Raw genomic sequence first — 478,183 nt, 5'->3', positions numbered from 1 at the left:
GTTTCAGAGTTTACTAGACTAAATTTTGTTAACATTCTGACAGAAAGCAGGAAGAAGGAAAACAAATTCTTCCTCCAAGAGACCTTCAAGTGATGGACTACCTAATGTAGAACAACTGACATTTGGTTTATAACTCTGTGAATATGTTTGTGAATGACAGTAAGAAATCGTAATTATATTAATGAAACAACAGGTCAGAGAATGTTTGCTAATGTTCAGTTCAGAAAACTTCATCTCTACATCTCCTGTTCAAATACATAAAATTAAAACATAAAAGACCCTAATTTTACCTGTTGTTTTGTTTGGGTATGGTAAACAGTATGTGACCCTAAGAGAAGAACATGCACTCCTGGGCAAGGCCTGGGCTGTGATGGGCATGACTGCAGATATGAGCTGGCCTGCTTGTTCATGGGCTGGGATCTGCATGAACTGTTATGGGCATGGCTAAGCTAGGGTGAGGCATTTGTGGAGATAAAAAAATGTTCACAAAGGGCACAAAACTAATTTTCTTGAAAAATTCGACTTTCAACTTTTTTTAAAAAAAATTCAGGTATTTTCGTTCTTTATGAGATTTATGAAGATTTTCGAAATTTTTAAAAAATATAGTTTTGAAAATTTTTAGAAATTTGGAAGTCGTTCAAGGAGACACGAGCACCTGCAGAGTCCAAGTCTCGGCGAGGCCGGGTCTAGGCTAGGACGGGTCTCGATGGGGAAAATTTCGAGATTTTTTAAATTTTTTTAACTTTTGTACGATTTTTGGACAGTTTCCAGGACTTTTTGATTTTTCGAAAATTTTGAGAAAATTTGAAATTTTTAAAATTTTGAAAAATTTTGAAAAAATTAAAAATGTTTCTAAATAACGTGAAAGGCGAAAGGAACTAAACAATTTTGAAAAATTCAAAAAAAAAATTAAGTCGGAATTTTTCATAAATTTTGTGCGCCATTTGGCCATTTTCCTATATTTTATAGTTTTTCGAAATTTTTTTACAAATGTCTTTCCACCCATTCTATACGCCGGACTCGCTCTCTGCGTGACCCGGTCTTTGCCGTTCTGTCTTTGCCTTACCGCCTATGACGGACACGATCTCTTCCGGACTCGGTCTCTGCATGACGCGTCCTCTGACGGCTTGTCATTGCAAGTGCGTGGTCTTCGGGGCCTGCCTGAGCCAGATACTGTGTGAGCCAGAGATGAAGACTAGCAGACTGGGTGTTGCACAGATAGCCCGGCAAAGACCGAGTCTAGCAGAGAACGTGCGAAGCAGAGATTAGGACTGGCAGAGACCGGATGTCATTCATCGTTTGTGGTAGGTATAGGAAGGGGAAAATTTCCAGATTGTTGAAATTTTTAAAAAAATTTGAAATATCAGAAATGCTGGAAATTGTCTTTAGCCGACTACATTCGGCTCTGATGTTGTGACGGCGAAACGTCGAAAGGGGTGCGCATGCTTGTGGGGAGGTTAGGCCGGTCTAGGAGGGGTACTGATTTGGGCTGACCTCTTCTCGCCAGAACACACGGACTCACTCAGGCTGTAGCTACGGATCCGGTCGGCAACGTCTATCCGGCTAGGCACCCCGTTCGAGGTGACCTTTGTTTGTATTTGTGTGTTTTTGGGTTATTCTTGGTCCCTCGGGGTGGTCAAGGCCGGGGAGACGAATTGGAGTGTTACCGAGAGCGAGCCGAGTCGTGGGGTTTTGTTTTGTTATGTTTGTTTGTCAGTTTATTTGTTCGTAGTAGGGAAATATATGACCCCGTGTAATGTGCATGTATTACAATTTGTTTTAAGACAGCAAATGGTTTTATTTCCAATTGTACTTTGCTGTGTTTTGAGTACACTCTTTTCAGGGGCGTGGGCCAAGTGAACCTACAACATTAGAACTGAACACCTCCTCCCCCTTTCGACTGTTGTTGAAAAGGGGAGAGTGGATCAATTGGTAGCAGAGCGTGGTTTTATTTTTTGATCTTGTAACGATCCCAGTTCTGAGCGTGGGTTCGCTTGGCGCCCGCCTTTTGATTATAACTTTGTTGTATGTTTCATGTTCGTCACCGCATCGGATATTTACCACTGGTCGCGGCCTGTTCTAGAGCAAAAGTGTAGCGAGTGGGGGCATTGAAGCTAGTGGCTCTGTTCGGGTGTTACGAGTGTGCGTGTCAGCCTTTGTTAAACAGGGCACTCAAAGGACTTCGTGCAACATGGATGCTGCGGAGGCAAGCATTTCGGTTGGGTACCTAGACAGGTCAACGAGCAAAGAAAGAAACATTCTGCAGGCGATTACACGAAGGAAAGCTAACTGGCTGGGACATATTATGAGAAGGAATGGGTTACTGAGTGATATCATCGAAGGCCAGGTTGAAGGAAAGCGAGGACTGGGAAGGAGACTGATACAGCTAACCGACGACCTTAAACAAGGAAAGAAGATGACGTTCCAGGAATTAAAACAAGAAGCCGAGAATAGGGACAACTGGAGAGCTCTTTTTGGGCAGAGCAATGGACCTGTCGTAAGGCAGAACACTTAATAATGATAACCTAGACAGGGTTCTCTTAGTCGTGGTGAGGAGTTGCCACGCCTGAAAATGATTCTCCTGTACTGTAGGAATTATTAAAGAATGTTGAGTCCTTAGATTCTAACGACCCTAAAGCAATTTTGATTTTTTTTTCGGAGGTGAAATCTGTGTATGATCTCCACTTGGTTTCGGATCGAACATTTATGGTCCGCTTGTTACCCCGAGTCAAAGGGAGTATGTTGACATTTTTAGGGGATTGTATTGGGCGAAGTGATTAATGGGGGCAGTGTAAGGCTGAGGCGCTGGACGATTATTTCACATTTGTGGTTCGGTAGAAATTAGTTCGGGAACTAATTGTCTTCAACTTTCAAGGGCCCAAATATCCCTTACGGACATTTATTGACGATGTCATCAATGCTGAGGAATTTTTGCGGTATCCCGCTACCGAGCAACAGATAGTTGATCGTGTCTTGATGAATATGCATCCTAATATCTTGACACAGTCTGCATTTCTAGAACGACCGAGATCCTACCGTGAACTTAGAAAGTTGATCGGCCACGAGGAAGAAAAGATAGCCGTGTTGGACGAACGGTAACGGTCTGAACAATTGTCTAGACTTCTACCGGTGGGTGTGGCTGGGTCGCCGGTAGTTACTTCTGCCTCCACTAAACCGTCCTCGCGGGCTTCGTGGCCAAAACCTCCTCTTGAGTGCTGGAGGTGCAGTAGAATAGGACATGTCCAAAGGGACTGTAGGGTTAACCGACAACTTTCGGTAAACGGGCCTCGGCCTGGCGGCGACGTCGTCACCGGGCACCCATAATCAGTAGCTCTTTGAAAGTTAGATCGCCTTCTAAATTTGTTGTTACGTTGTGGGTTATGTTGGATTTCAAGATTGGAGCGATCCCAGCGTTAGTTGACACGGGTGCCCAATTTTCCTGTATTCGTTCTGATGTGGTGGAATTTTTGTTTCATTCCGGTGCTGGCGGTGAGTTACTCCCGTGTTGGTTATCTTCCTTTTTGGCAAATAGCCAGAGGTGTGAGGTGAATGAAGCGGTTAAATTACATATCGTGGAATCAGGAAATTAAAATCTTAAATTGTGGGCCTGTCCCGGTTATACTTGGGCTAGATTTTTTAGGTAACACCCGTATGTCCATCGATCTCGGGGCTCTGGAATACTGTTTTGAGTTCCCCCCGAAGCGTCGGGCGGGGTTCGAGTTGGGTGAAGTCCCGGGGATAGATGACCAGGGAAGGATGAAGGACTATTTACGGCGGCTTTCGAGCGAAGCTGGGCAGGTTCAAACCTTGTCCTCGGTGTTCCCCAATGAGAACGCGTTAGAAATTATGCTGAAGGATTATCCGGTTTTGTTCTCGGGCAGATTAGGTACCGCTAGGTGCGCGCCTTATGAGATTGAACTCTTGGATCAGGTCCCTGTTCGCGCGCCTCCTTACCGTTATGCTCCGCCGAAATTAAAAATTCTAAAGGATTTGGTTCAAGACCTGCTAAGACAGCGTAGGAGAAAGGGTGCGTCTAAGACGATGTCAGGCGGAGACCGTTTGCGAAAGGGATCGGTTGCGGAGAATATTGAAAAAATTTAATTTTTTTCAAAATTTCCAAGAAATCAAAAAATGCTGGAAATTGTCCAAAATGCGCACAAAAGTGAAAGTTTTTAAAAATTTTAACTTGAAAATTGTTTGCAAAAATTTCCAAAAGTTTTTCATTTTGTGCGCCTATCATACAGCATAATTGATTTTTCGTTAATTTTCAAAATTATCCCATCTGATCCATACCAGAATCGGTCTCTGTCTAACGCGGTCTCAACGAGACACGCTCTCTGGCTCTCACGGTCCATATCTCGAGCGGTCTGTGCTGAACACGGTCTCTACCAGACACCGTCTCTCTCTCTCTCTCTCTCTCTCTCACACACACACACATTCTCTGCGTCTACCGTTCTCTGCTGGACTCGCTGTCTGCAACACGGTCTCTGCAGTAACCGGTCGGGGCGAGGCGACTCGTTAGAGATAGGTGCATACAGAGGCCTGATCTTCCCAAGACAGAGCATAGGAGAAAGTGTACGTCTAAGGCAATGTCCTACGTAAGCGATAAGAAGCGAGCTGTGCGAGCTGCATAAGCAGCATGGGGTGTCATATGACATAAGGGAATCGCTTGTTGTGTCCTAGGTGAGAGAAACACACGGCCTTCCTGCGCATGCACCTTCCCTGTACTGCACAGTCAGAGCTTATCTGCGCATGCGCCTTCCCGGCCAGCGCTGCGATTCGCGCGAAAATATCAAAATATTTGATCTCGGAATCCGGCCGCTTTACTCTCTTGACTGATTCGCTGTAACCTAGGACAGCGCCACACAAACAGCCAGTTTGATATTTCCGCTTCACCCACGCAAATCGCACCGCTCGCATTTAATCGCTCACGTAGGACACCGGGTAAGACGACGTCAGGCGGAGACCGTTTCTGAAAGGGAACACGGTCTCTGTCACATCGAGACTGCCAGACTATCTCTGCTTGACTCGGTCTATTACTCACCCGGTCTCTATCGAACTAGGTGTTTGCAGAGACGGATTGGCAGAGATCGGGGTCATAGAAAGATTGATTCGTGCTGGGACCGAGTCCATCAGAGAACGTGACCGTCAAACACAGGATGCGGCAGAGACCGTGTCATGCAGACAGTTCCTGGCAGCGTCCGGAAAGGGTGAATTTTGAAATAATTTAAAAATTTTCGAAAAATCAAAAAATGTAAGAAAATAGCCAAGAAGATTTTCTGAAACTCTCCCCAAGTGGTGACTGCCAGACTCGGTGAATGCCTTACCCTGTCTCTGCTGGTCGCGGCCTCTACCTTAGCCGATTGTTGCCTGACTCTGACTGCCTCGACCGGCCTCGGCAGGACTCCGTCTCTGATGGACCGTTACTCAGCCTGTCTTGATCTCTGACTCACGCTGTCTCATTCGGTGTCGGACTGCGCTTTACGTGTTGTCTACCGCATCCGGAAAATGCAGAGACGGCTCGGCAGACACCGTCACACAGAGACCGGTTTGCGAAGAGACCCAAGGCACGCACAGACCGCGTTCGTCAGAGAGAATGCCAGAGACGGCCCGACAGAGTCCGGTTGCCCAAGGCATCCGGTGGTTATAATTTTCGGAAATATTTTGAAATTTTTTAAAATTTCCAAAAAATCAAAAAATGCTGGAAATTATCCAAAAAGCGCACAGACCAAAATTTTTTTGAAAAATTTCACATTGAATTCTTTTGGTTTTGTACGCATTTTAGGCAATTTCCAGCATTTTTTTGACTTTTTGAAAATTTTGAAGATTTTCTAAAACTATCCCCAAGTGGTGACTGCCAGACTCGGTGAATGCCTCACCCTGACTCTGCCGGTCGCGACCTCTATCTCACCTGATTGTTGCCTGACTCTGCCTTGACCGGCCTCGGCAGGACTCCGTCTCTGATGGACGGTGACAGCCTGTCTTGATCACTGACTCACGCTGTCTCTGTCGGTGTCGGACTCCGCCTCACGTGTTGTCTGCCGCATCCAGGAAATGCAGTGACGGCTAAACAGAGACAGTCATACATAGACCGGTTGGTGCAGACACCGAGGCACGCACAGACCGCGTTCGTCAGAGAGAATGTCAGAGACGGTCCGACAGATACCGGTTGTCCAAGGCATCCGGTGGGTATAAAATTGGGATTTCTTTTTAAATTTTTAAAATTTTTAAAATATCAAAAATGCTGTAAATAGTCCAAAAAGCGCACAAACCAAAAAATGTTTGAAAAATTGTAAATTGATTTTTTTAAAAAAAATCGAAATTTTCGAAAAACCAAGAAATCCTGGAAAATGTCCAAAAAGCGCACAAAACCAAAAAAATTGAAAAATTTCACCTACAATTTTTTTAAAATTTTCAAAAAAATTTGGTTTTGTGCGCTTTTCAGACAATTTCCAGCATTTTTTTATTTTTCGAAAATTTTGAAAAATTTGAATGTTCTTTCCAATCTTTCCCCAAGATATGCCTGATAAACTCGGTGAATGCCTCATGCTGTCTCTAAATGACTCGGCCTCTATCTCACCTGGTTGTTGCCTGCCTCGGTGTCCGCAACTACCGTCCTCTGCAGGACTCGGTCGATGCTGGTGAGGGTCTTTGCCTTATGTGTTGCCTGCCTCACCTGGGCTTCTCAGAGACGGCACGTCAGAGCCATGTCATACAGAGATATGTGCGTGCAGAGCTCGAGTCAGGCACAGACCTCATTCGTCACTGTGGTACATTAGAAACAGTCCGAGAGAGACTGGTTCTGCTAGGCATCAGGTGGTGGAATTTTGAAAAATTTTAAAATTTTCAAAACATCGAAAAATGCTGGAAATTGTCCAAAAAGCGCATAAAACAAAAGAAATGGAAAAATTTCACCTTCAATTTTTTTTAATTTTCAAAAAGTTTTGGTTTTGTGCGCTTTTCAGACAATTTCCAGCATTTTTTGATTTTTCGAAAATTTTAAAAAAAATTAATATTCTGTCTAATCTTTCCTCAAGAGATGCCTGCGAAGCTCGGTGAATGCCTCATCTTGTCTCTGATGGGCTCGGCCTCTAGCTCACACGGTTATTGCCCGCCTCGTTGTTCGCAGGACTCGGTCGATGCTGGTGAGGCTCTCTGCATTACGTGTTGCCTGCCGCACCTGGGCTTCTCAGAAACGGCTCGTCAGAGCCATGTCATACAGAGACCGGTCCGTGCAGAGCTCGAGTCAGGCACAGACCGCATTCGTCAGAGACACCGTACATCAGAAACAGTCCGAGAGAGACCGGTTCTGCAAGGCATCAGGTCTTCGAATTTTGAAAATTTCAAAATTTTCAAGAAATCAAAAAATCCTGGAAATTGTCCAGACAGCGCTCAATACCAGAAAAATTTGAAAAATTTCACCTTCAAAATTTTTTAAAACTTTAAAAAAAATTGGTTTTGTGCGCTTTTCAGAAAATTTCCAGCATTTTTTTATTTTTCGAAAATTTTAAAAAAAATTAATATTCTGTCTAATCTTTCCTCAAGAGATGCCTGCGAAACTCGGTGAATGCCTCATCTTGTCTCTGACGGGCTCGGCCTCTAACTCACACGGTTGTTGCCTGCCTCGTTGTTCGCAACTACCGGCCTCAGCAGGACTCGGTCGATGCTGGTGAGGCTCTCTGCATTACGTGTTGCCTGCCGCAACTGGGCTTCTCAGAATCGGCTCGTCGGAGTCATGTCAGAGACCGGTCCGTGCAGAGCCCGAGTCAGGCACAGTATACCAGTGAACTGCCCCTCACTCCACAGCCCTCCCGAGCTCATCATTTGACCGGTTAGCCGCGCTGAAATCCTTGCAGCCGAATGATAGCCCCGTTCTGCTTCGAACTACTCGCCCGCGGATTTCCGATTAGTGGATAATGACAACGTAAGGGGCAATATTAAAATAATGATATAGAGGAAATAAAGTGTTACAAATTATATAAATAAAAACATAATTTTTCAATTTTTGAAAAATTGTAGGGGATGCTGCAGGTCTTATGGATGGGCCACGACTGATTTATTGGCTTTTGTGTTTTGAAGATTGGTTCTTCCAGGGTTAAATTAGCTGAAAAATTGATAACAGTTTTAAGCGTGCAAAGGAATGACTTTTTTATTATACAGAATGTCACACAAAGGAAAAAAAAAGAGTTCGCATTCTGTGATGTGTCGCCCCTTTTCCTCCGTCCCCGTCACTCTGTAACTTCTTTTATTGCTCGTGTCCTTTGTCCACACTTATCATGAATAATCCAGGGTTGACAATCTAGGTCGTAAATACCATCCCACTTCTGACACCAATGTAACGTGGGACAGTATTTACGACCTAGTTTGTCAACCCTGGATTATTCACGTCTGCTGCCTCGAATCTGATTGTCCGACTGAATACTTGGTTGGATTGTGAGAGACCAATGTCCTCTAGCAATAATCAATTTAATCAAACTAAAACGTCTTTTACAGCACAAAATGATCTATTCTACAACACACTTCACCTACGAGCGATTCACAGCTCAGCTCTCTTCACACTCCCTTTCCACACTATCACCTCCTACACTACTCTCAAAGCAACCATCCAACCAACCAACCAAAAAGCTAACTAAGGGCGGAGGCCTGCTCTAGCGTAAGCATCGTCCCTTCCTAGGTGAAACCATTCCTGTGCACAAGGCGCGTTGCTGGAAATGGTAAACGGTCTTAATATAAAAAAACGGAAATTTTGCTGTCGCTAACAGGGTTACGTCGTGGCGGGAGCCTCGACCATTCAAACTGGGATCTGTTGCTGCTGATGGGTGGTTATCCCGTCAGGCAAGTTGTCCAAAAGAATTTGGTTTTTAAACGAATACAACAATGTCTATGCAACAATGTCAATCAACAGACGCAACAATGTAAACACAACAATGCTAAACGAAACAATGTCTATGCAACAATGCCAATAAAGAGACACAACAATATCTCTATAAACGAGTACAACAATACCAAACGCAACAATGTCTATACACAAACTCAACAATTATAAAATAATACAACAATGCTAAACGCAACAATGTCTATAAACAAACTCAACAATTATAAACGAATACAACAATGCTAAACGCAACAATGCCTATAAACAAACTCAACAATTATAAACGATTCCAACAATGCCAAACCCAACAATGTCAATAAACAGACAACTAAACTGTTTATTGACATTGTTATGCTGCTCTCACACGTCACAATATTTTGTTATGATTGAAATACGCCAAGAGACTATTTTAGACTGGAAAATCAATCACTTTTACAAAGAGAATCTTTTTAGAAAATCATGGATTAAGACCTCTGAAACGTTGGTGGAGATCTACCACACTACACGGCGCAATAGCCCATCTTGAGACTCACCGCTGTGAAAACCTCAAATCCTACATGATTAATACAGTTTCTTTTACTTAAGTGTATCTCAGTACTGATTTCTTTGTTTAGTCCACTATGATAGAAATTTCTGTATGTTAACTAGAATTTAAGCAGAGAGCAAATAAACACAAAACATGTTTACAAAGATTTACATTGCGTTTCCATGTGTCAATTTGAATGCATTCCAGCAACAGGCTTTTCGCGAGGAAAGACAAATAAAAGACTGCATTTGGCGCACCCTTTGGGCATTACGAATATAATCGCTAAAGATTTGGTTTATGTGATTCACCTCCGACGTTTCAGTCCCTGATGGACAAAGTATTCGCAGATTTAATAAGCAACGAGGTGAACTGTTACACAGATGACTTGATAATTTTCAGTTCTACTCCTGAAAAGCACGCGAAAAGGCTAGAACATGTGTTAGAGAGGCTGGAGGGAGATTTTCTAAAGCTACAGCCACATACAAGTTTTATAGCACAGCCATAAGTCGAATATTTGGGTTACATTATAAGTAGATAGGGAATAATAACCAACCCAGATAAAGTGAAAGCGGTGCTGAGCTATCCAGTTCCAAAAACACTACGTGAAGTCAGATCTTTTCTTGGATTGACAGGATTTTATCACAAAATAATACCAAATTATGCACAACGAGCAAAATCATTGACCCAGCTGATTAGAAAGAATGGAAATTTTGTCTGGACCCAAGACCAACAAGATGCTTTTAAGCATTTACAAATGGCGTTAAGACCCCTGATTTTGGCATATCCTGACTTTTCGCGGACATTTTATGTCACAATCGACGCCATCAAGGTAGCGGTAGCATGTATTCTGTCTCAGTATCAAGACGGCAAAAAAAGACCAACAGCCCATGCCTCAGAATGGTTAAACAAACACGAACAGAGACACAGTTCTAGTGAATTAGAACTTTTAGTGAGATGTCCATGCCAAAGAAGAGAGAAGAAAGCAAACGGAAGACCCAATACATCCTCTATATGGGCAATTTCCCCCAAATCAAAGACTCAGATCTAGAAGGAATTTCCTTGCTAGAACCTCACCACTCCAGGGGAACCAGAAAGATGAAAGAACCAAGCTATGGAAAATAAGAAGTGATGAAATAGACACCCAGGACCTTCTGGGCCTAGAACCCAAGGAAGTCCTTCCTCCAGGTTCTGACTTAGACCGGCCTACCTGGAAAACTTTAAACAGACACTGTACCTATACTGGCAGGTGTGCGGCAAACTTAATGAGATGGGGATATCCTTGTGTGTCTGACCAGTGTTCCTTTGGACAAACACAGACAATGGATCACCTCCTGGCTTGCCCCATCTTAGATTCTCCCTGCACAAGCGAAGATTTGGCTACATATTCAGACACTGCCATTCTCCACGCCCGATATTGGATTAAATGTATGTTGTAAATTTACTTTTATATTTATTCTATATTAAATTTTATCCCACCTCCTTTTTATCTCTATGTTATTAATATTATTCTATTTAATGATTTTTACTTTGAATGGTGTGATGTCATTTGTTAATGAGTTGTATACCGCAGGTCACATCAAGCGGCAGTGAACCAGTATTGCCAACCACTGCTGATCTCTCTGAAATTTTCTCTTACGTATTGTCTAACTCTACATTAATTTTGTCCAGTCTAGCTTTACATGATTCGAATTGTTTCACCTCTTTATTGTCCTGCTCTCTTGTTTCGCTCTGCTTAAATTCTAGTTACATACATTCATTAGTAACACCTGTTCTGAAGCCACACGAATCACGGATTGTAAATTTAGACTTATCTGCTGAGTCTGATATTCCTTTTATATGGTCGTTATATCTTTTGATTAATGTTCGTTTTTGTTTACAGAACAGTCCAAATGACCTTCAAATGATGTCGGATGCCCCAGTACATCATTTATTTTGTTTGCATGGGCCAGTTGATCCAAATCAGAAATATTTACCAGAAGTTCTTATAGTTATTCATGTAAGATACTGAATTATTAAATACAGAAAACAAATATTAAATGGAATGCACAATCTTCTGTTGTAATAAGGACCATTAATGCTGGCTCGAATTGACGTCGAGGAAGGCTTCCTTGAGCGTGTTCTCTTTAGTGACGAGGCAACGTTCCATGTGTAGGGGTTACTAAACAGGCACAACGTAAGGATATGGGGATCCGAAAACCCCCATGTGGCCAGAGAACTTGTGCGCGATAGCCCGAAAGTTAACGTGTGATGCGGACTCATGTGCGACCGAATGATTGGGCCATTCTTCTTCGCCGAAAAAACAATCACAGCCAATGTGTATCTGGATATGCTGACGGAATCTGCTGTCCCACAATTGGAGGACATTCAACAACATGTCATCTTCCAACAGGATGGAGCACCACCCCACTGGGAGTCAGCGGTTCGTTCCTGATAGGTGGATTGGGAGAGATGGTCCAATACCGTGACCACCTCGTTCGCCCGACATATCCGTGCTGGATTTTTTCTTTGGGGTTATGTTAAGGATCTTGTGTACCGAACACAGGTTTCTAACATCGACGAAAAGAATCGAAGAATTGTGGAAGCTATTGCAACCATTAATGCAGAGATTCTTCAGCGAACATGGAGGGAAATCGAGTATCGGCTTGATGTGCTACGTGCAACTAAGGGTGCACATGTAGAGGTGTACTGACTTATGTGCATAAAACTTTGAGAGACGCTGTTTAATAAGCAACAAACCCAATTCAGTTATCTTGACTCATTAATTTTTTTATCAAGTCTTGAAGTTGTAAAGGTTTTTTATTGACACTCTGTATAGTTGATAAAGCTAATGGTGGATGTACAGACTAGCACTCTCTTCGAAGTGTCGTGAAAACTAAGTCGTCAACCCTCAATTTCAACTTCCGTAGTATTTTTATTAAGGGGGAAATGTGGCAGTTTCTAACAAATTCATCTTCTGGGCCTCAGGACAATTTTCGGACTTGTGACCTTAGTTAATCAGATCCTTTCACAGGAACAAACAGAATTTATCTTAGCTCCATCCTTCCCTAGTGCTTGCTGTCCGAACAACAGAAAATATCTTTGTCGGGATTCGAAGGAAGGAAACATTTTTCTCTGGCCCAGGGGCGATAGGCTTATCAGCGCCCGAAACCCCCCAAAAACCATCTTTAAAATTAATCAATTATACTGAAACCGGGCGGTTTTTTTTAAATAAATGCAATTGGAATTGAGGTACTTAGTATGAATTATTAACTTCTTATATTTATGATTGAATGTAACCTAATTATAAGTTAGAATAATTCTCTTTATATTTTTTTCAATGTGTAAATATGGAACAACAATGGCCAGCTTTTATGTGAACACCTGCATGTACAACAATGTAAGAAAAGGTATTGGAATTTCTAAAGCACACCTGCAACAATCTTGGCTGAGCATGCCATAAGGTTCATTTTTAATTTCTTATAGATGCAGTATAATTGCCTGAATAAATCGTATTGCACTCCTTTACTGATTATTGCGTCACAGTTTTCGTTTGCATTGTTGTATTAGTATATATTGCCGTCAACAATCGACTTTCGTCAATGTGAAGAGAACTGAGCTTGTAGAAGTGTGTCGTAGAAGAGAAACTTTTGTGCTGTTAAAAGTCTTTTACAATAACCAAATCATTAATAAATCTGTGATACTATCCACCACGTTCTCTGTTTTATATCTGAATCAAGGTCTCTTCCTCGTGAACAAATTTTGAGGTAAGACATTCCTATTAATTATTATAGCTCATCGTATTTACAGGTTTTCATCTGCATTTGTGAACTCGTGTAAGAGAATTAGGCTTGTTCTATTTTTAACACAATTTCAAGTAATATTACATCGACTTTTGTTTGTTTATGACATCATTGATAGTAAAATAATATTCCAGTAGGCAATTAACATTTTAACATTTTTAAGAAATAAAACGTGTTTAGTAGCCGAGAATCTTAATAAAAATATATCGATGCTAGGAAGTTAGTTATGTATTCTGAATAATAATTCTAACTTCTTACATCTCTTGATACATCGCCATTATTAAATCGTTTTAGGGAACCGTAGAGAATTTTTATTTCGCTTTTACAAGCCTAATTATCGGCGAATCTCCCTCTTATTATCTTCCAACATCAGCAGATTAAATCCGGGGAATGCTATTCAAAGTCTTTTGTCCTCCCGTCTCATATCAAAAGAAAATTAAGATTAAAATGAACCAAAGCGTAATTTTGCCCGTTTTGGTGTGTGGGTGCAAAACGTGGTCGTTCACTTTGAGGGAGGAGCATAGACTGAGGGTCTTTGAGAACAGAGTGTTGAGGAAGACATTTGGACCCAAAACGAAAGTGGGACAGATAATAGAGCATGACGAGTTCCTCACCCGATGTTTTTAGGGTGAAGTAGACAGGGGAGGGGTGTTTTCAAGTTTTTGGTTGGGAGGGCTGAAGGGAGGAGACCTCTGGAAAGACCTCGGCGTAGGTGGGAGGATAACATTAAGATGGACCTTAGGGAGATGAGACTCGATGGAGCGAACTGGGTGCTATTGCCTCAGGATAGACCACGGTGGCGGGATTTTGTGAACATGGTGATGAGCCTTCTTGTTCAGTAAAGAAGGTGTTTTATTCTTTGACAAGGCGAGTACCAATCGAATTTTCACAGAATATCTTGCACATTGCATTGTGTGAGTGACGTGATGTAGGTCTAATCTCCGTATGCGGTAGAACAACTTAGAGATTTTGTGACTGTTCCCAACTGTAATTCTCGCGTTCGGTTGATAAATTTAAATTACATTTTGTGCTTATAATGTATATAAATGTGTAACTTAGGCACGAAAGTCCTTAATCAAGTAAGCTCTTACGCACTTTTAGTTCTACAGAGAGAGAAGAACTCGCAAATTTTATGCTTAAGAAAAGGCGTAGCCTTCTTTTTCAAAATTTATTTAACTGTCTGGTTCTGCATCAAGGTCACGCAATTTCTATGGCATATTTTTGTCGTATTTTTTTTAAATCGATTCACCAGAGTAGAAGCATCAAAGGCTTTATAGATTGCATTGATATTTTATACTTAGAAGATTTAACTTTATGCGAGTAATGACAAACACGCGGCATGACTTAATATTGCCTATATCAGTCACATCTTCAGGGTGATTAAGCCAAGAAGAGTGAGATGGGCTGGGCATGCGGAGCGCATGGATGGGGGCGAGAGGTGTGCACCGGGAATTTTTTGAAAGGTTGAGGAGAAGAGACCGCTGGGAAAACATAGACGTAGATGGGAGGATAATGTCAGGCGGGATCTATGGGAGATAGGAGTTGAAGGAGACTGAATTTTGTTATTCCAGGGTAGTTCCGGTGGAGGGCTTTGGTTAATTCGGTGATGAAACTTCGGGTACCGTAAGCCGTCTAGGTAGTTAGTTAGTTAGTTATATGCCACATGTAGAGCTTTGTCACTTTGCATTAAATGTCAAGAGGCATTTCTGTAACAAAGAAACAAACTGACTCCATGGAGACGAAGTCCTGCTTGAGAATCTAACAGTAGCACAGATGATCAAATGTCTCTCCCTTTATGAAACATGAAGTTCCGTGTCCGCGTTTACAAGACCCCACCTCTAAGCCATATCCACATGCAGATGAAGCCAGTGCACACCTTCAACCGCACCTCTCGAAGATCCATTTTAATATTATCGCAGCAACGCATAGGACTCTCAAGTGAACTTTTCCTTTCAGGTCTTTCGACAAAGATGCACATATCTTGTCTCTGCCGTGTTTACTACATGTCCCGCCAATCTAGTCACCCTTCATCTGAGAGCCTACAATTTATTAGTTAGTGAAGAATCTGATAAAGCTCCATATTATGCAGTTTTCGCCATTCCCTTGTCAGTAACTCTCTCGCAGGACCAGGTATTCTTCTCAGTACCATGTTCTATCTCAGTCACTCTCAGTTGATGTGCAAACACGTCATCATGAAGAAAATCCTGTAACAGCGATGGACTGTCTTTTCAGGAGATGGAGGTTAGGCGAGAAAGCGGCTGTCCTGAGCAAGATGGCGTCAGGTGCACGTGCACCGAAGAATCGGTCCGTCTGAATGAGCTGAGGGAGGAGAACCTCTTGTGTGACGCGGTGTTGAGGTTGGAGGACGGCGGCGTCTTTCGAGTCCACAGAGTGATTCTGTCGATGTTCAGCGATTATTTCAGGTTTGCTTATTTACTGACGTGGTTGACTAACACGCGAAATAAGGACATAATAGACATCAATTAGTATGTGAAATGTTATTTCCCCTTTGTTGCCGAAGCCTGCATTGTTATACGGCTGATTGTCTTTTGTTATTTGCTCAATGTCATGAAATCTCACGGAGGTGAGGAAGAAGAAGAAGAATAATGTCTTCTGGACGTTGCGCCTTAGAAAATGAGTGGCATTTCAGACGTACTTGCTGCCTTCTTTGATTGATGATGGAGGCAGTAAGCACCGCTGAAACGTCCGATAATTTCTACGAGACAACACGACCCAACATCCCAGAAGACGTACGTGGTTTTTTGTGCTAATTTTTAAGTGCGGTTGTACCAAGGTGACAGTCAGTCGATATGGAGGGAGAAACAGAATCCATTTCCGAAACGTCTTGGTTTTAACACATAAAGACGGCCAACAAAGTTCAGAAGGAAGTTGGTAATACACCTTTGTCACGCCATTGTCCGGAACATTGAAAGCTGCTGTAGTGCTGCTCTGACTGAAATATAATAAACTGTGAGAAGGTACTTCGCGAGAAATGTTTCATTGGTAGGAGAGAATGTTTCGAGAAATTGTGCATACTTTAATTTGCTTGTGTCTTTTCCAAAAGACGTTTCTCACAGTCATTTTACAAACTATGCCCCACTTTCAGATTTTCGACAATTATATATTTCTGTCTGTCTGTCTTGCACTGCAAAGCCCTTAATTTGTGATAGGAAATTGTTTGCTGGTTGTGATCACTTTTTAAACGCCTCGTAGAAACACCGGCTTTTCTTATAAGTTGTTTATTGTCGGGAATTTTTTTAGACAACAAATAGATTTCATATTACGAGCTTATCAATCAGTGCAACGTACAGCCTGCGATGTATGTTGAAATATTTGTATTCATTTGCTGGTTGGCTTCAAAATTTCTGTAATAGTTGTTATAACCTCAGATATCTCCTGAGGGAGTCAAATGCATGTAAGGAACGAGATAACAATTCTATAGTACAAATGTTCACTGCTTGCTATTTTACCCTGCATTCTTGACTTTCTGGTACTGACATAAACGGTTTTCTGTGAGCTTCCGATTTGTACGTTATATTCTGTTAAGGCTACGCACGCTCCTGACCCCCTCGCAGGTAATCTGGTCACATTAGACCACATTCTGGGAGTTTTTGAAGTATTCAGAGCACTTCTTTTGTTCTACGTGAGTTACAGAAACTTAAATTTTATGCGCATGGCTTGTAATCTTCTGCTCGCCGTTTCTCCAAATCTACGACTGTTTCGGGACGTTTCAGGACCCTATTCACCACAACACTGCACGCCAGTGAGGAGACTGATATTCTCCTCCATGGAGTCAGATCAGACGCGTTGAAGCAGATACTGAATTATGTTTATTTGCGGGAGATAAACATCCACTCCGACAACGCGTGTCAGCTGTTCGTGACGGCTAAGTACTTGTGTGTACCAGGCGTTGTTAAGCTATGCGGAGACTTCCTCAAGGTGGCGATGGACGCCGACAACTGCACCGGCATCATGCAGTTCGCAAGGTAATTGATGTTCATTTGTCATTTTCTGTGACGCCAGCTTTACTCAAGAGAGCAGCCGAGTGCCGGGTCGGAGATTAAGGCCTCAGACTTAGGACTGGGCGAATAATAATGCGTTGTAGGTCAGGGCTGCTGGCAGTTTGTTATTAATGTGCCTGTAATTTAAATGTTCTGATTTAACTGCATTTGTTTTCATCGTCATTATGACCAGCAGATGACTAATTTCACCATGTAGAACGTGAATCAGCTTATTTCAGGGCCACAATATTCTCTCTCTTCCTCCCGAATTCCTTCCCTTCTTTCTTTCTTCCTTTCTCTGCGCATTCCTTGCTTCTTACATAATCCTCTCAATATCAAAATCAGCATTCAGCCCCACATCTTTCTGCATATGGCAAAACCTCTGTTAACCGACCCTCGATTATCCGATTCCCGCATTAACCGATCGAATTTCAACCAGATCGGTTGCGATCGATTTCTGCCGGCGAGAGTTGTGTAAAGCGATGTTCACGCTGTACAGTTCATTGATCTAACCCCACACCAAGATATTGGTGATTATTTTGAACACTTCAGGATATTTAGAGAATTGGTTATTATCGGGTGAACCCCTACTCCTTCTTGTTCAGGACAAAATAGTAAGCAAATCAACTGACATCGGCGGAATCACACCAGAATCACCACTTCATACCATGGACAGAATGACTGATAAATTCACTATTTTAATACAGGAACTCCCTCGAACAGCGCTCACGGGTGACTCTTGTGCCGTCGACTTGTGCGTGTGAAACGCCCGCATCATCCGCCGCCGAGGAATATCTGTATTGAGTCTCTACTTACTTAAACATATCCAGGACCACGTTCCCCTTTCCCTCGCTCGTCCGACTTATCGCCTTATCCGACCCGTGGTTTCCCCCATATAGTCCGGTTAAACGAGGTTTCACTGGATTAACACACACAGTTAATACAATGTCGTTTCGCCAAGGTTAACGCTAGAATTTAAAATTCTACACTTCTAATCTCACTGCCTTCTTCACTTGCGTACACCGTGCCCTTGTTTCAACCTATAACCTTATCACGAGGACGAGCGGGCATTGCCTGGGAACCATCATAGCCGAAAACTTACTATTTTGCCCCGGTTAAACGGAGCGTGTCTTCTCAGTCTCACTCATTCGTGCTTCAAAATGCCAAGGTAAAAAGTGAAGGCGAAATACTGTGGTGTGCAAATGCTTGAGAATCCAGTTCTTGCTGCAGTGTTTCATTGTGTCAGAGTTCGAAGGAGATCGATTCTGAGTCGGCTCTTACCTTCGCTGTCGTAGGTTTCACTTCTGCCCCGAACTTGACACTCACGCTCTTCGCTTCCTTCTGTACCACTTCGTGGAAGTGTCTCATCAGAACGAAGACCTGCTGGAACTGCCTGCAGAGGAGCTGCAAGCAATAATCGGGTCAGAGGAACTGAACGTGAAGTACGAGAAAGATGTGTGGGAATGCGTTCTCCGGTGGATTAACCACGACCCGGACAGCAGGAAAGATCACATCGTGGGCCTTTTAAAGGGCGTCAGACTAGGACTCCTTGACGCAAAGTATTTCCTTCAGAAGGTCAGTATGCCCCTGAAATCGTGGATGTTTATGGAAAGTGAAGCCCAAATTTTCAATTCCATTTTTACAATTTCTAATTAATGCAAATCTTGAGCATTTGCTTCGTCATGTGTAAGCCAATTCGTCTGTCCGAAGTTTCTGCTCGAGAACGTCTAAACGGATTTTCATTAAATTTAATACTGATGAGCTTTAAAAGAGTCTGTTGACATGTTCCAATTCTGTTTAAAATGTTACAACAGCAACGTGAAAATTGCACAATTTTTTAATGCCTTATTCCGCGCAAAATTTGCTGAGTAAGAAATCTCCAGATTACCTTGGTTACCATGGTTTCAATAACTACCTGTGCAATTCCGCTGGTAACACGCTCGCATGTGTGTGTGTGTGTGTGCAAAACAAATATTTGATTTGTCCTTTCGTGCAGATATGTGTTTGGAGTTAATGATCATCATTTATTGACCGACTGTAAGCGTCCTTTAGTTTGAGAGTCCGTCTGCGCTACAATCTTTGATTACAGTCTCGGTGTTTATTAAGACCATTACATGTTTCAGTTCAACTACAGCATTCTACCTTTAACTACATTCAAAAATCCATTCTGATTGAATAGGAAAATCCTCCAACAGATAAATCACGTTTTCTGACGCAGTGTTCTACTTAACCAAAGATGCTACTGTCAAAATAAGTGTATCTTAGGTGCTATAACAATTTCACGCATCTTCGACGATATATACAGAGTTATTCTAAGCAAAAAAGTTTATGAACTTTTTTGCTTAGAATGACTGATGCTTCGACCTAACAGAATATTGACCTTTCTTCCTGGGACACTCTGTATAGTCAACCCGAGATCACTTCAGCATGATAATTCTCAGCTGATTGACCACATAGGGACAACAGATATCAGAGAAGTGCTGCAAGAAACCTTCGTTCTACAACCAAGAGTAAATTATCCAAGGGGCTTCTAAATCATAGACAGCTTGAACATTCTAATATTTTAACCTGCCATCTTCCATTTCAGAATGCGTTTTAACCAGAGAGAAAAATGTTTCTACTCTAGTTCAAATGCTCTGTGATTGCAGCCACTCACCTCTTACGAATACGTGTGAAACAATCGCACGGATCCATGAAAATGTTATCTGCTTCAAATATCTTTACAATTTAGCGTTCGTACCTACTAGTTTCGAACACTTAAAGAGAACCACCTGATGATGACCTATTAATGTCGAAACATGCAATGGATCTTAGTAGACATCGAGCCCATAATCACACGCTGTTGTGTTGACGGGCCTTCAACCCAACCTTCAACATGCAGCAGGTGCCTCTCTTGACACTCGAAGCAACTAATTGTCATAATTATCTTTCGTTGTTACGTAATTTTGACGATTAATTAAAGTTATCGAAACAAAATAATGTGGTGATCGCGGCGTGCATCTCGCACGAGAGACGAGAAATAAGTTACATTTTTGAATGTAACTCAAAATCAAACAATACTGAAGTATTTAAATTTCGTTTGAAACACATTTCAATAATTTTCTCTAAGATCGTTTTAAATTTGATTTCTCTACTCTCCACAATCTGTGCATTTCTTACGACCGTCGTTACATAAACGAAAAAACATGTTATCCTGTATATACCACAGTCTATTTCGGTGAGTTCCCAACCAAATTATGTGTGGATTTCTTGTCTCCTCTGTTATGACTGATGCCATTTCTTCATAAGAGTTCATAACGTCCACATTGAACTGTTCAACAGATATCAAATCACGCGTACGTGACGGAGAATGAGGGGTGCGGACCCTTGATCTTGGAGACGCACGCGTTCCTACGCGACGTGCAAATGTTGACGAAGGAAGAAAACGCTGACAAGGAATTCGTGACACCAAGGATTGCCTACCCGCGAATCCCACAGGATATTCTTTTTGCTATTGGTGGGCGTTGTGACGGAAGGCCAACAGATGTGATCGAAGCTTACGACGCACGAGCAGATCGGTGGAGTGTGGTGAGTTACACACATCTCTAATTTTACCGTGCCTTGTTAAATTACGCCTCCGAAAAAAACTAACTTTTTTGTTGCTTATTTATACCAAGTAATTGTTTATTTAAGCTTACTCATAAGCATCTCGTTGCCTCTTTATTTCGTGTTCGTTTATTTCCATTGCAGTGATCCCTTTTTTAAGAGAAGCTTCAAAGACATGAATTAAAAATAATAAATACATAATTTACACAGGTGCTGAGTCTCATGTAAAATACAGGTCCAAATAGGAATCGACGGAATATATGAGCCGGCTGCAGTGGCCACGCCAGAAGAAGAAGAAAAAGAAGAAAGATATGAAATTTGTGTAAGATTTGAGGTTCTCACAGCGGTGAATATGAAGATTTCTGTCTTCTGGGTTATTGCGCTGTGTAGTCTGGTCGATGTTAACCAACGTTTCAGAGGTCATACTGCCTCCGTCATCAGGGCGATGAATAATCATCGCCCTGATGACGGAGGCAGTATGACCTCTGAAACGTTGGTTAACATCGACCAGACTACACGACGCAACAACCCAGAAGACAGAAATCTTCATACTAATTCATCGCCCTGATGACGGAGGCAGTATGACCTCTGAAACGTTGGTTAACATCGACCAGACTACACGACGCAACAACCCAGAAGACAGAAATCTTCATACTAATTCATCGCCCTGATGACGGAGGCAGTATGACCTCTGAAACGTTGGTTAACATCGACCAGACTACACGACGCAACAACCCAGAAGACAGAAATCTTCATACTAATTCATCGCCCTGATGACGGAGGCAGTATGACCTCTGAAACGTTGGTTAACATCGACCAGACTACACGACGCAACAACCCAGAAGACAGAAATCTTCATACTAATTCATCGCCCTGATGATGGAGGCAGTATGACCTCTGAAACGTTGGTTAACATCGACCAGACTACACGACGCAACAACCCAGAAGACAGAAATCTTCATACTAATTCATCGCCCTGATGACGGAGGCAGTATGACCTCTGAAACGTTGGTTAACATCGACCAGACTACACGACGCAACAACCCAGAAGACAGAAATCTTCATACTAATTCATCGCCCTGATGACGGAGGCAGTATGACCTCTGAAACGTTGGTTAACATCGACCAGACTACACGACGCAACAACCCAGAAGACAGAAATCTTCATACTAATTCATCGCCCTGATGATGGAGGCAGTATGACCTCTGAAACGTTGGTTAACATCGACCAGACTACACGACGCAACAACCCAGAAGACAGAAATCTTCATACTAATTCATCGCCCTGATGATGGAGGCAGTATGACCTCTGAAACGTTGGTTAACATCGACCAGACTACACGACGCAACAACCCAGAAGACAGAAATCTTCATACTAATTCATCGCCCTGATGACGGAGGCAGTATGACCTCTGAAACGTTGGTTAACATCGACCAGACTACACGACGCAACAACCCAGAAGACAGAAATCTTCATACTAATTCATCGCCCTGATGATGGAGGCAGTATGACCTCTGAAACGTTGGTTAACATCGACCAGACTACACGACGCAACAACCCAGAAGACAGAAATCTTCATACTAATTCATCGCCCTGATGATGGAGGCAGTATGACCTCTGAAACGTTGGTTAACATCGACCAGACTACACGACGCAACAACCCAGAAGACAGAAATCTTCATACTAATTCATCGCCCTGATGACGGAGGCAGTATGACCTCTGAAACGTTGGTTAACATCGACCAGACTACACGACGCAACAACCCAGAAGACAGAAATCTTCATACTAATTCATCGCCCTGATGACGGAGGCAGTATGACCTCTGAAACGTTGGTTAACATCGACCAGACTACACGACGCAACAACCCAGAAGACAGAAATCTTCATACTAATTCATCGCCCTGATGATGGAGGCAGTATGACCTCTGAAACGTTGGTTAACATCGACCAGACTACACGACGCAACAACCCAGAAGACAGAAATCTTCATACTAATTCATCGCCCTGATGATGGAGGCAGTATGACCTCTGAAACGTTGGTTAACATCGACCAGACTACACGACGCAACAACCCAGAAGACAGAAATCTTCATACTAATTCATCGCCCTGATGACGGAGGCAGTATGACCTCTGAAACGTTGGTTAACATCGACCAGACTACACGACGCAACAACCCAGAAGACAGAAATCTTCATACTAATTCATCGCCCTGATGATGGAGGCAGTATGACCTCTGAAACGTTGGTTAACATCGACCAGACTACACGACGCAACAACCCAGAAGACAGAAATCTTCATACTAATTCATCGCCCTGATGATGGAGGCAGTATGACCTCTGAAACGTTGGTTAACATCGACCAGACTACACGACGCAACAACCCAGAAGACAGAAATCTTCATACTAATTCATCGCCCTGATGATGGAGGCAGTATGACCTCTGAAACGTTGGTTAACATCGACCAGACTACACGACGCAACAACCCAGAAGACAGAAATCTTCATACTAATTCATCGCCCTGATGATGGAGGCAGTATGACCTCTGAAACGTTGGTTAACATCGACCAAACTACACGACGCAACAACCCAGAAGACAGAAATCTTCATACTCATCGCCCTGATGACGGAGGCAGTATGACCTCTGAAACGTTGGTTAACATCGACCAGACTACACAGCGCAATAACCCAGAAGACAGAAATCTTCATATGAAATTTGCCTTAAATACCATTTAGGATAATCGTCCTACATCAATTGATTTTAGACATGAAACGAAGTCATCGTTGATAGTGGATTTCAAAGTAACAAATGAAGCACTGATCAGTGTCGATGTTGGCCATCTGGACGGTTACGCCGCGTGAATTAGAAGGCTGACACATTGTTTGGGGTGGGGGTGGGGGACATACTGCCTCAATCTTTGCGTCGATAAAACCCAAAACACCAACATCTGTCTTTGCCACCATACGAAGCTGAAAAGTCAGCTGTTGATCAGAAATTCTACATTTGTCTGTCGTACTTGACGAGAGCTTCTCTTCGGGTCTTCCTGTTTCCTCCGTCTCTCTTATAATTCCACCATTGCTCCAAGTTAATTTCTCACGGTCTTTGTCGAGTGCGGTAAGCCCGGCCACACAGCCGGTGTAGCAATTTCGGTTCACTGTTGGGGGTTGCACCTCTGATCCGGTGGTATTTCGCTTGGGCTTCGCATTAGTAGACCAAATGACTCAAAGAAACATAAAGCCATAACCTGTCGTTCCTGCAGGTGGAGGGGGTCGACTCGATCGGACCGCGAGCCCGCCATGGCACTGCAGTAGTCGGTTTCGACATTTACATCATCGGTGGTTACGACGGCGAGGAAGAACTACGCTCATGTCACTGCTTCAACGCTGTTATGAAGACATGGCGCGAGGTGGCGCCTATGAATGTCTGCAGGTAAGATGCAGATCGGTAACTAAGGAACTCCTTGGAGCAGAGTCGTCCTTCAAAAGCTGATAGTCGTCCTGTTAGTCTGGATATAAATATTGGCAGGAGCTGTAAAATTGTACCACTCACATACAGGAGGACACTTGCGACAATGCTGGTCGTAAGTCAAACCCGAATAGAAGCCAATCACAAACTTCGTTCGTAGTTTTTCCAGGTTTTAAGAATACGGCTTGCTTGTTAATTCATTTCAATTATGATATAACAATGACGAACGTACAATTGCGTTCTGCGAGAGGAAATGCATCTGCATCAGAAATAAATGAGCATAGCAGAGCGCGTAATTCTTTTCATTTCAGATGCAGTTTAATGGTGGCAGTTCTGCGAGGTGCGGTGTACGCCATGGGCGGTGGCATTGAAATTGAGGAACTCAGAACGGCGGAAAAATATGACCGCAAGGCGAATCAGTGGTCTTTGATCGCTCCTATGAACTTAAACCGACGGGATGCAAGTGCGGCTGTCCTGAATGGTACGTAAATTCTGTGAAACAGAAATTTGTGAATTAGTGCAGAAGGCGAGGCGTCTGTCTGTCTGTCTGTTTGTCTGTCTGTATGTCCGCGTGTAACAACGCAGGAACGGTTGAAGGAATCGCAGGATTTAAAGTTCTCACGGTGGCCAGTACGAAGATGGCCGTCGTTTGGCTTCTGCCGAAGTTTCAGAGGTACTTTATGCCTTCATCATCAAGGCATTCCTCTTCGCTCTTGAACTTACTTTCCCTCACTCCATCGTCCCATATTCTTTTATCCGTGCTACGTACTACGTTTTTTCACGGACTGCAACAACTTGAAGTTCTGAGTGAGTGATGGTTTCTTCTGCTCTTATAAGCTGTCCGTTTGCATCGTCTTCTGCCTTTTTAATGTACACTAGGAGTGAATGCAAACAACCATCAAACTATCAAACTGTCTCTCATATGATACAGATGTATAGTGTTTTTGAGACAGTATATAATCTCATGTATGATATCTCAGTCAGTATAGTGACTAGCTACGGGCTGGACGACCGGGGTTCGATCCCCGACGGGGGCAGAGGATTTTTCCTCTAGCCTCTGCGTCCAGGCCGGCTCTGGGGCCCACCCAGCCTCTTATCCAGTGGGTACCGAGATCCTTTCCCGGGGGTAAAGCACGGCCGGGGCGTGATGTTGACCACTCACCCCCATCTAGTGCCGAGGTCAAGGAAGAGAGGAGCTATACCTCCACTCACCCCAAACGCCTACATGGCGTACAGTGGGACGTTAAAAACTGTTCATAATCTCATGTAAATAGCACATAATATTAAAAATGTAGAGCACCGCTTGGCAGCTTGTACCGTACATCTCTCGTAACAAATTTAATCAATTTCGTTCCACAGAAATTGCAACGTACCATAATTTCCATTATGCATTAATTTAAACATTTGATGCCGCTTATATTAAATTTTATCAGTTTATTTTCATCCATTAAGATCGTTTCCTTTGGCACGCTGATTGTCTGCATTCGAAACAAAGAAACAGATGAACAGAGATGGCCGTATCTGTGCTGTTTCTGTGACACGAAGTAGGGCATTAAATACAATATCATTAACAGATTTACAAATTTAAGTACGGATTACCCTATGTTTGTGCTCTTCGTGGACCAGTATAATGCCTCTGCCTTCATTAAATTTGTGTACAGATTGTGTCATAAAGATAATTTGTTTTTACAGACAAAATATACGTCGCTGGTGGAAATTATATATGTGGATATTTCAACTTGGTGGAAGTTTATGACCCGGACACCAACCAGTGGACTTTCGTTGCATCAATGATTTCTGAACGTACCGGTCTGTCTTGCGTCGCGTTCCACGGCTGTCTGTACGCCCTAGGTGAGAACTCTGGACATTCTGAGTGATGCTCCTGTATCATTCTTACAGAACTTGCTATTGTGAAATGTTTTCCTGGTTTTCTTTGAGTGCTTGAGATTTTATGAACAGCAATTTTCTCCTGTCATTACAGAGTTAATTTGTCAGTAATTTTAACCCCGATTCGTGGTTTCGATTACATTCTCCAAAAAGAACACTAACTGACTAACAACGCATAATCTCTTGTGGTATCTCAAATAACGTATACCCTATTTTTCCCACAGACCCACTTTCACAGGTAAATATTTTGTACTTGTAGCAAGGGAATTTCAGTTTGCCGTGCTGTTATCCCCAAAAAGCCGGTGGTTTAAAGCGGTCTCCTCGCATTCTTTGCCTTTCGTCAATTGTTTATGAAATTCCGTTTTCAAAAGCGCAGCTTGTGTTTATTCATTAACGGTATTTTCAGTTTCATAAAGAAAAAAACAGATGTCAGGCGCAATTGCCTGATGCAGCAAGTACGAAAATAATGTTGTAGCTATTTGATCCTTAATTTCGTTCCTGGTACTAATACTAACACTGCAATAGGGAATGAATTTTCGTCGTTCTATTTCATTCATACGTTCCGTTTACGTAATATCAATTTCGTCAAGTCCGTTGGGTAAGACGGACGGAGTGTGAAGCACGGAAGATACAAAAAATACATACATACATCTAGAAAGTTATAATTGGTGATCTTGAAGGCTAGATACCACTTGTGATACATAGTCTTAAAAGGAAGGACAATATTAAAATATTTTTAAGTAACTAGATTATGTGGAAAGGGTTCAGCTACCGTCTTTTGTGAATAAGGTAATGAATCTTGTGACTCCATAAATGCCGAACATTTCGTGGCCAGGTTTCAGAGTAATAAATATCAAGAAGGTCCCCGCTGAATTGGGTTAGAATAAGTTTCGTTTGGCAGCTTTTTTTATATTCTGTGACCTGTTATGGATTGTGTGTGTGTGCAGGAGGATACAACGGTGAAGGAGACCTGCCCATAGCCGAAAAGTATGACCCTGCAAATGACACGTGGACCGAGATCCCTGACATGTTCGTCTATTCATCTTTCTGCAACACAGAAGTGATCGACGATGTGATCTTCGTCATCGGTGGATTTTTTGACAAAGATACCATCTTCGGTGTCGAAAGTTTTAATGGCAATGGAGATGAAAGGTTTGTTTCTTTGTTCAGGACTCCATAATCACAAACTGTTACTTCCGCAAAGCACTGGGAAGTGAATCATTTCCGGTCAAGTTATCCGCGATCTTGCAAATGCTACGCCGTGTAGTATCGTAGAAACTCACCGACGTTTCGGAGGTTCTTACTGCTTACTCAGGACCTTGAAAACCACGCGCGAAAAATGGGTGAGAAGAAGTGGGTAGAATGACATTGGGCAGGGCGATGTTGCGGTCAAGTTGAATCGTTAAAGCAGAGGGCGAATGACTAGGTAATGCTAATCAGACGTAAGCTGTAACTGCATTAATAAGAAGCTCTTGGAATAAGTTGCTTTGATCAGTGGTACTCTCTTGGGCAGGAAGTTTCTGGCGTTCAGCACATCAGCGCCGCCATAATCTTCGGCTTTCATGAAAGTGTTAGGCCGGTTTCAGATTTAACGACGCCTATCCGTCTCATGTTCCCATTTTTGATAAAAGTTTATTTAAAAATGGCTGTCTCTTGGCGTGTTTTACCATGCAGTCTCGTTCCATCTGATGATGGAGAGAGTAAGCAGCTCCATAAACATCCCAGAAGACAGCTTTCTTACTGCCTGATGACGGAGGCAGTATGACCTCTGAAACGTTGGTTAACATCTACCAAACTACACAGCGCAACAACCCAGAGGACAGAAATCTTCAAAAAAAATATATTTTTTAAGAAAATGGATAATTTCTTTACATAAATGCACTTAATTACATTTCTATTAAATTTATATTAAGAATTATTTATGGTAGAAGACGCATTCCTTCATGAGTTACATCATCTCATGTAGAACTACATACTTCCTGTAAGTGTGTACGCGAAATGTGATAAAAATTATCTTGAGTGTAGATAATTCTGATGGATGATTAAAAAGGGTTTGTTTTCACTTTTAATATTTCAATTTGCAGGTACCAGGCGGAAGATATGAATATTTCCAGATACGAAATGTCGACTTGTGTTATCAAGAACTTATCGAATGCAAGAGATTACGCCTACAAACACAGAAATAAATTGATGGAAGAGACACGTAAAAAAATGCTGGATTTGGAAAATTAGTGGTTTACATTTGATTACAGCCACATCGAATAATCGATTTACATTTGAAACATTTTTACAACATGTTTCGGTTTCATCGAACCATCTTCAGGTGTAAAATTATATTAACAAACTTAAAACTCAATTACAATTTCTGTTGTGTAGCTTTTTGGAGATGTTCATATCCAGATTATTTTCACATATTGGAGCAAATGTATTGTTTTGAAGTGAATGCTTTTACAAAGCAAATGATTCAAAGAAACACTAATGAATATGAAAGAATATAGAAAACAAAATGAAATAATAATTATATAATTGGAAAGTAAAATTAAACATACCAAAGATGAGAGTGTAGACACGTTGATGTGTCTGGAGTTGTCTAGAAGTACTAACGTATCCGAACAGTCATGGTTCAATACTGATTGCGGTTGCTTGTAGGGAGAGTAAGTGAAAGGTGGTTGTCGGGGTTGGGGTCAAGGATCTGAAGGGCATTAAAGATGGGGTTATTAATGTAAATATTATTATCGTTTAGGCAAATGTTTTGTTTAAATGTTTGCTGTATATGATATTTTTCTATTGTATCTCTATGTCTCTTATTTTGTACTATTTTTAGAATGTCCATTGTTTCTGTTATTGTATTGTATGCGTGTCCGGTATTCAGAATATGTTTGGCGTATGCAGAATTATCTTTGTTGTGTTTTATAGCTGCAATATGTTCTTTATATCTGTGTGTGAATGTGCGGCCAGTTTGACCTATATATGTTAACGGGCAATCTTTACATGTTAATCTGTATATACCTGGTAAGTTGTATTGATTATTTATGTCTATTGGTGGTTTTTGTTTGAGGGTGTTTTTATTGTGTTTTTTGTTTTGAAAGCTATTTTTATTTTGTTTTCTTTGAATAGATTTGTTATGAATTTGGTTTCTTTTCCTATATATGTAAAAGTGGCCCATTTATTTTGTATATTTTCATTTTCGTTAGGTTTTTTTTTAGGTTTTTTATTTAAAAAATTGTAGTTATTATATCCGTTTTCTCTGAGGATTTGTTGTATTATATTTAATTCTATTTGTTTGTTTGTTGTGGATATTGGATATAGGTTTTTTCTGTTTATTAAGTAGTTGATGGACATTCTTTTATGTTCAAAGGGGTGGCAAGATGAAGCATACATTATGTTGCTTGTGTTAGTGGGTTTTCTGTAAATTTTGAATTCAAAGTTTTTGGTTTTTCTTATTATAGTTAAATCTAAGTAGTTTAGTGTATTATTTTGTTCAAGTTCTATTGTAAATTGGATGTTTTGATTTATGTTGTTGAATTCCTTAAGTACTTGTTGAATATTTGTCTTTTTCGTATTGTAAATTATTAGTATATCATCTACGTATCTGCTATAATATTGGATATGGTTTTTATTTAATATGTTCATTATGTTATTGTGTTCTAAATATTGGAGGAATATTTCAGATAATATACTTGAAGTGGGAGCACCCATAGGTAGTCCTGTATTTTGTTGCCAATATTTGTTATTAAATTGAAAATAATTTTGATTAATAATGTTTGTTATTATTTTAATTTCGTTTATTATTTGTATATTGATGTAAGACTTGAGGTTCTCACAGCGGTGAGTATGAAGATATCCGTCTTCTGGGTTATTGCGCTGTGTAGTCTGGTCGATGTTAACCAACGTTTCAGAGGTCATACTGTCTCCGTCATCAGGGCGATGAATCTGCCAATAGGGTGTGAGGTGCTGGGTTTATAGGCCGGGAAGTGAAAGGTGTAGCCATTAACCAAGACGTGGTTAACATAAGACATTATTTATTCCCGCCCGAGCCCATTGTGTTACAAGACTGCAGATTCAGAAAAACAGACTTTGAAATTAAGGAATAAGAACACAAAGCTACACTTTCGGTGCAATCTATTAACTTTAAAACGTAGAAGAGAGAGATGAGATTTTTCTTTATACCTCAAAGAAACGATGACAACCCCAACCGCCATAACAGCTCGAGACTGTTTCTACGATGTCACCAGAGATGTCAGTGCGAGCAGAGCGAGCTCATTTCAAATCGTTTGAAAGATAATTTGAGTGGAGGCATTCCCTTAAATGCCGTGATATACCTTCCCCTCACTTCCCTTGTTGGACACTGAGATTCTGATCGTTCGCAACGGATATTAGAAGCAATTTTAAGCATTTGTTTCACCGCTTCACTTTGGCTGAATGTAAAAGTACACACAGAATTCATATTAATTAAAAAAACAATGGGAAGTGGCGTAACATATACTTAAAATGACTTAATATCGATTGTAGACAATCGGAATATCAGTGTTCTTGGGCAATGACTTCAGAAGAAATAAAAAAAATCTGTGGTCTCATAAATGGAGGAGAAAGCTGGAAAATAAAACTAATGAGACAGAGGATGTATTACAATGGGCAGACATTGTAAAATTTATAAAATCTCTGACAGATGGCGTGGAAATTAGGACAACTAAAATGGATGGAAGAAGGAACAGCGGTAGACCACGTAAGAGATGTAGAGACATTCAGAAATGAAAAACAAGCCCGAAGAATACTTCCGTAGGAAACTCGATGAAATTCGCATCCAGCAAAAGAGTTTTGTTAATATTACTATTGTGCCATCCAAAGCCCTGTTAGCATCTTGTCAAGGATCATACAGAACAGCACAGAACAAGAAGCCGTACACGATCGCTGGAACTCTGATACTCCCTGCTGCGATAGAAATGGTACAAACAATGTTCTGTGAAGATGTGCTCAGCAGCTTCGGAATATACCGCTATCAAATAACACGGTCTCTCGACGGATTGCTGATATATCAGAAGACTTAGAAGAACAGCTGATTGAGAAGTTGAGAAACAAACTTTTTTGAATACAGATTGACGAAGCGACTGATTGTAGTGGTATTGGTCACGTGATAGCTTACGTGCGTTATGTTGAACATATAACAATTAATGAAGACATGTTTTTCTGCAAACCTGTAAAAAGAAGGGCAACAGCACAAGAATTCTTCAAAATTGTTGATGATTTCATGAAAGAAAAGAGCATAAAATGGTCAGACAGTGTTGGAAAATGCACGGATGCAGCTCGCGTAATGGCGGGAAATAAAGAAGGACTGCAGGCCTTAATTAAACGATCAGCACCAGAAGCTATGTGGGGACACTGTATGATACATCGTGAATCACTGGCTACGAAGGAATTATGCCCAGAACTGAGTGAAGTGGTGGATACAGTGATCAAAATTACATAAAGACTCGTCCATTGAAAAGCAGAGTTTTTGCCCAATTATGCGAGGAAATGGGGCACAGTATCAGTCACTCCTTTTACTGTCATTCGCGTCGGATGTCAAGAGGAAATATTGTGGCTCGTGTTTACAACTTGCGAGAAGCAGCAGCACTGTTTTTAGAAGAGGAAAATGTAGCACATGCTTAACATTTTCGCAATGAAAATTTTGTTTCTAAGTTAGCGTACGATATTTTTGAGACAATGAACACGAATATGCAATGGAACGATATTAACATCATTGTAGTGACTGATAAAGTGAAGGCATTTATTGGGAAGTTGGGCTTGTGGGTCAGAAAAGTAGAAGGGAACATATTTTCTCGTTTGAAGGATTTTGTTGAGGAAAACAGTGTGGAAACAAATGACACTAGAATTGATCAGTGTATCAAAGATCACTTGGTTAATCTGCAGTCCAGGTTTTCTAAGTATTTTCAGAAGCAGTAGGTGATAAATACAAATGGATCAAGGATCCATTCCATACTGATTCGCCTCAAAATTACTATATTGACGTTATATATGATACTTCTTTAAAAGTTAAGTTTCCTAGGAAGTCGTACATAGAATTTTGGGTGGGCACTGGATGGGAGTTTCCTTACCTTAGCAGGAAAGCTCTGAACATCCTCCTTCCTTTCGCAACATTCTATCTGTGCGAGACTGGATTTTCAGCAGTGGCTGCCATCAAAACAAAGTATCGTTCTACGATGAACCTGGAAAACGACCTTAGAGCGGCCATTTCAAAACTCCAACCTCGGTATGATAAGTTATGTTCACAGAAGCAACCACATCCATCCCACTATTCCAGGAATGAAGCGTATATTTTATTATTATCTTCGTGTTCTGTCTGACGACAGGTCCATATATTATGAACAGGATCCTTCCATCCTCTTCAGGTTGTCAGGGCCCTGCTCGTACATATATACGTTCTTGGCAGATGATCAGAAGTGGTTTGCCATTGCCTTCTTGTGTGTGTGAATGGAGTAATTTTTGGGATGCCACGGAGAAACCGGGGAAGCCCCCGGAGGAAAACTCCATGATGCCTAGACCATGGTCTTGCTCAACACAAGTTATAAATCTGAGCACCACCGGGAATTGAACCCGGGACCCCAGGATTACAAGGCTAGCGTTCTGATCGCATTATTAGTTTTTTAAATTAAATGCAATGAATAATATATACTAACTTATAAAAAAATGTATACTCATAGCTAAATTTTATGTCAAATCTGGTTGCTTGCACTTGTTCTAGATGGGGGGCATGAAATTTATGAAATGTTTTAAGGTGGCGCGCATGGATGGGACAAGAGGTGTGCACCGGGTATTGGTCGGGAAGCCTGAGAGGAAGAGACCGCTGGGGAGACCTAGACGTAGATGGGAGGATGTCAGGCGGGATCCGTGGTGTTGAAGGCGATTGGATTTTGTTGGCACAGGACAGGGTCCGGTGGAGGGCTTTGGTTAATTCGGTGATGAACCTTTGGGTTCGGTAAGCCATGATTATTTTAAATGCAACCCCACGGTGGGGTGTCAGTAAATCTCTGTCAACCCTTGAAGTGTAATAATATTGTAAGTGTGGAGACAGTAGATCCTTGAGGCAGCAAAAAGAAACCGGGAACTTTAGTCATTACATTATGGGAAGATCCATTCGAAGGCCTTTATATATCCTTCGAAAATTAGTATTGCGGGACAAAACTTTCATACTGTATCGGAGGCAGTCACACTGTCGCCCGTTTTCAAGATTTGGACTTGGCATAAAGGATTCAGAAGTCTCAACATGTCAAGAATATCTGAATAACTTTCTTCATTTCAATCTCATTCGTAATAAAGGAATCGACATATATTCAATTGAAGAATGCTCTTGGGCTGCCTTACTCAGAAGCTCAGAGGACATCTGAACAAGTTAGCAACCGCTCGGGAGTCCAGGGCCCATCGATTCCTTGCCAGGGATACGACGCAACACCTTGCTGAGCTTGGTTGATCCAACGTCCAGACCAGCCTGTGCTCGACATGTTCAAGTTGGAAAGTATGGGACAGAGTGTGAAGGTGATGTTTGGCTTCAGCATGTCAAAGTAGGAAAAAACAAAACTTTACAATATTATAATTTTTATTGCCTGTATGGCTTTGCAATGGCAAAATTTGATAGTAACATTTTGCAAAATAACCAGCCAAACAAAACTTTGTGTTCAGCAAAACAGTACTTCTGTTATCATCAACTTTATTAATAACTAATAAAAAAACTCCCATGACAGGAAAAATTAAACATTTTCCTGGGCCTCTCTATAATTCTGTCTTGTGATACAAACTTATCACACGAGTACTGACTGAAAGAGTTCATGTACAAAAACACAATAATACAAGATCAGGTGTTAAATGCCAGGTAACAGTGTATTATCCAAATGAGTCTGTGCACCTTTCTTTTTAAAAATGAGATATTTAAAAAAACCAATTATTCAGGTGGGCGGGCGAGTGGTGTGCTCCAACATCTACAGAATAGCATTTTTATAAAACTGTACACATGATTGGCCTACAGGAACTTAAACTTGTTAGTTAGTCACACACGCACACGTCCCAAAGTGTTGGATGAATGTAAAACTGACCAGACTGGGAACGATACCTCGCGAGCGGGCTGCGAACACAATGACAGCTGTTCCACTGAAATGGAGGCAGAGGTTAACAAAATGATTATAAAAAAAGGGATCAAAGAGGCGACAGAACAGTAAGTGTCGAAAGCAGAGAAGTCCGACCATCCTGAGGCAATGGCTTAGTCAAGGTGAAATTTCACATATGACCGGCAAGCCCCTCTCTTCCGACAACAATTAAGATACCAAACTTTCTCTTTAACAAGAATGCATCTCTTCTAAAAGTGAAGGTGGGCAGCCATATGTACCTTGCTAACAAATCCACATGCCACTCCCAAACGCGACATAAAATGAACAATCATGTATACAATAACCAAGATGCAAACAGGAAGAGTAGAGTAATAATAATTATAATTACTTACACATAAAGATACAAACAGCTCTCTTTTCTTTACAGTTGCACACTTGACCCATTTCGGCCAGGCAGGCTAGAAAAAATAACACGCGCCGCTCCAACCTCGGTCGGTATTGGACTGGTTAAGAATATGTATACAAAAATATTAACCGAATTTACATTTCTGAAGTGTGTGCTGCTCTACATTAAAAACAGCCATCGACAATCTACGAGCGCAGTCCAATTGATCCACTGACTAACCCCCATTTTGCGTTCTCTTATCCGACAACCCTTCGTAGTACATTAAAAAAATTATTTTCCCGAACGCTAACCGACTACCCTACGTATAGTCCTCTGTACATCATTTACAAACATGCTTTGGTTTATTTATTAAAACAACTGCTGCAATCCATCCCCCCTCCACACTCGCTCTGACCACAGTTCACAACCACTAGTACAAAAAATAATTGCACATTTTGCACGCAGAAAGAAAACTTGTCACTCTGAGAACTTCCAGACTCAGCCTTCCAGGTATGTGCATTTTCTTTACATTTTCGTTTCATTTTTACAAAATATTGTTGTATCTGCCTGCCTGCTGTTCCGTCAAGTCCAAGGAGCAAGTGCGTCTCTTGAGTACAACACATAGAACAGTAGTAAATAGTACAGTTGTAATCATCATAACAAACAGGGACTTTTGTACTTAATCATCACATAACAACAGACTTTGAGACGACAATGGTGGTCCGAGGTTGCCACGCAATATTAAATTAGACTGTGGTTGCAGCACCATTCGCTTCTCCACTGGCATCAACATTCCTGGGAATGCAAAGCAAAAAAAAAAGAAAAAAGAGAAACAAAATTTCTCATTCTGGGATTGCTGTAGCCTGGTGACGTGTCCTTCAATTGGAAGACTGCAGCTTGAACTCGTTAACTAAAGGATCTTAGTTTTCAAGACTGAAGGAATGTCCACTTCCTTTCCACAAAGAGTTCAACATTTACACACAGGCTACAGTGCCCACGAGATCATGTGACGTACTCGGAGCTATCTGCATAGTGGGAAGCTATGGCGCCTTCTAACCGCATAAATACCAAACATAACCTATGCCAACCAAACAAATAACGATAGGTTGGAATGTAACAAAGTCTCACCAGTTCTGCATTTAATACGTTAAAACCAAGAACTGGCTTAATTACTAGAAACACAAAACTACGAAATGTAAGAACTGTAACATTCTCGCATTAGTATGACAAAAACTGGTTAGAGAGAGAGAACCATAGGATATGAATGGTATTTCAACACTTCAGTTAACTTTAAAATACAAAGCTGTGGAAGGGAGGGCAGTCACCTAAAATGTTCACACGATATAATATAAAATAAATTATTTATGCACTACAACCAATGCAACAAGCCTCCACGTAACAGTACATATACAGCAGTAGTAAAATATCTAAATACAACAGTGGTAGCATACATGAGCTTCAAGAACTCTATACAGACAAGGCCCTCGTTTAATTCAAGATTCCAACTGCAGTTATAAAACATGGAAGCAAAGTTATAAAAATTCCTATGAGGCTGGATTTCTTTCCTGAGTAAAATTTCTATATTTTGTACATAACTACACACTCAAAGATATCTCCAATTACAGCAGTGGGTTTAGAGATTTTCAACTGCGATTATTATTTACACATTTTCACTTAACTCTCTGGCAACATTAAACTGTACATCCTACCTATCTTGTTCTAACTAGAAACTTCGAGTTCGGACACACCATCACATAACCCTGCAAACTTACTATAAGTGTATCACTATCTTAAAAAACAAATAATTCTGAGCAATGGTTACAATTTTACACACAACGTAAGTGAAGGTAATATGGCCATGCTAAATTTCTATTTTTTTAAATTAAGTTACAAGGATTTTAAAATGAATCGACAGACACCTACTAGAAGAGTCATTTAGGTACATTACAAAATACATGACCTTGGGCTCCATCAGGAATACCAGGGTTTTCCCCCCCTAAAATGTATGATGTTAAAACACTTTACCTGCACTATGCAGATAATATGGCTAAACAAAGTAATTTATTGCGTGAAAAGTCTAACACAGAATTTTATATAAATATAAACGTGTTGCCACGAAGTCGTTCTTGGAAACGCACGGCGTATATCAATAACATGACATTCTAAGTGGCAGATAGCTTCAATGATATTTTCTTTTGAACATTCTTGGTGCCACGGCCTTTGCGACAGAAATATAAACAATTTTGTCAAAACCAAAACAAAATTAGTTCTCTGAACCAGATACTAAGGTCAACTATGGGTTTGACAGTGACTTGGCCATATTCCTTTCAAGTACCTTGAAATATGTTCAAACTGAAACCCTTGTAGTTGGTACAGGGTAATAAAATGTTTAAATGAGGATCAGTCTTCTTGCTTTATTTGCTAAGATATTCTGGTAGTCTGACTTGGTATGTGTCCATATGAGTGCATTATCTGTTGCAAGAAGACCTCGTATCTGTACATCTTTCGACAGTTTCTAGCTATAAAATGAGTAACGAGACATCATTTCTACTGCATTCTATTATTTTTAATAATTGAAGTAAGAATGCCCTGACCAAGGCAGTAACACTGATAACAAATGACAGGTGCTGAAACACCTAATGTCAAAAACATACAAAAACGAAGACAGCGGTTTTCTGGGATATTTCACCGTGCACAAGGTAAATATTGGCGTTTCAGAGGAGCTTAATGCCTCTGCCACCTTGGTGGAGGCAGTAAAATTTTCCGAAATGTCCGTCAATATCTACCAGACAACATGACGCAAGATACCAGGGGACAGCCACTTCATACTTTGCCATGAAAACCTGAAATCTCACCTGCTAAAATAACCGAATGCCAAACACCTGTAATAGGCACAATCTGGCAAAGATATTTCAGACAAAGTACGTAAATGTAAAATTTCAATGACACAACTGGAGGTTAGTAATACTATAACATGAATAGAAACTTGTGAATGTGCAACTTAATCTAGATCTAAGTTTTAATAAAAATATGACATATATATTCTTGCAACAGATTCTCATTATCATATGAATGACATTCTCCATATAGCTTCCATATGACAGACCACATCAAGTATATGAGAAATTAAGCAACACACGACTATAATTATAAAATTACTCTGGTACAACTATTTTGACAATAGTAATTCAATCTTATAATTTCAAGTTAGTAAAAAAGGTTAAATCGATTCTCTGCCTTGTCTTTTCAATTCACCAGCGCTAAATATATCTAATATCCGGAAACACATGGCAGTTTCAATTTTGAGGCACATTTCATCAAGGCCTGAATCACTCATGGCAAGGGCAAACTAGAATTTATGGTTTCTACACCTGTGTCAAGTACTTACTTCATATTCTACTGTGCAGCAAATAGTCTACATTTTCTGACCAACAAGGCACATAACAACACTTCAAACAGTACCAATTACTTTCAAGTGTCAATTTTTGACGACACACGTAAAATGTTTCAGAAAACATCACTACATAACACTACACGTATGCAGATAAGACTGAATTTAATTAAGGTAAATAAATAAATAATTGTGTATCATGCCTGCCAATAAAGAACTTGAAATCATTAATTATTACCAAAAATCAATTCATCAACTGATCAAGTAGGATAGGAGGTTCTCTCAGTGGTGAGCAGAAAGATGGTTCTCTTGGGTTGTAGCACCATTTAGCAGGGCACAAGTCTGCCAGTGTTTCAGAGGTTCTTACTACTGCTATGATCAGGGTGATGGATGGAGGCAGTAAAGACCTTATAAACACCGGTAAACTTCTACCAGACTACATGGTGCTATACGCAAGATCAATTGACCACTCTGTAAATTATTGCACACTCAACAGAAAGCCTTCCGGAGACTGATAATAGAGGGAGTTACTGATTCTCAAAGTAAAAAATTAATTGCAACTGATAACAGAACTCAAAAACCATAATAAAATGATAACAAAAATTTTGTATTAAGAAGTTAAGAAATTAATAAAAAAATAAGGTGACATTTCAAAACAGATTTAACAATGAAATAAATAATTAACAATTATCAAAACCATCAAAGACAAATCCTTACATAGGTCGTGTGATAATCTTGGTTAAAACACCGTATAATTAAATTGATAACCCTCTTTTTATATATTTTTTCCAGTACTTGTCTACGACAGCAAACCCCCAGAAATTCTATGTGGGATTGTTACAACACAATGATAGTAACTGATCTCTCTTATTTATATGGACTTGATTAAAATCATACCAACGGAACAATGCCAATTACAGTTCACGTGATATTCAGTCCACAGTTTCTAAAATCATTCTGAAATACTATATCATTAAAAGATACCTCTAAGAAGATCAGACATGCAAATAATTTTTGATCTGTAGAATTTCTTAACTTCTACAGTATCATCACACTACATACAGATAAACAGAAAATGTGCGTCTTTTAGTTCCAGTCTCCCAGTCAAAACGCATTCCAAATTAAGTGTACAGCATATACACAAATACCATACACATCAGGGCTTGCTTTTGCCATGAACAATACCACCACTGACCAGTAGTTACATATGAAATTCAAATTACATCTACACATATTAAAAAAACTGCATTCACACTGCTGTCTTCTAATAATGAATAATTACAGCCTCATCAGCATTCAGTCCTTGTGAAAGGATATTAAGATTCAGTCTAATTCCTTTAAACCTAAAAGAATAATGCATCCTCACGTCATGATAAACCAACACAGTTATCAAAATTACGCTTTTAACAATGTCCAATTATCAACCACTACAAAGGCACCTCAAATGAAAACAAAACTACAGAAAACCAAATAAAGCATGTCCTTGCCTTGTACATAAGTAGAGCTTTGGGTAACTCATGCATGCACACTTCTCATAACAGGCTTCATAAATCATTGAAAACAATCATTTTACGTCACTAGTTAACAATATTTTACAAGATAAATTTAAAAACCAAACAGTGGTAAGAATAAAAAAAATACTATCTGAATTCTAAAACTCCAATGAGTGGCTGCCCTCCTTGTGCAATGCAACCCACCCAGACGGCACGAAAGCGCTCCGTCTTATTTCGCGCAGCAACCTCGATTCATACGAAGCGACAACAGAAATGAATAAATCACTGCTGACATTTCTTAAAAACACATGTGAAAAGCTCACAGAGAATGTGAATGACAGAAAGTGAAGACAATGAGAGAGAGAAAGAGAGAGGATAGGGAAGAAGAGTGGAGTGCATCATCACGCACGTTGTCACGCTGGCAGTAGTGAGTTGATCAACGAGCGAGTATCTTCTGCTGCTGCATGCTACACACATTTAAAAATGTTCTACTAGGGGGGAAAATATGAAAAATAAAAACTAATTCCATATTAATGCACTTTGTAGAAGTTTTTAAACAAATATTCCATTGAACACTGTTTACTTAATAACTTGTGATTATTAATATATATATATATGTATATATGTATAGTGTTGTCTTTTGAGCTACAGCAAATGCCTTCTTCGTTACTCTCCAGTCGCCTTAAAACAATGTGAGCTCCCCCCCCTCATCCTATATGGCTTCCACAGCCTATTACACATTTCAGTCTCTGATTTAACCTGCAACGTCGGTGCGCACTTCATCACTACATTAACGACCTTCTCTCCCCCAAGCTGCTCTCACGCTGAACGGCACAACTGTTGATCTGGGACGGGTTCATTCTGACAGCAGCTTCTGGAGCAGAGAAGCCTTCTCACCTGGGCGTGGGGATTCTTCCATAGTATTCTGCAGGGAGAGAAGAAACGGTTTAATAACAGATCCCTATGTTTAGTTCATTTACAGAACTAACAAAAAGCAATCTTCGCATGTCTGGCGCAGATAATTCCCATGAAGAGCAATTTAAATGTAACTTGTGTCGTTAACTAATTTATGTATAATATTAAGGGACGTCAGAGTTAAACAGAACATTGTAATGCATTTGTGTACATTACATTACCATAATACAGACATGTATAAAGCACAACAATGGGGAAACAGTGCATGATAAAGTGAGATACCAACATAAAATTATTAGCAGTAATACTCATGCCTAATATAACCAAACAAACAAAATACGTAACTGTTTAGAACACAGAATGCAAAATTAAAACAAACAGAACAAACGCAATGCTTTTACAAACTGAAACAAATATGCAAGGCCACAAGGATACGATTTAACTAAAATATTTGGTAAACACTGAAGGTTACTATAATGTACCCATAATGCATCTGAATTGCGCAAAGGTATAGTAGTATGTCCCCACTTAATGGCACCTGCACCTTGTCGTGGTGGTGGGGCTTGAGTACCTCAGTGACCCCAAGAGCTATGCTGGCGGTAGCACAGCTACTGGTAGGGCCTCCCTAGCCAGGTTGGTCGCAAGGCAAACAACCTTGCACCATAAAAAGGAAGATGTTTCGAAACCTCAATCAAAATCTCGGACAGACGGACCTAACAGAGGAACAAATGGAAGAGGAGAATTGAGGAGGCCATGGACCGAATATGGACCAGAGAGCCATAGAAGAAGATAGTATGTTGAGTTTATTGTCCTTTGTAAAAATTTGGAACTGTAGGTATGTATGATCACGAAAACTTTAAAATGGAACACCGATTTGCCCCCAACTTGACCCTGAAGCTAGAAAGAGATTTTTCAGTGGTCCAAGCTTCAAATAAGTGTCCTGGGTTCAAGTTCTGGTGGGATGGTTTCTGTAGCTTGGAAACTAAACATGATAGAAGTACAGTGCCAGGGCGAAGTTGTTTGCTTCAAAGAGGAGAGTGCAGGAACTTAAAAAACAAATCTGAAAATGGTCCTGGGCTGAAGTCTCGGTAAGAATGTCTAACCTTGGAAACCAACAACAGCAGAATAATATAGGTAAGACCAACATTATTGTTTTGACAAGGAAATTACAGGAATAAAAGTCACAAACCTGAAAAATATGCCACTAGTTCGAGCCCTGGTGAAGACGTTTTCTGTAGCTAATGACGGTAAAAGTAGACAGATAAGACCAGCATCCATTGTTTTTGAAAGGAGATTACAAGAAGAAATACCACTACCATGAAAAACGTACTATGCTCTCAAGTTCTGATGAAGATAGTCTTTCTGCATATTGATAAATAACTGCAGTAGATAATTTTTTGAAGACAAATCAACTGAAGACGATAAAACAACAGTACTAATACCAAAATTCTTTCTTGGGGGAGGAGGTTATCCCCTAAAATTATGTAATGGGACTAAAGATAAGATTAAACATTTAAAAAAAACATAATAGAAACCACAATTTAACAGAATATGAACAATTAAAAACTGTGTTCCCAGAATACCACTAATATGCCATCCAACTACCCATCTGAACACTTGCATTCACAAGAATAATTCATTTTAATATGTTTATGTTAAACATATCCTTAAAAAATAAATATAAATTACTATTCAAACATATTCTTGTGTCTCCACAGATTCTATAATTAATTTCGTACAATGAACTACTGCGTGAATATTTAATTACGTTTCTTGGTCTGTCACTGTACAATACACTTCAAATGGCTGTTTATATTAATACATAAGGTACGCATAATATCCTGATTGTCTCTGAAAATAATATATCAAATAATCAGACTTTCTCAGCAAAAAGAGATTTAAGAAATGTAAGCATTGTTGAATTTCCCCACAAAAACACTGTGGGCACTGTTAGTATGTAATACAAGGAAACTGTAAAACAAATTAAAACTAATGCTTACATCCACCAATCAATTATTTCAATTACAACTTAGTCACAACTTGATTGAAGTATTAACGGAAAGAAATTACAATTTATTTTAATTACTTGTCAGTGATTTATTTGGATGTTTCTTTACTAACATATTTCATGTTTAATCTAACTTATATTTTTATTACTAATCAGTTGTGTGTGTTCATGTGACATCCATTTAAAATTCCATCTTATCACTAGAAGACATGTTCCGCTGTGATTACGAAATTTTGAAGTTATGTTTCCATGACAACTAATGAACAGTTTAAGGCATGCAGAACTTAATATCATAGGTAATCATAAACACATTTATAAACTACCAACCCCCACCCCACCCACATATTAAATACAGTCCTACATTGCCACATTGTATTATTCATTCTGAATGCAACCATTAGGTATATATTATTTCCTCAGGCTCATGTGCCTTATAATTTGTGATAATAAATTTTAATGTCATTTATATTTGGGTAAATGTAATGTTCTGAAAAAAGTGTTTCAAAGTTTTCAATTAGGTTGAATGGATTTGCAAGGAGGCCATTACAACAAACATACATAAATAACAACAGGTTGTTCTATCATCTGGACAGAAAGCACCCACTGCAATCCAGAAGTTTTAATGCAAAAGTAGTAGTTTTCAGGAAAATCTGCCTGGTACTGTTAAACTGGCTTGAACCGTTATATTTTGGTACCCTAATTCACATACATATTTACTACTGCAATTTATTATCCTTACAACTGCATATGAGGCTCTCTCTTCAGATGATGTTTAATTCATGGAAGCACAATTAAAGTTCAGGATAGTGTCCATATTAATTACCATTGATGTAATTTTTATGTGCTGTATTTTTATATTCCATAAACTATGATCTATCAGCATGAATAATCTATAATTCTTTAACAAAGTATTGAAGTACAGAATTTTTCTTGCAAGGTCCTCTCACATGGTCATTTCAAAACCAATTAAAGTTTTCAAAGCACATATATATCTCCAGAATAGTTTGATTAGCAAATAAAAAAAAACATGGTGAAATGCCTTTAAACAGCTTATTTCATAATTTTAAAAAAATGTATTTAAATGGCAGACACTGGTACAAAAGACATTCCAGAGAAAGCAAGCAATTTTAACAATGGATTTGCCAACTGTGATTTAAGGTTTTCAGAATGAAGATTATGACATATTCTGCACATTTTCCTGAAGTGTTGGTAACCACCTACAAGACTACACAGTGTCACAACCCAAAAGACCACAATTGACAACACATCTGCCAACATAACAACCACTTTAAAATCACTTCTTACAAAGTGTTTCCAAGAAAGCATATTCTTGTAACTAGTATTTTCTTGATGTTACCCGTAAGGGTGGAGGACCAGCGCAAACCTGGCATACCTTGTACAGAATGGTCAAGAAGTCATGCAACCCATTCTCGACCCATGTTCTACTTGCCAAAAAATAAATAACATTCAATTCACAAAACAAAAAACAAAGTGTTAGAAATGTTCACCATATCCAGCAATGCATGCATTCACTCTTTCTCATGTTTCATGCAACCTGGTGGGCAAGTTCCTGCGTCACAGAAACAGGTCACCAGATGAGATATTGTCGATTTGATTGGCACAAAAGAATAGGGAAATTTACCCTAACTCATTCTGACAAGACACCAAGTAGTGTTTGACAATGAAAACTCACTGTACTTGTGAAAAAAACCTCTTTGCACTACAAATGTTTACATGGCCTGATCATAGCATGCTCTTGTATAGTCATGGGTTTTATCAATTAATGCAACTGAACTGTACTGAGTTGCAGCCATCAACAATTTTAATATTGATTATGTGAATTATGAGAATTTTCCTAACTTTTTAAACAGTTTCAAAAACATTCAACATTTTGTATCTGATTAATAAAAACATGTATTTTGATTATGTAATGGACACAAAAAATTCCTTCACTTCAGAACTGACCATGTAGAAAACCACTTACATGGTTCTCCCTAAAAATTCCTGCAAGTAACAAGTGTATGCCTTTCTAGAGCTTACCATGCCAAGATATATGATCCCACATAAGTTTTGTACAAAACCCAGTCAAATGAATGTGTTTAATGCCTTAAAAAACCCTCGCACAAATGATTTTCACAGACTGATACAAAAGAAATTAGATAACAGAAACATGTTATAAACTGGGCTACCCCATAACGTGAAATTCAGCAATCAAGACCGTGCATAATGATAACAAAGATGGCCCAAACTATAAGTGCTGAACACTTAAGATAAAAATAAGTAATATGTTATCATTGTGCCTTTTTATAGTTTGTACCAGATGTGTTCCAGAGACCGACTGAAAAATTAACATAATAAAATCTTCTGTGACATCAGCATTTCTTACGCAGATCAGCTAACCCTTTCCCTGTCAGTGAAGTGCCTGAGCCAGTGGTCAGACTTACTATGATCCATTTCAATAAACGTCTAGAAGCTGGTTTTCTATAGCACACGAATTCATTCGTGTGTATGTTAGGTGACAGACCTACCATGCAAAATATTTCTTTCTTTCAACATACAACCAGGTAGTTCTTGGACAGCCCTGGTAGTAAGCTGGTTAACAAGTACACGTAGCATTAAAGATGCTTCGATGCTGCCAAACATTATAAATACCATAATTAACTTTCCACATGACCACCACATAACACATTAAACATGAAAATGAAGTAATGCCAGTTAAAGGGAAAGAAGAAAATTGTAATGAACTGTGCATGCACACACACACACCACAGCATGCACCCAGGAGGTTTGTAGCAACAAAGGAAAAGGGCTGCACGTGTTCATGTGATGATGAATAAAAACCTTACCCTTGAGGAGGAGAGCCCGGGTTGTGGTGACCCTGACCCGATGTTACCCCAAAGTTGCTTGCTATCACTGGCACCTGTACAGACAGGCCAACAACACAAGAGATGATCGATCATCCATCATCAGTGCCCCACCATTGTACAACACAAAGGGAAATACAGTACTGTTCCAGAGAAACACTTCAATTCACGCCACATGCACATTTTTGCCCTAAGTTACCTCTCATCTGATGAAAGGCCTCTGGTTCTACACTTAACCCTCTGAAGCTACACAAACAAGTTTCTCTCTTATGCTTTATCTACACTTAATACCAGAATATTCCACACATAAGAACATTTGAAATATGATCAAGAGTCTGTAGTAGCTCAGAGATGCAGTAGCTTAGCATCACTAGAATACATTTAATTTTGTGAATCAGAACAACCACATCTGAAGTCTCTAACAATATTTGTTGGAAAAATTAAAACAATTTTGGGAATAAGTAGATAAGGGCAATACATTTAAATACCACTTGGTTGTAATTAGATAACCACAATATTTCGTTGAGCACTGCGATGACAAACACCTTTAACTTACATTCTTCCTTCAAAGTAGGAGACTGTGTTCCCAACCCATACAAAACGATTAGAAAAATTGTTTTCTATATCTTAATTTTCAACACTTTTTAAAGTAGACACGGTGGTGTTTTTAAAGTTTGAAATATAAAGTAGTGAATCAAAATAAAAACTTCTTTAAATGTTTAGATGAACAGGGCATAACTTAACTGTCTGATGGCTGTACTTCTTACTGTTATGACACAGTTTAGATATAAATCAGAATTTTGGGATATGTATTACATCGGACACATCATCTATTTAATGTTGGTCAGAATCCCAATGCAATAAAGATATCAAAATAATATCAGTTTCCACTTCTATTTAGTAATGGAACATAACAGTGCACGGTAATCATAAAACACATGGGATTTGGGCTTCTTATGACTACAAATATCAAGATGGCTGTCTTTTGGATTGTAGCTCTGTGTAACCTAACAGAAGTTTACCAGTGTTTCAGAGGTCCTTGTTGCCTCCATCATCACCCTGATGCTGAAGGCAGCAAGGACCTCTGAAACTTCCACAAACTTCCAAGAGAGGTGCTACAAATCAGAAGACAGCCATCTTGTCATGAAATATGGGTTGTAAATCAAAGTCATGAAACTGAACAGAGCAGCTCAGATTTTTACGTAAAAGACCAGCCTTGCGCCAAAAACAAAGGCACACATTCATTCAGAAACACTACTGCACAGTGCACAGTGCTACTCTGGTTAGTGTACATGTTGTACCTTGTCCCCAACACCAAACACAACAATCTGTACAGGTGTCAAATGTCATGTACAGCTGTCCTACACCAATATATTTATACCTATCACACAGCCGACATAAAAATGCACAAGTCGTACATGTTGGCATGTGTTTTGCACTGGACACATATGCTATCCTTTCACAAGACCAAATTAAAAATTTAACTCTTCAGACATGTTTCTTCTGGGGTAAGAACAGAATTTGAAACTATTTAAATGGTTTTCTGGCATAACTGACATCATGAACCATACATCCATATTTCATGTCATTAGTGTATTTCACACACCACATCTTTAGCTTACTTTCCTTGGGGGGGTGTTTGTTAGGGTGTTAATGTGTTGTGATCATAATATTGTCTGTGTCCAATCCAGGCAACAATTTTTCACAAAACTTGATATGAGCAACACTGGATGGTATACTTTTTTAATTTTCAACAAGCTCATGTAACAACGAGACAGATGAGCAAACTTGTAAAGTAGAAGTGATGGAAGTGCCACTTGACCTCAAATCCTGCAACTTAGGTTAAGGTTTTTTTAAAAAAAAAAAGCTTGACACTGAAGCTACGTATGTAAAATTTTGTTTAGAGATTGATTATATACATACCTACAAACTACGCATGAAAAAAGTTTGTAATTCAACAATTATGAACACTGCAATAATGCAAAACTTTTGATGTTATATCTGAAAATTTAAAGTGACAAAATCTATACCTAAGTAAGAAAGTCTTCCCAAATATAAAACAGAACTACTTCTGCAATCAACACACACATCAGAATGTACAGAAGACCATTTACACCGACTTCTGGATTAATAAAATAATCGAAGTCCTTATGGTTTTACTATTAAAACTGGTATTTAACACAAAACACACGCAGTTCCTACAAAACATGAACATGTTCCACTCTTGATTAAATTTGCAAATGACAACAGACAGTTCTTGACTGATACAGGGCTCAATTCTACAGGTAGTATAAATAACATCAATATGTACCTAATACATGAGCCGGGATAGCTCAGTCAATATAGTAACTAGCTATGGGCTGGACGATTGGGGTTCGATCCCCAACGGGGGCAGAGGATTTTTCCTCTAGCCTCTGAATCCAGAATGACTCTGGGGCCCACCCAGCCTCCTATCCAATGGGTACTGGGAGTAAGGTGCAGCCAGAACCTGATACTGACCACTCACCCTCATCTAGTGCCAAGGTCAAGAATGAGTAGAAGCTATAACTCCCCCCCCCCCCCCCAGGTGACCTACATGGTGTGTAAAGGGACTGCTTTATTTACTTTATGCACGCAACATACCTTAATTCACAATAGTAGTAGCTGCATACAATAAATAGTTTCACTTAAAGAAGTCAAAGACAACATAAAAATCTTTTTACAGAGGCCTTTGCATGAAGTCAGATTTATAGTTGAGTCTTGCATAGTCCAAGGAGGGTCTGCACAAAATTCTGTACCTACAAGCATATTTTTGGTCCCAACATTCTGATGGGGGAAGTGTGAGTACCAAAAGCTTTTGTGTTTCATGATACCACTATATGAATTCAGTAATGAATTACTTATCATTCCTCCTTCACAGTCAGAGGTTCTGGGTTCAAATCTCATTCTGGACACTGGCAGTCCTAACTGGGGTTACTGTTAGTCCTTTCAGTCAAATGCTTAACCTTAAACTAAGCAATTATCCCCACCTTCCACATCTTTTTCCAATTCATTATTCACTAATCATTCTATTATTTGACGCTACATATTTTGAGTTTCTTAAATACACAATGAATGAATAAATAACCAACATTACTGTATACATGCCCCAATAAAAGGTTCTCACCAATCACTCGCTACAACAGCCTCGAATTGTACTAGCATTGACAACGATGTAACAAATCAAGAAGAGGCATGTTACTGGTTGAGCATTAAATTTTTTGCTCTGTCTGATCTTTTTTACGACCAGGGAATTTAAGGTGATGTTTCTTACTTGTCATGTCTGCAAGCTACTGCATCATTTATCAAGCCCAAATTACAAACTTCATCTCTAACAATTGCATATCAAAGCTAAAACTCTGGACACATCATGAGGTAGGGGGTCAAATGCTGCAAAAAATCTCCTTGAAGTTTATATACAAGATCAATGTATCATCGGCTATTTACAGTCAACACAGCTTTTACATTAAATAGCAACTAGTGTCATGTTTCTGATGACAGGTACACACACAGTGTAGGCTCAGTATCAAACGCTTTTACACAGAAACAAATGACACATTCAGATAAGAGACTCCCCTTTTCCGAGCCAATGGTAGCAAGTTAACAAACACAAGATGGCCTCACATACATAGAGAAATATTAAGTAAGACATCCCTTAGCACAAATCAAGCATGCCATGTAGTGAGTTCAACATTTATTCAGCAGTGCACTGGTTTCCTAATTGTGATGAAGATAGACACCTTACTTCAATAATTTCCCAACAAAACATAAATGTTCAGTATACTGGCCAGTGTTTAAATTAACATGATAAAACTGCCACAATTACAAAAAACAAATTTAAGAAATGTAATTAAACAAACCTGCATAACACAGATGAACCCAATGTAAAAGTATAACCACTTCAAAATAAAAGTAAGTTAAAGCATTACCAGTATTGAATAAACCTAAACATCCTCTGGGCTCTGATCTACTGATCTCATATTTGTGTGTGCCTGAGGCTCTTTGCTAAGTGTGAAGTTTTTCACATTGTCTTGCATTCCTATTACGATGAAAATAAAGGAATGAATAGATGCTATGATTTACACAGATTTACTGTGGCACCTACAAACACCATTCTGCTTCTACAACCGCAATGATAAATTCACAAGTGCCAAGATAGAGGGGTAGTAAGTCCAATAATTACAACTGATAAATTATTGCTTTATATCTCATATTGCTTGTACTTTAGCAAAAACTAGTTCTTCAACCTAAAGTTCAGGACTGAACTGTCTTATTTTTATAAATTTCTTTAAAAAATCAAGTAACCTAATTTGTGAGTACTTTTCCAAAAGCATTTCTTTCTGTTCTAAAACAATTTTTTGGCCTCATATGCCTTTAGTTTGGCAATGGCAAATTACCTACCCTCAAAATTTACAACGAAAAGTAGAAAATAATCTACACTGAAGAGCCAATAAACAGATATATTACAAAGGTTCCAGATCACTGACACACGTGAGCCTTCACAAATTAGACATATAAATGACTACATACAACACCTAAACACATGTTGTACATGACAAATCTAACCTTTGCATGAACAGGATGCTAATCAACACTATATACATTACAAGGTAAAATCTAAAATACCACAACCTGAAATATATGACAATTAGTGGGCTAACAAATTATACAAAATTTACTGGTTTCAAACAATGACACTCTTACTTCAGAGTCAAACATCTAACTGAACTCAGCTATCAGCTGGATGCTAACAGAATGCACCACCTCACCTTCCCTACCTGTCCCTGAAAAGCCACACGCTGTCACTTACCAGAGGTAGGAATCTCAAATGCCAGGCTGCCAAGGGAGTCCAGATCAGTTGGAGACACTTGTTGCCCCAGCTGCAATTGCTGCTGCTGCTGTTGCCGCGCTCCCTGACCCTGACTTCCTCCGCCACCACCTGACTGCTGCTGCGTCCGGGCACCGACGACAGCTCGCAACTCCTGCCGCACATACTCCGATGATATACCATTGTTACCACCTGAAAGACAGCACATCTATTCTAAGGAACCACAACGATACACAAAGCACCAGCACTAAATCATAATGTGGACATATGCGATAGGTTCAAAAACTTCTGGGACAGACGTGAAAAACAATGTAACAAGTAATCCGATACTGTATAATGCCCTCTACACACAGCAGAAATGTTTAGTTTCTGTTACAGATAGTGTGTGTGAAAGGTACAGATGGGAGCACAGTGTGCAGAAAGTTTCAAAGTGGGGGAATCGACCATCTTGAGCAGCAAGCTGATATAAAATGTTGCGAAGTGACTGGATACATCAAAAATGGAAATGCTGCAAATACTTCAGATAGTGCATGGTGAACAAATAATGACCCAGTTCACAGGATTTGAATAGCACTGCAGGTTCAAGGACAGTTGTGCATCACTGAAAAGACAACCAGGGGTATCTTGAAGCATTTGGAGGCCATGCCCCATAACTATGTTGAGGCTAATCATTTGTATAATGTTTGCACTGATTTTAAAATGTTATGATGGTTACTGCCTACCTAATTTCTTAGAGAATCACAGAACACAGCATCAAGTTACTTAGAGGGTAAGAGGCTGATGATATAAAGAAATAGTGGAAAAAGTAAATTACTAAATAACAAAGCATCATTAGCAATATCAAGATAATGAGGACAATGTGAATCAAGTGCAGGAGTCTGTGAGTTTGATCATCAGAGGCAAGAAAGAATTTCAGCTGGCAGTGGAGAGAATCTGAAGATCACATCTGCCAAAACATCCAACAAAAATGCTGATGCAGAAACATGCTGAACCAGGATCAACAGTTAGCCTACCAACACAGCAGAATGAACCCCCTCTGAAACATCATAAGTAGCAAAGCCGATTTCACCAAACAGAAACAGAGTTCTGAAAGTTTCCAGCATGTGAGTGGCCAAAGAAAGTGCCCCTGCATAACAATGGCTTGGAACATTCCACCAGTGTTTGAGCATGAAAAAACTGTCAAGCAAGAACATTATTTTGAAATCAAGAGCATCTAAGGGCTTCTTATTGTAACCAGATGGAAATATGGCTCCTGTTCCAGCAGGCTTTGAAGCTACCGCATATTTCTAGAATCTATCAATTATCATCACACATAAAATTTCACCTATCTTGTTTGTAGGAAGAGTTCATTTCTTTATTTTTGCAACTCACTCTTTAGCTATGACAACACTAATGATTATTATAATCATTTAACACCTCAAACTGTCTTCAATGCTGACAGTTAAAGAAATTCACAAGTTGGCAACACTTTAAGCATTTCAAATTAATACAATACACAAGTTTTCACTGAAATGTTGTACTATTTAATGAACAGTAATTTTAATCTCCAAAAATTTAGCATTACCTCAACTAAAATACGAACATTTCCAAAGAACTGTATTAAGTGCATATTATGGGCAATATAAAGAAATGACCTTCCTGCTGTTCATTAACAGACTTTAGCTTAAATGTATGGTCACATTCATACAGTAATTTTCAAAATTTAGAATAAAAATTTCACTTATATTAAATTTGAAAATTAAAACAATCATTACGATTAAGATAACCTTACACCCAGCACTGTTCACACAGGACACATATCACATCTCCGATCCCAAAGCTTCACATATTTTTCCGTAACACAGTCAACTTAAATACTGAATAAACTTCACTGAAGCACCAAGCATGATATGGCACAAATGACAATATCTTACTCACACAATTTGCACATTTCTCTACTGGACTGCCACAGGCAGTCTACTTACAGCTGAATTATATTTGAACCACTTTCTAACAGAAACACTAGTACAGCAAAAAACCCATTTAATGTTTAACTGGTAAACAAACATTTCGTACATTGAATCAAAATTTTTTCATGAGTGTTATATCAAAATAAAACAGAACATAATAGTTATAAAAACACATGAAAAATGTAAAATTTGCATTATGCAACTTTATGTTAGAACAAATAAAGCAAAGTACAAATGTAACAGGAAAAAGCATGCATGCATAGTAAGTATACTATTTCTTGAAAAAATATAACCTTTAAACTCCAAGGTAAACTCACAAAAAGAACACCTCATCAGGCTGTGGTAGGGGAGGAAGTGTCTTTAGTGATAAACAAGGGGGTGAATTCCTTAAATTAGAGTAACAACTTCAAATGATAGACACTAAACTGAGGTAAACAATATATTATAATACATGGAGCTACAGTTGGGATCAAAAAATGCAGCAAACCAAGAACCCAAAAGATTTCACTGTATAAATATTATGACTCCATAATTGTAGATGAAATGTACAGGGCATATATATATATATATATATATATATATATATATATATATACACACACACAGAACCTCAATATACCACGGAGTAGAAGATACCGCGGCTGTGATTATGTCCCCCAATACTATTACATATGTTTTTTTATTTTGTCCCCCCCCCCCATATTTCACATATAACGCCCAGTGGTAACTATATATATCACCTGCATTTTGGCTGTATTAGCGGGGTTTTGTACAATTCGCAGAATAAACAACCATCATTTATTTAAACAGAATTTAACCAACTGGTCTTTGTAATGAGAGACATCGAGTTTTCCTTGCAGTAAGGATTGAACTTTTAAATATTATTTACACGAGCTTCAGCTCCAGTGCATTAAAATGGATCTGAAAAAAGAAAGTATGAAGATACAAACTTGATTCATCCAGTCAAAGATACAAATCAATGCTGGGCTACTGAGAATGTGGTAATGTGTTCCTTAAATGAGGGGACCATCTTTACAGAGTAACTAACAAATTTTCTACAAAGAATCTGCACCACGGAGTTAGAAACTTTTGAAAATACATTAATAAATCATTAGAACCATCGCATAAAAATATTTAATATGTACATAAAGATACTTTAAAAACAATTATGAAAATTACCCATATATTTTATGTACCTCTTACACAACATACTGTGTGTCTTATATGAGCAAATGGACCGCAGATATTTATACATAAAAATGTACAATTTCCACGGTTTCACAATGAGTAGTCATTCACGGTTTTGCCATCATACTCAGTACTTCCACTGTAACTTAAAAAAGTTTAATTCTGTGTGCATATCTGAACCACTGATGGAAAGAAAGAAAACTGGACAGCTTTGGGATCAAGCTTACTCAATATGTTCTCAACAGCCTATTGCAGGGTCTAACTATACATCTAACAAAGGTAGACACAATGTTAGACAATGCTTAGACTTGAACAAAGTTGGAATGTTTCCTCTTTTCAAAACAACAACATACAAAGAAACAAACCAAATAAAAAAAACAAACATACAAACCCTTGAAAGGAATATGTATTCCTTTAAAGCATTACAAAACATCAACAATGTTAAATTATAAGTACAAAGTATGAATAATCACGTTTACAGTTTTTAAAATGTTTCCAACATTGTCCATTATATCACCAAAACTTTTTGAGTAAGCTTCTATAACACATACACACACAAAACAGAGACTGCCTTCATGAACATACCTACTAGAATATGAAACAGATACATCAACATTTACCCACAGAAAACATTTATTTCCCACATGGTTAAGACTATTGGTTTTATGTCCACAGTCTAAACTATTATCATACTGATTATATACACAACATACTGCTGAACTGACAATCCATCCCACGTACCAACCATTTTGCGATCCATTCACAAAGCACAAATATCAGTGTTACCAATAAGCACATTCAGCCTGATTCATGATGTACGTCTGTGTTGCTGCTGTGAAAGCCAAAGAAAGCCAAGTCAGTGCAACTGTGTGTATGTGTATTATGTGCATCTTACTGGCTTATGTTCTCTTTCATGTGCACATGCTGACAGAAGAGGAAGAAAAACATGAACTAAAGTGTTAATAAATCTTACCTAATATGTCACTGACCTTTATATTCAATCTACATGAAAAGGACAAACTCCTGACAAGATGATTATGTAATCACTTCCCACGGCAACAGTTAGGACTTTATTTCTTAAGTTGTAGTGGCATTACATACTTTATACAAAGTCTGCAGCCACATTTACATACTATCACTGTCTTAAATACCATGCACTGGGCCCCAAAGTTTTGAACTGTTCTATTTCAAAATCAAGGCGGGGACAATAAAGTGCATGTTTCCCAAAATATCTGCTAAATAAATGAACCTACCTCCTTTGAAAATATATCATTGTACACAATACTGATCCCAATACTGAATGGTGATGTTATGTTCTAATGATGCTGAAAACAGGGGTCTAAAAATGTGGCATCAGGTTTGCTGGTTTAGCATTTCTAGATCAGTATACCAGGATAATATTCGATGACTGCCATAAGGGTTTTAGTATGAGAGTTGAGGTTTTTAGCCATGAAAATGTAGCCTGTGGCCTTCTGATTTACGATACTATTACGAGATTACATTACATAATGCCAAAACCAAGATGAATAGAGTGCAGACTTTAAATACACAACAGTTTTTTGTAAGAAGTGTGCCACCACTGGATACATCACATAACATGTGTTAAGAACTATCCAATGGTTCAAAGTTCAAGAGAAAATCACTTACTGTAAATATTTAAACAGCTTCAGCCAATAGTTCTCACTGCAAGATGGTATACACATAATTCAGTCTTTACAAGAAAGGTTAAAAATGAAGAAAAAGAATGCAAGTGCCATGGATCTATAATAAATGAGAGCACAGATTCTGCCAATGAAATCAACTCACAGATTAATATCAACCTGTCAATTTTGGTTCATACATTTACTCCATAACCTGACAGTAAAGTCAATTAGAATTTAGCAACAAAATATTCACAAAATATTAAATATCTAAAAGGCTTTTCATGTTGGTTTATTAATACAGCACATAATTAATATGCTACACAAAGCACAGTATGCCAATGCTCCATTTTTCAAGTAGCCTGTATCATCCACTGTGATCAAAAATCCTCATTCACTTTAACATATAAGCAGTCTAGGCATTTGCACAACAAATGCCACTGAAAAGTATCCACATCCCTTTCCACAACGATTTGATTATTAAACCCAGAAAAATAATAAGGACAAGTAAACACACATTCATTTCCAGAAACCCAGTAATACTAAGAGCAAAACCAGTTCATTCCAAATAAAACTGTCTTATCAGTTTTCCAGGTGACAACAGAAAACTGCTTCCCAAGATCAGGGCAGTGGGACAATAAAGATCACACAGCAGTGACCTAAGTATCACAGTTCGCAATAAAATATCAAATTCAAACCTGACAGATATATAAGTAAAAATACTGTACATAATTTAACATCACAAAATATCTTGTTAGAAATGTCAACAATCTATAGTACTTCTGCTGGAATTACTATATTAATACAATGTCTCACGTAAGTTACTGGACAATGGGAGATGGAAATATATTTTGACTCGACAGACATTATCTTTCACTAACTACTATCTGAAATGCATTGAGTGAGTCAGTGTGCATGTGCATCTGTAAAAAACTATGTTGGATTTTCATATTATTCATGAGCTCCTGCCAGTTTTAACTGTGGCAGACAACATTCATCTAGCCCTGTGTTCTGCTATGCCACCAGTGTGGTGCAAAAAAGCCTATATAACAGAAGGATGAAGAATTTTGAGGCAAGGAAGCATTTGTCCAACAGACAAAACACAAAAAGCACAAACAGAACATAAAAATACATAATGATAAACACACAACAAACACAGGATGGTTCAAAGGGTGTGTTTTCACACAAACACAACAGACAGGCGCACGTAGCTTGTTAATCACGTATGGTGACAAGGTGCCCAGGAAGGGAAGTGGGCAGTGCTAGCTGATGAGCGAACGCATGAGTGAGCGACATGCGAGATGCAACCAAGATGAGGCCAGACAAAGAGGGAAAGCCAGAGCTGGCGGAGCGAAAGGTCACATGAGGAGGAGGTCACCTGACTTACCACCTGGCTGGTGATTGGTTGGTGTGTGGGCTTGGGGACGGCCACGGTCGTTCGCCCCGTATATATGTATATCGGCCTGATTGAAACAAAACTGGGAGTCGGGTGGAGGTGCATGGTACATCATAGTATGGTGCTGAGTATGATGATGAGATTGGAGGGGGTGTGGTTCAGGGGGGTGGAAGGGGTGCGGTGACATGGGGTGACCAGGAGACAGGAGGTGTTGGGGGTCCTGTTTCAGTCCATAAGGCCGCGGGGAGTTTACTCCACCTGTAACAGGGATGGGGTGACACGTGTCAGTCAGCTCCGACACGATTGTTGATGTTTCCTTTCCGTTGTCAAGTCTTGGGGAAACGAATCTTGATAAAAAGAACATGGGGAACCAACATACTGCATGCACAGATCTAAAGGGGGTGGGGCAGATATGAAACTGAAATAAAAATTGCTGTATGTCTTGTGGGGCAGGCAAATAGGGTGGGTAGCACTGCTATTGGTAGATTTTATAGTATACAGGGGAATGGAGTAAAACACTCAAAACCAGTGCCAGGGGTCGTGCAGCAGAACTCAATGTAACCTTCACTTACTTGGATCAATCAATTAAAATAAAACTTAAAGTAACCAGATCACTCTCAACAGCACCAAACTACAAGAGTATATTCTAATGGAAACTACTTTACTGCAAACCTCAAAACACTTTAGTTTCAAATAGCACAGCAACAAACGTACAGAGATAGAGAAGGTGCGTCATGCTTTACTTCCTTCTCAATTGTCTTCAAAGTCAAAAGCTTCAGAAGTGGTGGTTATGTATTTAATGTTTCTGTGTGAAAATGTTATTGAATAAAATGTACAATATGAGCCTGCCTTAACCCTGCCAATGTTTTATACTTAAAATTTGTTTCTGGTCTAAACCAAAACAATCTGAACCTTTCATAACATTGCTCATAGTTTACAATCAAAATCAGCATCACTCAAAATGGTAGAGATACATCTGAATAAACCACCCATTATCAGCATGGTTAGATTTCTGCATACAGAAATGTCATACCTTCTCTATAAAATCTTATAACAGAGCACAACCACTGTGTATTAATAAATAGCACTGGTTTCTGCCTACAGAACAATTACATACACTCTGAAGTACCAACATCATATGCAATGATTACAGAGGGAGAGAAATCTCCCTTTTCAGATACTTACTTCTACAACTTCTCCTCATATGATGTTATTCCAGTATTGCTTCTACTTGCCTTTTCCTGTGCTTAAAGGCAGTAACTTGTACGTCGTCCAAGTTCATTTATTAACTAAGAGACAGCTTTTCAGAACAATGGGTATATATGCCACACTTTTGGTGGAGAATTTTGAAATAAGATTGGTTTGCATGAAACAGTTCAGCACAAACTTTTCTTTACAATGCCAATTTATTTACCATATTTTAATACTGTTGGAGTTTTACACACCGCCAGAATACTGCATATTAAAAACCAGTGACAGGCATTTCACTTTATCATCAATAAATAGAAATATTCATAATTTTATGTAATTATGTTACACTCTTCACCCCTGACGACAGAGACAGTACATTCCTATGAAACATTAGCAACACTGCCCACTTCCATATGATGCTAACAGCCAAAAGTAGGATCAATGTTAACAATGAATCACAGCAAAAATTTAGAGAACTTAAATACATTTTATATTGTGACGTTTACCATATTTATTAAATACCGCACGTTCCCAAATAAAACACGTTCCCCAATTTATTTATGGTTTTTTAAAAAAATTACTTTTATTAAACTTGTTCTAAAAGACCACAAAGTGATAAATTATATTAATATGGCCAGTCCCACTATGGAATCTATAAATGCAAATACTATGACTCAGAAAAATTACTTAAATTTTTCAATGTAACTATTACTTCCACCTCACGCATTTAATTTAGCTGGGGTAAATTGGGTACTCTCATGGGCAGAAGTATTAAATGCTAAACTCAAAGAGGGAAGACTTCTGGGAACTATGATAAAAAAATTTCAATGCAGCCTTAAGGTTATGGTTGACTCTCTCAGCCAGCGATGTTTATTCGCTTAATCCCCCACTTAAAACACAAGTCACAAAAAACTCTAGATCAGAAAACTTTAGCATTGTCTGATACCACTGAGGCGGGTATACCATAAGCCGGAAAGTATCGGCGTTCCAAAACATCGCTAACCATTTTCGCGTTACTGTTCCGGACCGGGTAGAAAGCAGCAAATTTATAAAATCCATATAACAGGACCAAAATGGCTTGATTTCCTAAGTTTGATTTAAAAAAGTTTTGCACCCAATTAGTTTGTTTTGAAGTTCTGAATTATAATCTTTTTTTTGAGATTTCTGATGCCTCCAAGTGGCACATTTCACGTCACACAGCATGACCAAATTGCTGCCTCTCATTCAGATACGAAGAAAACCATTTTTCTAACACAGGAATTTTTCTAAAGATAAACCTGCACGTGACTCATTATTTTGTCCTGGATGCACCTTTCATTTACTTCAAACTTCTTTAATTCCCACTTTGTTCTGCTAATCTTAAAATCTTCAGCTTCTCATAGAAGGCTGGTTGATTGGTCATGCTCATTCATTCCAGCAGCTCTATCTGTAAAGGTCATTAATCTTGGTGTCTTACTTATGGGGGGAAGCGGGCCACTGAGTTAGTATGAAATGCTCTGTCATTGTTCTGCTCTCCACCCTTATGAAGAATAAAAATTTCTCCACTGTATGTACAGCACAAATGCTGTATGCACATAACAAAAACACTGTCACATAGAATGTTTTTTGTACCACTGAATAACTTCTTTGGCACCCTGTTGCATAAACATTCAGGCATCTAATAAACTTATGTAGAAAAAATAATTGCATTGATCCAAACAGCCATGAAAACCTGTTGTGAATGAAGAAATAGTGCAGTGATCTGACAGCTGACAATATACCCACGCTCCTTACTTCCTGCTACAGGAAGACAGAAAGTTTAAAGGGTAAGCTTCTTACTTCACCCAGTGGTCGACACAGCTTGCAGCAGTGTCTGCTGTTGTATTCTGTACATTTGCAAGTGTAGTATTTTGTACTGCCCAAATCAAATCCGTGAATATGAAGAGCGTCTGGTATTTTTATGCAACAATTTCAGAAAAAAGTGTCATAGTATTGGGTTAAATATGGGAATACCACTCCATTTAAAAATGGGTAACTACACAGTGTCAGCCTCAATACACGAATATTACAACTTAATTTATGCTGAATGAAAGCATTGAAATCTACGAGTTAAGATTTTTTAACATACACTGTAAGTCAACTAACGTTCCCAAAATAGAATTTTTCAACCGGATTACTTCTAACATTTGTGAAATGTTATTAAAATACCTGTTATTTGTAATCGAATAAAGCAACCATGTTACTCTTTCATCTTATCAGCATTTCTGTAAAAGTTTGTTCTGGAAAGTGCCACTTCCTACATTTCTTCATTCCTAAACACAAATTGCAAGCCACAGTTTTATGGTCAACAGGAATCAGTGCCGAGTGTGCTTCATAATTGGGGAAAGCAAACACGACAACTAGATTCCAGTTAACTGCATACATCAATTAAGTGCCAAGTGTTCTGAGATTAGTGCCCATTGGTGCTGGTGGATCAGAAAGCACAAAAGCAAAACAAACTGCACTGATGAACTGAGACAACGCTGAACACCAAATAAGCAATGCAGCTGTTTCTAAACATAACAATGGTTTGCTCTGCTACAACCAGCAATGCGCCTAGTGACCATAAACAGATTCACTTCTCATATTTAAAAAAAACAAGGAAGCTAAACATTTTGTCAGTATATTTAACATATTTTGCAGACCACAAACTTTCAGGACCCTCTAACCACTAAACTGAATATGTACAATTTTGTTCAAGAAGAAAATGATGAAAACCTTCGGTGATTGGTAATGACTTACAAATTACATATGTCCTTCTAACCAAGCACCAAAGAAATATTTTGGTTAAAACATTTACAATGCAATTTGAACTATACTAAAGAAACAGGGGGGAGAGAAAAAATGGGAGGAAAAGACTACTACCCAAGACAGCAAATTCTTTAAACTTTTTGTCCCATTTTTCCTGTTGCTTGTTCAGTGTGAAATGAAATATACACATCTGCTTGAATGTTTACACTGCAACTACAGTAGAGTTCCAATTATTCAGCCTTCAGTTATCCAACATGCCACGTTGGAACACTCCATTTTATCAAATCAAACTCAGCCTATAACAGAATAAATCAGATTTCCCCACCACGCACTTTCTACATTTTATGTACGTAGTTGCTTTAGGGTGCTTTTGTTACTGGCTTCGATTATACAAGTACAGGTGTGCTTTACGTTGTCGACATAAGTTACTATTGCTCATAAAGTTGTGATTTCTTTTTTCATTAATGTCAAGTGAAAAAAAGATGGTTGTTTCCATAGAACAAAAACCTGAAGCCTAAATACTAGCAAAACCATGCAAAAAAAAAATGGCAAAAGAATGTGCCATCCACCCTGCCACTGTTGGTGACTTGAGAAAGAAAGAAAGAAAGAAAGAAACAAACAAACAAGAGGGGGGTAAAAGAAAAAAACTGAAAAGTGGTGTTCTGCTGGCTTTTAATGAAGGCCTTAAGGATAGAAGAAAATGTGAGTGATGTTTATTGGACAGACCAAGCTTGGGAGGAAATCAAGCAAAATATGTTGGTGAGATCATGGAGAGTTTTCTGGAGAAGAAACTGAAGTTAAACTGACAGAAGAAACAGCAGAAGAAATTTGTAAAATTCTTGTTCCTTTATTAAAGCTTATACCAGGCTGTGAAAACGTGAATAATGAAACACAAGAATGGATCGATCTAGACGAGGAACAGCCGACTGATAACTTCACGCATCAGACACATTTTGAACGGATGTAATTAAAGAAATCGAATTTCCCATAAGTAGTCATGTGTAAAATGTTCATAGCTCAAAAACAGGCAATGCACATGAAAGATCCATTACGCTGCATAGTATTAATTTCTAAGATAATTACATATTACATAATTATCACATATAACAAACAGTATGTATCAGTCATACTCAGTGGACTACTAAAAATGTAATTAATATTGGGGCAGCTACTTTATCTGAAGGTAAATCAAAAGCTAGTTATGAGAATCACGTAAGCATTTGCCTCGCGTAAGTCACAATTATGACACAATTACAGTATTTAGTTTCAAGGCAACTTATTACAGCCATGAACTTCCAAAATTTTCATTCTGAAACAGAATAGTGTTTTTCACAATTCAAGCTGCTCTATAATAGTGATAGAGAAAGAAATAACCTTCTTTCTTTCTTTCTATGAAACAATCAACCACACAGTCAATGTTTACAGAAATTTCTAGGGAAAGAATTACAAATATTTAAGAAAAGCACACCACAAGTTTATATCACATTTCAAAATTTAGATAATGCAGAGAACGCCTGGTACTATTTAACGCTACATGGGACTGTAAGAATGGTAATACACTTTCATCAAGAGAGTTAATGACAAAGTTAGAAATCATGGCACAATAATGAGGTGAAGAAAAACAGTGTTACTTGCAATTTATGTTCAGAAAAAAAACTCTGGAGCAATTTTAATACCTATTAACATACAACCCCTTAGTAATATAATGATATGTTATCACCACCATCTCATCAATCAAATGAGGCAGCATAAAGGCTCACAGGTACAAAATATGTAAGATGAATATATTATGAGACTTGAGGTAGTAATATGATGAAGATGCTGGTCTTCTGGGCTATAATGATGTGTAGACTGGTGGGTAGATACCACCTTTTTAGAGAAACATACCGTCTCAATCTTCAGACAAAATATTGTCCTCAAAATCACTGGTATCTACCTACAAGTTCACATGTCATTCCAACCCAGATGACTAACATTTTCACATTATGTTTCCTAAGCCTGCAACCAACCACCTCAAGTAGGGTGTATAATATGATGGGCACAGTATAATCTTATCTAGTATAAACACTTTTTGAAGTTGGCTCTATTCCCATCTTCTGTCGATAAAGTCATTTTCAGCACGAAATTAAAGACAGGAACTTGGAACCATGTGAATCAAACAAAAGACAGAAAATATCCAGCTCCTACCAAGTACTAAATACCTTTCAGATAATGGGCAATGTTGAACAAAACTGTGCAGGAACAAATTAACTGTTGTCACAAATATCCAAAGAATCACATCCTCAGGAGTTACTCTCAGGAATGCTACATTTTTTTATTTTCCTTTAGCTTCTGTTTCTAGGGTACTTATAAAAGCCTGTACCATCATGTTAACACCTCACATTTCCTGCCATCATAAACACAGCAGGCAATACCTAAAAGAACCTCAAAAAAAATATAAACTCCCTCATTCCATTCATTTAGAATTACAACACGCAGTGAGGTTGCGTGTTACAGCTGTGAAAGACAAGTGATGGGTTACCTGGCAGCTGTGTAGTGGCAGAGGGTGCACTAATAGTACGCTGAAGGCGGAGTTGTTGAGGAAACTGGCCTGCAGCCTGGTAGTTACCCGCTGTGGGCGAGGCAGGTGGGGGGAATGACTCCGGTGGATAGGAGGACTGACGAGGACCACCAGGAGTTCCGGGACTGGGTAGCGATCGCACAGGCGGCAACTGCTGCTGTGGTGGAGCTTGCTGCCCACGCTGTGTCGCAAACTGCCGCCCGCCACCCCCACCATAGTTGCCCTAGAAACAAAACAAAATCACAGACATCAATATAAAAAAATTCAAATGAACTAGAACATTCACATAGTGAAAAATTTAGAAAGAACAGGGGGGGAAAGGATGCAAACTACACTTGTTCACACCATAATGTAACGAACAATAATGCACAAGTAGGATTTTAGGTTTTCACGGTGGTGAGTCTGAAGATGGCTGTCTACTGGTTTGTTGAGCTGTGAAGTCTGGAATGAGTTTACCAACATTTCAGAGGTCCTTGCCGCCTCTATCACAACCCTGATGACAGAAGCCGCAAAGACCTCTGAAATGTCAGTAAACTCATTCCAGACTACACAGCACACCAACCCAGAAGACAGCAATCTTTAATAATGAACAAGATAGTCAAGAGCACAGAATAAGGACAAGACTGGCAAGTACAGCAACTTAATGCAGAGGACTGTCTAACAGCACCCAAATAACCAGCCAATCAACATCCAGAAACTGGTATATCAATTCATATTTGTAATTTCTTTACCTTATTCTTTTCTCTACTGCTTCATTCTACCCATAACAACCATATGTTTGATGGTAAGACACTGGGAAAAACATTTTTAAAAAAACTTAATGGAAAAAACATTAAAATGTTTCAGTAATCTGTCAGTGGATAAAATGACTGAAAGCCAGAAACAAAAATATTTTTTATCTTGCTTACAGTGAGCTGAGCATTCAGCATTGAATTCTGCTGCTGCTGCTGTTGCTGTTGCTGTTGCTGTTGCTGCTGCTGCTGCTGCTGCTGCTGCAGACTAAGCCTTGCCTGAGACCAGTTGCTCGCTGCCTGAGAGGACTGGGTCAGGCTGTTTGACAAGGCAGGATACCCCTGCTGACCCTGCAACATGTAATCCCACTGAGAACAGACAAAGAACTCTCCAGACGGCTGTTGGTACTAATTCCGCCACTGACCAATCCTCAGTTACATTACTCCAGTCAACACCCTACAACTTTACTTCTGTATGGTCCATTTTAATATTCTGCAAAACTGGAATTTTGGACTTTGTCAAAAAAATTAAAGTTGTTGAAAGAGGGCAGGTTTGCAGACAAAAAAGAAGTATGTTAGCCTTTCATATTGATTAACTCATTCACCAGAAGAACCAAACCTTTGGGACCCCATCAAAACACCCCTCTCCACCCAACCATGTACCCCAGTCATGATAGCAAGTCTACACTTCAGCAGAGGTAAAGTGAATGCCCTGAATTATACTCTCTGAAACTGCCCGCTGCACCAGGGATCAAACTCAACACACAACTATGAGTCTGGTGTCTCAACATCGGCATCAGTTGCAAACCAACAATGAGAGAAAAGTAATTAACTTTCTCATCAGAAACATACAAACATAATTTTTCAAGTTACTGTCAGGCTTACAGCATATTACTAAACGAACAAGCATAAAGGTAAAAGAAATCTTAATGTATAAGAAAATGTAGCGTGTAACACGAGTATCAACTTGAGGCCCATACCTGTGACATGCGAGGAGAGAGCTGAGATTGTTGGAAAGGAGGGAGTCCTCCAGGGGGGTGGGGGGAAAGCCGGGACTGAGCCCCCTGTTGATTATTTGTAAAGCTGTTGAGGCCCGATCTGCAAAAAGAAAACATACGGTCATAACGGAGGACAAGGAACATTGAAAACATGGTGCTGAGGTGAACAACTGGTCTTTGGATAAAATGCCTTGAAATTAATATTCAACATTCTAGGTTTATCTTCAAATTAAAGATTTCTCAAAATGTTATCAGTGCATTATAACGATTTTAAAACATACACTAAGGAGCGAGACATAACTGAAACAGAAATATTCCCTAATAATACACAAAATAAATATGATTACATATAACTAAGTGTTTAAGGAAAATGCTTCTTAGGAAGAAAACAACAGCAAAGACCATTTAGGCACGACATGAAAATGCAACTGCCTTATAGGCATATCTGATCTTTCCAAATAACATTCTGAAGTTCGGAGGACATAAGCGCACGCTGAGATCTCACACAACATGAAAATCCTGTATGACACGTAACACTAGTCTTCAAAGCCAGAGATATAATGAAGTTTAGCAAAACGTTCTATTCATATTCACTGACCCAACAGAAGAAAATCCCTGTTGCTGCTGCTGCTGCTGCTGCGCCACTTGCTGTTGTGTCTGGGACTGTGACTGGCTGAGGGGAGAGGGGAGCTGAGAGTGGGGTGAGTAGGGCTGTCGCTGGCCTGGTGAGATCTGTGCACCACCACTGTTATGCATCTGACCCCCGTAGTTGGGCGACAATTGTGAGTCAGGAACACTGGATGAACGCTGCAAAACATTTTGCACAATTCTAAGTATAAATTTTCTTTAATTTAATGTAACTTATTAATCATTCACGGCAGGGTCATTTTTACTGTGCATATGTAAATGGAGTGAGGTGAGACCCACTGCACTTTTATTTTGTAAGAAATTTTATTAAGCTAGTGTTGAATCGATAGTTAAATTCACGGCTTGAAGTTCCATCTGCTCTCTGGTATAAATCTTGTTTAAGCCACAAGCATAATCATCGGCTGAAATACATCTATGATGCAGAGATTAGCTACTATTCCTAAATTTATAACCATAACAACCTATCGACTAGAGACAGAAAGAAGTTTTCATGTATTGCCACAAAGTTAACGAGAAGTAGGAAGAATTTCACCGTCATAACTGCATACCACAGTAAAGGTGTTAAAAATTGTGTAATAGATATTAGAAGCGCGTATAATCATTATCTCCTATACATGTCTTACACAAATAACTAACAAAATACAATTTCTATGGTAGCAGAAATGTGGAGAATTACAATTAATAATGTGTAACGCACATAAAGACTGTTGAACAACCATTTAATATTCCAAAATCTAAATCGAGATTCACTGCACTCAACTGCTTCAAAAAATTATTGCAGCTGTGGAAAATGAGAATATTTCAGATAACAGAATTACACTTCAGAATCTCAAATATTACATGTGCAATTTTATTCCAAGATGCCAGTAACTATATATCATTATTGTAATCAGAAAAAAAAACTGCAGGAAATTTATAATGATCCTACCACTAACTGAAAACATATTTGACTACGGACTCAAATGCATGATTTGAACTGCTATACAGAACTGACACCTGAAATAAATGTTTTTGGCATGGTGTGACCAAGATTTCTACCACAACCATATGACCTGCCCCCAGTGATTGCTCAGGTGCCAAATAGTTTGCCATGGTTATACCAGAATAGTGTCAGAAATACCAACCATTTTAAAAACAAAACCATATTAAGAAATTTTAAAACGTTGAGGCACAACTGAAAATGAAGATGAGCACAACCAAAACTTTCTTACTGAAGGCAGTACCTGTAATGAGACGTTCGGTGCTACGGTATTATTGAGCAGACTGTCTATATTCTGAAGGCCAGGTGTCAGCTGTTCGACCACAGTTGTTGCACTGGAGGGAATGACCAGCTGCTGCTGCTGCTGTGCCTGCAGGAGACGCTTCTGATGTTGCTGGAGCATATAGCGCTGCTTATATTGCTGCAAGTCGGCCGATATCTGTAGTGTCATTACACACTGTAATTCAATGGCTTGAACTTTTGGTAAGACAAATTGTGAAGAATAGCAGCGCATGTCTTAAGATATTTGTACCAACTGCTGACATCCAAATAAGGCACTGAGAAAAATTTAACCTATGCAGTACAACATATACACTACGAATGAGAGAAATTTAATATAAATTTTTAGTCACTTTTTTAAGAAATAGCTAGTTTAAATTTGTATAAATGAGTAGGGAATAATTTAATCAAAAGCACTCAAAGAATACAACCTCAGTAAATCACAAAAGCTGTCCATCTGAAATGGGATCAAATCTTCTCAAATGTGCAGTATATTATAATAATCTATGGGTTAGATCAAGACAATAGAAATCAGTCACAGTAAAAATCTGCTCTGATTTCATTTTACTTTCAATTATAAATGTGAAAATAGGATTCTGAACACCACAGCCTGACACACATCAGTATAATGAAATATCATGGATCAATGAAACACACACTGCAATCTCCACTTCCTATTAAAGTATTCTCATATTAGCTTCCAATCATGTTAATAGACGAATAACAGTAAATCCTTACATTCTGGTAATTCCAAGCCTACCTGGTTATTGACCTGAGAATTGCTGTAAGACATGGTGCCAGCAGGCCTAACACCCAGCTGCCCTGCAGCTTGTTGTATATTTAACCGAGGCCTCTGTGGATACATTGGAGGTGGAGGGTAGCCCCCTGGCTGTGACATGGTTGTTGACGTATAAGCTGGAGGTGTTCCCGGAAGAGAAATTGTTGGGGACGATGGACTCTTCACTACTGTTTCACACTGCATCAAAGATTTCTGGATTGCACTGATGGCCATTCTCTCATTTATGTCATGTTGGTAACCACTGGTATCAGGTGAGGGCTCCATAACATCTAAAATGTTCAAAAGTGTTGCATTGTCTGAAATATAGAAATATCCATAATAAATATTCACAACTTAATAAAATGCATATGGTTTCATCGTTTGGTTTTACTCAATTGGTTTTAATACAGTGACATCTTAGCACAGTCCACAGACCAGGAGAAAATCCCTGCTACGAATTCGATATACGCGCATGCGCAAGATTTCACGGTGAGTGACGACCCGTCCTAAAAGCATTCGTTCCACGACCACTGAAAGAACAACAGACGACATGCTTTCATGTGTTCAAATGGGTACAGCTTTAAGTTTACGTCACAGTGGCACAGTGATTTAATCTAGAATATTATCGCAACACCCACAGAACACATTACAAGTGCGCTCACTACACGCTACTCTCAACTGCTTGATGTTTTCAGGTTGCGTGTAGTAGCGTAAAACTCTGACGTATCACACTTTCCACCAATAGCAGCCCTCTAGTCCACTTGATAGTAAACATTTCCCCTGCACTGCCCCAGAAACGAATCCCCCCCCCCAGGGCTTTTCTCCTGGTCCGTGGACAGTGCTACATACTTCTGAGAACCAAGGCCTTCTCTACTTGGTACTGAAATGGCAACTTAAAAAATAAATAAACAGAAAAAAACTTTGAATTAGATAAAACATTGTTTTAATATTTGAAGTGGTATCTTCTGCAAGCAGCAATGCCCTATGCTGAATACTTTTTGGTACTTCAGCATAAGCAAAGAAAACCTTACAGGCTCATCCATGTCTGTCTGACTGCATTCATTTGCAACGGTTCTTGTCACACTGTTGGAACCAACTTCTACACATTAGTGCAAGAATTATTTAATAAAGCACCACCATGAAAAGCGACAATGCTAGACTGAAATAAACATGTGTTCACCCTTGCAAGTGTCAAGGATCAACTGCAAAACATGCAAAGGGAAATGTGTTTGTGTGCAGCTGTTGCTGCCTCTGTTGACCCCCCCCCCCTCCCACAAAAAAAAAACAATGTGAAAACAATCAGCAGAGCCTGGTGTACCACAATGCAAGATCACATAAAGAATTACTTGAATTTGAAGCCACATCATTCAACATTAACAAAAGAACTATCAAATGTTCACAAGAATTGATGCCGTGACGCACGTCACGCCTGACTGGACACTTCCTTCTCTGTTCCTAGTTCTTCAAGTTGATATCTTAACTTCAATAACTTCAACTAAAATGTCTGTATGTGTTTCTGTTCTCCCTCATGCATGCTCTATCCCTGCCCCTTCAATCCTTGATTTAATCAATTACACCAATAATATCATGTGAACAGCATTCTCCAAATTTAATCTGATACACATTTCTTCATAAACGTAATTTTGGTTTGTTTGTTATTCCCAACTGACATTTTTTTAAGAACTGATCACCTATTTGAAATGGAGATTTTGTATCCTGCATTCTATCACATCAGTTAATTCTCCAAAAATAAATTAGATACAACATTGAGACCTACCTGCTGTAATGATGGAATCGGGCACAATGTCGATGACTTGGTCTAAAAGCTCGGACAACACGGGGTCAGACGACTGGTTCTCCCAGCTGCAGCCGTCAACTGCACCCACATGACCTACATTTCTGAAGTCCCCAGATGTACACGTGACAGGAGTAACAAACAAAGATTCCTGCTGATGAGTATGCCCACGCTGCTGCTGCTGTTGTTGCTGCTGTTGTTGTTGTTGTTGTTGTTGTTGTTGTTGATGATGATGATGATGATGTTGTTTCTGTTGCAGCAAAACCTGTTGTTGCAGCTGTTGTTGGTGCTGCTGCTGTTGCTCTGCATGGTTCAAGGTGAAGTTGGGGCCAGGTTGACGCCGTCCCGGTACCTGCTGCTGGACGCTTGGCCTCATGTTACTTTGCGTTGTGGACGGAGGTTGTAGCCCTCCAGCTGACCACCCTAACGAGAAAGGGCTTTATATAATTGCAGTCACCATTCAATAAAATCAGAATACTGCAATATGATCTCTGTCGAAAGTCATAAATTGAATGATTGACAAACTTTTTAATGGAACCCATGTCACCAGATTGGTCATTACTTCTTATCTTTACAGACAAAATACTGCAGATGAAATTCACTTCAAGCTCAAAAAAATAAACTCAGATAAGCAAAAGAATTATACCACTATAACAAAGAGGAAATAAAACTTTGCGCATGGCAGTCCAACTTCTGAAAAACCATAAATATGCGACTGTCCATATCAAACATATTAAAAATATGAGTACTGACATTAAACAACTCACCTCCAGGCCTAACTTTTGCAGGATCCACCACTCGTGGAAGCTTCTCCTGGGGTACGGCTGAGATGATGGAGGCTGGAATGGGAGGAATTGTGGTAGGTTTCGAAGGCTGCTTGGCTAAGAGCGAGGCAAGCATTTGGTTCTTCTCCCACAACTTGCTCTTGCCTCCACTACTGGTGGTGCTGGGGCCTGGGGAGTTCACCTGTGGACCTGAGTGAAGTAATCCATCCAAAGTTCTCTTTGTGGTAGGCATCCCACCACCATCATCACCCTCATCACTAGGACGCTTACGTGTACCAATAATAGATGAGGCAGTCAAACCAGTCATGGGGTCTGTGTTGGACGGAGGCGAAGGCGTGGGATTTGTGTAACCAAGTGACTTCAGAAGAGGATCTTCTGTTTGCTGCTGCTGACCTGTGTCCATAGACATTGGCAGGGGCTTCCGTTCCTCGTCTTGCTTCTTCAGCAGTTGCTGCAACAGTTCGTTTTGCTTCTGATGTTCCAAGTCATCATCATCACTCTTCTCATTCAGCAGCTGTAACACATACACAATTAAACATAGGAAGAAGTTCCCTACTCAGTTTTGGCTGTTACTTAATTTCTTTACCGCAGGCTGCTCTTCTATTCCACCAAGCAGCACCATTAAATCCAACTAGTGCCTGCTGCCTGTCTGAAGGAAGCCTGGCAAGTCTTCCAGCAATGCCCAATCAATACACATTCACACTGAAGATGGCAACTCCAGTAATTGCTGAACAGGAAATTCTCAATATTTGGTGTGGCTCAATTCCAAAACCCAAAGTTACGTGTAAAATTAGATAAACTGTTTACTTCATACAAAATAAAACAAGACAAACTTTCTTCTATTAAATAAGATAACACTTTTACTGTATGTCTGACTAAATTTCAAGTGCATATATATTTTAAGCCAGTGTAAAGCTTAGAATATAATGAAGGAATCAAGACTTTTCCTCTACACAAGTGTAACAGATGTGAGAGAAAAATTCTGCAAGCAGAAACATCTGGAGACGGCCGTCTTCTGTGTCGCTGCAACATGTAGTCTAGTAAAATTGTACCAATGTTTTGGAAGTACTTGTCACCTCCATCATCAGGGCAATGACTACATGGCACAATCACCCAGAAGACAGCCATCTACATACTCACTGGCATCAGAACCTCAAAACTCAATCAGGATCAACGGTTTGTTGGTGCATTGTGAGTACGAGCTGGAGCCTGGACATTCCACTCCGTTGCTTTTACACAGCAGAAACATTATAGGCCAAAAATCTCTCAAAATGTCTTAATACAAAATCATTACTTATGAGAATACTGTCTACTCAAAATAATCATCAAATTATTTTACTTGCATACCAAATTACTAAACATGTTATTAATGCAACCTAATTTAAGAGTTGGGGAAAAGGGACAGGAACACATTTCTGTCACAATTTCCTGGTACCGCTGAAGCAACTGGCAGTTACTGTCCAAAATTCAAACTGGAACACCTGTGCAAATTGCAGTATTAACTTTAAAATATCACTTTTGTCCACATGCACGACATTTAGTATGTAAAATACTTACTATAATCTGCACTTGTGAAAATTTTATGTTCAACCTGTATTTTCAGGAGCATCTTTTACAGGGTCTCCAAACTGGCTAACCTGCTCCAACTACTAAAATCAATTATGAATTATCTCTTTATCAATACTGGGAACCTGTGACCGATCATAACAGATAACTTTGTACAGCATACTTGCGGAGCACATCAATTACTATAGTCAGCAAAGAAGTCAACAATTCCTATACACGTATCAAAGTCATGCAACTCACAAATCAGTTTAAATACCTTGAGCAGCATGTTGTTGCTGTTACTAGAGACTTTGGGAGTGTCAGAGGAAGATGTGTTGCGTGCTCCCACATGCCTGGAGCCTGGGCTAGACCTCATGACTGTTGAGTCATCTCCACGTGCATCATCCTTATCATCTTGGTTCAGCAGTCCCTTCAGAATACGATTTTCATTCTGAGCATCCGATCCATCACCCAGTCCTGTGTGGTCCATGGGCTCACTGCCTTCTTCTCCGCCAGTGCTGGGACGTTTGTTGGTCAGGAGATTACGCAGACGCGTGTTAGACGAACCCTCCCCAACATTCACACCATTCCCCACATCCACAATCCCGTCCTTGGAGTCCTTGCTCTCATCTAGGCTGAAGCCCGAACTAGGGCCCTGTTCCTGCAGGGGACTGAATGGAAACGAGTTACCAAACGGATTAGCAGGTGTGGTGGCCCGGTTAGTTCCGGCAGGGCTTGGCTGCGTGGCAGTTGCATAGGGATTGAGGGGACTGGAGCACATGGCACCTACGGGGCTATAGCTTGGCACACTTGGGGGCCGTGGAGTGGGCACAGGAGTGACACTCTGGCGAGAGTCGGGCCGCTCGCCCCATCCTGAAGGAGTCTGCGGAGCCCCTGTACGGTCCAAACTATTTTCACTGGTCCCCAGGTCCCAAGTTGAGGTTGGGAAGAAGTCAAAATCATTGAGGGTAAGATCACTGTTCAGTGTATAGGTTGTGTACGATGAGCTGGTGTTGAGGGTTATTGTATTACTTGTGTCACTGATTGAGTTGCTGCCAAGATGACCGAACCCACTTGAACTCACACGACTGCCAGCACTGGAGCTGGTACCACCACTGGACTGACCATTCACAGGTCCACCCATCAGCGGGCCACCCAAAGAATTGCTATTGCTACTTGAGGGCCCAGATGCAACTGAGCCTGCGGAACTCTGGCCCAATGACAACATGGAGCCGCCTCGTGGAGAGTTGGTCTGGGAGTTGGATAGATGGCCACACTCGGCAGGAGCAATCTCATTATCGCTGCGGATGGTCGGACAGGCAGGCAGACAGTCAGACGGTCCAGGCAGGGGCACAGCGAAGGACACGACACACATGGGGAAGGAAAGAGAGAGAAAATATATCAATAGAACTGCCCATAATATAAACAACTTACACTACCAATCTGCATTTGTCAGATGGGATAGAGAAATTTAAACTTGCAAGATAACTCCTAAATGGAAATAATGGCGCTAACAATGAATTAAGAGAAATATATGAGAATAAATTACAGGATAAGTATGACCAAGGTAGAAAAAGAAATGCAACATGCAACATATACAAGAGGAAACAGTGTGACAGAAATCGTAAGAAAGTGAATGTGACCATCTCTCCAACACCCAGATGATTCTCTCAGCATGCAACAGAACCCCCTCCCCTAACAATACTACTGTGCAGTGCCAGCCGGAATAACCAAGACAAAACCAACACCGTATGTGAATGCAGGCAAGCTAGTGCAACTTCAATGCATTTGCAACAGCATGTTAATGCCTAAAGGTTTGTGTGAGTGAGGCAGCGCACGTAAACAACGTGCAATACAACAGAATTCTAGTTCAAATAAAAGTTATGTACACACAGTCTCTACAGGTTGCAGCATGTGACCATGTTAGTACTTCGGAATGGACTAGCATATTTACTGACTTCTTCAGCAGCCAATGCTGAAAAGTTCCAAAACACAAAATTTAATCATGCACAATACATCACAATATTATGACCTCCTTTAAGATGCCAACATGTATGGCCTTTCCAGTTGAAAAAATGAATATCAGTCGTCTGAATGAAGCAACACGTGAAAATATTACAAATAAATAGTTTAGTACATACGTGTAATGCCTGAATTTGAAGTACATTTCAACAACCCATTTCTGAAAAGTGTGTTACACAGTGTATGTACAGAGCTAAAACATGACATGAAACATGTATGGATCAAAATGTCAATCACCACTGAGACTGTTCCTACATATATGCCCCATAGCATAACTGTGGATAAAAATAAAAAATAAATCCGTGGCATAACAGCCCTCTGAGAGCCAAAGCCGACTAGCTGGCTGCTGGCCTCACGTTCACATGCCTAAGCAGAGGTGAACGATCATCCGACCAGATATAGGGTGACATGTGGTCAGCACGACGAACCCCCAGCCATTGCTAGTTTTCATGACCGGATTACGCTACTCATTGTAGCTCCCCAATTTCCTCACGATGCTGGGTTGGCACCGGTCCCATACACTGGTCGAAAATCTCATGAGAAAATTTCTTCTCCCCCGAGACTCGAACCAGCGCGCATTCCATATCGCCCGTCCAAAGCATGATGCCTCAGACCACGTGGCTACGGCGCGGGACGCATAACTGTGATAACCTTTCAAATATTCATTTCTGTATTAATGTAATTGCCTGCCTGGCTTTCTGTTTTAACACTAAGTTATAAAAACCATAAAATCTTACAAACTGTAGGAAAGGAACTAAGCTGTACACATGTGTGCTGGGAAATTTGTTAAAAGAGAGATGGGGTGTGTTGTTAAAATGGTTGAGGAGGATGGTCCAGACAGAATTTACACTGATAACCACTAAGGCATAAATACTGTTATACTGATATCAACAACATCAAAATATGAAGATGAAAAAATTAAACAGGTCATGGCTTCAAATTTCTGTGCATGTACTGATATATACTTCATGAATAGAATGTGAGAGAACTCGAGAGGATTTATGTTTTTGAACAAATAATGAACGTATATACGACTACAGAAACATGAAGCCTATAGTACTACTGAATAACACTTCTTACAACACATTTTCAAATGTTTAGGGGTGTCGTGCATCAAAAACAATGACGGAAGATACAGCCCTTGCCTCAGTATGCAAACTCATAGAGCAAACAGAAGGTGTGAGTTCCAATCCGCATGTGAAAGAACTCATCATGAACATATCATGCATGAGAGTCAAATTTCCTCATATGAAACCTTTTCTCTATGTTTTCCTCAAGATGCTCATGGCATAAGAAAGAGTGAGAACACACTTATCATTGCTAAGATTTAAATTAAATTTACAAATTTTGAAGATCATTACCACCTCAATTTTAACATAAAAACTGAGAAGCAGGTGATCTCATACATTTTAGTTCATGACTGGCACAAATACACAAAGCAAAAATAATTATTCTTTGAAATGAATTACAAATTATCTGTGCTGAAAATGAAATAAGGTAAATTTACAATTTACAAAACAGTTATGAATATGTGAAATCAATATGTAACAAAATGCGTGCAAATTTAATAAAAGTATCCCACGGCTCGCCTCCAAGTTTGTCAAATACTTCATCAGGTAAGTATAAATATTCTAATCCCTTTGTAACATGCAAAAGAGCTTGCAAAGTGATAAAAAAGTGGGGGGGGGGGCTGCCTACTTCTTTTCAGAAGAGCCCCAATCCATTCCAGTACTTCCATCAGATTCAAAGCCACACTGAATACAACAGAACGTGGCACATGAGCTCTTGTAACTCACAGCAATATTGTATGTTGTATGCTCTTCTCCATACTAACGACCACACTGCAATCTTTATGCTATCATGTGCAACGCAGTTCATATTCATATTTACAGTAGCCTTACCAAAATTTTCACATTTTTTTAATTAATTGCAAACAATTGATTTCTCACCATCTCTGATGGAACGGGATATGCGCCACAAACATACTTGGATATAGCAACTTCATGACCAAATATGCACCAATATATGAGAGATAATCTTAAACGTGCAACAAAACACACTATATGTGGATACCATTCTATAATGGTTTCATATCTCCTGTAAGAGATACAGCGATCAATGATAAGCTCCAGACTTTATCTCTTTTTGAGTTAAACTTTAAACTGTCTTAACATCCAAGAATAAGTGAGAGCCGATTCATGTAACTGCTATTGACATGACTGTAATGAAACATGGCTAGAATAAAACTATATTCTCAATGGAAATAAATTTATAATTACCTATTTTTTTCCATACATACATTTAGTATTAAGTAAGAGTTTGTGTTAAAATCCGACAGCAACATACTACACGTTTTAAAAATTATCAATTTGTCCGGGTTTTGAATACATCAAGACAGCTGGCGTTAATATAATATTCCAGAGATAAAATAAAAGTAGTTAAAAAATAATTATTGTGAAGGAGAAGTGACAGATGTCTTTGCTACAGTATCCTTTTACACTTTAACCAATTAATTTAAAAAAATTACTAATAGCAGCTTACCTTTACCAAAAAGAAATAAATAATAATTCAAGACTGTCAGCAAATACAAGTCATTTTCTGCTTCAAGTTTAGAATTGTTATGTACATTTTTAAAAGCTGCATTATGCACTTTTTATGAAAAAAGAAACAACTTGTAATTTGAAAAGTACTTTTCAATGATGGCTCCAAATTGCATACACTTTATAAGTAACGATATACATGCCCCAATATACAATTAATCTATCATTAACAACATTACTTATCCTTGGTGATGCATGCTATAAAAGGTTAAAAAGAATCCAAAATAAAGCAGACAAAATCAACCTTTTGATGCAGCGCACTAAACCATCACACCCTACTAATAACGAGAACTGAAGTAACATATGGAATGAATTAAATGCACCTGTTCTTGTGAAGTGATTCACTTGAACAATGATATCACCAAACAGGTGTCATCAATTATACATGCAACAAGAAGCTTCATGACAGCCAACCTTAACAACAAAAATATCAAGAAACAAGAATAATTCACTTTAGGATTTATTCATGGGGTAAGTACTGATGGAAGTGCCACACAATATGGCAATGAATATTTACGTACATGTATGGAACCTTAGAACTGCTACAAAAAAACTTCTACTTCTTTCAAGGAGTCTTGTTCTCAAGCACATATACTTTTGGATTTTTATTTACAATTTTATTTGGTTTTACTACAGAGAAGACAAAAACATTAACCTGAAGAGATATATGGTCAGGGCCATTACTTTCAGCAACTGTCTACACCAGTGGTCCCCAACCTTTTTTGTGCACATTTGAGAGTTTACGAGATCGTGGCGGGCACCAACCAATTAACAAAGCCAAATTTTCTTTTTTCTGGACACCAATTAATACGCAAAACAACACGACGTTTAATGATACAAGAAACCATGCAATCAAAAGTACAATTATTATTACTCAAGTGGGAAGTTAGTGTGATGTTTGGTGCTGCATTTCATCGGCCTGTTTTTCAAATTTGGGAGTGTAGGATGATGACGCTGCTCACAAACAATCGTCAAGATGGGCGTCAGTAAGTCAAGATCTGCGCTTTGATTTTATAATGTTCGCAATTGAACGGCCTTCATTATTCGGCCTTTATTATTCTTTCCGTAACAATGCGGGCAGCCAAAAAAAAAAGCCATGGCACCCGCAGGCACCGCTGCTCTACACAGAAGGTTCATGGTTCTATTCCATTTTGTCTTAGACAGATCATTATCAGCATATTCTCAAATCTGTCTAATACACGCAGGTCAATTTATGAACTAAAACTAATTCCAAAAAAGGATCAAGCCATAAAAGAGCTGGAGGATATGCAACCTTCCAAAAGAAACCAAGCAAGGCGAAGCATCACACCAACGACAAAATATGTTCAGTATTTAGTCCAAATTACCTGCAACAGAAAGCATTCAGCACTTACCCGATGATGGAGTGTGTCGCCATGATAAAGTCAGGTTCCTGGGGAATAGTGCCATTTGATTTGAACAGCTTCGACTTTGTCTGCACATGAATGTACTTGTCGGGGGCAGTGACTCGCAACCTGTATGGCAGACTGGTGCTATGCCCTGTATTCACAGCCTCTTTCAGATGGTTCGTTAGCTTTTGCAGGTCATGCTGATGACACAGCTCCTGTATGATGCAGCCCATAAGATCCTGTCCAATATAAAGGAAAAATTAATAAACAGCGACAATATTTGCATGTGTAAACAGAGAAAGCAGAGAGAGAAAACATGTTCTCTAAACTGGTATTTCTCGATGCAGTCAGATCCTTAAACTCAAATTATTTCCCACACGCAACCAAAAGACATGGACTTGCGCAATTCTGTAACAGATGATAACATATAATTATCTGACAGTGATACTTTTAAAATTCTTATTTGATGGAGACGTAACATCCAAATGTTCCTATTACACAGAAAAAGTACTAAATTTATTTTCACATATGCTACAATCATCTTTCATAAATCATCTTTTTATCCTGATAAAAAAACTGAATCGCAGCTTTAAATCGTGCACAGATGAAAATCCACAATTCAAAAAACAATTTCGGGTGTTTCAATATCATCAAAATGTTCAGGCACTACTTCACTAAGCATGAAATGCTACTGGTAGGGCGTCCCTAGCTGCATTGGTTGAGGGGTAGAGGTCAGACTAAGACAGGTACTTTGGTCCTCCAGGTTGGGGGTTGGTCGCAAGGCTAACAACCTTGCACCATAAAAAGGAAGATGTTTCGAAACCTCAATCAAAGCCTCGAACAGACGGACCTAACAGAGGACCGAATACCGGCTAGAGAGCCATAGAAGAAGAATATGATACTATCCTCTATTTTCTAGAAGACATATCTTCCAAAAGAGTCAGATACATTTAACAAAACATGCTCCTACAAACATTAAAATTGCAAATACATAATTTAACGCTCAAAAAAACTAATAACGTAAATATGATAATACAACTTTCAGTCCAAACTTTACAGAGCACAAAAAGTTTGTAGTTAAATTTGTCCAATTTCAGCCAGAACAAAACTTTGTTAACAAAGAAGTATTACCAAGATCATCCCTGTTAAATGTTCTTACACACTCAAACTGAGCATAAAACTGGTGGAAATTCCAACAAAATCCTGATATACATGGCTGGGGGGCTGCTTCTGTGGGTGTCAAACCACAATCTAAAACAGAATATCATTCCCCACTGGTCAGGCCATGGCTCTGCCCCGACCAGCACTTTCCTATATCTCAAACCTATTTATTCCATGCGGCTTATTCGTGACCCTGATGATGGAGGCAGCAAGGACCCCTGGGTGTGAAGATAGTTATCATCTAAATGTAAGCAGATTTTACGACGACGACGACTCACCTTGTTGAGGTATTGGGAATACGTCGATGAGACACCGCTGGTGTCTACACCGATGATCTTTCCACTAGTGTCCAGTTTAGTGGTAAATTGTTCAAACGGCACCCCGGACTGCTTCTCGTTTTGAGGGATACGCCGCGCGACACACATGAGGCACGGACCCACTTCTGCAGATTCCGAAGTGACATCCCCACCTTCTGCCTTTTCACTTGGGTATGGTAATAAAGTAGATGAGATCTGGACAAAAAAAATCACTCTCAAGCATTAGCTCATAACACAAAGAGAATCGACAAAAAGTGCGGAACACAGAAATATACGCCATAAATGAATTTCATTTGGTACGTCTCACATTCAGAAGAAACAAAATATCTTGCAGGCCTTTATTTCCAATAACATCTTCCACAGAAAGTACAATTACCTAATTTTGTTCAATTCCAAATTACTTATAAATTAATCGTGCAATTCGACCATCGCCACAGGTCACTCGGAACACGGCACAATCTGTACAGAGTATAACAGAATCTCTGTTAACAGTGAATGAGCATATGTGATGAAATGTTGTGCCGTAGACAGATACGTTACCTATCTACCTATCAAGGAAAGATAAGGCAACACACCTGCATATTTTCATATTTGGATACCCTCTGCTGCTTTTCCTCCATAGTCTCGTCCTGATTGTCCGGAGGCTTGATCAGAAATCGACAGCTGAAGCTCCGGTTTCTATTGGGGGATGGCTCTGGGTTCCAGCCTGTGAATACAGAGCCCTTCGTGAGTCTTTACAAGTGATCACCGAGTCATGCCGCCTTATCTCACACAATGATTATAAAATCTGAAGCTCTAGACTATCTTGGTTGGTTCCATTGCTGAATCACAAAGTTAAAGTATGAGCTATTCTTCTTATTTATTACGCCATCTCCTTTACAGGAGGTTGGCGACATATCCTCTTCTCCGACTGGGACCTGTTCACATGTTTTTTAGGCCTTCTTCTGTGTGTATGGAGTATGGAGTGCCACGGAGAAACCTGGGAAGCCCCAGAGGAAAACTCCGTGTTGCCTAGACCACAGCCTTGCCCAACACAAGTTATAAATTCGGGCACCGCCGGGAATCGAACCCGGGACCCCAGGATCACAAGGCCAGCGTTCTAACCGCTAGATCAAACTTTGATGTGTCTGAAGTATACATCAATAAGTGAACAAAAGTGTACAGAATGAAATTCTAAATGAACTATCAAACCATCGCAAAAACTCAGAATGACATCACTGTAACAACCCTCAAATATTTTACAATTAAATGGAGTCTCTTGAAAGCAAATCGTATTTACAGTATAATGGATATTTGGGCCTAGGAGAGAAGACGATGATGAGCTTAAAAATCTGTACTCCGCCCCCAGTATTGTCAGGGTGAGTAAGTCGAGAAGAAGGAGATGGTCGGGGCATGTAGCGCGCATGGATGGGGCAAGAGGTGTGCACCGGGTACTGGTTGGGAAGTCTGAGGGGAAGAGACCGCTGGGGAGACCTAGACGTAGATGGGATGATAATGTCAGGCGGGATCTGTGGGAGATAGGAGTTGAAGGAGACTGGATTTTGTTGGCCCAGGACAGGGTCCGGTGGAGGGCTTTGGTTAATTCGGTGATGAACCTTCGGGTTCGGTAAGTCATCTAGTTAGTTAGTTTAAACAGTATAATGATGAAATAGCAAACCATTTGGGATTGTCAATACACAACAGCTACAGTTCTGCCACATGGTCACTATTACGTCATGGCTCGTAAAAGGAGATTGGCTTTTTACTAACCTATTGACATAGGCAGCAGGCTGGCACTGAAACGTGCATGGTCTCCAAGGTGGATGATATTATAAATACTTTGGCCAAGGACATCATCCTTGGTATACTTGATGAATTGGCACACATTCTCAGTGACATACTCCACCTTCCCCTCCGTGTTCACCACAAACAAGAAGCCCTCGAGGGCCTGCAACAACAACAAAATTCAGACACAGAATAACATTATGCCATGCGACTACCAGCTGATACTACAATGCAGGTAAATACCATTATTAATACTACTCTTGAAAATTGAAAAACGTGCTGATTTTCTCAAGTACGAGAAAAACAGGAATTAACAACAATAACATTCATGTAAAAATTAAAAGAAAAACATATTTAGATTATACTCTTATTATAAAGTAAAGTATATTTTAGCTTATTCTTATTAAGGTTAATCATTAAAAGTCACTTAATCTCTGCCAGTTTCTTACAATCATTCATCCTCTCACCTCTCTACTGCCTATTTCTAACAATCATTTTCTTAAAAATCAACAGATGTAACAATCAGATTTTTTTTCGTGTCCAGTACACACAATTCAGCTTGGTGTGATTTGGTTAGCAGGATTCACGACCCATCAGTACATGGGTTCGATCGGGACCGCTGTGACCCCCTTTTCGCGAGATGATGATGAAAGTGGAGTAATTGTTGGGATGCCACGGAGAAACCGGGGAAACCCCGGAGGAAAACTCAAACACAAGTTGTAAATCTGAGCACCGCCGGGAATCGAACCCGGGACCTCAGCGTTCTAACCGTTAGACCACCGTGGCGGTTCAACAATCAGATAATGTAATATTTGTTTCAATGAGGACTGTAGATAAATATGGTGGTATAAACTACGTGAGCAAGATCAGGATTGCATCCAAAATTATATTTTTGGTGTAAGATCCCGCCTGAGAATATCCTCCCATCTACGTCTAGGTCTCCCCAGCGGTCTCTTCCGCTCAGGTTTCCCGACTAATACCCGGTGCACACCTCTTGCCCCATCCATGCATGTCACATGCCCTGTCCATCTCAATCTTCTTGATTTGATTAATATTACTGCTTCCGTAGTGTAATGATTGGCCATTATTCTACTAATGGAGGGCACTAAAAGTCTACTTAAGGACCCATGCAACATTACCAGGCTTTCTTCAGACAAAATAAACACTTATTTCTTGGCTTACTTAATATCACTGCATTACGTAAGAGGGATTATAGCAGCTTAAGTTTGTAAGCACAGAATTAGTTAACTGGTTTTAATTTATTAGCTGACATTTATTCTTTTTCTTTTTCCGGTTTAACAATATTTGTACATTATCCGGTACCCTCTACGGGTCCCCAACTTTTTTCAGTTGGCTTGATCTATGGACATTCGGTAGGACTCCCTGGACGAGGGATCGGCCCGTCGTAAGGCCTCTACCTGCACACAGGACAGCACAACATAGAAAAACGGGGACAAACATCCGTGGCTTGAGTGGGATTCGAACCCACGGTCCCGCTCACATTTACTTAATTTCTTATAAAAAGATAATACGCTGAATTTTTTACTTTCACTTTTTAACCTTCCGACTGTTTTGGGGACAATTAACTTAACTCCATACCTCCTGTGTGTTTTACAAGCAACGAAGACGTACCTCTAGCAATAAAGGTCCAAACACCTCGTTGGCTAGGATCGTGGGCTTGGAGGAGGAGACTTCTCCTTGTTGAACGGCATCACTGCTGGTTCCCTCTTGTTGCTTGATGTGTTGAATCTGAAAACCCCCAGCATGAACACTGTATTTGATACTTAGGTCCGGTTTCGTACATCCACTGGGAAAACTTCTTGAGAGAGTAATTTTGACAGACAGATAACTTTTATTTAATAAAATTACCTTAAATAACACACCATTATTCCAACTACCTGAGTAACTAGTAGCTTGTCAATGACACTCCGGCCCATGAAATTAAATTATTTAGCTTGTACGAACAAAAATACACATTTAATGTAACACTATTCTTCAGCGTTACATAACATTAACTTTAAAAAGGGTTAATTCCTTATGGATATGGAAGAAAGGCCACGACTGTGGTGTGTTTTCCAGATTTCACATACATCCTTCTTCTCTAAAACCGATTAGAGCTTCAACTGAGCCAACAACAATCCCCTACCTGATGCACTGTTTCTTTGAGGATGGCGCACTTGTCCGGCTTGACTGAGAGAGAGCTCATGTCAGCAAAGCTGGCGGAAATCAGCTCGGCCAGCTCTTCAATGTAGATATTTTCCTGTTCTCGACGCCGCTTCTCATTACGGCACTTATTACTGTAAAACAGAAAAACTCAAGTCAATTCACGAATTACGCACACGTTAGTTCCACGTCCAACATGTGCACTCCTTTGAGTTTAATTAGTTTTGACATCATTCAGCTTCCTAGATACGTACGAGTTGTTATTTAGTTCTGTCGCAAATATTTAAGACATTCGGTATCGTCTGCTAATCAAAAATAGTTTCACAATGGACGGAAAACATAAAGAATAAAATAGCGGGCATGAAATATAAACCATCGAATGGGAGCATAGAATTCAGTATAAAACAGAACATAATAATTACTGTAAAAAATAAACAGTGTGTCATTAAAACACGAGTGAGCATTAACTTCTGACATCTTTGTTTAATCTCTTTTGGAAATGAGTTACATTTAACTAAATACAATAAAAAGAAGTAATCCATCGCCATGAATCAAAGTTCTTTGGTTTGTAACGAAAGACTTATACGCAATAGATAAATATTTAAAACCAGTGACATCTGCTCGATGTATTCACTTTATTCAACTGTAGATGAATATATTATTAAAACTTCAGTAACGACTAAGACTGTGATTAAAAACCACACATCAGGACAACCAGCTACAATGCAATGGCATTTACATGTAACTCCCTCCACCGTACAAATAAGTTTACGAGTGGGGAGGTGACTGTAAACAAGGTCTGCCCCCTGCAACAGCTAACTCACTCTGACATTACTTATCTGTCTTCAGAACCAGAGTGCCCCGATATCGAACAATAAATAGAATCATATATGAATTCCTGGTACTTGTGGGTTATCGGGACACATCGCTTTAAAAATAGGTTAGGTTAGGTTAGGTTTGGTTTGGTTTGGTTAGGTTAGGTTAGGTTAGGTTAATGTGTGTGGATAAATGACATATACTTGAAAGTTATTATATTTTATTTCAATAAATGACAACTAACCTAACCTAACCTATTTGTAAAGCGATGTGTCCCGATAACCCACAAGTACCGAATTCCTTCAGTAAAATTTGAGCTGGATGATGGACCATTCCTATCGATCAGCATTAATTTACCTTCATTACATAACTGAAGTAGCTAGTTATCAACCAACCAGCTGAACTACCAACCCAAGTACCCCACTGACAAGACAATTACCTAACAAAAACCTGACAATTAACCAGACCACCAAGCCACCTGCTTTCACAGTCAACCGTCCAATTCAACTATAATCTACCCACCTAGCTAACCAAGTAACTTACATGCAAAACTAATAATAAAGCAACCACAATTTCATAAAGATTGCATAAAACTCCAAAGTTTTTTCATAAAATTAATTTTAATATTATCTCCCCTTCTCTCTGTTTTACAGGATATGTCCACCCTGTGTCATGTCATAGTAAAACTACATCAAAAATGTGTCAACAAATAAAGATAAATTTTCAAGACTTATACGTCTCTTTCCTCTTAACATCGCATCAAAATAAATGTTCAAAAGATAATAGTAACTAAAATCAAATAAATAAGAGAAACAGCTCTACAACAAGCCTCTTTTCTGCAAATTCACATCCTCACATCAATCATCAACCTTGTCTTAGAATTTATTTTATTTAAGCTTACCAGAACCAACACAGACATAACACAACGTAACCTGTCACAGAGCTTGAGATGCTGTGAGAATATAAAAGTGCACAAAATAAAGACTCGAACAGAGTTCCCAACTTCACTTGCATGACTATACACGCCTGCTTGCAAGTAATGTAACTCTTCATATCAAAATGAGGCATACATACAGTAAAATAAGTTCCAAATAAAATAAGGTACTTGTTGGTTATCGGGACACAAAACCGGAGAGTCGAATATCTGGACTTGGATTGGACGGAAAACGGCGCATGCGTATCAGAATACCCATATACTCGGTTGTAGTTATCTGTTAATTGCTGTTCGGTACCATGTTAAAAAAATCTAAAAGGGAATTTTTGCCTCCGAAGACAGGTTGTAACAACAATTAATATCTCATGCATATTAAAATAAAATATAATAACTTGTCATTTATTGAAATAAAATATAATAACTTTCAAGTATACACACATTAACCTAACCTAACCTAACCTATTTTTAAAGCGATGTGTCCCGATACCCACAAGCACCTAAAATACACTCACACATTTCTCCTAAATTTTCTCTTTATTAATAGAAATGCTCATGAGATTGTGTTTTTTTCTGAGTGTAAGTCCGACCATCCTCAGCACTCTGAACTAATTAAACAATTTCCATTAACAGTGTCCCACAAGAACTCACATGAACATTGTAATTTCTAATTTCCTATAACCAGTAAAAACAACATGGTGGATGGACACAAACAATGTCCAAGGTGGAATGGCAATTCATTTTGCCCTTGAAAACATTAATTAGAAATACGTGTCGAGATATCATTAAATGGAATAAAGTGTTGTAAAATTTAAAAAATCAGAATTAAATCATACGTACATAAAATATCAAACTGAAAGAAATTATAACACAGCCTGACAAATTCTCTTTGTTTCTTTTCTATGTTGCAGAGTATGTCTATATAAGATTATTCTATATGACAAAGGCATACACTAGCACAATTACACATTCTACATGACTAGACCACCTAAAGAGAAGGGTGGCGCACGAGATGTTGAACCATTTGTTTTTCATTTTGTGGTCATACTATTATAACGAGATATTTCAAACTCCGCGCATAGATGCAGTGGTTTATGGAAAGTCCTCTAGGGTTCAGCACAGATCAGTTGGTTAAGATGGCTGACAAGGGACGGCTTGCTGTTGAACAAAGAGCGAAGTTGGTGCTTTTGTACGCAGAAACAAAGAGTGTGACTGTTACAAAGAGACGTTTTCGTCAACATTTCGGCACAAGGTGGGCTCCCGCTAAAAACACAATCTATAGATTGTTTCGGCAGTTTGAAAATAACGGAACAGTGTTAGAACCAAAGCGCCGACGTGTTTCTCAAGTCCGTTCACCAGAGAACGTGGAAGCTGTGAGAGTGACAATGGAACGCAGCCCCACCAAGTCAACAAGAAGAGCTGAAGCCGAACTTGGAATCTCTGGTCGCTCTATTCAACGGATTCTCCATTCGGACCTTCATTTATTCCCGTATAAAATGACAGTGCTGCATTCTCTAGCTAAGCGGGAGAAGGGAGAAAGGCGAAAGGATAAAGATGGAGATCTGTGTCGACGAGTAGTGTAGAATATGAACGTTCGTCTCGAAGAGCTAGTACGACAAAACCAAATCCCCATGCTTTTGTGTTTCAAAGTTTATGTAGTTTGTAAATTTATGTGGTGTAATAATAAATTAAACCTAAATATAAATAATTCGACATCTCGTGCGCCACCCTGTATATTCAAATATAATGAACATTAATAGAGGCCAATATGGAAGTTCATGTCCCATTGTTTACATAGAAGTTATTGAACTTACTTCACTTTACATTAAGCTTAAATTTTCTTCAACAAGGGCCATCACCCAAATAAACTGGCAAATGACAAAAATCTTTGTGGCCTATAAACTTTCATAAATACAAGTAGAGAAAGATATGCAGTGTGACACTCTATATTTAACTTTGTAATTAACATGGATTAATATCTGCAACAAAATATCAAGGCAAACTGGATATTCATAACAACAAAAAGCATTTGGAAAATAAATGGAATCATGAACACCGCAGATCTATCGTTATTCCTTTTGCATCTGATGTATTAAATATCAGTATTTGTATTCTCTCAATCTTCTGAAGCCGTATTAATCTAAATAGAATGTTAAAGCATGTAGTACACATAGGTAGAAGCGTTCTTAAAGGGGCACAATGATTATAATGTAATCAAAACTTTGAGAACCATTTGAGAAAAATCTCCGTTTTAGAAATTCGTCCTTGATTTAAAAAGACATTGAAATTTCAAAATATTTGGGTCGTAAGGACATTTACCGTGTATTGATGATAACGTAAACACTTTCGACTTACCCTTGAGACTTTATGTACCCATTTTCCATTTTCAACAGCGACTTAATTTTTATCTCAACTTGCGTATCTGAGATTTGAGGTTATGACGTTTCAGAGAAAAGTTGGTAACCATGCAAAACACTGCACAACGTCACAACCCACGTATTTCACGTATCCCTGATGAGGCTTCACACATCCAGTGGATGCACACGCTCATAATCGCTGCTCTTAATGAATGCACTGGCAACTGAAGCAAAACTTTTCGGACCAATTCAAAAATGAGGCAGAATATTTTCTATACAACAGGCTAATGCCATTTCAGCCCTGAAGACGCATATTTCTTCGAAACGTTGGTATCTACTTACGAGTCTACACGACGTCACAACATCGTCAAAACAGTACTTTTAACTTCGGTTAGTTTTTACACAGCTCAGCTGTCAGGCAGCCGTAAAGAAGGGGTTGAATCTGAGTCTTCATGTGTGAACGCACTGCCAGCGTCTGCAATACTGTGCAGACAAGCGACAAACAAGCAACATGCGAACTCAGCAAGTGCATAAAAATATTGACACTACATTGTCGGTACCAAGGATATATAACAAAGTGACACGGTTCTTGTAATAAAACCCCAACATTGCTTCACTACTAAAAATAAACAATATGACAGGAAGCAAAATGGTGGTAAATAGCCTTCCTATTCGGGACTTACGACATTCTAACGTCTACGTGTCAACTAAGGCTCACTTCTGCATCTGAATTCCGGGCTGAAACAAACTCCGATTAGCCAATCGCGATTTAGGCGAGGTGTAATATCTACACACTTAAAAATGATTATTATAAAATACGTAGATTAAAACAACACTTGTTGAAACTATATACGCACGTTGCATTTTCTACTAAATTTGTTCCTTGCGATCCTAGGGATAGCTGTTTTGGTCATGGACAGCTCTCACAAGCGATCGCCAAGCAAAGAATACATTAGGCATTCCCAAAACATTAACCACTGCTTCGCACCAACGTTATGCTCAAAGACGACTATAATTTCGTCTTTACTTCCACACGTTTCCCCTTCCTTCGACCCTCCAACGCATTTTCATAGATTCACTTCCTACGGGCAGCCTCCTTGCTTACGTCCCTTCAACACTTCCTATAACCAACATGTTTTGTCCTTCCCCTTACACTCACTGAAGTGAACAACCACTTAATCTGCTAATGACCAATGTTCACCCATTATTTATATATGTCCATTACTATTTCAATAGACAAAATTAAGGAATAATCAACAAAATCATCGGCGGAGGTCCAAGTCCACATGACCCACGCTAATCTGATACTGAAATTCCTAGTGCTCAGTCAAAAATCATCTGGTAATGACGTCACCACAGATAAAGGTACAAACTGTGTAACGGTTTCTAAGACAAATGTGACGAAATGCGTAGAAATCATTGTAGTTGTGGGGCAACAGGCTCTTACTTCGTCAGTTACTTTATAATAAGGAATCAATTTCAGTAATGCAGAACTAAAACCAGATATGTGGTAGGTTGCATGAAGATGGTGAATCTGAAAGCAATAATAACTAGTCACTGCAGACTGTAAGGATATGTGAAAGACTATGGGACCCACAGCGACGGGGACACGAGTTGGAGGCTTCATAAAGACACAGCAAAGGCAGGATTTACGAAAGGTAAATCAGCCAAATGAAAAACAAAGAGCCCCAAATAAATTTCTGTTCGAGTACTGATTACTTTGTACACACAATGTTGTGTACTTCGGGCTAAGCTGTGTCAAGAAACAGTGACTGGGTGGATGGGTACCGATTTCAAAACAGGACGTCGGAATACCTCACCAGTCACTGGTTCAAAACGACTTTGGGGGTCCACCTGGCTATTGCGAATTGTCATTACAAACCTAAATCTGAGAATATGGATGTGTGGAACTATATCCATCCCCACTCCAGACGCCATGATGGCTTCAACTAGATCATTCTGAGCGACGTATGTCACAGCGACCCCTTGATAAACTGCAAACATCATCAATATTATAGATACCAATTAACACATTTTCAACAAGACCGTGTCACTGGGTACGTCTCCATCTTCGCGCCACTGAAACATGGGCATGAACTTTCGATTTCAACAACCCTCGACCTGCATGCGGCCCACCGTACATCTTTGTAATATTGTATTTCACATAAAAGAAACCACCGGAATTAAAGATTTTATCCCAAGTAAATTATTAATGAAATTAAATAAACAAATCTGTCGAGGAAAAATGAGGCAATATGTGACCCTACGCAAAATTCAGGTTTTCACAGCGCTGAGTCTGAAGATGCCTGTCTTCTGGGTTGTTGCGCCGTGTTGTCTGGTAGAAGTTTACCAAAGTTTCATAGGGTTGCTGCCTCCATCATCAGAGCTATCGTGACTCGTCGTCTTGACAATGAAGGCAGCAAGCACCTCTGAAACGTCGGTGAACTAATACCAGGCTACACGGGGCAACAACCCAGAAGACTGCCATCTTCAAAACGCGAACCTGTTTCCATTTTTAGTAAACTGCAACGGAGTTCCCATTAATTTCCCTCATGTATAACCCACCCGTTCGCGAGTCGATAAGAAATGGAGAATACGGCCCACGTCTTGAAAGGTTAACAACATGTGGTCTAGAGCCGTGGATAGTATGCAATACGGACCAGTGGCTGGCGCTTCCTGACACGGTACTGAACATTACAACTGCATAAAAGATGGGAAATTTTTCAAGCAGCTTCACAATCAGCTTTTCAGGAATAACTGAACACAATAAGCCAGCAGCTGTGACACTGTTTTGTAACAACATTTGTAAACTGGAATGTTACAAAGAAACCTCTCTGCAATGCGAGTGATTTAATGACATATTCAGCATCTAAAACTCTCAGTAATGCTTCTCTGAACACAGGTCTTTAAAATGACCTCAGTCCTAAGTATCTATAATCTATATGATCACGCGTATCAACGTTACAGCCTAAGGTAGGATCTTAGGCATAAGAAAATTGTTTATGACAATAGATAAATATTTTAAACACAAAATTGCTTAACCCAATGGAACACTCACTCACCCATCAGACGCTTATTTTGAACAAACTTAAACATACCGCACGTCTGAATTTCCACGTCACTAGCAAGTGGGTCGCCATGTCAATCCCACGAAATGCCCTACTAAATCACCCACAAACAATAACATTGTTCACTGTAATGGTTCCATCGTAGTCTGTCGATAAAGTTCTTACAACTGTAGAACTACGTGCAAGTTCGAACTATGATTTACAACAAAGACTGATTTGCCCCTCAAAAAAGACCACGAGGGCTTCGTCCCAACCCCAATCCTTTAAAGTAACATGGTAACTACAAGTAACGACAATTTTAACGTTCAACAGTGTCCACGGTGTGTGTTTATCTTCGTAAGGAGACAAGCAGTGGTTTCTCTGAGGCAAAAGTTGAAAGTGTTAAAATCATTCTGCTCCTACCGGTCATAATTATTAATTTTCATATATTGGCATTACGTGTTCGACCGTAACACAACTTCAGTGTCTCAGAAAGAAAATTACATCTGCGGTTTGTATATCGAACGTGCATTTTAAAGACTCACTCTCATCAGTAAACTGTTATTTCTCGACTTTTCTACTTCCGGCCTGCAGTGTTTATGCCACACACTTATAAGCCAAATGCTCAAGGATGGCCAGCTGTAAAGAACGAGATCCGAAGGTCATATATCAGTGAGGCATAGATAAGTACATAAATTTGCGCACATTTTCCGAGTGAACGGTACTATAATTATGAAGAATTAAAATTTTGTGGAAAGAAGTGGCACTTCCGCATTTTATGGTGCAACTGCCACCCCAGGATTTGACTGGAGACCTAAAATATTAGGCTAGATGACCGAGATTCGAACCTGCAACCACAAAATAAAACAAATTCTAACCGCGAAATTAGTCACGAATTATCTAAATTATTGCTTAAACAGCCAATGGACAAGTCCATACAAATTTTTGGTTCACGTAATACAAAAAACACAGTAATACATGGCGAGATGCCAGTGAACATTCGGTGTTCGGGACAAATTCTTTATGAAGTTAAAGACTACGAATGTCCACTACATGTGCTGTAGTAAAAGAAATGCTTGCACACTATAAAATTCCTCTTCTACTGTAAAGCACTTTTAAGCTCGAGCGAAATCTGACATAATAAAGTAAATTTCTCTCCCCACCACCAGCTAAGGGGGATAAAAAAACACAAAGCCAACATTCACACTTCACTGGCCAGCAACAACGAAATGTTTTCTTTGCAGAAAATGTGCATTATCCAGAACAATTTCGAGGCAATACGAAATATCATGTATATAGAAGAAAAAGGCAAACCTACAAACCTGAATGCTTCAAATAGGTTTCAATCGATTTAACTACTACTACTAATGCTGAATTTTATTAAATGCAATTCTTCATGCTTAAGTATTTTTCTTGTTGGAGAAACTTGGCAAGCCACAGTGTACGGTTTAATCCCACACTGAACACCATTGTGGATTAGGGGACTTACAGTGGTGGCATTCAATACTATCACTGTTTCTCCTCGTAGTGCAGAAGTACTGATGTTTCCTTTTATATTAATACACGCCACTCAAACAGAAAACTTACGTGTCGGGGCATTCGTACAAATACTCTCCCCCCCCACCCCCCCAATCTTCTGGTATGAAAAGATGTGCTAGGAAGAAACCGTAACATCCACTTTTTCATCAGATGTTACAATCTATATCAAGAACTATTAACTAATAAGTAAAATATTAAGGATCTGTTTCTTTGCAAACTTCCATAAAGATATTTTCACAACATTTAATTTGTCAGACGTGACACCAAAGGTCAACTCTCGCCACGTTCGCAGGATTTGTAAGGTCATCCTTCATCCAATCCTTTTACAAATTTCACATACTTACACACAAGCGACGTTCTTTCAAATTTTATAAGCAAAAATGCCCACGAAAAGTTGCATACTTTTCGAAGACCAAAGAGACTTGTAATGCTAGTGTCGCTCCAAACCAAGATGTTCAAACGCGCAAACTCGCCATGTTTGTACTAATGATGGTAGGGAATTACAGTATAAAGGCGCTGTCGCCTCCAGTAGCACTATGTTGCAGGGATGGATGAGAGTATACGATCATCCTGATTCCACAACACGGGCAAATTTTTCGTACTGTCTAAAACTTCCAAGTCAGATTTTAAACGCCATTATTAGTGTTCTTTCTGAAGTCGGGCTGCAGGTTTCAGAACACTTTTATGTCCTCCCACTAGTAACAATATTTGCGCAAAACACATGACCACGTCTCTCATACGCCCATAAATGAATATACATGAAGGTAATGACTACAGCTGCATTACCGGCTCCACAAGTATGACGTAAGATCGTTGTATAACGGTGGAACCAGGGGTCCGCACGCTCTCACTCACGTACCAAACCACTTATCCCTTGAGTTAAGTCTTCAGTGATGTGTATTCTCAATGTAACTGTACTCCCTGGATGACATTGTCAATGCATCAGAGGCAGTTAAAACGTGGACCACGACTCGCTTTCCTCAGTGTTCAATAATGACTTGGGCCCTGACAAAACTGCATCGAGTACAATGTAAATCGTATTACCAACATCCGAAGTGTCACCTCCTGACGTTCATTTTTTCGATATTGTTATAACTAAGGTTCGGAAGTTCATGACCTAAATAACCGAGAAATATGCATGCAAATATGCCCCAAAAACAGCTAAATATGATCCAAAAAAGGCAAAATATGACCTACTTCGTTATGAAAAAATATTCGCTAAAATTAAAAAAGACGTTTTATATTTCAATCATGTTATTTATTTACATACATATGCATGTACAACTATTCCATTACTTAATTTCCTACAAATTTTAATCAAAAACCTCAGTCGCTCTAAATTGTAAATACGTCGTTTTGGATCAGAATCGGATGTTGAGAAAACGTGCTCCTATAAAACGAAAATAAATTTAAAAGATGAGCCTTTCATGCATATCAAACTCATTAATTACATATACATAAATAAACTAAATTCGAAATATTACGTACATTTCTTTATTTTTCTTTCTTGGCAGTATTAAAATATATAACGATGTGCATTTTCAAGGTATCGAATAAAAATCTTCTTCGATTGTCGCTCAATATGGTCTAGTAACTTGACAAGCTCCTTTCGACATCGCACGACGTCACCGGATGATATTTGAAGAGGGTTAAATCATTGCTGTTTAACGCTGGTTCATCTTCTCCCAGTGTAGCTTCATATCCGCTTAGGATGTCGCTTATTTTGCACATTGTCGTATAACTATCATTTGGACACAAAACTGTATTAAGTTTTGATTTCACAGCATCACCTGTTTTGACTCTTGCTTGCCCTATCTCGCACTCCAGACCCTTGATCAGCTCCAAACTTTCATGCAGATCTGCGCCAACTACCTCTAGGCGAGAAATTGTAGTTCCTATGCCTCCATAGTTCGATTTTATATAAGCCAGACTTCCTGTCAAACTACTGGGAAATAGTTCTTAAACAATTTTGATAGAAAATGCCTCGCTGCTGTCAAAACTGTTAACAATTTCTTCAATACCTGCGTAGTTTTCGCAGTTGTACTCAGGAGCGTCGAGCCAGGTACCCCATCGAGTTAGTCCCGGCTGAGGAGAAAGAGCCAATGAGGGTGCGAGTTGTTTGAATTTCTGCACCTTCAATGGAGCTTTAACGAACATTTTCTTAACGTTCGAGATCAACTTGTCGACTTCAGTATAACTACGACTAATTTCTTCGGCAACTCTGTGTAGGGCATGAGCGAGACATGTTAAATGGACCATTTTTGGATAAAGCAGCTTTTACCATATACGGTGCAGCGTCCGTTACAAAGAGGAGGATATTGTCTCGCTTAACGTCGCCTTTCCACAAGAGTTTCATGGCGTTATCGAAAAATACAGCGATAGAGGAGTGGTTTACTGTATCAAGAAGGAATATGACACCAGGACGGTCAGCAAAGAGCGTGCCAATAACGACATTCGCTTCATATCTGCCGCAGACAATCGAAGCCCAAATCTTATTGTCGCCCATAGTACAGGTAATTCTTTTTAGAACATCTTCATAATAGGCAGGCACATAGTTTTTTCAAGTGTTGATTCGTCTGGAATTAACTGAGTCGTGTATTTCTTCAAGAAAGTTTTGAACTGCTCATTGATCACTTTGTTCAGTGTTATGTTGGCAGACACCGTCATTTCACACAGGTCCTTTGAAAATTCCGATGTTTTGTTTGATGGTGAAGTTGTTGCAGTGTTATCGAACAGAAGTCATTGCTTGCTTTGATGACTGGTTTGTCGGCTCAAATTATTTTTATGTTTTGCAGTATCACAATGTTGATGCATATTAAATCGCTTGCCAGCTGTAACTTTAACTTCACAAAGTTTACAGAGCAGAATTGTCCCATCAGAACTAAAATAGGATTCATTGTAAATGCCTGAGAAATGTAGTTACAAGTAAGAATTTTATACCCAAAATATAACCAAAATAAGCATTTAACTACAAATATGACCAAAAACAAAAACAAAAACTAAATATGCATTTATATGCAAAATAAATACAGTCTAATTGTGATTAGAATCACTCAGTTAGTGTTTAATTTCAGTTTAGAATGAAAATAGAAGCCCCAATGAAAATATGACATGTCACGAACATCCGAACCCTAGTTTTAACATATGCTTTCTTCAGCATACAAGTTTTAGAAAGATTCTATATTCTTCCATCTTGTTTATATCCCCACACCAAATTCACTAAATGCTACTGTAAAAAATTGTCTCGAACGATAAAATGTCCGCTCATCCATCCATTTGTTTGTATTCGATAAAAACTGCGATCACATGTAATTCTGTACACAACGTTTCTGGTACGTTTTACGAACGTATTTGAATGCAGTATGGTCTTAACAGCCTACCTCGAAAACAATCCGAAACGACTGCTAACATTAAGACTTTCTGAAGCTACTTACCTACACGAACTCACACCACGATACAAAGTATTCTAACAGCATCCAGTCAAGAGATTCCCTGCTTACCACAACCCGATGGCCGATTGATTAGTCGTTACAAAGCTACCTGTGACGCTACAACCTAGTAACACCATCACTCTAGTTAATACACTTTACTTGAAATTCGACCTCTTAACGCAACGAACGACCACACATGGAAAACAAGGATGCAACAATCAACAACTCCCCTTATATTAAAAGTGGCATATAAGATAATTTTCACTTACATTTGGGCTTGGGCGTGAGGTTTGGTATCGGTTTTTTTGCGTTTCTTATTGACCCCTCCAGAGACTGCTGCACTCATCTTGACCCACAGAGGGTCCTGGAGGTCACATGGGCCAAGCCTGAAACAAACAAGCCACAACAATAAGTAACTGTGAACACCATGCGTCAACACTGTCTGCAAATACAGAGCCCGGTTACACTTTGATGGTTCTGCATCAAGCCGACAAGAGATCACGCATTGCACCTGCATCATTAAAAACATGCACACCTTCAATGCAGGAAGACGGAAAAAGTTACGCACAAGTAAGAATCTCAACATGAAATATTTGCGGAGAAAGAGCTCTCAGCACCCACTGGAAAGGCGGGTGGAGAGAAACCGCTTTGGATGTAGCGGGGAAATATAAGTCTTGTCCTTGCTTAGAAGATAACCCGGGACGTCCAGCGATTATAGTTTATTCAGCTATCATTTTCGTATTGTAATCACGTCGTACAAAGAAATAAGTGAAATTATTCGCAGATATTAATTAACACGAAGACAGCACACTTTAAAACTTGTGGTTCGTTTAATCATTTATAATTACTACATGTCCAATGGCGTTAAATTACATACGCCAGTCGCAGACAGTACAACTATTTAAGGGGTAAATAGCATGTATTCGGTGATCATAATCGGCAGTTAGTGATCTCGCGAGGTTCTCACAGGGAACTAGACCAGATCTGGACACACAGTGAATGCAGGTTTCCTGGTATCTCTGTAATGGAACAGGTTCCTGGTTTTGGTTTGTTTTGTGGAGGCATCTACCCAACTCCTAATACAATTAAAGACTAGATCAACCTGTTCTTGCAAGAATGCCAACCTCCAATTCCATCTTCGCAGCAACAGCAGGCCAAGTTTGCACTGCTTCAAAGTTTACGTCATTGTATCAACAAGAAACTGTTTATAGTATCAACACTTTATAGATTTGTACGTTTCAAGGAAACTCGCAGAACAGCATCTGAAGGCCCATATAGCAAACTCGGACGCCGACAAAAAAAGTTACAGAAACAGTGCTTGTAGACAGTAAATCATACAAAATATGAACTGTAATTCTGAACCATGACACTGCGTGGTCTTGTATGTGGTTTTCGAACTGGCAACCATCTACAGGACATCACGGCGTCTCAACCAAGTAAACCACAATCCAAATTCTCGCCGGTGTCAAGGCCTCAGACCTCAAACACAGAATGTATTAGTGTATTATAATGTCGGTCATAAACCTACTGTTTCAAATTGCACGTTAGATTAATCGGTTATTGTTATCACACCAAGAATTTCGCTTGTTCATTATGTCGTCACTCTCGTCAGTACCCTGCTTCACTTTATTACCACTTATGTGAAATCAGAGATAAAACTTCACACATTCTTGACCTTCGCACTAGATAAATGTGAGCGCGGCCAGTTCCACGTTCTGACAGCTTTCAGGCAGCAGCACAGCCGCCGATACGTTTAAAAACCAGCGTTTTTAAAAGATTCGGGACACATACACGAAATGGCGCAAGCTCTGTTTCGAGATACTCATAATGTTGGCGGTCCGGAGATAAATACAGGCATACTTCGTTTAATTGCGCTTCGAAGATATTGCGTTTTTTTTACAAATTGAAGGTTTGTGGCAACCCTGCGTCGAGCAAGTCTATCGGCGCCATTTTTCAAACAGCATGTGCTCACTTCGTGTCTCTGTGTCACATTTTGGTAATTCTCGCAATGTTTTTAAACATAATGCTATTGCACACTCAATAGACTACAGTGTAGTGTAAACATAACTTTTATATGCACTGGAAAACAAAAAAACTCGTGACTCGCTTTATTGCGGTGGTCTGGAACCGAACCCGCAATATCTCCGAGGTATGTCTGTACACAAAGACTGCTTTCACACGTGAGCCCCTGAGCCGGTATGCAGCTCAAGCGGAGCCGATAAGCATATCAGAGTTCGACTCTCATGACCCTCCGCTAGAGTTACCAACTTCACTCAGTCCCTCCAATGACACATTTTCAGTGTATTATCAGCGTTCATCAAATCATGTCGGAACTTGATGAAGAGGTTGCTTCGGTTGTATTGGCTTTACAAAAGCGAAGAAAGCGTAGAAATAGGAGAATGTGGGTGTATCCTATTGTTAGTGCTAGACTTATACACGGTAGTTTTTATTCATTGTACAGTGAACTGAGGGAAGATGATAATAAGTTTTTTAATTACTTCCGAATGCCAATTGCATCATTTGATAAGTTGTACAATAACTTAAAGGGCTCCTTTTGTGAGAAGCTATGAGAATTTGTATTCCGGCTGAGGAGAGAATCGTTGTTACATTAAAGTAAGCAAAGTATTCCATTTTATCATAGCACTATTTTTTTTCAAAACAAATAATTGTAAAAGAATAAAATTAACAAATTATTATTCCGGATAAAAAACTCTACAGTTTAGTTCTCACATCTCTCCCCCATATCCAAACAGCTAGAGGTGGCGCTGAACGTAGGAGACGGTGCTGAAAAGCATGCTACTGATGAGCTGATCCAAGCACAATTACTTATTCAATTCAATTCAACACATATTAAGAAATAGTAATATTTTATAGTAGAAATATTATAAATGATTAATAAACATTACCTAATACAAACAACTTACTGAAGTTTTTTTCTTTCCCACAATGTTCCTCTCCCGTATAAATGCGTTGGCTAGACTGGCTTCATCTGCAGCCCACTGAGCCTCGCGTGAAAAGAGTTCCATGTTAAAGCAGGCAAAACTCTCCCCGCCAGTAGCCGCTACTAGCGGGGAGAGCTGCATAGCGGCTCATCAGCCGCTCACACGGGTTCACCGGCTCTCGTCTAAAAGAGTCCAATGCATTTTGCTGTGATTTCTATCCCCAGTAGTCGCTTCAGCTCGCGTGAGCCACGTGTGAAAGCAGTCTAAAGCGTGAAGATCACGAATGGCATTATCTTCATACCGAATAAAATGGAACACTTAATTCGTGGAGTAACGCTGCTGGCTAGAGGCTAAGATAGAGACAATACGGCGAGAATGCACTCAGGCGGAAAAGTAGGGCCGACTCTAAGTTCGCGTTTCGGCTGCCGTGTACCAAAAAAAAAAACTGACTCTGCATGGCCGTAATTGAATCATGAGTGAATGATTGAAGGCCAGAGACTGTTGTTCTGAAGAGGGAAATATTCTAAAAGTGCTCAAGTATTTTTCAACAAAATATGATATCGGCAGACTTACTTCTCAGCAGCCACATCTGGGTTCAAAACCATTACATTCTAGTAAATAGTGAGCTAATATGACAACACTACACACATGACGCTTTAGTCAAAATTACAATCCCCCACTTTCATATAAAACTTCGAATTGACAGATTCTCTGGTTACTTTTAAAGCCGTATATAATACTGGTACATTACTTGACGCCGTTAACTGCTTCGACTACACAACGTGGAATAACATTAGTGAATGACTTGGAAAGGATCTAGAAGGAAACGGCCGTAGCCTAACCGAATGGCTGAACGGACTGATGAAACCCACAGAAACCACGATTACAACTGAGAGTCTCCCGAGTCTCGAGTGCTAATAACACGAAAGTGTCACAATAACGTGTTAAAACAATAAGTTTCGTAATTCACATTCTTTATGTAACATAATTTCATTGGTTAAGACAGGCGTATGAAATAAACAGGGCGTGTAACGTACGTGCGGGAACGTACAAATACACAAATTCTTGGTAAATTACATGGGAAGAGGCATTACCTGTGACACGTGAGCGTAGGCGAGATGATAACACTGGTCAACACGTAAAATGTTATAAAAACGAAACTAACCAATCTTGATTAATTTTAGGCTGATGAACACGAAAATCATATTAAAATTTGTCGATTGGCTCCTGTTTTCGAATTATAGTTGGGGTCTCATATTAGCGAGTTACTCTTCATTACCATCAGTTATAGTACCACCAGGCTCTTGAAACGTGATCAGTAACAGTCACCTCGCTCAGCATTACGTGATAAGTTGTTGCCGCCTCAAATGCATCTTCAACTCTTGCAGTATTCCTCGAATCCTGGGTGATTTGATCTCAGTTAACAGTTCTCTGCGAGATTCCTACTTCTTGCGCAGTAATTGTGTCGTGTCAGATTAATATGCCCCGTAATTGTGTGAAAAGTCCGGATAACTTGTTACATATGTGGAGATGTCACGTTTGCTTCAAGAAAGTGTACGTTAACTCAATCCATAAAAAAGGCTTACGAATTGTACTTTGGGTGTAAAGTAGGCGGTCAGGACAAGAACTGGGTTCCACACGTATGCTGCACTACCTGCTCATCAAAACTCAACGCGTGGGTGAATCATAAGGGACGTTCTGTGCCTTTCGCAGTGCCCATGGAATGGAGGGAGCCAAACAAATCACCTCACAGACTGTTACTTCTGTATGGTGCCTCCTATTAGAAAAGGGGTGACAATGAATAAAAAGTTGACAGTGACGTACCAAAATATACCATCTGCAATTCGCCCCGTTCCTCACGGTGAACTACTACCTACTCCTGAACCACCCGAAAGTTTTTCTGTATACTCTGATGAAGATGAAGACACTGATGATATTCATGTTGAGCTTGATATATACGAAGAAGTACAGCAGCCGTCTACGTCAAGGGATCCACCATTTTGTACAAGTCTCTATCCTTCTGAACCACATAAGATCACAGAAAGTGAGCTTAATGACCTCATCAGGGATTCGAACTGCCGAAGAATAAGGCAGAGCTTTTGGCCTCGAGGCTACAACAGTGCAATCTTCTAGATCACTCTGTGAACGCGACAACATTTCTTACTCGAAATGAAGACTGTGATAAATTCTATCAAACAGAAGGTGAACTCACTGACTTCTTTTGGAAAACTGGGGTGCAAGATGTAATTTAAGATGCAATTCTTGCACTCACACCTGGATTTCTTCCCGTCAAACTGTGGTGCCGTCAGCGACGATCATGGTGAGCGCTTCCATCAAGACATCTCAGCGATTGAGCAAAGATACAACAGGATTTGGAGTGCCGCCATGTTAGCCGATTTTAGTTGAATGGTGAAAGGGATGCTCCAGAAGCTAAATACAAGCGAAAGGCGCCGTGTTTGACAAAAGTATGTTCGTAACTATATTTTATTGCCATATAACTAAAAAAAATACCTTGTATAAATATAACAAACTAGTTTTTTTTAAAAAAAAACAAGAGCCAATCTGTCAATTTAAGCACTATTTCTGTGTTTAGCACCCCAAAATCTATGAAGTAAACTTACTTTCATGCCCATAACAAGAAATGACTCAAAATTTGTTGCAGTGTAATATTAAAACTCTTCACTGACTAACAGAACCGCGAAGAACCCCGAAAGGGTGGACTGGGTTTATATTCCCTTGGCCATTTTCTGTAGCGCGAATACCCTTGGTATGCACAGAGTGTTAAGATGTGGACTGGACTCGTCTGGCTCAGGACTGGGAACACAGCAGATCCCCTCTGAAGTCTACAAAATGTGACCAATTTATCCGATTCGGCTACTGTTAACTTCTTAAAAAGACAGGGAAATTTTAATGTGCTGTAGTGCATGTCAGTAGGGATTCTGGAATCCTGAGATACTTCATCCACACAATGAAATGTGTTTTGAGAATTCGCCTTCCATTTACAACCAGATCTTCAATTCAGCTCCTGAGATCAAGACGTATATTTTCCTCATCTCTCCGAAGGACGCACGTAACTAAAAATTTACGTAATATCTGGACTAATACCTACAACCCACAAACTATGTTCATCACTGTCATATTTTCCCCATCGTTGTCACCTCCTCCCTCGAGTACCGTCATCCAAAGCCTGTCCTCAAACGTCGTCGACACATCTTCCACCCATTAGTCCTTATAATGTCTCGGAAGATCATAAAATACTGGTCCTGCATCAAATGAAGACAGAGAGGGCGGTCGGTCACTCCGCCGACGCGTGAGAACAATCGCGTCCCGTTGCATGGCGACGCTACGGCGATAACGACGCGACGCTCTCAAAATCAACAAAACCAGACAGACGTCATGATAATCCCGCATTTCAACTCATTCATGCGAGAGCACAATACGAGCCACTAATGACTGGATTAGTCTATTTGGTTTTCAATACCGTGTAAATCACCAGGGTCATGGGGGGCGAGGTACGTAGCAGGCCAACGCAAAGATAAATGATAAATGCTAGCAAAATTTGATCGGTAAACCATTTAGTAGACACTGGCGTACGTGAGGCAACGGTGTTAAGATGAATCTTCAACAAAGACATGAAGTAATAACTAGTTCAGGCGGGAAATTTCTTGTCCACGAGTGAAAATCAGTTTATCTAGGATTATTTCCGTCGATTTGTTGTGGAACACCGCTGTAAACTGAAACGTACCACGTTACAGATAACACGTCCATTATTCGTAAAGAAAACGTTCAGGACATTTAGTTGGGCCAACAATTTTGTTTACACTTTTTTGTACACACTTGAGTTTGGATTGATGGCTGAATAGAATTTAGTCCAGATCTTAAATAATTTTCACAGATACTGAAATTCTGCTCCATAAAATAAAATCATAAAACTGTGGACTTCATTATCACAACACCAAACAACACAAGATATGTTCAGCCACATCCCAACAGGCCCAGTACACTGTAAAATAAACTTCAAACATTCCACGACAACACAAATCTCAATCGACCCAAAATTCATTATCACTGGAATAAGCACGGTCTCAAGATAGTCTTCAAGCAAGGGTGTGAGTAGGCCAATATGAATAAACAATAATCTGGTGGTTGAACATTTTACTATAAGCTCAAATTCCACAAAGCAATAAACCAAAGCCACGTATTCCACAAACAGGATGAAGACAATTAACTGGCCTGCCTAACTCCTTTCAAATAATTACAGTCCTATTTGACTTTCTTCGTTATATTGATATGATCCCAGAACGGGAAGTACTTCGGTGACAGACCGTCCTGACCCATCCACTATCAAAACAGATAATCAACTAATGGAACAGTACAGAAGGGATTTTACACGTACAAACGCAATTAACATTAATTTTCTTCATAGACCAACTGTGTCAACATCTATTATCACTTCCTTTCGATTACGACTTGAGATTCTGTCGCGTAGTCTTCAGGTCACACAATTCGGTGGACATTCCACCTACATAATCCGTGTTGAGATTACTTTAAAACAAAATTAATTTTCTCTCAAAAATCAAGATTAAAAAAACAACAAAAAGCAATTGCACAGAAGTGTAGCAGTTGAAGCTGGATTCAATTCAGACCAGTTCTGAAAATAATATACAAATATCCTACGAGGCATTTTACATTTAGGAGCCTGAAGTGGACGCAATGTGGGACGAAACGGAATGCCCGCGGTTCAACCTGATGCACCACGCTTTTACAGTAAAACCTGGCCACAACGGAATTCAGATGTGCCAAAACGTGTTTCCGCTTAACAAAGGCTACTTCTAGATAAAACAAAACAACACGATGCACAGTTCACGCCCCGTGGTATTTACGATACAAACTGCAAGTCAATATTCACACTCAATATGTACGCTGCAGTCCCACAGCCAAAGACAGAACATTTACTGTTTTTACTTTCACGTACACTTGTGAATATATTCTTCACACATTTCATCGACAATCGGGTGAAATTTCCTATTAGTGACGGGGATAAAATGCAAGAACAAAATTAAATGAACGGAAAACAAATTATTAAACGTTAATAACCCGTTTCGGCTTCAAACACTTCTCGCTTATTAAAATTAATCCTACACTGACATATATCTTCTTCGAAGGTCCGCTTTAAACAGATTCTACTACAGGCGTTTTCATTAAATCAGTGTCTGAGTGAAAGTTCATTTTCAATATCTGCATTACAGGACTGCAGAATGTTTATTTCTAATATACGGTATTTTGTGCTGGTTAATTCCTGCCTTGTACTGAACTTCCTGTGGTTTAAGTAGGTGCTTAAACGCCCCTATTCAATGCACTGTACACATGGAGCAGTCTGCACACACAAGCACACAATATATAAATTAAAGATAAATTACCTGTATATTTCCTGTCAACATATAAACTCATAAAAATCTGTCCTGTCATCTCCGTATGAAAACTATCTACGCGTAAAAACAAATCACTCGGGGAACAGAAATTCTCACTAACCGGCAAAACGAAATGCATACATGTCTATCAGAATAAGTTCTAGCAATGATATAATGTATCTAAACGTCGCTACGAACTGAGCATGCGTTGTAAACGTATCTGTAGGTCCCTTCTCGTTATCCGCGCCGAACGTTTCACAATCAGAGATCCTGGAACACTCCGGTGATTACTGTCGCCGTCGCTACTACGATGACGGAATTCCACCCGCCAGACCCATGCACCAACACGCCCGCCCTCCCCAATCAATACCAGTTGCGGGGGTACGTGCCGACATCGATTAGCGAGAGAGTGGCGACCAGCCTGCAGCAACAGGCGGCCGAAAGGATGGTTATCAGCAATTGGGGTAGGTCAACATCGTACATCCTGTAGCTCTCGCACCTTACGCAACATTCATCTGCCCACCCCGCTGCTGCTAGCATCATCAGCCAATGGAGGACGATCTACATAAAATTGCCTTATACTTCCTCTGGGGCAGAAGACAACCAAAGCAGCCCGTCCACTCGGGAGAAATGCCCGCAAAAGCTCCAAACCTCACGTGTAATGTCAAAGGATCGAGCACAAGACACCACAGTTAGAAGCCTGAGCTATCGCGCAAGCTTCCGAGTTCAGGGAAAGTCGCTACAGATGGGCCGGCGCCACGGTTGGACCGGCTTCGTACGTGACAATGTTTAATAGGTAGCACCTCCTAGCGGTAAAAGTGCAAATTACATATGGAGAAACCGCCATGTTGTTTTCATTGCGACAGGCATGAATAACAACAGCTGGTTGTCCATCTGCAGCGAGTTTCTCCTTGATGCCAAAGAGCATTCCAGACGGGAAAAAGCCTTTACAGATTTGGACAAAAACTGTAAGAAGTGAACAGGCTAAATATAAAGCATGGGAATACCACAATATTCACACCATGTATCTCTTTATTCAATAAAACGTTTTGATGCTGGGTGAGATTATAACAAAAAACGCGACCCGGCAGGTAGCTCTGCCAACAAGAGTGGTAGGAGGGCAACATAGCTCTGCTGGTAGATGGATATGCCAACAACTGAATAGAAATGTAAGCTACATAACTGCTGTTATAAAAAGAAACATAAGACAGAGTTGTACAGTAATGTGCCGAGTTTTCTAAACACGTTTAACTAAGAACAAAAGAGACAAGATTCTAGGAGGTGTATCCGTTTATTTTGGACAAATCTTAAAAAAAACCTTTTTTTAACTCTTTACTTGGAACTTCGCATAATTGGGGCAGCCGCTAACTGGACCAAAGTGTTCTAGTCCCGATGTTTCCCAATTAACCGGAATCCACTGTATTTTATCATCAGATGCAAATAAACTACGGTACAAACATCAATATTTATTATAGCAAAACAGCTGGGTTTATTTTTTCGTCCGTCAGAACTGTACGCAGCCTGTGTTGACAACTGCAGCACAGTTAAAATGAAAACTTCCCCGAGCACAAATAAAAAATTATAGAAAGTTTAACGAGCAACATATTCTGAAGAAGCACGGCTTAAATTTGTTCGGGCAGATTCTAATAACCAACACCGACACTCACACTGCATTAGTCTTCAAATTTATTGTAATAGTAGACCGAAATTATTTCGCATCGAATCGTCTATTGCAGTTCGTGAAGCATTTAGCAAAGAGTACCCTGACAATGAAATACCAGACAAGACACTACACAGACGGTAGCAACATTTTGAGCCACAGGAAGTGCTTGCATGTCGTGGACATCTGGTGTGAAGCCTTTTTGTAAATTCTAACGAACAAGACTTCAAACAACCAGTTTCTCTTCTTATATTAATATCACCAATGAGTACAAACACTGATATAATTAGGTTTCCGTTTTAAATTGTGCGCCTGTAGAATATGAAAAATGAAAGAAACTTCTACCAAATACGAACACGAAACATGCGTGCGCATGCCGCTCAAGGTCCCTGAACGCTGAGGCATTGTCATCAACAACGGCATAAATGGACTACAGTAGAATATATTCGCCTATTTTGGCCAGTGGCAGGCCAACGTATGTTGTATAAAAATGGGAATAAGACAGGTGCTAAATACAAGTGACTAAAAATAATAACAGGACACTAACACGTCTAGAACGTCTACAGATTTTGTGGGCCTAGCCAAGAAGTTGCTGGACTACTAGCCACCCGGAACAAACTGAAGACGTACCCTAAAATTTTAAGGATAAAATGGCAGAATTCAGGTCTAAACCGGATAATACAGCCAAACTTAGCTGCTACTGATGATGATAACACTGAAGCCGGAGACAGTGTTAACAAAGTAGCAAATGGAGGGAACTATAAATGATAAACTGCTACTGTAACCGGGAAGATGTTATGCACTGATGCAGCTCGGACTGAGACCAACAAAGCGCGGTCCTACATATTCTAGTTGGCAAACCTGTTTGAAAGCAAAGGCACGGGACAGAGATGGTTAAACAATGCAAACGAAGAATGTCCAATGCCTTCGAAATGTCTATACACACTTGGTTGAAAACATAACTATAATTCGTTCGTCTTTCGTTTTCCTTAATCCCGTGCCTTGTTCCATGTATTCATTTCTGAAGTTAACTTCCGTTGCGTCCAGTGTTTTTTAAAGGCTGTACGCAAACCAGCAACTGGCTCGTAATCGGTTAATGCACATAATACATTGCTACTGCGCTCTATTTCCATACCAAGCGCTTGGAAGAAGACCAGCACAAGGGACTTTAATACGTTGTGTGGGAAAGCGCAACACAATTCGAAGGCACTGAACATGGATTTCACCCAAAGGACGAGAGCGAGCGTTTGTGAACCTTCGTGTACTGTCATAAAGTTGAGACCTCATCCCCGACAATAAAGAATAAACAATTTAGGAAAGTAGGAACACTGAGAAAGCCTGTCCAGTCAAAAGAAGTGGTAATTTAATTCCATATGGTAGGATTTGCCTTTTAGCTGAACTATAACAGAATCTCTTTGACAGGAACACTTTCTGTCCAAGAGATTCCTTGTAGAAGTTAATTTCTCCTACCCAGAAGACTGACTCGACATCAAAAAATTCGACTGCGTTTTTAACGTCAAGCAACCAACTTCAGTATCTTGCTGTTCGCTAGCTCGGGTAGTTGGTGTACAAAGTATCCAGTTATTTCAAGCGTGAAGAAACTTTTTTTCGGTTCTGAAGAAAACAAACATTTTTGTGAGGTGCAATTTCTTCTGCGATGGGCCATTATGCATTATTGTGAGCTCCCCTGCGCCTTCATTACCGAAATATTTTTTTGTAGCTGATTTACCATTTTTCCGTGGCACGGCATTTCGAAGAAACATGGCAGAAGAGGGCGGGCGGCTCGCCATAGACACCCAGAGGCATCCGTTGTTAAAAAAAGTAAAGCACTATGATCCTGAATTTTTGGGTGAAGAATGTTATTCACTAACATGCTACAGAAGAAGTGCCATTAAACCTGACCAATTTCAACGTACTTATATCCTGATCGCTGAAATAAACAGATTGTAAATCCTAAGATTTCCACTTTCCCTCTCACACTTTTGGCTACGACACGAAACAAAGATTCGTACATTTTTGTTTTCCTTCAAAACGACATTTTCGGTTATTTCTGCAACTTTATACACTTCCAGTGATTTGGCCAAGTTTCACGCACTCGCTGCTGCTTCTTCGCGTTGTCCTTTTCATTGCTGAAAGAAATACAGCAAAAGTATCTCTCGTATATAACGTGAAAATTGTTCCGCCGAATAACGGATTAACACAACAAATGATAACGAGAACAAAATAATCAGACACTGGAGTGCACCAACAAGCGAACGAAATTAAAAGTGCAGCCGAGTGTCTCTTGGGTGCCCTCATTCCTAGTCCGATCGATAGTGTTCAACTAGGTGGCATAGCAGCGGCCGTCAAATGCCACAGTTTGCCCTATATTTGGTGAACATGCAAACGCAATCTGAGAGGCACGAATTCAGGTCACTCTCTAAGTTTACTCCAGACAGAGAGAGAGGGGGAGAGTGTGTGGGTAAGCAGCCACGTCACACTTCCTCCAATGACACGGGAATCGATACAGAGACATCTACCGAGCAAGATTTGAAGTTCCCACGGCGGTGAGTATAATGGTGGCTGTCAGAGGACGCGAGGTTCAATACAATAACCATAAAAAGATACATACTCCTAATTCAAATTTTGTATATCATATTTAATATGTGTATTGAAACCTCCTCCTTTTTTCATGTTATTTTATTCTATGTGGGGGGAGTATACATTTTACAGATGGATGAGGAGGAAAAGGACTTCTGTAAAGCAAAGATGGTCTCAGGGAATATCCAGGAGGGAACGTACGGAACATTGCGAAGACAACGCGACATTCCTTGAGCCTGGTGGCACTTTCGCTTTGTTTGCACGTCCCAGAGTCGTAAGCAAGCACCCCGACTATTAAACACAAACCGGCAAGTCGACACTCAATTTTCACTCTCGCGGACTCTCGATTAATTCAAATTTCTATATAAAAATACAGTCAAGTGGTATTATCGAACGGTTTAGTTGCGAAGTAAAACAAAACTTCCCGCGACATTCAATGCACTATTAATGCAATGAGAACTATAGAACCATTCACCGTTCCCCTCTTCCAACTTCGAATTCCAACACAGCCAGCCCATTGGTCCTTCGGTTGGGGCGTTAGTGAAGTTGGTGCCATCGTGCCTTGCAGACTAGACCTGCCGGGATCTCTATACCTGGATTCACAGTAATCTGCAAGTAACAGGTGTTTCGTATTATGAAGAAATTCTTAATTTTGGCATTCTCCTGTTACCAGCTTCTCAACTAGCTTGAACAAGAGTGAGTGAGACCCACAGAAAGAAGCCAGCCTCATTGTAATTTTCAATTTGTGCTAAAATAAATAATACATCCACGTTGACAAAAAAAACACCCCCTTCCCATTTTGTAAACCAGACTTTGATATCGAATTATCCAGTTTACTTCCACATCTCAAGGCAATTTGTCTAGATTTAAATTCAAACCTGACTGGCACTATAAACATTTGTTTTAATCTTTGTCCAAAACTGCAATAATTTATATTTTACACCTACTTTAAATCAATGACTTTAATATTTCAGATCATCTAAATCAGTGGTATTCAACTTTTTTTGTTCGCGTACCCCCAGATATAATTTCTCTTTAACTTTGCACCCCCAAAGTTGTTGGTGTATAATTCAAGTTATACATAATATATAATCTACATTTAAAATAAATTAAATAAATTACATTACTGATTATTAAGTGTTATCATAATTTTTTTTTAAATTTCACGTACCCCCTAAGATGTCTTCGCGTACCCCAGGTTGAATACCACTGATCTAAAGCATAACGTAATTTTTGCTTCTTACCAAATACCAATGCCTGAAAATGGCCGCATGAGTTCAAAACCCAGTTGTTCTAGTAAATTTGTTAAAATGAATTGCGACGTTTCTTGCAGTCGCTGAAAAGCGAGTACATGGTCGTCTAAACTGCACGTGTAGGAATCTGAGATTCCAGAAACAAAACGAACAACGTAACCTTGAGCGTGAAAGATAAAATCAGTGCCAAGAAATTCATTTCCTTACACTAGTAAACGGCTTTATAAGGTATTACAAGAAGAATCACGAGTATTTACAACAATGTTTCAGCCATGATGATATGAAAAGAATGTAGCATAAACCATTGTTTCGCTCTCCTTGCGTTGGACAAACCAGTGACGTAAGACCACAAAAATATTTGCATGGTGGGCAAAACATGTTTCTCTAATAGAATAACTAGTGCTGACTGGACGAAGTGTTAAGGTCATAGAACTCGGTACACAATCATCAGATAACCATACGCACTTAAAACAAGAATTTGTTCCCGCAAAAATCATTTAATACACAACTAATTACGTGCCGGGGAAAAATTGTAAACGTATAAGAGAAAAAAGGGCCAGATACAATTACATAATGACGAACTTCTCACCTAATAGTTACTTTCTTTCTTTCTAGTTATCCTCTTTTACCCGTAGGTGTCGATGTTTATTTATTCATTTTCTTAATCTATTTTGGACAATTGTAGGACTCCTTGGATGAGTGATCAGCCCGACGCAAGGCCTCTACCTACACAAACACAGAAAGACGCGGACAAACATCCATGCCTTGAGAGGGACTCGAACCCACGGTCCCAGCGTCCAGGCGCACGAGGTCCCTGCCTCAGACCGCGTGGCCACTGCGGCCGGCACCTAATAGTTACGTGTGATTAAATTTGGACATATCACCTTGAAGGGAATGATCGGAATAGAGCTTTACCACGGATGGTACAAAGATATGCAGTGAAGCAGACCTGTGTATCTAACTGCGAGATTTTGTGAGAACTATGTTCGATGTTCTGGTAATTCTGTGATCAGCTGTGTAACTACAGACGTTTCAGGGAAGGCCATATGTCGCGTGTCAGTTAGATCTGAACACACAACTCGTAACGTATTCGCATATAGGTCGCCCCATGCCTCGCAGGAACATAAACAAGTCCTCAGTTCACCAGGCACAAAAACAGGTTAGCTGAACTGGAAACAAACATTACAGCAATGATACTTAACGGATGACCAATAAGTATTCATGTAGTCAACGATACACGAGATTTCTATCCACGTTCACAATAACTTAAGTTACGTACCTACGTTATATTTGCTGCATGCATTATCAATTATGAATGCTAATTTCCAAAGGATGTATGTAGGAAAACGCCTTGGCCTGTTTTTCGTTCGTATTTCTAGCTAACGCTGGCGAACTCCGCGCAAACCATCGACTCCTCGATTCCCAAATATGAAACAGTAGCCATAACAACGACATTCGGTTGAAAAACTCAGATGCGCATACTTAAATATGAGTTCCGTCTTCGTATTCCGTCCACTGTGTGAAGATTCGTCAATCGAAAAACATCGAACCTCGACTTCTGGCAAAGCCACACAATACGATCGTTCAGCCATCAGAAAGTCACCAAATGTAGGTAAATTACTGTACATTCGGGCATGGCCTTCCTTCAATTTCAATTATTACCAAAGTCACAGACTTTCCGACAAACTGTTTTATTACCACGACATTTACTGATGTGGTCCAATAACTTAGAACGCATCATACAGTGCATTACCATTGCTGTCTAGTCCCCTTCTTGTCGGCTGTGGCCTTCTGGGACGCGAAGGTGTATTGATGGTTGCAAGCTTTCCATCTTCAGGGCTGAGTACTGACAAGACTGCAATGTGTCGCTCTCCCAGGCGACCAAAACAGAAATATGCACCGCCGCTAGAACATCAGCCTTCAATATACGTCTTGTTCACCATAACACATCATGTTTGATTGTGCAACCTACGCCTTATAGTTTGTGGTAAATTAAAAACCTAATTCTTTTATTCGCCAGCACGATCATCTGAACCTATTCATACTCGACCTCTATCGACCATGTTTCCTGCGCAGACGATATCCACAAAAAAATTGGACTGTACACACAAAGAAGACGTAAACTGGCCGAGCTGATAAGCTGCAAGAACTGAAAAATTCCCAAGGCATCTGCGTCTAATCAGACTGATTATTAACAGACAAAACCCATTATCTGTGACACATCACTACTACAAGGGAAAACGTCAACTGAATTGTATCACGACCACAAATTTTCACTGCGAAGAATAATATTTAAGTGGCCACAATTTTCGATGTGCCGTTAACTCTGTTCCTTCAACAAATTCCATGAGCAGCACTGTACCTACTTTTTAACTGCCTCCACATAAACGCGGAATAAATGTGTACCGCGGCTGAGAGGTGGTTGCGAGGTCAACAGTTATAAATCCCAGAACTGCACAAATTGCAAATGACCTTCAGTAACTGAATGTTAATATCAAATTGTTTATACGACTTTAAACAGTAACACACCACGTCACAAAATGCCGTCAAAAAGTTATATCAACGCTACTCTCACAGAGAGGTTAGAAATGCATACTAAACTTCTGTAAGTAAAACTGAAAGGAAGAGACTACTTTAAAGACCTAGTCGTAAATGGAAGAATAATATTAAAATTAATTCTAAATAAACAGAATCAGATAGTGTGATGTGCCTCAGGATAGGGTCCAGTGGCGGCCATAAAAGAACATGTGTTCCGCACACAGTAGGAATTTCTTTACCGGATAGGCCTATTAGCATCTCACAATGCATGCCCAACCATCTGTCCTTCTTCCACAAACCTAAGGAAAGTACGCCTCTCAATAAAAGTGGCAAAATCTGCCAACAGTGTACACGTGCTGGAGGACCACGGCCTTTCCATAATAGCATGCAGTCAATTCCCTAATTTTAAAATTCAAATTTTTTCCGTTGGACTAACGCAACGGCAACTAATTCTATGCTCATATGAAATATCGTCCATGACAAGAGGAAAACAAGCCACTACTCCTGATTCAAAGTGGATAAAATCCAGTCCTGCATTTGCAGCCAAAGAATATTATCGTTCCAGATAAACGAAAATGCAACATCGCAATCAGTGGCGTGGAAGAATATTTCACTGAGACATGTCACGTTTAAGTTGGAAGGAACTGCCCACAAACTGGAGGGCAGGGGTTAGACTCCAAGCAGATACAGAGATTCTACTCTTTTCCATGATACCCAGGAAGTCAGTGTGAATACTCGTTTCGTACTCGTAGACGGCTATCTTCTGGGCTGGAGCACCATCAATCGCCCTGATGATGGAGGCAGCAAGCACACATGAAACGACGGTAGACTTCTACCAGACCACGTCGCTGCAACCCAGAAGACAGCCATCTTCATACTCGCGGCCGTGAAAAATTAAAATCCTACTTAGTATCATATTCCATTAAACGTTTGTGACATTTGTATCTGAGTTATTTCACCAATATGTGAACTATTAAAAAGATAAATATGATCATCGTTATAATAAGCAATAGCTTTATCACACTTACCTCCCTGAGTAAAACACTCCTCCCACCTGAAGACTGTAACAAATATACGCGTATTCACTAAAAGGCCCTTCTAAACTGCGAGTCTGTTATTCTGTTATATTGTTTAACAGGCAACACAGATTGACAAATTGCTAACGATACGGACGGGTGGTCCTGGCTTTCTGTAGGAAACAGCTACCACAGATTGTTCTGACAGACAGTAAACGGATATAAATGGTAACTGAATATATCCAGCCCATGGGTCTCCCGACAAGAAGCCCTTTGTTCCTACCAACCACTATACCACGAAGCATCTTGAACGTCCGTGACAAAAGAAAATATTCCCATTACACCCCCCCCCCCCCATTATACACATACAACAAAGCTCATGTAAGCTTGCAACGCGCGATGCTCACCAGGGACAACTTACATCTTATACTTCCTGCTTTGCACTGTTACGTTCACTATGAAAAAACATCCCGATATTCAACCACAAATAACAGCACAGCCCATCATCAGAAACTAATTATGGCGTACTTGGTCAAAAATTTCGTAACGTTCATGGTTAATTATCGTGTTCACAAAAGCCGGCAATTAACACAATTCTGAGCGTTATGAATCCAGTGCAAGCCCTCAATTTTAATATTATCCCATCCAACTTTTCCGACTAAACTCTGCATATATTTATCGTGATACAATCCCAGACAATGCCATCTCCCATTTCATCGTCCTAGTAAACGTAATATCAATAGCGAGAACAATCTCCAACTTCAGAACAGGAAAAATTACATCACAGAACACTGCAATTCAACCTGTGTATAAAACAGCTTTAATTCAAACCCGTCCTACACGTGGAACAAGACGTTAGTTAGCTTACTCAGCCTTGCTTTGATATCTAGTGTACCTGCAGGCCATTACGGTTTATCTGTTAAACTGCAGTTGTCTCCATATTCTCTCTCTCTCTTTCAGAATGTGCTGTACACAACGCTTTTTCAGAACAGACACTTCAGTCTTGATCAGCGTTAAAGTGAAGTTGTTCTGGTGCCCAAGACAGTAAACACATTAATCCCCGAATTTAGCTTGGGCACTGGATGAAGGATGGTTGTCAGATAACACCCTCCTCCAATATTTCCCAACGGGAAACAGCCCAGTATCATTGGATACGAGTCTAGGCGGGTCCAAAATCACTTCGCGTGTTGAATCGTAATCAAATTTGTTTCTCCTTTTGGCCATTACTCGTTAATACCATATTAACCTATTCGTATTTTCTACGAAATGAAAACACATTTACATGCAAATTAGTAGCGGTATCTAGTGTAAAAACGGACGAACACACGGGACCAAGCAAATAGGCGCATTATGTAACCTCTAGCTGCGATAGACTTATGATTTTTTAAATAAAACAGGCCGACACGGCCCTTTATAACACGCAACCCTCTTCACCATGAGATAGTAAACTATCGCCACGTCATATGATTCTGAGTAGCACAACGAAACGCGTTACGACTAGTCACTGATCACTTGTCCAGCATACTACATCGTAACGAAAGGATCACTAGCAAAGTCCATGGAGAAGTGTAGTCTACCTCTTCAATAATTACCGTTTTAACAGAAACCCGTCCCGGGCTCTACTCGAAATACAAAGGAATACAATCACATCCCAAAACCCATTTTGAAAGATCAATTTTAATATTATCTCCAAACTACACCGGACTGAGTGGTCTCTAGCCTTCAGTCGATTCTAAATCAGTAATCCACCCTTCAAGCTTTCCCACCAAAATTCTATACGCAACTCATCTTTCCCATTTGTGCTACATGTCCATCATATTATCCTTGATTTGATAGCCTTGATATTTTGTTAAATACACAGCAATAAGCTCTTCATTATGCAGTTTTATCCAGTCTCTCCCCTAACACTTAAATTACATTTTGTACACTTTTGTGTTTATAAATAGCAACAGATTATGGACTACCCGGTAGAAAGCATTCCACGAATTTAGTCTGCTCTTTATTTCCTCGTGAATGGAGTTTTGATTTCAACTTTGCCACATTTTGAAAGGATATAACAAGTGAAGAGCAGAGCTGATGTGGACATTTGATAATACCTCAAATCGATAGGAAACAAACATGTGAACATGTGAAGCTTCATTCTAACTACTGACGGGCGGGTACAAATGCCAAATTAATTATAACGGGAAATACACTGTCGTGCGGTAAACGCGTTTACTAGATTCCTATGAAAGGATTACTCAGAACTTTAAACCAGACTGCCCCTGCGCATGAAAACGTCACGACAACACATGACATTCGTGTGCTAAAATTATAACCAATTCAAACAAATTATCTCCGGACGACATTAATGTCAACATTTAAACAAATACATATTAATACGTATCATACAAACAATATTAATCAATGCACCTGAAAAATAATTAATATTTATCTAATTTAAAAATGAAAAAAGTGGCATGAATACCGGTTAAAATGAAATGTGGGCGTTGAAATTCACACTGTGAACGCAGATAACATCTTAAACGACTAGATAATCGGTAAATAAATAGGACAGGGACACTTTTAATCGAGAGTCCAAAAGATCCATAAAAGGTAAATAATAAAATATATAATGTTACCTGTTTGTATTTTTGTAAGGCTCCAAGACGACATATCACACTAAAGCAAGAGCTAATAACAAGAGTAATTGGGATAAAAGACGGAGGAACGAAAGAGGATGGAAAATAGATAAGATAGCACGCGAGAAATGATCAAAAAAAATTTGAACCGTAAACGTAAAGCGAATAGACCATTTCGGATCCGTTGACATAGATGGAAGGATAATATTACACCAAATCCAAAAGGACTAGTATAAAACTCGTGTTGATTCTGGTAGGGTAGGATAAGTGGCAGACTGTTGCCAACACGTTAAGAAACATTCCGGTTCCACAAGAGCCTGGCTTGACCAGCTGAGCGACTACTGACACAGCAGGAAGGCTTCTACATCATGGAGCTTTAATTAGTCGGGTACCTGGTTCAAATACCAGCCGAGCTGACCACAGCTTTCGAAATTTACATTCGTATTCCAAGATGAATGCTTGGAAAATCCCTTGAAGTATTGATGACAGTCTCCATCCAGAACCTTGCTTCCTAGCTATAAATAATCTCTCTAAATCAAAGGGTTTTTATCCCATAAAGTTAAAACAGGGACGTTAAACAGCCTAAAATTATCTTCGACAACTCTGCTACAAGATGACCAACTTCGAAGTGTAATAAATCTTTCTGAAAGGATAAAACACGTACGATAAACGAAAATCTGTTTTATACAGAACAAGTAATAAGAGTGAGAAACTTCGTAGGATCAAAAACTAGCAACTCAGCATCGAATTATGAACACAGCCTGCTAGCACTGTTTTAATTCCCATAGGAACACTGGATGTTTTGAGGTTTTCTTCAGTCCGTGGGGTATTACCTTCAAATGTCTGGGTCTTGGCTGCTAGGATAGTGAATTCGGGTCCCACTAGAGGCGTGGATGTTTGTTCTCGTTTTTCACTCGTCCAAGCAGTCCAACTATCTGCCAGGAAATGATGTGCGAGCGTGTGCTGTTACAACTGATTCCAAATACTCCTCGTGTCTTCCGTTAGTTCACATACTTTCCAACTGATAGCTATCACCCACCACCCTTCGCCAGACACACGGCCTTCATGCCATATTCCAAGGACACACAAGTCCAGCGCAGTAGTACATCGCATTAGGCCTACATAATCTTCATATCAATTCATTAGACGCTATGCAACTTCTGCAGTTACTGCGGCGATAGCTTTTTTTCAGCTGCTCAAGAAACGTCATTACTTAAGGAACCAGAATGTCCAGTGATTGGATCCAGTTAGAATCATTCACGGCAATTCTGGCAAATTGGTTTTAAATAGAAAATGAACTTTCCTTAGTTCCAATCAGAGGCCGCGCGAAGGCGTAGGTCTTGACCGCTCGAACACTGAGGTCGTGGGTTCGAATCCCACTCGAGGCATGGATGTGTCCGCGCCCTCTTGCGTTGTACTGGCCAATGTCGGTCTTAATTCCGACGGACGCCTAATACATTCTTATTCAATTTTCGTGAATTCAAGAGTCGAGTCTAAAGAACGGTCGCCTCCACAAACGTCAAGCGTACAGAAATGTAAAATAAGCTTATGACGTCAATACTGCAACAGACACGCACCTCGACCGACTCACCACCACTGGACATGAAACAGTTTCTACCGGGTGTCTAAATTTTAAGTTCTCAGTAAGAGCACGCATGTTAAGAACTCGCTTGACAAGCCGAATACTCCAGAACAAAGTTATAAAAAGCAGCAAATGTCCAATCCGACCAATACAAGATTCAGGCTGATAGTGTGTCCTATTCAGTAAAATTCAGTGAGTGTGAATTTCAACGTCCTCCATATCTTTAACGTTACTGGTAATCCTTTGCCAGGAGTTAATACAACATTGTCTTAAAAGTCGTGTAAAATGAAGTCATTTCAAGGCTCAGAACGTTTCGGGCACATGAAATCCATATTCCTGCGTATGTTCTTCGTGGAAAAACGTATTATCATGATGCAAATTCGACTCGCCCAGTGCTCTAGCAAAACAAAAGCGAACAAGAACCACACAGCTAAGCCTCCCAGTATTATGCATCCTATACACAAATGTACTGCTTTCCGAATACATTCTACGGTACATACTTTACCCACATATGCAGTGACAACAAAGATATATACTGTGTGGATTTTTATTGACAGAAGAAGTAAAATGTCATGAACCTGGTACAAAACTGTTCCCGGGTCCCGTGAACGCATATCATAACACGGAACGATGTCACCACAGAAGAACGTCTACCTCAGCTTTCAGTCGCAGTCCAAAACACCTCCCGCCCGACATCTACAGCGCGATTACACAGAAAATTACATCAAAATAATATCTACCTATGCGCTGCGTGAACTTAGCTGGGACATGACTCAATAAAATACTGGTTTATCAAAGAGTACATAAGATCGATACGCGATATACTTCTAACGTCTTGTGCCGGTGAACAGCATTTTTTCAACATGACGTAGCAAGTGCAGAAAACTCGGTCAAGGTTCATCAAACACACAGCTGTCCTCTTTCACAAGAATGAAGTCTATAAAAATAATTCTCAGTCGATCATACAGTCCATGTTTAAATCATTGAAAGTACGTAGAAACGAGTTCTAACTTAGTATAAGTTTCAAATTAAGAACGACAAGAATATTGCAAGCAGTGAACGATTATACTGTTCGCTGCCCGCGACAAAATGTGCGTTTCAACCACGTCACTGCCTTCTGGCGGAAGTAAAAAGACGCGTATACTGTATCCAAAAAACATTACTAACAAACGTACTGGCCCAGCGACGTACAAGCACTGTCATTGGGAAACAATTGTCAATTTCCAACGGATGTCGAAAACAACAATTTGCCCCGACTACTGCAGCGTGGTTACCTTGTGGGATCAACAAACGAATGAGGTTATGATAACTGAATATAATAGTTTAATACATCATCAACCAGCCAACACAGCTACTTCAATATATCTCGTGCGATATGCATATCATTCAATGGCCAGTCTGGAAAATGCCTTGCTTTTATGGAGACTACGTTCCATCGCCGTCCTCACAAAACGTTGCCACTGGACCCAGAATCGGTTGGAGACATCAACAAATCACAGCCTGTTTCTCTATAACTCTTTCTAAAGGAAGACCCCTCCAATTTACGCCAAATATTTTCCTTCGAAAATTTCATATCTTGGTTGCGTACAAAGTTCTCCTTTCAACACGCGTTCTACATCATCGACTCAACTTTCTTCCGGATTTAACAATATGAAAGGATGTGCATTATAGTGTGTCACATTACGTTCCAGTCTCATATTACGTCATCTCACCGCCTAAACATTCTCATCGGCAATCAAATCACAACCACCTTCTACCTACATTCGTTTATCTTGGGGCACACTAAGCACCACATCCACAGAAAACAATTAAAACTATAGTTTGTTAATTTCCGGAAACGAGCAACAATTTCGAGAATGTGATCTCCGCGTTAACTGAATAACAAATGCAACAACTCTAACAAGATAAACAAAGTTAAGAGAATATTACCTCAGAAATGTCAGCAACACTGCCGACAAATATCAATCCTTCCGTACTTTTTATCAAACTGGGGCGCGTTACCACATCGAACTATTCAATGTGGGACAAGGCACACCAATCATGCGTCACTGCTACATTTTCGTTCCACTGTAACACTGCAACAGTGAACTGCATATCGGGTAAATCGGGTAACAGTATTCGTTCATCAAATTAAAAAATAACGTAAGACGGAGGCCAGCCTCAGACAGCTGGCCCCTCAAGAACCCTAATTTCGAACCCGATCCGAGGCTTATGCGGAAAATAAACTGAAGTGTTCACTATAAACACTTATCATCTGATAACACAATGTTGCATTACAGGAAACACGAGTTCGGACTTGGAAGCAAGCCATCTGTGTTACTGCGCAAAGCCAGAACCTCCTGTAACACATTTGCCCCATTGTCTACACGCTTTGTTCCAGGTAAAATGCAGATAAAATCTACTCGGATGAGTCACAATCCGACATCAAACAAATCCGAACTTGCTTAGGCACATCTGCATGTTTCTAACATATCTGTCTGTAAAATGCAAAAATAAAACCATAATTTTCCCATCACCCAACGTTTTTGTCTATAAATGAAGTTTATTGCCACAATGTTTACTTCAGATAATAGAGTATTACACACTTAAAGAAAATCTACTTAAATTTGTAAAACTTGCATCAAATGTGTTACTAATACAATAATAACTAAGGCTATACCTCAAGTAAACAGTGCGTTTGCATTACACATCAAAACATTTCCATAATATGGCACTGACCCAAAAAGGAAGGCTTCATTCAGCTCAGGGTTAAGAAAACTGTCGATGGCAATCCTGTTGCCCAACCTCCTGAAATATACTTACCGCCTTTCCTTAACTTTTGTAAATGAAAACATGTTAAGGCCGTGTATAAACACGAAGGCTTCCAGTACTTCAAGCGAAACACATCTGTATCAACGAAGCGAAAATAATAGAATTGGAAACATTTTAACAAGACAGCCAAACTACGCCCTGTCGGAATTAATTCACTGTTAAGAAGATGGCCACCTTATCTTCCGCGAAACTGAAAATTATATATTACCCCAAACAAGAGATGAAAAGTACAAACTGAACATCTCATTATATCTTTTCTTTGCGCGCCTATGGGACAGGAGGCTGGTTGAATGACAGTCATTCCAGATAAATAGCGAGCAAAAAAGCTGCCACATTCGCCCTTATAGCCCAAACCGTATAAAAACACATAATCAAGCACCAGCACACGTCAGGCTGGTAATCAAGAATTATATCTCAGATACGCAGGTCAAACGCAGTATCTCCCAGCGTGCCTACAACTCACTAACGGAGGTGTACCAAGTGATAGAATTATCTGTGCCGACGGTTCTGGAGTTCACAGGTACAGACGACGCAACTACAGCTCGCCGAGACCAGCAACGGCCACCGTGCAACGAGATCAACAGCTAAGTGCGAGTTTTACTCCTGTGAATAACAGCATCTAGTGCAGTCATCTTGTCAATTACCTTTCATTTTAATTATGAAATTTGCTCGAACCATTTGACTATATGTATTAATTTCCCTGGTGCCACTGATGATGACCTCTTGAGGTCGAAACGCGTATGGCAATAGTGTCCATTATAGTGTTAATAGTTGTTGGTTTTGTTCACTCTATATTCTAATACACTACACGGCATGTAAAGTTTTAAGTTTCTGAAAACAAATTCCATGCAACGAACGTGTACGGAGACGAAGGATCCTAGGAGATATTTTACGTATTGCGGGAATATTAAAGAATGAAACCATGACCTCTCCAGAGGAAATTAGAAAATCATGTAAATAAGAAGCCAACCGCCCTCGAGATACGATCCAATGTAAACAACATGAAGTACTGATACCAATTTACTAAAGTGAAGCCGTCCAGGTACACGCATTCAAGACGCTTGGGGTGAGTGGTCAGTGTCACGCCCTGTCCGGACGTATAAGATGGATCAAAGTCCTTTGCCCCTGCCGGCGATCAAATTCCGGAAGTCCAATCCGTAGTCTATACTGACAGATCAAATCAAGGTTAGACTAGATGGAGGTACAAGGAAGAAGTCGGCAAGGAATACAAAATCTGATCTCAAAACCCGAAGGGAAAAACCGTTTGGCATATATAGGAGGATAATATTAAAATGGTTCTTAAAATAAATATAGAACGACGGATATGGACTGGATTCGTCTGGATCATAACTGGGTTTATTGGCCGGGTGGATAACATGTTTTAGTTCCATTAGAGGAAATACCGCATTTCTCTGAGGTCCATTTTAATATTATTCTCCCATCTACGCCTAAAACTTCGAATTGTCACTTCGCTTCGGGCTTCCAACCAAGATTCTGTACGCCACGTTCATCTCATCCTAACGCCATTTAGTGAAATGACCCATGCAATAACAAACTACATGCAATTAGTAGCTGCATATAAAAAAAGACGTACCTGTAGCACTGTAATGTTATTCATCACAAACTAATCACTACAGTAGCCGTCATCAAACCGCATGCTTCAGGGCCACGGAAGGGATTTCCCCTCCTCTTAACTTGATGCTCTAAGCTAGCAGCACAACGCTGTTGTTAGCTTCGCTACTCGCCCGCCTTATTCCAGCAGTTGCAACGTTGCACAATTCTGCTGTGCGACCTTCCAGCATGCAATTTGCAATGCAAACTGCTAACTTTCCATCGATTCAGTTACAAAGACTCCATTCAAACATCATCAATCAGAACAACTACGAGAGAGACAGTGCAGAAGCAACACAGAAGCCAAATGCCGTTTTCTCCCACTCACCTACACGGGATCACACGCGGTTCTCATCCGAAGTTACGGTGTAAAGACGCCTGCCATTACCTGATGGTGCGCCGTGTACGTCGGTTGAAACTGACCGGTGTTTCAGGGGATCATCCGAGCAATGTCTCATCCCTTATTGGCTGCCACAACAGCAAATGACAGTTTCGCGTTTTCAGTACAAAACTAATTAAACGAGGCTATTATTTACAGACTACGATGAAAAACAGAACACAAAATATCGATTACATACGGATTATACTTGACTGACGCATTCTGACTAGTGAAAGCTACAAATTCAAAACACTGCTCGTTCCAAATAGCTCGCACTGACACAGTGTGAATGCATGGCACACCACATGTCGCCATGAGAACCTGAATCTCACCATTTTTATGCTGGGGGTATGCCAAACCGACAACAGCGACCTATGATGGGTGTTGGGGGGCTGTGGTACTTCAAGACTGCGCTGTTGCCACGTCTGGTCAAGCAGGTGGCTGTACCCTAAATGACATATCACAGAACCGCAGACTCCCACCTCAAAGCCTCACTACTGGCTACCTGACTTCAATGCCGTCTTATGCTACCTCCGTACAGCAAGTCGCGGCAAAGACGATTGGAAACAAAGATACCGTTATGCGCATTGCAGTTGTATGGGACTGTAACGAGCTGCCCAGCACGGACACAAGAGACGCTGATCCTGCACTTCCGAGCATACTGCCCGCCCAAGAACACGCAATACGTAACGTTAACTAGACAAATGTCTAAATGCATGAAAGGCTTTGACAACGGTAGATGGCGGTGGTCTTGCAGGCTGTTGCGCCTTGCAGTATATCCCCCCCTCCAAAAAGCCACCAGCTACAGAGTAATATTCACAGGAAACGGGTCATAACTAATATGCGACTTCAATTTCGTGATTCGAGTTTCTGAACAGATGGTAAACGTCACCCACCTTAAGCAGGAACGAGAAGTTGGTCAAACTAGAAGTTGTGGCCTGTGAGCCATGTTCTCAAATTGAAACTACAGACCATTTACACACACACTCACTGTAAAATCAACTCCATGCATCGGAGTCCTTGAGAAATCAAAAATGAGAAATAAGTTGTGGTATTCCACACCGTTTATAGTATCATGCGGTTCACTACCGCGCACACAGAAATTATGGAGAGTGCAGTACAAAGGGTTTTACAGATAGCCATTAAGGGACATTACACTCAAATTTTATATGAGCACATCTAGTAACATTACATTTACAACATTTCATACCATACGGACTGTTCGTTCTTCACATTCCCCACTGAGATGACAACCTGTGATTCTTCTTTAACAAGTCTGCACGTTGGGCCTAAAAAGAAGTGGCGCAATTTCGAGACAAAATAGGTTTATTAGAGCAATGAATTACACAAAAGACAGCTCAACCTCAAAGAAACTTCACAAAAGTCTATTTCTCCACGTGGAAGAAGATTCGAACCGATTCCAAGAAGTGCGAGCTGTTCCAACCACGAACGCCGCTTTGAAGATGCAAGCACAATTCTTACCACAATATCTTTTCACTGTTTCTTGATGGACTGGAATTATTTCTGGAAGTAGGCGAGCTATAGAAAGCAATTACTAACGACATGTCACATCGGCGGCATTGCCAAATTAACTTTCATAAAGTAATATAGCCACTTCTGCATGCAGAATATTCGCCTGCTTGTCCCAAGTTACTGCCTTTCAACCACGGACTTAGAATCACCGCTGCGTACTTTACACAAGTAGGTTACAAGAAATGCTGAAAATCAACCCCACTGGCTCGGATACATTCCTCCTGTATACGAGACTCGTCAAGATCTTTCCCTCGGCCTTCCATCTGCGTGCTTGGCCAAAGTTGCAGCCAAGTTCATAAAATTTCCATTCTGTCAAAACTCGATGTTACTTTGTTTTCCATTCTAGTAAGAAGCCAGTGCATGTCTAACACAAAGGATATCCTGCACACTGACTCAGATGCGAATATTCACCGCTGCTGACTCATTAGGCTGAAGTTAACTCACTGTCGCAGCAGATCTCACAGGAAAAGTGGCAACCAATACGGCGATTGACGCAGAGCGGCGAGACCGAGCACCGGCACAGGTGGCAAATATTCACTCTCAGAACAGAAAAACCAATAGTGTACTTGGACGTGAACAGGGGGGAAACGATAAAGAGCTTGGCAAACATTTTTTTTAAATGCAGATAAATTCATAGAAAAATTGGTTGGGCGGGCGTATACCTACGAAATGCGTGCAAAATATTATCCGATAAAAAGAAAATGTTTGGAACACGACAGGAGTGGCATGTCTAGAGTACGTGATGCGTCATTACAGAGGGCAAGGCATTCTTCATATTTCTGAACGTAATATCGTCAGTTTATAAGCCTACCACAAATGTTCTGCGTGACACTTGCATATATATCATACTAGTCCGCCCGGTCCCGACTATGAGCCATATTAATCCAGTCCACTCCTTTCAACGCCATTGTTTGGTCAATTTAAACACTGTCCTCCCAGATATGCCTAGGTCATCCCTTCGGACTTCCACGCCAAAATTCTGTGCATATTTCTCCTCTCTCATGCAGGACATATGCCTCAGCCTATAAAGCATACAAATCCATACTCATCAACATGCAAATTTCTCACCTTCCTATCATTTTTCCTGTGGTCCAAATATTCTATTAAAATTCAAAACTGCTTCCAAAATTACTTCTACATTTAGGCATTTGGTAGGAATCCTTAAACCGGAGACGGGCCTACGCTAAGCATCTACAAACACCGGACAGACAACAGAAAGACGCGAGCACATATCGATGCCTCAATCAATATTCGAACCCACGGACTTAGTATTCCAGCTATCAAGACCTACATCTTACTTCGTGCAGACAAAAAACGGCAAGGTATTAAAGTTGTTTTTCCAGTAGCTTGGTAGCGGGACAGAGTAGAAGCTGGTGTGTCCCTTGAACTTGTTTTTTGGTGAAGAGAAGACAAGGTGAAACGCCATAGCAACATACAATGCAGCCGTATTACTACCGTTGGCTAGAATTAGTGTTATGCGCATGCGCAATCTCCTAACCCCCCGAGTGGAGAACATTAGTCTTAATTACAAAGATATTTCTCACGTGTGTTTGACACTCTCCTCTGCTCCACTGTCCGTAGCATCGTTATTCATTTATCTGTCTTACTATTGGTGAATTTTATAACTTCCTGTGTTACAAAGTCTTACCACTAAAGTTTACATCCAATCAAAACAGGCACGACTCTATTCGGTCTGCTAGTAGCGCAGCACGTGACTTCCCATGTTGCATACGTCACAGCGACTTGCTTGACTCTCGCGTAAAGGACTGGACATACCACAAACTGAGAACAGAGAACTCAAGTAAGACAGTCCTCTTTAAACATTAGAGAAGACCCCAAAAAAGAGTCGTATATCTTTCAACACTCTATCTCAATACTGATCATGAGCACGGTAAAAATAAGCCACAAATCTTCACAGAATCAACATGGCCGAAGAAGCTGCTTGCTGCAGACGACGAATTTACGAGGCGCCTGCTACTGCCAAAGTCGAGCCATAAAACACTAACGTTGTGTTTTCATTTGCAGTGTCCGCAGCCAAGCACGGCAGAGGATTTGCTACGCGAATCGAAAGGGACTCAAGCCAGAATACCAGAGCACTCAGCATTATTATGAGATCTTTACATACACAAAATAAAATAAAGAAGTTATGACACGTCTGCTCTCGTGTTTCAACTCCAACACCACTTTCTTTAACGTCGGCTGGAAAGTCTATGAAGAACGTCTACTGAATCCCAGGGTCGTTCGTATCACTTCAACATAAAGAAATTTATAAAGAAGTCCAATTCGCAATTGTTATATGTCTCAAAAATGGAGTATCGCCAAAAGAACATCACAATAATTATAGATGTCACGTTTCGTTGGAAGAATGTTTTCTACAAACGGAATATGTAGCCGCTACACTCTTAACAAGACGGCAATGAACCTTCGGTTTCTATAAAGGCGGGGCAGATTTCTTACCTAACTCCAAGCTTCTGAATAAGGGTCCATCACTAGGAAGTTAGTAACATACAAACAGAATTTCGTCTTCATACAGTGCGGATAACTAAAGGGTTCACTGTCTGCAGAATAGATTTTTATCCGCACTAATATTCTTTATACCCAATAAATAACATCAAGACCAATGATGCATGCAAAAGTAAGAAGTAATTCGATAACACATTTCCTCGTCAAAGTGCAGAGCTGAAGCTAGGAACGATCTGGAAATACAAGAACGGACAATACCTTCAGCCTTCCACATACACAGAAAAAGGCGTTGCATGATTAAATTACTACATCAACGTCTGTTCTGTATGGTAAGACATCGCGAATAACTACAACCGAGTCTGGTAGATGGACGCCAGTTTGACATGATTGCTCAAACGCATGCAATTTTTTAGCCTTCAGGCCGAATTTCGTCTCAATATCTGATTCAATCCGTGCCGCAAAGAAAACGCCACACTTCACCCTTACAAAGATACATTTCTTTCGCTGCTTAGGGAAACCATATGAAACGTAAAGTAAAGTTTGTCCCGCTATACGCCATGTAGGCGTTTGGGGTGAGAGGAGGTATAGCTCCTCTCTTTCTTGACGTCGGCACTAGATGGGGGTGAGTGGTCAGCATCACGCCCCGGCCGGCTTTACCCCCGGTACCCATTGTAGAGGAGGCTGGGTGGGCCCCAGAGCCGGTCTGGACGCAGAGGCTAGAGAAAAAATCCTCTGCCCCCGTTTGAGATCGAACCCCGGTCGTCCAGCCCGTAGCTAGTCACTATACTGACTGAGCTATCCCGGCTCATACACAAATACAAATAGAAAATGCAGACTTGATTTCTAAACCAGGTGGAACAGTGACCATTAGGCTTTAAAGAGCTGCTCTAATACGAACGCCGTCTTGGGGCAGTACAAAATCTAGTATCCAATCTTTTCAATGCAGTTCACTAAACACCCACACAAATTGTCTGTTAAATGTGACATTTGAGAGAAAGGAACGCCACATGCAAAAACTGTACCACAAGCAAACAGAAAAATATCTGCATAGTGGAATACAAAAACTGTTTACTACAAAAAGGAGTTGTATAATAAAAGTAAATCAAATTATATTGAAGGAACTGCATTCAAGTGAATGTCGCGGTCTCTATGAGATCTCCCGTGAGTGTACCTGTGTAGACAGTTTCGCTTATCGTTACAACTGCCCGCCGAGAAGTACGCTGGTGGGAGTTGCCATGCTGGAGCAGACTTCTGGCCAAAACCCACGGTGGATTCGCGTAAACGTCTGGCGTCAGACTCTCCCTGCAGGAAATCTGTCACTCTGGCACTTAACTCACGGTGCTACTCTAAATTTGTGGGCTTTGAAGATGAACGACGACAACATTAACTGGTTTGGTTCGAAGCTGGAGGCGGCGAACACATAATTCCTCTCCTGACACAATCTGGCATATCAACTCATGTTGCACACTAAACGAATCCTAATTCCTTGCGGACCACAACACGGACTAAATCAACACGAAGGTTATTCGAAGTTTCTCTGCGATTTCCCACAACCAGGAGTTCTCTCCCTCGACAGCTACTTATGGGCACGACCTTCATGCAATCACATGTCAAAACACAAGCCCTTCACTCCGGGAAAAACATTCGATGGCTTCCCTGCTCAGCTGCTAAAAATCTTGTTACACCACGGCACTTAACCGTACAGACCGAGACAGAAGACATGCAGCTAAGGGGGTGGGGTTGAGCCGCCTTTATCAGAGAGGGTCTGGCAACGAAAGAGATGCAAGTGCTAGGCTATTTACGTGTCAGGTATGTCGCTTCATACGAAGGAACTGTGACGTCATACGTGCCAGAACTTTCGCATGCCCACGATCAAAGGAGGGGTAGTAGTAGTAGTAGTTTCAAAACTGATCCTGAATTAGTATAGGCTAGCGGGCCTGATTCGTGAATACTGAACTTGTACAAGGAAATTAAAATCAATCAACTAACGAAAATGGATTATTCAATGGACGTACACAAACTCGTTCGAGTAGTTATCAGAGAACGTTAAACTGTATCAACTCAGTAATTGATTCAACGCCTCAAAAATTTAAACACGTTAAGGAGGTACACAGAAACGGTTGCCCTGTTGGATTTGGCTGTCTTACGAGCGAACTGTTGCTTGTCACATGGTGGTGAGTTAAAAACGTTGCTGAAACCAGGCCACACCCTATGACGACGGACTGACACCGAGAGGGCCAGCCTTTTGTGAAAAGGCGTCGAGGGTGTAAAATAAGAGAGGGATCCTTTCGAAGGATAAAGCATTTTTCCAGTAGTTCCAAGGGATTACTTTTATGATGGAAGATGGGGTTGGTGTGCGTGGTTTAGGTAAGATTTCAGGTTCAGACGGTGATGAGTATAAAGGTAATATAACTTCTGGGAAGTTGCGCCTTGTAGTCCCGTAGAAAATAATACGGTTGAAGAGTTTACTGCCTACATTATCGCTAAATCAAGAGATTACTGCCTACAACATCTCTGTAACATCGGTAAACGTCTACCGAACTACAAGGCACAACATTCCAAAAGACGGTCATATTCACTGGGTTCAGGTAGCAGTAGGATTGGGAGGGGGAGGCATAAGAGTTAACTGTATTCTACGTTCGCATCAATTTTTAACTTAGGAAAATACGCGAACAGTTAATATACGAGGTGCGATCGGAAAGTTTCTAGACTGCGCCTATAAAAACCCGTAAACTTATCTCAGGTATTAAATTCATCCATCACCCTCGAAGTAATTCCCCTGGGAGTGAACACAACGATCCCAGCGCCGCTGCCAAGCCTGGAAGCATCCCTGGAAATCTTTCTTTGTCAGCCTGTCAAGCACCATCTGCGATTCTGCCTGAATCTCTTCTATCGTCTCAAATCTCCTTCCCTTTAGCTGAATTTTCATCTTTGGGAAGAGGAAAAAGTCACACGGAGTTAAATCCGGCGAATAAAAAGGGTGCGGGATGACGGCCATGGTGTTTGAGGCCAAAAACTGCCGAACTTTGAGGGCGGTGTGCGCTGGCGCGTTGTCATGATGCGTCGCATGTGGAGTTCTTCCTTTAGAATCAGCTGACAGGTCCCATAGCCTATCCCAACAATGTCGCACAAGTCGTAGATAGTACGACGTCGATCTTCGTGAATGGCCTGCCGAATCTTCGTAACATTTTCGGGCGTTGTGCTCGAAGATGGTCGTCCAGAACGCTCGTCATCATCGACAGAGGTTCGGCCATTTTTAAAACGTGAATGCCACACAAAAGTTTGTGCACGACCCATTGCGGACTCCCCAAATCCTTGCTTTAGCATTTCATAGGTTTCCGTAGCCGTTTTGGCGAGTCTTTGGCAAAATTTGATGCACACGCCATTCCGAAATCGCAGGAGGGTCGGTGTAATTCACTACCAAAACGCCCATAACTAAGAAACAAATGCTAATTCGATGATGCCGGCTGGCACACTGATTCACTATGAATGTAGGCCGCACCCCCTAAAGGCAGAAGCTCGTACTACATCCGGTTCGCCCGCTATTGACACAGTCTGGAAACTTTCCGATCGCACCTCGTACATAACCTAGTACAGTTCACATGTTTACTGAACGTCTGTGGAAAGGTGTTTTTACTGCATATCAGAAACCTATCTCATTACTCTATAGCCCAGACAGTGCAGTGCAGTGAAAATTGTCACCAAGTGCTTGTATATTCACGTGTATAGAAGTAATTTTTCAAACGTTCTCACATTTTCCGTATCTTAATCAAACATTCCTCAACTATACTTGCACCATTTTCAGTTCAAGCATTGAAGTCCCGCAGTGTTCACGATCTCAAACTCCGATCCCCTGGATAGGACGTCTATCGCCAACAAGCCCTACTGCCTGACCTTTGATTTATGACGGTGACGCATACAATTTTTTTAAAATGAAGTTTCCTTTTTCAGCGATTGCATGACGTACACTTCGCTGGGCAGTGAATCTCTCGATTCGAACAAATGTCGGACTATGCGCACATACAATGAAGGTCATTTCATATCACGTCAGCGCCTGCGGCCGTGAAACAACACTTCAGCGACAGATGTTGGTCTTCTGGGTTCTTGCGCCGCGTAATCTGTGCATATTAAAGTTTCAGATGAACGTACTGTCTCTATCTTGAATTGTTCGCAGTTTCGTCTTTCTGTTGTTTCCCAACTGATAGGAAACATACTGACTCCACCTCAATGTTTTTTTAAACTGCAAATGATCACCAACACCGTATCATTTTTAATGGCTCATTATCATAATCATTACTCTGATTTTACAAGATGCAATTCAACTACGATAATACATGGCGTCTAATAAATTCCAATTACAAAGCGGTTATTTTGCCTACTAGATTAAGGGGTCGTAAAGCACTCTTCAGGAAGCTCTCTCTTGCTCTCTCTCCCCCATTTATACAGCGCCACTTCACCACTAAATACGATTACTTGAAATCATACCAGTCTCTATTATGAACTATACAGTCGACTTGTTCAAATACGAACAAGTTGAGGCACTCAACATTCAGTCCGTATGATAGCGAGTCTTATCACGTGAGTGCTAATAATCATAAAGCTTATCTTCCACTTCAAAAGCTGGGTCTCAGATGGCTTTGTGACAGACAGACAGACAGTACATTCTGTTCAGGCCCAGTGGTTAAACCAACACAGCAATCCAAGGTACGCGATTATTAACAGCCCCAACCAATTCTGTCGTTACATGCGCGGGAGAAATGCAGACGCAGGCAGAATAGGAATGTGAACCTGTATTCCGGCTGCGTGCTTAGCTGTTTTACCACAGTGCGTCCTCCGAACTGGTAAAATAATCCTGCTGAAGTTGGCAACGGCGCAGTGAGCAGTGAACAACACAGTGCACTTCTTGCAAGCATAGCTGTCATGTCGTCGGGGCATCAGAAGCGGAAAAAGCCGATCCCTCAGTATGGATAGCTGGGTAATGTTAAGAGTGTGGTTACAAGTGACAATAAAGCAATCACAGTGATGGTAGAGTGGTAAACGTGGCGTATTGGAGGCTTCGTGTTCCGTGTCGTGACACATTTGTTTGGTGCAGACAACCTACACGACCTAGGACAAGGGTGGACAATTAATTTAACTCAGGAGCCAGACGGAGTTATTTCTAAATGGCCGTGGGCAGGAAAGTTTCGCCAGCGAAACAAAAACAGAGAAGTAGCTAAAAAGATTAATCTCGCTATCTGAACATACCTTCCCGGCACGGGGGGGGGGGGGGGGGGAATCCGCAATTAATAACAGTTCGACACCCGAAAGGGGAATGGATTTCTTTCTTCGCTATGTTATGACCGGTTGTGGGCACCTCTCTGCATCCTATTCAACCGGTACCGAGGGCTCTTTCGAGGAAAATCGATGTCACAAAATGGCTGTCTTTGTCGGCGGTACCGCCATTTTAGTATCTGTCGCTGTCTAGTGATGTAAATTCCTTTCCAATTGCCTTCCGATTCGTCATACGTCCATTTCTTTACAAAAACAAGATCCCGTTTTCCTTAATACTGCGTGGATTCTATTTCGATTGCTGTAAACAAGGCTAATGGTTTTGTTCACACACCAATCTGATGACGATTCATCTTCCTGGAATACGCCCACTTTGACATATTCTCTTATCTGACTCCTCTATTCTTCTGCAATTCATTTTACGTAAGCACGACTAAAATATCTGAACTAATTTACTAGGGTGAGGCAATCACATTTTTATCCTTATCCGCATTAAACAGAAGATAGCCGTCTTCTGTGCACCCTCCCTTTTGGTTAAGAGTACTAGACGTCAGCGACAAAATCGTCTCGCCATTTCGTAAGCGTACAGAAAATGGCTGCCAAAATGTAGCAGTAATAGTGATTAACCATCAGAAACGTTTTAATAGCCAGTGGTTATGCGGAAGGGTCATTGGAAAAATGTCCCGTATTCTTTTCTCACAAGAAACAAAAATTACATAAACCAACTAAAATTTGGTCTCTACTAATTCTGAATACATGGATAATGCACAATAAGTTTTTTAGTATCTGTACACCTAATTTACGTAATTTTTAGCTGAGAAATGTTTTTGGGACAAACGTTCTGAGTAACTTACCCATTATTCATTTTTACCGCCATAGACGAATAGGCTTGAAAAAGAAGGCTTCTTTATAGCAGTGTTCCGCAGCCGACGTGCCACCACAGGGTTCCTGGTGTGCCATGAATTTTGCAAGAACTGTACATTCGCACTTCATAGTTAGAAAGAGGCAATATCTTATCTTTCGTAGTTAGAATTGCTAATAAACACGGGTTCATCATGGATAGTTTTATTCAACATGTGTTATGTTTTGCGTCATATGCCTGCATTTTTATGTGGTCAGGACTTATATGTCGATACGTGTTTACATCCATTTGTGGTTTTGTACCCATTTCCATGGGGCGAAATTTTGTGATCTGTCGTCATGTCACTGTCGAATGATGGTGTGCGACGGGTGACGAAAAGTTGCGGAACACTGGGGGAAAAGAAGTTTTCCAGACTTTCTCAAGTGTCAGCGCACTACTGATATTCAGCATTTTATGGCACACCAAAACCCCATAACCATGGATAACTGAAGTTTAGCGTATCCCCATTGGATGAGAAAAGAATCTGAATAGGCAGGCCACTGATAACTGGAGGGACACAGATTTTTTCTCTACGTCACACTGTCCTTACCAACCTCCACCTGCCCTGGGCTTGTGCATTTTGTGTGTCCAGTGACGAAGAGGCTCTGATAACAGCGAGGGACTCTTGTGTATGGAACACACACATAGCTCAGCGAAATCACGCGAGCCCGGTTCCAGTTGGTCGTACAACACTCGCAGAAAAAAAACGGCTGGTACAAAGGCAGTGGACATTTTAAAAACGCCGCTTTAACACGTAACAGCTCCGCTAGACGATCTTAACTGGGCCTTCAAAACCACACCGTTTAAACGTCCTACATTTTTTAAATACGTTACAGAGATGAAGGAACATACTAAACATTATTTTTTCTCACGTTCATATCAATGTGGGAAAACCTCGATAAGTTTGAGCTTCACGTCTCCATAAAACTGAATAATCCGGCCTACGAAAATAGGCATTTTAAGCCGTATCACTCCTTTTCAAGACAGCATTTCAATAACCTATAAATATTCCGTTAAGAGCTCTGGCTGAAACGACTTGGGGGTAATATAATAATCTTACAGGTCTACACGTTACTGAATAAGTTGTTCCACGCAGCGAGAATCTCTAGAACAGTAGATATCAACTCATCTGGTCAAGAAATTTCCTGCATCTATGGAACGCAAAAGTTCACAACCGTGCCAAAGCTAACGACTGAAATCTATTTAAACCATCTTCCATTAAACCATCAAGTACGTGTAGTTTCTACTCGTTCTTGACCTTCGCACTATATAAGGGTGGGTAGTCAACGTCACACCCGGCCGCGCTTAGCCCCCGATATCCACTGGATAGGAGATCAGGTGGGCACCAGAGCCGGTCTAGGCACAGAGATTAGAAGAAAAATCCTTTGTCTCTGTCGAAGATCGAACCCCGATCGTCTATCCCCTGTCAGTTTACTGACATGCCTATTCCTGGTAATTGAATTATCACAAATCACAAATTAAACAAATGAATCTCCCATCCTGCTGTCACTTCCTCTTTCGAATGCTCATAAATTCTTCCTTGCACTTTCATTTCAAATATTGTCAAGTCTTTAGAAGCGATACCAACTTCTAAACTCGAATAACGCTAGAAAATTCCAGTTCGTATAGGCCTATATTTATATTTTGGTTCATTAGTTACGCCAATACAAATGTAAGTTTACGTTAAGGAAATACGTACCATGTCAAGTTACAACACAACGAACCCTCTACTTAGCATTCACCTTAACCCAGTATCACGCTTTGACGCAACGGTTGACTCATTTAAAAACAGGTGAGAAATACAGCTGTAAAAATTCCGATATGTGATTCTGTATCATTTATCTTCAAACGGGTATTCTGAGTTCACTAAAACAATGTGTATTCCATGTATTCTTATAAACGTTTTAATATTCGTCACTAAAATGATTCATGCCTCAAGTATCAAATGCTTGGGGTTGTACCATGTGGCAACCCTGTTTATACACCTGACCCACTCTAGCCACTGGGACCGGAACTTGCACTGGTACCTTACCTTGCTTCACAATGCTGAAGATATGAAGACGCTGGATCATCATCACCACCGCCAGCACTGCCACCAACAACACCAAACACGGGATGGTCCATCATTAATCTGCTGAGACACTCCATTTCCTTAGCTCTAACAAAACAACTCGCCACTACTCAACTCACGACTTCATCACACTCGCTCGGCTAAGCGACTAGCCAAGTAATGGTAGGAAGGCCTCTCTATCCAGGTCAGTAGGACATGAGAGGCTGCACTGCGCTGGCGCAGAAGCAAGCGATCCAAGCGAGGACCACGCTAAGCAGGCAGTGGCGGATTTCAAAACTACGTGTTCAACTAACCACTCCAGGCTTCTTCCCTAATTATACGTTGTTTACCAAACGCTTCAAATTCAAAAGTTTAGAAGCGTATAACGCCAACACAATTTTTAAAACTTCTGTGCTATGATAGTCTCAGTCTATTCTAAGCTTTTAATGAAATGGTCTTCCACTATATACACTAAACTTGCTCCACGGAATACAATCCTTCTTCAGAAGCTAGTAATACGCTCAGACAGTCAAAAATGTATTTGGTGTTTACGAAACCCGAAGGTTCATTACCGTGACGACCTCTATCCTCAAACCAATTCCCGCAAGATATATTTTTATATTACAACCCCATCTATATATAACTACCTAGATTTTCCAAGCGGTCTCTTCTCTTTAGGCTTTGCAACCAGTATTTCATACGCATTTGTCAACTCGCCCTTGCGCGCTACATGCCACACCCATCTCACTCTCCTTGACTAGTTGATCCTAATAACAATTAGTAAAGACGACGTTCTTTCAAAAACAAAACAAAATGAATACGGTCAAGACACCCAATTACCTCAGGATGGTGGTCTAGCGGTTAGAACGCTGGCCTTGTAATCCTGGGGTCTCGGGTTCGATTCCCGGCGGTGCCTGAATTTATAACTTGTGTTGGGCAAGACTAGGCAACACGGAGTTTTCCTTCGGGGGCTTCCCCGGTTTCTCCGTGGCATCCCATTCACACACAGAAGAAGGCAATGGCAAACCACTTCTGGATCATCTGCCAAGAACGTATATGAACAGGTCCCAGTCCTAGAAAAGGATGGAAGGATCCTGTTCATATGGACCTGTCGTCAGACAGAACACTAAATAAATAAACATGTAAATTCCAAGGGTATATAAGAAAGGAAGACATCATTTTACCTAGGGGACAGAGAAAAAGATTGGAAACTACAAGTCAGAACAACAATCTCAGGTGACCAAGATTGGAATTTGGGGGTCTTTGTAGCACGAGCAACAATTTCTGAATCCTAGGTCACAACAAAGGTTTCAAGATGTGTCCACACATTTGCTTATCTGTGCCTGTACGCAGCGATTGTCTTGCTAAATGCAGCTTATTGCATTCATATAAAGACGAATCTTCGAATGAGGGAATGGAAAAGACAGATTAGTATAAATGCCGACTGACTAATTCCATGGAGCACAAACAAATGTGAGTCTGACATTTACAAAAATGGCCAAAACATTGCTCCACGTGTAATGGGAAACACGAAGGGGTTTTTTACGTGTTCACACGTGCTCGTTACGGGATCCTGCACTGAGCCACAGCCCATAACCTCGTACGCCATTATCTTTAACATCTATTTTAATATTCTCCTCTCATGTAACCAGTTATCCCCAAGTAATCCATCCTTCGTTTTTTGAGACTGAAATGTATGAAATTCTATCATCCAGTATCCTCTAGCCTCAAGATCACTGACTTCACCACCCTAACATATCTTTACGGCTCAGACATAAATAAAATGTCTGTACACGAAATACCACCTCTCTTAAACACGCAACAAGATAGCAATGACAGCAGAAACACGTCCAGCTGCCGTACTGGCCTTGAAATTGTGATTTGCCACAAATGTAGAGTGGTAGACTCTATTGTCATGGTAGGTACACGTGCAACGGCGGATCGAATATAGAATACTAATTTCGCTCTTAACGACATTGATAAAGGGGCAGGGCATCTACGTAGATATCGCATGGAATACGCTTTGAAAGATTCAGTGTAGCCAATATCCCACCGTAATTATAGCAACGTAGACGCACAAAAGAAATATGCTAACATAACACAGCACAATTCGAGTTCTCACAAATCCGTCGATGGTGTCCCGGGCGATAAATACATAAACGTTTGACCGCACAATACTGGTATACAAGACACAGAATATCTGTAGTGGAGAAAATAATTTACTTTTCCAAACCAGAAATGTGTAAGCCATCAGAAAACACGAAGTCAATTGGCAATGAACACAAAGCTTACAGTCCAAGAGAACTACGGTATCTTAAACACAATGTAAACGCTAAAGAAGACTATTACATAACTTGCAATTAAAATCAATACCAACAGATTGTAAGAATATAATCATAGAAAAACGTGCAGACCTCTGCTTTAACCTTCGCGAAGTATAAAATTAATTCGCTTCTTTACATTGGACATACAGGCTAAAGAATTCATATAAATACAAAACGCAAGTAAAACCTCGAAACTTTCCATACAATTCATTCATCACAAGCTCAACATCGCGTTACTCTTGGGCTGTTTCAACAAACAAACTAAGTCCGCCAACCAATTACCTCACACTAGAGGAAACGTTGATGAACCAATGAGCCTACAAGCAAATTCTGGCGGTAGCGTGTCGGTTTCATTGACTCTCACCTCTGTTGCCAAACTTAAGAAGCCAAAACACACTATTCTACAAACCGATTCTGTCAAGCCCCATATTTTATCCAGGCACCCAAGGCATTATCGCATCCCCCCAAAATAGTTTACGCTCATTATTTTTACAGAGAGAAATCATTTCGAAGCATACTAATTAGCGAGCGTGCTAAAGAGGTGGGGCAATATGCCACTAATTAATTTTAAGTTAAACAGGAGTTTGATCTCAGGATCGCCAGGTGTATGTCCACGGGTGTGATGCATCGTGCCTTCGGATGGGAGTTTGGAGTCTGCAAAAATTTTAAAATATTACAGATAACTGTCACTTTCTAAGAGCATTATTTATTATTCTCGTATAACTCTGATGTATCAACACAATATTTTTAAAACGCACAGATATGAGAGCACGATGTGAAGGCTAGTCGTGGTATACGTAATGGAATTTGCAATTTCTTTAACCTTCGTATTGTACCCACTACAAACTATACGCTTCTCCTAGTTATCTTCAAACAAAAGATGTTGGCAACCCTCAGCTTTAACATTAAACCAATAATTTAAAGCCAGGAGTATCCCACATAAATACACGAGCTTTAAAACGGTCAAATTAAAAGTCTTGCGAGAGGCCTAAGCCATATCCGGAAACAATGCCCTGGCCATATCTAAGGCTGGCAAAAATTTACGGACAACCCAAAGCAACATAACCTCGGTCACTGAAAAAAATTACCGAATACATCCCGAACACAATCGACGCGAATCTCCGATGGCCGAAAGCTGTCAGTTCTACGGCATTTCGTACACAACAATTCTGCACCACCCTAAAAAGAAACCGCGAATGTAGCACGAGGTGAGTGCTCTGTACGTTAAGGCCAGCAGCAAAATAAACATCAATGAAATATCTGAATGCAAATCCATTAACCTAAAAAAGAAAAAGCTGTGTGTGTACGATCCGCCACTGTTTGTTCTTGTGTAAGCCGGATGAAAAGTGTATGTTGTACAGCTGATATGTGGCTGTATCATGACGCAGTGGGGAATCATAGTGGGAAAATGAAGGCGATAACAACATTGACCTGCTTCCCAGTTTCCTCTCTCCCTTCCTCACACCGCCGCAGGCTTCAGCCAATCTCATGTAACGAATGACGTGAACTACTAGGGAAAGTCGTCATAAATGACCATTTACATATCGTTACGGAGATACAAACGCTTATTTCGGGAACTCCTGACTTCGACGAGGAGTCACTTGAGATTGTGTGACGTCGCGACGCAGCTGACAAAGCAGATCGTCGCAAGACATCGCATTCCTTGCGTTAGCTATGTGGTTTATGTCAGAGTTCCACGAAATGGCCTTTCCAACCATGGCTTTCGACCACACCTCGCACTTGGGCGATTCAAGTTTGATCCTCAAGGCACGACATACATGGGCAAAGACTGGGGATATTTTAAAACAGAGCGCCAACGCCAATCTGTTGGCATACGAGGGAGAAAGTATTGGGAAAATTGGCATAAAGGTGTCATAAGAATGTCTGTAATTTTTAATTTTCGCCGAAGAGTATGTTATCAAAGCAAAGGGAGATGGGTAATGCATCTAGCAGGACAGATAAATACGAACGCAAAATTTCGGTCCGGAAACAGCGTTGAAACCGATGAAAGGCCGTGAAAATCTCACAGAAAGTAGCAAAAGTTTCATGCACTTTTAGGTACAGTTGACTGGCTTTTAGACAGTTTTACACCTAATAAAGCATTATTAAGTAGGATTCGGAATGGACACGGTCTGAACGTGGTTCCGAATGGAAGAGATCCCGAATTCGTGGATTTCCTCAGTTATCCGAGTAAAGTGGTTTCTCAGCAACTTTAAATTTATACTAAATTGTGACGAGTAAGACTTATCACATGATGCACCGTGTATAAAAGTTTTCCGACGTTTCAGAGGTGCTTACCAGATCCATCATCAGGGCTCAACAACCCAGAATACAACCATCTTTATACACACCGCCTTGAGAACCTCAAATCTCACTTGCTATAATCGCCCTGATTGTGACATCAAACACTTCCAAAACGTCGCTAAAGTACCAGGCTAGACGGAGCAACAAACCCAGAAGACAGCCATCTTGCTTCTTGCGTCTAACTGCTTTTTACTGTCGTTTTGTCAAAAATATTTGCGGCACATCCGCACTGAGCCACAATCACAGGGCATTACCGACAGTCCATGAAGAAAACTGCATGTGTATGAGTGTGTATATACATGTATTCATTACGTAACATAATTACCTTTAATTCATCTCATGCCGTTTCTACTGGCAATGAAACTCGGTAGGGCTTATTCCGATCAGCTATTACGTAAGAAAACTTACTACATTCCGGTTTTGCAAACCATACCATAAGTTCTTGTTAATCGATGTCTTTCTGTATGGTCTGTGGAAGTTCTCTGATACTGTGAAGGAGTCAGTACTCAATCCACGATATAATAACGAAACAGATAACTGAACTTTGAGCAAGTCACATCTTGAATTGCATAAGGAATATAACGTGTCCATGCGTGAGAAGGTAATCGCATTGATGATTATTTGCCTCGTGCTCTTCGTGTTCATAAAAAAAACAGGGCAGATGTACTCTCTAGACCAGTGGGATTCAACCTTTTTTGTTCGCGTACCCCCAGATATAATTTCTCTCCGACTTTGTACCCCCAAAGTCGTTGGTGTATAATTCAAGTTATACATAGTATATAATCTACATCTAAAATAAATTAAATAAATTACATTACTGATTATTCGGTGTTTATCATAAAATAATATATATTTTTTTTAAATTTCACGTATCCCCTAAGATGTCTTCGCGTACCCCAGGTTGAATACCACTGTTCTAGAGCAGTGCTTCCCAAACCTGGGTAAATTACCCAAAAATGGGTAAAAGTGGTTTTTCTTTGGCTAACGACACATCCATTTCTGTGTGACTTGACTGAAATCCCTGATAGTGTTAATGATTTTCAAGAGCAAATGACGGAGTTTAGGTCAAGCAGTCAGTGCAAAATGTTATTTGAAGAAGAAAAAAGGACCATTTGGAGTCTGTCTAGTTAACATTTCACGATTAATATCCTGTGTTAGCTGCAGTTCCCGAGCACCTACATGTGAGAAGTAGGATTTTCTACTCTTGCCTTCATAAAGAGCACAAAACGAAACTGTTTGCTGAACCCCCAATACGATTTGAGATGTGCTCTGTCTCCAATTCCTCCCAATTTTTCGGAACTAGTAAATAAGATGGACCAGTGGCATTGTACTCATAGTTGGGACCTGGGTGATGAAATATTCATGGTTACCAAATTGTTTGTGGCCGCTAAAATGTTTAGAGATGTTTAAAATAAAGACATTGCATCAAAAATATTGTTTGCTTCCTATTTTTTACCGATCTCTCTTCACTTGTCATATGTTTTCTGTGCAATTAGTGTTTTACCTACATTGGGTAAAAAGAACTTTCTGATAAGCGGTTTTGGGGTAATGAAGGAAAAATTTGGGAAGCAGTGCTCGAGAGATACACTGATATTCTAAACGCATTCTTCACTCCACATCACGTGGGTCGTTCTTGCACTGATGTGTCCCGAAATCGGTGTCACATCTTTGGCCGTGCTTGTGTCGACGCGATCCCAGGCCATTTTTTGCGCGCTGCGTGGTGAAAAGCCGATTACTTGATTAACTTATGATCGTGTTACGTGCACGCATTGGGTTTGCTCTCTGCTCAGAACCCACGTCCAAACCGAAGGTCGCCAGCCACCGGATTCCGGGAAGCAAAACATCCATTTATTCGTACAGGAATGGCATGTGGCTTTGTTGTGGTCCATCGGATTTCACAACAAACTTATCACAATTACCTCAAAACAGTAGTACGATCGTTAATTACTAACCGTCCACGTCATATAAATAGCTTATTACATATGTGTAAGCCAATTAGGACGTTCAGTTAAAACAGCTCAAATAACATCTGTTCGTATAACACGCGCTGCGAATAAAGTGACCAAACAGATCAAAATCACGTTTATTGTCACAATAAATTAAAAATAGAGTACAACGAAGTGACAGCACTCTATATAAGAATTCGCTTTTTTATTACTAACAAACAGTACAGAAACATATTTTGAGCGCAATCACTAGGCTGGTGAAGCAAGGTATTAAAACACGGATTCGATGACTGTACAGTGTAATCACAATTGGCTGCGTTTGTGGACCGGGGAAAACAAAGGCAGTGTTAAGTGTTGGTGTTTGGGGTGGGAGGTACCTAAAAAGTACAATACACAGCGAAGCAGTTCTCTCTTTTATAGGGTACCTCCATTATTTTCCGCTGTGTTGGTGATACTCTGAGTAAAGAAACGTTTCCAATTACCGCCGTCATCGCCAGCATTGGTGGTAAACAGTGCTGCACTCTAACGGGGTTCTATATCAATCACGCCCCGCATCGAATGTCATGTTTTCTTTACGGATAAGGCAATTTCAAACAGAACTCTTGTCTAGTAATTGTCTCCCCGACCAGATTCACAAATGCAATGGTATAATCGACTTGACATCCAGCAAACAGAAAACATTTTGAAAAGATCGGGTAAGCTCTCAAAACTCAACATTGCAGTGTATCAAACTCTCTTCTCTAACCAAACTAATATTGTATTAATTACTTCATTGTTTTATAAACCACACGGATAAGACAAGCGTTCTATATTAATACTGAGTTTAGTTAATAGACATCGTAGTTACTGTTGTACCCCCAAATGCAATTTCAAACACCTGCACTTCGCGGCCCGAGGCAATGACACTCGATATCCGCAAAAGCGTTCTTTGGCTAGTAGAGATGCTAGTGGAGCTGGCAGACGAGCCTACTCTGTGTCACGGCAGGTAGCAAGCAAGGGCAGGCAATGTGTTTTGATTCGGCCGTCAATCGTAAGTCCTTTGTGCAGAACTTTTCTCTAACGGTACTGTCAGTAGCTTATAACAAGTGGGCTAGTCCCAAGTGAGCGGAGTGAGTTTTAAAGACGTCAGTTACAACGTCGATACATTCAAAATCGGATGTCTCGTCGAAAACGTAAAGCAGACGCAGGAAAATATTCAGAACACACAGTTTCACGAAAGAGGCGCAGGGGGAAGGGACACGTGCCCGAAAATCAGCCTACAAAAAATACGCATTTAATGTGCACAAGAAGGTGGAAGAGCCAACTAAAGTTTCCGAAAGATAATTTCATGCATTTTGGGAGAGCAGAAAAAGCATGAGGGCAAGGGACTTTATTCAATTCGCCCGACAAGTGTCGAAACGTGACACACAGAGCTTTACAACAAGTGTGTCATTCGGCGGACAATTCATGAATTCTGTGTGCAAGGAAAAACACCAGCAACCATCCTCCTTCCGAAACTAAAGGGCAGGATTAATTCCAAAGGCGGTAGCACTAGCTTAGGAAACACTGTGAAGGAGCTTCGGTTTCTACGGTAGACGACTACAAACAACAAGATGGTGTTGATAAAAAATCACGATGCAAATTGTGTGAGAAGCAGGAAGCCGCCGTGGTTTCATTCCGAGCCATCTGTTATCTCCAGTTGTAATTATTACGTTCAAACACTGTTTTTACTGATTGTTACGATTATCAGTACCCGCTACGGAAGTAAGCATCAGGTCTAGTTTTCTTCGCATGGACTGTACATCTTGGCGGCAGACGGCAAAACATTATTCTACTATTTTGTAAGTGACTCGCTCCTAGCCTTCCGCCTAAAAATTTCCCCGGCTAAAATGCTTTGGAACCAACGCACTGTTGGCTCTCACTAGATTTCTACGCAGTATCACTGGTGTGTAGATAAATGTGTACTTGTATTCTGAAGGTGCCCTATTCGAAATCGACTGGGTTATCGGTAGTCCATAACTTCCTCACAGTCTGTACAGGAACATTGAAATAGACAATGCTCGTGCCTTCACTATTCATCTCCCCATTTCGCCCGTAGAATTTACATTATGCAGTTCAAAATGTGTGTGAAGTGTCATCGTTGAACCGGTGTTCTAGAAACGCTGGAAAGTAGTATAAGACTCGTTTACGGTTAACATGCCAGTTAACATTCATCCGGAATCAAACTCCCAACACGGAATATCAAAGTCAAAAACAAAATTTTATAAACTTCTCCCCTCTAAATATAGCAGAAGGTGTGCAAAGACATGTATTCTAAACACAAAGGCCTGAATATAAAACTCGTATATTTTATATTCAATGCTGTGACGCATAACATAAAATAAATTCCTCACTTACCGGCCTCTGTGGGACCAACTCCATGTATCAGTGTCCTTGAGGAGATAACAGTTGCTTATGCGCAAGAAATTGTCCGCCTTTTAATGAACTCGAAGATTCACTATCTCTCGACCCTACTCTAAACCAGATCAGTCCAGCTCCATTACCCTCACTTTCGCTTAAATATCCCCAGCTGACTCCAACCTCCAGTTGTTGTTGTTGTTTTTTTGTTTTTTTGTGATTTCACCTTTGTGTTCGTGTTCGTATATAGCATGCCATGCCCAATCCGCCAAATATATTTAAATTTTACAATTATTCGGCCAGCACGTTACCAAACTTCGATTACTAAGCCTGGGTTTAAACTAATGTCCCAAAAACGTCGCTTAATGACTTCTATGTAGGCCTACTGTTTAATGTTCTGTCGTACCGATGACACACCAGACATCAAGCTTGGACATACTCGTACGTTATCGCAATTATTAACAACTACGTAAGATAGTTTTACGGTCGAACAAGGCGAAAACAAATTGGAGAATGAATGATGTGTAAATAAAGAGTAATTTCGTGATCATACAAAACGGAATGAAAAAGTATCAAGATGTGTGACCAGATTCCGTAAACATGAAACTGTGAAATATGAAGAGAATATCAACGTTTAACATAAACATGATAAGACTACCTCAAAAAACGTATCTTGGTGCGACAACACAATCTGAATAACCTCTGTTCTGTCACAACCAAGCAAGTTATCGGACAATTGCGTCGAAGTGCAAGGAACAGCGCATGGCAACCAACATGACGACGATCTTAGAACTCCAATTGTCCTAAACATGTTGAAGGTAGATTCTGAAATGTGATTTAAACTGTCTTCCGTAAAAATTCTCTTAGTCACAACACGCAAGCTAGCAATCCAGCAAAAGTAAATTTCCCACTCCTTCCTTTCTAAACAGGTCCACAGTCTCTCAGGTACTTAAAGAAATCTCCGTATTTTAATGGGACCAGAAAATTAATTTACGCATTCAAAACTACCCGCCAATGAATGCTATCCTGAGCCAGATAAATCCAGTCCACATCAGCACACAACACGTTTTAAGATACAGTTTAATATTATCCTTCCACATTACAAATGTCATATTCCCTCCATATTCTTGTGTGTTCATTTGTCTGACATTTGCTTAAAACAACATCGAAGTGGGTGTGGGTCACAGAAAACCCCCATAGAAACCCACAAGATGACATTCGCAAACCACAACTGGTTTACAGTTTGATGTGTGATTCTTACTAATGGAATAATCCAGACAAACATTTTTAAAAAAAATACTGACATAAATGCGGTGACTATAAATGGAAAGAGATACCGAGAAATTACAACCTCCAAAGTCCAACTGTCGAGAAGGAAAGCGACGGAACGGTACGTTTCAACAGAATGAATACTGGGTCACAGAAGGGATCCCGTAGTGGAGACAGACGCTGCACAAAAAAACTAATCCCAAAAAAGTGGTAACAGCAATGGCTGTGGCCAACACGTGAACACCAGTAGCAGAGTCATAAACAGGCCAACAACCAGGATCCTATTGGTCTCCTTTCTGGCTATCCCCTATCCATTTTTCAAACAAAAGCGTGCAGATGAACGTCAGCACAAACAATGCACCATCTGTAAAGCAAGATAATGGGAGAAATACGTAAATACGGCAGTCTCATGGAGAATGTCCTTCCAAGGTCCGGCACAAACGACATGAAACAAAACTAATCAATCAACAAATTCTACACTCAAAAATCATTTTCGCAACCGCTCAACCGTTCGCCATCGGCGACTAGTGGTTAGTGTGCTCGCCACTGGCCAAGGTTCGCTGGTTCAATCCCGGCCGAGGTAGATGGATTTTTAAGGGTGATAAAAATCCGTAGCACAACTTCCTTCGGAGGGGAAGTAAAGCCAGCGGTCCCATGTCGTACATTTGCGGCATGTAAAAGAACCTTACGAGCATGAACGAGATGTTTCGTAGGCAAAAATTCAGAGGCCATTTCTCACTCAAGTCTCCTGATTTAACAGCTAGATGGCTCTGGCAGTCAAATCAGGATTGAGTAGAAATTGCGCAGTCAGTGGGCTGGTAACTCAGTACTCATAAATGCACATTTCAAGACCAAAAAACCTCCGAAAAGGGGAGCGGCGAGAAACAACAACAACTGCTGAACCGAATAAAAGCTCCCTTAACATGTAATGCATTAATTTTATCAGTTCTAAAAATAGTCAGAACCAGTCAGATGCTGCTTCGTAGATAAATATTCTGATTATATGCTAAGAGTTCTCTGTCAAAAACCTTGCAATCGCAGAGACTTCGAATTAGCAACGTCCTTTACGTAATCCCTCGATATCAATGCTAATACAAAGCGAGAAATTAATTGTATGACTATCGGCCTATAGACTGGATAATATCGCAACGAAATTGTTGCTTATTGCATTTACAGAGTCATAAAGTGTAGTAACTCTACTTAAGTGTCCCAATGTTAATAAGTGACTGAAGACAAAAAAGACTTGTACTTCGTATATTTCTGGTGAATTGAGATGGAATACGAATGTTAATTAACGTATTTATAAAAGCCCGCTTAGGGTCCTTATCCTGTGTCAGATGAATATAGTCCACAGCCTTACAGGCATATCCTATTTTTATTTAGTTCGACTTTAATATTATCCTTCCATCTACGCTTTCGTCTTCAAAGTGTAAATTTTAATAAATATGCCACAGTAAAATATAAGAATATGAAAAATAATCCAATCCAATTCTAAAGGGTTCTGACGATGGTGGATTCCACTTAAAATTATTCATTGTCTGGACTTTTCCCATCGTCCTTGTTTTAAAGAAGAAACCACGACGTTTCGGAAACTGGCTCGTTTCCGTCTTCAGGCGAGAGGTACCTACTCAGTTGGGTCCGTTAGACCAGGGGTGGCCAACCCGCGGCCCGCCTTAAACATTTTTCCGGCCCGCGAGATTCATCACACTTTTACAAAATATATTTATTTTATAATGGCCAAAGTAGTGAAAACCAATGTATTAAAAAAATACATTATTTGTGCATCCATATATTCAAAAATTATCTGTCGAAATTATGAGAAAAAATTAACTTTGATTTTAAAATAATATTTTTCACTCCAAAAAAATGTCTGTAATGTATCTAAATCTAATATGGGGATATATAATTTTATATGTGGCCCGCGGAGTTATGATGCATTTCCAAAGTGGCCCGAAAGATCATTTGGGTTGGCCACCCCTGCGTTAGACAGAGCTAGTCTCCGTCACAAGTTTATTTACCAGTATTCTTTATAAACAAAATCAAGCCTGCAACTTGTTAGAAATAATGTAAAAATATCAGAGCAAACCTCTTTAATGGGATGCCAACTTTTTAAAGCAAATACAAGAACTGGACTTAGACGACGAGAGTTTTGTGGCATTCTTTAAAAATATAAACTCAGTGACAAATCTTACTTAGGTACTGGACTGAAATGGAAGTTCGTTATAACTCAAAATACAGGAACACGTGTGGCAAAATTTGAACAAAGTAGTTCAGGGTCGTCAGAGAAGAAAAACTGCGGGCCTTGTCCCCCGCATTGTCTGAATGAGGCCAGTAGATCACTGTAACTTGTCACGTTATTTCGTCGCCATGATTTTTATCACTTAGGCTGACTTCTAATATTCTGAGAGAAGCAAACTCATGTTCCCACAGCCTACAACTTCAATTTCAAGGGACACGTAGATTCCGTACGAATTTGATTCAGTTACTAACAGATCTTAGATAATTTGACGACGCCACTTTAAGTACGCATATTAAAGAGGATAGCCTTATAAGATTCTTGTCAAGGATGTCGAAGGAAGCGAACGTGTCCTGTATTAAAGTACTGTGCACCATTTACTCTTCCGTTAGGAGCTTAAAATTTAATTACTATGTCTATTTGCTGGACAAACACAAGATTCCACTCATAAATAAAGACATTAAGAAGAACAAATACGCGTGGATTACTGTGTATGAGTGTGTGTATATTGAATGCATTAATGAGTTGCATTGCGATTCGCTGCGATCACTTTGTGTACCATCCAAACCAGGAGCTCTCTGCGTTCAACTTGGAAACTCCATTAGCCTACAGAGCCCTCTACAAACATGCCTTTCTGTTATCTCTCCGAGGCAATGCCTGTGTATCTCTAAGAAACCTCTTATTAATAAATACGCTACATCGTCTATTCTAGAATGATATCATATTGGCATATAAAAATTTCTTATAAAATCGCATGTAAATGCTGCTATCAGCCTACCGGCCGTACAGGTTCCTCCATGTTCTATTCGAAAGGTGCGCGTTTCTACATAATCTTACCCATAACACCGAAGGTACTAAGATTCGTTTGACTTTTCGTCAGTCTCCTGGCCAAATTCCAGGGGCAGTACCTGCAAATAAACCACAACCGTCTCCTTCCAAATCCATACCTAATAACGACTATAAGTTTTCCCATCTCATTTGACGCCTTACAAACTACGTACCTGAAACAGTGTAATTAAACAGCCTAGGGCTCGAATTTACTGCAGAGGTAAATGCTCACTTACTTTTGGACTAATTTATTTGTATTGGAGCCTATTACAGTCAACTGAAATCCATCTTACAATGTTATATCCAGGTAATAGTCTTGGATTAATCAGTTATAATTGATTATTCGTATTTTAAGAACCCAGAATACAGACACCACGGTGACAAAAAACCTATACAGGAGTAACTGAACGAGAAAGGGCACTATTACAGCAGTCACAGTGGTAAAATTGCACCAAAACACTAGCAAAAGTGAAGGAAAAGAAAGGACGAAACATACAAGCGCGAGAAAAAACACATTCGTTGCACAACTAAATTAATAATAACGTTGATTGATATTGATACAGGCATTTTTATGTGTTTCTTGTTAGACTGCTTACTACCTTATCTTCGTATTAAATTTTCGTATTAAAGCCTGACCAGAAAAAACACCCGTACACGCTTATTCCGAAATCAGTATTCTAAAGTTTTGAATTAAGTCGGTAAAAAAGTTTGTAATAACAACATTACATTACAAATATATAATGGCCTAATGCATTTGACTAAAAAGAGCGTGTAATAGCAATGTGACTCAGACACAAACTAAAATAACTATTTTCCATCTGTGCATTTGCACTCGAAATGATAACCGGTCGGCCATCGTGCGTTCGGGCTGCAGCTGGACTTTGCTACAGCCGTCGAGAGCCATTGCTGAATACCACATACATCACCAAGTAGTGAGACAGACTGCGGATGGCACACCATCAAGCCCTGCCAACGATGAGTGTACTCTCAAGTTACAACACGTGGCCTTGGAAAAGAACTATTTTAGTGATTTACTTTATTTGATGTTCGCAAGCAGAGGAAGACATTTTTCAAACGCAATGTGCATGTAATGACTTGAGGATGGAAAAACATAACTTCCAGTTGGCATACGCATTTGAAACGGAATATGTTAAAAATAACATGCCACATTCTAGGACCACCAGCTCCGTTTTCTTAGTAAACGTCTTTGTTTTGTTTTTTTACTACATCAACGATGAATTTGTCTGTCTTTGGAAATGACTGTAACAAACAAAAAATTGCATTCACAAATTATTAAAAGCAGACTGAACTCAGTTCACACAACGTTCCCTTTTCCTATTTAAAATTCAAAATTAAAACATTTGCATGTAAATTATACTGAGATTCATATCAGAATATGAACTGCAACTAACCTGTACTTTTATATGGGTGTGAAACTTGGCACCTAACCTTAAGGAATAACATACTGTGGGAATTTGTGTACAAGACATAGAAGACAAAAATAAATAGCAGTTGGATAAAAGAAGTTACGAAATAAGGTAAATCTCCCCCATATATCATTCGTATGATTAAATCAAGTAAGGTTTGCCGCCATGCTTGACATTCTAAAATCAACTGATATCGACATGGACATTCTACAATGACCATGACGATCTATAAAATCGACGATTGCAAGTCATAATATGTTTCCAACATCGCCCATGATACAATAAGAATTAATACGCACCTAAGAAAATTGTGACACATGACTGGACATAAATTCGTAATGAAAAGTTTCTAAATTTATACTCTGCACATTGCACAGTAAAAGGTTGATCGTAATTAAACACAAAACAAGGAAAGATGTAGGGGAATGTAGCACGCATAGGAGATATGACAAATGCGCTTAAAATACAAAACGTTGTCCAGAAAACCTCGTGGGAAATTGTCATTGGAAGTGGAGGATAATATTAAAAACAAAGAAATACAGCGTGGACTAGATTAATTTGCCTCAGCACGGAGCACATCAGCTCACAGATTTCGAACACAGTAATAAACCTCTGAGTTCTATAAAACACAGAGCAAAACAGAAAAAGTGGCACGTTAATAGACCCCCCAACAACGACGCCTTAAGACATCGGACAGTGGGATCCCAATATAGAAACTGTAAATCGTGACGTAATAACAAAATTTTGGTGAGGAAATCTGTTGGAAAGCGGCCACCTGGAACACGAAAGATTAACATTTAGCTCAATCTCAGCCGGGGGGGGGGGGGTGTTTGCATTGTCTTATTCGGTTTTTCCTTGTGACAATACGCGTTGCTTCACAAACAGCAGCAAAAGTTTTCGATCTGAAAATATGTTCGAGAATTAGCACACGCCATGTAAGAGTTTTATTCTTTGGGGGGGGGGGGGGGGGGGGGGTTACAGATCATCAGCATTCTTAACTTTATTATGACGCAGAATAATGTGACCATCAACTGTCCCACATTTTCCAAGCAGACAACACAACATAAGCATTATCAGAGCTAAGAATTTGGGTCGGTTAAATAAAATACCTACTTCCAAACAACTAAAAGACAATCGACGTTTATCTCTGTTCACAATGATTTAGGTACCTTCAAACATTATCTCAAGCTCTGCAATAGCACAGCAGAGACCAACGAACGGTAGATTCCGTCGTGACTCAAAGAACCGAATGAAGGCTGGAAGAAAATGAGACGTACTTTAAGATTACACTTACATTCGAATAGGGATACTGAGTTAATCCATCTTTTGTATTCTACGTACTTCTGCAGGCCTATTATATACCGTGTACTCATAGGTGCACAGTTTACTTACTATGCTTAATGCCTGCTAATGTGCACATATTGCGTTGTACACAGAGTAACATTTTAATGCATGCATTCATCACACGCAGTATTCAATATCAATACACACTATGAAAAATCTCAAATATAAAATTGAAATTGTATGTGTGTGTTCGTGATTCCTCAAGAAAGGATATACACCAAATGTGGCATGTTTGTCTCTTGAGACCAGGAAGACATTTTATAAAGGTCAAAATTCCTAGAAAAAAAATTCTCGTAAGTTCGAGTCCCGTTTAAGTGGTTCCTGCAGCTCGGAAATTAAGCACAATACAAGAAGAGCTGCATCAAGACCAGATATGTTCCTTCCGAAGCGGACGTTTAAGAAACAAAGACCACAACTGCCCTGGTTTCAATCCCGGAGAGGCTGGGTTCGGGGATAATTTTTTCTAGGCCATTCAACTATAAGACGAAGACTGTGAATAAAGAAAGGGCAAAATTCATCGTGGTTTATTTAAAGTACAGCTTCAATGCCAACATTCTCTTAGAGGCATGGGGGGAAAACTGCAAAAAATAATGTTAGAACAGCCAGCACCGATGCCGAGTTTTGAACCCAGAACTACCCGAAATAGAAGATGATTTTAACCAGTAAAACAATCCGATCACCGAGAGAGTCCCTCAGTTTGTTGTAATAAGGAGTTTAGAATATTTAAACAAATAGAGACAAAGACTCGCATCGAATTAGTACGCAAAGGCGAAAATTTCTTTGTTTTATTCAAGCTGTATTTTCTCGAAATGAATTAACCTCGTCAGCAGAGACCAGACTCTGATGTGCTTCGTTTATTTCCAATCATTATCTCATCGGACCTTCCAAATAGTATAATTACAATTCTTCAAAATTCCTGTGTTCAGTGTGATTAAAAGGCAGCGCAAGCTTCTTGGAATTGCTAACGACTACAGAAATGAAGCAATGTACAGGTAAACCTCGATTTACGCCGGGGATGCGTTCCTGGACGAACCGGCGTAAATTGAAACTCTTTTTATAATGCAAATCAATGGGAAGTCAATGATATGCGTTCCCGGCACTCAAAAATTGGCTTCGCCTTATCCGTGATAGCAATTTCAGTCAAGGGTGTGTTTCGTCATCCACCCATAGCACCAGTAATTTCTCCATTCTTCCTAAAAGTTTACTTCTGCTACAACTCACTTGCGTTGCACTTACTCTCTTAACCTGTTGCATTGACTGTTTTATTTTATATAAATTTTTCATTATGGTAGTCACAGTGGAAGGAGGCAACTTCATACTTCTGCACACATTACGACGGGTATCACCACCTTCTATTCTACGAATTACGTCTCCCTTATCTTCCAACGCAATAGACCTACGCAACATTTTAGCAACACATTCACTTCTCTTACCAGACATGGTGGCTCTTCTACAATTTATAAATATAAAACAGTTGCTACTGCAGAATAGCGGAGGAACAACAACACAAACACGTTTAGCACACAGTTTTCAGCACAATCAATGTGTCAACAAGAAGCGAACTGAGCGCATTTTTCCTTACTCCCTCATCAGGCTGAATGCAAATGACTCACAGTGAAGAGTGACCAATGCTCACGTGACAGTTGCGCAATGATGGCGGATTTTTAGGAGATTATCTCGCAACTACTTAGCAATGAGTGTATTCAAAATCAGCGATATAAGAATTACGATCTAGTATAAGAATCAGTACGAGAAACATTGCAAAACGTTAAAAATATTAGTAAAATATATTTTTTGACTTTTTGACTTGCTGGTTTCAAAAGCGGCGTTATTCTGAATCGGCGCAAATCGAGGTTTGCCTGCAATTGATTTTATGCATCCATCTGTATAAAACTGAAGAGAAATATACCATGGCAAAATGTCGAAAGAGTATCACATAGCCGTCCCTCATAAGAACTACGAACTTTGAATACATCAATACAAACAAACTCTTCTTTTGTGGCCTTTAGAATTTACTCTAGGATAAAACTACGTACCTCCCACTACGACACGAAGGTTAACTATCTCGAACTACAAATATAACGTCCTAATTCAATACAATGCTGATTTTGTTCTACTTTAATTCAAATTCTTAATTCCTGCCTTGTTACCTCATTGGAAGGTAATTCTTTCGTAAAATTATAAACGTCAGCAACAGAAAGAAAAATCTTCCAAAGCTACTAAGTACAGAATGACTACTGTATTTTCTGGTATGAGCTACCATAACGACTAGTCTCTCGCAAACCTCTTTAAAAATATAAGTGTATTCAAAGAACCACTTTCACGACCCATACCCATATCGCCATCAGGGCACTTCCCTGCGTTTTATACAAAGACAAGAAGGCCACGGACGTTAAAGGGTCAGCATGGGCATTCGTAGAACAGAAACCAACGGTGATGACAAGACCAGTCCAGAAAACGACACAAACTGCGCCACAGAAATGTCAACACATTTGTTTTGTCAGACATCATGACAACGACTTCTCGGGAAAAAATCGTATTAGAAATGCTGATTTACATCATCATAAATCCCAAGCAGTAACAGCACAGAAAAGAATGCTGTGTGTACAGGACCTCACATCAAACTTGGAACAGATTCAAAACATCTAGTTGGGTTGAGCTACCATTTTCCTACATACTGAATTCCGTAACGCTGCATTTACGTTCATGCCATACAAATTGAACACTCATTGCTAGTCATCGCAAGCTAACCCGAGTTATTTCAAGTAAATATACGAACAGCACATTCGTTAGCAGTTGTTACTGCGAAATGAAAGAAGTTAACACGTACAAGTTCGGGGTGGCCTCCGATGGCGTAACGTTCATATGAAATTTCATGAAAATCCATCAAGCGGTTCTAAGAGTTCAAACAGACGGACAATAACCCTCGTAATTATTTCTTTGGTTTCTTCTGTACCAAAAAAACAACCAAGTCCAACAGGCACGTGTAACAGGACGTGAACTCAATTTGAATCCTTCCCCCACACAAACACTGATAAAAGGTAAGTGATCCCTGGTATTAAGCACCACGTCATTATAATATAAGCAGTAGCAGAGGTATTGCTCTACTGTCTTCGCTTAATGGAGGTGTTTGATTCGCTTCACGCCCCGGCAGTCTTACTCCGGTACTCGCTAGAAAAGAGCCTGGATAGTCCCAAAACCCGGTCTGGAAACAGGCTTTAAAAAAATCAATTACCCCTGTCTGGAATCTAAGCCCAGCCCCTTCATTCATCAACGTCAGATCTCAAAAGTCATATTAGCTCTAAAGTTATAAAGTGTCATAAAATCAACTAAAAATCAATTTTCGGGTAATCAGAATGTAGTAGCAACAAATATCATAAAATATTACAGGGCTTCCTTCATACGAATTAATAATCACTCAGTAAAACGCCCAATAGCTCAAAACCTGCTATGTAAAACACACTAGATGGCTTACCGAACCCGAAGGTTCATCACCGAATTAACCAAAGCCCTCCACCGGACCCTGTCCTGGGCCAACAAAATCCAGTCTCCTTCAACTCCCATCGATCCCGCCTGACATTATCCTCGCATCTACGTCTAGGTCTCCCCAGCGGTCTCTTCCCCTCAGGCTTCCCAACCAGTACCCGGTGCACACTTCTTGTCCCATCCATGCGCGCTACATGCCCCGCCCATCTCTTTCTTCTCGACTTAATCAACCTGACAATATTGGGGGAACAGTACAGATTTTTAAGCTTATCATTATGCAGTTTTCTCCACGCCCCATCGTCTTCTCTCCTAGGCCCAAATATCCTCCTCAACACCCTGTTCTCAAACACCTGCAATCTGTGTTCCTCCACACTTCCAAAAAGGCGAATCTCATAACTGGATATTCTGGATCATGCCATGCATTAAAATGTCGTGGAATTGCAAATGTAGGACTCGGTCTTAAGCGGGCATTTAAAAGGAAAGAAGTGTGGTCGGTCACGCGAGATCAAGGCAGATGATTGAACGGACACAAGGCTCAATTTATTCGCATGATACTGGGACAAGGTTCTAAAAGACATGAGACTAAAGGGTTGAGCAGCATTATCGCAACCTGGACTCGGGAATATTTACGAAGGTAGATACGAGCAGACTTAAATAATCTACAGCCACAACACATGCAAACCGAGTTGATGAAGGCAATTATTTTAAAATTAATCTAAATATATAAGTAGGGGCATACCAGCCCCAATAATTATACAAAGCAGTCGCAACATTACTGAAAATAAGGGAAGGAAGAAAAAATGAAACAAATTTGTAACAATACTTCACAAAACAGTGATACTTCTCGGTAAACCAAAGGAGGGTACCGGGGCAAACACTCGAGTTATATCGATTGTATCGAGATAAACGAATACGTATGAATAGTGAAATCGGAAACAAGTGATCGTGGCCTATTTAAGGTACACAGCAATTATTAAATAAAGAGAGGAAAGCTTATCCCAGTCGGAATTTAAGTCGGAGATTCCATAGATGGCTTTCTGCTAAATAGCACGACTTTGCGTCAAGTTAGTTACCGATCAATCATTAAGACTAAATATTCTATAAGGAGTAAATCCGCAAAGCTTAATATATTCATCTGTTCTTGCCAGGTGTTAAATTCATTTCGGTTAAGCAAATGTATGAATATGCAACAGATTTTGAAAAAATAAAAGATGAGGAGGCCCTGTAGTTCTAACTGCCTCAGTCACGCACACTTTACAATCTGGAAAACGAACTTAAGCAAGTCTATCTCCCGGCCCCGTATTTAATTTTAATGAGCTTCTTGCTCCAACCGCACGGAAGACTACAACTCGTTGAAACTTTACACACCCCTGACTGGCAATGCCGTTAGCTCTGTTTCTGCACATGTAAAAACAGAGTAGGTCTTCTGGATTATTGCGTCGTGAAGTCTGGTAGAAGTTTACCGACGTTTCGAAAGTACTTGCTGCCTCCATCATCAGGGCGATAAATTTCATCGTACACGGCACAATAACCCACAATACATCTAATTTATACTCGCCGCTGTGAGAAACTAACATCTCACAAACTCGGCATATACGTCCAGCTTACTGCTCAAAATTTTAACCAATTAACAGCGATGACATTGGTGGTGATGGGGGGGGGGGGGGGGGGGGGGCAAATATCTAAATATGATTGAAGATCTTGTTGGCAAAGTATAGGCAGATGAGGAAATTGTGTGAACCAATAGTTTGTATCAACGTATTTCTAGTAACACCGTACCAAATTTTAACAAAAGTTATAGAATTAATCTAATGCTTAGGCCCCTTCTTTAATATTCTTACATAACATTATAAGAGGTAAATAAATTAATTGAATTCTCAACTTAAAAAGATTCTTTCTTCCCAGTCCCGAATAAGTTACCAGCTGTGGCCACAGCCAACTGCGGGTAAGCAGTGACATGCAGTAATAACAACCTACTTCAAAGACCAGGTTCCTCGCCACTTCAGTGAACAAGTTACCAGTTAACTAGCTGTCTACAAAGAGTGACTTCAATAACTGGTTCCTCCCACCAAGCAGTGATTCGAATCACCCCGGCGCGTAACAAGTTGCTGGCCAATTAGATGCCTTCTGTGGCAAAGCAGAGAAATATAAGTACACACAGGGGCATTAATAAAAACCTTCTTCACCATACACTGATTCAAATCGCCCCAGCACCCAACAAGTTATCAAGTAATTAGAAGCCAGCTAAAGTGGCTGAGCACTGAAATGCAATTATAAACAGAGATTTCAGAAATACTGATTCAAATCAGTCCAGCGCTTAACCGGTTACCAACTACCTACATATGCACTGCGGCTACTTAAAACGATCAGGATTAGGTATTAAGCGAAAGTAAAAAGCTGTGTCAGCTGCTGCTACTGCAGTTACTGAATAACTGGTGGTGACGAAGACTAGAACGAGTAATTAAATCACCGTCTACTATACATCACTCACCTATACGTTTCTACCATGACTTAAATTAGAACGTATACAGAATCACAATCCGTAACAGGAAGGCGATTTGGCAACTGTGTATAATATTGGCAACAAGCCGTAACCTGAAGCAACTCCAAATTCACTGAGACTTCTACACACTCAGATTCACATGTTAAGCCACGATGTCGCAGTCTTTCTGCCTGCAGCTGGGGAATTTTATTACTGAGCCAAATTTTAAAATAATTACGTGTTATACGTTACCATGAATTCCAATTAGGCCTAACGCAGTGTCACCTTGTCCTAGGCCTAACAGCTTGTTTCTTTTCATGTGTTCCATATCAAGCTTCAATGCAGGCAGGAAGACCAAAAGCACTATATGATGTGTGTTCATACAATAATCATTACTGTTGTGCATTAATTATTTTGTTTCACGTTGCTAAAAGCATATTTTCGGTACCATAAAGGGCACAAACAGAATCAAACAGACAAAATGAAATCACACTCAATTAGCAAGCACTCGCTGAAAATAATTAAATAATGCAAACAGATTTATGGTTGTATTTAATTTACGGAATACATATGCAGTAATCACCAATACATTACGCTCATATAGATAGGTTGTTACGGAATGAGAAAAAGTGAACTGGTGAACTGAAACATGTAACAGACACATACATCTATTGATGGCTAGTGCTAGTGTCTCTAGAACATTATGATACGTATCGAAATGATATGCAAACGAAATATCCATCTGACTTGTAAATCCAAAGATTATTCGAAGAATATTATAATGTGGTATAACCCATCTATAGCCCATGATCTGCTTACATAGATTTAAGATGACAAGAAATCGTGAAGTTTCTCTTCCATAGATGAACAAATGAACTTGCAGCCGAAAGTACAAACGCATCTTTTGGGACAATCAAATTATAATTAAAGATAAACAACATCACTTACAACTAACACATTTTTCAATGGCAAATTAATTTCTAACAATAAGCTTATTTCTCAGACGGATTAACTCAGGACAAATATTTTTACTACTACAGCTATGAACAAGGTAATGAGGATAGCACCGAGAGCAGAACCATTGAACGTTGTAGTTGAAAACCAACAGCTGGAGAATGTGGAGCATTTCAAGTACTTGGGAAGCATAATCACGACGGACGCCCTATGCACCAAGGAAGTAAAAGCAAGGATAGCCATGGCCAAGGCAGCTTTCGTCAAGAAGAGGATACTTCTCACTAGCAAGTTGGGCTTGGAGATGAAGAAGAAACTAGTGAAGTGTTACGTATGGAGTGTCGCGCTGTATGGAGCAGAGACTTGGACACTCAGGAAGAAGGAACAGAAATACCTGGAGAGTTTCGAAATGTGGTGTTGGAGAAGAATAGAGAAAATCAGGTGGACGGATCGAGTGACCAACGAAGAAGTATTGAGGAGAGTCAACGAGCAAAGAAACATTCTGCAGGCGATTACACGAAGGAAAGCTAACTGGCTGGGACATATTATGAGAAGGAATGGGTTACTGAGTGATATCATCGAAGGCCAGGTTGAAGGAAAGCGAGGACTGGGAAGAAGATTGATACAGCTAACCGACGACTTTAAACAAGGAAAGAAGATGCCGTTCCTGGAATTAAAACGAGAAGCCGAGAATAGGGAAAACTGGAGAGCTCTTTTTGGGCAGAGCAATGGACCTGTCGTAAGACAGAACACTCAATAATAATAATAATAATAATAATAATAATAATAATAATAAGCTATGAACGCACAGTTGGCATTCTGGATTTTCTTTTTTCAAATTTCCATATCAGAGGCAACTGTGTGTGACATGCAAGGTTTAAGTAACTCGGCATCTCCCCTACAAAATATCCTTAAAGTAATTCGATTTACTATTATCAAAAGAAAATAATTTTATTTTGTGATATACCATTAACTCATTCATCGCTGTAAGAAAGAGTGTTTTCTTCATGACAGAAAAACAATTGTAAATATTATGTATATGTAGATCAATGGATCCCAAGGACATTCGCCCTGACCTATTGAAAACTGTTGGGGGCCTTAGTAAATAATCAAATTATTTTCCTGCCCATTAACAACAGTAATTTGCTATGTTACAAATCTGAAATATAACAATATACACGTAACGTTGATTCCACCGTAAATAATTATCGACACAACTGCAGAGTATTCTAGTACGGACAGCATCGACCATACGAAATAACAATCTTAAGTTTTTAAACGTGTATTTTTCCCCGTCAAATATTTATATGATACATGACCGAAATCTTTTACTGAAACATATTTTACCGCCAACAGTTCAGTATTTGTTTAGATAGGCCCATACAACCACGCAGTTTGGAATGGAAAATCCTATAACCAAAAATGGGGCACCTAGTTCCGGTAGGACAAGAACATGTGCCGCGGGCAAGTCCACAGACACCAGCGCGCTGGTACAAATGTGCTAAAGACATTCCTATGTAGCCTAATGGAAAAGAACAAATATTAACTACACCTGAACAATGTAGGGAACATCAAAACAAAAATGGACTCGCCAGTGACTCACTGTCGCTCTTGGATGTCCCAATATGGAAGAACCCAAATACCTAATTACAGCGCTTGCTTCACAAAAATTTACACACACATGGACCTCTGTACCTTCGTGCAAGTTCCAGGAACATGCTACCCTACCTAGAAGCAATCAAACAGCCAAGCCTTGGACTCAACATGGGAAATATAACATCAACTTAAGTCTCTCAGGCAAAATGGCCTCAGCGTATACAGGCATACCTCGGAGATATTGCGGGTTCGCTTCCAGACCGCCGCAATAAAGCGAGTCACACGAATCTTTTGGTTTCCCAGTGCATATAAAAGTTATGTTTACACTATACTGTAGTCTATTAAGTGTGCAATAGCATTACGTCTAAAAAAAAATGAGACAACATTGCGAGAATTACCAAAATGTGACACAGAGACACGAAGTGAGCACATGCTGTTGGAAAAATGGCGCCGATAGACGCTCGACGCAGGGTTGCCACAAACCTTCAATTTGTGAAAAAACGCAATATCTGCTAAGCGCAATAAAACGAGGTATCAAGCCTTGAGCTTTTATATTTTCTCTCCTTGTTCATTTTACATAAATTTCTTAGCACTGAACGAGACACGAGATAAACTATTACAGTGGACGCAAAGGAACTAAGAGATTGGAATGCGTCATAGAAAGGAACGTAAGATGGAAAGGGCGGAAGGCGTGCGGGCGGGCGGCAGGGAGGGAGGGAGGGGAGAAAGATGCACGCGAAGTCTCTCTTGCAAGCGTTCTTACTTTCAAACGCTGTTACACACAAACAACACGCTGTCCCTTATGCCCTATTCGTGCAACGCTGGGAGACAGGCACGTAACAGCTGCCGGCTGTGGTGTACAATCGATACTCACGTCCGCCAGCCAGCTCGCCATACGTGGGGCAGGTTAGAGCCTGCAGGTCAAGGTCACTCGATCGATACTATGGCAGTAAACGTCCTGCAGGCAAACTGATATGAAGATACCGGTCACAATGGCAACGGACTTGCAACGAGAACTAACTTAATTTGAACAAAACATTCAGGTTCGTAGTCAGTTACTGACTGAGCTAGGCTAGCTCCTGATGATGATGACGACAGTAACAAACAAGTATAAAAACACCAAAACTGTACGGCTACCAACAATTCTCGAAGGAGCTTTAAGCTGCCGCTGAATCACATAATCCGCTTTACGTCGCTCATGGCAGATACTTCAAGGTTCTTCAAAACCAGCGTGAATAAAATGATCCACGTGCACGAAACGTTTCAGACCTTGTTTTAATAACACGCATGTGTACAGCAAAATTCAAAAGTATGAAATCTTTGCCAGAAGAACGCATTTCAGTGTAATAACAAAATTGTACAAGTACGATTTAGATCAAAGTTCTAATTCTGCGGTAAAAGATGCCACATCACTAAGAAACATACTCAGATTTCGAAAACAATCCACAGAAAGACGAACTTTCAGGTCGACATCAAATAATTTTGTACACTATTTCAAGAAAATTATAGACATTTTTGCAACTTCCACATGAAAATGTTACTTAAATGTGAACAAGTTTGCGAGAGCTGGTGGGTTCATAAATGCGGCGACTACAAATTTTTGTTTCGGAATCACCTACTTTAATGCAAAGCGTGGCGAGCCATGTCTGCGAATTATTGGTCTGTGGGATGTATAATTCCGTACGCAACTGCTGCCATGCAACTCCACGTCTGCAGAATGCAAGAAAAAGCACGGCGCTGTCTGACATTAAAGATTTCCACACGAAGGACTCTGTTAGCTCTATAAGGAGAACCGTATTATTTTAGTGGTATAAATAAACCCTGTGGAGAGATAACAAAAACACAATAAACCGCACAAAACACAAAACAGAGTAATCAGACAACAATCTGGAAAACGTCCAATGTCGCCTCTTATATTACTCTAACAACAATAATTTACAACTGAACAAAATGGAGAGTTACACGACAGCCAGGCTTAAAAAACGCACACTCTGTATGAGACAATGAGGCGTAAGTATCTGGATCGAAATGTTTCGAAACGATTTCTATTAATTTTAACTACATCAAACACCTAATTAAATACGGCCAATTTTAACTAAAAATTCCAACTTGCAATCTAAAGGTCAATTTTTCACATGAACAAAAACGTCACACAAATTATAAATGGATAAATAATTAACTGATAAAATTACGAGGAATATAATTTTACTCGAACGTCAGACAAACGCGAAGAGGAGGTACTGGGGATGACCTTTGAAGAGATAATTATAGAAGTAGAGTTGGGCGGGTACAAAAAGCGGAATTCTTAGTCCATTATTAAAATACGCCTCCATTTTACATTCAGCGAATAAAGCTTTGTCAGGCACCGGTCAGCAATGAGACTAGGCTATGAGATGGCCGACCGAGGTTCGATTTCAGACAGATAAAAGAGATTAAGATGACAGTCTTCTTGGATGCTACGCCCTGTAGTTTCGAAGGAAAAAAACAGACCGACATTTCAGAGGCGCTTACTGCCTCCACCGTCGGGTCGCAACACCGCAGAGGGCAGTCACCTTATCAACCAACGTGAGAACCTCAAATCTCAGAGAGACAAGAAATGTTCTCTAGGCTACCGGCTGCTTTTGAATCAGGGGTGAAGCAGACAGAAATCTAAGCGAGGCATGAGAGTAGACGTGGCCTTCTCAGCCGTTGCCTATGTGGCAGGGGAAAAGTGGGTTCTGTGCATGCGGGTGTTTTCGGTCCGCTAGTAGCACACAATTCTACCCACCTCCCTCAAAGGTGTCAGGTCTACTCTCGTGCCTCGCGGACAATAGTGACGATAACAGTTCACCTGTTCCTCCACTATCCCACACCTATGCATGACTTCGATTCTATTAAGCACCAGTAAGAACTTACCATATCTCACCTAACAATCTTCAGCTGGCAGCTAATATCGGTTAAACTGTCATCTCAGGGTCCCAAAACATAGTTCCTTTACCGGAGCGCCAGTAGTAAGCTCGACGAGAATATTTTTTCTGTCCCTTGTTTTAATACAGGGCATAGCTGGCAACAGACAAACAATTCTTAGACTCTATAATTGTAATTCCAGCAAATGTCTCCTTAGCCTCACCCCTTCCAAGTCCCTGCCAGTAATAATATCAACTCGGTGGTCCTGTAAACTGACAGGATGAGACCGATTTAGGGTCATTCTAAGATACTGAAGAATTGTATGGAGATCGATAATCGATAATTATGCAACTTCAAACATTATATATTACTACAATAAACAGCGCTGGATCGCGAGACATATCCGGCAATTAATGTCCTCAGTTGTTAGGAGTGATAGGTATGGGTGTCTATTGACTCCGCTCAGATGAAGAATTGACTTACTTGTCCGTCGATGAGTAGCACGAAGGAATTCTGCACTTACCTGCAATAAAAATAAAAGATTGTTAATATTTCTATGGGACATACGTTCTTTAAAACGGGGTTCAACTACTTCCATGTCAACTCAAAATGACCATGTCTGTACTGAGTAATGAAACTGGTATAGAAGTTTCAAAGTACCAAACAGTCCCAGTGTTGTATCGCTAATGTAACGACAGACACACAGAACAAACGACGAAACTTTTGTTACAAACGACAGAGCACTCCGTTTGGCAGTGACCACGTCGAAACAGTTTCATTTACACGGCAAACTTAATAACAAAACCCTCATATCCAGCAGCACTAGTTTGGACCTGAGGTTCTATCGGCGCGCAACACACTCTAGAACGAGAAACTAATATTAGAACTCTGGCCAAAGCCCAAACGTTAATTACAGTCTATCAAATATAACCAACAAATCAGACGTTTATTTACAACTCCAAACAAGGTACACCTTCAGGTTATCATGGTAACTGCCACCCATCTAACTTTGTTACTACGCCAATTAATTACTTTCATTTCCAAACGTCTGCCGGATTTGGTAGGAAAACTGTCAGATTACCCACCACTAAAACCACGAAACAGCTTCAAAATGAATTAAAAGAGTCAAGAATGTTCTGCGCATAATCTGTCATGCTGTTTAATATAAAACGTACGTACATTTCGTTTTCTTCAGCTTGATTCTAGAGGCATTCGACAGAACATTTTGCTTCCAGTATTATAAACCGGTTTTCACTGTCGATGCAGTGAAATCAATCTATCACAGTATCCAGTTTCGTAGACTTCTGAGTTGTTAAATTTATTAAAATATTTTAAACGCGAACGCTTCCGTGAATGTGGTCTTCCGGGTTATGACGCGATTACCGACCCCTTGGAATATATATCACCTCAACCTGTAGAGAATAAATAACACTTACACTTAAAGACACCACCACATAATCCAGAAGACATCACGCATTTCACAGGAAGTTATAATAATGATAAAGATATTAAAAAAACATTAAATATAACTTGCATACAGCAACCAACCACAGCATCAAGCATATTTTCAGTATGAACTTCAGTCACAATTCAATACCACACCCTACAATTTCGTACAGCTTCCGAGAAGGAATACAACATTATATCATTATGCTGGCTCCAAGTGTAATTAAGTTATTCAACGAAGTTACACGAAAAGCAGCATGGCAAGGGCTGGTAACATGATCACGAGTGTGGAATGGATTTATTTTCTTTAAGAATCTGCCTCTGCATCCATTCTGAGAAACCGAGGAATAACACGCGATTCAAACCGAATATGAAGTCTACAACGTTTCTTCCACACCGACCTATTCGGTCAGTGACAAGAGTCCACGTCTGAAAATGGTTGAGTTATTTTTACTTTTATCTTACAAGCAGCCTAGGGAGTTACCACCGAGGAAGCCAAGGTTCGCGCCCAGTTTAATCAATGTGGGATTTGTTGTGGTCAAAGTGGCATTTAGACAGGATTTATCTCCGAGTACTTTGGTTTTCCCTGTCAATACCATTCAACCACAGCTCTAACATTAACTGATGTTAACATCTAGGGCACTGGGCGATGGGCCTATACGCGGCCCAGTTCCACAGACACTCATCTACGTCTCTCGAACGGTCTCCTCAATTCAAATGTACATATTAGAATTACATATGTAAAACAGGAGCTCGGAGCACAAAGTCCCCAAACCGGACAACATTTATAGAGATATTATGAGCATTCCCAGTGACTTGAATATATTGAACGGATCTTTAATGAATACACGTGAATTTTTGGACTAGATTCACGTGAAGATTTTCGTCTTCTGGGTTGTTGCGCTGTGTAGTCTGGTCGATGTTAACCAACGTTTCAGAGGTCATACTGCCTCCGTCATCATCGCCCTGATGATGGAGGCAATATGACCTCTGAAACGTTGGTCAACATCGACCAGACCCAGAAGACGAAAATCTTCATACTCATCGCTCTGATGACGGAGGCAGTATGACCTCTGAAACGTTGGTAAACATCGACCTTACCACACAGCGCAACAACCCAGAAGACAGATATCTTCATACTCACCGCTGTGAAAACCTCAAATCTTACATAGATTCACGTGGTTTTCGAAAATGTCCAGTGACGGATTCTTCTTAATACGGTCTTGTGGGTCCACAAGTATATTCCATAAAGAATGGGGAATTTATTGAAGCTGAGCGACTATCAGCTTCACAACAACGATCATATTCCATGGATTAAGCATGAGGAAAGCGAGCTAAGAACGAAACTGAAGCAATGCACATTACAGATTGCAAATTGCCTGCGTAATTCAGCTATTGCTCCATGAATTTGCCCTACGAATTTCTCCGTTATGTGTGAATACTTCGCTAACGGTGGTAGAGTCTACATAAAGAGGAGTGTCATTTCGACATGTTGACACTTCTGCTACTCTGGGACTGTCCTTTAATGACCACAGCACACACGTGATTGATTACGCATGCTGGCTAAGAAGCAAACATCGAAAATTATTAGCCAAGCGGTCGACGGTGACAAGTGGAAATACACGCTGGTGACGTCATCACAACACACCGAATCTTACTGGTGATGACAAATACTGTTTCTATAACAGCCTGAGTCGGAGGGTGCAAGCAGCCACATATTGTTAGAAAAATTCCTACTTTATGTAAAAAAATGTAGTTCCATGTTACCTCACTGTTGTTGCGCAGTTTCCCGGATGCATGATGGACCTCATACAATTTTTCGAGTGTTACGTATGAAATTAGTAAACACTATGATAGCAAAACCAGGTGATTCAATCGCTAAAACCAAAGCGCGCCTTCCTAACCTGCCAACCAGTACACCCAAGATCCATCTTAATGTTAGCTTCCCACCTCCTCAGTCTTCCAAGTGGGAATTTTCTAATATTTTTCCCCACCAATATTTTCTAATCATTCCGTGTCTCTCCCATCCTACACATCGCTGCTTCATGAATGTAACTACCAGAACAATATTAGGAGACCTGTAACTTTTTTTTACTGCGATGAACAAAAATTTGTTGCTATAACGCATTTCTGTATTCTGCTATCAAACAGCAAAATGATAGCAGTAACAGGGGATTAAAATCTTGACTGTTTTGTCAGGTAAGTACAAAAGTAGAGCCCCGATTTGATAATCCCTCCAATCACAGCACAGCTCAATCCAACTCGAAACATCATCGGCCGACACGTATTTGCCAGATGCCAGCAACTGTTTCGTTGGCGAATCGTCTGCCCGGAATGCACTGGCTGCAAGTTTGCGGCTAACAGAAACAAACGCTGCATATTTCTTTCCGAGTTGGGACCTGCTACGTCACGCGCAGGTGCTGCCAGTGATCATTAAATCACAACACTACAATAGCCTCACAGCAAGTCGAGAGTTTCCGCACGACGGGTCATCAGGAACTGATATGTCAAGACTTTCACCTTATTACTGTAACTGCACTGTGACCTTGAAAATAATTACGCATCGGTGTTCCGGCAAGTGCTGTTTCCTGCAGTCATGTTACAGTCGCCACAACTTAGCTCGGTCTTTGTTTATCCACCTCCTCGATTCGATTCTCGTCACTGCTACACTGAAACCCAACCGGATATCATTCAAAAACTCGTTCGTATCCAGTCATTTTATCGACAGCATGTGTGTCAAACACGAAGTTCGTTAAATTTTTCACAAGTCGAGTAGAAACAACACCTGCCTATATTGAAACTAATAATGCTTTTAGGCCTTTAGCATTTACTAAAAACTTTTGAAACAGGTATTTTCTGGCGTAAAGCATGTCTCTTTGTTTTCAAACTCGAAAGCCAATATCAACTAATTGTACAGCAACACATCAAAGTCAAAAGGTGGTGGTTAATTGAAATTAGACGCCCTTTGGCACTTCATTGCGCCAAGCTGTACCTTCGATACAGATCTTTGCAAGACTTGATATGCATACAATGTTTCTCGAAGATCGATTTAATACCAAAATTCGTGCTACGGTGACACTAATCACTTCAAGTTTTGCTTCTTTCAACCCAGCTTTTCCCTAAGTGCCTTACTTATGCACAAATTATTTTCGACGGAAAACATTAAATATTTCCAGTGACAGACACATTCTGATAAATCCAGAAATCAGAGCAGGGGAAAAGATATCACTAACATAATTAAACATTCAGCAATTACACTCCGACAAATAACCTCCCCCATTTTTCCCCTCTTTCAAACGTTCTACAAAAACAATGTTTTATATTTCATCACACATTCACAAGACACGTATTTTCAGATTCTACATTAAGCCCTGCTGTGCCAGATTCGTCGGTTCCCTGAGCATGCAAGTCGCAAGTTGTGCTGTATAAGTGACTAATTTCGTGAGTCTGCGACTGCGCGGTGACGTAGGCACAGTTCCGCTGCTGTATCAGCAATGCCCACCTCCGTTCGTCGCAACTACTAACCTTCCACAAAACATCGACCTCGGCGAATGCCCCAAGATAATGCACAAACATTCTTATACCGGGCAGAGAAGAATGGAGTGTTCGTACGTTCATTGGACTTTGCTGCCAACAACAGCTCTTGGACAAACTAAATCACCAAGTAAAATGATAGGAACGGTAAAGAAAGGAACCCAAGGTCATTACACAGACAACATAAACTTGACAGCGTTGCCACATGTCCTCCCAACCTGGTCCGCCTTGTTTACTGATAACGCTCTTCTGCGTAACTATACTTCACTGCAGGCAAGACAAATGTGGCAACGAGAACGCAGAACTAGTGACGATACGTACAATGATCTCATGAACCATCATAACCATCACATGACTTAACGTCGCTGTTTCAACTGCAGAGGTTTTACATAGCGTTGACTGAAATGGGAATATGATTTAAATGGCAACAACGTAAGGATTTGAAAAGAAGACGGTCGTGGTATACCTGAAAGTAAAAACTACGTATCTGAGCCGCTTACAGTAATCCGTTCGGTCGTATTTTAATTCTGGTTAGTCGGTAGGTTATTTTACATCGCTGTATCAAATGAAGAGGTCACTAAGCATCGAACAGGAATACATTATATAAACTGTGAATAAAACAAGGGAAACAGAAACTAGATGACTTTAAACTACCGATTGGGACTCGGTCAGAAAAGCTGCTTCCTGCGGGAGATTCAAGCTGTACGAGGTGCGATCGGAAAGTTTAAAGACTGTGTCAATAGAGGGCGAACCGGAGGTAGTACGAGCTTCTGCCGCTAGGGGGTGCGGCCTACATTCATAGTGAATCAGTGTGCCAGCCGGCATCATCGAATTAGCATTTGTTTCTTAGTTACGGGCGTTTTGGTAGTGCATTACACCGACCCTCCTGCGACTTCGGAATGGCGTGTGCATCAAATTTTGCCAAAGACTCGCCAAAACGGCTACGGAAACCTATGAAATGCTAAAGCAAGCATTTGGGGAGTCCGCAATGGGTCGTGCACAAACTTTTGTGTGGCATTCACGTTTTAAAAATGGCCGAACCTCTGTCGATGATGACGAGCGTTCTGGACGACCATCTTCGAGCACAACGCCCGAAAATGTTACGAAGATTCGGCAGGCCATTCACGAAGATCGACGTCGTACCATCTACGACTTGTGCGACATTGTTGGGATAGGCTATGGGACCTGTCAGCTGATTCTAAAGGAAGAACTCCACATGCGACGCATCATGACAACGCGCCAGCGCACACCTCCCTCAAAGTTCGGCAGTTTTTGGCCTCAAACACCATGGCCGTCATCCCGCACCCTCCTTATTCGCCGTGTGACTTCTTCCTCTTCCCAAAGATGAAAATTCAGCTAAAGGGAAGGAGATTTGAGACGATAGAAGAGATTCAGGCAGAATCGCAGATGGTGCTTGACAGGCTGACAAAGAAAGATTTCCAGGGATGCTTCCAGGCTTGGCAGCGGCGCTGGGATCGTTGTGTTCACTCCCAGGGGAACTACTTCGAGGGTGATGGATGAATTTAATACCTGAGGTAAGTGTACGGGTTTTTATAGGCGCAGTCTTGAAACTTTCTGATCGCACCTCGTAAATCCCCAGAAGCCAAATATGCAGCGATACCATGCCTGTGATTTTAAAGATCAATATTGACACTAAAAGGGTGGGACATATAATACACTTCGGGTAATGTGCTTGCTAATATGGGTCAGCATGCTGCAAGAATAGTTATTTTTATAATCAACGTGATGACACGCGGCAACTCTTCTGACCTTATATCTGGGGGAATATGTAGTTCGAATCTGGGAACCAGGTATTGCACACGGGTATCAGACAAAAATTCTACGATTTCTTTTACAATGAGTCCAAGACACAACACTGTTGGCTAAGGAATATATAGGTGGTCAAAACGTGTTATTATGAATTTCTCGTTACATCATAACAATGACTCGGCTTGAATCGCACATACACGTTGCTCTGCACTAAGCAACTTTCAGTTCACTTCTGCCACAAGCTGGTGATAAAAAAGACATACATATGATAAAAAACTGAAGTCGTCACTGTATTTAATCACCATGAAGCCCAGGCAAATAACAGTAACTGAGACAAAGCGCCATACATTCTTAATCTCAACAATCGGCTTTAGCGTCACGTTTCGGCCGCTTTTTTCCCTGTGAAAGAGCCACCCTACATCGACTGGAGCGGAAGTTGGGTGGGACCCTGAAGGAATCTTCAGCGGAAGACTAAACCCCGCTGACCTGCTGTCACCAGCCGCGTTACCGAGTTATCCGGCGAAATTAAGCACGTTCATGTCTCCAGAGAATTAATGCCACAATCAAACATCTCATAGCTCCACGATGGTTGGTTCCCAAATGCTCTTGGCCAAGTGAGAAATCGCAAAAGAGCAACACCAAACATCCTGCTTTACCGTATAAGGCAGTCGTTCTCGTTACAGCCATTGTACTATGAACATCCAACGGGCCTTTTAGGTCTAACTCGATGCTGCTGCTGCTGCTGCTGATGATGATGACATCCAGCAGGTCGGCAGAGCCAACACACAATTAGAATCACCTTTCACCTTCATGTTATTCACTTCGCAGCGAAACATTATTGGGTGTATCTTGCGCTTGAAAACAGGCACGATGATTGGGTCCCAGTTTGCTTAACGATGCAAAGAATTGGTCGCGGTATATATTCTTGGGTAATTTAATAAAAATTACCAGTACGCAGCTACCATCATCTCGGATGACACAAATTATAAATGCACACATCATTTGTATGGGGAAAGCTGTTGAAAAATTTCACATAGAAAACGAAGAAGTAAATTGGAATATATCGTTAATGGAATTGTAAGGAAAAATGACGTTAGAACTGGCTCAGGCGCGCACCTCGGCGTGTTTTGATTTAACGATGTGGAAATTTAGAGTTTCACAACTACGGAATGAGATCAGAAGACGATGACGGTAAGCACAAGCTAAGAAAATTCCCGACCGCAAGTGTGGAATATTATTATAGCAGCACAAACTAGTTCGTTGCGTAAATGTTGAAAATTAATGCAGATCTGAACACCGATTGTATTGTGTGTGGCAATACTGAGCACTTCACAAAATGATCCATTGTCATCATCCATTACTAACACTTCAGGAACACGTTGTCACATTTCAGAAGTCCATCCGCAACCAAGCATGGTCGAGGTCAATATCCGGGTTTCTCATCAATGGTAGGCTGTCACTGGCATGTGCGACGGAATCATTGCCGTGTCAAACGGCAACCCTGGAAAACCACAATGACATCGCAAAACGACATACTTGCAACATTACAAGTATTAAATACGTCACTTGGTTCTGCAGGCTTTGTGACGTCATACCAGGTGATAAATACTTCGAAAGGCACATTTATCAAGGCTGTCGGACTAATCCCTGGGCTATTTAACGACGACGCATCTAACACGCAAGCTACGTAGCGTCAAATACTTTAAAATAAGTCATCGCGGTCACAAACAAGACAGACGGCAACAGCATTTTTACTCCAAGGACCGAGAAGAAGAAAAATGAAATTCTTCAGAACCTATCAGCACACAATCGAAGGGGGTAAAATGCCCAAGAATGCCTGTTAACATTTGCTCTCGTGAAGCAGATATCTTCCTGAGATAAGATGGACCAGACGTTCTCAGTATTTTATGAATATGCATACCCATTACCGCATTCACAAAAGCTCGTCACTGATCCTCGTCCATACCCTGGTCGAGACACATACTGACGTACAGCAAAATAAAATTAGAGAAACGAGACATATGAACTGTCTTTACTACTGGGCAGTGGAAACAACTAAAGATAACCGTGTTCCTATAATAAGAAACACTCCGAATAGAAACATTTTGAGGATCACAACTTCCTCACTCAGTACAGAACATCACAGACGATCCAATGATTGGTTCGTGTTTGTTATTACACGACTTCGCGATCAGCTCTTCCGTTAACTTTTTGCTCAGAAAAGAGTGACATCCACTAATTACATGGCTGTGTAAGTGTGCTACGCCTATGCACAGTTAAAAGAGTAACTGCAGTCTAACGCATTCTTACCTGACCACAGATACAGCCGCCACATCAATGGAATTTCCTTCAATGTGATTTCATTAATCAGCAAATTCATAGTCGGCAGACTGGCCGTGGTGTCTTGTCGCTTTGCCTGCCAGGTCACTTGACACCCTATGACCCTTAAAAGACCGCAAGAAGAACGCTTGTGGTCAACAACAATTTTTCAGACCAGAAATACTGGTGCAATAAATTGTTGGTGTCGAAATATCACAAGGCTCGTGAGACAACATTTCATTTGAAACTATAAAAACCTATACTAAATGTGTTCAAGGCTGTAGTTAAACAATGATAAGAAATCATCGCATTGAAGGCGCAACCCAAAACCTGTGCGTATCTCTCTAGCCTTCTTTTATGTTTCACACTGAAGATGTAAAGGTAATCTGTGACCAGCCGGTACCATCCGCCCATCTCGGACGAATATTTTTACCAATTTCTCTTCTCTTTACATGCGTGCCATATACCCCGCCCATCTCATCCACCTCGACTTGTAACGGTGTGAAACTTGCCTTGTCATATGACGGGAAAAATATGGGTTGCTGACACAAATAGTGTAGACGAAATACAATTCAAAATATGGTCCCTGGTGTTAGAAAAAGTCTTTCAGTTAGTAACAATACTGATGCTTGCCGTTGAAAACACTAACAGTGGACCGACATACAAAAATCACTATATAATACAGATGCGAAGGGGCAACCAAGAGCCCTCAGAACCCAAACAAAGCGAAATCACGCAGAAATAACATCCAGAAAGACTGAAGAGTTGAATGACCTCACTGGTTAGCATCGATGCTGGCAACATCCATGACGCAATCAAAACTATGTGTTCAAACATGGTGAAATAGCCTTATTCCTGTATTTTCAAGATGGACACATCAATGACGAGGGTCAGTTACCTTATGCCCCATATATTCGGAGAAATATTGCAGGCGAACACATCATGCCGTCTGACTGGCCGGCCTGCCGGCCACATATTGGCATCTTCCATTTCCGCGCTCTTCGCACACAGTGAAACAGTCAGACTGGCAGACGCTGGAACCACTCGGTACATGAATACAGATAAAGCCTAGTCACTTCTTGTATTTACGGCTTTTTTCTTTTCCTTTTTTTTTTCTCTAAGCTTCTTCCTTCTCTTCCCCTTCAACTCGCTCGCTGGTAATTATCTGGTCCCCGTTACGACCAAAACGCTGCGCCCTTGGGCGATCGGCCGCTCAGAGGGAGTCACACGGTCGCGTTGTAGTAGGGATGTAAAAACTCCTGCCAGCAGGACTAACTTCTAAGTCGCCCTATAGTAGGGGTGTACAAACCCGCCTCAACAGCTTTAATTAAGTGATTCGTAGTTTACCTGTCCCTCGTTGTAACGCTTGGATGCTACTTAAAATGGGCCACAGTAGTTTTATACCTCAGTCTATAGAGCATAATTACCTACCCCGCGCTATAAACAATATTAGTGAAGGCGTTCCAGGTAAGATGAGAGGCGATGTAAACAAAGTCGCGTAAGGGGAAGGTGTCTTACCGCTTCCTAACCTTGTCATTTCCTATCACTGTCCTTTTTTTAAGAATGCAATAGCAATTACATTATTCTTTGCAGCGATAACGGTTTGGAGCGTCATTTTGGTAAGAATTTATTATATAAATAGTGTAAAATGTTACAGTTACACACGCTGCCTAAGTTCTTTCTGTACAAACGATTTGGGGTGGGTGCATATCTATTGGAACAGCGCGTAAACAGTTTACGGACTGTCCATGAGGAAAACATTCTTTCGTGTGTTCTGTGACTTGCAACAGTAATTTTTGTGAAGTTACAGTTATCAAGCAAGGGTTCATTTGTTCGCGATGACTGGTGATTGGTGTGTATAATATAACGTTAACCCCCACGGAGGTCTAGCGGTTAGAACGCTGGCCTTGTAATCCTGGAGTCCCGTGTTCGATTCCCGGTGGTGCCCAAATTTATAACTTGTGTTGGGCAAGTCCGTGGTCCAGGTATCACGGAGTTTTCCTCCGGAGCTTCCCCGGTTTCTCCGTGGCATCCCAACAATTACTTCACATTCATCATCATTTACATACAGAAGAAGGCAATGGCAAACCACTTCTGAATCATCTGCTAAGTAAACGGACCTGTCGTCAGACAGAACACTAATAATAATAATATAAAGTTACACTACATTTCAACGTAGTAGGCAAAGAACATTACAGTAATAGAGAAAGTACCAGAATAATAACAGCATATGTTTGCAGAACAAACAGTAGCATTGCTATCGCGTTTCAAAGGGAGTGGGAGGAGAGGGGAATTTGTTTTGACCGCCTCTCATCTCAGTTGGAATAGCCTTAGTGAACAAGTATCAAATAAAAATGTGCACACCACAAGTTGTAAACAAACAGAAGTTCGCGCACTACAGTACACTACATTGGCTTACAATCTGGGAACAGCTGGACCCAGAAGCCAAGGCATCTGTACGGCATCAGGAACGTATGCTGCAGTACGGGCGTACCTCGAGAAAAAAACAGGTTATCTTGGTCAACAATTAGGGCGCAGCGAGGAGAAGGGTCGAAACGAAAGTTTCTCCAAGAGTCTGGCAAGAAACATTTGGTCCACTCCGATCGTTCGGAAAAATTGTTCGTCGTAGTGCGCGATAACACGCGTCAACAATGCCTACACCAGCACTAGCAGATTTTACACATTAAGGGAGGAGAGGGAGGTTATCAGGTCTGTGATCGCCTGTTGTGACGATGTTTTCTTAACAGTCAGTAGAACTTCTGCTCGCGGGACCTTGAAGCTGCCGGGCACCTCGAGGGGAAACCAGGGAGGCAACTCAAAAGATACCTTGGGCGTACCTGTATAGAGGGGCAACCGATTCAAGAAGTGGCCGTTCCCTTTCAAGATATTGAATCAACCAACATCGTGGCCGAATTATTATCAATTCCTGCAGAGCATTCGAGAAGCTCTACAATGATTCTCGGCTTGGCAGGGATGTTGAAATTCCTTTGTCTTCACAGTCCCTCAAAACAAATGCAGTGATAGTACCTCAAAGCAAACCACTTATTTACAAAAAAGAAAATCAGAATCTAATTCAGACACAATACAACATATTCGGATATAAACTCGCAAGATAAATGAGTGCAAAACGGACACGAAAAACTGTTTTAACAATCGGCACCCACTTGCTAACTTCCAGGCATTTTCAAGGACTTTCGTGGCTCACGAAGTGCGTTAGTTAAATCTCAATCCCCGACGACATATCTTCGCGTTACATCAACAGGAAACTGCACAGACGGTTCGCCGGCATGGTGAGGCAACTTCTCTGACATGCTAGTGCTGCGGGTTGCCTAACAAGCCTTAGGCGTGGTGCGGCAAAACACTGCCATTACGTAATCAGCGTGTAGTGTAGGAAGCAGAAGATAAGTAGACTATGCTCGGCACATTGCAGGTTTAGGCAAAACGAACACTGGTTTAGACAAAGATATTTACGGACCAACGCGAGATGTGCACAACCGATGAGAACTTTATTTATCATACCTAAAGATTTAGAAACATACTTAAGTCGAGGAGGTGTACAAACAGGCCTTTAACAACGAATACTGAGATCTGTGGTTTTGACGGTGGTGACGATGTTAATTAATTTCTTACGGGTTCTGGAGCCTTGTGGACTGGCCGGCATATGCCTACGTTTCGGAGAAGCGTTGTCTTCAACTTCAGGGCAAAAGAACGCTATTCCGAAACAATGGCATCTACCGGCCAGTCCACATGGCTCCAGAACCCAAAAGAACGTCATCAACAATAATATTGTCGCTCTACTAAAGTCACCAAATCACATCATTCTAATTTATGAGAATATACATTCTTAATAATAATAATAATATAAATAATAATTATATCCGTAGAGAAGAGCTTTTCTTCGGACACTAAAAGTTCCTCAGACAATCAAGAAATTCCCCATATTAAATGAAACTAACTGCAAGGTTTATTATCGTGTTCACGACAGTCCGCCGCTGATGTCCATGCTGAGCGAGTCTATAAATTCTATGTAAATCACGCACAATAGTGCTCAGAGTTTCCGTACAGACGCAAACAATGTATGACTGTAACCGTTAGTACAAGTGATGCATACCAGACACAGTTGGAAACATTTAATCTCCAGTATCTCCCTGCAAGAGCGGGAAATTCGGACCCTGACTCCGTCCAGCACAGCAAATAAAAAAAGTGCAATTATCCACGGAACCCTCTCACTCATCACTCACTACCCACTGCCTCAAACATAGCATTATAAATCTGCTAATAAATAAACCAGTGGAAGTCTTACTTAGGAATCTGACAGCCTATCATCTGGTAAAGACGTTTCCAGACTTCTATAGAATACCAAAGTCATCAAAAGAGTTCACAATAGCCTGCCACTGAGGCTTCTCCTGGGGCAGCTGAATCCAGACCACATACGACGGAAAGCTCCTTGGTATATATTTCAATATTACATACATTTCCCTCTACGCCAAGACATTCTAACTACGCTTTGAAGTACCTGGTAACAATAAGTTGTTGACTCATTTCGTGACAATATGACAACTGAACATGTTCGAAAACAAACTACCGACAACGGCACAGGCTGAAGGTCCGAATAGGCATCTGTGTGCCCCAAGCGAAGTTGGAATGTTAGACCGCAAAAACTTTCAGTTTAAGCACAGTGTAAGTACATTAAGATTAAATACTACTCATCAACATTTTTCATGAAAACTTAAATTTTACAATGAAATTTCTGATACTTTTACATATAGAAACAAATCAATTACATTACTGAAATTTAAGATCTCTGCAATATCGTACTCACTAATAAAACTACAGATGTCCAGCGAAAGGATTTGGACACCAGCTTTACGCTTGTGGTTTGATGTACCACAAAAATAAATTCCAATAAGAGGAACTTCCTTATATTAAAATAATACTAATCTCTGAGCTCTAGGCAGCTGCCATGTTTGCCTGCCCCTCTTTACGGCTCAGAGACAACCTCATAAGTGACAATGAATCGTTAATCAAGAAGGATGTGGAAGACATCTGCCGTTATAATATAAGAGTAATATTTGTAGTCAGAGGATTTGAAACTATAAGAATCTCAGTTCAGGTGACCGGTACGAGATTTAAACATGGTCCTTTCTGAATTACAAACGTGAATGTTGGAAGGCTAAAATTCACTGACACTAAACTGCGGTTTCTAACCCGTTACAGGTGTATCTCCGAGCAGTGCACAACCGAACGCCCCCATACTCGAAATTCCGTAACAAATGCTAGCTTCAAACCAATGTCGTTTAAGGATGTAAAGGCACACGATCGAACTAAAGCTGTCGCTGGCCGGTAGCTGAAAAATGACAGCGGCTAACTACAGAAACGAACACACTGTATTATAGCCGAAAGTTCTAAAACTGATATAACTGATAACATAATTAAATAGTGAGCTTCTTTGGTCCTTAAGAAACTTTGCACGAACATCTCAGAGAAAGCCCTACACGAGTACGTTGATCATCATTATAAGAACGTATTACCTGCAACAGACGTTTTTTTAGAAACAAATCAGTTGCAATACATCACAGACAACTTCCTTTTAATAATCACTAAACTCAAGGAAATTCAATTTATAAAATCATGTGCCTGAAGACATAATCACAAAGTCTTCATACACTTAACATTTGTTGAGCAGTATTTGATTCCTATAACGCAAAGGTTTAGTGATGGCCCTTCGGCAACATATGTGAGATCAAAGACCCTTGCTTTAGATTAATGTAACAGAACAGATGCGCCTTACGTAATTACTTACATATTGTGTAAGTTAGGGAGTCAGCTGGGTATGAGAATTGCTCTAGGCTCCGTAAAATCTATGAGAAAATAATCAAAACTAAAACTTGGTCAGCAAAGTCTGCAACATAATACAGCACACAACTCTGTAATTATATTAAATAAATCTATGACAAGTATTCCAAGAGTTCTAGGAGAAAAAATACAATCCCACATCCTACCTAGAATAGAATAAAGAAAATGTCCTCTTCGAACAGCCCAAAGAGTTCGTAACACCACCAAAATACAACTAAAGCATTTACTGAAGTTTTCGAATAACTGTACAACGATAATTCTAAATTTATTATTTTACAAACTGGCGCGTTATGTATTGGATGACAGTGTACATATTTCCGACGGGGGCTACCCAGATCTACCAGTACTTGAAAAGATATGTTGCAGCGAAATTACCTATTTCCAAACTATTTATAAACTTAAAATCAAACATGAAAGAGTTCACTGTTCCATTCGCACATCTTAGGAACAGCATTTCAAACTGTAACTTTAATTCCGTCACAGGAAACTAGCTTTAATATCACCGCCATAATCAAGACCATTCATGGCGCCAATTTGAGTAAATAAAGCACTAACACGCACGTCTCATTAACAGGAAGACAAGCATAATTATGTCCAGTACAGAAATCGAGAACCCTCTCACTAGAGCTAATTAGTTCTCAGACTGTCTGATGTATAACTAGGAGGCAGGGGTATCCATCCTCAACAGGTCACTTCACACCTCTGCCATAAACACAGCTAAAACAGCGAGTACCATCTACACAGTCCGGCTTATTTACGGCGGTTAGCAAACTGCCAAGAGCAGAAATTGCTCAGTCCTACAGTAACTGAATGGGTCCTCGGACCGGCAGGTTCCATTCTTGGCAGAGGCGTGCACCCAGGTTCTAGGGCCTACCCGGTCGCCATACAACGACGCTCTCCCCGGTGGCCAGTGCATGTAGCGCCGAGGTTACGAACACGCGGAACTACACACCTAAATTCACGGCAAGGTGCTTAATTAGGCACGGGGGAAACCTAATCTATACACACCATTATCACGGCTGAAAACATACTATACTACTATTAAATTATCAAATTCCTTTTCCTTTCTTTAAACTTCTCGTTACATTCCCGTGCACAGAAAACTTACAGCCATTAACTACACAATGCCACACATAATGTGATAATTTTTTGTTACCAGAGATTTAACTTGACATGAATCAGTAATAAATGCACCTAAAGACCAATGCGGTATTTAAAATAGCAAATAAATAATTTTAGAACATCTTGAATCCAAGGGACTACACTTTACAACTTCTACTTAAAGAATACCAGGAAGTTAAACCGATTATAATAACAAATCTATAAACTGTAAACACCAAAGACGAAGACGTAACATGTTACTATGAAAATTAGCAGTGAAATTAATTATACAGCGATTATAGTGCTGAAGGTACGTGCACGGAACCAGTGAACATAGAGGGCCCACTGGGTAGGGTCGATTACAGAACGGTTTACAAAGCAGAAAAGTGTTCAGTGAGCAGAACTGTGTTCGCTGAGCGAAAATAATCATCAATGAAAGACAACACAGTGGCTACTGAACGAAAGTGCCTTGCCAAACTGTAAAACTGAGTGTTCCGCTCCAAGTCGTCGTTGTATGTCGAAACTGCCACAGCGCATACTAGGCCCTATTCCTAAATTGCCGACGGTAACTTGGATGTAACCAAGCGAAACTTCGCAGAAAAAACTACCCAACATTGAATTTAAAATCTTTCTCCGAATAAAACAGGTCAACTTTAAAACAGAAATCTATTCAAGGAAAATCCTGGACACGCAAAAAACAGTCTTCATTTCATACAAAAATCAAACACACATTTTCAAAATAGCGTTATTCGGCAATCTTCACATCAGACACTTCACTTTTAGTTTCTCGGCTAAAAGGTTAAACGCATTTTTTCCTACGAGTGCTAAACGAAAAGCCAAAATCACCTATGAGATGCTTTAATAAATGAACAACATTTCTAACATAAATTAAAGAGTTCGTGTGATATGAACATCGAAAATACGCCATAAACACCAACACACGAATAACCAGAAAAAAATTAAAACTAGACTTCAAAGAAGTGTTTAATCACTGCATTGGGAAAACTTAGCTGTAAAATAATGTTAATTTTCAGATATGATAACATGTTTTAACGCTAAATAAATCTTGAGGACTCTGACAAACGATGTCACGGATCTCGGATTGAGACGGTATAAGGAGGACGTCAAACAGCTTCAAAAAACGCTGAGCTGAAAATAATCTGGGACACACCTGTCACGAGACGAGGCACGTGAAAATACGCCTGCTGTTTAAATATGCAGTTCTAAGTTCTACGTTATTAAGTCTCTGTACACTGTGCAAATATAAAGCAAGCGATGTCATGACGTTGATTTGATGCTTCGTTGTGACAGCACATAAAAAGTATGAAGAGAATTATTGCGTTCTAGGGAACTCGGTGAAGCGTGCTGCAGAAACTAATTTTATAAGAAACGGGAAAACAGAAGAGTAAAAAAAATATATATTACAAAGCTTTCAAACATTTATTTCTCTTTTTAAAAAATATAAGAAACAAACTTCATAAACTGAATTTGCACAGCACAAAATTTCATCACTAACACTGCAAGCAACATTCTTCCTTAGTAAGAAAAAAACACCATTGGCGTCTGGGTTTCATTAAAGCCTATCATCATACCAGGTTATATAGTTCATTCAATTCAACGTCAGGTGCATACGACTCCTACCCAAAAATTTATTTATTTCGCGTATCCGAAATTAATCTAGCACGTGACACTACGTGCAGATCCTACGTAGCCCATAGAAGGCCCGTTTATAACAGTCTATCTTGAAAAACCAATATTTGCTCGGCTAGCCGATATATTCTGCCCCAGGTTATTAAAATAAAATGTTCATGACCATGTTCACAAAAGGCCGTCATTGGTTTGTATCTTAGGGCAAAATAATCCTATCCACAACCTCCCGTGCAGTTTCTTTGAGGACCTCCCTACAAGTGTCCAATATGCTTTGATATTCTTGGTTTACTTAACACAGCGTTCAAAAACATGGTTATACAGTGTCGAAACGAAGGAAGGAAAGCTGTGCCTGGGGGATGCTGCCATCATCAAGGAGATAATTACCCCTATGATAGCAAAGACCTATGAAACGTCGGTAAACTACACCAGACTACACGACATAAAAACGCAGTAATTGAAACAATACACACAACACTGTTCTCTATCCACATATTTCTGTTCAGTACTGTATTTCCTGAAATTTATTTTAGTAGGAGCGTTGCCATTTGAATCAAATTCATTGTAGTTAACCAACTCTAATCTGTGCACAGAACATTAGATATTACTACATCAACATTTGAATATTACGTCATTGTCTCTATTGATTACGTAGATTTGTATGTACAAGTAACGTACCAGCCATAGCCTGTACAGTAAATTACACCTTCAAGCCACATAGGCACATACTCGAGACGCCTGCAAAAAAAAACTTAACGCGCGTGCAATATGCTTAACCAATCGCGTATATCAGTGATTACTCTCGGGAAATAATTAATGGCACACACGTGGAAAAGCCTGCTTCGATATAGGGAGTCCCGGGTTCACCTCGAGGTCAATTATCGAGACTTTGTAGTGTTCTGAAACGAACAGCGCGTCCCATTAACTGCTCACCCCATCTTACACAATTCATAGCGGCGGCGTATTCACAATGTAACGAACATCACAAAACTTGCCTTCGTCAGTTACCCCAACGGGTACTATGGAGCCTTTCCTAGGAGGGAAAGAGGCCTAATAATTCCAACTAGTCTTTTCAAATTCGCCCCAGTTTACCGGCGCGTCTTCACTACAAAGGGAGTAAACACAGGTAGAATGCTACTTGCACTTGGTAAATACGAAAACCAGTTCCAAATACCAATTTCAACACCATCCTCCCATTTAAGCATAGGTCTCCCACGTACGATCCTTTAGAATGTTAACTCTATAGAAGTGTGTCCTCGAGATGATTAGTTAATAATTGTTCAGCTAGTCTACAAAATGTCTATTTTATCGTCTTCACAAGGGTATAAACATTAGAAATACTAGTGTTGAAAATAGTCCTACTAAAACTAAGTAGCCTAATATCTTGAATAAACATCAAACTTTTATTTACTTCCAACAAAACAGACTTAAAAGAGCTCCTACAGCCCTCACAATGATCTTCTTCACATCCAAAGACTAGCAATACCGCTTAAGGCAGAACTTCTAAGAACCTACTCTGAAGTGACCTGGTGTTATAAAGCCCCACTAGTTTCAAAGACAACCAAGTTGGCATTGCAGATAACAAAGTTAAGATGTGCTAGAATAAACCGCCATACAAAGGCGTTCTTTATATAATGTCACGAAATCAGCAATTAGTGCCAAACATCGATGACAGAATTTGAACCATGACGGTCGAAAAGACAAACACTTCGCTAATCACTACGAAGAAGAAGAAATCGTTTAAACTGAGAAATCTGATTCCAAGATCTGGAACTACCTCTGTGGTATTCTTAACATTTCAAGGAATTAAAACAACAGATGACTTGGTCTACCAGAAACACTTCACAGGCACGTCGAATGTGATGAAATAGGAAAATTAAACATGTTTCCTCTTCCAAGAATAAAGGTTACAGTTGTATGAAGCTCTTGTTGCCATCACTAAAGTCACAAGAATAACAGAAACGGAGAACAAGTCGTTGAGAGAAAATGGCACTTCTGGAGGCGGTAAACCCGTTCACTATGTGAAAATCTCGAAACACTCGGCAGAAATCAAATAGCGTGGGACATGAAACGAGACAAACACGAGAAAAAAGTGTTCACGCAACCACTGTTAATGGCATCAACACTAAATCCAACTGCTACTTCAGATCACCCCAAATATTTCGAGCTAAATGAGATACTTACATGCCAAAAGAGACAAGAAATAATTACTTCTTCTTTACTTATTCCTGTCACTGAGTAAATGTAAACAAGTCGTCTAAAACATTGGCCAGAAAAAATGCGTTCTGATATCATAAATTAACACTTTGAAGCCGAATTTCCTATACACAATGTTTAAAAATCCCGCACCTACCTTAACGAACTAACTAGATGGCTTACCGAACCCGAAGGTTCATCACCGAATTAGCCAAAGCCCTCCACCGGACCCTGTCTTGTGCCAACAAAATCCAGTCTCCTTCAACTCCTATCTCCCACAGATCCCGCCTGACATTATCCTCCCATCTACGTCTAGGTCTCCCCAGCGATCTCTTCCCCTCAGGCTTCCCAACCAATACCTGATGCACACCTCTTGTCCCATCCATGCGCGCTACATGCACCGCCAATCTCCTTCTTCTCGACTTAATCACCCTGACAATATTGGGGGAGGAGTACAGATTTTTAAGCTCATCATTATGCAGTTTTATCCATGCCCCATCGTCTTCTCTCCTGGGCCCAAATATCCTCCTCAACACCCTATTCTCAAACACCTGCAATCTGTGTTCCTCCCTCTGGGTGAGAGACCATGTTTAGCACCCACACAAAACAACAGGAAAAATTATTGTTTTGTATGCTTTAATTTTCAGGTTCATAGAAATCAGACGGGAAGACAAAATATTTTGAAGTGATAAGTAGCAAGCATTTCCGTAATTTAGTCTCCTCCTGCACCTACCTTAAACAAAATAAATTTCCCAGTTGTAAAAATCAATTTATTTATGCTGTTTTGAGAGATACTTGCTGCTTCCTCTTAGATTCATACCAAATCAATAAATACACTCTATGGGCAAAATTAATGATAAAGCAGGTAATGCATATAAATACCAACGTACTTTAAAGTGATAAGTAACGCAAGAGTGAGGAGCTGACAAATAGATGAGTCTCCAGTCTGAATATTTCGAAATATTAAATTCACATACAAATAATTGCACAACAACAACAATAATAATAATAATAATATTCCGAAAACAATACCAGGAAATCAGTCGACAGACTATCCAATAATAATATTTTAATTCAATTCTTTATTACTGGTGTGTTGTATCAACACCCAGAAGGCCAATTACAAATACAGCACAACTGGTGGAAAGACGGCAAATTCTGTGTAAGCATGTATAGTTTTCCCTGGGGGGAAAAAATCCGTTTTGCCCCTTTAATTTCGACACAATTAGTGAAATTTTGATGCACTAACTTTGACAATGTATATTATTCTGTGAAGCCACAACTTAACCCGCACGCGACACTTCTACAGCCTGAACATAATAATTTCACATCCGACAGTACAAGGAAGGAGTGGCTTATCTCCCGCATCGCAGTCTTCCACTATCCACAGTCATTGCAGCTCGGAGTTATTTTGCGTGTCCAATGTAAATGCGAGGCCTCGGGGCGTAAAAAGTCAACAGGAACTATACATCGTCTCACGCGTCGTGTGTTTGCACCCCCCCCCCCCTTACTAAGCACGCAAACTGAGTTCTGATACACGGAGGGATTTCATTCCTTTGTCACTGTTGATCGACCTTTCAACATGAGGAAATAAATAATTAAACTACTGTCCGGACCTAAAGAAATACTCGTACACCATAAAAATGTTGATGCTAGTGATTTCTCTGTCATTTAGTTGAGGCAAATTAAATCCTACCTATATTTTAAACAACTCCTTGTCTTCTGGGTTGTTGCACCGTGTGGTCTAGCAGAAGTTTACCAAGAAGTCTTTGCTGACTCCATCGTCGGGGTGATAAGTAACATCCAATCCATTTCATCGATTCTTTGGGTCTTTTATTTAAAATTTTCATCAATCAGTTCCAATTACTGAGGCGTACTATACGTTCGTCTCCTCAGTAGCTCCAGGCAAATTCTGGGATAGTGTCTTAAATAAAGCCACGAACGCTTCCTTCCACATCCTTTACAATTCATTATTCACTACTATACTCTCATTTTACGCTATATACTCTAAGTTAAATAAAATATAAATAAATAAAAAACGTTCATAATACTACATTTCACTCAACGGCTTAGTTTCAGGACATTTTAATATTATCTGCACTGTATATGGAATTTTTTACTCATGTTTCACCATTTGTTCGCCATACGCCTAAATGAAAACAAGAAAAAATGCCCCCATTCAAGTACAGAACCAGCAGAACGTTGAGAAATTTCAAGTCATTTAAATTTCCTTGTAAGATACTAAGAGACGTCTCATTATGTAACCGTGACAGAGAACACATAAACTCCACACAAGTAGCGTGTGTAACATTTTCAAAATTCCCTTCTGATCAATATGGCTGACCAAATTATGAGCATTCATGAAACTTTAACTGCTAATGAAGATGGCTTTAACCTTCTACGTCATTCTCGTTTTACTGTCTTTTATTTTCTTTGCTTACTATCTTCCTTGTCTCATTTAATTAGATCTTTCTTCTTCCATTTTCCTTACACGTATCAATTAACTCATAACGCAAAAATAAATGTCAGCAAACTGGTATTACCTTCCATTCGGGTCCAATTACACGTCCGTATGTCTGGAAATATGAAGTTAATACTTCACGCAGTTACTTAAGTTTAACAACCAAATGAATTTTGATCCGAAACACAAAACACCAGTTTACAATCAGCCGTGTCTAGGTACAACTACGGGCTATATAACTAATGAACAGAGTTATAACTATTTCATATAAAACTTAAATTAACTGAACTAACAGTTTACACATTACGAATAACAAACTGCACATTTCCACAAAGAAGAATCATCATTTTGTACCAAAGTAGCATCCTTAAAATAAATGCTTCTACGATGATCACAATTACAATGGCCTCGATGTTGATACAGGAGTGTGTAACTAAAACAGATCATCGTTCATAAAAAATTTCACAGAAAACTGTTAACATCGTCTTGTCTTACTGCAGAAACACGCGCATTTCGGTAAACGGGTACACAATAAAGGCTATGGAAACCAAACTATGTCTCAGTCAGCTCACTTCTCAACTTTTCAGTGACAACACGCTCCAAGCAGGGTCAGGTGACCCTCACACTACCAAATGCAGCCATTTGTCCCCTGACTCCGAGGGGAGAAAGACGAAGACTTGACGTTACCCGGATGTATGGGAGGGCGTGATACACACTGTTCGAGGCAAAAACTTCCTTCCCTAAACCAGTGACAAGTTACCACAGTTCCCTCTCCAAGAAACAGAATCCTACATAAGGAAATAATGCGTAATACCCATTACACAGAGTTGGTTAATCACAAACGTCTCATTATCAGCGAAGTTCCTACCGAATGCGTGCACCTGAGGATTTAACAGTTCGTCTAGGGCGCTAAATGTTGCCTCATGATATAACCGATTAAAGACGTCATATTGAAGTTCCTTACGAGGTTTAACTGCCATTGCGAAAATAATAACGAAGAAAAACTTAAAATGCATCCATATCGAGGAGATAAACATAGTACTAAAATGTCAAATAAATTAGACAAGTTAAAGCAACATCCACGCTTTACATACAAATTAAATTTCAAGTAGGAAAAATAAATTATCAAAGTTCGATTAACGCAAGTTACATTTTAACCCTCTGAAGCCGAAGATTATCTACATAACATTTACAGTTTTACCCCAAAGAAAACAGAACAAAAATCCGACTGTTTAAAGAAAATAGTGGCTGTTCATTCTGAAAGATATTCGAAGCCCGGGGCAGTAATAATTGTTACAACAGATGGTACATACAACAATGACTATAATTAAAGGGTTAAGGAGCCTCAAAATGACGTACGGCACCCCATAAAATTAGCAAGATGTACTCTTTGGAGTACGGTAAAATTCGAGAAGTTTTCTTCACGCCCAAAGGCAATGGTTTAACAATTGCCTGAGATCCCACTGCTCCAACAATGACCTCGGTCCCCAATCTTGACACTTTGTGGTCCTACAATAGCCCGGAGTCCGGCAGGTTGCCTACTTCGTAGGAAATAGCGCCACATGGGCGGGCCCGTAAGGTGTTCGCTCACGTTAGAGCACGCCCAAAACTTGGTCTTGTATGCAAATTCTACTAATATAGTAATACCGGAAGATCAAAGCCTGACTGCGAACTACGTATTTACGACTCGTTGGGCGTTCGTTACAACAACAAAAGGGCGTAGTAACGCTCCATGGACAGCGTTTGTCCGCCCGTCCCATCCCTATGTCAATACAGCATCAGCAGCGCTCTACATGATACCGAGAAAAGCCAAAATTTGTTTAAAACATTTTGAAAATTATATTCCAGGGTCTTACGACAAGTAAGGGCTGATATCTTGATGTTCTTCTTGGTCCATGAAATACCACAAAGCAGAGTACTTGAATCAGTGTGTCAAAATCACGCAAGATCGTTTTCGCTACGGATGTGACACTCGTATCTTTCAATTCGCACTTACAGACTGAGTGCCTATTCGCAGTGCAGATCCGATGCAGGGCAGTGAAAGCCACTCTTTCCCACACTTACCTGAAAAAAGAGAAAATAATATAAATATAACCAAAAAAAACAGAACTTAACAAGCAAAATGACAATACGGGCCTACAGACACTTACACGTGCGTTCTTCGACATTTTGTATTCCTCGTTAGCAATTACAGCCATTTACTGCACATGCAAATATATCACAAAGAAAATCGTATTCTATAGGAGAGATCTTGGTTTCTCCAAAGAGTTTCTGTGATTATTGACATACAAATCAAGCTTATGCAGATAATACAACATGGATACTTGTATACAGTGTTGAAGAGTTCGTTTTCTCAGGGTTACGCTGTTAGTCCACGCATGTCTTGCTACATTATAGTGACAGAGGCGTTTTATGAGCCTTTTAAAAGCAGACGTTGCATTTAAAACGCGTTGGGGTGGGTTCATTCGGTTCACCAGCTGCGTTTTAGTTCGATTTATTTACATCCCTCAAAGGAAAAATATATTGCGTCCCTTAGAAAAAAAAACAAGTACTCTAATATATATCTAGTTAAACGTTCGTTCATATACGGTTTAAAAATGTTTCGTAATAACGTGAAGACTAGGTTCAATACAGATTTTACCATCGGCTCATGCCATAATGGTTGTACAGACAAACTGGCAGACATTTCACAAATCGCACATACCGTGAGAGTTTTCTGTACTGTGTTGCCCTGAAACAGGCATTATGACAGTCAAACAAGTCCCAATAAATTAATAAAGTATTCGTTAAAAATATGTGCTACAGAACCATATGAATGCCATAATTTTTACAAGAGTACATTTTCATACAGCACAATGACAGACGGCACTTGAACACAGAGACTTTTACCTGTCTCTCAGTATTCACGACACGGGGGTACATCTGGGTACCTCATACACTTCGCGTGTACTCGACGTCAAGAAACATAGTTGAATGTCCTCACAAACATCCGTGTGCTGTACTCATTTGTCTCTTCAACAAACGTCCTATGCAATTACGAAACAGCGCCAGCCTGCAACACAGCATCCTTCAACTTGTCGGCCTCCTGATTCAAATCCTGTTAATTTTATGTGGAGAATAAAACAGAGAGAGAGAGAGAGAGTTATGCTGGCTGGCCCGTTATGGCATGGCCTACTCAACTGTAGCGGCGAGTCAAAGATTCCGTCAGACTAATTCACTGTCTTTCTGTCTGTCCGCCCACAAGCAGTGTTTCTCTTCACACAAAGTGCATGATGTAAGTAAATTTCACTTCACTGAACCCTTTTAAAAAATAACGATACAGCACTGTTTGACTGGCTGCCCTTAATACCAACCCACTAAGTCTGCCAACGACTTCCATGTTGTTTTTTCTGCAGATGTTGAATAAATGCTCATAAAACAGAGAAGGTACTCCAGATATCATCCAGTACTTCAGGAATCTTTTCGTCTCTAAATGCTACAAAGTTCATGACATGGCACCTAAAAGACTACATTACATTCTGTAATTATTTACGCTCCACGTATTCCGTAAAATATCGCTGCATGAAAAACATTTCATACAAAAGTCTTAATCTGAGATATATATTTTATATCCGATACTAATTCTTCTGGCGATTACGTGTTTTTGAGAAAAATCTTAATCTTCGTGTAAAGTGTGGGTTTCTTGGGCAGATAATATGAATCAAAATCAAACAGCCAAAACTTTCGCACAAGAAACGTGCTGGCGGACGCGTATGTAGACATGCACAGTGCCCAATTGTTCCTCGTCTTTCAAGAATGACGTTGACTGTGATACTACCAATACATGCCTACACTTACAAATTACTACGTAACGTGTCTTGCGGTAGTGGTTACGCAGGGAACTGCCAATTGTCTGAGGCAAACATAACCTAACCTAACCCACACGACTCAGCCTATAATGTGCACAAAATAACACCGAGCTTCAGGTACATCAAATTAAGAGGGGAAGGTAAAATAGAAAGGGTAAGGGGGAACAAGACGGTAAAGAATCTGCCTAGACTTAAAAACTTTTCCTAAAAACATATTTTCCTTTTTAATTCCGAAGCAACCGGCTAAGTTTCGATACACTAACCTTTACACGACACAACATTTTGTGAACCAAAGGAAATGTATAACACAAGTAATGCAGGCAAACGCATTCACTCGCTCACGACATTTCTACAGCCTAAACATAATTCCACATCCGAATGTTCATGGAAGATTTGCGTTACCTCTCGCTCCGCGGTCTTCCCCTCCATCCCAAGTGTGAATTTGCACTGTAACAGTCAACGGAGCTCGGAGTTACTTTGCGTCCGATCATCGACAGCAAGAACCTCTGAAACGTCAGTAAACATCTACCAGACTACACGGCGCCAACAACCCAGAAGACAAGGATCTTCACAGTCGCCGCGCCGAGAACCTGAACTCTCAATAATCCAGCTGATCATTAGAATCAACTGCTAATGTTCATCAGGAAAGAAAGATGGCATTTCGATTCAAAATCATCATTCTGGAAAAGGCTTTTTGAAGGTACACTACTCTTGGTCGGATTAAATGGCCACACCTACTGCACTTTGGAGAGCCCTGCTAGATATCATAAGGTACAATAATATATGAGAAATTGCCCGAGGATGATGAACAAACTCTCAGTCCCTATGATCAGCCAGTCTCCGGGGAGTACCTAATACGAGACAACGCTAACCATTACGCATGAAATTACCTAGGACAGCGGGAAAAAACACGTACAGGCTGAAACAAGGTATTGACTATTCCGGAACACTCGACAGACGGCAGTCTCTAACCAATTAATTGTGTGGCTTACGAGGGAAGAGGTTTCGCATTATCCGGGTGATCAAACTGCCACATGGCTGGCAACAATATCTGTCACAAAATGAAATAACGAAGCTCAAACACGTTCCAATCTGTATGTTTCCCAACCGAGTGAATCACGTGAGCGTTTAAACACAACTCCATCCAATACTTCGTAGTTAGTCACCGTTTTAAATAATCCCACTGTTGTGTGAAAACAGTTTAAAAAAAGGTAAAAGTGCATGGAAAAACACGACCACCTTACATCGAGATATGAACTTAGTGTCGTCACTGACTTATCGGATGGATGGAGTTCCATTCTCCGAAGGGTCAATAACTGTGACTTCATCGTCACTGCCAGACTGATTTTCTGAGTCTACTAGGATCCCTAACCAGAGAACATCAGGTGCTTCCTCCCGAAGGACAAAGCGGACGAAGCGTAAAACTGGCCACTAATTTGGATCTAGTGCAGAAAGTGACAACACTTACAGCGTCGCAGCCAATCAACATAATATCGTACTTTGGCAAAGGAGAATCATTACTCTTGTCTAAATTACTTCGAGGTACATACTATGAATGAGTAAAATGCAATTTGTCTCTCATCTGCCAGCCAGAGTGTTTCATCTCCAACAATTAGAGCCTACATTTGATGCTAGAATGGATACTGAAAGTTGTTTGGAGAATTTAATTTTGGGACGCTTCGATCTAATATAAGCAAAACATTCACTTTGACTTTAAAGACCAAGGCCTAGACAGGGGGACACAATTAAGTGACAGAATATAACAACCAATTTAGCGGCCATCAGGCTGTTGTGAAGCAGTCTGCTACATGGAGTTGGTGTAAACAGTTTATCAAAAGCATATCACAAACACAAACAGTTAAATATTTCAAAATGTGTAGAATACAGTATCGTTGTTGATCATAGCACAGAACTTTGTATACCACCATCCTTCGACGCTGTTTTCAAGGGATAATTTGTACACTGATACACACAAGAAACAGGCCAGCGGTAGTGTCAATAACACTTTGTCAATGTGGTCACTGCAGCTCTGTAAACAAAAATGTAATGTGGAAATATTTGACGAACAGTACCACCCATTCAAAGCAGGCTATGTCCACTCTTCTGTCACCATATTAAATGCTTTATCGCCACAGCAAAGCCGTACAACGTCGCAACACGAACAACAGAGACTAGGCGTGTGAAGACAGCTCAGAAATCGCAACGTAGCAAAGCTTGCAACGCTGTATGATACAGCAAGATTCTACAAGCTTGATGTTAAGGGTGTTAGTGTAGATGGTCGTTGGGAGGAGAGGGGGGCATGTTTTATAACTGTAAGTTACTAGGAGTCCTGCTAACATCAGCCCTCCATGACAAATGAAAACTGTAATGTGCCTGACCCGATGTATTCTGATAAGGTAATATTTTACCTTGTCTGAAATGCAGTGAAAGGTCAAGCTGTCTGAATCGGGCTGCGTAGTGTACTCTTGGCTCAAGAATCGCGTGGTGGAGGTGGTGGTTGTGGGGGGGAGTGTCCTTCCGCGGTCTTAAAACTTTGAATCTCGTAACATCTAATACAGTCTGCAGACAGTATTAAACTTACATAATAACATATATTGTTTTATCTTCCAAATAAATGACACGACTCTTAAAAATAGCACGACAAATTCCGACTATGCCCACGAAAGTCTGTCGTTGCAAGCCATCCTCAAAAAAATTCCCCACCCTCCTAATTATCCATGCGATTTAGTCATCCAACAGAAATTTCGTATAATTTTTCTTTAATGTTTCGGGCCGGAAACAAAGTGATAATGGAGTCTGAAGTATAGGACAACACACAACCAAATTCATCTACGAATGATATTCATGTCAAAGTATGAACAAATTACTTAATAAAACCTAAACTGACGACAGAAAGATGTTTTAGCAATTATTAAATTTATATGGGTTTGGCTGCAAAACCTCAATGAAAGATTACCACTTCCGAAACCTAGACGTGCAGTGGAGCATAATATTAAAATGATGTTGTTCATCAGCCCAAAACATGGGGACAGTATGTTTATCCGAAAACGTTACCTTGTAGTGGCGCGTCTACACGGCGCCAAAACCCACAATATCATCTATCATCCTCACCGCCGAGAAAACCTCACATCTCAATATTAAAATGGCTGTGAATAAACTGTTTAGACTAGATTCATATCGCTCAGGAAGGGAGTTCATTCTTCGGTTTCCATAAGGGTAAGGATTTTTTTGTTTTTAAGTTCCTGAGGGACTATTCGCTTCTCAAGAATGAATCTGCTCCAGCGACGTCCTTACACGTTTAACAACGCGAGCAAAACGCGAGAATATACAATTCATATGCAATGCAGCTTAATACTGACCCAAAAGGATCCTAGCTGCCGTAACAATTCATGGCACTGGTCGACAAAGAAGCAAGCTGCATCACCAGTACAACCCCCCACCCCACCCCCCGCAAATAGAATGCGGTAAAGGAACGTAAATGAGCAGAAACCACTGGAACAAGCAACAGGTGGGGCCAGTCGATTTTCTCACCACAATTTACAGTTGTACGAGGGTTCGTACAGTGACACGGTTCCCTGGGGACTCTTGGGCTCATCTGAATATTCATAGCCTCCCCATCCATAATACTGATAGCTGTCTATACATTTACACAGGGATTACTCAGGCTTGTAATCAGAAACCGTTTTATTCGGTAACGTCCGCCAGCCGCTTTGACATGCCAATCAGTGTGCAAAATCCGTAGTCCTGGTTCATTACCTTCCACACACATCGGACGCTGTTCGCAAAATGGCGTCAGGATAAAAGGGGGATGAAAGCAGGAAATCGTGCTTCAACAATAGAACGTATTTTTTTTAAAATAAACTGTGTCCCACTTGTTCTCAGAGATATCCTGTTTATTTCCCTATGAAACAAGTACAAACTCCAACTTTAATTTTCATTTTTAAAACATTCACTTCACTGGCATTCTGAATATAAAAATCAAACTGTGCTTACGCGCCATTATGATACTATGGCGATATGAACACAATTTCTATTCACATTCTACTTTACCGTAACACAAACACTGGATACACGTATATCCGAGATCTGAGTGGCCCAGATGCTTTATAATAAACTTCATCCACTGAATATGAGGTTGGATGGGTCCTAGAGTCGGTAAAGAAATACGGACCAGAAGAAATATCGTCTGCCGATCGGGGATTCGAACCTCGAGTCGTGCAGTCTATAACGCCACTATAATGGCTGACCAACCCCGGTTCTTACCTGTCGGGTGCCAACAGTGATTTTCCTGATTCGTGAATCGTTCTTGTGTGTAGTGCACACTTTACTGACATACTTCACAGTTAATTAAAAGATAGATGCCGTATATTATTGGTGGTCGTCAGATGGCTGGGTCTGTATCCCCCGAAGGTAGAACGTGCACAACATTTACCGACCTATGATACAGCAGGAAGTAATCCTAACCCATCATACGCCGTGGCAACAAAATCAAGAAGGATTTGAAGAGATGCCTTGATATATAAAGCAGGTGGTACGTTCCACTGTTTACCAGTTGCTGTAGCGAATTCTTCTACCGGTTTTCGAGTTCCTGTTTTGGGGTTTCTAGACACTTTCTGGATAATATTCTAGGAATCTGTTGTAGACAACACTCTGGGTCGCCCGATCACTTATTATTTTCGATCGAATTCGTTGCCTTAATTTTTTAATTGCCCGTTGGACGGTAGCAAATCATAATATTAAAAAGCGTTCCAATTTTACGGTGACATACACCCTGTTTAAATTACGAAACTATCCGATTTTAGCAAAGAGAGAGTTCTTTAGTTTTGCGACCAATATTAACAGCCATCGTGTTTGCAACTGGCTCTTTTTAACTTACAGGAAAAGGAACAAAGGCAGATGTTTGCTTGATACGTTTAGGAATTAGTACTTACTAGCATTCATACAGGAATACCTATGGTTTGTAAACATAATCTAGTGTATAAATACTTTTTTAAATTGAAATTAGTTTTTTTTCTTTCAGTGCAAGCTGAGTTATGTTTAAAAAATTGACTATATATTATTATAAATGTATTATTAATTAATTAATTATACTCAAAATAAATTTTCTAGCACACCACAAGGAATAACAAGAAAAAACATACTGTATGAATACCTTCTTACCCACTGTAGCTATTTTATCTAACTAAATACAAGAAAATCCACCTGCGCAAATTAAAAAAAAACTATGGGTTTAAAGAGAACAGTCAATAAAATTAAATTAACATATTTACGGTGAAGGCTTTGCATACGGAATTTAATCCAATTCTAGCCAGTGCCTTTATAAGTGGAAATATGTGTGGGCATGCAGACAAAACCTCCCAATGCGGCCCCGCGCGTTCTGCGACGTGAAAACAACTTACAGTAGAGTCCTTGAGAAGTTGGTAGTCGGTAAAAGAATAACAAACTACCCGCCCATTATGGTACCCAAAGGTTCACCCACGTCTTCACAAAAGCACATCACAAACCCCAATTCTAAATTACACTAAACCCTAAAAATGTTTCGAGATAATAAGCGCAATGAAAGGTACAAATGTTGTAATCAGAAAGTGTAATAAATCGTTTACAGCACAGTCCACATAACAAATCGGGTTTAGGAACTCGTTATTCTAATATATTTAAAGACCTATTATTTTGTGACACCCTATACGATACACATCACTATGTCGGTCTGCTGATATTGTGCAACGTGACTTGAAAATTACCACAAAGCTTTCACGAAACCACAAACATTCTTTTGTGAGCCCTTGAAACACTGCACGGCGGATTAAGGATAACTATTTCGATAACAATACACCTGCAGGCTCAAAAAATCTTTAGAATACGTCACAGGCTTCTGTGTTTAACGACTCACAGATATGCTCATGTGATGAAGAAATCATATCCCACAAATTAATTTATCCTGACTTTTAGTAAAAGTGCGCGAGCAGAATTTAGGTACGAAAACCTAACGATCATCTATAAATGTGTTTTGCAATGGTTGGTGCATTATAGAAACAGTGTTGTTCGAGGTATATTTGAGATGTACGACGTTTCGGTCGTTCGCTCTTCTGCCTTCTTCAGTGATTGGTTGTCATCTTACTGATAGTTATTTCCTCTGAACTAAAAAAAGGCAAAGGTAGGGATTTAGCTTGTGATCTTTCGAATATTACACTTCAAACAGTGTATAAAGTACGACACTGTGTCTGTGATGTAAGGAAATCTCTTGGAAGGCGAAGCACGTGTTTATTACGTAACACCCTGTGAGGACGAAAAGGACGGCCTTCGGGGCAGAGCCCGAACAGCGGTGCTGAACATTCCGGTTCAACTGCCTGAGAAATAAATAACTCTAGGAAACACGGTCCTCCTCGAAAACTCTTATTGTAAATCAGCTAGTTAAGAAATGACAGAGCTCTAATGGGGCACGAAGATTAATTCCTATATTATCAAGAGCTGTAAACAGGTCTTTATCCAGATGAATCTAGTCTTCACACCATATTTCATAACGATCCATTTTAATATTATACTCACCTATACCTATTTCTTCAAAGTGGTCTTTTGCCTTTAAGTTCCCCCGACTATAATTATGTACCCATTTCTCATCACCCGTGTGTGTTACACATCCGGCCTACCTCATCACGATAGAAACTCAAGATTAGAAGTACGGACGTAATTTAGCACCTGCAATGGCGAAATTATGAAAGGAAGGGGGACATTACGGAGGGAAACCCGCTTGATATTAATGAGGAAGTCTTAGGAAAATGTCACTCCTATCAAGGCTTTTAAATACGAAGGAGGGCTTTTGTAAAAAAACAGTTTATCTTACTTAACTAGACAGCTTGCCAGTCCATATAAACACAATGCCTTAGTATTTGTTCTTTATATTTCGCTTCACAGTAATTAAATCCTATCAAACTACGTTACTGAGAACTGGTAACGGCAGCAAAGGACGAGAAAAAGCATTTCAAAAACAACCCTGATGTCCACACATGAAGCATCCCGGCGGTAGGTCAGAACACCAGCCAGGAGACAAAATGGGCTGCAGACACAAAAATGCAGACTCGACAAAAAAACAGCGCAAATAAAAAGTATTTTTCTTTTGGCAACGGAATCAGAAACCAACTTGTGTCAACGAATGCCTCACACCCACCAAGTACAGTGCAGATGCTATGGAATGGATGTGCGTTCTAAACTTAAACACTGCCAACCAGACAAAGGAATGGTCAAAAGACGGCAGTGAAAATAACCTTTCGAGGTGAACAGCTTCAAGCAATACTAAAATAACAACAAAACACCTTACGATCCAATCGAAACCCCAAGTGTGTCCTCATACGAAGCGGTACATCGGTTCTAATTAACCTGCAGGCTTCCGTGTAGACAGAGCACTGAAGACATCTACTGCAAACAATTCCTCATCCAAAATTGGGTACCTTCTACACGAAACAGGATCGATTAGTCAAGTACAGAGGCGCGAACGACCAAGGATCGATCCGCAGCGATAGCACAAATGTTTCATTACCACGACAGACGGCATCCGGGGCCCACAGAATCTCATGTGCAACTGGTTCTGATTTTTCCTTCCGCAGAGTAAAGTGGTCTGAGGTTGAAGTTGGCCACTCACCCCCTACTGCAAAGTTAAGAATGCGTGGATCTTTCTTTCCAATACCACATACGTTTTCTGGGCATGGTGCTTAAGCGTGAAGGTAACTTTTACTGAGTGCTTGAAGCCATTTCGAGGTTTAGAGTTTATTAAACTTCATTATTAGAACTTCTTGTTTCGCTCTAGAAGTAGGAGTGTGCATGGTTTCGGGAATCCTGTCTCCTTGTAATTTCTACATGCTTTCTCCATTTAAAATGACTGTCGTTACTCATGTACACAGTTTCTAGTATGCTTCCTATTGTTTCACTTATAATGCGTCTAAGTCTCTCCCTTGTTTCCCCAGTTCATAAAGATCGCCATTACGTAATTTTGCCCACTCGTATTATTACCCTGTGAAAATTGTTTTGGGGCTAGAATAATGTCTATTAAAATTTTAATAGACATACATATAAGGTAAACAGAGTCATAAAATCAACTTTGACATAGTTCAGCTTTAGATACGTCGTGTGATTAAAAAGAAAAATTAACATACAAAACGTACAAAAACACTTAAAAAAGTCGACTGATTAATTGGCAAAATAAATATAATGTCAGCAAAATTTGTTTTCTGTTAAGAATTAGGACATCTCGCGTGTTTCAGTTCAGAATTTAGTCTTGAACCTATTTATCCTTTTTGACAAATGACGGTAGGTCACCTTGACACCAAATCAACTGAACATGGAGTCTCTATACACAATACAAAACAACGCTGTAAAAACGTGGACATATGTTCACGCCATAAGCAGGAATCAAGCCGGCGAGTTCAGTGTTCTAGAGGTGGAAGACCTTACAAGGAAAAGTGGTACTTCATGTGTGAAACTACAATAGTTTTCTACACCGGCTCCCATTGCGAGTAACTTGAGGTATACGGTAAAACAGACTTATGATCGGAGGGTACTAGGTCGAAACACGCCCCTTCCCACTGTGAAAATGCAAACACACGACATTACAACAGACCTAGATTCATACCCGTTCACCATTATTCAAAACATACCATGCAAACGGTTTAAACAGGGTAGTCAAAGTAAAATCCAATAAAGAACCATTCAGAACCTGTGAAGCTCCACACTGGTTTTGTGGTTCCTTACATATAGATAACATGAGATTAGGTACAAAGGTAATTTTAAGGCAGTCTTGAAATTAAAAGTGTGTACTGTGAAAAATTATTAAGTGTGCTTTCTTTCAAATGCATTAATCTGCACGGACAGTTTAGCAACAAATACACATTTATAATTATGCAATACTGTGAAGTATTTACGTGTATAATTTGCATAATTGTTACTAGTACAAATTCGGACTGCATTAAAATAACCCCAAACAATCTCAAAGTTTTACAGTCACCATGTTTGTAGGTCTAATTATTAACATAAAAACAAGTCTCAAACAGGATTCGTAGGAAATGATGTTCTTCTGTCTAGTAACGCCGAGTGTTAATTCCAAACATTTAAAGAGATTTACTGCCTCCATCTTCAGGACTATTAACAAGCTGTAAGAGGAGTCTGAAGTGGCTAGGGGCCGGACCAGGAGTTAGATTTCAGGCAGAAGGCTTATCATCTTCGTCGCCACTAAACGACCGTCTCTGGAGACCAAGTCTCCTCGTCGACGGGTCAGCAGTCCTCGAGATCGCAACGTTATGACTGGTATTCGCCTTCACCGACTCAGAACGCGTAAGCTTCACACGCTTAGCACGACGGCGACTTTGAAATAGTTTTACTACATTCATTTCCATTTTAAGGCAGGCCTACCAAGTGACCTGATACGCACGTGCAGATCAGTCTCGTTTATGACTGACAATAAAAAAGCAATCTACTGAAAAATTAATCGGCAATGGCTTCAGGCCAATTTACCTGACGCTCTCCATAGAAAATCATACTCAACGCGCTGATTGCGCATTCCGTTGTCTGTCGTATTAGCAATTCATCCTTCGTTATTTAACTCTCTCTCTCTCTCTCTCTCTCTCTCTCTGCAACAACAGATTACAGGATGTCTAAATGTCGGGTAAATGTAACAAGCGAGCTTCAAGATTGTGAAGGCAGGTAGCGCGGTCTTCGCGAAAATTAAGGTGCTATACCGGCATATCAGAAAATGACAAATAAAAACAAGAAGTCTTGGTACCATTCGATAATTCAAAACGGGGGATTTCCCGAATTACTTCCACGTTCGAATTTGCGATTCGTAATAATTGGTGATAAACCCTGGGATAGATGATATAAAGTATTTGATATTCAAACCGAACACCTCGCGAATTAAAACCCACAGTTCTACTTTTACAGCATCTTATATCGTTCGTTACATCTACAGGTGGCGATAACACGTTACTATGTCTCAAGAGTTAGAACAGAGGTGCCACCATTCGGCCACATTTAGAAATGTGAATTATGATGATGCAATGTGTTACAACAGGAATGACGCAGCGTATTAGAGAGAAAAGATCAGTTTTTGGACCGTAGCAGATTCAACTCCTCGCATTCCCACCAACTCATTTTCGATTGGTAATGCCTGGTAACGAAGAGGCGATTAACAAAACAGGTGGTAGGAAAATTTGCAGTAGAATCCACTAATGGACAACACACGACCTAGAAAGTAGTAGCGTGAATAAAACTTACGAAACGAACGCTTTATCCTTTTCTCTCCTTCTTTCACCAGCTGGGGAAAATGGAAGGCAAGCAATATTGGTCCTGACATTGCGGGGAGCTTGGCTAAGAAGTTTTTCAGGAGGCTAGTAACACAACACCAAAGCGCACAATGGAAAGCAACGGCAAACCACTTCTGGATCATTTGCCTAGGGAACTTATGAACAGGTCCCTATCAGAGGGGTCTTGTTCATAATGTCACCAGGGATCGGCTCCAACCCGACGGTACAAAAAAGAAACAATCTGAACCTGGGTTGTCTTGCAAATCTGCAACCATTGTAGTCGGGGTAATCAAGGGTAGGTAAATAGGGCAAGTATGGTAACCTTAGGTTTGGTTAATCAAGGTTATGAAAGGTCAGTGCTTGGTAACCATAGTAACCGTGATAACCATAATGAATTCTCGGGTTACCAGCCGTGTAAGGTGGTTTAATGAAGAAAACACAAGCGTTTCGAGAACCATCTTCGTTGTCGTCCTCAGGGTACTCTGAGAGGTTTCGGTGCCCTTAAGTCCAACGGTAAGACTGTTATTGGCCTGAAGGAAAAGAAAAATTTGACCGCCGTGATTCAGGTTTTTAATGTCTTTGGTGCTTTTATCTGAGTCATATTTCAACCTGTAGGTCTGTACTGATAATTGGATGTGGTTGTGTGTTGGGTGTGGTATTTGTAGTGCAGATTGATTGTATTTGCGCTGGTGAAGCTGTATGTGTTTAAGCCTAGTAATAAATGAAGGTCAGAGCTAATTTGTACAAGATAGCGAAGAACGGTATTGGAAAATGCTATTCACTCCATTTCTGCATAGCCCGTGTTTAATGTCAGATGACAGCGAGCTGTAACTGACGAATAGGCCTGTGGGAAAAGGATAGAAAAAAATAATTGCTACCATTTTTTTGCTTATATCGGATACTTTTTCGGCAGTAGAACTAGCTGGCAGGTAAACTCGACCTCGTATCATGCGTTCATTTTTTGCGCTTCTTGTAAAGATGTTATGGAGGGACTGAGAATCTTGCGTCATGGGTTCTGAACTATTTTAAATCCCATGTGCGCATTCCTTCTTATCGTCTTACTGACCGTTGGGTATAGGTAAATGAAGTAAATGTATTGAAACTTCAGAGTAGTTTATTAAAAATTTGTCTAATATTACGTACTGTTGTAAACAGTTTCAGATATTACTCAGTAATATTCTTTAACAAATATTGATTAATTTTGATAATTATTCACTCAGCATTAAGATGGTAACTATTTTTCTTAAAAATAATGTAATGAACATTATAAAATACATCGGTGGGCCACATGCACCCCGCAGACCGGTCAGTTGGTTACCCCCTGGTCTGAATGATGGGTGAGGTATTTCCACAAGACATGAAATGTACGTTGGATCTTGAAGTTACTCGACTTTATCTGAAATAAATATCCAGCAGCAGCTGCTGTTGAGGACGACATGGTTTGTACATTTTGTGACAGCCTTTTTACATTCTACGTGCAATTGCCAAACTAAACAATAAATGGCTTACATTTTTTCAACTTTAGTATAACGTATGTGTCCTCTCCACTGCCCACATTAAATTACTATGATGCTAACTCATTGGTTATATAATATTTAGGGGGTTATTTTAAACAAGCCAAATTTTCAGACGTTGCAAATTATTTAAAAACCTTTGTAATGTCAAATAATAACTTCGGGGTTTGATTCCAGGATAAAGTCGATTGCATATGTCATTTACTTATTACTTGCGTGTTTGTTTAGTTAAATAAATGTACGCTTCGGTAGAAATTACACGAGCGTAATGTACAGAACTTGGCCTATGACACGTAAAAATAACACACTTGATAGCAGTAAATATGTCGCCCAAGGCTAGCAGCCGTATTGATTATTTTTGTTACAAGAATGTGCTTAGTATCAAATGATGATGAAAATGGAGTAATTGTTGGGATGCCACGGAGAAACCGGGGAAGCCCCGGAGGAAAACTCCGTGATACCTGAACCAAGGCCTTGCCCCACACAAGTTATAAATCCGGGCACCACCGGGAATCGAACCCGGGACCCCAGGATTACAAGCCCAGCGTCACATCGGCTACCATGGGCATATTGTTTACTGTGGTTAAAAAAGTGCTTGTGTGTACCACTTTTGCCTTGATTACCAAGTTGACTCTTGCGGACAGACAGACGTGGCCAGCCCTATAAACGTTTTGTCACCCACTTCTTGTAAAGAAAGCATAACTAGTGGTACAAATTTAAAAAAAAACTACAAAATACTACACTGTCGCTGTGTATACTCGGTTCATCAAGAAAGAGTTGTTACTGTGTGAACAATACACAGACGAAACAACGCTGAAGTACGGGGACATGAACACAATGTAATAACGTTTAAGCTAACGTCGCATACCAATGGAAATGTATGTCGCAAATATGGAACAAGGTCGAGTCCTAACACATAAGGCCGGCCCAGGGTCAAACCCTCGAGAAATTCAAACAGATAAGACGCGAATGATACACAAGATGTGAGACCACGGCTACACATCTGGGCACCAAATGAAGAGAACAAAATGTGACTTAGGATGAACCTGATTAATGCTACAAAGGTTAGCCCACAGGATACTTCAAATGAAACGTTACCCATGATCACAGAATTTCCTCCATTAACTGAGTTCATCTCTTGGCCCACATCTAAACACAGATCGTACCGAAAACTACGGAGCAAAACCAGTCAGCCGAGACGGACGGTCCCAATTAGAGTAGAACCACGACTACAATCGAACTCAGAACCTCCCAAATGCTAACAGTGCCCCAGAACCCGTATTTCTCAATGAAAGTGCGGATCAAACTCACAATAGCGTCCAATGCCAAGCGTTTTGTTAACACACATTCAGTTGCATAAAAACGAGCTCAGCATGAATCATATATCGAAGCATTTGCTAATGAAACGCTCCCTGAAACAGCATCTATAATTTACATAATAATGTATTGTTAAAAAATACCAAAACCGCCTGAAATGCTTAGTCTGGGCCAGTAAGTGACGACAGGCGTAACCCGAAACACGGACAAATGTGAAGGTGTGAACTTTGTGACAGTCCAACTGTGGGAGGCACCCACCATAAAAGGACAAGGAGACCTGAAAGTTTGACCCCACATGTTGGCCACGGGGCGTTAGCTATTGTTATCAAGGTCGCGTGTGACGGGCCAATCATCGTGACAGCTGCGTCTGCCGCCTCCCGGTGTAAACAAACGCTATGACGAAAAGGCCTTTAGGACTGGGTTCACTTCAGGTCCGGAGTAGCAGACAATTTGACACCAACTGACCTCAGCAACCCAACTTTTATTGTGCGCAAGTCCAGGAGTTGGTTTATCTAGGACACGACTGACACTCCGTCCCCTTCTACAATCAACAGGAATATACTGTTCAAAACTTTTAGTACCACAGTCCATCATTAAACACGTTCCTCGGGCCCTTAAAACTTCTGCCGTAACAAAAACTCGGCTTCCACAATCAAGGAATGTCAGTATGATAACCGGGTCTGGGTAATCCAGTGTGTATGGAACATGGTCGGAGTATGCCATTCTATTTGTGGGTAAGACGACTTTGGTTCATCAACCAGAACATGAAAATATTTTAGTGTGGGCCGCTAGGAAACAAAAGGACCGTAAACTACTGTAAACCAATTTAACAGCTCGCTTTCCAGCAGTTATACATCTGTGTCATCCGTCATCTGAATCCGTGAGACAAGACTCACAAAGAAGTTTGAGTTGCGTCTCTTACATCCTGCGGGGACAAAGCAAAAACCGATAGGATGAGTTAATAACATTTCCTTTCCACTGCAAGGACAGGCCAAGGATACAAACAAAATGTTATGTTCGGCACATTTTATTGGTCCTTTCCTACAAGGTCAAAATTGTTTATGACCAACGCTTTACGGTGTTTACAAGGTCCAAGAAAGCACCATCATTCCCTGGACCCAAGAGAATTCTGACCATACACACTTAAGCCCAGTGAAAGTGCAGGACAGTTCGTCCTTCGTGATTAAAGAATACTAACATATTAACCCTGAAAATGTGTTCGGCCCCGCTGGACTGTAATTTAAGGTGTTTATTACACAATTCCGGCACTGCACAGAAAGAAAGAAAAAGGACCCATAACATAAAGCTAAACTTTAGCGATAAGCTCCATTGTATGGTATGGAATAGGCCGGTAGCTATGAAGATCACAAGTTCTAGACCAATCTCACCAACTAACCTCTCAGCAGCGTCGGAACGTAGCGCGGTAATATTAGACAGCAAAGAAACACGTAGACTTATGCTAAGTAACAACATTCTTCTTCTTTTCCGGTTTAACAATGTTTGTACATTTTCCGGTACCCTTTACGGGTCCCCAACTTGGCTTGATCTATAGACAGTTGGTAGGACTCCTTGGACGAGGGATCGGCCCGTCGCAAGGCCTCTACCTGTACACAGGACAGCACAACACAGAAAAACGCGGACAAACACCAATGGTTTGAGTGGGATTCGAACCCACGGTCCCAGCGACAAAGCGGCCACTGCGGACCCCGTATCAACATTCTAAGTACCAAAATAAGGAACGTTATGCATAAAAGAATCTACCACTATGCATCAATAAAACTCAATAAATGGTTCTTTTCAAGCAGATATTGTCACACCTCAGCACAGAACCTTCCTTTCCCCCAACCCATCCCCACGTGACCATGCCGAAAGGTTACCATAAAGTAATAAAACACCAGAAAGACACACTTCGTGCCTTACACAACCCCAAATTTTTTGGATATTTTAGTTTTCAGCCATGTTGTTTGAAACCCATTTCTTGCTCGCTCATCTAAGCTGAGGGTAAAAGGGGGGAATCTGAGCATAAATCTGACAATTTTCTGTCATCAACTGTGCCGAGGATGAAAATTTATGGTGGTCTACATGAGTGTACGCTTACACCATTCACACATACATACGTGCATGGGGGTGTGTGTGTGGGGAGGGGTTTGTTGATGTTTAATGGTTAAAATTTTGGCGCATTGCATGGCCTGGTGATGATCCTTTGTACCGAAACATGCAGTTAATAAACTCAATACATTAGAGTTTTAACAGTTTTTCTGATGGTCAATGATACAAAATACATAATTAAAAATAAGACAACTGGACCGCTTCGTTGTAAGACTGACAAGAAAACGCTAAACACGCAAGCAATGGATTTTATTGTTTGTCAAGGTTTACTTCCGCTTTGTATCTTAATATTATCCTTCCGTAACGATTGTTACGAAAGGATAGCCTTGAAATCATGGTCTCACACACGCTGCGCGTGTCTCGACGTACCAGTCCTTGATAATGAACAGAGCGAGTCTCCAAAAGGTCGGGCACTACCTTACCTCGTATCGACAAAGCAGATCGCCCTGGAAGATTTCACTGCAACATATGACTGTGAGGCCTTGTCCTAATAGTGAAAAACAAGTTCACTAATGACCGAAATTTATATAACCAGCATTTATCTTCAATAACAATCCAATTAGACTCAGACCAAAAAAAACTTAAATTATAAAATCACTTTTCTGCTGTTTCTCATCGTTGCAGTTTTACATCAGAAACTGTTTTAAGGTTAAAATGAGAAACTGACTTATCGTAAAGCATAATTTTGTCATTTTCCATAATTTTCTCCAGAGCTGCAAACTACAACTCCAATCAAATATACCTAGCAGCATGACTCTTTATTTTCGGCATAAAATACAAATTCAGCGAAAGTAAGACCAGGTTTTATGTCAACACCATATCAGACATGAGCCAATGAAGTAGGATCTAAAATATAAAGAAAATGTTACCTCAGTGAAAAGAGGCAATAATATACGAGAAGAAAGCACCTGCAAATCTTTGTACACCTAAGCAATACATGCAGATGGATGGTCAACTCCAAGTTCCGGCCTTTTTAACCCTAGTAGACTAGCTGCTGTACAGGCGATCAGATGATTCTGAATATGGAAGCGAATACAAGAAATGCATCTCAAGAAATCAAGCCCTATCGTTCGCGACAGAATCATTTTGCCTACTGAGCTATCCCGGTTCGTGTAATAAAATGTCACTTTTGATAAAGACATACAAAATTGCATGTTAGATACGCTACTGGTTAAAGTTAAGCGTGGGTTAAGGCAGAACGCATCCACAACGCTGCTGCAAGACAGCAGCAGCAACAAGCTTGCGTAGAGCAGCTGTTCAACCCCATTCTAAGAGCAAGACAGCAACATTCCAAACCCACCTGCTACATGCGGCGAAACAACCAGAAAACCTATCAATATCCTTGTAAACATAAAACAACAATTTACAACTGCCCATTTATTGACCTTCTCCTACAGAAGTCCGCATCACCTCACGAAAACGTCCGTCTTGGAACAATTCATTTTAAAGAGAACGGAGCAGAGCCCCAGGCTTCTTGTCGAAAAATAATCGCGCCTCTTAAACTTATACTATTATTAAAATATAATCTCAAACCACTCACATAAAATCAACAAATATATTGTAACTTAATGCAACAACGCTCTATATTCAATGCATGAATGTCAATCTGTGACCACAGCATATTCCCTTGACACTATTTCTGACACGTCGACCCTGAAGGTCACAGAAAGTTACTCAAAACGCCAATACCTTTTCACTCTATCAACAGAGTATTATTACCCAGAAACCATAAACAAATTTAAGCTCCATTTCTCTTTGTATCAGAGTCCACGAAGAAAAGACCATTGGACATGACACAAATATGTGAGGAATGCAACCTTGACATTTTCATTCTATCAGGCTGTATCGATCATGTTCAAAGTTTCGATCATGAGAGTTCACAGTGGTAATGTGCAAACGCATTTCCTTGAAGGGCTGTGTTGCAAGCTGATTCAAGCCTTGACACCATTAAACCTAAAGGATCCCCACTGTGCATGAACCACAACCACGGAAAATTGAGACCACTTCAATCCACATGACGTTTATCTGTAACCCATTTTCGTACTATTTCTTCCTCGGTTTTTTAAATGGTCGCCTTCCGCGGGGAATCGTACGACACGCTTCCTCCATTCGACTCACATGCCCAGTCGGTTAAAACCATAAATTTATTTTCTAAACAGCCCCAACTACGGGTACTTCAATTTCTTCTCCTTCCCTTTCGACCTCTTCAAATTCACAGGTTGCACCTTGAGACCCCTACATGTAATATACCAATTTGTTACACCTAATTCATGGCTTGTTGCATGAATAAATTTAAACGTTTAGTCATTTTATCCACAAAATCAAATACTGCAAAGACCTCAGCAAATATGTCATGAAACCCTGAACGAGGTTAAAATATTAATAATCTACAAGTAGTGTAGCGAACTGACATTTACTGTTCGGACTTAGTCATTATGCTGTATTAACAGACTACAAATAGCAATACAAAGCACAGCAAACAGCACGTTTCTTGCGTCAGGAAGGCCACGATCGACTATCATACTCCTGACATAGAATTTTAGGTTCTACAGTGGTAATCCATTGCGTTGTGAGTCTAATAGTTGCATAGGTTTCGGATAAACACACTGCCTCCATCTTCAGCAACATCAGGGCTCTGATGATGGAGGCAGCAAGGACCTCTGAAACGTCGGTAAACTTCTACCAGACTACATGGCGCTACAACCCAGAAGAGTGTTAGAACAAAACATTCTCGTTATTCATTCTTGTGCAATAAACGTATTATACCGACAACGAAACATTTTCAAGGCTCTGGAACATAATAGGTAATTTGTATTCAAATTAATATAAACTACTACGTAAACGGCTTCTCCCCAAATCTTGATTTGTTACCAGTCAACGATATGAAGAAGGCATAAAGGGGGAAAAAAAGAAAAGATACACAAATGACTAATGATAACGAAACATGAACGGAACGTCCTGTTTCACTTTGCACCTGCTACTCCGAACAGAAGACCTACCATCAGTAATTCTGAAATACCGTATTACACCACTGGCCTTCAAGATCTAACCTGATGGTTTAGCCAGGAAGAGAAATTCAAGTGTGAAAACGGACAATGTGGCAACATCGCCAACTACAGCCAAACAACATTCCATATGCTGTGACGTCACCAACACTTGGGAATAGCTGGGTAGCCATCAATTATATGAGGTAAGAATGGGCCACAGGGATCCGCCCAAATGGGAACACAAAACTTCAGTTCCGGAACGCAAGGCTCTGATGAGAATGATAAATACTTCGAGTTATGTCATATGTTTCACGGAACAAGACTGCAGCTGTTCAAAGCTCCTGGCACAGGCTGCCCTGCCCGGTGACTGAATTTCAATACTTCATTTATTTTTACATCACTCCTATACAGAAATGTCAAATTTGTATGGGCCCTATTCTCGAAGGTTACGGGGCTACGGATATTTGAAAATCATAATAATTTTAAAGCATACAAAACAAATGCGTTTTTTTCAAATCTGCCGTTGCTAAGTGTTCTATAGAAACAGGATTGACCCTTTTACTACACACATTTAATTTTAAAAAACGTTTATAAGGTCTGCGTCGAAGTACAAAAGTTTATAACTTTTAAGGTGTTCGTTGACGGGTGCAGCGGGCAAGGCAGTAATGTACCAAAAAAATATGCGAAATTAAATAACACACTACAAACAGATTTGTATCTTCTGATACCACGTCAAAATATTTTCAGAAACACTGTTAAAGCGCAATGCGTCTCACAGAAATTGCATACCCTAGGAAGACCCCATAAGTCATTTTCTTAGACCAAGCAGCCATTATTTATACTCCAACCCCACGACAAATGAGACAGGTGATCACAATCTAAACATTCAGAATATCTCGGCATTTGATTCAGTTCAAAGAGCTGTAATCAAACAATAGCATGAAGCACTTCGTAATCAGTACACATCAATAGACAGTAGCTTACGGCGGTGTTCGAATCTCGGAAGATGTGACAGACGAAATACAACTCTGTCACAGATTGGAAGATGATAAATACGTATTTATTACATTTCGCACGAAAGCGTTAAAGTATCAAAACACTCAGAAGCCCGATAAGTAAACAAGAGGGTAAAATTAAAGAAATATTATGGACTGGATTCCGTGGCGAAACTTGGTCTGGAAAGTCAGATAGTACGGAAATGCAACATTATTACCCCCCCCCCCCCCCCAAGAATCGCTTTGTTAAGCTGTAATTAATATTAATAAAACAGTTGAACCCCACTTTCCCGACACCCACACCCTTGCAATGCGAGCACAAACGCCTTGGAAAAGAAATTCTCTGTGCACTTCGAAAGGAACGCCAACGTCTGTGGCAATACAAATGCAGAGATGAACAATTCTGTTTCCATTCTTTACACATTCATTTGAAACGAGCTGTACACGAATAATGCTGGGGTAACATATAAGACGTAACCAGGTAAGAAACCAACTTCAGCGTCTCTGCGAGGCAACTGGGTTGCTACATGGAGTGACCTGTTTGAAAGCTGACTTCCAGATCCATGCACCTACAATAAATGAACCTGCTACAGTCCACAGATCAGGAGAAAATCCCTGCTAGGAATTCGATATACGCGCATGCGCAAGATTTCGCGGTGAGTGACGACCTGTCCTAAAAGCATTCGTTCCACAACCACTGAACGAACAACAGACAACAGGCTTTTGTGTGTTCAAATGGGTACAGCTTTAAGATTACCTCACAGTGGCACAGTGATTTAATCTAGAATATTATCGCAACACCCACAGAACACATTTGAGATGCACCCACTACACGCTACTCTTAACTGCTTGATGTTTTCAGTCTGTGTGTAGTAGCGTAAAACTGTGACGTATCACACTTCCCACCAATAGCAGCCCTCTAGTCCAGCTGATAAGTAACATTCCCCCCGCACCGCACCAGAAACGACTTCCCCCAGCAGGGCTTTTCTCCTGGTCTGTGGACTACTTGGAGCGGCATTAATCGGAAAACGGAAAGTCAAAACACCCTGCAGACAGCAGCGTTCATAGAAGTCTATTACAGTCACAGATAAAAACAAAGATGCATAAATATTAAATGTCTGACACATCACAGCACTGGACACTTACATGATGTCAATCTTTTCTGTAAAAGTGAGTGACATATAGCATGCAAACACACTTATGCTTTAATAAAATCGCCAGGCTCGTCACAGTAAATAAACTACTACACAAATATACAGGTGCTTACAGTTAAGACCACGGTTAAGCCTGACAGTGGGAAAGAGCCAGTGCCGAATGTTGTCAAAAAAAAGTGCCTACAAGAAACATTATCTCCGAGCAAATCAACAAAATACTTTTCTGGGGTACACCCAGCAGTCAACATTGTGCTGGAGACATTCTTGACAGTTCAGAAGTCGCAGCGTAGCGGAGCTAGTAGCGAGTAAAGAGGGGTGAGAGCGGAGGGGATACGGAAGGGGAGGGGAACTGACATAGATGAAGTCCCTCCTTGGCCTTTAGAGCATGCAGTCTGGTGAAGGCTACTATAAATGCAGTATCGATGCAAGAATTCGAAACAGATTTTTGAGAAATCACAGCATTGCCAAATAATGTTGTTACAATCGCTATTCCACTTTATGGTCCTGCATAGCCACACTGTGGCGAAAGATTCTTGTTCAACTAAAATCAGTCTATAAATACGTTTAAAACCGACTCTCCCTCAAGATGTACAATGTTCATAGTCCCTGATTAGTTTCAAGTGAGTCCGATGAAGAGTAGAATAAAGGAGATTCAAATCACACCTTTGGCAAGTTGACGATCTTCATTAACAGAACAACTTATGCAGGACTACGAATACACTTGAACGGACTTAACACATTCTAAATTCATGGGAATACTCCGAGTACAATATCCAAGGGTAGATTTGTAACAAACGCGCATAAATTACCGTAACAATCTACTTCTCAGTGCCTCGTAGCAATATAAACCCGGGGTGGGGGGTGGGGGTCACGGTCAGATCATTTTCACTCCAAATAAGGTAAACCTAATTATTATTCGAAAAACAACCACAGCAATAAATGTTAATTTAGCCATGTGATCAGCAGGTCAACCATTTATACTAATTCAGAACAGTACCAAATTGCGTGTAAAAATTGTTATTATAAATATAAATTACACTGCATCAGTTTGAGCTGAAAGAAAAGGAATACTTTGGTACATATATACATCTGTACAGCCTCCAAAATCTGTGAAATATTTATGTAGGCTACACTTCCTGTTTCAAGTTACCCACATACAAAAACCACACGCAATCAGATCCGGGAAACGCGGCCGACACTGGAAACAGGCCGGAATGAACACTAAATATTCTGCTGCATTTCCTGGTGCACTGTCATATTAAATACTTTTCAAACAAGACAATCGCTCTACTCACTGGGGCTGGGCACCACAAATGCAAAGAATGGTCGCGGAAAACTGTCCACAAAAAAGCAAAAGGCGAAATGATTCTACCCGATGGACTGCACAAGTTTATCGACGAGGCAAGTTTATGCCAACGCTCGACTCGTAACTTCACGTCCCCCAAGGTCTGACAGCGCGTGATGTTACATCTGCAAATAATCATTTCGCGAGCACTGGAGGCGCTTTGCAGATCGAAACAAGGCATGTCATCTACAAATCAAGGAAAGTGAACTTCGGTGTGTCACAGAACTTGTCCAGCCGGTAAGAAATGTACTTACACGTTGGACGACTATACTTTCTCTGATTATATCGTGGGACCGTGTTATCGTCTTATCCCGGAAAACCATTCAACGACCGGCATCACTCTTACCTCGCATGCGCATTCCGCCTGTTCCCTTTTTCAAACACATTATAGTTCTTGCAGTCTCCAGTAGGGCAGTGCATTGTGCAATGCGAATAATATTTCGTAAAACAGTACAGTCCAACTGTTCATGCTTACCGCCACTCCCAGCGGATTTACGACGCGCGGATAGTACGAAGGGGCAGAAAATGTCAATGTTCATAAGCCCATTTTTACAGAACATTATCTAGTGTGCAGTGGGATATTTGGTGTGATGTCATAGGGAAAAGTTGCAAAATTCTGCATGAAATTTTACAATTCAGTATTTCAAAATCGACTGAACTCACGATCAAATCCCAGCTCATAGGGCGACACAGCGTGTATGAGCATTGTAATGTGCCTTCGGGTTCTATCAAAGATGCGCAATTTCTTGACTACCTAAGTTTATCCATACCATTTTGTTTTAAGGATAAATTCTTCTGAAGACTGGGATTTAAAAAACAAAACTGCGTACAGTACCTTTAAATTAAAGTTAATTAAGATCAATGCAGATAAACATGGTTTAGACCAATAAGTAAACACATTTGAGGCGAGAGCAGGTCATAGAGCCAACTTGCACTAAAGAATGTTTTTAACTAGACACGAAATAACGTTTCAGATGTCATTGCTGTCTCTATAATCAAAGCCTGCCTCCAGAAGAGTGTCATCTTAAAAAATTGTTTTACATATCTGACAATAATCTTTAAATACTTAGGGACCTCTCAAAAACACATGAAGTCTGAGACGTAATGAACAAGACCTACTTTACGGCCCCAATACAACACAAGAGAACTTGTGACCCCGTTAAAATATCGCAGAAGTTCTCCCACATCTCAGCAGAGAATCACGTTTTTAACTGCGTACTAAGGACATGCGCCTTTCGAAAATTACTGGCTTCCGACAGGATACACGAAATTTCAACAGACATCAAATTAATTAAGGAGATACAGTTGTTGATATGAGGGCCAGGGATACCAACAATCATATATCAAAAACACTTCGAGTTTATTACTAAGGAAGAAACATAATTTAAAAAAATATAATGTTATGTAAGTGGGAAACAACTGAAGACGACGTGCAGAGATGTTATTTTTGACAGCATTGCGCATTTGTATACTTACATCATTAAAACGTTTATTTTACTTATTTTTTTCAGATTTATTTTAATATTTGTTGATGACTTACAAACAAAACAGAATTAAATCTAAAAACACTGTGGCAACATCACAACTTGCGATTCACTTTACCTCCCACCCACCCCAAGAAAACACGCATATATCTACTGGGACAAAAAAACCTGTGTTACGCTTTCAAAACAGAGGCGATTTAACAGCTTCGGCGAATGAGACTAGATAATGTAGTGCCTCGTTCGTATTGAATAAATACTGTACCACGATAACATTCGTAATTCATATTCTAAACCACTGAACACAACGCCATACCCTTTGCCTCAAGATCTAGGCCCATACATCTTCCACAACGAATTTCCCAAGTGGTCTCTTTAATTTTTTTTCAAAAAGCAAAAAGAAAAAAGAAAGAAAGAAAGAAGTATGCTCTTCCTCACCAAGTATTTCATCAATATTGAACATCGGATAATACCTGGTTTGGAGTAAAAATTATGAACTCCTCATTGGGCCAATGTAATTTCCCCAATCCCTATTATCCTTTATTCCTCAAACACTAATATTCCCCTCAGCATTCTGTTACGTCACGTGAAGCACACTTCTTCAACTAGCCAGGGAATCCCCCGTCTTCTGTGGAACACGAACGTACATTATCGTATTTACTAGTCCCAATACTGAGTCAGGTAAAACTTTGTTCTCAAACAACCTAAAACAAATACTCTTTCCTCTGACAGACACACCAACTTTCGTATCCGCTTAACACAACAAGCATAATTAGTTTTCGTCCTTTAATCTTCAGGTCTTACAAAGCCGGTTAGTCAAAAATACAAGCTTAGAACTTCTACGTTACAAAGTCAAAGCATTACCTTGGATATTAACCTTAGACCCGCCGATAAAACTGGCGAGAAAGTTGTAGAAACAGGTGACACACGTACCGGGTTTACGAGAGGTGGATTCACTTGGGATAACAAATGGCAATAGTCAAGACGTAACCGCAACACTGCAAGTCGCCGGCTACTTACAGAAGAGGCTAAACCTGTCAGAATGGCCGGCCTTCAGGCCGAGAATCAAACCGCAGACTCACCAAATACAAAGCAACAGCGCAGACCTTTCAAAGGATACGTTCGTTACACCAAATACTATATAAAAAATATCTAAGATTACTTCTTGTTATTAATTTCTTCGTGGGATAGTGAACGACGCTAAATTAACTGTGATTAAATAACGGTGAATTGGAAAAGAAACTAAGAGAGAAATAGTAGCCCATTACAAGGTAGGCCTAGGGTCTGTCACGTCAGCGCAGCATTCGCCGGTCGCCATACATTCTAGTAGTATCTATCTCCCCATAATGCAGGCCACACAATACAACTGGATACTGTTATAAAACCGTGGAAGAATAAAAGTTCTTTACTCACGTAATCAACTCAAGAAGCAAACAGTTGCTCAGCTATTCAAAAATTCCGGGAATTTATGAGGACCAAGACCAGAGTACGGAGCTCACAAAAGCCTGCCGGCGGATTTTGATAAATTCGGCCCACATTCTAACAGCATACTTCTGCGAAACGCACTTTAATATAAGGACTACTATCCCACTTATCCCTAGATCTACCAAGTTACCAACTTCCTTCAGGTTAACGATTAAAATGTTTAATTAATTTATTGAAGCTACCATACGTGTTATATGTCCAGCACACCTCGACATCAGCATAACGATTAATATTATTATTATATTAGATCCCTAATATAAATATCAACACGAATTTATGAGACAGCAGGAATCTAACAAACAATTGCAGTACCAGTAGATATCACAACAAAACGGGGCCGAATAACGGAACACTGCTACATAAGCCGAGTTAGCTGCGAGCTGACTGACCGCAGTGTTGATGAGGAAGAATTTGATAAATGCTTACATGTCTTATCCATCTTCACTGCCCGAAAACTTTACGTACGAGACCTTAACTCTCATCAGTTGATACATATCTATGAACATTGTACAAAAAAATTATCACTAAACCCAACATCTTCACCAGGACTCGAAATCAGGGCAGATTTTGGTTATGTGGTATTTTCCCCTGCAATCTCCTCACCGAAACAATTTTTATGTGGTCACCATTCTTCTACAATCAGTTACTTTTCCAAACCACAAAAGTACCCTCACCGCGACTCAAACCCAGATCAGATTTTTCGTGGCTGCTACCTCTGTACCTGTAATCTTCTCGCCGAAACGAAACCCTTTGATCTTCACACCGTTTTTCTGTCGTAAACTGTTCCCGCGTTACAGAAACCATTCTCACTGGGACTCGAGAACGGACACACCAATTTGCACCAGACTTGACACGCTTATTCCAGAAAGGTCCCACAGAAGCGAAAACTTACCTGAAAAAAAAGAGAGAGACAGCATGAAATGAAAATCAAAACCACTGTACAAGAACATTTACAGTATTCCTGTTGTCAAAAAACAATAACCAGCCTATTGGTACAAGCACAGATAAAAAAACGCGCCTCTGCAGATGAGGTTAGTAACTTCAACTCTCGCAAACAAGCTGCATTGGACCATCAGCGTGTATTCCAATACAAAACCACTGTCGTGTGAACCGGGTAAACAGTCAACACCTGATCAACAGATGTATGATCTACTGTTTCATTCTTGCAGGATTGCAGAATACACCTACATAGTTGCCTACTCGTAAATAAGACAGATAGAAGTCTGTAACTTGTGCATATAGCTAAGCGTAATGACATTTATCGACCTGAAAACGGAAAAAACAACATTGAAAACGTCGTGCAATCCTACATGAACAATACCACAGATGGTTTGATACATCCAATATAATAAAGTCGGTGTAATGAATCGTTACAAGCATACCTGCCAATTCAGGAGTCAACCCGATCTGAGGCATCGCCAGACTTACACAATGCAGTACAAAACATTTTAGTTTAACTGACGGAAGTAGCAGAGTGATGAGAACAAACGAGGCACAGAATGGACAGAGATGTTTCGTAACGAATGACTTGTTCAGGCCGGTCACGTACCATAATATAAGCTTACAATAGATAAATCTTTTATTAACGCATTGCCAGCCTGCAAACTTACGCTCTGTCCCATGCAACCAGTCGCCAATACACGGTGTTTCAAAGCCACAGAGCTGAGTGTGAGGAACTGGTTTTCATTAAATTTGCTACATTTGATTGATTTGTGCTTAAAATAGGAACACAAAAACCTGGGGACCCGAATGATCTTGAGCGTTAGTCTAGCAAATTCATCGGAGCTAAAAGAGTTTCGAACAAACGAGCAAACTGTAACACTTTGTGCCCAAACATATTATCCTTAATCCTGGTGGTTTACGAGACAAGACAACAACTTATTTTTAAGAAGTAACATCTCATAACTCCAGAATCGTTTAACTGATTATGGCCACATTTTGTCAGATGTACTTTCACAAACATGTAGAACCACTTCAAAATCAAGAGTTCAAGAATTAAAAAGCCGAATTTGTTACGCCATGAGCACAGTTCTTAATTTGCTTTTCCCTTCGCCATAATTTGTGCAAATATATTTCCCATTTGAGACACTACACTTACATTTCCAGACGCAGCGTGTAACAAACTTTTAAGAAAACTACATAAAAATAAGTATGTGGTTTTCACAGCGGTAAGTCCGAAGATGGATGATGCCTTCTGGGCTGTAGCGCGATGCAGTCTGGTAAATGTTTACGGACATTTCAGAGGTACTTTCTTCCTCCATCATCAGGGCAATGAATACTCGGCTACAACCCAGAAGGCGACCATCTTCATATACAAAAAAGCCGATTAGATTTCCATCAAAACACCTTCCGTTTATTAGCCCCAATCTTTTACTTCATTTTTACAAAAGAATAATTTTTTCGGTAGCGTAAAATAAGTTCCGGACATAGGTTTCTAGTTTACTACTAAAAAATAAAGAGAAAATCGTACCCCCCCCCCCCCCCCATTCAAAGGGGCCGATGTTCTGGTGCAAAAAGCTTGACGGGGAAAATATTGCTCGTAAGTTCTAAAGACAGAGTGCTTTTAATACAAAATTCTACATAGGCATAATTATTAAAGAAAAGCTATGGAAAACCATGTTAAAAAATACTGTGTTCATTCCAAGGTGTGTTACGAATATGTTCACAACTCTAACATGAATACCCTCTGTTTCTCCACGCAATCACCAGAAATACTGAAAGATTTGTCCCAGCGATAAAGCAGCTGTTTGATTCCCACACAAAATAAATCGGAGCTCAGTGTCTGCGCTCGGCTTCCATCTTGCACAATTTCTGAAATACTTCCCTTCGAAATGCCTCGTCGGTGATGTCATGAGTTGCAGTAATAGTATTACCCGCATATTTTAAATTCTTATTTTAAAATTTCTATACATGTTTCATAGTTCAAACAAGTGTATTGTCGTTTGTTAGTTTAATGAAGGGCCTAAATAAAGAATCACAACTGCCGAAATGAATTTCACGACCAGGCCACAAAATATAGGAAACTTTTAAATACCAGGAAATTAACTTCTAGAAGTTGAGTCAACATTAGCAAAATTAAATGGATTCTCCTCGCTGAAACAGTACACAGAAAATCTTTTGAATTAACGATAAGTACGCACTGAATTAACATATCAAGTACGACACTGACGAGACTATTCGACAACTGAGGACAGAATTGGTCAACAAATGACGTAGATGGATTCTGACGGCGACAACTGCACTCACTATTAAATGGTAAAGAGAGCTTAAACTAAACATCGCGAACCACTTTCGAACATCAAAATAACAAAGCTTTGCTTGTCATAAACAATGATGATCCTCACAAGAAGTCACCGCCTGAGTTCTGGGAATTATTTACAAAACAAATGACGCTTACCGCAAAAAGGGCTTACGTTGCCGTTCGCCTGTGAAGGAGCCAAAGTTCTGCGAATGACTGCGATGCGGTTCCTTTGACTTACTGGGCACAAAATAATAGACTTAATTGTGGATAATTTAATGACACTGTCACTAGTTCAGACAAAATAGTGGCAATTCTATGATTAAATAATAGGGAATGGAATTAATATGTGAGGACTGAGAAAACCCACGAAAAGCTGTCATGATAGCCGGTCTTCTCCAGATTACAACGATGCGACATGAATGATAATATAAAAATAGTGTTTGATCGGGCCCACGCCTCATTGCATGAAGAGCATGAGCGATCAGAAAGCCAGGGAAGGTAAGAAAGCACCAAGAACCTTCTGGACACGATGCAGAAGAAATCCTGCCGCAGTCAGTCGAGATTATGCATCACAGCGGCAGGGCTGTGGAGTCGGAGGCGGTAAAAATGTATCGACTCCGTCTTCGACCTCGATATAAAACCTTAAGAACAATTTCTATACCGTGTCAGCCGCCGACGTCCTCACGCTCAAGGAAGATTCAACGACGCATTGAGCCACGTCGCGTGGGAATAATGCTTTGTAACTTTGGCTCCGGTACCTTAAGAATACAAACTGCCTACAAATCAACCGATTTCTGCAATAACCATTAGACGTATATTTAAATATAGGTTATAGATCTAACAGTAGGCTAATTATTCACGTGGTGGTGATGAAATCTCTTATGGTGCCTTATACCATTTTAGTAGGTTTACCCTTATTAATACATATTGGAACGAATGTCTGATGAAAGAATTCCTAAGGCTGCGCTCAGCTACAAACCTAGCGGGAAAAGAGATCGAGGTCGGCGAAGAAGAAGATGGGAAGATCAATTTGAAGCCGGAATAAGCATTAGTGCCTAATCTCTGATGATGAATACATATTGAGCTTTTATGAAAGAGTCGGAGATTTTAGCGCAGGGGAACATAAAACTGTACCCCAATCGACGTGCGTTATTCGTGATTCTGAATGCCTCTTTGGTCCGCAGATGCAAACCCATTGCTGAAAAAACTAATCATGCGCCGAAGAAGATGGCCTTCTCGGATGTTGCGCCGCGTAACCTGGGAGAAGTTTACCTATAAACTTCTGACAGACCACACGGTGCAACATCCCAGAAGACAGCCATATTCATATTCTCCGCCGTGAGAACCTCAAATCTCACCTACTCACGTAATCCACACGATTCAGACATTATTGGTCATTATATACAATATTTCGAAAAAACGCTGGCGAAACATCGCACCAACATATCAACGAATAAATAACCACAAAAATCACACCAGCGTCAGCTGTAGCACGAACTGAACGCATCACTTCCGGGCGGAACAGGTGTCTGTCTACCAAATTTTAAATTCGGGCTACAACCTCCATCATGACTTCAAGGTGTGAACTACCTGCCTGATTGCCACAGTCACCATATGTCCCGCCGTTCTGAGATGTCTTCAATGAACAAGACACCTGGCGCAGAATGTCACACTCTTCAACATCTGGCTCCGTTAACAACAAAACCTCTCTTTCCATTCCCGCTGAAGGCTACTTCTGGCTGCACACGTTCAAGCACTGGCGTGTTCCTACACGTCTCCCACTGACATCTGCATGCAGGCGCTACAAGTGAATTAACAACGCAGTGCAATAAAGAACGATGGAGCTAAGATCTTATTGAGAAGCAGAGAGTCGCTCAACTGGTCAATAAAATCTCATGTCTGCCATTTACAATGTACATACAACGCATAATTGTTTTCTGAAGCTTACTTATCCATTAAACGACGTTTCATAAACTGCGAACATGTAATGAGTGGATAACTAACTAACCTTCACTATTCCTGTCAAGCTGATAGTATCTCAGTCGGTTGATTTCCTCGTTTCTCTTGAAATGCGAAAATTCCTCACAACGGTCGCACGACCTGCATTGGATTCGACCGTGAGCTGTATCCTCGCAGTACGCATTTTAAAAGTCACTTCATATTACAGGCATACCTCGGAGATATTGCGGGTTCGGTTCCAGACCGCCGCAACAAAGCGAGTCACACGAATGTTTTTGGTTTCCCAGTGCATATAGAAGTTATGTTTACACTATACTGTAGTCTGTTAAGTGTGCAATAGCATTATATCTAAAAAAACAATGCGAGACATTGCGAGAATTACCAAAATGTGACACAGAGACACGAAGTGAGCACATGCTGTTGGAAAAATGGCGCCGATAGACTTGCTCGACGTAGGGTTGCCACATACCTTCAATTTGTATATAAAAAAACCCGCAATACCTGCGAAGCGCAATAAAACGAGGTGTGCCTGTATACCCATCTACGACTAGGTCTTCCAAGTGATCCCATCCGTTTGGGTCTCCTAACGAAAATTCTGTATGTATTTATTTTCATTATGCGAGTTTATGTGGAAAAATGCTAAATTACAAGGGGAGTCAGCGTGGCCTATGAACGGGCAGATCTGCTATCACATCACTTGGGTATATACATACTGGGTAAAAATACGACGGAATTACAATATTCTGAATGAAGAGTATTCGACCCAATGATCACTTCAATGTAAGAAAGGCGCTGCATCAACGCGGTTGATGGCCCTTAAATGCCCGGATCATTTCCTCTCCATTTCCGAAGTCTGGCCCGAAGTATGTTGCTTCCCACAGTTGATGATACCTCTGCGTAATGCCTACATTATCAAGACTGTTTCGAGACGAGAATGCTGCTCGGGGTGGTCGTAAAACAAGCTCCATGTATGCTGTAAAATGATAATCGTCTTTGGTGATAAAAGTCAAATTCAGTTAAGCTGTTAATTATACGCACAATGGAACAAGCAAGCCGCACTTGGAATGCAAAGGACGCTGATGCCAGTAGTTTCCTAAACCTCGTAAACCTACTTGTCCTCTGCCATCTTACGCCCGAACTAGTGAGCAGACACTGGGATTACCATCATTTCACTCAGCAACATTTATCACAAGATAGCTAAGAACTGACGGTTCCCACATTTATTCTGCAGGTGCCTGGTTCGAATCTGGGACAAGGCAACAGATCAACGGAGAAATTTCAGTGTAAATAACGGAATCCATAAGCCAGATTGCTTCCTTCTTTATCCCTTGACTTCACCTACATGTCATTACAGTCTATACCAAAATTCATTCAGCATCTTACAGAACTAATTATTATTACTGTTATTTGGTCTAATATTGTCATCATTATCATCAACACAGTTATTATTATTATTATTATTATTATTATTATCCCATCTCTTCACCACTTTATGGGGTATGTACTTCTATGTACCCTAGACAGACCTTGTCCCTAAGGTACATAGGGCAGCAGCTATTTCCGGGATACATATTGTTTTTAGCAAGTGTCACATGTATGATATAATTTTATTTTATGACAGCGTCTTTCGAATGGTATATGAAGTTCCCAAAATGGCGGTCTTCTGCAGTTCCCTGACGTCGTGTTCGCCCGGGATGTTGGCCAAATATTTCCTGAGCGACCTGGAGACAGTTCCTGTTGCCCCTATAACTACTGGAATTATTTTTGCTTGAACCTTCCACATTCTCTGTATTTCTATGAGAAGGTCCTTTTATTTCAAGATCTTCTCTGCTTCCTTCTTAATCACATTCCTGTCAGTCGGTATTGCTATGTCAATTAAGAGGCAAGTTCCGTTTTTGTTTCTGATTATTATGTCAGGTTTATTATTTGGGATGGTTCTATCTGTTCTGATTTGCTGGTTCCACAAAATAGTTATTTGGCCATCTTCACTTGTCTCCACTGTCTTCGGGATGTGTTCATACCAGTGCTTCTCTTCTAGCTTTACCCCAGCGTTCCTGCATATGTTAAAATGTAACTGAGTATAGACACGATCATGTCGTTGTATATACTGCTCTTTTACCAGCACGGGGCATCCGGACATAACGTGATCTGTCGTCTCATCAAATTGCTTACATATTAATATTATTATTATTATTATTATTATTATTATCATCATCCTCTGAAGGTACTGAGTGCAATCGACTAAAACAATTCCACGGTCCTTCAAATGACTACATACAACTCGCAAAAGGCTGAAATATGTTGATATTTGTAATTAGTTTATATTAGCATGCATCATCGTTTATCACCACGCCCACCATATTTAGTATCTGTAACGTCTGGAAACATCCCAGTCTCCACATGGCGTCAAGATTACGGAGTGACTATGAAAAGAATCTTATTCCTTTCGTAATCCTACAGGCTACATTATTATGAATTCCCACTACCTCGTCTGTTCACCCTCAGCCCTGTGCGCTCCCGCATATGACGTCGTCAAGACAGGTTAAGAATCCAACATAGCCATCTGCTAGAAACTCTCTCCCATCTGGCATCTTTTTCAGCCGGACTTTGTGAGAGGTGGCAGGGACGGAATAAAATCCCCTTCATGACATTCTTTTCATATGAACAGCACCAGGCCAGGTAGAGAAAACAGGTCGCATAACAAGTCTACATAAAGTGAAGGAACATATGCCTCGCATACATAACTCCTGGAACACACGCTTTAGCCCGTAGCATCTTGTGCACCCAGATGCAAACGCTACTGTTCTTGAAGAACTAAGCAAACTCCATGAGGTACAGTCGTTCACAAAAAGTAACAGTCCCTCAATCTGTCAATAATTCCCCCTCTCATGAAAACAGAAAATTCTTTACCGTGAGATCTGTAGTTCTCACGACGGATAGTATTAAGATGGCCGTCACCTGGGTTGTTAAGCCGCGAAGTCTAAGAAATTTACAGGCGTTTTAGAGGCCCTTGCTGTCTCCATATTATCACCCTGATGACGGAGGCAGCAAGGGCCTCTGAAACGTTGGTAAACTTCTACCTACACGGCGCAACAACCCAGACGACAGCCGCCCTCTTTTCCGCGTTGACAAGAGGCCAACACTAACATCCTATTTTGAGCCACTTGAGTCCAATCCACACCATCCCAACCCACTTCCTTCAAGGCCAATTTTTTAAAAGCAACCTCAAACCCAGCCTCGGTCTCCCTAGTTGACTCCTACTCTCAAAGATTCCGACAGAGTTTATGTGTGCATTTCTCATCCGTGCTACGTGCCCGGCCCATCTTATACTCGATTTCATCGCCCTAATATTCGGAGAAGTGTAGAAATGAACACTTTCCGCCAGTTTTTTTGTTCCTTTCTGTCTCTTGGGTCCAAACAGCCTATTCTCATCACCCACACGAGGGGTCAGCTTCTTCTGCACAGGGTAATGACGTTCCTAAATCTGTTGGCGTGAAGATAACGGTTAACACTGCGAGAAGGACGTAACTGCCTCATTCACCAGCTCTGGACGCGTGTGTTCCTGGAAGAAAGGGGGCCAGAGTCCCGACATCTAGATCCAGACGGTGTGCCCCACAGATTTTCCGAAGAGCTGTTTCTAATCAATAACGCTAAACTCACGGTCACAACAAATTTTAGCTCATTTACCGACCTTATTTTATGTAACAACACGTGTTTATCGAATTTTCAACCTGTGATTTTAACCCTACCAGAGATCCTGATTTTGTCAAGTAAAACCAAACATGATACGCGATGCAAGTAATGTTTTCGTCAAAAACGCATTAAAATTTCGCCATCTGCATTACCTTCCTTTTGTTTATATCTTCCTTCTGGTATAAAGCGAACACTGAATTACCTTCGTGTCCCGCAGGTTCAGAAACACAGCTCCTGGCATGCGCCAGGAAACCACATAAAATAGTCTATAAACAGTGAAACTAAAACAGGTTAATTTCTCCTTCCTTCCTTCCTTCCTACTGATCATTTTCATGAGAATCAAAGTTAATTTATTATGCGTTCTTTGCATAGCATAGCGAGAACACATTATGGGCTGTTTTTTGTCTGTTCATCCGTCCGTCTGTAAAATCGATTCAACTCGAGACCGGTGGACGGATTTGATTTAAATTTCATGTAGATGTGCTATTCTGCACGAAATATCCTAGAGAGCGGTGATAACATGACGAATGAGCAAAGCCATGACGTAAAGACTGAGAGGTAAGTGGGAAGCATCAAACAAGGCGGATCCAATACCTCTAAATGAACGCTGCAAAGAACACAAGACGCCAGTGTGCGCATTCCAAACTGCTTTACAGTTTCCCCCCCCCCCCAACCCATAACACCATAATCTTCATGTGTTTCCGAAATTTTAGTACGGTAGGGCTACAAGAAGCACATTCCTTCATCCATCGGAGCTCCAGAGGAAACCTGTCATCGGTAGGGCTATAACAGCTTAAAAATTTAAACATCCTTGACGTATTGTAAGTAATAACAAATCAACGCTAAATACAAAAATACTGATCAGGCTAGGATGAATAATCAAACTGCCGTACAGATTTTCATTTTATAGGTTTCACCCGTTACAACAATAAAATGTGTGGAATTATCATTCCCTGTGGCCGTCCCATTACAGAATAAGGGAGAACAACAAACATGGGACACGAGTCACTCATTTCCCTTCCAGGAATAAAAAGAAATTGCTGATGAAAAGATACATAATTCCTGGTACCTCCTTGTGTTCTGTACAGCTCGTGTTTTATGAACAATGCAGGGGCCGCCTCATTATATAAAAGCTTCCACAGTAAGCTGATTCATTCTTTTCAAACTATAAAATGATAAAAAAAAGGGGCCTACGTCCCACCTCAGAACACGCATACGGACGGCTGCAACATTTGATATGATCTTGACTGGAATGGCCATTCGAAATTAATCACGAACCACGATTATGTTTACACCGTTCTGACCAATCACAATCAGGAACCAGCGGCTATATTCATGACCAGTGACAATTCGTGACTCTTCTGTTTTCTAAATAATCCTCTCGACACGATTCTTCGTATCTCTGGCCTTGCACAACGAAGGCGGAAGTCCGTCTAACAACGTTAGGAAATAGTTGTCATTCGGCAAGGTGCAATACACAGGGGACCTTAAAAATATCAGAAGTACGGTAAGTACACAATATACAAACGCCCATCTGCGGGTATCTGAGGTGTGTACAAAACTTTGCGAGTTTTTCTATCGACTGGTATGGGTGTGAAGTTCTACATAAGCAGCATTTGTTTTCTGTATCATTTTGAAAGTTTAAAGTTATTTTGTGCTCACTCTGTATTTTGAAAACCAAAGGAGCTCTTCAACACTAGCAATGCATGCACGCGGCTTAACCCGTTACGAGATAATTCTATGGCCTAAACTTCATAGTTTCACGACAGCACAAGAAGAACTGCGTTCACTCCTCATGCGCTATCGCTTCGTGGTCTTCCCCTCCCACCACAAGTGTAACGGTATCGCAGTTTGGGGTTGTGTTGCATCCAATGTATTAACTGTACATGAAGGCGAAGGAAACATCATGCCACCAGAAACCACTTCGTCTTGTTTAACCAAAATACCAGCACAGCAGCAGTAAGAATATTCAGCAGGATCCAGAAAATGTGTACAGTAACATCTTCAAAATAAATAAATAAATAAATAAATAAATTTATTTTTGTGTAAAGAAATAACAACAACAGCATTCCGAGCCACACAAACAGCAATGAAAAATTTGGCAGTGTTTCTTTGCCACAGAGGTCTAATTATATGTGGGTCTGTAAATAATAATTGTATCTTTCTGTTTATGAAATCAGCCAACGGGCACAGTTTTAACTACTACTCTATGAACGCATACATTACGTGTAAATGAACATTCAGACAGCGGTAATGTGTTCTCAGTTCCAAAGTACTGAACATTACAAAAATAAACAAGTGTCAAACTCGGGCCTGGAGATGGCGAAGCAGTCGCAATGTGGTTACACCTTCTGTTCTCAACAGCTGCGTGACGTAAATGGAAGGGCAAGCCGGACCAAATTCAGGCTGAACTTCCTCAGCCCATTCGCCAGTAAAGAAGTTTACTGACATAGGGACCCCGTCGACTGAGAACCCCTCTGAATCGACACGGCTTCAGAAGAATGGCTATGGACCCTCTGACGGCCTGGCCAAAATACTGAACTGCATCCATATAGGTTGAGAGGCGATGAAAACGAAGTCGTCAAAGGGGAAGTGGTATTATTGCTTTCTAACCTTGTACCTCAACCAGTGTCATTTCATATTAACCCCTTGTAGCTCAAAGGTACCTATATCTACCGCATGCTTTAAAATCACAAATTCTGCAATTTGCCCACACAGTGCATTCAAAGAGTTTCGTTTAGAGTCGAAGAATAAACAGTGATTATTTCCCTAATCAGCGTTAACAAACTGGTTTTAATAACAGAAACTTTTTATTTCCTTTAAGAACTGAATGTTATACATTGTTTAGACGAACCTGAGTTTCCGTGGGTTTAATCTTGTTTTTTTTAAAGAATAAAATAGCAATTATTTTATTCTTTGCAGCGATGACGACTTGTAGCGTCGTATTGTTATTCACAGTGTATACAGGCGAAATGACTCGGAATTATTTCAGCAGCTATCCTAACCTAGTTCCTGTTATAAGACTATTATCATAGTTCCGCGCAACCGAGCCGTTAATGTCTCCTTCGCGGTTCCAAACTCGCCACTATTCTAACAATAAACAAAACAAATTCTCCTACAAATTTCAAAACACGAGATTATTTCTAGCGCGTATATCTGGGCGCCCCCTCATGTCAGCGCCCTGGGCCGATAACCCATCCGACCAAACAGCGTAGCATAATCCTTGTAAAATAAGTTAATGGACATTCAGTTTCATGTAAATTCAAACGTAACACGAGTTCAGGATTCGTAAATCGTGTTAAACGGCTGTGCAGAACAATGCGTGAGGTTTCTGTTACTGTCGAACTTCAAATTTATTCTTGCGGCTTCCTCTTTTATGGTGCATCCAGCAGTAAGAACAGACTGTGCTTACGGGTTTTTATAAAGGCACAACCTGTACTAAGTCATGTTGCCGGTTCGTTTTCCCACTCCGCAAAGTCTCTTCTGTGCGAAAACCGTGAAAACAATTAAGTTTTATAATTACTGTATGTCTGTTTAAGTTCTAGATTACCAGAGTCATCGAATTATTAACAGTACTGTCTCCTGAGGGCGCCATAAGAGTGTCATAATAGTAACATAACAAACCTATCCCTTCTGTGCCAATCACTTATCGACTCGCGGGCCACAATTTAGTTTACAAGAACATCATGACATCATATTACAAATGTCACCAACCCAATTCAATAAACATATTAACATACCACCCAATCTTTTTCAACAAAATCATTCACACATTTGACAATGCTATTCAGCCGCGGGTAATATGTAGATGAATGGCAGTTACTATTCTACTTTTTAAATTATTTTGAGTATTTTTATCGTAGGAAACGTCACACATATAAAAAGCCGAGCATTTCAATTTAACCCTTTTGTGCGTCACATGAAGATGAAAAAACAGGTATTAAAATAATGTGATTGTACTGTATAATCCAGTGTTGTATCAATGGGCCTACATACACAATTTTCTGTTCCTTTCATGCACTGTGATCAAACAACATTTATCTAGCCCGGGCTCACAGAAAATGCCACTCTTCAAACTCCAAACCGGCGGTCAAAAAACTTTCTCGTACAATAATAATGTGTGGGTCTATTAAGAATTTAAACCACACATTTTACCGTATTATAAATTAGAGGTTAGTACAATGCGCGCGCATATGTCAAAAACTTTTTCCTTGTACCAAATGCACGCTAGTGTCGGAAGAATAAATTACAACCCCTGAGATTTATGCAAACATCTACAGTAAGGTCAAAAATCTCAAGTAATTAACTTTTGCAATGCAAACTATAGTTGAAATGTGGATTTACGTGGTCCAGGGAACAGTTACAAGTTCTTATGCACAGTAACGAACATTTTGATCCTGTAAATCGCTGTGAATTTAGTATCTGAGTGACTATTGGCTTATTAAGAAGGTTCCCTGTTCAATGGAGTTACCTGCTGAATGAATATCTTCTTGCGCAAATTGTGTAACGGAAGCATACGTAAAACAGCGCAATTACCCTACGCTCCTAGCCGGTCGTGATTTCGTTGGGTCTAGGCGCGCTGCTATTGGGTCAGACCCTGCAAGCTGAGACTCGAGGAGAAAAAAACAGAGAAAACTTCCATCGTCATAACTACAATACGATAAATATAAGCAATTCTGAAACAACAGATGTAATTCTTTTACTCAGTACTCGGCTGTGAGAGACAGAGGAAATAAACTGACTCACCAATCGCCCTGATGATGGAGGCAGCAAGGACATGTGAAACGTCGGTAAACTTCTACCAGACTACACGGCGCAACAAACCAGAAGACAGCAATCTTCACAACAGGAACGCTTTTCTGCGAAATCACGTATTCCTGCGTCTTCCGTACGGACGCCAGATCTAATCGCGCAAAGTCTATTTTTGACGTTGCCTCACCAAGTTCAAATACTTCACTATCACTGACCTCTGTTAATTAAGCACACACTAAACTATTCATGACGCTGTGCAGTGCAGGACAAGAAAAAGTCTTCATTTTTTACCAGACATTCGGGTCACATTATCAAAACGTCAAACGAAATGAGTTATAAGAAATGCCAACTCCTAATTAGAAAAACTGCAATATCAGCGGCCTGCTTTGCATATCTGAGTTGAAGATTAATATTTACTGTAAATTTAATGCACTAGATTAGAACGGATTTCTGAATCAGTGCACAAGGGCGAGACAGGTGATTAATAAAAATCCACAACAATAAAAATCACATCTACAAAGCAACTTTCTATCCGGATTAGTCACTGCTTTGAGAACAAGTTAATTCCTGGGCGTGTTTAAAAATACACGTATTTCTTCAGCAAAAAACCTACGGCGGTCCCTTCAATTAAAATAATTTATAACTTGCTGGGAATTCAACTATGTCATGTCCGGCATTTTTCAACCACCATACAAGTACCCAAGAAATAAAAAAACTACTGGAAATAATAATTTATCAGTGCCTAAGAATCACATTACTAAATCTTGAGACATGTTCTGTGCTAATATATGGAACATGAAACGCGAGTCTCTATAGATATGAACCACTTAAACTAGACGTGCAGTATCGTACACATGTGAAAAGTTACTGACCTTTTTACCAATAAGTTTATGTAGCCTGTTAAAAATTACAAACATGATAACATCTTCAGTCTTTAATAATTAAGATGGTCGACATTTATTTTGCACGTACGTTCTGCCAGCGACTGTATACACTTTAAAGAAATAAAGGTCATAAATTGTCCCAAACATTCTTTTTCCTTTATTAGGATTTCAAAGAAGTGTTATTTTCAGGAAAACTGAAGAAACAGTTTAAGAGCAAGATTTAAAAACACAATCAAGTCAAAGTCTATTTACGTGATTCATCCGGCAAGTCTATTGCGGTGGGTTATTACAAAAAAAGCATGATCACGTATAGCTTTTTAGTTGGGTTAAAAAGACACAGGGTCATAAGAATACTTTAAAGTGACAAGAGGAGCCTTGAATGGTCACGTTCATGGCAAACTCCTAGTCACAGAAGAAAAGATTGGTCCACATGATGACCACTCCCCAATTCAGCAATTAAAAATAGCGCTTTACAATTTATTCATATCCAACGAAGGAAAAAACACATCATAAGAAAAACTTCTGAACATCACAGATTCTGTAACATCGAACAGGAAAGCGGATGACACTATTAAAACGTTAAAATCCCATTACGAAAACAGGAGACACGCGGTATGATTTAATGAGGACTGAAAGTTATCTTCAACACTGAATATTTTACGGGTTGTAGTTGCCCTCAGAACGGCCAGCATGGATATATCCGTTCACGGTGCAACGCCAAACCGAAGCGTACACTAAACCACGAGCGATCCTGTCACCTGCTTCATGTCAAGTGCCACAATCCGATCTTACAAGCATGTGTCTGCAGTTCCATGTAAATGCGGTCAATTTCTTCACCGCAGCCATCAATATTTCTACCTAATGTCGCCCAGTGTCACAGCCAATGGTAAGCAATATAGCATATTTAAAACAGCCTGCCAGGGTTGGAAACCACATTCATACTAACCGTGGGACGTTGCGCCGTATAGGGTGGTAGACAGACTGACGTTTCAGAGGTGATAACCACTTCCATCATCAGGGTTATGAGAATACCGGGCAGGGGTGCTAAGCATAAAAGGATCAATCACACACGGATTATTCTTAACAGATCCATCTTGACTCGTGAGAGTTACAGATTCGAAACAATTTTGATCCAAATAGTTCATATTATCACACAGTGTAAATGCATAGCAGCTCGTACAACGCAAACTCAGATATTTCAAGCGCGTAGTTTTACTATGTTACAAGACCCAAGATTTCCTTAACTTAGACGCAAACCTCCGTCACTGGCCCCACAAAGAAACAGGTCATCCAGTCCACATATCCACATCGTTTGTTTCTACTGGCCATTTTCATGTTATCCGACTGACGTTTCTTTCCAGAATGATTTATTCTGGCGTATTTCCTACCAAACTTTTGCACGCATTACAGGTATTAAAAAGTCATAAAATCAAAAATACAAACCTTATCTCCTGACATCAAAACTATTAAGTAACGCATAGAAAAAAATCTCAAAACGAACATTCCAAGATTCTTAAGTTGAAGAACATCAAGCATCTGTTACTTCACGTATTTTCTGAGAACGTGCCAGCAACATGCGGGCACAGACTGGGCATTTAATTTAATTAAAATGTGGTGTAATATGCATTGATAATTCCTTTAAATTTAAATTTTTATGTATTAGGTATTTAGTGTGGCAACACTGGTTATTAAGAGCCGTCTTGAAAAGAGAGACTGGTAAATCTTACTACTTTTTAGTAATTTTTGTTTTTAAGCATTGTGTTCCTCCTGCTATAAAATAGTATCAATTATTACCTGAATTAAACACAGTACTCATTCAAGACATATGTATTAAACATAAAAACATAAAAGATTTCAGAAGCACCCACAACATTAATTATGCTAAATACAAGACTCGTACAACTTTTCTGACAGTGTTTAAGCCAATTTATAAGAGAAATTCTATTTTTCAGTCACGTAAATACTAAAATTTACGTTTATAAATACACGACATGGGAATGTCAGTTAATAACGAAAGTGTAACATTAAATTATGTTACGTCAGCGACAGATTAAAACTAGTATCAAATAAAATCAAATACATTTTCAACATTCAATTACAACAGTGAAGATGTGTAATCTATCAAACATATTAAAAATCTGTTATTCTTAAATCTGTTGAAGTTCATAAATATAAGCTAAGAATATTCTAGCATTTTAACAAAAACGTGATGTCGAAATTCAGTTGTTACGTCTGTGACAATGAAACTTCCTGTACATTATTCCAACAAATTCTCAGACAACAGACAACAACAATGTTGTACGTACACGTTTAACACAGCCTACACAAAATCCACGTGTCTTACGGGAACATCACCGCAAAAATATAGCCAGAGCACCAGCCGCTACTGATCATGTCAGCTTTCTAAAAGTGGAACTAAGCCCAGACTAGTCACGACTTCACTATTCCCTGTTCGAGACTTATCCGAGTCCAGTCACACAGCGTGCCAACAGTCCGCCAGTTCATTCCCTTCAAATGCAACTTACTCATCACATCTCAAGGTCAAGGTTAACAACAACGAATACGACACACACAAACCTCAACACACGCTGATCCTATTTCTATGAGAGCTGTTACTCATATTATTACATTTTAATGAATAATAACAATTACTAGGACTGCGCAGGCAGAAACTGGCCTACCCAACATTCGATAGGTATCACAACAGAGCAACAATGCGATATAATGTATCTACACACATCTGCTGACGTAATTTATGGCCACTTAAAATACGCTGTGGGGGATTACCCAGCAACACTATAAAAACTCCGTAGCTCCTCTTTCGAAGTTGATATCAAGGAAGTGGGTACAAAGATAACATTAAATATCACTGACAAACATCTCTGAAAATATTACGCATAACATCCCGTAAAAAACTGTCCAAGCCTCCATCCAGACTCAAATTTGGTCTTTATATTTTGCGAAAGGCACTGAACTTTAGCTCTTACGTTACGCTCATAATTTCAGCGGGTGCATGTCAATAAGTTGGGTCACTTAATTAACACCTGTATTCAGTGGTCCATCACAATATGGAATAATTTTTTTCCATCTGTAAATCTAAAATTGTGTGTGTGTATGAGTGCGTGAGAAAGAGTCAGTTACTTCACCAATATGGCACCCTGTTCAAGAACTGGAAAACAGGACACGTTTACAATTGCTACCAAGTCTAAATCTCTTCAGTACAAAGGACATTGTGACGGTCCAAATGGTCTGCAAACATCGTTCAGTATTGAGCGAGACATCAGGTTTTCGCGGAGGTGAATACGAAGACGACAGTCTTCTGGGATATTACGCCGCGTAGTGTGGTATAAATTAAACGACGTTTGGGAGGTACTTACTGCCCTGGTGATGATGAAGGCAGTAAGCACCTCTAAAACGTAGGTCAACTTCTACGAGACTACACAGAGCATATTCTGCCTTCTTTCAGCCAACGTTATCGTCCAAATGCAGCAAGATTAAAACACAACTGCAGCACACAAAACAAGTATCATTCCGTGCAGTATACTTGCTTATTCATAGCGATTACTGAATACTGTTCATATTTATGCGCAAGTTCGCGCCCTACTGCCGTATTTTTTTCCTGCTGTACGTCCAAACGCATTCTTTAAGGGTTCCGCTGACTTAAGTAATACCTTGGGTCAAGACAGGATGGCGGAACGTAAAGTATGCAAATGCATGGAAGACATCAGAAATGCATACAAAATTCAATTCGGAATACCTCAGGCGTTTGATACAAAATCGAAATAAAATGTTTCTCAAAATATAATATAATGGTGTAGAAATTTTCCTGTGGGTCAAGATATGGATCACTGGCGGATCTTGTGAGAACAGCAGTGAAAAATATGATTCCATAAGAGACAGAGAATTTCTTGACCAGAACAGCTCCTCAAGAATGATTCTGCTAAGGGCGCCGGCAGAGTCAAGGAACTGATCACTTCTTTTCATAATAATCTGGCTTTTAGTACCGACGCTGTTATAACTTCATCGCCATTAAGGAAGGACTCGTTTATTATTTGCAGAGCGTATTTATCGGCTGTCAGTTCTTCATGCCCAAACAAACTACGGGTCAGAAAAGTGTGGAAACAAAGCGGACAAGTAGGTGGCAGCAGTGTCAACAAATTACCAAGCGGCGCATATACACAGCTACCTGATGTTGCCACATTTCACCATCCACATTAAGACACTACAGCAACGTCACAGCCATGTCGTAATTATGTTCCAAGCCGCAAATTAGGACAGCACGCATGAAGGCAGTATTCTGACGTATTCGCAAGCAAAGACTGTTGGTTGGTTCTCGCTTGTTCGTTGCCACAGATTGGCAGTTGCCTGCAGTACCTTTCACAGTTGTGAATACAATTTACCAGATGACACTGACTTCCAAAAGAGCCTAACTCGTGCAACTCAGCGCAACGGCCATATTTGGTTAACTACCACAGTTTATTAATCACATGGTCAAGAGACTGTTATGCTTTCTATGAAGCCTGAATGTTGGTCACCATGTTCATCCTGAGTCAGTTTAATAATGTCAACATCAACTGTACACAATTTTCTTTAGATCCATTTCAATGTAATACCCACGCACCGTAGACCAACAACGGAAACCTCAACTTGGCCAGTGGATCACCAACTCTTGTGCAATTAATGTCCAATGTGGTATTACATAAAGCATGGTTTATAAACTGCGATCTTTTATGATTTATAACAAAACATTGTCTTATGAATTGTTTGATTTAATACGAATTAATCTGTTTGCCACTGATGATGACCTCTTGAGGTCGAAACGCGTTTGGCACTAAGTGTCTTCTCAAAGTGTAAACAGTTTTGTTTGTATGCATTATTTTATATATCAATACACTGCACGGTAAGCAAAGTTTTAAGATTGCAATTAAAATTTCAAAACAGTCATTTTAATAAAGTCAAAATTTTTCCATGTCAGAATATCAGCTTCAGGATAACTTGAATATACAAGCCAAGCAACAAAATAACATCTTTCAACCAACTTCGAATACTCACCCACATCTGTAAAATTGGTTCCACAATTTCAGCAAATAATCAACAAAGAAACTGTACTGAATACATCCGTAATGTTAAAAGTTCTGCAACTAATGGGACTGTTTACCACAATACGCCAACTGAACTCCATTGCCTCTTAAACTCAACACCCTTCTCACTGTCCTGCTGGTATTACAGACTGTGTAGGGAAATACAAGCAGAAAAAGTGATAGTGTAGAGGCAACCATTGCGTGCTTATAATTTATTATCACCTTCCTACGCCATTCCGCGCTAAACATTTTGATAACACTGTCGTTAGTTCAATTAACCAATATCCAATTATTCTTGGGCACGTCACAGACTCTCAGAACTAAAACGCAATTTAATTAAATAAACGAGGCACGTGGTACATATGCCTACTACGCTATTACATTTATTCAAAATAATCCTATTAAAATAATGACTAGAAATCATATATATAAGATTTTATTGTTTATAATATAAAATGGAAGTATCTGCAAGCTACTTATAAAAAACAATATACTATATCTTCTCAGTTCATGAAATAAAGAACGAAAAATCGACACTAATTACACTGAGTTATAGCTATTAAATTCAATGCTGGTCAAGATGGCGGATACCTCGACGTTCTTACACAATATGCGTCCTTAAAATTTCGGAAGTAAGTAAAGCCGAGACCTGTAAGCTTAATAATTAAATTTCGCAGAAACAAATTAAGAACATCTGCTCTGAAGTAACGAAGTGGGTGTAATTACAACTGCGGAACTCGTTAAAAGGAAATCTCAAAATTGCACAAGTCTAACTATACTGAAATTGATAACAGTCACACCAATAAACATTTGCAGACCCTAAATCTGATTTCTTTCAAGTCAAAGGCGACTTTTTATCGTTTTATTGGCTTTAAACAAAAGATATTTCAACCAATCCTTTTAATTGAAAAAACTATAACTACAACTATTAATGTCGCCTCATATAAGAAGTTCACAACAAATGGAAGTTCATAATCTAATAACCGAGGTCGACGAAGTAAACAATTCGACTTTCGTGTTATAAATCGATCATACAACATTTAAATCAAAGAGATTTCACATTTAATTATAAGAAACAAATAACTGTCCCCTTACAACAATTAAGGCTATCAAAAACGCATGATGAAATTATTTGTAGTGCAGCATCTGAAAATATGTTTACGCCCACTCCAATTAGAATCTGCTCCTACGTCATCAGCCTATGCATCTCCTCGTGTTATTATAATTAGCATTATGTTATCCATTTTCTCTTGGTAAGTTATATTACATTTCACTAATGTTGTTATGTTATATGGACGTGTCGTGTCGGATTACTTTAATGACTAATTACGAGTTGGATGACAGGGGATAAATTCCTGCGAAATCTAATAGTTGTTAAAAACTCGACATATCGTTAAACAGCGGCATCGACTATGGTCTAATTGGACAACGCTGTCTACTGGTTTCCCCTTAAACATTTAGGGCGCTCTGAAAATGGTCGGTCAATGCTAACCCAATGTTCAACATAAAGCAGATAGGTAGACCTCTCCATGAGGCCTGACCTAGAACTGACAGTGCGCGCGCTGCTTTCAGTCTGCGTAGAGAATCAATAACTGCTGATACGGCGGCACTCGACACAACCTCGACCAACGCGCCGTGCGGTTGGTCAACAAAACAAAACATATGCAAGAAATAACGCACCATATGGAGGTCGTCCCTCGTATTTCCATTAACTAAAATACTCTCAAAACAATTTGGTTAAATTCGGTACTAGAAGCTCACATGAAAAGTTGCTGAGGAAGCCTAACAGTGGTTCTTACAGGTCCAACATACTTCACACGAAAGTGAACTTAAAATTACTGCATTTTCTACAGGCCAAAATTAAAAAATGTATAAACATAAAAATGCACACGAAGCTGAATGCTTACAACGGCTACTTCTATATATTTTTCATAGTAAATAATAAGATATAATGAATAATATTTTCGTATTAACCCATGTGATACGTGTAATGCAATTAGCTTTGGCATTAATGAATATGAACCTCCGAAAATGCATTTTGAAAAAATGTGGGCCACATGAAAGTGAGAGTAAAGTTGCCCCTGATTTTTAAGCTACACCCTGATGAAAAAACACAGTATAATTACATCGCCCCACACTCTTGACGCCGCTACAAGTGAGTGGTTAATTTCACGCCCCGACAGACTATCCACGAAGAAAGAACTAAGGTACACCACCCAGTGGACGCTGTGGCAAACATAAAAACCCAACCCTGCTGGAAATCGAACCCAGACCGTTTCATACTAAATTATGCCGACCCAACAAAAATTGCATTCGTATGCCTATCCCATTATTGACCTTTTCTGTCGGAATGTTTTATGTACTGTCATGAAAATATTTTCCATATTTTAAGTTAGACCCCTTCAAGGATTTCAACGCTATTTATTCTCTGACCAATTTTTTTTTAAGTTCTCAGGGGAAAGGCATTGGCAGATACAAAATTCACTTATCTAACCATGATTTGGTTACGCTGCCAAATAAACATTCAAGTATTTTAATGTTGTAGTTACAAATTCGTAACGGTTAATCCCTTGGATAAAACCAAAAAAACAAAAACCCGGAGCGACCTTGACCTTTCAAGCAACGGAAAGACAACCAGTGTTAGATTATCGCATCAATGGTAAGTAGTTTAAAACCGCCATGGGCGCTAATCAGTAACATCAATTACGTCAAAGTAGACCCTCGTTACGCCGCGAGAATCAAACAATCCGCCGGGGATGGTCACGACCACCAAAACGACACGCTGTATTTTATATCGTAACAACGGCTACAAAATATGTGTTGATTGTATTTCCATATTCGCCATTGCAAGTTATTTACCTTACAGTATAGCCACATTCTTTCGAGGACGCAGGCAGCTATAACAACTAACGAGATTGCTAACAGTTGTTTTTATTTATAACGCTGATGTTCAAGATTTTCCCGGACACCCGCGGTATAACGACAGTTTATGCAATTACACGAAACGTAACTTTAAAATAAACATAATTAATACTACTGAATACGAACTGCAAATAGTTCTGCAACGAGCTTCGTATTTTCCAACGTAGTTACACTCGACAAAAGTTGTACAGCCCTATTCTTCATAGCGATAACCCTACACCAACCTGCTTCGTCGTCGTTTTCTAAATAGACAACCAGGTAACGTAAAAGAAAAGCGAAGGTGTCCCACTACACGCCTTGAAGGCGTTTTGGGGAAGAGTGATGTAACACCTACTCTTGATCTCGACACTAGATCGGGGTGAGTGGTCAGCGTTAAGACTCGACCGCGCTTTGCGAGGACCTAACAGCCGGTCGGGAAGCAGAGGCAAGAAACATCTTTGGCCTCTGCCAGGGATCAAACCCCAATCCACTCATAAAACAATAATTCTATTTCGGCAAGGGAAGGGAAGACCCCAAACGCAGTACAATAATTGTCCTCCCCGCTTCAAGCAGGTTTCAGACATTTTGTATCACATTCAGACACGAAGAGAAATGAGTACAAGGCCGTGTTTATTTTGCAACATGGCTTCCGTTTCAACTCAACATGTTGCATGCTTCACTTGAGACAGCATGCAGAAAACCTGCCCCTTATGGTCACGTAAAACACGATTTGAAAACAAGGACTAATAGTTTTAAGAGAATCTGATCTTCGGACAGCACAAATGCAAATTAAATTAGAACGTATTAGTAAAACCATTTTCTGCCTCTGTGTCAAGCTACTTTCACCATCAAGGATGACGTAGCCCACATGATGGTTCACTGGTTCCGAAGCTGAAAGCAGGAAACAGGCTAAAATGTAAAACAGGAGGACAATAATCGCTGTAGAGAACAATCTAGTTTTGTCCTATCAATAGCTTAATTGTCTTTACAGGGAGTAAAATCAAGTCAAACGAAAGCACCGTTGGTACGAAGCGGCTTATTCTGGTCGAACGCGGGTAACGTGGAACGCCAACTGCCGGTGGCAGCAGTCTGCACACGCTTTCATTGTCAAAGGTTCTGCTGCCCTTTACATTACGTGGTTGTCGGTCTTCTGGGTTGAAACGTCGTGTGGACTTTTAGGTAGATGCCAAAATATGAAACAAACACACTGTCACCATCTTCTGGGTTTTATGCTAATCAGTCTTCAGGGTTGAATAGTCAAGTACACCTTCACGAGGTTCTGGGTTCATATGTGGGATAGGAGAGCGGCTATCCTGAGGGTTTCCGCGGTATTCCCCAATCCCTCCCGACAAATACAGAAAATAATGCCTTGAATAATTCCGCGGCCTTTTCCTACCATACCCCTTTCCAGTTAATCACTCACTAATCCAACATACAAATATCAACATGAGGATATTCATATAAAATTCTATGGCGAAACTATTTTAAGAAGCAGATAGCATTGAACTTTTAAAAAATTATAACATCCTTAGGTTGACACACAACAGGATGCATCCCTTAAAAGTCACAATATCCTTGATTACCGATGTAGTGCAATGTTTTGTTTCCCGCGTAACCTTAAAAGCAAAAATGCGTGCTGTAAAGATACAATACGCTGATAACCATGTAGGGTTCTGAATGAAACACCACTAAGATATATTTAGATAATTTATATGTGATTCATACTTCGACTACTTCGCTGCTTTAATTGTTCTCTAGGCGGCAAATGAGGGCATCAACCTAGCAAGCAGGGCAATGTTATGGGCACTACGTAGCACAGTTCTTGGAGACGGTCAGTGTCGGCTCCTCGCTATACAGACACTGAAATCTACGGTAGGGGTGAACAGTAATGTTTATTCTTACACCAGATGAGATTATTTCCAAATGAACTTGGTTCAAAGGCCTGGAAAAATAAACTGCAGGCATAAACTGTAAAATAGTTACCGATTACTCGAATGCGATCTAATTTATATACAAAAATAAGAACGGTAATAATTCATTCAAGCACGATCGATGTTGTAAACTAAGGTCACGGAGAAGCCCCGATCCAATTTCTCAAAAACAAAATAGAAGGCACTATCTGTTATTCAGGAGAAACGCATTGACCTTGGCAGTGATGGCGGACGTTGTGGTAGGACATACCGACCTTGTCAAAAATATAAGGCTTTAAAGCTCCACAATAGTTCGCTGTTCTTTCAACTGCACGGACAATATGCAGTATCAGACCCTTCTACGCTATATCTAGTTTACACAGGTGATTCACGTGACTTTTCATCTCCCTGGCTTAAAATTTAATGGCTGTATCGTTCTTTCTGCTTCAGGCCATCTGTAAAGCGTTCAATTTTCCACAAACCTATGAAACAGATAATAATGGAGAAATAAGTCAAATTAACACACAAATAAATCAACCGGAAAATGACGCAATGTTTTCTCAACTGAAATATATCGGTTTCTAACCACAGACTTACTACAACCGACGTCAGCATCGGTCGCTACTACCAAGGTCAAAGCCTTTCTCCTGAGAAACGACCATTATATTTGTCACTAAGTGTACTTAGAACCCTAAAACTTCTTTTATTTGTTCGTTACTATAAACCATAAGGGGAGTCCGAATGGGATAAAATGGAAATAAAGTCTAATGGATTTTATAAGCAGGAAGGAAATATAAAATGTAAAGACATGACGTAAAAGAAAATCGAAGCATTGGAGTATTTGTGTATGGACTAATGCTTGTTCGATCATAATTCATTTCAATCTTCTTGTAGGACATCGTAAAAGTGAACAACTTGGATAACGTAAATGGTAACCTACAGTAAGACTTCAGTAGATTGTGATAAATATCGACCAGAGACAGGTAATATTAAAAATGTTTAATTACCAAGCTTCAGAACCACAAGCCAAACATTACACATTATTTGCTGGCACCGGGAGTAACTTTTAAGATATAGATATCACAAAAACGGATTTGGAAACTTCCTTGTAACTTGTCATCTAGTTTTAGCAGTGTCAGTAAGAAGTTATACTGCATCATTTATTATAGCAGTGTAGTGTTCGAACATCCACGCTATGGTATGACACAGAAAGGTCTAGTAACATGCGCTTTCTCTATTCGTGCCTTCAAATATCCGCGGTTGTATTTCTGGTGGATCAATATCCTATCCGCAGCCGTGCAGGGCCACTAAGATGCGCGCGCAGTTTCGCTGACTCGGGGACATCAAGGCCTCTCACGGTGCATCCTTAGAATACCCACGACCATGTTATACGCTTCGCGTTTTCTAGACAAGGAAGAGACATGTAAACAGAATGTAATATGACAGACAAAAAGCATAATATAAGAAGACACAGAAATGGAAAAGGCAAAAGAGCGTTGCGGATCGCGACAACTGAAAATAACACAATAAAAATATCGTGCTATCTAGGTTCTCCGCGGACTACAGTATGATACACACTAATTAATCCGATTTTGAGATCTCAGTTTCTGATGGCAGTGAAATTGTCGACGTTCTTCTGGGTTGTGACACGGTGCTGCGTTGGCCGATTACCAACGTACGACGAGTACTGTCTCCAGCCCTAAAGATGGAGACTGTATTTGTCTACGCGTTCACATAGCGTCACAACCTAGAACATCGACAGCTACACCGCCGCGAAAACTTGTAGATTGAGACAGTAGGTTTCTCCGAAATGTCAGTTACCTGCCGACTAATCCACGTGGCGTCACAATCCAAAAAGAAAAAAAAATAATGATATACTTCGACAACCACAATCAACATCACTACCACTAGTGTATACGGTGGCGTCATAAACACGAATTACCCCCTTCTAACACACCAGCCAAAAGCACAAAGTATTTGTGTTTGTATGGCGTACCTTAGTGCAATTTGGCAACAAAGAGAGGAAACTGTTTACATGGGTATGTAAACCTTTTCACTTATAATAAATATGGAAAAACTGTCACAAAGATCCCAACTAGGTTAAGTTTGAGAACATTCGAACAACAAATGGCCCAGAATCGTTTTACTGGCATTTCAAAACAAGTTTATTTTTGTCCAATATATTTGTAGATGTGTTACTGAGTCTTCAATATGAGACATAGGTTAAACTGGTGAACTACTTTCAAACACTTGCGCAAGGAAGAAATATACCTCGCAATTGATGCATGGAAATATTATTGCAAGAAAGAAGTGCCGACAACTACCAAAAGAAAAAAAATCGGCTTAAAATTCCATCAAAAATGTCTGTCACGTTGCCATCTGCAGGTAAGATATTCATAAATTCGTTTTACTTTCTGTGCTCTTGGGATGTTGAGGGGGGGGGGCGGTCTGAGGGGCGGGCCTTGTGCCGCTTGGTCGCTGGGACCGTGGGTTCGAATCCCACTCAAGCCATGGATGTTTTTCTGTGTTGTGCTGTCCTGTGTACAGGTAGAGGCCTTGCGACGGGCTGATCCCTCGTCCAAGGAGTCTGTCACGAGATTATTAAAGAATTTGTGCTGAAGGCATGCAGCCAGTATTTAACAAAGAGCGGTTAAATGAGGAAACAGCAAATAGGAGTCAGACGCGCGAATGCTACCTCACTCGGTTATTAACATAGCTGAGCTGTATACCGAGAATCAAGACTCCTCAGAAAATTACACGAACTTCGAGTGTCCTCGCAAAAGGAGTCGTACTCTCCAGTGCGTAATGCCATTAATTACACGAAGGTCTGCTATCTTAACGTGAACAATCACTTTGTGTTTTAATAATTTTTCTGTTAAAATTATTGTTGGCTCGACTTGTACGTGAGAGTATCCCATTTTATTTGTGTTGTGATTTATCTTCTTTCGTTATTTAAAGATTAATTGCATCAACTTCATTGCCAAACATGTGTCCAAGTGGATACAGAAATATTCGTCCCCTGAAACATAATAACCGAGCATCTAGACAATCACGAAATTTTCAGTCCTTACTACATATATTCTACTTAGGCTCTGTTACGATAATTAAATCCGTTTTTGAGAGCAGTCATGTTCTTTGCGTTGTATTAAGCCTGAACCAGAAACTCCCGTTCTCTTCCCATACTAATCACTCAACTTAAGTTGTATTCTTCCTGGGACCCACAACTGACTTGTTTATATTTATGTCACGGATGATGCTCATTTATTTTTTCATGTTTCCGTCTCCCCCATCCTCGGAACACGAAGACGAAGGTTGTAGACCTCAAGGAAGTCGGAGGGGAAATTGTTTCCGTTCATCTCATGAATGAAGCAGGTTTCGTTTCTGGCTCTGATGGTTTCTGCAGCTTCATGGGTGGGCGCAAGACTTATTTTTGACAACGATCGAACTTCCTGCCCTGTAGCTCGCTCACTAACAAACACCGACCAAGTAATGTGCAGGATGCAAGTATGCATCGGCACCGACTACCGAGACGCCCTCTGTTTAACCGCGACTTTTACTTGTCTGCAAAAGGACAGTAACGTTCCTGGTGACGTCCCGGTAGAGTGAATTGCCCTGTGCCTAAGCATCACGACATTTAAGACCGTGAACATAAATCTTCAGGCATTCTCGAACTTGGCACCAGATGCATGTGAGTGGTCAGCTTCACGTTTAAAACGTTTTACTCCAGTGCACATCACACAGCCTGTCTGCACCTGGTGACAAAGACAATAACCGCCTTCCCTGGAATTGAATCACGGATTTCCAGTCTATAAGAAATCACTCCAGAACTCTTATATACCAACGTCCAGTAAGGTGTGTTAACGCGTTCACAGCTGTCCGTCACCAGGCCTTATCCTGAGCTACATTCTTCCAACCCGCACGCTTCTGCCATAATTTAAACTCAATATTAATACGACCCTCTCATCAAAGCGTAAGTTTTCGAAATGATCCCTTCTCTACAGGCGTTCCGACCAAAAATTTGTATTTCTCATATCTCCCAACCGTGTAACATCATTCTTAATATTATCATCTTAATAAGGTTGGGTGGCAAGAATCAATTATGAAGTTCATCAATGAGCATATGTCATCCTTAGTGGGTTCAAATACTGACCTCATTACCGTGATCCCAAACACACTTAATCTTTGTTCTTTTCTTAATACGAACAGTGAAGCTGACCACTTACCTCTATACGATGAACTCTGTACAAATAAGACAAACTTTAGCCAAAATTCTCCTCTTGCCCTCCTCCAATCTTTGTTCTAAAATGCAATAGTTGGAGGTAAAACAGAACCAGAGCAAACAAACATGATCTTGCAAAAACTAGACACAAATTCACGACTTGTCTCACCACATATCAGCAATCCCAAACCCAAAGACAGACAACTATAATAAATAATACGTTCCACCTACAGAGAGGGTGAGTCGGCCAGTTCCCAAAGCATATCTACATCATGTTCAATGGCCTAAACAAATAAAGAAACATACAAAAACTGCCACCAAAGGCACCAGCGACATTAATCATCCAATTCTGTGACGTAACATATCAGAAGAAGCCAATCATGATGTTGCTACCAACATTTGTTAAGGACGGTACAGCTGCTTCTCAATCGGATAACAAACCTCGACCACACAATATGATATACGTACTATTCAGAGATACTGCACCTGAAATTGCAAAGTATAGAGGAGTAATTAGGAACACAAGGCCTGCACACCTTTCATGAGAGAAGAAGAAGATACTTAAATAAAATTCAGACCGATATCAACAACTGAATTAATGAGTTACGATTTAGAAGTAGGAAAGACTAACATCAATTAGCGAGTAAATAATGTGAATGGTACGACGAACATGGTACGATAAGGTCGTAACTTATTTTAACGTACCATCGGCCGAGAAAAACCAAACAATCGGTTCGGCAGCTGTGAAAAGAAGAAAGCAATCTTCGGAAACGGGTCAGACGTTAACGCTGTGCTGTTCTGCTCGACTATTCCTTCACCCCGCACAATAAATCATTGGTCAAAGTAAAGTTCGACGCAAATATTGTTTGCTTTATTTACGCAGTATTGTCAACAAGGTCAATGCATGTTGAAAATAAGATGGAATTTTTTACCTTATGAACTGGACAAGAACGAATGTCCTACCTATTCGAGGATGTTACCATGGCGACAGTAACAGAATAGAAAAAAATGTGTTTTTATCCAAAAGAACCCATCTTTCGAGTGTTCATAAAAGAAAGACTGGATTTATTACAAAACAGTTTCAAGTCTTAAACATTATACTTTAAAAGAAAATATACCTCAGCACTCTTTGGAAACGACGAACAGCGACACAGTTGCTGGTTCGTATAATTCCTCAGAAACAGAGTAAACCATGTGAAACGCCACCCAACAGCAATCAAACGTAATCAGAAGTCGGTCCACCCCCGAATAATAGACTCTTCCAACTTACCCCGCGACACTCATATCAAGGTCACCCGTTTCTATGCCGCTGTTCGTTCAGCGACAAAACAGCTGAACTACATATTTCAAGCAATGTATCAGCTGCAACAACGGGAATACGGGGATTCAGTACTACAGTTCACAGATCAGGAGAAAATCCCTGCTAGGAATTCGATATACGCGCATGCGCAAGATTTCGCTGTGAGTGACGACCTGTCCTAAAAGCATTCGTTCCACAACCACTGAACGAACAACAGACAACAGGCTTTTGTGTGTTCAAATGGCTACAGCTTTAAGATTACCTCACAGTGGCACAGTGATTTAATCTAGAATATTATCACAACACCCACAGAACACATTTGAGATGCACCCACTACACGCTAGTCTTAACTGCTTGATGTTTTCAGTCTGTGTGTAGTAGCGTAAAACTCTGACGTATCACACTTCCCACCAATAGCAGCCCTCTAGTCTACCTGATAAGTAACATCCCCCCCGCACCAGAAACTACTACCCACAGCAGGGTTTTTCTCGTGATCTGAGGATAGTACTATTGGTTTAATCGTTTTATGCATTAAGATAGCGTTGTGTTTTCAATTAAACACCCTACATAACACCCACGTACTATATAGTCTATTCAGTACCTGAAAACTGCTTTTCTATTGGCCCTGATTCAACAACATGAAGAATGGTTAACCAATTCATCACAAAAAGAGAATAACTTCCTTCCTGAAGCAGACCTAGAGAAGCTAAGATGACGATCAGCTAGTAAAATTACCCCACTTTTATATAACACGAAAATCCATTACCGTATTTACAGGAATAAAGTTTCGTTGTGACAGGTAGGCATAAAATACAATATCGGTCTAATCCGATACAGATTAATGTATTCTTCAGTTCCTCCAGTCAACTACCAAAAACAGTGCTCTAAATTAGGCCAGGAATGCTTTCTTCAACAGCCTTTCCAATTCAATGTTCGTTAATCATCCTAGCATTCGATGCAACTAACATCCATTTAACCGACGCACGAAATTCCCTGCTGTTATCCAATACCAACATTAATCACCGTGGTGACCACGGGACCCTATTCTAAGCCACTGTAATCCAGTTCACAAGTTCACTAACCAATTCGCTCGTGGTTTTAACAACACGCTTTTTTATCCTATCGTCATATATGTATTCTAAACATTAAAACATGTTGAACACATGAGAAACCCCCCCAAGATTATAATTATTTATTCCCATGTATTTCCACTTTTCTCTTCAGTTAATTTTCTATACAGAAACACGAAACTGTATACTGTGCAGTTGTTCTGTTGTCGAATAAGATAAAACTTAAATAATCCCATAATTCTAAAAGAGCCTGTCGAAATGTCAACCACATACCTATCAACTCACGAATTAAATATAAAACCTTGTAATAAAATCCACCTGATTTGGCCCACTGAATCACCGTCCACAGCATAAGCACAAACAGTTAAACTTCATTCCTGTTAACCTATGTCGATGCTAATAGACAACACCTGTAACAGAAGAAAAACTACCAGTATTAACTACACGACATATAAACTCAAATACATTACATACATACAGACGCACGGATATCCGGTTACGATTAAAGCCAAGTACTTTCCGAATTTAATAAAGTAACGTAAATTAAAACTGTCCCGATATACGCCATGTAGGCGCTTGAGGGAGAGAGAAATTAAATCTCCTACTCATTCTTAACCTCGGCGCTAGATGGAGGACCCCGGTATTCGTTACATAGGAGGGTGGGCGGGTACCAGAGCCGGTCGGGACGCAGAGGTTAGAAGAAGAATCCTCTGCCCCCATCGGGGAGCGAACCCCGGTCGTTAAGTCCACAGTCAAGTCACTACACTGACTGAGCTACACCGGCTCTCCTTTCAGAATTTAATACGGATGTATTGTTAAGAAAAAAAGGAGAAGGTTGAAACAGAAACAAAGGAAGAAAAAAGGAAAGCGGAAGAAATACAATATGTTAAGTCAGCTTTGCAGTAGGAATAAACTACTGTAAATTGGAGGCCTATATATTTAACACGAATTAATTATATTGTAACTGAAAACATTTTTTGGGAGTGTGACTTACACATTTCAATACTTTTGTAACCCAAATTATAATTAAACTGAAATCTGTGTGAAACAATAGAATGTTAAGGTCCCTTGTAATCGTGTTATATGCAAGTTTAACTGTTTCGCAAAGGATTAAAACCCGCACAGCCATAAATATATTTCCTGTTTCTCAACTTTGATTCATTCTGACAGGACTATCAATCTGCTCAAAATCGGCCACAGTGTCACACACAAACAGAGACAGTAGAATCTTGCTCAATAGAATGCGAAAATCTTCCAGTAGCATCAAGAGATCAGATCTAAAAGACCCGCTGTTTCTGGTCTAAGTAAAGAAAATTGAAAAAGTTATTCTCATGGAGATAATCTATCAGCCCAAACCCATCTTTAATATCAAATTCTTTCGTATTTAGCAGATGCTATCAAGAACTAGCCTAAATTACTAGCAGGCCTTTTTCTGAAAGTCGAGAGAAATATTTGTTAAATCGTGATTTTAAAAGGAGTTAATAAACGATTTAACAAAAAAATTTGTACAGAAAAATTTCGTAATTTATCCTACAAAATTAAAGTTTTGAAATAACACGAGAAAAACACAAGTGTCCTGAATATAACATCATTCAGTCTTTTAGACACGGTCGTCATAGTGATCCGATCCAATACAAATGAAATTGCTCTCTATTAAACTAACGCACGGTAAGAAAAAGCAAAATGCAAAACGAGTAAATTAAATTAAATTCAAATGATCCCAAAATAAAAAATGTAATTCGAACCCCTGAAGCACGTAATTTAAATCACAAATAACAATAAATGTTTGCAGACAGGTCTTTCTACAATCACTACCATCGAGTGTTTGTGAATGTGCAGATACGAATCTGAATTCAATATTGTCCAGCACGGTCACTCATATCAAAGAACACCGGTTAACGCACAACGCATTAACATATTATTTCGAGAACCTAGAACATAAAGAACTTATCAAATCCCATTATTTTATAAGCAACAAACACCACTTAAACAGCTTTCTTTTTACCTCGGCTAGCTCATAAACCACGTCATCCTTTAAGTCATCAAGTCATTACGCTATTAAAGGGATACTAACAATAATGATTAGCAAGCGTCCGCCCCGTTTGTACTCAATCAGTGGCAACACAAAAACTTTCACTCCATGGAGCAGGCTTCCCGCGACCCCGAATTAATTAGGCAGGCGTCAACAACTAACCTTATAAAATAGAAGCCTAGTGGTACGTGCCTGCTAATATTGGAGGCTTGAGTGACTACTTGTTACATTATTTCACAATGTACACAGTTTCAACTGTAGATATTATCATATTGGATGGGTTTTATTGTCTAGATTCCGTTAAAACAAGTAATTCCGTTTCTCACATCGTCAAATGTTGAAAATTATCCACGTTTCAGCACACATTACAGTTGCCATTTTAAGGTTGGGCGTTTTTGGAAGCCTCATATAGGGCAGACAGTAGGTGGTGAGTTGAATATCACGGTGCTGATTGGTGGAGCGGAAGAATAGGCCGACATCCAATTCAAAACCAATTAACATCGTCACCAAAACCGTAAAATCGAAATCGACATTCCTCTTATTTCCATGTTAAAGTTCACTCAAATATGGTGTATTACGCGATCTCGATCTCTGATGTGGGCTGGATAAACTCTATGAATACCGGCGAGGATAAGGACAGCTGTGTTTCCCGAACACTTGTGTACCGGAGATAACCAAGCGGAACCAGGCATATTTCGTCGCGAGAACACGAGACTCCTCGGCCATGCGGGTCGACAACTTGCAGGCGCGATCGTTAACCCCAATACAACAGATAAAAACCAACTATTCCTGTGGATGCTGAATACTTTCAACATTACGGCGTATCGAGCAGCCACAGTTCGATTCAACAGCGACATTTCAAAACGAATCCTGCATTAACTCCGGTGCTCTCGTCAAAAAGGTCACCTCGTTTTTCCAATTTTAGTAAATCAGGGCTTAAGTAAATATACAGACTATTTGAACACTGAATCAGTGACGTGTATCTCTGTAAATTTTTAGACGCATTAAAACTGAATCTCTAGTGCCGCTGAACGGGTTATCACGTTTGATATTAGGAATATCAAAAATAGGACAATATTAACGGAAGCTTTACATGAAAACCTATATGCAGATGAGTGTAACTCGCAAATATTTATCGGAGAAGTTGCTGGCCTTAAGAAAAAATCACACACTTCATGACTAATACACTTCCTCTATAAGCTTTACGCTTTTTTCCAGATAATCATACAAATGTGAGTTCTATTCCGTGTTATCTCTTAAACTAACTCGAAAGGCGTTGGCCTTATTTTCACAAGCTTTTATACCTGAGTTCCTACCTGTTTTACGCTACACTCCATACAACACAGCAGCAAAGGTCGAAATTCATAATCTGGAAGTCCAGAAGAAACAGCTCCAGAACTGTTACGATAAGAGTACGTGTCCAAAAGCATTATTTGCATCTCATTTCCTGTAGTCAGTACACAATACGTTGTGTGTCACAGAGAAAGAGATGGGCCGGTCACTTACCACGCATGGGTGCGATATGAAAAGTATACATTTTTATCGGAAACCCTGAGGGAAAAAAGACCGCTTTGGGTGCCTAAGCAAAGCTGGGAGAATAACATTAATCTAGATCTTAAAATATGGCGTGTGGCTATGTGTAATTTATTCACGTACATCCTGATAACAAGTGGCAGTGGCGGGCTCTAGTGGGAATAGTAAACATCATTCGGATTCCGTATGTCAGGAATTTCTTAACCAGCTGAGAGAATATTATATTCCCAAAATGGGCTTTCTTGCATGGAACTACGGAGTCGGAAATTCTAGAAAGTACGTTGGTATCAATAAATGCATCCTCTTACAAGAACTATTCTCTGTGACATGTCCACAGGAGCTGGGCCCTGGCGTTATCTTATCTTCCAATTTCCGCAGGAAATAGATTTTACAGTAAAGTAACAAGCCTACCAAAGTCGTACAGCAACTGACAAAAGTACTAAACTGGTAAGCAATGGATCACGTGATTACGTATTGAGCAAACACTAGCTGGGATTCGGTTTGTTTGTCAAATATCGAAACGGAAGATTTGTTCAGACCTTTGAGCAAGATTGCTGCAAGAACGAGACCTTTGGATAAAACAATGATTGACGAAATCTTGGATCCTCCTGTACAGCAAGGGAAACGGAGTACCCGATTCGAAAGTCCGAAGTCTTCGGCGGAGGAGGGAATCTAAATCATGACGATGTGTTTTCGCGATATCAAATTAACTATATGGATCAGAGACTTACTTGAAAAGCAAACGATGCTAAATCAATCAATTTCCCACCTTTTATGGAAGCGGTTGGTTAATAAGCACGTTCGAATGAGCCCGAAATCGGTATGACCCCTGAAAAACAAAATTCCAGTCCAACTATTACTCAATTTTATTAAAATCTTCGATAAATGAAATGAAAATAATTTTAAATATGATTATCCCTTTCTTGCCTAGGTCTTGTAAACGCTTTCTTCCCTTAGATGATTTCCGAGAAAGATATTTACGCATTTCTCACCTCTAATATTTTCGCTCAACTTCCGGTTAACCTTACTTTTTGTTGCTAAATAAATACGGCCCTTGGAGCATCAACGGTACTACCCCATGACTAAATTCCTGAAGGACCCAAATTTAAAATAAATTCTACTTTAAGCTCCCCACAAATATTTCTCAAAATGCACAACAGTGATGTTTTTGAGCCATGACACACACACTCGATAGTGAACATGACGTCACTCAGTTCTTTGTAAGTGACCACTGATGGTACCGCTTACACGTGTATGCATATATTGTTAGGAGAATCGGCCCTGTTATATGTCCCATCTGTTACGTCTGGAGAAAGTGACCTCAGGAGGTTTCTTATACGCCGGTTTCTCACCACGCAGGCCCGGGTTTGCACCCAGGGGAGTTCAGTGGAATGTCATGGACAAAGTGGCAATGAAATAAATTTTTCTCCGAATCCTTTGGTATTCCACCGTTCCTCCATATTAACTGATGTATCATCTGAGGGAAGGAAAATGATCCCGTTGCGGGCGCGGGTCCAGACAACATCTCAACAAAAACACCAAAATAAATGGAATTCCTTGACAGAGAGAACTCCATTACGCAAACAGGATAACGTTATCTGAAAAGCACGCCCTACCGAGCAACCTGGCGCAAAGGTAAGTCCAAACCATCGTTTCTCAACCCAAACCATACTGCAAAACGGAAACTATCTAAATTCTCTACCGCGGACCGTTAAAACTGCATTGGTACAAATTTTGAAACAGGTGAACAAAATCTTTTCCCAAAGGTTTTTGGAAAGATAAAACTTTGCCCCGGGCCGGTGGTTGAGAAACACTGGTTAAAACAAATCCTGTACTTGAAATTCCCAGTTCTAATAGGGTATCATTATTTTATTACTGATTAATGAGGCTTTCGTGATTTTATTACGTCTCTCCAGATCCTTTAAATTTGCCACAGTTCCCCCTTGACATTTTTTTTCTATTTCCCCACACATGGCCCTATTCCCATCTCATTCGATGTCAGTGACTATAAGCTCTGAACCACCCACAATCACTTATCTACGTTTTAATATTATCCGCCGCATCCTGTAAGCCCAAAGTGGTCTCCTATCACAAGATTTTCAAACAAGAATTGTGCACGTCGTTTGTGAAACTGAATGTCATTCCTACATGCAGGGATATTTCATGTTGAAATGTCGATTCTGCACTATAGTACTCGGGTGACAGACAGAGGCACAGTCTGCAACAAGCAGCAACGAGCAGGCAGGCTAGCGAACTAGCCAGCATCAAGGGAACGAGTTCAACGTGTTCCTGCCCCAAAACCTGAGGCGAGTAGTGTCAATACCCCCTCGTGGTGACGTAGTCCAGGGGAAATGCCCTCTCTCCTAACTCACGTGCAGTACCTACCAGTATCGATTCCAACATGATGCTGGCAACACTACGAAGCAATTCTTCCCAAGTTACAGCGTTTCAATCTGAAATATTTGAACAAACACTTCTAAGGTTACCGAACCTGGTGATATTATTGTCGTGACACAATCGTCTATCTGAAATCCTCTCTGCCTCCTATCTAATGAGTATAGTATGCTCTTATCTCTGGGGTAAAGCGGTCGCAGCGTAAAGTTAACCACTAAATCAATATAAGACGTACTTTCTTAATTCCTTCATAATTCTTCCTATAGAAAAAAGATCCAACCCTTCATGTGTGTTTATAACCAACATCTCAAAGCTTAGTAAACTATTTCGTGGACCACGCGACATCGCATATCTGATCAACACATTCTCCGAGTCCACCCATCTGTATTAATCCACATAGAAGCCAGTTGTCTGTTAACATTCGTTGAAACTGTTTCAAGTAGGTGCGGAAGTCATAGACAACGTTCTGATATACACGTAAGACAGCTAATACAAAAAAAATTCCAGTTCAGGCGCTAATTGCAAAAATGTTCCGTGGATCTTTGGTTTCACCAGACTCCGATAACATATGAAATAAAAGTTTCGATGGAGTACATTCCTTGTGATGAATGCTGCATAAAAGTTACGAAAGGGTATAATTTTATTCTGCTTCGTGCTAGTTTGTAAAGAAAAATATGGTATATCCAGATGACTGGTTTCGAAGATGTAATGTGTAAACCAAACATAGATGTCGTATCAACGAAGGGTAAAAAGAACAGATGGAGCTGATGTGGAATGGGTGGGAAAGAAATACAATAGAGGGAGGGGAAAAACAGGGGTAGGAAATACGATAAGAGGGAAAATGAAAGAAACAGAAAAGGAATATGGAGAAAAGATGGTTAGGTACGAAACAGATGAAAGAAATTAAGAAATAAGGCGGAAGATTAAGAGATGAAATTACTTACTTTCGTTTCAATTTAAATGTACTTTTATACATTACCAGTTTCCTTGTATTTCATGGTTTTCTCGCGGTCCCTGAAAAAAATTCCCCTGGCACTCGTGTGTCAGCACTAAAATTCATCATTTGGACTCTCACGGTTCCATATAAACTGGACAGTAGACAACTAATAAAATCTAGTCACCATCGTGCAGGAGTGGTCAAGTTGCTTTTTACTTGGGACCTGCATAAGTATTTCGAAGTAACCGGAGAAGTGGATCTCCTTTTCAAACACGATATCAATTATTAGCTACAACATTAATATAAAATTGCATTTGACTGACTAAAACTGGTTGAAAAATATTTTAATAATTGTAGCTGGCAGAAATTCTTGTCGAGATTAACTCTAAATATACTACATGGACAGAGCATATTCCATAAAAATAGCACACTGTATTAAAACCCCGATATCCTGCAACTCTGATTGGTGTTCTAAAGCGGAAAGACGCCAACTACAGGAACCGCCGCCAAACTCACAGAAGAATCGTGCAACGTTGCAACTCAACAGAGAAACCCAGCCGAACGACGACAGCTCAGAACTTGGATCGTAGCAAGGCTAGCAACCCTGTACTGTTTCACTCACAGCCGCGCGATACGGGGGATGGAGTCCCTCCGTGGCTATGCAATTTGCTGACGTCTGCTCTTAACAGAAAATGGACCGCAAAACAACCGACTTTATTTCATGAAATCGAAAGATTTGCCAAGGGCATGAGAACCTACAATTCAGCCAAAATCTCGATTATTCAAAAGCACAATAATGGGGCATCTAAAAGTGTTTCAGCCGCTAACCAATTTTATAATTTTTATCTGTCTAAGCCCCTCATGAACCACCCACCTCGATCGCCAGCAAAATCCGGCCAGTCAATTTTTACGAAGCCACATAATGTTTTACAATTTTAAAATATCATACAATTCTAGAATGTCATCTATTTTATGTGTAAAACATCAGGGAGTTTCATGTTTTAACACTGATAGATCAATGTTCTTAATCATTACACTACCATCGATTTCAGACTTAAACTATCACGGTCGGCGGCCATGTCGAGAAAGCTTACTTCCAAGTCCGTGGCTACTTAAAGGTTGCGCATGCCTGGTATACGCTACACGAGACTGGACAAGAAATGGCAACGTCGAAATTGAGCCGTTCTTTATAACCGTACTTTCACGTCACTACATCAGCAAGCTTAGAGCGGAAAAATAAAATTGTTTGCTTAGTTGCCTCACTTCTTGTATGCCACTGTTGATATAATAAAGAGATTTTCTAACGCTGCAGTCAGCACGAAGATCTGTTAAGACTACAAAAAGAAGTACGGATGGAACGTACGTATTTAATGTAGGTGTTCGTTTCAACAATGATTTTCTTTTCTGACAAAACTACACTCAGAAAAAAAATAGTTGTAAACATTGACACTCTTATGTCAACAGAAAACTGATTTATGAATGTGATATGCAATAACATACACTTTCTGTTGCACACCTGTCACCGCGGAACTTAGCCCACAACAAATCATACGTGAAAGCTCATCATAGTTTCCTTTAAACGGATCTCACAAAGAAAATCAAGAAAAAAAGTAGTTCCCAAAGGTCAGAGTACTTTGCCACGCGTCTGCGATCATCAGGTTATCTACAAGCCGTAAATACATTGGGTTACTGGAAACTTAAATGGAAGTCTAAAAAACATAATACTTAGAAAACTGGAACAAGTCCAGAAAAATGACACACACCATTAGTGAACAACTTAACATTGAATTATAACAAGCTGCATTGTAACCAGACAGAGAAACATATACAAAGTTGTACAAAGACAAACGTGTGATTTAAGCGACACCGGTCAATAAATCTTAAAACCAAGACAAAGGAACTACGACTAGAAACACTGCAAACGCGATCAGCCTCTGTGCTCTGCCTTCCAAATGTTGGCTTTAGAGCGAAAAGCCACTTATGAGCGTAATAGTGCTGCAAACAATCAATGTTTAAAATAGCAGGACTGGCGGGCAATCGGACACAACCTTCATTTTATGCACTTCAGCACAAAAAAGCCACTTTGAAGCGTGGAAAGAAATCGATAAGTAGGCAATAACCTAATACCTATGTTTTCAGCAAGAGCACTTGCCCCCCCCCGGAAAGAAGTTAATTGTTCAAAAGTAGCAATTAAGAAAGGCATGCCGCCATGTTCGTACCACGATAAAGTAAAAGGCAGCTGTTACGACAGACCGAGGGGCTGATTAAAGCGTCATAAGTGGATACAAGAATTCAACAAGAATGCATTTAACGTTCGTTTGCGAAATGAAAATGACGCCACATGGTCTGAGATTCCCCGTAGATGTTCTCACGGCGCCAGGCTTTTGTTCAAGGTGATGAATCTGCTGTCTGTGTACTGACCAGCGAATCAAGAGCTCTCTAGCGATGCGGCGAGCACAATCTGAGGTATGCAAGGAGGAATATGACACAGCAAAAACTAGTCTTTGCTTTCTTTTAGGAAAACTGTTTTCTCAACCACGAGACTGCAGAAAATGAAGGACAATACCGAGCATCAAACCCACGTACAAGAGCTAATCAAAGAAAGGCAAAAGCCAATACACAGGCACTGCAAAGAGAGTACAAAGGGAGATTCTGAGGTTCTAACGGCGGCTGGTATGAAGATGGCTGCCTTCCACGTTGTTGCGCCGTGTAGAAGCTTACCAACATTTCAGAGATGATGGCTGCCACCAGCAGGGTGATCGCCCTGATTACGTAAGTAGCAGCATCTCTGAAACGTCGGTCACAAAATGCGAAAAACAAATAAACCTTCGGAAGAATCAGTAATGCAAGTTTCTAAAACCATTTCCACGAGTGCTGTTTCTCTGTGTGGGTAGACTTACATGACTTAAGTGATCAATCCAACTCGGCGGTCACCATACATACAAAACGTACATCGCCTACATAATAACTCTGGTGTTGTCACCTTCTCTTAGGAGACTGGCTGAAAAAACCTTATTTCTGCATATCCATACTTTAATATCGATTGGCGGACAGTCGAAAAGAACTACTCATAAAGAAATACAAAGATTTGTCATTCGTTTACACAATACTCAATTTTCTTAAAGATAACCAACATTTTTGTCGAATTCGTACGCATCCTTCGAAGTTTCTATAAATACACGACATATTTCTTGATACGAAGTTCTACATTAAACTGCACAATGGCTGATAGCAATAGCAACATCCAAATACCGACATTAAGAAAGCGTGTTCTATGATATTATGTAGTTACTTTTAATCACACAAGATGGCACATTTTCAAGACGTACGCGGGCTGCACAAAACCTCGGTAGACCGCGAGTTGACAGTACAAACCAAAATAGCGCGCTGTTCACACTGATAACCACTCCTTCCATCACTTCCCAACGTGTACGGGCAGTGACCAGTCAGCCATTCGGGTCTAATAACAAGGTCGAAGAACTGATAACGGGAGAAGGCCTATGACTGAAACTTTTCAGCACTACAAAGCTTCCAGGTTAAAGACGTCACTGGCAAGCAACACGACTTGAAATGGATCGCAGCCAGAGCCGAGATGGCACTGCATGCGACTTTCCACAAACTCGATTCCTCTTCCTACAACAATTAATGATTATTAATGGCATAAGATCGTCATATGAAACCGGCCTATTATGTAATAGAACTCAAAGCAACAGTGTATGTCAAGTTCATTTTACCCTCTTCTTTGGTCACCTCGCCCATAATCTTTTCTAGACTCTAGAGCAGTGGTATTCAACCTGGGGTACGCGAAGACATCTTAGGGGGTACGTGAAATTTAAAAAAATATATAATATTTTATTATAATCACTGAATAATCAGTAATGTAATTTATTTTTTTAATTTAGATGTAGATTATATACTATGTATAATTTGAATTATACACCAACAACTTTGGGGGTACAAAGGTGAAGAGAAATTATATCTCGGGGTACGCGAACAAAAAAGGTTGAATACCACTGCTCTAGAGGCTTGACAAAAAACTATAATTTGGTCGCGTAGTACGCATCTTATATGGCAGGTTTACCACATTAATATGTTACTTTATATTGCTTACGTTTCACAATTAAAACAAAACTTTACACACTAAAGTGGCATATTTACAACAATTCGGCATCATAAAATCAATGCTGAACCGAAAGTTCGAAAACTCACTTAACACGCGAATATGTACGTGCTTACTTTGCAAAATCGTTTACTCAAAAGTAGCGTAAATGTTTTGTTATAAGATATGTTAGATTCTCGTCCTTTCTGAACAAGCAGTAAGCCCACCGTAACGCAGCCTGTTCGACACTCCCTCCACCTCTTGCGCGAGCAGTTTCTTGGGAAACCTTACGTCAATGCCTCATTCAATGGTGAGACTGGTTAGTTAAATCAATACACATGAGACTGGTCGGACTTGCAGCACGCAACGAAAATGAGAGACGCCATAGAAAATTCTAAGATGATAAGATCGCTTGGGAGATCTTAAGGTAGGTATTAATACTGGCCTTGAAGAAATACAGTATCGATGAATCACATTTCGTCAGGGTATTCTTTTATGAAATGCGGTAATAAATGGATTACAGCAAAGCAAGGAATCTTTTGAGCAACTGCATTTAATATGAGCTACGAGTCAAGGGATCAAGATGTATGTCAGTAAAATTAATTTGAGTCCTTTGTAAGATGAAGTTCATCTAAATCAGTGGTATTCAACCTCTTTTGTTCGCGTACCCCCTGATATAATTTCTCCTCAACTTTTTACCCCCAAAGTTGTTGGTGTATAATTCAAGTTATACATAGTATATAATCTACATCGAAAATAAATTAAATAAATTACATTACTGATTATTCAGTGTTTATCATAAAATAATATATATATTTTTTAAATTTCACGTACCCCCTAAGATGTCTTCGCGTACCCCAGGTTGAATACCACTGATCTAAACCACATAATACTCAAAATTCTATCCATACGTCAAAGAGAAAAGCGTCTACATAACAAAAATCTGCCGACTGATACTCTCTGGAGAAACAATCGCTGTTATATCATAATTACGAGAATCACTGAACACTCTGTGGACTCAATGGTACATCAGTTTATATAGAGCACAGCTAACACAGTCCTTACTGAGAAACTAACAATAGCTTAGCTAATAAAACAATTACTGCTAATCATGTAACCCTAAGGACCATCACAACATTCAAAACAGCTTGCTACTGAACCACGTCATAATTCAGATAAATCCAGTACGCATACTAAGAAACCCGTTTCCATTTTAATATTATACTCCCATCTACAAGTAGATCTCCCAATTGACGTCTGCCCTTCAAACTTTCGATCGACAATGTTGTATCTCTCAGCGATCTGTAAGCAGAGAGATGTAGTCTCTTTTGATATTAAAAATCACACAAGACTGAATCATACGTGTGCCGCCTGCTGCATCTACGAAATTCTTTCAATAATCTACTGCATATCTTAAGAGAACGAGCAACAAAGCCAGAAGTTTGAAGAAAGAGTGCAGAAAAACCCACCAGAATGTATTACATGCAAATGAATCATAAGTTTACCTGCGTAATTTTCGGTTACTGTGTCAATTAGTACCAACGCGAATAAAACCCTTCGATAGCGACTCAACTGTTCCTTTCCAGCAGCTACTGTCGTCTGTGACGGGAAACTACGTCATGGCAAACAAATACTTGTGTTGGATCACTTCCAATTCTTATAATCACGTTTACCTCACATTCCACTGGTACCAACCAATTAACTCTCCGAAAACAGAACAGGTTCAACACTAAAAATTATCTTCTTCTTTTTCTGGTTTAACAATGTTTGTACATTTTCCAGTACCCTTTACGGGTCCCCAACTTTTCAGCTCACTTGATCTATGGACATTTTGGTAGACTCCCTGGACGAGGGATCGGCCCGTCGCAAGGCCTCTACCTGTACACAAGACAACACAACACAGAAAAACATCCATGGCTTGAGTGGAATTCGAACCCACGGTCCCTGCGACCAAGCGGCACGAGACCCACACCTCAGACCGCGCGGCCACTGCGGACCCCACTAAAAATTATCAAATACTTAAAATTCAATATTCTAAATTATATTTACAATATTATACCATGTTCATCTTAACCTTTCAATTAAACTGTTTAGCACGGGTACCGTGGTCAAAATTTTGTAAGCATTTCTTGCCTCTGCCATCTGATCAGTAGATAAAGCCAATCTTAAACTCGTCAATTACACTGTACCAATAACGTGTGGCCCGTACAACTTATAAATTCACCAATTTCTGTGATTATATTCGAGTCCTACTCTAAATATCCCACGGCCTTGCTCTGAGGCTCAAATAAACCATCGTAACTTGCGTAATGCAGTCTTGCTCAAAGGTTGAGGTGAGACAATGCACCCGTACAGAAATTAATTCCCTACTTCTAAGGAATAAGAGGATGCTGGGTGAGCCTTGGTTCTTGCAAATGGCAGATTTATAATTAACCATGAAGTGGGTTGTGGAAAGAAAGTAATTGTTCAAGACGTGTGGTTTCTGCGGCAGTGAAGATGTTGGCTGTAAAAACTGAGGTGTCAACACACGCGTGCGCACGGCCTCCCAACCCAAAAATGACTTTCGACACAAACTTCAGTACTTCTGCAGAAAGGCAGAATAAATTAAAAATTGTAGTCTTTGTTATCAATTTTTAAGAGAAATTCACTTTCATCAAACATAACTGAACCTGACTATACAGCGTTCTCCCTAATGGTATTCTTAAGGTTCTTCTTCGAATTCGTCCCCCGTGATGTACAAGCGTCCATTTTTTTTACAGCCCCAGCATATAATGGCAGCATCCACAAGGGACTACAGCAACTTCTTTCTTTATGGTTTTCCAACTCCATCCACTATCATCCCATCCGACGGTTTACATCCTATGCTGTTTAGAACAAAGTGTGATAAAGTGTAATGAAACTAAATCTTCGATCATATAATTCAACTTCTGAAGAATTCGGTCGTTATGACATACAGACGGAAGGAGAGGCTCGGCTGTATGACGCGACCCCTTTCACGCTGTTACGAAATTCCGCATTCTCACAGGGTCAGGGACACTTTCAAACAGCAAAATCGATTTTCCCTTACACCAAACTAAATTTGGAACGACAAGAAGTCACTTATATTCAGGTCGATTTGCCGACGAAGATGGAGTAAGCAATTCGTGTACTGTAAATCCTACCGACATTCGTATTTGATAAAATGGTAAACTGTTCTAAAATGGCGATTCAGGAATACGTGAGAAACAGCTCCAAGTTCGGCAAGAGATCTTGGTTTCGTGATGTTTTACAACATTTTGTTTCACTCTGACAGTGATTCTGTATTGAATTCGCAACTAGCACCTGTCGAGACAAATACATGTGCAATGTTCTGCTGCACACTTGTTACAAATGAGCAATATCGGCGAGTAAGATATTTTGATTCAAACTGAATGAACTCTGAAACAGGAACGCACGGCGACGAGTACGATGACGACTGCCTTCTGGAATGATAAGCCACGCAGTCTGTAGATTCTGACGAACAGTGAGAGGGGTGTCGTCTACTGCTGGGCAATCATGCTGATGATTGAGGCAGTAAGCACCTATTAAACGTTGATCAATTTGCATGCAACAGACAGCGCGGCGCAAAATCCCAGAAGACAGCCATCACATATTTACGTGCAGTGAAAACTTTCCTTTCCTGACTGAGGGCAAAATAATATGGGGGTAAGACGAAAAAATTATTACATATTTAGATAAGGAAATACCATCAACCATTTACTACGTTTCACATGTGCATTCATAGATTAGAGGGGCTATTCCGATCACATACTCAGTTAAATCAGAACATGTTCAGCGTTTTGCAAATCTTTCTAACTGTATGTATGTATCACGTGTTTGGAGTGACTTACATAAAACTAGGATGCAGTAAAGGTTACTTACCCGGCATTTTCTGTTGCAGCTGTGGGCATGTGGTGGACATCTACAATGCGAACGTCAATGGCACCTTGGTGACCTTAATCAAGTGTTAAGTGGGAAGGAACTGTTTTTAAACCTTCCCACAACCCCCTTCTTTAAAAATTTATGTCGTATTTCTTCCAACGTTACACTTCTTCCTTTTTGAGCACACTCTTACCACACCAATGTAGTTCTTTTCACTTTATATTCACTTGTTACCAAGATGGTATTGCGAAAAAATACTTTCCTACCAACTTCGTACACTCCTCGCACACTCACACAAGGACGCCAGGCGCCGCGTCACATCCGACGACCCGATTTCCAAAATCACTGACCTCAATCTCCAAAGGTACTGCGCAAGGCATCTATTAGGTTACCACATTAGACGAACAAAACACTGTGTCACACTAAATACCACAATTTTCCGCAAACATACAACGGGTCTTCAATAAATTCTCCCTGTCAGAATCCTTCACTATTACACGTATTCTTCCTGGATTCCACAAAAGCATCCTTCTACACACCAAATGTAAAGAAACAGCAGAATAAATCCAAATTCTGACGGTATCTATGCGCTGTGCCACAGGCACATGCAAATGGAAGTAACAAAGTGTAACCAAATTCCAGTGCAAACCACAAAATAATGATGTTACTGAGAAAATCACTTCGAGAAAGAAAAAGCGACAGTCCGTACACAAATTCACAACAGCCTCAGTGACGACTAAGGACAAGTCCTAACACAATAAGTTAAACGCTGTATAGCGAACAACATGGCGGCACAGCATCTCGTCTTCAACGTGACACACTGACGACACATCCCACGTAATTCTGATGACGTAGTTGCCAAGACGACAACAATTCCAATGGTGATGCCATTAGCTGGGGCACTGTTAATGTCTTTATACCCTCCAAACAAATAACATCCAAGTTCCAACTAGATTTAACACTTAAAACTTATGGTTAGGAAGATGATACTGAGTCTGGAGAACCAATGAGATACTTTTAAGACATAAACAACTGTCCGGCGTCATGACCATCGCAGGGCCGCCATAACAGACGCAATTACCCACCACCATTTTTGTTCCCGGTCTAACTCTGACTGACTGCCTGCCTGCATCGAGGCAAAGATCGGAGGAAACCTACTCGCTTTGCCACAAGGGGGCAGCACTAGCCAGACGACTTCTCACAGACGACCCGACAAGTCGGCAGCAAGAGTACAGTCTCAGCGGCAAAAACACAACTCGTTGGGAACTTCACGATAATACAGGCAATGGTTACAATGCATTTGAGTTTCCCCGTTATGACGGGTTAAGGCAAGACAGTTCTGCACAGCGCTAGCCAGACAACTTCTTACTGACGACCCGACAACGCGGCAGCAAGTGTACAGTCTCAACTAAACAGCAAACACAACTGGTTGAGCATGCCATGTGAATATAGGCTATGCTTACAATGTAATTTCAGTTTCACCGTTATGACGGGCTGAGTTAAGACAGTTCTATACATATCATCGTACTACTTTTCTATTACAAACTTCCTAAGCATATATTCTTCCATAAAGCATCCCCGAGGTCTATTACAAATTCCTAAACAAACTGACTTCATGGAAGAAAGATTTGAGAAGCAATTTCCGACTCTCATGGAACCCGGTTCATTGCCATTTTCACAAATAGCCCCACCCCACCCCCAGCCCTAATCCTATAAGATGGATTTTAATATTATCCTATCATGCCCCATGAGATGTGGGACACCCCTGACCAAGCAGCACAACATACACTCCGTCCTGAGTTCGGAGCTTTATCTCTGACCGAAGAGTTCCTACATTTCATCCATCACATCCATTAGCAAAAAAGCCTTTGCCAAAGAAACAGAGTACTGTGAGACACGAGCTTGACTGACGAGCACGAGCTACAAGGCTTCGCTCGTACAGAGTATCCTCTACTGCCTTGAATATCATGAGTCATTAGCCTCCCTTCATGACACGTGAGACAGTATGTCATTAGGTCTTCGAACGTCAACTACTTATACAGATAATGATGGAACATATTACAGTGTTTTATTACAAAATTTCGCAAAATGGGGTTTCTAAGTGACAAGGTATCAATTATTTCACACCCGTTATAAGGAAGCACGCTGTAGACAACACTTTCGTCTGAAGAATAGTTGTCCTGACAATGTAACAGTTATCACATACTAATTGCGACGAAGTACCAAAAGAAATTGAATTACATAAACAGATCACAATATGATGATTTTGAATCATGTTACAATACAAAATAGCACCTCACTACAAAGAGTTCGTACGTGGCACAAAATTGACAGTCCTTACCCTACTGAATATAATCTAAAAACGAACTATGCATACCACAAGCCTCGTGATCTATGCTATAGAAACCTGAACAGCTTCTATGGCTCTATAGAAATTCCCGTTTACCACATAAATCATCTCCGCAGGTCCAAATCGGAGAGTACTAAAAAAGCACGTTAAAAGTACTTCAATGGTTTCTACTGCCAACAGAAATTTTCGTAAGAATGCGTGCAAAATTTAGCGTATGTGGACAACTGGGCATTCAGAAAATGTTTCGTAAGATGGCATGTTGACAAAGCCCTCATTCGTCCGTAAAAATTTTGACCAATCATCGGGTTCTAGATCACAATTAATTTAAGAAATATATGGGGGATATATATTATCTTTCAGCGAGCTAATTTTGGCCGTTTTGATCTTGGAGATTTTTATCTGCTTGTGAACTGCATAACCAGCATAATAACTTTTTCCAAGACCCATCCTGTTCCAAAAATGGTGATAAAACAAAATGCATGTACGCCAGTTCTTAGATGCACATCGCAGAACAGAAAACTGTACGTCAAGATGAAATCATCTGGTACAGTATTCTGTGACCCGTAATTTTACCTCTGCAGATAAACTGCAACACGAGACGTCTGTGGCGTTCTAGAAAGTACAGAAGCCCATTTCTTATTCTGTTCTTGTACAAAATCAACGAGTAACCACCGGTCTAAAGAAATACTCACCTGTATTATCCTCTGCTGGGTTTATTGGGAGAGGTTTCACCTAGCAACGTGTAAAAGACACAAATATGTTTTGCTTTGGAACAACCACATATAATGGGCTTGTTTTGATACACGTTACAGACAGACAGGCTCTGCCATACACTGACACAGTCTACGACTTTTTTTCTTACCAATATATAGACGTTAGCACTTTTAAAAAGAAAACATTTCTCAGAAAATTCCCACAACCGACATTTATCCTCCACCACGCGCGTTACGTGCTCAGTCCGCTCTCTCACAGATCCGAACAGTCTCTTCATCAGCACCCTCTTGTCAAACACCCTCAATCCACGTTCTTCCCTTGAGGCGACAGACTAAATTTCACATAGAAAGCATGGGAATTCTCAAGTGAATGATAGCAAACATTTCCAGAATTTAATCTCTTCGTTCCGTGACTGTAATTCGCGCAGCGTAAAATGCCAGCCGTACTTTAAAATATGAGTCGTGGAAGAAAATGGAAGGAAACGGAGTGGCTAATCTGAAGGAAGAGTCTACGGAAACCCACGATAAACTTCAACGTAGCCGTTTTGCGGACTGAGATCCACTCCTAAGAATTGCATAATATAAAGTACAGTGTTAACCACCACATAGCAGCACTCGAATCAAATTGACTCATTCCATGAAGCAAAGCCCCTTCTTTCTTGGGGAAGTAGTGGGTCAGATATGTCCCGCGCCATAGCCGCGCGGTCTGAGGCATCATGCTTCGGACCGGCGATACAGAATGCGCGCTGGTTCGAGTCTCGGGGGAGAAGAAATTTTCTCATGAGCTTTCGACCGGTGCCAGCCCAGCATCGTGAGGAAATTGGGGAGCTACAACGGGTAGCGTAATCCGGTCATGAAAACTAGCAATGGCTGGGGGTTCTTCGTGCTGACCACACGTCACTCTATATCTGGTTGTATGATCGTTCACCTCTGCTTTGGCATGTGAACGTGAGGCCAGCAGTCAAGCTAGTCGGCTTTGGCTCTCTGGAGCTGTTACGCCACGGATTTTAGTGGGTCAGATATAGACAATAATTACTTTGCCTTCTAAAGGGCCGGCAGGATCATTAACATATTTATAACAGCCCGACGCAAATCCAGATGTATAAAATCCACACCCTTACAACATGCTTATATTAACAACAATTTTAATATTATCCTTTTCTATGTCCAAGACTCCCAAGTGGACTCTTCCCTCAACTCGATACCAGTAAGTCTGAAGGTAAAAGGCAAATTTCTTCCTGTGCTAAACTGACCACCTATAGACGAGTGGATGTATAACTCCACGCATTCTTACCTTAGCACTAGATGGAAATTTTGTCAGTTTCACGTTCAGACCGCTTTGTTCCGGTGAATAAGCCCCAGGTACCTGCTCGACAGGGGGTAGGGCGGATCCCAGATGCAATACAGACAAAGTGACGAAAGGATAGACCTCTGCCCCTGTCGAGAAACGATCTGAGGTTATCCAGCCCGTAGCCTAGTCAATGTACTGATTGAACTATTGGAAAAATACGACCACATTAGGACGGTCAGTGATTCAAAATGCATCAGTAGCCACTGGAAACCAAACGCAAAGGACAACAGTAAGACCTGCAGTAAAACATTACACACTGTCATTTAAATTCTTAGAGATATCTGGAAAGTTACCGTAAAATGTTCTGAACAAAGACACCTTTGTCACATCTGAAGTGAACAAGACTATAACCGGTATGTCAATCACCAACACGGTCATTAGTGTAAAAACGTACTTAACGAACTGGATGGAAGTTACGTACCAGCCACGAAAGGCCAGGAGCTGAGAGAAATGGAACAAAGGCCTGTTTACCATTCCCACATTCAGATCAGAATGATAATTACGAGTCATGAAGTGGACCTACCGGGATTCAGTAACACTACAACGCGTTTTCGTACCCTCTCGTGTAAAAATATAGACAGCCGTTTCCTGCACCTTCGTATAAGAAATTAATGAGTTCTGTTATCAATATTTCGTAACATTCACACCCGACATTAGTTTGGAGGAACTGACAGAAACTACCAAAAAATTCAGTCAGGATAGCCGTCTCCGGGTCGATAATCGAACCTCGGACCTCCAGAATAAGAGGCACAGCAGAGGAAATCGTTTATCTGATGTTTTCAATTCCCGGCCGGTCAGTAATATGATTCCCCTGCTTGTGGGAAGTAGGTAGAAACCTACTCTGTCCGGCCCAAACGATACAGCTATCACTTATCACTAATTTATAAACGACGATTACACTTACGCACTACGCCATCTAATCCCCGTACCGACCTCGAATCCCAAAAACTGCCTTCCCCTTACCCTTCCACCAGTAATTTTATACCTCACTCATATATTCCCCTGTTACCTTCGAACATGGGGTGAAGACCGTCAAAATAATATCCATTCGACTCTTCGCTTGCTTTCCTTTAATATTTAAATTTTAAGATCAGCGGGTTATTAGGCCCTGCCACCTTAGCCTGCAGGCGAGCAGGCCGGCTGGCGTCTCCCCTTCAACCTTAGCAACGAGAGAGAATTTACCAGAAGCCAAAGCTCCTACTAACATCACGGTGGCACGCAAGCCTTCCCGTTATTCTTCACGTAAAGGTACAGCAGCACAAATTGTAACTTCTGGGTACTTTGCTGGATGTTCACGATCCGACGGGAAGGAAAGAGAAATCTATGTAAATATCTAAGAAACATAAGTTACATACAATAAAATCTTCTCGGGCAATCAGCCGCGTTAACTGGTTACCGTAATAAACCGACGTTTCGGAAACAAAGTCTGTCCCCATCTTCAGGGTTCTGATGTGACTGGATCCTCGGAAGTTTATTTCCGAAACATCGGTTTATTACGGTAACCAGTTAACGCGGCTGATTGCCCGAGAAGATTTTATTGTACTCGCCGCGAAAGTCTCAAATCCTGTAAGTTACATAGCTACATGCTGTGCAATTTTCATTCCGTAATAAACATAACCTACACGTAAGACAGAGTTATTACGTCCATTTTGCTTTAAGTTTCTTCTACCTAAAGAAGTGTATCTTCACTGCAAATAGCACAAGACTTCACAATGAACTTAGGAAACAAACATCAAGTCTGTGGTCAGTCACAAGCGGAATATCAGAATCATTCATGAAATACATATGGATCGCCATTCCGCAGTTTCACGGCACTGAAAGCAAAGGAAAATCGTTAAACAGCAGTCAAAACATGCACACGACTATGTTTGATATTATTACTAACGGGGTATTATTCTGATAACTGCAGTATACAACGAAATACGACTTATGTACCAAATTCTTCCATTATATCTCTCTAATTTCGGCTTCATGTGGAGAAACACAAGCTCAAAGGCCGCATTCCATAACAAAGTACAGGAAGAAAACAAATTAGTGTTCCCATTCCTCAGAATAGGATCTGAACAAAACTGGAATGGAACGTAATCTATTACTCGAATGCCTGATAACACAAAGCATGGAAGCTACGTAGCTGGGAAGTGATCTGAAAGCCAAAAGTTCTCTGGTGGATGGCATACAGAAGAGTCTAAACATTATCCTGTTTCAAACCGGTTTCCATTTAACACAGATACTTTCTTTCAAAAACCTTTACTATATACCACGTGCATTTATGTAACCATAAAATAAATCACAGGTAAGAAATTTAGTGGCTTACTATATATAGCCTACACAACACTGCCACTAAGTATAGTATATATCCTCAGTTCTATAATCTTTCTTGTTTCCGTCATTTTTCACGTTCCTCCCTTTCCTTCTACCTCTTCTCTTCTTCCTTACAATTTGTTTCTTTTCCGTTGGTCTAGGCAACACGGAGTTTTCCTCCGGGGGCTTCCCCGGTTTCTCCGTAGCAAAAAGTAAAAGTAAAGTTTGTCCCACTATACGCCATGTAGGCGTTTGGGGTGAGTGGAGGTATAGCTCCTCTCTTCCTTGACCTCGGCACTAGATGGGGGTAAGTGGTCAGCATCACGCCCCGGCCGGCTTTACCCCCGGGAAAGGACCCCGGTACCCATTGTAGAGGAGGCTGGGTGGGCCCCAGAGCCTGTCTGGACGCAGAGGCTAGAGGAAAAATCCTCTGCCCCCGTCGGGGATCGAACCCCGGCCGTCCAGCCCGTAGCTAGTCACTATACTGACTGAGCTATCCCGGCTCATGGTTTCTCCGTGGCATCCTAACATTTACTCCATACACACAGAAGAAGGCAATGGCAAACCACTTCTGGATCATCTGCCAAGAACGTATATGAACAGGTCCCAGTCCGAGAAAAGGATGGAAGGATCCTATTCATATGGACCTGTCGTCGGACAGAACACTAAATAAATATAAAAAACCATTAGAAACCCATTTGAGTATTCTCATATTCTATCAAGAATAGAGTTGGAACATGAATACTTTAGAGAATATTAAATCAACAATGAATAATATTCTTCTATTATGTAAAATTATTCATATTATTTCAGATTATCCATCCTGCAATGACGATGATATTGTATATTCTGACCACAACAAACAATCGAATATCCCAACTGCATCCCGGCTTTAGTATTAACATTCCGCTACAAATCGACATTCTCGCAAGACAGAGCTCTATGAAGTTTTGTTCGCAGAATTATGCCAGGCATTCAAATAATTAGATTCCATTCTGAGCTACAAGAAAGGAGAACGGTGTAAAATAGTTGCAATTTCAAATAAAACGCAATATCCTGCTCTGCCTGCCGCTCAAGTTGATACAGCATTATAAAACAATTCCTTCATTCCCTCTGCTCAAAGAAACCAGAGCGAGAAGCAAACAATTACTGACCTACCTACATAGAAGTACGAACACTATTGGTATTCATGCTTGTCATGAGACTGTCTAGAGGTGCAACTTCTGAAGATGTGGCCCACTGGAAGCAGATCCGACCAGCACCGACTTTGCCCGACTCCCTCCGAATAGATCAGTGTGTGTAACTGCCCATCAGGGGTAATACAGTATATTTCAAGGGATAATGAGCTGGTCTGTTACACGCGCGTGCACACTTGATACTTGAGTAAAATCAGCAACAAAATATTTATTTAAACGATATTTTATGAGGTTCTTTCCGAAGTAATGTAGTAGCACTGAGCATTGCGGCACAACTCGATCTGACTTGCAGAAATACGTTCAAACCTGTTACCGACCAGCTCTGATGAAACACACTGGCAAACCAAAGAAAGTTCTTCGTTTATACTCAACTGAATTTAGGACTACCATAAATCAGCGTTCTGTCTTTTGCCTTCAAAATTATAATAGAGAAGAGTAAACTTTTCTCTGCAATAGGTGATTAAATAAAAAATACACGCTGTTACTTAATATAACAATTTACAGAGCAACGAGCCATAACGTACAATGTTATATTAAAATTTCAATTAAGGTAATTAATTAGCGATTTACAATATAAAGATGCAATCTGTAATGTGTATTTTGAAGCATTACTGACAATTCAGTTAAAAATCCTCAAAGTATTCCTTGCAGTGAAGTATTTACAACAAAGCATGAACGTCACTGTACGCAGATAAATGAAGATTTTCCTCTCCGAAAATCTAAACGAAAAAACTTCAAATCGCAGAGAATCCCATCAAACCGTGACTGCTTTAAACACTGAATTCTGTTCTGGAGAATAACACGCGAAAAAATGGAGCAGGTGTCACTTTCAATTGTCAACGTAAAAGGGAGCATTTCTGAGATGGACGAAAACATTTTCGGCGGAGAATTTCCAGAGACGAAAACTTGTCCCAACTTTGCACTTAATCAACAGATGCCTCCAGCGAACAATTACCTGTGTGCACTCGGTACGTAAAAGTTGTCTATGTGAAGGAGGAATTCTAACAGGAATTCACTGGTTATCGCGAGTAAAAGCTTTAAACCAAGTCTCAGAGCTAAGAGAAGAAAAATCAATGCTCTCCGAAAAGGAAAGAACAAGAATTGTCGGGGTAAATAATGAACCATATGATACATTACTTCTTAAATAGTATACTTTGTAAATGCGTTTGCATAAATGCATCAGATAAACCTCTCACCACACGGAAACACAAAGTTGCTTGTTAGCTTCCCAGTTCAAGTTTTACCGGCCTAACGCTGAAGGTGGTGACGTATCACGTATTTGGAATTGACAACTCTCCTTGAAAAGATAAAAATCAAATCTCCATTTGCTGATGACATCATAAGACAGTACAGAAACCATCAGCGGATGCTCTCGACAAATAGAGCAGGGTAACATGAATGCAAGAACTAATTAATGTTAGACTATTTATAGTAGTACATAAAAGAATTCGAAAAGAAGAATATCAAGGCAAACGCGGTGTTGCTTCGTCTGTGAGAACACAGCATATTTAAAGCAAATTTTGAGGAACCTGATCCAGCAACATTTTGGAGAAAACTTCGTTTACAGTACTCGATTCTCTCTGACAGAGCTCTCAAACTTCTAATTGCATTTGGCACTACGTTTCGCTGTGAGCGATGCTTTTCTACAACGGTGAACATTAAAACGAAGACAAGTAGCGGGGTGGATGTTAGTCACAACTTGAGATGTGCATTAGCTGTGACAAAGCCTCGTGTCTCTAAGCTAGTCAAGAAAATGCAGTGGCAACCTTCACACTGAGAAATACTATTTGTAACGTGCTTTAATATTCTACATAACGAACCTTACGTGTTACGCCCGCAACCGCATTCTTAACTTCCTTTCCGAAAGCCATAAAACGTTTACCTGAAACAAAGAAAAGTCGCAAATAAAACTAATTGTATATTAGAGTCGTTGGAAACAACGTCGAAGTGTATTAACGTATAAGTGTAATTAACAGTGTAATGATACGAATAAACCCATTTTCTCAAATCAACGTCTGTATCCAGCGACTCCTTTCCTAACACACGGTGCTTCAAAACTTTCGACCTAAATTTCTTCCAAATTCGTGATTGTTGAAACCCACCGAACTCTCCCAACACTAACCCTCCCCCCAAGAAAACATTTTCTCTCTTGATACTGCAAGCGTTTTCGTGTGCTCACAGCCATTTTCCATGAACACCACTAATATCAAACATAAATTAAGTGATCAAATCAAGGACACTACAATGGGTTCTGCATGTAACACGCATTTGAGACATGATAAATGCACACACAATTTCAGCTAAATACACAGAAGTATGGTTATGTAAGTAGGTTCGATATTATAATGGATCCTGCAGAAACGATGAGTGAGACTGTGGACTGTTTTAGTCTAGCTCAGGATACTGTTCAATGGCGGACTTTTGTAAACACAGTAATAAACCATCGGGTACCATAATACATGGAGAACTTGAGTAGCTGAGCCACTATTAGATTCCCAAGAACGATTCTCCTCCATAGCATCAGTTATCTCACGACAGCGAGAATGAGATGATTGCGTTCTGGGTTGCTGCGCAAAACAGTCTGGTAAAAGTTTATACGCGATTACTTATTGCCCCGATGATAGAAACACCAAGCAGCTCTGAAACGTCGGTAAACTTCCACCTTAGTATACGGCGTAACAACCCAGAAGACAAATAATCCTCGACATCACTTGCTCATAATAACAGCCTTCAATTTATTGAGACATTCATTTTAGTTTACAGAGCGACTCTCGTGCACAGACGCCGCCAAGTTTTAAGTGATATTCTGTGACGAAGAGGCAATAATTCTTAACACCTCGCTGACTTTTCATACAATATCTGAGAAGGAAACGAATATAAAAGACAATATCGACTCAGAACGCACGTTAACATTACCACTGCCTTCTGCGAGCTGGAGGAATTAATGGAAGAAATAAGACGAGAGGCAGGATCCTAAGTAAATAATTAAAAACGCTTCATTTATCATAACCAGCCAATGAACAGATGGTTCAACGTCCACACAAAGGACCACGGCGACAGCGGAGTTGTAGGGTTGAAAAAAGTGGAAGTAAATAAAAATTCAAAAGAGGACAAAAAATACTAAAGTTAAGCAATTTCAACGCCAATAGTGGAACTACTGTCTCTGCAGGCAGTAATTCAAGTCCTTTGATTATAACATCATTCATTCCCTTTAGATATAAATGATAAAACAATATGGCTCCAAAACAATCCCTTCGGACTGCGCTGAAGAACATTTCAAAAGCTTCTACCGAGACAATTTATTTTCCGTCGTCGAATAATTTAAAAAAAACACCAAGTTCACTTAAAAATACAATTCTTTTATCATAATCCGAGCAAATAACCTCAAACAGAAAACCGATTACTTATATTCGGAAAATACCCGGTTCGAATACCAGCTACTACAGGATAAGGTTCAGTGGCGGGCTTTTGGGAAGACAGCAATAAACATTTATGTACAATAAAGGGCAGGTAATTTATTGGCCAACTGAGTAACTATCAGCTCCTCCAGGAGGTCTCTGCTTCATGGAGTTAGTAGCCACATGTCCTATCGCTCTATTCATACTAAATATCACAAGGAAATGGAGAGGAAACAAAAGACAGAATAATTAAATACCTTCAGCATAAAACATTCACATAAACGACTCCACAAAAAAGTTTTTCTTTAAGGAGCTCATAGGTGTTTATCTAATAAACAAATTCCTCGCATTTTAAGGAACCAAAATACTACATACTCACAGGTTATCACGTCTGCAAAAGACCGCCGATAAACATTACCCTGAATCAACTGAACCCAATCCCCACCGATACATCCTTTGTCCCCAGAACAAATTTACATATTATCTTTAGGCCTACTACTCTCAAGAGGTACGTTCTCTTCAGGTTATCTGGCCAAAATCTTATACGTTGGGTGTCTCATTACCTGGCCATCTCACATCTCTTATCGCGCTGATAATACCTGGTGATAAAGTACTAATGAAGCCAATGAAAATACATGTCAAACCCCAAAATGCAAAAATATATATAACTGGAACTAAGCAACACCTTACTGAATCTGAGTTCATGTTCTGGAAATGAAAGACTTTGAGAAAGAACAGCAAACGCACACAACAGTCCATGTGGCAGTAATGCGAACCACTGTGGGCAATAAACTCCAAAGGAAATAATTTCCGACATAAAACGTATAATTCAAATTACATACAACAAGCAGATATCTCTAATTTGCATATTCGTACGTATTACTTCCATGGGAAAATTATAAAGACGTAGGAGTAGATGGAAATATGAAACTTGTGATATAGTACTGCATTCTAACTGGCCTCTATAGGCAATTATAGGTCCGACATTACACTTAGTTGCAGGTTCAGTTAAATATCAATCCTTTAGAATACTAACCAGTCGCCACAGAGTGAAACTACTTTTTAAAACACCGTGTAATTGCCATATCAACGGTTAAGCTGGTGAAAGAATCCTCACAAGAAAAAGTACAAACCCTTCAAAGCTAAAAAAAAGCATCAATGTAGGCGAACACGGTCAGTGCACGTACATTGCAATTATTTACCATTTACAGTTTATTTAAAGACGCATTTTAAGTAGCTCAGAAGTACCTGACTAGCTCAGGTTTCTTGGTGAGATTTTAGGTTCTCACGAAGCTAAGAAGAAGACTGGCTTTTGGGATTCTGGGCCGAATAGACTGGTATAAGTATACCGACGTTTCAGAAATGCTTCCAACTTCAATCATTTGCGCGATAACCCATCGCCCAGATAGAGGCAGTAAATTACTTCTGAAACGTCCGTCAATTTCGACCAGAATACACGGCGCATCGTCTCAGAAGACAGTTTATCTTCAGTGTTTCTTGGTTATTGTATCCGCCAGTGGTGACCACTCACATGTCACGCTCATAATAATTGCTACTCCTTGCTTCAACCTAACATCATTATCAATTTACTGCTTTTCTCTTCATTGCACTTCATCCCCTATTATAATACCCCCTTGTGCGTCAAGGACCCCGGCATCTCCTTATCAATTTCGTGTACCCTCATCCAACTCAATCCCCCCCCCCCCCCCAACCCTCCGAGTGATGCAAGCCAATTATTCTTTCTTGCACATATAACGTAAGAAAGCATCGATCAAACACTGTTCCCTTTACTTTGCTCCACAGCAATATCCTTACTCAACGTTAAATTCGTCCCATCGAGCTTTCTTTGACCTTTTATTATCTCCCTTCCTTTCCTACTACTCATTTACTTGAGTTAGCTCATAGTTATAATTAAAAGCGCATTGATACTTCAAGCTGCCCACTGACGTCAATACAGCGAACTGCAGTTCCGCACCACAAAATGATTAATAAAGGTTGAATCCACCCCAGATATTATTAACAAAAAGAACTACTTAAGAGAACGAAAGTGTAAATACTTTCTGAATTTTTTTTCAAATTACGATTAATTGAAAACTAACTTTCGAGGAAACTACTTTGATGAAAAGCAGAAAACAGAGGAAGTTACATGACATGAAACTTTAATTTATACACCTCACTTTAGCAGGCCTGCTGATAGCGTAATTAAATATAGAAAGGCTTTGAAACAGAACGGCGAAATAACTCCAATGAGGAAAACAAATGAGTGCAGCACTTTGACAAAAGTCCTAGACGGTGACCAGCCGCAAGAGCGAGGCATAAACGGGATATTAAAAACAGATTTTAGTCAACAAGACTGAAATAAATTGGCACTCCGTAACTGTGATGTTCAAACCCGTGTTCAAATAAAATGGTCATTGCAAAATAAGGTAATTACACTTGAGATAAGTAAGCCTACTTTGTGTAACACTCTATTGAAATGGTCAGTGTTTTGGAAAACCTCTTTTATGATAGCCTTGTACAGCAACTCTGCACAACTTCCCGTAAATTCTGAATCTGTACTCGAATAATTTCAGCCTCCTCTACAATGGGTATCGGGGTCCTTTCCCGGGGGTAAAGCCGGCCGGGGCGTGATGCTGACCACTCACCCCCAACTAGTGCCGAGGTCAAGGAAGAGAGGAGCTATACCTCCACTCACCCCAAACGCCTGCATGGCGTATAGTGGGACAAACTTTACTTTACTTTTTACTCGAATAATTTACAAGTCCAACAAAAGTACTTATACAAAGACGCTTAGGCTACCTCTAAATCTTTTCGGAGTGTAAGGGAGGACGCAACGTTCACTTCTCCGTCAATGTGGCCACAGCTGGAAAATGGGATCCATGACGCGCCAGCCACACACAGGTGTCAGCAAAGTCCCTTACGTGGAAATTGACAGACACTGAAAGAATGTTACAAAACTGCATACATCCACGTACACTGTTCAAACCAGGACCCCTAACGAACTGTTCGGTTAATGATAAATTATTAACTGCTTTCAGAGTTTATTAATGGCGTTTTATCAACTGCACAGGTTAGACACACGCTGATTGTCGAAATGTGGAGCACATCTGGCGGCTCAGAAATGCTTACGTAATTTTATTCGGTAAACCAAAAAGCAAGATACCTGTTTGGAGAATCTGGTGTAGATGGAAGGGTAATATTGAGCTCTATCTTAATGGAAAGTCAGTGACATTGTGGACTTCAATCACGAGAGGGTACAGTTGCAAACTTATGTGAACATAAAAAAAGCGGAATTTACTAACTGAGCGACTACCAGCTTCTACGGAATGCCTCTGGTCCCTGGCATTGTATAGTTTTCTGTGAAAACATGTGTACAAGATTTGGAAAGGATCTGAAAGGAGTCTCAACGTTCGGTTACAGCCTTGAATATATTGAATAATGTGGAACGATGTGAAAACATATAGCCGTAGACTATTTCATGACACTCAGTATTTGACTGTGGGTATTAATGAAAACAATAAAGGTCTATGAGGATGGCTTAAATTCGAGCCCAAGACGCACACATCATTTAGCGGACAATGCAAGGCTTCTCAATAAACCTCAGCGGCATGCACGGTCTCTGTGTTAGTAAAATAGATTCGTGGGTCATGGGAAGTGGGCAAACAGTTATAGCCTGTGGTTAATTAACAGCCATAGGAAATAAATTCCCGTTAGAGGCTGCTTTGTTGATTCTATAAATGTACCTTGGAGGAGCTCATGACAACATTCCTCGTTCAAATTACACGATATGAAGAGAAGAGGTTCAGCCTGTTTCTTAGGTTTCTGCTGCTCAGTTGAAATTGTAACATCTATGTTCGGGTGTTAGCCACGTCGAGTGTTGAGTAAAGCAGCGTTTCGGCTGTCACTGTAGTTTCCATCTTCGGGGCGAATGTGTAGTGAGGGCGAGTAGAGCGAGGACAGACAATAAGTGGCCACCTACTATTTATATGAAGATTTCTGTCTTCTGGGTTCTTGAGCCGTGTAGTGTGGTCGATGCTAACCAACGTTTCAGATTAATATTCATCGCCCTGATGACGGAGGCAGTATGACCTCTGAAACGTTGGTAAACATCTACCATACTACACAGCGCAACAACCCAGAAGACAGAAATCTTCATACTCACCGCTGTGAAAACCTCAAATCTTACATACTATTTATATGTTAACATTTCGCAGGTTTCTCATCTAATCGAAGATGAATAATGATTTTCTTTTTATACGCTGCTTTGTTAAGTTTTTCAATAAAAAAGTGTTCAGATACTACGTTAGATTTTCCTGTCATTCTTGAAGGGCAATTTTCTAGTTATATGTAAAGTGTATATTAAGTTATTCAGTCAATACAAAAACTGCAGTAATACTGTTGCTCTGTTCTTAATGAACGTCGGTTAAGAATAGCGTTCAAATAAAACTTTTAAAAAAATAACTATTTTCAACACAAGTCTGCCTACTCTTATTGTATTCAATTCTTACACTCTGCCAATTTTTATATCAATTAACAACGTTGCTTCAGCCTCACTTTCTAGACAGCGTCGAACAGATCGAAAGATGACTAAACACGGAACAGATAAGAATTTTAAAGGAGGCGTTAGTCACTTATTTCAAGAAATTATCCCGACTTGTCTGACAACTCTGAACAGAACCTGTCAGTACATCTGTATCCCGGACGAGATTAAAACCGTCTAGAACAATTATTCTTAACATTCGTCGTCTTGTCTTAAGAGGCTTTATGTACAAAGATATCAGTAATCAATTTTATTAATTATGTAAGCATACTATGTTACGCTAAATGAAGTATCAAAAAATAAAGATGTGAAAAAATGGATTCAAATATAAGGTATAAAATATGAAATACATTAAATAAGTAATAATACATAAAGTAATCTTAAGATGTAAAACAACAAAAATAGTAATACACGAAGAATATTAATAATGACGACCAAGAATACAAAAGCACTGTGATAACACGTTTAAATTATTACATTTAATTGTTATCAGGGTTGCCGGCACTGTTCCTTACTTCCGAGTGTTGAAATTTTTGTTTGAAACAAGAGGCAGTCCCACATTCCCTAAGTTAACATTGGCCAGTACAACTGATAAACTACTGACCCCAGAAGCAAGTTCACATACAGGAACGAAATGTTGCATCCAGTTCAAGGGTTATATATAAACTACACGGATATCTTAATCGCTAAATTTTTGCAGACAGGAACAAGATATTCAATTAATCCCCAAATATTTACAGTTAACATCACTAATATAAAGGTTTATTTCCCGGAAAAAGGCATGTCTTTGCGTACAAATCAGAGTGTAGTGTTTTAATCATTGCACTATCTGCTTCAAGAAATATTTTTAGATAAAAAAATTCGGAATTCAATGTTTAAACTACCGCATACCTGCGAAGTAAACACGGAAATCAAGTACAAAAAAGCGCTGACTTCCTTCCTTATCATGTGTTGGGGTTATTACTTACCAATATAAAAAGCAGTTGCCATCATCTTTAAGGAACTACCTGAAATTTTCTGGTCAGATAACCTAAAGGGAAAAGAGTGGTAGCAACTTTAGCGTGACGATGGGATGATAACACTGTGAAATTTGAAAGGTATACTCTCTGAACTACACTGGCATTCCAAAAGTGTTCTTCAAACCACATCATGTAGGTCATTGTTTCACTGATGCAACTTTCTGCAACCTTCCATCTTTCCACAAGTCTCCACCTGTCAACAGCTAGGGTGGATGGAAGTGATGTGCTTATTGCAAGAACAAGATGGTGGAAACACTGGCTTGCAAGCAGCCCAAAGGCAATTCTAACTTTACGAAGCTCTTCGACCTCTTGAAAGTAAAAACCTTAACACTTTCCGCACGTTTGAGGGCATGACACTGAGTTTTATATTTAAATGGGCGGGGAGTACGATCACATCTAACAAGAACGTTCGTAGTGTGAACTTGAGTGAAAAGACGTATTCCAATCTGGAACAGAAATGTTTTCCAATTACGTTCTTTGCAACTTTGCATACAGGCCTACCAAAATGATATTGCTGTTTATTTAAGATAGATATATATTGTATAAAGCTAATCTGCGAAATATAAATTATATTCCCATGTAATATGCTAAATATTTATAATTTCTAAACATGTTTAAAAATGAAATTGCAGCAGATATCTTTTTAACGGCGTCAGTAGTTTATGAAACGTGAAATATCTACGTATCCTGAGCACTTTTTTGCTAAACAAAGTTGTATCTCAGTTTCATGTAAACTATGCATTAGGTGCAACATGAATCAAAACTAAATTCTCCCAAGTACTCAGCTACTTCCAAAGTAGGACATCCCCCACGCCCACAGATTGGGCAATCTGGTTCTAGACCAACTAACGCCACAGTGCATTTCCTTAGGGACAATACTAGCTCCGTTAGTTACCCTCCGTCTTTTATGGAACCATTATATTCATTACCGTCTTCACAAGAATCCGTCATCGGATCCTACTCTGAGCCAGTTAAAGGCAGAACACATTCTCTCACCCCATGTCCTCAACACCCATTTTGATTTTCTCCTACCATCTATACCCAGGATTTGAAAATGGTCTCTTCCCTTCATTTTTACTACCAAAACTGTGTAGGCATTTATCATTTCCTCCATACGCGCTATACAATCCTCCCACCTCATCCTCCTCGATCTGATTATGATATCTAACAATAAAAAAACACCTGTAAAAGAAGTAGAATTCTGAACCTCTCTTACGGAAAAGCTTGAGGTGGAGAATAGGAAGGCCCTTGGTACCAGCTGCCTAGAAGCAGCTGTCCCTATAATAACGCCACCCCGTCCTAATGAACAACGTGTTCATTCCTATTCTTTAATTCGCTGTGCGGAAATTCAAATCACACGTGTGCAATCTGTCACCATAACACGCGACCCATTATCGAATAAAGGCAAATAACCCTGTGGAGTTGCCACAGGGGTAGACTACCACTGCATATATGGGATTGCTGGTACCTCATGACACTGACGAGCGAAATAGCGTCACAGGACAACGACGTGAGGGGGTGGAAAGGACACAGCGAGTTGTTAATTCACAAGCATACGAAACGAAGGCAATAGTGTTTAACAAGTAAGGAATAATGAGGGCTGTCATATGACTATCTACCCCACTCTACTCCTAATTAAACCGTCCGCTACCGACATTCGAACGCAATGGTTAGCATTCCGGCGTCGCATTCGATTCGTATCTCGGCAAAACGAAAGATTAACCGCATTCAGTTTTTGAGGTCTACAACATTTATGTCCTTCATACGCCATTATGGTGTGATGCTTAGGTACATGGAATGTTTGTATTAAATTAATGGCGGAATCAAGAACTTCTCGGTGTAGTGATTAACATTCGTGCTTCATATTTGGGTTCGATTATAGATGAGGGTCAAACCCATGCCTCAACAACTCCTCCATTCAATGTCCTGGGACAGTAATCTGCCTTAAAACAAACTATGACATTACACTTATTTCCGCTTGCACTCAAACTCATTATTTCACTAACCACGCTGTCATTTGACGCTACACAGAGTGGGCTAGACAACGTCGTTAAATAAACCATAGACAAAGGAAAATCATGAATATGGCTGTGTTCTGGGTTGTAACGCCATGTACTGTGGTAGAAGTTTACCAAAGTCTGTACAGACTAACCAATGAAGTTGTTTAGTCTTTGCATATTACATTCAACAACAGAACACTGTAAATATACTCATCAGGAAGCTACATATTGTTTTATTTTGAGCTGCAACATGCCCGATATGTCTTGCAACTTACTGCAATAGCGAGATAAGTCACACCATGTTTTTGTTGTATTATTACTTACATCTTATTACTAAGAAACAAATCATATTTTTGTAACGTCCATAAATAATGTGATTAATATGTGTATCGAGTTTTAGTAGAACCACTAAATACTTGGGGGGGGGGGGGGGGAAGAGAAATCAAATCTGAAACTTGCTACTAAGTGCCCCGGCCTCCCCTAGGGGGGTGTGCAGGTTTTGCTCTACACATTTTAACCTCAAAACCACTAGAGGTGAGTGGTTAACTTCACGCCCCGGCCACTTTAACCCCGAAGATAGATCTGCTGGGTGGGCCCAAGCTCAATGCAACAACACACAAAATATCAAACACTATTTACAGTATTTTGGTGCACACTACAGAGTACGTGAGAAGATGAGGGCAAAAAGACAGTGTTTAACAGCCAGGACAATGATACCTGCACAAGGCGAAAGAACTGTTTATGTCCATTATTTAAGCAAACTTAAAACGTTCGACCGCACGAGTAAAACATGTAATTAACTAACTCCATACAGCAAAATCATTCCTGAGAAGCTGACATTCACTCGCTCGTCAACAAAGTCCCGGTCTCTTAGGAAAATGTGAGGTTAATTGCCGTGTTATCAAGATCCCCTCCCCAGCCTAAGTTTCTATCCTCTGCTGGCCGTGACTTATCAGATACTATGTTATTCAAATTAACGCGGCTCTGTGACTTGTACTGCTGACGGTGTATTAAGCTGGCGACAGAGAGAGTTGTTTACGATACAGAAAGTAACAGTAGCGAAAAACAGTTCGTTGTCCTGTACCAAAACACTGTCACTTGGCCCACACGTTCAAATATGAGTTCATGTAGGATGTAAGAGGTCACAAAGTCGTAACTAAAATAGAATCTTCCTAACCTGTAAAATTAAATAAATAGATTGGTTCAAAGACAAATGTTACGTACAACCATTAAGAAGAGGAGTCATGTTTTGCATCTACGACTGTTTATGACGCGTTATTTGAAAACTACCACAAAACAGGGTCCTACGCTGAAACTTGGAGGGGTTAGTCTAAAATAAACATTCCAGTCTCCCAATCCTTAGCTGAACATCTGTCCATCAATACGACCAACTCCGCGGCTCAAGATGTTCCTTGAAACACTGGCAGTTACTGAGCTTGTCAACCATTTCACTGCGATTATGGTAACAGAAATTCCATTACCGTGTTCATAAAGAAATTGCCAATGGATCATATACTCGGCAAGTCAATCCAGTCAAAATATTTAAACCATACTTTTAATACACGCTGTGATATTATTCGCCGATTTACATTAAATTCAAATGAGTTCTCTGATCCCTTGGGATTATCCGACCAACCTTCTGTATTCTTCCCTTAGAACAAGGAGCCACGTTTCACAGTAGGTTTGAACACCACAGATTAACGTATAATTCTGTACTTTCGTGGTATTCCTTGGAAATTCCACCTAAACAGTTGCTGTATGCGGAACACAATTATGAAACTTCCCGTAACATTCCCATAGTTCCGTTCACAACCATCCGCCACTGATCTGTGTCCCCAGGCAACTGAATTCGATTCAAGTCTTCACAATCTGTCCATTTAAGATTCGTTTAAACTCAGTCCTCTCGTTTATACAAAGGTCTTTAAGGTAGTGACATCCCTTAAGGCTTTGTAGTTAAAACTCGTGCTACATGCCCCGCTCATCTATTTCTCCTTTGAATTGATGACCTTAATACAAATATTTGGTGGAGACCCAAATTGAGAAGTACCTCAGGGTTCTTCCCTCCTTTTGAGAATCAAATATTCTAAACACTATGTTCTAAAACGCCCTGATCTATTAAAGTCTCTAAAAATAGGAAATAAAGCTTCATAGTCATTCAAAAACAACGTATAACATAATAGTTTAAAGGGGCTTATTCAAATTATTCTGAACCGTACGACAGTAAGCACTTCTCGAGACCAATCTATTCTTAATTTCTTCCTGAATGACACTTCGGTTTCTCACAGTCTTTCCTAAATAGACATATTTGAACCTCGATAAAATGAATTATGAAAGTGCCAATCCGGTATTCACCTGGCGAGAACTATTAAAAACAAAGCTAAATCTGTTAGAACAGGCTACAGGGTTATCTCTGGCCGAGACTAAACCTGCAGCTCTCCCGAATACAAATCAATCCAGCTACAAATGAGCTGAATTGCTCCAAGAACAAACGGGGTTCTTAACCTTTTCGAGACCTGGGGCCACATTCAGCGTTTATCGACTCGCGCGTTACAAGGTTACAAACGAGAGCAATTTATTGAAACGCCATGACAGATTATTAGGCTTACTATTTCAAACAAGTTGACATATTACTCAATCATTTTCTTTAGCAAAATCAATCATCAGTCAGGTATCTGAGACGCATTTTGTTTGAGCAATCTTTTAATATCTGGTTTAATTTCTGTTGTTGCGACTTTCACACAACCTTTCGAGTGACAATTAGTAAGATTTAATCTCATTAATTAAGCTCTACTGTTGCACATAGTGCTAATTATTGCACAATACTGTCGTCATTAATTATGCGCCGAAATTCAACTTCGATTTTCTTAGCAATTAAGCCATTCGATATAAATTTCTATCTTCTAGAACGTTGCGCCTTGTAGTCTTCTTGTAAACTTCAAAAATAGAAACAGCATGTTCCTCCAAAATGCTGGTACAAAAACCACAAGAAAACAGCGCATTAACCCAGAAAACTGCCAGCCGTTAAAACATTCAATGCTATAAACTGTTTTCACCTGAACTAACAAACTAAAACATGTCGATTGTGGTCTTCTTGTCTGTTAGGCCGTAGAGTCTTGCAGGTGGATAAGAAGCTTTTCAGAATAATATACTGACTTCACCTTCGAGAGCAGACTCATTTCTATTTGCATATTTACAAGATTTATATCTAAACGAGTGGTATGATGATTTCTAAGAACCTAAAAATGAAAGTTTACAAAACAATAATTCTGCCTGTTGTTTTGTATGGGTGCGAAACATGGTCTCTCACCCAGAAGGAGGAACACAGGTTGCAGGTGTTTGAGAATAGGGTGTTGAGGAGGATATTTGGCCTAGGAGAGAAGACGATGGGGCGTGGAGAAAACTGCATTATGAAGAACTTAAAAATCTGTACTCCTCCCCCAATATTGTCAGGGTGATTAAGTCGAAAAGAAGGAGATTGGCGGGGTATGTAGCGCGCATGGATGGGACAAGAGGTGTGCACCGGGTATTGGTTGAGAAGCCTGAGGGGAAGAGACCGCTGGGAAGACCTAGACGTAGATGGGAGGATAATGTCAGGCGGGTTCTATGGGAGATAGGAGTTGAAGGAGACTGGATTTTGTTGGCCCAGGACAGGGTCCGGTGGAGGGCTTTGGCTAATTCGGTGATGAACCTTCGGGTTCGGTAAGCCATCTAGTTAGTTAGTTACGAGTGGTATGAAGTGTTGCTCAGATCTTCGGCAGCCATCAACTAAACTAAACTAAAGGTCAATAAAGAACAAAAGAAACTTCAGTCCACGTACTTTGGATGATGTAAAAATCAACACTCACACCTACAATTTAAAGTGTGCGGTCTCCTTTGAACAATGTCTCATTCACTAAATACAGTGGGATATACGCACGCAATTTTTTGTGCCGGATTTAAATTGGATTGTGCTTTCCGACGGGAAGCAAGAGTGGAACAAGCAACAGGAAACGAAGCAGCTGCTTCTTGACCACACTGAATACACAAAACTTTCAAGATGCGCCCAAAATTAAAAATCTAGTGAGTTTAAGTCAACATATCCTGTGGGTCATAACTGGAAAGTGAAGTGTCCAAGATCCTGTGTTTACATAAACATTTGTCGTTGTTCTTGTCACAGAACACGCCCCTAAAATGATGCCGTGTATTTCAGAGACACCCTTTAAGTCAACAGACTTCTTTGTTTAGTTTCTGTCTGTTGGCTATATTACCATTTGTTAAAGTAAAATCCATCCTAAATCGATTTTCTACTGAAATCGCATCAGTGACACATAACCAAACACAATTTAAATAAAAATAATTAAAGCCTGATGTTGCACATACAAAAATACTGTTGCAAAGTTACTCGTACTGGTTACAGAGAGAAATCACTTCTGATTCATCTTGTTAAATATTCAATAAATAGATACATTTTAAAAATTAAAGTTTTACATAGTAAAATCTATATAGACTGAACTGAGCCTCACGTATAATGATTTTTTTAGACGTAAATCTTATTAAATGTGCTCGACAGCTCTTAGTGCACGCGAACAATAAATATCTACAGCTGCAGACGCGAGCTCGCTGGGCGACTGTGCGGAGGTAAACCTAGACCGAGGTTCTACGCATACACAGTGAAAATACTCTTAAGAAATAACAGCATGCCCTGTTTAGAACATGAGGTTCTCACGGCGGCTAGTCGGAAGATGGTTGGCTGTCTTCTGGGTTGTTTCGCCGTGTAGTCTGGTGACATACCCTGTTTATTTACGTGTTAATGTTCGTTGTGGTGTCGTCGTGGCTTTGTGTCATGATTTTTCCAACCACGTCAGAAGTTCTCAAGAAATATGCTACTGTTACATTGTGCTCGGTCAGGACCGATGTTTTCTTATTCCATAACATAACGAATTTCTGCACCATCCCCTGTGCTTCAGGAAAATCACGTGATCTCCACTGTGTACTGACTTTAACTTAGAACCGGATTAAGTGACTGAAACGAAAAAAAATTCATATTCCTTGGAATTCCGTCACACGCACGTTTTACTCTACGAATATAGACAATGTTTTGTTGTGTCTTATTGTTTTTCTTGTGTCTTACGTTTTGTTGTGTCTCATTGTTCTGTTGTGTCTTATTGTTTTGTTGTGTCTTATTGTTTTGTTGTGTCTTATTGTTTTGTGTCTTATTGTAGGACCATTGCCACCGGGTAAAAACCAATTTCCAGATAATAACAAATAATAAAAAATGCGTGCGTAAATATCATATGTAAAGTTATAAAAGCAGAATTTTTCAGATACAATATAGTGTCGGTAATCAAATGTCCACGTAAAGGAAAACTGGGTAAAAGAGAGTTTGCTCTTAAAAGCGATAAGTAAGGCTAGCGATTCGACATCTCTCGCAAAACCACTTTCATTACCACACAGCACTACAAACACAACCGTGGTCAGTTCCAAGAAAGAGACATCAGAACCCCCACCACTATCGATATAATGCGTTACGTCAAACCATCTACGACGTATGGACCTGTTATTTGCCAGCAGTTGCTTCTGTTCATAAAGCATTGCCCACAGCCACATGAAGTTTGTAATTACAAACTGTCGTATGTTGATGGCTGGGAATGAAGCAGTTTCACCTAACGTTTCAAATTGCCACAAGTTGATAACCGAAAATCATTTACAAGTCACTACAACCAGTGTCATATTGGACAAGCAAGAATAAAACTGGCATCCAGCGCTGATCCATACCATTCTGCAGTTTCGTTCTAATGTGTTTTTTAAACACAGTGCTTGACGGATATCAATTAAATTCGGTACTGAGGAGGGAAGAGGGTAGTACTAAAAATATAACGGGAATTTAATGTCCAAGTGCATCGATGAAGTTATTTTAAATGTAGATTATATCCATGCTTGAAAGTACTTAATGAAATGCGAGGAAAACTAATTTCTCGCTCAATATCCTGTAATTACTTTGTAATAAAGGACTTTTATCTGTAATAAATATGTGCAGAGTTAACGAAATGGTATTTGTAACGGAGGCAGGGGATGAATGTTTAAATATTATTTAGTATGCCTCCGCTTGGAAGAGTTAACCAAAAATATTAACGCGTTTGTTCCTGTAAATGATTGCCCAGGATTATTGCAGAAACATCATCAGATTACATGCATTACACATTCCACAGACAAGCTGAGCTACAGTGTGTCCGAAACAGGTTTGACGCCGGGATACGTGCAGGCAGACAGAATACTTGCGATTCGAGTACTGCATTCGTTTTAACACTTTTTCACATTTTGGATGGGACTACTAAATCGGAGTGTAAACGCAGTGTATAATGGACTGAAAATACTTTCGAGTTTCGATCTTTGGGAGTTTCGTATTTAAATGGCCTAATGTTCAACTAATTGATATTCAAATACACCACTTTTGCTTATACAAAATCGTCATTTCAAAGCTAATCACCGTACAATACCCCATATGTCGCAAATTATTCTTCATTTAACTTACTGTAATGCTCTTCTGTTACGTATGGAGTGTCGCGCTGTATGGAGCAGAGACTTGGACACTCAGGAAGAAGGAACAGAAATACCTGGAGAGTTTTGAAATGTGGTGTTGGAGAAGAATAGAGAAGATCAGGTGGACGGATCGAGTGACCAACGAAGAAGTATTGAGGAGAGTCAACGAGCAAAGATTACACGGAGGAAAGCTAACTGGCTGGGACATATTATGAGAAGGAATGGGTTACTGAGTGATATCACCGAAGGCCAGGTTGAAGGAAAGCGAGGACTGGGAAGAAGATTGATACAGCTAACCGACGATCTGAAACAAGGAAAGAAGATGAAGTTCCAGGAATTAAAACGAGAAGCTGAGAATAGGGAAAACTGGAGAGCTCTTTTCGGGCAGATCAATGGACCTGTCGTCATACAGAACACTGAATAATAATAATAATAATAATAATGCTCTTCATCAAACAAGCTGAAACGCAAATTGCTTAAATGAGATCTATGAAATATGTGGCATTACTTCCTATACAATTAGCTGTCTTTCAGAAAATAAATTAAAACGGAGATTTAACGAAAAGTAGGGGTTGTATTGGGCCGATACGGGCAAATAAAACAATCAGGGTAGACTCCCAGTACCACCCGCTAACGGTTTGCAACAAATTAATTACTCCATCAGACGGAGTAAATAATTAAGAAGGAGAAAATGCATCTGAAGAAGGAAACATGGATATAAAAACGGAAACTAATGCAAGTAGAGAAAGGAAAGAATAGAAACAATACGGCTAATTGGAGAAAACAAAACCAAAGAAATCTAGGAAAATTTACGACACTCACTGTCCACAAAATATAAATGACTGATTTGTGAGGAGATTTCCGCGAGTGGGCCTATAGATTTCCAGTATTTGAAAAGCAAAAAATATGCGTGGTCTCAACAGTGATGGAAGGTGCATACAAATGTAAGACAAACTCTGAACTGCGCAGGACATCAAAGAATAACGATCAATTTCCATTAATACTGGAATGTCTTACTTCCATGTTTATCCAAGAACGCAAGAAAAGAAATCAGTTTACGCATTATTTTTCGTAAGCACTTGAGATGAAGCTCAAATAAATACGTAACGTAATGTCAAAACTGTCCGATCTAAAATAAAACTGCGGGGACTAGTAATTTTTCATGAATTTCTATATGATTAAATATAATGAAAACTGAGTCGCCCGTTCATGAGGTCAATCACACTTTCGATGGTAGATGATCACGTTATACGACACAGCATTTACAAACGAACACATCTTTCTTATTCCCACCACCAGGTTACTACAGGTTATCAAAATATAACAAACCCATTTTAGAGAAATCCATTTAAAATGTAATTAGGATCAAAGTACTTGGGAACGACAATAACATATGAAACTGAGAAGATATTAAATTTCGGAAATGTTTGCTACCACTGCTTTGTGCTCTCTCCCAAAACCCCTTGATTAAAACACAGAACAGCTATAAATTTAAGTCTATTTTAAAATTGACTTGGTATCTCATTCTGAAGAAATAACGTTCACTGGCAACTTGAGAACTGTTGGCTCTAAATCACAAAGTTAAGAGAGAAATAGAAATAATTATAAAATAAGAGGCATTAAATATTTTTGTTCGAAATTAGACGAAAATACCTACGCGCAGACAGGATATCATATTTAAAAAAAATAGATCCTACAGAACCATGGTGTAAAAATGTAAATTCTGTATTCAAGTAGCTAAAGATAGTTTCCAATGGCCGGCTTCCGTAAACAACGATGAGTGTTTGAGTTCATTAAAAGCAGGAAGCATCTTGACCGGTTGAACAGCTACCAACTGCCTTCAACACACAACGTCACACTCTAACAACCTATTCGATTCTCCTCGAGTTCTCACCCGACGCTGTCACTGTTAATAAAAGATACAAACATCCTGAACCTCACCCACAGTGTCATCTATTATTAATAACGTTATTAAACCAAGTATTAAATGGGTGTGACAAGTATGGGCAATATCTGAACTAACTTCCTGTAGCAGAGTCCTTATTTAGAAGCGGACAGTCGTCTTTCATGGAGCCCCAAAAGATAATTAGCGTGTTCAAAAAAAGCCTGTCACAGAACCCTATTTGAAGTCATATGAATACAGCCAAGCCAAATTAATTTAATACCCATATTAATACAAACTAATCTACAACTAGGTCTGCTAAATTGTCCTTTTCCTTCCAATGGCGCAGTGTCGATATCGAAAACGCCTGGAGTTTCATATCCACGTTTCCTATACATCACATCGTGGATCTTAATATTCATGACAACTGTACCTTCACCTTCACACAAAATTCACACATTCACGACTTCTTTGTCTGGTTTAAACAAAAATTACATTTCATAATGGAAATAACGAAAGGTGATTTTAGGTCACAGCAAAATAGCACAACGGAGCCAATGCGAGTGAAGACAGCTCAGAATTTGTAGCGTAGCAAAGCTAGCAACGCTGTACTGTTGACTCAGAACCGCTGGTGAGGGGGTTCTTCAGTGGCCTTGAAACATTAAATTTGATGACGGCTATTAAAGTATTATTGATTTGAATTCTGCAACTTCGGAGTCCAGGTCTCCGCCCTATAACTATGAGCTTTTTAACTATTTTTCGTAATCCCTAATGCTGCGTAGCATCTGAAGTAAAACGCGGGAGTCCACACACGTATCAAAAAATGTCCGTGGACTGTCCCAACCTGAAATTTTTGCTTTGTTCTTACACTCTGCCGTCGCTATCGAAAGTGACGTAATTCCTCATTCATTTTAAGCACGCGGCATTAAACTAAGACAAAGAATAGAAAATTTGAAAGTGCTACGCGAGTGATTCCGACTGTGACACGGCAAATAGAAATGCTAGCATGCAAAATTGTAAAGAAGAAAAACACTTACGTCTTGCGTTTTACACGGGTCCGAAACTTGATCTCTATTAATGAAAATAATACACACTGAGGGTCTTAGAAAATAGGACGGCGAAAGGAATATTAGGAACTAACTGGGATGAAGTAATGGGAGGCTAAAGGATAATGAGCTTAATACTTGTTACAAACTTTAACAGCAGACTATCGTGCCTTAGTCTCAGTAAGAAGTTATTTAAATAGGCTACCATTTCACTTTCGTAGAATAAAGTAGGATTACCAACACTTTATAACACGCACTTACAGTTTTTCCTCACAACAAACATCGATCTGTCTTTAATTACAGACACTGACACAACGCGGTTACGTCCTAACTGTTACACGCAAAGGGACGTTCTTTAACAGTAACAGCGGATTTTTATCTTTTAGGGTCTTGAGTGCCCACCGCCTCTAAACTGAGATTGCGGATTTGCATCTCTCCCAGGGACCAGATATCTCTCTTCGCTACTTATGTTACTGTTTTTCTAGTCCAATGTATTTTATTTGTGGTTTATTTAAAGATTAATGAATGAACTGGAAGATATGTGGATGGACGGGGTCGCATTTGCCGGAGGGACTGAGGAGAATAACAAAAATCCTCTGTCCGGATAGCCTATCATTGGGCCGATGGATGTCGGAATCCAAGATATCTGGAATACGAAGTCGGGGGACCTACGACCTCGGCTCCGAAGTTCGGTTTGTCCTGTGCAGTTAAGAGCCCTTGCAATGAGTCAGATCCCCGTTCGAAGAGTCATGGAAGGTCCAGACAATTAGCTGTTTAATATTTATTCAGGATCTAAACAGAACAGAAGATCTAATCTGTGAAAGAAAATTTTGTAACACGTTCCATTGCTTAATTTCGTCAGATTTAGCAGCAGGGAGGCCTACAGTACAGATCTGTTAAAAGAACGCAATTCAGAGGTTTCGAAGATCTTCTACAGCATTCCATGAAGGACACCGATTCATTTTTGTGTGCAGCCGACAATAATAGAAGCTACAAAAATACAGAAGGAAAACAAAACCCCGTTAGGTAAAGGTACGTCGGAGGTTTGTTCACTACTAAGTTTTCCTGTAACAAAAGACATGCAATCCCAACAACAAACCTGCAGAACTAGAGTTCGTAACTCCAGGCGGTAAAATATATTCCAAGAACTTTTTTTGTTTCTTGTTATTAATCCAGCAACTAAATGACCTTGGTGAAGTATTTTTTGACTGTCTGAGTCCATGCGCTGACCTCGGTTACATATACCCTATACAGACGCATTACGCATAACAAGTCTTCCAAGTCCATCGCAGGGAAACATGAGATCACGACGACGATTGGACAGTTCAAGGAAAGCCACCACTGGTCTCGTCAACATGTCGCCCTGATATTTTTGTTCGATTCAAATGCGCCACTCATCAACATAAGGGCATGTATTTGCCTTCCTACCTGCCTCCATGCAAGTTTTACATCCTCGCCCGGTTCTACCCATTACGTCATAATCTACGTGTTTCAGGACACCCTCAAGCACAAACAACACTAACATGGTAAACCAGCCGGTGTACACAACTTATCGTGTCAAAAAACGTAAATATAAAGTTCGTTGAGAGGCCACAAAAATATAATTATGTTTTCTCCATGATGTAAAGACACCAAAGCTAGTCTAAATATGAATTAGAAATTCAGTCCGTACCGAAAAGACAATTTACGATTTGTATCGATATCACGGTCGACAGTACATAAATATCCTGATTTAACTGCAGTCGTCAACATGACAAAAAAAGATTATGAATTTTCGAAATTCGTAAGAACATCATCCACGAGATACCGATAACTTACGCTACGTATCCGAGTAAGATGACTGTCTTCTGGGTTGCAGCGCCGTGTAGTTTGTTACTTTTGAATCCCATATTAGTACTAAAACCAACATGACGACAGCACCTTTTGTGAGGTGGAAACAACACGGACGCCACTCAATATGGGAGCATGAAAATTTATATCTGTTTTTCTGTCCTTAAATAAGAAGATAGGATAGAATGCGAATAAATCAGCTTTGGTTGTGGCCACATGAGACCTGCGTGTCCGGTTTATACAACCCCACTCTGGTCATAACAAATAAATAAATCACTAAAGTGTCACGCAGCCACGCTGTTAACAACTATAAAGTTACACAGCGTCAGTGTTACTGGCGGCATTAAATGGGGGAACGACGGAATTAATGTCCAAAGGAAAATCAAAAACAAAAAAGCAACGCAGTTCTACTCTGACACATATCCTGTATCAGGGGTGCACACTTGTGGGCCGAAGTGAGAATAGGCCGAAAAGCCTCTGGGAGATAAAAAAACTGTACAAGCTTATTTAAAAAAAACATTAAAAACCTACATATTTTTCACGAATTAACACAGTATGCAAGTGTACAGCATAAGTAATGCAACATTATTAGTTTCATAGTTCAAAAAATTTAACCTGTTATATTTATTTGAATATTTTAACCTTCTACATTATTAAACCACCGTTATCTATAACATGCTCATAAAGCAGTTAATGATACAACAACCCTTGTCATAATTTAAACGACAGAAACCTGAAGATGGTTACTACACATGAAACATGCCGCTCCGTTAATAATTATGGTCTCCCTATGGATTCTGGAACCACTTCCCCCCCCCCCCCCCCCCGGGGTCGCAATCCTTCTTACCCATATTTTTCCCATCTACCCTTTACACTGCCTTCCTCTACCCTCAATTTAAATAAATGAAACACTAAAGATGAGAGGATGAACAGAAAATACATTTAAAGAACAATTAATACATTTTGACTGCTAGCATATAAGAGGTTGGGAACAACAACAACAAATCAAAATGATACTAATGAGGAAGTTAGGAGGAGACTAAATTCCGGAAATGCTTTCTACTTCTCAGTTCAAAATATTTTGTGTTTCCGTCTGATTTCTATGAACCTGAAAATTAAAGCATACAAAACAATAATTTTGCCTGTTGTTTTGTATGGGTGCGAAACATGGTCTCTCACTCTGAGGGAGGAACACAGATTGTGGGTGTTTGAGAATAGGGTGTTGAGGAGGATATTTGGGCCTAGGAGAAAATACGATGGGGCATGGAGAAAACTGAATTATCATGAGCTTAAAAATCTGTACTCCTCCCCCAATATTGTCAGGGTGATTAAGTCGAGAAGAAGGAGATGGTCGGGGCATGTAGCGCGCATGGATGGGACAAGAGGTGTGCATCAGGTATTGGTTGGGAAGCCTGAGGGGAAGAGATCGCTGGGGAGACCTAGACGTAGATGGGAGGATAATCTCAGGCGGGATCTATGAGAGATAGGAATTGAAGGAGACTGGATTTTGTTGGCCCAGGAGGGCTTTGGTTAATTCGGAGATGAACCTTCGGGTTCGGTAAGCCATCTAGTTAGTTAGTTAGTTAGCATATCAGAGGGTATCAAAACGAATTTAAGCTCTGCGTATTCAGAACCGGTTAGTCTATAAACTTCCTACATTTATTTCTGTGATCAGGGATATCTTTCCATTACCTGCGCAATTACTGTCAACACAGGCGGCATACGGTTTATTTGCAGTCCGTGCAGATAAAAAAGTATAGGCAGTGGCTGTGGCTGAAACGTCAATGACTGTAAAACAGCTCGCACACCTCCACAGAAACAATCTTGCTTCCTGGAAAGCGAAATGAATGTTAAAGCTGTGTTATAACAGCTGACACCCCACCTCCCTCAATCGAGGTTCTCATGACGGTAACGATGTCGATGTTCGTCTTTCTGCAGTAACATAGTGTGGACGTACGTACCAATGTCTCCATTTTCAGCTCTGAAAAATGTATTCACTTGTTCAAAATCATAATTTTGAAGAAAAGAAATGCTTCTTCGCGAGGTTTCTGGTACAAATCTCAATCCGAACACAGTCTGTCCTGACTGAAGTGTGCGAGGTTTTCTTCGGTGCCCCCAGCCAATCACTGGGATGGTACCTTAAATTAGGTCACCACCACTTCCTCCTACAGCCTTTCCAATTAATTCATTATTCATCATTTCGTTCACTTGTATTCAGAGTTGCTGACAGCGTCGTTAAAAACCACAAACAAATTAACTGTAGAGGTCAATTGTTTATGTATACATGGTAATTGTAAGTCACGCAAAAAACTTTAAAACATGTATTCATGGATGCAATTCAATACAATTCGATTAATAAACGCAGAATTCATTTGCGACTTTTCAAGAGCCTGCGCAGGTCATGTCATGTTGCAACCTGCTCGCGCCATTTCGTCAGTTTTCTTTCAACAGTCGAAGAGAATCGAAAATCTGCGTGCATTCAGTAAGTGTCCTTAAAACACTCCTTAAAAGTCATAGTAGCTATGTTCTGTTGTCTCTCGACAGAGGATAATTGGTTCAACTTTCTTGAATGAAACGATAACAGCTATACGTTACCCGGAATTGATTACAAATTTCATTTATCCTTTAGAAGTTGACGATCAAAACAGCTGGTTTCAGCAAGATGGAGACACGGCGCATACATAAAATTCAACAACGGAGCAGCTGGGTGCACTTTTTTCGTGGTGGCATTATTTCTCGAAACTTACTGCTCCCTCGATCACCGGATCTATTGTCATCGGATTTATTTCTAAGGAGTTTTGAAGGAGAACGTGTACAAAAACAATCCCCACAACAAAATAAGGTCTCAAACAAAGTAATGAGCTGTTCATTTCAAACTTCACTGCACAAACTCTTCAGCGGGTTGCATCAAACATGAGGAAAAGAGTTAACAAATGCGTGGACATTTCTAGGACTTAATGCAATTATGATCTTGTTTTCTAGTTTCAACGTAATTTATTTTTCCACAAACAGAACATTCATGAATGGTAAATAGACATGGACTCTGATGGAAGAGGTCCTGGCCAATATGAAGGTGCTACGCCGACATTCGCCTGGAGAAACTGAGAAAAACCCTGATCACTACAGACAGTAACAGACACAGAGATTCGAATCCCGTTTCTCGAAAACATAAGTCCAGTGCATTATCGATATACAAACATGAAAAACTGAGAGTGATAGAAAAATACTGCTGTTTACCCGTTCAGCCACGTAACATAAAAGTTGTGATTGTTCCCCTGCTCTTAGTAAGTCTCAAACTTCTTATTAAAACTGACTCATTCCAGTTTAAACGATTAACCATACGTGCCCTTGTGTTCTGTGTACAGGTATAAATAGCTTTTCTCAGGTGTTCATTTACGTACAGTTACAGTAATGCGACAGCAAGGTAATTTAATTAAATACACTTTACATTACTATGACATGATATTTAGCTGACTGCTGTACTCAGTTTCCATGAGCGCCATTGCGTTTTACCCAAAAGGGAAACAAGGTATAAAAATAACATTGTTTAAACTTGCTCCATATTATATCAAAAAGACGTAATGAAAGAAATCCCTTACAAAAGATCTGACATAGGCTACCTATAATTCGTTTTACACAGAATCAATTCAAGCATTTATTTGTATATTTCTACATAAAATACGTATTTCTGAAATATCGCTCTTGTTGTAAATATTGTAGCTTGTGTCAGAAAATTTATACCAAGGTCATGTAGATGTTCCAAAAATTAATTAGAACAAAGCTACATTTAGGCACCGTAATTTTACCGAACACTTACGACTTGATTACAGAAACGATAATGATGACATCAGAATAACGTATTACACTGAGTTTTCTAGACAGCGCAACCGTGAAGCGGTGCTTTGTGGGCGGGCCTGACCTGACGGCAAGGGCATCAGATTCTTCTGCAACAGCATCAATCAATAAGCGCATGAAATATATGTTCTATATAAGATCCAGAGAATTCTAAGTAATGCTGGTTCAGTTTACTTGCTTCTGCCATAAGAATCGTCACAGAATTACAATTTGCTGCTTATTCCAGTCTCATATTTACTTTCAGAACAACATTATGCATACAGCCACTTTCCCATTTCTCACCCGCCCTTAAATGAATATGGCCGCTACATGTTGAGGCGGCTTCCAGCTGTGTAAACATGCATTTGCAATACAGAGTACAAGACGGGGTTCGTGTCCCGTTGGCCGCATCACTTCAGTCAGTACAGGATCTGTCATAGGCTACAGAGTAGAATTTTAGGTACGACCAGTTATATCATCCTCATCGTCTGCTCTCCTTTAAAATCATCGTCGTCTTTCCTTCTTCTACATCTTTAGTACCAACATCAACCACCTTCTTTTAGAAGAAGGACGACCAACGTCTGCAACATTCAGCAGTCTCTCGCTTCTTCATCGTGGACGTAACTAAAATTGGTTATTGATAATCTATTTTGCGATTCGCAAAAAAATAACCCCTCAAGGGACCTGGTACTCTTGGGATTAGATGAACGGATAACATTAACAAGGATCTTATACAAATATGTTCAGGGCGAACTGGATAGACTAATTCAAGACAGGGTTCAATGGCGGGTTTTCGAAAACACGGTAGTGAACATTCGGATTCCACAAAAGCATAACACCACTTAATTAGCCAAATAAATTTGTTTACCATGCAGTCACTTTATCAGTCGGCGGATATAGCCTAATAAAGTAGGAAATAATATTTATGAAGTCTCACATGGGTTAATATTCTTTTTATTCTACATTTTACGACCGTCCTAACATTTCCACTTATTCAATTGTGTTTCTGTATTGCATTCTTCAAGCTGTTATATTCGATTTTTAAATATATCTGTAACAGTTCCACACAGCGATTTATGTGGGGATACGTCAAACAGTAAATCTGAACATGATAAACTGCAATATAACCATATCATCGCATTTAAATTACACTACACATCCCATACAATCAAGAACTGAAAGTATACCTGGTGATGCTTAGAACGGTCATATTTCCTATTTGCTTCAACGCATCTGTAGGACTGTTGTTAACTTCTACTCGACTTCACGGTTAAACTAATATTTTCCATCTTCGATGAACACGGTAATTCACCGAAGTGTAAATATTCGTACCAAGACAGTTAAACAAGCATCTCTCATACATTTAATTCCGTTCCAAATGTCCGAGAATCGATACTAAATACGGCATTGAACCTGCATACGCATTATAGGACAGTACAGTACAGTAGCGGTTAGAACGCTGGCCTTGTGATCCTGAGATCTCGGGTTCGATTCCCGGCGGTGCCCGAATTTATAACTTGTGTTGGGCAAGGCCGTGGTCTAGGCAACACGGAGTTTTCCTCCGGGGGCTTCCCCGGTTTCTCCGTGGCATCCCAACAATTACTCCACTCACACACAGAAGAAGGCAATGGCAAACCACTTCTGGATCATCTGCCAAGAACGTATATGAACAGGTCCCAGTCCGAGAAAAGGATGGAAGGATCCTGTCAGACAGAACACTAAAAAAAATCCTTGCAAATGTCTGCACACACCAAATCACAACACACGTTAGCCACGTGAAAGACCAATCACATACATTATCCGTAACGCACGTATAGCAGAGATGTCAAACTCTACGTGGATGCGTTTTCATTGTGACATTTAGGATCGAAGTTTACCGACGTTCCGCCTGCATTATAAGGGTAATGAGAGAAGCAGCAAATACCTCTGAAACGTCGTTAAACTTGTACCAGACTACGCAGGGTAACAGAGACAGTCATCTTCGTGTTTTGCAATAAAATGTATTTTGTGCTGCTACAGTTTTGTTTGAATGCAGACCTGTTTGAAAGCTTTATGTTACGTGTCTTTGGCGACCGCGTAGGCCTAATGACTGAACCGCCCAATTACCCGTTAGTTTATCATTACCTTTGTTGAACGTGTAAATTAAAAAGCGTGTACCAAAGTACGGGATGAGGGTTTGGTTTGAAACGGTGTTCTGCTGAAATACAAATTGTTTTGCGTAAACTCTGTCGTTAGAGTCCACTGCAAAAGTTACATGTCTACTTTTCTGTAGAGGTCTAGCTGATTACGCAAAGGATATTCTACTTCCCTTTAGCTTATAGGCATACGAATTCATGTTGTCTAATCTATTCCCTATGATTACCGCATTGGGAAAGCGACCTATATTCTGTCATTTGCAAGCTGAGAGAGCAAATACTTTATCTTTCTACACGATTAAATTTTCAGGACTAGTAACGGTTGTATGTACTGTACGTATGAATTCATGTACAAGTATCAGTACATGTATGTACGCGTCGTAAAAGTCGAACGGCGTCACAACCCACAAGAACATCGCCACGATGCATTGGAAATTTCAAACAACGGGTATGACGTATTAAATATCGTTTCGGATATCCTATTTGTGCTGACAGACCTATCTTCCAATGCAGTCAAACCCTCTGAAGCCAAAGCTCGTCTAAACAGTCCATACCGCAAGAAAACACACTCGCCATTACAAAGATTAAATGGTTAATGCAGTTTAAGGAAATAATGCCTGTTAAGAATGAGAACCATACAAAATCCACGAATAAAAAGTGCAGAGTTACTTACATAGCAGATGGTAAACATATATATTTATCATAAGAGTTTTAAATGGCCGAGACGAAGTTCCAGACACGTACAACAGCCTAATCAAGGTTTGTGCAGTTATGTGTTTTCTTTATTACTTCTTAACCTTCTGTTTACTGTTCTACATGCCAAGAAAGTAATGTAGTTGAAATCTGAGACGCTAGAAAATACACGGCCCTATGACGAATGACGTGAGCGAGCACTACATGATACGACCACTACAATGAACAAACGGAGATAAGCGTGATTTATACAGGACAAAGCGTAGTGTTACGGTAGTTAAATCCACAAGGTTAGCGTCTGCTGGACAAGCAGCGGACATCTGATCGCGGGAACTATGAATGCTTATAGCATTCTGGTGAGGAGAAAAAAATAGGAATACAGTCAAATGGAAGATCATAAACAACATGACAGCCAGACACAAACGTGGATCGTAGATATAGGAAGTAGACGGGTCTATTCAAAATCATGTCCAATGGAGGCGGTTGGTGTTAGCTTCGGGTTCTGTTATGAGTAACTGCACTTAGCGTTAGCTTACAAACCAGGGCGGGGCGTAACGCAGAGTAGCCTACTTACGTCCTATGAAATGCTGTCTCACGTCCTCGCCGGATGCAACCAGCGGATATGCAGATGAAGCAACTCAAATTACAAAACGATTCAATAAAACAAACTTGCTGACGGTCAATTGTTCCAGGAATCATTTCCGATGCCGAATCATAGTTCTATTATGTAATCGCCATGTTTTCACTTTGGTAAAAAGTGAGAATTTCTTCATCAGCAATTGGTACGCAGTGAGAGTTCACGTTTTTCATGGTGGCGAGTATGATGACTGTATTCTGGGATGTTGCGCCGTGTAGTATGGTAGAAACGGCACGAGACTACACTACACAGCATTCCATAAGACAACTCACCTTCAACTGCGACATAACAAAAACATGTAGCCTTTGGAAACTGCATGATGACCTCGCTTCTATACGTATATCACGTGGTTTATAGTCACCGCGCCATGTCGGATCTTCAGGTGTCGATGACTCACAATATGGGGTAAAATAGGTGGAATAATTCTCGAAAGACTTCTGGCAATTGGGTACTCAACAGCCTGTACTAATAATACGTCGAGCTGTCCATCCACTGAGGTAGGCCCATGTTTGATATAGGATTACATTACGGCCGTGAGTTTCCTCCACTACAGCTTCAGGTAACCGTCATTACAATAACAGACTGCAATCTTAAGATTAGTGGTAGCAGTTGGGGTAGATAAAGGAACCTCTTAGTTTTGCAACAGCAAGTATAATGGGAAGATAATATTAGAATGGGAAGGAAATATGGTGTGAAGATGTGGCGTGAAGTAGGTCACGGTCAAGTGAAAAGCTCGTCAAGACGGTAATGAACATTTTGGTTTCATAAAATGCAGAAAATTACGTAAATAAATACGCGGGTATCAGTAACAAACTGTCAAGTTTACACAATCATTAATGGTGACAGGGCAGACGTGGAAACAAAGCGGTAGTGGCGTGCTTCAAAACAATTTGCATTCGCCTGAAGAAATCGAAAATCAGCTCTAAATACCCGGCTACATATTTCAGAGCAGCAGTACAAATCGTCAAGAACACGTGGCACCTTCAATTTTTACCTCTGGCAAACCCCAACAAATAATGAGGTGGACCAATATTCTCGTGTCTCATAACCATGGGGAACGTTAACAAAGCCAAAGCACAATATGACAGTCACTGCCCTGCTGAACCCCATGAACATGATCTCCGGCAATATTGCCTACAAATCAACACGGTGTTCGGTTACTGACGGAAACGGTCCCTAACACCCCAATGCCGTACTCGGTAATGACACTGGCAAAGGTCTAGAATCCCACAGTTCGAGCAACACTCTCTTCTTTACACGACTGTAGTTTTACTGATAAACATACTCTGTAAATTAATGCCTGCGGCATGGCTAAAACCCGCAACTCTTTCAATATCAAGCATAATGTTGAGATTACAAGTTCCAACGGCGTGGAGTATGAAGATGGGTGTCTCCTGGGTTCTTGCGCCGTGTAGTCTGGTACAAGTTTACCGATCGCCCTGATGACGGAGGCAGCAAGCACCTCTGAAGCGTCGGCAAACTCCTACCACATATACACGGTGCAACAGCCCAGAAGACAGTCATCTTCAGGCCTAACGTTGTCCATTAACCACTACGCCACGCCATTTTCACATAGGGGCTACCAAAACAAGCAGATGGAACGCTGAAGACTTGCTTATGCCAATGCCATGTTCGAATGTGCTTCGGGTTTTCCTCTGACTTTTCGCGATTTCTCTTAGTTCCTCCTGTTAAATGTCAAGGAAGTACTTCCCAACAGGCTTCGACAGTCTCCTTTGAAATTCATTACTTTTCACCATTTACAATCACTTTGGCCGGCCGCAGTGGCCACGCGGTCTGAGGCAGGGACCTCGTGCGCCTGGCCGCTGGGACCGTGGGTTCGAGTCCCACTCAAGGCATTGATGCTTGTCCGCGTCTTTCTGTGTTTGTACAGGTAGAGGCCTTGCGTTGGGTTGATCGCTCATCTAAGGAGTCCTATCATTGTCCAAAATAGATCAAGAAAATGAATAAATAAACCTCGACACCTACTTTGTCATCTAATTCCATTCTATGCAATAAAAGTCTGTTTACTCGAAAAGGAGTCGTTAAATAACTTACGAATTAATTACACACCTTAAAAGACGAATCAAATGGAGACATATGAATACAGGGAAAAGGAGAAACAGGACATTGATGGCTGGGAAGAAGAAGAAATAACATAAACATGACACAAAGCGCAGAAACTAACTGGACCGAACCGCTTCAGTATAGGAAGAGACGTACTTTTCTGAGGACAGACAAACCTTCCGTTTCTAATAAGAAATGTCTTAATCATCTGAAAAACATGCATGCGTAAGTTCCTTAACTGGTCAGTTACAAATACTCGAGACATTTCACAAAACACAATGCAATACTTTCGCTGAAATCGAATTTTGACGTGTGCCTCATAAATGCACTTATGACGACGTCTGAGCCACCCCCCCCCCCCCCCGGCCGACTAAAGAAATATAAACAGAGACTAAATCAATAAACAGTGATGGCCCGGACGGGTTCAATGAGGGGCGCTGTTACAACGGTTTACTGTAACAACTTGCGTCGTTTCACCCAAAGCCATTAATCAATGATACAACAAGCGCTAATAAAAGACACACGAGCTGTATCGTGTCCAAAATGCTGTACTTAACACGGTTCATCGCGCTGCCGCGGCTAACTAGTCACTTTTAATGCGTTGGAAAGCAACAAAAGCATCCCAAATTTAGAGACTCGACAGCTCTATGAATAAAATGCCTAGATATGAGCACAATGGCTGTGGTTCGACTCCTGTCAGCGACAACTGTTTTTTTCAGGGCAGGCAACAATAATTTTGCCTGTTGTTTTGTATGGGTGCAAAACATGGTCTCTAGCTCAGAGGGAGGAACACAGATTGTGGGTGTTTGAGAACAGGGTGTTGAGGAGGATATTTGGGCCTAGGAGAGAAGACGATGGGGCATGGAGAAAACTGCATAATGATGAGCTTAAAAATCTGTACTGCTCCCCCAGTATTGTCAGGGTGATTAAGTCGAGAAGAATGGGATGGGCGGGGCATGTAGCGCGCATGGATGGGACAAGAGGTGTGCACCGGGTATTGGTTGGGAAGCCTGAGGGGAAGAGACCGCTGGGGAGACCTAGACGTAGATGGGAGGATAATGTCAAGCGGGATCTATGGGAGATAGGAGTTGAAGGAGACTGGATTTTGTTGGCCCAGGACAGGGTCCGGTGGAGGGCTTTGGTTAATTCGGTGATGAACCTTCGGGTTCGGTAAGCCATCTAGTTAGTTAGTTAGTTAGTTAGGCAACACGTCGAGACCGGCTCTCGAATAGATAGTCTCTCGCCCCAGGTGTATCGTTGGTTGTAATCCGGGAGCCAATACAGTACGCGTTATTTCTTAGCTACCTCGGCCTAGTGCAATCCCGCAATATTTCTTGGCCTACGGCAAACCCTAATTTGTTAGACACATGACGGCACACTACAAAATGTCGTCTCACGACATGATGACACGAAATAAAACATGGCCATAAATAAAAATGTTATTTGCACATAAAATCCTTGCCCATTAATTGCATAATCACATAAAAACAAAACATAACACATGTTGAATAAGAACATTTATGATAAACCTGTATGTGTGTTTACGAATTATATTACACGAAAGATAAGGTACTTACTACCTTTTTATAACTATAACTTTCTAATAGACAATTTTTTTGAGAATTTCTCGGCACACCTCAAACCTTGCGAAGGCACAATCGTCAAACGAAAAGGTTCGTGCTTCCAGAATTATAACGGGTGTTAAGACTTTACCTTTCTACACGATCTTTACACTAAGTATAGAACCAACGTAAAGAAGACGTGTTGTGTCTGTGGTCCCATGTGACACCGTCGGAGCTAAGAAAAACATTAGATAAAAGCTGTCACGCGAATTTAATTGTGAATCGTACCGTAAAAATTAAACTCCTATTTTACACGATCATTTGCCATTTTCTCCACACAAAAAATGCTCACCACTTAAAATGTGGCACTGACAAAAAAGATATTATCAAACTTAGATCTAAAAATTTCATCAGACACGTTTTACAAAATGTCTAAAAACTATTTCGGGCTTTATGCACTGTATATGTAGCGACATTAATTTGGAACACATGCAGCTGATGAACATCAATGCCAAATACAGAACAGAAGACAAACGCCTCTGGGACAAGCGTATTGGACTGGAATCCGTCTCAACGAAATTATTTGTTCTGTAAGTTAAATTATCTTGGCAAGGTTAGGTCTGTGAACCTTGCAGCAAATTATATAGACACAAGCTCCTACTCTATATGAGGTCGCTAACTGACTCCATACATCACAGTCTGTTTGAATACCGAGTGCAATAAATGCAGAGGTAAGTAGAGACTTTTATCGCAAGTTGGCAAACAGCGTGCAACTGTTCGGCGAAGATGGTCTTATCGAAACGAGAGAAGCACAGGCAACTGTAGAATGTCAATGTGGTATAAATATTTTCCCTCTAAGCACACCCTACTTTATCATCAAATGCTTCACAAGCGCTCTAATGAACATCAAGCACACCGATTTCAAGAAAGAACAAGGCAAGATACGGTCTGCTGTTAACTCCATGAGCAGACTCGTCCTTGTGAAGCTTACAGTCGCTCAGCTACACAATAAATTAACAACCTTCAACAGAACCGGAAGGTTCATGCTGTGTTCACAAGAGCGCGCCGTCACCGCTATCCTAAGTAACATGAATCCAGTTCACACACTCTAAACTAATTTACTTAATATTTCTTTCGGGGTCTTACACCTCCCATCTACGGCTAGGTCTAGTGTGTTTTCCTCCCTTCTGGTTTTCAGACCTAAGTTTGTAAATTTCTCCCATCTCCCATGCATGCTACATGTCCCGGACATCAAATTCGGTTTGATTTTATCGAACCTCAAATCCTATTTAATACTTCGTTGAGAGCACAAATTATGAAATTCCTTATGTAACTTTAATTAATGTTCCTATCTAGGAGCCAAAGAAACTATTAAGCGTTTCTCTTCTTCTGGTATCAATTTGCTTTTGAAATTTTCAGCTTCCAGTGCCAAAACATTGCAGTGAATGCAAATGCGGTATAAGTATCCGCAGAAAAACAACAATACAACGAATGAATATTAGCCTAAATAGGGCGTGATACAAATATATAAATAAACAAACCAAGAAGAAAAACATAATAAGCATGTAATTGAACTCCCGGCTTAAAATCAAACATCTGAAACGTCGGCCAGGTTCCATTTTATTACACGACGCATATTCCATGAAGGGTACTTTGGCGGCAAAGTCTGTTGTATGTATTTAACATAGCTTCTGTTGTCTGTAGTATGTTGTAACGGGACATTGCATACAATTGCATGTTCTAAGCGTTTCGGTTAAAAGGCTTCGGTAGTTATTTTGGTATTTCAGGTCTTAATTTCGAAAGAAATGCTGTAGAGAGTGGTTGAGTGGATAATTCTTTGAACTTGAGGACGTCCATTTGGGGAGCAGATTAAGAGCTTTGCTTCAGAATGTACTTACTGCCTCCATCACGTCAATCGCCCTGATGGAGGCACTAACCACCCACGTCAGTCAACTCCTACGAGACAAAAGGGCGCAATATCACAGACGGCTGTAATCTTAATCCTCGCGGCAGAGAGAACCGGAAATCTCATAAAATACCGTTATTTTGATATCAATCTGGTTATGGGATTTATGAAATGGGAGGAATTCAATTTCTGTCCCTGTCTCTTCGACAACAGGCCAACGTGTTATAAGGAAATGTCTTCTCTCGCTGCCCGCCCACATCCACAAGATTTCCTTTAGCCTGCAATACTGACGTATCTCCTCCCTAACCTAACCTTGCATGGTCCTACTCTACTGTATAGTGAGCGCAGTAGTTTTTGGCAGTTGGAATATTCAAGGGGAAGGCTAGGAGCGAGTCACTTGTAAAATAGTACAATGTTTCGTCTGCCTCCAGGAAGGACAAGGAGCTTATCGGACTGAACGCCCAATCAAAAGAAATACACTGACCGTGCCACATCAGGTACACACAGTAGGTCCGTCCGCCAGCTCCGCTAGCTTCTCCACTGGCCAAAAACTACTGCGCTGACTATAACTGTTAACAAACCTTGTCCTGCAAGGTTTACTGGCCGTAATTGTCAGATATCCCAGTTGTAGGCATTTTGATATAGCTTGTAAGCAGTAGTAACTCATTAACAGTTAAAATCAACTTACTTGTGCGGTATCCGAGTAACACAAACAAACATTTATTCCGTGCGAGTGTGCAAATGTGTAACATTAAAATGTAGCCTCGTTTATTTTTATTTGGGGGGGGGGGGGGGGGTTTACAAAGATGACTGTTCTTTCAATGTAGTTTTCACGGCCTAAATTCGAATGTATTTCCTTGGTAGGTGTTTAAGCAGGTTATCCAGGAGGTGAGGCTGAAGAAATGTATGACCGCGACTAGGAATTGAAAGTGATGTGAAAGGAAGCGGTCGTGGACCACTTTAAAGTAAAATCTAAGAGAAATGTCAGTCGGGAATCGGGACAGGTAAATTACAACCACAGAGACTCTCAGAATATGTCAGAAGTTTAGCCTGTAACTCCAACGCCATACGTTTATTACATTTTCGCCAAGAACGTCCTCAGTTCTTCCATTCAAATGCCCGAATAATATCTTGCTGGACAGCATAATAGCTTAAAATCCAATTTGTATGAGTTTATGATTCAAACGTTTCCTCATATATTTTACTGCCAAATTACACCTTGCAGCGAAGATACGGAAGGCAACATTCTACATTCAAAAATGTCACTGTCTCTCCGAGAAAGAAATTCAGCTGCTATAAAACATGGACATCCAAGTTTTATTATGAGGTAGAGCACAGAATTTTTACCGTGAAATGACACGGGAGTAATAACTCGTACAAAAAACCGCAGAGTAGAATACGTGTATGCTACGCTATAGCATTCTGTAATGGGGTAGAACGGTACACACTTTCCGAAAGAACTTGCTGCCTTCTTCAGGGAAAAACTGACACGGAACAAATCAGAAGATTCCACATGATGCATACAAAGCACCATTACCTCCTAAATAAAACATTATAGATTTTTTTGCGTGCACCAGGTTCGATGTGATAAGCGACTCGTCAACTGTATGAGGTATTTGGGCGTCTCAGAATAATTAAGATGACACGGACTAATGCTACATCTGACGAGATAAGATTACCGGCAAACAATTATATCGCACAATGAAAGAACTTCAGTGTCACATATAGATACAAGATCTCCCAAAACGATGTACAGACATGTTCAATGAATAAAATAAATACCCTTTTATAAAACTACGCTAAAACATACGTCAGCACTGGTGCTTAGTGAATACGCGAATCTAGTGTATGTGTTGAAAATGACCACAGTTAACTTCGCGGTACACAGAAAAACATCCCGGGTGGGGGGTGGGGTGGTAAACGGATAAAATGCAATGCACATGAATCGCTGTGAAAACATCAGATACGTTACTTCTATTCATATCAACCAGTCTTTCGTGTAGCAATGTTAAAGCATAAAGACTTTCATTTAGAAAAAGAAATTAACAAACCTAGTATCACGTATAGTCACAAACCAAATACGTGATTCCCAAATAAATTATACGGGCGAAGCACTTTGCTTCTGTCAAACCAGACTTCGCGGGAACGTACAGTGATACGGAATAGACTATAAGTACAGTGTGTCCGTAAAATAATGGTGGGGTAACAAACAGTCATAGTTTTGGAACAAAGCATGATAGAGACACGAAATAAACGTCAAAATAAAGAGAAACTCTCCAAGAATCTTACTTATTCAGTAGATTTCGAAATGCCCTCCTTTAGTTGCCCTGCAGACATCAAGACAAAATTCAAGCTCTTGCCATACACGACCGAGAACATCCGGTGTGATAGATGAAACAGCTTCAGTGATCCGTTCTTTCAAATGGTCCAAATTTATTATTTGGACAGAGAACACATGTTGCTTCACATAACCCCACAAATAAAAATCCATAGGGGTAAGATCTGGAGAGCGTGGAGGCGAGGCTATACACCATCCTCGTCCGACCCAACGCTGAGGAAATGTTTGGTTTAGGTAATCCCGCACGAATGTGGCAAAATCTGGAGGAGCTCCATCTAACTGGAGAATGAATTTCTCCGGTATTTGGGGCACTGCATACCCTTCTAACATATCTAGGAAGTTCTTTCCCGTCACAGTTTGTTCAGCAAAAAAGAAGGGGCCAATGACTCTGTCTCGTCCAATTGCTCACCACACATTAACTTTTGGGCTATCACGTTGATGTTCCATAACAACATATGGAGGTTCATTACCCCATATTCTAACATTATGCCGATGGTCTCGTCCCGAAACATGAAACGTAGCCTCATCACTGAACATAAACTTGTCCAAAAATTCTCGGTCGTGTATGGCAAGAGCTTGAATATCGCGCGTATCGAAATCTACTGAACAGGTAAGATTCTTGGAGAGTTTCTCTTTATTTTGACGTTTATTTTATGTCTCTATCTGCTTTGTTCCAAAACTATGACTGTTTGTTACCCCACTATTATTTTACGGACACACTGTATTTGGTTTTCCTTGAGGTAAGAATTGGATCTTCGTGTTTTAAAGGGTTATAACAACGCCTTTGCATAAATAAAAGTACGATGTCGTCACTTTATATAAATATCCACCGTGTTATTAATTCGGTATTGCTGAAAATGGCTTTACCGCGTGCGCGACCACGTAAAATCCCTGACGACTGCGTATGATGTATGATAGCCGGTTTTAATAAGACGGCGCGTGACAAAGAACTCGATCCGGGCACGTATTTTGTTGGAACAGTAAACTGAACGTTTGGGCAAAGCCTACCTCATTCGGACGAATCAACAGATTAGTCATTTCATCGTTTTGAATTCTTCCGCAATCTGTGCATGATGAGAGTAAAAACACATAACGGAGAGGTCTGTTAACATGTTTCATATTCGAAAATACCTAACGGATTTGGTATGAGCTCCAACATTTGTTAACATTAACTTTGGTTTAAATTAGAAGTTAAAATGTAACTTTATTTTCTCAAAAACAAGATCAATGCACAAGTAACTAGTATAAAATATACAAATAATGTCGAGAAATTAAATTTTCCAATTTATTCTTTTAGCAAGTGACAACACTGTTGAGTTGTGGAATAGGTGAAATTGGAAACAAATTGTAATAACATTTACAAAATATTAATGGATCTGGGGGGGGGGGGGGAGAAATCAGTATATCTTAACTCAGAACATCATAATACGTTTACAAATTACAAGGGACATACAAAAACACAATCACTCTCTAACCTTGAGTAATTTAATCTTCAGAAACAAGCTATTCTCAGGATAAATTCTAGGTTCAGAGGTGACCAAACAGACCGCTTTACTTCCAATAATTGCGCGTGCAATGAAGCGTGCCTGTAAAAGTAACTATAAAAATGAAGAGTAATAATTCAAATATAACATCCGGCCTAGCAACACTGCTGGTACAGTAGAGAGCCCCGTGACACCGTACCGGTCAATGACTGAACTAACGCTACGTCACAGCGCCATACGGAATTAAAATGATTCTAGTGCAAGCAGCTGACGATATATGAACACACTTAAGGTGTAAAGATAAGCACCCTTCTCCAAAACAACCAATAAAATGTAGACGAATATGACGCCTGCTTTACTTCAAATGTTTTAATGTGTAGAATTTTACGGACATTTCAAACATGATCGCTCCTAGCACCTCTGAAACGTCGGAAAAGCTTCTACCAGACTACACAGTGCAACACACCAAGACAGCAGTCTTCAGTAGAGAGATCCTCAAATTTCACTTGCTTTCAGTGCGTTTTATTGGGTACATGTAACATATATGATAAAACAGAAAGTCTTTTCTGATACGGTTCCGTGCACAATTTACGACGGCAGTGGATTTTTTTCGGATACAATCACAATGTTCTGCACCATAACTGTTTTTATAACTGTTGGTATGTAAATACACTGAACGAATAATTTGTAGGCATTCCTATGATCTGTATTCACAATCAATACCATATGCCTAGATCATACATGATCATCAATTACTGCCATCAAACCGAAAGCTAGATACAAATTTCACGCTGCAGTCCATGTTGTTTCATACTCAACAAATAACCGAAGAAAAACATGCATATTTTTCTGAGATAAATTTCTACACAACAGTTCAGGATCATGCAGCAAGTGGTGCTAGTGTCGTTCCACAAACCGGAAATCCTTAAAAAGGATGTTAGTTTAATTCATAGCAGGATATTAAAAAATAGTACAAATATAAGATAACCTCTAGAGGAAAGTTGCTCATGCCGAATTTTATTAAAAATCCGGCCATTGCCCTAGAAGGAATAGATACCCGGAACGACATATGCACTTGATAACATAAGCCTATAGGTCCTTACAAAATAATAAAGAGTAATAAACCACAAGTTCGTAATTAAATTATGTTCATAAATACTCATTCATTCTGACTTCTTAGTAAAAAATTTACATCGGGATTATATTTCCACTCTTTAAAAGCAACAGATTCATATATTCAACAAATAGGTGATTACCTAGTAAAACACACACGTGGTTGATGTTCCGCAAAAACATTACAACAGGACCTGACAATCTAAACCAACCCAACCTGACTTTGACCAAACACTGACCTTTATTTGGCATTAATATGGCCATTCAGAGACCTACAGTTCGGCAGAAATTAGCATCACAAAAAATGACCTTGAAAATTTTAAATGCCTCTATTCGCCAAACCCTTCGGCTATTGTCGTAACCTTGACCTGACCGTGACATCAATTTCACATGACTATGGCCATTCAGAGACCTACATTCACAGAATTGCAACATTGTCCTCACATGGGTGTACGGGTAAGTCTCTCATCGGGAATAAAACCTTTTCGGGTGACTGGTCAATTCGGAGCAGAATGACAAACAGACGTCGTTAATCACACGAGCATTTTATCTCTTTTATTAGACGTGAAAGCTTCAAGACTTATGAAGTTATTTTCATTCGGGTTGTAATCAAAAGCAAATTAGACCTTGAGAATTTCTTGCTTCGCGCAACCTTTGTGCATGAGTGTTCCACCCCAAAATCATCAAATCACCCTAACAAGATTAAATGATGAGTACGGGATTAAATGCTTAATATTTTCATATTTACTCTCTCTCTCTCTCTCTCTCTCTCTCTCAGGTCCAAATAATCTCCTCAGTACATTATTATTTGCAAATACCTTCAACGTGGGCTCTCTCTTAAGGTCAACAGATAAGAAACTGTGTCCCTCACAAAGGCCTCAAACTAGCGTGCCCACTTTTCTACTGAGCATTAGAACTCTGATCATAACGCGTCTGACTTTAAAATTTAGCAGATTCACATATTTCACCATCCCCTGCCTAGCGAACGCATGGGTCATGAAACTTTATAAAGCAACCACTCTTTGATGATTGGCCAAGCTAAACCAAATTATTAACTGTTCGCTCAATTTGCTAACTAGTGTTTACTTCCAGAATGGAATTCACAAAAAATGAAATCCACTTTTCCAAGCAAAAGTAATTAAAAGAAAGACGTGAATGCGTGGTGACAAAATCTTAAAATACAGAACTGTTAATTTTAAACTTTAACATCACACGAAACGTAATTTATTCTCATCAGCTTTATAAATTTCCTCAAGTTTCACACGTAACAGGAAGACAAGTATGTCTGGTTCTCCTCTGGGTTGTGACGTAGGTAGAAGTTTACCAACGTTTCATAGGTCCATGCTACCTCCAACATCAGGGCTAGGCAGTTATCTTCGAACTCACTTCCGTGAAAACCTCAAATCCTTCTGGGAAATCTACTTTATTTCAAATTATTCCACCTACACAGAAAGGCTAGAAGTAACTGTAAATTAATAATTATGCAGTCCTATTATTTTATATGAGTTCTCGCTCCGCAGGAAATTGGTAAAGTGATGTGAACGTCCGCATCCAACAGAAGAGAAGTATCGGAAGCTCATGATTTAAATTATTCAACTAATATTATTAGAATCATCAAAGAGGAAGAGGTGGGTTACACGTTTGGGAGAGATGAGAGACTCGCAGATTTTTTTTTTGTCGGAAAACATGAAAAGAAGAGATTGCTTGGAATGTCTAAGCGCAGGCTGGAGGTTATTAATAAAACGTATCTTAAAGAAATCGGGAGCGAGGCTGTGGACTGGATTCAGCTGTCACAACGGAAGTATGTGACACTTTTGTGAACACGGTAATTAACCTTGGAGGTCCATACAAGACTGGGAAATAGCCTAGCTGGGCGACTATCAGCCTCTCAAGAGCTGTGTCGCACGAATACTGGCCCAGCTCACTTCCATATAAGTACCTCTCAAATGTGTGCGTAAACTTGCTGACAGCGAACGGGAGATCAAATGCTGACGAATATAAAAACAATATTTTCAGACCATGCAATGAAGTGGTAAAATCACGAACAGCCTATAGTAGTGGCCATCAAATCGCATGCTTCAAGATCTCATAAAAATCGTACAACGTTGCAACATGTACAGTGCAACAAGGCAAATGAAGACAGTTCAGAACTCGCAGCGTTGCCAAGATAACATGGCTGAACTGATGACTTCGCGCCGCGCTGTAATGCGGAAGGCGAGGGGTTGTAAAGTCGATCAGCCCTAGGCGAAACTACACCATACATTTAAAGTTTATTAGTTCCAAACAGGGGGTCCGCAGTGGCCGCGCGGTCTGAGGCGTGGGCCTTCTGCCGCTTGGTCGCTGGGACCGTGGGTTCGAATCCCACTCAAGCCATGGATGTTTTTCTGTGTTGTGCTGTCCTGTGTACGGGTAGAGGCCTTGCGACGGGCCGATCCCTCGTCCAAGGAGTCCTACCAAATGTCTAATAGATCAAAGTTGGGACTCGCAGTGCTCAGGCACTTGAAGAACGGTCGTTCCCAGTATTCTCAGTTCCAAACAGATCTATAGCTACGATGTCACCATACGACAATCATCTTCCGCTGTCTACTGTCTTGCTTTCCCCCACCACTATTATCACCCCTTGTCTATTTCTGGCCAGAGGCGTCATAAATTAGTCCATCTGTACAAACCGGTAACAGCTTGTAACTTAACCATAATCTCAATTGCAGCAGAATATACTCTAGGTCCATTACAGTTAGTTGCTAGTCAACTTCGCGGTTTCTCAACGTTGCCACGAAGACTTTAGAAAGGTAGAAGAATGTTTAAGGAAAGTTGGCTCTGCGATTATCGCTCTGACGATGGAGGCAGTAAGATCCTCTGAAACGTCGGTAAACGTCTACCTGACTACACGGCGTAACAACCCAGAAGGCAGCGATCTTCCGACTCACCACCGTAAAAACCTCAAATCCTACAAAAAAGACAGGATTTTCGGCGACATCGGACTCGTGAAAAACACTATGAAGAGCAGGTGATGAAATCTAACGCAGAAACTGATCGGGCGAGAGCAGGTTAAACGATGGTTGAAGCGATTAGTTTCTTTCTGCTAACACCTAAATTTTAATTTTCCTGCACGATGCGCTACGCTTATATCATAACGAACTTTCATTTGGGAGTGAGGCTTCAGGTTCTAAAGGCGTTGTGTATGAGAACGTTTTCTGGAATGTTGCGTAGTCTGGAAAGGTTACCAACGTCTCAGGAGTCACACAGCTGAGCCCTTTAACAACCCAATTACCTCCCCAAGACGCAACATGCGGTTTCCTTCCTAGATTTGTAACATTTTTAACACAAATTGGTGTAAAGCATTTTTACAACTAAATATTCTAGGGAGTTGTCTGTATAGCCGGTGGTAACAAAATGGCATGGCTAGATTGTAATGCTTAACGACACACAGATGTCAGCGGATGGCGGCCAGAGAGTGAAACGCTTTACCGGAAGATTCCCTTTGAACATGCGGAATTTATGTTCCGTGACTTGCATTTGCACAATAAAAGAGTGGTAGTGTACAGAGAGACGCTGTATTGGGGGTTGACGGTACATTTAGAGAAGAGTCTTAAGTAAAAGTAAGCAAAGAGTCTTTCGATTAAAGAAATAAAGGAAGATATTCCACACGTGGAACACTGTGAGAATGCTTTTGAACGTAACTTTCAAAGTCTAAGTATACTAAGTTCACCAAAATAATTTACTCATATCTGGTACGAACGCATACACTATCCTACTAAAAATTAATAAAAACAGAATGTCTAAAAACATATTAAAGTTTAAACCTAAAGAGAAAAGAGCTTATTTTATAACATTTTCCTTCACGTCCGTTACTTTTAACATGTTGAAAGCATGCGTGACATGGAAAATCTTGATACCGGCCACATCGACACAAATTTTCCTGCTTTTCCTCAGACCGCTGCATCTGTCTCAAACTTCTACTTCTTCCCACCCTAACATCTTCATCCTCGTTATATCCTTACCAGAAGGACAAACCGGCAAAGCCTTCGAACCTTCTAACAACCGATGCTCTTTCTACCTTCTCTCATAATTTGCCCCTGGTGTCCACTAGCCTCTCTAACTCCCTGTCAAAGCATGTAACTGTTTTACATACGCCTATATTTCATCATAATGACACCCGTAACTCACTGGTGTCATAAGCGCCTCCTTTTAATAAAAAATACAACCATGGCGTGAATGCATCAGCGCACATCAATCTTTTATCATACAGCCACTTGCAGACTGACGTTACCTGTTCTTAACCATCATCAGAAAGCATAGAGCACCCCAGATGCTTTAAGATGTACCGTAACTTGAACAACACGGCCGGTGGAATCCTCCCTGCTTCTCCATATCTCACAGAGCGATAACCAAGCAGCTGCAGGTAGGTATCTAGGGCGATGCTACCAAGAATCTGCAACGCCGCTGGCAACACTCACCTGTAACAGAAAAGCACACAGCTGAATCATCCATCTACATTACATCTCGTCACTGGCACAAACAGACGGAGGGCAGGTGTTGTAATTTTACGTTTGTCGGTTTATGTAACGGCACCTTCTATTAGTCGGATTATATTGAAGTTAAAGCTGTGTTATGCAACCGGTGTGCGCGGCACATTGGTATGGCGCCACAAGATTTCAGGTGTGATTTTAGATATTTGAACATAAAAGTAAGAAATAGCAATATTTTACCTTTCGCGTTACACACACAAACACAGTTTTATCATGGATAGTTTTATTCAGTATGTGTAATGGTTTGTCTTCATATGTCCACATTCCTGTAAAACAAGAATTTATATGTTGACACATATTCGTGGCCATCTTTCGTTAGGCGAAATTATGTGACGTGCCGTCATGTGACTTGACAAATTAGGGCGTGCACCAAGGTGAAGAAAGTTCGCGGAACACCGCAAAAATGGCCCAAATTAGGATACTGTCGGGGAATCTGCCCGGAGGAACTTAGGAATACCAGAAAACCTCATTAAATATAATTAGCCTACGTGCTGAGATCTAAACCCGAGGCCTACCGAACATAAAGCAGGAGTGCTAAGCACTCTTTCTTTATAACAGGCATGATGAAAATCCTAATAGATTTTAATTATTCTTTCACAAAATTTAAGCGTGCATTAAGATAAACATTATATCAATATATGCTAGGCATTACTAGTGTGAGATACTTTTGATATAAGACTATAAATATGTTTTGGAGTTCGCTAGCTCAGCTCTCGTCTTGAGGTGTTCGGCTGTCATTAAAACAGATTTTTGTATTATATTTTATTTTAGTGACGTCTGGAATGGAACACAGAACGTCTTAAATTCTGACCTAGCAGTTTAACCGCTAGGTCACCTCAAACAAACAACAATGTTCAATAAAATCGGCATCTACTTAATAGACCACTGACACAAAACTCAGTAGCTTTTGTGAATCATTAGCATGAACGTTATTTGTGGTGAACCAAACAAAGAAGTATACTTCTCTGTTACTTCATTAAAACACCTACGTATATTCAGAAGAGACTAGAATATGTAAGAAACCAACAAATTAACCCTCTAAAGCCGAAGATCGTCTAAATAATACTTAAACATTCAGTTCTTACCTCAAAGCAAAGACAATACTTCCCCATTACAGACATCCGGCAGTCAATATTGTTTTAAGGAAATGAACATTCTTTAACAAAACCCATCAATACGCTCAGAGGACAAAATTCAGAGTAACCAAGCGGTACATAGGCCTCTAGTTAAAAGTAGGTTTCAGGGGATTAATTACAACCCTACATTCCGATTTCGTTTCGCTGTGGTAAGAAAAAATAGTTTTATGCCTCCCGGAAGAAGTTACGTTCTTCCAGAACATTTTTTAGAGTCCAAAAAAAGTAATACCAAATGGACGCGGTAAGAAGTAGAATTGAAGTTAACCCTCAAGGGCGGATTTCCTTTTTAATCCAGGTTCCTCACTGCTGAGACCTCAACATAATAACTGTTGTTGTTTCTTGGCTCTACAACCCGGTTGTGGGTTTTCGCTGCCTCCTTTTTCGGAGGTTTCTTGGTCTTAAAATGTGCATTTAGGCCCGTTTCACACTGTCGATCGGTCGCCGGGGACCACTAGGTAGAAAAGCTAAGTACGAGCTTACACATGAGGGCGACCGCGACCAATGGTTGCCGTCGACCAACAAGCAGTGAGCGATGCACAGGAGACCAACGACCACGAGATACATTGATGGCAATGGCGGGCGACTCAGTCAGCGACCAGAGCTCAGAGAGGTCACATATCCATTGTTTCTTGTTTTCTCCCGTCTTGTTCATGTCACTCAAGTGATCAGTATATCATGAGTTTTGATACTTAAAGATTTATTTCGGCTGTAGTGTCACGAAGAGCCTTTTCGGACCTTGCAAGTCCCGATTATGCAAACAGGGAGTTGAAAAAAGGTCAGCCTCAGTAAAAAAAAAAAAAAATACTTTGGAAGCAGTCAAGCAGTATGGACATCGAGGAGATCACTATAATGAAAAAAATTCGTCAGTGGGAAGAGGGACGAATTTTTTTCATTATAGTGATCTCCTCGATGTCCATACTGCTTGACTGCTTCCAAAGTATTTTTTTTTTTTTTACTGAGGCTGAGGCCTCTGTCTGCGCTGGTCGCCCTGCTGGTCTCCTCGTTTGGTGATGGTTTTAGTCGTTCAGCGACTGTGTCGACGGCGACCGGTCGACAGTGTGAAACGGCCCTTACGGGTACTGAGCGACCACTACTGACTCTGCACAATTTCTACTCAATCCTGATTTGACTGCCAGAGCCATCTAGCAGTTAATCAGGAGACTTGGGTGAGAAATGGCCTCTGAATTTTTGCTTACGAAACATCTTGCATCATGCTCGTAAGGTTCTTTTACATGCCGTAAATCTACGACATGGGACCGCCGGCTATCAACGTAGAACTAGATACAGGCTGAAAGAAGAGAAGGTGAATATACGCATACGAAATGGGCGGCTAAAATGCAACTTACTGACAGGATATCACGTACATATGAAATAAATACGGAATGGTGATGTAAAGAATCATTGCCACAGTGACCACATTGAACACAATATCACAATTCACACGTGAGGTTACGTGAGCTTCTGCACAAATTCTGATATGTCCGGTTTCACACAACCCCGAGATGGCGCGCGTGGTATATCAGATGGCGGAGAGGGGCGAAGCATGTGTTTTGAACGGAACAGGTTCTCACAGCACGTAACCACTGTCAGCATTTAACAAACTATTCATGTGTAAACTACTTTTATACCCACACATGTGTGAGATCACGTTCAGCTTCTATTAAAGTACTGGATTCATGTTCGCCGGTAAAGTCCTTATCACTTCAGGCGATAAAAAGTATGAGTGAACCCACCTGTTTCGTAAACTAAAAGACAAGATCACTGCTCTGTGACAAACCGCATTAGCCAACTGAACCGTATTTAGTGCCCTCCATGAGCTTGGAAAATACATTTTTGTGTTCTGAGGCAGAACGGTTCTGATTCCATGAGACAAGTCAAGTTTCATCACACGAAAAAGCTATAAAATTTATTCTATATGACAAGCCCTACGCACATATTACAGCGCTCTCACGTTTGTCTTCACCTTTCGTTTGGCATCAAACCAATATTACAATCAATGTGCAAAACACCTATTAATATTCACGTTTGTAATTTCGAAAGTAGGGCGGTTTATTTTTATTTTGCTGGAAACTGGGAACAATCTCGGCCTTAAATGTGACAGGTAATGGTTAACTTTTCCGGAATCTTGCTAATCCAGCTGGGCAAGTCAGAAGGCAACCACAAAGGGAAAAAAGAGAGATATAGAGAGAGAGACAGAGATTCGTATGAAGTCTATCGGTCTATACTCAGCGTCATGGCTGTAAATAATAGTGCATTAGTCAGCGTAAAAAACATGACTATATATTCATTAAACTATCACCATAAATAGTTACATTACTTCAGCGCAGGTTAAGAAAACTCGGCCAACAACCCCCCCCCCCCCCACACACACACACACAAAAGTTACTCATATAAACAATAATGAATTTTCAACGGGAATTACAATATTCAATTTATAACATTTAATTCAGCTGAAAACCCCTTCAGTGGGAAACTTCACATGACGTCTTCTTATGGTGTTTAGAAAAGGACAGTTAAGTGTTGCTGGAACGAATGCACTTAGAAAAGGAATCGGTTAGTAACGGAATAATTCAGCACACTATCACTGGTCAAATTAACGATAAAACATCTCAAACAAACATTAATGTGTATATTATGGTCCAAGTAAATGAGATGACCTTGAAGATTTTAACTGTACAAGATGGTACAAACACACACTTCGTATTTTCTTCTTTTGCCCCTAAGATCACAACAATCATACGGTACCGTGGTACATACATAAAAAATAAATAAAAAAATATTCACAGTAAAAACAGTTTTAATCTACCGCTACCCCTGCCTTTCCGCTATTATTCGTGGTGGACGAAGTGTGGCTCTACGTTCTTCTGGATAACGCATAGACGTCTGCGCCAAACAGATTGCGACACAACAAAACTAATTGCAAAGGCAATTTCCGGCAACGTCACGTCACACTCGAAACACGCCTTTATCCTGGCATATCCTTGCTCGTTTACATGACGCACGAATCAGAATAAAAACGAAACGCTGTAACCACACAAAGCCCAATAAATGACAGATTAACATTTACCTTTTCAATAAAAGAGAACTAGAAACCAAAGTTCAAAGTTCACAACTTCATCAGCGACCCGCAAATGATTAATTAATGACTGACTTTATTACGCTATTTCAATTGTATTGGTTAAAACGAAGAAGAAGATAAGAGAAAGAAGTGTGAAAAAAGAGACACCCATGGGCTACTTGAAGGAAGAAATCCCTAAACCTGCTTGCGAGTATGAGGTATAAACTATTATCCCGCCACTGCATTCTACTCCAATCCGTTTGAATCCAGTCCACATTCTGTTTCCTAAAAATTTATTTAAATATTGGGTCTATCCTCACATCTACGGCCCGTTCGACAAACTGTGCATCTGGTACCAGCAGTATATCAAAAACTGAAGCAAAGCAATTCCCCTCCCATCCTCACATTGCATCATTTCAAACCAACGCTGTTGTAATAGCCTGCAACACGCTGTTCACTGCACATTCCCACGACAGCCGCAAAGCCCAGCGAGACCACCACATGGAATGGAGTAAAACTACAAGCCACAAGCTACAAGGTCCGTGAGATACGCGTCATGTGCAGTGTAGCCCACTCGAACGCTGAAATGCAAGCCTCTCCCAAATGCGTTATTTCGAGAGATTTCACTGGTTCGGCCCTCCAGTATGTTTTAATCGATTATTTCTAGAACGACAGAGATCAATGTTACTGAGACTCGGGGTTCTGAATAGAATACAAGGACCAAGGTCGACTACAGATGAAGCAATAGAAGGAAGTAAATTACATAGGTCATGGGAAGCTTAATAATTTTTACTATTCACCAATGGATGGTTAATGCAACACGCATTAGAAAATAAAACATGAGCACAAAATTTTATTCGGAATACGTACCTGATGCACACATACCGCTTGAGATACTTGTGGTATATTATTATGATAATAATAAAATGTATCTTTAAAAAGCACATTTTAAACGTCGGTCAACTTCTACGTGAATATACGGCGCAACATCTCAGAAAGCTGTCATCTTCCAGTATTCAGATGACTGTCATCGGAGATGCTTTGTTGTGCAGTCTGGTTGAAATTACTACCTCTGAAACGTCGGCCAATTCTTACCAGACTACACGACACAACAACCCAGAAGACAGCAACCTACAGAATCATCGCTGTGATAACTGAAGTCTCAACTGGGTATTAGTCGAGCCGAGTCCACACCACACCATCGCGTGTCTTAACACCTTATGCCATCGCCCCATTTAATCATTAATTTCGTCATACATGTCTTCTGAATTACTTGTAACATATGAACAGTCAGTGAAGTAATCGACAGCTCTTTAACAACTACATTTTTGTTTTTGCGAGGCTCTCGAAATAGTCTTACTGAAGACCTAGATCGGACTTCTTCTGGTCTAGAATACTCTTTTTAGCGCCCACTGGCAAGTATACAAGCTATGCGCATAGGTAACTGAATCCGAAACCACAAACCTGTTCTACATTTGGGTACAGCCTTCCTGAAAAGCAGGTGTAACTAACAGAGGGTACATAAAAGTTTCACCTTGTGAAATATGTACCACTGATAACACTTCACCTTCCATCATGCCACTCAACCTTGTGATGTTGCTGTCAAAATTGCACCTGCCTCCGTGACAACACGAACACAACATTGTTTCCAGCGCTAATTATTTCCAATTTTAGCTGTTCAAGTCCCCAACTCAACGCATCGTTCTCTAATAATATTAAAGGAATACGTAACAAAATAAAAGACTTAGTGCAGTGATATTAAATTATTATATTTTTGGTTATTTAACACATTTTTCAAACCAGCATATTATACAGCGTCCTTTATCAAACAAAAAAACCCATTAACACTTGTTTTTCTGTAAAACTGAATTAAATTCAGTTAAATCAGCTCACGAGAACACCCATGTCAATATGGAGTCAATTTCCAATGCACTGCAGATGTCTCTGTCTTTAACCTCCGAAACGTTGGAAATCCAGCCCACAACAAGCAGTTTTGCACACACGGCCATACGCAGGCATATCTATTATACATGACTTGAATGTAAGTCGTAAATTTCAAACGGTACGATCCACAGTTCACGGGCTTCTACCAAACATCTAAAATGTTCACTCCTCAGAAACGAAGCGAAAAAAACTGTGTTACAAGAATGAACCAGCCATTTTGACAGCTAACAAACATTCCCCAAAATATAACCTTAGGTTAATCTGAATACCAGCGACTGTTTCATAGCAAACTGCAGACTTGTGTAGCTACTTGACAGAACATGCGCCATCTCGCCATTTATACTGCACAAGAACACCAGCGCATTTAATTATCAAACCTTGTTAAGAAATAAGATCCCACTTCGCTCAAACGTTAGTATGACTGAGCTACCGTTTTGCTTCACCTTCAGAGGCAATGCAGCGTCCAACGTACCGAAAGCCAAGACCATAAAACGCCAGCACGTTCGAAATGAAGTGGCCTATTTCAAGGTACCGACCTCAACATGTCTGAGGAGGCGGATAGAAAGGTATTTAATAAAGTAGGCCACGATATTAATCCACGTGAACAAACTATCCCAACATCGTCAAAAGCTGAGTTAGGAAGCTGTGTTGTGAGTTCAGAGAAAAGAGTGTGAGATAAAGCATATGCATTTGACTTGAAGACAAAGCAAACTTCTTGTTAGTCACTGAACTGTATACAAAACAAAGCCATAGCCAGTGTGTTAAAACAAAACAGCCAACCCTGCTACAGTTATCAAGTTATCCAAACAGATGTTTAATGCCACAGCAACAGATGTTGTATTGCAGACCGTGTACAGTCTAGGGAACACAAAATTTTATATACACACTTCAAAAACTACAATCACCAGTTACACGACGGGCTGAAATAATTAACGGTCGGGTAAGTGACTGCCAATCGATATTAGTTCGACATAATCACGATTCAATGAAACGCTCGTCGTTTCTACTAGGAAGAAACTCGACTAGAGAAGGGACAGATGCCCAGACGAAAATAACTGTTCCTAAATTGGAGAAAGAGACATCGTTGTATGTTTCGTTAATGACTGTTTAACCGCACAAAATCAGTTACGTCTTCAGCGTCTAAACTGTAGTTTTACTGAACGCATGTCACAATTCATACAATTTATTTTATGCTTTGTGGTTTATTAACTACACTGTCAATATCTCATATTACATCGCATCGAATGACAGGCTGATTAATAAACAATGAATTGAAAAGGAAATGTAAGGAAGCGGCCGTGGCCTAATTTAAGGGACTACCCAGGAATTAGCCGGGAGGGACTGGGAAAAGTCAGTAAGAACCTCAAGAGCTGTATACGCTCTCTGGGGAGAGATCTGAATACGGGACCTCCAGAATATGAAGCAGGAGTGTTACCCACTCGACCAGGACGATAGGCATTTTATAACGTTCCTAAATAATATAAAATATTAATAATATTCCAAGCAATATATCTTCCAACACCAAATCTAATCTCTTCTATTGGCAATACAAGAACCAGTGTTATAAACTGATTAAATAATTGAATTTGAGAACAAACATAGTTTATATGCCTGCACAACAAACGCAGAAAACACTATTTAAAAATAAACATGTTGTTCATTATGTTTGTTACTATTAATTATAAAAATTCTGATCAGTGACGTGATACATACAAATACTCAGTCAAATGGTAAGACATTATCAGAAGAGCAAACCACTTCGCTTTATCTTAAAAGCAATTACGCCGGCACCAAACGGTTTTTCTCAACACGTACAAAGACGAGTACTTTGTCACTTGTAGCAAATATGATTTCTTGGAGAGCATACGACGATCCCGCTTATAAAAGTGGATGGTATATGTAACTCCCCGGTGATAAATCAATTAATGAGGTTCATGTGTTCATGAAGGATAGATGGATGCTACACTTAACAAACCTCAGAAGTCAGAAGCGTCATCCATAATTCAACTCCCTCGTACAGAATACAAGAGAGACGCGGATGTATCATACGACTAAATGTAATCAATGAAAATAACACCGTAAGTGATGTTTTGAATGTTACCACATTATTCCGATGTTTTAAAGGTCATACTGCCTCCGTCATTAGGGCGATGAAAAACCCTGATGACGGAGGCAGTATGACCTCTGAAACATTGATGTACATCTACCAGACTACACGGCGCAACAACCCAGAAGACAAAAATCTTCAGACTCACCGCCGTGAAAACCTCAAATCCTACATTGGCCCATTAATTTTCTTCTACTCCGAGTTTCTGTTAAGAAAACATGCTAAACCCACGCTCCGTAGTTATTCCAAAATTAAAAATAAATTATAGATTAAGCTGACTTCAAGAAATAAATACCAAAGTCTTCAATACACATAATGTCCCATACAGACTGTACATTCCGACATTTTTAGTAAAAAATATCAAGTGTCACAGAACTTGACGGAAGCTCCAGATTTCAAAAGCGGGGGAATGACGGGCTCTTGTGAACGTTCCGATTCCATAAAAGGCAAGGAATTTTCTTAACACGTTGAGTTCTAAATATTCTAACTAAAAAACAGAACGGATTCCGGGTTCAGTGAGTACGCAATGACGAAAAGACGTATTCCTATTGGTACCCCGGGTCCAATTCAGGCTAATGTTATTAACCCCTTGATATTCCGTTTAAAATCCAGTTTCTTCGGACTTTTAAATTTTAAATGGGGCTGTTTTACGTTTTACTACTTTGGACGGGTCCGAATCCTTTTAATGTTACTGAAACGACGGAAGATGGAGTACCGCCACTGTGACGTGGTACCCACACGAGACAAGAAGCGTCCGCTGCTCGTTGGGCAGACTCTCTTGCCGTCGAGTATAACATCAGGGATTTACGTGGCCATACTATCTTCGAATCACTAGATAAGCATTCAATTGACGTGCTGAGAACAAAATGTTTTTGGTTCTTGGGAAAATCAGGGTAATTCAAATTCAACTATTTAAATCACGAAATGAATAAATACTGAGTGACATTTTGTGATGTTCACTGGTCCTTGTCCCAGCGACAGTTCAATGAAGCTGAGGTTCTCCTACATCAATCTTCAATTCCTACTGTTCGTTCATCCTCTACCTAACAAACTAGAAGCAAGAAACCACTGGCAACAGAAAACAAACACTGCAAAAGAAACAGACTTTGGTGACAGGCGTGGTCTTCGAATATTAACATCAATTTACCCTTCTCTGGGCAAGTTAAACTGGTACGTGGGAATCGCCTAGCTACGAAATTTCTACTGCCATCAACGGTGGTGGGGACAAAGAGAAGAAGAAACAGGAAAGAATTGGGAAGGAAGAAATGTGAAACTACAAAAGGGTAGAAGAACAGGAATGGAAGAGGAAGGAAGGAACGAACGAACAAGAAAGAAAGAAACAGGTAACAAACAAACAAAACAAAAATAATGTTACCTAAGAAACCAGACCAGCCACTACACTCGGTCCTCATAAGTCGTTCGGCTACTGTTAAGCTCCCCCCCTTTCCAGCCCTCTATCTCTCACTCTCTCTCCTTTATCTTGTCCAAGAAATCACATGTGATGTTCACACAAAGTTGTTCGACCCGAAGCACGAACATTTTCAAAAGCAGACGAAGACAAATTACATCTCGATGCTTCGCAGACAGAATTTGCGTATCGCGACAGAGCGGGGACAAGCTTTAAAACGCATTCATGGATGCAAAAACTTAAACACATATATGAAATTCAGCACAGCAGGAGTGTCGGCCGAACAAATGTAACTTCATTTATATATTCCAGGGTACTCCAAAATATATAACTCCCGTTGTTTAAGCAGTCAATTCAAACTTTATAAAATGTCTGGTAGTTACTATTCCAAATAAAAACTTCTTGCTAATTTATTTAACGAGGTTATCTCGCATATATTTCAGATGGGAATGTATTATTAAACTGCGTACTGGGAACGACCCGTTCTTGAAGTGCCTGAGCACTGCGGGTCCCAACTTTTTCGCTGGCTCGATCTATAGACATTCGGTAGGACTCCTTGGACGAGACTATTAAACATCTCGAACAAATACCAGGTCTGTACGAGCGTCATAAGTGAATTAACGTGGCTGAGAACAAGGATTAGTGGCGGGCTGTTATGAACATAGTAATGAATTTCTTGAAAAGCTCAGCGATTTTTGGTTTCTCAAGAAGGACTTTGTTCCATGCAGACAGCCACCAAATGCAAAAGTTTCAATGCGCAAAATGGGATAAATAGTGCGAATGATGAACTGGGAAAGACGTGGCATATTTTAATATTATCTCGCCTGGACGAAGTAAGATAACAATGCAAACCATTGATCAGGGCAGGCGAAAGAAATCCGGAATACGATTAAGTATGAATCCTGTCTGAGATGGCACAAAAACCTTTATGACACTCTACCGTACTAAATGATATTTCAGGTTCTCGTAGCAGCGAGAAAAAGAGGACATTCTTATGGGATGCTCGGCCCTGTGGTCTCGTCAAAATTAACGGATGATTTAGATGTACTTACCGCCTCCATCATCAGGGCACGTGGCATGCTCAGTGCCCTGTTGATGGGGGCATCAAGCACCCCTGAAATGCCAGTCAGTTTCTAAGAGACATTAAGGTGCAACATCATACAAGACAAGTCATCTTCTGATTCTACTACATACTCTTTGTCAGTCAATAAATTAGGCTTACATTACAACGCTGTTATCTGGGTGGATGCATGTAATTATTTACTTACTTATATGTAGTACTTAAAGAGCGTATAACGTAATATCTGCATAATGCGCAGAAATGAAGATGGCAGAGAGATGAGAAATGAACCAAGGGAAAAAATATGAACATGGTCTTACTGCATTCGATCAGAATTTTAATACACCATTAACCTTAGGAGGGCGGTATTTGGTAAAAATTTTATATAAACATAAGATTTGCTAGTTTAGGAATTTTTAAGGATACGGGGAGGAATTGGAATGTTAATAAATCTGCATAAGAATTATGAAATGAACAGGCAAACAAAACCATAAAAATTGTGGTTTATTTCCAGGACATTAACCGTGCTTGCCGAGACCTCTCATTCACGAAACCAGGGCAGGGAAATTCAACTTTAATAAACTGTGTTCTGTGACCACATTATTGAAATGCAAGACAGTCAGACGTTCTAGCGCGTTTAATGTAACAAGAAAACACAGCTTACGCAAAAATAGAACAAAGAAAAGAGAGAAAAAATATAGAATGGATAAAAATGGAATATGGGAAGAAAGATAAACATCGAAGGGAAGAAATAAATAAATTAATAAATAAAAGTAAGAAGGGAATGGGGACGATATGAATACAATAAAGAGGAACGCAGAAGTTTTACTAGAGGCTAGTAGACAGGTGGGGCTACAAGTAAATTCAGAAAAAACTAAGTACATGTTAGTATCTCGTCATCAGAAGACAGGCGAGCAAAATTATCTTAGGGTGGCTAATAAATCCTTTGAAAGGGTTACAAAGTTCAAATATTTGGGAACAACAATAACAAATCAAAATGATACTTGTGAGGAAGTTAGGAGGAGACTAAATTCTGGAAATGCTTGCTACTTCTCACTTCAAAATATTTTGTCTTCCCGTCTGATTTCTAAGAACCTGAAAATTAAAGTATACAAAACAATAATCTTGCCTGTTGTTTTGTATGGGTGCGAAACATGGTCTCTCACTCAGAGGGAGGAACACAGATTGCAGATGTTTGAGAATCGGGTGGTGAGAAGGATATTTGGGCCTAAGAGGGAAGACGAAGGGGTATCGAGAAAACTGCATAATGACGAGCTTAAAAATCTGTACTCCTCCCCCAGTATTGTGAGGGTGATTAAGTCGAGAAAAATGAGATGGGCTGGGCATGTAGCGCGCATGGATGGGACAAGAGGTGTGCACCGGGTACTGGTTGGGAAACCTGAAGGGAAGAGACCGCTGGGGAGACCTAGACGTAGATGGGAGGATAATGTCAGGCGGGATCTATGGGAGATAGGAGTTGAAGGAGACTGGATTTTGTTGGCCCAGGACAGGGTTCGGTGGAGGGCTTTGGTTAATTCGGTGATGAACCTTCGGGTTCGGTAAGCCATCTAGTTAGTTAGTTAAGAAGGGAATATTTAAATAAATATGAGGCGTATAGGAAGAAGTCATTCAAGGTATTTGACAGCAGGATGCTGGGAAAATATCTGGACTTAACAGAGATGAAGCTGGCAAAACTTCATGAACAGCGCCAGAGGAGATTATTGGGACAAGTAGCACGCATGGAAGAAATGCAAACAAAACAGTAAGAAAACATGAAAGAAAGAGGTCACTTGGTGGACCTTGACGTAGATGTGAGGAATGCAATAAAGTTGTATTAAAAATAAGATATGGTCTGGACAAACATGACATGTGTACATCCCCGTTTCTAAAGAAGACGGTGATTTACTGATCAGCTTAGCGATAATCACTTTCGCTTGAATGAATCTACTCTGTGGACTTTTAACCTATTCTGTACGAGATCTTCGAAAGCAGTTCAAATGAAAGAAGCGTACAAAAGGTAAGACCACTGTCGAGGTGTTGACAAACATCAAAACACCCTGCAAAGAAACACCCATATTATTGTCTCAAATGAAAGATCACAGACCGCGATAGCTCAGCAACTGAAGTGAGTTGCTACATCTTGAATATCCGAGGTTCCAGAAATCCCTAGAAAAATTCGTCACATCGCCATCACGTGCAGACTGTCCCTGGGGCTATCCAATCCTTCTATCCTACGGAAACCAAGAGACATTTTCTCCGATAATAAAGTACGCAACCGCTACACCACCGTTGAACGCTGGCCTTGTAATCCTGGGGTCTCGGGTTCGATTCCCGGCGATGCCCGAATTTATAACTTGTGTTGGGCAAGGCAACACGGAGTTTTCCTCCGGGGGCTTCCCCGGTTTCTCCGTGGCATCCCAACAATTACTCCATTCACACACACAAGAAGGCAATGGCAAACCACTTCTGGATCATCTGCCAAGAACGTATATGAACAGGTCCCAGTCCGAGAAAAGGATGGAAGGATCCTGTTCATATGGATCTTTCGACAGACAGAACACTAAATAAATAAAAAATAAAGTACTCACCACGAACATCTGACCATTCACCTCCACATGATACCAAGGACAGAAAAGCATGGTGTTATAACTTATGTCTTCACAGAATTCTGATTATGTATAGGGATAACCAATATCTACACACAAAAGTGCGCACGCCGTTATAAAACGCTTTCTTTACAACTCTTGGCTTCAAATACAGACACACTCGTATGTGGTGCAGGCTAGATACTCAAGTTTTGTTTAGTATCCAACATGTTCACCTCATAAAAAGTGTAGTGGTATGTAGAACAGCTGCAAAAACTTATAATTTTGGCCAAGGCGAATGGCTAAATCTCCACTAAATAAACAAGCAAAACTCATTAATTTGTGGCACTGAAACCACTCAACTACATTTACACCTAATTGTTGACGTGTTACTGTTTATTACATTTATAGGAAATACTGCCAGAGATGAACATTACATGAATTTTTTTATGTAAGAATTACGCCAAAGTCGTGTTCAAATGAATTCAACTAAAAGACGGACCTCAATTCTTACGAGTCTTGGCGAGATTACTAGTTTCGTGGATTGGTCGTGGTTGACTGACAACGTCTACATTTTGTAAGCATTCCTTGCAGAAAGTACGCAAAATAGTAAACAATGAAAACGTTCCCTGTCCATCCATGAGTTTAATATTATTTTAATAAACGGATTTCAATTAAATTTAGCACTGACGATTTACGATGACGAACATCCTCTCCGTTGAAATTGGTCCAATGAAATCTCTATTTTACATAAGACACAAACCATATTTTACAAATTTTCTCAGAAATGGCTCAACATGCAAAATAATATTACGTCACATAAAGTGCAGGCCACAAATGTAATTTCAAAACATTGTTGATGTCGTAAATATTTAAAAAATACAACAAACAATAATTTACGCCTGCGAAGTGTTACAAGTGTATTAGTAGTTGGTTATTTAATAATAGGGTTATAAGTAAAAGTAAAAATGTAGCGTTAAGTAGAATCCCCGTCACCGTGGCATGGCCGGTGCTACCTAAGATAAAGTATTTCACGTCTCCTATTTAGAAAACTAAAGATTCAAACACACAAAATTATTATCCAACTTGTTTTACACGGACGTCGAACTTGGTGTCCGAACTGAACAGAGAAACTTAGACTGAAGACGTTGGAAATAATTGTCCATAAGAGGAAGGTAGCAAAATGTGTACAGTGAACATTGCGTAAAGAGGATCTGCATAACCTGTAGTAAACTCTTCTCCCAAATAGTAACAGCAGACATGTAGCACGCATGAATTAAAAAAACATTCTAGGATATTACTATAAATATCCCACTACCACACAATCATCTGACCATTATACGCTGAAAAAGTGTCCTCATAACAAAAACTGTGTCAACAATCCGATCCTGTTTCATATAAATCGCGTTAGGCTGTGTGTACGTAGTTTCTTTTTAGAAACCTGCATTATCGACATGACACTATCATAATATATCTTAATTATCATTAGAGATCTCTCCTTTATCTTAGGATTATGATGCATGTAGGCATGGCTGGACCTCTGGAAGGCTACTCTGCCGCCCCCATCATGAAAAATTTTACGCACGCACGCACAAAGCTCTTTCAATTCCTTTGAACCCGCTGTTCCCTTACATAGATGCATCACGCACAGACATATTTATATACACAACTCGTTTGACTACACAAAATTATAAGCTTCCTCATAATAATGCTCCAACGAGATATGAAAACTGCATACGTAATTCAGCACCACGAAGAAGATTTACATGGCGCCGAAAGCAAAATTCTCTCTCTCTCTCTTGAATCATCAGTTACTTCTTGAGAGAAAATACTGAAATGGGGGGGGGGGGGAGGGGGAGGAGAGTCCTGTTTGTACAACAGGCAATACAGACTCGTTTCGTTTTGTACTTAAAGAAGGACCACTGCCACCGGGTGCAAACCCAATTGCAGTAAATAAATAATAATAATAACTGACACTGTCCTACTTTTAGTGATATTTCAGGTTCTCACGGTGGTGAGTATGAAGACAGCGTTCTGGGATACTGAAACTACACGGCGAAATATCTTCCGAAAAATGCATTTCTGAGAAACCATAAATGAAAACACAGTGTGAGATTACCTGTTTGACACACAACCCATCGTTTAGTTAACATTAACATATCTTTAAATTTATTTCTGTAAACAGTTGTACCACTAGCGTTATTTTTAAATCAACAGGTTATTGAAGATTTCTGTCTTCTGGGTTGTTGCGCTGTGTAGACTGGTCGATGTTAGCCAACGTTTCAGAGGTCATCAGGGACGGAGGTAGTATGACCTCTGAAACGTTGGTTAACATCGACCAGACTACACAGCGCAACAACCCAGAAGACAGAAATCTTCATACTCACCGCTGTGGAAACCTCAAATCTATCAACAGGTTATTAATTTCGTTCGAAAAAAAAGTCTCTCTGCGATTGACAATGTTGTTTTTGTTATTAATATATCATTATCGTCATTGAGATGACAATTTCAGTCGGAAGAGAAGGCATCACTTGAAACATGGAAGCGCAATATCAAATTGAGCCTTAAAAAAATAGGGTGTGAGGGTAATGGAATTTATTAAAATGCCAACGTGTCTATTGGGAACAACGTTCGAACCCGGAACTATTTTATCACGAAACAATAAACCCCAATGAAGAACCAGTAGTGTGCCAGCGACCGCTGCTCTGGCTGACACAATCTGTTGCCGCCATACTTGATTAATAGCTTTCCAATCGAGTGGCCAAACGATTTGATAAAGATTTACAGTTATGTTCATATTATACTACTTGCTACAAACGTACCAGAGCCCTATGAATTACGACAAGAGCCATAAATTATATTCGCAATGAAACCGCGGCAGCTTAACCTAAGCGTTCTGGAATAAATGGGGAGTTTTATTGGGTACGGTTCACAGATAAAGGAAGAACTCTCAATAACTACTTGACCGTGAGGAAATGGTGGTGGGGGGGGGGGGGGGGGGGGGCAAACTTGTATCACTACTCTCCCCACTTTTCTCTTCAATGCTTTACAAAGAAATTTTTGAAAGTGTCGTCATTAGCAATATAAATTTTCTCTTACCTCAAACCGAATATAATCGTAAATAAATTTGTTTCTGGCTGAAGAACACTTTCACGAGCAATGAAATAGTCCCATTTCTCCCACTAAAGATTTGTAAGACGCGAAAAAAATTTCCATAATTCCCAGCTTGAAAATACACGTGAACGAACCTTACCATAACACTCTAATATGTGCTTACAGTCTGCTTACTTGAGATCGCAGTCCCAACCGCAACGCGAAATGTGCCAGCTGCTTGACACAGCATTGTCACAGGATACTTGTGACAGCAGACACGTCGTGAGAGAAGAACTAAGGATTTAGCAGTTTGATGATCTCAGTGGTGCCGTCATTGACCTATTATACCTGAGATGATAGACAGTCAAAACATATTCTCCCTTCCTCCCTCACCTTTTAAAACACGCAGTAGAAATGTTGCTGTTATTCTCATGTTTTCTCTATCACTGCAATACTATTTGCCTATTGTACTCTATAAATACAGACAACTGTTCTTAACAGTCACGAACAAACAGAAATAACTTCTATAAGTTACACAACAAACCAAATAATGTTTTCTTCATGGATAATATACGAAACTGATGACATAAACGCTGTTCTAATAAACAAGCACCCACCCCAAGCCAGTTACAAAGAAAGAACTTAAGCAGCATCTATAAATGTAACATTTTACATTATTTATGTGATAAATACTGACCAATACCGCGCTCCAAACCTTTATTATTGCAAAGAATAAAAAATAATTATTTTAAAATCAAGAACCGTAATATGAAATGACACCAAATGAGGTACAAGGTTAGAAAGCAGTAACAGCACGACTTCATCGCATCTCATCTCATCTGCAACGCTGTGATGACGAGACCTGAAGCAACGATATGAACCCCTTTCCTCAAGTCCTGACATCGAATGAAAGGCACCCACCTCATTACACTGAGGAAAATCACCAACACAGGACAACCACGTCGAGAACCAAAACAGCACACATGTCCTCCGGCTGTAAGTGGCAATTCACTATTAGGTGTAGCCGTTTATGAGGCTATTTCAATATTACCACCTCGTGTGTACCCACGATCAGGTAGCAGAGGTGTGGTGTAGAATGCAGATCTTTAAACGTGTAGGCTTACAACATACGACAGGGCTTTCTCCACTGATGTAGAATCAGTCTAGGCTCATAGAATAAGCATAACAAGTGACGCCCAAGCTACTAATTCCACTGATGAGAATCGCGCGTATGCCATGAGGAGAAACTGAAGAAAGCGGTGAAAGTTTTGACAACGATTATGACAGTGACATGTTAGATAATGTCAGTCATACAGCAAAGAGCTGCAGAACACGTATAATCTCCCACGGCGCCAGAAACTAGTTATGTTAATGTTTTATTGTTCAAAGCACAATTTTGCTGCTCCTTCATTTACTGGGCTCTCTCGCCTAAGAATACTAACAACAGTGCACCAACACTAACAGTATTAACAAACACAACGATACATTAATTCAATGACAAATAATTAAACTCCCTAATAAGTCGATGGACTCCTTCCGTGTTGTAACTACGTATATAGTCTAGGAGGCTCTCACCGCTATATATTCAGAGAACCGTGAGGATGGCAGCGATACGTTGCTCCGAAACGGTGGTAAGCACCTATACCACAATCGACACTTTCAGCGCATTCTCATATTTTTCCGAAGCCCTAAATCAGGACCGAGACCATGCTTAAAATTTATTGCGCTTTTATCCGCAGTATTGTATGGTGTAGCCTTGTCTCCCACCTGATGGGAATAAAAGGTTGAGGATGTTTCAGGAAGAAGTGCGAAGGAGAATGTCAGGATTTATTACGGGAGAGGAAGAGCCTATGTGGAAGGAAATCAAGACAAAGGAAACTTCATATATATAGGCTACTGTTCACCAAATATTATTAGGGCGATCAAATAAACAAGTATGAGATGGAAAGGAGCACGTAGCACGCGTGTGGATGCGTGAGAAATGGACACAAAACGTTATTCGGAAAATTAAAGAAATGGGTTGTACAGATATGGACTGGATTCAAGTGGCTCAAAAATAAATCCAGTGGCGAGCTCCTGTAAACACAGTAATAAAACTTCCATAAAAGTGAGAAAAGTTTCTGACAATCCGAGCAACCTTCTCAAACAGCCTGCACTCAATTTTTCCACTGCAAACCTCAAAGGCTGTGTTCAGCATAGGGTCACTGGTGGTGGAGTGATGTGAAAAGGTGGAACATAAACAAATGCTCGCCAAAATATCAAGACACTGCCACTCTGTCGGCCATCTGTTGCACATGACCCGTCTCGGATTTGACGAAGGCCTCGACGTTCTACAGCAGCCTCAGCATAATTCTGCTGTCATCAGACGGCTTGTTGGCCAGAGTAGGTTCAATTAAATTTACTTAAACTAACACCCGTCCAATAAATGTTGGTCACCGGTATCAACACGAAAAATCAGATGATCACCTATTTATGCTCGAGGCAGAATTTGGCCTCGCAATCTCGGGAACCAAGGTTTCAAACGCAACCGTGCTTGAACGACCTCGACTACCGAGGTCGGCTCATTTCTTTTCCTTAACTTCTTTACGATTAGCACCATTAGCTCATGCCAAAAGAGTGCCACTAATGATAGATGAACAGTGACGTGAGCTGGCAGGAAAAGGCAAGTGTTATACACGAGGTGTGACGAGGGAATTTACTGTGGATAGTTAAATGATAAACAGAATGTACGACAACGCTTATCAATTTCATAAATATCAAGTATTTTAAGAGTAATATTCCGGTATGCTGCATTATACAAATAAATATAGTGGCAACGTGTTTTTGAATGGAATTCAGATTCGCGTGTGTTTGAGGGAGAAAAGGGAGCAGAAAAATATATCTTAAATTTGAGCATGGAATTTGTAAAAGACGAGTATGATTTTACCCACTCATGCCACGACCCCCAGGACAGTCACCTCACATGCCGACCTTAGAACACACTGTTCGATCAGTGGCAAAATATCAAAATGTGTACGACGATTCAATGATACTGCCAAGAGGCTAAAAATTACGAACTACAATAAATAATTTTTAATTACATAAGAGTCTCAGTATTTTCATTCGACTATATAATTAAGGCATGCTTCTAATTCAGGGATCAAATGATTTTAAATGACTATAAATTAAAGCAGCCTTTCTATACGTTCACTATGTAATGAATATGACGAACTAAAACAATTATACAGAGAACGGAAATCAGAATTAACAAGAAAAGAATAAAAGTAAAGGACAAAGAAGAGAATTAGAAATAACGATAGGAAGCACTAATAATGACAGAGAAAGGAATTAAGGTAAGGAAGATAAATAGGTGAAAATAGAAGGATACAAAGAAGAAAGTAAAGAGTTCTAGTGAATGTAGTGGTACATAACCTCTGAAACGTCGGTAAACTTCTACCAGACTACACGGCGCTACAACCCAGAAGACAGAAATATTCAGTCTCACCGCCGTGAAAACCTCAAATCTTAAACAGCTTCTGAAAATTTACGGATTTATAAATTTAAAATTTAGACGATGGACACAGCCTAAATATTTTTCTGGCTCGCACCAGGACACTGTTCTTTGTAAGCGCATACTTTTATTCCACTATCACTTAACAATGTCCTTTTCACCATATCACATATATGCAAATTACTTTGATTACACGCACCAGCCTGTACGTGTGTGTACTTAATTTCCTTACTCTGTTATCAGCCTGTCAATTGTATCAAACTGAAATGTGTTTGTGTACTATATGTTACTTACACAAAGACAGTGTGTAGACATCATTTTCATTACAGAGAGCCTTTCAAAGAGGTAATCGGTAAGTGTTGTAATACAATTCTTAAAATTTCACCTTTTACCTTACGCGGCTAATTCTCGGTAATGTTTACAATTCCAAATAAGTGCTCCTTTCAGTAGTACGTTATTTCCTGCAACTGTATGCTCTGGAATGTCGCCATTTACTCCGATGACCCCCAAGTATCAAAACGACTCTCTCCCCAAAGGCTCTACAGTCAGTTTCTTATCTGAATATGTCTTATTTGTCAACAAAGTACCTTGTGTCCAGTATGTGCACAACTGAATATTCCCTAGAATTATCTGTAAAACCGATGGAAACAAAATTGCATGGCGCTGTATCGCACAGGGCTATAATGCTTAACAGCACATTTGTACTGTAGCAGACATGGGATGGCGGCTAATGAAGGTGGTTTACCAGAAAAGTTCCTTTACAATTACATAAAGAATTTCTGTAACCGAGGCTGTCGTCAGAGCTATACAAGGGGGAAGTATTCAGAGGGGTGGTACACGGTGTTTGACTTTCAATTTCTATACTCTGCTAAAAGAATTAAACTTCATATAACACGAATAAGTTTTTCAATTAAGTTTATAAAGTGCACGGTTATTGTAATGTACTGAGGTTCGACGTATCAAGGACTAAAGTAATTATGTTTCAACCCCCACGATGCAAAGCTGTTGCCATAGTGACCAAAAAGAGTTGCAAGTAACGCCGTGTCCTACATATACACCCCACCCCCAGCTCCTCATCGATTTCCACTACTCAGCTTCCCTACCATGTCCTATTTCCATGCTGACCCACATCGTGTAATTCGGGTGGCAGGTGTAACTCTGATGTTAATCGATATATCGAGACGAGTACGTAGGCGACAGCGACGAATAAAATTTGCATTACTTCCTGTGAAGATGTAATTCATACACGGAACAGAAGTACTGCATAAGCAGCCGATGGTCATTCAACCGGACAAGAAGTCTCTTCTGTGTGGGCCCTTTATGGAACACGAAGGCAATTCCCATACGCACGTCACAAGATTATTCTGAACTGACTGAAACCTTGGTAACACATTAAGAAGCGTGATCAAGTTATTTCTGAATACAGAATGTGTTGCCTGCCAAATAGAACAGTACAACTAATTAGGTACATGCCTAACCAGCTGCTTTGAGAATCCGATAATACGCTGAACTAGTCAGAAATTCTTCGTATTTTATCGAAGCAAACACTTTATGCTGATTAAGCTTCGTCCGTAAGTCTGACTCATTTCGAGATAATTAAATACTAAAGATTTTTTATGCTGTTTCATTCCATAACTCGAGTTCTGTTGGACTAATTTTAACCAACTGGAACTGTTATACCTGACGTTTTCGTCCGCCTAGCTTGGTTTATGATATTAATAAGAGGAAAACGAGAGTCAACGCTCACGAATTAAAAATATGAATGCAATAGCTGATTAAACATGTCAAAATCGTTAGGCTATTCGTACAGTTCCTAGATTGTTACTATATAATATAACAGATCAGTTTCTGAAGTCACTATTAACAAACTGTCAAATGAACACATTTCAACAAAGTAACGAGAGAGAGAAAAAACCGAACTTAAAACGCGTCATCAGAATCGACCCTCTGATACTTTGCTTACAAGAGAACAGATTAATTGTATGTAAAAACCTATAAAAGGCGAGATGAATATTTCTTGACCAGATGAACAACTCTCAGCTTTAATCAGGACTCTGCTACATGAATTTACCTATAAGTAGCGTTAAATATTTGTACACAACATATTAAAATTAACAATACCGGATGTTAGTGTCATTAATAAAAACTGCTGGTTGCTTCCAAATGTTTGCAACACAGTCCTATTGTAATTGTTCCTGTATCGGACCTTCCGTTAACAAAGCACAGCGCAAATTCAATTACAATTTCCATGTTCATTTTGCGTTTTGGTCGTGCGGCGTCCAAAGTTGTTCGTTTCGTCCGCCGGTCACGCCTAAATGCAGATGCATTCTAACATACCTTTTTCACTTAAATCGTGGGGCCAGACTTGGCTCTCAGGCTTCGACTCTTTCTACCTGTGTCCAACCCCTCCAAGGCCTGGCTCCGCAGACGCTGAACACTCCTACAGGGGGCGAATATGCTGATAGTTTGTTATATGAACTGTTCCCAATTGCGTCACAGCCATGAATAGATATGCCAGACTCAGTTCTCAGAAACAAGAAAATATAATTTCTTCCATTTTCTAATCATCCTACCGAAGAAAGACTACGAAGACTACTTGATGGTGATACGCAGTCGTACATAATTAACTTCAATTGAATTTCCTTATACATAAACCACAAAGCAGACAGCAGCTTGGCAGAAAATGAGATCGTGTACATAAGGGGTAGACAAAATACAGCACGTGGACGACACAGAAAGTTGATAGGATTCTGATTAGCCAGGAAATAAAATAAAATTTTAGTTATCGAATAACAACAAAATATCATCCAATTTAGTGATCCCACCGATACTACCATGCCAGCTCGCGTCGTTAATATGGTTACAATAAAAGAATCAACAATAAGTCAACAAGAATAAAGTACATTACAAAACTATGATTTTACCTGTCAGGTGTTAAGCTTGATTTCTCATATTAAGAACATAAATTGTGGGTGAGAACAGGGAGCCAATGAGAATATTTGGAACAAAGAGGGTAGAAGTAACAGAAGGATGGAAAATATTAACTTGTAATTTTTACCAAATATTATTAAGGTGATTAACTCAAGATTTCTGAGATGAACGAGACACGCGGCACATATGAGGGATATTATAAATCCACGTGTTATAAAAAATGAAGGGAACAGACCAATTCGGATACCTAGAAACAGAAAGATAATATTAAAATGGATCTTAAATAAATAGGGTCGGAGCACGTTGTTGCTTCGATTACCTTTTATTTATAACCATAAAGAGCTGTTTTCAAAAGCTGACAGTGATTCAGCTGGTCAACAAACTCCCTACGTTTTTATAACCAAAAAAACTCATTATTGTGTCCAAAAAAGCACGCCAATGAAACCTGTTCTGAATCAGGTCGATTAATTTCACACATTCACACGCCATTTATTTACGATCACTAAACGTAAACCCCAGTGACTTCTGTCAGATACATATTTACTTAGTTCCTGCTGTGGAAACAACTGCTATGGTAAATCATCGTGGTAAATCAACATTCTACCAGTAGCCAAGTGTAGCGTACTGTCAAACAAGGAGGCTCCATTTACACAGTATATTTATTTCAATACTGTAATTTAAAACCATGTGTGTTAAAATTATAGCAGGGAAAGCAAAACTGCCCCGGAAACTTACACCACGCCATGAAGACGTATTAGGGAGTGGAGGTACGGCTCCACTCCCTAATACGTTAATCTTAATCCCAAAAGATGGGTAAAACAGTATTTCTTTCATTTATCTTTGCTTAATATACGAAATTCTGATGCACAGTATAAACGTTTCATTAAGTAATCGAAGCCGTGAAGGAAGTACTGCTGGGGTTAACACGGGCCAATTAATTGCAAAACGAGTGCTGTAAATTGAGATTATAACAGGGCGACGCTAACAAATTCAATTTCATACCCTTGAATACAGTTTATGCTAGATTTTATATGTTGAAGGCGGTGCAAATGTGGATAGAGATCTTGTGGACTGTCACCCCATGCCGTCTTGTGGGAGATGAACGTCCAGGCATTGAAAATTTGTAGTTTTAAAGTTCCACTAGAAATTAAGGGACAAGCGGTGAGTTCAGGAAACAAAGGCAAAAAACAATTTTTATATGATACGCGCAGCATGGAAACAAGCTATTATGGGGCTCAAATTATAAATACGCAAATTTGTGGCGTGTTCTTGCCAGTTATAAAATAGCAACCATTCACATTCATGTTCGTTGCCTAGTTAAGGGATCCCCGGCCGGCAGCTGTCAAAGGCAAATAATCAGTGAGAACCTGAATATGTAGGAGTAACCCCTATGCTTCTAGCCCTGGCGATGTGCGTTTAAAATCAGTTTCAGTTTGTTGTTTAAAACAAAGATAATCAAGTTAAATAAACTCTGAAGGTTTGTGACGATGGGGCGTTATAAACTGTAAAACTGTTTCTTGGACTTTGTCCATCGTCTAAATTGCAAATAAAATTACAACGTTTCGGAAGGTGGATCTAATTCCTTCTTCAAGTAAAGGGAAGAGGAGAGAAACTCTATCCGTTGGGCCCCCTCATTGAACTAGCCTCAGATTGAGGTATGATGATGGAAGCAGATCCGGCTTCCGAAACGTTGTGATTTTATTTATAACTTAGACGATGGACTAAGTTCAAGGAAACAATTTTACAGAACCAAGTTTCTTTTTTAACGTACCACATAAATTAAGAGCGATCTTGTATTTGCAGAAATGTCAAAAGCAGTGGTACCGAGTGTCACGTATTTAGTCTAGTTTTTTTATAATTTTACTTTTTTTACTCGTAGGCCTACTACAAACAAATTTGAAAAGAGCTCAGGCCACAAAATTATGTCACTCCGGCATTTGTTATCGGTAGGCTAATGTAAATAATGGTATCATGAAAAAACAAGTAATGTGATCTTCAGTGTCAGTTCGTAGGGGGAAGAAGTTTTGTATAAGATATTTTCGCTGTCCCTTGTAAAACATCAGCTCTCAATTTTTTTGTTCTCTTTTAAAGACAGTTCACATTTGGTGACCTCCGTTAAAGAAGCCATGTCCTTTGGTAAACCGGGTAGAATAAGTGGTGGTCCTAGCAGCGGCGGTTATAACATCATCCATAGTCAGACTCGTAAAATGGTATTCACTGTACATAATTTCTTTACACAGATGTCTGAACAACGAGACAAACTGGATTTTATAAAATGTCAAGACGTGTCAGCCAAAGCTTGTGGCATATGTTTCTAGAACATGCAGAGAGGCAATGATATTGAAAGATCAGCGATCTGGTGTCACCGAGAAAGAGCATCGACATTTTTATAAGAGCGACAAATCTAGATGGTTCTGAGCAAAATGTTGTAAGCAGCATCGCATTTGAAATTTATGACAGGCGAAATTCCAACAGTAAAAAGAAAACACTTTCTCTTCGAGAAAAAATTCTACCAGGGCTTAGACCACAATAAATGTTAGATGACAGCCGTCTTATGGGTTGTAACGCCGTGTAGTCTGGTAGAAATTTACTACCGCCCTGACAATGGAGGCAGCAAGGACTTCTGAAACGTTGCTAAACTTCCACCACATTACACGGCACTATAACCGAGCAGACAGACATCTTCGGATTCAAAACCTCAAATCCTTCTACAAGTATGTCTGATTAGTATGTTATTCACGATCATGAAGTTCGTCCACTATGATACAAACATTAATTTAATCGTACAAAACAATGTTTCCCTTTCTTTCCACCTCCTCTTGCATCACCTCTACCATCAGGGTATAATAACTACTGAGGCGATACTGTCGTCCGTAACGTTCGTAAATTTAACAGGGAGTAATTTCTTCTGAGGTAAGATTCGGGAAGTTCGATGCGCAAAATCACGATGTAAATTCCAAAATGTATTAAACATCAACATTCTTCGAAAACCTCTGTGTCCTTATAACTTCGCACCATAATACATGGGATGGAACACGCTCTGGCTGCAGCAGATTCTAATGGATTCAACACTCTCTCTTTACCATGTGTTTGTGGGCATGGCAACAAAGCGCCGGCCTTACGTAGCCTTCTGGTGACACTGGTTCAAACCAGCTAATGAACACGCCTTCGTGTTCCCAGTCTAATATTAGTTCAGATTTCTACCAACTTCCCACCACTCCACAGGGCTGTCGTCGTAACCGTCGAAAACAGATTCTGTGGCATTAGTAAAAGCGAAGTCGAGTATCCTGAAGGAAGGAAGAAATGGAGACTGGGAAAAAAGCAAGAAAGAATAAACAAAACAGAAAAGAAATGAAGGGAGATAAGAAAAATAAATATGGAAACGCTTAAACAAATTAAACGCAATGCCTGTAAGCGCCGTGCGAACCATTTTTCGATTAGGTGTCGATTAAAAGTTAGGATCATTCTGGTTTCCAAGTAAATCATCAATCGATCGAAGTAGACACTTCCTGAGGCAAAGATGTATATTTCTTCAAGGTTTGTGACAGTGGTTTATTATAATTCTCCCAATTTATTCTTTACACTGTCTTTCATCTGGTATATATGACTACGCCTAACATACAGGGCATTTCGGTGATCGGGTGTAGCCTACTCCCAACTTCAAAAATACGCAAAGACGAGGCAATCATTGCAAAGCGGATAATCGCTCAGCTGATCAAGAAATATCCTATATTTTACAATAACCCTAATGTTCATTACAGTGTTCACAAGAGCCCAACAATGGACCATACCTTGAGCCAAAGCCCTTAAGTTTTTTTTTACAAAGATTTGGGCAGTAAAAATCAGAAACTCTGCGTTGATGAATTTTATATAAACCTGACAGTCGCTGTCTTGCAGGCTCCTTTTTTCATACAAAAGATATTAAACTAAGATATACAATATTAACACTCTAAATATAACGGACGTACTAAGGCTGAAACAAAACAAAACTTCTTATTTTAAATCAAAATCCTAGTACATTTTGCTCCACTTTGTAATAGCAAACCTCTCTAACGCTCCTATTAAATAAAATCAGGAAGGGACGACCTCGGTTCACAGTGTTGTAACAAAGTGTTCGAAGAATGTCCTCGTTCCAGTGCTGTTAACAATGACCTCTGATCATCGAGGTTGCCTAGTACCTAAGAATTCGTCGACAGACAGGTATGGACGGGACCGAAAGATGTTCTTCGCTGACGCCAGAGAGTCAAGAGCTATTCATATTTCATTCAAGTTTCATTTATGTAAGCCCACATGACGTTTCGGGCGTTGGTTTTACTCCCATCTTCAGGTGACTCATTATACTGACACATTTTCGATTATTTATACTACTGAGGTTAATGGCTAATATCGGGATCGATATATCGACTGGTCGGCCCAAGGATTCAATCCACGATCCTTAGGCTTCGAGACATACAAACTACAACGAAGCTTCGGTGGTCGGAAACAAACACATTTCATTATCAGACCATCTAAACCACAGACAGTTCCATCTGATTATATGACACTAATGAATACTACGCGCCACCACGCCCAGGCGATCCCGGTCCCAATAGGCCTCCTGGCAGAATAAATGGGTTCTGGGGACCGTATCGGGGGGGGGGGGGGGGGGGGGGAAGGAGAGACAGCCGTTGGAGAGTGAGGATGATATTTAATGTATAAAATGTGTTAAAGCTTAAGTTCACACCCCTACACATGTTCGTGACGTGATACGCCTATAGCCAACTTTAATTTTGTTACCTGCTTCACATTCCCACCAAATATTAATTAAAACACAATTTCCACTCAACATGAAATTAAACAATTAAGAAGTAAGATCTTGCACAGTACATCCTTACAAAAGGAAAACCAACTTTTCTACATACAAGTGTTTTACTCATCAATTTAGTGCTATCAACATTGCATGGCCCCACTTAATGGTACCTGCATCTTGTCCTGGTGGTGGGGCTTGAGTACCTCAGTGACCCCAAGAGCTACTGGTAGGACCTCCCTAGCCAGATTGGTGGAGGGGCAGAGGTCAGACTAAGGCAGGTACCCTGGTCCTCCAGGTTGGTGGTTGGTCACAAGGCTAACAACCTTGCACCGTAAAAAGGAAGATGTTTCGAAACCTCAATCAAAGCCTCGGACAGACGGACCTAACAGAGGATCGAATGGAAGAGGAGAAGTGAGGTGGCCGTGGACCGAATACGGACCGGAGAGCCATAGAAGAAGAGAAGAACACTGCATGGCATACATTAAAAGAACATTAATGAATGGGAACAAGGGTAGTTATACGCATAAACCGAGTAATGGAGAAACACAGCAACAATTTCAAGCGCCAGATAATTAAAAACAACTCACAAAAGCGGAAAATTATTTCTGAGTAAAATTCCTAAACTGAACATTTTAATCGTGGGTAATTCGCCACCAGCGAAGACTCGTACATGCGATCCTGTACAATGATTTCAGTGCTGGAAATATAATCAAGTGATACACGGCTTAATTGTTATTGCTCCTAAGACAGACACAAAGTCTAACGAGATACCCTTTACTAAGCTCTAGCTATTGTTAGAATAATCCTCAACTGCGCTACAAATCTTTTTTCCGAAATTGCAAAGGCATCGTTAAGCTAAAATATCAATTACGTGAAGATATCATCCATCGTGTTTTAACAACCAGTGTGCAACGATTATTTAAACAGACGAATCATTATACAAAACTAAATTAAAGCTTATTAATCAAATAATTGTTAATGTCACATTCTTATCGGTAAATGAGTATATTTTAGTAATTGCTTAAATTCTTTGTTTTACGATAATTTTATATACAATAAATGAAATAATCAATTTTAGTTATCTATTCTAATTCCAGCGTGCTGCAAAAAAACTGAGTTATCTCAAGTGTGCCGCTAGCACCAAAAGGTTGAAAAACAGATATACACAAATCGTTGAGCCGAGAAGCTATACTCTGCCCGCCCACTTCGGATTACATGACGTCAGATGCAAACAGAAGTCGCAATTATGACATACTGCTCAGGGGTAACATTTACAACGCAAGCTGCTAAATGATCCGAGTTCAGAAACCTATGACGGGATTTCAAGTGAATGTCGTACAAAAAGAACAAACAATCCTATATAAAAGTATGACATGGCCGTTATTTTAATGTTCGTGGCAACTCAAATAATGAAGTCGAACCAGCGCGGTTACATTCAGCTAACCTCAATATAAAACGTTGCGTCGCTAAACTGTTAACTTAAAGGGAAGACATACACGTACAATTCTCAAAGGTGAGAGTTTCAAAAATAACTGAACATCTAAAGAAGCAGCGGGCAATGAGGAAATCTTTCCTACAGAACTTACAAAGTCGTTCCTACGATTCACGCAAGTAGCAGATACAAGACTTCCACGCCCTTTTCAGAGGAACCTGACAGAATCCTTGCAATATCAGGTAAAAACACCATAACATATCGCTTCAAATTTGACGTTCCTTTAAAAACGGGCTATCGTATGAGAAAGAAGTAGGCCCATGCCTATATTTTAAAATAAACGTTAGATTATTGTCCTATGTATAATTTGTGTCTGAGTTTCTTTTTCGATGTAGTGAAAATCACATGATACGATTTTAAAATTAATATAGAATTACAACTTAAGCACATCACTAGCATCTTCCAACGAGTTTCTAAACTCAAATTCAAGCCATTCATTAAGTTCTGACGTTTCATTGAACATTACTTCAAATAATTTTATGAGTGTACGTATGATACAGTAAATGTCGGTCTGGTCACTTAGTAGCCTTACCAACGCAAGAAATGCAGTGTCTACTGTCCAACCAGGGTTCAAGAATGAAGAACAAAATGTTTGTTTTGCAGGTGTCACACTGTCGTATGAAACTGAAGACAATAAATACATCAACGATGCACAACCTTCACATCACGATAGCCAACTTCAAACACAATTTTCCCGCCCCAAGTAAAGATATATAACACAATGTAGATCTGTAATGAACTTTCAAGCAAAATGTTCTCCGTTAGAGTGAGATTTCAGGTTCTGAAGGCGCTGAGTATGAAGATGGCTCTCTTCTGGGTTATAGGGCTACTTAATATGGCAGAAGTTTATAGAGATTTCAGAGCAATTTGCTTGCTGCATCTATCATCAGGGCAATCGCCCTACATCTGAAATGTCGGTAAACTACCATACTGCAAGGCGCACCAACCCAGGAGACAGCCGTGATTCTGTGTCTGTTCAATCAATGTCATCATAGTCATGCACTCTGCAGTATTAAACTTAAATTCCCGTTCCCAAGTCAGCAACAGCTGGTCCTTCGGCGTCTCTTCGCCCAACACTACATTCCAGTGCCTGCTCTGGTATTCGACATCTTCATGCTGTACTGGTCGACGTAGTTACAGTAGCCAACTCTGTTGGTCGTCCTCCAGTTTCATAGATTAAGTATATTACTCGAAACCTCTTTTTTCGGATCTGTAATTCGTGAATGATTTCGCTTTTATCACTAAATAAAGGACGTAGAATATAATCTGTGTTTCTTCCTGACTTTAGATGCGTTAGTCCTATCTGCCAGAGTTAAAAGTTACGTTTGCTGTCGAATGACATAATTATGGATTAATTGTAAAAAAAATGCTGGAGGAAGTGGCAATTACATATTTTAAGGCAATTTCCTAGAATTTGCATAGATTAGTTGATACCACGAATAACTTTAGTCAGGGTGGCCGGTCACTTGTTCAACATTCTGGTTCCAGCATGAACTTCTCTCGTGTATTAAAATGAGTTATCTACACAGAAGACTATGTCAACCAAACACCGGGTTCTACGGTCCACTGCTCTACCATAACTATCTCTAGCGAGTGCCACTCTCTTTCTACACCCTATTTATTTTTATAAATATGAATGTACTCCCCCATCTCCATTTCTAATTATGTTAGTGATTTTATTCTCGCATTCGCATCGAAGTTCATGTTCCTTAATTATATAATTTTCTTATAAGCTACCTCTTCCTGGGTAAGTCTCCTTTTCAGAGGCCAATAGTAGCTCAGCCAAAACAAAAAATGCAGCTTTTTGTAGAACCCTAAGTCTTTACAAGAGAGAAAAATATAATATAGAGAAACTTGAGCATTAATCCCTGCCCCGAGGGGTATGCAAACTCTGGATATCGCTGATCAAGAGAATCTACGCACCATAGCCTGGAGTGGAACGTGGGTTTCACTACAATTTAAATTTGTCTAAACAAATGTTTTCGATTAACAAAAACCTGTAGACTCCAGGACAATTACAACAAAAAATTAAACATTTCAAAAACAGAGTGAGAAATTATTATATACTAGGCATTTCAAACTGTATCAAAACCCAGTTAATGAACAGAAGTGAAACAAAGATTATTATAAGCAATGACGACACAATACAAACAGTACAAACGGAGCAACTTCAGAATAAATGTATAACAAGCAATAAGCAGGCTGCAGTCTTCCAATACTGTGCACTAGTTTCGAAAATGTCCAGCCAAACCAAAGATAACATGCAGACTGAATACAAAAATTCAGCATCCCCTAAAATGAGGCCTACTGGACAGGTTCTAAAATCTGCCATCATATTCCATCGTGGAAGAAACTCCTTTGATGCAGTTCCCAGGCACCGCGCCATGTCTGGCAGCTGGCACGCAACTCACTCATTGGGAAACAGCAGGGTGTAGGCCGATGCGACGATCAGTAGGTCAGTGGGACACGGGATGGATCATGGCCGGCCGTCCACAAAAACAAGTAACACTCACTGATATGTACCACACGCTACAGAACGCCACGAAAATCTGCACTAAATCTATTACGTAAACTATGAATTCAAGAAAGCTGCACAACCTTTTGTTTGTTTTTTAATGTTTGTTTCTTGGTACATTCTTTCCTTTCCCATCTTTCTACATCTCGTTCTTTGTATATTATATCCTCGGAACCCTGAACTTCTTTTCTTTCTTTCTTCCACCCCCTTCACTCTTTCACTTTCCATAATCTTTCCGGTCTTCAATATTTCACTTTCCTCTCTTTTCACCTCAATTATTCCTTTCTTTAGTTCATTTTCTCACTTTCCGTTCTCTATGCTATTTCCACTATTCCTTTCCGTTGTTCTTATTTCTACTTTTCTTGTCCCTTGTCTATTCTCTTTCTCTTAGCTTCCCTCAACATTACACAGCGCCTACCTAAGCTGTCTACCAGCGAAATGCTACATATTCTTTTAGCATTTATCTTAGACCTGTTCCCCAAAGGTGTGCATTTTCCTGTTAGGGATTATAGCGATGCTGTTAAGTTCAACCAGGCAAGCGACAACCTGAAGAACAGGTCACAGTGGCTGCGTGTTCACCGTGACGTTTTGCCTAACATATTCACCCGGACACTATGAATTCTCTCCAAAGACTTGGTGCATAAGACTTATAAAACTATGCAACCGCTGGCACTGTGCAATAAACTACATTTTCTTGAACTCTGGTGAAAGACACATTGAATAAAAAACAACTGGAACATTTTTATGTCGTAATGAGTTTTATATTGAAAATGGCTATGCTTATTCGTGCGCACCGCATCAGTTAGGTATCTTAACACAATGCCGAGGCAGGCATCTTATTTCGAGTCACCCTATGATCGACACAGAATTTAAATGACGTCTTATGACACTGGAGTACGAGGTTAGTCGTGTCACAAGGCCACGAAGCACGGTCATTTGTACACGCGAAAAGAAAACTACGTGATACATGTATAAATCGTGTGTATCATTAAATTAAATTATAATAAGTACTGAGTGGATTTAATTTCCAAAAGACAGTGACTTCAAGTAACCGAAGAGGAACGTTGTAACTAGCCAGCACTTCAGTGTACAGCTGCAAAAGCGACTGTATTCAGACCAATAAGCCATTATCAGTGCACCATACGCGTATTTAACATTTCCAAAAATAAACGAGGTTCATGATGAAGCCCGATTCTGAACATGCCTGATGATACTCACAATAAAAGCAGTCGGTTTTGTGTATATTCTGCAAAGCAATACAAGCCTTAGATACATTTAACAATCACCCATTTTATAATGTTCAGAAGCTTGTATGGACCCATAAAAGATGAAGTCAGAGGGCAATTTACGACACCACATAACGAATAGCATCGTGGTTTAGGCTAACACAGACCAGTTAATATTGTTACGATATCAAAATGTCGCCTGGGTACGCAAATAAGCAAGGTACGAACGAGCGAAGCCACCTGACAAACCGAAAAGAAATAGATAACATTAATATGGATGAAAGTGAGATAGGTTGTTGGGAATTACCTCAGGATCGTGGCAATGACGGGTTTTGGTACTGGCGATGTTCAAACTTCTTTTTCTTCTATCATATAGATATACTCTATGTTTCCATGCTGTTATAGCGGACGAAAAATCAATATAATGGCTTTATTACACTTTCCAACGTACACAAAGAACAAGCTCTGTTTTACTGTGCATTTTCTGCACAAAATCATATAATGAACACCTAATGGAAAATTCGTGTTTGCCTGTCCATAGGTTTCTTCTTCAGAAAATATACTCAATGGATATCGATACAATTTAGACCATTATTGAGGCGTCTACATGGAAAACGTACATCTTTCACCCTAAATATTTCGAGACTGATTTAACAACAAAGATAAAGCTGCTTTAGTGACCAAGATTCACAACATGAACGCTATGCTACATGTAAACTCGATGTAGGATTCGGGTTCCGTCTTCTTTATCTCGTAGCAAATAGACGCTGTTACGTAAAAGGCACGAGGCACGGCGAATCCCAAGGGACACTGAAAATACTACGACAGACGAGAACAAGGCGTGTAGAAAAAACAGCACAAAGGAACAATGCGATTTCAGCCAAGTAGGTGTACCTAACTTTCTAAAATCGTTTCTAGACAAAACTTAAACAAAATTCAAATTAAGGTAACAGTGGAACAGGCCCACTACACACCTTGACCTACATTCAGTGACCTTGCGCTATGCCGACTGCAGAAAGACCGCTACACAGTTCACACCCAGTTTAACAACTCCGTACAGTCTTCATCGTTTGGGTATACTCAGCTCCAAATTTCACGCACCATCTGACGGCTATTTGTAGAGAACAGCATAGCCTATGCGCGGAAAGAATTTTTTTTTTGTTCTCTATTATAAATAAGGATATGCATCCTCCTGCAAGATTTCCGTAAAAACACAACTGTTCGTCACAAACACACCTCTACCTTCTGAAACTGAAGGTGGTCTAAATAATATTTATTCAGCCCGCCTCGCAAAGAAAACACATGTGCCCATTACAAAGACCATCTGATTAACGCTGTACAAGGAAATAATCCCTGTTTACACCCACAATCATGTGAAACTTACAAATACATAACACAACGTTGCTGAATGTCAAAGCAGTACATTCAACCCGGCTACAAACTGGACGACCGGGGTTCGATCTCAGACGTGGGCAAAGGATTTTTCCTCTGGCCTCTGGGTCCAGACCGGCTCTGGGGCCCTCCCAGCCTCCTATCCAATGGGTACCGGGGTTCTATTGTGGATCGACACTATAGTAACCAGGTTCAATGGTGTAGAAAAAGTCTAAGACAGGATTTCAGAAACAGTCACAACGGTATAACATCTTGCGCGGAAGAAATGTCACTATCAATATTCACTCGCCGGAACATAGGCAGTTGTAAGACTAAGAAAATCGAAGGATAACATTAAGATGCATATTAATGACCTAAACATGACGATGGGATGTACATGAAAATGGTGAAGGACCATGTCCAGACACGGGCCCTAATATTAGGTGTGCTTAACGCAGTGTTCAGTATCTCTAATTATTGTCTCTCGGTTAACGAGTTGTGTTCAAGTAACGAACGCTCATTTAATGAAGTTTTTCAACGAACGCATCCCTTTCATAACCGAGTTAGTGCACTGTTTCTGAACAGCTGCGTCGAGCCAGTTTGAAATCCAACGCGTTTAATTACACTTAATAATACGTTGTTCACTAAGTATGCTAATCGTTGTGAGAACTTTCTCAGTCCTTTTTTGTCGTACCATCGGCATGTACTGCTATTTCTTTGTTACATTCTTATCTGCCAAGATACCGAAGATCTGTTTGCAAATCTCTGAGCGTTCTTTTTGAAAATACGCGATTCGCAATACACAATTTAATAGCAATTTATAGGTATTAAGTACATTCATGCATCCATTCAACCAGACGCACGCACACACATGACTATATTTCACTTTTGTCGCTTGAAAATGTGTGTAATGAAAGAAATAACACATGGGAGATAGAACGAAGAAAATAAACAAGCAACACAAAGAGAATACATGATTTGGTGAACTCTAAGATACTAAATTACATTTCAGTACAAGGAAAACTTTGGGAAACGCCTACTTCGTGTAACAAAGTGCAAAGGACTGGGAAATCAAACGGAAGAAGTCATTAACGGATTTCTCCTGTGTCAAAGCACAGGTCGCATCTACAGAGAGACAACTTGTGCAGCATTCAAAAAAACACGAGCTTGCTGCCTGAAAGCACACAATGGCAAACCGGAACACCCACACACCAATTAGACCAACATACACCGACTCCAAACAGCTGACGCTGCAAACCTTTGTACCAGCGTTACAAATAAAAAATGTAGGCGCACAAATTCGCAACTATAAAATCTATGGTTTCAGATTAATAACTAACTGCTTCGTCAAAAGAGAAGCAATGGGTTTATGGACCAGGTCAGAAGTCCGACCTCACATATGAAAAAAAAAATACACATATTGCGTGTCCATATGCTATTGCACGTGATTTCGACTGCAATGCTGTACCATATCCCACCATTTTATTGAAATCAAATATTGATGCAAAGAGACAGAATGTCGACACTTGTCACTATTCTGTCCACTACGCGCAGTCGCAATACGGGAGTCGTTAGCAACTGCTGGCCGATCCACCACTGCTCACACGCGGCACCAACGTCTTCCATGTTACCGAAGTTCGAAGCTTCAGTGTTGAACTTCATCCATCGCTTTTAAGTGTCAAAAATAAAAACGTTCCGAAACGTCATGGTTTTTTTTAAAAAAGAAGACGATAATGCACCCCCCCCCAAAAAAAATTACACAATAAACCCTTCCATGTTTCTTATCGAAAGCCTAAACCTTCCATACTTTAGTATTCACAACACTGGGGCTTGATTTATTTTATATAGAGAGTGCTTCTGTTACACGTTCACCTTTCCGAACCATACTTCGTCCTAGTTTTGACGTCATATCTGTACCAGGAATAAATTATATCAATTAGCGCACGGATCAGAGTCTTGAGAAGCTAATAACCGCTCAGTTGGTCAAAAAACGCCTCTAACTTCTACAGAACTAGAAGTTTCATTATCATGTTCACAAGAACTGTCACTGGATCCACATCCTGAGTTACCTGAACGCAGTCCACGCCGTCATGACCTACATTTTAAATCCGTTTTAATATTATCCCCTCATTTGTGCAGAAAGGTATTATAATGGGATATGGAAGGAAGCGGTAGCATGGAAGAACTGTAAAAAAAATCGTACAAAACACCCGGTGCCTACCAAATACGAAGCTCCTGCAGTGGATCATTATATATGACTTTGCTTTGAGTATAAATGATGATACATTATATCCACAAGGCAATTAATGCAGAACAGGAGTCGACATTGCTTTATTTAGAACAGAACCATGAGGGTCGACGTCATTCCGTCTGCTTCTCTGTTAATGATTGCTAGCTTAAAGCGATGTGTACAGTCGTATTTTACGCTCGATACCAAGCTACGTTCGTACCGAAGTCCTGTTTTACATCAACAACATTTCAGACACAAGTAATAAATGGAAATAGTATTGCACTTACTCACATCACATCTTAAGCTAAATGAAAGACGTTTACTGTATCTGCATGCTTCTGATCACTTTTCCAACACCGTACACTTTTAAAGTAGCTTGAAAACACGTTATCAACATAAGCAACTGTTCTAGCTTCAATTGCAATAATTTATTTTAATAAATATTATAAGTAACAAAATCAAATAGGATACCGAGAGCCGCACGTTCTTTAAAATAAAATAATTGACAATTTCTTAATGCAAATTTTATTCGTATTAAAGGCGAAAAGGACACAACATTATTTAAACATACCAAAATCTAAAAGTTATATTGTTTTAATTACTTTTTAAAATACGGAACTCTCATATTTTATACATTCAAACCAGAAGTATGAAATACCAAACGTACGTAAAACAAAGTCAAAAGTCCTAAGTTCATGAACCGCCACGTCCTAAATGATAAAATTTTCTACACCTCCGTGTAATATCTGATAATTACATTCTGAACATCCAGTCGCTACTTCTCTCAGTAAGAGAACAACACAGAATAATATGTCCGCTTGCATACCAGTGACACTTCGCAATTACTTTCGACAAATATATAATATTTTGGCATATTTAGAAGCAGTTTGGAAAGTTTAGGCACAATGTATCGTCTTTCGTGATGTAGGGGCTCCCTAAAATGACGGAGACCTAGGCAATTGCCCTTTGAATAAAATGGTCTTTACATCAAAGGTCTGCGTTAAAAAATGTCAACTTTCATTTGGGAAGTAAATAATATTTTACTTCATTTCAATAATGGAATCAGGACAATCCATATGTGGATCAATATGAGATAAGAGAACTTCCAGAAGCAAATCATTGAAATATAGTACACATACAGGAATAATGACAATCCATAAAAAAAAATTTGAATCTGTTAAAGCCGCTGAATGTAATTTAGTACGAATGTGATAAAGACGACGCTTGAGATACAAACATCAATTTTTGAAACAATTAAATTATTTCGATCAAATGGGGTATTAACGATATGAAACTGGAGACCACCGCAAGTTCGTACTTCTGCAATGAATAACAACAACATGGCGGACGAACACACTTGTAAAGTGAGAGCGACTCTAACGCCACTTAACATAGCGTTGTAAAATTCAGTACCATATGGTAACAGATCCTCAGTAATTATGCAACTTTTATAACGCTAATTGTCTTGTAGAATATAAAACTATACACGGCGGCCGTATACAATCTATATTTAGCTTTCGATTTGATTACCGTAACTAATGAACTCCTGAAATTTGGTATGGAACTCTTTGTTTTATTTCAAGGTTATCGGACAGACCGAAACGTGATTTCCACTCATATCGAATTGAGTCTAACACAGAGCCTGAACTAGTTTCGGAGAGTTCTCGACAACAAATTCAAATTAGAAAGACCAAGTACCAAAACTTATTCAGTGGGGAAGAAGACAATCCTTCGTATTAAAACGCCCACACTTGTCTTCCTGTCCAAATAAAGCCCTATTTGCTACACTGATGGCTGACAGTCATAACACGAGGGTGGTTCAAGGTAGACTTTGTTTTGTCCCCCCCCCCCCCCCAAAGAATGTCTGCACCAGAATGACGAAATACACTTCGTGGCAGATGACGGCAACACTGCTCTCACTCCCACACACTTCGCCATATCCCTCGCGTCTTCGCATTCGAGGCAGTAAAAATGGTGTCGGATTTATTGTCATTCCCGGTGTACAACAGCGCAGTATCATAAAATTTTAGGTGTAAGAGAGTGTGAGACCGGGTGAAATTCTCCTTATCACGTGCAATTGTGTACGAGTGGTGCAAGAAATATTTTGAAGGCCGTAAACATGTCGGTAACCGACCACACGGTCACGTGCTTCCGACAGCTGTCACAGATGTGAACACTCGTCGCGTTCAGGAGATTATTTTGGAATAAACCGGCCAAACAAAGTGCGTGGTATTGCGTCCTGAGTCTAGAGACAATTATTCGCGAACACTTTCTGTTCAGGAAAGTGTGCGCACGGTGGGTTCCTAAAAATGCTGACGTTCGACTAGAAGGCACAACGTGTGTGTACCTGTGCCTACCCGCCATCTGAACAGACTGAACTGGGCGGAAACGCATTTCTGAAGCGAACAATGACTTGTGACGAGATAAGGGTACAGTACTTTACTCAAGAACCAAAGAGGTGAAGTTTGGGACAGAGCCACAAAGGCGGGGGGGGGGGGGGGGTATATTGGCTACGCAGTCAGCCGACTTCCTTCTTCGTTGCCGGCATCGATGCCTTGCCACGGCGATGGCAATGTGTCGGTGCAGAGAGAGATAATATGCCGAAAAGGAGTAATAGTTCGGTGATTCTGTCGTGTAGGCCAGGTTGAAGGAAAGCGAGGACTGGGAAGAAGACTGATACAGCTAACCGACGATCTGAAACAAGGAAAGAAGATGAAGTTCCAGGAATTAAAACGAGAAGCTGAGAATAGGGAAAACTGGAGAGCTCTTTTTGGGCAGAGCAATGGACCTGTCGTAAGACATAACACTGAATAAATAAAATAATGTGTTTGGTGTACATAAAGAAGTCCAGATCACCCTTGAGACACCCTCGTACTATGTACTGTTCTATGGACGAAGTCCAACACTCGACTATAAGAAGAGATTTTAATATCTGGTAGAGTCCAACGGAGAACCCTTTTCAGACCCAGTCAGCGCTAATTTGAATTGGTGTGCTATACAGAGTAATCTAAACAGAACTGCCCAAACACAAGCCATTAAATATCAAAGAAAATAAAGTACTTCTTTATATCTGCAGCAACTCTCGAAGATTTCTCACATCCTTAGTAAGTCTCTATTTGAGCACCGTTTGTAGACCTGACGATTAGAAAACCTAACATTCAGAGGATATCGATACTTCCGGCTGATATGGGGTGGGACCCCATCCTGTTTGAAAACAACTGTAAGTTTTATTTCGCGTTCAGTTTCTCTCGATTTGTGGAACAGCACACAATTCTGACATGTCGAGACGTTTCCTTCATGGTACTTTTGTAAAAAAGAAAGATTCTATCCACACGCTCACTTTCCGATGTCACGCACCCCCACTCAAAAATATTTTGAGGCCGTTGTGCTCCCTAAATTTGACAGCTGTGACAGACAAACTCCCGATTCAAAAATCGGCTGTCTACAACATGCCCTGCTCCTGGGATAAGGGGGATGGCCATATCGGACAAACGGGCCGTCACATCTCTACCAGGATATCGTTAGTACATCAGATAGACCAGAGGGGAGAACACGCGATCAGCGGTAGCCGAACACTCTACCTAACTAAACATAGCATCCACTTCGACAGAAGTCCCAGCCAACATCCGCACCCACTGTAGCCTTAAAATCGCGGAAGAAACTACCCGCTCCTTGGTTTCCGAAGATCTCTCTTTACCAAGTTGTTCAGATCAAAGCTCTGTATACATTTCTCATCTCTCGCATTCATGCTGCATGCATCACCCACCTTATTCTCTCCTCATACGAAATGCTCACGCCGGCATTTTTTGTTAGAGGGATATACTACGCACTTATGGTTTATTTCAATAATGGCTGACAATAATAATGAGATGTACGGTGGATGAGCAGCACAGGAAGTTTCCACACAGCTGAGCATGTTGTGAAGTTATTGAGCTGATGCGGTAATGATGAATATGGAGCAACTAGCATCGATCAACATCATTCGCTCATGTTAAACTGGAAAAAAGGTACCTGAATAACGGTTTCATCTAGTATTACAACCACAACTAGCGGATGCCCTAATGAAATGTCAGACCGCCAAGAGTCAACAGCGCACAACATACTAACGTTACTTTCAATGTGGTGTGTAACAGCTATTTTTAGCACCAACATTATTTACAACAGCGCCTAACTTATTTCACATTATCCACTCTCGTAGTTTCGTGATTAAACCGGGTGTTTAGTTTTCAGAAAGTTACAATGTCAGATCCTCTACCTCAGGTTCGTGTCCAGACGATTAATGCAAGAGTAATATGGCAACTAATTTAAAGACTGCTTTCGCAAAAAAGAAATTGTATTAAAATTTTAAAAAAAAAGTCTGTTACTATCCAAAATGTTAAGTAACACATTTAAATAAAAAGTGGATTTTCAACATCGAGAAAAGGTTAAGCAGTCACTGGCACTAAATTTCGCCATTCACAGGTGAGTACAGGTTTCATCTATAAATACATTCCGTTATTTAAGTTTGTAAACCCCCCCCCCCCCCCCCAACGCATCAAACAGCCACAAGAAAGAAAACAGTAAGTTACGTTTTATTTTTGAAACCAAATACTGCCAATTACTTCTGATTATGCAGCCTATATAAAAAACAAACACGGAAAATTTCAGTTACGTACATTAATACGCTTAGATTTAATTCAAGGAGGGTGGGCGAAAGGAGATGGGTACAACTATTTGGTTGGGAAGAATTAAGGGAACAGATCACTCGGCAGCCTTAGGTGTAGATGGGAGATAATATTAAAATGGAGTTTCGGAAAACAGTGTGTGTGTGGGTGTAAACTGGATTCACGTGGCTCCAGATAGCCATGGATGTTTATCCGCGATTTTCTGTGTTGTGCTGTCCTGTGTACAGGTAGAGGCCTTGCGACGGGCCGATCCCTCGTCCAAGGAGTCCTACCGAATGTCTATAGATCAAAGCCAACGAAAAATTGGGACCCGCAGTGCTCAGGCACTTGAATATCGGGTCGTCAAAGTATCAAAGTATACAGGATGAGTCAAAAGTATGTTTATAAACTTCGTGTGCGTGTTCCAGGATCAAAAATAATAAAAAATATTCATTTGAAAATGGGGTCGCAAATGTTTTTGATCCAGGAACACGCACACGAAGTTTGTAAACATACTTTTGACTCACCCTGCATACGTACATAAGGCGGTGCCCTAGCAAAACAGGCCTACATGACGTATTAACCGCAAGAACATCCCAGTGCGGCCTAAAGCGAAAGAGGGCAAACATAACATTTGTCAAAATTCTCGTCAAAATTAGCTTAATATGTATATGGATTCAATCAATGTTACGTGGGTCATACACAGACATTTAAATATTGTCTGTGTGGAATACATAACTATAATAAATATACAAATATAATATATTTATGTATGTACATTATTGAAACCATTGGGTATGGACAGTATTAACGTAAGCATACACAAAATGTCAGCCAGCAGTATACATATTAGTAAAGGACATGATTGCTCTCATGAATCTCTGAAAACGCTTAAAGGTTTGAAATTTGAAGCGGGTATATTGCTACGTTTTTTTATGATAAAACCTGTTCAGTTTGCAGTCTGATGAAATCCCATTGAAGAGGTACGGTAAACACAACATGTTTGTAAACGCCAAAGTGTTTGCCATTTGGTCACAGCATAAAAACAGCTGCAGCCGCTGGCGGTGGCAACTTAAATCATACATTTATTTACACTTGGTAGTGAACAGCGGTGATGAGCTTGGATAGCTCGGTCAGTACACAGGACTGGGCGACTGGGGATCGATTCCCTGTAGCGACAAAATTATTCGCTTCGCCACAGTGACAGTTGTAACACACAAAGCAATTTTATTTTAAATTAGCAAGCCGACAATTCAGGATTAGCGAAAACTGTAAACTTTAAAGCCTAATAAAAGCCTACACATCTCACTGCATTGAATTATCAGACTATCTTCACGTTTGTATTGGCTGGTATAGAAATAGACTGGAATCCGTATAGATTTTTCACACGATGGTATATTGAATACTACTAGCTACTTTAAAAAGTGCTAATGAACAGGTTAAAACATTAAGTACAACTCTAAATGTATTGTTTATACAGGTAATTTTGAATAATGCAATTAAATTAATTAATATTATTTTAAATTTGCAACATATTCATGTATTCATAATTTGATTGTATAATTTGTCAGTGCATACGACTCTGAATCATTTAGTTTCTGATGAGAAAACACATTACGTAGAGTAACCAATAACATTCAGACAACATTAATGTACAGTGAATAATTTTACTCGCGAACAAAACGATTTATCAGTTTGAAAACATATTTAAAATAATGTGAAAATTACTTCGGTGCTATGAATGAATAAATAAGTGTACAATTTATTCATGGAATATTACCTTTTTTACTTAACTCCGTCCCACACAAAAAAATTAGCGCAATACTAGTAATCGTACTTACGTACATTCTAACACTAAAATCAGTAAAAAGAATTGAACAACTGAAATTTTAAATGGTATCTTCCTACTGCTCTAGTGATTCACTAGTTCATCAGAACCTGGATGTCAAAGAATAGCATATATTCTAATACGGTATCTTCGCTTTGCTTCTAAATAGGATCTACATGCTAGAATTTATTATCTATGTCACAAAAACTACTGGCATTTGAAATTTCTTCCAACTGACGTAATGTTATGCCAATAGTTACACATTTACTCCCTAAAGAAACCATATGGTAGACCAAGAGTCCTTTAACAAGTTGCAGACACACAATGTCTCTCTTGTGTATATCTGATAAGAAATATTGTGTGTTATTCGCGGGCTATTTTTTATTCAACGCTTTTTAATGACTTTTTACACAATCTATATAATGTCCACCGTTATGAAAATCAGATCTTAGGGAAACAGCTTTTAAGGGTCTGAAACACATTAATTTGTCTCAGGACTGGAGCCGGTGGCTGGCTCTTGTGAACACGGTAATGAACTTTTAAATTCCATAAAGTCCAGGAATTTCTTGACTGTTTGCTTCTCAAGAAGAACGCCAGGCCATGGAGACAATTAATTGGGTTTAAATACAGTGTTTCTGCACTGACTTTCCAGAGCGTTCTGTGACGCTCATCGACATCAGTTGTAACCACCGCTGGCTCGCTGATACATCGACTGCTAGTGAAGAGCGGTGATCACGAGGGCTGGTTTCTGCTGGCTATTAATTCGTTGGGAACCGAACCTAAATAATCTTACTTCCAATCGGCGGATGGGATGGATAGTGTGGGATGACATCCTGAGTTCGTATCCCAGTGCTCGACGAAGAGAACCTCTTGGGTTTTCAGGGGGCGATTGGGATGGGGCAGTTTAAAGGGTAGCAGCACTGTTTCCATAAACACACACGCCTGGAGTCGAATACGGAGCATGTTATTTCGAACACTGGTGTTGTGGTACAACCGTGATCGAGTTAATAACAGAGATTTTCTCATACACTGTTCGGGTGGTTGTGATTTGCTGCTGAAGTAAGTACATTATGCGTACTTCGAGGCAGAATAAAATGTTTTTGTACTTCCCCGGCGTCGAATAGCGAATTTAGAATGGTTAAATTCGAAATATACTAGGGACTGCATCGCTTGTCGGCCACCATACAATTCAGTTATAGCTTCAAAAGTTAATGGTGAATATATTATTATGTAGCAGCTTGCTAAAATTAAGAAAACTACAACGCTATTTCACAAATTCACCGATGAATATTGGTGGGTACCATAAAACGAAAATTGATTCTCCGGCTGCGATTACAAGATGTGAGTACAAACTAATTTCCGATCTTCGGGAAGCGTCCTAGAAACTATGATGTAATTTACTTATCTTGGTACGCCCTCTTAAAGCATTTGGTGTCTAAATTTCATTGAATGATTTAATTTATTGGGACAGAAGAAATCGTATCACTGGGTTATGTGTGAAAGAAATCTAGAATTTTCGACAGCGGTCCCACCCCCATTCCTGGGTTCGGAGCATGATTTGAGTCTCTACTGACTGTGAAACCCGTTACTCTCACGTGCAGTTCGAGTAATGTCTTTCTGGGATCCCGTCTTAACGAAGTATTGGACAAAACCGTAGTGTGTAACGTATGAGCGCTGGCAATTTGCTTTGCTCTCTGGACGACTCGGGATCAGTAACCTGTCTGTCGGCCGTCCTCGGAGCTGGAACCAGGAAACCCGACTGATCGATGAGAGGACTGTACCAATGACAGGACACAGAAAAAAAATACAGACTCAATATCCCTTTACGAAATTAGCTATAAATGCACCAAACATTCATCAGCAAGCGCCCTGATAACGGAGACACCAAAAGCCTCCAAACGTCGGTAAACTACCAGACTACACGGTGCTACAATCCAGAAGACAGGCATCTTCGAACATTCATTATGATATAGCCAACTGACGGTCTAAATAACCCTATCCATAAGTGGATAACATTTGTGTTTAGTATAAAGTTATTTATCACACGTGTTCGTTATTAACCGACGTTCGCAATATCATTATACAATTGTTTATTTCGTTATTACTGCGAATTTTATAACAGTTCTAGTGTCATAAACTATACTCACATAGTTTGCATCGAATCAGAACAAAGCACGATGTTTCTCGGTCTGCTAGTAGCACAGCACGTGACTTACCAGGACGCATACGTCACATATATTTACTTAACTCTCGTGGACTACGTCAGAGCACCACGAGCTGACGTATGTTCTGTATAACATGAAAAACGTTGAGCACGAAGCCCCTCTTTTGCTTAGAGCATCTGAAGTAAACGAAACTCACCGACAAGCAACACTGACTTTAACATCGGCCTTAAAAATTATTAATGTTACCACGAGTCATAACATCTAGCCTGATCCGATACGTTAAATTAATTTTCTTTCAGACTCTTTTCAAGAATTCTTGAAAGGAGCATCGACCCATCGGAAAGCCTCTTCTCAATCAGGACTCCACAGAAAAACCCCGGACGCTCAAAGAGGGACTCAAATGAAGTAATCCATGAAGCACAGTCCTTGAGTAGCTAACAATAGCACGGATAGTCAACAAACCCCCGCCACTCCACATTTAAATTGAATCCCAATGTTCACTGCCGTGTTCACAGCAGTCCATACCCTGACATATTCTGAAACATCCACTTTAATATTATCATCCTATTTAAGACTAGGTACCTCGAAGTAATCTCTTCCCTTCAGGTTTTACGAATGAAATTTTGTAAGCATTTATCAATCGCCTTCATGCATGCTGCATGTCCCGCCCATCTGATGCCCGTTCATTTTTGTGTCAGTCTGCTCAAAATAATTTATCTGCGACGTTAGATGAAACGTCTGGATTTGAATACAGTTGCTGGTTACTGTCTCTTAGCTGAATCAATGGTATAAAAAAACACTACGTCTGGCGACATCCATAATCTATTCTAGTTTAGGTTGTTATCGATTGCGGCTAAATGTTCACCAACTTCTGTGAATTAAAGATATCCCGCAGAGGTAGATTCTCGTTTCGTCTTCGTCAAGTTTAAAACTATTGTGTAATTATGTCGCAGAGAAAGGAGGGAGCCAATTTGAATTACAAATAATGCAGTAATATCGAGTCTCTAGCAAACGGAAATTTCGTACGTTTACTGAATACGTTCAGTCATTTCGTAAGGCGTTTAACATGTTACATTTTATTTGGGTCGTGTTTCTACAATAACTGGTGCAATCCCTCCAGCATTCAGTACCAGACGCTTTAAAATCAGGAACGTAAGGTGCTTTAAAGTCGAAATGTTTTAAAACTGGAAGCAGAGAAATGGCAGTGTACTTTGCAATAAAGTCTGGTCGACTTTCTGGATGAAGGTAATTTCAAGATTTTAAGTTTTACTACCTGATGCTGACGTAGAGGCAGTAATACTCAACGATGGCCAATGATTTACTTCAAGTGCCCTTGTGCCGGCAGCGACTTATTTATGTTTATATTAAAAATACAATGACATAGAAAATGTAACCTACAGCTAATACAATGAAGAAAGTATACCCGTATTATTAAATGCCAGATCAGCCTATCGGCATATTGTTAAAATTGTCCTCACCACAAATCTTAAAAATAAAAGTAGATTTTTTTCTCCTGAATTATGACTAAGTGTACATTCGTAGAGGTTTACCAACGTTTCGGAGAAACCCACTGCTTACATCTTCAGAGTGGATAAATCAAAGACCAAAACCTAAATGTTTGCAAGCTGTAAAATGCACAAATACGAAAAAATCCTGCCTGACCAGTCACAACACGACGGGAGAACATACCAAGGTCTGCTACCATGTTCACGTAGTCTTTCACTGGTCCTTTTCTATGGGGCCAGATGCATCCAGCACACGCCCACAGAACATAGTGGCACTGCACTGACGTGGTGAATATGACATGTAGAAGCATTTTACAGTCGTCATATACCACCACCAACTCGCTCTAAGACAATGCGATTCTGGAGCCATGCCATGACGTGTAGCAACTGAAGAAACTAGTGACGCCGAGCAAGATGAATCTAGTTCATGCTCTCCCGCCATTTAATCGACGCCGAAGACTCCCAACCGGTCTCTTCCTTTTGGGGTTTCGTGTTTAAAATTCTGTACGCGTAATATGTCCCGTTAATCGCATCTTTCTTGATCTGACGAATTAATATTTGGTAACGAGTATAAATTTTGAAAATGGATTCATGAGAATGGAGGGAGACGCTGTTAATTTGTCAGATTCTTTTATGTAAAACTGGGTGTTCGAAAGCTGTAGCGTAGCATCCCGTTATGCTATGTTAATTCTTGACAATTATTCTCAGTCACTTTTACACACATTCACCGCTTATTACTTTTTTACCTACATGTTTCAGCCCAATATCACTATCATCTGGTTCGAAAACAGTAGAAGAAGTAATAATGATATAAAATTATTGGAAGATGGCTGTCTTCTGGGCTGTAGAGCCGTGTAGTCTGGTAGAAGTTTACCATCATGAGGGCGATAACCCAAAAGAGAGCCATCTTTGGACTCAGACATGAAAATCTCAAATCGTACATAAAATTCGTGGTTATAATGCTGTTAAAATGCTTTAACTTTAAATCCAGCTAAAGCTTGTTAAAAGTGCTGGCACAGCATGGCGAGTCGTGATATATTTATATCGGAGCCGAGTGTCTCGTAGTGCATCAGTTGCGTTCTAATTTCTGTTCCAGGCTGTAGTCCCAATTAGAACCAAGATAACCGAACTACGTATATTTATGATCGACCTAACTTTTGTGCGAGAGAGGACACGACCAGTTGAATATGTCCACTTTTATTCCCATGTGACCTAAATTGAAGCTGCCTACATCATTTCGCCGGTCGCATTCATTAATGTAGTTTTATTGTGAAATCAGACTCCGATCTGCTACAGCACAATGTAATTACTGCAGGTGACATGAGGACGGATGTGTGCGGTGTTCGCGCTATTTGCATGGCACAGGACGGCTACAAAACACATTTGCAATGAAGGAAAGCAGATGTCAGTAGGTTTAAAAATCAGTTTTCTTTTATAATTGTCGTTCTGAATGTGTTCTGGAACTGATCTAATACTTACGGAAGAACGTAGAATGGAGGTGTCTCAAAACAAGTTACCGAGGAAAATATTTGGACCTAAGTGGAAGGGAATAACAGCAGCATGGATAAAACTTCAAAATGGTAGCTTAATATTTTGTATTTTATACCAAATTTTATGAGCCGGGATAGCTCAGTCAGTATAGTGATTAACTACGGGTTGGACGACCGGGGTTCGATCCCCGACGGGGGCAGAGGATTTTTCCTCTATCCTCTGCGTCCAGACCGGCTCTGGGGCCCACCCAGCCTCCTCTACAATGGGTACCGGGGTCCTTTCCCGGGGGTAAAGCCGGCCGGGGCGTGATGCTGACCACTCACCCCCATCTAGTGCCGAGGTCAAGGAGAGGAGCTATACCTCCACTCACCCCAAACGCCTACATGGCGTATAATGGGACAAACCTTACTTTTTACACCAAATATTAGCATGGTAATCGAATCAACAAAGATAAGATCGGGGATGAATATGCATATTAAATTTTATTCTTAAAACCTGAACAGAATGTTTGAGAGACCTAGACAAAAGATTGTTTTGTGAATATACTGGGCAACACGGCGTAAACTGGATGTATGTAGATCATGGGGTCAGTACTGGTTCCGTCAATTACCACATTCGAAGGCCAGGTTCCAGAAACACTCGCCTAAGGCAAGGTGACGATGATCGGTGGCGAATAGAACAAGCCTGTACTAACAAAAGCCCACTGCCAGGCTACAGGAAAGTGTGTACTGTTAACTGGCTAGTAGATTTTGGCCGTATTTCTGCAGTCATGCTTGGAAGTATAGGTCAAAACAGAACAGTAGTGCCAGTGTCAAATTAACGAACTTACGAGTGCTTCTCAAAACAGGTAGATAGTAAACGCCTGTAACGATAGGCAATGTTGCCGAGCCAAGCAGGTGAAACGGAATCAGACTCTTCTTCAGACAATGAGCAGCCAACGGGTGCCATAACAAATTCTGGGGTTAGAAAGAATCTCTTGGGACCGACAGTTCTGACACCCCTTCACGAACTTTTTCTCAGACTCTGTTAATAACGAAACTACAGCTTAGAATAGATTTTGTCCGCTTCTACACTCATTCTTCCTGTTATCCCTACACGCACCTCCAAGCACTGCGGGTATACATAATGTCCCCAAAAGATGTACATACGTTCACGAATCTATTGAAGATCCACTGCTTTAATTTATTAAATGTCTTTATTCCATTCACTGAAAGTGTCTATATATCTTTTTGGGGCATTCTGCATAAGGCTTGTTCAGGCGGATACGTAAAAAATTATGTCGGTCAGAAAACTTGCCCACTTAGCGCGCCTAAAACAATCTATTGAAAGACAGTCTAGAAAAAATGATATATGGATTAAATTACTAGTACAGCATGTGCAACTATACATACACTGACCGCAAGAGTTACGTAAATACCTGTGACGATGGCATGTGAAGTGCGCAAGCACAATCACCCTATTCTTGAGTGGAGAACATCGGTCTTCTTCAAAGGTATTACACGTGTTTCTTATTTCCCCCGCTTCACTGTTCATAGCAAGGTTATTAAATTATTTGTCTTGTTATGTTGTTATTCTAGTGGCATAAACCGTCTCGGAAATGCAGTGATATTCACAGCAAATGGAGAGAGGTTATTAGGTACGACGTTTTTCGGTCTCATAGTAATGCAGCGCGTGACTTCCTTCACGTGACGTCACAGGTTTAATTCCAGCGGACTGTACTTGTTCAACTGGATACTGGGAACGACCCGTTCTTCAAATGCCTGAGCACTGCGGGTCCCAACTTTTCGTTGGCTCGATCTATTGACATTCGGTAGGACTCCTTGGACGAGGGATCGGCCCGTCGCAAGGCCTCTACCTGTACACAGGACATCACAACACAAAAAAACCAGGACAAACATCCATGGCTTGAGTGGGATTCGAACCCACGGTCCCAGCGACCAAGAGGCACAAGGCCCGCGCCTCAGACCGCGCGGACACTGCGGACCCCTGTACTTATTCAAAGGAAATTTATCTCCGGACAGACGGACAAGCACATTGCCTATAGATTATTTCGTATTAGATTACTTGTGCATCGCGCAAGCCGGACAAGAAAATTGTCAACGTCGCTATAACCGTTTCTCTGAAGAAATAAAAGACCTCTCATTCTCGTTTCGTAGATGCCCAAACAGCAAATTAAAATAAGTCTTGCCCGTTTCCTCACCCATACCTCCTCTTCCATCTTTATAACTTACCTCCTAGTATAACAGATATGTAAGTCATAACAAATTAGGCCCGCATCACTCATCTCTCCAATGACTGCAGGAAAGAATTTCACCACAAATAATTTGACTAAAAGAACTACAGCTGTAAGCACAAGATAAATAATTCATCCAACGAGCAGATAGAAACACTGCTACCCCAGGCATTCTATCAACAACCACACCAGTACCCAAAATAAGACGCAGTCTCTACATTCCGCCGCTGCCAACACGGACAACGACGAAGAAATTGCCGTCAATTAAAACCGTACATACGTAACAACACAAATAACATCTTACACATGGACATGACAATATTGTGACACCTTCAACATTCCAAAGACAAATGCACTAACGAGAAACAAACTCTGATCTGACTTCTTTTGTCAAGAGGATGCGAAAACTAGTGAAATTTGCGGAATAACGACACCTCGATATACAAGTATGACTAATTATATCAGCGAAGAAACAATGAAGAATGGGTGGGGAGATTCTAAGAGGACGAATGAGATGTAGTTGCTGGTTCTGGGCGACCAGTGACTGCAAAGTGTAGAAACTAAACATCTATCAACACAATTGAAGAATCGGCATGGATGAAATTGCGTCTGAAATGAGGCATGCCGCGGAAATAAGCTGTGAAGGAATGGTTTCCAACTGGAAACATTTTATTCTGGTGAACTCTGAAAAGTTGTAGACTTCTGGACCAAGATCATTAAAAAGCTGTTCAAGTTAAAAAAAACTTGTATCCATTTCTATGTGGCAGTTCGAAAGTTGAATTACAGAAAAACTGGGTCTTATTACCAATTTGGTTAAATCATGTCGCCATTGACCCTAAAGATAAAATTTAATTGTGTAATGGTTATGTTGACCGTGGAATAAATAACCTACTTGGTATTGGTTTAAGAATTTACGAATGTATGCTTCATAGAAATAAGTGAACCCACGTCGGTTTTCTCATTACAACCACCATCATCCCCAACATCAGAGACTGGAGCAATTAGGCACTCGAGACCCGCAATTCTGAGAGACGTAACATCACTCCGCCCCTATCATTATGTATCAGATAACGCTATATATGTGCCCACCTAAGAAAACAAGCAATTTCGAAACAAAACAATGGTCTAATGAAACGACCATAGTCAAAAACATGGAATCATCACTCAGCATAATCACCAAGGTTCGAACTTAAGACCTGACGAAAATTGTTGGTTTATATACAAGTGAACTAAGTACGTAGCGTTGATTTTTTAAAGTTTTAAATATGGATTACAGTGCCTCTCTTCCTGTGCTGCTTTAGTAGTTTTTTTTCTGCTAAGTCACACTTTCTCATTAGCCGAGACTTACATCAACCTCACTTTTCCCTACTCACCCAACAAAAATCCCTACTGCAATTCTAAGAATCCTACATTTATGACCCAAAAACAAACCTCAAGGTTCTATCTTCTGCCGAAACAAACACAAGATTCTTTCTGGAAGCTAATTAACTAATGCCAAGGAGCCAAGGGGCTGGCAGACTGGTTTCGTGATAATGAACAACATCTCTAAGAACAGGATGTAAGAATTCACAGATACTAAAGCTGCTTTTTATTATTAGTACATCCTGTGCTTTGCCGTGTCGCTTCAGTTTCTGAAAACGATTACGGACTTGTAATCAGGAAATATTTCGAAGACGACAATCTTTGTTAAACCAAGCATTAAACCGATGTAGCGGTTCTTACAGCTATAATAAAATGACTCCGATGAAATATAGCTACTAAAAGCTACTTTCAGACCTAGACGAAGTTTTGCACACAGACTATCTCCTTAGTCTTCGACAAGTTATGATTTTTGACACTTACCAGTATTACCATGTATAAGATACAATTTCTTTAAATCTTTTAAGCGCAATTTCACTTCAGGACCTTCCTGTACCATTGCAGATATGAACCTGTTGTTCCACATTCCTAACGTCAACCTACAGCAGAAGTATAATGCACATAAATTTTCTTCAGTGTCAACAGTGGTCTCGACAGACCCTCCTAAGCGTTCGCTTTCGGAATTTCGTGCTAAGACGAAACGGCCACATAGCACAACAACCAATAACTTTTACTCGCCACCGTGAGAACCTAATATCTCACGTACGAAGAAGTCTGATATTGTCGTTAATAGCTCTTGTTATCCACAGTGTCTGATTTCCCACATCGTGACGTCCCTATAACTCGCTAATCCACTACCCCCCTTTAAACAGCTCCGTAAATCAGAGTCCATCTTGAGCATCTCAGATTTCAATCAATCATGGAACTTGTAGGCTTACTTCGGTGTTCGCTTGATCCTAACCCGAGTCAAATGAATTCAACCCATATCAAACTCTATTTAATATCCGTTTTAATATTATCATAACGACGCCTAGGTCTCTCAATGGGTGACCTCCTTTAATGTGGAGGAATTACCCTGCCGTTACTGTCTAAGTTTACATTTCTCAGAAACTGCATGGATCTTTTTTTAACTAGACGTCTAATACACACTACCAGGTACAGTAGCTTATACATAACTTAACACTGAAATAAAATAATCTACATTACATACAGTCCGAGTGCAGAACAGGGAAAATATCAGAGTACTGCAACATGTTTTAAAGGCGCGATTCATTAGGATCTGTCACGAACAGGTGTTTGTAATGCAGTGCAGTAATTACCTTACTGAAGCATGCTGCGCTACCTGACATGTCGGATATAATATTACCATTCGTCATGAGCATGTACAAGTATAAACAGCGACCAGCGTACAGCCTACTTTTCAATTCGCCCAACATACCTTCAGAATAGTATTAATGCCCGCTGATTAACTGCGTATCTTTCGCTACGAGTAAATAATGGCTAAAAGGTACAAGTAACAGAAACACAAGAAATGAATCTTCAAACTCTTTATTCATTCCAAATTTCATGAACTGATCGGAACATGGAAGGAGAATGCGCTTACCGGAAGGCTAAGATCGGTCATGCAGTTCTTGACCGTTCTTCAGCTTAGTACCTGTAGAGGCCATTTAATGTTGGCGTATAATTTCATTATTGATTAATTCCAATGGACCGAAGTCCTTGAGAATCTGACTGTGGCTCAAATAGTAATGACATACAGTCTTTTATGGATTACAAAGGTTCGTTATCAAAGTTTTCACAGAAGACTGTCAATGAATCATATCATAAGCCAGTCAAGACCCTAACGACTTGCCATAGATACATTTTTTCATACTATCCCTAGACTCTACAATTATTATTTAATCTGGGACCGACAGTAACAAATCTAAAAAATATTACGTAAAAAATAAATAAATATTTGATTAAATATGCAAAATGCTTCCTAGTATTTAGTTACGACAAATATGATGCTCAAGTCCTCTAGATCAGTGGTATTCAACCTGGGGTACGCGTACCCCCGGGGGTACGCGAATACATCTTAGGGGGTGCGTGAAATTTAAAACAAAAATATATTATTTTATGATAAACACCGAATAATCAGTAATGTAATTTATTTAATTTATTTTAGATGTAGATTATATGCTATGTATAACTTGAATTATATACAACAACTCTGGGGGTACAAAGTTGAAGAGAAATTAAATCTGGGGGTATGCGAACAAAAAAAAGGTTGAATACCACTGCTCCAGATGACAACGCTTTGAAATTATGATAACATTTCGGGTTCTCACGGCGATAAATGTGAAAATGAACTGTCTTCTGGGATGTCACGTCATGTACTCTGGTGGATATTAACCCACGTTTGAGGTGCTTACTGCCTCTATCATCAGGGCTGGTTACCATGAAAACAGCCATCTTCTTCCAACTTGTGTTTACTCGTTACGAGCTGACCGATAATGCAGTTAAAAGCAAGGCAGATATTGAAACTTGTGCGTAATATTCAGGCATGGATGAACCAAACGGGATTCGAAAAAAAATCAGTTCTTCTTAACAGGTAGGCAACACCGCAGTGTAGACATTATGCCGTACATCTGTCAGGCAACTTTCGTTTCTCTCGCCCTGATGACGGCCTTCAACGTCTCCTCCATTACAGTTGCCAAGCTTCGTGCTGTTTCTTGTCTGCACGAGCAAGGCTGAACAGCAACCAGTATCTATCTCGCTCCCCAGCCTCCGGTATCGCTCTGTGCGTGTGTGGGAACACACATATTTTTTAAAATTACGGATTACTTGAACACAATTCAGAAAGACAAATTTTGGAAAACTGATAAACAAATAATAAAATGTAATGCAGTCAGCCAAGAGACATAATGGCTGTTAAGAAGTGCTGAACAGGACGCATTTTAATGATTTAAACATATTTTAACCGTTACATAAAACCCATGTATCTATCTAAAAACAATCCAATGCATCACTTACTCGCCTATTCATCTATTAATTCAGCCATTTATTAATTCCTCAACTTATACATACTCGTTCATCCGTCCACACAACAATACTAACTAATCAAGCAACTAATCTCACAGAAGAGAGTATCTATTTCTTGATAATTAATCAAACGGCAAATAAATTATTGCTACTATCTACCCAAAGCCAAGTTTCGACACCGTGCTAAAACGAGCTAGCCAATGGACCGATTCCTGAACAAGTTGAATCCATGTGATATATGAGGTTTGCACGGCAGTGAGGATGATGATGATATTCTGGGTTTTGGCGCCGTATAGACTCGTAGGTAGATTCCAAAGTTTCGGAGAAACATCATCACCAGTTGAATCAGAACATACATTAAACTATATCTTCTTTCCATGCTCAGATCAAAAGAGAACCCAATCCAGGTCATTCAATCGTCAATCAGATCACTTTACTGTAGCCAAAGGCGTGTGGAGGTTTCTATTTCATGTACCAATCTGCTACATATCTGGATGTTGAAAGCGATCATCCTCAAAGTCTCTCTACCTGCACATAAACGAGCAGCCATCGTGATCCAACTGGATCAGAACTACGGAGACAATCAAACGCTCAGAAAACTGCAAAATCCTATATGACAGTAGCTTCTACTGTACGAATTTCGCATTCTGACTTAATTCCTTAAACGTTCCCTTCCACTGCACATGGTCAGACACTTTGATACAAGCGAAGCGTAGGAAACGTTCCATCATTTGACGTCCAGAATTTTCCGGGGCTCTCACCGAGGGGGAAGCTTTGTGTTCAACGGAGTAATAATGATACAAGCGAGATTCCAATACAAGGTGAACGTAATCCATGTGTAAAACATCCTGCGTTATGGGATTTCACACGATTAACAACAATTGAAATCCGATACTACAGACCTATGAGATATCCTACGCAGGTACTATACTATTACAAAGTACGCGTCAGCATTATAACCCATCACGTATACTAGCAGTCAAAAATTGCTGAATTCATATCGAAAGCAACATATCGCGAAAGTGCAATATCGATACACGTCAGCGCCCAATCATGTATTCTGCTTGAAAACAGTTCCCTCTGTCCAGAAAAGGGTTGCATCGGAGTAGCATACTGTGCAAAATTCTGTAAAGAATTTTCTTAAAAATAGGTCTTGGCGTTGAAGTAAATTTTAAGATATAGAGGTCTACTATAAAATTGTGCTTACGTTTTAATCTATTTGGCGCTGACAGGCCGAAATCTGACAAGCAGCCAAAGAGTCTACAAGTACATGTCTTGAACTCGAGGATAATAAGTATGGACCAAAAAGATATACGAAACGAGGTGTGGAGTGGATTAATTTGGTTCAAGATTAAGGACATGAGGTGGCCGCTTGTGAACAAGGTAACATACCTACGGATTCCATAAAGTGCGGAGAATGTGATTAGCTGAGTGTATATTAGCTTTTCAAAATTACTATGTTCCACAGAGTTGGTTTTATTAGTTACAAACAACAAACGCAGAACCAGTAACACTTCCACAATTTTTAGACCTATGAATTAAAAAAGTAAACAATTCAACAAAATTTGAAAAAAAAACCTCCCTCTCAAACGCCCACAACTTAATTATAAAGTCTAAATTCTCTTGTTCACACTGTCACATGCAGGACGTATGGAACAAACAAAAATAATAATTGTTTTTGGCAATAATAACATAACGTAAAAGGTCAAATAAAACAAAATTATTTATTACGAACTAAAATTGTAATGTTTACTTCTTTTTCTTAATGATATAATGAAATATAAAACAATATTTTGTAGACAGAAAATAGTACACAGCAAGAAAAAGCCACGACTTCTACATATGCCGAATTTTTAAGAACGCTAAACTGATCGCAGTTCACGTTTGACGATTTCCTACACGAGCCTTTACGTGGGAGGATAATGAAAAAAAAAAACAGAATAGAGAGTCATCTATGACAGAACGTGTTAATTTACATCCTCATTGCTCTGTAGTGACAGTAACCTACAACTTGAATACATCATCGCATAAAGCATAAATTTATACAAGTTCTTGTTTACAATACAGAACAGAACATTTTTACATGCCTGTACGAGATGTAAACCCGCCGAGTCACAAACACGGCTCGTTACGAACAACGTGGTGGTCAAGAATGTGGACCAAAAGGTGATAGAAAGTGGTCGTGGCCTAATTTAAGGTACAATCTCGGAATTTGCCTGGAGGAACAGGAAAACCACAAAAGTCTGGTTGAAGATGGCCGGCCTCAGGGTTAAATTACGCACCCCCCCCCCCCCCCCCACAAAGTAATTAAAACAGAGACATATTACAGAAACTGAATTTTCCTTTGTAATGTTAACCTCTGCGTCCAGACCGGCTCTGGGGCCCACCCAGCCTCCTCTACAATGGGTACCGGGGTCCTTTCCCGGGGGTAAAGCCGGCCGGGGCGTGATGCTGACCACTCACCCCCATCTAGTGCCGAGGTCAAGAAAGAGAGGAGCTATACCTCCACTCACCCCAAACGCCTACATGGCGTATAGTGGGACAAACTTTACTTTACTTTACTTTACTTAATGTTAACCTTACTGACAGTGTCTTAACAGGTCGCAAACTTGACTACAATTTTACGTGCATATAACACGGTGACCTATTAAATGTTGTCTATAATTTCAGCGATGTAATGGGGCCATCAATTACCATTATCAGACATTCGTATAACTTGAAACGTTTTGCGCTTTCCTGATTGCACAAAAGTTTGGTAGAAATTAATATGATACGCAATTACACCAAAGACTAATCAAAATGTCCCTGGGTTTGAGCACAGCGATCATAAAATAAAATGAATAAAACAAATCTGTCGTCACAATACCAAACAATCGAGACTGGAATCGAACAGAGCAATTACCAAAAAGTCGTTTATATTAAATACACCTGAAAGAATCGACAGTCCAACGCAGTTATTTTGTTTAAACTTTCTCCTCGTGCACGTTTAATTATGTTAAATATTTGTTGGAAGATGGATAATAAAACAGAATGTCGTTATTTATTGAAATGCACTATTAAATTTTCGGAAGTATTTTAAAGAATAAAATGCATATAATATTACGGCAAACCCTGTAACTAACGCTGAGGTATTAGCGTACGATTTACCATGGCCTGAAGTTTTGGAAGTGCCCATCAGGCAGTAAATTCAGTACCTGTGGCTCGTCCACATTACTGAAAAGTCAACATATTTATGTCGAACTCGTCTGCCAACACATTAACGGGAATTACTGGCGTCACAGTCCTGAGCGTCACACTGTATTAGCACTCAGCGAAAACAAGCGACAACATAAGTTGAGGATGAGTGCTAAAGCAACGTGACAAGTATATGTGGTTCAGTAAATAAGCAACAGGTCCAGACTTTGATTTATGCACTGTATTGTATGCCCGTGACAGAATAGAAGCATACAGAAACTGTATCCACTGCGCTGCTACCTCAACTTAGTTTCTGAAATTTCGACGTTACAACTTCAAGAAAGCAGAGAACAACAGACTTACCTAAAAAGCCTACTCGGTCTGGGAACAGACGAGAGGCAATATTGAAATGGTTATTAAAGAAATGGCCTGTAAAATGAAAAATAATGAAGAAACAAAGGAAAAACTGAAGAAAGCAAAAAGGAAATGAGAGGATGTTAAAAGGAATGAAGAAGAAGAGGTTTCAATGTTGGTCTTCTGGGTTCAAACACAGTGTGGACTTACAGGCAGACCACAACGTTAAAGAGTAACATACTGCCTGAATCTTCAGGGTTGGAGACATGCTTCTCCAAAACGCTGCCATCTACCTACAAGCTAACACGACAAAACAACCCAGAAGGCATCATCGACATCTGCGCTTTGGATCAAAAATTATAAAACCCTTATCGCTTCTTTCGAACGCTTAATACGAAACACAATTTCTATCAAACTCCCCATAAGATTCCACGCATTTAGACAATTACCACCATGTTCCACTTTATCCAAACATGTCAGAAAATCCGCTAGGCATGAAAGTGTTGCACCAAATCACAAAATTCCGCGGACATTACCCGTTACTGCACAAACATTAATAAGCTTGAAGCCTTAAATAATGCCGTTTGTATAGCAGGTTTGTTACAATAAATTGGCTGAAAGGGAAGACTATAACAAATGTTTCTAACGGTTAACTTACAGTTTCATACAGCAACTGAAACTGTTCGATATATCTCGAACCATAAGGAACTATCTTCTGCCGAAGGCCATGAAACGTACCTGAAAAGAAAAAAGCATAACAGATATGAAAATCATACATTTTCGAAGATGTCTTCTGGGTTTTTGCCCTGCGTAATGTGGTAGATGTTTAGAGACGTTTCAGAGATGATTTCTGCCTCCATCTTCACACTCGGCGCCGTGAAAACCTCAAATCCTTAATCATAAATTTAAGTCATGGGGATCGCATTTCGAGACCCAGAGTTACATTCGCCCTTTCTTATCGACTCGCGTGGCCGCAAGGTCACTAGTGAAAATTCACTAAAACGCCAGGGCAGTTAACTGCAACTGATACTAAACGAACCCTGCATTAAGTAATGCTAGTATCACTCCCACCTCAATAGTTTGCGGGTCTGCCACGTTGTAGAAAATTAAAATGTACAGGTTAGAGTGGCCGCGTGTTTTATAAACGTTCATACCAAGTTTAAAGAAAATTGATTAACTGATCTAAAAGTTGACATGTGGGACATACAGACACGCAGATGATGACCTCAATAAACCTACTTCCTTTCCAGAGAATATAAAAGTCGACTGAAGATCCAACTTCTGAAGTAAACTCTTTAATTCGCCACTTGTATGTCTCATTATACTCGGAAGTGGTTCCGAGTGACAAACCGAAGGAAGACTGAGCACTATTTCTAAATACGATTCCTTCCTTCACAATCTCAGTTACTTTACGAACAAAGAAAATGCAATTATGTCTCCCCGGGTGGTTCTCGCACGCTAGTGATGTCACAGGGTGACGTCACAGTAGAAGGTTACGCGCGGCATAGCAATAAATAGAGAACAAGTAACAAGTATGCACGAAATACATTACTTGTGTGCCCTACTGGAAGTAAACGCCAAACAGCTTTCTCCTGACAGGATGTAGCAAGTTCAATACCTAAATTGTTTCACGACTGACGTGATTTTTATCTGTTAGGTTATTTTCATTGCCATTTGAAACAAATGCCTGGGTAGAACTCTATACCTATTTGCCCTAATATTTCTGTGTATTGGTCACTTTACTCCCTCAAATACCTACAAAACACACAAGCCAGGGTCAAAATCTGTACATGAAAGTGTTTCATTGAAGACTGTAGGCAATATGTAATACACCGATTGTAGTTAACTGAATTTAAAAATTGGTATATAAATGTTGTACAACTCTGGCTAGCTTGAGTGAGATACGAGGACACATATAAATAATGGAAAACAAGATCCCGAGATCAGACTTCGGTAGCGGAAGGACATGACGGCTTTTCCACGTATCTATTCGTAAATTTTAACCGTTCATTCCGGTGTGGACTGTCATTTTAGTGCATGTCTAATGTGCAGAAATCTCGTCTAAAGAAACTAAACGATGTAGAAGTTTAAATAACAATATCAAGTCAAATCTTAAACTGGTTTGTAGGTTTGGAAAACTCGAATGATAATGAAAACATCAACAGGGCTTGGAATTTTTTTTAAAGAGAATATCAAAACTCCAGCCAGAGTACACATAAATTATAGCAAAGTTACAGCAGCATAAACCACGGTTTCAGGAAGAATGTATAAAAATTATTAAATTTCAGTAGTTGCAAAATCTAAGCCAAACGAATAAAGTAATACGGACAAAACTGAAGCTATTATACAATTATACCCAAAAGAAGTGGGGATATCTGACAGATAAAATTCATGAGTTTGAAACAAACAGTTTAAATAAAAACTTATTAAACACATTAATTTAAAATGTTCATAGGCCAGTGCAGTTGTCTTATTTACTCTTCATTCAATTGCTTTCAAGATTGCACGGAAAGTATTTTAATTAAGAAATCTTATTTCCACTCACTTTCTTATTCAGATTATTTATTTACATGTGCTCTGTTATTCACGACGATTGCGAAACGTATTCTTTTGTAAGTCATGTAACATTTCGAAGGTCACGTTCATGAAAAACTACTAACATAACAAAAATATAATAACCAATATTGAAGCGTCAAATAGGTCTACTGACTTGTGTTACATCAATAGGCTAATATCGCCCTTTTGTGCATTTTTACTCCACACACTCAACGAAAATCTTGCAGCGACGAAAAGTATAACACACGTTGAAATTAATTTCCTTGTAATTAATTTCACGGTAGTTATAATTTAAATCTAGTGGATAGCAAAACAAAGATATCCGATTAGAACTATTATTCCCAAAAAGACGTATATTAAATCACTTAGGTCTACAATGTGCAGGAGCTGTCTTGAAATGTCGAAAAATGACATCCTGTGAAAGAACTTTTTTTCATTCAAGCCAGAATTTCTTGCAGTGTTCAAAGAAGCCCGTCACTGAAAACCTTTACACTAGCTCTCTTCTTAGCTCCATCTTACACAGATAAATATTTTCTAAAAGAATTACGAACTTTCATCACGTAATGCTTCGATACCATTATATCATGCTCTGGATATTACATGAATAGAATACCCTAACGATATTATACGCCAGTATCGATTATTAATACACTGTAACTTATTCAGAGAACCTTCTCCTATGTCGTTAAATGTTATTGGAGGTATAACCAGAAATGTCATGTTACTTTACAGTGAATGGCATAACCGTTCCTGGGCAATCATTTCCAGATAGACACGAGCCACGCGATACCTCGGTAAAGTGGCTGGTTACGAGATGGATGACCGCGTTCAGAATGTCCGGGAGAGGTGGAGATTTCTCTCCTGGCCACCATTTCCACGCCTGCTCCTACCCAACGGGTAACACACAGGAATACTAAGACTGGAACGTCGAACTAATAACCACTCACTTCTATCTGGTGTCGTGTACAAGGTGAAGAGCTTCATGGCACAGCGTTTAAATTTCACCTCGCAAGGATTTGAGGTTCTCAGGGCGGTGAGTCCGAAGATGGCTGTCTTCCTCGTTGTAGCGCCGTGTAGTCTTGTAGAAGTTTACCACCGTTTCAGAGGTCCTTGCAGCCTCCATCATCAGAGCGAAGATCGCTTTTGTTCCGTTATACGCCTATATCGACCTCAAATGTCTGCCACCTTTAATTCCTTCATCACCTTTATGTGAGCAATTTTTAATTTCGAGTAACTACGTTAAGTTATTCACTGTCAACTGGGCGATTCTTCGTTTATTATCACATAACGATATTTGTGTATGTGTTTATAAAACACCTGAGAAACGACGGTGTATAAGAGGGTGTAATTTTAAAATGACCATCAACGAAATATGAAAGTTTCGTCTGGCTCCGAACAGGGACCGCTGACATGCTACCTCATAACGGTAAGGAACCTTAAGATTCCGTAAATGGCAGATAATTTCTTGAGTAGCTAAGCCTCTATCAAGAAGCATTCTGCTCCCTGGAGTTAGTTCAGCTCGACGTAAGAGAGATGAATGGCTTAAGTGGGTAATAGAGGATATTACAAACATAATGGACAGAAATCCAAGGCTACTCACTAAATTACTCTACTGTTATTGCCCACTCATAAAATTCGCATGATTGTCATGCTGATATCACTGCTAACAAGGATCTGAAGTAAGATTATGGAGTCACCTACAATGGTATGCTGCTGCTTTACAAATGTTTAACGAACGGCGAACGGATAAACGCAGTCCTTTTGATTAGCCCTCTGTTAGACCTAGAATGGAAGTCTAGACTCCTAGAGTGGAAGTCGATGGGTTTGTCAGTCAGCACTAAGTCAAAGCAGCCTCCGAAAAATTAACAGGGACCCGTTCGATGCAAGTAATACAGCGCGAAGATCTGGACCCAAACATCGCTGTACAGACCACGTAAATAGTATTTCTGATTTCTTTGTTCGAATTTAAGCCCAGAGACAAGCTACCATGGTCGTAAAGTGAAGTTTGTCCCACTATACGCCATGTAGGCGCTTGGGGTGAGTGGAGGTATAGCTCCTCTCTTCTTGACCTCGGCACTAGATGGGGGTGAGTGGTCGGCATCACGCCCCGGCCGGCTTTACCCCCGGGAAAGGACCCCGGTACCCATTGTAGAGGAGGCTGGGTGGGCACCAGAGCCGGCCTGGACGCAGAGGCTAGAGGAATAGTTCTCTGCCCCCGTCGGGGATCGAACCCCGGTCGTCCAGCCCGTAGCTAGTCACTATACTGACTGAGCTAACCCGGCTCATTACCATGGTCGTAGTGTCTCTTAAGTTACCTCAATCCGTCCTGGAAAATGTTCGGATAACAACTTAAAATAGGTCACGGCCACATGTTTTTCGACTCCTTTTTTATTCAAACACATTACTCTTGTAATCAAACAGAAATAACACATAATTGATAACGCTTAGTTAAATTAACAAACATGAGCTGAATGAACTGAATTATCTCGATCTGAAGATGGCTGTCTTCTGGGTTGTAGTGCCGACGTTTCAGAGGTCCTTGCTGCCTCCATCAACAGGGCGATCATCTGAAACGTCGGTAAACTACCAGACTCATCGCCGTGAAAGCCTCGATCTGTTATCAGTATCTGCACATTTCTATGTATAGTTCCAGAAGTTACTTAGAGCAACCAGTGTTGCCAAATACGCTTCACCTAAGAGAAAATTTGGGCACCCTTTCCATCTTAAGACAAGGATGCTCTCATTGTCAAGATGCGAAAACGAGCTACACAGCAGCATTAGAAGATCCCGTAACATGGAAATCCATTTCAGAAACACCTCAAAACTAACCGAAACGTTATAATGGAAGGGAGTGAGAGAGAAAGATCAAAGGCTCAAGAGTTATGTTAAACTACAGCTCTTTCGACATCGGCTTTTTTTTTTGAAAGGAATTCCATTGCTTAGACGTGTTGCATTATAATAGACACATTAGTTCGCATAATTTATAACTTAAACAGAAAGAAGCAGCCATTACAAAGACTTAACTATACATGGGACATGCGACCGAACATAAAATGCCAATGTGTCTACATACATGAAAGCAGCGTGGTTTCTTACTTAATATTATCAAACTGAGTGCCATGCGCCAGAAGGCAAAATGGCCTTAGGAAGATAACTAATAATGTGAAGGCTGCCGTGTCCTTAACCCTTTGAAGCAAAAAGCTCGTCTGGATATTCAAAAATTCATTTCCTGCCTCAAAGAAAACAAAAAAACTTATCAAATGGTCAATGTTTTTAAGGAAATAATCTCTGTTTACTCAGATAATCATATGGGCAAAATACAGAGTTAATGACTGTTAAAGCAGGTAGTACCGTTAAAGGGTCGATCAAATATGGCGCTACGAAGACGTATTCCTGTGTTTAAGCAGCACAACACCTGAGTCGTAAAGGGGGCATGATCATGTAATTCTTCCGTTCGTCAATAAATCAAGGAGTGTTGTCAGTTTCACACTAGTGTGCTTTAGCCCTGGCGAACAAATCCCAGGACTTACGTAAATCTAGGTCGGCCCTAGGGCCGCCCTGGACGCGATGGCGAGGAGAAACAATCCGTGCACCTGCCGGGATTCAAACAGCGGCTGTCAAATCGTAAGGCTATAAAATTACACACAGACATCTGAATGGACACATGATTTGCACAGCCTCAAAATACCAGCTGAAAGATGCTACAATGGAGTGGCCTCATAACCCTCCAGTTGGAAGGTACACGGCTCGAACCGTAGCAGGGGCATTAGTTAAACTGCCTCGGGGTTATCGTGATCTTCCTCAGTCAATGTATATGAGTGTCACGGCAGTACAGTAGTATAACAAAATAAGCAAGGGCAGCACGCTCACACATGTATGACTTCATCAAGATCATTTAACATCTGCATTTCATTTAACGCTATAAAACTTTAGGAGTCGAGACAAAGCCCTACAATAACCGCACAAACATAACGTCTACTATGAATTCAAATATTGCCAAATTTCCCCACTGCGCGAAAGAGGAACTCAGATGGTAAAATAAATGTCCCGTGGAAGTATGGCAGTCTGTTCACAGCCATCACAACCGCGATGCATCCCTCATATGAACTACGGACATACAAAAACGAGAAACATTAACTCAGTATTTTAATACACAAATAGCAGCCTACTGAAAGCGTGGAGCTTTAATCACACCCCCAATAGGCATTCATGACATGTTTGCTAGAAGGTGTGACATAATTAACTATTTAAACAAATATCTAAGATTAAGATTTCGATTTATTGTTTATTTAACGGCGCTGCCAACAGTTCGGTTATAAGTCAAATTATAACATGATCATGAATCAGAAAGGACGTTGAAGGAAGTGGTCGTTGCCTGATCTAATGTGTCATTCTGGAATCTGCCACAAGAGACCAAGAGACAGCACGAAACACTTTAGTTAGGAAAGCCGACCTCAGTAACGAAATCTGAACTCGGGACCTCCCGAATTCTAAGTATGAAAATTAATCACTCGGACGTAATGTTCGCTCTTAACCCTCAAGAATTCCTGGCGAACAAAATTCACATTCAGTAATACAGTACGTTTCTTCCGTCTACCCTAGTTCCTATTAAAAACTTATTTAAAAGACCCCAGAAACTTAAAAACGCGACAATCAAACACGTACCCCCAAGGCAACCATAATTTTACGGGCAAGCCTATTTGTACAACACCATACAACAGACACTGAGAAGCTAACAGTCGCTCAGATGGTCAAAAATTCTCCGTCTTTTATGTAACTCGGCTGATGTGTTCACAAGATCCGACCTAACCTGATCCAAATTATTCCAATCCACACAATCACATTCTATTCCTTCAATACTTCCTTCCACTTACGCCGATGTGTACATAACAGACAAAAAATATAATTTCTGTATTTTGTTTTGTTTCTATCACCAAATTTCCCTATTTTAGTCTGTTCTTTGTTCCTTTCCCAACTTTTCGTTCATCCTCTCGTACGTTCCCGGAACGCAGTTTAATTACAATGAAATTTGTCTGCCACATACATCCATATCCCTAGGACATCACGGCCATTACAGAATTCACATCAATCAGATATTCATACATATCCAGTGGATACTCAGAGTAAGATTCCTCCACAACGCATATCCTACGGACTTGTTTTTTGTGTGGGAGAATAGCCCAGAAAGAAACAAAACAAATTCAACTTTACAAGTGAACGATGATCAGGTGTGGGCAGAAAGTCAACTACCAAACATTTGTGGACATTTTAGTTCAGCAACTGTGCTACTATTCCTTCGTGTTCCGATTTCTGACCAACATTCATCAAAGCAGTCGTCATGTGACACCCAAAGCGGCTGATTACGCAAACAGAAAAAAGTGGCAACGCATTTTGTCATGTTTCGCTGTCAGGATACGTTCATAATATTTCGATATACAACAATCAAAGGTCGTGAATTAATGTATCACAATGTTCGGAACAACTGTGGCTCGAACAGCAGTGGGAAGGCCTACTGACAGAAAAATTTGAGTACGGAAAGGAATAAAATGCAGAATGTTTAATTTAGACGCTAGACTAGAGAAAGAGTTTCCAGTGCCCGTTGGATGGAATGCAATGTCGGCTTCAAAGCATTGAGAAAAATCTGTCATTGCCGGGAATCAAACCCCATTATTCGGCTATCTAATCGTAGCTTTTGTCAGTTTCCACTAAGGGAATTAAAGGGAAATATAATACCACATGTCACATTCTTCTAAAACCATCTCTCATAATCATTCTGTGCTTCACGTTCGACGTTAAGAAAACAGAAAAATCGTTAAATACGAATAAACAAGAATGAACCAATCAACCAACTTCTCAACATAATACAGAAGATATCTCGTCGATTCCGTGAAGGTGATACACCAGGACCATATCAGACAGTTGACAACCCTAACCTAGCTTCGCCACTGACACCTAGGAAACGTTTTTACAGTCACAGCTGCAGAAATTCAACTCGACGGTGACACAGCATCTTTCTGTGGAATCGGTGTGACGAAATTCCGCCCACGTCTTAAGCAAAGCCGCGCATAACATGAGACATGGAAAAGAGAAATTCGGGCAGAACCTTGAAATCGAGTTCGCTCCCCTAAAGAAGGAACTGCAAGATGGTCGGTCGTGACGAAGGCGACAATCAATCTATTACCGCAGCGTGATATTCTCATCTAACCAACAAAGTACGGAACCGAGGTACCGCTGGCGCAGAACCGAACACTATGGTTACAAGCTGGCTGAGCCCTGGTTCCAGACAATGAGCACCTGATGTCGGATTTGTAGTGTGAAAAGTGGCAACTGTTCAGATTTCTTTACTACGACTACTTCGGTATCCTCCGGCAGACATCGTTTCACCAATGTGCCGTACTTATCCATCGCTATCCCAGAGGTCAATAAAACCTGACAGCACAGCATCACAACCTCCGTTAGGAGACCGGCTATTGTGACATGTTATCATTGTTTTCCTCAGTCTTAGCAAGCAAGTGCCGCGATAGTATCGTAGCACTCTATGTCCGCATCCTTCCACAACCTTTTCAATTCATCGTTCACTAATCATCACATAATTCGACGATATTTAAGGAACTGAAATCTTGAATAAATAAAACAGTAATAAATTAAATGAAAAAAACAACTTCAGATCACCGTTGAAAATACATCGGCACTTCGATGCATTCAAAAGTAAAAGTAACAGGAGGTCAATCAACGTGCGTGGAAAAACGAGTTACGCCCGGCTCCACTTACGTGCTTCATGAATCTTCCGAAATACTTCAATTTATAAAGAGTATTAATCTTCACCATAAAACACAGTGATATTTGAAGTAGCCTTAGTTGGTAAATCTGTATTACATACATTGTTTTCGACCTAATACAATTCTTCTTTATCATGCGCGTAACACTACATTCCCTTCGAATAATTACAACACGGTACTTGGATGTAATAAATAAGCGGAGAAAATTACATAAAGGCGTCATAATTTCTACTAGTTTTCATAGAATGTTTATAATGTTATTAAATCAATAATTATGAGATAGGCATGGGCAGTAACAGGCAAGATGATGAGAAATGTTCACAATACATCGTTCGAAAAATCTCGAGGCACATGCCACTCACAAGACCTAGGTGTAGATGGGACAAAAATATTAACACGGGTATTGCTAAAACAGGGCATAAAATTGAGAATCGGTTAAAGCAAAAGTATTGACAAACTGAGGGAATTCTGAAGTAAATCCATGTTCCGTGGAATTAACGCCGTCACAGTGGCCGCGCGGTCTGAGGCGTGAGCCTTGTGCCGCTTGGTCACTGTGACCGTGGGTTCGAATTCCACTCAAGGCACGGATGTTTGTCCGCGTTTTTCTGTGTTGTGCTGTCCTGTGTACCGGTAGAGGCCTTGCGACGGGCCGATCCCTCATCCAAAGAGTCCTACCGAATGTCTATAGTTCAAAGCCAACGAAAGTTTGGGACCCGCAGTGCTCAGGCACTTGAAGTACGGGTCGCCTATGTATCCTAAGCAAGTATCCGTGGAATTAATTAATGAGGAGAATCTTACGTAATTTGGTGTGAAAGCAGAAGACATAGCAATTTAATTTATAGCATCTTTATTTATTCTTTAAATATAATGTTGCGACTTAAAACGAGACCTTTAACGAGCCGTTGGTCATGACCGAGTTAGAGTGGAAAGTCCCTTCCCTGTGTACGACAGGACATCTGACAAGACATAGCACGGTCGAGTGCATTGACATGTTTGAAGAATCTGTTAATAATCGGTTCTTATTCGGTATCAGAGACACAAATATCCAAACGCAAGTATCCATGTCTTATTCCAAACACTGCAATAACTACTGCATATATTTATTTATAATAAGCAACAAATTTCAAATTTTTGAAATTCTGAAAACAGTGAATAATACCAGAGTAAGAAGATGGTCGATTCGTGTGTTCATCAGAAGTTCCGCAGAGGTTACTTCCGGTCAAATTAAACACTGGGGCATATGGGATCAGCAGAACGTTTAAGAAGGTTCTGAACTGCAGATCTACTTCACAGACTCTCAGACATAAAGGATGGTAGCAGGTTCCTTCGGAGTGTGTGGAAAATGAATTAACATCGTATCAACACATTCAGAATAAGACCATAGAATCGCAGTGCCGCTGTGATGTATAAAGACATGGAGGTGATCCACACTAAATCTCACCATCAGATGAGTGTGAGTGGTGTGCTTCTAGCGCCGGTTGTATTTACCAACAACAGACACCTGGATGGAAATTGACCATATTTGGCACCATCAGCAATTTGACCGTGGACGAATCGGTAACAGTAGGCGAAACATGTTAATTACGTCCTCGTACCTACGTACCAAGACGAGAAGACGTATAGTAGTGGTTTCGGCGCTTCACGAAATCTTAACCTTGACAGCAACAAGTTTCAATAGTTGCATCGCATACAGTACGGCTCCTAGCCCGACCACCATTCTCCACTCGATTCCTCCAGTGGTGTGCAGCATCCGGACAGCTATCCTGACCTGACCTTCAGAGGGAAAACACCGTACAATGTTAACATCTGATGTCACATCCACGCTTTATAACGAGAACGCGATAATGTCTTGCTGTTCCACTAGGTTCTTTTAAACGTCTTTTGCACATCTAATTACTTTCATTTACCATCGAGCTTTTATTTCTCTGTCAAAGACAGAAAAACAAAGAAAGTCATGTTTCCTTGAAACACAGCAATTTCATAAACACACGCATTTTTATCACAAACAGAAAGGAATATAAGAAACGTATGACTTTTAACTGAAATTAGCATTTTTTATGAGCTGAAAAAAAACTCCTAAAGCAAACAGACGACTCATGATGCTAAGATAGTTTACACTGTCCGTTTCATCTACAAGGATGATAAAAAGAATAGGGATAACCCAGTACTATACGAAGATATTTCCTTTGAGCTTCGAAACTCAACTATGGCGACTGTAAAGCTGTGATACACGAGGCTGTAGAACACCTTTCCTCTCGCCTACTTTAAATTTGATAGTCCAGGAATGTTTGAAAAGTGTCGGGTAGCCCCTTGGGTCACTTGCAGGTGAAGAAAAATATTGCATTTCCCAACTCAGGGGTGTCAAATTAATTTAGAGGAGAGTGATATTGTTAACAGATCTACAACTCCGGAAACGTAACTTACAACAAAACTACTACTATGAAACTGTCTGAAATCCCAGCTGACAAATGAAGTTTCAGCAAAACAGACATACAAAATTGTACTTAACCAAAATTCGTTTGAAAAGTAAAAACAAATTATTTGTTAAATGTATGTAGTAATAACCCTTCTCGAAGGTATCACCACCTTGTCGAAGGCAATCTGCCGGGTGAGGAGGCTTGCGTGCTCAAATGACCCTTAGGGCTATGCCGGCCTGAGCTTCGGCTCATGGTAGGGTCACCCAAGCCGGACAGGTCTAAGGAGATGCGCTAGACTAAGAGTGATACCCTGGTCCTCCAGGTTGGGGGTTGGGTGTAGGGCTAACAACCTTTCACCTTTAAAAAAATATGTGATACGAAAAAATCAACCAAGCCTCGGATCAGGACGGACTCTTTGGCACGACCACGGCAATTGAAAAAGGACATGAGATTTGGTACTTGGAACATTAGGAGCCTCTATAGGGCTGGGGCACTGAAATCAGTGTGTAGGGAATTAGGGAATTATAAGTTAGACTTAGTGGCAGTGCAGGAAGTGCGATGGGAGGGGGAGGGCACGATCCCAGTGGACAATTTTACATTTTTCTATGGAAAGGGGAATGACAATCATCAGCTAGGGACGGGTTTTTTTTGTTCATAGCAGAATTAGGGCAGCAGTTAAGAGAGTAGAATTTGTTAGTGACAGGTTGTCTTACGTAATTTTGGAAGGACGTTGGTGCGACATCATTGTCCTTAATGTTCATGCCCCAACTGAAGACAAAAGCGATGATATCAAGGATAGCTTTTATGAAGAATTGGAATCAGTATTTGATACATTTGGCAAGTATCACATGAAAATTCTGCTAGGAGATTTCAATGCAAAAATTGGGAGGGAGGATATCTTCAAACCCACAATAGGCAGCGAGAGTCTTCATGCACTTAGTAATGATAACGGTGTTAGAGCAGTAACCTTTGCTACGTCAAAAGATTTAATTGTAAAAAGTACAAAATTTCCACACCGTGATGTTCATAAATACACTTGGACTTCTCCAGATGGCAGAACACACAATCAAATAGATCATGTTTTAGTAGATAAGAGAAGGCAGACAAATGTAATTGATGTGAGATCATTCAGAGGAGCAGATTGCGACACTGATCATTTATCTGGTGGTAGCAAGAGTGAGGGAGCGGCTTTCAGTAAGTAGACGAACTAAACAAAATTTTGACACAGAAAGATTTGATTTGAAAAAAATAAGTGAGGGAGAGGCAAAGGAACAATATCAAGTTGAAATTTCGAATAGGTTTCAAATTTTAGAGACAAATGAGGATAATGAAAGTGTGGACATCAACAGGGAGTGGGAAAATGTCAGAAACTGCATCAAAATTTCAGCAAAAGAGAAACTAGGATACTACAGGAGAAAGCAAAATAAACCGTGGTTTGATGAAGAATGTTCAAAATTAATAGATCGAAGGAAGCAAACAAAATTTCAATGGTTGCAGAACCCAAACAAAACAAATGCGGATAATCTATGTAACGTGAGACGTGAGGCTAGTAGAACCTTTAGGACTAAGAAAAGGGAATACCTGAAGGGCAAAATTGCTGAACTTGAGACAAATAATAAAGAAAAAAACATCAGAGACCTGTACAGAGGCATTAATAACTTTAAGAAAGGATATCAACCCCAGACCAATTTGGTAAAGGATGATAGTGGCAAGTTGCTTGCAGATCCAATAAAAATTGTGAATAGGTGGAAACATTTCTTTAGCGAGCTCTTAAATGTTCATGATACTGGTGATATTAGACAGATTAAAATGCATACAGCTGAACTGTTGGTGCCAGAACCTAGCTTAGATGAAGTGGAACTAGCCATTGGGAAGTTGAAAAGTTATAAATCTCCAGGAATTGATCAGATTCCGGCCGAATTAATTAAAGCAGGTGGCAAAGGGTTGCATATGAGGATCCACAAGCTTATTCAGTTAACTTGGGATAAGGAAGAGATGCCACAACAATGGAAGGAATCCATAATTATTCCTATTCATAAGAAGGGGGACAAGACTGAGTGTGGTAATTACCGAGAAATATCGCTGCTATCAACCTCATACAAAATTCTATCCAACATTCTTTTGGCAAGGTTAACCCCATATGCGAATGAAATTATTGGGGATCATCAGTGTGGGTTCAGACGAAACAGATCAACGATTGATCAGATATTTTGCATTCGTCAGATACTAGAGAAAAAATGGGAGTTCGGTGGGACCGTACATCAGTTATTTATAGATTTCAAAAAAGCCTATGACTCTGTGAAGAGAGAAGTGCTATATAATATTCTTACTGAATTTGGTATACCAAAGAAGCTAGTGGGTCTAATAAAAATGTGCTTAAATGAAACCTGTAGCAAAATTCGAGTAGGTAAATATGTATCTGAGACATTCCTCATCAAGAACGGTCTAAAACAAGGAGATGCTTTGTCTCCCTTGCTCTTTAACTTTGCGCTAGAATACGCCATCAGGAAGGTCCAAGGTAGGCAGGAGGGTTTGCAATTGAATGGGACACATCAGCTATTGGCATATGCTGATGATGTTAATTTATTGGGGGACGATAAGTACAATAAAGAGGAACGCAGAAGTTTTACTAGAGGCTGGTAGACAAGTGGGGCTGGAAGTAAATTCAGAAAAAACTAAGTACATGTTAGTATCTCGTCATCAGAAGACAGGCGGGCAAAATTATCTTAGGGTGGCTAATAAATCCTTTGAAAGGGTTACAAAGTTCAAATATTTGGGAACAACAATAACAAATCAAAATGATACTTGTGAGGAAGTTAGGAGGAGACTAAATTCCGGAAATGCTTTCTACTTCTCAGTCCAAAATATTTTGTCTTCCCGTCTGATTTCTAAGAACCTGAAAATTAAAGCATACAAAACAATAATCTTGCCTGTTGTTTTGTATGGGTGCGAAACATGGTCTCTCACTCAGAGGGAGGAACACAGATTGCAGGTGTTTGAGAATCGGGTGTTGAGGAGGATATTTGGGCCTAAGAGGGAAGACGATGGGGCGTGGAGAAAACTGCACAATGACGAGCTTAAAAATCTGTACTGCTCCCCCAGTATTGTGAGGGTGATTAAGTCGAGAAGAGTGAGATTGGCGGGACATGTAGCGCGCATGGATGGGACAAGAGGTGTGCACCGGGTACTGGTTGGGAAACCTGAAGGGAAGAGACCGCTGGGGAGACCTAGACGTAGATGGGAGGATAATCTCAGGCGGGATCTATGGGAGATAGGGGTTGAAGGAAACTGGATTTTGTTGGCCCAGGACAGGGTCCGGTGGAGGGCTTTGGTTAATTCGGTGATGAACCTTCGGGTTCGGTAAGCCATCTAGTTAGTTAGTTATGTAGTAATAACAACAATCGATAAATAGCAGTCTGGGAAAAGTAGCATCCATAAGAATATGAGAACTGAACAGAAAACTGTAGTCGAAGACTACCACTTTGGAGACACAGGTCCACGTCGAACGATGATATAAAACAGATCGTGGAGAAACAAGGTGAGAGTCAGTCTTGACTTTATTCAATTGGGTTCGCGCTGAAGCCCAATGGCGAGATCTTGCAAATACCATAAAGAACCTCCAAGTTCGAAGAAGCAGGAAACTTCTTGACCAGCTAAGCTAGTATTAGCTTCCATGGGTAGATACAAAATAAACGCAAAAATTATTACTGCGTGGAACCGTTCACGGATCCACGGTTTTACAAATCTCGTCACGTGACTCACTTCTGGTCACTGTTCACGTACTACGACCACCCACCCCCATCCAGTGCCACACAAATACAGTTCTTTCCAGCACTCTACTTGACTGTCCTGATGTCAGCCAACGGTATCGACACAGAGAATATTGACACGGAACAGTTTAATCGGTTCTCTTTTTTAATTTTTCGAGTATCCCGATAAAATTCAGTTATTTGCAAGTTTCACTTATAATTATTATTCATGCATTTCCTTGTAACTATAAACCCGAGTCTCCACAAGCTTTCTTAAACGAATTTCAGAATAAATAAAAGTAAGTAACTTCTTGTGTGCTATAAGGGAATTACGCGACATATCGACAGGCTTAATCCACATTGATATCAAATACATTTCCCTCGATATATCATATCGATTTATCGAAATCAACTTGCATCCCTAATAATTATGCCAAATTCACTCAAACGCAATCATGTGTAGCCTATATATGGGTCATGTTTAAAATACATTACTGACATACCCAATATTAGGCCTGTAGGCAATCCGTATGTGATCCAGGAAGCTCTCTCTCTATATATATATGAAATGGACGAGCATACACAGCAATTACCCACAAGCAACTGGGAACTGGGAACTGTTAGGCAAGCGGGAGGTCCAGCGAAATAACAGAGCAGAAGGGTGGCGATAACAAATTTTCACAAACTACTTCCGTTTAAAAGTTTAATCAATTCAGCGTTTTGAAGTACTGGATTGATTAAATGGCTAAAACTGTCGATATCAAAACCGCAAATTTTAACTTCAAATAAAGACTGTTAATTGCTAAAAACACGGCATTAAATTGCACATATCACCTGCTTCAACAATCAGCAACTCCGCAATCCATCGACATAGTGAATTAACAGACTTTGTTTCGTTGTCATTGGTTTTCTTTGGCATTTAACGGTCTGATGTTTTTGAGAAAAAAATGAAAATCGGAACTGACGGAAAACCAGGATCCTGTTAATGTATTCTGTCAGTCTTCATTATCTGTGTTTACTTGATCATTGCCCGTCATGTTTAATGAATTCCATTCAACTTGTATAATTACTGTAAAATAAACCATTTCAAATAATCTGACGAGACCCCTCTCTACACAGCGTCTAGACCAATGCGAAATGTGTTTGAAATTGCAAAGAAACGTGAAAGAGAAATTAAATCAATAACATGCGGACTGGGGGCTCTCTACCGAAACAAGAACCACTTACTTACCGCTGTATACACATCATATTTTATAAGTGTTGTTACAGCATTCCGCTGTGTATTGTCTATGAATATTATGTTATATCCGCCTTCATAACTTAACATATACTTTGGTAAAATAAAGTATAAAGTAAAGATGTCCCACTATACACCATGTAGGCGCTTGGGGGGAGAGGTATTATAGCTCTAACTCATTCTTAACCTCGGCACTTGATGGTGGATGAGTGGTCAGCGTAACATACTTTGGTACAGAAATTTTATAGCTACACACACATATCAACTGCTTATAGGTAACACATATTAAATACATGTTTTTAAGTCAAAAGGTTACATTAATTATATCCTTGGGGAAGATTCCAAGAAGCGGTCTGGCGATTTCTGTTCGGTTTAAGTTTTGATCTGAATGGTCTGTTGTGTTAAACATTAACAAACATGTATATGAAACCGGGAATAAGATGATATTCTGTTAAAAAGTGCAAATAATCTGACTAATCTTGCTGTCGTACAGTAACAACAGTTTATGCATTTCAGATTTAAGGTTCTCATAGCGTTTCGATGTCGACTGTGGTGTTTTGGGTTATGACGACTTCATCTTCCGCTCAGAGCAGTATGTTCGTCCAAAACGTTGGTACCCACATACAAGGCCACATGACGTCACAACGAAAATGACCGGCATCGAATGTCTGTATACGGGCAGGTGTGTTTTGTTCTTCCATTGATTTCCGTCAAAAAATTGGCGAGTTACACAAATTATCTGTTCTCTGGCATAGCCCTAACGAAGATATGAGGTTCTCTAGGCGTTTCAGTCACAGCCTATAAAATGGTATTCGGGGTAGTAACGCCGTGTGTACGTGTTCTAGCGACGTCTCGGGGAAACATACTGCCTCCATCTTCAAGGCTTGAAAAAGGTGAATGTACGTTTCTCCGAAAAGTTTGTATCTGCCTGTAAGCTCATGGGGAGTTACTACCCAGAAGACCGATACCGACAATGTCCATACAAATTTGTAAGCACGTTTGGCGAGTAGTAATATAGGAAAGATATGAGATTTTGATGTTCAGGCAACTTTGCCTTTAGAACTATGAAGATTATTTTAAGGTAGGAAGCGGACGGTGATAAGGTCAGGCCAATCTGAAAAACTAAGTTGGGAGGGCAAAATACAATGCATATAGCACACAGAGTACTGTCTCAATGGATTAAAAAACAGCGGGTGTCAATATTTTGAGAAAGATCGTATGTGACCGAAAATGTTATCCGGTATATTAGTATCACAGGACACGAAAAAAGAACCCTGAATTAGTTTATTATACAAAGTAAGCATACAATGCCTTAAAATTTTAATTAAGTAGACCTGCACAACAACTCCTGTACACTCATAACTGAAAACATCAGGCTTTTCGTACAACAGCTGGCGAGCAGGTGTTCTTTCTTTCTTTCTTTCTCTGTACCTTGCTTTCTTTCCTTTATCCTATGCCTTATCCCATATCCTCACTTCTGAATGTGCACTGCATTGCAGTGCATTCAATTGCAATGTTCTTACAAAAATTGTATACAACCTAACCAACAAGTGGCTCTTAGTCGGTTAATGCACAGCATACATTGCTGCAGCGCTATATATCCATATCAAATGCTTGAAACAACAACAGCACAAGATTAATCAATAGGTTGGGTGGGATGGCAGAACAGAAATTTCGAAGCTACTGAACATTCACCCTGACGACAGATACTTCACTAAAAATAGATAGAATCTGATTTACTTTTCTCTCTGCAATAAAATCTGTATCTAGACAAGGAAAACTCTGTCCGGTGGAAGCAGTTGTTAGCAAAGGACTTACTCTTAATGCTGCAGATATAAAATGTGGCATAAATCCGGCGGTCAAGCAGAAACATGTAGGGAAAGGTACGTATTTAAACCTCCACATCAGATGGTAAGCAGTTAACCATCACAGTTTAGCAGATATCGAATACTTACTTTCTACACCCCTGTAGGATTTGAGGTTTTCACGACCGTGAGTCTGAAGATGGCTGTATTCAGGGTTGTTGCGCCATGTAGTCTGGTAGAAGTTTACCGACGATTCAGAGGTCCTTGCTGCCTCCATCATCACGGCGATGATGGAGGCAGCAAGGACGTCTCAAACGTCGGTAAACTTCTACCAGACTACACGGCGCAGCAAACCAGAAGACAGCCATCTTCTTTCTACACCCGTGTCACTACCTGGCGTCCCAAGGGAAAGACGAGAAGACTTGTGTAAACTACCTGCCAGGTGCTCCAAACCAGCCATCCTTTTCACACAGAAAAAGGCCCACATACTTGAATGCAAGATAAATCCCACGCTACTATCTTTTTATCAAACGATCTTCTCCCACAACGAAGTCGGCCTTTTCAAATTCGGAATGAAATTATGAACAATGAATCCTTTGTGCCAGAGTTTCTATTTAAACAAGTATTTCAGGGCAAACTGAGCGACATTTTGAATTCAAACCCACTTCAACACATTTAACGATGGTTTACGCAAATTGTGGGTATTTGCAGCACACAGCCCTGTTTTGTAATCACCTCAGTCTATGGAGGTTCTTTCACGAAATTATTGCTGAGCTGATCAATAATACCACAAAATATCGGTTTCAAATTGCATTACTTGTTCACGTCTCTAAAGGCTTTTTTTAATAAAGTTCGCTTTTTCAGGATAATATTATCGTCTCATGTACCCCATCCCTATGTTTTCCGAGTGGCCTCCTAACATCCACCACTATTAAAACATACCTTCTGGCTTTCTGAATATATTACCAGAACAATCACAGCCCTGTCTTCAATTATAATTGAAGACAGAGGGCTGTGGAATGGTAATTACCATTCCACAATGAATGTTTCGATTTACTTACTTCATATGGAAGAAAACTTAAAGACATACTCGTCAGAAATAATTGCATAGGAGTGGCTGATGAAAATCAGAGCAACTCAGCATTTCCGGTTAGGCATCTCAACTACCTTACCAACCAAGAAATTCAACGGTTCATGGTTCAACCTGTCAGTAGTTAGAAACATCACACGGAAAGAGGAAGAAACGAGTACATATTTACTTTACTTTTAATGTCGTTCCTAAAAGCATTCAACTTATTTTCGAAGTATTTATTATTTTCCTTGATAGTAAGACCATCCTGTAATCAAGTTTATTTTCTGTTCTGATCAAGAAATTACATACATTCATGGAACCCGGAGGTTCAATATATTGTTCACAAAATTCTGCCACTGAACCATAGCCTGATTCAAATAACACTCTAAAGCCTGTTTCTGTAAGAAATGTCGATGGGATTTAGCAGCAGACTGACACCTGGGCCTTAAAATAAGTAAATTCTGCTATCAGTGGTTAGCAAACGTGTTTAACAATCAAACAATATCAGGATTGAACCTAAATTCTCTCGTCAGTGGACGTACCTAAAAACAGTTCGCGTCAGAACAACATATCACCTGAAAATGGAAGCAGAACCAACTCAGAATCATGGAAGAATCGCATGAGTCCTAAGTCACATTAAATATATACCAGAAAATGGAATATATTCAAAATAATTGTTGTGCAGCACAGCGTCTGACAGCTCAAGATACTTACCAAGGAAGATTCTGTGTCACGGATAAAAAAAAGTCAATTATTGAAAAATCAACGAACTTCTTACAGCCCTCATCCTTGTCTTTGGTAAATCGATCTCCTACGTCAATTTCAGACTAGCCAAAATATTGACTGTCTGGTAATCGGAAACGCAAGTCACTACAAGACCAGTAAGAACAAGGTTCAGTTCACCACCTGTACATTTCAGAAAAATGTCAATTAACTTTCTGGAGTTCAATTCGCATGTTTCTACGACAACACCAATCTTGCACCTGCTACAGTCTTCCCTCCCCGAGTGAAGTCTAATTCATTTACTTTAGCATCCTAATGCACCACCTGAAAGACGAGGGGAGGATTTCTGTAAAACAAATGAAACTACAGAGTTACCATATCACCCAAGAACGATCCTGGCGGGTGAAGAATTCGCCTCTAGTCACGCCACGTGGTTGGCAAAGCATAATTTGACGTGCATAACATTTACAAGGTGAACGTGTCTGCACCACTGCGCTGCGTCATATCAACTGATTACGTGTGATATGTCCAAGAAGTTTAAAGTAAATGAATGCGAAGGAATAACAAATTTATAAAAAGTATAGCTAAAATAATACAATGCTCTGTACAATCCCCTGACCAATATAGGACAAAACGTCATAGCAAAATGATGGTACTATTTATTCTGAATGGGCACTGGTTTAAGAATCGTGTCGTGGGCGCAAAGTGATCGGCCCCTCCTCTTTGTTTACATCAGCAAATAACAGACATCGACGTCTGTCTTTTGCTTTTGAAATGGGAAAATAGCGTATTCAGGGAAAAAATACTTTAATTTCCGTGGGTAGATGGTAGATTGTAAAAAATCAACTAACAGAAACAGGTTCAACGGAATGGAGAGGCTTGAATTCACTGAAGACAGGGTCAAATTGAGGATTCTTGTGAACACAGTATTGAACCTTCGCATTCCATAAAAGTCATGCAACTTTCTCACCGGCTGAGAAATTGTCGAAAGAAAACTGTGATAGTTGATACAAAAACAAACAAAAAATGTCAAATAAAGTGTCTAAAACGTCTAGAAATAAAATAAAACTTCAGTAAGCCCATCTCGAGAAAATTTCATTACTATCAACCCAAAGGAAGGAGAAACAAGTTTCAAAACTTTCATAGTTATGTTTCAAAAATGATAAAGCAGAATCTTCTGAAACATATTTCAAAACGGAGTAAGTAAAATTATAATCCAAATACGACAGAATTATCATGATAATTATGTGTTGTAAGATCGCCTGACACGGGGATGCTGGAAAAGTATTCAGATTAAGAGAGGCGAAATCCCAGGAGGGTGGGGTAAACTTCAACATTTTTACTCACCACCTCATATTATTAGGTCTATCGAGTCAGAAGTAACATGAGATGCGTCGAGCATATAGCACGCATGCGGTGATAAAATGTGCACAAAATTTTAGTCAAGGGATTTGAAAGGAAGACGCGGATGACAGTACTGGATATTATATAAATAGGCTCCTCCCCAGCGTCAGGACCAGTGATAAACTTTTGTAAACACGGAAATCAACCTTCGGAATGCACAAAATGAGACGAATTTGACTACCTAAGCGACCATCAGACTCTGAAGACGCTGCCCTATGGAATTATTCACATGATGATTAAAATGTAATTTTACTATTCATAAAAGAAAAGCTGCAATAACTTTATCCTCTCTTCAATGCTTTGAGCTCCAAATGGTTAGCCTCCTCCCCCAACGCCATTATATTGAGTGCCTGAACAACTCATGTTTTTATAACTGCATTTTAAACACAAGTTATTATGGGGTAATGCGAAGCAAATTTTCTGCAGTTAAAATCATTATTCATTCCTTTATTTCACGTTGCACCAACCGCAGCACTAAATAACAATGAGTATGAAAGATGAATCCTTCTATTGATTATTTAAGGACGCTTTATCAACTGTAGTGATCGGTGAACTGAAGAGAACAGAAAATAAAAGTTGCGCTGTCTCTTTTTAAAATTGTTCATTTTTTCTGCAGCATCTTGGAATGGCTGAGGATAGCCACGTAAATCCTAATTAGGGACGTCTACCAAGGCTGGTAAGACTATTCATCTCTCTTTGCAAATATTCTGATGGTGTTCGCTGCTGAACACTGCAGGCAGAGGAAAGGTCTGCCAATTATAATTACCATAATTCACACAAGTTCTTCAATCTGCTATTCCTCGGGCCATGGACTGGTGCATTAATGTCGCAGAGTCTACATGCTCGTTATGTATCTTAATAAGAGGCACTGTGCACTCAGCTACAGGTCGAAGCCGAGTTCTGGCGCCCCAGAAGCTACAGAATGATGCACGACATTTATGTTTAAGATGACTGCCTTATCGGTTTTTGCGCTGCGTAATTTGGTATAAATTTATCGACGTTTCAGAGGTGTCTGTTGCCTTCATCGTGATAAGTCCTCCGAAACGTCGGTAAACTTTTACCAGACCATACAGCCAAACAACTCAGAAGGCAGACATATTCATACATACCGCCGTGAGAACATAAAATCTCATTGAATGTGTTTTTTACCTCGGCCCGAATTTCTTACATTCTTTTTTTCTTATCCTTCCATTTCTTCTTCTTCTCCCTCCACAGACTAGCATAAAGCCTGTCAGACATATTAGCCACACTTACGATATTCATAGGAATTCTGAGGATTAGCGTCACACATCCTGTAGAACTGGACTACAAAACTTCAAAGAGCCTTCATCTTTTTTTAAAATTTCTTTCTTGTACTTCTCTCCGGATTTTTATAGTGAATTTTTTCTGAGATCTTACGTAATTTTTCTTATTCTCTTCACCTTCCTTCTTGTACCGTCGACGGAGTAGGCTAAAGCCCGTTCCGACTTCAAAGCCTTATTTTAAAATGTATTTTTTGAGCAAAGGACTGCTGCTACGACTGCGACTAGAGTCAAACACGCACGCTTGTAAAACGTGGTAGCTCGAGGCTGCCATCTCAGCGTCCCTGAACAAATACTCGTTTGAATTAATAACACAAGAATGATTACGATTTCAAGATGTTTTTACAGGAAGTCCCAGAAGTCACCCCCCTAATTACACAATTTAGATAAGTTTAAGAATTCTCTTATTATACCAGGTTGGTTAGTAGAGTCTCTTTCGTACTGACCAAAAAACTGACTTATTTAATCCTTTCTTCAAATAGCCTGTAACCATTTCATAATTTTGACCAATTTCTATCAAAATAATCCTCATCATCCTCAAGAACTGCATTAATTTCCCGACTTATCCCTACAGTTTAATATTATCAGAATAAACTCGGTGTATACATAAGCAATCTTTTAATCTTCCTTTATATGGGTGTGAAATTCGAGTCTCTGGAGCAGTTCTCAAGCAAAAATTCAGTTACAGCACTAACGAACGCAATAAATCTGAAAAGGCAACTTGGTTTTAGGGCCTTTACACGAGCCGGTTTGTGGGACATTGACCAGTGCCTCGGCGACACGACGTTCAGCTTTCTCGGGCCGCTGAATCTCCTGTCTCCAAGCTCAATTCTCCTGGCACACCCAGTCAGTTCAGCATCGAGTTCAGAACAAAAGTTCCAACTTCCGAGCTGTACTGAGGCAACAAACACCATTTACTGAGGGCAGTGGAACTCAGCCCTTACCCTTTTAGGGTCTTCAAGAGTGCGGTCGGCACGCAGTTGTTGGGGGTCAGCCGTCACCATCTCTCATAAATGGCAGGGCGGAACCGTGATACAAACTGCAAATCCTCAGACGACAATGTCCCCTAGTGCATAAATGTTTAATTAAGTAATATTCAATGTGGACGGTCATGACTCTCGCTCGTCCTAATAGGCCCACCAGATAAAACTGTTGTTAATAAACTTATTTGCAAGTGATTGTGTAATTAGACTAGGATTACAACTCACCACCATATGCAGTATAATTTAATAGTAGCTGTTTTATTTTGCTTAAAAAGAGAGGGGAAAACGCTGCGAAAGAGATACTGTATTTTAAACAACTTTATATAACAGTTCTACCCCGCATTCACACCTGCATTTGTACAGTAAAACTCCAACATTCGTGATCTCTCTGAAGGAAGACTTATGGAACTTTAAGGAAAACTGCGTTTATTTGCTGTTTCAATTCATACAAAGTTTGGGGTTTGTACTTGAAAACCGCTCCCCCCCCCCCCATCTCCAAATGAAGAAATCTTATGGTATCACGTCTGGGCTTCTTAGTAGCCATTCTGTCGGACGTCGCCAGCCAAGCCATTTGTCAGAGAACGTTTCGTTCAGCCACCGTCGGAAGGTGTTATAAAGTGAGGGGGTGTGAACCGCCCCATCTTGCAGCGCTGCTGTTACATGTGTTAAAATCCGTGGCGTAACAGCTCCAGAGAGCCAAAGTCGACTAGCTGGCTGCTGGCCTCACGTCCACGTGCCTAAGCAGAGGTGAACGATCATCCAACCAGATACAGAGTGACGTGTGGTCAGCACGACGAACCCCCAGCCATTGCTAGTTTCCATGACCGGATTACGCTACCCATTGTAGCTCCCAAATTTCCTCACGATGCTGGGCTGGCACCGGTCGAAAGCTCATGAGAAAATTTCTTCTCCCCCGAGACTCGAACCAGCGCGCATTCCGTATCGCCAGTCCGAAGCATGATGCCTCAGACCGCGCGGGACGCTGTTACATGTGTTACGAGACAGATTTTTAACTACGTTTAATCCCTGCCCTAACCACAATTGAGGACGAGGGACTCTTTAGGAAGCCAGGGAGTGGTGAATCAATTCATAACTCTACACAGACATGTAGGGAATGGGCAAAATGCAAATGGATATGTGGAGGTGTAAGGTATATTACATGAAATGACATAAATAAAATACAACATTCTGAAAACCACGCCTCATTCGCATAATTTTTCTGTTTTCATAAGGAAAAAAACGGAGTTATTTTGCACTCTGCAGTACCGAGGGTCAAAATGTGTGAATTCGATTGCATGTACAGGGCTTTATTAAATCGTGCAAGGTTCTGAAACGATATTAGGAATAAGGCGTTAAACGCTCGTCAAAGGAAGACCGAAAGCGAAAGTGACAATGTGTGCGCGCACGTGGAAATAAAAAAAAACAGCGCAGTACACACTACCTGCACATGCCGCTGTGTGATGTATGCAAGCAGATGTTATATACAGCACGCAATTGCGGAGGTGATTGGCCCTTAACATCACATCTGCCACTTATTGCCTTGTCCCTCTCACACACAGACAAGAACTCCTCGCTAACCGCGGTTTTCACTTGTATCCAATTTTACCAAACGCAATACTTCTTATACATGCCCGATTTTTATTCAATTTTCGTAGGCCTGCATACGAAGTAAATGGTGGCCTTCACATATGCAGTGGGCAGAGCTGTAATGGCGTCAAAAAGCATTCTTCTAGCTTCCAGATCACCAATGCGATGAGCTTCTTTGTCCCTTGTTTATGTTTTATGTTCATTGTGACTATAACTTCAAATGGTGATGTTGGTCTTTGGACCAGCTTAATCTTACACTGAGATGTGTGTCAATAGTGGCAGCTTTTACTGTAATCTTGGTCTTTCCAGCCGTGGGTTTGCTAACCGTGGTGTTTTACACAAACGTACCTTCCACAGTGGGCGAGAGACTACTGTATTTGTGGTCTATCCTGAGGGTTTCAGGACGATGGATCATAGAGAAGTTCGACCTCACTCGACTCGACTTCACTGAACCGGACGCAGACGTTGACGGCTGAGGATCGCCGGAGTTGAAATAGATTCTTTAGGTTTAATAAAAATCCAGAAAATTTTTTCAACATTTCGCTGGATGGTTCTGCGAGATCTTTATTAAAATTTTCAGATTTCGGAATCACGTGTTCGCATTTGTTTTTACGCGTATGAGTAAATCCACGTTGGCCAAGCAAGAATTGGAAGAGTGGTTATTGGATCATCAAAATACGTTTGCATACCAAGTAGAATATTCTACTGAATAAATATAGTTCAAAATAAATGCCTAACAATTATTCCTCAAGTCAGTGCATGTATATTACATGTTACCAAATTTGCAATTTTACTTGTTGTGTACGGGTGTTAAATCTGGTCTGTCGTATTAAAGGAAAATACAAACAAAGTGTTTGAGGATAAGATGCCGAGGAAAATACTTGGACACATAAAGTGACAAGATGCTGGAGAAGGTTCTATAATGAGGAGGTTCATAATTTGTACCCTTCACCAAATGCAATTAGGACGATCAAGTGAAGGATAATGAGACAGACAGGGCACACAGTACGCAATGAAGAGATTAAGAAATTAGTACGTTTTGGTATTAAAGTGTGGCGGAAGAGGCTACTCGAAAAATCTAGGCATAGACAGGGCGATTCATCCGACTAAGGCCAGAGACCACCGACGGGCCACTGTGAACACAGGAATGTATGTTTTGATTCTATTAAATGCCAAAATTTTCATGGCTAGCTCAGCAACTGTCAGATTCTTTCCATTAGACTCTTGCTTATCCAATAAGCACATTATTTCGACTTTCATCAAAAAAGAAGATTTAATGACACCGAATTAGCCAGCGTCACCCGAACGCATATCAGACGTAAGAGTATGTAATAGGGTAATATAAAATCAGTAATATAAGCCCTGATAAACACCTGGACATTTATTAAACATCAGACGATTGACTTCGTCATGTCAGGCTACACATTTCAACACGGCCTTCAGAAAATGAGATAGAACATGAAGAATGCATTAGCCTTAGGATCTGCTGAAGCTATGCATCCTTTACAAAACATCTCAGAACAAGATATTTAACTAACAGTGACGCCCACAAGATTCATTTCACTCCGCCCAGAGAATATATGTGTGCGAGACCCACGTTGTGGGTTTTATAATGATCCACCACCGTTTTCTCAGAAGCAGTTTTCCAAAATCTGTCACTGATCATGTCACGTACACACAACTCCAAATTTGGCTTGGGGACTTGGTAGAGCTCCTTTTCAGAGCCATAATTAAGACTGGATAAAAAATACACCCGCTCTGGCGCAAGAGACAAAAACATAACCACATAATTACGTTATTCCAACACAGCTCCTAATATCATACGCCTATTTTAAGCATACCTACATACCGATTTATTCATTCTTAGATCACGTAACGACGAGACGACCATTCGACGAGATTTCATAGCTTAAAATTAGATAATTAATAGCAGGTAGGTTAAGGATTTGCATGGAGAGTGTATATGTGGTTTAAGATTCGACTGTCCCCAGATACTATACTTTGTCGAATAATACGATAATTAATTAATAATTAACCTGAAGGGGCATGTAAGTGAAACGGTGCGGTCTAATTAGAGGTAATGTCCTGAAATTTCCCTTAAGAAACTGTTGAAATCCCCGTAAAACCCAGCCAGAACAGGTCTCCGGACCGAGATTTAAACCCGGGATCTTCCTAATACAAAGAAGGAAGGCTAACCATTCGCCCGTAAAGTTCGGTACACAGACCTACATTCAAACTGGATACCTCACGAACACTGTCTCTAAACCCATCACTAGTTGGATCACCTTGCTCGCGTATCATCTAAATAAAAAAAATTATAAGAGAGGTCAACTATCTGGAATTAAGGGAACTATATTGTTGGTTTTCTGACGTTTCGGAGAGCCCTGCTACCTCCATTTGAAGGCGAGGTGACTGCAGTGACCTGTTAGCCAATACTGATACCGATCTCGAAAGAGTTTCGGCTACAAGGCTGTGGTGAATACAGAGATTCCTCCACCGCCTGTCTTCTAAACAGCATAATTCGAATGTCACATACAACATTTATACTGAGGCCATAGTATCCTCCATTATTTAGCCTGGTTCTTCTAAGACTGATACGATATAAGTAATGAAGTCTTATGTCGTGTTACTTCTGCCATTCCCAATTTCAGCTCACTTAATTAATAACACTTCTTTAAGCGCCTTGCCCACTGCTACTGTTCTTAGTACGTGTGCATTTATTTGCGTCAGTTTCGTGCTATAATACTACCTTCGGCACCTTATTACAGATTTTTTAAGGTATTTTTCCGTAACCCGTCTGGAAGGTTTACGGCCACGAAAAATGTGCGAGGATAACCAGCACTGCGGATGTCCATAATGTGAGTCACTCACCTACTAGACGTCTGTGTGCAGGCGTTGTACCCCATAATTTTTAAATAAAGCTAGGATATAAAAAGTTTGATAAAAAAAAGCTTCTATGCATGATTCCTATGTTATTCATGTACATAATAAACGGAGAATTGCAACACTTCTGAGCCACAAACCAGATTCAGGGAGAAACACAACATCGGATGCATACAAGAATAAGAATTTCCCAGAGTACATATATTATACTCGACTAAGAAAGAATAAACAGAGCGGCTACTGTGTTATTGGAACCTAGATGCACTACCTCCCGTGATTCAACGCAGATGTAACGTACCTTGCAGAGTTTTGATCGGCCCTTCTAATTACAATGTATGGCGTGGCCTGCAAGTATGAGAGTAGACGACAGAAGAACACCAAAAGCTGCCAACCATCTTAGACCTTAAACCATTACTGGCATGTAGGCGAACTTAATATGAAAAATACTACATCTGGTCATCGATGTTTAACACATAAACACGCAAGAATTTAATGTTCTCGTTTCGGTTATAGGCAAAAACGTCACGACGTCCCAGATACGTATTAACTGCCATGTCATGAAGACGTATGGGGAACTGGAGGTGTAGGTGCACTATTTCCCGCCCTTGAACTGGTTAACAAGGTTCAAACGAAGAATGGCTGAAATTGATAAGTTAGTGTTTCTTAAAGCTACAATTCAATGCCACGCTTGTTTCTTATGATGACGTCAATGGTGGCAAATATTTGTAGGTCTACAATTATGATCTATTTTGTTACGAGGGTAATATAGACATTAATTTCGGCTAAGAGGGATGAAAAATCAAGATAACGTCAGGAGACAGCCAAACTCATAATCCCTTCCTTCCCCGAGCATAATATGTGACTGTACATAATCAGGATTCTTAATTTAATCACCCTGAAAAAGTAAAGAAAGAAAATCGGGAGAGGAAATAAATAACTAGATAAATAAACGAAGAAAGAAATGAAGGAATAAAAGGAGTGAGATGACGAACACAAGGCAGAATGGTACCAGCGAAAAAACAAGTCAAACCACGAAAAGCATCATGTGCTAAACCATTACTCTGCGAAGCAAATGAACGCAAACTTTGCTTCTGAAAGATACAGAAAGCACGATGTCTGCCAACTGGTGTCCAGCAACGATACAGCAGCGCACCACCTGCCACGACGGACGACACGTGCTGATGCATGGCCCTCTGCTCAGTTCCCTTAACCCAGTGGTATTTAACCTGGGGTACGCGTACCCACGGGGGTACGCGAAGACATCTTAGAGGGTACATGAAATTTTAAAAAATATATATAGTTTATGATAAACACTAAATAATCAGTAATGTAATTTATTTTAGATGTAGATTATATACTATGTATAACTTGAATTATACACCAACAAATTTGGGGGTACAAAGTTAAAGAGAAATTATATCTGGGGGTACGCGAACAAAAAAGGTTGAATACCACTGCCTTAACCAACCCCATAGCGCACAGTTCTTCGTTAGAAGCTAACAGTCGTTCAGCTAATCAAAGAACAACCCCCCCCCCCCGCTTCATATGAAAACCTGGATTAATATCGTGTGTAGTTGGGAACGACAGTATCAAATCAAAATTACGCTCATAAAGACGTTAAAAGCAGATTAAATTCGGGAAATATTTGCAACCATTTAGTTCAGAAGATTTGTCTTACCGTCTCCATTTTAAAGCCTTCAGGACTAATCTCAAATCTAAAAGTTTGTGACGATGGTGCGTTATTAGAATAAAAAGTTTTTTGCGTGTTTTCCATCGTCTAATAAAATAATAAAATTTAACAACGTTTCGGAGATGGGACTCTATCTCCGTCTTCAGGTGTACCTACTCTGTTGGACACAATCGATAGAGCTAATCCCTATCTCCGGACATTTTGGATGTTTTCCATCGTCTAATAAAATAATAAAATTGAACGACGTTTCGGAGATAGTCCCATCTCCGAAACGTCGTTCTATCTTATTATTTTATTATACGATGGAACACATCCAAAAAACTTTTTATTTCAGAACTAATGTTTACAAAATTATAATTTAGCCTATTGCTTTCATGAGTGTGAAACTTGGTCCTGTGACAGACACAATATTCGAGAACAAATTTCTGAGAAGAATAATGAACGTGCAAGAAAAGTGACATAAGGATGAAAAATATAAATATAAAGAGTAGTAGTAACTTCTAACCTTCACCAAGTATCAAGTTGACAAGTCAAGGCAGATGGTATATGTCAACATGTAGCACGCATGGATGAGACAAAATACGTACAGCATTTTGTTCGGAAGACCTGAAGGGAAGAAGACACCACCTGGGGAACAATGGTATGAATGCGAGAATAACATTAAAATGAATTTATGAAATACGGCGGAAATTATGAACAAGTATCATCTCACAACATCATCTGGTTCAGGACATTGGGCAGTGGAGGGCTCTTATGCAAAAGCTCTGGGGATCCATAAACGACGGAGAATTTGTTTATGATTCTCAAATTTTTCAAGAAGGGCTTTGAGGTAAGCTGAAATGAAAGGAAATGTGAGCATTTAACTTATTCTTATTTATCTTGCACATTTTGTAAGTTATCTCCAGCACACCCGTACCTAACCGCGAGTTTTGTATAGCTGTGAATCGCCCCTTCTCCCACCGACTCCCTTTGCTCTCATCAGATCATCATGTCCACCATTGTTCCGACCAAGCTTCCATCCACCTCGTCCGAATAGTTCTCTTGCGTCAAACCAATTCCTCCTGTTCGGCCTACTTGTCGCCCTGATAACGGAGGCAGAAACTACCTCTGAAACATCGGTAAAATTCTATCAGGCTAAACGGCGTAACGACCCAGCAGACCGTGAGAACATGAAATTTCGCCTGATGCAATTTAGCCTTTTTATAAAGTTAAATTTTTACAGTCATTCAAAGACATCGGTAAGGATGTAAATTCCAAAAATTTAGTTTTCAAAACGAAGATGCGAAGAAACAAAAAGCAATTTTATTTCAGAATAAATACACGTTTTACATCTAATTTTTACGTAATCCCGTTTTAACGATCCACATATTCTGCTGCTAATATATGAGAATGTTTTCCGTTGGGTATTAAGCTATTCTTGTACTACATCCTTCCTTAATTGATGCCCATTTAATCAATGCTGATCAACGTTGGTCGATATACTTCTTGACCTCAAACACGCCCACCCACAACGCGCACGAAGACATTTGCCTCCTCCTTTTTATATTATATTTCTACATACTGCTATTATACAAGTTCTTATTTTTTTAAATGTCTCCTCTCTCTCGGGTCCAAATATTCTTCTAAGCACCTGTTTTAATATCGTCGATCAAACATTCATCTTTCGATACAGTGAGTCGATTTACTTAAACTTCATGACAATTTATTAACAATGCGACTTATATGCCATTACTACAAAAAGCTTCACATGTTACTCAAAAGTTTCCTTACACAAAACATTTAATAACATTAAGAAATAACCATCATTATACAACGTGATACAAAATTTAAAATCAACGGATGAGAGCCCGCATTAAAGAAACACGCGGGCTTCGAGTTGTGAACGCCTGTACAGAATCATCAGTCATCACTGAAGGTCGATATCATTCGACTTTAATGTAGAAAGCTGAGAGAAACTTCTTGCCAGTAAGGACCAATTAGCAACGGAAAGCAGACACCATTTCGCACCTATATCCCTCATTACTCCATACATCATGATCTAGCAGATGTGCGAAAACTAAAAGAGGAGGTCTGCCTCCAAGAACTCCTGCAGCGAACAGAAATAAAGGGGTAAACCATAAGAGGGCCCATCACAACGAGTTTCACAAAAATTCAACCAACCGGAGCGCAGTTATCACATGCGGACATCAAGAAGGTTAGTGGAAGTCGACAAGCGACATAAATTAGAAAGCGTGTTAACGAATCACAAAAAATCTCCAGAACTCTAAAGAATCTGTGACCTCAATCAGGTAAGCTAATTTCACTAGCAATTTATAAAACAAAGTATTTACTTGAATGCCGAGCACATTAGCCATATTTTGGAACACAATTGAATGTAAACGATAATTCTCTAAAGGTTTGTGGTAATGTGGCAATTATAGAAACACTATGATGGACAATGTCCATGGGATATACTTGATACATTCAAAGGATCCAGGGTTCGATCACGACCGCCGTCATTAACGATACAAAAGAAATGTCAGTATTATGACAGCCAATCACCTGAAGATGGGAGAAAGCCAACCTCTGAAACGTCGCGTATATCACGTATGGTACCTCAAAAAATGGCCATCTCAAACACAAAGTTTGCTTCCTTTCAAATACTTAACAAATCATATTTCATTATATACGACGCTATAAAACTACATTTCGTTAAATAACGTCATAACCAACCGAGAGTTAAGATTCCTTTTTTCCAACGGGACAAAAATGATTCTTTGCACATTGACTGTTTGACGACAACTGACGAAATGGAGCGAATAGGCTACAAAAAGACGTGACCTGCGAGGGCTCTTGTATAGTCACTGCGATATTGTGTTTATTAATCAAATCTAACAGTACTGAATTACAACCACCAATAAATATTTTAATATGGGTTGTGTTACTTTTCGACCAACCTGTATATGGGCAAGGGGGACATCTGCCTTTATATGACTCTTGATATGACGACAATTTAGCATGTATACTGGTATAAACCGTTCTACTTAAAGAAGGACCAATCCTAGAATCAGTTAATTAACAGGAGCCAATAACGTTTCATTCAGGCCTATATTTCGTAACGCTATTGAGATAAGGGATTCAGATTATATGCACCGCAATGAACTCACAATGTAGACATAACAAAGGAACAGCAAATACGTTCTTTAAACTGTGAAGCAATACGCTATATAAGGTCTGAATAAATACGGTTTCAAAGAAAAAAATATCAAAAATTAAGATCGAAGAAAATATGGAGGGGCCTACGAGAACATACAATAATGTAACTGCGGTGGTTATCAAACGTTATCTTTTTGGCAATTTGCTTTTTGAAATGACAATTTGGCGAATATTCTTCTCTCCCAAACAAATACTTCCCAATTAGACCTATAATAACCGAGGTGGAGTGTACCATTTGGCGAGGGACTCTCTCTGCGTATGTCCATATTAGACCACTGTAATAGCCGGAAATTACGAACGGTGCACAATATCATGCCGCGGTGTAGTTGTTCTATATTCACGGCATCGTAGCGGAAAGTTGGAAAAACTTACCGAATGACTTAGCCACCCCTAACCGTACGTAACGCGAAAAACGCTGAACATATTTTCAAATTTTACTAAAACATGTTGAAACATTTTAAATTTTGTAAAAATCGGACAACAATAATGGGCACATCATGTGAAGACTTGCATGACTTCTTGCGAGCAACTTGAGCGTAACACGTTTAAATATTTATCAAAGAGAAACATTTTTGAACAAGAGGTGTTTTTCCACAGAATAAATTGTAACCAATATACTTTTCCGGTAAGTTTTCCATTTTTCGATTTAATTAAGCTGCAGATATGTCCTTCGCGTAATAGTACAGAATGCGTGTGGTTTGTGCAAAGTAGCAAGAATGCATGCACTGTTTTGTATTACTGGATACTGGGATACTGGGAACGACCGTTCTTCAAGTGCCTGAGCACTGCGGGTCCCAACTTTTCGTTGGCTCGATCTATAGACATTCGGTAGGACTCCTTGGACGAGGGATCGGCCAGTCGCAAGGTCACTACCTGTACACAGGACAGCACAACACAGAAAAACATCCATGGCTTGAGTGGGATTCGAACCCACGGCCCCAGCGACCAAGCGGCACAAGGCCCACGCCTCAGACCTCGCGGTCCCTGCGGACCCCTTTCTGTTTTGTATTAACAATTACTAAGTAATGGTCATCACCAAAGCTCGTCAACATACCTGCCACACTGAATTTATAATTTTCTGTATTCTTCAACCAATGGATCTATAAAATACAGGCGCACGCCTCAACCCGCACTTCTGCAGCCTAAACGTAATAATTTCTGCTTTATCCCCCCCCCCCGAAAGTGCTATCGCTTCGAGGTCTTCCCCTTCCCCACCCTCGTGCGTATTTGTAACGGTAAACGAAGCTCAGAGTTATTCTGCGTCCACTGTAACGCAAATTTCATTTATTTTTAGACGTTTAAAAAATTAATTTACTTGCGCATGAAAAATAAGAATTGAAAGTTTTGTATCTAGCTATTCCTTGCTTACATTTTATTGTGGTGAATTAGTTCCATTGCGAAAATTCATTTTTTATATTATCTTTCAGTGTTAATTTATTTCTTTACTAAAATAGAACGAACACAAGAAACGGTCGCTTTTTGCACAGTTGGAAAGCTACCAAGGTCACAGTTGCTACTTAAGATCCAGAAATATTAATTAACAACTCAAGCGCAAAGAGAAATTCGTGCAGTATGTTCTGAGAGCTAGTTGGATCACGAAGTAAACGCCAGTCATCAAAGTTGCAAACTTAATTTCACACAGTTCCTACTCCAACAAAGTGTGGTAATAACAACTGCTGTACCTGTTCGTCTCCTCTCTCTCTCTCAGACGCAAAAAAAAAGACGCTACATCAAAAGCGCAAATACTGGAGAAGACAGATGGGAATCGACATAATTAAGTAGGGAGGACTAGGTAAATACTTAGATGGACAGACATAACAGAGGGAATAGAACAAATAGCACATGGAGTGGGACAGACGGATGAACAGGCCAGACATACATATATGTGTATATATGCATATACACAAAATAGACAGGTGGATGAATAGACAGATTTTTAAAACAGATGATAGATTTAAAGCAGTTAATATAAATGTGCATGATCTTATATCTGCAACGAAACTATACATAACATACATAAAGTCTCCATCACAGCAAGTGTTCCATTTTCAGTTTTCCTTGTTCTAACTTCCCTAGTGCTTGTCTGTCACCCGTGATGAATGAGGTGGAGTTCTCATTTGCTAGCGCGCAGCAAAGGAACGGACTGGTTGCCCAGAGGCCCTGAGGATGAGAACAGAGATTGTTCTCGAAACGTTGGCAGAAGATGTGGTTTGTTCGCCGTTCAGCCACCTGACGCGGCTTGTAGCCCCAGAATCTTTCATCAACTGTGTCACCAGTGGTTAAGAAATCCGTCCATATCGATATTCGCTACATTCTTGCGGAATTCGAGACGCAGTCTGTCGCGCAGGCGCAGAAGAAGCAGTCGGTAGTACATTGAGTTTGAAAAGTCACTACATAATTCCGGTTGCGCTCTGTAGTTGGGTGGCTGTTTATCGGTATCCTATGCTGCGATGTACGAAGATGGCTGGCTAGTCGGTGTGCCTTGCTGTCAAGAGAAATACAATCCGTAAAAAAGTGTTGTGCCGCTTATTTTGGGAGTTCCCAGCATATATTCGAGGGTTCTTGACAGTTGATTACATAGGCGGGTGGAGTACGAACATTTTAGAAAAATATTCTTGAACACACCATTCAGATAGAGACATACTCAGGTGTACAACACACAGAAAACAGATAAGTAAGACAGGCACTTGAATGGATAGACTGATATAGCAGATAAGGTGTAAATGGAAAACGAAAAGAGAGAGAGAGAAAAAAAAAGCTAAGTCGTCTTCCTTGCTTTAAAAGTTTCTATTAAAACCAGTGATAAACATAAACGGCTCGTGCGCTGCTAAATTCACTGTACTTCATGAAGTGCCCTCCGGCTATTTTCACCAAAGAACTAAAAAATAAAACATTCTTCAACTCCCAAATATTGAGAAGATTTGGCGGCAATGAAGCTGTGCTAAGCTTCTCATTGACGTAATCCCTTCAAAACATTAAACAGGTTTAGTTCACTAAGAAATCACTTGGATTACATTCCGAAGTTTCCGAATGCCTGGACTCAAAATGTTCATGGTTTTACCCAGAACTTCCAAGCAACAGTCGATGACAACTACCTTCCACACCCCTGTAAACACACCGTTCTTGAACATCACGCCATAATGCCTCACGGTCTTTATCTTTCTACTCCTTGCAACTTGCGTTGAAAAGTTTATACCCATTACGAAGGAGAATATAAAAAGTGACCTTCTTACGCTGTGATCACAATGAAAGCAGAACCGACTCACTAGGCCTGCTACTGTAGGCACTTCGAGACGTACCTCGCCAAATAGACTTCACTTACAATTACTTTACTGTTAGATCACCATGGCTGGTCCACAGGCCAAGCTATGGACTCGGGATTATTAATATTAGGACGCACAAGTGTGGTGATAATGGTGTTAGTAGAGGTATCTCCTTTGTCAATCCAAAGTTTCCTTCACGTCTACTTATTTAAAATCTTTCGTTGCGCTGATTCCATACAGAGGACAAGAATCGATCTCAGTAATTTGTTTGTATGTCTCTGCCAAAAAGAACAAGTACAATTTGGTAAAAAACCACACAATCTATGAAGACAGTAGCATACACTATCTTCATTCCCTTTTATGACAACCGGTAGGCTGAAAATTGGACAGACGTATTCTCCAGCCACGTGACTTCTTTCAAATTCAAAGATTGATCGAGCGTCTTATTTACATCCAATTTTCGAAATGTGTGTTTTTAGAATACCAGACGATGGATAAAGTCCAATACCTCAGTAATCCAAATTGTAATACACCATCGCCAGAAAACTTTAAAAACAACTTCAAACCCTATATCAGTATACAATACAGTATTTATGCTTCCGTTCTTGAAACAATGATAACACCTTCGATAATAAAACCTTCTTAAGTACAGTACTAAAATAAAAGCAACTGCATAGTTCTAATTCCTCCTGAAAGAGAAACAATTTCATTAGAATCCTTACTCTCGTAATGTTACAGACTTAACGTGAGCGTAAGCACGGCAGAGACATGACAATTTAAATAATATCCTTCGGAGAAATAAGTATAAAAAGACAAGATGCCCCTTTTGGTGCAGTAATCACCCACGCCCTGGGCGCGGTGTCTACTCGATTGTTCACAAGGCAGAAGGTGTGAGGGCCTAAAAGGGTTGTCTCCTTCCCATGCAACTGTCCACACTGCAATGCCTTGAAAACGCGACAGACAGAGAATGCTTAATGAAAGCATCACAGCTAGATACTGTAATGGGATACGCAAAGCAAGAGAAATTCAGTACTTCAATGGATATAAGGCACAAGGAGCACAGAAACTTCTAATTCAGTTTTTATTGAAGGACTTGTAAACACTAGTCAGGAGTGCTTTTAGCATTATCTCCTATAATTTCGCATTTAAAAATATTCTTTTACTCATTCTGCATTAGAAATAAATTCGACCGTAAGTAACCTACGACGTAGTAGCTACCTGTCAATGTCAGGCAGAAAAACTGTACAGTAATTCAGCATGGATACTGTAAAATTATCGAAAGCTGAGAGGTTCAACTCCAGCCTTCACCTGAATTTTTTTAAAACCTGGGCAAAAGCACGTTTGTGCTGCCTTCAAGAGAAAAGATAAAATAAAGGTAGAAAATAAATAAAAAAGAATAAACGAGACAGAAGAATAAAAGAATAAAACGCTTTGTAAGAAACAAATAAACGAAGGAAGCAGAAAGAAATAAAGGCTAGAGTCTAACAAAGAAATACACGAATATAAACATCTAAATACAGAATGATAAATTTAAAACGTGGCCCTAAATACTACACACGAACCCTTCACGCACAAAAAATACGAAACCAATGGCAACGCTGAATTCTCCCACTGTTGAACCTTAAACACTGTTTTGAATCGCCACGGCCGTGATTTCAACTGTTCTGCCGTTCGGCTTGCACATGACACAGACAAACACTCCCAGGATCTTGAAATTCTGTGACCAGCCGGTGTATTCTCTTATTCGGCACTTCCTTGTTAGCATACGGAATAATAAATGCTTCACGAACAGTAGCACGATTATGACCGCACGTTCTGCTCGTGAATACGCAACTGTAGTGAGTCGCGGCCTAGCAATAAGGGTGACCTTGATTCGAATGCCACGGGATAGGCTGAGAGAATCTATTACACAGCGACAGATCTGGTTCTGATTTCATGCTTGTGGTGCAGAACGTAATTGGAGTTGGTCTGGGTTTTAAACAGTATACTTTCTTGGGACCTACAGAATAGAGTAGTAGTTCTTGTTTACATAAATAATAAAATGGGTACTTTTTAGTACAGGTTCGCAATACAAAATTATATTTAAATCCCCTCCCTCATTAAGAACGAAAATGCTGTGGGAGCATAAACAGTGCAGATAAAGCCTAGCCAACATATACATTATTTCAGAACATCATTTCACGACAGGCCTCATAAAAGTATACAGCGAGCCAAGACATGTTTGCAGCAGTTTCGACACCTCTCTTCTAGGCAATCAATTAACGAATATATCAGTACCATAACAACTAACAGTACTATGCAGAGTACCTTCAATGCCACAAATTATACGTCATTTATTTGGCTAGCGTTAATGTACTCAGACCTCCTCTTGTCCAGTTCAAAGAATAACTTCGGCCTTCGAGCTAGAGCCGCGTCGATATTTGGTGTTAACCAACGTTTCGGCAAACATCACAGTTGCCATTTCATACTAGCCGTTGTTATCCATACTGTTTTTTTTACGTGAAAATCTATTACGTTTTCATTTACTCGTTGAGACTCGTTTTCGTAGTCCGCAAGTAAAATGCATTCCTTTACAGAACACGTCTAATTTGTTTGGCTCCGGTGGCAGACACCGTCGAAATCCACTTAGCTCCACTCCTTACGGGATCTTGAACTGCATCTTCGGGAATGTTTCAGGCAGCCATTTTGAAGACGGATAAGAAACACGGGCAAAGACTGCACGGAAAGAACATGGTGGAGGTGTTTCTCGAAGTGAAATTGAACTGGTAGCCTAGTACGCAACTCATTTATGAAATCATACGTAATACTATCACGCACACTTTTAAAGCAATTCATATTCTGAACAACACGTTACATACAATGTAGCGAAACAAAAGACTCGCGTAATCATATATCAAAATTTGGAACCTGCAAAGTTTTACGGGTCACGACTTCCTTCTTTTTTTCCCAGCAGTCCATTGTGTGGGCACGTTGAGGTGACGACACGTCTGCTCGGAAACTGCTATTACTCCTGCACTGCACCAAGACGCAACAGGTGCAATGGCGGGTATGGGATCTACGGAATTCGAAACGATCATGTTTCCTAACGCGTTGAATTGACCGACAGAATGAAAACTGTATCCATCTCCTTATTTCCTAGAGCAAGTGTTCCTCACACTGTGTTCCGCGGAACCACAATGGAAAAAAGTCTTTGAATTTTATTATAAATATTTTTCTGGTATTGATTGTTAGTCTAGACCGCCCTCCGATCGATATGGATTGTGGTTTTAACAGAGTACAGTAATATTGATGCTCTGTGGCCATAAGATTAAATTTGCAATTTTTAGGAGTTGATACGTGTTCGCATCTTCGCAAATTTATCTACAGCGACCAACATCACTGTTCAGTCCCGGAATTGAAATTAGCTCAATGAATAGACCAAACCGATCAGGTTCTACACTTACACCTAATAATGGATGCAAATGCATTCCTCTTATATCGCAGATAGGTTACAACAATTTTTCTCTGTGTCTATGAGGCTTGCTTTGAATAGTTAAGATTTTACTGATCAGGATTTTATACAGCCCTGGAACTCATTCTTGCTATTAAGATATTAATTGTACATTTCACTAATCCAGATTACAAGGGACTCATTAACCTACAATTTATGGTCATCATTCACAAAAAGTCATAAATCAGGCTGCAGTGAAATCCTTAGATCCAACAGCCAATCTAAGTGCAACTTACGTTCATGATATTTCAGGTTCTCATAGGGGCGAGTGTAGTCCTGCAGAAGATCACCGACGTTTCAAAGGTCTTTGTTGCCATAATTTGTGTAATGATTACTCAGAAGACAGCCTTCTTCAACTTTTCAAAAGTTGTAGAGACTTATGTTGTTATTTTAGCCTAAACACGTCAAATCGGTATGCAAGTAGTGGGACGGCTCACAGTGATTATAAAGTCGTTCTAACCCTTCGAAGCCCAAAGCTTATCTGAATAATATTTAAAGACTCAGTCCCAAACTGAGAGAAAGCACATCCCGGTTATATATATAAAAATAAATTAGTTTATGCTGTTTAATGGAAAAAATCACTATTTACTCTGAGAAAACATGAAACCAGTAAATAAACACTGTGGACAAAATACAGAATAACTGAATGTTAAAGCAAGTTATATATATATGTACCATTGGGCTTCAAATGGTTAATATCGAAAAAAACCGTCCTCTATGCCAGTGTTCGGAAATATTTCTTCAATCGCTGCACATCCTAATTTGTTCGACACATGACGATCCACCACAATATTTCCGCTCACGAAATAGGAATTCGAAACTATATATGGCCAAAAACAGGTATCTACGTATAAATATTTTCCCTATAAGTAAACTTAAGACATGCTGGATGAAATTACCGATGATGAACCAGGGTTTGTGTGTTAAGAATTCTAATCACAAAATATAAGAAAAATACTCGACAGCTGTTTCGACCATCCTTTCCAATTTTCCAGTTTCTCGTCTCACCTCTTTCGACTCCGAATGAAGAAACTCCCCAGTTTACGCATATTTTTTATCAGTCAGTCAATCAACACGGTTTAAATTTATGTACTTCCATTTGTTATTGCGTCCGTTTTGCGTGAAAAAGTTTTCTTCAGCTGGTTGAACCGGATCTGCAGATACCTACCTATAAACTACACTCAGCACAAGCGAATGCAGTGAGGTGTCTCAGGCAATTGGAAACGACAATGCAGAATAGGACCTCGTCATTTCAGAGACCGTCTCCATCTCCTTTGTCAGAAACCGATACGACGAGCAACGTATACCGGCCGACACGTGCGTTTGGTCTGTCGGAGACAACGTCCTTGTTGTCGTATGCATGTTTCTTACATGGCCATGTCTTTGCAGCAGAAACGGGCAAACAACTTACAGTGCCTGACGTCATTATTTTGAGAAATTGATAATGATTCTACTCGTCATTCACACCTCGTTTGACTGTATTCTCGGCTGCACAACTTATCTGCTGTCCACAACTGAAACCTGAGATAAATGTTTTCAGCAAGACGTTGCCAAGACAAGACATCAGCCTTGACACTCACGAGCCACTCGAAACGGTTGCTAGCACGCAAAGTACTTTGCCCATATCTATAGTAGCTTTCAGGAAACCATTGGAGACAGCAGCAGTTTTTCAACAAAATAATGACGGGGCGTTTCCTGAAAGTATGTACTGCGTGAGTCATAACAGGTCTTGAGGTTCTTGCTTGAATTTCCAGACAATACCTTTCATTCACATTTATCTTACTACCGGCAGAGAAGTGGACATTACTTATAATATTTATGGTATGTATTTTTGAATTTTACATATTCTTTAGTTTATGTAGGTATTACTTTGTTTCTGTTCAGACTGATAGTATTCAAGAATGTGAACAGTATGTAGGAATTTTACAGTTGTACCCAGTTCTCTTTGTGTGCTGTAAGCGGAAGTGTGGTCGTCATGGAAAATTGAATTTTAAATATGTCTATTCTACGTACGCATGAGAGTAAATCTCCCCCTGATCTGTTACTTTGGTTGGTTGCATTGCACACAAAAGAATCTAGAAAATGCTTTTCAGAAGTACAAAGGAAAATAAAAGATTTTGTTCTGAAAATTGATGGAAACAAATGAGAGAAAGACGTGGGACTGCAAGGAATGCGACAGAAAGTCAAAGAAAAGAAGAATACGATGAAGGTAACACTAAGTTTAAATTCGACGTTTTGTTTTACGTCTGGGAACTGCGCTTGTTTCGTAGGTGGTCTGGGGACCTTTGCATACAGCGAAAGACTGTCTCTCAGCAGACCTTTGCAATGTTCCCGTGTTATATGTAAGTAGATCGTGACTCCAGATGTCGCAAAATATGGATCGCGCTCCAATGTGAAGTTCGTAATTTTCTTCTCTCAGTGGGTTTTGCCATATGAACTACCAGCACGAAATGATAAATTCTGCAGTTGATGTGTGACTGACATGTCACAATATACTTAGTTCGTCGTTAGTAGGTGCAACCCCTCCTGTTTAACCCCTGAATGGAGGGGCCAGTTAGCCAATACATACAGTTCAGCAAAACATAGACCTATTTGATTATCTGAAGCAAGCAGAAAGTGGGCTGAATAATCAAACGTCTTATGTAGTGCATTACGTGAAGTACGTCGAAATTTACTGTACAAAATCTTGATATGACAAGCGTAATGACACAATCACACGCATGTTCTGAAGATGTCGGGGCGATAGCCCTCATGATGGAGGCAGTAGGTTCTTTTGAAATATGTCAGTTTAAACAATACCACACAGCAATAACATCACAGAAGAAAGACAGACATCTTCATACTCGTCGATATACCTGAAATATCACATACCTACTCCATTTTATCATTATTATTTATTTATTTTCATGTTTATTGTCCGTAGCACCATCCCTTAAGGGTATAACGTCATTTAGTGAATAGCCTGCACGGATTTACATTCTTGAGTAAAGCAACGTTCGAAAAATACGTTTTGATGATGTAGCCGAAATACCTCAGTCCATATGGTGACTAAAATACAGAGTGAACGACCGGGATTCGATTCCCAGTCAGACACGGGTGAGGTTCGCGGCGGACGAAGTAGCACCGTAGCAGGTTCCCCCCCCCCCCCCCCGGTTCATCGTTTATCCGCGATTATCATTCCACCATTGCTTGACACTCATCTATCCTAGGGCGTGCCACAACTCTGACCAAGTAGCACGTCACTCCCCTCCGTCTTAAGGTAGGAGCTTCATCTCTGTTCACGCACTTGGCTAATCTCGCTCAGAGTAATAGGTGATTATAGTGGACGAACAACTCCGAGCGAGGATGACCGTTATACCACAAATAACACTTGGGAGAGGGAGAAAGGGTGGATGTGACGGAGGGCGGGGGTGGTGAGGTAAGGCGCAAAGTGATACCATACAAGCAGATATAACCCAGTCCTTTCTTGTACGCCATCGGATATGGAATGATTACGTCTACGCTTTACAACTAGCACGTGCTGGTTAAGGTTTGTGCTTGCATTGCCAGCAACCATTCACTTTTGTGCCAAATATGTTCCACCGCATCCTGAAGTAATCGCGATTATTATGAGAGAATTCAAACGGAGTTAATCAGTGAGGTATGCCAACATACATATTTAAATAACAAGACTGCCGCCAAAGGCAAATCTGATACAGCAAAGCAAAATGTTCTATTATAAAAAGTGATTTTATATACAGACCATAAATATTCATTATGCAGCATCCTTTAAATGAGGCAGTTATGCGCTATAACCTATTATAGACGTCGCCGTAGGCTCGCCGGAGAAACCAAATCGCGTTTCGGTCTCTAACGGGTATGTTGCAGTGATGTACGGACCTCAGTAGAATATTTAATAGGTCACACATTCTTCTGTGTTGTATGGCCGACCTGTTGCACGATCCCATCATAATCCGTCATGTGAAGGAAACTAGGGTGGGACGTCATGCCCCAAAACAATACACACAGTTCAAATTAACTGTTTGCGATTCTGTACATCTCACTGGTCTTTAAACCCAATAGCGATAAAATGTGAAAGAATCGTGTTCATCTCCGTAAATGACGGAGTTTGAATCCCGCTTAGAATTCCAGCTATCCTGTCAGAAGTTTTACGATGAATTCCTCAGTACCTCCAAGCAAATGCTAAGCCACGGCCGGTTACTTCCAGGTCCTTTCCACAAGTCGTAGAAACTCACTTCTTCGGCCAACACAGAGCTGTAGGTTAAACAGAATGAAGGCTTCTACATGTCTCTCCGCCTCGTTTAGAAATGTAGGCTAATGAACGCATCGGCTTTAATCGTGAAACTTCTTACGTGGGCCATGAAGAAATGTTAGCTGCCCTTCGTCCGTCGCGATGAACCAGTACTACTAACAATGAGTTATTTCAACAGCTTTCACTGCACATTCCCAAATACAAAATGTCACCGAAGTCCATCAAGAACTTTCAGAGATGAAGCCCATGGACAGATATAAACTACCCATTATGCAAAAAACGCATTAAAACAAGGCCTAATCGCAGGAAGCCTAGCTCACAGTAGCAATCAAACGGGGGTCCTTCAAACTACGAAGATGAGGAGTACAACAAACTCTTGAAGTGAAATGCCGACAAAGGCTAACGGCTTCCTACAAGACAAGAAGTCAGTATCAGACATATTGGTGTCTTAGCTCAACAGACATCTGACATAAATAACTGTAATGGGAAGTACAGAAAGTCATAAAAGTAGATTATGAATTATTTGATTATGACGCCAGCTGCAAGCTTCCACACGCATCACTTCTGGTTTCCGAATAAAAACATTCCAGTGCTTAATTTTTGTCATTAGTGCACAAATCTGTTTCGTCCGATGACGCGACTGTGTACAAGTGACAATAATCCTCATAACAGTTTACGATAAAACGAAATTTTCTATTCAAATTTAAAAGCGTTAAGAATTAATTATGAAAGCATAGGACGCATTCATTTACACTGATAAATAACAAAGCGCAGACATTTATGCCAGAAAAGATCAGTTTTAAATAAGATATCTCTTTGAAGTTTAAACATCTTGAATAAACGCATGCACTGTCTAATGGAGAAGTTTTTGTTCCTGGCTCAAGCTCTTTCTCCAACACGAACATAGGTGCTATTACAACACAAACAAACGAGCTGCAAAGAACAAAAGAAGTACAGCCCGAGAAACAAGACATAAACTCGTGGAGACCAATGTTAATGTAACAGGTTGAAAAAAGATGACAAATCCTGTTTCAAAAGTAACAGATGTAATACTGCTGTGCTGCTAAACACCAAAGTACAGGCAGATTCCTGGAAGCGCTTTATGATTACGGAGAAAACTTGGCATTTTTCTTGAAACACAATCGCATCATGTACGAAAAACCTCTCGACATCGTTGAAACTGTTGCATCATCCACTCATGACTGGTCGGTCCATAGGAAGTAATCCTTAGGCAGCTGTGCTGAAGCGTCTTTCTTGTCACCAGGACACGACGCGTCCTCGGTTTGCGGCTGGAGAAGGCATGCAGCTTACCCGCTAATATACTCACCAAGAAGCCGCGCTTCAGTAACAAGGGGTGATCCTCGAAGCTGCGGGTTGGGCCTGGAGCCAACAACTCCTCACCGCAAAAAAACAACGTGTTACGATACATTAAAAATGGCTATGGTCTACACAATGAAAACAAAAATACGGCTGAACGTATTTAGCTGTAAAATGAAGACGCGATGTGATCGTTTGCGACAGACCTCGGAATGCAGCCGCGTACAGGGCGGACACGCGTGCACGTAATGACCCGGCACAGACACGACAGTCATGGCAAAATTATTTATCTCTATATTTATTTCATTCAGTTCCGTCTTTATCCTTTATTTCAATACTTGTTCCTTGGACCGCTCCTCATTTATCTTCCCTTTAAACAACCTCTTGATTTTTTATTTCTCGTTTCTTGATTTCTACTGTTTTCTTTTTTTATTCATTATATCTTTATTATTTCCTTCTTTCTTGTCCTCTCTTTAACTCCTTGCTTGTTTATTTTATGTCTTATTTATTTCTTTATGGCTTTCTCTTCATTAACTTAATCTTCATTCTTATTCATTTTTCTCATTGTTTCTATGTCTATTTTAATTCTTCTTTCTCTTTTGCATTCTTTTTTCTCTAGAAATTCATCTTATTGTATTTATTTCCTTATTTCTATTTCGTCCCTTCTTCCTACATACACTGTATTCCTTATTTCCATCCTGTACTTCTGTTTTTATTCTTTGCTTATTTTAAATTTCCTGTTACTTTTCTCACATCGGCAACCGCCTTTAATGAAATTAATACACCTAAAGAGAAGTTTCTTGAGTTATTATCAACAAATCTCAGCTGAACATATTACGTAACTTGCAGCAAACGGAGAAAAGATTATGAGCGGTGGGATGGAAAACATCTGGAAAAAGGCGGTAAAAGCACATTTCAACTTGAAACACTGAAACACATTCTAAACCGACATGGAACGAGCGTCCATTTTCTGAGAAACTATCCAGAGTTGGAAAAGCACATCAGAACGGTTGTTCTGAAAATGCGAAATACGTAATTTATGACGGTGAGTAATGAATTGGAAAGGATGTGGAAGGAAGCGTTCGTGGCATAATTGAAGGTATTATCCTGACATTTACCTGGGGGACTTCGAAAATCCAGTCAGGATACCCGGTCTCCGGGAGGACATTTGAAACCAGACCTCCCGAATATCAAGCAGAAGAGCTACCCACTACACTACGACGTTCAGTACAGCCATCAAGCAGCAAAGACAGACAAATGCGAATAACAGTCCTTAGTTTTTCAATCATAATGTTAAGTTTGAGCAGATGTTTTATTGATTAAAATGTTTTCAACGTTCTCAAAGTGCAAAAAACATCAGAGACAAGTGAGCTTCAAAGAACTAACCGACAATGTACATTCGCTTTCTAATGGAAAAATGTTGTGAGTATCCCCCACTGACTCCGATGCTCTTATCTTTGAGTTTTCTGATTAGATAAGCTTGTAAGACCTTCCACGCTAAAGTCAATACTTCACAAGAATTATATCTCCATTCTGCTCTATTTAAGCGTATTCTAAGCTACCTATAAGTGATGAAACTGTTGTAAGTATCGAATGAACTATGACTACCACTGTGAGCAAACTAGAAAACATGGTAGGAACTGACGTACCGGTATTCAAATGGAATAACTTAAAAAAATTATTTGCCTCCTTAAGTCGATATCCCGGTAAAGTTTCTAATCAGATGTATGACAATTACAACTCAGAAACGTCACTTCTGAACTTTATATTCTGTGATGCATTTATACGTATCTGAAGCTTAGGTTAATTAAATCCCATGATTAAAAGAAACAGGTCCAAACAAAACTGCTAAGGCTTAAGGACTAACTAAAGGGGTAGAGTCCTCCTTTAGAAACTAATAGGCACTCGGCTGGCTATGGAAAAGGCAAATCCGAGCATTAAGATTATCTTCTTTAGGTTGTTTACCTGATGATGGAAACATAGCCAGCTGCCGAAACGTTGTGCTGTTTTTTAAAGCCAAGACAAAGGAAATGGTGCAAGAATTTATTTCAGAAAAAACAGTGGCCTATGTTATAGCTACACTAAACAATACATTCGCACAAACTGTGCGTTAAAAGGACACGAAGTGAAATACGACACAAATTATTTTAAATACGGCGCACGTTTAGCGACCTTCGTGAACGTTCCGCCAATTACGTTACCACAGGCTGAACTAAGACATCTGTTGCACGAGAGAGAGAGAGAGAGAGCACTGAATTAAGACGATTCGTGCATAAATTGTTCTCCTTACCGAAATCTGAGTAGTACGCGAGCCTATTTTCCCAGCATTTTTTATAAACTGCCATAAAATTTAAATAAAGTGCTCTCCGTTATAAATTGACGGCACGCGATTCGGTAAGAGAAGGTGAGTATGCCCTCAAGTCTTGAAAGTTAGGGAGCCACTGATATACTTGAAAGAGTAAGGTTTAGAGGTTAGTTATCTTAAATGCTGAATTAGCTCAAGCACATCTACACAGAAACATTGTTTCTATCAGTGGCGAATCATGATCTAGTAGCCAGGACGCGCGGTACGGCAATATTGTTAAAGCGCCCTCTCCAACAAACGCAACACAATACTAAGGCATTTTAATAATAATAATAATAATAATAATAATAAGGAAGCGAAGAAGATTTTGAAATACAAGGACCTTCTCCTTGAAATACAGCGAATGTGGAAAGTGAAAGCAAAAGTAATCCCAATAATTACAGGAGCAACTGGAACTGTCTCCAAGTCACTCATAAAATATTTGGCCAACATTCCGGGCGAACACGACATCGGGGAACTTCAGAAAACTGCTATTATAGGATCTTCATACATCATTCGAAAGACGCTGTCGTAAAATATATAGTCATCCCTCACAATAAAACTATATAATACATGTAACACATATTACAAACAAAATGTATTTCGGAAATAGCTGCTGCACTATGTACCTCAAGGGCAAGGTTTGTCTCGGACACGTAGAAGTAAATACCCTATGAAGTGGTGAATAGATTTAATAATTATAATAATAATATGCCGCTGTTGTGTTACACAGTAAAACATTTATACCCCTCCAATCTTAGTGGTTTGTCGGCGCACTATTAGGCAGACCGGAGCATTCGCCCCTGATTTCTATTCCGGGAGAACCTGAAAACATTATTTCACTAATTAAAGTATAGATAAGCATACAGCCTGTTTGTGGTTCATTTTACACATTGCAACTACAAAGCAACAATACGCCAAAGAAATTATCATGCTCAACATATCAGTGAAAACGTTCGGTACTCTAGAACTTCTTCACAGACATCGTAAGCATAATTATTTCTTGAATCCAGAGGTTAACACTTACTTAAAGCGCACACTTTACAAAACTCCAAAAACGATGGGGGAAAAACAGTAAAATTTTAAGTAATAATATACAGTGCAATTTTGCTTAGAAAAATCTCGAAATTAAAAGGAGGCATAAACGATACTCAAATTAGTTCAGAATATTCCTGTAAGGTTGTAGATTCAAGAGAACTTAAACAATTACATAATAAACAGCCTATGACTAGCTGAGTAAACTGGATTGTACAAAATCTGCTGATATTTTGACACAAAAATTAGTTACTGACTCAGCAAACTTGGAGACGTATAACAGGCCCAAATTTACCGTTTCAAATTACAGAAAATAGATATGGTTCTAACGAGCTGGTCTGCGCATCGACAAGGTTCTCGCTTTGAATAAAATGTCCCATTTCTTCATATACTGATTCCCAATGATGATAACTCCTTTTCGAATCTAGCCCCCTATCGTATAAAACCTACGGGTTCGAACCTCGTAGGTGCCAATGCTAGTCCTCAGTGGAAAGCAGCGCAACCCCGACGAACTGGCACCAACCCAATTATTATACAACAGATTGTTTTTATGGGCGGAACATTGATCGTGGGTTTGAGAGTACAGATGACGCCAGACAGTGAATAACTAACTAACTAACAAACAAACAAACAAACAAACAGACAGACATTCAAAACCTCATACCGACCAAGCTAAGCCCTAATGTTACGGTTCACACCAGACGAAATATTCGGGATTGAAATAACCTACTGTTCCCGGAGGTAATCCCGGTCAGGCCGATCTAAAATATCAAAGCGAAGTTAACCAACAGATAACAGAGATGTGGAGACGTTAAGGACATGTGGCGATATTGCTCAATTAAGAGGGCATTTATTGTAGTCAAATGACTGGCAGAGTACAGCTTAGTATATCGTCAGACATAGTCATGTTTACAAAATTCAGAAGTCAGAGTTCTGTTCACAAATTTGTCACAGAATCCTGTAAATAAAATTCACAAATCAGAATTCTGTTAATAGAACACAGCTCACAAATTACTCACAGACTTCCACCAGTCGTGTACATTTCGTAAAACACATTTTCCAGTTTGATAAACACATATCAGACTTAGAAATTAGTAACAATTCATCAGCGTAGATAAGATTCTGTGTTAATGGCGAACATGAGAAACAACTTTTAATGGCCTAGTTTCAAGCTACATTCTAACCTAATCTAAAATAATTGTGTCCACGACTTAATTTATCATCAGCGCAAATATTCTAAATCAAGTGTTCAGTGGTGATACAAGTGCGCTGTTTCATGTGAAATCAAAGGTTCCACAAACCTTATATAATCACAGCGTTCTTATCGAAACGGAGGGGTGAGGGAATCTCATAGTCATCTCTGCCGTAACTCGCTCCGACACCCGTCGTTTGCAGTAACACGCCAGTCGTCTGAACACCTTCAACCGCAGCTGACCCTGAACCTAAGAGAAAGCTTCTAGCAGGAGGCACCCCCACCATCACCTCAAGCTATCAAACCCCGGACCTGCGCCATTCCATTTCCATCCAACCCAATTTCACTCTACCCAGAGGAAAAAAGAGGCAAGTAGTAGCCGGAGATCAGAACGGAACCACAACAGGTTACTGCCACAGTGACAGAACGTTGTGCCAGTTATGATACAGTATGGTTAAAAAGTCACACAACTCATATTAAAATATTTACTGATTGTCGCAATTCAATACAATTCGACTGCATAAATAAACACAATATCGCTGTGACTAAACAAGAATCCACACAGCTTGTCATTTAACCTGCTCGCGCCAGACCGTCAATTGTCTTTCAACAGTCAAAGTGAAAGGACATCTTTCTGACAAGTGTACTTAAAAAAACATTCATTCACAAATTCACGTTGTCAAACACTATTTTTATTTCTGAGAATTTCACATTCTTCCACTTCCTTCGTAGTTTAGTAATATTGCAAAATGACTTATACACTGAGTTGATATTTAAAGTGGCTCTTTTTGTATTAGACTTCTGTACTATCCGGCATTTTCAATTATCCGACCGTCCTTTGGCCCCGTTTGTGTCGGATAATCGGGACTCAACCACAGTTAACCTAACACAGTAGGCTAGTTCATAAATCTTCATAATCACACTACATGTGTCAAAACGAAAACACGTAAAAGCAAAGTAAAGCCATCCCGTTACCTGCCAATATTGGCACCTACTCATTCTTAACCTCGGCACTAGATAGGGGTGAGTGGTCAGCGCCCAGAAAAAGACCCCGGAGAGAAGGCTGGGTGGGTTCCAGAGCCGGTCTGGACGCAGAGGCTAGAGGAAAAATCCTCTGCCCCCGTCGGAGATCGAACCTCGATCATCCAGCCCGTAGCAGTCGCTATACTGACTTAGATGCACTACTCACGTAAGTAATTCAGATATCAGAGACATATCACAAAGGAAAAGTAAATATCATATCATGACATGACAGCTCCCTTCAATACGTACAGATTGACGCGTGATGGTAATTCCAGGGCACCTGATTCCAAAGGTGTATTATGTTACTTGCCGCATGAGAACCTCAACACCTACATATGCTACCAAACTCTGGGAACAGTTGCACGGTTTCCGCTGAATTACAAAGGCATTTATACAAATTACGTAGATTTCACGGACAAATCTACAGGCTTTATAAACGTAAATGTGATGACTTTCAGAATTCTCAACTAATCTGACACCAGTCATTAAAGTTTAAATTATAAATGTGACGAAACATCGTGTAAAGTGAACTATGAACATTGTTAGCTTCGGTGAAGTCAATACGTATAACTATCGAAATCTCACCATGCTTTTGCATGTGATTGGTGACAATTACTTAAAGGCTATCAAATGAAGTAGCACTTTAAAATTCTGTAGTATCGAAATGAATCGAGGACAGAGTTGTAATATCGAATAAGAGTTGGGGAAAAACATATTACAATCAGTTAGGGTTTCGCTATGCATGGTGAAGAAAACCACTGCTTTACTTGCATTTGCGAGATACATTACAGACATCAATGGGTCTGGTGCGTATGAAGTTTCGTTTTTAATAAACAGCCACAAAGTTTAAAAATGGCCGGACCGCAAGCCGATAAGAAAAAGGTGACTGTGACCTCAGACCTTAAAAAATTGATAATCCCTCGACTAGATCTACCTAACGCACACGACTGATGCTTCAGCAAATAATGTAGGCAGGAGGCAAGCACGGATGTTACAGTTGTTCTTAATCATGAACCAATACTTGTAACGTGAAAAAGTAGCAGGAAGTTCCCGCCACTTGCTGCGTGCAATTACAGAAAGAAGAATTCATTTGTTAGAAGTCCGCCTGCAAGTCTCCCTCATTCCTCAATTGATACGAGGGCCGAAGCAGCAAAGGAAATCAGGACGTCCTATCTCCGACAATGTAGTTAATAGTTCCTGCACGTTTTCCTCTAATTAACTCCTTGTAATAAGGGACGAGTTCTGTGTATCTAGCCATTATAATCGCCATTTCCAATGCAATACACACAGACGCAAATTTAAAATACCCTGTTAGAATGTGTTAAGTGCCGCTTCCCGGAAGTTCTTGGCCGGGGGTAGGGGTGGAAAGTTGTGATACTATGTACTTCCGGGACGGAAGAGTGAGGAACGTGTCCCTTGCCAAACAGGGTGAGATAACAGAGGCAGCATTATCAAAATCGTGACACCCGCCACTCCAATTCTCCAGTAACACATCAGTTCTTGTTCCGGTTCAACAAATCTGTCTTTCAGTAACAAGTGAAAAAGTTTATTCATGTCTGCATACATAATATCACACATTCGAGTTCTGCATTTCTAATACCTCGTTCAGAATGATGGCAACTTGCTTCAGATACAAAATTATTGCTGCAAAGTTAACGAGCGGTACACACACACATTACAGTGTTTTGTATTGAAAAGGTCTCGGGTTCGAAATACGACTAGAAGACCAAATATTCTGGCAGGCTTGAACATAGTTCACTATCGCCTGCATCAAAATCTTTACAGATTCCCCGGTCTCGACCACCTATCTCATCTGGCGCCTTACAAACTCCGCTGTTAGCGGTGTCCTTTTGCAACTAAGGATTAATCTATCATTTCTGAGATGCACTTTAGCATCACAATACTTTTAAGCACCCACGAGCAATGACATTTCAAAAGCAATATATATAAAAGGTGCAAAACACACGGATCGATCAATCATTACAATTACACCTGTACAGTATATCGATAGTACAAGATTAGAATTGAAACCGCAAGAAAGAATACCACAACAATGCATTTCGATGACGTCACTGTACCAAAATCTCATTTAACGTTTAAATGCCTGAAAAACACTGAAGTTGAAATTTACATTACGATACATTTTTAACGCACCGCACGCATCCTTTACATTTCATGGAATTATTTACTGTTTTTATGGCTTCCTACCATCGCGTCATTTCGTTGAAAGCCTGCTAATGCAAATATTACGAAAATACAACAAACCACAAACGTTACAAAAATAATTTGTAAAATAAACGCATACGGAGAGGAGGTTCCAAAATATCAAACATATTTAAATGGTTGTCTTCTGGGACGCTGCAATGTGTAGTCCGGTAGAAGTTCACCGACGTTTCAGAGGTGCTTGCTGCCTCCATTATTCAGGGCGATCGCCCAGACTACACAGAGCAAGATCCGTGAGAATGTGAAATCTTATTCAACAGATCAGATGAAATTCGGTACTGAAAGAATGGGCGTACATGTAGGGATAATTGAAAATGTTAAAGAAACGGGCTGAGAAGTTAAGTGACAAGCCGAGCGCCTATTAGCTCCTCAAGAAGAACTCGCCTATGGAGTTAATTCGGTATTATGACATTACGTTTCAACATATTAACAGTTAATTCAATTACATTCGTTTAATTTATTGATAGAAAATTTTAAAATTTGTCGGTCGATTTCCACTAAGTCCACATGGGTCTAACATCATTATAATCCCTACTTTACATAACCGGATCACCGTTCAAAAATTGACAAGATATAACATTTTATGTCTTGTTTCAGAACTCTCTTCTGATAATTAGCTTTTTTAAAACGTGGAATTTATTACTTATACTAGGGCTCTTGAAAGCACGACCAGCGAGCCAAATGCAGCCCGCGAGTTTGCAAAAAATTCAGAAGTCAAGAAAAGTTCTATTTAGAAAAATGTCTTACGAAACAATTTTAACAAAGCTTTCAAAAACTGCAATGGCGCCTGTCACGCAAGCCAGTATGTAATCTTTTTTAATATACCACGATTTGGTCTCTCTCAATTGATTACGATTCACGACGGGTGCAAAAGTTAGACTGGACATAGCTATAAATTTTCAAGAAAAACAGTAATTTTCCTAATTAATTATACAGCTTTTTAACACGAATACAGCCCAAATTTTCATAGTGGACGACATCTTAAAATCTGTATTATAGTCAGATCAGCCCTTCACGGGCTGTAGAGCCGAGGAGTAAGTAATCAGGCCTGCAAACATGTAATTTATTGGCCACGCGGCCCACTTTCAAACACGTTTACAGAACCTTCACTTACGTTACATCTAATGTTCATTATCACTATCAAAAACTGACATATTTGTCATAAGCAAAACATGGGGGCCAATTTCGGATGCATAATCGTAAAAGAAAACTCATTATTTATATGAATGTAAGTTACACTAATTAATGTACGCCTTTCCAGTACAAAGACGCATCACATTTCTTTACAGCTGTTTTATCGGTCCACCGACAGATATAGTCTATCGTCATGAGATCTGAGAATTTCACAGCGGTAAATATGTAAATAGAATTTTTCAGAAATGTGACGCTGTACAGTCTTGTGTATGATAACCACATAAGAGACTACACGCTTTCATATTTCAAAAAAACCTCGATCCACATCATATAATAATAACTGTTCAACTGTAAAAAGTGCTTCACTAAATCACACAGCTAAAACTCGTACATTGACCCTTTACTCAAAATTGTTTCATTTTCTAGCTGTTCAAAAATTAATTCCGTGCTTGTACAACATTGTTGGTAGTTCGAATTTACGTTTTTTAACAAACAGAACATGTCATTGAAAACTGCCATTCCTCCTTTGATTAAACCTGGCGTTCCATTTATTTTTACCGTCTTTCTATGCGTCGCTGCGTTGAAGTGAGAGTGTTTTTTATTTGGATTAAAAGAACATCAATTTTGCATGAACTAGACCAGGAAGGAATAGCCACATTCAAGTCGTTTTCCCTACAAAGAGTATTTTCTGAACTCGTTGAAAGGATTCGTTAGTGAAGATAAGTAAACTTATGACTACACCGAATCCTCATTGCATAAATTCGATCTAGAGAAGGAGTTTGTCTACAACATTAAAGCGCTCGACACTGTCTCGGCACTGACAACTTTTGATTCTAAATACGTAACCCAACGTACCACAGCCCAGCCCAACTTTTCCTTACCAAACACAGCTCTGTCTCACTGTAGCCTTTCATAACGCAGCCAAACAGAACCAAAGTTTACCATGACTCTGGTTACCTTTCGCTCCATACTTGTCTGGATGACCATGGTTACCAAACATTTCCTAGCCTGAAGATGGCTCTCTTCTGGGTTGTTGCGATATATTGCCCTGATGCTGACGGCAGCAAGGACCTCTGAAACGTCGACAAACTTCTACCAGACTACACAGCGCAACAAACCAGAAGACAGCCATCTTCGGGCGCACCTCCGTGAAAACCTCAAATCCTGCATTGCCTAGCCTGTCCTACTACCAAATTTAATTAAAACCCATTAAGCGATTCGGACAGACGAACATGTCGAAGCCAGTGAGAGCAATGTAGCTACTTAAGTTGAGAACATGAATGAAATTGTAGTGTACCAACTATGAGAACAATTAAGTAAGATAAGGCAGAAATAAATTCGAATTGGATAAATACAACTAATAAGAAAGTGCCCCTAAGTGTCCTCCGCGTTTCCTCAAAAGACTATTAGACTGTAGGAATGTAATACGTCTATTCGAAACGAAGTTGAACCGTAAAGAGGCAGCTTGAATGGAACAAAATAACATCGTCGAATGACATCCTGTTCCGCCAATTTTGTTCTAATGATGGAGGTTCATAACATGGACTATAGGATTTTGCTTGGTACGCCTCCACATCTATTCACTTCAAATGTGTTATTTTCCCTCTATTAGTGAAACGTATAAAATATATTCTTCTAAATATCATCTTTACAATAATCATCTGTAATCACAGCACTTTGAATGAAAGCAGTGCTACTCTGAGAACATCTGCATCCATTCAAAAGCGGACGTAATTAGATGCAAGAAGATCAATATTTCTGTGTCCTATTTCTTCCATTAACGAAATAAAAACTAATAGTCAGGGATCCAAAAATAAATTCGCTAACTATTGGCCCTCCTTGGGCAAGTTTAAGGAGCAAAATACTTGTCTAAAGCATATTATGAGCATGATTTTTTTAAATGCGTTGTACATTCAAGTTGCGTTTCTGAAGTCTTGTTAACAAGAATCAAAATTCTGAACAGACATACTTAAAGTGATTGATTCCCAACCGCATGAAGCAGAGTTCTAGAGAAACTCTAAATGTCACTCAGCCAAACAATTCCCCGCCGTTTATGAAACCAGACGGTTGAGTACCGTGTTCACAGAACCCATCACTGGATGTGAGCCAAACGAATCTAGCCCATACCCTTAGAGCCAAATTTTAAGACCAATCTTAACATTATTCTTTCACTTAAGCATAAATCACTCTTCAGGTTTTCATACACAAAAAAACGGCATGCCTTTGTCATCTCTCCCATGCGTGGTACAGTGAGCCGACTACATCCGGCCCTGATGTTGTGACGGCGAAACGTCGAAAGGGGTGCGCATGCTTGTGGGGAGGTTAGGCCGGTTTAGGAGGGGTACTGATTTGGGCTGACCTCTTCTCGCCACACACGGACTCACTCAGTCTGTAGCTACGGATCCGGTCGGCAACGTCTATCCGGCTGGGCACCCCCTTCGAGGTGACTTGGTTTGTATTTGTGTGTTTTGGGGTTATTCTTGGTCCCTCGGGGTGGTCGAGGCGACTTGGAGAGTTTGCCGAGAGCGAGCCGAGTCGTGGGGCTTCGTTTTGTTATTATGTTTGTCAGTTTCTTTGTTCGTAGTAGGGCAATATATGACCCCGTGTAATGTGCATGTATTACAATTTGTTTTAAGACAGCAAATGGTTTTATTTCCAATTGTACTTTGCTGTGTTTTGAGTACACTCTTTTCACGGGCGTGGGCCAAGTGAACCTACAACATATAGAACTGAACACCTCCTCCCCCTTTCGACTGTTGTTGAAGAGGGGAGAGTGGATCAACAGTATCAGTTTCAATCTCCTCCACCAACCTACTACACGATAACGAGCACAGATTATGAAGTCTTCAATACAAAAGTGTATAGATTATAACTAACTTCAGATTACTTTCCGAAAAGTTGATTTTGTTATCAACTAGTCAAGAAATTCCCCGTCGTTTATGGAACCAGAAGATTCATTACCATGTTCACAAAATCCAGTAACATGTCCCTATCCAGAGACAGGTGAATAAAATTTACACCTCCAACCCAATTTCCGTAAGATACATTTTAATATTATTTTCACATCAACGCCTATGTCTTAAGGCTTACCATCCAAATTTGTATCTGCATTTTTCATCTCCCCCATGCGGGCATTACTAAGTACAAGCAGTAGTAAAAATAACTATAGTCATAGGTCGTGATTATATAATAGTATAGAAAGAAGCGAGCATAATGTATGGAAATGTGCGATCGTGGTACAAAGAAAAAGTTGGTAAAGTCTGTCAACACAGGTTAGTCAATTTGCTGAGATTTAAATCATCTAATGAATGTCTCTCGTATAAAAAACAGAGGAGGCACAGTTGCGGTTACCTCTGAAAAATATGCAACATTTTTTGTGATATTTTTTTTATAAAACATAACCCAACATGGCAACTCATAAATCATTATAACTCGATATGGAAAGTTTCGCGGCATACCACCGCTGGTGTAAGAACCTGGAAGGTTTTGGAACACAGCACTAATTGTGAGCGACCTTATAACACTGCTCAATCAATGGTATGAGTCCTTTGATCAGCTGATACTTCCTCATTTGGTTAAGAATTTCTCCAATATTTTTTTTAGTCCGAAGTCCTATCATCGCATAAACAGATTGTGGATCAAGAATCTCGGGAGAAAAGGGGTAGAAGACCATTATAAAGAATTTTCCATCTTTTAACTGCAAAGAAGTCTTGCTCTTGGAGTGAGGCCAATGACCAATCGCTTCAGTAGAGAACGACATCAGTTAAACAAGAATAGTCCTTCTGGCAAGCAAGTAGAAGGAGATATACACAAATGAATCAGCACCAATTCCACTGACCTAAAAATAAACCTAGCAGGTTTTATAAATATTCATTTACAACAGAAGAGACAAAAAATATAAATGGGGCTCCCTGTTATGTAAAACCAGTTCTTAATGCTAACATTTTAAAGTTGCTATTATGTTTATTCCATGGTTCCTTCTTGTGAAAGAAACTGTTACGACATCCAATCTACATAAATCTGCAGGACCACCTGCATCCATCGCGTCTTCTAATCAAACGCCCTAAAACAAAAACCTACGAGGTTCTGTCCAGTAAACTAAAACCGGTATTTGTGGTCCAGCAATATAATTCCTTGCTCATACAGTCAAGGAGTGACCAAAACACTGGGGCGAAAATACCAATCAAAATAATGCACACGACAAAATCAAAAGCATCTTCAATTCGTGACTTTTTATTCATTACCGAACCCTTTTATCTTCTTCCAACCCATCTGAATAACCGAATATTAAAATTCCTTGTACTGCTTTGCATGTATTAAATCCGCCTTGCTCGATAGGTCCCACTTTGGCCACCAGATCACAGCGCCTCAGCGCGTACCTCATGAATTTCCTTGTCCGTCATTTTGTTATCACCGCTTGTAGCATATTTAAAAGTACGATTCTGAGGTCGTGCAGAATGACACAACCTCCACACCAAATTTCATCCAAATCCGCCCAGCGGTCTCGAGTTGAATTGACTATAGAGACGGGCGGAGAGACAAAACCAGCATATAATGCGTAAATAACGCATAAAAGCAGTTACCGACAGTCGACACAGGTGGTATTCTAGCTTCAGGATTAAGCAGAGGGGCCAACACAACAATAGTATGTTACGAAATGTTACACAGGGCCTCGACATACTTACGTTAATATTTCTTTACACTGCAAGTAGAAAAACGCGTACATGAAACTTAAAAAGCGAATCATCAAATCTGTTCTGTTGTCTGCATGATTAGATAATGGTGACCCAGCATTGTCATGATACATTCTTAAGACAATGCCGATTTAAGGTGATTTAAAAATTAAAAATCTAAAATTTAAAGTTTGGGAAACTGGCGCTGTTTCAGCCTTCAAAAAAGAAACTTACTCTGCAAGACCTGTTAGATAAACTAGTTTTTATCAATGGGAATACAAGCAGTCAGTAATGTGAACTTACACGGAGCTAAAGGTCACTTCTTCATGGGAGACTAGGGCTGATGTAATCAGTTTACAACAAACTTTTGACAAGTCTGACTTCTGACCAAATAGATTGACAGAATAATTTGCCAGAAAAACAAGACAGATCACGAATCTAAATGTCAATTAGATATAACAACAGAACAGAACCAAAAAATAATAATCATTTGGGAGTTTAATTATTTTAGTTTTCAAAAAACACTGCATAATGTCCTACCAAATTATCAAAACAGGCTAGCGGTTGAATAAACGGATGTGACCCATTTGTCATACGCTTCGCTGCACAACTAACTGTATCATTACTACCACCGCATCACAAGTTCCAAACAACGAACTGGGATTCAATTCAGGTGATCAGCGTGTAAAAAGGTAGTCAAACGATGGGAAATAACAGTTCATTATAGCGATAACTTCCAAGACACAGAAAAGTTTAGAATAGGTGGAAAGATTTATGGATGAGTTATGTTAATTACGTGTGTTCTGCGCAACTATCAATTGTATAGTGCTGAGGTTAAGAAAAATATCAATCAGAGCATCTCTGTCAACCGAAAAGTCAGCACTAATAAAACTACATCTGAAATGAGCTTCAGCATAGGAAAACGACAGAATGGCTTACGGTCCAATCGAGAATATTTTATCCAGATGAAATCAGGAAACGTTTTCGGCCAAATGCGTTGGAAAGCAAAGACAAAGAAATAACTATAGCAAATATGATAAGTACAGTGTAATTTTTTGTCAAAACTTACAGGCCCAACCCGAATGCCTTTGACATGTCTATAAAGCGACCCAAAACTCGAAGGAAGACGAACCACATAACAGTACCATTATGAATCACAGAAATCTCGGAGTCTTCCAAGACACAGTACATAACACAACGTGTAATTAACATTTAAATAATACATAAATTAATACAGCAGTTAATAATACGTTTTTTAAGTAGACGTTTCCTAAAAATCAGATGTTTAAAAGTTACACACCATAACATTTAAATATGTGTAATCCTTTTTAAAAATGTGTTTACAAATCAGGACTTAGGAATAAAAAACCACAAAACTTTTAACAAGAGAATATCAGAAAGTCATGTATACTGATGTAGGCATATAACAAGTTCTCCGACTACAACCTATCAGAACACGCGTGTTGTAAACTACCTTAATCAATCACTGCCCAATGAACTGCTGTCACTTAGGCCAGCTTTCGTGGTTATCAAGATTCATTCTTTGGTAATTCCTATTTACCGATGTAATCAAAGATTTGGTTCGCCAGGAAAACTTTCGCAAGCACCGGGACTCACCTGAAACAAAAGGAAATACGTGTTAAATAAAGCAACGATGTTTAGCTCAATAGCACAGGGAACACTTTAAAAAGCTGGCGTCCCCTCAGTTGGTCAAGAAATTCCCTGCTTTTAAAGAACATGAAGGTTTTTTACAGTATACACAAAAACTCATTGGACACTATCCTGAAACAGTTCGATCGACTTCAGAACTTCACACCAAGTTTATCTACGATCGAGTACATTCTTATCCTCCCATTCAAGCGAAGGTCTCACAAGTGGGCTTTGCCTTTATGGTATTCCAACCACAATCCTGTAACGCCCAACTTATCACCGACTTAATTAGCGAAACAATCTCAGGTAAAGAGCAAAAATTACTCTTTCTAATTACATATCTGATGAGTTTTTCATGGCAGTGAAGAAATGTGGTCTTCTGGGTTAATACCCAGTGGTCTTTTAGGTTGCTAATTACGTTCCTCCAAAACGATGGTAACTATCTAGATACAGAAGTTGACACGGCGTCACAAACCACCAAAATACCACAATCTTCATCCTCAATATGCAAAATTTCTCTAACTTCTCGCTGATTGACGTAAACAGTAAATCGGTCCTATCAATGGAACAAGGCTACTTAATATTGAATGTTATTGTGCGTAATTAGCACCAAGTGCCTTAAATAAACATAAAAAGGGCTGTGAGTCTCTCTGCCAATCCGCATGATTCAACTGGACGGATTGGGATAAAATTTTTGTATCGCCATTCGGTACCACCATAAAATCGTAGATACAAATTTCCAACAATCAGTAATACCAATATGGCGGACGAACAAACTTGTGCAGTGGATCGACACGAACGTACAAAATGTACAGTTATACATCTTCAGAAAATGCAAAACTCATATAGTAACGAGTAAAAAATCTAGTTCTCATCGGCATAACTCATTTCCACAACAGTCATTCTAAGATCCTCTCGCGGTCTTTATAATGATTGTTTTCCGTGAGTTTTCCGCCATCATTGTGTGCATGACCTTGAACGAATATATCGCTGAACACTGTCCACTGTCTAAGGTAGTGGTATTCAACCTTTTTTGTTCGCGTACCTCCAGATATAATTTATCTTCAACTTTGTACCCTCAAAGTTGTTGGTGTATAATTCAAGTTATACGTAGTATATAATCTACATCTAAAATAAATTAAATAAATTACATTACTGATTATTCAGTGTTTATCATAAAATAATATATTTTTTTTAAATTTTACCCCCTAAGATGTCTTCGCGTACCCCAGGTTGAATACCACTGCTCTAAGCGTATATTTGATGTCCACACGTTCAGGGAGGTATATGCAACACAATATTCTTCTTAACTAACCAACCATTGTCATATAAATCACCTACATTTGTTTTCTTAAGTTCAGTCCACCACAAACGCCTATGTTGCACGATTTTGCTGTGACCAATTTGGTGACGGCTGCTCTACTCTAACGCCACGCGAACCAGCCGAGTCCAGCAGCTGCCTAGGTACGCCAATGGGTTAGCGACATTCATTTGAATAAACAACCGGAGACGACCACAGGGACAAGTCATTACGAAAGGCTTACAGGTTAGTCACACATCCCGCTTTAACAGGGGGATCTCGGATTAAAATTCAACAGAAGCCCGGATTATGTCTGTATTTTTCTGCTGTTTTATCCTGCGTAAACACCTTCAGATGGGTCAATTTCCCGTCCACGAAATCTTACAAAATATCTCAACACAGGAATCAGAATTTCATAATCAATTCGGTTTGGTAACAGACCAAAGACCTAATTACTCAAAGCTGAAAAAATGACTGCTTTTGACCGTCAGATAATAAAACGTAACGGACCAACCAGTTCACGTTAACATGTAACATGTTGTGGCTGTCAGAACTTCGACAAGTGACGTCACTCTCAGGAACAGGTTCTTATGTTTCAGAGGCAGGGTCGTCCAAGCGAACAAAAGTGCGCTCCAAGCTCAGGACCGCTCAGAGATCCTTACCAGGCGCTCCTCACATACATACACACACACGCCTTTTGTGTGCAACATACGTATATCCACCCATACCACAGATTCTCAGCCTCTGAAGACCTAGGGCCACACTGATTCTGCCATGTCGCGGGTCGCCAACAATTAGTAACAGTTCATAACAATTCGTTAAAACAAACTATCATAAACAAGCACAAAACAAATATTGCTCAATAATTCCCTTCAACATTTTTTGGGGCAGTATTATAAAAAAGTCGCTGGGACCGTGTGTTCGAGTCCCACTCAAGGCATGGATGTTTGTCCGCGTCTTGCTGTGTTTGTACAGGTAGAGGCCTTGCCATGGGCTGATCACTCATCCAAAGGAGTCCTACCGAATGTCCAAATAGATCAAATAAATAAATAAAAATCTCGACACCTACGGGTAAAAGAGGATAAATATTAAGTAAGTAAAGCAAATTATAAAAAAGTATGCGCCTCACAAAATACATCAACCGTCTGATAATTCTTAATCCACACAATACGTAATTAAATATCTTAAATAAATCTCACATAGATATTACCAGTCCCACGGTCATTTAAAATTCATCTCTAATTCCAAGCAACACTCGTACGTAGAGAATCTCTGTCCAAGTTCCCGTTACATTGAAACTGCAGGACAATTATTTTAATGAACTGACTGTCTGTAGGGTTTTATTGTTTCCTTCACGTCTATGCGGGAACTCCTACTACCAAAGGCACGTGGCTTCATGCACGTATCCATTAAAGGCTTAGGTGTAAAATGGATCTAAAGAGCTGATATATCACACTGCCTACTTCAAGTCTGTATTAAAGTGCATTTGTTGCTACCCCACTGAAGAGACTGCAATGAGGTTATGGAGGATCAAATGTCAAGCACTGAAGGCCATTCGCTCTGTTGTCTCTATTATTTTAACCTCGTGAGTGTTCTACCTATCTTAAGCAGTTGCGGGATGATCCTCAAACCTTACACAAACAAGTTTCATGAGTGTAGGAACTATTCACTTACTTTATATCTAATTCTCAGTTTACTTAACAACGGTCCTTCAACTGTACAGATTATACTGGGTGAATGGGGTATAAAGAATGCCATGAATGGTAAGGATTTGAAAGAAGGCGGTACTTACCTATTTCAATTATTCAAAAACAGGCGAACGGGCTCAGGAAGCTCAAGAATAACCTCTAGACCAGGGGTGGCCAACCCATATGATCTTTCGGGCCACTTTGGAAATGCATCATAACTCCGCGGGCCACATATAAAATTATATATCCCCATATTAGATTTAGATACACTATAGACATTTTTTTGGAGTGAAAAATTGAAACATAATGAGTTATTATTATTGTGTTTACTATTATTCTTACATGTAAACATAGATAATATAATAGTAATGATACTAAGCGTACATTGTAAAGAAATATATAGCACTAAAAATTAAATATAAAAAATATATAAATATGAATGAAATAAAAATAATGAAATCATTAAAAAATATTTATTTTACTAGTGCGATATTTGTTTCTCCACTCTTTCACTTAGCTTTTGCAAATCGATCTCAATTTGGGTATTTGCACATCGTAATTGGTGTTGCAGGTTAGCGTCCGTTATGTTTGAGCGTGTTTTGTGTTTGGTCAATTTCATTTTCGAAAAAAACGATTCGCAGGTGTAAGTTGAACCAAAACTCATAACTGTAAACTCATGAATAAAACAGGCAATATCTGTCATATATTCGCAAGAATATTATTTTAAAATCAAAGTTAATTTTTTCTCATAATTTCGACAGATAATTTTTGAATATATGGATGCACAAATAATGTATTTTTTTAATACAATGGTTTTCACTACTTTGGCCATTATAAAATAAATATATTTTGTAAAAGTGTGATGAATCTCGCGGGCCGGAAAAATGTTCAAGGCGGGCCACATGCGGCCCGCGGGTTGGCCACCCCTGCTCTAGACAGCTGGTTACCCGACGGAGATTCAATCCAGATACATCCCCAATATACCCACTATTCCACAGCGTTACCTGGACTTGTTCGGTGAAAAATAAAGTAAATAAATTATTTTTGCACAGAGCTGATCAAATTCATATGACAGTGGTTCTTAATCTTCACCACTTCAGCAACGCCTTCCCTGAGAAATTAATACTCCGCTAAATTATAATTTATTCTACGAATTTCTACCTGGGGTGATTCTCCAACCCTACGCTGCTGTGTCTTTAATCGTCACTTCACAAATTACCTCTCTACAGAAAGTAAAGGAACTCATCGCTGTGATTTGCTTGTAAATTTCTTTTAAATAATAGAATATTAGCGTATAAAACCCTCAACTACATTTTCTGGTGGTCTCTGAAACGTCGAATATCATCTTCTGGATTGGGAGAAAATGCACTCCTCGGGAACGTTGGTAACTACCCACAAGACTGAACGGCGTCATAACCCTGAAATCACGATCAAAATTTTCACCACCGTGAGAACCTCAGATCTGTCAACCCTGAGAAAGACTTCGCCAAAACTTCGCTTGAGCTCTGGCGACCACATTTTGGTAACCACTGCTGTGTATCAACGAACCTCGAGGCACCGGATTTCTAGTTGCGATTCTCATATTTCAAGAGCACATTTACTCAACAGTTACCACATGCGATAGAAAAAAGCACATGCTTATGAAATCTTAAATGGTATGTCGTAAACAACTTTTAATATTTGAAGAAAACAATTCAACAACCCTTTACGGGTCCCCAACGTTTCAGTTGGCTTGATCTATGGACATTCGGTAGGACTCCTTGGACGAGGGATCGGCCCGTCGCAAGGCCTCTACCTGTACACAGGACAGCACAACACAGAAAAACATCCATGGCTTGAGTGGGATTCGAACCCACGGTCCCTGCGACCGCGCGGCCATTGCGGACCCCATGACGAAATTCAATACCGACAATTCAGTAGAGCTAAGTAAACAGGAAAACCTCAGAATAGAAGTATCACGCATTTCGGCAAAACCAACGCGACCAATGGGTGGAGGAAATAGCTGTGCGATATGATTATGATTTAAATGCCAACAATTTAAGAGGGACTTAGTTCATTTTACCCCCAAGCTTTGCGGCTGCTTCCTACTTCATTCGTGCCCCCTCGTGGAGTAAGTCACGCAGCTCCGGGCCTATATCTCACGGAAATGCCACATGAATCCGTTAGTTCGCCCGTCAGTTAAGTAAGCACCTGCTTTGCTGACTTATTCATTCATGACACTGATATGGAACACTCCGGATTTGTGAACTACTGTCCTTGGCAAAACTCTCAGCGGTCTTAACCACGCATGCAGGCAGAAAAGCCTCCACAGTAAACCTATTAAATATTTTTCGATAATGCACTATGCACACTCACTGAACATTTTATAATACCAGGTGATTCAAAAAGGACTTTACAACTTTGAAAGTGTATAGAAATTTAATCAGAAAGCTTACAAAATCGGTTGAGGTGTCATTTTGTAGCAAAACAAATCAAGTTTGACTCACGTTGTGCTGTAGTACCGAATTCCGTCACCGCGAGCGCAAGCGGCAGTGCATTTGAAAATGGCTACTTTCACAGGTGCGGAGTGCGCTCGCTGTGTGCTGTGGTTTGAAGAAACGAAATCTGCGACAATGGTTCAACGAAATTTTCGCACCCAGTATGGCAAGGATCCTCCCAGTAGACCTACAATTTACTTTTGGCACAAGAATTTTGTTGAGACTGGTTGTTCTCTTCGCCGTGACAAATCTCCAGGTCGCCCGCGTGTTTCTAGTGCTATTGTGGAACACGTTCGTGACAGCCCAAAGGTGAATGTGTTTTGTGCCCTTAGCAAAGTTAAAGTGTACGGCCCGTTCTTTTTCCATGAGAGAACCATCAACGGTATCGTGTATCTAGATATGCTCGAAAATTTTCTCATACCACAGTTAGACGAAGATGACCAAAAAGGACGCATTCACTTCCAGCAAGACGGCACACCACCTCACTACCTCACAGAAGTCCGGGATTTCCTCAATAACCGTTTCCCAGGTCGGTGGATTGGTCGAACAGGGTCGATAGCATGGCCACCTCGTTCTCCAGATTTGACACCTCTCGATTTTTTCTTATGGGGTTTCATTAAAGATCGTGTGTATGTTCCACCCTTACCTGCCAATCTCACTGAGCTCAAAGCTCGAATCACCGCTGCAGTTGCAGAAGTGACACCGGATATGCTGGATCGTGTTTGGCAAGAAATTGATTTCAGGTGGGATGTCTGCAGTATCACCAATGGCAATCACATCGAACCAAAATGACTGTTTGAGGTAAAACTTGATGTGTTTTGCTACAAAATGACACCTCAACCGATTCTGTAAGCCTTCTGAATAAATTTCTATACACTTTCAAAGTTGTAAAGTCCTTTTTGGATCAACCTGTATATCCCTTTCCTAAAAATTGTAAGAATTATAAAAACCCAATTGCGAGTAACTGTTTTTGTCCCACCTACTTCAACAATCGGTAACTCTTATGGACTTCGTATCATTTGCACTGTAATCAGAGATTACTTCTTAAACAGCGTCAACTAGGTGATCTTTGTACTGGTTAAGTGCTGTGTTTTCTTTGCGGTACGGAGTTAATTCTCGCATATTATTTAGATGAGCTTCAGCTTTAAAGAATTAATTAATTAGGACTCGATACCTGAACTGTGATTAGTGCTATGAACGCGATAAGAACTAATCTGAAGTAGAACCCAAACTTCTTTTTCATGCCACTCGGCCTAAATTGAAAATATAAAATACGTGTCATTTTTATTTACTAACTATGTATGACAGATTAAAACCAGCACAAAACATGTGTTATAAAAAGAATAACAGGTTATATGAACATCGCCGTGGGCAGGGCTACAGCTTTCACAAGCCACAGTTTCCATGTTCGTTGAATAACGTACGAAGGACTGAATTTCTATCGCATTTTTTTTCGAAAACAGTTTTATTTACCGGGATAATGAGATACCATAAGCACACGATTGAAACTATAAGAAATGAGACACGTTAATACACCACGGCACACTTTCGTGAAAACATCTGATAACCGTACTTCAGTATCTCTGCTCGGCTATTAAATCAGTGTTAATGGTGTTCTCCCATTATTCGGTCTCCAAAGTATTTATTTTCAATATTTCTGTATTTGTTTCTTGTATCCCTAAACGATATTCTTGTACGCCTTATCTTAACCTACTAATTCCACCACCTTATGATACGTGGTCTGCACAAACCACGAAGTTATACGCATACATAAACGTGTAAAGGTGTCATGAGACTTATTTTTTAAGAGAAAAGATGTATACGGAACAATGCCAAACCAAAAATTCTTTAAAACAGTACTTCTTTCGACACAGACATTTTAAACTCGGAAAGCAAAAACCCAGCCTGTAAAGAAGAGGATATAACAAGTGTGTGTGCGTGTGTGTAAACTACGTTGTCTAGAACAGTGGTAATCAACCTGGAGTACGCGTACCACCTGTGGTACGCGAAGACATCTTAGGGGGTACTTGAAATTTAAAACAAATATATATTATTTAAGATAAACACTAAATAATCAGTAATATAATTTATTTTTTTCATTTGAGATGTAGATTATATACTACGTATAACTTGAATTATACACCAACAACTTTGGGGGAACAAAAAAGGTTGAATATCACTGGTCTGGAACGACGGATTCTTAACTACAGCATATGGAAAATCACTACACACATCACAAATAACATATTCTCGATTCACGAAAGCGTTATCTGAATGCAGACTACGAAATGTCTGCCTGTCCATCAGTCAATCACGTTTCGTACTTGGATATATAAGACAATACAGTATTTACAGTAAAATACAGCGATGGAAGTAGTCCTTAAAACAAAGCACTGTACCAAGGAAGAGTTCAAGTGCATGGGGATGTAACCTCACGTATTTTCGACGACGGAACTAGAACTGACGCTTCGACCACCCCCAACTCGGGGAAAATCCTCCATCACTGAAGCTGAGTCTGGGTGTACCCCGGAGTAGTTCGAGATATATTACCGGGAATCGAACAGAGGACGTCCATTTCGTAGCGTATCAGTTTACTGGCGAAGCCACCACGCCCATGTGTTTCGAAATACATTTTAATTTTGTAAGGGAATTTTTGAGTGAAGACAATTCACACTGTGAAATTAAAAAATACTGTAAGCGATAATTTTGTTCTTAACGTATTTAACGATGCACAATAAACCAGAGACACATTGATGAATAAAATAGTAGGATAAACTGTGAATGAATAAGGAAACAATGGAATTGAAGTTTCTGCAAGCTATACCAAAGTACTATCACGGCATTCGAATAGGGAGAGAGAAAAACCACTAATACGTATATTTGTCAGTAAGGTTGGTACCCTAGAGATTGAAACAGTAACTTCCACATGCAAGAACGACATACTCACAAAAGAATAACCACCAAAGTACAGCAAATATTTATGTTAAAAATTATTTCAGGCCCGACATGTTAAAGCTCATCATTGAGAACATGTTTTTATTATCTGTGGCGTAAGTCACCGTTATTCGTGCTAAATTTAATAACTATAAAATTAATCTAAAATATTCACTACGTGCATAGAAAAACAGTACGATACCATAAAAATACAAACAGGTATAAAATTAAAATTTTATCTCTGATTCCACTTACAATACAGATTTAATCTAACTGCCCAAAGACGTGGGAATTTTTGATTCAAAACTGTATTTTCGTCAACATGTGGACTGTATACGTTCGTAAGCTGTAAAGTTGCTGGGTCTTATTCGTACTGTATAAAACCTTTTTTCCCTTTCAGCTACTGGCAATCTTCTGACGTTATATTTTACTTTAGTTAAATATACATTTGAATACGCTTCTGTTGCATGGAATACTTCTAGAGGCGCCAGCAAGCTCGAAAACATTCAGCAAAAGTTTTATCTTATTTTACAATCGTTGCTTTCCTCAAATCCATTATAGTTATGTGAAAGCTTCAGACCAACTACATCTCCATACCTCAAGCACAGGGAGACGCCACACAGATAAGCCTTTTTTAACATTTATAATGGTTTTAAATTGTGTCCATCCTTACTTTAAACTGTTGGTAATCGCGTTTCTATTCAAACTTTCTGAGTTTCTCTTTTGTTTACTGTTGATCGCCGCAAATGAAGTTTTCAATTACACTGATATTTTAAAGAAATTATGCTTTTAGTGTCATAGCCTTTTGCGTGTCAGTTCTGTTTCGTTTATGATAATGATGTAATTTCTATTAAACTTGTTTTGGTTATATTTATTCCTTTCGTTATGTGTTATATCTGTGATTGGCCATTTGACTGCTGATGCAGCATACCAACGTAAATAACTGAACTGAACAGAACAGAATTAATAAGATCAAATATTCCCTAATACAAACTGTGGTCTATCGGTTACAACGCTGGCCTTGTAATCCTGGGGGTCTCGGGTTCGATTCCCGGCGGTGTCCGAATTTATAACTTGTGTTGGGCAAGGCCGTGGTCTAGGCAACACGGAGTTTTCCTCCGGGGGCTTCCCCGGTTTCTCCGTGGCATCCCAACAATTACTCCATTCACACACAGAAGAAGGCAATGGCAAACCACTTCTGGATCATCTGCCAAGAACGTATATGAACAGGTCCAAGTCCGAGAAAAGGATGGAAGGATCCTGTTCATAATGTCACTAGGGGTCGACTCCGACCCGACGGTACACACACAAAAATAAATAAATACAAATTAACAAAATCAAACACCTCTTAAGAAACTTGTACAAAGGAGCGTCATTCTTTTATTACAATCACATGTTGCTATTCACTCTACCAAAATATATGCTGTTAGATTCTTTGCAGGCAACTTTTTTGTTCTACAAATACACATTATCATGTTCCCTTGCTTTTTATCCTTACCCATGCCCGTTCCACCTCCACAGCCTATTGATGTTCATTCTGTTAAACTTCTTTAACAACTTGTTCACTGCCTATTCTTCCATTAGGGAACAAATATTTATCACATTCTATATCCTTAACTACTTTATAGTTTTGCCACTGTCCCGAAATCTGATTAGTGGTATACATTCGAGTCCAGGATTACAGGTGGAATGTTACGGCAGCAATAGAAGGTAGAGAAATGTTGCCTTCCGATAAACGTGGCGGAAAAAGCATAAAGTCCTGAAACGAAGATGGATGGGAAGATCACTCTCGTGAAATTGGTCACTTCGTGGTTATATATTAAACAGTTCAAAGGACAAAACTCGTCTAAATAATATTTAATTTGTTGTTCTAATCTCCAAGGAAACACACTACTACAACGTTATAATCATTAAATAACCTACAATAACGAACTGGGAAAACTTTTCTTTTTTTTTATTCTGGAAACCAAATGAAATGCACTCTGTGAGCGACATTCAGAGTTATGAACGCTAAAACAGGTGACATACAAAATACCCTGCGAGCTATAACACGGTAATACCTTCGGTTTATAAATACGAGAATGTGTGTGAAATACAAAGAAAGGGAATTTGCAACTGCAATACAAATAATTTCATGAATTTGTGATAACTGTGCAAGACGTGTACAATAAACGATCTGGTAGCCCTCAGTTTATTTGTTCGTGCGTGTCGAGAACAATCGTCTGTCGATTTACAGAGCGCGGTAAGCAGACAGCATTTCAGAAACACAGAAAGTATCAGAATAAACGTTGCATATGCTTGCAGGACGTACCAAATGTTTGAAAAAGATTGGGGGGAAGGGAGTATTTGTTTTGACTGCCTATCATCTCAGCTGATATAAGGTGTCTGCAACAAGACGGGGCACCCCCACATTATGATGTTTGGGTCTATCTAAATGATATTTTGAAGACCAGCAGATAGGTCGAAGAGAAAGTGGCGAGTGCCCTCATTTCACTCGATTTTACTTTTACTTGTGGGGTTACCTGACGGATCCAGCGTTCAGTACGAAACCAGCAACTCTCCAAGAACTAAGGTACGTAATTTAAACAGTCGTGATCAGCCATCTCAGCAGATACAATGCTGAACATCAATTCTTTGCTGCTGTCAACACTACCTAATAGTTAACGGCGGTTATTTTAAACATCTGAGACAGTTAATCGTGTGCAAAACGTTGGTGCTTGTGCACACCAAAATCGAACGCTTCTTTATTATGTAATGGGTACATTTTCCTAATTAAAATGTGTAGATTTTTTGACACATCTTGTATAATAATGAGTTGGCAAGCAGGTACAATGCATCGGCCTGCATGACTGCACAATATGCTTAAGGCAGCCGTCTGGTTAGCGATAATACGACCGAAGTGGTGGTAGACAACAAGTCAGAATATCTCTTCAAATATTTATCATTCGAAGAATGTTTAGTAGACAGGTGTGTATATATGAACAACGAAGTTACTAAGGCAGTGATGTCATATAATTCTTATGGGCGATTATTTCCCATTAAAAAGCAAGCACATACTCGTGACGACTAGAGTGCGCTCCGAGCACACGCTGTATTCAATTTTTAAAAATCATTTACATCATAATTTGATTTCCCTGATGATATGGTAAAGGAAACTAATTATAAAGCTCCTCATTATGATTTTATTTTAACCTCGTATAACTTCCTCCATCACACGTCCAAATATTCTCCTCGGTTAACAAGAGAATAAGCAGAGACTAATTTGGATTTAGTTGGAATTCATGAGGTTAGATGAGGGACCTGCAGACAGTTCCACGTTCTATATGGAAAAGAGAATGCTAATCATCACGCAGGGACCAGTATTTTCGTGAATAATCAAACAGATCTGCAGTTAAGATGGAGAGGTTTAAGTCGTACATAATAATAAATCATTGGTGTGATATTCTGATAAATCTACTTGTCGCGACTCAGTGAAATGGGCTGGCTGTTGAGTGAATTACTCTGAGACTTGAGCGGGCTCTTCTAAACACAGAAATAATCTCCGATTTCCACAGAAGTCAGGGAATTCACTGACTACCTGAGCAACAAGACGCTTCTAAATAAAGATTGTTCCACAGTTAAATCCTCTGCTACTGAATTCAATGAAGACTAACACGCAGAGACTCGTCAATTGGCTACCGTAGTAAACCGACGTTTCGGGAACCAACTCTGTCCCCATCACCAGGGTTCTGATGTGACTGGATGGGGACAGAGGTTCCCGAAACGTCGGTTTACTACGATAACCAGTTGACGCGGCTGATTGCCCGAGAAGATTTTATTGATTGTACTCGCCGCAAAAGTCTCAAATCCTATATGCATACACTACTGGTTTTCAAACCTCCAAATCCAATTCCCTTTGTCCGTTTCAAGGAATCAAAGTGTGATATCTTCGGGACATCCTGTAATAATGAGTTAATTCCAACATTTGGAGCTACCGTTGGAGGCCGTTTTGTCCATCCATGACTTGACGACGCACCAAGCCGTGACCATAAGTGACCCCACCTCTTCTGGATACTGAGTAATGGATTCAACCGCCATGAGGACACATACATGAGTAATGAATGAAAGGGTGACTTATTAGCACACAATATTGTAATTTATTTCAGTGGCCGCTTAAATGGCGAAGCGCCCGCATTGCCAGTGAACCAAGGAAGGAAATGTTCCACAACAGAATATAATTCGTGTCGCTGCGTTACCTCTTTCACAAAAACGTCACTGGACGCCGAAAGCAAAATATGTCTTTGTCCCTTCGTGGAACACACCAAAGGAATGCCCGTTATACAAACTGATCTGTACATCATTGAAAAGTCAGCAAAACTGCTGACTACTGATGTCATTTCTTTTTAACATGGGTTCCGAAGTTTGGCGCCATCACAGTACAGGAGGTCGGGATCACACACAGGGCAGTCCATCTGGCATTTGTGGTGGGCAGAGTGGAAATGGGGCAGGTTTTTTTCCTCCGAATGCTTCGAAGTTCCCCTGTCAATACAATTTCACTGTCGCTTCACATTCGCTCTTATATCATATGGGGCCTGGAAAATGGACCGCTAGGGGTCGCAGTTCCACACAGACATAGACCCCTTCCCAATACAACAAAGTCGACGATGATAACAACAACAATAATAATAATAATAATCGCCATCTTAAGTAAGATTCATCTCATTGTTTCTCTCCGAGCTAGGCCTAAGGCTTCCAGTAGTTATCAGAACTGTGCACTTCTCACTACCGCGATGGGTAATAGGTACATATGATCCTTGAATCTGGCAAACAATGTAAGCTGAGGAGTAAACATTACAAAGTTCTTCAACGTTCAATTTTTTCCGTTTCAGAAATACCATCGCCACGTGAGGCGAGACACCAAGTGTCAAGTCCAAGTAACAAAGACGTAAAGGTATAAAAGTTTGTATGTTTAATCCAGGAGATCTAAAATAAAATATCGGAATATAGACGATTCTAAATTGGATATCAAGGGCCCTAAATGTCTCATTCCACCAAAATCAGTTTTACCTTGCAGGCGGAATGGCATGCAGAAGATACCAGGCGCTTACGTAAATGTCCAGAACGGACAAAACAAATGCATTTCACACAGCGCTCTCTATGTGAGCTTTAGACATCGTCACGATCGCACCAAAGGCTCAGATAACAGAAAACCCGAACGGACCAGTACCCGTATGATGCAATCAACTCCATACAAAGTAACGAAAAAAAGGTTTTACGTGCATACTTAATTATAGGGGTAGGAAACTGTTTCTATAAACATTTAACCAAGTTACAAGGAGGCCCTCTGTATCCCACTCCTCCTCCCATACCCCACCCTGCTGGCCAAATTTGCCTACAATATTCGTATCCGGTTACCCTCATCATTAGGGCAAACGATCAATATCAAAGTGGTTATTCCTTAGCCTGTTCTGTGTGGCCGGCCATACTACAACAGTAGCTCTTTGAGCTGCTTTCATTCGCTTTTATTCTTATCTTTATTCCCTATTTATTCCGTAACAATTTTATTTCCTTACTTTTCCTTTTTTCTTAAACACATGCTTATCCAGATTAACATATATTTTATCTCTTCGCTTAATTTAAATGCTACTTCCCTTCCACCTCTCCTTTTATCAACTCCTTATTTATACTTATTATTTAGTCTCTAATATTGTTTCCTTTATTTGTTCTGTTCTCGTGTCCGTTCCTTGTTTATCTCTATTGTCCTATTTTTCGTTCACTAAAGAATGAATAACAACTACAGCGATCAATCGTCCCAACGTCCAAAGGATTGTAATGTGGGCCTGCAAAAATGTCCTTGGGGTACACGCATTACAGAACTGTGGTAGGATCCTCTTGTCATACTGGTAGGAAGATTACAACTAAGATTTGTGCAAGATTCAGAACTCCGAAGAGTTCATTTGTTTCGCCGATTTTGCGCTCAGTGCTTCTTAAGTCAGAATTTGCATCAATATCAGCAGCACTCAGTTAGAAGTACACCTGCAGCAAGTAGAACGTAAACTAAGCTCGGTAGTAAAACGAAATAAATCAACATTTTATGGATCGTGTTACATTATTCTGGATTTTATCAATCGTCTGAATTACAAAACTAAAATTTACAAGATTCCGAGGGTTAGGCCCTGCTCCCGTCATCAGGAAAAAAGGGGGCGGAGAATAGAAGACTATTTGCTGGGACCCTTGACCAGGTGAGTCTAAGTCAACCAGGGGGCCCAACAAACGGGCTTCTGTCTTCGGCCTTCCTTTCTCCTACTTGATGACAGAAGCAGAATTCATTTTTCAAAACTTTGTAAATTTTACATTTTTTATAATTCAGACGTTAAACACGCCCAAAATAATAACTTAACATAATACAACATACCACAATCAGAAACCTACAAACTTCGACAACGTTGTTTAGATTATTTCAGCGTTCATATATGCATTTGCCATGACACAATTCCAGTTTTCAATGACACCGGTTCTTTAAAAATAAAATAAAGACACGACAATTACAGCTCACTGGTAAACGCACAAACAGGAAGACGTCGATAACAACAGCATTCTCAAACAAAACAAAGATATATTTTAAAATAAGGCGCACAAACTTGCACGGTATAATGTCGGCAAGCAATTATACAATAACACAAAACATTTCTCAGTAACAAGAACAATTTATTTTCTTGAGTCAGACGAAGTCCCTGCAATTCAAGGTAAGGAGCAAGACACAGGAACATGATGAATTCTTCAGCGTTTGATGTATTGAGAATGTGTGTACCCATTTACATGAAACGTTAATGTCACGTGCGAGTACTGACATTTATGACTGCGATTACTTTTAAAGGGACGCATAAGCACTGAAGACACTGGCCCCATTCTGTTTCGTGGATTTAAGAATGTTATCGCCACCGGCTCCTTCAAATTCCCATGCCTTCGAAGTATCTGATACATAGCAAGGCGGAGATTGTTTAATATCAACCTAACTATAAAACAAGATTTTCTGAAGACGGCGACAGTATGTTTGTCCAAAACGATATCAACCCATAGGAACATTCGGCGTTACTACCCCGATACTTCGAAAATATTAATGCCGTTTTATTTTCCTTTCGATAGATTAGAGGGTAAACCACTTTTCTACGTAGGAAGTACCGAAAACATCCAATATATACTGACACATACATAATGAGCTGACTCTCTGGAACGGCCCACAGTAAAATCTCTACCTGAACTGTTCTTTCCCAGTATGTCTCATGACTACTTAACACTAACCACGTCTATTACGTTTTAACTCTTATTTTCTGCATCAGTGGCTTCTAAAATTAGCTACTTTTTAATTATTTTCTTATACTGTTCTCCCATCTCGTCGTCTATATATATATTAAATTAATTCTGCATTCCAGTCGTTGCTACAGAGCAGCTGCCATCATTAAATCTCAGTGCAGAAATGTAGCATTTGCATAACGTTTCCCTAGACTCCAGTATTCTTGAAAAGTTCTCGTCGAACGCACATGGACCACCTTCTAACGGCCGCTCTCAAACGAATGATGGAGCGCACCTATGTTCAAATAAGCACTTTACAGGGGATTAACTTTCATAAACATTAGACCCGAGAACATCCAAAAGTATGAGGGAATCGCGTAGTTTGAATCATAATCCCTAAATTCAGTTTACACGGTATAACTGCTGCCACTCTAAGAAAGTAATAAGATGTGTCAGTTTTTTTAAAGAAACTATGTCAAATAAACAGATTAATTATAACAACAATAATGAAATATACAACTTAGATGCAGTGTAAAAGAGTTGTTCGCTTTCCGATTATAAAACGTACAGAAGTCGATAAGTTCTGTTACTGTTGCTATACATTACTAAACAGATATGATGTTCTTAAAGATCAACCAGAGTCGGTAAGATGTAAGGATTACGTGAGGTGAAATGGAAGGGATTCGGAAAAAGGCTGTCGGAGCCTATTTTAAAACACTACCCAAGCATTTACTTACCACAGAGAAAAACCAAAAAAATCCTTAAGCTTTCCGACCCTGATTCGAATCCGGGATCTCCAGAATACAAGGCAGAAGTGCTAACCACTCAACTGACACGTCCGGTTTCAACAGTTAATGCAACAGGTAGTCAACTTTTACGTAACACTAGAAACAAACACTGCACTATCAAGTAGCGTCTGGTGATGAAATGCGGTTGACCAAATCGAACTTTTTACACTTCGCACATAAGGAATGAAAAATATAAATTATGAATAAGTAAACAACACTTCTGTGAAATGAACAAGGCACCGTTACAGTCCCTAGCCATAAACTTAAATAAATAAAATAAAAACACAAGCGATTTCATATTTCTTCAGGACAATCTTAAACTACAACGGAAACAAAAAACAGCTTTATATGTGTAATTAGAAGAGTTACAACTGTCTACTTATTTGTTTGTTTCCTTAGTTTAATGACTTATTCCCTTGCTGCAAATACAACTTTAAGACGATAAAGGAAGGGAATGTGCCTCTCTTGGACTGTGTACCAACTGCTGAAGGCGCAGAACGCGAATCTTTAGCAGGAAAGTATTTCAAAACAAAGCATAAAATTATTGGGACCTAGAAAGAACGAAAAAAGTGAGCCATTTTGGATATTACCTATCGAGGAACATCCTAATTTATGTAGGTCACCATCCAGTAATGTTAACACAGTGAAATCTAGGTTACAACATTAAAACCCTCGGTTGAACACGATCCTCATGTAGCTCCATTCAACTGCATCAACGAACTCGCCCTTGAACCCCATCTATACTGCTAGTATCATATTATTATTTGTATTCCATGTCCCTACAAAAGATGTCCTCACCAACATTCTATATCGGCAACCATTTTTCTCCGCATCCGACATGAAGCACAGTGACCGGCTGTGCCGTTAGGACTGGGAACCACAGCATCCAACGCACTGCCGAAAGGCCTACCGTGCTGTCGGCACAGTTGTTAAATACACTAAATGTAGTAATAATGACATCAACAATAATAACATAAGAAAGCTAATTTTAGTCAGGTAACTGACGGAATTCGGTTTGAGCTACCCGAATTCGATCCCCAGAAGATACATAAAAACTTCTGCTGTTTTGACAATGTAGTTTTCCACATAGCATATAAGTATAATAAAACATGCTCAGTTCTTTAAATAATTTAGCTTGTAACGTTAATGTACGAGGTGCGATCGGAAAGTTTCAAGACTGTGTCAATAGAGGGCGAACCGGATGTAGTACGAGCTTCTGCCGCTAGGGGGTGCGGCCTACATTCATAGTGAATCAGTGTGCCAGCCGGCATCATCGAATTAGCATTTGTTTCTTAGTTACGGGCGTTTTGGTAGTGCATTACACCGACCCTCCTGCGATTTCGGAATGGCGTGTGCATCAAATTTTGCCAAAGACCCGCCAAAACGGCTACGGAAACCTATGAAATGCTAAAGCAAGCATTTGGGGAGTCCGCAATGGGTCGTGCACAAACGTTTCTGTGGCATTCACGTTTTAAAAATGGCAGAACCTCTGTCGATGATGACGAGCGTTCTGGACAACTATCTTCGAGCACAACGCCCGAAAATGTTACGAAGATTCGGCAGGCCATTCACGAAGATCGACGTCGTACCATTAACGACTAGTGCGACATTGTTGGGATAGGCTATGGGACCTGTCAGCTGATTCTAAAGGAAGAACTTCACATGCGACGCATCATGACAACGCGCCAGCGCACACCGCCCTCAAAGTTCGGCAGTTTTTGGCCTCAAACACCATGGTCGTCATCCCGCACCCTCCTTATTCGCCGGATTTAGCTCCGTGTGACTTCTTCCTCTTCCCGAAGATGAAAATTCACCTAAAGGGAAGGAGATTTGAGACGATAGAAGAGATTCAGGCAGAATCGCAGATGGTGCTTGACAGGCTGACAAAGAAAGATTTCCAGGGATGCTTCCAGGCTTGGCAGCGGCGCTGGGATCGTTGTGTTCACTCCCAGGGGAACTACTTCGAGGGTGATGGATGAATTTAATACCTGAGATAAGTGTACGGGTTTTTTTTTAAATAGGCGCAATCTTGAAACTTTCCGATCGCACCTCGTACCTTACTCGAGACAGGGAAAGTTGGTTATAAGCTTATTTGACTTGCTGCACGAACAGGGTAATAAGTAATATTGCACTTCGGTTGATAGCCTGCCCGGTGTAAACACGCTGGTGCAGCTGACAATAACTGCTCTAATATAATAGCCAATGTCCGTCACGTGTAACTGTACGAGCATGCCGTTCGTGCGATACGAAAAGAATCGAGTTGTGACTGTGGTGGGGGCTGGTGGAGTTCCCGTTTGGCGGGAGTCAGCGACCATTTTTGTGTTGCTGAGTATGGCAGTCGCCGTGAAAAATTTCCCAAGTTTAATTTCCTTGAAAAAAAGTTTACAGTCCTTCAAAGGAGATTTACGAAGATAACGCTGCAATAAACTGTCAAATGTACGTCGCAGATGGCAAGCACCACTGAAACGTCGGCAAACTTTTACCAGACTACGCAGAGGAACAACACAGTACGCAATCATCTTCAAACTGTGTTACTGATCAACACAAAAGAGGTCAATACCTGTCGATTCATATAATAACAGACGGCCTCAGAAACGAGGTAATAACCGAAGTGACACTGATTAAACTGTAAGTTGGGACAAACCAAAGCATTGCAGTTGACTTGTCTGAAACGGTGTGGACAAGTTCATTTACCTACTACAAACTGTCGTAAAATAAAATACTCATAAAAAGTATTACCTTCACATTATACGACGGTTACATTCCATTCTGCTGTATCCTCACATGGTCGAGCCGACGGTGTTATCAAAGAATAACCACTTCTATACAATAACTGTATTGTGTATTAGTCATTCACTGTATTGCACTGAACGGAAAAGTACTTCATCCTCCAAATGGTATGAGGTCGTCCTAAAATTTATCTGCGAATTTACTTTGGTTCGGATCGGTGTAATACAAGCCTATCTTATACAAACCTCAAATCGAAATGAACATAAATGTTTTCTAAAATTGCACCCATAACTATGGTTCTAATTATAACCAAAGATCTCTGTCGATGTCCATTTTCGCCACAGTGAGAACCTGAAATCTCACGAAGATGACTGTCTTATGGGATGTTGCGCCGCGTGGTCTGGTAAAAGTTTAACAATGTTTCAAAACTGTTTAATGCCTCCTTCATCAGGGCGATGAATGAACTAATAGCCCTGATAACGGAGGCAGTAAGCGCTCTGAAACATCGGTAAACATCTATCAGACTACACAACGCAATATACCCGAAGATAGCAATCTAAATACTCATCGTCGTAACAGCCTGAGATGTCACTCATTTTTAAACATATTTTTTGAAAGGGAAAGTATAGGACACAAGGCAACTCTAACAAACGAAAGACCAAGGCCTATTTCATTCCAATACAAGTTTCACCTTTCCTGCAAAGATTCAACATGTGACTTCCACAGGTTTACAAACAAAATGGGAAACATAAAATGATGGTCATGATAAAAAGGAAAACTCAAAAGTACCATACTATGCACAGTGTTTCCGGTAAACTGACACAAAAAATTAAAATTATTCTGTTTAAAACATATGATTTCCATTATTCAAACACACAATATTAATTTTACCTCTGTGTGAACTGACCAGCAAAACATCCTTGGGGCCAAGTGACACTGTTTGTTGAGAAGCGATAGCTGCAAATAACATCTGGCTGTCTCGCCTGGGACAAGGAAGAAAATACACTTTAACAGACAGTGAAAGACGACGCCGGTTACTACTCATTTGTCTACATTTTGCAGTACACTCCCCTTCAAACAGGAAGCAGCCACTGCCTCAAGCTCCGGTGTGCACAAGTCAATGGATAAACTGTGTTAAACTTCTGCTGTACGTTGACTGCACTACTAGCAAATTCCGATCCAAAGAAAGTACAACGATTATGCAATTGTTGTTGTTGTTGTTGGTGTTAGTAGTTGTAGTGGTAGTAGCAGCAACAGTGTAGGATAACTAGTAGCGAACTCCTGCGAACACGGCAATGAACCTTTGAGCTCCGTAAAAGGCGGGGAAATATACTGACCACTTACAGATCCTCAACAAGGGCACTGCCTCATACAAGGTATCAGGAGGCTACATGCTGGTTGACCGACTGGGATTCGATTACAAGCAGACACATTTCTCCTCGCCACTGCATCCTGACCCGTCTGTGGCTCTCCAACACAAAGGACAGACAACCGATGCTCTAATGCACTCAATGCAGAATTCAAACCATACTGAGAGGAAATCACATTTTAAGGAGTGGCTGACAGACTCCCAGATTATTTAACGATACTACATGAACCAACCTAACATTAGTAGGTGAGGAGTACAAATAACAAAGTACTTCATTACATAATTTTCATCAGAAATTTGTTACTTCGTGTCTCTCAGTTCCAAATACTGTCATCGTAACTTTGCTAATTTGTCCACTGAACAGCACTTCAACTATTTAATCCGCTACCAATTTCATTACGAATAAAATACGTCTGTTTAATGGTGTCTACAGGACTTTCAGTATCTTCCATCCACAATTGATGTTAACATTAACATAATTTCAACGTGTCTGTCCACTTTCAAGAAAATTTTCCTTCTTTCTTAGATCATTAAATGACGTTTTTCAATTGCATCGGTTATGCAGTGTCGAATGGACTGAGAGTGGCGACTTGGAAATGATGTGGATGGCACAGATCGTGACATTATTCAGGTACTGTCCCACAATCTGGCTGGAGACAATGATGAAGGCAACGAACTAACTCAATACAGCCAAAATCCGTGCTATGAATCAAACCTGGGACTTGCCGAATACGAAGCATAAGTACGAACAACTATACCGCGAGGTTCAATGGAAAGCGATATAGCTGAAAAGAATTTAATGCACAATTTTGTCAAAATACGTAATCAGACAGGACTTTTGCAATGGCCCACTCCTCCGCTTCTGAAGAAAACAACAAGTAAGCTGACCGGACGGTTCTTCAACGTCCGTTGTAAATATCACAGGACATTTGCCGTATTCTGAACCGATTTTAACATCATTTTTATCTGCCCACATTATATTATTTATGGTGGTAACGGTGGGATATTTGTTAACTCCACGAGAAAAACCTTCTTGAGACGCTAATTGTATGCTTAGCCAGTCAAAATAAAATGCCTGTGTTTCATGGTACCCGAAAGTTCATTATCGTGTTCAAAACAACCAACCACGGGTCCCTAGCCCGAGCCAGCTCAATCCTATGCACAACCCCAAACCCAATTTCCCTAAAATCGAATCCTTCCACCTACGCACCTGTATTAAAAAGTTACATTTATAACGGCTGTATTATTCAGTATCTCAACATCGCCACAGGCTAAAATGAATTATTCCAAGGGTGGAAACTTACCCACCAGTGTCCAATCATAAACTGCAGCAGATGATACAAGAGTTGTAATATAACGGAACGAGTAAGCAACCACTGACGTGTACACCGAAATTGGTCTACTCTTCTGTTTTATTAAGAGAAACAAGCTACTCATTATTTCGTTCTCTGTGACACACCGGTTACTTACTTACGAGGCCATTTCTCAAACTTATATGTTCTGTCCGTTTCAGCAACATAAGCCCGTATATCACTGCAAAAACTCCAGTCACTTTAATGTCAGTGGCTGGTGATTTGACAGTTCATTCAGGGTTTTTCATATGCCTAAAAAATACGATTAATAAAATTAAACAAAGACGCCATTTTAAAGTGCATAACAAATCGCCACAATCTGATTCTCAAGGGACGTGTGTTAGGAATGTATAATAACCATTAGAAGTACTCCACACCAAGTACACATATTTTCCAAAAGCGTTGCTCCTTATTTATCATTGGCCTACCCCACCGAGCTCTATTTATTGCATGGCATAGCAAATATATCTCTGAAATGTTGTACAGCTAATCACACTGCAGAAGCCACAATGCACGAGTTATTATTATTATTATTTAGTGTTCTGTATGACGACAGGTCCATATGAACAGGATCCTTCCATCCTTTTCTCGGACTGGGACCTGTTCATATACGTTCTTGGCAGATGATCCAGAATTGGTTTGCCATTGCCTTCTTCTGTGTGTGAATGGAGTAATTGTTGGGATGCCACGGAGAAACCGGGGAAGCCCCCGGAGGAAAACACCGTGTTGCCTTGCCCAACACAAGTTATAAATTCGGGCACCGCCGGGAATCGAACCCGAGACCCCAGGATTGCACGAGTTATATCATGAAATATTTGCAGCCACGTTTCGTCAAAATACACATGCCACGTAATTTTTTAAATACATGACAGGGTGCGGCACAATTGTTGCATTACGAATTCGAGTATTAAAACTTAATGTTTACTCGAACACTGGCAACAATGGAAGAAAATACATGAATTTGGAAACTCGCATTAATTAAAATATTACGCCTGATTCCGGTGAATTGTGAAAAAATTAAAACAAATCGGTTTTAAAATTCACCCTGTCGTCTCTAGTGTTTGTATCATAAGAATCGATCCATGAATTCTTACTGTTTATTTTCATGACAAATTTCTGTGTTGGTACACGATTACTATGAGACCTGGTTATTGTCTCCTAAGCTTACGATAGTGTCCAATTTTAAAGTATTTGTAATTTATGTGCCAGTTAATTCTCGTATTATGAGACGTCACGATTTACAATTAGTGCATGGATACTATATGACTCGGATTTTTTTTACAATTCATATACTGGCTACTACTTGAGAACCGGACCCTACATGCAATTAACATTACCAAGTACCCAACAGCCCGTTTCAGATCACGCCATTATTTACAATTCGTCTTACTATTCATCCAGAACTTCAGCCAAAGCTACTATTTCAGTACCAGCGTATAATCGAAGTTACGGTATCTACACTAACGTCTACATTGAGCTGTCATGCATTGTGTACCTTACACAATGCAAGTTCTACATCAAGATTTACTTCAGTTTGCTACTGACGAAGTGAATGAATATGGTATCACCTTCTACAGGCTATCAACCCCGTGGTGACGTATGGTGTAAGGGTGACATTGAACTACGCAGCATTCACCGTGCTTCACTTCGAAACTGAACGATTTACAATCTGACTACGAAGGTCATCGGTCTACTTCACCATGGAGAGTCCTCAACAGAAAACGCCCTACTAACATTTACCATACTTGTCCGAATGCCATGACCTAATTAACATTAAGCGTAAGCTACCCCATGTGTGGCTAACTCCAATGATCAAAGTCTTTACTGAGAAACCGGATCAGCTGTTGGTCAGCCGATCAAGATATCCCCCCCCCCAAGGTATTTAATCGAATCCTAATATTCATTACCATGTTCACACAGCCAACCACAGCTCGCTATTCTGAAACAGATTAACGGAATCAATATGTTTAACAACAATTTTAATATTATCCTCTCATCTAAACCAAGGTCTCCCTTCTGCCTTTCCGATTAAAATGTATGCATTTCTGATCTCGTGCTAGCTGCATCATGTCCTAGACGGCTGTTTCAGATGCAGAGATTATATATCTGTAGCGTCGGATAGTATTAGAAGGTAGACTAATCATAAATAGCAAGCGGATGACAATTTTCAAGGAACCTTTTGTCACGTACTTCAGGGTATTATCATTGATTTACATGGAGAAACTGAGAAAATCACTACAAACTTCAGTGTACAATGGAACCCGGTCACGTAATCGGATCGCGCGTATCTCTCGAACAGACGTCTGAAATGTCATAACACCATCTTGCCCGTTAGGTCCACCATGCACGAAGCAAAAGAAGAAAAAGAAACGTGAAGAAGTTTAAAGTACAAGAAATATTTGGAAAGATTACCGTGATCCCTGTGTCAACGGATTTCTAATCATATTAAATCGGTGATATATCTAGTCAGTACGGAGTTAAAAAAAATTATTACTGAATGGCAGACCGTAACAGATTTGTGGCCTCGTTAATGGACACCCACGTACACAAATTATTGTGTGTGTGGAGAGGAACTAAATGACCAATTACGGAGAAACTTCATCACTTACGGTCCCCTCCTCATCGTGGACATGGGAGTATCAAAGGAAGAAACAGATGTAATGAATTAAGAGGATTTGTTCTACCAAATGTACAAAACTGCTAAGAGGATCAAAGGCAAATCTCATTAAAAGATTTAAAGTTTATTCCATTGACGCTGATGCCAATTCTAGTGGCGCACATATTATAGCATTTGGTTCCATAACGAGTCTCTGTATACAACAACAAATTACCGTTTATTTGTTCAATATAACAGCCGCTCGACATCAAAATTTGTCAGGTTTCTTGATTGTGCAAGTACTAATCATGATTACTTCTGTTACACAGATTTTCTATATTAAAAAATAAGTAACACCAAACAGGCACTACTTTCCGCTTGAATTGTATGAATACACAAATATACAGAAGCTATTTCGTCTATAAATGGAATGAAACACGAAAGAAACTGCTGTTTGTAATAGCTTCATTAACTGATTCATGTGTGATCCTCTACAAAAGTGTTCTGCAAGCGCAAGACACCTTAATTTTTCATACACATGGCGGGACACCACAAAGTGTCGCCTCATGAAAAGAATATACAGCACTACACACGGTCATAAATATGTTCCTACATATGAACCCTAGTCGTATATGAATGCAGGTACAGTGTACGGTAAGAAAACATAAGACATGTCGCAGAAAAACTATCGATTATGAACGAAAACCTCTGTCACAATAGCTAGAATGCGGGCCGAGATTTAAACCCGGGATCTATCAAATACGAAAGTGTTAAACACTTGGCCAAGACGTTCGGTAATATCTGCAAACCTTAATTAGATATATCTGTATTACGTGTTACATATATCAATGCTTTGAAGACGATGATTTTTACCATAGGAAAGAAATTCGGGAGTAAGCGGTCTCGATCCATTTCAAAGCACATGTAAAGAACAGTATAAACGTGGCAAAAAATAAATATTTGTTAATCCATTATCACTGTTATATACTGATTCGTAAATATAAGACGTTGTTACAGGGTGATTGAAAAGATGTGAAACAAGGATGAAAGTTTGTGTTGGAACTTTTCTTGCTTCGGGCAGTTTTATACCACCTGTGTTTCACGACGGCTCACAGTCACGCAGCCCACCCCTTCCGACCAGCGACAATAGCATTTTATCTCTAGCAGAAGAACTTTTCCCCCGGCGCATGGTGAACGTTATACAGGGCTGTAAGCGAAGGTGCAAGATGCGTCTCACCTTATGCCCCTGAACCTCGTAAGACGATGATTTCACGATTGGTTGACCATTTTCGAGATACTGGAAATGTCAATGACAAGAAACGGAAAGTACGGACGTCCGTGAAAGTACAAGATTTGCGCGTTCGGTTAGACACTGTCCTACAATTAAAAGTCTAAGAAACTTGCATCTTCATACACACAGAGGACTGTAAAGAAATCAAAACTAAAATTTCAGGTTTTATTCACCGCCGTTCGAGTCCGAAGGAAGCGCCGCGTAGTCTGATAGAATTTTACCAACGTTTCTGAGGTCCCTGCTGCCTTCATCAACAGGGTGATCATCGCCTTGATTGTGGAGGCAGTTGGGACCTTATAAATCAAAACTATTGCCTTATCGCATTCATGCACGAACTCCGACAGCCGGATAAAGCAGAACGATTACAGCACTGCAAATGGTTTCGAGCATTCGTCGAGGAAAATTGAATGAATTTGGGTGACGTAGTGACGAAGCATAGTTCCACCGTAAAGGGTATTAAACAGAAAGATTGTCCCACGAAGGCCTGTGCGTTCTGAAAAGCTTTGAATATGGTACGCTATTTCTCGTCGGCGTGCGTTGGACAAAGACGGCAGAAACTTCAGAGGGCTTAATCTAACTCCTGATATACGCAACATTTCTGGAGGTTATAAATTCTATTTCACTTTAATGCATGATGTTAAGAGTCTCGAAATTTTTATGTGTGTTGCTAGATAGTGACTAAATCATTCTACATATGGGTTTTCATATTTTCCAAACAGTTCAGCCAGAAAAAAACAATCGAAGAATTGTACAAATCATGGTTTTTTAATTTATATTACTTTGGAAATACAAAAAAATTAACACAATACACGGCAGCATTGTGTGCAACCTGCTCAAAAAATTCGTAATTTTGGTAGTTTCAACAAAAACAGACTGGAATTTTTTGTACATTACACATTTTTTCGAAAAATTACACACAGTATTTTTCTGTTTAGGAGTACATTACAATTCCAGCACCAATGCAAGGTTTTCATATTTAAATGCTTCCAACTACCTACTTTAGAAATTAGCAATTCACAGCCCCCCCCCCCTTAAAACCAATATCGAAGCTGCACCTGCAGCCATTATTGTAACTCAAATTGTCTACAACCATACTTAAAGCCTGCGTGGTTGTACACATAACGAAGCACGGGGCACTACTTGTAATCTGTTGCAACAATGAAATGTTATTTCATGTAATATATGCAATCATTTAATGTAGTTCGCGACTTTTAAATCATCCTGTACAAGTGTTACAGACGAAAGAAATGTGGAAATGACGTACCAGTACAAAAAACTAGACACAAGGACTGACATCTGTCACGAATTCAAAAACATTATAATTTCAATCACCAGTAGAGACCGAGGAAACACACGAAAACTGTCAGACTTTCCCTCGTATTACTGATACACACCAGTTTGGCCCAAGCCCAGAGCGTATCATTAAATTACGCTTTTACGTTATAAATACACCGCATTACAGAATGCTGCATTTTCTGTAGTTTCATAAATAAAATCAATTACAATTACAGAGTGTTTTAGCCAATTTGCAGCAAAACGCCCAACTGTACATAAACACAGAGGAATCTTCACAGAAATAAGAGTTTCAATCGCAAGTATTTCAAGCAGACGTTGGTACTAATGTGTCAACGAAGCTATTAAAATAATGTTTCACTAAATTCGACGACAATAACAACCTTAACCCCGCTGCAAGAGGTCACTGTACTCAGTGCATAGAAGATTGGGTGGGATCCAGAAGAAAAATGCCTGCTTCTACCTGGAATCGAAACCCGGGCTTTCCATCCCGGACCGAGTCACTATAGTGACTTTATCTGTAGTATTACAACAGTTAAACTTTCGTTTTCTTCAGCTGTAAAGAATTAAACTCTTTTAGTTTTTCAATACTTTTTTGTAGAAAAAAAAACATTCTAACTAATTATTAAAAAAATAATTGTGTTTAATATAAAAATTTCCTATTCTTATTGTACAATGATTACACCGACATGTCCGTTTCTTACCCTTCAGATCGTTCTGGAAGAGAATGTCCAATAATTCTCCAATTCCATCTTCCACATTTTCAAATTTACAACAGGGAGACGAAGTCTATTGCCGCCTATTCGAGATGCAGCTTTATGTATTATTCATCGCTTATCCGCAGTATATCCCATGTTTTTCTTCTTACAATAGAAATAAATATCACAGTTAAAGGTTACACTGGGCAGGGTTGGTAAACTCCCAGTGACTACACACAGACAAATTTATCCAACACACACAAAACAAATCCAAAAAGCATCATCCCAATACTCGCCAGAAATAGCCAGTATAACCAAGTTTACAAACGAGAAATACTACTTAAGAACATAACTCCCATTTAACATTAGGAGTCTAGGGGAAAAATAAATCTTCGATTTAAGAGTGTTACGTTACACGAAAGGAATGCAACTACAAGGTACACGTAATTCATAGAGAAAAAGTTTCTCACAGAATTTTCTCAAAATGGCTGTAACAGAATGCATTTGTATACTGCGTCTTCATTATACCTTTTGAGACCTAAAGTAGAATATATTAAGGCACATATGAGCTTGATTATGCGCATCGCTGTGTAGGAAACAGTAAGCCAACAATTCATAAATTTCAATTTACTTTTATGAAGAGATTTCAGGTTCTCACGGCGGCGAAAATGAAGATGACTGTCTTCTGGGATGTTACGCCGCGTAGCGTAGCCTGGTAGAAGTTTTATCGACGTTTCAGAAAAATGTAAAGGTCTGCTTCAATTTCTTGTAAATGTAACTTACTAACTTATTCTTTGCATAATTCGTTAGCCGTGATGTTCATTTTGCAGACTACAGCATATAATGTAGGATAAAATTAAAACGGATTTGAGATAAATAACGTGGCCATGTGGAATGGATTCATCAGACTCGGGCACGGACCGGTGGCGAACTCTCGTTAACCGGCAATAAACCTCTTGGTTCCATACAAGGCGAAGAATTTCTTGACTCTCTAAGCCTGTGGTATTCAACCTTTTTTGTTCACGTACCCCCAGATATAATTTCTCTTCAACTTTGTATCCCCAAAGTTGTTGGTGTATAATTCAAGTTATACATAGTATATAATCTACATCTAAAATAAATTAAATAAATTACATTACTGATTATTCAGTGTTTTATCATAAAATAATATTTTTTTTAAAATTTCACGTACCCCCTAAGATGTCTTCGCGTATCCCAGGTTGAATACCACTGCTCTAAGCGACTATTAGCTTCTCAAGAACCACTCTTGCAGAGAAAAATTGGTTGCAGCAAGATGATCACACTACAGATAAACATTAATTTCCATGTCAAAAATGTTTTAGAAGGAAGCTGGAAATGTTTATGGCCATATAGTAATGTTTTCCTGAGATGCCTTTCTTATTAGACCAAGGAGGAGTCCTATTTCAGCTTCATATAAAGCAGAGATTATGTATAATCGACTGGCACAAAATTACATTCGCAACACAACTTTTACTGTAGACTCCGAAACACCAAATATAATCAATAATTTAGATCTACCGTGCAGACGGCCATGTTATCCGCCTGACAACTTCATTATGTGTTCACTGTCATATACACACAGCAAAGAACGTAAAAATCTTTAATAATCACTGACTACATTAAATAAAAATAGTTGCATGAGAGAACTGCTATAAATAGAACCGTTAGTAACGCCAATGTGTGCTTGTTTACTTTCGACTACTTGTAAATATGGAAACGCCAGAGGACTACAAACTACGTCAGAGTGCTTTTTGGCTTTATCCTATGCCAAGGCGCCTAGGTTTTCCACTGCGGAACCAATCACGGCGGTGTTTTAAGACGGTGATCCGCAGACTGCTAAGGGTGCGCAAATTATAGGTAGTGGTATATTAACTCCCTGGTAGCAGAACAACCGACAACACTAAAGCCCGTCACCGGACACGATCCTGAGCCAGCTCCATCCATTTACCATCCTCACAGCCCACCTCCCTAAGATCCATCTTGATATTATCCTCCCATTTCCTACTTGGTCTGCCCAGTGGTCGTTTTCCAGGATTTCCCGCCCTAATTCTGTATTCGCCTCTAGCATGCTACATGTCCAGCCCATAACAGCCTTCGAGATTTCACTATGCAATAACGAAAGAGGTTAAAGCACACCCATCTCTCGATATAAGAATGTAATTAGTTCGATTAAAACCGTTCGCAAGATAAAAATTCATAAATCGAAAATTAAATTCTCAGTAGTTTCAATATATAGTATTCTGCCTGGTTCAAAACTCCAAATAAAATCACCAAATTTTTCCCTCCACATTCGTTAAGCATACCATACAATTATGAAACATAAAAACAGTATTAATTTTTATGGTAGTTATTACCTATCTAACCTTGAAAAGCAGTAGTGAAGTCTTAAATCAAATGTTTACATTCTACAGCAGTTGCTGTAGTTACAGAATAAACATCAGAACTTACACAGACCGTATACAGAAAATAAACAACTGTCTTTATTAAAAAATTAATTACTGTTTAGTATAATAGTTACAAACAGACAACGATAGGAAATTAACTAGTTCTTCGCCGAAACAAAAAATATGTTCGTAAACTGAAAAATGGTATAAATTTACGTGGTTAGTTGTATCGAAAACTCGTATGTCCGAATCTCATAAATTTAGGTATACGTTTAATCGCTTCTTATTGACGCTGTTCCAACCGCAGATCTCAATTACGCCGACATTCAAAATGATGACCGTAAAAATTCACATGCTCCCAATACAATTACTTTTATATCTTAACTAGCACAGTGCCCGCAGTGTTACTGTGGGTAAATTCGATAAATGCTTACTTTTCTTATCAACCTTCATTGTCCGAAAGCTTTGCGCAGGTTCGATCATTCGATAGGTATCGATGAATAACAGAATTATCGTAATTATCCCTAAACCCAACATCTTCACTGAGACTTAAACTTAGGGTAGTTTGGGGATTGTGACCTTGTTACCTGCAGTTTCCTCGCCGAAACAAACAATTTTGTTCTTTGTACCGTTCTTCTACTTACTTTCCGAGCTACAGAAAATATTGTAATCGAGAATCGAACTCAGGAAAGTTTTTCGGGGTTGAGGCCTTTGTTCCTGTAATCTCCTCTTCGAAACGAACAACTTCGGTCTTAGCGCAAATCTTGTATCGTACTTAGTTTCCGGGCTACAGGAAGTGCTTACCGGGAATCAAACTCAGGACAATTTCTCTGGAGTTTTGACTCTCCTGTATTCTGTTCCCGATCTCAAGGAACAAGCATGCCAAGTTTGGTACAAATCATTGTATTCCTTCTCGAGTTATAAGCGAACATACAAACACACGTAGAAATCCAAAATTTCAACTTCGTAAGATGCGAAGATGGGGCCTGTACTTTCTGGATGGGTTATTTGCTCTTCTGAAAAGTATGTAATTGTCTTGGATGCGTATCTACTGTAAGATAACTACTACAAAGTTTATAGAACTACACACCACGCTGCATCACATACCCTTTTCCTTGTACGCCTAATTTGTTCAAAATTCACCATACAGAAACATACATCAAACAAAATATGTATGATTTGAGGTTTTCACAGCGGTGAGTATGAAGATTTCTGTCTTCTGAGTTGTTGCGCCGTGTATTATGTGTGTGTGTTTTATACAATCAGCAGTTTCAATATGAGCTTGAGCAATAAGACATATTTGTGGACAGCGTTCTGGTGGGCGTGACACCGTCAGTCTTGCAAATTCGGAACCTACGTTCGGGAAGAACACGTCGCCTCCATCGCTTCCTGAAGATGTAAGCGGTATGCTTCTCCGAAACGTTCATAACCACCTACAAGGTTACACTGCGTCCACAACCTACACTTTTACAGCCGTGATAACATCAAACCTCAAACATTAAACATGTCCTGCATTGCTAGTGTAACCAACAATAAAAAATTTAATCTAAATCCGTTCACTTGTTTTGAAGACGAAACATCCGTACGTACAGACGGAGAGGCATAACCCCAACACGTCAATTTATGCACTTCGTTCTATCAACATGTATTATATAAACCAATCACGAAGTTGAGTAGCGATAAATTATTTTCTAGGAGTTTATATGAACAAGGTTTCTAGCTCACTTAAATAATCAAATATCAAACTGAAACAAAAATCTCTGAAGCACATAACTGCAGGCCTAGACGCACAAAATGAGTAGGAATTGTGCAGCAAACTTGCAAGGAGATGCAGTCTGTTCATAACCGACGCGGATCTTGGATCTTTTCTGAGTGCAAGGCATGATCCGGAACGTGTCTAAAATAGGCTATTCCTCTTTGTTTCTACATCTGTTCGCGCAAGCGTTTGTCTCACGGTCTGAGGTCAGATAAGTAGAAATCTCTATTCCAACCTGAAGAACCTTACCCATGTTATCCAAATGTGTTCTGTGCGACTTTACATATATACCAGGTCACTGCGGATGGATCGTAGGTTAACCATTTACCGCGTGCCAACGTAGCACAAAGTAGCAAAATTAAACGTCTCTAAAGCCTTACGTAAATATACATAATGCATAGAGGGCTTTTAAAATGACAGTAAAATAAATAAATAAGGAATGAGACAGAGGAAAGAATACAGAATTAAAAAGGCTGAAAAAGGGAGAAAAAACATTCGGCCTGATAGCGTCAAGACACGGTGAATTAAAATGGCTTGCACAAGGTTAATGACACTGCATCTACTGTAGAGGTCACTGATATTAAATGATAACACTGAACGTCAAAAGAATTAGCGGGGGAAGAAAGTTTCGAGACCGATCTGAACGTAGGCACAGTATACGCTGGCACTGATTCAGGCAGAAAATGAAACGAGAGAGGGCAAAGATGGAATATTCTTTTTCAAAAATTACGTAATGAACTAACACGCCCATGTGAAATGACAACTGACATTACCTTCCTACACACAATTAAAGCTATTAACGGGCCTCTACAGTCTAATGAAGCACATAAAAGCGTAAGCAGTATTCTGCACGGAACAAAGAAGTTAATTATACGGGCCTGACTAAACGATTAATCCATCAGCCACAATCTTAACCAGTAACACAGGTTAACTTCGCAAGTGGTGAAGAAAATATTAACCTACCAAGAAACAGAGCCTGTAACAGTTGGTTCTGTTAGAAACACGTGGTAGTTAAATCTCTGACCAATAATAAAACGTTAACAGTCAACACGCAGCTGGGAAACAAAACGCTTTTCTTGTACGTGCAGTAACACGACAGCAGATTACACTGTGAGACTACGAATGTACTATAGTCGGGGCAAATCTGTACGTTTTGCCTACGTCACTAGTTTGGGGGTAGAAGGGAAAACAAGTGCACGTACTGTGTTAACTTAAGACATTGCCGACAATGATAATGAGACCGATAGGTAAAAAAACTGTCGCAAGTGAATAATGTCAAATAATATGGATGCTGTATGTGTCCTCATCTGTTACCCCTCCCGCCCGCCTAATCACCTTACCATTACTCCAAACGAGTCTCGAGCGTACAGACTACCTCTATTACAGCAATGCACGACATATTCTACCATTAGCGCAGTGTTAGAAAACTTTTCATACAACTATAACAAGGATTTGAGGATGAAGAATATCTGTAAAGTTAAATTATGTTAAACATCGACTGATATGTATTTTTAACTTCGAAACACATAAAATGTGCGATCCGAAACTTTATCACTATAAAAGGCCTGTAAAATATGTCACATCATCTAACGTAAAAATATAAATATTCCATGTTTTACAACTCTGAAACAGAAGTCAGCCTAGCAGAGGAAATTATATTTAAGGGTTCAAGTATCGTGCCGTCGACACAAACCAACTTATCGCCACCAAATTCGATCGGAAAAGTTAACACATTTCATATGAGACAGAAGGTTTTCACGGTGAATAAAATGTTGACTGCATTTCTCCATTTCATAGAATGTTGGTAATCACCCAGACTACGCGGCGACACAACCTTGAAGGCCACACACAGTCCACACAGTTAACACATATCAATTTACACCAAACAAACACAGTTATGCATTACAAATCAGCATACTGTGACTCAACTCTGAAGAATCTTTTACTCACCATTAAAATTTCTTTAACTCTGTTGCTCGGATAAAAACTGCTGGTGTCAATAGACATCAAGCATCTCAGCGACAAGCCTTCATAGTCATAACTGTCTGCGAATACTTAAAGGAATTATAAACGTATCATATTGTTTCTTGTACGGAAAAATCTTAAAATGAATCGGATTAAATAATAAACCTTGAGATCATTTAATGTTTTGTCTGAATACATGAAGGAAGACATAAAATGTAGCTGGAGGGTAGTAATCTGTTGACCTGGATGACAAAAAGGATGTTAGGCAGGTTCAAGAAAGGGTCCTGTAGCGCAGTGGTATTCAATCTGGGGTACACTAAGACATCTTAGGGGGGTACGTAAAATTTAATATATATATATATATATATATATATTATTTTATGAAAAACACTGAATAATCAGTAATGTAATTTATTTTAGATGTAGATTATATACTATGTATAACTTGAATTACACACCAACAATTTTGGGGGTACAAAGGTGAATAAAAATTACATCTGGGGGTACGCGAACAAAAACGGTTGAATACCACTGCTGTAGCGGACTCCTGTGAACAATGCAATGAACTTTCGGCTTCCATAAATGAAAGGGTCTTTCTTGGCAAACTGAGCAACTCTTTCGCCTTCTTAACAATGGGTGTGCTCTAGCATATGTGGTTTATATCAGGAAATAAAAGGTGAGGTGTGTGGATGACTAAAACAAAATGAATATCCAGGAGATGTGACAAAACTGTAATAAGAATGTGTATATCCATGCATCAGTGCCGAAATGGTATCGGTTGTGGACTGAGACGAGAGAGAGAGAGAGAGAGAGAGAGAGAGAGAGAGAGAGAGAGAGAGACAGACAGACAGACAGACAGCGCGCGTCACAACTGAGATGACGGTCGATGTAGTTGGAAGGCAACGTCCGGTGAAGGACCGTACAAGGCCGTGCTAACTGCGCCATGCGTTCGGAGCGAACTGCACAGAATAAGGGACAATATTCGCCAAACGTGACAATTTCTATCGTTGTCTGTCACTTGTATCAAAGGTTATTCAGTATCCGAACAACTCTGACACACAACGTCGCGGGTCAGTGGTTGTCACTCCTGTTTCTTATTGGTGATTTTTCTGGGTTCAGATCATGATCCGGCGATCCTCTGAGAGCTTCTTCGTAGTTTCCCCTCAATTACTCCAAGCAATTCACATGATACAATACAGACACATTGCGTTCTACCATCTCCTCTATAAATATGCAAATAAAGAAACACATAAAGCGTTCTTGTACCCTACTAAGAACGAGATCAGACACACACACCCAAGTGCCCAAAACCCTCAAAACAGACCCGACCGCTTGCTTCCATTTCAACGCCCTTCGCAATTCATCCATCTGCAACCACCCTCCCATTCGACACTAATATTTATGCAAAACAGAAATCGTAAACTAAAAGAAAACGCCTGCGTCTGGGCAACGGAAGTCCTAAAAATTCAGGAAACGAGAAATTATTTAAAAAAAATACAAATCAGATTTATTTATTAAAAAATATACACATGATTAGGGGTCCGCAGTGGCCGCGCGGTCTGAGGCGTGGGCCTTCTGCCGCTGGGGCCGTGGATTCGAATCCCACTCAAGCCACGGATGTTTGTCCGCGTTTTTATGTGTTGTGCTGTCCTGTGTACAGGTAGAGGCCTTGCGACGGGCCGATCCCTCGTCCAAGGAGTCCTACCAAAAAGTCTATAGATCAAGGCAACGAAAAGTTGGGACCCGCAGTGCTCAGGCACTTCAAGAACGGGTCGTTCCCAGTATCCCAATATCCAGTAATACGTGATTACAAAATTCACACCTAAACTCAAGGACGACATTAGTTTAGTTAAATTAGAGATAATACAAATTATAAGCTGCAAAGTAGCAATGAAGCAATGATACTTCTGTAAATCTGAGTTTTAAGTCCCTATCCCCTGGTACCGGTTAAACATATGAACACATTATGGCTAATTTCACAGCACAATTTCCACAAATCACAGAAACGAACATTGAAAAGAATTCGGGATACGTTAACTTACAAATAAAATATCAAGTACAGATTCTTCTGAACTGCGTCATAATCGTGCCCAATGCAGATCTAGTACAGCATTGAACCTTTGGATTAACATACCAGAAAACTAGTAAATTAAATAGTAATTCTGACAAAGGTAAGCAACACTCCATGTGGGTGTATGGAGGTCGTAAAGGTAACGCACTACGACCTTGGCTGTGCTGCGTGTGTGTCGAAGTAGAAGATATTATGACAGAAATGTAAATTATGTTCTCACAATGTCTCGTCTGAATCAGCAGAACCTAACCAACGCAATCTAAGACACGGTGGATACTCCACAAAAGATTTATGCGTCCTCTGGTTATGAATATGATCAGTAAAACACAACTTCTACTTTACTTGAAGATGAAATCTAACGTTTTCGATAAAAAAGCTTCCTCGTACAATAAACTGGAACGTGGCATTAAATGTGAGTTTAATTAAAATCTAAAACTAGTATTTGAAAAATATTTTAAAACCTGTAGGCCTTGCATTAAGGGTTCTCTGTAGTGCATCGTTAATGTGACTATCGATGTAACAACGGGTTCGTTTGGTAATAAATGAACCTCGAATATTATAAAGTACCTGCAAAGAACGCATATGAAACAGATGTGCACTATATTCGTTGTAGCTGTCACTAGGACAGAGGTATTTACAGGAAAGCATGTATAATTAGTTCTACCCGAGACAGCTTTTCACATTTTCAACGTCATTTACACCAGAAGGACGGCGAATACAATTAATGCAAACTCTAATAATGAACCTTGAAACGTTTAACGCCGCTAATGTTAAAGATCGCATTTGAAAATGATACTCAGCCAATTCCGTCGACCTTCTCTCTCTCTCTCTCTTAAAGACCATTTCCGTTCGTTGCATATTAATCTCCCCTCTCCTTTCCTGTCATCCACATTACCATTTCCAAAAAGGATTTTCAACCAAATACACGTGTATTAATTTCTTTCGCATTCTAAACATATGTCCGGCCCATTACATTGTACAGCCTCCTAGACTGCATAATCTCAACAAGATTACCAAGACAACGGACGGAACGCGCGCGGCAGATGGTTAGCACAATTCGACACTCGACTGAAATCTCGGCCGGTCACTGGCGAGGTCTTGGTGGTTCTTCTCAGTCCCTCCAAGCAATGATTACATTAGGGCCACGGCTGTTTCCTTTGAATTAATTATTTATTAATCATAGTATCACTCCACGCTGTACAGTCTGATACAAATAAATCACAAATGTAACACGCGAGATACCTGCATAAATTGCGAAATTCCGTATTATGTAATGTCATAAACTGGTCACTCATTCCAACCTTCTGAGGTGCAAATATGGCAGTGAACAAACGTAATTTATGTTCCTTTTTCAAAATAAATTTCATCTTCCATCCAAAGTCTGTTTATAATAGTAATTTTTGGTCGGCCCATTTTATAAAATATATACAGTTTCGAACATGTACACAAATCTTAAAACTTTCCAAACTATTTATTGCATACAGACCACGATTTACATTATAACTTCATTTCTTAGTATCGTGTACATGTGGTGTCTGCATCGTCCATATTTGTCTCCGAATCAATGTCATTGTCGAACCATACGTCAATTTCTGCATTATCCTTTATTACGGTTAAAACAGGAAACCTTGTGCTCAAAGCATTAAAGAGACAGCACATCAAAGAGAAGACAAAACACAGTGAACAATACTGTCTGGTGCACTGCAAGAAAGAACATGAAAATAATGTTCCGTTCATACACCAACATGACAGTCTGAACACAAGTACCAGCGGTTCAAATTCCAATTACCTTCTACAATTACATTATTAAGTTACAGCCTTGTTAAGACCAGCCAAAGGCATCAGAGCTTCTTTTTATATATGAATGTCAATTAAATAAATTAGAAACACAATGCCTGCCTTCTTTACTAAATGTAATCTGTATATCTGATCATGGAGGCGGCGTTAATTACCACGCTTGCCACTAACTGCATCCGTCCTAGGTTCATCATTGCAGTATCTATCTTGCAGATCTTCCGGTACAGTCAAGGAAACCAGTATTCCAGTAATAACTACTGATATTCCAAATCGGACTTGATATATACCACTGAGGTGCTTCAACTCGTAGCGATGTTGACGATGTCATCATTTTTTTAAAAAAATTGTTACGTAGTCTATATACAGGGAATGTTAAATTCGTATGAGATTTACTCCATGAACTAAATATAAATTCACCCTCTGAGCTTTTCATTTGTAGTAAAATCGATTTCAAAATTTCGGTCACCGTATTACAGGGTTTGACCCTACTAGATAATTTAAAAGTATGTACATGTGTTGTTATGTACAATACAGAACACAGCATGATAGCCATGTAGACATCCTCTTTGGCTTCCGGTACACCAGCGACAATTAACTAATGGATACTTGATATAAAGATTAATCACAAACATACCTAGAAATTACGCACTAAATACGGTTTGTGAGTTAAAAATTATAAATTTAGCGAGGGTATTAAACGCTTGAGATTATATTTTACAAATACAATATAATCTGTATAGCCTATAATAAATCCTTACATATATAATATTAAAAAATCCGTTCTCACTTCAAATGTTCGTTGAGCCGCCATGTTGATATTATTAATGATAGGAATTTAAGAGTACATATGAAGGTCACTCATTATAATAAACGATAAATAAGACGATGAATCTGATACCATAAATCTATATCGATACCAAACACGAAAAGTTAGATGTAAACAGAGATGCCACATAACTCCACACGAATAAAATCTCGACTTCAGAATAATAGTAGCTGGCATTACCAATGGATCTACGTTATTTGACGACGCTGTATCAACTGCACAAGTCAGAAGTTTTAATTGCTAGATTCGATTTTCTCAATTACTGTAACACCAACACGACAAGGAAATAAAAACGATTCTTAGCGTTGCTGTAAGGTATATATTACATCATTACGCACCCAACACTCACATTCTTTTAAACACAGCCTTAAATTCCAGCAAAAACCCACAGAGTATAGACACGCTTGAATAAAGAGGAAGAAACAGTTTTACAAAGGAAGTCGCGATGACAATGTGGCTGGTGGAAACAATGAGCAAGGCTAATTACTGTCACTGCCTATTTTCTTTTAATTAACCAATTCTCATTAGACCAGATAAACACTGCAATTCTCTAAAGCTGTCACTTCACTAACACCAAGAATTTCCACAGTTTTAAAAACAACATGAAACGTAACACAGAGATTGTTTATTTATGCAGTGCTGTTCAGTGAAACACTATGTAAATTATAAAACTAAAATTATTACAATTAATAATTAAATAACTCTTACTAACCACATAAATGCGGCATTATTTAAAATAAAAATTCCAAGGCCTTTAAATACGCCCTACATTTTAAAATGAGTCTCAAGACACATTCCCTCGTTCTCTCAGTGTACAATCCTAGTGCTCTAAAAAGGCATTTTCAAGTTACAATATGAAAATTTTCACCTAAAAAACCAAAGCAACTGCATTTAGGGTAAATAACGTATAAGAGTAGAAATCATAAGGATAGATAATAAACAGGCTGATTTAATGGGAAAGATATTAAATGTTGCTGTACAGGCTATGGATGCTATTATATTAATGTGAATCAAAATAAATTTCAATAGTCTTATGTAAGGCCCATACAAAAAAAATGTCAAAAACAAACTCAAAATATTGCCATACCTCTACCAGCATGTTAAGCGGTGACAACATAAAAAAAGACAGCAAAAGAGGCTGGAGAAATTCGTTTCCTGTGAGAGGTCGATCGATACAAAGCACTCAACGGATCGCAAAAGAAATGAAAAACTGAAAACAGATATCAGTACAAAAAAAACTAACAAACAGCTGCAAATGTCTGAAAAATGAATTCAAAAGTTAATAAATCAACTAATATATACATCGATTAGTTAAGTTCGACAAAAACATGGAATTGTAATGTTCGTAAAAGAAGCTAGCCAAGAGCCCCGGTCCATATTGGCGACAACGGTGATTACTTTTAAATAACCCTGTACAAAGAAACAACCGTCTGTAATGGCTACACGAAATCAACGACACACTGGCATTGAAGAAACATCAGACATCTGTATCAAATTGAAATATCAAAATATAATCCTCCCCCACAATCCTTTTCTGAAAGAAAAATATAAGACATGTAAAACCGAAACGAAGTCCCCGGAAATGAATTTAAAACAAAAACAATTGCGCACTTCGTCCACCTGTCTGTAACAAAATTTAAAACATCCTGTGCATGTGTCTGATAACACATACGCCATGTGCTATGTGCAAATTGCGTGTTTAGCCCCCCTCACCACCCCACGCACGCATGCCCTAGCTCAGCTGTTCGCCATGTGACTCCGCTGCCACAGCTGAAAAAGTATCAAAATAACACAAACATCTGCAAACGAATATCGACGCCGACTAAACAAGTGGGCCAATCCTGATCTAGCAATCAGAAGGATCAACACTTCTAATGCCAAAGTAGGTCTCTGGATAAAATCCCGGAGTCTATTCAATTACCTCCCATTCTCACAACGTATTTCCCAAAGATCCATCGTTATTGTCCCATCTCACTCCTAGTCTTCCCAGTGGCTTATTTCCAAGTGGTGTCCACGCTAAAAATCAGCCTGCATTCACTTTCTCCCTTGCCCGAGTTATGTATCTGTACCATATCACCTTACTTTTATTACCCTGGAATGCGGCAAAAAAAAGTTTAAAATAATGTTTTGAAAAATAGTGAAACCAATTCTTTCCATCCTGCCTAGAATCAACCATACAAAGACACGGTTGCAGCAAAACGAGAATTTACTCAGATACCTGCATGTTTATCCGCTCTTGATGGATACAGGGCCCACAGTGGAAAAACTGGTTCAGGACAAAACCTTTCAACCCCCACGTTTTACGCCTAAAAACTCTGCAGAATGTGAAAGCCCCAATCAATTGCTAATGTCATTAATAAATGATTAAACGCTTTATATCCCAGTCGAGTAGATTACACAAAGATTATTCTTCTGGTGTGCAAAGATGCATCGCACATGCTTGCTGCATCACCACTTATAGGCAAGGTTTATCCAAATTTAGGCTTCAATGTGACTAACACACTTCGCACACAACGGTACGAATTTCCTGACGTGAACAACAGCCTTGTTTCAAACGCGAAGAAAGTGTTCCAAATCACAACACACGGTTGTTGCATTCAAAGCAAAACTTCCAAATGCCACCACTGGTGTACATGCCCTCACATAGCTGAGTATTACAATGAGAACCTTGAAGTTCTTGCGAAAGAAAGGCATTTCCTGACACCAGAGATGCAGTTTCTGTAACTTTAGTGAGGGAAATTATGAAGAATGTTAATGTAAAGAGAGATTCTGCATACATAAGAGCAAACCTTGCATTTCTCACAGCGGCTATCACAATACTAGAGGCATCCGGAATGGTAACTGCATGACTCCGTTGTTGAAACCATTCAAGAACAGAAGAGAGGCTATAAACAAAGCTAGGAGAAAGAAGGAAATCGGATGTTCTGTTGCGGGGAAATTATGGATAATTGTCAGTGAAAGCAACGGAGAAATTCGCGTCGAATCTGAATGTCGGAACAGACCAAAATTACATCTGTAAATGCTAATAATTATTTCGCACCACAACACACAAATCTAAATTACAAAATATTCAAAAGATACTTGTAACTTACTGTGCTACAAATTACGAAGAAAACGTGTAATTTTCAATCATTCTTACTTGTTTCCCTGGCAACTTCGACTGCTCATCGATATTAATGCTGTCGATTAATTTTCACTGATATGTATGATTTTAAACCCATAACAGTAGTGTTGAGGCATCAGAGTTTTGTCATTATTACATACTTTTAGCAAATGAAAATTCTCAAGCATATACGTGCCTATTTTAAGCGCCTAAAACAGAAGTTTTTAGTGCTTGAACATAAGATGTCTGGTAAACGACTTGGAGCCAACCCTTAATCGATGGATCGGCAGTGAGAGAACTACATGGAGCAGTGTCCTTATTGAGAAGACGAAGGTCACTCAAAAATTATGCTAAATGAAACACAAAAGCAGAACTTTACAATGAGCCGAAACTTCCATTTTACATTCTCTTTCCTCAAGATCAACTTGAAAATCCTGTCATCTACGCCTGGGCCTCCTTTCAAGTTTTTCGAGTAATATTCTACAAACCAATCTCCCATGCATGCTACTTGCCCATATCATCCTTGATTTCACCGTGACAATTACAAAGCTCTTCACTGTGTTATCTCCTCCCTCATTGTTAGTTTAGTTCAATTTCGGTACAAAATATTAACACTCCGAGAAAACGAAATACAAATGCGGTCAACATTTAAAAACAGGGCCTCGAACTCAGTACCATTTCATGGGAAGTCTATGCGAGATCCACGACACCAACCATGCGGCCCAAACCACCCGGTCTGCATGTTAACTACCGCAATGTATTGATTGAAGTAACTACGCTAGTTCTGCAAACTGCAAAGTGTGCGTTGAATACGCAATACGCCAAACAAACACAAGCATGATTCCAAAACCTCGAAAAACTCAACATTCGTCACGCCCACTTCCTTGCGCAGGAAATGTGAAACCAGTTGGGAACCGAGACCTTAATATGCTTGCCCGATAACCACATCGAAACAGCTAAGAACAAGACACAATAAATGAAAAAGAATTACTAGGAGTTGGTACATAATATTACCAATGTCAAAGGAAAAGTCAAGTTCCCGTTTCGCTCTCCACGTCTTTCAGCGAGGTATGTGTGTGGTATTCCTTTGTTAGTTCTGCTAGGCTCATTACATAACCCGAGTCAATGTCAGGGAGGGGAGGTAGCGGCAACAGATGAAAGCTGATGTTGCAGACATGATGGTAGGAAGACGGTTCACTGCAAAGTGTTCCATCTCCTCCTCCTCGTCTTCTTGAGAAAGCCAAACCAAGTGGCAGGAGAAAACACACTGGTGATGACGTAACTTCCCGCTGGCGAAGGAGTGCCTACCGCTTTACTCACGCATTCTGACAACACGACCAGCTTGGCGCAGAAGAGACCGGTTCGCAGACTACTACAAAGTGTCAGGAATGGACATCAGAGGGCGCCAGTTCCCAGGAAGTCGCTGACCAAGACGGAGTCCGTGTTCTTGCCGCACAATGTCGCTTCTATCCATCACGCAACAGCATACCGGCTTATAGGGGGACAGCACAATTGAACTGCTAATAATATTATGGCATGGTATTTAAATCCACCAGACTTCCTCCCCCGGTGGAATGAAAAACAGCTGACGCACCTGCCTCGTCTGTGCGCACAGACATCGTTAGTTACTTGCACTACATACGCGATTTTCACGACAATGGGGCAACGATGTCCTGTCCTATGCTGTCCATTACTAACAGGAATATATTCAATTCCAAAATTTGGTATCTTAAAACCAAGCAGAACGAGGTAGGTCTAGCACCATTAACAAATCATATCAACGACGTTTTACTCTACACATACAAATTGAATCGTAATTGAAAGGGACATTCAAATTACTGATGAAAATATAGCCTCAGGCTTTACACATATATCAATCTGGTCTCTTACTAGTTAATGTAATAAAGAACAACATGTGAATACGAGAAGGTATATAAATAAAAGAGGCTGACACATATGACCCACATTCCAGAGATACTGGGTTGGACACTGATCTGAAATTTGTTGAGGTTCTCCGAGCCGCAAAGGCAAATGTCACTAGTATCCAAAAATAAATCATTACAGCTTCTTTTCACATTAACTACCATAATTCACACACTCATCCACCGGCATCTCATACACAGTACAAGAACACAGCAGCATAAAACATCTGAACAAAATTAATTACAAAGTTTATAATATGGCATCTAATTAGGCACATTACCTACCAAATAAAGGCATGCCTAATTCACATTAAATTACTTTAGGAAAATTAAAGAAAATAATTTTTCTGTTTCATTAAATATGGCATTTATAGAAGGTATAACATTCGTCCAAGTGTAATCTACACTTATTTAAGGTCTAAGGCATGGACGCTTACTGCATCTCAGCTGAAGAGATTACACGAAGCAGAAATGCGACTAATAAGACCACTTTCAGGACACACACTCCTTGAACACAAATGTAACAAAGACATTAGTAAAAAGTTTAATAAAGAGAGCATTGCCAGTATTATCAGTGCAAACAGAAAAAATTGGTATGAACACGTGACCAAAATGCCTCCACACAGAATACTGCTCTACAAACCATCAGGAAGACGAACGTCGGACAACTGAAAAAACGTCGGAAGGACCCGAGGAGATGGAACATGCCCAATGGCCTAATCTGTAAAGCTATTGATGATAATGACTTATTTAAGGTATACCAAAAGAAGAAATGTGTGCATTAAAAGCACATAATAATGTAACTGACACTAAGCACGCTAACATATAAAAATAGTAAAGTTTTCTTATTCAATTAGCAGTGATTTTTATATTAATGATTCAAGCATTTATCTTGAGTCTGAAGGCTACTGACTGGAGTGAAAGTGTCAAAATATTGCACAACACAGGCTTGTCAGTTCTTTCTTGCTTAAATGCCAGCAGACTTAAAATTTGCATATCCAGTTCAATTTATTTTATAGCTTGTAATTAAAGTTTATTGTGCAGTCTTCATAAAACATCAAAAGTATTTTAATGACAATAGAAGAAGTGTCTCATTTAATGTTTGGCTTCTTTCTACACATTACGTCCCAAGAGTTTCTGTTGTGAAATGAGTGACAGTGAAGACCAACTTATTGCAATGGTGAGAAACCATGAGAAATCTTGTCAGGAAAATCACATTCTCGCTTGCTTCTGCAATTGTTTTACTGTAATTAACTGCATGTATCAAAGAATGTACACCTTTTTTTCATTTCATAACCAACTTATGGTTAAACATGGACTATGGTATCTCAGCCTCTGCATACAAACTTGCCATAAATGGTAGTCTGTATCAACACATGAACAATTTCACTGCTTTGTATATTATCAAAATAGCCATTTTAAACTCAAGAAGTGTGACAACTAATTGAATCATGCTTTCAACAGAAACTTCAATTGAATTTAGTAAACAGGATAAATATTTTTGGATTATATCCAACTTGATCTTAGTGTCTGATTAACATAAACATGCAACACTCCAAACTCAAATTTGTTAATGAAAATTAAGCCATATTATAAGACCACAACATGGTTCATGTAACCAAATAACCATATGCTCCTATATAATTAATTATTAAACAATTACTTAGATATGAGATTCTCATGGTGATGAGTAAAAAAAATGGCTGTCCATAAGATGAAGGAGGCAGCAAGGACCTCTGAAACGTTGGTAAACTTCTACCAGACTACATGGAGCTACAACCCACAAGACAGACATCTTCTTATTAAGCAATTATTATTGTCAAATTCATGTAAATTTACATATATAGTAGACCTTTGCATGAAGTGAGTTCCATGCTGCCAACATTAAAAATATCTAAACAAGAAACTGCTATTCACAACTCCCAAATAACCACAAACCTCGTTACAGACACTTCTATTAACAACATTCATTTGAATTCATTCCATGCAAAAACAATTTTCAACTGACTTCCAGATGCCTCTACAATAACAACAAATTCTCTAGTTGGAGTGTAATATATCAGAGCGTTCTGCCTCACATTTGTGGCACCCTGCATACTTGAACGATTCGACCCCACCTATTATCAGGCACGTTCATTCAGCCACAACAAAATAAATGTCTCACAACTTGTCTATTTTAGAATTGGACTGTCATAACCAAACATTATTCCCCAGAAAAAAGTTCTAAACTAATGAACCAAACTGTACCGTCACCACCGACAAAAAAATTCCAATAAGTATGTTTCTGCCGCATTTAGCTTTCATACCAGCTACTGGATCACATTGTAACAGAATAATATAAGCCAGGTTTTAATAAATCTGGCTAAAAGATAAGAAGCTCACTTACGTGAACAGAAATGTTCGCAAAGTCACACTAGAATAAATTATTACAATCCAGAATTGAGATATCTGATATCTCAGTGCTAGAGATTTGTATTACAACACACTGCAAATAAATCTTTACCTGCTCAAAAACATTTTCTCTTTGAACTAATTCAAAAATCAAAGCAAGTTTATATTAGGTGTTCAAAACATATGATAAATTTGGACCATAGTGTATATACCTACAAAAGCTGACAAAACTCATTTAATTAATTCCTAAATTAAATGCAAGAATTCCAAATTTCATTCGTCACGAACTACAAGGAGTTAAAATAGTCCACGTGAAACCTTCAAAGTGGTCTAAAAATTTGTTTGCCTCCACCAACCTAAAAGTCTTCCAGGTGAGTTCTAAAACTTGTTTATAAATTAATCCAACATAAATGAAAACAATAACTTGACAGTAACTGGCAGAAACAACGTACTACGTGCCTGTCCACAGTGTTTAATATTTGCCAATAGCACACACTTGATTACAATTAATAGTACCGTGTGAAATGTAAACAAATTGGAATAAAAGCACAACTTCAGGTTCAGCCTGTGTAGTCTAAGTAATGTAACATTAAACTATTTACATGAAACCACAATCCATTCTAAATTTAACATAATTTATATGTCCAGCCCTTTACAACTCTAATGCAAAGTACTGACGTAAAAATAACGAGTCTTCCCCTTGCACATATGAACAACAGCCAATCAAAAGCAGGCTACCAACTTCCATAGATAAGCACATAACACATTCACAATCCTTTATATTCAGATTTGGTTTGACTGTGTATACTCAAGATGAAACCAAAGTGCATTTTGTGGATATGGTTGAGGTTAGAAAAACCTGTGTCCTTTGACAGATCTCTTATTACTATTCTCATTTATATATGATCCAGTTTAATCTAACTGGATTCCAATTTATCTTGAAACAAACACTATTTAACATGAATCACATATAAATATGATGCACACAGTATATCACCATGACAATATACACTACAAAAATTAAAGTTCATACAGACAAATTATTTAAACCATAACAATTATCACAAGTGGGAAAACAAATCTATGACAACACATTACAGTCCTGTCAAGAAACTAAACTATAAACTAACCTTAAATTGCCATTATAAACAACTGAGAGACAAACAGATTATATTACTTAATGCAAAGACAATAAATATAGAATGCAGCAATTAATATCATTGAACACGTACTTTAAATATGGGCTCCCATAAACAGACACCACGAATTTATCAAAAATTTTCTTATGCTCCTATATTGTAACACCATGTGTTTAGAATCATGGTATTTTAAACTCATATTTAAAAGTTCTGTAACCACATGAAGTTGGTAATGTGTTAAATAACATGTACTATATTCAGGTAACACAAAGATTTGGGTCCCCATTGAAGTAAGTTTCATAAAACAGCCTTATAAGCTACAAAATATGAGGAGTAATATGTACAAATGTAACCTAACATTAGTAAACAAATCTGACTAGTATTGATCAACATCGTTCAAGTTACACAAAAAAAGCTGCCAGTACGTAACAATCAATTCCGACTATAGATATGATGGTTATCTTTTACCTGAACAAGTTGCCGGCATTCTGAATCAGTTCCTCTACACATTCCCTTCAATCGTGCAATCCATTAGTTTTCAAGGTCCTGTTAATCAACGGCACCAAAACACACCAAGTTTATGGAATTCAAGAAATGTTCCACTCACACATCGATTCACATAAATACTTATATTACGTAGATAATAAATAAACAGTCAATTTATTTAGACACTCTTTGACACTCGAGATTTTTATGTAATTTATAATAGCTGCACAACAGTGATAGGCTGCTTCAATATGGCTGCTCGAAGTCGGCTGTTTTACCAAAGCTGCGAAGATTTGTTGACCCTGGACAGACTGTGCAGTAAAACGGTATCTGATTGGTCACATGGAAAGGACAGGCGTTCTGATTGGTGTAAGTGCTCACATTCCCAAGGTCGGCAGGCCAGAAGGGCGAAACATGCACCTGACAAAACTTCATTTCGAAGGGAAAATTTCGAATCCGTAGTGAAATGTTTTAAAAAGTGCAACATACGCAGTTATGTTATGTTACAGGAATTAATTATTTGTAGACAGTTATACGTGATCATAAATAGATGCTGAAATAACTATTAGTGTCATCGCATGTGGCTCAAAGTTCCCCATAATGTTAATTTTTTATAACATTTTTATACAAAACAAATCATTTTGTATAGAAAATTAATTACAAATTCGTAACTTAAATGATCAAAAATCACATATTACTACACTTCAAATTCGAGCTATTATCAGAATCATCTACAAAAATTTATGGTCCACTTGTTGATATGCAATCACAAAAATTTAAATCCCCTTGTTGATCAGTTCTCACGGTGGCAAATTTTTCCGGTTGTGGACATCTGGATTCCGACGCTGGGTAGACGACAAAAGACGCTTTATGACTGTAAAATAATGTAACATTTACTGCAGCAGCTCCTATGGCACATTGTTTAGGCATTATAAATGGGCTCGCGTGTCAGATTGGTTGCCTCTAAGCCAGGCGTACAGAGGCAGCGTATCAGTAAAGGTGGATTTTCATAACAATTTACACTGCTATGACAGCAGGCAAATATTCAGGGTGCATCAAACAATCTAAAAAAAATTGTGTTCTTAGACTACTTGGTGTTCAACTCGTTAAGTTTGAAATTCTATAGGGAGCGAGGAGTTGAAACTTCACGCAATCTATCAACCCCAGACAAAGTCACAGTCATGTCAGAGTCTAAGGGTAAACACGT

At 39.9% G+C, this 478,183-nt stretch overlaps 2 protein-coding genes, 1 long non-coding RNA gene and 1 pseudogene across 13 annotated transcripts; 2 read left to right on the top strand and 2 right to left on the bottom strand.

Moving 5' to 3' along the window:
* The first annotated feature begins 12,139 nt into the window (after positions 1-12,139).
* On the top strand, positions 12,140-28,730 carry LOC110834495 (kelch-like protein 10). Its single transcript, XM_087352463.1, has 10 exons — positions 12,140-13,144; positions 15,413-15,603; positions 16,915-17,166; positions 18,477-18,756; positions 20,503-20,748; positions 24,027-24,196; positions 24,544-24,713; positions 25,925-26,083; positions 27,067-27,271; positions 28,204-28,730. The coding sequence occupies exons 2-10, from the start codon at positions 15,416-15,418 to the stop codon at positions 28,349-28,351; spliced, it is 1,818 nt and encodes a 605-aa protein (XP_087208589.1). The 5' UTR covers positions 12,140-13,144; positions 15,413-15,415; the 3' UTR covers positions 28,352-28,730.
* A 4,965-nt stretch (positions 28,731-33,695) lies between these two features.
* On the bottom strand, positions 33,696-477,264 carry tai (basic helix-loop-helix family member taiman). Of its 11 annotated transcripts, none has more exons than XM_087352653.1 (21): positions 476,959-477,264; positions 95,136-95,252; positions 82,729-82,879; positions 82,215-82,331; positions 80,568-80,745; positions 79,394-79,524; positions 78,780-79,013; positions 77,347-77,579; positions 71,629-72,652; positions 69,789-70,320; positions 69,004-69,444; positions 67,209-67,543; positions 66,414-66,608; positions 65,141-65,349; positions 64,525-64,642; positions 63,722-63,895; positions 62,775-63,036; positions 56,285-56,551; positions 50,103-50,312; positions 45,257-45,330; positions 33,696-40,412 (listed from the first exon to the last, which is right to left on the bottom strand). In XM_087352653.1, the coding sequence occupies exons 2-21, from the start codon at positions 95,210-95,212 to the stop codon at positions 40,344-40,346; spliced, it is 5,031 nt and encodes a 1,676-aa protein (XP_087208779.1). In that variant the 5' UTR covers positions 95,213-95,252; positions 476,959-477,264; the 3' UTR covers positions 33,696-40,343. The 11 variants fall into 11 exon arrangements, with proteins under 11 accessions (XP_087208779.1, XP_087208776.1, XP_087208775.1 ...); XM_087352650.1 differs by lacking the exon at positions 476,959-477,264 and adding an exon at positions 309,881-310,037; XM_087352649.1 differs by lacking the exon at positions 476,959-477,264 and adding an exon at positions 257,700-258,815.
* LOC147873175 (uncharacterized) lies at positions 92,930-94,405 on the bottom strand (annotated as a pseudogene).
* On the top strand, positions 425,213-432,966 carry LOC110834397 (uncharacterized). The gene is made up of 3 exons (XR_002544575.2): positions 425,213-425,447; positions 430,684-430,873; positions 431,227-432,966. It is a non-coding gene; the product is annotated as an uncharacterized LOC110834397 (long non-coding RNA).
* Positions 477,265-478,183: the final 919 nt, after the last annotated feature.

This window comes from Zootermopsis nevadensis, unplaced genomic scaffold, assembly GCF_977971745.1.
Source record: "Zootermopsis nevadensis isolate Lab colony 2312 unplaced genomic scaffold, Znev_1.0 Znev_ptg000021l, whole genome shotgun sequence".
In the NCBI taxonomy this organism is placed as follows: Eukaryota; Metazoa; Arthropoda; class Insecta; order Blattodea; family Termopsidae; genus Zootermopsis; species Zootermopsis nevadensis.
Note: the sequence above shows the minus strand (reverse complement) of the source record. Positions and strands in the feature narration are given on the sequence as shown.

Bases quoted from the DNA above. Each gene is read 5' to 3' on its own strand.
- LOC110834495 (XM_087352463.1), top strand. From the start codon at position 15,416: ATGGAGGTTAGGCGAGAAAGCGGCTGTCCTGAGCAAGATGGCGTCAGG. The intron at 15,604-16,914 runs GTTTGCTTATTT...GGGACGTTTCAG, and splicing joins ATGTTCAGCGATTATTTCAG to GACCCTATTCACCACAACAC. The intron at 18,757-20,502 runs GTCAGTATGCCC...ACTGTTCAACAG, and splicing joins CAAAGTATTTCCTTCAGAAG to ATATCAAATCACGCGTACGT.
- tai (XM_022073493.2), bottom strand. From the start codon at position 133,583: ATGGAGTGTCTCAGCAGATTAATGATGGACCATCCCGTGTTTGGTGTT. The intron at 63,037-63,721 runs GTAAGCAAGATA...TTTTGTTTCTAG, and splicing joins TGCTGAATGCTCAGCTCACT to GGCAACTATGGTGGGGGTGG. The intron at 56,552-62,774 runs GTAACCCATCAC...TCCCTGTTACAG, and splicing joins TGCCACTACACAGCTGCCAG to GTGGAGTAAACTCCCCGCGG.